The following is a 446,276-nucleotide window of genomic DNA, read 5'->3' as shown; positions in this document are numbered from 1 at the left end:
AAGAATGCAGCGCCACACATGTCATTATGACAGTTATGTCGGGAACGAGTCACACGTCGCGTGTCCCACACGCGCGTTCCGGTTTGGTGGGCGCGCGACAATAGGGAAACGTGTATTATGGATCCGACAGAAATAAGGACAAACATTTTTTTTTAAATATATTTTTTCTCAATCTCCAAGCGTCGCGACTTATATTTGAATAGTGCGCTGTGTTCATAAACATCGTAAGAATGCAGCGCCACACATGTCATTATGACAGTTATGTCGGGAACGAGTCACACGTCGCGTGTCCCACACGCGCGTTCCGGTTTGGTGGGCGCGCGACAATACTGCTTCGCGACTAAAAACGGGTGAACCAACGAGCGAACTTCGATGTTTTAACAACTTTGACGCGTTGCGAGTCACTTCGCTATAGTGCGCATCTATGCCCTCCCCTGTGTGCATTATGCGCACTATTGAGAATCGAGTTGCGACGCGGCGAAGTTTGACAAAATCAAACTTGGCACGTTGGTTAACCCATTTTTCAAAGCGAAGCAGTAAATATATTTGAACATGCTTATTTAATTTGGTCGGGCTAGTTGTTCTATGATCATTTCCAATGAGATAGTGAGGAATACATGTACGGAAAATCATGTACAGATACTATGCTACTAAATCGTGATGACCATTGTCATAAGAATTGATCATTAAAATAACCAAAAAAGCCGCTATGAAAAGCTTATTATGTTCAATATTACATCTAAGCCACTGCAACCAAATCATTCCATCAGTTGCGTGATATTACACAGCACGATGTACAGGCGAGCTTTTGATGTGATGATTGGTACCGATCTAATTTTGCCGATGTAATAAATTCAACGATGAATCTAAGCGATAAAGAAGAGATACGATGTAATCAAAACGATTTGAAATTTGTGGAAATTCTGCTCAATGGTTGACTGCGTCACTTTTTATCTTTTTTCGCTTGAAAATAATAATTACGCGCTGAGTAACTCCAGTTAAAACCGTTATTTAAAATTTAGTTCAAAAATAGATAAAAAGCAATTTATTTAACCATTAAACAGAATTTAACGTTGAGTAGATATGGGAATTAAAACGTAAATAATGCGGTTTGAATGTTTTTTTTTTTTCAAATTATTACATGTGTTCAATTAAATATCATTGTGAAGATGAATCGAAGCAAAACCTCAAATTTTTAAGAGCACAAATCCAGAGAACCGAACACCCGTTTGAGCTGAAAACTTAATCGATTGGTCACCACCAGCTAGTTATCAATCGATTAAGTTTTCAGCTTAAATGGATGTTTGGTTGTCTAGATTTGTGCTCTTTAAAATTTGAAGTTTGGCTTCGATTCATCTTCACCTTAAGGTGAAACATCTTTGAATGCAAATGTAACAGTCACAATGGTTACTTTTCTCATTTTTGAATGCACTAATCTGAACAAATAGTGAAAGAAACAGCTTGTTCTTTTTATTTCTAGCTGTACGAAGCTAAAATAACAATTGCTTTATGGTTTGGTTCATTATTGGCTTTGTACTCCAATGCAGAACATTCAAAACTGAGAGATATATTATGTATCCGGTAGAAATCAAGACCAACATTTACTCATAATTATTGTTTTCTCGGGCCCAGTGCGTCGCAGCTAATACGTGAATAGTGCTCTGTGTTCATAAAAATCGTAAGAATGCAGCGCCACACTAAAAAACTAATTTCAAAATGAGGCGAGTTGATGCGCGTCGCGAGTCTCACTGGCGCGATCCGGTTTAGTGGCGGTGCGACAATAATGACAATTCTAGCGAACTGTTGTATACTCATATACAGTTTAAGTACCGGCTCAGACCTTGACCGGACCTTGAGAATGCGATATTCAAATTCTTCGGCATGATCTGAAAAGTTACAAATAAATAATTTGTTTTCACTTTTAAATATTATTTCATTGATTGGTAGAGGAGTTCATAGATAAATTTTTAAGCAACAAATCTTATAGCATTCCTTAAATATTTTGAATCATGCAATGAAAAAACAATATTAGTGTTTTCTCAGATTGCTCAGCATAGCTTTTTTTAAGAATCCAATCCATTTATTTTATTTTTTTTAATGAAAACCGTTAAATTGTTTAAAAACTTATTCAAGTAAAAAAATCTTGACACGGTAAGCCAAGAAAATAAGAGATCAAACAGGAACCTACACTTTTTTAAAATAATTTCACAAAATCATTTTTCCAGAACACTTATGAGTTTTTTTTAATTGCTTGTATATTATATTATTTTATTATTATATTATTTTTCAAAAATGTCTCCAAAAATTGGATAGGGCATTTGGCCAAGGTTTCAGGTATTACCATCAGTATTACTCCGAAGATTCATCATGTAATGAGCTCAGTGATTATTTTACCGATTTCTCAAGAATTTCATTCACTATATTTGTTGAGCATATATTAAGTAATTAAACGAGGATTTTTTTCGGATGACAATCTTGTAGCGTGACATCATCATTGACAGTAAGCTTGCAACTCACCAGACAAACGATAGGTGTAATTAACAACTGGACTATAGTGTGTTTATTTGTTGGTTCGGCTCAAGTTTGGCCGATCAGTTATGTTTCGGTTACTACAATTCTTACACTCACAACACGAAGGGTTTTTCTCAATCTGTGGTGACTTTTAGATCTCTCTACCAGATTCACACTGACTAAGAGCCCATTCACAAATTTCATAACGCTAGAGAGGGTGGGTGGGTGTCCTAACGATGTTACGGTCCATACAAAAATTGAATAACATTCATACGAAAAGCGTTACAAGGGGGTAGGTACCCTAAAATGGTAGTTTTCACCGCACATTTTTTTTTGCGTGTATGCGCTTTGGCGGTCATTCCTATTTTTCGGTGTGTTTTGTTTGTTACAGTTGAGTTGCAATTTTATGACGCCTTCGTTTTTGGGCATGCTTTTTAACAGAGACTTCCCGCATAGAAAAATACAATTTACCTTAGTTTCCAAACAATAAGCTGCATGTAATTGATACGGTTAAAATATCACAAACTGTTGCATTTATGTCGAACATTTTGACACCTCAAACTCTAAATAATAAATAACGTTTTATCAAAGCCATTGCAAATTGTTACAATTTAGTATTTTGTTCTTATATTGTTGAATGATATGAAGTTGAAAGTCGTGAGAAACAGTAACAACATAAATCTACCTTCTGGGTAATGGTTTTTGTTTCTTTTTGTGCAACACAAACACATGAATATTTAACTATAAACTACTTTTAAGCAACAGTTTGGCAAACAGTTGAAGCGATACACGCTAGAAAATTTACACCGTGATAAAATTCACAGTATATTTTTATAGAAGTTCCATATTTTGAAGAAAAAAATTAGATTTCTCCTCACCCTTGATAGCAATACTAAAACAAGCGCTGCTATTTTGTTTTTTTAAAGATGTAAAATCCTTAAAAAAAACATAAAAATAACTACTGTGTAAAATTTTTATCATACACTCTGTTGAATTTTCCATGCGTGTTTGTTTTCACGCTGTCTGAAAAATAGAAAAATAAAAAACGTCGCGAGTTTGTTATTTCTGCTCCTGCTAGTTTATAGTCGTTTTTTCATTGAAATGAAAAACATACCATGTTATTAGAACCGGATACAGAAGTGCTGGTAAGTAATCTGATCCCAAGTTTGATCCCATGAATCATCATGTAATGTGCATCTGTTTGTTTCTCTCCAGAAAACAGCTGCCGTTTTTGCTTCGGTCGGAACGGTGATAAGCGGAAGAACCGGGACGGAATGATGATGATGCCGCGCAGCTTGGATTGCAACTTATCAAACCAGTGTCCCGAGCTCCTACATTTAAATGCTAGTGATTAAATTATGAATAATAATAATTTTAGTTCTATATTTCTAGTTGATCTTTTTGAATAGCGAATAATGAAACAAGTAGTGCGTGTGGGCTGAAATCATTTCAAACAAAAAATTTTATTATAAAGTGATAACAAGTTATTCGTGATCAATCGTGATTCCATAGGTTTTAATTAAAACTAAGTTTTTCCACACTTATTTACTTGTTTCATTGCCTCTTCTAAGAAATATCCCCGTTATTTTTTTAAATGGTATAAATGTAATAGAACAGTTCAGCATACGTTTAAAATACCATAAAGTACCATAAGCCAACAATTACACATACATTATTTGATTTCAATAAATAAATATGGTTTAACAATTTCTCAACTGTTTGCCTAACATTAGATTTGGCAAAAAATGAATGGTTTACTCACCCTTTGGCAAACCATCCATGACAAATTTTGTTCGAGAAAATCGTCGTTTTTGAATGGTTACATAACTTAACCGCCTATTCCCCACATTGTTATTTGCCCATTTACCATTTACCGAACTGTAAAAGTCATTTGCGGTAGTGTCGGTTTATTGTTATTTTGGATGTTACAGGAAACGGGTTAGATATTGTCTTTAGTGGTTATGGATAGTTTGGTGAATTGTACCAGTACGGTTCTGATTTATGTGTAAATTTACTTTTAGACATTTCCCCACAGATTCTTCGAGAAACTTCTCAAGGAAGTTTACAGTCCTTCAGAAATTTATCCAGTGATTCTTCAACGGAAAATGTTCATGGAAAACGCGAAACAGTAGTTCTTATTTCCCACGGAGTTATTGAAAATTTTTGTTATCAGTTGTTTTACCATAGACTTTCTTAAGATTTACTTCAAGATTTCTGTTAAGAATAAATTTTAGCAGTAATATCTCTAAATATATTTTGAGGTTTTATTCTAGAGAAATTGGGTTATTTAGTGGTATCCTGTTTTTTTTACATATTCTGATTCTACGTTAAAAACTGGGTCAGAATCCAAAGTTTCATAATTTTCCGTGCCCTGGAACTTTTTTTTAAAACACGTTTGACCTTAGTATGGAAGTCGCATTTGAATTACTCCTCGGCAAATTTTACTTCGGACAAGCTGTCATTATGTAAATTGAAATGTCTAAGTGTAACACGATTTTATTGCTCTCTAACATCTTAATTTTGGTATAGAAATTAAGATGTTAGAGAGCAATAAAATCGTGTTACACTTAGAAAAATGTGCTTTTTCGATCAAGCTACAAAAAAACCGTGAATTTTTCATCACTAAACAACCCAATTCATCCAGTAGTTGCTTAAGAAGTTTCTTGTGGAATCTTTTCATTAATTTACAAATAATATCTTCAACGAAATTCCTCCAAAGTTGTCTGACAAGATATATATATATGACTTCAACCCAGAATTTCTCTGAAAATGTAATCAACTTCTTTCAAATAAGTATATCTTTTAATTTTTTTAAAAATTTCTCGAAACAATCATCAATTATTTTTTAACGATTTATTCCAGGCATTTTACAAGGAATATTCCTAGTGAGTTTGCAATGTAAATTTGAGAAATTATTTGAGAAATTCTTGAGCAAAAACAAGGAAGTTATTTCTGTTGAAGTTTGATGATCATTCTATACAGCTCACAAACAGAGGACGGACACGGCTGTCATCCTACATATATTTCGGCTCTTCCTCACATCGTTTTTGGTATTTCGCGTTTTAATACCCAATTTCAGGTCGGTTTGCCCTAACTTGCTCCTGATTTTCGAGTATTCGGCTAATGTGCTGCTAGTACTAGTTTCTGACAATTAAATATATTGCGTTGAATCGTCGTATTTGATAACGCTCTTCCTCTTTTGAACATTTTGTTGCATTTTTACGCATCAGTGAGGTATCATTGATGTCTCCTATCAAAAAAAAATATATGTTTTGTCAGTCCCAAAAGAATCAAAACAAAGACACTGGATGCCATGTTGAATCAATGTTGGGTAGCTAATTATTGGCTCATTTCACCCCCCTGCTCACAAACGATTAAGATTGTTTGGTCAACATTGACACCGGCCCCAGGTTGGCGCTCATGTTGGTGCTATGTTCAACCGTATGTGGATTCTACCAGAATTTCCTCCGTAAATTTCATCAGGAATTCCTCCATTGATTTCACCATGAATTTCTCCAGGTTTCAGACGGAAATTCTTTCAGGAATTCTACCAGAAGTTCCTCTTGGGATTCCACCAGGGATTCATCCTAAATTTCCATCAGTATATTTTTTTAGAGTACTTTTCTACTAGAATTTTCAATTTCACTTGCAATTCTTTCAGAGAATCCAGATGTTAATCTCCAGAGATTTTACCAGGAATTCTCCTTCAGGGATTCCTCCATGGATTCTACCAAAAATTCTTTCGGGAATTTCACCAGCAATTTCTTTAGATATTCCACCAGGCTTCAGTACTTGTTTTTAATCATGAATTGTGGTTTACGTACGGCTAACCAGCCGAGTGGAAGTTTAGCAACTACCGAAAGCTAAACCACGCTAAACATTACATATATTTTGCAATTGGATTAAATGGACAAATTGATGTGAAGTTTTGCGAAAAAGTTACACGTCTTCTCAGTGAGAATCGAACTCACGACTCCCTGATCTCTAGTTAGGGCGCGTTACCTCTACGCCATGAGAGGACTCATGAACGCATATAAAATATATAATAAAATAAGCGAATGGCTAGAGATGCTAGTATTAGAAAGTCAGCAGAAATTAATAACGCCAAACAATTTTTCGACTGGGCTGTGTCGCAAAAGGTTAAAGACCAATTTAAAAAAGATTGGGAATTTATCTATGCAACTGAAAATGACTATTCAGAGGCTGAAAAATGTCTTCAGGAAAGATTTTCTAACCTTGTTCCAATTCCTGGAACAAAAAAAAAATATCATTCATTCAAAAGACGAACGAAGCATTTTTGCTAGTGAATTCTCAGATGCACATGAAAACGAAGAAAATACGGCATGCTTTGTTCTTAATGATACAAAAAAAACGAAAATCTTTTGGTGTTAGCAACCAAAGACAATCTTCTTGAAAAAATAGATAGTATTAAGTTGAAAATGTAAGTTATATACTGAATAATTGAATAAATAAAATTAAAATAATAATAATAATAATCTTATTTGTTCCATAGAAAAGAAAGAATCCCTTTTCAGTGTAATGAAAAATTGAGGCAGAAACAGTTTTTTTCAGTTTTTCTTAGCGGTGTAATTTTTTATGAAAAAATATCATCCTTTCTGACTTATACTTTATTAAAACCAATCCCATATCTTTTTTTCAAATGTTTTAGAAAATTTGTAATTGCTTTGATAAAAAATGTTTGTTTTTCCGATGCTTCGCTTGAAATATGGGTTTTCAAAGAAAAGGCTTATATGGTCATTTTCCACAAAATTGGCCATAACACAAAAACAAAAAAAAAGTACATTTCAAAAATTTTAGCGATTAAAGCTTATGAAATTATCTTCTCAAAAATATTTTTTTGAAAATTTTCCACGAGTTGGAGCAAATTTTTTCCGGCTTTTCTTTACGAATTTTCTCAACGGTGGAAAATTTTGTGGAAAACTTTTTCCAGTTAATATTTTTTTTTTTATTCCTGAGAAAATTTGCTTTCATTTTCATAAAAAAAAACTTTGTTTCTACGTTCTTGAGTTATGGTTTTTCAAAGTAAGTAGTGTCAGAGGAAAACAAAAAAAATTCAACTGTGTTTTCCGGGAAAATAAGCGACCCTGAATTTTTCTCAATTTTTTTTTATTCATATATTGATGAGCCCTGCATGTGGGAAAAGTTTCATGAAAATCTGAGCCCCTTCGGCCCACTTTGTACGGAAATAAAAAAAATCCCCTTCTGCGTGATTATTCTTGTTTGTCCAAAGCATGATCGCGCAGAAGACACCAAAACAAATTGAATTACCGTAAATTCGGGTGAAATTGATCAGTAGGGTGAAATTGATCACCGTGTTACACGATTTTATTTCTTCCTAATGGAGCACATATATCAATGCAACCTGCAGTGAATGAACGTTGTTTGTCGGAACTATTGTCGAATTGTGAGCTGTGATGTTTTTTGCGCTAAAGAATGTTTATTTCTATGAAAATACTGTAAAATTTCAAAACGATGTACGGTGCTCAATTGACAAACATCCGTAAACTTCTTGTTCTAAACAACATGGTATGAACCTGAAAGTTTGTAAGGATGCTTAAAATATATTCCCAAACCGGATTTCATCATCAAAACTCGTACCAATTTGCCCAATAACTGAATTTCTGTTCAATAACTGAAAATTCTTTAAGAAATTGCCTATATTCAGGCGTTTTCCGCGTAATTCTGCAAATTTGTTCATTCATTATTTCTATGAATATTGTATTGTTTAGAATTTAGCAAGCATATTCGGATTCAGAGAACTCAAGTTCAGTATGTAGAGTTGTTTTGCAAACTAACAATAATCGTACTGACAAGTGATCAATTTCACCCCGAAACGGAATCCGCCGATTTTATATTGTGGAGATGATTTTTAGCACTAAAATCACATTGTTAGGAAATTTCGGTCCATGAGCTAATGAACCTCGCCATCGTACTTGTTTCCATATACTCAGTTGTTTGGCATTATCAACATTTTGGAAAACAGACAAGGAAAACCGCGAAAAATGATCAAGTTCACCCGAAATTACGGTACCGTAATCCGGGGTATCATTGATCAGAAAAAGTAAATGACTTACAGAGTTTGGTTTTCATATTCGGCTTCAGGGGCGATGATTTAAGTAAGTAACGACATTTTCAATATTACCGAACATTGTTTACATGGGGTGATCAATGTTACCCCATATCAGCTAAATCAAAAAATTACCTAAATCATTTATTTAAACATACTTAAATCTTTTGAAACAAAAATACAGTATATAGACACGAGCGGTGGGTGCCAGTTTTTGTTTTAAAAATATAAAACTTGCGTGATTTGAATTTTCAAATGAAAAATTTAAGAAATATCTCAAAAACTGATCAATGTTACCCCGGATTACGGTACTTGCGGCGATCTACAAGCGTTTTTAAAGATAGTCGGCACGAGAATTTATGGCGCCACACATAATATAAAATCGTTGCAATTCAGTTTAAATTTTCACCTTCATGGTTTCGCATTATGTGTTCTACACAGTGTATATTGTGCTTTTCGCCTTTGGCGACTTTTAAGTGATACCGATCTGTTTTTTCGCTGCTGGTCTTTTACGTGCTGAGATTGTAAGAAGCTTAATCCTACCTATTTTGGGTAGTGGCTACGGTTAGGATAGCTCAGATATTTTTTTTAGCTTAAAAGAACAGCAGCGATCAATCTTTGCATACCCATGCAAAATGCTTTAGCCGAAGTGGTGTGTACTTATATTATTAAATAAAATAAAATTATTTTATTGGATAACTTATAATTTTATGACTTCTGAACCACAAATTAATCTTTATTTCTATAAGAACTTTTAAACTCTATGAAACATTGATTACATTACCACTGTCGTCATCAAATTCAACAATCTCTTTTACTCTATTTTTTATATTCCGAAATACACAAACAACAATCTTAATTAATTAAATGAAATACAAGTGAAGTTATATTTTAGAAATTACTTCAATCAAATTGCTTTATTCAATAAAATAAAAAATGCTATATACAATCTCCATGTTTTTTAATCCAAAATAATCTTGTACTAAATTACGGTACGGTAAGGAACTTTTGGCAGCATTAATTTATTACGTAACGCAAAAATTGTCAATATTCGACCCCCTCCCCCCGTCCATAACGCTTTTTGTTGGGAAAATTTCAAATTTGTGTATGATCCGTAACGTTTGAGCCTACTCCCCCCTTCCCCTTAGAGCGTTACGTAATTTGTGGACGGCGCCTTTTAAGAAATTGCATTTGCAATCCAAGAACAGATAGCACATACTTCATAGGCCAGCGAAGTTCATCCCCAAGCGAAGGGAGATCATAAACGTCTGTCTATGCAGTGGAGCAATAAACTCCAACAAAACGCGCCAAAGTTTTTCCTCCCGTTCAAACTTCAAACTGCGCGTCCAACTGGATAAAATTAATGAAACTCGTGTTTCCTATATCCATTGCACACTTTTGACTTCTACCTCTCTTTTTGTTTTCGTAGATGTACCGACAGAGCGGAAAGAAGCAGGAAAAATCTTCCCGAACAAATTGACTCCGGACGGAACAGATTCTGAAGTGCTCCAGTCCACTAAACGGCGTCCTACTAAATGCATGACCGCACAGTAAGGACTGTTCATTCTATAAAATGGACACCTTTCAATGTATTTCTCTTTTAATTATGCAATTTACTTTTAGTTACAGATATTAATGTGATCCTATGATATTTATATTTTACATTTTTTTTTCATAACACTTTGAATGCTTCGACAATATAAGTGTAAACTTGGAAAACGTTCACTTTATTCAACAAACTTTGAATGGTTTGCCACTGCAAGTGTCGGCATAAGAGTGTTCTGTGTTGGACCAGCCAATCGAATTTGTTTTTATTTTCAAATGAGTATAATATGGTAACACATTCTTTCGTCCTGACAGCTGTAGGAATGTTGCGTTTCGCTGTTTGTTCAACAAACTTTCAATGGGTCGTCACTTCAAGTGTAGACATTATTATCTTCTACTTGGAAATTTTTCATATCAATTGAAAATATTATTTTTTAGAGCATATTTATATCTCACAAATAAATGCTAATCGCTTATCAACGTGAATCCTGTAACCCAACGATCCTCCCCACTAACAAATATCCCTCCCAGTAACCTTCGTGGAGATGCAGAGGAAAACATGGTCTCCAAAAAGCAAAGGTAACACACTAACATTCCTTCCCCAATACCACATGACTGCAAGGACGTGGCCGGCGCCATTATTGACCCTGTATAAATAGAGGCACTTAATTATTCACATTGAAGAAGAGTTTGGCCGAATCCCAGCAGAAGTTCTAGTTGATTCTTTGTGCATCATCACTGACTTCGGTCAATCATGGAACAGCAACCATTGATATGTGTAGTCAGTCTAAGCTAAGAATACCCCTTTTAAACGTTTTTGTGTCGTTTCATCGTCATGTGTCATTCAGCCATAACGAACGATAATTAAGTCCACAGTAATTTACATTATTTCCAAGAGTGTGAATATATAAAATATTTTCAAGTTTTTCAGCCAATCTCTGTATGAGATTACAATAAATATTTATTATATCGTAGTTATATTTTTTTTAGTATTGATTTCGATAAGTGGAGGTTTGCATAAAAAACCGAAGGCAATTTAATTAATAAATTAAAAAAAAAATAGAGTACGCATAAAGTGTTCACTTTATAAAAGGAACAATCCTCAGACAGCCAAAACCAGCGCCAACTGAGTGAAATGGGTTCGACCGGGACCGGGATGCCTGACAACGATCGCGGGACAAAGTAGGCGAACTTTGCACACGCTTCTTTTACCTTTTCTCTCGGAAAATTAAGTTCTTTCATCCAACAAATGGAAGCTGGTGCGAAAATGCGACACAAACCTGTTCTTGATGGTCTCTCTGCTCAAGCTGCTTTTTCGCACTTTTATCCTTGCCCTGGTCCCGGTGGTCATTTCAAATCCCTCTTAGGCACCCGAGCATCAAGCATTTTTCCATTTTCAAAGCCCGGGGAGGAAGTGGCGGAATGCAACATGTTGCTCTCCGTTCTCAATCAGCAGTTGGCTAGCATACGGACAATGCCGTCTCAACCACAGTTAGAGGAAGTTGGTGCAAAACGACCCGTTTTGACTATATTAATATTTTGAACCTCGGAGCAAAGATAAACAGCAGGCCTGGTAGAAGGTCTGTTTTAGAGACACAACTATTTTAATGCAAGGTCCCTATCTCGAAGGGATTTTCATTCCCGATTTTCTCTCCGAATGCCGATATGCTTATTTTCAAAGGATACTAGATTAGATTTCAGGGATTCAAAAAAAATTGCGATAACGAAATGACGTCTGCTTGTTTTTAATTTTCCGGAATTTAACGGAGTGATTTTCAATTTAGTATTCATTAAAAATTTGTTCTATGTCTCGATCTCTCCCTATCTCGATAGTCCCTTCGATATCGAGAAGTGGAGAGTAGACTGTACTGACAAGTAGCTTTCAATATCGCTATATTAGAAGTAAATTAAAGCCGAATTCAATTCCAGCTAGAGTTCGTATTCTTTGACAGATAGGCACGCGCATTTCGACCTTAACTGTAAGGCCGTCCGGAAGATTTATTACCTCTATGACAGTTCTAGATTCCCAACCAAGCATAATAACTTTGTACTTAGGTCGTTTCAAGAGATATCTTTGGGAAATTCCTGGTATATCCTTAAGGCTAAGTAGCCCGTCATTCGTTTTGGCAACAATGATGACTTATCATCTTGCATTTTAACTCAGTCTTGATAGTTTATATTGACTTGAAAAAGTGTCACTGTACGTGCTAACATGCATAAAGTATGCTGATACTTTTTCAGCTATGTCAGTGCAAAACCAACTGATTTTCTGTGATTCGAAATTGTGAGATGAATTAGCAACAATTCTTAACGGCGTTTCATGACCCAGACAACCAGAAATCGCATGAAAGTTCACGTTACAACTCGTTTATTCATACTAATTACATCAAACCCGCAAAACACCGTGGATAAACTCGTCAGTTTGATGAGTTTCCTCGCATAAAACACTTCTTTTCTGAGTTTATTTATACATTTTGTTTCGTCTCGTACTCTCGTACAAAGTAAGTCGCATCAATCCGTAGCAGCTGTCAAATCAACATTTGTTATCATAAGTTAAGTCGCATAAGATCACAGGTTGTTTCGGTAGAATATTTATACACTCGCATTGTATGTTATTATTCATCACATAATATATGCACGCATATCGCTGTAGGATTCCTTAGAAATAAAACAAACAAATATCTCTTTGAACAAAAGCACTACTTTTTATTCCTTTTTTTCACACTCACTTTCACTTTCAATTCACATGTCTTCTCTCAACAACATTCTTCTCAAAACTGCTCCAATTGTGTAGCCTACCCGTTCACCAGCGCATCTTTTGTCTCCTCGTTCATTCACAACAATCGTTCCGTCCCTCTTTTTCTGACTTCTACCCACGCGTTTATGGAAGCTCATGTGCTGGATCGTCTTTTGCAGAATCCTTCTCATCAAACAAATAAATTTTCACCTAGATTCATTAAAACTGATTTCATTTATTTTTATATTTATTTATTCTTCCTACAATCGCCTCCACTTTTGTACGTAGAAGGCCTTTTCGCGACATCTTATAAGTGAAATATTGCACATATAAAGCCTCCAGGTGATTTCGTTCTATGTGACTGGATTAGGGGAACGTGGGGCAAGATGAGCACCCGGGGCAAGATGAGCACCCCTTGTTTGTGCCGTTCTAACCAAAGTTTTTCAACAAATTATTAGGGGCTCTTATCAATATCATCAAATTGATATGCTGACCATAAATTTCAACTAAAAAATCAACAACACAACGTAAATATTGTCAAAAATACATAGTAGTTCAAAAATTTACCTCTTCATATAAGATTTGATCATTTAATAGTTATATTTTTGCGTAAACAAATTCATTCAGACGTTTTTGGCCGTATAGTTAAAAAAACAATCTTCAGTAGATAATCTGGAGCAGATTTTTTTTATCAAATTTAAAAACATATTTCAATTGTTTTGATTATATTAATAAGTTTGCACCCTTAGGGGCAAGATGAGCACCATATTCAAAATAAAGTAAAAGTGTAAAATTATAGAACCACATGTAGCTGTGGGCTTGACTTATGGTATCCGCTTTGTCAAAACTATTTTTCTAAAAAAATATATTAACTAACAAAAAGTTTAATCGATTTTTAAGTAAAATCTTGGCAATTTATTAAAAATATATTTTTTTTGTTAAAAGCTTAAAAAAATAAGCTAGTTAAAGATAAATACCATCAGAAATTTAAGATAACATCCTCGGATATTGCAAGCATTGATAAATAATAGTTTTCTTTAGTAAATTTCATCTTTTTATGGGGGTGCTCATCTTGCCCCGGAGTTATTTTGACCGATGATAAAAAGGCTATTTTTTAACGTGTTATTTGGAAAACTATTTATCACTTTTTAAACCTTTTTATGGTTGGATGTCAAAGTAATAATGTAAAAGGTAAGGATGGTTGCCAATTTTACCAAAATAAGAACGTTTAAATGGACTTAAATCGCACTTATCCTTAGGGTGCTCATCTTGCCCCGCCTGACCCTACTATGGGAGTCGATGGGTGACATCTGAAATATGCATGCTTGCTTTGATCGACAATGAATACACTGCCCATAACTGCAAAACAGTCACATTCGACATTTTTGACAAAATGGAGTTAATACCGGGGAGAGTCATCAAATGGCAAATACTTTCGATCAACTTACTGAAATCTGTGAGATTGTTCTAGAAAATTCGAAAAAAATACCAAGTTGTTTTGTCACATTGGCAATTGTAACCGCATAACAGTCACATTGAGATTGTACATGAGCCTCATAATGCAGTAGCAACGAAATTTCTATCAGAATTTTTTTCTGACTATGCACCTTATATGCGATATGAGTTGTACAAAATTTCAGTCTCAAATAAGCACTTTTGAATTTTTAGTGATTTTTTGAAATATTAGTTTCCTCCCATACTGCGATAAAATGCAAACTTGGTATCCCATTTACTCAATGCCTACTTTTGTCGAATGTTACAAATATGCAGTTATGGGCAGTACAGACGAGTCACATTAATCTGCTCGATTTATAAAATAGGCCCCTAAACATTTTAGGACCCTATTGGTCATCTGAGAGGAAACTTTTTCGAAATTGTGCTGTTTACGGAGGACCTTTGTGCAATGTGAAAACTCAGAAGCAGTGGATGGACTTTTCGTTCGGAATGCATCAAGGAACACATAATGGATCAACATGGTAAGCATTTTTATGAGCTCGAAGATATGAAGTCAACTATAACAAGTCAGGTAAATCTAGCTGATGACAAAGAGAAGATTATTTTGAAAGCAGGTATACTACAAGTCGAGTTTCCTTTAGAAGAAGACGGGGAAGATGAAGATCGTTTGAAAATTGATTATGAAGACGATGACTACCCAGATTATGTTTTGTATGGACCACGAATCGAAAATGAAGTTGGCGTTCGGATTACAGATGAAAGCGATGTTGAAGACATGCTTTTTCCTGATTATTTTGATAGGACTGATGCTTCCTAAAGCGAACTAGGACTTGAAATTAAATCGAAGAATTCGCTTGATCTGTGCTCGGAGAGACGGGAAGATCAGCTGAGGTATTGCAAGGAGCAAAGCAGTTTGATTGGGAAGCTATTCAGTTATTTTTTCGGAGGAGGACCAAAATATGGAAATCATTTTTTTCGGGATGAGTCCGGAGAACCCACGTGAGATTTTTTTAGCCAAACAGGAATGATCGATTGAGATGGGGTGTTAACGTAGAAGCAATCGCCCCGCTATCCTAGCGTTACTAACGTAGCAGCCACACTTTGTTATTTTTCATAACAGATCATTCTTAACTAACACTCCATCCAGTACAAAGGTTTTCTAATAAAGCTAGTAGACAGTTCAGTTCAGTTTTCGTGTCCTCACTTGAAACCGAGTCCTTCAATAACATCTCTAGCGATTCTCCCAGGAATTAGGTATGTAAATGTTTAAATGATTTCTCAAGCTATGCTAAAAGAAATTTCTAGAAAGATTCTTTCTGAAATTCTTCTACCAATTTATTCAGTTATTACTATCTCAGAGTTAAGTGAAAATATACTCCTACGGGAATCCCAACGAATATTTTTGCTGAACATAGCACTCTTAAGGTTCAAAAATTCATCATTCAATCACCAGCAAACATCAAAAATGAAAAACCAGTTTTTTCGTTCAAATTAAAAGAAATCCTCAAAAACATCTATCTTCGCTATTCAGATAGCACGAGTAATGCAATGATAAATTTTCTTGAACGTTGCTTTAATTTTGAGCATAAAAAACGGGGTTTGAAAATTTTTAAAACGGTTATGATTAATTTCCTTTCAAGCTTATAAGTAGTCAATATCGTACTTTTTACTAGAATTAACCATTTCCTTTAGCAGATTCAAATACTGATACTTGGTAGATTCCTAGCATTGTTAATGAATAATTTCAGTCAAGGACTTCTTATGACATGATCTTATAGATCGCAAGATCTTTTCGGGACAATTTGATTGTTAAGTAATGATAAAGTTACAGAGTTTTGTAGCTTGCTAGACATTTCTCATTTTGTAAGCATTGAAGAATATTTTTACGCTGCAATATCTTTATATTGATATTATAAATGATTGAAAAAGATTTCAATTTCAAGGCACAATGACATTTTGATCCACATAAGACAGCTCATCTCAAAGCGATGGTTCAAGAATGATTTCCATATTAACTTCGAACGTGTTTCAAAACTAATTCTGGGACACCAAACATTTTCATAATTTGAATTCTAGTTCAACTTTTTACTTAGATACAGAATATATAAAATACAAGATACCCTTAAAAAATGCAATTCCAGGGAAAACTCATAGCGAATTCCTAGGAAAATTATAAATAAATTGCTGGCGGGATTTTCTCAAGAATTTCCTTGGAAAACTATTGGGAAAATATTTTACAAACCGCTTCTTGATTGACTTTTCCAGAAGCTTGAGCAACTTTCGTACATGAACTGTTGCGGGTTTCAGGCATAATCATGTGCCCACCAAGGATCAATTACTTTTTCTAAAAATCTTTGGAAGATTTGTCTTTAACTTCTAAACAGGTTTCATATCAGATCTGTTCTGGTCTAGATGTCTGATAAGATCATTGTTCGATTACAAGGGACCACTTTATCAAACGTCTGGAAAGACGGTTTAATTCAGCGCTTATTGTTATGTCCACTTTCAAGAACATTCAGTTTAAGGTATCCACGGGATTTTTGCAAGGGGCACATCTCGAAAAAAGGTTAAGAACCATTGCTACTAGAGCAACTTTTAATTGTTATTCCACATTTCCACAGGAATTTATCTTTAATTTAATTTAAAGTTTGAAAAAGGTAGCTTTTATAGTGAGCTATGCAGAAATTTCCATACAAAACGCCAAATTGGTATTACTCCTTTATTCAACTTTACTTACGCAACAGTGAAAGAACTACTCAACTCTAGTGGAATTCAATGGTATAGTACTAAATTCGGTTTTTCATTTAAAAAAAAAAGAAAAAAAGACAATTTACACCGTCTTCAGCCAAAGGTTGCACAGACTTAACAATCACGAACATGAGGCAACGGACAACACAGAACACTCAGTAGTCCAGTGATGAATTTTTCGTTTGACGAAAAGTTTCCACCGACTGGAGTGGGAATCAAACCCACACTTCGTGGCACAATACGCCTAAACGGCTGACGCCGCTAACCGCACGGCCACGAAGCCCACGTGTTTTTCATTTACTAAGCCCACGGTTTTTCATTTACTAACTCAAATCAGTTGACCAGTTCTCTAGCCATTTCGTGACATACAAACACTGTTCCATTTTTTTACATAGAAGATAGAATACTGCTTTGTAACATATATCGTTTAAGCGATTTGATGATTAAAACTTATTTATTATGGAAGTTCTTAAGATTCTTGACCCACTCGCAATAAGAATTTTAGAAAATTTCAATTTCACATCGAAAACCAACAAATAGACATAAACTTTTTTTTAATCGATTATCTATTGAAATGAATATCTATTGACTATAATCCCACTTAACTCTAAAGTCGTTCGCATGAGAATAGGATTCGCTATTTGGCATTTCAGTAGAGGTACATTTTGAACCAGCGTCCTGTGCCTTACAAGTTTTCTACGACATTCCCTTTGTTCGGTCGAGGAAAAACTTTTTTACCAGAGTTCTTTGATTGCACCTTCAAACTTGTCACGTCTGTCTGTACTCAGGTCGTTCGGCAAGTTAGTTACTTTTTGTGATTCGCAAAAGTTGCTTTCTGGAATTTTCTTGGTTTCATTTCTTTTTCTTCTGGACTTCAATTTAGAAACTTTAAAAATATTCAACTCTGTGAAAAACCAAATATTCAAACATTCTCCATGTTTAAAAATATAATCAACTCTAAATCTAATCCTCCAATCCAAATCCAACTGAATAGCATGAGTGTTATACAAACTTGGAAAACATTAAGAGAAATGAGATAAAAATTTGTAATTTATGTGCAAAAGCAATTGATTATTAATCAAGTACTTCCACACCCATTTTGAAAAATATCCCACAACTTTTACTCTGATTAAATCTTCATTCGTGTTGTTAATTAACCATCTAGCACCTTATTTCATTAATCTTAATTGTTGTCGGCACGGCAAACAAAGGAAAAGCAATTCAATTTTGCTCACCCTGATAGAAACCTGTTCTATGAGCGCCCGTTTTTTAAATTAAACGAGGCAAAAATATACGAAGTAATTGCAGTCAATTGTTGCCAGGATCCAAAACAAAAGCAGGTGCCGGAACCTTTTCCCTCTCGTTTCAAACGGTTTCAACGTTCCGCGCACCAACCGCACCACCGGAAGGCCAAAGAGTCATTCCGTTCGGAATTGTGTTTCGAACGAGAATAAGGATAACAACAGCGTATGGCTGGGATGGGACCAACATGGGAAAAATATCGAACCCCTGTTGAAGGAGACTGAGGTTTCACCCAAATTCCAATCACCTCCCATCACCCTTAGTGAGAAAGCACCGAAGCAGGCTTGGCTTTTCTTCACACCAAAATTCGCCGCTTGCTAGGATGCGAGTATGTTGTGTTTATTTTTCTCGATGCAGCATGCTTGGTCTGAACTACAGACAGAAGGATGCCTAACCTAGATCACACACAAAGCAGCACCCTCACGCTGGAATCATATCAGTAAGCTTAGCGGCGCATATGCCTATACGGAACGGATAGAACACTAGGAAAGCGGAAGCGATGAACCCTCGAACAGGAATCATCATCATTGCCAACTTGCCGAACGAAAACGATGACGATTCCGGCGCCATCAACGAGAGCCGGTGCCGTCGATGATGATTGTATACATTTTCGGGAAATATTGATGCCGATGGGATTTCGTACACCTTCGCGTTGTTTGTTGCGATGTTAGGTAGCTTGCTTTCATGCCTACCGTGTCGCTGCTCGAGGGGCAAACTGGATGTTATGTTGACGAAGGGGGTGTTAATTTGATGCACATGCGCAACGCCACTTCAACATGAACGCTTGGCGTACAAACAAAGCGTGCCATGGAAAGCATAATGTTTGGCAAACGGGACAACACGCGACTTTCATTAACTTTTGAAACTGGGGAAAGGATGAATGAGAAGGTATTTTTAGTTTGTTTTTTTTTTACCTTTTTTCGTTAAACTTATTGTAATAGAGAACTTTTTCGTTTCGATTCGAAAACAAATGGTTCGGGGGGATCAGTCAATACAGTCAACTCTCCATAGCTCGTTATTCCGTACCTCGATATCGACTTGTAGAACCAAAGAAAAATTTGGTTTTCATGGCTACCTCGATGATCCCTTCCCCTTGAACTGCAGTTGCATTAGTTTTGTGTACAATAACTCGCTGTTCTTTGCAATATCGAGTTATGGAAAGCTGACTTTATTGCGGTAAGGTGTCGGTACCTATGGTTGTAATGTTACAGTAGATTGCAATATGGTATGAAACGTATATATTTTAAATAGAAATGACATGCGCTTTTTTTGTGGATAGCTTGCACTAGCAACTATATAGCTATACAGGTCGGACTCGATTATCCGGAATTTTAGGCTCGATTATCGGGAATTTGTTTTTTGATGTTCTTGTTTTTCAGTTTTTATGCATAAATCTGAGATAATTTGGTATTGGCATATACAATATGAATGGTTTTGCAGTTTTGCACGTAGTTAAGAAAATGGGATTTTGAAAAGGTGTTTTTTTTTTGTGTATGCTGGTCAAAATTATTTTTTCTTGTAAAAACCCCTACGGTTCCTAGAAAAAAATTCTGGCAACGCCACCGCATCATATAAATAAAATAACAAAATAAGGTAATATTTAAGTTCTTTTATCAAAAATTTCAATTTTTTTCTTAGTGATTCGATTAACCGGAGTGAAACAAAATCGATACTCCGGATAATCGAGTCCGACCTGTAAGCTGTATTAAAATGAAGAAGAGCCCAAGAGATGATCCTTACAGACTTAAAAAAATACGGATTACGGTGAAGTTTCACCGAACAATTTGCAAAATCCTTGAATAAAATATAAAGAAAAACTCGAAAATGGTTCGACCGGAAATACCGATCAGGAAGCAGTTTCCATTGCTTGTTAGTTGCAAAAACTGAAACAAAAGGAGCTAGTACCTGCCAGAGCAGCTATCAAACGATTTCACAGAAGTTCGGTGAAAAAAATGCAGTTAACTAATTGTTCGTCAGTATTTCACAGGGTTACGGCTTTTTCCGGTAAAATAGTAGATTTCACGGATTTTGTCTGTAAAATAGTCGATTCCACAGGAAATTTAAAATTTTGTTGTTTGCAGTTCAGATTCGGTGATTTATTTCGCAGCATACTGTGATTTATTCTAAGTGTATATGCTTCATTCGAAAGATTTAAGTTGTTGCTTCGAAGGAAAAATTTTAAATCTACATTCTTAAAAATAATGGAAATTACTGTGGACGTAATTCATACTATGACTGAATGACACATGATGTAAACCATAATACGACACAAAAATATGTCCTTGAAGATGTATTGAACAAAAATGTAATTTTACACGTTAAAGGACACGAAAACGAAATCACTATGATCTTTTGAATTTTTTAATCGGCATATCGGTCTATTTTCCTCGAAGTAAGAGGGAGCATGGAGAAGAAAGCAATGAATACTAGATGGATAGGTACCGTAAGGGAATGGCGAGAGAAATTGGATTAGATGTTGAAGAGGGCATACCATATGAAACAGTATTACTTGAAACGTCCTTCCTTGTGGCTAACGTCCCCTATGGGAACGGCTTGGGTGTGTTTTGAGAGTGGCACTTCCAAGACACGACTAAGTATCATTCTCTAAACACACCCAAGCCGTTCCCATAGGGGACGTTAGCCACAAGGAAGAACGTTTCAAGTAATAGTGTTTCATATGGTATGCCCTCTTCAACATCTAATCCAATTTCTCTCGCCGTTCCTTTACGGTACCTATCCATCTAGTATTCATTGCTTTCTTCTCCATGCTCCCTTTTTCTTCGAGGAAAATAGACCGATATGCCGATAAACAAATTCAAAATATAATTATCACGGTCGATACCTTTTTATGTAAAGTCACTATGATCGGCATTTTCCGAATCTGACGCTGTGGCATTTGAAATGTGACATAAATTCACGTCATACGGCTCGCTTCTTTTATGTGCATCCAAAACATGATCCATCACATGATTTTTTCGGAGTGTATATGTCTACAACAAAATGGCTACTACTGGATCACTAGCTCATCTAGTGGAACACGTGTACCAATAGTGGCTCAAGTGATTTTATGCTCAAAATTTAATTTCATAACTCTTTTTTTTTTTTTTTTTCCTTTATAGGGTAGAAGCACCGGTTTTGGCCAGTCGTAGCCATAGTGGATTATACATCGTTTTACATAGCCAATCAGCAAGAAACATTGTGTGTTCAGTAGGCCACTTTCACATGAAAAAGCTACATACGTTTACTTGTCCGCATCGATTCAAAACATTAGAAAAATAATTAATTTATCTTGTAATTTAACTCCGATACAGCTTATACGGTCAGGGTGCTCCTTATTTGGCCATTCTCATACTACTTATACTAGCCCACTGTAGGCCGTAGAGTCCGACTGCACCTACGCCAGTTAATGCGGGAGTGTATGGATTGGGGGGTGGGGGGTGTGTTTGACATGCACAGTACCAAAAAATAATGTGATTTACGTCTTTTGAGATGCACATAAAAGAAGCGAGCCGAATGACATAAATTTGTGTCGAATTTCAAATACGTTAGTGTCTGATTCGTGAAATGTCGATCACAGTTCAATCGTTTTCATGTCCTTTAACATTTAAAATTACATTTTTGTTCAATACATCTTCAAGGACACATTTTTGTGTCGTTCCATCACTTACATCATGTGTCATTCAGTCATAACCAGAATCACGTCCAGAGTAATTTTCATTATTTTTAAGAGTGTGACAGAGTGGTTTGCTTTTGTGGTTAGCAGACTACCTATGTATCAGGCGTAAGGAAAGGCGTGCTATAATGATGAAAGTATTGCTGTTTTTTTCTGTTAAGGATATGGGAGGAAGAAGAATTGCCTGCTAGCTGGCTGGAGGGCCTCATCTGCCCTCTGTATAAGAAGGGCCACAGATTGGAGTGCGCCAATTACCGAGGAATAACGCTCCTCAATTCGGCGTACAAAATAATGTCGCGTGTTCTGTTCAACAGATTGAGACCGCTGGAGGAGTCCTTCGTCGGCGAATACCAAGCTGGTTTTCGTGAGGGCCGATCAACGACGGATCAAATGTTTACCTTGCGACAAATCCTTGATAAGTTCCGGGAATACAACTTGCAGACTCATCATCTGTTCATTGATTTCAAGGCGGCGTACGATTCAGTAAAGAGAAATGAGTTATGGCAGATAATGGTAGAACACGGTTTTCCGGCGAAACTGATTAGACTGATTCGTGCAACGTTGGATGGATCGAAATCAAGTGTGCGGGTTGCGGATGAGACTTCAACCTCCTTCGTAACCTTAGATGGATTGAAGCAAGGAGATGCGCTTTCGAACCTTTTGTTCAACATTGCTCTCGAAGGAGCTATAAGGAGAGCGGGCGTGCAAAGAAGCGGTACCATCGTCACCCGGTCGCATATGCTCCTGGGGTTTGCGGACGATATCGACATAATCGGAATTGATCGTCGAGCCGTAGAAGAGGCATTCGTGCCTTTTCAAAGGGAGACAGCGAGGATTGGACTTACCGTCAACACCAGCAAAACTAAGTACATGATCGCTGGTAGACAGCGTGGTTCCAATCGTGACGTTGGTAGTGAAGTGGTGCTAGGTGGGGAAAAATATGAAGTAGTGGAAGAGTTTTGTGTATCTTGGTACTGTAGTGACGTGCGATAATGATGTTACCCGCGATGTGAAAAGGCGTCTTACAGCTGCGAATAGGGCTTTTTACGGGCTCTGTAACCAGCTTAAGTCCCGTAGCCTGCAGACGAAAACAAAATTCGCGCTATATAAGACTCTTATCCTACCGGTTGCTTTATACGGCCATGAATCCTGGACGTTAAAAGAGGTCGACCGGAAAGCGTTTGGAGTTTTTGAGCGTAAAGTGCTGCGAACATAACTCGGCGGTAAACAAGAAAATGGCATCTGGCGGCGTCGCATGAATCATGAGTTGTACCAAGTATATAAAGAATTGGATATTATCAAGCTCATAAAACACGGCAGACTGCGTTGGGCTGGTCACGTTGTACGAATGCCGGAAGAACGACAAGCAAAAATAATATTCAGTAGAGAATCCGGACGAGGCCGTCGGCTTCGTGGTAGGCCGCGCACACGTTGGCTTTTTGCAGTTGAAGAGGACTTAAGGGCACTTAACGTTCAGGGCGACTGGAAGCGATTGGCTCAGGACCGAGCCCAGTGGGGAAGAATTATCCATTCGGCGTAGATTCAACGTAGCGGATTGTAGCCCATCAAGTATCAAGTAAGTATTGCTGTTTTAGGGAAACGGTTTCTTGTCCGTCTCTGGTTCAAGGCGTTTGCTATGATCGGATAGTTTGAGTGTGATAGATTAAAAGAATGGAATATTGAAGCAAGTGTGGGATACAACTACAAAGTACGTGGAAAGGGACGGGCCTGGGATTGAACCCATGACCTTCTGCTTATGAAGCAGAAGCGGTAGCCATTAGACAACCAACTTCGTCTCATTGTGAGTCTCTTAGGGACTTTACACAAATTATGTCACGCTAAATTTCAACTTTGTCACGCTTTTTGTATGTAATCTCTCAAAATTTTGTTAGGCTTGTCACGCTGTATCTGTAGATTAGCCTTTAAGAAAAGAAATGTGAAGAGCAACTGGAAATATCATAAGGAAAAGAAAAATCAATTCTGGATGGGAAGAATTTAAGAAAATGTTATCGAGGTAATTCTTTGAGAGTTAATGTACACCGAAAACAATTCCGGAGATTCCGGTTGTTATTAATTCAAGAATTCAAAACGGAATACTCGAAGCATTTCTAGAATAAATTATGGTGTAGTTAATACAACTATTACTCTTTGATAGATGCTTAAAAATATAATCAACATTTAAGATCTCATTGAATTAGTTTATTGAGAAATCTTTACAAGAATTCTTGGAACTGTTAATTAAGAAATGCATTGCTATTTTTTTTTTAAATTTTAAACTAGGAGTTTAGGGAGAAAATTCAAAGTTTAATAAGAAATCTGATAGATTTAAGATAGTATTTGAAAATTTTAGGAGCGGATTTTGCTTTGCAATCATGTTTTCGCACATTTGATATATTCTTATCGTACAGTTCAAATTCAACTTGGTAATAGGGCGATATTCAAAACTGAAAAGGCAATAGATGGCTCTTTTTCAGTGGTAGTAAAAACGAAATCCTGAAGCAAAGAAAGCTCTACGGAAGATGAACTAAACACAAAAAGTTATGTATTCACTTCACACTTGATTTCTAATCACTACTTTTTTGATCCAGTTTCCAAATTGCAAGTAATTTACGTTTTTCATTATTTTCCATACGTTTTGACAGTTCTCCGACTACCATTCTTCCATGCGCTTGTGTTGAAAGTTTGAGAAATTTGAGAATCCAGCGTAGCGCGATCAGTGGGAGGAATACAAACAACAGTGTCGTCGCTCGGCGGCCGGTGAAAGAAACTGAATGTTCGAAAGGTTGTTGCCTGTACTTTTTGCCGCTGGCGCCAACTGTTAGCGATAAAGAACGAAATAAACAGTCGTTACCCTATTGGCTAACGGTCCATCACACGCATCGCTTTTGTTCGAGTTTCATGCTTGCGCTCTACCGCCATCTGATTCCTGATTGTATATGTAAAGTATTTTTGGCAGTACATTTGACATAAATGTTCGCGTGACTACACATTAAGCTCATTTGACCGGAATCCGTGAATTTCACCATAACATCAACATATGAACAGTTCAGTGAATTTAAATATCGTAAATCCGAAAAAAATCGGATTCCAGTGTTATTTTTTTTATCGAAAAATGGAAAAAGCAACGTACTTTGTTAATTTACTGTACCGAACTGTTCAGCTGTTGAGATTTCATCGAAATCCGTCAAATAATTTAAGTTTGCCAGATTATGTAGCATTTGATTCCTTCCCACTAACACCACAGCTTCTCGTGACAACTATGGAGATGCACAACTGCACCAGGGATGGGAAATATACTGTAGCAAACATTTACCGCCTCTACATTCACATCTTTCTACACGACCATCAAAACCCAAAGCAAACCATGACCGTTCAAAACAAAAAAATGTCACGACTCCTCAAAACTGTAATCTTCTTCTTCCCAACGTTTTTTCAAACCCGAATGCAAAATAACTCGAGCACATTTTTTCACGATTTTTCCAGTTTTCGGGGTTTTGCATTTTTGCTCGGTAGAGGCGGCATAAAATTAAACTTGTTTGTATGTATCCCAACGAAGTGATTGTGCTCTTGCTGTTAGCGCTAATAGATTTCAATTATTTCAAAATACAAGCAAAATATTAGCGATTGAATTTTTCAACATTTTTTTTAAATCATTCACCTTGGGATGGCTGCCCGAAAACGGTCATAGAGGAGAGACAAAAACAGTCAAGCAGTGTGTGTCAAGCGTTGGTAGCGCAAAGCGCAACGGCTGATGGTACACGGGTAGAAATCAGAATCCAAAAACAAGATTATGACTCATGATATCATGATTCCAGCGTGTTTTCGTCTTATGAAAATACACCATGATTTGGACTCATGATATCATGAGTCAGACTGCCATAACGCAACACACGCGTTAGATTTTTGTAGCTGATTGCTCGGAATCATGATTCAAATGCCAAAAATGCTGAGTCGCGCATCCGTTTATGATCGACAAAATAAAAAAAAAAAGTTAAAAATAGCATGCATTGAGATTCGAGCCAAGAACCTTCCAATTGTAAGCCACGTACTCTACCACTCAACCGCTTCGTCATCTTGAATTGAGAGCAGTAGCGTAGCTAGGGTTTTCGGGGCCCGGTGCGGAATTGAATTCGGGGGCCCTTTGAAATAGGAGTGTGCGTCACTACAGGTGATAGGTCATTTGGCATAAAGTCGTTTGGCATAATGAGACTGAAACCAATAATTTCTCAAATTTCGTTTTTACGTTTCTATTGAATCTTTCTGATGACATCAGGCTTGTTTTGGAGTCAATTGATACAAAATGACACTTTGTTCAACAATCATTCGAATAAATTTAAGCATATTAGGACATTTATTGCCAATAGTATTTTATTAATTATCCAGAGCAAATTTTTATTATTATTGGAGCATATTTTTGCATTGAAGAGTTTTATATATTTAGCACAAATTTGCCCTTCTTTTAATTGTTCTATTTTTTTTCTACATATGTAACTATAACTAAAGGTATGAAAACTGTTGATTTAAAATTAAATAAATTTCTCTTTCTTTTACGCATAGACTGTTCTTTGGAGCTACATTTTTAAGTATTTTTTTGTTTCCAACTGACAAAAAGGCGGTAATCGATAACATTGATCTGCTCAAATTATCAGCGAAAAGAGAAATCGATTACTGCAGTTATTTCGATGGGTTGTGCTACTTTTCCCGAATGTCGTTTCTCCGAACGCCAGTTTCCCAAACATCCCGTTTCCCCGACTAGCCAACTTTCCCGAAAAGTTTATAACACTCATAATTGTCGTAACTTTATACATTTCAGGGTGGTGAACGAACTGACCATCCAATATGCATCCTTCTTTATTTAATTGGCAGTTTTTTCAAGTTTAACCTTCCTCAGCATTTTCGGCAACATGTTTATAGCCGAGAATGACAAAAAACTTCCTTCTTTTGACTGTTTATCGTTCTTTCTCGTCACCACTTTTCTGAGAAACCAGTCATTCGGGAAAAAGAAGCACAATCATTTCGATGGTTCTGAACGCACTTGTTTATGTCTTTTCGTTTTATTATGCCGCAATAGTTTTTGGCGTCCATTCTTCTATTGGTATTATTTCTTTTAAAAATAGGCTGTTCTTTATATTTATACTGTTTTAAAGTTTATTATTTAGTAAAGCAAAATGTTAACCATTTATATATGTTGCTGTTTTATCCATTCTTGCCAGATGTGAATGATAATTACTTTAAAACCTGCCAATATTCAACATTTACTTTTTTGGGGGCAACCGCGTGATCTCCTTCCGAGATATGCTGGAAAAAATATTATTTCAATAACAAATTTTCCCTTCTTTCGGTAATAGACGGTGTTTTTGATGTACACTCCCAAAATAAGAATTTAGGTTTTATCACAAATATTTTCTTTTAGAGATTTTTTTTGCGTTAGAGCCTTAAACATTTTAACCGAAAAATGATTTGCTCTCTTATATAGGCTTTTTTTTGCATTAAGTCGCATTGGTAGATCTTTGGATTAGAGCTTTCGATATTTTGCAAAAAAAAATCCATTCTTCTATCAAGTCGAGTGTTACGTCTAAACTGGAACAGAGCTTGGTCTGCAACAAAATATTCTATGAACGTTCCCTTGATGAATAACTTTCTTTGCCAATTTACTGTTTTCAAATATGTATATCACAACGAGCTCAAAGATACTCTATGTTCTGAGATGTAGAGACCCGTCACGAGTTTTATTTAGTAATGCTCTCTGATGTCACAACAATTTTGGAAATTCTTAGCTTGGAAAACCTCTGAACGAACACCACGCTTGTTTAGAACAAACCAAATTTTTTTGGTGGTGTTGATCTCGGTAAAAGCTTAAAATATGCCGATATTAATTTCAAGTCAATCATTATGCCAAACGGCTTTATGGCAAATGACCTTATGCCAAACGGGGTACAATCGTCGCAACAATACAGTAACATGTGACTAGTCAACAAGGCTGGTAGCGGCTAAGTATCTTGAAATATGAATCTTGAGACCTCATGCCTGAAAAAAGAGATCAAAAAGAGACTGATCAAGAATTACGTTTTGATAAGGATTCCTCAGAGAATCCAACTAATCATCTCTCAGAGGGTTTTTCTAAAAAATTCTGTTGGGGATTTCTAGTGACGTTACGTCAAATATTGAAAAAAAACTCCTAGATTTGTTTTGAATTACATTATGCCATTCCTTCATAAATTTCACAAGGAGTTCCCTCCAGATTTTCTTTCGGGAAGAAGTGTTTATCCAGGGGTTTTTTTTCCAAAGAAACCCTATGACATTATTCCTATGATTTTTTTTAGATATATTTCTCAAGGAAGTTATCTTTCTCGGAACTAATCAAGCGGTTCTCCCATTGAATTTAAAAATTACTTCTGAGTTTCTTTTGGATTTTTTTTTGATTTCCTTTTATTTTCGTTTATAGTTTCTTTAATATCGCAACTAGAAATTTATCTAAAACTGCCTTGAGAGATTTTTCTATATGAATTCTTCATCAGGCTTTTCCAAAATTTTCCAAAAAGAAGTTCTAAAAGAATTCATCCAGGATTTCTATAATAACGCCTCCGAAAATAGGCTAAGGAAAATTTACAGAAATAATTGAAGGGGATTGCTGAAAAAAAAAATCCGGTGCATATTTCTAAACTAAATTATAGGAATATCACTGATTGTGGTAAAATAGATGATGCATTTCTACAAGGGAGAAGCTTATTAAAGATCTCCGGATTTCTTCAAGACTCTTCGGAGAATCTTGAATAATCATCCCGAGAAACTGATGAAGTAGTTATTGAAAAATTAACCAAACGAAACCCTGCATAACTTTCTGTAAGATTTTCTTGTGGAAATCCCTGGAAATTCTCGAGTGGAATTCTTGAAGGAATTACAGTAATAGTTGCTGTAGTATTTTGTGGTCTTAAACCCAAAATGAACTATTAAATTAAAGAGTTTATTGAGAAATCTCTTCACAAATTTTTCAAGAAATGTTTGAAAGAACCCAAAATGTCTGGAGAAATGTATGAAGCATCCCCGGTTGAATCAAACTGATGTAAATTAAATGCAACAATTCATGTGATAACCTGTGGGGTAATGCCTGAAAGAGTGGTTCCAAATTGACATAAAGTGATACTGAAAAAAATGACATGAGAGCTTTTCTAGTTTTGATTTATCACGGATGTTTTCAAACCTGGAATAAACCTCTGTATACTTTCTCGAAAGTATTTTTGTAGGAATATTTCTGTAGTTATGACGCTAAGATAGTAATTAATGGAATATCGCTAAAACTAAAAGAAAATATCTTGGAAATCATGTGAGAATTTCTGTGATAATTACCACATTGTTCGACTGATAACATCATTAAAAGTTTTTCAAATCGTTCAATTAAAATTGAGAAATCATTTAAAGTTTTTCAAATCAAATGTCTGAGAGAAATATTAGAGGAATCTTTATAACAATCCCTGGAGAAATCTTTATAAGAAAAGGTTCTAGACAAATCACTAGAAAAATTCCTGGAGCTTTTCCATGATGAATATGTAAACCCTTGGCATAATCGCTCTTAAGAATACAAACATTAATTTTGAAAGGCTTGGAGACCGGCTTAGTTTAAGGTATGACTCACAATAGGAATATTTCAAGAATAGTTTCTGGCTTCCTCCAGATCAACTTATAGAAGGCCCTCGGATTTTTTTGATTAACAGCATGATGTATTTTTGAATAAAAAAAACACGTCGTTCTGTTAAAAACTACTGTTCCATATGGTTGAAATAAACGCTTTTTATCAATATAACTGGTTGCTACAGGGGCCCCTCCAAACATAATTTTTCCTATTTTTACACATTTTAGTTTGTTAAAAACTGAATTTCTACTGCTATAGGAAATATTCACCATGATTTTGGGGCCCCTAGGAACCCGGGGCCCGGTGCGGACCGCACCTACCGCACCCCCCTAGCTACGCTACAGATTGAGAGTGATCGATACGAATGTGCGCCGCTTAGTGTTTTCACACGGGATGTTACGCTTATGAGGAATCATGATTATGACTCCAGGAACCATGATTTGTGATCCTGATATTATGACCTAACCAATTTATGAATTTCATGATTTGTAAATCATGGTGTGGGGATCAGATTTTTATCCGTGTAATGATGCTGCTGCCACTTTGTGTTTTGGTTGACTGGCAGAATCGATGAACTGTGACAAATTGTGATCACAGTTCCCAAGCCTGAACTACACACCAAAATTTCCATCCTTCCTTGATGACCATCAGGACGCGGCCGGCGCCGGTGTTGACAACATAAAAGTTGGAGCACTTGAAAGATTGCATTCAAGATGGCAAGTTACTCCTAAGCTGTTGGTTCCTTGTGCAATTTCGATTAATCTGGTCAACCACGCAGTAGTAGTCCCCAAAGATCTTATCAGAAATCTTGAGCAAACCATGAATCTATATGCCAAGGTTTCGGGTAAATTTCGTGCAGAAAGACTGCTGATACTTTTTCAGCTTTGCTTCAGCAGCTTCAGCCAAATTTTAATAACAACCTACTTCGCCTTAAGAGGAAAATAACCATAATCGTTTTATGAATGTTCAAAACCAGTTTGTTTTGCTCAAAATTGGAGCAATGCTCAAGGAAATCTGTCATTGCATTGAACTTGCTTTCTGTAATGCAATTATAGATTTTCAGGAGATTTTTTTTTAATTTGAATGTTTTTTTTTTATGATTACTGATGATTATATGATGGATTCTTGAGCTTTAAGGATATTAGAAAAAAATCAAAAGGCTAATATGAATGTAGCAAAGACCCCAGAATTTATACAAGTTTTAATTCAATGCTGGAAAGTAGGCCATTCGACGGTGGATGATGGAAAACAGCCTACTACGACGAAAAATTGCAAAATATAGCTCACCGACGTAACAAATAACATACAAAAGATGCGACAGCGGCATGAAAAGAGAAGCGTCGGCGTCAGCATTGCATGGGTCGGTGCATATCTCTACCTTTATTGGTAGTTCCTGGTCATAAAATTGATACAGAGCCGCGCCTGCGAGAAGTGATTAATTCCATCCGTATTTACAGGACAGGATCCGTATGTACCGTCTCCCATTCATAAAAATGCTTCCTCCACCATGTAATTGCAATGTTCAAACGAACCTCCTCTCACCGTATCCTCTCTCGCTCTCCTAAAAACCATGTGCATCAATGATTGCACTGGAGGAACAATCATTGAAAATGGAGGGTCGCGCTTTTCCTCCCTCAACATATTTGTTTTCGCACCGAGGGGCTCTCCGATGACGGGCGATTCCTGTCGGGACATCTTCGTTTTCGTTGGCGTACCGTGCCGTTCAGTCCGATTTGGAAAGTGGCCCAATGCGAACGTGTTTTCCCTTTCGAGCGAGCGCCATTCAATCCGGCATTGTTCGCCGTTTCAAACTTAAGTGATTAGTGCACTGAGTGTGAGTGTGTAAACAGAGACAAAGACCGGCTCGTTCGGACACCTGTGGACCGAAATTCGTGCTCTCTGTGGCTCTGGTGGCATCGAAGCAGGCGGGAAAGTGAACCGAACGCGGAAACCGTGCCTCTAGATGTCAATTTACCCGCTCCGAATTAAATCACATTGCATTGCTTGTAGGGACGGTTAGTCCAACTCTCTATTCACGTTGGACCGACAGAGTGCGTAACGAAGCTTGAAAACAATTGGGAAATTCGATATCCATCTCGGCGGGTCGGATTGCGGTGGCTTAACCTGTGGTATTTCCACTTTTTATCGCAGTTTATGTGTTAACACATGTGACTGGGGAGCCTCAACGAGCAAATATAACCATTCATATGGGAAGTTTTTTTTTTGCTGTCCACCAATTCTATGAAGTGTTTTACGCAAGATGAAATGTGAGTATGACATGGAGTTCATATTTTTCTGTGAATAGCGTGAATAGCATACTCGACTTCAAAGGACAGTGAATTTGAATCTCAACCGTCGAACTAAAAGCACGTCGCCTGCTGCGTTTCTCTGGTGGTTTTTACTGGAATTAAAAAAAACACTGAATCGAAGTAGGTGAATGAAAGTGGCACCAGCGAATAATAAATCAAACAAAAACGAAAAGGAATCATAGCACAGCATAGCCTCCTGTGGTTCGGAAACTAATTGAAATTTACCGCGAGTGAGCCGTTAGTTGAGAACAAGTGGCAGCAATAGTCGAAGCAAATAACGGTGATGTCGTGCTGCGAAGAGAAAAGGATCCAGCACAGTGTTGAGTAGTGATTGAGTGATTTCAATTTTGCACGATCACGAACGTATAGAGCAGTTCCTGGCGAGGGGTGTCCAGGAATAGTATTAAGTGCGTTTGTGTGTATGATACAAAGTAAAGTGGTTGGCGAGAAGAACAACTGGTGACTAACAACGAAGGAAATCAAATTTGCATAGGATTTGTGCAAACTGTTTTAATGCTGCTGGAAGTGGATTAGTGGCAGACTCCGGGACCCGCTTTTTCGCTCGAGACAGATTTAACCGTGGGCCATCGTGCCGTGGAGATATTGTAACCTGAGTAAATTAATTTTTCTCCGTGTTTCACTTTCCACTCCGTACACCCTAATTGAAGGTAAGTTTTGTGCTGTACTGAAACAAACTTAATACTATTGGATTGGATTACCCTAATAATTATTTTTTCATATTAGAAATTGTCTTTAACTCGATAATCCGTAAAACCATAGCAAAGTTAGTTTTAATGGATTTTTTATGGTCCCTTGAACCACAGTTGCAGTCCGACCTGGATTTGAGGGTTTCCCAAGGGCACAAATGCCCTCAGAAGAGTGGAAAAAAAATGAAACACTATTCAATGTATTAATTTTCACATTATTTATTATAAAATAAAATTCATATCCGATATGATTTCCAACAAATTTGTGTTATACATAGTAGTAAATTTCATTGATTTTCATTTATGATTTAGTTTTAACGAAAATCCTTTTATTTGCCTATTAAAACCGTTAAAGTTATTTGAAAAACCTTCAAAACTTTTTTTGTGTTAAGTTATAGCAAATCTTTACAGCATTCTGGAAAGATACTGTCAAAATTAAAGAGTTTTCTGTCCTTAAAAGATCCTGAAAAGATGAAGATAATCGTGTTAATTATACATTTTCTTGATTCTATTGATTGATAAGGGTATTGAAGCTATGATTCTACTCTACACATCTGAAATTCTTCAGAAATTTGAATGTTTTGATATTTTACAGTACTCTTTTCCGTTAGCGAACCAGATATTCAAAATTTTGTATTAATATGTTCTAGGATGTTTATGGTTTTGTACTAATATTTTCTAGGTTATTCCAAATTTCAATAGAAGCTTTACCATAACATTGACCCAATTCCACAGAATTTTATTAAATATTTCAATTTTTACTAAGAGTTCTGAACTTGCCATAAATTTGGCCCAAAGCTACAGACTATATACAATAATATTTTCCTCGATTCCTAAAATACTGACACAAGTAGATAGATGAGCAAGGTAATTTTACTATTGTCTTTGCAAGATCTTCGCTCGTATGCTATTCGCAGAGAGCATCATTGATGAGTTGTCTAAGCGTGCAAGATTTAAATCAGATTGACAACATCTGGAACATAAATATTATAAAGAAAGGGACTAAGACATGAGCCTTGAAGTAAGCTTTCTATAGCTTATACTGGAAGTTTTCAGTTAACCGAGAGCGGAGCTCATGTATTTTTTTGAAAGTTCCTTGTCCGTAAAGGCTAGTTGATCATCTAATGAGAACAACACTAGATAATCGTTTGTTCCTTTACCTTTAAGAAAATCGAATTGAGTATGTGAAAGTATATTTTATATCCAGTCACGATAGGATCATTTTTTCGAACAATATAGGTGGAGAATCAAAAAAAATTCTGCACAATAAAATAATACAGTTGGTGAATTCGCTTATCTACAATATCGACTGTCATTCAAGTTCGTTAAATGGAAATATCTGAAGCAAAATTGATAAATATTTACATAACCTTTGTTGTTGTTTTCCAAACCTCGATGAAATTCAACTGGAACATTTTATAAATCACAATACTATTAAAAACGCCTATTTTCAACCAAAATTCATAAAACGAGGTTATTTTGGCTTGTCTGTCTTGGAGGAAAGCAGTCTTTGCATCAGTAATACAGTGGGATTCCGTTTTTGGCATGCTCCATTTTTGGCATCCCCCGATTTTGGCAACAAAATGGATCCGTTTTTGGCAACAATTTTGAATACCATAAAAATTTGTAAGTTTTTGTAAATCACCCCTATTCTTGTTTACGTACGAATGCGCTTTCGATCGAAAACCCTTTCGCATTCTCGTTTATGCCAGCAAAATCAAATGGGCAATGGATTCGAACGAATAGGATTCGATCGAAAGTTGGATCCGCCGTAAACAAGAATGAGGGTGAATATCATCGTGTCTGTAGTTTTAATCATTTGAAAAACAGGTCAGCACCACATCGTCTACATTCCAGAGGCTCATCTTCATTGGCATTTCCCTAAATACCATATTCTCCTAAATCCCTACCAAGAGCTATTGTACGCGCTTGTTTACTTCGGGATTGTCATTGGTCATGCATTTGCAACGTATCATTAGATCATTAATCTCTACCAGTATCTCAACTAGAGACCGACCTCTTTTCTTAGGAATTCATATTGTGTAACCAGCCCTTTTTGAGTCTGCCAATAAGTGATACACATATAAACTACTTTCCTACAGATTTGGATCAGCTCGTTTGCGTATGTGAAAACAGGTGAAAACATACAGCAGTAATAGAAACAAATAGGGTAGAAGCTCTGGTTTTGGCCTTACGCCAACTCCCATACACCTAGTCTGGCAAGGGTACTCAGAATTTGGCCACTCTCATAAGAAATCAATGTGATTGGCCAATTTAGGGACCTAAATTCTGGTGGCCTATATTGACCAATGAGATTTTCAAAGTGAAAAAAGGTTCCAGCTCAGTTCCGATATTTTTCATACATAATATGGATTGAAAGCTTGCGTTTGACATACTTGTGATATACATAGGGCATATCATATAATTCTTACAGACAATTTTTAAGGCTGGTCAAAACCGGTGTTTCTGCCCTAAGACAAAAAGACATGTGTGTTAGCTTTTTAGGTATTTCATTAAATAATATATTCTGATTGTACGACATTTCCCAGAATGACGTTCCCCAGAATGGCATTCCCCAGAACGCCATTCCCCAGAATGAGACATTCCCCAGAAATCCATTCTCCAGAATAGGACATACCCCAGAAAACCATACCCCAGAAAACCATTCCCCAGAATGGGACATTCCCCAGAAAAAAAACTTACAAGACATTTTTGGGCTGTTAAAATCTAGGGAAATGGTAAATAGTAAACACATTTAACTGAAAAATTCGAGGAAAACCAATATTATAGTTTTCATAGGTAAAACATTTTAGTTTTTTTTTTAACGTCAGCATTTCCGATTTGTTGCAGTCTTTCATTTATTGATTAGAAATTACGAAGACAATAAACCTATGAAGAACAGCATATTCAAAAGAAGGGATGGTATGGATGCTATGAAAGCAAAACAAAAAAAAATCCATTAATTTATTTTGTACACATGAAGAATATTACACTAATATAAATCACCCTTTGGAAATACAATTAGAAAGAACAGCCAATTTAAAAAGAAGGAAGAATAACTATGAAAACAAAAAAAATCAATAGCTTGGGTCAAGTTTGGTCATAAAACATAGTATGACATTTGTAAGAGCAGCTTATTTTGAACGGTTGTGCTACTTTTCTCCGAATGACGGTTCCCCGAATTTCGTTTCTACGAACGCCAGTGCCCCAAATATCCTATTTCCCCGAATAGCCTAGTTCTCCAAAAAGTATTTAGCTCTTATAATTGTCATAACTTCATGACTATTCTTTACTATTATTTACTTGATTTGCGGTTCTTCCTAGTTTCACCATCATCGGCATTTGTGGCAAAATGTACTTACATATTTAGTCGAGGATAACCTTACAATCTACATAAACTTCTTCTTTTAATTGCTTATCATTCTTTCTAGTTCGACACCTAGTCCCAAAGACGATTCATGCACCTGCTTGAACTGCATCACTTTTCAGGGAAACGAGTCATTCGGGGAAATGTCTTTTTGGGAAATGGGTCATTCGGTAAGCTGGCATTCGGGGAAATTATATTCAGGGAAATAACAGTAGCAAAATCATGTTAAGCAGATGTATGTAAAATTGTTAAACAACATTTTCCCCTTAAAATTTTGGTTGGTGAACCACGTACACAATTATTTTGAAATTTCAAACCCCCATCTTTCGTATTTTTCCCGTACAAACGTTTTGAAATTTGTATCGGCCGTGGTCTTTGGCCAAATTATGGACCCCCCATAGATGACCAAGTGGTTTATGGATGGCCCCATATGGTTTGCCTGAGAAAAGGGGAGCAACACTCGCCTTGAAAAAAATATTTTTTGACTCCATCCCGATTTAATTTGCTTGAGATCCATAATGATAATTTTGACCAAATAATATTTTGGGTGAATTGACGCCTGTGTCCGGAATTCGAAGTTTCTGGCAATTCGAATCAATTCAGCAGGTACATTTTTTAACGACAATAAAACTAAATAACCAAATTTATTTTTTCCACTCTTCTATAACGTATAAAAACGATTCTGGGGAATGTCCTATTCTGGGGAATGTCCCATTCTGGGAAATGGATTTCTGGGGAATGTCCCATTCCGGGGAATGGGATTCTGGGGAACGTCATTCTGGGGAATGTCGTTCTGGGGTTTGGCTTTCTGGGAAATGTCCAAACAACCTATATTCTAGGTACCGTCGTTGGGGGTGACAATGGGTCAAAAAGGCATATGTACGATTTGTTTATTGAATAACTATCGCAATTTAGCTCCAATAAACTTCAAATTTGGTGTGTATGTACTTTGATGGTACATTAACAACTGTTCAAAAAATTATTGAAAAATATTTATTCACAGCGGCACTACAAGTGAATGAAAAATGACCCAATCTCACCCCATAGAGGGGGTGACATTGGGTCACTATTATTGAAATAACTTATTTTTGAGAATATGATTGTAAAACCATTCACAGCTGAAAAATATTGATGAAATATGATGCAAATAAGACGAAAAGATATCTAAGATGTTTCACAAGTATGATAAACCCACTTAAAAACACGATTATACCAAAAATTTGAAAAGCTATGAGAAAATATATGAGACCCAACGTTTATCGTCAAGTTTACATGAATTTTCTTGTTTGTTTCCCTCAAATTATCTTCAAAGTCTAATCCCCATTTATGGCATAAAGACTATTCAGTTTTCCCAGAGGTGTTCTGAAACAGTGATTATTTTAAACCCTCGCACCCTTCGGTGCGACATTCGTCGATCAATATATTTCAGGCAGATTTTGACGTCATAGTATCGGTATTTCAGCGATACAACTCATTCGTACTTTCGTGAGATGTTTCTATAATATGAAAACACTAATAAATAATTAAATTTATAAAAAAAAAAACAATTAATAAAATTCACGAAACACAGTTGCTGGTTTAAGAAGTTGTCAAAATGCGTTGCATTGTTATGCCATGCACGGAATCCTCAAGTAGACTTGTTTGATGTTTCAGAGATGCTGTATTTAGAAAGAATAAAAACATCTTAATGAGTAATGAGAACACCCGGCACCGTAAAATGTAAAAAAAGTGGTCTTGCAATTTCATTTACTATTGTTCTTGCTTGACCCAATCTCACCCCCATTTCTAATGTTTTAGACACCGTACCGAAAAAAATGAAATTTTTGTGGAAAAATCAAATAGATTCCGGAAAATACGTGTGAAGTGCAATGAAAAGACTTCCAACCTTCTTCTAATATAACGATAGAGGTTAAAGTACATGCGTGGTACTTTGCACAGGAGAAATTTAATGTTGTAAATTTTATCTAGTTTCAACATACAAGTTTATTGATATTGTAAACAAAAACTACTATTTCTAAAAATGTATATTGTGATGAATTATGTGTAATAAGATGTTCCCTAACATGTGAATTATTAATTTGAGTAATATCAGCATTATTAGCTGAAATATTTCATAAACCATATTTTTCCGTTTTGACCCAATCTCACCCCCTAGACCCATTGTCACCCCCATCGACGGTAATTGCATAAATGGAAACATATAAACCATTAAAAGTGTGTATATTTCACTATATTTTATATCATTTTTTATGATTCCCACGCGTCATTGGTTTCTTGGGCTTCTCAGAGCCTTCAAAGGATTCTTAAGGATGTCTTTAGATTCCTAGCGGGTACTGGAAAGTTATTGTGGGATTCTGAGAATGTATAAATGGTTGTTGGGATGCTGAGCGAAATCTGATAATTCATAATAAACTTTAAAGATTTCTAGGACGTCCTGTGAATTCCTAGAAGGAAACTGTGGATTTTACTAATTATATGATAATAATTTAAAAATGATTTACATGCCCCAAATATGCGAATAGTGTGCTTACAACTTATGAAAATCATTGAAGACTCCTTCTTTCTGGCGTTACGTCCTAACTGGGACAATGCCTGCTTCTCAGATTAGTGTTCATATGAGCACTTCCACAGTTATTAACTGAGAGCTTTCTTTGCCGATTGACCATTTTTGCATGTGTATATCGTGTGGCAGGTACGAAGATACTCTTATGCCCTGAGAATCGAGAAAATATCCTTTTACGAAAAGATTCTCGACCAGCGGGATTCGAACCCACGACCCCCAGCATGGTCATGCTGAATAACTGCGCGTTTACCGCAGACATTTAAGCGATAAAAAGTATGTAGATCGTAGATCACAATTAACAAACATTACGAGGGTTATACAATCTATATAACATAGTCCAACCCTACGTAAAACGCCTTCCAAAGACCGTTCCGTAATCTAGATATCATACGATTCCATAAGGATGATGTAATAACATTCTTATAATGCTTTGTTGACCAATAATTGAAAATAAAATTTTAAAAATGGTTTCCGATTTTGGCACGGTTCCGTTTTTGGCAACTGAAAATTTTGACTTTGTTGCCAAAAACGGAATCCCACTGTAGTTTATATTTTAAATATTTTATGCGAGTAGATGCAGAAGCTTTGCCATTTTCTATGGAGTGTGGTCCGATTGACGAAAAGCTTCTTCTTACTGGAAAGAAAAGGATGGTTTACTGTGTTACACTTACAATGCGTGTAAATTACTGCCGCCGTTAGCGCACGGTTATGAGGCCCACAATAGAACACATTTTCCTATGAGAAGCGTGCGGGTGGTCATCGGTTTTTCAGTTCTGTCGCCTAAACGGTAAAAGATACCACTTTGGCGTCTATGGACGAAAGTTAGAGTATGGATTGATCAAACAAAAAATATTTTTTTGAAAATTTGTCATGATACAGACGATAGTTTTTTCGCTATTTTTCCGACAATTTTCTCCATGGTGAAAAATTTTCCGAGAAATGTTTTTCTTTTTATATTTTTAATAGATTGCTGAGAAAATGTCCTTTCGATTTCACTAAAAAACTTTTGTTCTACGATGCATAGTTTTGGAGATATGAATTTTCAAAGTTTGAGGTATATAGAGAAATCGTGAAAATTCATCTAGAGTTTTCCGGGAAAATAGGCCACTATATTTTTTTTGAATTTCACTTTTGATCATGTATCCACGAGCTCTACCTCTGGTGAAAATTTCATGCAAATCGGAGAACCTCCGGCCCAAATTGTCCGATAATGAAAAAAAATCCCCAACATTGTTTTGGAAAGTTGTTCATTATATACATATGTACATTTGAAAGTGATAATATGTATTGGTTATCACGAGAAATTTCAAGTTACAAACAAAAATGTGTATTTTCTTTGTATTATACGTATTTTTGGGAAAATTTTGTAGTTTCTTGATAGTCAAACTTACAAAATTGTTCTGGAAAGTTGCTTACTAAATACATATGTACATTTGAAGGTGATAATATGTATAGGTCATCGCGAGAAATTTCAAGTTACATACAAAAATGTGTATTTTCTTTGTTTTATACGTATTTTTGGGAAAATTTTGTAGTGCCTTGAAAGTTAAACTTACAACATTGTTCTGCAAAGTTGTTCATTATATTCATATGTACATTTGAAAGTGATAATATGTATTGGTTATCACAAGAAATTTCAAGTTACAAACAAAAATGTGTATTTTCTTTGTATTATACGTAGTTTTGGGAAAATTTTGTAGTTTTTTGAAAGTTATAATTACAAAACTGATCTGCAAAGTTGCTTACTAAATATACATGTACATTTGAAGGTGATAATATGTATTGATCATCGCGAGAAATTTCAAGTTACAAACAAAAATGTGAATTTTCTTTGTATTATACGTATTTTTGGGAAAATTTTGTAGTGTCTTGAAAGTTAAACTTACAACATTGTTCTGCAAAGTTGTTCATTATATACATATGTACATTTGAAAGTGATAATATGTATTGGTCATCCCGAGAAATTTCAAGTTACAAACAAAAATGAGCATTTTCTCTGTATTATACGTATTTTAGTGAAAATTTAGTAGTTTCTTGAAAGATAAACTTACAACATTGTTCAGCAAAGTTGTTCACTATATACATATGTACATTTAAAGGTGATAATATGTATTGGTCATCCCGAGAAATTTCAAGTTACAAACAAAATAAGCATTTTATCTGTATTATACGTTAATTTGTGAAGATTGTGTGGTTATTTTCAAGATAAATTACCAAAAAATTTTCGCATTCTAATGTCTTATAAGATTGTGCTCATTTTAAGCAAAAAATATGTGCAGATCTTCGCGATAAAAAGAAAGTTATTGTCAAAAAACATACGTTAATTTGTGAAGATTGTGTGGTTATTTTCAAGATAAATTACCAAAAAGTTTTCGCATTCTAATGTCTTATAAGATTGTGCTCATTTTAAGCAAAAAATATGTGCAGATCTTCGCGATAAAAAGAAAGTTATTGTCAAAAAACAGCATTTTTTTAAGACTTGCCTCGGGTTTTTCAGTTCTCAAGATTATAATACTGTACAAATTTGAGTTCTCAACATTTTGCAGTAATCTTGATACGTGGGAAAATTGATACGTGAAAAAAGATTAGAATTCGAATGAAAACTCACTAAGATATAGCGAGTTGAAAATACCGTTCCTACTGATTTTGGGTCACAGAACTTCGTGTAAGTAAAAGTAGTCATAGCTGCCGGAGTGTTAAATGGGTTTTTAAATTCCCTGTTATATGTAAGCTATCCGTCAAAGTTCTTCCAATCCTATACACTACTAAAAACTAATATTACAATGACTTAAATTCCATTTTAAGCAAATAGACTCGATGTAAAAAATAAAATAAAGTAAATTTGATATTGGGAGCCAGATAGCTATAACGGTAAACGCGCAGATACTCAGCAAGATCATGCTGAGGGTCGTAGGTTACAGTCCAGCTGGTCGAGCATCTTTTCGTAAAGGGAATTTTCTCGACTTCCCTGAGCGTAGAGTATGATCGTACCTGTCACACGATATACACATGCGAAATTGGTCGATTGACAAAGCGAGCTATTAGTTCATATCTGTGGAAGTGCTCATGAGAAGTTGAGAAGCAGGCTTCTTTAGCGTCAGAAAGAAGAAGAAGAAGTTTGATGGTAATTATTTGCATAATTATTTCTGAGGAAAAAACCCATATAATTTAGGAGAATATAAACATACATAGCAAAACCAAGACGTTTTGATTGAGACAATTAGTTTTCAAGTTATTCACACATGTCTGTTTACCCATTTTTTAAATTAAATTAAATTTAAATGGTATAGTACTAAATTCGGTTTTTTATCTACTTAAAGGTATTCTACTAAACAGCTCGAAGATTTATTATCATACAAATATTCATCTACAAACAAGGAATGCTTCAAAATCTGCAATGTGATTTCTTCAGCTAACTATTCCAACTGCAATTTAATGTGCTGATAGATTATTCTCATTGATTAAAAACTTGCAAAAATATTTAGGGACAAAATAGGCAAAGAGTGATTGAACGCAGTTCGTGTTTAGACTCAGAGCAAGTCGGTCGATAGTGTCTATAGCGGAGTGTATTAATCGTGCTGTGTAGCTGAGACTACAGTAAACCCTGCTTTCCTCTTGTTCGCTTGAACAATAGGCGACCTTCAACTAATCGGAAACAACGGAATATAGGAAAAATGGAAGAAGCGCGTGCAAATTCCATGCGAATTCACTTTGGCCCAGGAAAAAAGGAACCAACCGATCATGAAATTTTTCATTTCATGAAGGTCAAGATGAGTCTAAGTCCGGCTACTCTGCTTTCGATGTACAAGGACCCGAAGGAAAACTGCGTTTTCATCAAGTTCAAGACGGAAGAACAACTGAAGGCTGCTTTACTGCGGCTACCATCGGCGATGGATTTCGATTACAGCAAGTATGAGTCAACAAGGGTCACGTTTTCTGCAGCGTCAACCGTATTCAGGTATGTCCGGATTTTCAATCTCCCCCCGGAGATCGACGATAGAGAAATCTCTTCAGTGCTTTCCAAATATGGAGTAATTGAAAGAATGGTGCGAGAGAAATACGGAGCAGAGACGGGATTCCCGATATGGACATCCGTGCGAGGCGTACACATGGAGATCAAAAGCGATATCCCAGCGTCGATACACGTGCGGAACTTCCAAGCACGTGTATTCTACGAAGGACTGCAAAATAAGTGTTTTCTTTGCGGCAGTATGGAGCATCGGAAGGCGAATTGCCCGAAACGAGTGAGCATAAACCACAGGTTGGATGTGACCAGCGTGGCATCGGAAAATACAAGGACATCGGAACCTTCAACAAGTTCGGAGAGGCATTCTAGTGCGATAGGCGAAACCGCTGTACCGTTCAGTGAAATTGCAGCTGGACGTTGGCGGTCTCGGTCTATGAAGACAAAGGTTCCAGAAAACAATGAAGGTATGGTCGTTTTGAACAAGCTGTTAGCGGCTGGCGAAGAGAAATCTGTAACGGCGGTGAGTAGTACGGTGAGTGCAATTCTTACGAGTGACCAATTAAGTGTATGCGTGGAAGCTATGAACGATAGCTCTACCAAAGAACGAAACGTTGAAGCAGTAGCGGAACTCTCTGAAGTGGTCGATAGTGGTAGTATCACTCCAGATGCAGCCGCTGGTCACTCTGCAATAGAGGTGAGTGAGATGGAGGTAGGTGAATTCCAGATGGTAGGGAAAAATAAGCAGCGTGGCCGCACTTTGAGCAAGAAGGATAGTAGGTCGACATCCGAGACGTCACCAGATTCGGACAAAGGTGATGTGCAATCGATCAAATCACAATCATCTGGGATAGGAGTGAGTCAAGGAATCCTCACTAGAGGAAGATCAAAGAAAATCATAATTGATGGCAATGAAAAACGTGAATGTAGTGTATAAAAATGTATATTTCTCTTTGTTTAACCTCTCAGGCTTCTAAGGAAGTCTGTTAGTTTTTTGCGATAGATCAGTAATTTGACTATCAATACTAGTTTTAAGATCCAGGATGAATCATATTTTGAAAATTGCAACGGTCAATCTGAACAGTACGACAACAGTAGTGAATCAAAATTTATTAAGAGATTTTATCTGGAATCATGATATCGATTTAGTATTCCTGCAGGAGCTTTGTTATGAAAACTTTTCGTTTCTTCCATCTCATTTCGCTGTAGTTAATATTAGTGAACATGGTATGGGTACTGGAATACTTTTGAGGAAATTGTTTGATTTTGAAAATGTGATTCAAGATCCTAATGGACGAATATCTTCTATTGTAATTAACAAAATTAATTACATCAACATTTATGCTTTCGCTGGAACTAACAGAAAAAAAGAACGGGAAGATTTATTTGTAAATGGTTTAGCGGTCCACTTGAGTAAATCTGGAGTTTCGTATTCGGTTCTTGGTGGAGACTTTAATTGTATTCTTGAACGGTCAGATTCTACAGGAATTTTCAATGATTCAGCTGGTCTCAGGCGCTTGGTGGAATCCTTCCAATGGAAGGATATTTTCAAGGAATTGAAACAGAATCAATTTACATTTCACAGATCTGGATCAGCATCTCGATTAGACCGATTTTACGGTCCTGTGGGATTCGTAGAATCAGTTTTGAGTGCCGAAACTCTATCTATTCCATTATCTGATCATTGCGCGGTTATATTAAAGGTAAAGGTGGACCCAAACAGTCTTCCTATCAAAGGTAAAGGCTATTGGATGATTAATTCGGTATTTCTGAAGGACGAATCGGTTTGTAATGATTTTTCTGTGAAATATAACTCCTGGAAGGCATTCTCGTCATATTGCGCTAGCAGAAATAATTGGTGGAATTCAGTAGGGAAAAGTAAAACAAAACAATTTTTCAAATCTGAAAGCTGGTGTAGAAATCGAAGAACACATCAAGAAAAATCCTATTTTTATTCAGTTTTAAATAATTTGCATAACAGGCGATGTCTTGGTGAAGACGTTTTAAAGGACATGAAAATAGTGAAATCTAGGCTATTAGAGATTGAGCATGATAGGATGAAGTATTTCTGCAGTACAATTCAGGATCATTCTATAACTCAGAAGGAAACAATACGTATATTTCAAATTTCGGCCCAGATTCAAAGGAATTCTAAAACAGGTAACTTAAGACTTTTAGACGGGAATGTAATTACAGGTGATGTTGGTAAGTTAAAGCAAATAATCTATGGATATTTTTCAGAACAATTTGAAAAAGCTGGTTCGAACAATATATCTCTCAATTTGGAAGAGAATCCTTTAAACCAGTTGTTTTCATATCGTGCTCCGCGGAGCACTTGGTGCTCCGCGAAGCCTTTGCAGGTGCTCCGCGACAGTTTTTGAAATTTGTATTAACGCTTTGGAATATTTTAACTCTTTTTCTTAAAATACGTTTTTGATTATACCAAACCGAGCCATACCTCGAAGCACGACTGTAGTGAACAAAACAACCGATCACATTGAAAAATTAAACGAACAATTAATCGAATTTCCATTCAACACCTTCATTTTGCTCTCTTGATTTTGAAATTAGAGGTGGTTTCATTTCATCTTCAAATTATGATGTTTTTAAGGTTATGGTGGATGACAAAATACGGTTTCAACGAGTCTTATAAACATGGTGTTGAAATCTTGATTATAATCAAACTATTATGTACCCCGTATATTTTTACGAGAACGTTCAGGGCTCTAATTTTGTAATGAAATCCTATTTCTTTTTGTTAAAATCTTTTTTTTGTTAAACAACAGGATAAAGAGTGTTCTTGCTACTATTTGGTAAATTATCCCGCTCAAATAACGGCTTTATCGTATTGGAATTTTAATTGAAAAAATGGGTCCAAACTTGAACCTTGACATTTTTTATTTGACGTTCAGTTAGTTGGCAAAATCGACACAGAGGTCCAAAGTTTTGACACTGGGGTTATTCCTATTTGACAGTTTGAAAGGGATACTGAAAACAAAATACACATAAAACTTGAGTTTAAACCAAGTGGTGTGACAAACATTTCAAAAACCGGAAAAATGATTTTTGAACTTAAATTAACAAGAAACATTTGAAAATTAAGTAAAAATGTGTTTCTAATTCCTATTTAAATTGAGAGAGGGCTTTAGGACCCGACCCTATTGAAAGGTTGAAAATATTCTGCAAGCGATAATTTTTCCATACATTTTGTATAGGACAGTTTTAGATGCAAAATTGCGTTTTCTTAAATTTAGTATGGGAAACAACCCTTTAAGTTGAAGAAATACAATTTTTCCCAACAGAATATTCTGATACTCACTGGGTGTGAAAATTTTGGCGGTATGCTTATAGTCGTTGAGAAAAAAATTGAGGTAGAAGCAATTTTGATAATAAACGAGATTTCCGAAACTTGATACTAAATTCGGATTATTTCACAAGTAATGAATATTTACGTGAGTGTTGAACATGTACTTGACCATTTCAAACACATTAATGAAAGCTTAAAAGAGAGATATTTTGCCACAGAAACTAGTTCAGTTGTTCCACCTAAAACCGTAATTTGAAAAATTTCCTAACCAAAGCAATAGGGTCCTAAAGCCCTGTCCCAATTTTAGTGCCAAACGCTTAAGTTTAGGTCAAAAACATATGTTTACTCAATTTTCTATTGTTTTCCGATAGTTGAAGACCAAAAAACATTTTTTTAAGTTTATTTTTAAATTTTGTCACACCCCTTGGTTTAAACTCAAATTTTGGGTGTATTTTGTTTTCCGTGTCCCTTCCGAAATATCAGAAAGGAGCAACCCCGGTGTTAAAAAGTTGAAACCCTGTGGTATTTTTGTCGACTAAGCAAACGTCAAACATGATCTCAAGTGTCAAGGTTCATTTATGGATCCAATTTTTAAATTGAAGTTTTAATATGATATATCCGTTATTTGAGCGGGAAAAAATGCTATAGTAGTTGCAGTAACATGCTCTTTTGTGTTATTAAATGAAAACAAGATTTTATTAAACATTTTAGGACCCTATTCAGCAATTTTCAAGCCACAAAATTTGAATTATTTAACGAAAAATCAAATATTGTTCCAATGCACTATTTAGATGCCGAATTGAGACAGTCTGAAATAATAAGGCTTGCTAAATTAAATTCGTAACAATACAACGTTTGCCAAGACAACTAGTTAAAAGTCAGTTTGAAAAAAAAAAAAAAAAAATCAAAATTATTGAAAGATTGACCAACAAAAATCTTACTTCACGATTTTAAGGTCGATTTAGGCTTGAAAAAAATCTGGATTTCAAACCGAATGGTGATGAAGAGCAGGTGCTCCGCTCAATAATTTTATTCGAAAAAGTGCTCCGCGAGCCGGAAAGGCTGAAAACCCCTGCTTTAAACAATGTTACCAAACATCTGACAGTTCAACAGCAAAGAGAATTAGTTAAACCAATTACGATAGAGGAAATGTATAATACTTTAAAATTATGCAAGAAAAAGAAAAGCCCAGGTCCAGATGGATTAAATTACGAGTTTTATTTACAAAACTTTGATACGGTAAAGGAAGATCTATTAAAAGTTTTCAATGATTATTTGTCTGGAGTTGAACACCCTCCGAGAGAATTTTCAGCTGGTATAATTACATTGATACACAAAAGTGGTAGCAAATACATTTTAGATAATTACAGGCCTATTAGTCTTTTGAATTGTGATTATAAGTTGTTCACCAAGATAATAGCAAATCGTGTATTATTTTTCTTAGCAGATTTAGTGAGCGCTGGACAGTCAGCATGTTTACCGCAAAAATCATGTACTGATAATCTGAAAGACATTCGTAGAATTATACTTCGTGCTAATGATACTTTGAAATTCAAAGGTGCATTGGTGAGTGTTGATCTTCAAAAAGCGTTTGACAAAGTTGACCACGATTATCTTTGGAAAGTTTTGAAAAAAATTAATTTCCCAGACGTATTCATTGAGTGCGTAAAAAACTTATACAGAAGCGCGTCTTCTAAGGTTCAATTCAATGGTTTTCTGTCAAACGATATTAACATAAATTCCTCTGTCAGGCAAGGATGCCCACTCAGCATGATTTTATTTGTATTATATATAGAACCACTACTCTGTAAATTAAATGATAGCATATCAGGTGTCCTTATTTACGATAAGTTCATCAAAACGATTGCTTATGCTGACGACATTAATATTTTCATAAGAAACGACGAAGAGTTTGATTTGCTTGTTCAAATTTTGCGCTCCTTTGAATCGTTTGGGAAGATTAAAATGAATACTAGTAAATCTGCTTATATGAGAATCAATAAATGCGTTTTAGGCCACAACAGATTCCAGAAGTAAATCATCTCAAAATTTTGGGAATAGAGTTTTCATCTAAGATTAGTTTAATTATACATTCTAACTACGACAGAATAATACAAAGTGTAAAGCGAATGTTACAGGTACACAGTGTGAGGAACTTGAATTTATGGGAGAAAAGCTGGTTGATTAATTCCTTCGTACTTTCGAAATTTTGGTACTTGGCCCAGGTTTTTCCTCCTGCAAAAAAGCACATAGCTGAAATCAAATGCTGTGTGGGCCAATTTCTATGGAAAGGATGCATATTTAAAACCAATAGAGAACAGCTTTATTTAGATTATGATTAGGGTGGGCTGCGGTTAGTAGACCCAGAAACGAAAACAAAGTCTCTTTTTATTAAAAATGCAATAGACTGGGAAAATAATGATACATCAGAAGAATACAAAATACATAAATTGAAACCCCAAAATTTGCCTCTCGCTGTTAAGGAATTAATTGTTGAAATTCAAAAGATTAAGGATATGCCCAATATCACTACTACCGCCTTGATTTACAGACATTATATCTCACAGAAAAATATTGTTCCAGCTGTTAAAATTGAATATCCTATGATTAGATGGGAGATTGTACGGAGAAACCTGAATTTTAATTTTATCTGTTCTGACGACAAAGCTACGTGTTTCGCATTCTGGAATAATATTATATCTAATAAGGAAAAACTTGTTGCCTATAACATTGGAAGGATTGAAAGTAGCGCCTGCGACCAGTGTTCACGCTCCGATAATAATGTTCACAGATTGGAACAATGTCCCCCAGCCCAGATTATCTCAAATTGGACAAAAACGACAATTTTGAAACATTGTGAAATAAGGTTGCAGAACTTAGAAGATATTCTCCATAACGAAATAGATAATTCAAAGAAAAATGAAAATGCGGCTTTATGGTTAGCAGTCAAAGCAATCTCGTTCAATCTGAAACGGTACCCACAGCCTAGTTTGTATTTGTTTAAGAAAGAAATCCGTGAATTGAGATGGGAAAATAGAGAGTTTTTCAACCGTTGCTTTGGAAAGTACATAAATGAGAGATGAAAATCCTAAAAAAAAAAAAAAAAAAAAAAAAAAAAAAAAAAAAAAAAAAAAAAAAAAAAAAAAAAAAAAAAAAAAAAAAAAAAAAAAAAAAAAAAAAAAAAAAAACAAAACACCCTTATAGCCAAATCCTGGTTAGCACAACCGCATAAACATAATAACCTATCTTGAAACAAAATTTTATTATCATATTTCTTTTTTAAATCGACTTAATATTTTGAAAAACTATTTTTGTTGGTGTAGGCTCACAAATTAGCCTTTTTTTTAGTACCATTATTCAACAATTAGAAAAATAATCTACTAGACAACCATACAATACTTTTTTTTTGTATAAATTGCCGTTTTTCAATTTCATTAAGGACTGTTCATTTTATAAAGTGAAATCGAAATCGGTTTTCTGTACATCGTTCGACTAATATTGTACAATGCTGTGGTAATAAAAAAGTTACCGAAATAATATGATTTAACACTAATAAGGCACAACGTTTAGAACGGTCGATTTTTGGAGGTTATCAAAATCAAGGATTATTAAAAATCGGCAGGAAAATTCGACAATTTATATTTTTTATTTTCAAAAAATGGTTGTACTTAGAAAGCATCATCAATTAGAAGCTTGCTAAAAAATATCAAGTTATTTTTGGAGAAGCAATTTTTCAGATATCATAAAATCATTTTTTATCAATTTTTTTCATAGAAAAATACCTTAAATTTAAATGGAACTGATATGAGTAGAATTTTAAGGTTTAAAGTACGTCCAGACGGAAGCAATAATATAGTATTTATGATAAAAATAACTTACGCCTTCATAGTGTTGCTGATTTAGTCCCCACGTCATATTTTAAGTACAATAGAAAAACAAATAATTTATTTTCAGAAGACCACTCAATGCACAATGACAATCATCAAGATTGGGAACACTGCTTGAATTAAATCAAATTTATTTTGCATGTATTATTTTCAGAATGTGTTATTCTGAGACTACCTATCAAAATATTTTGGGAAAAACGCTTACAGTTTGCTCTAGATCGATAAACATGCGTATATAATTTTAAAAGTATGGGATTTTTCAATAAAACGACCATAAAGAGTAAATTTGGTACCCAAGAATGCGGTTAAAACTCAAGATTTTGCTTTTTTTTATACATATATAGTTTCTTTAGTAATCTAAACAAGTTTTGAACACGCTTATTACTTTACTTTTTTGCTGGTAGTAAAAAGATGGTGTATCAGCAAATTTGACCATAAGGAATAGATCACTAAAGTGACTCAGCGTCAGGAACTGCTGGAATATTATTGATGTTTTTAAAAGCTCTACCTTAAGTTGAATAGTAAAGGATACCAACATACAATTTGTTCATTAAATTTAGGATTTTTTTCATGCGAAAAATAATGCTTAAACTTGACGAACAGTTTTTCTTAGGAGTTTTTGCAAAAACTATTTAGTTCTTCAACCGAAAACATTTTGTAAGTTTCTGTATTTTCATAACATTGTAGAATAATAGTTGAACGATACACAGAAAACCGTTTACGATTTCATCAATAAATAAAAAAGATATAGCATAAACAAGGTGTCCACTTTATAAAATGAACAGTCCTTATTTTGAAAAAAAAAAATCGGGTATGAGAGTTGGACTTTTTTCAAATGACAGTCCTGATAAATTTCGGAAAAAAATACGTACACGGAGCCATAAATCCACCTAATTTTCACTTCTTTTTATTCAATTCGGCTGTTCTGTGGGATAACCCAAATTTGAATTAACTGGCATATAGCTCTTATTAGGTACACTCAGAAATAAAAATAGTCACAGAATTACTAAAATTTATGCATTATTGACTATTTTCTATTTGCTTATCTTTCATTCTGCTGTGAATATTTACACTAACTGTCATTTCGACTGGGTTGAAGCTTAGCGATGCTTCAACCCAGGTGAATTGACAAACAGGAATAAAATTCCCTACATAATGAAAGAGAGGCAGATAGAAAATAGTCATTATTTTCTAAAATTTAGTAATTCTGTGACTACCCGTGTTCCTGAGTGTAGATTTCGATTTACAACAGAAAAAAAATCAACTAATTGCCAAAAAAAACCTACCCACCGTTAGTTTTTGAAGTTTTCGTAGTGGGTTAAAACAACTTAAATTTAGGTAGCTCGAATGAACCCAAATTTGGCTTACTGCACGGAATTCGACGCTGGGTCGGTGCGTCTCTCTCTACTTTTGTTGCGAGAGCGCCAAAAAACTATATGCAGTTTAATCAAATTTGAGTTAAAAGGAACTTCTCTTAGAAATCCAGCTAAGAACCTGACTCTATCTCAATGGGGAACTAATGATATGAGGAAAACGATGTTTGGAAATGGAGTTCTCTCAGTTCAGAGGATAGCAGCTAATAAGAACAGTTTGCGTTTAGTTTAAATAGATAATTTTTATTTAGTCTAAATTGGCTGACATTGCAAAGCAATGAATGATTGCGAATGTTTATCTTAAACCTTAAATCTAACAATTGCAATAGGGAGAAATATATGTCTTTACCTGTTTAAATAATGACTGTTAGAATTTAACCCAGACAACCAAAATGTACGTATAACGAAATCACCTGGAGGCTTTGCATGTGCCAATTTTCACTTATAAGATGGCGTGAAAAGGCCTTCTACGTACAAAAGTAGAGGCGATATACGTGCATGTATTATGTGATGAATAATAGCATACAATGTGACTGTATATATATTCTACCGAACTAACCTGTGATCTTATGCGACTTAACTTATGATCACAAATGTTGGTTCGACTTACTTTGTACGAGCGTACGGAACGAAACAAAATGTATCAATTGAACTCAGCGTTTAATGCGAGAAATCTCATCAATTTGGCGATTTTATCCACCGTGTTTTGCGGGTTTGATGTATTGATGTTTGGTTGTCTGGGAACTTTAGTCCAGTTATTATTAGGCAGCAAAGCTGCGAGATTTTTATTCAAATTCTGGTGTGTTCTTATTTATTTTCTAAAATGATTTTTATCTTATAAACTAGTTCCTCAATGGGGAGATATTGTAGCACAGTTTGGGATCATGTACTAATTTTGTCACGTTTCGGGGGTCTACGGTTGGTTTCACGGATAGCTCGACTAGTCTTACGATATTTCCATACGACTAATACAAGAGAAAAAAGCCAATAAAAATAATTTGGTGTGACCTATTATGTACATGATCCCTTATCTTAAGTTTACTTGCGACACATTTACTTTTACTTTTATTCATATGGCAGCATCCATTTATTACGTAACGCTAAAACTTGAAATTTGTGACCCCTTTCCACCCCTCTGTAACGCTTTTTATATGAAAAAAAAATGTTTGTTTGAGTCGGAACTCTTGGGCCTCCCCCTCCCTCTTTCAAGCGTTACGTTTGTGGATGGCGCCTATAATCTTGCACTACATAATTTGATCGAGAACCGATTTCACCATTCAAAATTTAAGAATAGTTTGCCAAATGATGACAATAAAACTGTATTGGTTGTGTTCAATTTGAATACGAGATCTCCAATTTAGTATCATTTAGTAAGACCTGTCGTGTCGTGTATTGAGTAAAGAGCTCGCTTGCTATACACTACACGAGCGTGGTGTTGCTGACGGTACCGAATGACGTGATCGCTCTTGAATTAACCCTCTATTACTCAACCCCGCCTTTAGACGGGGTACACTTTGGAATTTTGTGTATTTTTTCGTAGCTCGGAAATCAAAATGATTTTATTTTTGGCTTATACCTTGACTCATAACACGCATATAAGAAATTTTTTTTTATGACTTTTTAAACTTTTTTGTATTTTTAGAAATTGTTTGCAAAATTGCATTCTTATATAACCTACAAATGCGTGGGCTTCATTCAACGTGTAATATAAAAAATCGTACCTTTCATATTTTTCTACGATTAACCTATCACAAAAGAAGAGCCTGGTGGTATTAAAATCATTTCAAACCTGTTTTTTCCGTTAGTTACACGGAAAATAAAATACGCTCCGAAAAAAAAAATTTAATATTTTTAGAAATACCGTAACAATTAAAATTTTTATTATTGCCAAAAATCAACAACTAGAAAAAGCTTCAAGAAAAAATGAAAAAAGCTAGGGATGTTCAAAAATAAAAATTATAAAAATCAAAAACCAAAATTTACAAATTTGCGAATAAAAATAAATAAATGCCCAAAACGTGTTTAGAACGATTTTAGATAACGAAAAATAATACTTAAATTGAAAATAAAAATTTGGGTATAAGAGGGTTAATTTTAGCATGGATTCACCACTAATTTCCGTGTACAAAATTCACTTCATGGAATTACTAGCTCACCATTACCTCCACCTGCACTAGTCGGAATAATCATTTTCACTTTCTACTAGGTTCGCCTAATGAAAAATTCTCACTCAATTGAAAGCACAGTTGTTTGATTTCCTCGACGGGAAGAATTTCGTTATCATTCACTCCGGCGATCCGGTTCTTGTCCGACGCATCCAAAAAATCATCCCGGCCTCTTATGATCATTGTTCTAACCGCTCCGAAGTGGCAGGCCAAGCCGCGATATCGCATGATTGTTTCTGCCAGTCTAATCGTATTATGAATGCGGTTTTGGTTGGGACCTATTCTTCCAGTAGCTTGTGACAGACGATTGAACCCAAACGCCAAATAACTTTCGATGTCTTCCACATGTGGCGTGAATTTCCCATACAATGAGGTTATGATTCCGAGCAGCTCTAGTAGAATTTGTATGGCGTTCCAGCAGCAATTGGTTCTCAGCAAACTAACACCATAAGTATACAACGTATCAGCGTAACGTCGATGATGATGTCCGAAGGTTTGTCGAGCACGGTAGATGGCTTGCCTGATGACCAAGTTTGCAGTATCATTGTGTCTTGTACGGAAGAGATAAAGCGCCTTCAGTTGCAAGAATTCGATGATTATTTCGGCTTTAGTCGTTTCGGAGATCAGCTCCAGAGCCTTCAAAGTCCAGCGATCGCTTTCTTCGTAGCGCTGGGCCTTATAATGGTGGTTCGCCACTTCCAAGAACACTTTCAGGCGAACTTCATCTTCTGCGTTGTCTGCGATCATTGCTAACAATTTGTTACAAGTCACATCAGCTTTCGCTCTTAAGAGGGCGCTTCCTTCAGCTCGAAGAATTTTTTGAACACATTCAATCTTTAAAGATGGATTATCCTTCGGAATCATTCGCAAAGCAATGCGGAGCACTTTAACACTTTGATGAGCCCAACCACCCTCGTGTAGATATGTACCGAGCTCCAGCACACCCTGGGTATATTGCAGAGAAACTGATCTGACCGATGTATCACTGCCCATTACTTTGCACCAATTCCTAACGACATCAGGAAGTACTGACTTTCCTATCAGACTTGCTTCGGCCAAACATCTCTCCAATCTCATACGAATTGTGCCGTTGGCCATGAACAGTCTAATGAACAAATCTGGATCGGACAGTTCCCGATGAAGAGTTCTACTCAACACCGAATAAGGTGACATCTCCTCGATAATTTCCATCAGTACGCTGGCCGGTAGATTGTGCAGCTTGTTGTTGGCCCGGGCAGCAGCTTTCTTCGAGCGATTCACCATACCTTTGACACATGTCTTCATTGCTAGACGATACAACGAAGGAATCATTTTTGGTTCGGTATTCATAGCACTTGCCGCAAGCATTGTTCTTGATTGATTATGATATTCAAAGTCGCGAGATAAACTGGCGGTATTCTATTCACTGTGCTTGATATAGCAGCAGTTGATGGGTACAAATGCGATGGGTAGAAACATTTCCGGTCAAGCATGAGTGACATTTGTTACATAGAATTGCAATAGCCTGCAGGCAGACATCACGATTATGTACACATTCAAAAGAGCTCTATCTACCTCATTGATCCAGCTGTACACACACTCTGAGATAATAGCTGAAGAAGTTTACTCCCTTGATTATTTGACCGTTTTCAAGTGTTGTCTCTAAGCTGTGAATTGTCCATAGGAAGGACTAAAAAGCGGTGTAATATCATAGTTTTCGCCATCCATCCTTGACAATTTACAACTTTCACAAAAGTATTTATAGGAAAAACACAATTCAGTTAGTAACGGTTAAGAGCACGGTTTTGAGTTATGTAAATTCTAATGTTCCCAAGCGATCTAAGGATATATTCAGGTGATTTTTCCGCTCAACAGAAAAAAAATAACATAATTCTTAGAAGACTGGCTTGTTTTTTTTTGACTCTCATACAATTTGAGTAGAATGAAAAATTGCTGTAAAGATAAAGTAGATTTACTTAAAACTAGATTTTTGTCACTGACACCCCTTTGGTTACCCTCTTATGATCATGCCAGTCGTTACCCCAAGATTAAGAAAGCTTTTTGTCTTTACTGGACTGGTGGCGACTGAGTGCTTATAAAATAGGAAATTAAAAACAGAAAAAAAAACTCAAACGAACTAATAGAAGGCCGAAAAGAGACCGAACAGCAACCAAGAAAACGAAACCTAATAGGAGCCAAGAGATAAGAGTATGATTCTTCATAGAATCAGAGCAGACATTTCTATAAGATCTAAAACTTTTTTTCGAATTCCTTGTGACTTTACAACAGTTATTACTTTATGTGTTTATTCATGATTTTCTCTAGGAATTTCATCAGCAATTGTTCAGGTTGCCCGATTGTTCAGATAATTACTCCGGAAACTTACAAAGGAGTCCATTTAGTGATTAGTTATCGAAAATTTTGTTTAGGGTACCACAGGAATATAACCTGGAATTTCCCAAGGAGAACCACAGAATAGAATTACTCCTACGCACTTTGGGCGCTTTCCACATAGAATGGCGGCCAACAATATTTTTGCCATCTCATGTCACATTTATGAGTTGTGTGATACAAATTTGATATTTTGTTTTCAATAAACAAGTTTTCGAGACCAACTTTTGAAAAGGGCTTATAGCAAAAAAAAATGCGTTTTTCAGTAACAACATATAGGCATATAGGCTTTTTGTGCAATTAACGTTGAGAAAACCATTATAAATAATATAACTTATATAGGGTTCCGTTCTACTTCGTCGTAAGAGCTATTCGTCGTATCAAACTTAAAATGATCCACTACGGCGGATATTCCAACTTACCTGCAAGTGTAATTTTGTGAAAGCTTTTATGATTCGTCCACCTGTACACCAAAAATGCAATGAAACTACTGTATTTCGATAAATAACTTCAGTTCAATTAACCACTTTACACTTTTTTCACCGAAATCGCATGGACGAACACGATTCGAGAGAAATGCTTAGCGATCGACATCAGTCACATCACTTTCCAAGACAAGTTTCTTCCCGCCCCCCTGTGTGACTTACATCGCCGAGCACTTATTTTCACTATGGAAACCTTCGTACTTCTTCACTGAAGGATTTCATTCCAATCACACGCCGTAAAAGTTCTATAAATCACCGCGAATAATTGAGAATGTAAACAAAGTTCAAACCGTCGTACTGAGAAAAAAAAAGTTTGTGCGCATCAATGTGTGCGCGACACTCGACGTAAAAATACGGTTCCTTTGATTGTGTTGTTTTCGCTGTACTGTGAGCAAATGCCAGAATTGTACGGTCAAAACAGGTCCGTCCCTCGGTAGTACAAAAGGTACCCAAGCTTGACAGACCGCAGTACACTTTTCACGGCATTCTAGATTACCTTATGAGCCGTAAAATTTTGGGCAACTGCAAGGGACATGGGGTCTTTAATTTGTCTTTGGTCAAAAGGAATTATGTTCATATGTTTGGGCTGAATTTTGATGAGGAACAATTAATTTTAAAGGGGATTTATATATTTCATCATGCTGAAGGAATGGAGGGAGATGCCCGTAGATCTATATTTTCTAGTAAAACATTTTATTATAGCGTTGATGTATTGTGTTTTAACCACTCAATACATCAAAGTGAGCCGTAAGTTATGAGACGAATCTGGAAACTGATTGCGACGGAGTTGAAAACGATACGACGCATTGAGAATACGGTAAGATTCATTTTCTTTGCATTATTTCCAAAAAGAGATCAAGATTTATCAAAATGTTATTGTACAATGTTAATGCCGTTTTGAGAAAGAATTGTTTGGCATCGGTTTGTATCAGCATCATTCACTGCAATACTGGGAAAATTGCAGTTCTCAATGATCAATGCTTAATACGATGGATACTAGCACACAGAGCCGTAGCGTTGCCTCATGGCGCCTTTGGCGAACCTCTATTTGTGCGCCCCTAGTCAAAGTAAAAATTCAACTTTTTTTTTCTTATGAAAATGAATTTACGTTGCACTTACCATACAAATTTCGAAAGTTTTATTTTTTAAATTTTTAGCAACTTCTGTATGAACTAATCTTTAAAAACACAGAAGAAATGTCATGTTAAAGCTTAAGTGTTCACTTATATTTAAAATACATGAAAAGTTGATTGATCTTAAATGAAACTCTAAAATTTGTTTCAAGGTAAACTGTCTGAGAATTGTATTTTAATACATTTGTTGATGAAATTCCTTGATATTGGCATATAAGCTTTTAATATTTAAGCATACCGTAAATTCGGGTGAAATTGATCAGTACGGTAAAGATATGTATGCTGTATAAACTGGTGTGAAAATTTAAATAAACTTTTGAGGATTGAATGGGATTTTTTTGAGAATCTTTTTAAAAAATATGTTATTCAACTGCATGAATAATATTTGGATGAAATGCTGGAAAAAAAATTTAAAATAGATTTGTTCGAAGAACTTCTCATGAAATTTTGGATTTAGGTGAGGAAACGTTTATGAATCATTAAAGGAATCCACATAAACAGGCGGAGGAATTTCAGCAGGGTTTCTCGAGGTTAACTTTAAGCTATTTTTTTCGAACAATCTGGAACAAACGCTTGTAGATTTCTTCGGAAGAAATTCTACAAAAATCTTTGGAAGATTTCCTAGAGTAACAACTGGAGAATTCGGTTGATGGATTTGTGAAATATATCTGAAGGAAATTCTAGGATAATTTTGGAAATCTAAGTTAAACCTGAGCAAATTACTGGAGGTAGCTTAGCAATTCTCAAAGATTTCCTGGAGCAAATTCTGGAGAAATTCTTCTAAGCATCCTTTGAATCCCTTTAGAAGACCCTGAAAGTATACTAAACAAAATCTCTATAATAATTCCTGAAGCTTTTCCTCGGGGAATCTGAGACGAAATTCTTAAAGAATTTGAACCGTTGTATTCGCTGAAGGTTTCTTTGGAGCCTGTATAATTTTGCATCACGATTCAATGCAAGCAGAATAGAGAAAAATTATAGATACTTCCCAAGTAACAATTTTAGTTTTACGAATTACTTCCAGGGTGCTATAAATAAACGCAAATAAAACCACGGTCAAGGAACTTTTGCCTTCATCGCATCCCCCAAAACCTCTTGGAGGCTAGAACGTGACTAGTTGGCCCATTCTAAAAGAGGCTATGAAGTGCTTATTTATGTCACCCAAATAAAGCAAAATAGCATTAGTGGTAGCTATTTTGAGGTCGCCTGTTCTAGATGAATGTCGCTTCATCTTGAAAATGATTTTATCATAACGTCGATCTTGCCGGATTTATTCCAACGTAAACAAAACAAAATAAGATTGAAATCAAGTCTGTGATAATTAATTTCGTGGTGCTTTTTATTTGAAGTGATTTTTTTTTTTTGATACAGTGCTTAAATCAATCTTAAGTGCCAAGTGAGATTTATTGTGAAATGTGATAAGAAAGGAGTGAATTTGCCTGTGCCCCCTCTGAAAGTGGCATATATCTAGTTATTTAGCAAATGCTAAAATAAATCCTCAGGTGAAGAATTCAACATTTCTTTGTTTGATTAGGCAGTAATTGTGCTTTTAATTATATTCAGTCAGTTTAATCATCTCACCATAGCATCTTATGAGCAAATTAATGGAGATAATATGATTTGAAAAAATAAAATTGTGGCAACCGGAGTGAAATTAATATGGCGGAACCATAATTGATAGATTGCCATCGACAAATGCTGTTTTGTAATCATAAATACACAAATAAGGGCACACGGTTATGCTTCGGCATTTGTGGATGTAAATTGCTTCATTAAATGCTGATTGGAGATGATTCAGCTTTTTTTCGCTTTTTATGGTAACTAAGCAGCATTCAACGAAGTTTGCAGTTTGGGTATGTTATTATCAAGAATATTCGCAAAAGCAATGAAAACAGACATCAGTTTGTCGTTTTTTCATCAGGGATAAGTGTCTGCAATGCATCGCAATGCATTCGCAATGCATCTGAACGGTCCAAATGCAGATTTGAGAGGTATAAGTGCAAGTCAATCAGTTTAAAAGCAGCTTTCATGAAAACAAGGTGTATTATATTGATCTTTTATCATAGCCGTCACAAATAAGTGCCATACAGCCACCACTAGCAGTTTAAATGAGGTATTACATGCTACAATAAAACTGGTTTTGTAGCCACAAAATTTTAACTTTATATGTTGTCTCTAAAAGGTTTTGAAAACAACTAATAGCTGACTTACAAAATATCAATTTATAGCAACGTTAAATGTCGCCTCTAGCTATCATAGCATTCACGTAACTCTCATAAAACATTAATAAATCCACACGAATGCCAAATTGCTGTGGAATTGTTACTTGGGTTTAGAGGCCTTCCATTAAAAAAGATACTTTTTAGAGACTTACATTAAAATAGAGACCAAGTCTCTAATAAGAAACCTGCAACCAATCCTGTGCTTAGGATCAATCATTGGATCAACTTCTGTTATCATACATATTGAAAAAATGTGAATATTATTTATTTTTATATGCTTTTTAAATTAATTTTATTTAAGAAAATGACAAAAATAGGCCAAACTTCATGTCTTCACAACCAGTGAGCTTGTTCTAATTTCCTCATTTATTTCTAGATAACAAAGGAATAAACGGCAAAAAATCTGTGAATTTGTTATTTTTTTTCTTTGCACCGAAATGATCCGGCTAATCGCAAAAGTTTTCAGGAGAGACTGAACATGCTTGAAAAATGTTTCATCGCGAACAAACTCCATATTTTGCTAGAATTTCTTCATCAATACTGCAAATATAAACCTATCAAAAAATCATAATCTGCTCCTAATATTTCTATGAATCATCAAAATATCAGTAGGAATTCAATCAGTCATAATGTCATAATGATATTGATGATAAAAAGTTAAATTTATTTTTCAAGGACTCTGCTTGTTTTCTTCTTGCTTTTTTGTTGAATCGTGGGTAGGGCAACCCTGTGACTGTCCTAACCAGGTATTTTTGTGCGTAGTACATGTCCTACCCACTTTCCGCGCCACTGTCACAAATTTATTTATAGGAAAACACAAATCAGTTAGTAACGGTGAGAGCACAAATAAGTTTAAAAAAATCTTCATATAGATGTGTGAAATTCACAATTATAGAAGTCTTTTAAACCAAAAAATAAAAGAACAATTTTATGCGAAAACTACATGACATATGGTCGATATTCAGACCAAGCTTTTTTTCAATGATCTCAGGAAAACGTAGCTCAAGCATTTGGAATAACAAAATATTTACATTCTTTGCTAATTTGGAACTAATGCATTTGATGAAACAATCTGTTTCGAAATAGCATAAAAAATAGGATTGATAGAGATCTTTGCCTGATCTTTAGAAGGCCAAAATATTAACTCTTAATTTCGGAATCGACATTGATGAACGGATTTGCCGATAATTCAACGACTGATATATCGGTTAACATGAATTTCGGTAAAACTTTTACCGAGTCTCGTTTACGTTACGGTAAATCATTTGGTTTGCCGAGATCTTGATAAAATGGACCGAGATTCAATATTTAAAATTACCGAATTCTCAGCTGTTAAGAGTGTAGTATGAAAAGGATATGTATGTGCTGGATCAATCAAAGTAATCTAGTTGAGAAAACATGGATTTAAGTTACTTTTGCATTCCCAAGTTGTGGGCACTATGCGTGAGAAATGATGACTTTTTTGCTAACCTTTTGAGAAATGATGACTTTTTTGCATTTGACCCATAGGAGGCCAATTCTCAAAATTTTGATGGTTTTGTGCAGGGGAACAGTTGCAACTCAAAGTTCGTCTACAAAGATTTGGAAACCGGTGTACAATCTGGATACATGGCTGGAAGTTCAGTGTACTTCTTTTATTACGGTAGTTATTTTTTCAGAGAAATAAAACTATTGTTGAGAATAACAGAATACTTCCTTCTTTTGACTGTTTAACGTTCTTTCTCGTCACCACTTTTCGAGGAAATGGCATTCGGGGAAAAGTAGCACAATCATTTTGATGATTCTGAACGCACTTTTTTATGTCTTTTCGTTTTATTATGCCGCAATAATTTTTGGCGTCCATTCTTCTATGGGTTGAATAATAAATTTTGCCTTGTTTTTAAAATAGGCTGTTCAAATTTAATACTGCTTCAAATTTTATTATGTATCGCCGTGCGGGGTGACATTGGGCCTAGGGGGTGACATTGACCGCCTCTTTCGATGCATCTCATGGCTAGTAGGAACGGCAAAAAACTAATCTATGACCATCTATTGGCTATTTATCACGTATTATTTAAGCTTGACACATTGTTTTCATTGTTCTGGCATTAGCTTGCTGTAAAAATATTGGCCCAAAGTCACCCTTATGGACCAATGTCATCCCGCCTTACGGTAGTAAATCTAAATGTTAACCATTTTTATATTTTGCTGTCTTATCAATTATTGCCAGATGTGTTGTTAGAATTATAATTACTTTAGAACCTTACTTTAGAAAATTTTAAACGAAAAATAATCTACTCTCGTATATAGGCTATTTTTGCATTAAGTCGCATTGATAGATATTTGGATTAGAGCTTTTGATAATTTGCAAAAAAAAAACATTCTTTTATCCAGTAATTTTCATCGAGTGTTACGTTCAAACTGGGACAGAGCTTGATCTGCAGCGAAACATTCTATGAGCGTTCCCTTGATGAATAACTGCGAACTTTCTTTGCCAATTTACGGTTTTTAAATATGTATATCGCAACAAGCTCAAAGATACTCTGTGTTCTGAGATTTAGAGACCCGTCACGAGTTTTATTTAGTAATGCTCTCTAATGTCACAACAATTGAAATTCTTAGTTTGGAAAATCTCTGAACGAGCACCACGCTTGTTTAGAACCTACCAACATTTTTGCTATGGCCATTATGCCAAACGACCATAATGCCAAACGGCTTTATGCCAAACGACCTTATGTCAAACTCAAACGACTTAATGCCAAACGGGGTACCGTAATCCGGGGTATCATTGATCAGCGGGGTAACATTGATCGGAATGACTCATCTCATAAAAAGTTCGTATTATAATTTATTGATGAAACATTTCCTAATCATGAATGGTACTTCTCTTTCTTATACTTATGAGCTAACAAAAGATAATATTTTTGCGAAAATTGCGTTTACCTTAAGCGTAAATTTGTTAACTTTTCGAAATAATGATATTTATTGTTTAGGATGACACTACCGAATATTCATGTCTCACATAAGTTCTGCAAACGATATAAGCAAGGAAAATGTGGCTCTTACTAAAAATGGCATCGCCGAAAACGATTCCGTTGTCAAAACTTTTATAAGTATGCTCAATTAGGCAACATTACCGAATTACTCTTAAGAATGTAGAATTCCCTTAGGAAATTGCCTACCTTTAGACGTATTGGGCGGTTCAAATTGATTTTATTTTTGAAATAACTTAAAAAGTAAATGACTTGTAAGCGTTTGGCCTTCATATTCGGGTTCAGAGGCCATGATATAAGTAAGAAACGACATTTTCAATATTACCGAACGTTGTTTACACTGGCGATCAATGTTACCCCATATCAGCTAAATCAAAAAATAGCTTACAACATTTTTTTAAACATGCTTAAATCTTGCAAGAAACAAAATACAGTATATAGTCTCGACCTATGGGTAGCAGTACTTGTTTTAAAATTATAAAATTTACAACATTTGCATTATCAAATGAAATATTAAAGAAATATTCAGAAAAATGATCAATGTTACCCTGGATTACGGTACAATCTTCTAGACACATAGGGATCGTTTTTGATCAGGAATCTTCAGTATTGTAATCATAATTCTAATTTAAATCATCCCAGGATTTTATTTAGATTCCTCTCAGTACTCTATTCCGAATTCTCTCAGAATTCTAATAAGATTATTCAACAAATTTCGTATACATTATTACAGGTTTCTAATCAAAGCTTTTCCCGGATTCCAATTATAATTCTTATAGTTCGCATGAATCCATTTTGCTTTGCGAGATTAAATGTTAGGTATTTTAGGATTGTACCCCGTTTGGCATAAAGTCGTTTGGCATAATGGTCGTTTGTCATTATGTTTGACTTAGAATGAATATCGGCAATTTTGAAGTTTTTACCGAGATCAACACCTACGAGCCCACAGCAAAAATTTTTGGTAGGTTGGTGTTCGTTCAGAGATTTTCCAAGCTATGAATGTCAAAAATTGTTGTGACATTAGAGAGCTTTACTAAATAAATCTCGTGACAGGTCTGGTGAAAGATCTTTTCGGAATAATAACTTTCTCTACATTCCTGAACATAGAGTATCTTTGAGCTTGTTGCGATATACATATTTGAAAAAAGTAAATTGGCGCAGTTATTAATTTAGTGAAAGTTCATAGAATATTCCACTGCATATCATGGTCTATTTCAGTTTGGACGTAACACTTTATGAAAATTACTTAATAAAAGAAGGAAAAAAATATTTGCAAAATGTTAAAAGCTCTAATTCAATAAACCAGACGTAATAAAGAAGCTTCTTTCAATAACTCCTACAGTATAAAAGAAGGTGAAATTTATTTAAATTTTAAATCAACAGTTTTTATACCTATAATTATGGTTACATTATGTTTAGAAAAACAATAACGTAGAAAGTTTGAAAGAAGGGTAAATTTGTGCTAAGTATATCAAAATCTTCAGTGCAAAAATTCCTACTATAGCGAAACTCAGAAGAATTAATATTTGAAAGAAGGTTATTTCTGAATAAATAATAAAATACTATTGACAATAACTTTCTTTATATGCTTGAGATTATTCTAGAGCATACAATTGTTGAATCAAGTTTCATTTTGTGTCAATCGATTCCAAATAAGCCTGAAGTCATCAGAAAGATTCAATAGAAAGGTAAAAAAAGATTATCATCTTAAGAAATTCTTGGTTTCAGACCCATTATGCCAAACGACTATTATGCCAAACGACCGTTATGCCAAACGATTTTATGCCAAATGACCATTCTGCCAAACGACTTTATGTCAAGCGGCTTTATGCCAAATGACATACCACCGTATTTTAGTCAAATCCTTCCAGGTTTCTCATAAAAAAATGGCCTTCATTACTAAAAAATCCTAACATTTAACCTCGCTAGCTTTTCAGCAAGACCAAGCTATAATTTTCATTAGCTGTCCGGAATTCGAATCAAAGTGTCCGGAATATGAGGCAGAAGTAAGGAAGCGTCCGAAATAATAATCATGAAAAGTCCACACATTTCTATCTATTTAAAATTATTCATGTTGCGGAATCAAAATCTTCATCCACCATTCGAAAGTTAATTGCTTTGAAGGCTGGATAACGCAGAGGAATCATACAGAAAGATTAATTTATTATGCTTTCTGATGAGTTTTACTTCATTGAGGTCTTAAGTGTCCGTAATATGAATCAAAACGGGAATTTTTTTCCCATTTTTTGCATCTTCGTTACAATGTTATAAACAAATTTATGTTAAATTTTAGTCCACTTTACTTAAAAATCTCCATTCTACGCAAAATGACGCAGCTAGTTTCATGGCAACTTGTAACCGTTTGGTTACAAAATTGTTGATTTTTGTTTTTATTAATGTTGAATGTCGGACCCTTCACGTTTCTTGTGTAAGGACAGTAGAATCACCACAGTAGTGATAGGGTCCAGTACCGCTGTAAACGTCTTTGTCCGCTACCAATTGTTTCTATTATTTCCCATAAAAATATGACAAAACGATAAGCCGTTTTATACATATTGACACACAGTGGCGCGGTAGAAGTTTCTGGAGCATCCATAGAGAACTATCAGAGGATTATTGAAGAATCTTTGGATGAAGAAATGGATAAATCTAACACCAGTCGCATCGTGTTATACGCAGCACGAGTGTAATGGTGCTAGCGATTTCTGAACGTGTGATCATTCTTATGATAATCTATCAAAGCATTGCTGAATCTCTTGACGATTCTGAAAGCAATTTATATAGTCTCTATTTTCATTTGAAGCTCTTTGAGATCTTTAACAAAAATGGTCTCTAAAAACTCTTTTTTCCTTATTCTGCTTGCATTGAATCCTGATGCAAAAATGAACAGACTCCAAAGAAACCCTCTAACGGGTTCAACATGATCTTCAAGAATTCCGTCTCAGATTCCCTGAGGAAAAGCTTCAGGAATCATCATAGTGATTCTATTTAAAATAATCCTATAGCGATCTCTCCATATTTCTCTACCAATTCTTCCAGCAATTTTTCAAAGAATGCTCATAAGAATTTCTCCTGTATTTACTCCTGGAAATCCTTGAGAAATCCAAAGCTACTACTTGCAGTTATTTCCTAAGGTATTATTTTGATATTTTTTTTTCAAAATCATCCTCTAATTTCCTCCAAATATTTTTTCAGTAATCCTTCAACCGAATTCTACATTTGTTAATTTAGGAGATCTTCCAAAGATTTGTATCGAATTTCTCCCGAGGAAATCCTCAAAGGTTTATTCCAGAGTATTTAAAAATAGCTTTGGGTTTTTTTTTCTAGAAACCCTGAGTTCCTCCGCCTGTTTGTGTGGATTGCTTCAAGAATTCATCCACGTTTGTTCCCAAAAAAAAAACCAAAAATCCTTGAGGGGTTCTTCGAATAAATCTTTTCTTTTCTAGGATTTTTTCCAGCATTTCATCCAAGCTATACTCCTACAGTTTTACCAAACATTTCTTTAGAAGTTTCTAAAAAAATCCCATGCAATCTTCAAAAAATTATTTAAGTTTTCACATCAGTTTATGCTACAGTAATTTTTCCAATAATTCCTCCGATCATACCTACACGAATTTCCATTGAGATTCTGTCCAATGTTTTTTTTTTGTGAAATTTCTTTAGAAAATCCTGCGGAATACTATCCTGAGACTCGCTTGATTTTTCGATTATCTCAGCAACTTATCTAGGAAATCCTCTAAAACTTCCTTGTAAGGGTGACTTTAAACATACGCAAGTTTTATCAGAGGTTACTCTAGCATTTTCTTTATAAATCCCTCAAGAATTTGTTTTTTTAAGAAAAATTTATTTCAAGACTTACTTGAGAAAATCTTAAAGAATTACTGAAGAAATTTCTGTAGAAATCTTAGAAGAAATCTCTGGAGCAATTGCTGATTTTAATATTAGAGAAAGGCGAATCTTGGAAGATCTCCCAGGGAAATCGATGAATGAAATCTTGGAAAAGTTGGAACTTTCTTTAAAAATTTCTTAAAGAATTATTGGAGGAACTAAGATGCTATCTAAGAAATTTTTGGAAAAATTTCATTTCTGTGTTTCTCCAGGTTATTTTTTTAAAGGTTTTCTATATAGTAATATCACAGACAAACAGACGTAACACTTAAAACAAATCGCAATCAAAATCGGTGTGTTTGGCCGATGGATCAACAGATGGCGGTAGTGTGTAAACGTCAAACGCGAACAAAAACGATACGAGCGCTGCGGGTGGTGGATTGGGCACCTACCATATATTTGAATCGGTCGTTAAAACGGTGATATCACGTGGTCGATGGACATTGGTGAGAGTGTGACGTCTGTTTGTCTGTGGTAATATAGTTACTTTCAATTTCCAGTCCAGGGTTAACATTTTTCATAGCTGTGCACAATGTTTGCCAACGTTTGTATATACACATATATTGAGATGTACGTTAATCAAATCCGCATGGTTATTGTAAAGATTGATAAATTGTGGGTGAAAATATGAAAAAAAATCCACGTGCTCGGTTGGGAATCGAAACTAGTTTCCTTGTATGCTAAACGAGCGCTTTACCAACGATTTTCTTTCATAACTTTACCCATAATTTATCCATCTTCATAACGCGTAATGAGTTAACTAAATTACAGCCAAACCTCTTTTTGCGCCCCTAACTGGGGGAGCGCAAAAAGAATCGGAGCGCAAAAGGAGGGAGCGTAAGTTGGAATTCGGAGCGTAAAAAGAGGGAGCGTAAGTTGGAATTTGGAGCGTAAAAAGAGGGAGCGTAAGTTCGAATTTTGAGCGTAAAAAGAATTAGAGGCGTCATAAAGCTTTTCTTTTTTTTCTCGAGAAGTTTTGCGAAGAGGTGGGGTTTATCCGTGGTACTTCTCGAGGGTATCAATAGGGATGACGTAAATCATAGTCCGACGCCATTTTGAATCCAAGATGGCAACTTCCGGTTTGTGAAAATCACTTGAAACCCACTATATATGGGTATTTTTGGAACGGGACCGACGAGTAGATGTCGGAAATCGATGTCCGACGCAATTTTGAATCCAAGATGGCGACTTCCGGTTTGGGAAAATCACTTGAAACCCACTATATATGAGTATTTTTGGAACGGGACCGACGAGTAGATGTCGGAAATCGATGTCCGACGCAATTTTGAATCCAAGATGGCGACTTCCGGTTTGGGAAAATCACTTGAAACCCACTATATATGGGTATTTTTGGAACGGGACCGACGAGTAGATGTCGGAAATCGATGTCCGACGCAATTTTGAATCCAAGATGGCGACTTCCGGTTTGGGAAAATCACTTGAAACCCACTATATATGGGTATTTTTGGAACGGGACCGACGAGTAGATGACGGAAATCGATGTCTGACGCCATTTTGAATCCAAGATGGCGACTTCCGGTTTGGGAAAATCACTTGAAACCCACTATATATGGGTATTTTTGGAACGAGACCGACGAGTAGATGACGGAAACCGCTGTCCGACGCCATTTTAAATCCAAGATGGCGACTTCCGGTTTGGGAAAATCACTTGAAACCCACTATATATGGGTATTTTTGGAACGGGACCGATGAGTAGATGACGGAAATCGATGTCCGACGCCATTTTGAATCCAAGATGGCGACTTCCGGTTTGTGAAAATCAATTGAAACCCACTATATATGGGTATTTTTGGAACGGGACCGACGAGTAGATGACGGAAGTCGATGTCCGACGCCATTTTGAATCCAAGATGGCGACTTCCGGTTTGTGAAAATCTCTTGAAACCCACTATATATGGGTATTTTAGGAGCGGGACCGATGAGAAGATGACGTAAATCGCTGTCCGACGCCATTTTGAATCCAAGATGGCGACTTCCGGTTTGGGAAAATCACTTGAAACCCACTATATATGGGTATTTTTGGAACGAGACCGACGAGTAGATGACGGAAATCGCTGTCCGACGCCATTTTGAATCCAAGATGGCGACTTCCGGTTTGTGAAAATCTCTTGAAACCCACTATATATGGGTATTTTTGGAACGAGACCGACGAGTAGATGACGGAAATCGCTGTCCGACGCCATTTTGAATCCAAGATGGCGACTTCCGGTTTGTGAAAATCAATTGAAACCCACTATATATGGGTATTTTTGGAACGGGACCGACGAGTAGATGACGGAAGTCGATGTCCGACGCCATTTTGAATCCAAGATGGCAACTTCCGGTTTGTGAAAATCTCTTGAAACCCACTATATATGGGTATTTTAGGAGCGGGACCGATGAGAAGATGACGTAAATCGCTGTCCGACGCCATTTTGAATCCAAGATGGCGACTTCCGGTTTGGGAAAATCACTTGAAACCCACTATATATGGGTATTTTTGGAACGAGACCGACGAGTAGATGACGGAAACCGCTGTCCGACGCCATTTTAAATCCAAGATGGCGACTTCCGGTTTGGGAAAATCACTTGAAACCCACTATATATGGGTATTTTTGGAACGGGACCGACGAGTAGATGACGGAAATCAATGTCCGACGCCATTTTTTATCCAAGGTGGCGACTTCCGGTTTGGGAAAATCACTTGAAACCCACTATACATGGGTATTTTTGGAACGGGACCGACGAGTAGATGACGGAAATCGATGTCTGACGCCATTTTGAATCCAAGATGGCGACTTCCGGTTTGGGAAAGTCACTTGAAACCAATGCAATATGGATATTTTTGGAACAGGGACAGCAGAGTAGATACCTGAAATCGATGTCTCACGACATTCTGGAATCCGAGATGGTGACTTCCGGTTTGGTTTTGGAACGGGGAAAATCGATTAAAACCCAGGATGTCGCCATCTTGGATTCAAAATGGCGTCGGACATCGATTTCCGTCATCTACTCGTCGGTCCCGTTCCAAAAATACCCATATATAGTGGGTTTCAAGTGATTTTCCCAAACCGGAAGTCGCCATCTTGGATTCAAAATGGCGTCAGACATCGATTTCCGTCATCTACTCGTCGGTCCCGCTCCAAAAATACCCATATATAGTGGGTTTCAAGTGATTTTCCCAAACCGGAAGTCGCCATCTTTGATAAAAAATGGCGTCGGACATCGATTTCCGCCATCTACTCGTCGGTACCGTTCCAAAAATACCCATATATAGTGGGTTTCAAGTGATTTTCCCAAACCGGAAGTCGCCATCTTGGATTCAAAATGGCGTCGGACATCGATTTCCGTCATCTACTCGTCGGTCCCGTTCCAAAAATACCCATATATAGTGGGTTTCAAGTGATTTTCCCAAACCGGAAGTCGCCATCTTGGATAAAAAATGGCGTCGGACATCGATTTCCGCCATCTACTCGTCGGTACCGTTCCAAAAATACCCATATATAGTGGGTTTCAAGTGATTTTCCCAAACCGGAAGTCGCCATCTTGGATTCAAAATGGCGTCGGACATCGATTTCCGTCATCTACTCGTCGGTCCCGTTCCAAAAATACCCATATATAGTGGGTTTCAAGTGATTTTCCCAAACCGGAAGTCGCCATCTTGGATTCAAAATGGCGTCAGACATCGATTTCCGTCATCTACTCGTCGGTCCCGCTCCAAAAATACCCATATATAGTGGGTTTCAAGTGATTTTCCCAAACCGGAAGTCGCCATCTTGGATAAAAAATGGCGTCGGACATCGATTTCCGCCATCTACTCGTCGGTACCGTTCCAAAAATACCCATATATAGTGGGTTTCAAGTGAGTTTCCCAAACCGGAAGTCGCCATCTTGGATTCAAAATGGCGTCGGACATCGATTTCCGTCATCTACTCGTCGGTCCCGTTCTAAAAATACCCATATATAGTGGGTTGCAAGTGATTTTCCCAAACCGGAAGTCGCCATCTTGGATTCAAAATGGCGTCAGACATCGATTTCCGTCATCTACTCGTCGGTCCCGCTCCAAAAATACTCATATATAGTGGGTTTCAAGTGATTTTCCCAAACCGGAAGTCGCCATCTTGGATAAAAAATGGCGTCGGACATCGATTTCCGCCATCTACTCGTCGGTACCGTTCCAAAAATACCCATATATAGTGGGTTTCAAGTGATTTTCCCAAACCGGAAGTCGCCATCTTGGATTCAAAATGGCATCGGACATCGATTTCCGGCATCTACCCATCGGTCCCGTTCCAAAAATACGCTACTAAATTGGTTCTCGTGGGTCGTTATCAGGCAGGAGCGTAAATGGAATTTTTGGAGCGTAAAAAGAGGGAGCGTTATTTGGAATTTCGAGCGCAAAAAGAGGGAGCGTAAGTTGGAATTTGGAGCGTAAATGGAGGGGGCGCAAAAAGAGGGAGCGTAAAAAAAGTGAGCGCAAAAAGAGGTTTGGCTGTAATTCGTTTCATTCAGTTACATACGACGTTTCTTAGCCGAGAGGTTAGAGTTCACGGCTACAAAGCAAAGATGTTTGGGTTCGATTCCCGGTCGGTCCAGGATCTTTTCGTGATGGAAATTACCTTGTCTTCTCTGGGCATAGAGTATCATCATACCTGCCACACGATATACGAATGCGAACTTTGGAAAAGAAAACTCTCAGTTAATAACTGTGGAAGTGCTCTGTTCAATGAGTAATGAGTAAGTATCATAGATAAAAATTAAACGAAACCAAATCTTACATTTTCACAAGAGCACAACTCTAAACAACCGTTCACGCTGAAAATTTGATTGATTTGAGCACCTGTTGGTGCTGAGCAATCCATCAAATTTTTAGTGTAAGCAACTTTTTATTGAATTTTCTCGCGTTCAGTATAATAAGAACAGAACAGAACCAAGCTCAATAATTAAAATTTAAACACGATAGAAGTAATGAGGAAACCCTGAAAAAGTTTAACCTATTGCCAAAAGTACAAAGCCAATAGGTTAACTTGCATACTTTTGCTGAAACATGAAGAAACAACAAAGTACACTCGCACAAGTAGGAATTTGCAACACATACCTAATCCAACTTTTCTCCTTCTAATCCTTTCATTCGACAACACAACCCCTCCTCAGCAGGTTATAAACAGCTAGCACAGAAACTTTTCGGGGCCCAGGTAGCCAAAGCGGTATACGCGTAGCTATTCAGCAAAACAAAACTGAGGATCGTGGGTTCGAATGCCACCAGTTGGAAGATCTTTTCTGGTTGGAATTTCTCGACTTCCCTGGGCATAGAGTATCTTCGTACCTGCCATACGATAAACATATGCAAAAATGGTCAATTGGCAATTGGCTCTCACTATGGAACTCATAGAAACACTAAGCTGAGAAACCGGTTGTGTCCCAATTGGAACGTAATGCCATAAAAACAAAGAAACTACTGTTGGAATCAATTTACCTGCCGTATTTTACCATTCTTCAACTTCAGTGGCAGTGAGAGCAGCACCGAAGTAATTTACGTATAAGGCTTCATCGTTGCAAATTGCTTCTTTGCACCCAGTTAAAACCCGTCCATCCGTCGTCCTTCCAAAAAGGGCGGTCATCCAGTCAAGTCCAATCCCTAATTGACATCCAACTGAGGGCGATAATCCCGATTCTGGACTATTGGGCCAATTATTGCTGCTTCATAACCGTTGATTGAGGGTTGGCCGTTAGCCAGCAAAAGTTTCGCAAATGACGACGACGACGACCACATGCATCGCCGGTCTTTTATCACGTTTCGCTTGCAAGCACCATGCGACGTATTGCCATGTGGGGTTTGTCACATTTTTATTTAGTTGACTGAATCGTTCTGGTCCTGGTGGGTTTACACTCGTAGAGAAGAATATGTGCGGTAATAATCATGCTTGCGATACACTCATGGAGCAAAATTGTGGGTCACATTTCAAGTTTAACCTATGTGTATATAACGTATGCATTTTTGAAAATTTTCTGCTGTTTCCCCGAAAAAAAAAACACGTCTAGCACACTACACTGAAAACTGCCACTTTTTACTTTTTACGAATCGTTGCAATTTTGTTTTTTTGAAATAAAGGTCAGAAGATATTTATCTAAGTACCATTGATTCACAGCTCAGTTGTGTTCAAAAAATGATCGAAATAAAAAGATTTGCCTTTAATTTAAACTCCTTTGCACCTATAGTAGACCTATTGTTCCTATAGTAGCACTATTAAGAGGAACTATTTTTGTTAAACAAAATAATTGAAGAATTAAGAACTTGTTTACATCAATCGAGAGCTTTTCATCCATTCTTTGAAGGAACAATACAAAAGTTTTGTAAAAATACGTTTTTGAGTTATTTTTTACCTACATCAAGAAGATAGTCTATATAGACTATATAGGAACAGAAATTAGAAATTGTGCTACTATACAGTATGACCCATAAAAAATGCGAAAACCGTCATATCATGTTTTATGGTAGTTTTTACATGGAAAATGTGAATAAAACATAAATATTATTCATTACGTGTATTGTTTAATCTATTTAGACTCAATTTTTTGCTTTAGACCTGATTTTTATCTGTTACTTTCACCTTACCAGAGAGGAATTGGAAACATCCCTTTAAATTTTATCATGTGGACGTCGAGTTCAATATCTGTGTGGTGAAAGCTTCTAAAACATCAACGATGGTGTGAGATACTTCACAGGCCTTGTCTCCAGCATACGCCCATATCAAATGATAGAATTGGTTCATACATGGGTCAATGGAGGCTTGAACATATTTTCGAAAAAACGGCTCATTTTGAAGAGCTTTTATTGAACTTTCATATAAGTGTGATAAGCGGCTCCGTTTTGCTCGAAAACTATGAGCTGGTATTGATATGAGTTGTCTCTAACCGAAGGAACAAATTTCATCCTCAAAAATCTGTTATCTGTTATGCCTCCGTATTTATTTTTTATTCAACTTTAACAAAAAATAAAGGCATATCAAACCTATAAGACGCAAATGCCCTCAAGACTATGACTCTAGCAAAATATTTTATTGTGATCATGAAAAACACGTTCTCTAGGAACTCCTCCATCCTCTGATATCAAATAAACTCAAATTTTCAACAATAAAGTGTGATTTTCGAAGGTATAAAGTTTATCACCAGAGTATACGACAATCAGACGCTGTTTCTAGCTTTGGGCGGACAAAACCTTTGAACTTCTTTGTTTTATTACATTATTTAAAACAGTAAGAAAAATATGACAACAATTGTCCTGGATAGCGAAGTTATGTCAGAATAAACTACAATAATTAGAAATTACATTCACTAGCAAAAACAATGAAAATAACGCTTGTGGATACTAAATTCACGTTCAAACAATTTTCGCATTTTTTATGGGCCATACTGTAGGTGTGTGGGTGCGAAAGGGTTCTTTACACAAAGTGCGGTCGGAGCTTAACTTACAGTGGATTACACTCAATATGAGTTCCATCGCAGTAGGCTCTTGTATGCACCAAATATCTTCCGTTCACTTTCTGCTAGTCACTCGTCCAGGTAATACATGCTATGCTGGGTGATTCCTTTCCGGCTGGTATTCGACCATTCACAATACACGGTGCTCCCCTGACCGTTATTATCAGAAAAAAATCTCCATAAAATCTGTTATCACCAGTCGTTTTCTATAGCTATGCTACATGTCTGGGCAATATTTCAAAAAAATCGTAGGGCCCGTTTTTAAGTTACGCCATTTTGATTGTATAAGTCCAAAATTCAATGGAATTCTGGGTTATTTATACGGATTTTCACTTGCCGTGACCATCAAATGAAATATACAATCAATATTTTATTTAAAATCTGTGTATTTGATTATTTGTAACTTATAAGTGGAGTTAAGAATGAGAATTTCGGCGAAATTTTGAGTTATGCCCTTTTGGAAGTGTAACCATTAAACACACTAATTTTAAATAGAATATTTATGCATTCTATAACAGTTAAGCAAGTTTTAATGTTCATAATTACACATTGCACTTACATGTCGTTAGCGTTTCTCACAAAAAAAAAACTGTTTTTTCATAGGCTCAAGCGCTATAAGGCATTGCGGAGCCAATTTCATCATGTAACCAAATTGGTTTTTGTAGCACAATATTCTGGATAGTATGGTGAGTCCATGTACTTACGAGCAAAATGGAACTCATTGGTACCAAAAAGGTAAGTATACGTTAAAGAATACTTTCAGGCTTAAGTATTCTGTTATAGGTAGCAATCCTTCAAACTTGGTAAGTTTTTCAGTGTAAGTGGCGTATGGAAGAAAATTAAATTATCGACGTGAAAAGCATAGATACAAAACAAAATAATGCAAAGTGTAGATAATCCAAAATAATTTTGTTTACTTGAATTTGAAATTGAACCAAATTGCAGCACTCATACAGCTTAATTTTAAAATGTTTGTCTTCGTCAGCATGAAAAAGTTTGTGTAGCTCTCAAAGTATGTTTTTTTCGCTTGCTTTCACTGTTTATAGTAACTGGTTAGTTTAAACTTTACAGGCAAAGTTTATGACCAAATAAAACAAAAGTTTAGAGAGAAATCTTCAGTTTGTATAGGATTCAAATCAAGTTGGGCAGACCACCAGGCAACAACAGGGCCACAAATAAATTAATAATAAATAAATAAATAAATAAATAAAATTACGATTTTCCAGAAATCAAAACTGGAAATTACACCAAATCTATGAACAACTCTGTGTTGACCATATATCATACAACCATATATACCATATGTATACAACAATTTTCTCAAATGGAGAAAACTATTGATTATTGGGAAAATGTCGACCCCTTTCTTACGCAACCAATCACGTTCAAGCAGTTTTCCACGCTTATTTTGCGTTCCGCTTCGCACTATAATATCAGACCAATTCCTGCTTCTTCGCTCATTCTTTCTTTTGCCGTCAGACTGTGATCATGGTCGGCGAGCACGGTAAAAAGAAGCAAGGTATTATACTCCGAAAAATGACATTTAACAGTGACGTCATTCCTATCGCAAACTCGAACGAGTGCAAAAGAAAGCAAGGCTTGCTCTCTTTTACTGTTCTGTAAGCCTCATGCTTGACGATAGGAATGACGACACATGTTTTGATTGAAAACCGTTGTTTACACGTGGGAATAGCCTACCTTGTTGTGTCTACCGTGGTCGGCGAGCAAGTCTCGAGTGCCTTTCGCATTCTCAGCCAGTGATGCCACATACACAGATTTATCTGTAATTACACAGATTTTTTCCTGATCTTGCCTACAGATATCTGTGATCACAGATCACAGATTTTTTTGATAAAAAAGATATTTAAGGTTTTAGGATATTTCATAAGTTGAGGACACAGTTTTGGAAGATATAAAGCAGAAATACCATTACTCAGTTAAGTTTTTCAGAGAAACTTAAGTTTTTTTGTAACTTTTAGAAACAATCATGCATTTCTAACTTATTTTTGGTAGAATTAATTCAAATTAATAACGGTTGAAATGCCAAATACATCTATAATACGCGAAGGCTCTTTTTGGCCCTAAAAAATCAATTTTGGATTTTTCAACAACACAGATTTTTACCAAGATTTTTGGAGGTTGACTTAAGATAAAGCTTAGCTTAGCTTAGCTTAGACTGACTACACATATCAATGTGTGGTGGATGCACCCCCTGTTTACGCCTATGTGCGGCATGAAGGAGGTCGTGGAATCGAACGATGAGTGTTATGCTTTGTAAGCATAAACATCCAGCGTTCGAGAACGATAACCTACCGTAATGCACACGCAGCGAAATGGGCTGTAGCATACCACCTCGGTAGAATGCTAGAGTTAAGTAAGAATGAAAAATAAATGAGAAGGAAAGTAACCATAGACCGGACCAGTTCATTGGCTATCACTCACCCAGTCATTGGGACATAACATGGCGATCCTTTGCCAGTGACTACACCAAACGAATCAATCAGTGCAAGTTAATTATGTGATTAACCCCGCAACTACACCAACGAATCAATAAGTGCAAGTTAATTAATTGATATAGTGATCGGAAAAGTGCAGCAAAATGGGTTGGTTTTCGGCGGACGAAATCGTCGCCCCAGCCGCAGTGACTACAACAGAAAGTCATCACACAGCACAGACCGTAGCGCTATGTCTTATGGCTGGAGTAGCCGTGGGATATCTACTCGTAAAAAGTCTGATGAAGTGTCACCGGCAGCAAACGGAGCGTGTTGCGGAGCGCACCGCACGGTTGGCAAATTTGCCTGCCTAATGATTCACATTCACATTCGGCGCGAAGAAAATTAATGCCAAAAAGTGAACGAAAAGACTATGAACTAAGTCGTTAAATTGGAAAAGTGCACAGAGAAGCAAATGCTAGTGACCACGGTATACAAATTAACAAGTGATCAACGAATTTTAAGAACAATCATACATGATGGGAGATCGAAGAACACTAAATGAAGAAAAGCTGAGACAGTGCTACCAATTTTTCGAGCGAGAATTGATGCATTGGGAACGCCTCGCTAGGAAAAGATTGTTAATCACCATAGAGGAATTTGAATCCAAGAAGGCCATCATTGAAGCAGTTCATCGCGTGGCAGCAGTAGCAGCCATCGAATGTGGACCAGTGGACGTACAAAACCTTCAGTGGAACTACGGTGAATTATCCATGGCGATGGAGGCATATCGACAAATGGATTTATAAGGGAAGTAGCTAATGAATGAACCACATATAGGATAAGATACTGATAGAAAATTACAATTTTAGGTAAAAAGTACGAATGGGTACATGTATTCATGGACGAACATGGACGAACAAATGGCACAGTGGTGAGTGAAAAGTAGATGTAAAGCAAAAAAAAAAAAAAAAAAATGGAATGGATAAATTTTTCAGCATCGAAGATGCTATTTTCAAACTGCATCAAAGCTTGAAAAAATATAATACATTTAAAGTAGAGACACGAGACAAAAAGGTGCATACATTGATAGCTCTTAAAGAAGATTTAAAAGCAATAGTAAAGAGCAGCTCAATTGACTATGTAACTAGGCAACATTTGTTTGCCAGGTATAAAAGGCTAAGAGCAGTTATTTACGATTGTCTAAATCTTTTAAAGTCACCTTTGGAAGAATCGATACTGGGAAATTTATTCACTCTAGAGTTAGAACAGGAATCATTAGATAACAATAATTGTAAAGATTCTACAGAAGGCTCAGAAACAGAGTTTGAAGAAGAGTTTGAAAACATGGCCACGAAACTTGATCTCAGTTTAGGCCTGAAGGTAATTCAGCCGTTCGATGGAACAGTAGCTAAGCTAACTAGTTACATCGAAGGAGTTGAGCTCTTCCAGGACTACTCTGAAGGGGTGCCAGAAGACAAAATAATAAAATTTCTAAAGACTACGCTAGTAGGTTCTGCGCACGGTGCGATCGATGGATCTGTAACCGTTGCGGATGCCCTACAGGCTTTGAAAAACAAATTCGCGATCAGAGTAACACCAAGAGCGGTTCAGAACGAAATGAGCGCTCTAAAACAAAGCCAAAAGTCAATATCTGACTTTGGTTCTGAAATGGAGAAATTGTCGGCCAAACTGGCAGCAGCTCATGTTTCTATGGGCACATTTGCGCATGAAGCCGCCGCTGTAAATATTGTAGAACCTATTGCGGTTCAATCATTTATTGATGGATTGAAAGATCCGTCAACTAAATTTTTTCTAAAGGCCCGAAACCCAACAACTTTGAACAAGGCAATCTCTGATGCCTTAGAGTGCCAGGCAACGCCCAGCACAGACAATATGAATGAAAACATGATGGCATTATGGTGTACATCAAACCAACGCCCGTACTACTATGCGAGAGGTCGCAGAGGTTATGGTGGAAACCGTGGGTATCAAAATACTCGTGGTAGAAGCTATGGCCGAGGTAGAGGCAATTACTCAAATTACAACAACCCTAGGAATGACAATATGAATTCACAACCCCAGTCACACAATTATGGCAGAGGCCATAGAGGAAATAGACCACCTCGAGCTAACCACAACGGGAACGATCACAGGGCGCATACAGCAAATATAGCTGAGCAAGCACCCGAACAACCACGTCAACGTCAACCTGTGAACCAGGAGCAAAACCAAGCAGAGGAAGCGAACTTAATAGATTTTTTTCGCTAATTTCAGTGTTAAAAAAGCACTAAGAGCCAAATTTGAATTATTTGGAAGGAGTATAGAATTGATAGTAGACAGCGGAGCATCCTGTTGTCTACTGGACAAAGAGTATATTCCGAAAAATTGTAAAATAAATAAGTCATCAACCATTGAAGTCAGAGGAGTAAATGGAATAACACATACATTGGGATATGTGGATACATCTTTAGGCCATGAGTTGGCAGAGTATCCTGTTAGATTTCATATACTGGAGCAATTACCAGCAAACGTTATTGGTTTGATTGGTACAAACTTTTTGAAAAAATTTGGAGCAAAAATTGACTTTGCAAAAATGAAGATGGAATTCACAATTCCGAGTGGTGAAATACATTTCACAATACCACCAAGATATGAATATATTACATACATAGAAACAGAATTCGCCGAAACATGTGTGGTACTGAACCAGAAAGTTCAGCCAAATGTGTTTGTGGCCAATTCTATAGCAAATCCCGTGAATGGTAAAATACCGGTGCGATTGGTGAATATTTCAAATAAACCAGTTGTTATTAAAGATTTGAAACCAAGGATAGCATTAGCTGAAAACTACAATGTTATAGAATTGAAAAAGGATGATCAAAAATACGACAAAATTCGAGCGAGCAAATTATTGGAAGAATTAAAATTAAATCACTTATCTGGTAGTGATGAAAAAGCTATTAAACAAATTTGCTTGAAATATTCCGATATATTTTGTTTAAAAGGCGATAAGCTTGGTACCACCAATGTTTATTGCCCGTCATTAACGGTCAAGCCAAACATCCAACCAGCATTTAGTAAACCTTACAGGCTTCCTTTCTCTCAGAAAGAAGAAGTCTGCAAACAGGTGGAAAATATGCTTAAAGATGGTATCATTGAAGAAACCAAATCTGAGTGGAACAGCCCCTTGTTGCTAGTTCCCAAAAAATCAGACAATGATTCAAAGAAATGGAGATTAGTTATTGACTATAGGAAAGTCAATACAAATCTTCAAGACGATAAATTTCCATTGCCCAATATAGAGGAAGTAATCGATTCCCTCGCAGGTTCTCAATATTTTACTCATTTGGATTTGTCACAAGGTTATTACCAGTGTGAATTAAAACCGGAGGACAGACCCATTACAGCGTTTGCGACGCCATCCGGTCAGTATCAAATGACCAGGTTACCGATGGGATTGAAAACAAGCCCATCATCTTTTTCTCGATTAATGACAGTAGCAATGTCAGGATTAAATTTGACTAAATGTTTGATTTACCTCGATGATATTATTGTGTTTGGGAAAACATTTGACGAACACAATAAGAATTTGATTTCTGTTTTTCAGCGACTACGAGAAGTCAATTTGAAACTCAACCCCGCTAAATGTAATTTCTTGAAGCAGGAGTTGATATATTTAGGACATTTTATTTCAAAGGAAGGTGTACTACCTGATCCACAGAAAATTGAAACTATTAAAAATTGGAAGAGTCCTTCATCCTCTGATGAAGTTAAGAGATTTGTAGCTTTTGCGAATTACTACAGGAAGCATATACGAAATTTTGCGAGTTTGTGTTTACCATTAAATTATTTAACTCGAAAAGGAATAGAATTCAATTGGAGTGAAGAATGTGAAACTGCATTTCAACAATTGAAAGAGCGGTTCATCAAACCCCCCGTGTTAGATTATCCAGATTTTAGCGAGAAAAACACATTTAAACTACACACTGACGCATCTGGTTACGGAATCGGTGCAGTACTAAGCAACAAAAATGATAAACCAATAGCTTATGCCAGCAAAGGTTTAAATAGCGCTGAGAAAAATTATTCAACAATCGAAAAAGAACTTTTGGCCATAGTCTGGGCAATTCAGCATTTTCGTGTATATTTATATGGACGAAAATTTGAGTTGTATACCGACCATAGACCTTTAGTTTACCTTTTCACATTAACGGATCCTTCGAGTAGGCTGACAAAATTCCGTCTTGCCCTCGAGGAATTCAACTTTGACGTCTTCTACAAAAAAGGTTGTGAAAACGCTGTGGCGGACGCGCTATCACGTATTTCAACAACCGAATTGAGAGACATGCAAGAAAAACTCAGCAATGAGGCATTCGTAACGACCCGAATGCAGTCGAAGAAGGAAAATACTAATTCTACTAAAGAGGTGATCAATGGCCATGACGCTTCAAGTGGAAAAATAGTTCAACTGAAAGTAAAAACAAATAATTTTTCTGATAACGTTACATGGATTCCTGAAAGAGAAGAAATTATAATTAAACCAACAGATACCTTGGTCTCGTTACGACGAACAATGGAGGAACTTGGTTCAATATGTAAAAAATATGGTGTCGGAGAACTATACATTCAAATAGACGATGATTGTGCGCACAAATTTTATGAAAATATTATGCAAAATGATTTAGCAAAAAGGGTACCCTCAATTTTAAAAATATCAAATAAAGTAAAAATCATCAATGACGACACTACGAAAAAGTTAATCCTGAACGATTATCACATATTGCCTACTGCAGGTCATGCAGGTATTAAACGAACAATTAACACCATTAGGCAAAAATATTATTGGAAAGGCATTAACCAAGATGTAGCAAAATTTATAAAATCTTGTGAGAAATGCCAAAAATATAAATCAATTAATGTTGCGAAACCACCGATGATAGTAACCACTACAGCTGAAAGTGCATTTCAAAAAATTTATTTAGATTTAGTGGGTCCACTTTTACCCTCTGATGGATATGAATATATATTGACAACGCAGTGCGAACTGACAAAGTTCATTACTGCAACACCAATTAAGAACAAGACAACGGAAGCTGTAGCTGAAGCTTTTATGAAAAGTATCATACTGAAGTATGGTGTGCCAGATAGAATTGCTTCAGACAGAGGAGCAGAATTCATGTCTGAATTGTTTACTAAAGTCGCACAACTTTTGAACATTGAAAAGCTGAACAGTACAGCATATTATCACCAATCAATTGGAGCATTAGAAAATACTCATAAAAGCCTTGGGAATTTTCTAAGGGTCCAATGTGACAACAAGCTCTTTTCATGGGCAAACTGGGTGCCGTATTATGAATTTGCATATAATAATACGGTACATTCTGCAACCAAATACACTCCGTTCTTCCTAGTTTTTGGGAGACCTTCAAAAATGCCTTCTAACTTGGTGGACAGCCGCCCTGAGCCTCTGTATAATTTTGAAGATTACTGTAAAAGAATAAAAGCAACATTACAGATCAGTCATAGCGAAGTTAGAGACAGACTTATTCAGGAAAAGACAAAAAGGATAGTAGGCATAAATACAAAATCAAAGGAAACAACTTACCGGAAAGGAGATTCTGTTCTCATTAAAAATGAGACAGGGAAAAAACTAGACCCGAGATATGATGGTCCGTACCACGTAGTGGAGGACATGGGTACAAATGTAAAAATCAGTAATAACAATAAAGAAGACATAGTACATAAGAGTAGGATTAAGCTTTTTATTGAATAGGAATACGCATTTTTAAACATTTTATTTGATAGGATTAAACATTTTAAACAAATTTTTGGATAGGATTGAACATTTATTCATTTTATATAAAAATATTAATTATTTTAAACATTTTTTTTTATGGAAGAGGATTGACAATTTTATAGGACGTGTGGTGGATGCGTAACCTTGAGAAGGTCAAGTCCAAGATACGAGGTATCGAGGATTAGTGTGTATCATCACGTTACTGTAGGATTGTACCTTTAGAGTGAAGGAAAACATATTGTATCAGATAGATTTAAATTTTTAACTGTAGATAAAAATTTAAATAAAATATGATAGGGCGTGTGGTGGATGCACCCCCTGTTTACGCCTATGTGCGGCATGAAGGAGGTCGTGGAATCGAACGATGAGTGTTATGCTTTGTAAGCATAAACATCCAGCGTTCGAGAACGATAACCTACCGTAATGCACACGCAGCGAAATGGGCTGTAGCATACCACCTCGGTAGAATGCTAGAGTTAAGTAAGAATGAAAAATAAATGAGAAGGAAAGTAACCATAGACCGGACCAGTTCATTGGCTATCACTCACCCAGTCATTGGGACATAACAAATGGTTGCTATTCCGTGATTGACCGAAGTCAGTGAAAATGCACAAAGAATCAACTAGAAGTTCGGCTGGGATTGGCCATAATCTTCTTCAGTGTGCATAATTCAATGCCTCTATTTATACAGGGTCAATAACGGCGCCGGCCACGTCCTTGCAGTCAGGTGGGATTGGGGGAAGGAATGTTAGTGTGTAACCTTTGCTTTTTGGAGACCGTGTTTGCCTCTGCATCTCCACAAAGGTTACTGGGAGGGATGTTTGTTAATGAGGAGGATCGTTGGGTCATAGGATTCACTTTGATAAGCGATTAGACCATGATAAACAATGATTTGTGAGATATATACATGCTTATACGTAAATATAATATTTTCATTTGATATGAACAATTTCTATGCAGAGGAAAATTATGCCGACACTTGAGGTGACGAACCATTCAAAGTTTGTTGAACAAATACCTAAATGTAACATGCCTACAGCTGTCAGGACGAAAGCATGTGTTATTATATTTTACTCATTTGAAAAGAAACAAAAAACTCGATTGGTTGGGACATCATAGAACACTCTTACTATTATGCCGACACTTACAGTGGCAAACCATCCAAAGTTTGTTGAATAAAGTGAACCTTTCGCAAGTCTACACTTGTAGTGTCGAACCATTCAAAGTTTTTTTTAATTACAAAAATAAAGGTATATAAGAGGTGTTCTGAAAAAAAAATGTTAAACATAAATAAATCATGAATCAGAGTTTGTGTTGACACTCACAGTGACGAACCATCCATAGTTTGTTGAAAAATCATATTTACATCCCACCATTGTAACGATTGAATGTGCAGTCATACATATTTTATAGATTAGAAATAGTAGCATGAAACGAGCTCACCAATTGATCCGTTATCCTTGACTGAGCAGCCACAATCCACTTTCGGCTTCACTCGTTTGCTCGGCTATAAAAAAGCACTCAGGAAAAAAAATAAGCGCGCGACCCAAAAAGAATAAAAAAAAACTGTTCGGGCTTTCTTGACGCACTGCCCAGGAGCAAGCGTCAAGGTCGAAGAATCAAACAGAACTAACCGATCGCGGCACTTTTTCAGTTACTCCAACCGAACTCACCGATCACGCCACTTTTTCACTTACGAGACCGACGCGCGACATGTTTGATCCTGCCCTCGTCGCTTGCCCCGGGAAAAGCAAGTGTCAAGGTCGAAAGATCAAACAGAACTCTTTTGGAGGTTGACTTAAGATAAAAAAGATTTTTTCGGCCGAAAACACAGATGAGATTCGGAAAAAATGTGGCAACACTGTTCTCAGCTCAGTTTTCAATGGGACGCGAATGGAACAACAACACGCATATCGGAGCCGCCGCGATTAAAGCCGCATGTTGAAGCGCCCATCGTTATCGTCACCGCAAACCTCGTCGGGCGAGGTGGATTTCAACCTGTGCGCCGTCAAAATGTGTCCGAACCTGCTCAGCTCCTCGCTACCAGAGGCACAAAGCTGTTGATCATCAAGCGGCTGCAAATCCAGCGTCTGGATTGTGAAATCGCTCAAGATTTCTGAATTGACTCGCCCTTCCAGAATCAGCCCTGCAGGAATCTGTGCTCAAAGGCAAGATTTGTACGAGATTGGTGAAGAAAATCGACCAAAGCCGCTGGTTGAAGCGCCCATCGTCATTGTCACCGTAAACCTCATCGGGCGAGGAGGATTTCAGCCTGTGCGCCGTCAAAATGTGTCTGTGTTACTCGAATCTAACAATTCAATCGGCCCTTTTCAGGGTCAACAAATGTGTACTAATGAGTTAATTGTGTAATACTTGCTATAATCACTTAGAGAAGAATTACTCGTAACATCATACAATATCTGATATGTCATGAATAATTGCCAATGGTGGTTAGAGTGCGTTAGCGTTAGCGTAGTTACGGTATACTTCGTAGATTGGATACTAGCAACATTCATGTTTCTTTTTAATAATCTCATCCTGACTACTTTCAAGAACAAGGCAGGGGAGTATACCTTGTTCAAATCATAAACAAGAAAACTAAAAGCATGAATATCGCTATTCCCGGCCACGCCCATCTTTACCGTAACTTGGGATAGGGGAAGTAAATGTTGATGTAGCACTTACTTAATGAGAGGCCACCGACTCAGCGACACCCTCATAAGTGCTACGGAGTTGGAGGTTGGGGAAGGTATATTGTCAGGATTCGCCTAGAAAGCTGGCGATAGACCATAAATATTTGTTGTTTAAGCGTTTCCAAATTAATCTTTTGAATGCCGGCAATCAAAAGTGAAAACAATAGCTTATTTATAGTATAAATAGTATTTCGCGAAATGCTTGTCGATTGTGCAGTAATATTTTTGCTCAATAACCAGTAAAAAGCAAAACCGATCCCTCCAGGGTCATCGGATTGTATAAAATAACGATACGCGTAAAAAAAAAATCTCTGGCGACAAAAACACGCGCGAAACCTTGAGCAAAATCTATCTGACGACGCAAAACCGAACTGTCCTGCTTGGGCTTCACGAAGCACTACCCAGCAAGACGCTCCAAAACAGGAAAAAAAAAAACAAAAAAAAATCTCCAGCGACGAAAACACGCGCGAAACCGTGAGCTAAATCTATCGGACGACACAAAACCGAACAGTCCTGCTTGGGCTTCACGAAGCACTACCCAGCAAGACGCTCCAATGGTGGTTAAAGTGCGCGGCTACAAAGTAAAGCCATGCTGAAGGTGTCTTGGTTCGACTCCCGGAATTACTATGAGAAACGCAACCAATTCATTCAATCGGTCAAAGTGTTTGCCCATGTGCTCTTGGAGACTATAACTACGTTGATACTGTGAGATACAATAATCAGCTACAACTTTGCCGAAGACCGTTTTTACATCGGACGGCCCAGTAATTAGTTATTGATTTTTGAATGAGTTGTAAAACTTTGGCTATAATTATTGGGCTGCTCTGCAGGCATCACTGGATATATGCAGTGAAACATAGTAGCCATGATTTTTGCGTACTATCTTTCGCGCCAGGTGCAGCAATGTTGCCTGCTCAGAAGTTAAATGAGCACTGCTGAAGAATTTGTGACTGGATATAAATCAATAACTAATTACTGAGGCGTCCGATTTGCAAACGGTCTTCGGCAAAGTTGTAGCTGATGAATGTATGTCACAGAATCAAAGTAGTTCTAATCTCCAAGAGCACATGGGCAAACACTACGACCAATTTAATGAATTGGTTGCCTTTCTCATAGTAATTCCCATATAAACTTTAAAGGGCTTGTGCAGTCTCAGTTTTCATCCAAATGAGCTCAAATTTTGGGAGGACACTCATAATTTGATCTAGAATCGAATGAGCGGTGTGGAGCAAAAACGATTTTTTGAACCACTCTAATCAATATATCAATCACGTGGTGTGGGAATGCCCCGAATACGACAGATCTGTTTTCTGTGCATCCCCAGGGTCCAAGAGAAACCAGGAAAAGACGACATTGAAGATGTGTTGGATAAAAATTGGACATTGTGTATATGGATATGGATATTTATTAAGTGGCCAGGATCCTGAGGTATCCGCAAAACAAAACTTTCATGCTCACAAGCGCCACCTGGTGGCAAAATCTCAAACTTCTTAGTTAGAATAATCATAGCCCTTGAGCTACCAAACCACTTTGCCGAAGACACGATTTTCTGAGGGGTCAGGATCCTGAGATATCTACAAAACAAAAGTTTCATGCACACTAGCACTGCCTGGTGGCGGAATTTCACTTGAGCAGTGTTGCTTTGTCGTAGCTGATTTTGAACCCTTCATGAAAAACTGGATTACAGTTGAAGAGCATTCCTATATTGCTAAGCATTCTATTTTTATATTCCACTTATGATTTTGACCTTTTCAGAATTAATCTTCAACCGTGTTGCCAGCCACATGAACATTCGTGCTTCGGACGACTGTATGACATGCAACACTTCCTTTAATTTTGGAGAACATTCGGTATCGTTCTTTAAATTTATTGGAGTTATATGAACTCCCTCATGATTGTACCCCGTTTGGCATAAAGTCGTTTGGCATAAGGTCGTTTGGCATAATGATTGACTTAGAATGAGTATTGACATTTTCGAAGCTTTTACTGAGCTCAACACCACTGAGCCCATAGCAAATTTTTTTCGTAGGTTCTCAATAAGCGTGGTGGTTGTTCAGAGATATTCAAAGCTATGGATTATAACCTGCTCGCTCAGGGATAAGGGTTTTGGGATCTTCAGGGTCGTTAAACGTGACTAGAACTTAATTTCCCTGTACTGGCTGCATTGCTTATGGTTGGAGGTACCGTAAAACGGGGTAACTTTGATAATGCGGGTAACTTTGATAGTGTGAGTCTCTCAACATACTAAACGAAATAATAAAGTTCCTGTTAATCTGTTAAGCAAAATAAATGCAAAAGTAAAAAGTATTAGTATGACACTCCATGTTAAAGCTATTCTCGTTGGAATCAAGTACAGTTGAGGATTTATATGCAAATATGGAAAATTTACAAGATTTTGGCAATTTTGAAATGCTCTCAAACAATCTGTTCTACGATCACTATTTGATGAAGTCATAATGAATTCATCGCTTATACTTGATAGCCTAGTTATAGTAGAACTCGAATTCGGTCCAAAACTCTTAGCGAATACTATTTTTAGAAACTGGGACCATTTTTGTAACCTAAGTCAGAAATTCCCATATAGCGTTAAACGCCTAAAGGTATGCAACGCCCTACAAATGTTCCGTAATTCATTCAATTTTGTTCGATTGATGCTCCATTATCAAAGTTACCCCAAAACAGAAAACCGACTTTCGATTATATGAAAAATTTTATATCCATTAAGAATAAATCTTTTGGAAATCTATCAACTGCAGTCGATAGTTAGGATACCAGTACTTGTTTTAAAAATATTAAATAAAATTCTATGAAACAGCACGCATAAATATTCAAGTTTTCTTCGAAAAAACTATCAAAGTTACCCCGTTTTACGGTACTGATATGTGTAGGAGAACGGTTATTTAATTTGATAGTGGGAACACACACACATATACAGCTAAATACGGAAATGAATCAAAAATGATACCAAATAAGTTTTAAAGACAATTTTCCACCTAATGTGGAGATACTGAGACGTCGAGGCTTGATGGTTCCTTTGTGAACCCGGTGGACGAACAAACAAAGAAGTAGTGGACAAACTATTAACCAGGGACTCACTCTTCTATAAAGTACACTAAATGCAATCTCATTATTACAATTATTTATTGTGATGTCACATTTTGGGTGGTTTTACTTGCGGTTTTGGATGTGCTCTGATGGGCTGTTGTAGAACTGCTGGTGTGTTGGTGGTTGAACGGCTTGACGGGTATTGACGAGCGGGTGATCAGTCCGCTCATCATCGGGCTTGTGCAGAATGTGGTTGGCTTATCGAAGTTGGACTCATTGGCCTTGATGAATCCTGAAGGTAGGGCAAGATGGCGGTTTTGGGACGCTAACCGTGTAAAGTAGTAACGGTTCACACCCTTCTACTTTCTGCTGGACTGGGCTTCAAGATGGACGCGCACTCCGCACTAACTGTCGTGGTTCTGCCAAAAAGGCCACAGATAAAAAGAAAAGGCCCAATGTGTGGACCTAACTACCAAGCATTAGCACTCCAATTTAACCTCTAATAATTCACATATATACAATTTACAATGAACATTACCTTTTCTTGTAGGTTTTTACGAATTATTTCTCACACGATTGTTTCGATGCATGATTTAGACTTAGCAACTATAAGATTTTAACACACATTAGATTTAGCATATTATTAACATTTTAAATACTAACCAAGTGTTTTTTGTACTACTAACACACTTTTTGTACTACTAACTGTTCTTTTTAACTTCAATGTTGCAACACACTTTTTGTACTACTAACTGTTCTTTTTAACTTCAATGTTGCATGTCTAAACTTACTAACCACTACTAAAAGAAGAGAGAAAACACTAATTAACAATAATTCCACTAAAATGAGGCATTATCAACGCTAACCTCAATTCTATTAAATGCTACACACGCGCGCACTACTATTACGTTCCAGTATTCACAGCAAAAAGAGGATCTTTGCTCCAAAACTTGGGGTTTTTATATGAATCGGTCCAAATGCTCAACATATCTTGCATGTTGACCATTTGTGCAATCTTTTGTATCACACCCTATTACGTCATAGTGGTGCGCTCCCTCTATCTACGAATACAAAAAAAGGCGAGGTAATGTTTTCCCCCCTCAATCTCAAACTACTCAATCAGAGAACCACTCACCATTGACAGCAACTGGAGAGCGAGACATGCTCACTCACTCACAAAGCCAGTAAATGAGTGCCCCAATGTCGACAAAAGGTTTTGTTCCAAAGGGCGTATTTATGGAAAATCCGGGAAAAGGAATTGGGAATGCAAACTTGTGGTGGAGCCACAAGTCTAAATTTGGAACCATCGGTTACAGGATGTCAATAATTGTAGTGATATGAGAGAGTATAACTAAATAAAACTCGTGACGGGTCTGGTGGATGATCTTTTCGGGATAATAATTTTCTCCACATTCCAGAACATAGAGTATTCTTTAGCTTGTTGCGGAATACATAGTTGAAAATAGTGAATTGGCAAAGAAAATTCGCAGTTATTAATAAAGGGAACGCTCATAGAATATTTCGCTGCAGGTTATATAACAAATTAGAGGTTCATGCAACTCACCTTTAACCTCAGGGGCTGCCTACTCTGCCACTCGTGAGCACATTTAGGTTGGGCCCTCGCCGCCGCTCCGCTCACAGCGATGTCGCTTCCGCCGGTGGGGAGGGAATGGGCGTCGGATGAAAGCTCTGGGGACGCTGCTTCGGCTTCACAGCACTTTTAAGGGGCACTCGCGTCGAAACGGTCTTGGCGGGAAACCGACGTCGGTTTCCGGATTTCTCACTCGCGACGCGGTAAAATGGGTGCACGCTTTTAGGGTATCGGCCCGTATTATCTTCTCCCACACCAAAGGTTCCGTAGTTGTTTTCGGACACACTTTCAATATTCGCCAGTTATCAAGGCTCACACCCGGTTTCTTCACTCCGGCACAAAACTTCGCGGGCACAATTAGGACTACTACGCTCGATCCGTACTCTTTGCGAGCTCAAACTTAACAGCCCGTGCTAAAACTCTATCGCTCTAACAAGCCCCAACTATCTGCCCTCTCTCTCTCGTTCTCTCCCGTGGTAGCCAACGGTTTCCTGGTACCACGCTTACCAACCGTATGGTGGTCATGGTAACTGGTAGCGGTATTGGAAGCGGACGGCGTGTTGATGGGCGGGTGAAAATGGAATATTCTAACATAAAGGCAAAATCCTATCTCCTAACCATGCAATGCAAATACAATATTTATTTTTAATAATTTAATTTATTTAATGGGACATTGACTCATGTTACAGTTAAGGTCTGTCCCAGTTTGGACGTAACACTTGATGAACATTACTTGGTAAAAGAAGGGAAAATTTATTTGCAAAATATGAAAAACTCTTATCCAAAGGTCTATTTTTACAGCATAATGCGAAAATAGCCTATATACGAGAGTAGATTATGTTTCGTTTGAAATGTTTAAGGCTCTAACGCAAAAAAATCTTCTCACATCATAACTGAAATGAACAACACATTTTTGAAAGAAAATATTTGTTGCAAAACTTGAATGATTCAATATAAATTTTGATTTTTGAAGTGTACATCAAAACACTGTCTACTATCGAAAAAAACAGAAAATTTGTGATTGAAATAATATTTTTTCCAGCATATCTCGATTTCCCTTTGTTGAATATTGGCAGGTTCTTAAGTAATTATCATTCTAACAGCACGTCTAGCCAGAATTGATTAAACAGCAAAATATAAAAATGGTTAACATTTAGCTAAACTAAATAAAAAAAATTAAAACAGTTTAAATATAAAGAACAGCCTATTTTTAAAAGACGGCAAACTCTATTATTAAACCAATAGATGTTGGACGCCAAAAAATATTAAATATTGTGGCATAATAATAAGAAAAGACATAAAAAATTGCGTTCAGAATCATCGAAATGATTGTGCTACTTTTCTCCCAATGTCGTTTCTCCGAAAGTCGGTTCCCCGAATGTCATTTCCCCGAATGACCCGTTTCCCCGAAAAGTGGTGATGGATGGTGAACTAGAAAGAACGATAAGCAATCAAAATTGTAATTGTAATGCTACAAAGGTGGTGTTCTGTCATTCTCGGCTATACACATATTGGCAAAAATGCAGAGGATGGTAAAACTCGAAAGAACCGCCAATTAAATCAAGAAGGATGCATATCAGATGGCCAGTTCGTTCACCACCCTGAAATGTATGAAGTTACGACAATTATGAGTGCCAAAAACGTTTCGGGTGGGATATTCGGGGAACTGGCATTCAAGGATCTGGCGTTCGGGGAAACGACATTCGGGAAACCGTCATTGAGGGAAAAGTAGCACAACCCATCGAAGTAACTGCAGTAATCGATTTCTCTTTTCGCTGATAACTTGAGAAGATCAATATTATCGATTGCCGCCCTTTTGTCATTTGTAAACAAAAATATATCTAAAATATATAGCTCCAAAGAACAGCCTATGTGTAAAAAAAAAATGTGTGAAATTTATTTAAATTTTAAATCAACAGTTCTTATACCTATAGTTATGGTTACATCATATTTAGAAAAAAAAGAACATTTAAAAGAAGGATAAATTTGTGCTAAATATATCAAAATCATCAGTGCAAAAAAATATTCCAAAAGCGGATCTCAAAAGAAGAATTAATATTTGAAAGAAGGGTAATTTCTGGATAAATAATACATTACTATTGGCAATAACATTCCTTATATGCTTAAGTTTATTCAAGAGCATATGATTGTTGAACAAAGTGACATTTTGTATCAATTGACTCCACAACAAGCCTGATGTCATTGAAAAGATTCAATAGAAACGTAAAAACGAATGTCTCTTTAAGAAATTCCTGGTTTCAGACTCATTATGTCAAACGACTATTATGCCAAACGACCATTATGCCAAACGACTTTATGCCAAACGACTTTATGCCAAACGACTTTATGCCAAACGACTTTATGCCAAACGACTTTATGCCAAATGACCTACCACCCTCCCTCATATAATTGGATCTTCTGATAACAATCGATCAGTGTTGCCATCTATTATCAGAATATGAAAACATGAATAGCCATTTTGGAAAGTTTTCAATCCATACTTTGCCCAATACCTCGGATAATTATTATTGAAAATGTCGTTACTTCTTAAGAGGAAAATAACCATCATCGTTTTCCAAATTTTTAAAACCAGTTTTTTTTGCTCAAAATTTAAGCAATGCTCAAGATAATCTATCATCGCACTACACTTTGTATTTGTAATGCAATGATAGATTTTTATGAGGATTTCATTGAATTTGAACGAAAAAACTGGGTTTTCAGTTTTGATGATTGCTGATAATTGAATGATGGATTCTTGAGCCTTGAATTATCCTCCTGAAGCCGAAAATATAAACTAAACTTTTCACTTTTTTAGTTATTTTTTCACATTTTTCATTATTTCATTTTTTTATTATTTCATTCATCTTTTTAGTTATTTCGCAAATAGAAGCACCTTGAACCGCGGAATACGCCTAAAGATAGGCAATTTCCTAAGGAAGTTTTGCATTCTAATAGTAGTTTGTTAAACTTACTTACTTAAATGACTTATTAAAGATTTGACCACGAAATCGTTTTCAGCGATGCCATTTTCAGTAAACAACCACATTTTCCTTACTCATAGCATTTGCAAAACTCATGTGAGACATGAACTTTCGGTGGTCTCATCTATAGTGATAAAAATAGTTCATACAAAATGCTCAACTTTGGCATGCTGTAATTTTGCTTCCATATGAGCAATGAGCATGAAATTTTGGCAATGAACTACAAATATACTCAATTTCATTATCACAAAATTTGAAAATTTTCACACAACCGGCTAAAAAGTTTTGTAAAAAATTGGCTTGTTTATACGTTAATAGCTTGGGTGGAAATGGTTGAAACGATGAGTAAAGAAAAATTCTAAAACTCAATATACAGCAGATATTCAAATTATTAAAACTACAATTATTTTGAGCGATTTCATCTGGTGTTTAATTTTTTAGCCGGTAATGTGAAAATTTTCAAATCTTGTGATAATGAAATTGAGTATGTAGATGAAAACACCGAATTTAGACGAGTCTAGTACACGACACTGAAGACGGCCTTACAGTTGAGGTCGAAATACGCGTATCTGTCAAAGGATACAAACTCTAGTGGAATCAAATGGTATAGTACTAAATTCGTTTTTTCATCTACTTATAGGTATTCTACTAAACAGCTCGAAGATTTATTATCAAAATTGAGTATATTTGTAGTTCACTGCCAACATGTCATGTCGATTGCTCATATGGAACAAAATTACAGCATGCCAAAGTTGAGCATTTTGTATGAAAATCGGCTTTACGAGAAGGGTCATACCGATCAATATTACCCCGCTGATCAATGTTACCTCGGATTACGGTACTTCAGAGCAAATCCATAGAGACGCATGGTTGCTTATTTTTGTTCTCCATAGGGCGATTCGAACAATACGGATCAAAACAGAGAAATTGCCAAAAACTCTGAATCATCTGGAACACTCTTCCCTACCTATTTCAAGTACCTATAGCATATCTGGTATCGCGTTCCAAAATACACTGGTTGCTATTTGAACGCCCTCGGGCTACTGACGACGGTGTATATTCGAGAAAAAGCCAGAAAAGCTTTCCAGACCTACACAGAGAAGCGTGAAAATTAACACTTTGGGTCGAAGTTGTTGTCGACACGGGGAAGAGCAAAACATTCTTGCTCGAAAACCGTCACCGTCGCAAATTCCGTCTCGTTCGCTCGTGTGAAGGTAAGCATGTTTCACACCGAATAGCGAGACTTGTTCTCTACAGGCAAATCTGAAGAAAATTCTAATCATTTTCAACTCATAAATTATAACCAAACACGGTTTATTGCGTTTTCATTGTCATTTTCGGGAGAGGTAAATCCCTCCCATCCCCTCTTTTACCAATCAGCAACCTGATGGCAAATGTTGAATCTCCTGTTCTGTATTACAAAAGTATCAGTTCATGGCTGCCTTTGTTCGATACTCTCTCCGAGGTGATGCGGTGGCAATAAACGGGTGAAATAATAAAAGTTTTCTCGTTTCGTGTGGAAGCGATGGAAACAATTTGCATAGAGATGGATACAAGTTTCCGTTTTCCCCCACTAATGTTGAGGCAAATTGTTAAACGGTTTATTTTTTCTCACTCAAAACTTTACCGATACAGAGAGTGGCGATAGAGTGTATCATAGTAGGCACAGGACGTTATCCCATCGAAATAGATTGTATGTTTTGGGGTCTCCTGGATCGAAATGAAAGTTTTTATCGTAGCGCGACAAATAAAGTGTAGTTCTGAAATTTAATTTCGTTTGGCAAATTAGAAATTTGATGAGCATTCGCATTTATCAAACACCAATCGGGGCGGGGGCAAGGAAGATGAGCCACGAGCTTTCAACTGTCGACGTTGACGTCGCGTTAGTCGCTGTCTAAAGCTGAAGATTCGTTTTAATGTAAATTTTGTTTGCTGGATAATTAATGATCATAAAACTTTAACGAGGTGTGCTTTGTCATATCGGATGGATCGGTTCCACAGGGGAGGTGCCAAAATTTTCAGCCTACTTGGATGGGGCGTAACAAACGCGGGAAGCCATCGACCGAAAGTTTGCCTTTGTTTTCTGATGAGCCGGAACGAATAATTTATTTAGAGTGGTTGCTCCCCGTTTTACGGGATTTGTGTCACATGGAACAATGCTTCCGTGCCTTTGTCCTAATCATCGCCATCGGCTAATGAACTGATACGATTTTAATTGGTTGGAGTTCGTTCTGAGCTGAGTCAAAATGATGCAAAATGGAACTAGTTGCTGAATTAATGAGGTTTTGGACATTTTGTAGGGTAACAAGGGATAACGATCGATTTGCAGCTGATTACTTTCTTGATTCAATGCTGTTATGTAAATGAAACCATGAATAATCGACCTAAGATGATCCTATTGCCTTGCTTGTAGTACACGACTGAAGAACATGCAATAGTGTGTCACTAAACTATTTTAATTTTCAAATAGATGCTCATCTTCCTGTCATATCCTAGCACAATTAGAGTGGAATTTTCTTTCTCAATATTGAGAAACCATAGATTTTCGGATGTTTTCAAGCTTGAGTGATTAGAAATTAGAGAGAAATAAACATTGGCGTAGGAACAGGGGGGACACGGGGGGCCTGGCCCCCTCCAAGATCATCCAGGCTCCCCTAAGAATTTTTGATAATAATAAAAATTGAAATTAAAAAAAATAACAACATAAGACGAACCAGAAACTTTTGAATCAATGTACATGGCTCTTGTTATTAACAAAATCTCTTCTGTAAGTAGTTACGTTATTTTAGAGAAGTGGTGGTTCTGACTTCGGTGAATCGCGCGCAACCGAAAGCTTAATCGTCCGGCTGTCGATCAATAAGTAACTGTTTTTTTTTTTTTTTTTTTTTTTTTTTTTTTTTTTTTTTTTTTTTTTTTTTTTTTTTTAAGGCACTTTGTGCTCGTGGCCACTACTGTGCCGGAATCAGTTGATCTGTAGCTTCTTCTTTACCGATACAGATCTATTTTCAACTTATCTATATTTACATCTTGTTTTCACTCTCTCCTACTTTTTTACTCTCACACCGAGCAGGTAGGAGAGCACTCTGTTGTTAGTGAGGCTAGCTGCCTGCGAAGAGGGTCAGTTTGTCTCAGTCACCATCTGATACTGACGGAGGATGGATGTGCTCCCCAAAGCACGCTCCTCCGTGAGGCGTCTTCTGGTGGCTGGACAGTTTTTTTTGGGGAGGGGCTGGGAATCTAACCCATGACCTTCCGCTTATGAAGCGAAAGCGTAACCTCAAGGCTACAGACCCCCCTGATAAGTTACTGTTGGAAGTAGCTTCTTATTGTATGCGATTAGCGCATTTTTTTACGACATCTCCGTTGCTAAAATACCGTGGTACAAAAAAGCGTCAATATCCTGGAAATTTGATTTCTAAAATTATTTTTTTCTGAATAATTCAAATAATGCTGTTTGAGCATTAAGCAGCATATTCACTGCATTGTGTTTTCTCATGTGCTCGGTGATGATGATTTTCCCTATGAGAATTCACTGAAGAATATATATTACTAAGATTACAAATACAAGAACATTAACTTCAACTCGTAAAATGTCCGAAAAAATAGACAGAACTACTAAAGAAATTTTTTAGACAATACATAGCGGGAATTTTTGTCGAAAAATGAGGCTTAACCTTCAAGGAATTTCGACATGGCCAAGTTTTCTTAAGGTAAATGGCAGTAATTTAACCTGATGCGAAAAAAATGTAACAAAATCGACCATAGTGTTTTATTCCAACGATAAATTCTTTTCGATTCAATGTTTGAAGTATTTTCGCAAGAATATTTTTATTGCTCAACTCAATTTAAAAATAAAAACTTATTATTTCATAGATTATTTGAATGATTTTCAGCAGATTTGTAGCAAAATTTTGTCATGAAACTTTTCGATATTCTCAATAGAATTTAAGTATAATCAAAATCCTCAAGGAATATTGAAGCCACCTGCTTCAGAAGTTTTGCAAATCTCTTGGAACTTAGTCAAATAATATTGTCTTTCAAATAATACTTTCAAAGCTTCAATTCCTCCTGGTGGACATCCATTCCAACTATGTCTACTTTTTTTTTGCTTTTTTCAGGGTTATCCAAAAATTTGAAAGAAAAATGATTTTGAAATGTCTCTTGCCTTCGAATCTTCAGAGGAAATTTGTTGAAAACCCCCAGGAAAACTTATGCTTCCGAAATTAGCATAGTGGTAAAGGAATCTGTAGAGAAACGTGTACCGAAATAACTGGGAAGAGGGAAACGATTTATTAAGATATTCATAAAGAAATTTGTATTAATCTTCCTTAAAACACTTCTCTAGAAATAATGTTACCAATTATTGTCAGAACCCATATTCTTGGTTTGCATTTTTGTGCGATGCGAGGGCAGAATTTCTAGAGGCTTTCTGGCAGGATTCTAAAAAACCAGCGATCAAGGAAGGATAGATTTCAAAGATAAATTCTCAAAAACATTCTGATGGAACTTCTTAAGGAAATTGTTTTATTTGTAAATTAATTACAGAGGTTTAACAGTCATGTAATTTACCTCTAGAGAAAAGATTATAAATTATTTTTTATTGTTACCTTTGTTCTCCCAGCTTCAACATTTCGTTGCTTCTCCTTCCTTCGCATGACGCTTTGAGGAACCTTGTACAAAAAGCTTTCCATACTTCAAAAGCATAATTTTAAAGAATTTAAAAATAAGCTAAATTATTGCAGTTTTGAAAAATTACCGAATTCTAATAGTATGGTTCCTGTTTTTTGAAAGTCCATCAGGAATTCCTCAACAATTTTGCACAGTACCTAATGCAAAAGTTCCTCCTAAGATTTAAATTCATTAACATCTTACACTACAAATATAATCTCAATACATCTTTGGTAATGTTCCTAAAAAAACCAGCAATATTTTCGCGTTGAACTTCTACAGTACAGTCAGGTCTCCTATTAGACACATGGTTGGGGGGCGTAATAGGAATCTGCGTTATAAGAGACCCAGGGCTTATGGGATTTCATCACTTTGGGGGTGTTGTTGAATATCTCGTATGCCAAAAGGGATAGCACAGTACTGTCTTCGGCGAAGTTTCAGTGCTAAGTACGATCTACCTTTAGGAGTTGAGGATCATCCTTTAAGTTGAGAACATGGCCGGTAGGGGCGCTTTTTCTGATTTGCACTATATGAACCATGAGGAATAAGAATGCAAAATTTTGTAACATATGATATCTCTAGATATTGATGTTTTGGAAGGTTGGTCTCTTCGGAAGAGTTGCTCAGTAGCTCAAGGGCTGGCATGCGATGGTCATTCTGATACGGAATTACGCCACCAGGCGGCGCTAGTGGGTATGAAATTTTTGTTTTGCGCATAGCTCAGTTGCCTGACCACTTAGAAAGATGGCGTCTTCGGCAAAGTTGCTCAGTATCACAAGGGCTAACATTATTTGAGCGAAATTTTGCCACTAGGCGGCGCTAGTGAGCAAAGAATTTTTGTTTTGCGCATAGCTCAGTAGTCTGACCACTTAGAGAGATGGCGTCTTCAGCAAAGTTGCTCACTATCACAAGAGCTAACATTATTTGAGCCGAAAGTTTCGAAATTTTGTCACTAGGCGGCGCTAGTGAGCAAAGCATTTTTATTTTGCGGATAGCTCAGAAGCCTGACCAAAGTTGTTCAGTATGACATTTTATTATATTATTTTTTACAATCGGATAAAAGTGTGTCCTAGTATTTTTGACGGATTGGGAGAATTTTTGATCAATTATTTGATATGAGAAAGATTGAGGATCCGTTTACTACTCAAATGTGTGATCGTTAGCTATTTATATGAATCAAAGAAAAAAAAATATTTCGTCATTGCATGAACTTCATTTCTTGAACATTTTCCAAGAAATGGATTGGATAGAAATGAAGTTAGGTTGGAATGTCAGTCATTACTAATAAATTGAGAAATCCATTCGCTAACAATATTAATGAGATAACAAGGGCTGGCCTTATCTCTTGAGTTGCACGACACGCTATTTTGAATATTTTTAATAAATAAACCTTCTTTTTCAAAACGATAATTCAATCATAAAAAACTTTATCTCAGGATTTCTACGTATACATAAAATCTCGAAGCTCTCGGTTCAAATAATGTTAGCCCTTGTGATACTGAGCAACTTTGCCGAAGACGCCATCTTTCTAAGTGGTCAGGCTACTGAGCTATGCGCAAAACAAAAATTCTATACCCACTAGCGCCGCCTGGTGGCGTAATTCCGTATCAGAATGACCACCGCTTGTCAGCCCTTGAGCTACTGAACAACTCTTCCGAAGACACTAACCTTCCAAAACATCAGGATCTAGAGATATCATATGTTACAAAATTTTGCATTCTTATCCCTCGTGGTTCATATAGTGTAAATCAGAAAAAGCGCCCCTACCGGCCACGTTCTCAACTTAAAGGATGATCCTCAACTCCTAAAGGTAGATTGTACTTAGCACTGAAACTTCGCCGAAGACAGTACTTTGCTATCCCTTTTGGCATACGAGATATTCAACAACACCCCCAAAGTGATGAAATCCCATAAGCCCTGGGTCTCCTATAACGGAGTGAGCGTAATAGGAGTACACGTTATAGGAATAGGAGACCCGACTGTACTACAAAATAATCGATAATAGACACTTTGAAAAAGTTTGTTTGAAATTTCTAAAGGTGTGGTTCTTTCTACATCAATATGTTCATGAAACTTCAACAAATTTACCAACAAAATTCTTTTAATTTTTTTTACATGTGTTTCTCTGTAAATCTGGTATGGAGTGATTCGTAGAGGAATTTGTAAAGCAAACCCTGAAAATAATGATAATTTCCTGGAGTAGTTTTTGAACCAAAAAATAAAGAGTGCATACATTTTTAAATAATATATATGGAAGAATCCTGAGATTACCATTGGGCTTATTTATTGAACCTGATAGAATTCCCGACAAAAGTTCTGGAGATTTTTTTTAAGAAGTTCAAGAATGAATTGCGAAATCTTAGTGAATTTGATGAAAAATTTCTTCGAAAATTCCCAAAAGAATCGTTAGAGTGATTTGAAATTCACTGGAAAATACTTAGATAAATCTCTGGTAAATTTTTCGGGAGAATCTTAGGAAACAATAGTGTAGTTTTCTAAGAAATCCCTGAACAAATTACTCCGGAAATCTTTGAGTATTTTCACAGAAGAGTTTTCGAAAGAACTGTTGAACGTTTTCAGCTAGAAATTTTATAGGAAAGTATGGATTCTATAAATATTTCTTAGTCAGGGTTTTCGAGACAACTTCTTTGAGAAACATGTTCCCAATCGAATTCCTTTTAATTACTCATAAAATACTTATGGAATTTTAAAGGAATCCTTGGATTAACACCTGGAAGAATCTTTTTTTTTTTTTGCAGGAAGTCAGGATAATTTTTTGTACGATTTTTTCAAACACTGCTGTAGAGGAATTTTAGCATGAAGTTCAAAACCAAAGCTGGAAAAACTTTTGGCAAACTCTTTGAAGAATTCGTGGAATGAATCCTTGCTTGGTGATATTGATGGCATTTTTGGCGAGACTTCAAGAATTTAGTATACTATTTTGTTTGGAGAAATCCTCAGTAATTCCTGAAAATCATTAACAAATTAATAATGAACAACTGGAGGATACTTTAAAGCAACAATTGATAAAAAGTAAATTGTAACAAGTACGTAGAGGACCTTCCAGTCGAAAATATTAAAAGAATTTCTAACGAATTTCTGGTGGAATTTTTCAACAGATTTTTAAGCAATTCGATAGAGATTCTTCGACAAATTTTATGGTGATCAGAAAGTCTGGGAATAATTTTCTGTGGGAATCCCAGGCGAACTCAGTGAAAACTGGTAAAGGAGTCATGGAGAAAGCACTGAAAAGTACGAAAATAATACGTGAAGAAATTCCCGTAGGAATTCACAGAGGAATCTTTTCAAAGCACATGGTTGAATACCTGAAAAAATCGTGATAGTATCACAAAGGACATTCCTTGAGAGTTTTTTTTTTGTTAGAATTCCTTAAGGATTTTAAACTGGATTACAGCGATAATGAATCTTTTCCGTGACGAAAATTGAAATTTACAAATATAAATGATGTACCACGAAATGAGACAAATAAATAAAACAATACAAATCTGTTAAAATTACGAAATTTGTGAAAATCTTGATTATTGCGACTGACATTACTTCTGTAAAACAAGTATTGCTAGCCCCCCCCCCCCCCCTAGGAACCCTCCAGAAAAAAAATCCTAGCTACGCCAATGGAAATAAATAGTGAAACCGACTCATCTGTAAAATTCTGAGCTACTACGGCAAGTACCCGAGCAACACACATGTTATAATTGAGTATTATCAACTTCTATATGACTAAATTTGGTTATATATGAGTTGATAATACTCAATTATAACATGTGTGTTGCTGGGGTAAAATGTAATATGTTGTTGACAAAATGTTAATGAAAGCTTAATTTAATTCTACCAAATAAGGATGATAGTGTTGTCTAACACAGAACACCTAGATAAAAGAAATGAAGGTAATGTTTGAAATGATACTAATAAAGAAATTACAAAAAAGTGAGAAATGAATCGGCAATGTGAAAAAGAATAACGAGTTTGAGATATCACTGTAAAATATGTAAAAGTTGACAACAGAACAGCGCATATTTTATAATGTATCAATCGATCAAAACCGCGTTTATTTGATGGCGTTAAAATTCATCAAAAGAATGAATATGATGTAAAAATATGATAAATGTTAAGGTGAAACATTCGTTCTTTTTATAGACTGCTTTCGCTTACATTTTTTTATCATAATTTTTCGAATTCAGTCAAGGAAAAGGTTCATGAGATGAATAATGACACATTTTACAAAAAAAAATGGTAATTCAAAACTGTCTTTCTCAAACATTCTATAGTGAAATCAATCATTACCTATAAAAAAATGTCCAGATTGACAACAAAGTTTCTTCAATATATAAATTTAAGCGTCTTACGATATTTTAGGAGTTTCCAGTATAGTACTCACTTGATGTATACATTTTCAAAAGAGGGAGAGTGTAACGAATTGATCACCTTAAGTATATTTTCATTTTGCCCCATTTGTACTAGGGTTTCGAAACCGGTACCGATAGTATCGGTAATACCGACGAATTTTTGAAACCTCAATACCGGTACTGGGGTATTGGAGCATTTAAAGGTGTTTCAATTATGGCACAAAGGTTGATAGAAATTGCCGGCATAGTTCTTGTGTTACGAGTCAGTCAAATTCAAAGCAAAATATTTGTTGACAATCCACGATGCATGGGAAGCGATTCGAGCAACATCCGGGTGGACCCAGAAAGAGCTTTCTTTGGGTCTGAAAGCTTTGTTATAAAAATATACAAAAGTGTGGCAGTTAAATTTTGAACTTTAAACATGCTTTTTAAATATATACTTGAAAGATCGAAAATCTACAACCGAGCAATTAAATTTTTCTTGCAAAATAAAAGTTCTAGGTAAGAATTCCTCACATTTATTCATGCATAAAGAAATATCAATCATTATTCTCATTGACTTCACAAGTCGTCGTTACGGCCCCTAGGGGTACACTGACCTCCGGTTGGGAAGCCCTGGTGTGGCCTTTAGTTTATAAACTGCCAAAATCTTTCGTTCACCCCGCACATAAAAGCTTTTGTTAAAGTTTGCATGCATGTACCACAAAACTGATCGCAGTGTTTCATCCCGAACAGAAACAGTAAGATATTATATTGATTTTCCAGATTTAAACTTTCACACAGATACTCGCAAGAATTCAGAGCAGTGAATCCTATTCCGTTATCGAGTTTCACTAGATTCTTCCAGAAATTACTCCAGATATTCCAATAGACAATTTCTATAGAGATTCTGCTAGGAATTCATTCAGGGATTTCTCTAAGAATTCCTTCAGTAATTCCCCTGGCAAACCCTTCAGGCATTTGTCAAGGAATTCCTTCAGGGATTTCTCTAGGAATTCCATCGGGGTCGCCTCGAGAACTTCCTCCAAAGATTCGTCTAGTAATTCTTGCTCTAGAAATTCCTCCTGGAATTCCTCTATGAATTTCTTCAGAGATTTTTTTAAAGAATGGATGGAAAGCATAGATAGCGCCACCGTAGCCTTGCGTGTTTGACAGAACAGCAATGCTGTCACAAAGTTAAATCACATATACAGTGGCGCCTTTGTTTTGATGTGGTGAGCACTGACAAAAACTACCTTCAATGATCCATTCCTCCAGGGATTCCTCCAGCAATTCGTTCTAGGTTTCGTCATGAACTTTCTTCATGGATTCTTCAAGGAATTCCCTCAGGTATTCCTCTAGTAATCTGGTCAGGGATTTATTTAGGATATCTAAGAATATCTTTAGATATTTCCTTCCGGAATTTCCAAGGAATTCCTTTAGGCATTCATTTAGGGATTATTTCAAGTTTCATCTAGTAATTCTTTCAATGATTTCTCTTAGAACTTCATTATCCTAGATGAATAGGAACGCCTTCTTGGGTTTTCTCTAGCAATTCCTTCAGAGAATCCTCTCACCAGGCATTCCTATAGAAATTTCTTCAGGCATTCATCTAGAAATTCCTTCAGGCATTCATCTAGGAATTCCTTCAACAATTCCTCTCGGAACTCCTTCTGCATTCATCTAGGAATTCATTCATGGTTTTCTAAGGGAATTCCTCAGAGATTCCACAAGACATTTGTATAGGATTTTCTTCAGGCATTTATCTAGGAATTCTTTCAGGCTTTCATCTGAAAATTCCTTCAGGTATTCCTCTGGGAATTCCTTCCAGGTATCCTCTAGGACCACGTTTCTCAACACCGTTCTATCGCCTTTGCCAAGGTTGAGAATCAGTTCTCTAGGACTTCCTTCGGGTATCCATAGAGCAATTCCTGCAAGGATTGCTGTTGGAATTCCTCCAGAGATTTCTCTAGGAATTCCTTCAGGGTTCCTCTAGAATTTCATTCAGGTATTTCTCAAGAAATTCATTCAAAGACTTTCTTCAGACATCCTTCAAGGTATACCCTCAAGTATTCCTCTAGTAGTCCGTTCAGGAATTTATTTAAATTTCCCCAGGGATTCTTTCAGAGATTCATTTGGGAATTTCTTCAGCGAGTTCTAGTAAGTATTTCTGTAAGAGTTTCTTAAGGTATTCATCTAAGAATTTCTTCAGTAATTTTTCAGAATTTCTCAAGAATTTTTTTTTGCATTCATTCAGGGATTACTTCAAGATTTGTATAGGAATTCCTATTCCTATAGGAATCTCCTTCATAAAGAAATCTTCTTCAGGACTCATCTAGGGATTCCTTCATGGTTTTCTCTAGGAATTCCTTCAGGCTTTCCTCTAGGGCTTCCTTCAGGGATTCCTTTAGGAATTCTTTTAGGGATCTTTTGAGGAATTGCTTCAGAGATTGCTCCTTCTAAGAATCCTCCAGATTTCTTTTTCTTCTTCTTCTTATTCTTATTCTTGGCATTACGTCTTTACTGGGACAGAGCCCACTTCTCAGTTTAGTGTTCAATAAACATTTCCACAGTTATTGACTGAGAGCTTTCTTAGCCAAAGTTGCCATTTTTGCATATGTATATCGTGTGGCAGGTGCGATGATACTCTATGCCCAAAAAATTCAAGAAAATTCCCATTATGATGAGATCCTGGACCGATCGGGAATCGAACCCAGACACCTTCAGCATAGCATTGCTTTGGTTTATGGACAAAAGGTGGAAAGACAAAACGTCTAAAAGACAAAAGGTCGAAAGATAAGAGGTCGAAAGGACAGAAAGTCGAAATCGATTTGCTTGGTGGGAAATTATTCCTTCTTTGAAAAAAGATTTTCGACCTTTTGTCCCTTCTTTTTTGTTCTTCGACTTTTTGTCCTTTCGACCTTTTGTCTTTCGACCTTCTGCCCTTTCGACCTTTTGACATAGATCCCATTGCTTTGTAGCCGCGGACTCTAACCACTCGTCTAAGAAAGGCCCCTCCAGAGTTTTCTGCAGTAATTTCTCAAGAAAGTTTTCGAGAAATACTTAATTTCTTACTATTCTCACTAAGTTTCTTCACGATTTTTTTCAGAAATCCCCTCCATTCATTATTCCGGATGTTCATGTATGAATTGCTACAAGACATTCAGCAAAGATTTGTCCATGCACTCTAATAGGACTCCTCTTTCGTTGAATACTTCCAAAAATTCTTTCTCTAAGAATACCTCCAGAAATTGATAAGGTTTTTTTTATTGACTTCGTGTATTATTGTAACCTGCAAATTAATGTAGATTTTTCCGCATAATGATTGCATACAAAATACCGGATGCAAGAATGTTTCAATCTTAACCTGAAACCTCAGCTCCACGGAGTCTCCAATTATCTAAAACAATATTTTTTTTTGATGAACATCGACACTTTACCATTCGTTTGGCATTCGTGTCGGGCATTGTTTACATGTTTCTTCAGGATCTGTTCATAATTTTCAGTTTATTAAAATAAGTTCTATTCAAACACTTCAGATATTCATCTGACTTACAAAATGTACAGCTTTTTGGAACACACCATTATTTGTTCAGGGTTGTCTGGAATAACTCTTGCTTCCCATAATAAACCCTGAAATTTCAGCATGCTTATGATATGGCCTACTTTATATATTACAGAAATCGCCAAACCTCAATATCTTTACGCTGAAATCATTCTAAAGAAACATCCAGAATTCTTCCAAAAAATCTTAAGCCATATTAGAAAAAAAAAGAAAGTGTGTTTGATTTCAGTCTGGAATTTTACTGAGAAAGGTAAAACGTAGGCTTTTTTTTCGTTTCAATGATATTGAACAGACTTGTTTTACAACGGTAGAAAGCCCAAGACATCTGTAAATCAAGTGATTTTCATTTCATCCAATAGTACACTCATTTCGTTTCGTTTTCTCGAAATAAAATTCAATTTTCCTCCGCTTCTCTTAATTAATCGTTTTTGGCCTGCTTCCGCACCTTACTCCTTCAACAGGCTTTTGCGTTTTTTATGCCACACTAACTGGTGGGAATACCTTTCGTATTATTACATTATACTTTGATACTTTTCCCGTTTTGAACCGGAAACATAGGGACCAGCGATAGAGAGGACAAAAAACTGCACCAACATTGGCGTAGGGTAGAAGCGCCTTCGGTAAGCGCGCGCAAGCTTACAAGCACAAGAGCAGCCGGAGAAATTTCAAACGAAGCGAAACATTGGCAAAGCTTGCTGTGTTTGCCTTAGGATTAAAGCAATCCATGGCTTGCTTGGAGAATAAAATGAAATTCAGCCCGGTGGTGGTCGAGAACGGTGATTCGCTCGGGAAGAGGTAGAACACGGCCACGACGGCTCTCGCTCTTCCCGGGAGTCATCTGATCGAGCGGAACCAATTATCCGTGGCCCGTGTTTTTTACTGCGTACCGTGTCACGGCCATGTTACATCACTAGCGAAGGTGATAGAGAGGAAGACACGGTTCCGGTTTTGTTTTCCTACCTATTATGGCACACTGGTGGAAAATATGCGAATAGATTAAGGATGCTTCCTGCTTTCTTGAGGGGATATTTGTACCTTCCTTCATACCATTCAGTGGTTTTTATTGAAGGACTGTGGCATCAATGGAAACCAAAACTTTGACCACGTTCCTTTTTTTTCTTATTTCTGGTGTTACTTGCCAACTACAACCTGCTTCTCACTGTTCGTATGAGCACTTCCACAGATATTAACTGAAAGTTTTTTTTGCCGATTGACCACTTTTGCATGTGTATATCGTGTGGCAGGTACGAAAATACTTTATGCACTAGGAAGTCGAGATTTCCTCTTACGAAAAAATCCTCAACCGGTAGGATTCGATCCTACGACCCTCATCTTGGTCTTGCTGAATAGCGGCGCTACGGCTATCTGGGCCCCACATTCCTTATATACTGTTTGACAAACTTCCAACAAATATGGATCTCGTTTTTTTTTCTTCTTATGTATGTATTGAATAGATAAAATTAAAACATTTGAAAAACGAAATATTTTGTCGGAATCAACCAAAACTTAAGCTTTGGATATTGACAAACGTTGATTTAACAAGCGACAATCAGAATTAGAATTACATTAGAAACGTTTGTGATTCTTTCTTGGTCATGCACTGTTAACAAATGAAGGACTAAAGGTGGATTATTCTGTTTTATCATATTCCTCTGCGATGGCTGATTCGGTTTTTATTTCGTTACATTGCCGATATATTTTTTTAATGGGAAGAAAAACACCATCCGGCAACGGAAGGCGTAAAGCGGAAGGGTAGATATTGCAGGGGATGAGTCATGCCGCGCTTGCTTGGATTGAAAAGCTTCAGGCAGTCAGTGTCTACTACTTTGATGCCGGTTGGGTTGAACTGATTCGATTTTGTTATCCCCCCCTCGGTTTGGCGTTGTAGGGTATGTGTGAAATGGAAGGGAATTTATGTGTCGAGCGGTGTGCTGTCTGATTGCGATTTGTACGACGGATGGCTTTGGGTCCTGAGGGAAAAGGATTTTCGTCATTGTCACAATCAGAGTTGCACAATATCAGTCAAATCAGCTGATGGCTGATCAACTATCAATATCAGTTGCGAATTATCAATATCACTTTGATTTGACAACCAACAGCGGTGATGTGACATCGCACACTAGATCACAATCACTGCAGAATGAGTGATCACGTGGTAATTACCCACGCTATTAATGTTTTTCGGTGACCAACACACAGTTTTAATCCATCTGCAGCACTATCAAGAATATCGTACCGATAAATTGCCATTTTAATTGCTTAATTTTAGGCGAAACTTGACCCATCAGTGAAATCCATAGTCTATCGCCATCAATGCACTGGTGATGGAGTAGACAGCATGATGTTGATGTGATACGGAATGATTCGAATTGTATCGCAGTCGGCCTGTACAAATCAGCAAATTTCAAGCGTTGATAGTGACAGCAAGCAACTCTGGTCACAATGCAACCCGATCGATAGAATGATGTTTATGGTTCGAGGTAGTATTATTCAACAATCATCACAGCTTTAAAATCAGCTTTTTGTCAATGAATGTGTATGGAAGCGCTTTCATTTTTGCTTTTGGAATTTATTGGAAAACGTTGAAGGCTTCATTCCTCTTACAACGAATCATGCTATATTACTTTGATTACACTAGTCGTCAAAGTTGATTTTTCCTTTATACAATTCTACCAATGCAACGGATGCAAGAGGATTTGGCATAATGATTTGAAATCATTTCTCAGAAATTTCACAACACGTACAGCTTTCAAGAAAAAAAACATATTTTACTTAAGATAATCCCAAGATTTTCAAATCCAAATGTTAAAAGAGGGGTACTGAGTGAGCCCTGAAGTTCATACTTAACTTTGATTAATATTCACCCTTATTCAGTTAAGCATCTTCCATTCAATAAATTCAATATACTCGTTGAAATTCTGTATAGTTAAAAATATAAATAGATATGTGAATAAAAAATAATCCAATTCTAAAAATGTTGAAAATTTACACATTTACTACTTAAAAAAGCATAACCGGAATCATCTGGAAAAACGGGAATAAAATATACGAATCAACACCTTTTTTCATCGCACATTTTTTTTAAAATGTGAATTAACAGTCAAAAATATTTACAAGTGAATTTACAAGATATAATATATGACTTTTAGGGAAGTCCTAATATCTTTGTTATTTTGTTATCAAGTTAGAAGCATTTAGCATCATTCCCTTCAAAATCGATTTTTTTTATTTACTGTTCGCATAAAATCAAATTTGTCTAAAATTAAAACTAGTCTTAGTTCAAAGTGGTTTTCTCCATATTTTTCTTCTTTAAAAAATCTTCTTTGTTGGACCGTAACTTCATGAATGTTAAACCGATTACAAATATTTTTACATGCTTTTGAAGCTAATTAGGTTATCCGTATTTGACGTTTAATTAAGCAAATTGTTTTGACTTATTTATTCAACAAAAATTACCGAATTGTTTTTTCTTATCGGGAATTACATTTTACTATTAAACTTAAGTTTATAAAGCATCTTATTATAACTCAGAGTTGAAGATTGCATTTATTTGTTAAAAATTGCAAACACATTTTTGTTATAGATTTATGGAACATTGTTTTAACATTTAACTGACAATAATTTGAAAAATTAGATATTTTTCGTAAAAAAACATGTTGTTGTTGTTATAAAACTAAATAAAACAATATTTTTAAGAAATGTTTTATACAGTCAATTCTTCATTACTCGATATTCCATATCTCTATATCGAGTTAAAGAACCATAGCAAAATTTGGTTTTCATGGTTATGTCGAAGGTCTCTTGAATCGCAGTTGCACTGATTTTGTGATCTCTCGATATTTCTCTAACTCGATGGTCCCTTCAATATAGATATCGTGAAAATATGGAGTTGTAGAGAAATGAGAAGTGTTTTTTTTCTCAAATACTTACTGATCGTCGAAAGGAAACACGGATTTCAATTGAATGGACTAATCTATTGTATGCATTAGTAAAGTAACAAAGAAGTTAAAATCCGTGAAATCTGTTGACCAGTGTCCTAGGATTTACACATCTCCACAAAACGGAAAATCATGGCCTACTAAACGAGATGCTATCACCACTGGTAATGGTGAGGGGCCATGTTTTGTCACTTCCTTTCAGCCTATAGCTACCAGACCAAGCTGGGAGGCAATGTTCAACAAAAGTCAACTCTCTGTCGCTTCCAAAGGACTTCTGCATGCGTTTTGTTGTTGATGTTGCTCACAGCTCGCACACACAGAGAGAGGCTATTTGCTAAAGAGACCACGCAAAAAAAAGCCATTCGCCCTATTGTTGTCAATCACAGTGAAGAATGTGCGGCGGTGGCAAAAGGCTAAGGCTCTGTTGTGTGTCCTTTCAGCTTCCCCCGATGGGGCCCAAATGAAGATGGTGAGAATGAACCGTGCGGCTTACGGGAGCGGAACCTTTGTTCAGGGCACGACGACCCCCTCCCATCCGGATGTGTTCCGAGTTTTCCGTTCTAGCGGAATGATTCGCAGACACGGGACCAGCCAGCACATGAAAGCATTGTTGGTTTCGGTTTATTTTTTTGCGCGCGCGTTCACATCTTTCATAAAGCGAAGTGGCTCGTAGATAAAAGGCCGACGGGAGGAACTGTAAAATTGACCCTACTACCCTACTCCATCCGCACATTGATCATGGGCGTAAATAGAAATCAGACATAGGAGGCCATGGACCTTGCCTCGAAATGCGCATAGCTGTCAAAGGATACATGTTCTAGTGGAGTTAAATGGTGTAGTACTAAATTCGGTTTTTGTTGATTCATAGGTATTCCACTAAACTGCTTGAAGATCTAAGGACACCTAGCAACGATCATTCATATCACAGCTAATCTAGCATCTAGTATTTCTTATAGAATCTCTTATCGCGTTTGGAATTCCCGCATTTGATATTTGCGTTTCAAACAAACACAGCAATACGTTTTAAAACTGTTGATATTGTTGGGTTACCTAAGGAACTTTCCCCTAGAGTCTGCGGCTACAAAGCAAAGACATACTGAAGGTGTCTGGGTTCGATTCCCGGTCTGTTCAGGATCTTTTCGTAATGGAAATTTCCTTGACTTCCTTGGGCATAGAGTATCATCGTACCTGCCACACAATATACAAATGGAAAACTGGCAACTTTGGCAAAGAAGGCTTTCTCTAATAACTGTGGAAGTACTTATTGAATACTAAGCTGAGAAGCAGTGAGTACGAAATACCAAGAAGAAGAAGAATTGGTTGATTACAATGTGTTCGAGTATTCACTCGAAAAAGTATACTACGGCGACATCTAGTTGTGACACGAATTCTAGTGACAGCATTTTATATCGCCTATCATCGATCATGGCGACTAACGACAGAGTGCGTTGTGTTGTTGTCTCATCTTCCGGACAACCTCGCCAAGATGGAGAAACTATCAACTATAAAAGGCCACCCGTCATCTTTCGAATTCTCTTTTTTGGCAACATCTACCAACGATCATCACCGTCCGTCATCGAGCGAAGCAACAAACCTAAACTATTACTGCAGTGAATTTTGAATTAGAGACTAAACTAGTGTTAATTTGTAATTAAAATAAGAAACTGAAGTTATTAAATGAAGTGAATTTGTGACAAAAATAAAGTGAATTAGTTTACTTACCTTAAGAACTGCATCCGCCATAGTGAATTGTATATAGTTATTGAACCTGAAAAGAACTATTACGTACCGGTGTACTAGATTGTGTCCCCGTTGTGAGAATAAAATTCAGCACAGAATCACGTTTACACTGCTCATTGCCATTGAGTTAACACAATGGTTGACGTAACTTGTAAACATAGATTGAATAAAGGTTTGATCAATAAATATGCCAACATTTTTAAAAACATCTGAAGTGGGCTAAACTCTAGGGTGTCAGGTGTAAAACCCTCAAGGGTGTCAGGCTCCTCCTGCCCCTCACCCTTATTTACGTCAATGACATTTATACTTCAAACTGCCCTGTATCTGTCATTTCTGCGCCCCTGTCCCCTTAGATGTTTTCATTCCGTTAAATGCAGCGTTCGCACACTTCTGGTTTCGGTCCGAGGTCACATTCAATGCTGACTAAAGCGATTTATGGGTCCGCGGCATAACAATAGACCATGGGACTCCATTAATGTGCCCACCACCACCACACCATAGACCGGCAGCAATGTAGACAACATTATCGTGCGCCGCTATGGTTACTTTGGTTGGCGTGGTGAGACGATAAAATACAAAAACCCACCACGGCCTACTCCTTTGAGAATCGAGCGAAAAGTAAAATAAACCAACAACGAAACAAAACGATTCGATTTTATGGATGGCTGAATGGTTGGTTGGAGATTTTGGTTTCCGTGGCCGTGAGGATTCTATTGTGTCCTGTCAGACTGCCGAACACAACCTATAAGCACACGACCAGGCAGTGAACTGCAGTTTGTGGAAATGTGTTTCTTGGCAGGCTCTTTTTTAATGACGAAATTAATTCGAAATCGTTCTGCCGTAGAATAATAATCATGGTTCTGGCTTTTAACCCGGACCGTTCTGGAGAGCATTAAAGTTATAAGCTTATAAAGACATCTTTTGTGAGGTGCATATTCGGAAGGGGTATAAGCTGATTAAAGAATAAAAAAATACTCAATAATGAAAAAAATCCTTTTTAGCTCTGATGGTTAATGTGCGACTACTAGCTTGGATATTGCTGTCAGTAGTGTGGAGATTATAGACTATAGATAAATTTGTACAGTTAACTCTCCCTTACTCGATATCTCGTATTTCGATATCGAGCTAGAGAACTATAGTAAAAATTCGTTTTTCTTGGCTAACTCGATAGTCTTTTGAATCGCTTTTGCACTAATTTTATGTTATTCAACTCGATGGCCCCTTCAATATTGAGTTATGGAAAGTTGACTGTACAATGTTCTACAAGATGGAACTACTCATGGAACCATACTAGTAGGATTCTATTTCATGGTTGTTATGATGATTCCCTCAAACAATTGTCCAAAGCAAACATGTTCCTCTATAATTCTACAGTCAAACCTCCATGAGTCGATATTGAAGGGACCATCGACTCATGGAAATATCGGGTGATGGAACAGCTATTCTTTGGAAAGCTGTTTGAAGGGACCATCATAGTAATCATGATTTCATGTCTTTAGTATGGTTCCATGAGTCGATATCGAGTAATGGAACATCGACTCATGGAGGGATGACTGTATGAGTTCAAGGTCGTTCGTTAAGACTCTCAGGTTAAGGCTAAGTGGCCTGTCATTCGTTTTGGCAACAATGATGACTTTACAGCTTGCAATTCCAAAGTGATAATACTTACTCAGTCTTGATAGTTTATATTGACTTGAAAAAGTATCACCGTACGCTCTAAGATTCATAAAGTATGCTGATACTTTTTCAGCTGTGTCTGTGCAAAACCAACTGCTGGTATTGGACAATAATCGTAGTAAGGAAAAGCAGAACTTTCAAAATGTAAGTACCAGAAGGAATGGATAATGATGAGGAGTAGTTCCAGTTATAAATTCGCACGAAGTATTTTGACAAAACTCTACAATTATGAGAGGTCTCTGTAGGTGATTATTCTGAACAGCCATCGATGGTTGTGGGGGTTCTCCGACATTACCCGGAAAACTATTACCCGGAATGCAATTCACCGGAAGACCATCAACCGGAAAACCATTTACCGGAATGAATCATTTACCGGAAAACCATTACCCGGAAGGACCATTTACCGGAAAATTATTTCTCTATTTTTCGCATTTTTTATTAACGTCCTTTTAACCGTTTTACGGTCATTCAGGTCAGTATTTTGACTTGAAATATTTAAAATGATCACCAACGGTAATGGACAGGGGATATTCTTCCTTCCAAATTCATAAGCATCGAAGTGGAGTCTAAGGTATCTTCATACTTGATCATGTCAATATGCACCATCTTCATATAATTGCATTTCATAGATGATTCACCCTTCTTTTAAAATTAAGCTGTTCTTTCAACTTATCTTTGCAGCTTGTCTTGGCTGAACTGGCTAAATTTGGCTACAACTTTGTAACTTTACTTTTGACATTCGACCGTCGGTTCTCCAAGTGTCCAAATGTTAATTAATAAGCAATGATTAGAATTTTTAACACGATTGGTTGTTGTACTTTTCGCTGAGTGTTAGTTTCTGTAAACGTCAATCAACCAAATGCAAATCCTTCGTATATCCCTTTTTCTAAAATGACCCGTTTCTGGTCATCTGATATTCACCCTTCTTTATATGGTTGGCGGTTCTTTCGAGTTCTACCAATTTCGGCATTTTTGGCAAAATATATCGATTTTTGTCGATGTCGCTTGAAAAATCGTGTTGATTTCGGGGAGCCTTAACCCCACATAGGCCAGACTGAAAGCAAAAATACGGAAACCCTCACCACATAGTGAATTCTAAACGAATTCAAATGATTTTTTGTCAGTATACTGGCACACATGTCTAGTTTCTATAAGTGGCCAGAGGAACTCGGGAATATTTATGTGGCCGGAGTTATTCCGGTGGGTTACTGGGTCAAGTCGGGTAAAAAACGACTAGTTTTTGGGATATGCCAAGTTTTCTTTAATTATTTTCAATGACATCTATTGAAATTTTCATAAATCATTATGATCTGATATTCAACATTATAAATAAAGAGACCTAAAACCCGGAAGAACCGGCTATAGATATTTTGGATACTAAACCGTTTCACTTCTCTCAATGTAGAGATCGAATACAATAGTTAACTAAAATGCGTTTCCATAAGCTTGACACAGATGTTAAGAAACAATTTGGCCCCTTTATCGCTAATTTGAGGCTTCCCAGAGACCCGAAAATGGTCATTTGTAGAATCAATCAAGTGCAGGACTAATGGTTATCCAATTCAATCGATTCCCGAAAGGTTTACACTGATGCAATATTTAAATTTCCTTGATATAGTGGGCACATTATAGCCGATTACGGAAATTATCTGTGACTTGCAATTTGCCTACCTTCAGGGGCACAAACGCACAGCACCCTTTTCACCCGACCTGACCCAGTGACCCACCGGAATAACTCCACCCACAGAAACATTCCCGAGATTCTCTTGCCACTCGTAACTTACTATGTGTACGGGTATACTGACAAAAAAATGATTGAAATCCGTTATGTATTCTCTGAGCGGTGAAAGTTTTGGTTGTTTTTCTTTCACTCAGGCATATACGGGTTGAAGCTAAAATGAGAATTGCACTGTTGTATGTCACTCCCCTCGCAAGATTAGTGTTTTTTTCGATACAATATTTAAATTGGATTATAATCTGTTATTTGAAGGGAAAAAGAAAACAATAATAAATCCAAACATTTTCAAATGCTGAGATGTTCCATTTACTCCAATGCACCCTATCTTAACCATTAGGTGATTTTTTCGATTTACATTGACCTCGTTAATATTTGACATCAAATATACATAACAAAAATAATTCTTTTCATTATTCTTATCCTTGCCTGTAATGCTTAGATTCATAGCCTAAATTTGAAGACATAGTTTTTCCATCTAAAGGGAGCCGGATCCTATTCTTGGAACTTTTGATTCAATTCGGCATTGGGGTTTTCCGAAAGCTACTTAGTTCATATTTGGCCGCAATGTGCGCCGTTCTGTAATGCCTCTTTTTGCAAAATTTCGGCCCAGAAAAACCTGTGGAAGTGCCCAAGTAGCTCTGCATCTTATCAGGCGATTCTTTCCAAATTCAACCGCAAATACATGACATGTGCAATTAAATTTCGACATCCTAATATTCGTTGCGGCAACGTGAAGCTATTCAGAAAGATCAAGCTGAGGTTGGTAGAATTGAATACCGCTGGTTCAAAATCATTTCTGGTTGGCAAATTTGACGTCGTTTCAGAGCTAGAACACTTTCATTCTTGTCAAACTATGAACGAATGCAAAAGTTGTCGTTTGACATAGACTCTTAGTTATTAACTGTAGAAATACTACTAAAATAGCTTTGTCGCAGTTGACTCGCAACGCTGGCAAGAAGAAAAAGATATTTGGTCCATAGCTGTTTGAAGCTGTCTTTTGAAAAAGTGGTTATGGAAACCGAGGGAGTCGAGGTTAGCGTGACATAATTTGTGCTGAGCATCATTGAAAGAGAATAAAAATTGTATACAAATGTACTGAAAAAGATCGTCGAAAATGAAAGATTTGGCTTTCCGGGTAATAGTGCATTCCGGTAAATGGTACATTCCGGTAAATCGTTTTTCCGGGTAATGGTACATTCCGGTAAGTGGTATTCCGGTAAATTGCATTCCGGGTAATGGTATTCCGGGTAATGGTATAGAATCGGTTGTGGGAATTTATTCAAACATTGTATCCAGAATATTTTAGTGGTTTCCTATAGTAATTTTACTTTGAAGTTTTTCCAGGAATCCATGAGTAATACTAGGGATCCAGAAATTCTTCCTGGATTTCTACTAGGAATTTTATCAATAGTTCTTCTAGAAGTTTATCCACAGATTTAACCAGATTTTTTCAGTGATTCCACTAATGCTTCCTTCAAAAATTCCACCAAAAAATTCTCCACAGATTTATTTAAGGAATTTCTCCAGAAATTTCTAAACATATTTTATCCGGATTTTTTTTTCTGCAATACCGTCAGGAATTCCTCTCGAAATTCTTAAAGAGGAATCCCTCCCAATAAATTAATACAGGAATTCCATCAAAAATTCGTATAAAAAAAAACTTTCAGTGATTCTTCTTGTGATTTGCCTAGTGGAATCCTAGGTATAATCTCTGCAGGAGTTCCTAATAGAAACTGTGATGTTTTTCAGTAGAAGCATTAGCCGTAGAGGGCCAATGTAGCGACTGTTCGTGTGACCAACATCAAGTTTGCCATGCTCTGACCTCTGACCTCTGAGTACCGGATTTACAAGTGTCAAATCAAATTTTTCAACCATAATAGAACATTCTCTACAACATGGCACCAAACAAACAAACATAAACTTCAATAGTAAGTATTAATAAAATAATTATATTTTGTGATAACAGCGTCACTATTTGTTTTTCCGTTGACAACTTTAGTAATAATGCTTACGATCAATATCACGGCCTATTATGTATATGATATACAAAACTACCACATCTCCTTTTCATCCACAGAAAATGTACGTACTTGCGTTTATAGTTTCATAAATTTTGATTGAATCCGAAAGAAACATTGATTATGTTTTTTATCTCATGTTGTAACCGTTTCCTTCTGCAAATTACTGATACATTTTTAATTGATCAGATCATATCCGTTACTATATATTTTTACTGCTGTCATATTTCTTTGTTCATTTTGCTGAAACTTGCAGATCAAACCTGTTGCAACTGCTCCGTACTTATATTATTTTATTCGTGCCAGATCCGAAAGTTCGAAACTGTCACTCTTGCTGCTCCCTTCTAAGGCGAACCTTTTAGTTTCCGCCGGACCCAACGGAACGTACCCGTTGCTACGGATGCTTGTACTTCTTTTCAGCCGGACCCGACAGGTCGAAACTGTCGCTGCGGCAGCTCTCTTCTAAGGCGAGCATTTGGCTGAACCCAACGGATCGTATCCGTGGTTACGGTCGCTCCCTTCTAAGGCGAGCAATTTCATTTCCATAAGTTCCTTTCCAAGGTGAACTTCTAAACTGCCTGACCCGACGGATCGAATCCGCCGCTAGGGCAGCTTCCCTTCTAAGTCGAAATATTTCATTGAGACCTCACTTACATTTATGACAATCCTTTTGCGGATTTAACGAGCGTCACATTCCAGGCTACGGGTATTGTAGCTATTCTGTCGACAAGCGATTGATTTCTGACAATCAAGTGAAATGCTTCAAGCTGCTGCTGCTCTCTTGGAATACTGTTTCAATTTGTAAATCAAGTTTGATGGCCATCGCAGACGTTGGGTTTACTCGTCGCCAATGTGATGTTTCTCCGTTGACAACTTTAGTAATAATGCTTACGGTCAATATCACGGTCTGCTATTTATATGATAAACAAAACTACCACAGAAACCCTGGAGGATCTCCTGGTAAAATCCCTAGAAAACTCCTGACCGAATCCCTAGAAGAACTTCCGATGCAATCTCTAGAGGAACTCCTAATGGAATCTCTGGAGGAACTCCTAACGGGATCCCCATAGGAACTTCTGGTGAAATCCTTGGTTGGATTCCTGGCGGAACTTCTTATAAAATCCCAAGTAGAAATCCTGGTGGAATTCCTTGATGAACCTCTTATATAATCTCAATAGGATTCCTGGTGCAATCTCCATAGGAACTCCTGATATGATTCCCAGATAAACTTCTGAAAGAACCCCTGTAGGAATTTCAAGAAGAATCTCTTGAGGAACTTCTGATGAAACTGTAGATGGAAAACCTACAAAAACTTTTGATGGACTCCCTGGAGGAAATCCAGGTGGAATATCTAAAGGAACTGCTAATGAAATATCTGGAGAAACTTCTGACGAAATCCCTGAAAGTACTCCTGATGCAATCCCCAAAAGATTTCCTGGTGTAATCTCTAGGCGAACTTCTGATGTAAACCCGGGAGAAGGTAGAATCTCTGAAGAAGCTTCTGTTGTAATCTTGAGAGAAACTCCTGATGGAATCTCTATAGAAACTCCCGTTGAAATACCTGATGAAATTACTGATAAGATTCCTGAATCAATTCCTAATGAAATCTCTGGAGAATCTACGTATGCAATCCCTAAAAAAATCCTGATGCATTGCGGAACTCCTGACAGAATATTTTGAGGAATTCCACGTAAAACTTCTGAAGGAGCTCTTGATGGAATCCTTACCAGAACTTCTGAAGAACACTTTTGAAGTTCTTCTGATAGAATCCCTGGAAGAACTTTCAAAGTAATTCTAAGAGGAACTCCCAATGGCATCCCGTGAGGAATTTCAGGTGAACTTTCGAAGGAATTTGTAAAGGAACCCTCACAGGAATGCCTAATAAAATCGCTGGACCAAATCTTGATTTAACTGGAAAATGTCATGTATTAGTTACAGTAGTTACAGTAGTAACTTTTTAAATAAACTGAAATGCTTTGTATGAGACACAACAGTTCCAGTTTGAAACTACATGTGTTTTGAACTATGTCATTTAAAAATGGGTGAGTTTGAAGTAACATCAAATTAATAGATTATGTGGAAAACCGTAATTTCAAGCGAGTTGATAATTTTGCACGGTTTTTTTTCGTCTGTTCTCTATCATGTTAACAATGCCTAACAACTGAATGCAGGGAAACAATTACGATGGTGAACCTTATTTTTGAACAGAAATGTTCTAACAAATGTGAATTCAGCGATAAAAATCATCTCTGAAATATAACAAAAATCGGCGGATCTCATTTCGAGGTGAAATGTATAACTTGTCAATGCAATTATTGTGAGTTTGCTTTCTAAATTCCTTACAATGTAATATTAATGGTAATAATAAAATATAACAAGAAAATCACGGAAAACGCCTAAATGTAGGCAATTGCGAAAGGAATTTACTAATGTCTAACAGGTATTCAACTATTTCAACAAAATGAGCTGATTGGTGCGAGTTTTGATGACGAAATCTGGTTTGTAGATATATTTTAGGAGTCCGCACACACTCTCAGACTGACACCAGTTTCAAATCTTTGTCAAGAACAGGTAGTTTATGGACGTTTGTCAGTATTATATCGAACATGATTCTGGCATTTTAAATTCATTTGCGCCATTGTTTGACAAAATGACAGCACTATACACATATAAAAGTCCTGTTCTTCGAGTTTTATGGTCTCTATTTCAAGAAATGACGGGTGCAGTGTTGCATTTGAACGCGGCCAGTTTGCGTTCCAGTTCAAACTTTTGAACGAGGGATCAAGTAGGCTTGAACATTGAGCAGTTCAAAAACCCATGCGAGCTGAAAATTGAACGAGAAACGAAAACTGTCTTCATGGCAGATACACGAGATGTTTCAATGACGAAGTTTTGCAAAGATGTTAAGATACATTTAGGGTTATATATTTTTGTAGTGATATGGATTCAATATGTTCTGTCGTAGTTTTTTTCGGGTTTTCAAGTTCATTGTGCATTTTGAAGTGAACGGTCCGTTCATGAGCAGGTGCAGAATCTTGCACGAGAGTTCAATGCTTACTAGGTTCGCTTTTGGCTCGCGTTCAGTTTGAAATCCATCACTGCCTAAAGGAGGCTCAATGAACATGAAAGTTGTGTGACAAAAAATTGGGCTGAATACGCTAAGGTCGGCCGACGTCCTGCATAAAAACCACTTTACTTTACCGCGTACAAAATATGCGCAAAAAAAACCGCCTAAACAGCTTCAGTGTATTGTCAAATTTAACACTTGTGCTGAAAAGATAAACTGTTTTTCAATGTTCATCTAATTAACATAAACCATTTTGTAACACCTAGAACTTTATTTTGGTAAATACGTTTCTAATGATATGTAGGGGAAGACCACCCATCACTAATTTTTGACACAGTCATACGATTTTGTATGAAAATCCTAAAATTGTCACGGAATACGTGTAAGTCGAAACTCTATATAAATCTGCTTCGAAGTGGATCGTTCCGAAGTTTGGCCATCATATACAGTCAACTCTCCCTTACTCGATATTTCGTATCTCGACATCGAGTTATAGAACCATAGTAAAAGTTGGTTTTCATGGCTACCTCGATGGTCCCTTTAATCGCATTTGCACTGGTGTTGTGTTGAGGCTCAAAGGCCGGTTCTTCAACTTCAGCATAATAAACGTGCACAGCCTTCACTCCGGAAGTACTGATGATGATAAAGATGCTTTTTTACGCGCAACTCGAACGCAGCTACCCAAGCCATGACATCAAAATCATCATAGGATATCTAAACGCTCAGGTTGGCCAGGAGGAGAAGTTCAGACCGACTATTGGAAAGTTCACCGCCCCCCGGCTGACGAACGAAAACGGCCTACGACTAATTGATACCGCCGCCTCCAAGAATATGGCCATTCGTAGCACCTACTTCCAGCACAGCCTTCCGTACCGATACACCTGGAGATCACCACAGCAGACAGAATCGCAAATCGACCACGTTCTGATTGATGGACGGCACTTCACCGACATTATCGACGTCAGGACCTATCGTGACGCTAACATCTACTCTGACCACTATCTGGTGATGGTTCAACTGCGCCCAAAACTATCCGTCGTGAACAGCGTACGGTACCGACGACCGTCCCGGTATGACCTAGAGCGGCTCAAGCAACCGGATGTCGCAGTTGCATACGCACAGCACCTCGAGGCTGCATTACCGGAAGAGGGTGAGCTGGATGAAGCCCCTCTTGAGGACTGCTGGAGAACAGTGAAGGCACCCATCAACAATGCAGCTGAGAGCAACGTCGGGTACGTGGGACGGAGTCGACGGAACGATTGGTTCGACGAGGAATGTAGGCAGATTCTGGAGGAGAAGAATGCAGCGCGGGCGGTCATGCTGCAACATGGGACCTGGCAGCGTGGAGCGTTATAGACGGAAACGGCAACAGCAGACCCGCCTCTTTCGTGAGGAAAAACGCCACCTGAAGGATACGGAGTGCTAAGAGATGGAACAGCTGTGTCGGTCTCAAGAAAGACGCAAGTTCTATCAGAAGCTCAACGCATCCCGCAACGACTTTGTGCCGCGAGCTGAGATGTGCAGGGATAAGGATGGGAGAATCTTCCATCGTCTATAGTAAGCGAGTTCGTGGGAAGTTATCAAGCCGGCTTCGTTGACGGCCGATCGACAACGGACCAGATCTTTAATGTACGGCAAATCCTCCAAAAATGTCGTGAATACCAGGTCCCAACACATCACCTTTTCATCGATTTTAAGGCGGCATACGATAGTATCGACCGCGTAGAGCTATGGAAAATCATGGACGAGAACAGCTTTCCCGGGAAGCTCACGAGACTGATAAGAGCGACGATGTAAGGTGTGCAAAATTGTGTGAAGGATTCAGGCGAACACTCCAGTTTGTTTGGATCCCGCCGGAGACTACGACAAGGTGATGGACTTTCGTGTCTGTTGTTCAATATGTTGGAGAGCAGGTACATCACACACCCTGCAGTGGAGATGTCTTGGGTAAGAATTGTAGAGGTAGTATTTTAAGTGAATGAATTGTGGATATATTTACCCAGACATGAAATAAAAGAGAGGAGCTGGCTGGTAGCGGTATCAGTCAGTAGCCTGCGGTATGGAGGAATAGCCTTGTTTGTAGTCGTTTATTTCAACAGGTTATGGGCCCAGGAACGCCTGGAGGACGCTGAGGCGGCTTTAATGAGGAACCACGAGGAAGCACCTGGACGAGAAGACATGGCCTAGACCAGGAGGCAGAATCTCGATGAGGAGGTAGAGCCTGGATGGAAGGTGGCTTGGACGAGGTTCCCAAGAGTTGGAGGCCAAGATGCTGAGGACGAGGCTGAAGGTGCGGATGCTGGCTGATCGGACGAGCTTGGAAGAGCTGGAGGAACTCGGAAGTCAGGTGAAGCTCGTAGGATGGCGCGGTTGACCAAAAGGACTATGGTGCAGCTGGCCAGGAGAAGCTCGACTAGGAGGAGTTCGGTAGCTGGAGCTCGGTGCCAGGAGGAGTTTTGTGGACAAGAGAGCTCGGGTGGCAGATGGCGGCTTGAAGGTTGCGTGATGAGGAGGAGTGTTGGAGAGCAGGTACATCACACACCCTGCAGTGGAGATGTCTTGGGTAAGAATTGTAGAGGTAGTATTTTAAGTGAATGAATTGTAGATATATTAACCCAGACATGAAATAAAAGAGAGGAGCTGGCTGGTAGCGGTATCAGTCAGTAGCCTGCGGTATGGAGGAATAGCCTTCTTTGTAGTCGTTTTTTTTTCAACACAATATTGCGCTAGAAGGTGTTATGCGGAAAGCCAGGCTAAACATCCGGGGTATGATTTTTACAAGATCCTGTCAATTTGTTTGCTTTGCGGATGATATGGACATTGTCGGCCGAACATTTGAAAAGGTGGCAGACCTGTAGTACACCCGGTTGGACTGGAGGTGAATGCGTCCAAGACAAAGTACATGCTAGCTGGTGGGGACGAGCGCGACAGGGCTCGCCTAGGTAGCAGTGTTACGATAGACGGGGATACGTTCGAGGTGGTCGACGAGTTCGTCTACCTTGGATCTTTGCCTATGGCTGACAATAATGTTAGCCGTGAAATACGAAGGCGCATCATCAGTGGAAGTCGGACCTATTATGGCCTCCAGAAGAAGCTGCGGTCAAAAAAGATTCCCGCCCGCACCAAATGTACCATGTACAAAACGCTCATAAGGCCTGTAGTCCTCTACGGGCATGAAACGTGGACGATGCTCGAGGAGGACCTGCAAGCACTTGGAGTCTTCGAACGTCGGGTGCTTAGGACGATCTTCGGTGGTGTGCAGGAAAACGATGTGTGGCGGCGAAGGATGAACCACGAGCTCGCCCAACTCTACGGCGTACCCAGTATCCAGAAGGTGGCCAAAGCTGGAAGGATCCGATGGGCAGGACATGTTGCAATAATACCGGACAGCAACCCTGCAAAGATGGTGTTCGCTTCGGATCCGGTTGGTACAAGAAGGCGTGGAGCGCAGCGAGTTAGGTGGGCGGATCAAGTGCGTATCGAACAATTAAGACCAACAGTGAATTTAAATGCATCTGATAGGCATAAATGAGCTGATATTTGTGACAATTTCAATTTCTTCGCAAAATCTAACTGTTAGCTGTTGGGTGGGTCGATAAAATTATTTATTTTAGCCTGCTTAGACACATTTTAACGTAAAAGTAGGGAACAACATTTTGATTCAAATTCCGAACAGCACGAATAAATCATAATTCAAATGAGTAATTTCGCAAATAAATTTATCTGAGCTAGTTTTACTGGCCTTGAACTAGTAAATTATCACTACTCCAGAGGTATAAAATAGTTTGGAAGACGTTAAAATTTAATTGCAATTGACTACCATTTTCTTGTAATTTGATGAACTATTTCAGCGAAACATTTCAACCAAATCGCCACACAAAAACCGAGTGTTTGGAATATGAGACTGTTCGGAATTTGAGGCAAAACGGTACCTCTCTAACTCGATGATTCCTTCAATATCGAGTTATGGAGACTTGACTGTATCTCCAAAAGGATGGTGTAACAAACATTTTAACGATATTTTTTCAACAAAAAATATGAGTTCCGATTTTGGCACAGTTCCGTTTTTAACAACTGGAATTTGCGACTTTATTACCGAAAATGACATATCCCTTAATATCAAATGGTATTGATTGTTTCTCCCGTCGACTAAATAGTTTGGATCGAAATGCTTATTTCTATTTGAAATTAAATGGTACTAAATTCGTTTTTTTTCTTGCAGGTTTTTCACTACAAGCTCAAGGATTATTGTCAACAACGCTGTTCTAAAACTACACATAGGGCATCCAGGTAAATGTTTATACCTCGAGTTTGTAATCTGCTACAGTTATACGTATTGTATGTAACTACCTGGGAGGGAGAAACCGATACAAAATTTATGTACGTCATAGTGAGCCGAGATTCTACTGTCACAAACTGTCACTGTGAGCCCAGATCTTAAAGAATGGACAAATATGAAAAAAGCGCGTAAATGATCAAAACATATTTTTGCATTTCAACAAAGTTGACAACAATCGATTCCTGCACACCCAAAAGCAATGCCACGATAGCACCTTCTAATTTGATCGAATATCAAGTTCTGAAATACGCATCTTTTTACTCTTTTCCAATCAAAATTAAAATTAAATGCACATAAACCTATGGCCCTTTTTCCAAGTTTGTCCAGAAAGATCACAGGTACACATTAAAAAAAACTAGCGATTTTTCCCAAGCCTGCCTTGATTGTCGTTGGTGGGCGGAAGTTATCTTGCAATTTGGAAAAGTGTTGTTCAATATTTCGTGTGTAGTATCTGTGCCTCCCTCCCAGGCAACTACTATTTTTACAAGTATGAACATGTTTGATCAGAAAAGAAATTAAAAAATCAACCTATTTAAGTTCCCCTACAACATTTCATGGCATTCGACACAGCAACAGAGATGGAATCCTACAAACTTAATCGTTCTGTATGAAAATTGTTATTTTTTTACTATTCTATTTTCAACGCTGTATAACGCGTTCGATAATTCTGTGCACCTGAAAGAAAACAACAGTAGGTAATGACGATATCGAAAAGTTTTAATCTAAAAACATGGTACGGATCCGGTTGTGGAAGTTCCTACCGGCACAATCACAGATTCAACATAGATGACTTTGATTTTGCTACGATTGTGTGTTACTGATTCACAATCCAAGCAAACCACTCTGCTTATATGTGATAAGAAACAAGTACAAGAAGGTACACGGAAAGCTGTTTTTTCCGTGGCGGAAAAGCTAATTCCCATGTTGCATGATTTCAGTGCGAACCGAGGCCATGCTTTGGGAGAACGTGCCTCTACCTTTCATACCTAACGAAAACGACAAAAAATATTTTCGTTCCGCGAATTCACGCGTCTTGTCGTTTGCGGGCGGATTTATCATCATTTTCGTTTATTTTTTCGATCGTCATAATTCGCTCGTTGTTGTGGTAGGATTTCTTTCACCATTATCGCAGCAAGCATTGCGGAAGCCTTTGGACGCCAGAACCACGCCAGTTTGAAGGAAATCACAAGTTTATGTTTGTTTTTCTTAGGATTAGGCCTATCAGGTTTTTTTGTTATTATGAGAAGGATATATACGTCATACTGTATTTCAAATGTATAAGCTTATTATTGGAAATTAAGTTTTGGAAGATTAGCTCATTATTTATTGTAGTTTTATGTAAATGGGAAAACTTTATCAATATTCAGCTCTGAGGAACAACAAACTTTTGCGTGAAAAGGGTGTAATCGCCCTCAAGGAGACATTCAATACAGAAAGAAGTTTATTACACTTCATGCTCTTAACAACCATAACCATCGCCATTAATCATCCCCTTGATGGTCAGTTTGTTTCAGTGGTATTGGAAATATTATGTCAAATCAAAAATTGACTTAACATTAGCGTTAGTGAACATTATAACGAACAAAAAATACCAGTAAAATTGCAAAGTTTGTCCCACAAGAGTAATTCCTTCGAACTTTTTGTCATCGAACCTTTATAAATATTTCCTCGAAGAGGGGACACTAGTCACCACAAGTTGCAGATTTGATTCCGAACCAATGCTGGATCCAAGAAGGCTATAAATAAGTAAGTTCCATTCCATCACACTCTTCCATCAGGCTTGCTACGATTGTTGAATCATCAACCACGCTTTTCCGGCTTACGGAACCGCTTTTCGAGTGGCGAAACCCTCGTTCGTTCGCCGGGGCACATTTCTAATATTCATCAATTATTTAGTGGCGGAGTTTCAATTTACGACCACGAAAAAGCAAACTAAGGAACCTTTCACTCGTATAAAAGAGAGGGATGCAGTCAAACATCGCCACGGGAGTCAGTAAAAACAATTTTCACTCATACAACATTTCTCCTCTACTGCTACGAGTGTCACATTATTTGGGGAATGAAGATAGCGACGAAATTACATGTGAATATCATGTCAGTGTTGGTACGTGGGGTAATTTATGTGCCAGTGAGTGTCTTCTTCCCGAAGGAGATCCAAAGGGGCCGCTTTCAATGTAAACAGGGCACTCCCCCCAAAAGAAGCGATTAAGCATGTTATAAGTTTTCCATAATGTATTATGCATGGCGAAGAAGTTTTCTTTTCCATCGAATGGCGGTTTGGACACTTTTCACAAATACTTTCGAACAGAAAACGCAGATGAGTAAAATGGGGAAAATTTTCCCTTCCCTTCGCAGCCTACTGAGACCATCACACGAACGGTAACACTCAGCACTTAGTAAATTAATTGCGCGATCCAAGTTGCCAAAGGAAAAAAAGGCGCGAACCAAAAACAGACAAACTTGCGTTTTCTTTTTTCAAAGTAGAGTTGAACAAGGAGCGTATGGTTGAAATTTTCTTTGATAAAGAAATTGGTTCAGTTCCGCTTTTTTTTTTGAAAGAGCAAACCTGTCTGCCTCTGACTCCCACCCTTGTTAACTGTCACAACAAGCGTTCATTAATATATTTTTTATTCCATCCTTGCGCTGTGTGCGGCACTTTCCAGCGCTTTTCTTTCGCCTGCTTTCCAGAATCTGGAGCAATGAAGCGGTTTTACGATGAAAATAATGAATGGGGTAAAAATTCAGCCGAGCCGAGCAGCCGACCAAGGGTGCACAGTACAATTAATGCGCATTAAAGAACAATTACGTTGCACACACACATACTTCTATGAGGCATAAAAAGGGGTGTCGCGGAAGTAATTCCATTGGAAAGCGCTTCTGAGAAAGATGTTTTTTCGGTGAAAGTGATTTAATGAGGAAAGTAGCGATGGTCCTAGGGAGAAGCACATATTTTTACAGCCCATATTCGCAGTTGACGTAAGCGCTAATACGTACGTATAGACGAAATTCTCATTTTTTATCGTTTGGCATTCTTTTCCGTATAATAGACTCATAGGGCACACGAACTTTATTTTTGTTTGAAAATTTTTGAGTTGTAATGGAAACTGGATGTTGATGATAATGCATACACCAACTAATTCAAACAAAAACGTATTATCTTACAAGCTTATGAGCCAGTGGTAACTATTTTCGGCAATGATCACTTGTTTACGTCAATTTATGTAGCCAATCGTTCAACAAAACACTAGTATGACCAAAAAAGATGATAAATGGTTTTAGATGAAAACGAGTAATGAATTGCAATTTCTTCCAATCTACTTTTGATTCACTCTTGACGTATAATCGAATTTTTCTTGAATTATTTTAAATCAGTATACATCAATAGTGAGCAGAAACTTTATTTATTCATTTTGGTCTGCTTCTTTGGCTACTCTGACTCAGAGATTCAAAATGTTATAGCATATTTGCTCCTTTTTGATTAATTCCAGTTAATTCATTTTCGAAAAATGATTTGATACTTTTTGGAAGTATTCTCGTCTTGAAGTAAACTCAACTCATTTTTGTTTTGTTTTTAATTCTGTCTCTACTGACTCTCATCTTATTTTTGTCCAGCCATTGATGAATAAGACAAATATTTTACCGAAATTTCTCAGATGGAAGCGTTTTGAACTGCTCGCAATTCAATAGTGTGATAAGGCGTTTTTTCGATCTTCTCTTTATTTAATTAATAATACAAAAGTAAAATGGATTTTGCACAGCATAGCGGAAAATTGTATTGCTGCCGAGCTTTCAGATGTACAAAAAGTCCAATCAAGCTTGCATCTTGTCACCTTATTTATGGATGGATGGATCGACGAAGATAAATTGATAATGTTACTTACGTTCTTATGCAATCACACACTTGATTTTTTAATTTCGCTATGATTTTCTTATTATCGTATTTATTATCAATTCAATTTCTCATCAAAACGTGAATGGCTCAAATATTGATGATAACCTATTTGATGCAGTCAATGCTCCATAACTTATCCGTGGCAGGTCACTTCGAATCCCATCTCTAATAATTACTGCAATAATCAGAGTTCTTCTATCTTTCTCCCACCAAATCCAAATATTCCTTTGAATTAGTCGGTTTCTGTTCAAGGAAGAGTACCGGTGAGTATTTCACATTTCGACTTTTTTGTGTCGCAAGCAAATTATGCTCCGGTTAATTCTTATGCTTCACAACATCCCTTTGAAGTGCCTTCGGGAAATGCTGGGAGACATCCCACTCAGCCAAATATAACTGGGGGAAGCAGAATACCGACATTGGACTGGCTAGGCGGTTGCTTTCAAGCACCACCGGCAGCAACAGCTCCAGATCCTAGCATAAATCTATTCGAAGATTTCGATTTCGATCCTCTCCAAAATCGGATGAAAACTTTACCAGTGGTAAAGTGGCCAATGAAATACGCCGGTGAGGATCGTGGTTTGGATCAGAATGACTTCTTATGGAAAGTTAGCGACTGGACCAAATCTGATCAGATTACCGAAAATGAACTTCTTAAAATTTATTTTTACTGGCCGAGATATCAATCAAACTTCAGTCTGGTCCGTTCTCACGGATAATTAAAGCCCTACTGGATAGTGGCAGTCAAAAAACCTTGCTTTCGAACTCAACTCTCCACATTTCCTATTTGGAGATTGAACAACACGAAAATCTTCCCATCAAATTTAAATCTTATCAGCGCATCCGGTAATCTGGTCGAGTATACCTTCCCTTCACAGTACAAGGAAAATCAAGGGTCAAGGAAGCATCGATAGTCGACGATCTACCAGTCGAATGTGTTGCTGGGACGAACTACTGGATGATTTTGGTGTACACATTTCTATCGATAATGCCTATCTATTCCAAATAAACACAGAAGAGTGTCCAACATCCTTTCCTGAACTCGTTGAGCTTAGCTTCGAGCAGGATCGAGAGATAAACCGAGTAAACAGACTCTTCAAGTCAGCTATGTCCGACCAGCTCGAGTTAACCTCGCTAGTCCAACACAACATAGAATTTAAAGACGAATTCAACAGCGTCGCTCCAATTCGTGTAACACCCTTCCCTTATTCACTCGCCATTCAAAAGGCGTTGAATGAATAGATCGATCGGCTTCTTGCTCTCGGAATTATTGAAGAGTCGAATTGCGATTGGGATCTGAATGCGGTACCGATCAAGAAACCAAACTGTTTGATTCGCTTATGCCTTGACGCGCGTAAGTTTGAACGCCCGAACGAAACGTGATGCGTATCCTCTCGCGTATGTAGGGAGAATACTTGGAGAAAATGCGTTACCTGAGTACCGTCGATGTCAAAGAATCATTCCTCCAAATTCCTCTTAGCGCGGAGTCAAAACCGTTGACCGCGTTTGCGTTCATCATCTGTCATTTTGCCAAAACAAATAGTCCTGCGACTCTTTCAAGGCTCATGGACAAGATCTTGGGAGCGGGTGCACAGGAGCCTCAAATTTTCGTCTATCTGGACGACATAATCGTCGCTAGGGCCTTCGAAGAGCACATCAGGCTCCTCGAAGAATTAGCTAGAAAATTACGGTAGGTGAATTTATCTATAAATATACAGAAGTCCCAGTTTAGTCGCTGAGTAGTACCTTTTTTTTTGGTGTTTGTTGTCAAACGAAGGCCTCAAGCCCGACCAATCCAAAGTTTAGGCCATTCTTCGAACCCCCTAAAACTATTCGGCAAAACCGTCGTTTTTTAGGAATGGTAAATTATTACTGTTGCTTCTTCGGTGGCTTCAGTACCATCACTGGTCCGATTTCAGACCTTCTGGCCGGGAAACCAAAGCCTCAATTCTCTCGAGCCCTGACTTCGTCAGGAAGTTCACTGTTCAAGCCGATGCTGGCGATCGCGCAGTGGCTTGAGTTTTGACTCAGCTCCAAGACGAGTAAGAGGGAATTATCAGCTTTTTCTCTGAGACGCTGAATTCCGTTCAGAAAAACTACACTACCCTGGTTAATCCTCCCCAGAGAATCGGATAAAGATAATCAAGAAGGACACCTGGATAGTTTCCATTTCTGATTTGAATAACGAGGCTAGTGTGCCAACTATACCGGTTATGGGAAAACAGAAGTTGGCGGACCATCTTTGGGAAACTTGCTACCGTTGAGGCATAAAATCCAATATCTTTATACCGAATAAAAATAAAAACTCGTTATGTGTTTAATTTGTCAGTTAGGTTAAAAATGTTAGTCGCTTAAAGCTATATTGAGCTTGAGCACAGATGACCGTACAATTCGTAGTTGCCACTCCGTGATTGACCAGAACAATCGAAATTGCACAGAGATTTAATGAATAAGGCTTGGGATTAGCTTACATACTTAATGTGCAGAAATCGAGAGCTTAAATTTTAAAAGTCAATAATGACGCCGGCCACGTCCTTACGGTTATCGGGGAAGGGAAGGAATGTTAGTTAGACAACCGTTGTTACTAAAGACCGAATATACTTCTGCATCTCCACAGTTATCATGGAAAGGATATAGGGTTATTGGGATAAGGAAGAGATCTGGGAGCCACCAATTTTTGGTGATGCGATCCATGATATTATCACGCCTAACCAGATTCGCGAAATAATTCAAGCGCAAGCGACAGATCAAACACTACTGACACTCGCGGCACTTTTTCATTTCACTACAACGCGCGACATGTTTAATCCTGCCCTCATCACCCCTGTTAGTTGCTTAATGCTATATTGAACATAAATTGTGTAAGTACTAATTAAAATTAAAACTATAAAAGGAGCATGCACAAATAAAACCAATTAAAAGAAATTATAGTTGTAAAACAGAATTATTACTGTCGCTTCTTCGGTGACTTCAATATCATCACTGGGCCGATTTCAGACCTTCTGGCCGGGAAACCAAAGCCTCAATTCTCTCGAGCCCTGACTTCGTCAGGAAGTTCACTGTTCAAGCCGATGCTGGCGATCGCGCAGTGGCTTGAGTTTTGACTCAGCTCCAAGACGAGTAAGAGCGAATTATCAGCTTTTTCTCTGAGACGCTGAATTCCATTCAGAAAAACTACACCGCTACGGAAAAATAAGCGCTGGCGACTCTTTTCGCGATCGACAAACTTCGTGGATATATTGAAGGATCACACTTTACGTAGATCACTAACGCGTCAGCGCTTCAATATATCCGAAACATAAAATGGCGCCCACCTTCGAGGTTGAGCCGATGGCTTAGACCTTCAACACCTAGACATGTTAAAAGTACTTCGGCGAGGATCAGGTAATATCGTGCCTGATGCACTATCACGTAGTATTTGTGCTGTAGGATCTTCCAAATCCTAAACTTCCTACGAGGAGCTCGTGCAGAACGTACAAGCAAATCCCGAACAATACTCATATTTCCGATTCGAGGATGACCCAGCTGTAGAAATGTGTTGCTGTCGATGATGAACCATTCGTTGCGAGATTTGAGTGGAAGCTGGTTAAGCCTCCCCAGATAATCGGATAAAGATAATCAAGAAGGACACCTGGATAGTTTCCATCTCTGATTTGAATAAAGAGGCTAGTGTGCCAACTATACCGGTTATGGGAAAACAGAAGTTGGCGGACCATCTTTGGTAAATTTGCTACCGTTTGGGCATAAAATCCAAAATCTTTATACCGAATAAAAATAAAAACTCGTTATGTGTTTAATTTGTCAGTTTGGTTAAAAATGTTAGTCGCTTAAAGCTATATTGAACTTGAGCACAGATGACCGTACAATTCGTAGTTGCCTCTACGTAATTGACCGGAACAATCGAAATTGCACAGAGATTTAATGAATGGGGCTTGGGATTAGCTTACATACTTAATGTGCAGAAATCGAGAGGTTAAATTTTAAAAGTCAATAATGACGCCGGCCACGTCCTTACGGTTATCGGGGAAGGGAAGGAATGTTAGTTAGACAACCGTTGTTACTAAAGACCGAATATACTTCTGCATCTCCACAGTTATCATGGAAAGGATATAGGGTTATTGGGATAAGGAAGAGATATGGGAGCCACCAATTTTTGGTGATGCGATCCATGATATTATCACGCCTAACCAGATTCGCGAAATAATTCAAGCGCAAGCGACAGATCAAACACTACTGACACTCGCGGCACTTTTTCATTTCACTACAACGCGCGACATGTTTAATCCTGCCCTCATCACCCCTGTTAGTTGCTTAATGCTATATTGAACATAAATTGTGTAAGTACTAATTAAAATTAAAACTATAAAAGGAGCATGCACAAATAAAACCAATTAAAAGAAATTATAGTTGTAAAACAGAACAAAATTTGTAAAACACATTTAGAACATTGCACACAACACACTTAAAACTGCTGCAGAGAAATGCCGGAGAGATATGTATCTATGTATCTGCCTTGCCGCGTAATCGTTAAGCACGGAAGTAGTTCGTACAAGTTAGAAGACGAGGAGGGCAAAAAATAGGCGTGTAGCCTGCCAAGCATCTCAATCAGTAAGCACGTGGCTCTCTTGCGTATTCTCATGTTTCTTTTTTTGCGTATTCATGTTTTTGCTCCTCTTTCGGATTGTTTTCTTTAAGTCTTCGGAGAAGGCTTTTCGGATCACGGAGAGGGTAAAATTGCATGATGCTGGGTTGTGTTGATTCTATCCTGTAGCGTCCAGTGTCCCTCGTACGTGAAGTAGGGTGAATAGGAACAGCGTTGGAAGATCGACATTCATTGAGTAGGATACATTACCATTCATATAAAATTCTTTTCAAATAAATACAAGGCCGGCCGAATATTTTTAAAAAGGAGTTAAGCTTAGGTGGATAGGAGCTAGATAAATCGTTCAAAAGGAAAGATATTTGACAAGAATAACCTATTGACCTTCAGTCATGATCAGTGGGATAATTAGCATTTCTCTCCGGAAGATAAGTCATGAGAACCAATCGCGTTAGATAGAAAATGTTGTTTTCCACCTGTACAGGCTCAGTGAGTATTGATAAAATGGAAGTAATGTGTTTTGCTGAAGTCGCACACTAGTGCAGATTTAAAAAAATCGTGGTAGAAAGCGCAAGCATTCAAAATATTTTACTATTTTTAGCCATCAAAAGTGTTTTGGAACATGATTTAGTTTAGTTCTAAAAGAGCAAAATTCTAACAAAAATGCTATTTTTTATACATTTTTTGAAACTCAACTTTTTTTAAAAAACTATCACATAGGCAAGAAAAATCTCCTTCAATCCATTCCTTAGTCTTAAAAGCGCGTTTGGGCTAAATATCTCCGCTGGGAGTAGCGGGGAGCGATTTTTACGGCATAATGAAACTCTTCTTTAGTTGTTTGAAGTACCTACAACAATAAGTATTACACTTGAACACAAATTTGCTTCATAAGCATGAGTTATCGATGAATGTGTGACATTGTTTTTGAACTAAAATCTTAGATTGGAAATTGAGTTTTTCCAGCTATTCGAAAATCTAGACCATTGTGAGTCGATTAAATGGGACGGAAAATAAACAGTTAACCAGCAAGTCTATTGGCAAAATGCAAAGATGCACGAGTGTTCGACGAGTTCGAGTTAGTGTCATTTGAACTCACCGTGATGGCGGTCCCCCAAATGCGTAGATCCGACTCTTTAACTAATCTTCACTAATTAACTCTAAACTCTTAGCTCTTAACTCTTAACTAATTGACCTTTAACTCTTTGAATAATCAATTAATTTTTCGTTATTCAACATACATTTTTTTTTATCTTCCATACTTGTAGTTGTTAGTACTTTTGGTATTGAAATTATTTGTCAACATTATCACTCTAACTAATTAGTTCTGTTTGATTAAATTATTATTCCACAAAAAACATATATTTCATACATATTTTTATTGGACCCCACGAGGAATGTAACATTGGCATGTCCCACTTAGTTAAATTAAATAATAAAGTAATGTAAATTGTTGGCAAATAGGAGTTAAGACAAAATCTGTATATTTTTCTCTATAAATCTGCTCTGAGAAACACCGTCACTTAATCATCGCTCATCAATGCGCACTCCTTATCTCGTCGATTTAGATGAATTAGACGAGAATGCGATAAGCGAGAAGATTAGCTGAGTCCCAGAAGCCTCATCTGGGATCAAGTCCCCGAGGTCGTTTTCTTTTGTACCAACCTTTTAGAGCTAGTAGATGGTGAAATAACCGTTTTGGGAAATAACCTTCGAACCGTGGATATTTCCTGGAGTGCCCCAAAGCCCAGGACAACCGAAACCAGTGACCAAAAGTGTGATAAATTGTTGGTTTACGCGTTATAAAAGACCCATAAGAAGTGAAACCCAAAAATATATCCCCACCGCGTGGACCGGGCCCGTGAAATCATTCAAGCCCATAGTGTGTGCGAGCAAGTGTGCCTATCAATGCCAAGAGCTCCTCAGCAACGCGACGGTCAAGGGCCACTCAAACGTTCCAATTCTCATTAGCTAGAAGCCCCTGGTATGAGACTAAGAGGTAAGTCGCATGTCCCCTTTTATTAGTCGACCAAACTCGAACCTTCAACTGCTCCCAAAACACCGTTAATAGTGTACGGTACCGACGGCCACCTCGCTATGACCTAGAGCGAGTTGAGCAACCTGATGTCGCAACTGCATACGCGCAGCACCTCGAGGCTGAATTACCGGAGGAGGGTGAGCTGAATGAAGCCCCTCTTGGGACTGCTGGAGTACAGTGAAAGCAGCCGATGCAGATGAGAGCAACGTCGGGTACGTGGGACAGAGTCGACGAGACGATTGTTTTGACGAAGAATGTAGGCAAATTTTGGAGGAGAAGAATGCAGCGCGGGCGGTCATGCTGCAGCAAGGAACTCGAGAGAACGAGAATAAGATGATCGAAAGGCGGAAACAGCACTTCGACGAACACCTGAATTGCACTGAGAGCACAGGCCATAAAGGTAGATACATCGGAGGAAATGACTGATGAAATCACTACCACTACTTTGAGGGAGTTTAAAATTTCCATTCACCAACTATTTTCCCAACATTTGTTTGTTTTTTTTTTCGAAAACAAAGCACAGTCACCCCACAGTTATGGATAGCACACAGATATGGATCAGAGTTGGATTCAAACGGGAATATCTTATCAAATAGAGTTGCAATTACGCAGAACATATTTTACCTTTTTGAACCATTAATCTTTACAGCATCACAATCAATTGTAATATGTTTAAGCATATTTTTTCCGTCCGTAGGAAATAAATTGTCAACCGTATTCCCAGAAGCGGTGATTCATAACTGTGGGGCATTGAAACCCATATCACAGTTATGAATCAACGATAAGACGATTCCAAAAGAAACGCCAAAACGTATGCTTTCACTAACACACCATTTGTTTACTTCGCAGATAAATTGCTGTTATAGTGTTTTGATCCATAATAGGAGTCGATTTGATCCATAATAAGGATCCACATCTGTGGGATGGACAACTTTTGAAAATTTTATAGAAAACGACACTTTTTTCATAAATTATCGCAAATTTTGAGGTGTTTTCATGAAAACAACTATATTCTGCTGTGCCTGGGAGGTAATTTTGTTTCGTAAAGCATCACCATGATTTTTAATCATATTTAATTGTGAAAATTTACCCTTAGTTGATCCATAACTGTGGGGGACTGTACACAGTGCTGTAGCGTGCGGTTGGCCAGGTTGGCACCCGCCAAGGGCGCCAGCCTAAAGGGGGCGCCAAAATGTGTGAATCACTCGGTAAAATTCTCAAAGGTGCATATTTATTTATTTATTTATTTATTGTCGTCAATCATGTTTGTAGACCGTTACATAGAATTTCTTATGTGCTAGTTTCACTAATACATTCAATTTTCCTACTTAAGATAATGCGCGGAAGTATTGTTTTAGCTTCGCTTTGGACCAAGTTAAGTCAATTAAATCATAATGTTTATTAAAAGTAGTCATCATTTGGTTCATTGGCCCAAATTTTGCATAACTAGTACGGTGATAGTTGATTGCAAATAGTTCTCGATGGCGTAAACGTCTTGATGGTACATAAAAGTTTAATTTAGATAATAATTCTGGTGAATCAACTTTATGAGAAACAATATCGTTTATAAATGAAATCATAGCATATTCGCGACGCTCTCTTAGTGTTTGAATATCAATCGACATACAGTGCTGTTCTGAATAATAGCAGCGCATGTCGATTTACATACAAAATGCTCAACTTTGACATGCTGTAGTTTTGTTCCCTTTCAAGCAATCGAGTTGAAATTTTCTCCACAGAACTACAAATATGATCAATTTTGTAAACACAAAATTTCAAAATTTTCTAAGCCCCTGCCGGAAAGTGAGATACTAGGTGAAATTGTTCGAAAAAATAGCAGTTTTAAAAATTGAATTTCGGCTTGACATTATAGTTTTAAATTGTATATCACTTACCATTGGAACAATCTCCTCCTACTTATCAAACCAACACCTAAACCGAAAATGTTTAAAATATTTGTAGAAGAAAAATTTTAAAATGAAAAACTGCTATTTTTTCGAAAAATTTCAACCTAGTGTCTCACTTTTCGGCAGGGACTCAGAAAAAACTGAAATTTTGTAGTTACAAAATTGATCATATTTGTAGTTCTGCAGAGAAAATTTCAGCTCGATTGCTTGAAAGGGAACAAAACTACAGCATGTCAAAGTTGAGCGTTTTGTATGAAAATCGACATGCGCTGCTATTATTCAGAACAGCACTGTACATCTAGCTTTGTAAGATGGTAATGGAAATTCAGTCCAACCTAATTTGCGAAGAGCATATAATAAAAATTGTTTTTGTACCGACTCTATCCTTTCTTCATGTACTGTTGAAAAAGGTGACCAAATTATGCTGCAATATTCAAGTACTGATCTAACATATGCAATGAACAATGTTTTTATTGTGTATGGATCATTGAAGTTATAAGCGAAGCGTTTAATGAAGCCTAACATATTATTGGCTTTATTTATCATAGTGTTATAGTGATCAATGAAAGTAAGTTTTGAATCTAAAATTATGCCTAAATCTCTGATTCTATTACATTTTTCAACATTCTGATTGCCTAAAGTTATTGTTAGGAATGTTTCTTTTTCTGTTAAAAGATATCAGGTTACATTTTTTTACATTCAGTTGTAGTAGACTTTTCTGACACCATGTGTGGAAAATTTGTACTTCATATTTAAAAGTATGTATGTCCTGTGCAGTTTTTATTTTCAGATAAAGTTTCATATCGTCAGCATATATTAATACTTTTAGTTTGTCAAGAATAAAAGACAGGTCGATCACGAACAGTATAAACAAGAGCGAACCTAAATGAGAGCCTTGTGGAACCCCTGAAGTGGCATGTATGGGAGTTGACCTATTTCCTTTGAATTTCACTATTAGCTCGCGAGTGCTTAAATATGATTCGATCCATTCCAGCAGTTTGGCTTCAATACCCATTTTCCGCAGTTTAAATATAAGCATGGGTATATCAACACGGTCAAATGCTTTACTAAAATCTGTGTACAAAGCTTCCACATGATTTCCATTTTCCATAGCACTTAGCTTAGCTTAGCTTAGCTTAGACTGACTACACATATCAATGGTTGCTATTCCGTGATTGACCGAAGTCAGTGAAAATGCACAAAGAATCAACTAGAAGTTCGGCTGGGATTGGCCATAATCTTCTTCAGTGTGCATAATTCAGTGCCTCTATTTATACATGGTCAATAACGGCGCCGGCCACGTCCTTGCAGTCAGGTGGGATTGGGGGAAGGAATGTTAGTGTGTAACCTTTGCTATTTGGAGACCGTGTTTGCCTCTGCATCTCCACAAAGGTTACTGGGAGGGATGTTTGTTAATGGGAAGGATCGTTGGGTCACAGGATTCACTTTGATTAGCGATTAGACCATGATACATAATTATTTGTGAGATATAAACATGCTTATATGTAAATATAATATTTTCATTTGATATGAACAATATCTATGTAGAGAAAAATTATGCCGACACTTGAGGTGACGAACCTTTCAAAGTTTGTTGAATAAAGTGAACCTTTCGGAAGTCTACACTTGAAGTGTCGAACCATTCAAAGTTTTATTTTTAATTACAAAAAATAAAGGTAAAAATAAGAAGGTGTATTGAATAAAAAAAATTAGACATAAATAATTTATGAATCAGAGTTTATGTCGACACTCACAGTGACGAACCATTCATATTTTTTGAAACATCTAAATATGATCTACATCTACGATTAACGGTACAGTCATACATATTTTATAGATTAGGAACAGTAGTATGAAACGAGCTCACCAATTGATCCGTCATCATTGAGCAGCAACAATCCTCTTTCAGCTTCAGTCGTTTGCTCGGCTATATAAAAGCACTCAGAGAAAATAGGCGCGCGACCCGTGAGGGAAAACAACTGACGACTACTCGGGCTTTCTTGAAGCACTGCCCAGGAGCAAGCGTCAATGTCGGAAGATCAAACACAACTGAGCGATCGCGGTTTTTTTTTTCACTTTCACTCGACCGACGCGCGACATGTTTGATCCTGCCCTCATCGCCGGCCCCGCAGGAGCAAGCGTCAAGGTCGAAGGATCAAACACAACTAACGGATCACGCCACTTTTTCACTCTCACTCGACCGACGCGCGACATGTTTGATCCTGCCCTCATCGCCGGCCCCGCAGGAGCAAGCGTCAAGGTCGGAAGATCAAACACAACTCATGATTTCCATTTTCCATAGCACTCAACGAATAGTGCTTATTATTAGTAACAATTCAAAAAAAAAAACAAATTGGACATTATAAAGAAACATATAAAACAGGTTTTGAAAGGCTTTAACAAAATATACAATAAGTATTTCAAAAGATATTGTTCATTCCTATATGTATTTTAAAAGTTTGAAGTTCAAATAAATAACACATAAATTTAAGTTTTGTTAATGATAAGAAAACAAAGATTTGTATCATTCAGATTTGTATGTATGCTAAAAGTTAGACTGTATGTTTCAATCACTCGTTTTTTTTAGTAAAATTACAAGAAATATTTTCACAGAATACTGAACATGAATCTAAGCATTATCCTGAGTGGGATCCACGGAATTTGGGCAGATTTTCAACAGAAAATTGGGCAAGATTCTCAACAGGAATCAATTACAAGATTCTAAGCAGCGGGCTCTTGCTTTATCTTGATCGATCTTTCACATAACTCTAGGCGTCATTCTGATATAATGTTGCGTAATTTTTTTCATAACTCTTAATCATTTTGTAAACTGCTCGTATACCTAGACGAAAATTCTCAACATCAGACATAATTCTAGAATTTGTAATATAATTTTTAACTAGTGTTCCAGCAAACTTCGTCTTGCCATCAAGTAGTCTGTTGAAAAACCGCTATGGATCGTCCCATACAAAATGACAGTTCCGTGCACTCTCGTTTTTTCAAACGTTCCCGGTGAATATCCTGGATTTTTATTACACACAAACTCGTTGGAACCCTTGACGAACAAAACGGAGAAAAAAATCATTCAATCCGTTGACCCGTTCGTAAAACCATTTCGTGACATTCAAACACCATTTCTTTTTATTTATATAGATAGATAACCGTAAACATGTTCTACACTAGCTGAAAACTCGTTTGGTTTAAAAAAATGCGGGTGGAAAAGTTGAATGTAAACTATTTAGACTTCTTAATTAACATTATTGTTAATATTTGATCACCTTTCAAAAAGTTTGCAATGATTGACAATTTCCATGTTTACCTTCTCTTCCACCGTAAAGGTTCTTGGAAAAAACTTTAGATTTTTTTGTTAATATTTCCACTTTTCGATATCTCACTGTGAAGAAGACTTTCAATTTGAAAGGTAATAGCAATTCTTGAAAGTAAATTGAAAACTCTTCGATATATTTCAAATATTTTTTATTGATTAACAAACAGCAGTTTTGCAATTAAGCTTTTAAATAATGTCTTGACTAAATCTTTCTATAAATATCCAAAGAATCTAAACCATCCTATCATATCTCAGAAAATATAAACAATTTTTCCTTTACGAATTACTATTATGAGGTGGGCTTTGTTTAAGAATCATAATTTTGTAAAGGATTGCTATGGCTTTCGAGTTGTATTTCTGGCATAAGCTCTAAAATTCTTTCCCAGTTATTCAGAGCGAAAAGTTTTAAAACTCTGCTTGAAAGCAAATGGTCCGACATTAAAGGAGAATTTCTTTAGAAATTTTCGTTTCACCAAAATTTACAAAATTTTGTTTGAAAATATTAGTAGAAACTGTACATTTGTTCTTAGCTATATAAACTCTATTTTTCTTCGGAATTTGTCAATGGCATCTTTCAGATAATTATTCAAAAGTACTCAGAAAATTTCATTAAAAAAATAAAAGAATATTCATTTTTTCTTGCAGGAGATTTAGTCAACAATTTAATATGTTCTGATCTCAAGGAAATAATATAACCTTTTATGACACTTTTGATGATTTTCATAAAAATTCTCGTAGAAATCGCTCAGAATTTATTTTTTTATTCTGCTGAGCTTTGATTAAGGGGCGCTGAAATGGAGGTTCGCCAAGGGCGCCATGAAGTCACGCTACGGCTCTGACTGTACATGCTGGTGGCGAAGCCGAACGAGACAGGGCTCGCCTAGGAAACAGCATTATGATTGACGGGTGATAGATGAATCCATTTACCTCGAATTCTTGGTGACGGCGGACAACAATCTTAGCTGTTCTGGGCTCCAGAAGAACTCGTGGTCAAAAAAGATGTACCAAGTACAAAACGCTGATTTGATTCGGTAGTCCTCTACGGGCATGAAACGTGGACGATGCTCGAGGAGGACCTTCAAGCACTTGGAGTCTTCCAACGTCGGATGCTTAGGACGGAGTGTAGGACAACGGCGTGTGGCGGTGAAGGATGGACCACAAGCTCTCTGTGCTCTACGAACCTAGCATCCTGAAGGTAGCCAAAGCTGGAAGAATGCGTTGGGTGGGGCATGTTGTAAGAATGCCGGAAAACAACCCTGGCAAAATGGCGTTCGCTTCCGATCCCGGCAGGTTCAAGAAGGCGAGGAGCACGGCGGACCACGGTGGGCTGACCAGGTGCTGCAAGATCTGGCGATTGTGGGCCACAACCGAGGATGGATGGAGGGAGCTGCGAACCGAGTAGTAGGATTGACGTGGAATTGTTGACGCGGTCTATTGTAGTATTAATGTCAGGCCCGGTTTGAATTTTATCGCCAAGATAAGAAGATGATCCCAAAACCAAAAAGCAATAACCACTCATCGAAAGGAATCCTCCTAGAGAGGTCACCGCAAATTTACAACGTACACAGATCAAAAACGAACCTTAGTGTCGTAGCCCATTGCTGATGTACCTACGGTGGTTGGTTGTTGGGAAAATCATTCGAATTAGAATTGGCACCAATGGGAATTTTCCAGCCCATAAAAGCCAATGAAATTCCGTTTGTTCTCGGAAGCCCAATACTGTTCATTGCCCAAGCAAAAAAGGTTCTTCCAGCGTAAACAACGAGCAAAACTAGCGTGATGAGCATGGTTCGTTTACTTCCTGGTCAAACAAGTCGTAAAGAACAACCCCTGTTCTTGGGTTCCATCAGGGCCTACTACGATGGATACGGTTAAAAGTCAGTGCGAATGAAAATATATGCCTACTGTTACGGCCTCTCGTTGACCCGATGCTTCCCGTCGCCGACAATACGCCTACTTTGTCCGATAAAGCAGTTGACCAGTAAGTTGGACCATCAGAAAGATTGCCATAGGGTGGTGTGGATAATGTGGTGCCGGGGCGGACGAGGAGACATTTAATTCGACTGAAAGCCAAGAGTAACAGCATTTACGACTATGTGTGTACGTTTGTACGCTTTCGTTATAAATATTATATTGACACGGGGCTGCTCGGTTGGACAAATTACCGAGCCCCATCGGCCCCCTTTTATTGAATCCACGTTTGCAATTGAGGGGTTGGGAATACGCATGCGAGCCACTCGGAAGAAGCGCCTGACGGGTACTTGATAAGAAGCCTTTCTCTGGCTGGTTCTTGGCTTCTGCCCTTGCACACGCACACCCAATCAGACGTGATATGAATGCTCTTTGGAGAAAGTGGAAAACCCTTACAGATTTCAACCTGGCGTTTTCCCACGATGGGGGTTGCCGATGACAGGAACAGCCGGTGTAACCCTTTCCTGTTTTCATTTGTGGATTACTCAGCCGAATGGCACACCTTAACGACTCTGCCCCACTACATGTTTCGTATAAGGTTTTGGCTTTCGAGGTTAGTTGGATGCACCGGAATGACACCGGCCGGAAGGTGAATTGGCAAGATTCAGAGAGTCAATTGGGTTGAATTTAGTTCAAATTTAGAACTGACGTGAATGCTGTTTACCGTAGCTTTGAAAATTGGCCATATTTCAAAAGCCAGGCATAACCAAAATAAAAAAAAAAAAAGCTGATAATAAATCTTCGAGCTGTTTAGCTTTCTATTAATGTTATCTGTTTCGACATCTCCCCATTAGCCAAAGTTTTGATTCTTTCAGTGTTCATACAATTTCCCACTCTTTCCAAAGTTATGCAGGCCGCGAAGATGGCTCAAGTTACATGAGCTTAATACGTGTTAGATCTTTTTGTCTATGCTCTCGGCATCTGCACACTGCTATAATAATCCACAACGTGCTCGAATAATTTGGGAGGCCATACCCATTTTCCACTTCACGCAATCGCTCCGTTAAAAAGTCGTTATCCATTTGCATTTAGACTGTGATTTTCACATTTTCCTGACACAATCGCAACCGCATCAGCAGCGACCCCATACTGAGGCAGTGTTTAAATAGTCTCCCCTTTTTCGGAATCCAAAAGAGCAATATGCTAATGATACATCGCTTTCAAGCATGCTTGGGCTCGTAGTTGTAGAGAAGGATAAGGCGACGTTCTCGGCCGGTTCCCATCCAGCCGAAACACGAATCGCCGTCATCGCCGCCATCATCATTTCTGCCTGATATGCCAAAAACCAAAACTCAATTCACCGGTCCGGAAGGGGACAAAATTTATTTAAATTCCCCCACCCACATGCATACATCGGTACCGGTTCCGGTATGTATCGTCGAATGTCTCGCCCTGTACTGCATCAAAGCAGGCTGGTTTATTCAAGCTTGGCTCGGGATCCTTCTTTGCGAGAATAGATCAAATCAAAGCATGCCTTTCCTTTCAGCAAGCCTTGAAATTTTACACTAATTTTTTGGCGACCGATGCTGGCGTGTATTCGTATGGCTGGTAGATGAAACAAAATGAGAAAGACTACAGAAGCATGGAATGTGTTTTGATTTATGGTGGCTGGAGAATTTCATCCGCTTTTACCACCCGTTGAATCTCATACTCATATCACACTATATGTTTATATTGAAACCGTTGCTAGGAGGATGGCCTATTGAATGAATGTGAAAGATCGTAAATCCTATTGCTTCCCGAGCAGAAGAAAATAACTACTGAATCCCAAACTAAGGTATTCCATACCAGATAATTTCCAACACTTACAACCTGAATGAGGTATGAATGAGCCCTGCATAAGAGGTAAATACCTCAAATAATACCTTCTGCATATTCTACAAATACCAAGCTGACAATTAGATCGGTGTATTGTAATACCAAAATAAAAGATGATGGGGTTTTCAAATACAAATGAAATTTATCAATAGTAGTTCAATACCTCCAGCAATCCTCAATAGCTATCGAATACCCAAAATGAAGTTTTTTTAATTATTTGAAACATTTTTTTTACAATACCATTGTAATACCAAAATGAGGTATTGACAACTGAACAAACCAAAATATGTATGAATAATTATTGCGAGTTATTTTTTTCCTCCTCGGGTTATGGTACGAGCATAAGTATTCGTTCAAACTGCTTCTGTCCGTAGTAAGATTGAATTTTCATTAACGGCCTTTTTCGGGAGATCCTGTTACTGCTCATACAAGCATACTGTCCTCTTTATAAATATTCGAACCAACACCTTTTCTCGTCGCAATATCATGTTTGGAGTATATAATTTACTATGCACAATGCACATGCCAAAGTTAGCGCATTTTGTATGAACAATCGGCTTTCACCTACTATTATTCTGAACACAACTGTATATAATAACATACTTTATTTAAAAATGTTGTGGAAAAATATAAAGTTGGTGCATTCAACAAAGCCATAATAAGTTTATATATATTTGCTGATCAATAGAAGCAAAATTAGTTATCTGAATGATTTTTTTTTAAGTGATTGGAATGTAGAAATTTACTAGAAAACTGTGAATATTTATGTAAGAAGACACACTTCAAACTTTGAGCGCTAAATTTGCAATCCCTACTTTTCCCATATGGGTCAGTTATGCCTTTCTGGGCAGTGTAGTAGTTGAACAATCCCAGATATTTATACATAAAGTAGTCAAGGAGTAATTTGGCATGACGAGAATAAAATCATTATTTTTTATTCATATATTGTTCAACAAATTACTCAAAGAGGAGTTCATTGTAAAGCTCTTCAAGGAATTCCAAGACTTTCTTCAAAATTTAAACTATTCTTTCTTCTCTTCTAAAAAGTATTGGTCTGAAATAACTTAGGAATTTTTCATGCAATCTTTAGAGACCTCGGCAAAAATGTTATATGTCGTTCAAGATATTCTCGAATGAAACTATTTCCTCGAAAAAATCGTAATGTAATTGACTTTCCGGTATAGCTGTTCATGATTCTGCTGCCAAAATATTCAACATTTGTAAGAATGGATGAAGATTGGTTAATTTGCTATAAATTTATGTGTTTGAAGAAACAGATATTCAAAATAATTTGCCACGTCCATTTGACCTCAAACAACTTAGATTTTTTTGTAATAGCTTTTCAAAAAGCTAGCACATGAAAGGCAGTTTCATTGAGAGCGATATCTTTGGTATATGGAAATTTGGCCAAATGAACTTTCGGCTGAGTTTGCCTTCTTAGTATAATGGACTGTTCTTTATATTTATACTGTTATATTTAGTGACACTTAAGCTGATAATACTATTATACTATACTTTTAAAAGACGCAACACCATTGCTTTTTTATTGATTTTCTGACAATCAATCTCCGTTTTTCAGATAAATTTCTTGTTTATGCCTTGGTCAGAAACAATTTCGCCGAACGTCAATTTTTCCGAAATGTTTCTAAATGGGCCAACAAGTCGGAAACGTCAAATACCCCGACTCTAGGTACATATCAAAATTATATCAGCTCATGTTGCATCATAGAAAATTTTATCGAACATCGGTTGATACAAACTTGATGCAGGATGTTGTTAAAAAAACTAAAAACCAGTTATATATGTTTGACTTAAAGTATCAAAATTTTAATTACTGTCTAACATACGGTGTAACTCATTCAGTTGCAGGCTTTTGATCAATCATATGAAAATTGAACATGAGCATGAGCATTGATGACCGTTCGATTCGTAGTGCTACTCTGTGATTGATCAGAATAATCGAAATTGTACACATGCCCGGATTTGGGGGGTGCCGAGGGGGCAAATGCCCCGGGCCCCCCGATTTAGGGCCCTCCGAGAAGTGAATACTGTTCAATGAATTATTTTTACATTAATGATTAAAGATTTTAAATTGCAAATACAAATCCGATACCATTTCTAACAGAGATATTATGACATGAGATTATGTTTTTTTTAAGTGAGTAGCTAATTCAATACGATGTTGTCTCATTTTTCCAGTTCCAATGAAAATCCTCTCTGATGAAAATCATCAAGGTTATATCAAAAACTTTAAAACTTTTCGCGGGTTAATAATTGCAAGCTGTCGGCAACTTTTGGAGAGAAACTGACAAAATTACAGTGCTCTTTGTCCTGGAATGATCTTGAAAAGACGAAAAGACGAAGATACTCGATAATTCGTGGATTTTCCTGATTTCGCTATCACGATACTGAAGCATGCTATTCTATCTGAAATCCTAACCGGAAATTTCGATATTTCCATATTCTACTGTAGTCTTTTCCATTTGTATTTGTATATATTTGTAATTAATAATTTTTTTGTTTTCTTTGTAATATATCAAATTTTACTAAAAGCTTAGAATTACCTACAGTTTTGACCCAAATCCACATATTTCGTTTGAATATAGCAATATTCACTAAGAGTTTAGAGAATATCATAATTTTGGCCATAACCTACAGAATTTTTATACAATTATATTTTCCCCGATTCTTAAATTATTAGCTTATAGATTATCAAGGTAATTTTGCTATGGTCTTTGCAGGATTTCGCTTGATAGGCTATTTACAGATACTAGAGCATCATCTGCAAGTTATCTATGTGTCCATAGTTCTTCCAAACTGTTATTAATATCGGGAACATTCAAATTATAAAGCAAGTAACTAAGACTTTAGCCTTGGGCACTAGGCCATCCCTTATTTTTCGAAAATGCGAAATGTTTTTAGTTCGTTATTGTAAAGTGCTCGTTTTGGTAAGAAAAAAATCAGGTAAAATTTTGAAGTCCCTAAGTGGACGCTAAGTAGTCCCCCCAAAGGCCTTAAAGCAGTGCTTCCCAAACTTTTTCAAGTTTCGCCCCCTTGAGGCCAATATTTATTTGGAATCGCCCCCCTGATAAGTGATTTCAATATTTTATTTAATTCAGCACTTTTATAAGGTTTAATCACCGCATGACTTTATTATTATGGAAATTTATTGGCTTTTCGGTGAATACAATACCTATACTCAGAGTGAAAGGGAGTAACGAAAGTAATGAAATGACAAGATGGATAGAATCGCAATCGAGCGACTAGAGAAATTAATAGAAGTTGAAAATTTGTTTTAACAGAGGGCCATATGTGTGAACAACACAATCGAAACGACAAATCGTTGCCTAACGTCCTAATTTAATCCAAAAACACTGAAAAAATATATTAAAATCCAGAATGTTTTGCAACTTATTTTTCAATGCAATATATAAAAAGGGTATTTTTTTCTAACACCAAACAAAAATCTGTCTCTAAAATGATTTGTACCATAAGAAATAATAAGAATTAGTGCAACCGAAACTTCAAAATGGGTACTGTAGATTTTTCTGTAAAAAAAAAGCTGAATGCCAATGAAAGAAATATTAGCTTCCTAACCTCAAAGTTCCCACACAAACACGATCGTCATATAAAATATTGGTCATTTGCAAAAAGTTCTAAAATTCTTTGTACATCCAAAATATGTTGTGTTTTAAATGTCATCTGTGACTTATCATTCGACTTCGTGAAAATCTCATAAATCGACCATTCTAAAAACTTACATGATATTAAAAACCTAAATGCATAACACAAAAATTTTGTGTTTGATAATTATCAAGTGTAATCTATCATAATTTTAAAATGATAATGATTTGAAAAATGTCGATCCATGGTAAAATACTCCTGGAATTAGTTAAGTTTGGAATAGATTAATCTTCAGATGTGTGTCCTTAAAAGGTTATGAGTAATTATTTTCACATGCTGCCGTTTTAGCCTTTTCGCCCCCTCTAGATTTTTCGCCCCCCAAATTCTGCTTTACAAATTTTCGACCCCTTGAGCCTGAAATCGCCCCCAGGGGGGCGAATTCGCCCACTTTGGGAATCACTGCCTTAAAGGTATCAGGTGTACATGAACCCCGTGCGCAAATCGAGCTCGCTGCTCTAGTGCACGCTTCGTGACTACGTTTGTTTTCTTTGTAGTTGTTGATTTTATGTCAGCGTGCAATGTAATAAAGATGTACAAAGTATAAAATATTATTTTAGTAAGTAAGTTCCTGTCAATTTCTCAAATCAGGTAAAAATAACCTTATTTATACTTTTACAAAGTAAGTCGGATGTCGGAGTCCGTAGCAGCTGTCAAATAAACTTTGTTATCATAAATTAAGTCGCATAAGAGTACATACTAATTCGCAAGAAAATCTGCACCCTCGCATTGAATGTTATGTTTCATCATATAAAATATGCACGTATATCGCCTTTTGTACGTATTAGGCCTTTTCGCGACATCTTATACGTGAAACTTTGCCAAACACAAACTACTAACGCGGAATTAATGATCGAATTATAGCCTCGACACGGTGTGTGCTGAACTGTCGGAAGCGTTCCAAACCAACTGAGTGACTCATTTATTATTTTTAGGTTTTTATGCCACGAAGATCATGGCTCATTTGGGTCACGTCTTTTGATCTCTTGAATATTCTTCTACACTTTATGCATTTTCAATTACGATTCTTAGCATAACAAAATTAGAATACAAAAATTTTTTTTATATATATTTTTAAAAAGCAGACCTGCCAATCAAAACTGTCTTCGATTTCCAATCCAAATATTTCGTCTTCAGTTTTTACATTTAAATCATTGAAGAATCATAATAAGAGAATCACGTTGCGATTATCAAACTTGCTGTATACACAATAATTTAAGAAAACAAAAGTCTGGAAAAAAAGGTTTTTAGGGGAACAGTTTATTCGGGGAAATGGTTTTCGGGAGAAAATCGTTCGGGAAAAATGTCAGACAATAAAAACATGTCATCGTTTCGAGTTTAGATTTACTGTTAAAAAAGGTTAAATAAAATTATTTTTCCTAGTTTTCTAAGCGAATAATTTTTTTTTGTGTTATCTTAAATATCTATTTATGCTCAAACATGTTCACTGGAAGCAACATGTTGATTGTTTTGATTTACAGGCTAACATCTTGAGTTTTTGCGTAGCTTTTTATATAAAAGATTTTTTTACTGTAAACAAACAGTTTTATTTTTTGCTCTGACGTGTTGACTATACTTCTACATTCAATTTTTTGTTGAAAAAAAAAAACATGTCATCACCATGAATGTTGATTTACAGTCTAAAACACAAATTATATTTTTAATAGTAGTTTAGGTAAACAAATCAGAATGTTTCTATTTTTGCTTAAATATATTCACTAGATTTCTATAATAAAATTAATGTCGAAATGTCATCGCTGCAAGTTTGGTTTTTACTAGCAAATAATTAAAAACGATTAGAGTTTTTTTTTCTGCACAATCAGTTTTGAGTGTAACCTTATTCATTGGAATTTTATAAGCAAATTATTGCCGAAAAAATATATGTCATCGCTTTGAATTTAGATTTGTAAGCTAATAAGTTGAAAAAAAAAAATGAGTTTCTTGTACTTTTTAAAGCAAAAAAAAAAATTGTGTGCAATCAAAAATGTATTTTTTTCTCAAGTATAATCACTGCTCTTGGGCAATCAAATGTATTACTAAAATTTATATCTTATCGCTTTGAAACTCAATTGATGGGCAAACAGTTATAAAAAATAAGTTTTTTCGTTGTTTTTTTAAGTAAAAGAAATTTGAGGTGTTTTCAAAATTTATTATTTCTTCCCAAGCATGCTCACTACATTTCTACAAGTGAGTTCATGCAAAAAAATATAAGTCATTACTTTATTTATTGATCTACAGGCAACTTAAATAAACTACAGGGTTAAACTTTAAGGATTTCGTTCAAATTTGTACAGTATCTTCTGTCCAAATGAACAAATTTGAAGATTTTGTCACTTTAATGATGGACCATCTTTGTGTACATATTAGAAGCTTATTTTTATATGTAGCAGTCTGTTAAAATAAAATTCCCAGAAATTTCTTCAATAAAAATGAATCTGTGAAATTAATTTAGGATGACACTTAATGAAATTATAAAAATTATTATGGGAACATTCGAGGAATCATGTTTTTACACTTGTACGCCCCCAATTTATTATGTGAACTTATCAAATTGGTGAAACATGTGTGCGCTGTGGGTGATTTTATCTAATCAAATTGATTATGATCCACAGCCAGGCCCGGATTTCGGGGGGAGTGCCAAGGGGGCAAATGCCCCGGGCCTCTCGACTTAGGGGGCTCCTCGAGTAATCAAAATTAAGAACATAAAACGTTTTGAAATACCTTACAATATTTTCTCTTTAGACATTTGGACATATAATTCTAACATTAAAGTCAACTTTGCAATATTTGGATTATTTTTTCTTCTTCACCTAATATCCGAAACTCAGAATATGGTTTGATGAAATATTATCCTTCAAAAATTACAAAAAAAATCATGAATATTAAGCCAAAATCTTCGAAATTCTTCTCTAGTTAGTTTTCAAATAATATTTGAATTGAAATGCGCTCAACGTTTTTGCAGGATCTTTAAAAAATACGGCCCAATTTGTAAAGCACTGCTCAATTCAAAGAGTTTATCTGGTTACTAAAAGTTTTCTAAAATTTAAACATATTTGCAATTCTATCAAAAACTTAAAGCGTAAGGGAAATTCTTATGTGGAGTGGTAGACATTATTTTTAAATACTTTTCAATTTTGTATTCCATATTTGATGAAGTTTTCTTCGAATTCGGTAAAGGCTTGCTTCAAAGTACACTTTGAATATAATTAATGTAATATACAGTACTGCCAATAATAAAGTACATGAAGGGCAATTTTCTTACAAAAATGGTCAAGTTTAGCAAAGAGAGCTTCTAACGAACCGATTGACCAGAAAATTTGAATGACATTGACATCTCATAAATAACTTGAAATTTTATTTATCATAAATTAATCAAATTATATTCAAGAGTTTGGATGCTATTAAAAATACTAATTTGAGAAAAATGGCAAAATTTTAAATATTTTGAAGTGTGAATACATTGAAAAAGGCATGTATCTGCGATTTTTTTTCTCATAGCCGAAATGCAAAACTTTGTGGAAGATTATTCTTATCTTAAATTATTTGTTTTCAAAATATCTTGGTATCGAAATTTGGACACTTTGGCGGATTTTAAGAACTTAGACTTTTGCATAGAATTTGAATCTTGAATTTACAAATCTAATTTGAAGTTATTTCCAACATGCAGTTCAAATTTCAGGTCTATCGGCCTTGTGTACTTTATTCTTACCAGTACTGTATATACTTTGTGTTTTTTTTTCAGAGAATGCGGCAATCAGAGAAAAGAGCTTTAGAAAAAATGGCTTTGAAGATTTCCAGCATTTTTCACGCCTAACAAATTATAAAGAAGCCAAAAACTGAACCAATCTCATACGAATTGTTATATTGCTATGTGCGTTTGAAATGCAAATATCAAATGCGGGAACACCAAATGCGGAAAGATATTTCAAAAGAAATGCGATGTCAAAGATAGATTTTTCTTGCTAGGGCGGCGGTGGTTTCTTCAATCGTTGCTAGGTATCCTTTGATTGTTTTGTGTTACCGCATTTAGAGGACTTTTGGTCAAGATTTGCATCTCAAATGCAAACAGCAATATTTTTCCCTTTGAACCAAAACAACACCTCAAGCTTGTTTATAGCTCACAACCGAAAATCTCACTTACACTACTTTGAATTTGGGCCCTCATATGTTTGGACTGACCATCTCCTTCAAAACTCAAATTCAATACGTGGAATTCCAAAACGTGCTGAATTTTCCAGGGGCCCCCTTTATGAGATCTGACCCGGGCCCCCCGAAGCCCAAATCCGACACTGTCCACAGCAAACTTATTTTTTTCTATATGGAAGACGCTGTCGTGTGGCAAAGTTATGCTTTCCATCTTTTCATTAATCCCCTTTTTTTCATATATCATTACTCCCTACAAGAATATGGTAACAATATTTGTTCAATCAATTTCAATACAAACTTCATTTCGGTCAGCCAATGGCTTGAGAAACGATGGAACTTAACTGCCCATAAACGCATAAGTGTCCCAAGTGTATAAAAGTAGGCATCGATAAAATAGCGTTAAAAGTTTAAAGTTTGTCTTCTCCTATAAATGTTCATAATTTATAGGATATAGATCAGGGTTTCTCAACCGATGGTCCGCGGACCCCTGGGGGCCGTGACAACGCTCTAGGGGGTCCGCGAAACCATTGAAAATTAGAGTTTTTTCTGGATAATGAATGAATATGAGGAATCTCCTATTCAGTTTGTTACAAGAGAGCATTATTCAACCTTCACAAATTTTGCTACGTATATGAAATATCTTTATCTCTATATTTTTGAAATTAGTTTTAGAGACATCCATAGGAAAGTTTGGAATATTTGCGGTTGAATTCTTGCACGCTTTCATAATAAGTATAAGTATTGATGACCGTACAATTTGTAGTTGCTACTCCGTAATTGACCAGAATAATCAAAGTTGCACAAGGAACTAAGAGATATAGCTTTCAATCTTCAATGTACACTTTCGAGAACTCCAAACATTAAAAAGTCAATAACGGCGTCGCACAGTACTTCATCCCTTGGACAAAAGTCAAAAAATCAACTTTCGTATTCGAAAGAATCAAGTAGGCCATGATGTTGACATATGTTTTGAGCGTGTAATACAGATACTAGAAAGTTCGTGCGCTTATCAAAACAAACCAAAACACCACGTGTTGACAAGTTGTTTCATCGTTATATATAATTCATTGTTTCTGTGTCAATCAAATCCCTTTTTAATTCGCTTTATTTCCATACTAATCACATTGTCAAAGTGAAAGTCGTTAAGGATCGTGTTGAAACTAGTAAGTAGGAGTCATTCCGTTTAATTTTCTGTGATATATTTTAAAAATAATAGAAAAAGATGCTTCTGAACAATAAGCTCTTTAATACAGAAAAAAATTAAAACTCCTATCTTCTTCTAGCGCATACAAAAAAGTACCTCAAAATACCTTTCTGAAATCCACTTTAAAATAAAATTTGAAGTATTTTTCAAATTCTGAAAGTGATTCCAGCTGCATATGTTTGCCGATTGTATGTCATTTTATGATTTTTAGGTTATGCTGCCACAATCATCAATAAAGATTGTTTCAAGCAATGGTATTCTGCCAATCCACGTATTTGAAAAAATCATGTTGTGGATTTCATGTACGGTGGTTAGGGCACTGATTCTTTCACCCAGATATTTGAAAACAAGCTTAATATGTTTAGCAAAATTTAGTGTTGCAAAATACACCAAAAATGGGCTTAATATAGAAGATCATACGATATTTTTGTGAAGCAAAAATCCGACTGATTAGCAAAGCCAGTTTTGCTTCCGCGCAAACAGAAAATTGACGATGCAGAGTTTTCCAATTCGGATGTAAAGGCTGGCATGAGAAGGCCTTTCATACCGTTCAATGAATGTTCATGAAAAACCTATCAACAATAATGAACCTGAAGAGCTCGCGTTCGTAGCCTATGTATCAAATTGTTTCTAATAATCATCAAACAGAAACCCACGACATTTCAACTTTTTTGTAGAAAAGAAGATAATGATTCGATTGATATGTTTTTGGATGATTAATAGCTGGTAAATGAATTGTATTGCTAATAAAAATAAATTTTATATAACCTTTTTATTGGGTGTGATTTTAGTCATGGTATAATCCGTGCTTTAATATGTTTATAGAAATTTGGTTATTGAGACACTTTTACATTTACGCATACCACATAGATCGTTTATGCAAACGACTCAAATACTTTTTCATGCGTTTTTATTTTAAACATTTATTCAAAATCGAGCACTGTTCTATGAGCTTGAGCTTGAGCTTAAGCTTGATTGGCCGCCCGTGGATGCACTCCAGTATCGCCAGATCAGCTGCACTTACACAAGGAACCAACCGAATGACTGCTTGGGACTAACAGGCATCCTCAGTGTATAAGTGCTGGTGATCTTCTATTTTTAGGCAACAATGGCACCTGCCACGTCAGAATGCAGACCAATGAGGGGAAGGGGGAGGAATTGATGATGCATTGAACTGACTCCCACGTAGACCGTATATTCCACTGCATCCACGTCAGTTCATGCGGGAGTGTATGGATTGGGGGAAAGGCATGGCAGAGAGGTTTGCTTTTGTGGTTAGCAGACTGCCTATGTATCAGGTGTAAGAAAGGCGTGCGCGTGGAAGTAGGAAGCGTTAGGGAAACGGTTTCTTGTCCGTCTCTGGTTCTAGCGTTTGCTATGAACGAATAGTTTTGAGTGTGGTATATTTAGAATGGAAGATAGAAGCAAGTGAGAGATATACAACTACAAAGTACGAGGAATGGGACGGGCCTGGGATTGAACCCATGACCTTCTGCATATGAAGCATAAGCGGTAGCCATCAGACCACCAACCCCGTCTCAAAATCGAGCACTGTTCTATGGTGTCAAATGTAAAACGTGGCGTATAAGCCACTTATGCCATAACTGATGTGTCATTCATGCCAATAATGAGATTTTTTGTGCATAACGACTTTCTCCTCAACTTCGTAGGGCAAAACCGCATAAAACATCCAGTTTTGACTTTTGTCCCCAAGTGCCATACGTTCGAAGCACTGTGCGTCGGCCACGTACTTACGGTCATCGGGGAAGGGAATGAATGGTCCGGGATCATATCTGCATCTCCATGGTTGTCATGGGAAGGAGTTTTGTTAGTAGGGGGATCATAGTAGGCGGTAAGTCGCACTTTAAGAGGTGAACCATTTAAATGTTTTTTTTTTTGTCAAATGATAAAAATCAGGTAAAGGGTAAGGTATGGCATTTTTAATGTTAATGTGCAAAAGTCTATGTCGAAGTGACGAAATGTTCATATTTTGTTTAATCAATTAATTTAAGTAACAATCCCACCGCTGTCATGATAAAATACTATGAAACGTATTTTATCATGACAACGGTGTTATATGTTGTTCATTTAAAATAAAAGCATAAAACGAGCTCACCAAATTGATCATCATCCATTCTTGATTGAGCAGCTGTAGCTATTCTAATCAGCATGCTCATTTCACAAAATCTAAATATAACTCCGGCGACGCGAAAACCTTAACTCGATTGCACTCAGAACACGTGCAAACTAAAACGAAAAAAAAAAACTCCGGAGACGCGACAACGCAAAAAACACGATTTTTCTAGTGAAGATGAAACGAAGCCAAAACATAAACCCTGAAGAGCACAAACGTCTGGTCGTCAGCGGTGTAAGCTGAAAATCTGATCGATTGGTAACCACCAATCCAGTGACCATTCGATCAAGCCCTCAGCCCGATCCGCTTTCCAGACCTGTGCTCCTGAAAACTTGAGGTCCGGCTTCTATGCATCTTCACTTTCTGCGTGGGTTTTAACGAAACACTGCTCAGCAGAATAAATAGTTTCATTCCCGAAATAGACATTTTTTTCACAAACTGCCATTTGCGGTTAAATTCTTGCCAGCTTTTTTACAGAATCTTCACAAAAATGCTTAGTGACCCTGTCAGTTATCAGCAGGATTAGAGAAATTTGAAATTCCCTTCAGTGTTCCCATCAAAACCACTCGCGGAATCTTCTGCAATCTATTTCTTAGATTTTGATTAGGTTTTCTATTAATTTGGATAAGTGTTATCTGAATTTCTGCACAAATTCTTGATATATAATAAAGTTTTCTAAGAGTTCCTGGAGCAATTTCAAAAGAATTTTTCCCATGACCGATAGCTGGTTCCTAAAAAGCGCAACTGATTCCTAAGAAGCGAATAAGGATTCTCTTGAAATATCCATACCAGCATCTAAAGGTGGTGCTTGGTAGATTCCTTACAATACAAATTGTTTGGCAAATTTTTCGTGGATTTCACATTCTTCGGGGATACTTCCAAATCTTGTGTAAATGTGTATGTAATATTCTCCAGGAAATCGTTGATTAATCCTTACGAATAATTTTGACCAATTACTGGTGCGATTTTTTGTTGGAGTGTTTGCAATCAGAGACATGTATTTTATTCCCAACACTTTGAACTCACTTCAGCGGGAGGTTTTCTGAAAGTTACTAGACTTATGTTTTGTAACACATTTTTCTGTGCATTTTAAGGAAGGCTTTTAGATATTTTTTCCGAGCAAAATCCCTCTGTCAGTGCTTTTTTTCAAGTCCATCTCTGCATCACTTTTTGTATGATCTGAACACGATCCTTTCAAAAAAGTTGTTTTTGGAATTATTGGAAGTATATTTCGAAAACTCTTGATTTAAAGCCAAAACAAAAACTTTTATAGAGAATTAAAGCAGATTGTTGCCTGTTAGGGTTGACTAAAAACGTTATTTTAAGTGTGCCTACCTAGTGGCAAGTATATCTGTTAAAATCATTTGCATAAACATTGATTTGAAGAACATCCATTTTTGGAGTCCGTGGGATGTTTGTAAAACTTCTAAGGGGGTCGTACCTATAAAAAGGTTGAGAACCACTGATAAAGATAGTTTGAAATAATTTTTTTTTAATAGCAAGTCTAGCAACTCACTTGGGGTAAATCCAGTTTTTTAGCATATACCTACGCTTGAATTGGATTTCCCCAGATACATTTAGTAAAAGATTGAGTATCAATCCGCTCAAGCTTTCAAATGTTTTAAAATAAAAACCAGAGTTGCTCGATGTCACCATCAATGCTTAAAATTTGCTGATTTGTACAGGCCGACTGCGATACAAATCGGATCATTCCATATCACATCAACATCATGCTGTCTACTCCATCACCAGTGCATTGATGGCGATAGACTATGGATATCGCTGATGGGTTAGCTTTAAATTGAGCAGATAAAATGGCAATTTATCAGCACGATATTTTCGACAGTGTTGCGGATAGATTGAAACTATGTGTTGGTCACTGAAAAACATCAATAGCATGGATAATGACCACGTGATCACTCATTCTGCAGTGATTTTGATCTAGAGTGCGATGTCGCATCACTGCTGTTGGTTGTCAAATCAAAGTGATATTGATAGCTCGCAAGTGATATTGATATTTTTAGACCATCAGCCATCAGCTGATATGATTGATATTAAGCAACTCTGATAAAAACCCTACCATAATGTGCAATTTTCAGAGCATGCTCTGATCGAACGCGTTAGCATCCACATCTTCAAGTATGCGATGATTCCTTGGATGATTCTCACTCGTACCTTGTGGGGGATGTCTTACAACTGTATTCAATCCACCCGCAATTCACGGCCTCCTGCGATTCGTCCCCATCTCAACCGGTCCGACACGGACGAAAACTTTGCCAATACTTACCTATAAATTCAGCTCCATTTCGTACACTACGTCTTCATTCACTCTCACTCATCCCAACCCATGTGCGGAAAACAAAGAACGGTGGGAAATAGGATCACTTGCCACTCCTCTCGAGGTTCGTCTAGGTGTGTGGGATGGACGGGGCATCAGGGAGACCGGGACGATAACTCTAATGTAATTTTCTTGTGGCAGGGATACCATTCGAAACCCGCAAGCACTGCTCCTGGTCTGGCGTAAGATACCTAAGGGAAGACGGGGTAATATGCGTCCCGTAAAGACAATTTAACTGTCAATTTCATCGAAACTTTGTTCTAGTTAGGTTTACAGGGAAGTCGCATTAGTAAGCTAGCAGTTACTAAAAACAGTTATTGGATTGAGGCATTCATATATAAGAAATTATATTTAAAAGAAATGAAACCATAGTCAAATATTTTCAAAAAAGCGGGGTAAATGCGCCCGACGGCGCATTTGGCACCTAGTTCCCCTACATACAAAATGATGCCGGAAGAAAACCGCACTCCGGCCGATGTTCGTTCATCGCTCATGTCATCGGACCAGCAAAGTCAAACCAGCGTGGCAGCAGCGTAGTCGTTTGTTACAAACATGATCCTTGGGTAAAAACCACTCTTTGTATAGGCATCCCAGGACATCATCTGGCGGCAGAGAGACCGACCCGTCTTCATATGCAATAAATTATTAATTTAGGATCAGAATTAACACAAATATTGCGTTACGGTAGATTGTTGTCGTCGACCGTAGTCACGTGCTCCGTGTTCTCGAGTTGTTGGTAGACATAGTCCACGACTGAGCAATAGAGGATTGCTTCCTTCCAATGCACTTTGGTCGATGGTTTTGCTTCCCCCTCTCGATAAACGCTTACGGCCCATCTAAGACAGGGGACAGTCTTTGGCCAAGGTTTCCATGTTGACTCATCCATCCCTTCTCTATTGTATGTTTTGTTCAGGGGCATAGCAGTGCACTCAGTGAATCCACCCTTCTCATAGTCGCTCGCAGCAAGCGACGAGGAAACGAGCATTTTTCATTCCTGGAACAATATGACACGACAAGTAGGCGACGGAAGAGGGTATGGTCTTCTTATATGTACAAATCGCGTAGGTGAGGTTTAGACGTTTTTTTAGTGTCGATAAATTATCTTGTTTGACAATACCTGTCTAAAGGTTGTGTTACCGAGAGTTATAATTTCGATACAAATCTTTTCTTCTGGAAGAGGAAAGGTTACAGTTGATACTTGATACAGTTTATGGCGTTATGTCCATACCAGGACAGAGCCTTCTTCTTAGTGAACAATTCTCGCTGAAATCGGGCCGCCATCCACACACATCGTTTGATTTCCCATTCAATGTCACTGATCGCTAGTATATGCTAAAACTAAAGGATGGTCCTTTCAGCTTTCTCACAGCATGGACCCCTCGTACGCCAGCTAGCTAAAAACTTTGCAAAAAGTTTATTTTTGATGAACCATAGGTATTTCTACGCGTGATATGTCTCATAAGACTGATGCAAATTTTAAAGTTTTTGCTCCCCTATGCTTAAACGATGTCAATTATGATGAAAATGATCCTCCCTAAATTTGAAGTGATTCGGAAGAAATTTGTTTGTGCACACGCTATTTGAAGTTTATATGGAAATTACTATGGAAAAGGCAAACCTTTTGTGTTCAGTACTCTAACTACTCGTCATAATATTCTATGGAAAAGTGAACACACTCATCTCATGTGAAATCTTCCCAGCTATAACTTTGTCGAAGACCACATTTCGATGAGACGTAAGGATAATTTTATATTTTTGATAACAAAGTCTGAGTCATGCTGAGATGATCATTCAATTACTTTCAAAGCAACACTGCTTTTTTGCTGTAGAACATAGTAGCCTGGATTATTTTGATCTATTCTTCCCGCCAGGAGCACCACTGTTCCCAAGTAGCACTGGTAACAAATGCAATATTTTAGAAAAATTAAACAAATTACAATGCCGTTGCATTTCAGATACTTTGTAGCATATCTTATTGATGATTTTCAATTTTGGTTACTAAACTATTACATTGTAACTTACGCTTTGTTTACATTACATAGGTGTTGCATTTTTATTTGCATGTAACTTAACCTAGAGCTGTCAAAATGAATAAGTTACATTGAAATTGAATCTGTGGTTGCAAAGAAACAAATAACACGCTAGGTTACATACAGATTGCTTAGTCACATGTGTGTAACAGCATGAAGTTTGTTTACCATTTGTCATAGGGGAAGGGGTGAAAAAATGAACAGGATGGTAAAATGAACACCAAACTTGTTACGCATGAACAACAATTTTTTATAATTTTTATTACGCACGGATGATTTAGAGCATAAATAAGTGTTTTTGTTGATACGGAGATAAATTGAAGTCAGAACCACGTTCAGAAATTAAAACTGATGTAATTTTAGGCACGGAGATGTTAAGGTTTTTCAATGAGGTGAATATCGTGATGATGTCGAAGCAGAAACCTTTAGAACTGTTTTCGAAGGGATTATAATCATTCATAGATGTTTTTTTAGGACCGTGATAAAAAAAATTCAAAAATGTTTATTTTGCTCGTGTGTTTTACCACCAACATAAAATGAACATTTCCATAATATTTTAATGACGATGAAAGTATGTGAAAATTTAGCTGTCTTAGTCTTAAATCGTGTCGCTGCGTTAATTGACATCTCTATTTTTGATGTTGTGCGATAGAACTAGTTATAATTAATAAACAAACTAATAAATGAAGGACAATTTCTGCGAGTAGACATATCACAGAACATCGAGTTACATTTGTAATGTTCTCTTTACTACTTTTGTGGGGAACGCCAATCTTTGAGCCGATGACACGGAATGACGAGGGGCAGGATCCGTCATCAACTAAATAATTTTCAAAAGCAGTTTTTTCGTTCAAAATCATGAATATATTCATGTGTTCACTGTATTTTATTCTCCAACCGAAACACAGTGAACACATTTTCGACGAATAAATTTCAGTTTTGAACACAAAAATGGCTGTTGAAATTTTGATGATTACGATGACGGATCCTTGAACGTTAAAGTGTTTGGGTCCTCTAGACAATTCGTAATCAAACGTCAACATTCCACCGCAAAATCGCTAGTGTTTGGAGGTGATGTTTACTTCAAAATTTTGAAATCAACATCTCCAACTTAGTTCTAATACCCTCCGTCCACGAATTATTGTGGCGCGTCGATCGTCGCAAGTTTCTCGTTAAACAGTCAATCCCGTAAATGATTGTTTTGTGAAGCTTAATTACTTTTAGACGACAGCAGTCAGTGGCTGTCTTCTTTGTTGAAATTTGTTCTGGGATTCCAACTCCCACAGGGTCCACTTATGCACTGTCATAATTTGTATTACGTGCAATAAATATGTTAAATTTGTCCTTTAAAAAACTAAATGACCTACACACTCAATCTGTTCGGTAAAAATAACTGGGTTTTGGAACTACCGAAAAAGTCAGTAAACTAAAAATAAATGTCAAAAATCTAAAAACAGAGATTTTTCGCTGAAATTTTGCAGAGAGCTTTCTTTCTTTATCATATATCAATAAAAAATAAAACATGGTGAAATTTGCTTTTCAATTACGCGTGGCGACAGTTTTCATTTTACTGACTTTTTCGGTAGTTCCAAAACCCAGTAAAACTTTACCGACCCCAGTAATTTAATCTAAGTGTGTAATTTTTAACCAAATCGTGGGGGCAAAACCCCCACGCCCCTATTTCATAACACCAAAACAGCTGTTGAATTCAAATTCTACCAAACGTAATGCTACCCTGAAGTAACGCGCAAATTAGAACCTTACAAATGTAAATTTTTCGCATCAGCATGTATCTATTATTGAACAATAACATCAGAACAAACGCCTGTAGGTATGCATTATATATGCAGAATCGATGAAGAGAAATCACTCATGTTAGGCCCTATTGAAGTGACAGCACAGAAAGGGGTCGTCCATAAATGACGTAGCTTTTTAGGGGGGAGGGGGGTATTTACGAATTTGTGACGAAGTGTGACGAGGGGGAGGGAGGGATCCTAGCTAATGGACGTAGTAGCATTTTGAATCAAGTCCGTAAAAAGAAAGGCGCTGAAAAAAAATGCATACAATTATTTTTTATCAAACTTCTATTTTTACTCACAAACTTGGATTATAAAATTATGATTGATAAATTTATAAACAAACAAAATAGAAGTTTAATAAGCACATTTTTTTCCATTTGTTAACATGACATAAAATCAGCCGTTTTAGTGTTATCCATATTTTCTGTTGGGGCTTTATTGCTTCAAGAAAATAAAACATGCTGTTCTTGGCAAATATTACAAAGATATTTATTCCGTGAATTATGCCTTCAATGTTGCAGGAGATCTCCACCAAATCAACTCATCATTTGTTTTGATATATCAATGCTCTTGCTGGAATACCCTGAATATTAATGAGGATAATAGATTCGAATGTTATCAAAATTGCTCTATCATTAAATTTTCTTAATAACTCGGTAATTTGAAGAATTTTTATTATTTAACTGTTTAAATATCGGTTGTGTAAGATTATTTCAGTATAGAAACGATAATGAAATTCAACTGAAATATAAATAGAGATTATTGTTTTTGTATAATAATCGCTAAAATTTTCTAAACATTCCAAGTATTACAAGTGTAATCTTTTATGTATCTGGCCACTGTTTGCTAAAATGATTTGAAATTGGATAATACTAACGATGATTCTTTTCAAATTAATATATTTTCTTGGTCATCTTTATTGGAATCTATTTCCTAACAACGAATAATTAAAAAACAATCCTCTAATGTAACGAAATTTTTGTTTAATATACTATACTATATTCTATACTTTTGAGCGCTACGGTATATCAAACTGTTAGATAAGATTATTCTTACAATTCAGTCAGTAATTAATATCAAACTTTGTATTGAACTTCTCAATTCCAAATTTTTGTTTTAACCCACTCACTAAAGAAAACAAATAAAAAATAATAGGGAGGGGGGGTGCTTGATATGCTACGTATTTTCCAGGGGGGAGTACCAGAATTTGTGACGAAATGCTACGAGGGGGGAGGGGGGTGTAAAAAATCAGTGAAAAAATGCTACGTCATTTATGGACGGCCCCAAATGCACAAGGGGCTACCATTAACAACGCGGTTATTCACGGTCGAGACCTCCTCCTATCAACGCGGTTATTTTTTCCCAATTTTAGACCCACCTTCCCCCTAGTAGTCATTTGTCAATACACAAAATATACAATTTGTATGGACCGTGGTCATGGGGCAGAATCTCAACCCCCCAATAAATGACTACTTCTTCCCATAAGAACGCATTTTTTTAATTGATTTATTAATCCTAGAAATACTCAAATGGATGGATGTTGTTTCTACTGCTTGATAAAGAACATATTTGTATATGCGATTATGATAAAAAAGCATTTTTTTTTCACATCTAAATCGCTATTTGCCTAATCATGGGCATATTACCCTTAGTCCCTAATATTAGCACAAATTAGTCCCTTATCACCCTTATCATAGCACACGCTTGAATTTGCCTTCTTTCGAGCTATTTGAGCCATTTGAGCACGTCACAAACCATGTACTTTCTTGGACGGAGCATTTAATGTTCATACTTTTGTAAGGTTCCAGTAAATTGGCTGGACATTATTTGATGATTTATCGCAAATTCATCGTTTTTCCCATTAAAAACAAGACGATATCGTTTAGGTGTTCATTTTAATACCCCTTCCCCTATTGACAGCAGTGCAATTTATTGGCAGTTTCAGTATAGTTACACATCAGTTTCAAAATAACATAAGATTTCTGGGTAACCAATGTGTAACAAACGAGTAACTTGCTGACAGTGGTCAACACTGCATGTCAAAAATTTTCATACGTTCTGTGAATTTTGATATAAAAACTTTACTATTTTATGACTTGTTATTGTTTTCATAGATATTTTTCCAGTGATTAATTAAAATTGATGAATTTACAATTTGCAGCCTCTCTAACAGCTTTTTAATAGTTTTCATCATTTAGATTGGCTGTCCTCAAACAGTTATTCGGAAGTGTTTCTGCAGCAAGATGAAATTAAATGGCGATTTATGATAGGCAACCCAGAAAATCCAACTGCGGGACACGAAACAACGTGATTTTGGCATCACAATCTTCACAAATAATTAAATTAAAATCAAAAACACTGCTGATTTGAGTAACAGCGTCAATTTCCATATTTTTTGAGTCAGTTCTAATGGAATAATATCTCAACAATCCAGGTATCATGTGTTATTCAATATAAAATTATTATCTATTTTATGAGCGCGTCAATTTTGAGCAAGTAAAATGATTGATTTCACCACAAATTCAAATCGGCATGTTAAATCTATTATGTACTTGTGAATAATTACGCGTTCGAAAATCATTCGTATTACTTTTATTGAGATTCAATTTCAAAATGGTTGTTCGGTTCCAAAACTGTCAGAAAGTAACAACAACTTCAACGCCGTGTCATTTACTTTGTCGCAGGAAAACCCATGCGTAATCAACAAATTACATAGCAGTCGCTTGTAAACTTCTTATGTAACGAACAAACATGTTACACAAGGCTCGACTTTTTGCGCTTTTTCGGTTACATAGCAGTATTTTTCCATGTTGCAAATGTATCATATTGTAACTATTGAATATGTTAAGTAGCCGTTGCTATACCCAAGCAGCACAAATTGTTACAAGTAGCTTATAGCAACGGCTACTTAACATATTCAATAGTTACAATATGATACATTTGCAACATGGAAAAATACTGCTATGTAACCGAAAAAGCGCAAAAAGTCGAGCCTTGTGTAACATGTTTGTTCGTTACATAAGAAGTTTACAAGCGACTGCTATGTAATTTGTTGATTACGCATGGGTTTTCCTGCGACAAAGTAAATGACACGGCGTTGAAGTTGTTGTTACTTTCTGACAGTTTTGGAACCGAACAACCATTTTGAAATTGAATCTCAATAAAAGTAATACGAATGATTTTCGAACGCGTAATTATTCACAAGTACATAATAGATTTAACATGCCGATTTGAATTTGTGGTGAAATCAATCATTTTACTTGCTCAAAATTGACGCGCTCATAAAATAGATAATAATTTTATATTGAATAACACATGATACCTGGATTGTTGAGATATTATTCCATTAGAACTGACTCAAAAAATATGGAAATTGACGCTGTTACTCAAATCAGCAGTGTTTTTGATTTTAATTTAATTATTTGTGAAGATTGTGATGCCAAAATCACGTTGTTTCGTGTCCCGCAGTTGGATTTTCTGGGTTGCCTATCATAAATCGCCATTTAATTTCATCTTGCTGCAGAAACACTTCCGAATAACTGTTTGAGGACAGCCAATCTAAATGATGAAAACTATTAAAAAGCTGTTAGAGAGGCTGCAAATTGTAAATTCATCAATTTTAATTAATCACTGGAAAAATATCTATGAAAACAATAACAAGTCATAAAATAGTAAAGTTTTTATATCAAAATTCACAGAACGTATGAAAATTTTTGACATGCAGTGTTGACCACTGTCAGCAAGTTACTCGTTTGTTACACATTGGTTACCCAGAAATCTTATGTTATTTTGAAACTGATGTGTAACTATACTGAAACTGCCAATAAATTGCACTGCTGTCAATAGGGGAAGGGGTATTAAAATGAACACCTAAACGATATCGTCTTGTTTTTAATGGGAAAAACGATGAATTTGCGATAAATCATCAAATAATGTCCAGCCAATTTACTGGAACCTTACAAAAGTATGAACATTAAATGCTCCGTCCAAGAAAGTACATGGTTTGTGACGTGCTCAAATGGCTCAAATAGCTCGAAAGAAGGCAAATTCAAGCGTGTGCTATGATAAGGGTGATAAGGGACTAATTTGTGCTAATATTAGGGACTAAGGGTAATATGCCCATGATTAGGCAAATAGCGATTTAGATGTGAAAAAAAAATGCTTTTTTATCATAATCGCATATACAAATATGTTCTTTATCAAGCAGTAGAAACAACATCCATCCATTTGAGTATTTCTAGGATTAATAAATCAATTAAAAAAATGCGTTCTTATGGGAAGAAGTAGTCATTTATTGGGGGGTTGAGATTCTGCCCCATGACCACGGTCCATACAAATTGTATATTTTGTGTATTGACAAATGACTACTAGGGGGAAGGTGGGTCTAAAATTGGGAAAAAATAACCGCGTTGATAGGAGGAGGTCTCGACCGTGAATAACCGCGTTGTTAATGGTAGCCCCTTGTGCATTTGGGGCCGTCCATAAATGACGTAGCATTTTTTCACTGATTTTTTACACCCCCCTCCCCCCTCGTAGCATTTCGTCACAAATTCTGGTACTCCCCCCTGGAAAATACGTAGCATATCAAGCACCCCCCCTCCCTATTATTTTTTATTTGTTTTCTTTAGTGAGTGGGTTAAAACAAAAATTTGGAATTGAGAAGTTCAATACAAAGTTTGATATTAATTACTGACTGAATTGTAAGAATAATCTTATCTAACAGTTTGATATACCGTAGCGCTCAAAAGTATAGAATATAGTATAGTATATTAAACAAAAATTTCGTTACATTAGAGGATTGTTTTTTAATTATTCGTTGTTAGGAAATAGATTCCAATAAAGATGACCAAGAAAATATATTAATTTGAAAAGAATCATCGTTAGTATTATCCAATTTCAAATCATTTTAGCAAACAGTGGCCAGATACATAAAAGATTACACTTGTAATACTTGGAATGTTTAGAAAATTTTAGCGATTATTATACAAAAACAATAATCTCTATTTATATTTCAGTTGAATTTCATTATCGTTTCTATACTGAAATAATCTTACACAACCGATATTTAAACAGTTAAATAATAAAAATTCTTCAAATTACCGAGTTATTAAGAAAATTTAATGATAGAGCAATTTTGATAACATTCGAATCTATTATCCTCATTAATATTCAGGGTATTCCAGCAAGAGCATTGATATATCAAAACAAATGATGAGTTGATTTGGTGGAGATCTCCTGCAACATTGAAGGCATAATTCACGGAATAAATATCTTTGTAATATTTGCCAAGAACAGCATGTTTTATTTTCTTGAAGCAATAAAGCCCCAACAGAAAATATGGATAACACTAAAACGGCTGATTTTATGTCATGTTAACAAATGGAAAAAAATGTGCTTATTAAACTTCTATTTTGTTTGTTTATAAATTTATCAATCATAATTTTATAATCCAAGTTTGTGAGTAAAAATAGAAGTTTGATAAAAAATAATTGTATGCATTTTTTTTCAGCGCCTTTCTTTTTACGGACTTGATTCAAAATGCTACTACGTCCATTAGCTAGGATCCCTCCCTCCCCCTCGTCACACTTCGTCACAAATTCGTAAATACCCCCCTCCCCCCTAAAAAGCTACGTCATTTATGGACGACCCCTTTCTGTGCTGTCACTTCAATAGGGCCTAACATGAGTGATTTCTCTTCATCGATTCTGCATATATAATGCATACCTACAGGCGTTTGTTCTGATGTTATTGTTCAATAATAGATACATGCTGATGCGAAAAATTTACATTTGTAAGGTTCTAATTTGCGCGTTACTTCAGGGTAGCATTACGTTTGGTAGAATTTGAATTCAACAGCTGTTTTGGTGTTATGAAATAGGGGCGTGGGGGTTTTGCCCCCACGATTTGGTTAAAAATTACACACTTAGATTAAATTACTGGGGTCGGTAAAGTTTTACTGGGTTTTGGAACTACCGAAAAAGTCAGTAAAATGAAAACTGTCGCCACGCGTAATTGAAAAGCAAATTTCACCATGTTTTATTTTTTATTGATATATGATAAAGAAAGAAAGCTCTCTGCAAAATTTCAGCGAAAAATCTCTGTTTTTAGATTTTTGACATTTATTTTTAGTTTACTGACTTTTTCGGTAGTTCCAAAACCCAGTTATTTTTACCGAACAGATTGAGTGTGTAGGTCATTTAGTTTTTTAAAGGACAAATTTAACATATTTATTGCACGTAATACAAATTATGACAGTGCATAAGTGGACCCTGTGGGAGTTGGAATCCCAGAACAAATTTCAACAAAGAAGACAGCCACTGACTGCTGTCGTCTAAAAGTAATTAAGCTTCACAAAACAATCATTTACGGGATTGACTGTTTAACGAGAAACTTGCGACGATCGACGCGCCACAATAATTCGTGGACGGAGGGTATTAGAACTAAGTTGGAGATGTTGATTTCAAAATTTTGAAGTAAACATCACCTCCAAACACTAGCGATTTTGCGGTGGAATGTTGACGTTTGATTACGAATTGTCTAGAGGACCCAAACACTTTAACGTTCAAGGATCCGTCATCGTAATCATCAAAATTTCAACAGCCATTTTTGTGTTCAAAACTGAAATTTATTCGTCGAAAATGTGTTCACTGTGTTTCGGTTGGAGAATAAAATACAGTGAACACATGAATATATTCATGATTTTGAACGAAAAAACTGCTTTTGAAAATTATTTAGTTGATGACGGATCCTGCCCCTCGTCATTCCGTGTCATCGGCTCAAAGATTGGCGTTCCCCACAAAAGTAGTAAAGAGAACATTACAAATGTAACTCGATGTTCTGTGATATGTCTACTCGCAGAAATTGTCCTTCATTTATTAGTTTGTTTATTAATTATAACTAGTTCTATCGCACAACATCAAAAATAGAGATGTCAATTAACGCAGCGACACGATTTAAGACTAAGACAGCTAAATTTTCACATACTTTCATCGTCATTAAAATATTATGGAAATGTTCATTTTATGTTGGTGGTAAAACACACGAGCAAAATAAACATTTTTGAATTTTTTTTATCACGGTCCTAAAAAAACATCTATGAATGATTATAATCCCTTCGAAAACAGTTCTAAAGGTTTCTGCTTCGACATCATCACGATATTCACCTCATTGAAAAACCTTAACATCTCCGTGCCTAAAATTACATCAGTTTTAATTTCTGAACGTGGTTCTGACTTCAATTTATCTCCGTATCAACAAAAACACTTATTTATGCTCTAAATCATCCGTGCGTAATAAAAATTATAAAAAATTGTTGTTCATGCGTAACAAGTTTGGTGTTCATTTTACCATCCTGTTCATTTTTTCACCCCTTCCCCTATGACAAATGGTAAACAAACTTCATGCTGTTACACACATGTGACTAAGCAATCTGTATGTAACCTAGCGTGTTATTTGTTTCTTTGCAACCACAGATTCAATTTCAATGTAACTTATTCATTTTGACAGCTCTAGGTTAAGTTACATGCAAATAAAAATGCAACACCTATGTAATGTAAACAAAGCGTAAGTTACAATGTAATAGTTTAGTAACCAAAATTGAAAATCATCAATAAGATATGCTACAAAGTATCTGAAATGCAACGGCATTGTAATTTGTTTAATTTTTCTAAAATATTGCATTTGTTACCAGTGCTACTTGGGTAAGCTACTTGTAACAATTTGTGCTGCTTGGGTTGCCTGCCGAACAGTTGGTGAAGCACGGTACATGCAAACCAACTTTATGATGATGAATAACAATTTATCCTGAGGTCCAATCAAAAAGTGGTCTTCGACAAATTTGTAGCTGGGAGGATTTCACATTAGAAGAAGCTGTTCACTTTTCCATAAAATATTATGACGAAGAGATAGAGGACTTAACACAAAAGATTGGCGTTTTCCATAGTAATCTCCATATAAACTTCAAATGGCGTGTGCACAGTCAAATTTCTTCCGAACCACTTCAAACTTTGGGAGGATGTCATTTACCATAATTAAAGTCGAGCAAACATTTAAAAATTTGCATCACTCTAATGTCTCATATTTTCCATGGAGCACATAGCAAACATAGTGGCATCGTAAAGAGGAAGAATATAACTTTCATTTGAAGCTAACAAATGGCAGCCATTTTAATTTTGACCGCCATCTTGAATTTTGTCAGAAAAACGTTTTTTGACCATTAGCACAACGCTCGTATTGATTTCTAATATCACCATCAGAAAGCTGAGAAAAAATGGAGTAAGATAGACTACAAAACCTAGGCAGGGTGTCTACTTGTTTACCGAAATGAAATTCCCTGATATTTCCAGGTTTTTTCAGGTTTTATAAAATAATTCCAGGTTCGAGAAATACTCTAATTTCATATGACAAAAACAAACGAATGACAATTTTTAAAGTGTTTTCACTCTTCTTGACAGTTTAAAGCAATTAACCAACAATATCAATGGTTACGTTCTTTTCAAATGAATTGTATTTAATCCATCATTATTTATTTCGTTTGCTCTGTCCATCATCGTGTTCAGAACACTGATTGTCAAGCTCCCGGTTAGTCGAATCCGACATATGTAACATTTAAATGTGGTAGGGTGCAGAGCTACTTGGGCCATGATTCACTTTGGCATGGGAGGTTTCTCTCGGCCGGCTCGGCTTCTAAGTTATATAAATGATGAATTGTTTGCATTTCATTCGAAAACGTTTAAGAGCTTCAAATGAATCATGATCCTTAAGAAATTAAATTTCAAATTGATGGATGTTTAAATTCCAGATTATTTTTCCGGAATCGGGTTTTCCTATATTCAAGGTTTCGAATTCTCACTCACTCTCACGATAATGGATTTCTCATCGTAATTCTAGGATAAATAAGTGTGAGCAAAAAAAATGTTCACGTGAAGAAGTGAAAAAGCATTCTCCTTACATGCGAAAAATCGTAGATTTGGCATAATTGAGACGAAAATTCAGAATCCAGCCTATAAAAAATATTTTCTAATAATTTTGAAAATTGTTCATGAAGCAGGACTGGTAGGGACTAAGTGTCTTGAAAATAGGAAATTCAGAAACCTCTTGCTTGAAAAGAGAGACTAAACAGCAATCAAAAAACGAAACGAAACCTAGAGGGAATCAGGAAAAAGAGTTTGATTCTTTATGGAATTAGACCTGATATTTCTCTGACAATATATCTAAAAAAAATTTCTAATTCCTTGATACATTACGACAAATAATACTGTTTGTATTTCTGTATGCATTTTCAACGATTTTCTCAATTTCATAGGAAATTATCTCAGGTGATTGCCCAAAGATAGATATTTTAATTTGAGAGATTTGCATTTTTCTTCAGGAGTTCAAAACAAATCATAGTTCTCATAAAATTACTTCAAGGATCCTTCTAAGAAATTCCTCCAAGAATTTTTGTTTTGGATATCTCGAAAAACAACTTGGATTTTTCCAAAAATAACCACAAAATTCTCTTAGAGATTCCATCAAGAATAACTTCATATATAATTTCAGATATTTCTTCATCCTCCAAGGCTCCAATTTTAAACATGTTGGAATATTCAACCAGAAACTTCTCGAGAGATGCCTTCAGGGATTTATTAGGATTTCCTACATAATTGTCCTTCAGAATTTCGATTTTGACTAGGAATTTTTATAAGGATACCTTCAGGAATTACTCCAAAGATTGCTCCTAAGATTTCTTTGGAAATTCCTCCAGTAGCAATAAGAAATTTCTCAGGAAGTCTTCAAAGATTTGCCCAAGCATTCTTCAAGGAGTTTTTCTTGACAATTTCTAAAGAAAATCTTAGAGTAGCCTGTGATAAAACTTGTGTAAGTTCTCAAATCATTCTTGAAGAATACTGATATCTAGAGGAACTCTTGACAAAACTTAACATGATTTTTTTTTAATTATTTGCTATGATAATTGAAAAAAAGTAAAAGAAATGAATATTGAATCCCTATGAAGGAACTCATCGAAAAAAGAAACCTGTATGAAATTGTGTAGGAATGATCGGAGGATTTCTTGGAAAAATAGCTGTAGTAATAATTGGTTCGGAACCATGAATTAACTTTTGGAAATTCCATGGATTTTTTTTACATATTCATTGAGAAATGATTGGAGGAACTGCAGTAATCCTTGGATGAAATGCCATCGTCGTATTTGAAATGTTCCTTATAGATTTACTCGAGGAATTTTTGTAACAATGTGAACATTGGAGTGAATATGGGAAAAATGACGTGGAAATTCTTGTCGGGTTTCTTGAAAAAAAAAGGTCTGGACTTAAAAAACCCATGCGGGTCATCTTAGAAGAAATTCTAAGAAAATCTTTGGAAGATCTATTAGAGTAACAGCTGAAGAATTCGGTTGAAGAGTTAGTGAAAAAATATCTCGAGGAAGTCCTAGAATAGTCTTTGTTTTTTTTCCATTACCGTAAAATGGGATGAAGTTGATCACTTTTGAGCGATTCTGTTCTATAATTCCTAGTAGGATGCATGTATTCTCATCCAAATATTTTTAAAACCTGTACTGGTTGGATGTTTATCGAATTATAGAAACGAAAGTTTTACGAATTGTTATCATAATAACAAAAATAATTTTTAGAAATCAAAAAGTGGAATTTTTGATTCCGGGGTGGAGTTGATCAATTACTGTGACATGTTTCCTAAAATAAAGAGACATGCTAATTACTAAATTTGGGATCACTGATCCCGAATCAAGTCTCGAAAATCTTACAAGTTGTTGATAAATCGGTCAATTTTAGAATTGAATGTTGTGAAATCCAGAATACTCCAAATAAAACGCCTAAAGGTATGCAATTTTCTTTGAAATTGGCAACTCGCTCACAAAAAGAACATTTTTATCTCTGAAAATGATTTTTTATTCTCAATGCAAATATAAAACTAGGTTCACAGAACATATATGGAATGTACGAAACAGTTTATTTAAATGATGTCTTTATATAGCCTTGGCAATAGACGAATGTTTGGGGTAGAACCCTTTAACAGTTCATCGAACATTTCCTTAAAAATCTGTTTTTCCATGACATAACTATATTGAACGACGAACCGAATTCAGAAACATCAAGAGCAGCTATCAGGTAATACGATATGACACAACTTGTGATAAGTGAAAACGGATAATAGCTCTCTTGGCAATTCATACATGTGGGTACGGGAATGATCAACTTCTCCCCACTGATCAACTACACCCCGAATTACGGTACTGGAGATAGTAAAGTTGAAATGCTCAAGGATTTTCTGAACCACATTCTGGAAACATTCCTTTAAGCAACCTTTGAAAACTTGCTGGAAGAATTTGTAGTTGAATCTATTGAATAATTTCTGGAGAGAAACCTGTATTATTCCCTGAAAGTATTCTTTTTTAAAAAGACACGGACATCGTCTTCAGCCATTTAGCTGCACAGACTGTAACTTAACACTAGACAATGGACAAGAATGCTCTAGTGGCACATAGCCGAGAAACATTCCTGACGAAAAGTTTAGATGGCTGCAACGGGAATCGAACCCACACCTCATGACACGATACGCTTAACTGCCTGACGACACTAACCACTCGGCCACGAGGCTCACATTCTAGATGAAATATCTGGAGAAACCACTGGAATAATTCTTGAAACTTTTTCGCTAGAATATGTGAAGAAATTCTTGAAGAATTAGTTGAATAGAATCGTAACAGTTTCTGAATGCTTCTCGAGACCCTGTAGAATTTTGCATCAGGTTAAAATTGAGACCTTAGAGACCTTTCATCAAATATAGAGACTTTTATAAGAATTGCATTAAAATAGAGACCAAGTCTCTAAAGAGAAACCTGCTATCAGCCTTAGATACGTGAATCATTTACTGATCAAATATACCTACGGATATTTAATGTTTTGATAAGCCGATGGATCTTATCCGAAAAGATCCTCATTGCTCATAGCTCAAGTAGCGTTTTGATAGCGGCGCAGCCGAATTTTTTCTTTTTTATGGAATAGAATTTTATGGCAAATAATGGTTCTGGAATTTGACGCAAAAATCTTTTGCAGTGAACATATTCTACCATGAACTACTGCCTTAAAATATTTTCCCTGATTGTAATCAAAATTCCCTGAGAATTCCAGGTCTCTTACAGGTTGAATAAAATTCCCTGATAATTCCAGGTTTTCAAGGTTTTCCAGGTTTTTCCAGGTAGTAGACCCTATGAAATAAACGATTTTCTAAATCGTGTTCTATGATTTTGACGTATATGACGAGTGCAATCCAAGAAAACATCATTTTTCTTAAACAAAGAAGGAAGTTTTCAATCGTTGATATTTTCCTCGAATCGAGTGAACATTTAGAGTATTACAGTAATGACCCGATTTTGTCAGCTCCAGATTTTATCTACCCCCGATTTTAGCATCCTTTGTTCCCGATTTTGACAGCCTAAAATTTATATTTATTTTAATTAGACTAAACACGTCTATACTGGCAATATTGGGTGCATAAAGTCAATTATGACCTTGGCCACGTCTATACAATCATATAAAGATCGAATTTTTCAAATTTTAAATTTTTAATAATTATCCGATAAACTTATCAATGCTACCTTAAATCACGGTACATACATAGAAAATGGAAGCAAAAAAAAAATGTTTATATTAACAAAATCATAAAACTAAGTCCTTAAGTTAAAATAAAGCTTGAAACCAGTCGAAAAGGTTTATCCCGATTTTAGCTCTTTCCCGATTTTGTCAACCCTAAATGGCGGCTATCTTGGATTTTGACGCAATCATCTTGATTTTTTTATCATCTTGATTATCTACTGGAATAGAGCCTGCTTCTCAGCTTAATTAATTTTAAAAACAGGTAACTAAATAGGATTTTTCTTTTATAATACATATGCCAGAATGAATCTACGGCATATATTCGAGAATAACATTCATTCTTTCATTTATTTGGTCTAAAACCGTTGATTGTTTTCTCAAACTGTTCAGATAGCTGACGTACGAGGGGTTCACCAATTTACGAAAACCGAAAGACCAAACTTTAGTTTTAGCATATACTAGTGATCAGCTACATAAAATTGGAATTCTAACAATGCGTGCCGATGGCGGCCTGCCTTCAGCGAGAATTGTTCACTTCGAAGGGTAGAGTATTGGACAAAAAATTTGCAACTTTTTCGATTTTCCATATAAAAAGGTCAACTTTAGAGGGTTAAGTCTGAGTTATTGATGGACCAAATTGAATGGAATTTTCAAAGTTTGAAGTTTTCAAGATTTTGCCCAAATTTGTTTCATCTTTTCACAAAAAAACTCTAATCAAAGTGTTGTTTTGGACAGTGGATAACCCAACATGAGAAAAAATCTGTAGCCTGAGTTATTTACGTAGGTTGTGGCTACGCGTAAGTCTCCAAGAAATTACGGAATATCTCTGGATTAAGATGACCTTTTGTAGATAAAGAGACATAGATTCTAAATAAGTAGAGTGAGAACTTGTAATGAAGTGGCGCAATAAATTAAAAAACATAAAAATATTGCTTTTTTATGGCTTTTTGCGCTAGCTATGAAACAACAAGAGGTTATTCGATTTTGACGTTTCTTGCCTACGTATTTTATGGTTTGGTCAAGGTAGGCGGTAATTTTCACGTCATTTGTTTTTCAGGTGTTATTTCTTTGAATTCAAATTCTTCAAATTGATCGTATATACCTTTCGGGACGAAGCAGCACAATGGATCATTGAAGGTAGTTTTTGTCAGTGCTCACCGCATCAAATCAAAGGCGCCACTGTATATGGGATTTAACATTGTGACAGCATTGCTGTTCTGTCAAACACACAAGGCTACGGTGGCGCTATCTGTGCTTTCCATAGCGGACGTTTTGGTTATTTTAATGATCCATTCATTCTAAAGCGTTGCCACTTGGTAAGAGAAGGTAATGGCACAGTTTATCTACCAAATACCTCGGATTTTCCTGGTACCACGAGCTGATCATGAAGCAAAACCTTAAAAGACTGATTTATACTTCGCCACAATGACTAATGAAACCCTCATCCAGTTCAAATAATTTTATTGTGGCCTGGCAGAATTATAAAAAATACTAACTAAAATAAAATTTTCAAAACGACTTTTTAGGTGTTTAAGGGGGCAGGATCCGTCATTGATTTCGGATTTTTCGAAAGCAGTTTTTTCTTTCAAAATCAAGATAATTTTCAGGAAAATGTTTTCTTTGTATTCTTTTCTCCAGCCGAACAGTGAACACATTGTCATCGAAAAAAATTTGGTTTTGAACAGGAAATCTGCTTTTGAAGTTTCGTTGATGACGAAATAATCAATTTTGAGTGCATAAAGGCCGGTGTCCGGGCAATTCTAAACAACACGGTATCTGTACATTTTGATGGAGAACTTTACACGTAGGTTTCATTTCTTCTTCAGTCAAACATCAATAAAAAAAAATAGGAATTACTTCATAAGCTTTCAAGAACCATACCGCGTGTCGGGCAATATTATGTTTAGTGGAAAACGACCATCACATCAGATTGTATGATTTTTCTATCCTTGGTAATTCAACTCTGTTGGCTTATTAATCGGATCAGTATCATGATGTTAAGTCTCGAATCACGTATTTGCTTCTGAACTATTCCTAACGAAGGCAGTACTCTACTCCACAGGTATTCGCATGTCATCTACCTAAAATATTAAATAATAATTATAATAAAGTAGAAAATAAGTTTTCAGTCCAATGCCAACATAACTTTTTTTTCTCTGCCGAGCTTACTTTGATCCAGATATAAAAAAAATATAGTGTAGGCAAGAAATGTCAGAAAGATGTGATTCAAAATATATAGCATGCTAGCGTTGAAAGCTGGGTTGCAATATGCTTTGTGGAAAAAAACGAAGCTGCTAGTGGATAGGTTAGAAATATGTCAATGAGCTATTCGACTTGAACAAGTCCTTCACTAATTTTAAATGATTTTTAAGCCCGCCGGTATCGAATCTAGTTTCGGGGTTGGGGCCTTCCTTAGCCGAGTGTTTAGAATTCACGGCTATAAATCAAATCCATGACTGGTTTCGATTCCCGGTCGGTCTATGATCTTTTCGTTTTGGAAATTTCCTTGACTTACCTGGACATAGAGTATCATCGTACCTGCCACACGATATACGAATGCAGAAATGGCAACTTTGGCAAAGAAAGCTCTCAGTTAATAACTGTGGAAGTGCTCATAAGAACACTAAGCTGAGAAGCAGGCTCTGTCCCAGTGAGGACGTAATGCCAAGAAGAAGAAGAAGAAGAAGAAGAAGAAGAACCCGAGTCTTGACCATTTGTAATAGGCCTTTTCATGTGACAGATCCGTCTATGCATTTGTTTACATCGGTGGAGGACCGGTGCTAACACGGGCCTGTCGTTTTCATAGAAGAACTGTCAAAGTGCTTCCCGATCAGCTGATTTGAGACGTCATGTGAATAGGCCTATATCTAGTATCTACAAACAGTAACGCCAATAGAAAAGGATCAATTTTACACCAGTCACTAGTTTTAGCCTGGGAGGGAGGCACAGATACTACACACGAAATATTAAACAAATTTTTTAAAACTGCAAGATAACTCCAGTTTTCCAACGACAATCAAGGCTGACTTGATAAAAATCGCTAGTTTTCTTTTATTGTGTACCTTCGATCTTTCCGGACTAACATGGAAAAAGGACCACCGTATTTTATGCATTCAATATTCATTTTCATTCGAAAATGTAAAAAAGATGCTTATTCAATACTTTGTATTCAATCATAATGGAAGGTGTTATCGTTATATTATTTTTGAATACTTTTGAATTGAATTTCGTTTGATCTTTGTCACCTTTGATGAAATGCAAAAATATGTTTTGATCAATTACGCGCTATTATTATGTTAGTCCAGTGTTTAAGATCTGAGCTCACAGTGACAATTCGCGACAACAGAATCTCGGCTCACTGTGACGTACATAAATTTCGTATCGGTTTTTCCCTCCCAGGTTTTAGCCCATTTATACAGGCCTACTTTGTATGAAAGCTTCCTCATAGGTCCAAAATTAATGGTTTTCCTCTACGTCAATTTCATGATTGTCATGATTTTTTGGTTTTCAAATAAATTTCAAATAAAATAAACTGGCAAATACGTTGACCATAAATACACGTGAGCAACGTGATTTCTAGCTAAAAGCCAACCAACCCAAGAACGAAGCGAATATCACTTCTCGTCATAATCTCGGCAAAACCGCTTAATTAATTTTGAACATTTATCACCAACCCAACCACTTCTTTCCACTCCACAACGGTGCACGCCTCACTGCGAACCGGTCCGTAATTATTTCCGCCCGAAATAATCCACTTGACAAACCCCTCGATCGATGACCAAGACTCGACTGCGGAATATTGCGACCATTACCTGCATGGAGGGTACTGACTGCGCTAGAAAAGTCCCCCTCAGGTATCCTTTCATCCGACATTCAACGGCGCCATCATCGCATCGGTTGCCCCATTTCCCCCCTCCTCTCAGAAACGCTTCCATCTTGATAAGAAACAAGAGATTCAAATTAAATGAAATCGCCTACTTGGGTAACTCGCTGCCTACTTGGACGCTGCGCATTTCCCTTCTTATTACCTGCCCACCCGCCAATCCCTACGTGTAGGAGTGAAAGCTGAGAGCAATCTGTCCGACAGTAAGTAGCACTCCAGAAAAAAGTGCTACTTGGATGGCGCCGCAGGAGGAACAGCCTACTATGGGGAGCTCTTCTAGGGATAAAAACAAATCTCTCCTGGCGAGATGACAGAACACGGCGCTGGCTGTTCGTTCGCCGATGAGGCTCGTTTGTAACTTATAAGTTTTTTTCCCCCCGCTTGCTAAGTGCTGGAATTTAGAGGTAGAGGAAAGCTAGCTGGGCATCATCATCCTTTGGGCGAGATAGCATTGCGGCAACGAGGGTGCAACAAACTCAGCCAAGCCACATCAGACGGTGTCAGGCGTAAACAAAATTATTAAGGGGTAGAATTCAGACGCCGCCGCGCCAATTGCACCCATCCACCCGCCGTCGGACGGTTGGCAGCGTTACCAGCTTGGGCGTAGCCAGGGGGCCACCCTGATTAGTTTATTAAAGATTTTTTGGAGTTCTCAAAAAAAAAAAATCATCTTCTGTCAAAGATTTTATCAAAATAATTTGAAAGTTGTTTTTACTAGTTTGTTTATTTCAGGCTCAATCTCGTTTAATGCTTTACGGAGCTGAAATTCAAATGTATACAAAAAACTACAAACATGTAATCGACTATCACCGATTTCAACTAAATTTTGAACCATGCCAAATGTGTATGCCTATCGGATCTAAGGGGCCATCCCCCGTGATTGTAAATTTTACGAAAATCCATTGTTTTGTTAATCTTATTTATATATTGCAATTTTAGAGATAACTTTCTGTTCTACGTAGCTGTCACTGTCACTGTGAAGCCTGCGGTAGAACTTTGACAGCTGCGGTAGAACTTTGACAGCTGCGGTAGAACTTGGCGGCTACCGTATAACGGAAAATTTTCAAATGAACCGCAATATTCCAAGCTATTAGACATAGAGAAAAATGATCTTCGGCAATTTTCAAGCAAATTGTTTGAGGCGTCCAGAAGAATTCTCGCGTAACAATTCTAAAAACGCGAAACGGCCAATGATTGGTTCTCGCTCCATCAAGAGGTCCTACAATCGGAAAATTTCGCGAACTGTCATTGGCCTTAGCATGGTGAGAGGCCAATGACTCTCTCTTGCTCATTCATTGAGAACCGAAAAGGCCTAGCATTGGGCCAAGCACGCTAATAAATTTCAATATGGCCAATGAAAAAGGCCCATGTCTTGTTGAAAATCGAAAATGGGCCAAGCATTTAAACTCATAATTTTTTCCACATTTTTATCAGTTTACAGCATAGTTTCCCAAACTGTGGGTCGCGACCCCCAGGGGGGTCGTGAGGTAGTCTGTGGTGGGTCGCGAAAAAAAAATCATATTTTCTATCTATTTTCTTCGTTTTGAATGTTGTCACTTCATAAAAATCTTTATATTCATAGATTTTATTTAGGTCAGTGGACACATCTTAACTTTTTCTGTCAAAGTTGTCAGGTCGCAACAAATTTCCAATTATTAAAAGTATATTTGGAAACTTCAACAAAAAAATAAATATCGTAAAATTGCTGTTATACTGAAATGTCCAGCTTGGAAATTGTATACTGATAGCAGGCTAAAAACATTATCACGTTCTTAAAATAATTGTGATTTAATGGTAAAAGTTGTTTAGGTTTTTTGGTTGTATATGATAATTAGTCCTTTAAAATTAAATATTCTTTAAATTTCTATTAACCTCTCGTTAAAAAGTAGTTTATTTCGACGGTAAAGTAAGAAAAGAATGAAAACTAACGACTTTCAAACATTTCATTTTTCTAAAACTCCAACTCAAACTAAAACTTTCAACTGATTTTGAGCATGTTTATCGCGCCTTGTCATTAATTATAGATAAAGTATCGAAAGACAATGAAAGTTACAATAAATAACTCATTTGTACAATAATTTCTCTCTGGTGGGTCGCGAAGAAGACGCATGATGGCTGGGTGGGTCACGCATCTAAAAAGTTTGGGAACCTATGGTTTACAGAATAAAATCGATTATAAGCGTGTAGTAATAGTGAATCGTCACTCAACTAGCAAGAAATTGCATTGATTGATTTGAATACTGAGAAATAGGAATTGAAAATGTGGTGAATAATATTCAAATTGAATTTTCTCAGAGTCAACGATCTGAGGATTGGCCCTTTTGAATTGTTACGCGAGAATTATTCGTTCTGGATTCAGTGTTGCCAAGCTTTGTTTTTTTTTATTTTAAAACTTTTGAATCGATATTGTATTTTGTATGTGTATATTCAAATTCAATCATTTTTATTTTTTTGTGTTTATAAGACAGTTGCCCGTCGAAAACATTTGAAGGGTTGTAGCATCGGTTGTGGCCATAGAGCTAATTAGAGCCATAGTGGATTTTACACAGATTTACAAAGCAAATCACCGTGAACTATTTTTGTCTAATGAACATAATTCGCATAATAGAGCAACATTCATTTTTTGTCCGAGTTCATTAAAAAAGTAATGTGAAAAATTCATTTTTTTTACATAATTGTCTTCTGTACACCTTATTTGGCCACTCTCATTAGAAATAAATGTGATTGTCCAATTAACAAACCGAAGTTGAAGATTAGGCCTAAACTGATTCTGGTGGTCTATATAGACATCACAACTTTCAATGTGGAGAAATAGTTTCTGCTCAGTTTGGATATTTTTCATACATAATACTTCATTTCATAATTCATTTTTCATACATGAAAGCCTTCATTTTCATTTGACGCATTTATGGTGCATATAGAGCATATATGTACCATATATATATATATGTATATATATATATATATATATATATATATATATATATATATATATATATATATATATATATATATATATATATATATATATATATATATATATATATATATATATATATATATATATATATATATATATATATATATATATATATATATGTATATATATAATGTGTAATGTGAAAAAATCATTTTTTTTACATAATTGTCTTCTGTACACCTTATTTGGCCACTCTCATTAGAAATAAATGTGATTGTCCAATTAACAAACCGAAGTTGAAGATTAGGCCTAAACTGATTCTGGTGGTCTATATAGACATCACAACTTTCAATGTGGAGAAATAGTTTCTGCTCAGTTTGGATATTTTTCATACATAATACTTCATTTCATAATTCATTTTTCATACATGAAAGCCTTCATTTTCATTTGACGCATTTATGGTGCATATAGAGCATATATGTACCATATATATATATATATATATATATATATATATATATATATATATATATATATATATATATATATAAAAGCCTTCATTTTCATTTGACGCATTTGTGGTGCATATAGAGCATATATGTACCATATATATACCATATATGTACCATATATATATATATATATATATATATGTATATATATGTATATATAATATATATATATATATATATATATATATATATATATATATATATATATATATATATATATATATATATATATATATATATATATATATATATATATATATATATATATATATATATATATATATATATATATATATATATATCAGGTATCAGAAGGCCGGCTCCAAAGGCACGTTCCCCACCAGTTGGGAGATTTGTGCCATATATATATATATATATATATATGTATATATAATGTGTAATGTGAAAAATTCATTTTTTTTACATAATTGTCTTCTGTACACCTAATTTGGCCACTCTCATTAGAAATAAATGTGATTGTCCAATTAACAAAGCGAAGTTAAAGATTAGGCCTAAACTGATTCTGGTGGTCTATATAGACATCACAACTTTCAATGTGGAGAAATAGTTTCTGCTCAGTTTGGATATTTTTCATACATAATACTTCATTTCATAATTCATTTTTCATACATGAAAGCCTTCATTTTCATTTGACGCATTTGTGGTGCATATAGAGCTTATATATGCCATATATTTAAAAAAATCTCTCGTGCTGGCCAAAACCGATGCTACTGCCCTAACTGCCCGATGTCATTTTTTGCAAAATCATCGATTTTTGACAACGTTCTAAGAAATATTCCAGCACGTCACAACTTCGAGCTACAGGTCACCAAAGTTGAATAAAACACTGGTTATATTAATGATTACATAAAATTTAAGGTATGATTTATCAAACCATTTAATGATTATGCAAATGAGCATGCAAAAAAAGACTTCAAGTTTCATTTAGGATATAATTTAGAGTAAGTTTCACGAGTAAATTTAAATTAGGTTCAGAAACCAAAAATCAAGTTGATAGCGGTATTTTGATGCTTTGGGCAAAAAAGTGTTCCACAGTGTTGTTTGCTTTTATATAGGGTTACATTAATACGTTTCTTCCTTTAAAAAAATTCAAAAATTTTCGTCTCTCATGTTATTCGCTCGTGAATGACCTGATCGACGTTAATTTTTGAATTATCTTTAAACCCCAAGTCTGCACAGTGGGCCTGTCCATTTGAATGTTTGTATCGAATCATTGATGTGCTGCAAACATTACTGCTGACAAGAAAATACTAGAATAAATTTCGGTATTTCCAGGATGCTTCTCAATATTGGCTGTGCAAGCACTTAGATTAGATTAAATTAGATTAGATATAGGGTTACATTAATAGACAAAAGATATACTCAATATGCAAACATGATATGGTGCTATATCAAAATTATGATGTTATTTCGTGTATTTGGCAACACTGCAACCTAATACTCAACTTAATACATTCAAATATATTTTCAAATTACATGTGCTTTTAACTTAGTTCACTTTTTTTTTATTTCACAGAAACAAAATAATATCAAACTAATACATTATTTTTCAACCATTCAACTGAAAAAACGTAATGTATCAACACTGTTTTGAATTTTTCATTGTCTATTGTTTGTCTAGTTCTCAACAAGCCCATAATACCTTAGCGTTAAATTAGCACCTGTACTCCCAACCCTCCTCAGAGAGTCGGAACTGTGTGCATATCAATGTCATTTTCGAAGCGATTTTCAAAAGTTTTTCGGTGATGGAACCGTACACTAATTAAGATTGATGATCAACAATAAAACAAAATTTAAAATGATGACATGTAGTTTTTTCGACATTAATTTGCTTGTTCGAGTGTAGTAAACGTTTGAGCAGAAATTGAAATGTTTGATTACACTCAAAATTTCTTTCACTCAAAATATTACGAAAAACTCCATGTTTTGGACCCCTTCACATGTTACTCAAAATTCAAAGCGATGACATATATATACAGCCATTCCATGAAAAACCGATCTAGTGGGTCTCCGAATTCCGTGCAAATTTTCTATTTTGTTCCTTATCCGAAATAAGGATACACGTATTTTTGGATTTTTTGATTAGGGTGACCATTTCCAAAATAGGATGACCAGAAAAATCGCGATTTTGCAAAATTTTTATTTTTAAAAAAATTATAACTTTTGAACCGTTCGACCGATTTTCAATCTTTTTGGACGAAATGAAGGCTAAAGATTTTGACTTTTCAGGAAAAATATAAAATTTCACAAAAATTGTGTTTTTTACATGAAAAAACTCAATAGTTTCCGTTTTTTTTCGTGTTTTGAAGGCCTCGGAGCCAAAGGGGCTATCGCTGTTCTCATTTTTTCTTGAAAGTTCAGAAAATTTTACGTATACTGTCAAATTTTCAGCGATGTATGTTTTTTAGGTTTTGAGATATATTTTTTTGAAAATAAATAATCAGTCATTTTTTATCGGCACACACTGTAGGTTTCAGCGCAATAGATTTGTAATGTTTAAAAAAAATTATAACTTTTGAACAGCTCAACCGATTTCCAATCTTTATGTATGGAATGAAAGCTTAAAATTTCAACTATTCACACAAAATTGTAACATGTTCACTTCACTTCTACAAATAAATTCATGCCGAAAACACTACATGTCGTAGCCTTGAGTTTTTATTTACAGACGAACAAACTTAGGAAATAAGTTGTTTATGTTGTTTCTTAGTTAACAATAATTTTGAGTGTAGTCAAAACATATTTTTTGACTGTACAATATTTACTCGACTTCTGCAAGTAAATTCATACAGAGAATCATCAAGCCATAGCCTTCAATTTTGATATACAAGCAGAAAAGCTTCAGAAATACGTTTTCTGTGTAAAATAAATTTTAAGTGAGCATGATTGACCGCCCGCAGATGCTACTCCGTTATTGCAAGAACAGCTGTACCTACACAGGGAACCAACAGATACTACTCGGGATCAGTAGCATCCTCAATGTGTAAGTACTGGTGCTCTCATTATTATAACAAACAATAACGGCGCCGGCTGCGTCCGAATGCAGGTCAATTTGGGGATAGGAGGGAAATGTTGACGTGTTACTTGCTTTATGGAAGCCGAGGAGTCCTCTGCACTTCCACAAGTAAACACTGGGAGTTTGGATATGGGGGAGGGATTCGTTTTGGTAAACGATAAATATATAATTTGAAATGAATGCGCCAAACCGGATTCGCGATAGTACTCGATAAACAAATTGAACGCCGAACAAGTGTTCGTCACTCGCCCTCATAGGAGCAAGCGACAAGATCAAAGGATCAAACACTACTATTGCGTTCCGCGACCCGCGATACTATTCCACCGTTCCACGCGAGCGACGCGCAACACGCTTAATCCTGCCCTCAAACATGTTCACTTGACTTTCACAATCAATTTCCCGTCGAAAAAAATGTATGTCATCGCTTTGAATTTTGAATTACACAGCGTTACAAAAATGACATTTTTGCGTGTCTCAAGGATCAAATTATGTGTCTCGAGTAGATTTGGGGTTGCTGAATCTGATGCCATTTTCAGAAATGTTCCAGCACGTCACAATTTTTAGCTATACGTCGCCAAAGTTGTATAAAACACTTATTTTATTGATGTTTACACAAAATTTAAAGTATAATTTATCAAACTTTTTTGTGATCTAAGCCACTAAGCATGCTATTTTGCACTTAAACTTTCATTTTGGATTAAATTTGGATGAAATTTCGCAATAAAATTGAGATTAAACCGATTTTTTCGACATGCTTGCTTTCTCCATACAAAATCCTTCGTTTCTCTGATATGGCAAAAAACAAAACTTTTTTAAACCATCAAAAAACAAATTTTCCGCACCGAAAGTATTATAAACTTTACCTATAAGTATTGTTATACACATAAAGTTTGAATTCTGTGGCAAATTATGAAAATAAATTGCCTTACAAGCTGGCAAACTTGCATGCAAGTTGGCTGAAATAGTCAATTTTTGCATTTTCAACAGCCGATATCTCAAAACCTAGACGTGCTATGATATTTTTGAAAACGGCAATGGATTCAGCAACCCTTAATTGAGTGAATAGCGGTATTTTGGTGCTTGAGACAAAAATGTGTTCCGCAGTGTTACAGACAAAGATGTATGTATATATATGTATGTAGGTAGCCACCATCCTAGCTTGAGTCTTGCTCTGCATGCGGTTCCACTTTACAGTAAAGACAACCTTCATTATCAAACTGAATTCAACATACTATTATTGGAAGGGCCAAAATGGGGTGTGGCGGACCCGTAAGCAGAGACACTTACACGAAACCCGCGGGAAATAGAGATTCTCTTTCCAATAATATGATCCAACGGAAAGTATAATGAAATTTGCAATACCTGTCAAGTTATCCACGGGACGGTTTGTTATAAGAAGGGCGCGTCAAATCCATAGAAGAACCCATCTACAAGGATGTTACGGTTACTTCAACCCTTGACTCCGGCTGGCACTCCACTCCATTGTCCAGCTGTAACTTCAATGATGCCCTGATGCACTCTCCCAATATCACCCATGTTATATGATTTAATTAAATGATTGTTATGTAATAAAATTAAATGCAATAATTTAAGATATAAAAATGTAAGATATCATGCAATAATCTGGAATCTTTGAATGAAAGATGATTAAAATATTAAACACAGTTTGTGCCAACTAGCCTGAAAAAAAAATACAATGACAATTTTTAGAAGATCTACAAGGATGTTACGGCGCATTCTTCCAGACTCCGGCTGGCACTCCACTCCATCGTCCAGCTGCACTTCAATGATGCCCTGATGTTCTCCTCCCTCCCCATAATTTATTATATGTAGTAATAGTGGAATGTTTTATAACGAAATATAATATACTGCCATGTGGGGTGAAATTGGACCTAGGGCGTGACATGGTTAATATGGGCGCCAACCAAAAACTAAACTAGCATTTGGCTATTTCTAACGTATTTTTGAAACTTCCTACATTGTTTCCATTATTATTGTATTTGTTTGCTGTAAAAGTAATGGCCCATAGTTACCCCCATGGCCTAATATCCCCTCGAATGACAGTATTAAATAATAATATTGGAGCAAGCAATAGAATAATAATTATAAATAAATTAAAAAGGAATAAAACAACTATAATAAAACGAGTTTGTCCTACTGGAACCGCCTTTGTTTCGTTGTTAGAATACCTACAAGAAAGATTTAGGTGGTGAGAATAAAATAAATTAAAATAAATTTAGTAAATCCTTTTTTTTTTCATACATGTTGACGAACCCGGGAAATTTTAGAATCTACTTCAAGGCTTGTAAAATATTAATGAACTTTTTATTTTAAAATATATGTAAAACTTGCCATGCGAACGTTTGTTGAGTTGTTCATTTTTGCTACAGCTGTTAAAGTAGATTAACCTGCTTACTATAAAGAATGTATTATATAATATTTTGTAGGAGATAACTGTCATGTTGGTCAACTCCATTCTCGTGTATTGCACGGGTCACGGTGTCTTTGTGGAGCAACTTTATTACAAAAAAATAGGTAAGTCTGAAATTTCAAACTTAAAACAATTAGATTTTTCTCTTTCATTTGCGACCAAAATCAAAATAATCGGTCGGGGGGTCCAGAACATTTTTTTTAATTTTGTGTAAAGTGTTTATGGATATGCGTTGTTGTACCAACGCACATTGTGTGGAACGTATGGAGGTACGGGACAAACTGCAAGATCAAACCATTTGAATACCTTGGCATGGAAATTAAAGTTGTTCTTGGTCAAAAGAGCTGTAATAAGCATAAATAACATATGATATACGCATAATCGCAAAACTGTCTCAAGCATCATTTTAATTATTTTCCACGAAAACCTTTAAAAATCGTACCTAATTTGATGTAAGAAGTTATTAGGAAATATTTCTCGCATAACTTATGATCTCGTCCTAAGGTGAAGATGCATCGAAGTCAAACCTCGAATTTTCAAGAGCACAAACCTAGAGAACCAGACAACCTTTTACGTCGAACATTTTATTGATTGGTCGCCACCAGCGAGTGACCAGTGAGTTACCGGTTGTTTGCTTCTCTAGACTTGTGCTTTTGGAAATTCGAGGTTTGGCTTCTACGTATCTTCACCCTAAAACCATTGGTAACTGAGTGTGTAGCTCGTTGTTATTCAGCAGATAAACGGGCCAAAATAAAAACTGTCACTGCTGGGAGACAGAGGAGGATCTTCTCTTCATCGTAGCATTGTGAAATAAAGTGTAAATCCATTCGTTTGCTCAGTAATAACAAGCTATACACTTGGTCACCTATGGCTTTTAAGACGAGATCATACATTATGCGTATTTTCTCTTTTTACTCGTAGATACAAAAGTGAAATACCGGAATCTTTTCAAATGTATTACATACTTGCACATAAATTACAAATCTTGATGATTTATTTTTTTATTGGGAATAGTTGCTTTATTTGTTATTCTAATAGGTGAACACTTATAATGCCCATGAAAGCATAACTATCCCATATTGATTTTCGAACTAACACCTTTTTTCATCGCAACATTTATGCTTTAGTATGCACTTCACTAGGCATATGAAAGTTTATACACTCTGTTTGAAAATGTTGTGGAAAAATATTAAGTTGGTGCAGTCTCATATTGAAAAATAGAGGCATAACAGTCTCTATATGAACTTTGAATCTCAATAACAATTGCAAAACTGGAATTATGTTCAACTTTATATGTTTTACTGATCAATATTAGCAAAATGAGTATTGTGTGGGGTGGTGCTAAATGAATATTGTATTCAAAAATTTACTAGAATATTATAAACATTTGTATGAAAATGCAAACTTCAAATTTTGAGCGCTGTTTTCTCAAAGCCTACTAATTCCATATGGGACAGTTATGCCTTATGGATAACAGTTTTATAAAATGACCGGTCGCATTTGAAAAAGAGCGCTGAAATCTTGACCAATATCCATTCTCCAGTATTCCTAGTATACTTAAATATTTACTTACAGATATACATACGTACATTCATTTATATATACATCCAAACATATGTACATTAGGGCGTTTCAATTTTGAAAATTGTTTGAAAATCCAATCTCCCATATGCTTCTTAGCATCTTTACCATAAAAATAGTGTTTTGTGAAATTTTCAGCTCTCTAGGTGCTGATTTAAAGGTGGTCCAAAGACAATGTAGGTCTGTATGGAAATTACTATGGAGAATTTTTGAGAAATGTTCCAAACACGCTATTACTGTAAAGTAAGAAAAAACGTATCATCCCATATTGAAAACTCATTCTTCAAATCTTAATGAAGGATGTTGCTAAAGAAACAAATCCCTTTGATTTAATTTTGTTTGGGATGTTTGCACATGTTTGCAGGGCTCTAATCCCATATTAAGCTAAATAATAGCAAACAAACTCATGAATATCTCTTCTGCTACCGTTGGATTGAATTTCTCTCTTGAGCAAATTTCTTTGTTATGGTAGATGAATGAGTTTTTATAATGGGATAATAAGTTTGTACTTATATTACATTACAAGCGTGTTTGGAACATATCTCAAAATTTCTATATAGTAATTTCCATATAAAGCTACATTGTGTTTGGGCCACCTTTGAATCTCCACCTAGAAAGCTGAAAATTTCACAGAACACTATTTATATAGTAAGGATGACAAGGAACATATGGAAGATTGGATTCTCAAACATTTTTATTTTTGAACCACCCCAATGTACATAAACACACGGATACGCAAATACAAACATATGTGCAAGTCTCTCGAAATCGAAAAAAAAAAATTACTCTAGACCCCCCGACCAATTATTTTGGTTTTTGCAGCAAATGAACACGAGAGACCTAGATTTTATTGTGGCGAAGTTTCAGACTTACCTATTTTTTTGTTATAAAGTTGTTCTACGAAACACACCGTGGGGTATTACCCGCTGCCCTGATGCACTCACTCGAATGCATATGTGTAACATAATATTAACGAATCATTGAATTACATAAATTTCACATAAAAAAGATATTTTCACTCATAACCAGTAATATAATAGAACACCAAAGCACAACAATTTGCGATTGTGAAAACGTGTGCGCCCTATGTTGAAAGCACGGTGCTTGATCGAATAATGGAATCCTGTGGGAATAGTGATTGAGCACGAAAACGATGCAAGTTGCAGATTGACTTACTGCTAGATATTTTAATTATTCGACTATAGATGATGATGAACTGTGATGTCAAATTGTGTGTGAACTGCTTCGCCATCTAGAGAACCCGTCAAATTAAACTGGAATTAAGAATTCTAACACAAACACCCAATATTTTTGTGATTTCATCGTATTATTGTAGTTTAACGAGAAATGTTTTGTTATATATATATATGATTATATTGGAATGAAAATATAATAAATCCTCCATGAGTCGAATTTGTTACTTGGTATTGACTCATGGAACCATACTACATTGAATAGAAAAATAATCATGGTTTCGATGATGGTCTACTCAAACAGCCTTCCAAAGAATATTTGAATATGACTTCAATACCGACTCTTGGAGGTTTGACTGTAGTATGGTTGTTAACTTTATAAAGGCCCAAGTGAAAATGGAATAAATGTCAAAAGGTAAAAAGCAGCTCTAATCGTTAAAATAATACAATAAACCGTTGTCAATATAAAAAAAATGTTTTAAACAAATTAAACAGGAGAAACTGGGCAGGTTAAGCTCTACAAAAATTTGAATCAACTAAACCATTTTCATTAAAAATACAATATTACGGCAATTGTTCGTCTCCAAGATTGTTCGCATGTTAAAAAACTTGTTTGATTTCTACAATTAATCATCGACACATAGAAACATTTAATTCATTTAATTCATTCGATATCTAAATCTGCCAACCCTGGCCGTAGTCTGTCACATCAGTTCAGCGACAAATCAAATGCAAATGAAAAAAAAACATCGTGGGCCATGCCGCATCATACACTCATAACACAAATACATGTGGACTTGATACGGAAAATCGGTGCTTTTTTGCATGCTCTCCACACGAGCAACAGCATTTCGGTATTCGTGATCAAACGTCAACATCCCACCGCAAAATCGCTAGTGTTTGGAGGTGATTTTAACCTCCAAATTGCGAAATCATCACCTCCAAGTTAGTTGTAATACCCACCGTTATATGAATTATGGTGGCGCGTCGATCGTCGCAAGTTTCTCGTTAAACAGTCAATAGACCGACCTACCGCAGCGTAAAAGCAACATCATGATAAATCCGAGCAACTGGACAGCATGCTTCGAGTCACCCACACAGATACAATTTTGAAAATACGCACGTTGACCCATTCACCAGTGAACCGAACTCGCTCGGTCCGGGAACTTTGACACTTAAGCGGGGTCTGAGCACATTCAACATTCAGAAGTATGCCCCGCTCAAGTGTCAGATCCCCCGAATCGAGCAAGTTCGTTTGATCGGTGGATATGTCAATAGTACGCTTTCACATCCACAATTACAATTTCTCCCTCATGACTACGCACTTTGGTTTTGCTGTTCACTCCATAATTTCGAAATCCGCTAGGAATATTGCCTTAAGGGGACACGGGAGACCGTGTTATTTTCCCCATCTTTCGTCTCACTCTAACAATAATCATCAAAACTTTGTGGAAGCAAATCTCGAGTTTTAGTGAACCGATGAAGCTGAAAATTTATCGGGTTGTGCACTACATATATAGAATCATAGTGATACTTTTTCGCATCGATATATGGAGTGGTTCTTGGGATTTGCTTCTTGAAATGGATAGGGTGATTATGGTGACGTCCCGTGCGGCCTTAACCGGAAACGCGTCGAAAGCTGGAAGGAAATATTTGCGCATATAGTAGCGCAATGCGATCGGAATAAACTCACCAGATTTTTCAGCATAACCATCGTTGTTTTCCCATAACGAATCACATTTTTTCTTCAACTTTAATTCACACATACACTCACAAGTGAATTCGTTTTCTCTGCCGTTCGGCCCTCCATGCTCATACAATAGCTTCTAAGAAGAGAATCGCTAATTTTCTTCAACTTATGTGCCATTCATTAGAAAATTCACTGCTTCAAGTAGATCACACATTATTTCTTCGACAGCAATTGCTATCCCGATTTTCAAAACACCGGCTTCACTATCACCATTTGAAATAAAAAAAAAATCACAATCGTCTGAATTCGCGGAACTGAATAGGACACATCTGCTCGCGACGGCCTTCTTAACCGAACTGATTTTGAATTACAGACAAAGATGTCCAAAAAATAGGGTTTTCCGTAATATGTTGAGTGAAAGAAATTTTGAGCGTAATCAAACATTTCAATTTCTACTCAAACGTGTTCACTACACTCAAACAAGCAAATTAATGTCGAAAAAACTACATGTCATCACTTTAAATTTTGTTTTATCGTTGAGTTTGTGGAAAAAATGCGTTTTTCCTTTTGCTTAATAACTTTTGGTAGACGCATCTATTTTAAATACCCAAAAATGAACATCAATTCCAACGCCTAAAAAAATTTGGATATCGCTTCCAAAATGACAGAGATAAGGACTGTTCATTTAAGAAAGTGGACACGTATTTTTTAAAGCATACTGTTTATTTTCGAACAAATTCATGAGTTGTTTTGAAATATATGGAAATCAAAGTAATCTCGACCAAATTCACAAAAGTTTGAACATTTATTGAGCATTCCTGGATAATGATCTGACTTTTCTCTTGATGCCTCCCATCGAATTCTGCACAACTTTCTTCGTAACTTTTCTTTGTGTTGCTTACCACATTTTCTTGAAAAATCCATGGAACTTGCTTATCTTCCATCTTTCTTAAGATATTGTTTGATTATTGCCCAATATTTCCAAATGGGACATAGTTATGGGCAATTCGGTAGAATCTGCCATGTTTTAACAAATTCGACTTTCTCCTTCTTGAACATCTCCAAAGTAGCTGAAGCATAGTGAGCCGATGCCAGCCCTGGCCAAAACAATGGAGGCTTGTTATACTTTCGGTAGATGGGCAGAAGACGTTTTTAAATGCATTCAGTTCTGTAATTTTCGCCGTTGATTGAACCCGTTGTGAAAAATGTAGTACTTTTCATACCGCAGGAGCAAATTGCTTGCCATAAAAAAACTTTTTTCCCATTTTTTTCTGTTCGGATGTATTGCACGTCGTCATAAGCATCTGTTTTCGATACAGTGTTGAACAATTGGAATTTGGACACATCGCGATTTAAGCCAAACCTCGGAACGACAGCTTTTCTGAACACCATTTGTGCAGAATAAATCTGCGTGTCGCCATGTTAAACCGACCTATCGCTTGGAATTTACAACTGTTCGATGTCAACTTTCTTCTGCTGTCAAAATAAACACTTGAGTACACACTGAAACAAAATTTGAATTTTTTCCTTGGAATTTTCACACCAAAATGTTAACAATCAGGTGTCCACTTTCTTTAATGAACAGTCCTTATGCATGGTCAAAGTTGCATTTCCAACATTTTTTTAGATCCTTGTTAGTTGGCGTAAGTTTTCACGCCATTTGTAGAAGAAGAGTTAAGCAATAATAAGATTTCATATGAAAAATTCGAACTTTCAAACTTAAAAATGTAATTTATTTAAATTGGTGCTAAAATTGAAAATAAAGTATATTTAGCAATATTGTACCCAAAATAAATATGGAGAAAAAAAAAACAAAAAAACTGAAGAACACATTTCGAAGGTTTTATGATATTCAAAAGATCTGCCAAGTTACCGAAAACCGATTTCATCATTCATTTTTGGAAATGCATGGTTGCAATCCTGCCAGAAGCACAAGGAATTACTTCATGACTTGTTCCAAGAGTTCAACCTTGAGCTTCTTCAAAGAAGTTTGCAGAATTCATCCGATAATTTGAATTTGAATAGGAGTTGTTCATGTATATATTTTCTAGCATTCCTTCCCACCCGCATAAATAAGAACCATAATTGTACTGTTTCCAATATTATCCACCTAAAAAAACAATAAGTTCACGCTACCATAAACTGTTTTTACAGATTGGGAAATGGTAACTCGAAAAATAACAGTATGCACACTAAAACGGATTCGCCGAGAACCCAACAACTGATATCTCGGTAATAGTTTGACGATTCTCGGTAAAACTTTTACCGAGATCTCAAATTTTTCTGTTTACTGTTCATCAAATGGTAGATATACTATCCATTTTTTAACCAATTTACTGTAACGCAAACAGTTCTAAAACAGTTGAACTAGGTGGTAGGTCATTTGGCATAGAGTCGTTTGGCATAAAGCCGTTTGGCATAAAGTCGTTTGGCATAATGTCGTTTGGCATAATAGTCGTTTGGTATAATAGTCGTTTGGCATAATGAGTCCGAAACCAAGAATTTCTAAATTTTTCGTTTTTACGTTTCTATTGAATCTTGCTGATGACATCAGGGCCTGATGATCAGGCTTGTTTGGGAGTCAATTGATTCAAAATCATTCGCTTTTGAATAAATTTATGCATATTAGGAAAATTATTGCCAATAGTACTTTATTATTTATCCAGAAATTACCCTTCTTTCAAATATTATTTCTTCTTTCGAGTTTCGCTTTTGGAACAAATCTTTGCACTGAACATTTTTATATATTTAGTACAAATTTACCCTTCTTTTAATTGTTTTTTTTTTTGTAAATATGATGTTACCATAAAACTGTTGATTTAAAATTTCAATAAATTTCTCTTTCTTTTATGCATAGGCTGTTCTTTGATTCCAACTGACAAGAGGGAGCAATCGATAATATTTATCTGCTCAAATTATCAGCGAAAAGAGAAATTGATTACTGCAGTTACTTCGATGGGTTGTGCTTCTTTTCCCCGAATGTCGGTTCCCCGAACGCCAGTTCCCCGAATGCCATTCACCCGAATATCTCGCTTTCCCGACTATCCCACTTCCCCGAAAAGTTTTTAGCACTCATAATTGTCGTAGCTTTATACATTTCAGGGTGGTGAACAAACTTTTCATCTAATATGCACCCTTCTTTATTTAGGGTGAAGATGAATCGAAGCCAAAGCTCAAATTTTCAAGAGCACGGATCTGGAGAACCAAACATTCGTTTGAGCTGAAAACCTAATCGATTGATCACTAGCTGGTGGTGACCAATACAAGTAAATACGTGTATGCTGTATAGTAATTGAGTAAAAAATTGCATGTAATTTTAACTATATTTTTTTGTTACTTGTTTCATTGTCTTATTCAACATCAAATAAAAACGTAATGTATTATTCAAAAACTATTATTTTTATTAACTTAACCGTTGCATTTTGATCGTAAAATTTAAAAAAAAAATTAAATTGAAGCACTTTTATACAAACATTTTTCGACACTCAATTGTATTACACAATAACTCAGTATAATAACATTATCGCACTGTAATGTTTTTTTCTCTCAAACTATGATGAATTACTTTTCCGGATGGGTGGAGAAATTGAAACTGTCGTCATTTGGAACGCTGTTGTCCATACAGTTCTAATCAACTCTCCCCAGATTCCGCTCAAATTCGACTGCCGTATCTTGCTCACTATATTTTGAGCTCTCGGCTGTGGCTCATTGTCAGCATTCTGCGGAAGCGACACTTTTTTTATACAATTGACCTCATTACTGAATAAATCCTTATGGTAATTCCGAGTATAATTCCTGAAGAAGTTCAAGAGGAAGTGTTCAAAATCATCTGTTGGCTGCATTCTTAGAAAAATTGCTAAAGAAAGCCAGCTTACATTGAAAATTTTTCGAGTAGGAATCACTGCAGCAAATAATATTATTAAATTATTCGAGGAGGAGTCACTGCAGCAAATATTAGTGTGATATTCAATAACTTATGCCTTTAAACTTTAAAGCAATCAATTTGATAGAATACAAATATGAGTTTTTGGAAGAACTCCTTGTAAAATGCAGTTTACCCGGAATCCCTAGACAAATAACCGACGAAAATTCCGTTAGATTTTGTGGAGGAAGACTTGCCAGATGCCTAGAGAAATTCGAAACTTATTCCTGGAAGAAATGCTGTTGGAATCTGAATTATTTAATTCCTGGAGGAACTTGGATGATTCCGCCCGATAGAAATCCTCGCTACGCCCATGGTTACCTACCCCCATCATACGCGCTGTCTGCGCCTACTAGGACGAGCGCGCGATATATTTATGGGGTGACTAGATTGGGAGGGTAAAACGAGAAGCAAGAGCCGGAGGTTGTGCGATTAGGGTATTTTGTGTCTCGACACGCGACCATGGCGGAGGGTGTTTCTCTATCGAGAAAAAAAAATGCAGACACGCAAGATACTGTACTCAGCAGCGTTGAAAAAGCGCACAATAAATGAAACACTATGGCCCAAAGTATACAACAAATACTTCAGGCAATAGAAAAGATACACGTGCCAGCTGTATGTGAATGAGTGAGTTAGTTCTGATTCGATAAATTTTCATTCCATGAATGGCATGGAATGCAATTGGATTCAAACGAATATCCGGGAGCAGTGCTGCAAGATTGGTATGAAAATTGAAGAATAATTTAATAAAGATTCGTTGGATGTTGGCAATACGTGAGTCTTTAAGTCTTTAAAATACAAAATCAGATTACTAGTAATGCCGTTTTATTTTAATTATACTGGCAGGCTTCTTATTGGCATCACGTATCAACTGGGACGAAATCTGTTTTGTAAGGTCGATGAAAAACAAATCGAAGCCAACTGCTTTATTACGGAAGTGTATCTTATGTGTGAACTTTGCAAAGATTGCATTCATACTAAATAGCTAAAATAATTGCATAATTTTAGGCTCTATAAAATAATTTAGACTGCTGACGAGGAATTTACTTGAGTTCATACAGAGCATGCAATGGATCTTGCATGGAATATATATACCCAAAATCTGATACAAATCTCAAATAATTTCTTCAAAGGATCTCATACGTATGACTACAAGTTATCTAAAAATATATCCATCGAGGACATTCCTCCAGTAATTCTTCTTGATATATTTTTGAGATTTATCCATGTATTATTCCATTAATGCTTCCGCAAATTATTTCTTCAAAAACTACGAATATGTATAAACAGTATTCAACATTACCTTAGAGTAATTTGGAACTTCTTTTTGTAGCTCAATATAAATTAGACATTTTTTGTATTAGTATTTGAAAGAGAATAAACGACAATTCACTCCTGGAATATCGATTTTGATAATCTTAATCATCTATAATTTTTTCAGGACAGACAGGATAGGGATTGGGTACCAGCATTCTATGCAGCATTTTATGTGATTTTTTAATTTCTATAACCATTATAAATCGTCAAGCTGTTTAGTGGAATATCTGCTAGTAATCAATCATCGAATAATCGAAATGATGAGGTTAATGTGCCTATTTCTCAAAGGATAAACGTCATACTAAATTTGATTTTTATTTACTTACAATTCTTTGTATATAGTTGAACATTTTCTTTTCGATTATAATTGATCACATTATGAACTCTTCAAAGGAAACTGGCTTTCTTTTTTTGCTGGCAACACTGCAAATGCCAGACGCATAGAAATATAAAATCATCCAAGTCAAATCCGATCGCGTGCAGTACTCAATTCAGGGGGCAGCGTTATTCCGTCCGAGCATGTAAAATCGATTTCGAACGAACCCACTCCCCTCGGCATTCCTCAAACGACTCTGGTCTGCGATAAATAAAATACGGGATTCCCTACAATAAACCATTCCAAGCAGGCGGTCATTCGCTGTCTGCCGTGCGTAAGAAATGTAGGGGAAACCCGTAGAAATTCGACAGTTTCGCTCGTCACATCAAAGCTTCAGTAGACATAGAAATTCTAATAGCAGTATCATTAGTCAGTAAATTATAGCGAACCCAATGGCTCACGTAATTTTCCTATCCTTCCGCTGCTGTCCTGTTCTATGTCTATCCATGGCTGAACGATGCTGATGAACTTCAGGAATAAGTTAATGACGAAGGTACTGCACCCCAATTGCATACAATCATGCAACCACTCACCGCGCGAATCGGAATGAAGCGCCCACTCTCTTCAAGCGAACCATTCCTCAGGAAGGTGCGTGTCTATGTACAATGTGCAGCATGGGTTGCTGCGCTGCACATCAAAGTAGTCTCTGGCTGCCGTCGGGACGCTCGCCGCACCCCACCGTTTAGTCGTCGTCATCGCATCCACAGTCTACTCCGATGATGACTGTTGTGGCGATGACAATGACGGTGCCTGCGATGCACTCGCTGCATGCGAATCAGGATTATAATGTGCAAGCACGGTGTGTCTAAAACCGTTATTAACACAATCACTTTTGTACCTACCCTTTGACAAATATGGCATCCTAGCATAATTCACGTGAATTTTAAAATCGAATAAAAGGAATGTGTTGTTATATCTAAGTATCTTCCCTGTGTATTTGAAGGCATTTGCAAAAACTCAAGTTACAATCGTCTGTGTATTTCACACCATATCCATATGGTTTAGTTTAGGGCTCATTTATACACAGCGTTAAACGAGGTAAATTTAATAGTTTTTTCTGGAAAAAATGCAACCAAATACTAAGTTCAACCTTAAACTTTTAAGGTTTAAATCAAGACACCTATTTTGAAAGCATTGAATCAAATATTGAAATAAACTCATAATTCGTTGAAACTTCATATAAATAATATTGATCAATCCAAAAAAATCAACTAGCAAGTCCATCAGAAAAGTTTTTCAACGGTTTCGAAAAGATATCATCCCGAATAGGTTTCGCAAGCAAATAGGTTGACAATTATTTTGTTTTTGATAGGTTGTTTTGTTTTTAATAGTAAAACAAAAAAGTGTACTGAAAGCTTTAGATTCAATGATTAGATTCTAGATCTAAAACTATCAAAGTCGGGAAATGTAAAAAAAAAACAAAATTTGTTTTTTAGCATTATTTGTTGGAGATTTAACTTTGGAAAGCATTGACAACTACAGTTATCGAACATCAGAATGATAAAGTCAGGATCGAGTCCAAAAATCCATCTCGCCGATTTTGATTTTTTTATAAAATAAAACTTATGAAAACTTTATAGAACATCAAGTTTGTCTCAAATTAAAACTAAAGCTAAGAATAGTTTACTCCAAATGTTCGCTCATTTTACTGAAAAATTCATCTGTGCTCAATCATTACATCATTAGTATTTAAAATTATTGCAAAAACTTTTTCAAACGTTTAACAAATGAGAAAAATCAATTTCAACTTTAGATCTAAATGATAAAAAAAGTAAAATGTGGTATTTTCTGTTATAAAATCATGTTTGTGTACATTTTTTGCTAAATAACTAAGTCAACACATTTTTATAGTTAGATTCGTTGCATACTCAGTTTGAAAACAACAAAATTATCTTCAAAAGCATGATGATAAATCATCGAGCTATTTAGTGGGGCCCAGATAGCCGTAGCGGTAAACGCGCAGCTATTCAGCATGACCATGCTGAGGGTCGTGGGTTCGAATCCCGCTGGTCGAGGATCTTTTCGTAAAGGAAATTTTCTCGATTCCCAGGGCATAGAGTATCTTCGTACCTGCCACACGATATACACATGCAAAAATGGTCAATCGGCAAAGAAAGCTCTCAGTTAATAACTGTGGAAGTGCACATAAGAACACTAATCTGAGAAGCAGGCTTTGTCCCAGTTGGGACGTAACGCCAGAAAGAAGAAGAAGAAGAAGAAGTGGAATACCCACTTAGGTGAGTCAGTACACGATACAGAAGACGGCCTTACAGTTGAGGTCGAAATACGCGTATCTATCAAAAGCATGTTAAAAAAATCGAAATCGGCTTAGTATTCATGAAGTTGGGAAAGGTGAGGTCAAACAAAGGTGATTTTTTTAGTAAAATGAGTAGCAATTTAGAGTAAGCTACTTTTTCCTAAGTATAGTTTTGATTTTAGACAAATCATATTTAAATTTATGAAGAGTTTGTAGAACACCAAGATTTTGTAAAAGAAGCAGAGGATGATGCTCAAAGTTTCAAAATTGTTTAAAAAATAACAAAGTTATGTATATTTCACTAAAGGTCGTTTTTTATAACTTAAAATTCCCATTGAAGTGGATTACGCCGCCCTCTAAATGTTAAGGTTTCTTTGCTTGTCGTTCTTCCGGCATACGGACAACGTAGCCAGCCCAACGCAGTCTGCCGTATTTCATGCTTGACAATATCTACCTTTCTGTACAATTGGAACAACTCATGATTCATGCGCCAGATGCCTTTTCCAAATTTACCGCCGAGTATTGCAACTTCCTTCGATGTCCACATAGGACAACAATATAGTTTTGTTCTCGTTTGAAGGTTAAGGGATTTGAGATGGTTACCGTAACAAAGCTTGTAAAAACCCCGATATGCAACTGAAATACGTATTTTCATCTCGCTGGTACCTAACACTATTATCACACGTCACTAGTGTTCCAAGATACACACATTCTTCTACCTCTTCAAACTATTCACTAACATTTCCACATAATTTTCCACTACTCGTTTCTCTTCACTGAATCATACGCAGCTTTGAAATCTACAATACCAGACGAATAGAGACATAGTAGTCGGATTCAGAATGGGTACCGCTTCTAGTACTGCATTTGATTCTTTGGTACTGCAAACACTTTTCACGGCATTCTAGATTTTGCTATGTTACCTTATGTGCCATAAATTTTGGGTAACTGCAAGGAACATGGAGGTCTTTATTTCGTTTTTGAATGTACTTTCGAAATTTATCTAAGACTTGACGCAGGTTAAACATTTGATCCGTCATAGATCGGCCCTTTCGAAAACCAACTTGATATACACCGTTGAACTCAAGCGGTCTCAACCTGCCGAGCAGAATTTTAGATAAGTTTTGGACCGCCGTATGAAGGAGTGTTACACCTCGCCTCGGTAATTGGTGAACTCCAGTCGATGTTTTTTATTGTACAAAGAGCAAATGAGACCACCTAATCAACTAGTAAGCCATAGGCATATATTAGAGATAGTCGGGTCTCGGGTTTTCAAACCCGAAACCCGAACCCGACGGGTTTGGGTCGGGTTTGAGTTTGAAAATTTTTATTATTTCAGGTTCGGGTTCGGGTCGGGTTAGATGGCTAAAAAATTATCGGGTACGGGTCGGGTTCGGGCTTGAAAAAAATCGGGTTCATTCGGGTTTGGTGAGAATTGTTCACAAGGTAACAACCTAAAAGCTTCTCTATGCATCAGAAATAATACATTTATCATCTTTTCAAACTCGGGTTCTATTCGGGTTTTTCCTAGAAAACTTTTTCGGGTTTCGGGTCGGGCTCGGGTTTGAACAGCGAAAATTTTTCGGGTTCGGGTCCGGGTTTGCTATTCAATTTTTGTCTCGGGTTCTGGTGGGGTCCGGGTTCGAAGGAATAAAATAAGTCGGGTACGGGTCGGGTTCGGGTTTGAAAAATATGAAACCCGACCATCTCTAGCATATATATATGATAGTTTTTTTTTATTATCATTTTGCTTAACCTATTGAAAGCTGTTATTGGGCAACACCAGAGCGAATTAAAATTGACAGCTGCTAATTTTAGTACAGAGTACGTGTGTCTATTATTCTTTATCGATCGAATATATTTGTGGATCTGATCAAAAATTGTGCCTTGTTTGAATTTAGTCCAGTCTACTCACACACAGCCAGTACTTGAATGAATCCTATTTCTATATTTTTTCTAAAACAGAATCGGGTGTATTAGTGATGTGACACAAATAATAAAACGCCCAGGATTTCTGCGAAGTGTTGGCGTTTTGAAATGGAAGACAATCGTACCAACCGTTTCAGATACAGAAGTTATGCGCAATAGTTGGGGAGGACGTGGCTAAGAAAGGTAATGTCACTCGATTTAAGCTGATCCTCTGGGATCATCATTTGTCCCGGCTCGGAAGCCTCGGTTTGAGCGCCATTACTCGCTATTTGAAGCGAAACCTCGAAATCTACTTCTCTTGCTTTTGTAAATTTAGCATACAATCAATAGGGATTATTAAAAAAAAAGTTCAGTGTGAAAAATATGAGAGAAATCACAAAAGGAACATTCTTACCAAGTGTCTTTTCAAGCCAAAATAATATCTGATACGAACTCAACATTAGATGGCTTTGGTTGTAGTTAATGTAGAGCTTCGTTTTTCAGTCGTTGTTACTATTTGTTGCTTGTTTAATACTTTCAGGAACCTTGCTGCAGTCACATCACAAACTGCAACTGCACAAACTGCGTTTTAAATGCAGACACCACCAATTAACTTCAGTGGATTTCATCAACAAAGTTAAGCACTCAATTTTTCACATCAAATTCAAATTCATATTCAAATGGTATCAATAATTTCACTAAAACACCGTTACACTAGATAAAAAACTGTCCGTGTTGCGTAGTGCCAGCCGAACCACCAGTGGAATCGCAAAAATAAATAGAACGTAGAACGCAAAAACAAACGCGACAATTAGTTCAAAACACGTCCACTCGCGGCAAGGTCTACTGCGCTACACTTCCTTAATATAAACCGTAGAAATTTGATTTAACACTTCAGTCGTCGCGCTGTTGTATTTTGTAAAACACTGTTGAAAAAACCTCGCCTTTCGTTCACAACAGCAGCGCGGTGGTTCTGACGGTGGCAAACAGCGCGACGACTGGAAGGTTAATATTTATTTTATTTATTTATTTATTCAGTATTATTCATGTAACATAAGGCTACGGCCTTTTTTATCGTACACCTAGTGATTCAATTGCTTCAATTATGCTTTCATATTTATTGAGCTATCCCACAATTTTACCAATTTATAATGTCAAATACTGCATAAGGTCTCTTTTAAAGCTAGATATGGACACACTAGATTTAATACTAAGGGGTAATTGGTTCCAATACGCAACGCCTCGTGCAAACAGCGATTGGCTATAATAGGCAGACTGATGTTGAGGTATAAGAAAATTTCTATTTCTGTCACTTCGCATTGGTTGTAACTTAACAAACAAATAATCTGGTTTTTTCAACTTCATTAATTTGAACAGTGTCACGCATGATCTATACCTATAAAAATTAGAAAAATTACAACCAATTAATTCTTTTTGTAAATGAGATACTCTGGAAAATCTTGTTAGGTTAAAAATATACCGAACGCATGCGTTCAAAGCAAGTCACAACTTATCGACTGAAGACCATGAAGCATTTGAATAAATAAAATCACCATAGATAAAATGAGGGAAGATTAAAGCCTTAAATAGTTTCAGTTTGGTCGAGTTATCGAAGTGTTTGGTTGTCAAAGACAATGTTTTCAAACTACCATAAATTTTTCTACATTGAGCACATATTTGATCATCCCAATTTAAATTCGAATTGAATATTATGCCCAGATTATTCACACTATTAACATAATTTAATTTTTCACCATTAAGATATAAATCAGGCATAGTATTCAAGCTTCTTCCCCTGCTTATCAAAATGGCTTTAGTTTTCGACGAATTTATAGGCAGCAGATTCCGTGTGGACCAATGATAAAGATTGTGAAGATCATGATTTATTTTATTGGCTAAATTGCAGAAATTTGAACTGTCGCGTTCGCATAAATAGATTTGGACATCATCTGCGAACAGATGTATGGAGCAATATTTCAATGTCGACGGCAAGTCATTAATAAATAATGAGAACAAAAGGGGCCCTAGAATTGACCCTTGAGGCACACCAGTTTCTATATTTCTGAAGCTTGACAATTTTCCGTTATGAAATACTGCCTGTGTACGACCAGCCAAATAAGAATGCATCAATTTGTTTGCTTCTACAGAAAATCGGAAATATTCGCTTAGCTTCAGCAAAAGCCTTCGATGAGATACGCGGTCAAATGCTTTCGCGAAATCTATAAGCAATAGAATTGCTATGCCCCTTTTGTCTATCATTGAAGAAATGTCGTCATGAACTTTAAGAAGTGCAGTATTTGTACCATGATTCTGACGAAATCCTGATTGCAAGGGATGAAGGAAATTCATGGTACTAATAAAAGAAGATATTTGAACTTTTAATAATTTTTCTAATACTTTGGAAAGCGCACACAGAATACTGATAGGTCTGAGATTATTAATTTCATCATTATTAGCTTTTTTCCGGATAGGAATTATTTTAACCGTTTTCCATCCACGAGGAAATTTTGATGAAGAAATTATAATATTAAATAAATGCTTAATATATGGTAAAATAAGGGGCAACATAATCTTAATGAATATAATAGGAATATCATCTAAACCGGTAGCATTCACTTCATCTCATCATCAGCATTAATAATTTCAAATTCTTCAACCGGTCGGAAAGAAAACCCATGTGATCTAGTCTGATAGTGAATAAAAGGTCTAGGAGCATCATCGACTGTGAAATTTTCAGAAAAATATTGGTTGATATCATTCTCATTGTAGCTCAAACTACAATCGAATGAACGAGGCTTGGAAATTCCTAGTTTTTTATATTGGCCCAGAGATGCTTACTAGGTAAGTTTGATTGAAATTTTCTGCGGTCATAACGGCGCTTGGCATCCCTTATCAACAAATTAACTCTATTTCTAAGATTTTTGAAATGCTCAAACTCTTGTTCACTACGACTTTGTTTCCAGTTAGAATAGGCAATATCTCTGGCTATAATTGCAATTTCAATTTCACGATTGAACCACGGGTTGACTTTTTCAATTCTTTTTCTAATGGGTATAAAGTTGTCATGCAAAAATTTCAAATTATTGTTGAGAGCCTCGATGAGAATATCGGAATCTGTTATACTTAACAATTGATTCCACTCCATTCTTTGAAATGCAACACTTAAGAGATTGGCGTTAAAATTTTTATAGTCTCGGTAAACTATGGGCTCTTGTCTAGGTTTGTTTAAATTTAGGGAAGCAAAAATCAGATCATGCTTAGAAACAAATGGCATTGAAACTTGATTGACATTAGAAACTACGTCAGGAGAATCCGTTATGAGAAGATCGAGTAGAGAACATCCACTAGAATAGAAGAAGGTTGGTTCTTTGTTCACACACGTGTAAGACATTGTAGAGATAGTGTCATTTAATCTTCGCGATCTAGGAGAACTCTTTAGTAGATCAGTATTGAAGTCTCCTATGAAGAAAGTCCGATTATATTTTACCGTAAGCTCTTCAAAATGCTCTTTCAGAGTATCTGAGCAATCAACTTCTGGTGGATTATAGTACACACCTAACAAAAATGGATCACCAGCACCACTTACTTCAACTAACAAAAACTCTGTTACGTTTGATAAATTCGATGTAGATTTCTTAATAACTTTACAAGATAAATTTGACCTAAAATATATACAAATACCACCTCCGTTTCGATTGCGATCGTTCCGTAGCAAGTTGAAACCTTCCATGGATATCATTGTATTAGTTATAACATCACTAAGCCAGGTCTCCGTCATACAGACTACGTCTATTTTGCTACCAAAGAAGTTACTTTTCAACTCATCGAATTTACTGAATCGTCGAGCACAAAGACTTTGGACGTTGACGTGACATATATTTATCTTGTCATTGCTCAGAACAGCATGGAACAGTGCCTTAGGAATCAACGTGGATGCAGAGGCGTTGTTTACAATGTTATCAACCATGATCAAATATCAAACATATCGTTAAACCTAAAAGAGACCTATGCAGTGAATTCAACAATAATAAATTGGTTTTAATGATGAGAAAGCTTAACCTACAACTAATAATAATATCTAACATTAAATTTCTGAACATGAAAGTCATGAACTAGTTATTGCAATCGAATTGACTTAGTACTAAAAATAATGAACAGCAAAGATAAGTTAAATTCAAATTAGGTAGCTGAATCATTTTCAAATGAGCAAAAAGTAAACAAAAGCAAAAAAAAATCAAATGAACAACAGTAGCAGTATCAACAGTAGCAGTAACCATCACAGCAAACAACAACAACAACAGCAGCAGCAACACAATCCTTGATTCATCCGATATCCACACGCCATCCAAAAATGATCATCATCAGCCATCAACTTTTGTCGTGGTCGTCATAGTCATCATCGTCATCATCATTATACGCAGTCCATGTTATCGTCGTCACAGTCGTTTTCGTCGTGGTCGTTGTAGTTTATAGCGTCATAGTCAGCGTCATCATCATCGTGGTCATCAATAGACTCGTGATCGATATCAGCATTGCACATTGTATTGACTTTTAGGAAGGAAGAATTCACGGATATCTAAGGAACGGAAACATAGGAAAGCACGGTAGGAAATTATGATTTATCAAGGAAAGGTAAATTATATGAAAAAAAATGTGTAGCTTTCAGGAGGGAATGGATGCAAACGGAAAAACAAGGAAAGGATTCATGGAAATAATGTAAGGAGAAGAGAAACTTATTGGATAGGTTAATTGACTGATGCGAAGAGCTGCTCCAGCGTGTAGTACGGTACAGCATCATCACCGTTCTTCACTCGGATGAAAACGATTCCATTTCTGGTGAAAGCTTGCTGAATACGTCCCTGCTTTTTAAGCTTGATCGCTTGAGTTCTAATTTCACGATCTTCTCGCGCAAGATTTTCATTGATGTATACCCGATTCTGATTGTTGAAGCCAACATGACATAAATTCAGTGTTCTCAGCCGAAGATATCTTGCGTAGAACTCATCACGCACACCACGCAATGAGAATAGGCATAGAATAGGAGGGGCAGAACCAGCTTTGATGGGTAACTTGGAGAGACGTTTCAGGTATACCATCGGTACTTCAGATGAGTTATACGATAGAGCCTTAGAGATGTTGAGAAATATTTCCAGGAGATTCTCATCGGAGGTGTAGGGGATACCAGACACAATCAACTCGTTGATTGTACCAGAGCGATGAACGTTCCTTCTTGTGAGCTCCAAGTCGTCACGCACAACGGTAACCGAATCGGAAACGTTCTTAATTTCAGCTTTACATTCCGTCCTCAGAACAGACAGCTGTTGCTCGATGTTACCGATTTTCTGCTCCAAATCCTCCTTGCAGGAATCAATTTTCGCCTCAATGTCTGATTTAGAATCCGCAAACATTTTACGAATCTTGTTCCAGAGATCGTTGAGCGATTCCACATCCTGATCACTTTTGGATTGTTTGTTTACGTCGCCTTTCGTAAACAACGAAGAAGATGAGGTAGATGTGGATCGTGTCAGTGGCTTGTTGGATTCGTGGTTTGACATTTCGTTTTGTTTGACGTCCACCAATGTTGACGGCTGATAAACGTTCCTGAAGGGCAATCCAAATACTATATGGGGTATAGCACTTGTAGTTTTCTTTTTTCCGAAGATTTTATGATTCAGAACTGCAGAATGTCAACTTCAATGTATAACACTGACACTAATAGCTCATTAGCAGCACTCAACATGAAATTAGTTGAACTTAGCACAGCGATTAAGGTCAATTTGACTGCAACCACTAAGCGCTTTACTATACAGCACACATCCCTTCAGAAACTTAGCACAAGTAACTTGTGATTCCGGAAATAAAATGGCTTCCAATTTCCAAAATTCATTAGATATCATATCTTTTCAATTGTTGAATAGGAATCTCTCTAGACACGAATGCAATGACAAAATGGTAAAGTGTAGTAACATATAAGACGAATTCCATCCAGTGAGTTCTGTTTGATCTTTCGACCTTGGCGCTTGCTCCTGCGGGTTCAAACATGTCGAGCGTAGGTCGAGTAGTGAAATGAAAAACCGCCGCGGATCGTTAGAAGTGTTTGTTTCGAGTCGCTTGCTCTGGCGTGGGCGAGTGATGAACACTTGTTCGGGGTACAATGCGTTTATCGAATTATATCGCGAATCCGATTAGGCGTGATTATATCATGGATCGCATCACCAACCATTGGTGACTCCCTGATCTTCACCTTATCCCACTATTACTAACCCAATATCCTTTCCATGACACCTGTGGAGATGCAGAGGTATACTCGGTCTCTAGTAACAACGGTTGTCTAACATGCCTTCCCTTCCCTGTAAGCACGTGACCGCCGCCGTTATTGACTTTTATAATTTGAGCTCTCGATTTGTGCACTTTGAAGAATGGTAAGCTAATCCCAAGCCCCATTCATAAATTCCCTGTGCAACTTCGATTGTTCTGGTCAATCACGGAGTAGCAACTACGAATTGTACGGTCATCTATGCTCATGCGCATGCTATAAGACGAATTCCATCCAGAATAAGTTGAAAAAAATAAAAATCGTGCTCGATAGTCTTCGTTTTGGATTAAATTTTGCACATGTTTTTGGTACGATAGAATAAGTCTTTTCATAGAAAAATTGATCATTTTAATTCAAGAATAACTTTTGAAAATAACCTATAAATTTTTGCATGCATTTTAACTTAGAAATCGCGAATAACTAATGACAATTACCTTTTTTATTATTTAAATAATATTTTTTTGCATTGAACTCGATATAAGTCAAAAATGGCTACTTCTAGAGTATAAGTCATATAATCATTATGGTTCAGAATCATTTAAAGATTCTTATTGTACCATCAGAACGTATTAATTTTAACAAAAAATCAAAATTTTGAAAATCGGCCAAAAGTTGTTCTTAGAAAAACTTTTTTATTAAAAATTTCTCCATCATGAAACATTGTGCCAAACATCTTACTATCAAGATTCTATGGTGAAAATTGAAAAATATTAAAAAATGGGGTTTTTGTGTAATTTAAGTTTCATTTTTGAATTTTTCCTGAAAAAACATGAATAGCATAGAACATGTTTCTCTAAATTCAACAGTTTTTCAAATAAGTTGCATACAAAAATGTATAGGCCATTTTCATAAGTTATTCTCAAGCCAAAATAATCGATTTTCCTATAGAAAACATTTAATGTATCATATCAAAAACATGTGCAAAATTTACTGCAAATCTAAGATAGTCGAGTTCTATGATGGACCGATTTGACATTGAATTCGTCATAATAATAATGATAATAAAAAAGTATGAATCTGATGGTTTGTTCATTTGTTTTGAAACTGTAAATGGTGCAACACACAGGTTTTTTAGTTTAGGAATATCCTTTAGAAATAATCCTAAATATTCAAATCATTACAACTTTCATTTCCCTCGATGAAAAATTTTCTATTTCATGAAGAGGATGCTACAATATAATATCTTTCGAATGGTGAGTGCAGAACTGATGGTCATTTTTTTTCATTAATAGCGGTTTCAGACACACCGTAGCAACTGCATTCGCCGCGGAGGGTGGTATAGAACCCATAAGCCACAGCAGAGTTGAATGCATCCTGTAATCACAGCACGGACCGTTGGTGATGATGGTAGTGGTGGGGTAGTGGAATGCGCGTGGTTGCTTTTGTTTTTTCGTCGCTCGCTTCTCAAATCTGTATGAATAGCCGGGAAAATCCTCTTCGTTTTTCGCGCTCGCTTACTGCGATTCCTTCGTTTTCCGTTCGCTCGCTTTTATGAGTAGCAAAGCTGCCTGTGCCACTCTCTACTGCGAGCATCCCGCTGGTTGAGGGTGAGCTTTGTCTGATGTTGACGGATTATGTGGTGCGCGTCGTGGGTGGCGAATAAATAGCTGGGGAGCGCGGAATGCCGGTCTACGATACAGAACAGAATGAAATTGGTTTCTCGAGAGCTTGTTGATAAGTAAGGTACAATTAATTCCACAAGTAGCGTGAAATTTGAAGCGAAGCAAGCTATGGAAACAATATTTTTTTCGATTGTTCACTTCTGTTTCCATTTCCATCCGGTTGGGGGTAGATTGCTACGATCGTTCTCATCAACAGATTTACACCAACGGAACGAGCGCTAGGAAACTCATGCGGAGCTTTTCGTTCGTTTTCTGTTGGCAAAGTTGGATTCGAAATGAGTGGAATCAAATGCCAATGTCACAGACCTCCATCCAATTCTAACAAACCACCCTCCCTAACTATGCACGTACGATGCGAGATTGTGTACGAGATTGTGAATTTGCCGGATTTTGCTCTCAGTGCAGCCAAGTGAACTGCACCGAGCCACAGTGGTTTGAAATGCTATTTTCACGGTCTTCAGTTTCAAGCTAGCGGGGTCTTCTTGGACACCGTCTTGGGAAAAAACCTCTTAGAAGGTCCCTTCTTTTTTCGTTTATTCACTAAACATGGTTGCAACTACGAACAATAGTAAGGGTGAATCTCTGAATTCACAACTTCCTTTCAAAAAAGTGGGATTTGAAACTGTCACTAAAGGTGGCAAAAAAGGAAGAAAGGTCGTTTCTCCGGAATGCGCGCTTTCTTCCAAGGGTGAAATGGATCGAAGCAACCTCTAGCCCAGGCTCTTTGATTCAAGGGAGGAAGCAAAGAGTGCCGTCTGTCGTGGTCAGTTGTTCCAAATTTGGGGGATTTAGACAGGAGATTTTGAACTCCGTTAGGGGAATCAAGGTTTTCTTTCAAATCGCAAAGAAAGGAGACTGTCGCGTTTTGCCGGAAACTCTTAAAGATCGCGAACTTCTTCTCAAACATCTTGAAGAGAAGAAGCACAAGTTTTTTACTTATGACGACAAAACTGAACGTTTGTTCAAAGTTGTCTTGAAAAGTCTCTCAAGTGACTTTAAGTCACCTGAAGAGATCAAAAATGGTATAAATGATTTACTTGGATTTTCCCCAGTCCAAGTAATCATTATGAAAAAGAGAACCCAATCTGGCATTGTTCGGAAAGGGCTTTCTCAAGAATATTATTTAGTTCACTTTAACAAAAAAGAACTAAACAATATTAAAGCTTTAGAAAAAGCAAAACTTATGTTCGATGTCCGTGTGACATGGGAACATTTCCAGAAAACTGGAGGAAATTTCCAGAACCCCACTCAGTGCCGTCGGTGCCAAAATTGGGGTCATGGAACAAAAAATGCCGCATGGATGCTAAATGCATGATTTGCGGAGGTTCTTCTAACGCCTAGGACGTCTGTCCAGTGAAGGAAGATACCGATAAGTTCATATGCGCCAATTGTGGGGACAATCATAAGTCAAATTTTTGGGCTTGCCCTTCGCGTAGGCGAGTCGTTGAGGCTCGTGCCAGGCAGATGAACAGTAATATCCGTTACGATAACGGTCGTTTCCGGAATTTGCGTGATAGAGTATCGAACAATGCTTATTTTTCAGTTAACGATCGTTTGGTTAGGAATCGTACCCATCAGGTAGATTATAGTCATGCTCATTCACAATTTTAATCCGTCGGGTAGCCGTTCGAATCTTTTAATTTCGAATGGATCTACCAAAGGAAAATCCTTTGCCGATATCGTAGCATGTAATTTGAACTGCTTCCCTTTACATACTATGAGTACCCGTTCTAATTGTTTCAAATCAAATGAAAAAAAAACCCTGCCGCCACAGGAAACTTCTACTCCGCCTCTTCGTCTACCGAAAATTCTAACGGGAAATCATCAGATAATGTACCCACTTTAAGTGACATGTCTGCCTCTGATTTTATTTTTCTAACTGAACAATTGAATCAAATGATTGATATTTACATAATTCTAGAGTGAAGAAAAATCTTCTGATACAATTGACAAATATTCAGTAGTTACGTTCTTTTATTCTGTTAAACAATAGTGGGAAAACCTCGCTTGTCATACACAGCATCAGTGTTCCGGTTCTGTCTTCGACGAAACGTGCGACCATCGAAAGATCAATTGTCCGGCTGTCACTCGTCAACTTCGTTGAAAAAAAAAATACTGTGATACTAAAGACCGTCAGTATGCAGGAAATGCAGTTCCTTTAATTCGTATTTTTTGAATAGTAAAAAAAATAGGGGAACTGTGGGTAAAATGAACAGGTTTGTGTATTACGGTAATTATGCTATAAATCTATGCAAAACATAGCACCATCCTTAATACTCAGATTAAGAAACTATTTCAACAACTCAAGCACGATCTAGAACTGTCAAAAGCTGGATAAGTAAACAAAAACAAAGTATGCCTCTTGGTTTTCTCATGTGATGTAATTTTTCACTTCACAATTTAAGGTTTTTATGACTGAAATCATCAAAAATCTATTGAACTGCGTAGCACATTATATCTTTAAGGTTTTTATGATAAGAAGACGGAAATTGAAAGTATTTTTATCTTTTAAATTCTTAGAACAAATGACTTGAATATGTTGATTCTTTGGGGGTAAAATGAACCACTCGAGATGGGGGTAATATGAACACCATGGCAGGGCGAATATTACTGGATTTTATTTCAGATGCCGAGAGTTTTCCGGAGAAAATACAAAGACAGACATCGGCAGCCATCGAAATGGTCGCAGCTAAACGTTCCATCGATTCCAGAATGTCTGTGAGATATGCATTGTTCATGTACCAGATGCCGAGAATCATACCGCAAGTTAAATGGTGTTCATTTTACCCCCAGCATGTGTCCATTTTACCCCCAGTATATGTTCATATTACCCCCATTGTATGTTCATTTTACCCCCAAAAATATGTTCATATTACCCCCGTTACATGTTCATTTTACCCACATGTTTGGAACATTGACTCTATGGAAAGAAATTTTCTAAACTATAATAATGTTGATAAAATTCTATTTCCATCACAATATTTCAACTAGTTACATGGCATAAACATACTTCTTCAATTCTGAGCTATTGAAAAAGAATCTGACAGCTTCATAAGCAAGAAAACATGAGAATTGCTTAGGGTGTTCATTTTACCCCCAGTTCCCCTACTATTTCAAATGTATAAGCATAGAGCAGCATTCGACCTGCAATATGATTTCTTATGTTCTTGAAGGTGCCCTGAATAATTACAACTTGGAGGGTCCATAGGGTATCCGTCCTATTATGGAGGACTTAAGCACGGTGTTGAAATTAAAATCGTATTGCAGTGTCCAAAATCTAAATATTATAGTATTTTGCAATGTTAAGTGTTAAAACTATCCTTTATCTGGAGTATAGTGAAGTAAAAAAGTAATTTTTGGAATCATACATACATTTTTTTGACATAAATCTGAAGCTCTTCCTCTGTCCTATTATTGCGGTATTTTGTCCTATTATTGCGGTAGTGCCGTCCTATTATTGCGGTATACCAAAAATCATAGATTTTATTACATTCAATATACATTCAATACCACACAACGTTCGAGCATTGAAATTATGCTCCCTCTATGTTAATGACACTGCACGGTACTGTCAGTTTGTGTGGCTTTGGACATATCTATGAGGAAAACTAATTCATTACATAACGTCACGATCCAAAAATAAATCAACAGAATCGAATGAATATCTGCCGGTTTCGACTCCTCTTTCGTCGTAGGTGGACATTGTTAAAGTGAATAGATATGGTTCTTCCATCTGAGACCACTAGTCGCTATATAAGAAATGAATTTGTTGACTTAAGTATAAACTACAATTTTGATGCTTTTAAAAATATTTTCCACTATCAACACATTTTAAAAGGATTGCTTCTTTGCGATCATCTTATATCTTAGTTTTTCAACGTATTTTTGGCATGTGTTCCGATTTTTAGTCAGTTTTTGTGATTTTTTGGTAAAACATTGTGTTTATTTGCAAAATATTTGTAAATAAGTGGAACTACAGGGTAAAAATAAACATAAACCTTTTATTTGACTAAATAAATGTATGAATAAGTCAAAATTATGTCCCTAATTAGTATCCTTATAATACAATTAATGTTTCCAGCAATTACATTTAAAATGACTGTTGAAATATCGAATTTTTGAATGAGATTTACAGATACCGCAATAATAGGTAAAAAGCTATTTTTATTGTCCTATTATTGCGGTATATGCTTTTTCTCAAAAATATAGAACTTTTATTCAAAATTCAATATCTATCATGTAACTACATCCATACTGAACTGATATACCCGCCACATATAATTGTTTTGGTTCTAAACTTAAAAATTTAAGCTTATGAAAACCCGCCCATAGATAGAGAGACTGATTAAAAATATAGACTTTTCTTGATGCATCATTTCAAACTGTTCTTCCAACGATCAAAATCGTTTAATTTTTAAAGCATTCATCTGGTACAGCTTGGGAATACTATAAGCTTTCATCATCATCAATAATATCCATAGAAAATAGAGTTTTCGATTAATAATGAGGATTTGATTCTTATACCGCAATAATAGGGAATACCGCAATAATTGGCAAATTACCCTACATAATTACAACTCGTATAAAATAATGCAACTCAACAAAATAAATAGATATTAAAGCAGACGGCAAATAAATAAATAGGCAAAATTACTAAAGGAACTTCTTAGACATAAGATAGCTGGAATTATTGACATAAAAACAAGACCTTATCCATAACATATATCTTCAAGGAATTTCCACCTGGTTAAGGCTTGTACCAAAAGTTTGAAAAAAAAATCGGCCATAGTGTTTTAATCCAACAAAATGTACTTGCTTTGTTTTCGCTTTGATTTTTTTTTTTTTTTGATAACTTCTTGAATTTAATTCAATTGCTATAGTAGTATAGAACGTTTTACCTAGAAAAAATGTACAGTCTCAAGAATTTTGGTTTAATCAAATTCGTTAAGGTATATCAAAGAGTGGCTTTAGACCTTTTGCTACAAATCTCTTAGAAATTAGTCAAATAGTATTGTGAAATTTTTTAATGGTCAAGTTGATCCCGAAATGTGTTCCTGGATTCAACTAAAATATTTATACTTAACCTTTGCCTTAGCCAATTTTCAAAAAAAAAAATCATTGATTCTGTCAAAATTCTTCATATAATTTTCCCAAAAATGTTATTAAAAATTTTATCGCAAAGTTCATCAAAAGTTCTTCAGAAATATTTTTAAAATACGTAGTAAATTGCGTCACAAATTCTCCTTTTTTTCTGTAAATTCTTCTTCAAATCCTCGGATTATATAGGAATTCCCGCATAATCATGAACCGTATTTCTACTGTTTCACAAACTGTCCAAACTATTCAAAACAATATCGGGATAACTCCGTATAAGATCAAAAATAACAATAAATCAACCCTACCATGAACGGTTTTCACTGTTTCGCAAATTGTAATCGGGAAAATAACAATATGGGTAATAGGCGGTTAAGTTATGTAACCATTCAAAAACGTCGATTTCTTCGAACAAAATTTTTCGTTTACAGTTTGCCAAATGACGGATATATTGTCCATTTTTTAGTGCAATCCACCATTATGCAAACTGTTATAATATTGCTCAACTATTAAATGAAAATGAAAACAAATAATGTTTGCGTAATGATTTATTTATGGTACGTTATGGTAATTTAACAATATGCGATACTGTACTGATACATTTAAATAATAAGATGAATACCTTTCAAATTTGACAATAAATTTTTATTTCAACTATAAATCATTAAAGCAAATTGTTTTATTTTTTTTTTTATAAATGAAGAATTATTCAGCTATGCCTTTAATAATAAATCAGGAATTATTCAGGTAACAGGAGCGATCCATAGTCACAGCATTTTTCCGAAATACGCTGCGCACAAGCTTTAGTTGTTTGGTCCAAAACCCAGCCATCCAGATTATCTAACGCATCCGAGTTGATTTTATGCATGGGAAGCACTCGTAGCATCCACTTCCGCTTCCACCAGATAACTTCTAGAAGGGTTGACATCTTCCTTGATATTTTTCTGTGAATAGGAGATCAGCGGAAGACAAATAGCTGTTTTGATGATCCTCCGATTCGAAATTGGTCTGATTTTCCAGAAACTGCAGAGAAAGAAACGTTTCAAAACTTGAGTTGACAATATTTATATCAAATTTTACCTGAGAGCAGTGGGACGATGATTTGACGACGCTTTCCATTCAGCTTCCGCTCATGGTCTCTGACTTGGTTTCGCTGCAATTGACGAAAATCTTGGGTAATATTGTTTTTGGGTCAAACACGGTTAACTACTTACGTTCCGTATGGCCTTCAAGCAGTGCGGCATTGGAAGTAGGCAACAATCCCGCTTGGCAATTCCTCTAGGCCGTGGAAACAGCACAAACTCGCGAACGCTAAGTAGATTTCTGTTTATTTTTTTTTTTTTCGAACTTTATCGGTTTCCAATTTGTGCAAAAAAATGCACGCTAAAAAACCATCAACTCAGAGTTTGTATCTTTTTCGTACAACAATTAAAAAAATATTTTTTTCATTTATATTTTTATAAATGTTTGCTAAAAAGAAAACAATTTGAGTTTTTTTTTTTTTGGAATATGTAACAATAATTCTGTAAAAGCATATACATTATTCTTTCAATATAAATATTAAAAGTTCTTTCATTCGCTTGCAGCTACTGATAATTTTTTAGGCGTGCCTAATAAAAATCACTCACTAATACCAAGGTGGGTTACTGTTTACCAAACTGTTGGAAATAAGTTATATATGGTAAAAGCACATGTGTTAAAACCATTTGACAAAAGGATGCAAAACATTTCAACAATATCCAAAAAAAAATCGTGCCGGTACAGTTGAACAACATCAGCACAGTAAGTTATATTTTTACCGTTCGGTATGGATTACCTAAACAATACGTTATAGTTATTAGCTTTGCGTTTCATATTGTTCAATACAATAGCAACTGTTTGTGAAACATTGACCTTAACAGGTATAGGATACTTACTGTTAGCAATATGTGGCAAATTGTATTTTTCTATGCGGGTTATCTACAAAAAGTATTTTTGGAGTGCCTTTCTGCTTCGAAACTTGAGAGAAAATTTATTTAAAACTCCCAGGAATACTTTTGCTCCCAAAATAAGCATTGCAGTAAAGTAAATCTGTGGAGAAACATGTTGAATAATAACTAGGCAGGGAATAATTAGGAAATTTATAAAGATATTCCTTGAAACATTACTTTAGGAATACCTTTATAATTCTGCAAAAAATCCATATTCTGGAATTGAATTCTTGTGTAATTCCAGAAGTCAAAGAAGAAATTTTTCTCGATTTCAAGAATAATTTCTAAAGAAGAATCTGATGGTGCTCCTAGAGAAATTTATTTTTCAATTCATTAGAGAGGTTTCAATTATCCTGCAGTTATTCATCTCCAGAAAAAGGAATATAGATAATCATTTATCTATGGTTGTTTTGTTATCCATCTGTTGTTTCTATCTGCTTTAACATTTTGTTGTTTCTCCTTCTTTGGCATGACGCTTTCTCGAGAAACTTTGTTAAAAATCTTTCTCCAAAAGCAACATTTTAAAGAATCCAAAGGAAAAAAAAAATAATAATAAGGATATGTATGGTTCCTGATTTCTTAAACTCCATCAGGAATTCCTCAACGAATTTCCAAAGTAATGCACAAATTTCCTCTTAATTTAAAAATATTCCCTCAAAAAAGATTGTTTGGAATTTCTGCAAGTAGAAAAAATAATTTTCAGATTTATCAGTTAGCCATACTACCAATTTGAACTTCAATTAAAAAAAATAAAAGTCAATGAAAAGATTTGTAGAGCAATTTGTAAGGATTTTGAGGCATTTCTGGAGAAGTTTTTGAGCTAAATATGGAAAGTGGATGGATTACAGATATTCTTCATAGAAGAATCCTTGAATAAACATTCGGAGAAAAATATGAAGTAATTTTTGAAAAATGAAAATATATTTTCATATATATACCTTATGGAATATCTGGAGAATATTTTTTGAGATGTTTAAGAATGAATTTTAAAATCCTTTTGTAAATCTATTAAAAAAAATATTTTTAAAATTTCCAGAAGAATCGATAATGCTGTTTAAAATAGATAATCTTTGGAAAATTCTTGGGTGAATCTCTGGTGAATTTTTCGAAATAATCGACGAAATCCCAGGGTAAGCAATACTATAACTCTCTAAAGAAATCTCTGAACAAATTTCCCGGGAATTTTTGGAGTATTTTTACGGAAGAGTTTATGAAAGAATAGCTGAACGTATTATGGGGCCCAGATAGCCGTAGCGGTAAACGCGCAGCTATTCAGCAAGACCAAGCTGAGGGTCGTGGGTTCGAATCCCACCGGTCGAGGATCTTTTCGGGTTGGAAATTTGCTCGACTTCCCAGGGCATAGAGTATCTTCGTACCTGCCACACGATATACGCATGCAAAAATGGTCATTGGCACAGTAAGCTCTCAGTTAATAACTGTAGAAGCTGAGAAGCAGGCTCTGTCCCAGTGGGGACGTAATGCCAGAAAGAAGAAGCAGAACGTATTCCGCTAAAAATTTTGAAAAGATTGAATCAAAAAAATAGGTAGGCGTGATTGAACAAATTTTAAAATATTAGAGAGGAGTCTGCGAGAGAGAATTTTGAAGGAATTCGGGATCAATTTCAAATTGATTTTCAGCCAAATCTTAAATTTTCTATGAAAATAAAGCAGATAGATTTGTGGAAAACTTCTCTGACAAATCACTAAGGCCATTTTCCCAATTGAATCTTATGAAAATCTGGTAGAATATTATAATCTTGAATTAATCATCCAACTTTTTTTTTTGCAGGATGTTCTGGATAATATTTGCTGCGATTTTTTTGAGCAAACCTTTAAGAATTTCTGAGGGATTTTTTGGAAGATTTTCTGGAAGATTCTGTGAATGAATCTGAAGAGAAACTTTAGGAAGAATCACGAAGGCAAAGTTTGAGAAACCTTTAAGTGCACTCTCTGATGAGTTTGTGGGAAGAGTCCAGTATTGATGATCCTGAAGACAGTTTTGGTAGTATTTATTGTACTATTTTCTGGAGAAATCCTCATTATATCCAGAAAATCCTCAACAAATTATTAGTGAACAACTGGATTATATTTTAAAGGGGGGTCTGTAGCCTTGAGGTTACGCTTTCGCTTCATAAGCGGAAGGTCATGGGTTCGATTCTCAGCCCCTCCACAAAAAAAACCGTCCAGCCACCAGAAGACGCCTCACGGAGGACCGAGCGGAATGTCATGGGTTCGATTCTCAGCCCCTCCACAAAAAAACCGTCCAGCCACCAGAAGACGCCTCACGGAGGACCGTGCTTTGGGGAGCACCATCCATCCTCCGTCAGTATCAGATGGTGACTGAGACAAACTGACCCTCTTCGCAGGCAGCTAGCATCACTAACAGCAGAGCTCTCTCCTACCTGCTCAGTGTGAGAGTAAAAGAGTAGGAGAGAGTGAAACTAGATGTAAATATAGATAAGTTGAAAATAGATCTGTATCGGTAAAGAAGCTACAAGATCAACTGAGTCCGGCACAGTAGTGGCCACGAGCACGGAGTGCCTTAAAAAAAAACTGGATTATATTTTCAACCAAAAAATTAAATTTTATGTGTAATAAGTACGTAGTTTACCTTCATGGAGAAATGTTCAAAATTTGGAATTCTCCAAGAGCAAATTGATACAGATTCTTCGAAAAAAAAATTATGGTAAGATTATAAAGCGTACCGTACCGTACGTTACCGTAGCGGTAAACGCGCAGCTATTCAGCATGACCAAGCTGAGGGTCGCGGGTTCGAATCCCACCGGTCGACTTCCCAGGGCATAGAGTATCTTCGTACCTGCCACACGATATACACATGCAAAAATGGTCATTGGCATAGTAAGCTCTCAGTTAATAACTGTGGAAGTGCTCATAAGAACACTAAGCTGAGAAGCAGGCTCTGTCCCAGTGGGGACGTAACGCCAGAAAGAAGAAGAAGAAGATTAGAAAGCCTAAAGAAACTCAAAAAAAAATCTGGTAAATAATAACTTCTAATCCCGGAAATGATTTTCCGTGGGAGTTTCAGCAGGAACTTAGTTAAAACTGGCAGGGGTTAGTCCAGAATGCTCGGACACTTTTCGTTGAAAATTCATAATTTTAAAAGTACATTACTTTTGGCGTGTATTTTGTTACTAATTGAAAGATCTACGATTGAACAAGAGGAATAAAATATGTGTGGCTCGTTAAACCGTCACAATATGTTTTTGAAAGCTGTCACACTTTTTGTAAAAATTTGCAAACATTTTTAGATGTGCTCTATGCCCCGATACTAAATTCAGTGAACTCGTACAAGTGAACCAGTTGATGAAAATTCAAACCAATATCATAGACTGAAGATATAACATTTGTTATTTTCTGCTTCATATAAATTGATTATTGTTTTATGTACCGTAAAACGGGGTAACTTTTCGAAGAAAACTTCAATATTTATGCATGCTGTTTCAAAGAACTACAATTTATATTTTTAAAACAAGTACTGACATCCTAGCTATCGATTGCACTTGATAGATTGCCAAAAGAATTATTCTGAATGTATATATAATTTTTCATATAATCGAAAGTCGGTTTCCTGTTTTGGGGTAACTTTGATAATGGAGTATAAATCGAACAAGATTTAATGAATTACGGAACATTTATAGGGCGTTGCATACCTCTAGGCGTTTAACGCTATATGGAACTTTCTGACTTAGATTACAAAAATGGTCCCTGTTAGTAAAAATGGTTTTCGCTAAGAGATTTGAGACTGAATTCATGTTCTACTATAACTAGGCTATCATGGGTAAGTGACGAACTCATTATGACTTTATCAAATAGTGGTCGAACAGTGTGGAACAGATTGGTAGTAGGCGTTGCAAAAATGCTAAAAACTTGAAAATTTTTAATATTTGCATAAAAATCCTCAAATGCACTTGATTTCAACGAAAATAACTTTGACATGAAGTGTCATATTAGGACCTGGGATCGAATCCCATCCCCGACATAGTCACTTATGACGTAAAAAGTTATAGTGACGACTTCCTTCGGAAGGGAAGTAAAGCCGTTGGTCCCGAGATGAACTAGCCCAGGGCTAAAAATCTCGTTAATAAAGTTAAACCAATCAACCAAGTTTCATATTAATACTCTTTACTTTTTCATTCGTTTTTCTTAACTGATTGATAGAAACTTCGTTATTTCGTTTAATATGTTGGGGGTCTCGTACTATCAAAGTTACCCGCATTATCAAAGTTACCCCGTTTTACGGTACTTTATATAAATAAAAATGGAGTGGTGTTTGTATGTCACGAAATGGCTTACGAACGGGTCAACGGATTTGTATCATTATTTCTCCATTTTGTTCGTCAAGGGTTCCGACGTGTTGGTGTGTATTAAAGTTCTAGGATATTCACCGGGAAAGTCGGAAAAACTAAAGTGAACGGAACTGTCATTTTGTATGGGACGATTCATAGCGGTTTTCAACAGCCTACTTGACGGCAAGACGAAGTTTGCCGGGACCACTAGTTATTAATAAAATTAAATATATGACAGCCCCTGGCGATGATGGAATTTTTTACATCCTCATCCAGTAACTTTAAGAAAGTGGCTTATCATCCTTGGTTGATATATTTAACAAATGTTTTCATTTGTTAATTTTTTCTGACAAATGGGAAAATGCCAAGGTTGTATTAATTTAAAAACCTGACAAAAATTCTGCAGAAGCTTCCAGCTATCGTCGAATCATTTTGCTTTTTCTCCATCAGTAATCTTTTCAAAAAGGTCATTTTGAGTAAAATGATGGTCCACACCAACGAAAACTTAACGAATGTTCGTATTCCGACATGGTCATTTGAGCACTTTACTGAAAACTTTATGAGTGTGAAAATGGCGTTTTGAACCACTGTGGCGTACTATTGTTCGGCTGCGTAAATCTGTCACAGCACGTGATATTTTAAAATTAATTAAATCCTTGCAAAGTTGGCCCTTTCACAAGTATCAAGGCGACAACGCACTGCGGACGCTATCAGGAACCGTTGATCATATGAACGAAGAGCAGCAGCAGCTATCAGGGCCAAAGTTCAGCCCAACTTTTGCTCCGAAGCTGAGGAGGAAATGCTGCAAGAAAAGCGCTAGGAAGAAAGTTTTCTTCCTCGGAGAAGCTTAATCTGAATGCAATGGGACGAAGGGCCGGGCAAAGCGAGAAAATTTAATAGTCTTCCTACTGGGAGCTGAAATTGAAGAACGTGGTGTAAAGATAAAGTTTAATGCCGTCATTTTTAGCAGCTCCCCAGACACGGACTTTTGCTCTTTTGGCATCGAAAGATGAAAGCTGTATCTCACAAGCCACACAACTAGCACACAGCATGGCGGCCGGAGTATGTTCCCGAGCTAAGTGCGGACCGACTTTTTATCAACTTTTCGGAGCGATCAACATCCCATTTAACTAACAGGACTACAATCTTCGTCATAATTTACTGTGGCTTGTAGCTGGTTTTGAAACGAGATGTAATGAGATCCATGACATTTGAAATCGCAGTATGCGGGTTAGATTACTTATCTGTGGCCTGGCAACTAAATATGAAGCGTTCATAATGTTATCCAACAAGATCCAAGCAACATACGCGTATGCGTATCGTATGTCATAACGAAGGTGGAATAGTAAAAAGTTGTTATAAATAAAGTGATTATGAGTAACAGATTGGGTTACAATTACTATTAGACGATTATGAAATATAACCTTTGCCGCTAAGCTATATGATCCGATTATTTGTTTCCTGGGAACAACTTCACCGGCGGTCTATACATGTATACTCCCGTGCAAAAGTTGGAATTCACCCTTTATAAAACATACAAAAGTGTTTTGTCCATATCTCTGTGGTTACACGTCCAATTTGAAACTCTCTATGGCGCATTCGAAAGGCCATGAGTTATACGTACTTCGTAGGTATTCATCCAAAAACAGTTTTTTGAATTTTGTATACTAAATTTTTACTTGAAGTTGTGAAATTTTCCAAAAAAAAACACACAGATAAAACATGACTAATTTCTTTAGCATTGGATCGACCAAAATGTTAAATCAATGTGTCATTAGAATCGTAATCTTATACTCTTTAAAGAGCACTCACGAAATTATGGCAGAAAAAAAAACTAAAACTATTGAAAATCAATAAAACAGTTATTCAAGTCATCGTGCAAATGCTTGGGTTCACCTGAGCCGTACGCAATAGCTTCAACTAGATGAGATGCTAAAGCTACGATTAAATTACGTCGAAAATAAATTATCCTACAACAATGTCATCGGCTTGTTATCCAAATCTACCGTAACCAACGGTAACCCGAGAAGCTTACCGCACTCGACCCAACAAGCCAACAATCTAAGATTTAGTTAAATTATGCGAAAACAATATTCATCTAACATTTTTCCTCTTGTTCTCCTTTTGTACTATTCCAGGTCGCCACTCTTGAACCTTTTCACCGATTCCAACCGCATCCGCTCGTTTCGTTGGATATTATCCTTTTCGCCTCGTTTGGAAGTGAGATCCCTTCTAGCCATATTGTTCAGCGACCAACCATCGCATCGTCGCCTACTACCAAACCATGTGAGCAACACTCGTTTACCCGATGCGTAGCAGCAGAAGCACCATCTCATATCGCACCGCCTACTGCGGCTCAGATGCTGCAAGCAGAAAGCCAAAAAGAATGTAGAATGAAAATTCCAAGCACCAACAATTACACTGTCCATTGCTGCTGCTGCTGCTGCTCGTCCCTTGGTTGTTGTCCGGTCGAGGCCCCCGTTAGCAAGTTGGACAACGCAATATGCACATTACTTCACATGATGGACGAAGTAGAGGACGATCCGGAGGCGCCTCCATCATTGGACCGGGAAAAATACTACTCTGCTGCGTGCACATTCTTCTCGTGCTGATCAACGATGGTAAGCGCCGTTTTGATTTATCTCCCATCCGAAGCTTTTTGTTTTCCCGCCGCCAACAACCCTTTTATCACCCCCACCCCACCATCGCCTACTGTGATGCCTGATGGCGAGAGTGAAAGTGGACACGAGAAAATTTGATAGCTTCTCCAATGCCATGAAATGGGCTATCCAACGATTTGGTCAGGGCTGGTAGCGACTGAGTGTCTTAAAAATAGGAACTTCAGAGACCTAAAGAAGGGATCAAAAAGACGCCAGGCAGGATCCAAAATGAGGCCAAACAGAAACCAAACAGTCGCAAGGATAACAGTTTCCAGTCAAAAAATCCTCCGAGAATCCATTCAGATATTTGTCTAACAATTTCTTTCATACGATTTTGATCGAATATTTCTTCACGAGAAAAGCGTTTCTATAAAAAAAAAAACTTGAACAAAATATGTTGCTTACGGGCTATTTTACTCGAATTCAGTTTAAAACTTTTTGGTTGAAATTCCATGTAAATATCTTGGGTTCTAGAATTTTTCCTCGTGTTTGATTATTTGCTGTTCGAACTAATACTTCAATGAGAGTCTGTTCTGAAAATATGAAGCAAATTGATGCAACCGTTCTGATCATTTTTGTTTTTTATACCATTCTGGTCGTAAAGGTATTAAAAACGTAAAAAAACATAATTTTGCTATTTTCAGATTTTTGGAGACAACTCAACCGATTTGTATGATTTTTTCAGCAGCTCCTTATAACCTGACATTAAACCTGTCCGGGCCCATCTTGATGAGTTCGGCTCCGATACCATCCTTGCCAGCGGCCTTGTTGTTCTTGTGCTGTTGAATGGCATCCTTAACTTCCCCCATCGAGGGAGCTGGTTGGTTTCCGTTGTCCGCTGTGGTGACGTAGCCATCGCCTTCGCTGCCCAAGTAATAATTCCTAGCCCTTATGGCCTTAGATGTTATTTATAGAGGTTTTATCGTGAAAGCGTCAAAACTTGTTAGATTTAGTGCAGCTTTATGTAATGCTTAACAGTTTTTACAATTCAAACATCTTTAAAACGTTTTGGAGAGTTCTACAAATCCTTCTTTTAAAACTTATTTGCTTCTCAAGTTTGTTGAACACAATCAATGCTGGGAATGAGTTGTTTAGTATGCAATAAAACTAGCGTTTAAAACCATCAATACAGTTCTTTGGTTGTCTTATGATATCGTCAATAAAACTTTAACCCTGTTAAAGGCAGGTTAAATCTATTTTGCATGATCAGATACAACAATAAAACTATAACAAGTTTGTTGTTATATTGTGATATTTTCTGACAAAAAATTTCGTCAATATGTCTGATACGTGGAAAAAAATAAAACTGAGTGGACATTTTAAGCGAAAAATAAGAATTAACTACCAAAAAATCGTGAACACCCCTCCAATCGAAGTATTAGAAGCAGACGAAAACAACAGTCCTTCATTTCAACATGTTCCCGAGACCGTGCCGTCATCCGTGTCTTCTTTGCCGGAAACCTATACGAGCGGTATCGTAGCTGTGGACAAGCTTTCGAAGAAAGATCAAACTGAAATTCCGAGCGCACCGATTCCTCCAAATGATGGATTGCAAAATGAAATACTGTATGCTGAACTACAACAATGGGCTGTGTCATTCAACATTAAGCAAAACGCGCTTAAAGAGTTGTTCAACATTTTTGACAAACGGCTACCTAACGTTTTCCCGAAAGACCCAAGGACATTCTTAAAAAATGACCGAGTAGTTCAAATTCGAACGATGGGTGACGGTCAATATTGGCACAATAGTTTTAGAGAATGCCTTGAACAAGCATATCCAGCGATTCATCACTTGCATGCCATATCAATAAAGATAAATATTGATGGTCTGCCAGTTTATAAAAGTTCCAAGGACGAGTTTTGGCCAGTTCTTTTCAACATTGAAGAAGCACCGGAGCTACAACCAATGATCATAGGGATTTATTCTGGCAAAAGCAAGCCCTGTGATATCAACCAGTTCCTAGACCCTTTCGTGGATGAAATGGAAGATATTCTTAAAAATGGAATCCAGATCAACGGGCACATAATTACAGTGTCTATTCGATGTTTTATATGTGATTCTCCTGCCAGAGCGTTCGTTAAAGGTATTGTTTATTTAGGTCCAACAATTTGTTAGAGTTATATTATATGTTATTAATATTATATTTTATAGGAGTAGCCAATTTCAATTCTCAAAATGGCTGTCAAAAGTGTACTACAGTTGGGGAATACTCGTATCTTTCGCATTGTAACTATTATCCCCGAACGTGTAGCGAACGAAGAACTGATGCTGGATTCCGCGCCAAAATTTATGGATCTCATCATAAGTACGACTCACCGTTACTACGACTTCCAATCAATATGATAGACGACTTTCCTGTTGGTGATTCATTGCATTTAATCGACTTAGGACTAATGAAAAAATGTATGGTTGGATGGCGTGATGGTAATTTTGGGAACTACAGGACGAAATGGAGCGCAAAGGATATCGCTGAAATATCGACATTGCTACAGCAAACTAAAATGCCATCAGAAATTCACCGATCAGTACGAGGATTAGAATGTCTCGCACACTGGAAGGGCTTAGAATTCAGAACTTTTTTGCATTACATTTCAATAGTCATCTTGAAACCATTTCTACCTTCTGATGTGTACGAACATTTTTTGTCATTATTCTGTGCTGTTACCATATGCTCATCAAAAGAATACTCGTGCTTGCTTGAACTGGCGCATACATTACTGTTGCATTACGTTGAATATTTTGGAGATATTTACGGAGAAGACTTTATCACGAGCAACGTCCATAACTTGAGTCACTTGGTAGAAGACGTAAAGCGTTTTGGAATTTTACCCAATTTCAGCGCATATCCTTTCGAAAGCAAATTATATCAGATTAAAAACTTAATTCGATCTGGAAATCAACCGTTAGCCCAAATAGCCAAAAGAATCAACGAAATCAATGAGTTTGTACAACACAACGTGCCTACTAAATCCTCCAATCCTCAGCTGAAGAAGCTGTTAAAAGAAGAAACCAATTGCCATGAAACTAGATATGAATGCATAGAAATCGACGAGTACTCTCTTAAAAACGATGGTGTAAATAAATGGTTTCTAACTAATAATAACGAAATAGTTGAGATGAAATACGTTTTCGACAAAAATGGAACCATTTTGTTGAGTGGTAAGCCAATAGATTTGAGTTTATTTTTTGAAACGCCTATAAAGTCATCATTTTTGAACATTTATGTGTCATCTTAAAAAAAGCATCAAGAGAGGTTGTACGAGGTTACAGACATAAAATGGTAGCAATCCCAATTCCGAGGAAAAACGATGTAGTTTTCATTCCGTTACTTCATTCATTATAATTATTTATTCAGAACGATTTGTTCAAAACGTACATTCAGTAACAAGACAACTTAAAACAGTATCAGTTTATTCTATCAAATCAATTGATATGTAAAAGTGATGCGGCGTGCATCAACAGTTAAACTATTGTTAATCGAAGAATAAAATCATTTCCCAAACTACAACTTATACCTTACTCAACAGATGGTGGAAGATTGTTCGCTGCAGCACCACAGGTATCGGCTTTCTTTGACTTGTATTTAAGGTTTTTGGGACGGTTACGATGCTTCGACGTTGCTGTTTTGGCCACGACTCTTTGCTTGCTATTCTTCATAATCCTTTTGAAGAAATTGTCGCAATCAATTTCCGAAAAGTCTTTGTCTGCAAGCATGATTAGGTTGAGGAACAAAGCACGAAATTTTTTTATAAAATTTCAGGCCAACCTTTCCATTGTCTTCAGTAGATGGCTCTCCATCCGGAGCAACCTTTCCTTCAATTGTCCTAATATTTCCTGTCCAAGAACATTGAAGTAGAAACTGACGGCTAATGAAGTAGTCCACCAATTTATAGCAGCAGTCCACCCCATTAGATTTGCCATTTACACCACAAATAAAGCTCATGCTTCGAATGTACTTTTGCATAGTGTTGTTATCCTTGAGTGAGGCTTCCAGTTCGTCCAATTGTTCCAATGTGCTCACTGGGTCGAAACTTTCATTCATGTGAGTTGTATTCGGTGAAGGCTTGTCGAATGCTCCGTCATTGATTGCCTGCGAGGAGTACTCAGCATGTGTTAGGATTTTTGCCAGGGTCTGCATGATTTTATGTTGATTCTCAAGAATCTTTTCTTGATTTGAAATGATGGTAGCCGTTGAAACACTCGTTTCCAAATTGTCAACAGAAACACCTGGATCGACATAAATAATCTGTGGTGCTGAACATTGATCGGCAGACGTCTCCAGCTGCTGTGTTTGTTCAAAGTTGGGTTCAATAAAGAACCTAAAAGAATAATAACAGAGTTTGAACTACAGCTCAACTAACATTTAGTGCAAGAGGCCATCCATTAATTACGTAAGGGTTTGTGCAGAGAGGGGGGGGGTGATATTTCTTATGCATCATACATTTTTTTTTATTTTCATATGGAAAATCGTACTATGAGAGAGGAAGGGCTGGAGAGTCTCAAAAATTATCTTACGTAATTAATAAATACCCCCCATTTCTATGCATACCTCCTCCTCGGTGTTGATATACATCATTCCTTCAGCAGTGTCAGACGCTGTCTGCGTCGGACTATTCTGTGGACGATTTAGCATGTCTGCAAGCTGGTTGAAATCTGGTTTGGCGAAATAAACGCTTCCTTTGTCCGCACACTGACGACGAGATTTTTTTGATGGTAGCCGCTTCGATCCATGTTCATCCATTTCCGTATCCGATTTGTCTTCCATTCTGTCCAACTCATCGTATGCTTCGGCGCGAGTAGAAAATTCTCTTTTCTTGATGCAATTGAGTTTCTCCCATTTGTCCGAAGGAACAGATTCTTCTTCTAGTGATAACTTCGCTACAAGGTGTTTTTTTTTTGCCAATGAAGCGTTCCATTCACCTCCCACTTGCTGGGAACTACGCTTAAACAAGCCTCCCAGCCCTCAATTCTTTGGACGATTTTGAACGGCATTCTAAGAACAGAACAGCTTTTCAAATGTTCTGTTTTATTAAAAAATATGGCATACGCTACCTGATGTTCTGTTAAATTCACCTTTTTATCAATTTAATTAGCGACACTCCGAAAACAGAACTGATGTTTTCATTATTGACAGCTACTACGGCAGCCACCACCATGGACCTATGCACGGGTTCATTATTTGACGTTTGAGCGGTGCCGTGTTATTTATGTGACCATGGAAACCAATGAATTCGGCACCGCTCAAACGTCAAATTAGTGAACTCGTGCATCGGTCCATTGACATTCTGCTGAGAGCTCTTAGGCTGAGCCAGTGCTGCCATAAACGCTGAAAGTTTTAAGGTTGCTTAAATTGTGAGATTTAAGAACATTTAAGTTTATTATGGTATTTGTGATGCAATGACAAAGATCAATAGCTCTAGAACGTAACGCAATTACAAGTTTAATATACCTGCTTATCTAGAAAAAGCATAAGAATCCATTGAATCGCTACAATTTTTGATTATTTTTTTCCATTGTTTGTACGCCATTATGAAGCATCGATCAGAATTTCAATTGATTTTCTTCTAATTACAGTAAAAAAAACTAGATTTTCATGGAAAATTTGCGTTGTGGCGTAAGAAGTATGAGCTGATTACAATATTTGAGGCAAATTGAAGGCTTTTTAATGAATTAATTATGAGCATAGAAACATGTACACAATCGATTATTGCAAAAATAGTGCGGCGCTTTGTTGTTATTCTCAAAATTACGTATAATTTCATCAGTAATTTTGATTGGCATTCAATTTTTACTAATAAGCTGAATGTTTTTATGCTGCGTAAACTAATTTTATTTCAATATAACATTAGCCATTGTTAGTCGCTTCACAATTGGAGATTTCAAATCAATTTATCTTTAATGACTGTTGCTTTCAATTGTTTTGGTTTTATTGCGTGTTCAACGATGATTCACGAAATGTTGTAAACTCACCGAGAGCTTAACAACAAGTTTTATTTGTGTTGTATAGTACACTACAAGAACGAGTTAATTCCGCAAGCTTTAAAACTGAAAGGCTTTTACATAGTTTTAAGAAAAGTTTTAACAACTTCTTGTAGTGTGGGCCTTTTCAGGTTTTAAAGAGCTTTATGAAGGTTGTCAAGATAAAAAGGTTTCTTAATGAGTTTTATAAATTCGGTTATAACAACAGCTTGTAGACTATAAGAAAACTAAAAATGTTACTTGGGTGTTCTGACCTTCTGTGCCTGTGTTCTCTGCGCCATTCAGGTGTTCATCGTAGTGCTGTTTCCACCTTTCGATCACCTCGCGTCCGTCCGTCAAGATGCTCCCATCCTTATCCCGGCACATCTCAGCTCGCGGCACGAAGCCTTTGCGAAATGTGTTGAGCTTCTGATAGAACCTCCGCGTTTCTTGAGAACGGTACAGCAACTTCATCTCTTGGCATTCCACCTCTTCCAGGCGGCGCTTTTTGTCCCAAAATAGGCGGGTTTGCAGTTTCCGCTTCAGTCTGTATCGTTCCACGTTTTGCCGCGTACCAGCAGCAGCATTGCAGCCCGCGCTGCATTCTTCTCCTCTAAAACCTCCTGGCACTCCTCGTCGAACCAATCGTTTCTTGAGCTCCGTTCCACATATCCGACAACGCTTTCGGCAGCGTCGTTAATAACTGCTTTGACTGTCCTCCAGCAGTCCTCAAGAGGGGCCCTATCGAGCTCGCCCTCATCCGGGAACGCTGCCTCAAGATGCTGCGCGTACGCATTGGCGACATCCGGTTGTTTCAGCCGCTCGAGATTGTACCAGGACGGGCGTCGGTACCGTACATCATTGATGACGGATAGTTTTGGGCGCAGTTTCACCATCACCAGGTAGCGGTCGGAGTCAATGTTAGCGCCACGATAGGTTCTGACGTCGGTTATGTCGGAGCAGTGCCGTCCATCGATCAAAACGTGGTCGATTTGCGACTCTGTCTGCTGAGGTGATCTCCAGGTGTACCGATACGGGAGACTGTGCTGGAAATAGGTGCTACAAATGGCCATGTACTTGGAGGCGGCAAAATCTATCAGTCGTAGGCCGTTCTAGTTCGTCAGCCAGTGGGCGCTGAACTTTCCAATCGTCGGTCTGAACTCCTCCTCCTGGCCAACCTGAGCGTTCAAATCTCCTATGATGACCTTGACGTCTTGGCTTGGGCAGCGGTCGTACTCGCGTTCGAGCTGCGCGTAAAATGCGTCCTTGTCATCATCAGTGCTTCCGGAGTGTGGGCTATGCACGTTGATTATGCTGAAGTTAAAGAATCGGCCTTTGATTCTTAACTTGCACATTCGTTCATTGATCGGCCACCACCCGATCACGCGCCTTTGCATATCACCCATCACTATGAAAGCTGTTCCCAGCTCGCGTGTGTTACCGCAGCTCTGGTAGATGGTATGATTACCTCTAAACGTTCGCACCAATGCTCCTGTCCAGCACACCTCCTGCAGCGTTACGATGTCGAAACCGCGGGTCTTCAGTACATCGGAGTGTATGCGAGTACTTACAATGAAGTTGAGAGATTTGCAGTTACACGTACCGAGTTTCGAATCGCTAGTCCATTTTCGTCGCTGTGGTCTTTGCCGATTGTTCCGGTCCGTGTTCTCTCGTTGACGTTCCTGTGCTGATGCCTTTTTACGGTTGGCTTGCAGGGCCTAAAACCAACACCCTAGATTTCCGGAGGACCATTTCCCCTAAATGTTCGGAGGGCCATAGTGCGCAGTTTAGCTTAGAGTCCTTCTCTGGCACTCGGACGATGATCAGCCACCCCTGACATGGGGAACAGACGCTGTTGTGAGCCGCTCCTAACATGGAGTACAGACGCTCCAGGTTTGCGGAAGCAAACCCCCCCCCCTTCCCTGTCAGCATACGACCAAAGTTCCCACCGGGGGTTGGTTACCCGATCTTCCCCAAGGACCGCACAAAGGGGTCTATTTTATTCCTGCAGGTACGCGAGGTACCAATGGTACGCCATGCCCAGCCATTTACCGCGCCATATGAAAAGAAATAACCATTAAAAAAAATAATTGAGATTCTACTAAAAGGGGTTCGATTACATTAAAGAGAATATAAAGAACTAAAAATCAGCAAAAATTACCTCAGCTGAATTACTAGTTATATCGGTAGCCAGAGTAATTTTTCGGGTTACTGAGTTTGAAATAATGAAAATTATTAGCAAAATGGCTGTAAGCTCAAAAACCCAGTAAAATCAAAATTAGCTGCATGAATTATAATATTATTAGTTAGTTTCTAGTAAAATCAGCATACGGAAACACGGTGTCTCTGGTAGAAAACATTAATATAAAAAAATCAGTATCGCTGAAACACCCACCAAATGAAAGCTTAGGCTTTCCCCTTTCATTTGAGACCGGTTTGAAAATGTTCTATCGGGGGGTCCTGAACATTTTTTTTTATATTAGTAAGAGATAGGTACCATAGGTGTTCTTCCACCAATAGTGGAATAGGGGATACAATGACAACTCAATCGAACCGTAGAAGGCCATGACAAAGATTTTTGGACAAACATTTGAAAAGGGCTCGAGAGGTCTTGAGCCTTTTTTTCAGAAACATTGATGTTGAACCCTTTTTAGCTCGCCCACGCAAACTGCAACCACTACCAGAAAGATAAGTGTTAAGGTGAAACAGTTTTGAATCAACTTCTCAGATTGCACTAAAACTTTAAAGGCACAAATCTCGCGAATAAAGCATCCAACAACTGTGCACTTTTTATTTTGGCCTTGTGCACTAGCAGAAAGCTTAAAATAAGAAGATCAGAAACGTTCTTCAACTATTTCTCTAGTTTAGTGCCTTTGAAAACGTGAGTAGGGGCACAAGTCGGCCATTGTGCCAGCCATCTTTGGATTCTGAGATGTTTCACCTTAACTCTTCCTGATAGTGGTATTGGTGAGCGTGATCGAGTTGAATTGGGCTCAACAGCGTCTTACAAAGCCATTGTTTAACAATGTTGATGTGCCCTTTTCAAATGTTTGTCCATATTTCCATAAAACAAGCTTGTTTTTGTTTTGGAAGTGTTGCCGTTCAGTTGATTATAAGTTTAGCAAATAGTGAAATTGTATATTTTCAATCAAAATTTACTTACTTATACAAAACTAAATTGTTTCTGAATAGTATTTAAATTTTGAATTAAAAACAATGCTTAGAAATTTAAAAGATGTTCAATTAATAACCCTTATTTAGATTCAGTTGTATGTTATCGTCTTAAAGTTCAAATATATTTTCATAAGATATTGCTTTTTACGATTAGTAATAAACAAAGCGTTTGAGAAAATATTTAGACATGTATCATTACATTACAAATGGTTTCACAGATTGAATAAACAATTAAATTGGCATCAATGGTAGAGAAATCGGCTGAAAAGTAATAACGCTGCATTGCTTAAGTTGTCGCGTTCTAAGGTGGTATAGCGAAAAATAGGTGCTTGTGTCGCGTGATAAATTTATACACGTATTGTTTTGGTTTGCTGATTTGAGGTATGCTGTTAATAATGTTAACAAATATAGCCATATTTCACACCTATCAATAAATATACTACACTCTGTCAGGAGACCTGAAGCATGAAACCGAAAAGCCACCAAGACAACCGTTCGAAGATTTGCGTATTGTTTTTAAAGAATCTTTGTCTGCAACCGTTATCAGCTGGTTGATATTATTGAACAGCACATTCTTCACGACATCAGGATTAAATCCTGGTAAAATATATCGAGCTTGCACGTTGCAGGTTTATTCGTTCAGTAACCAATTTAAACTTTTGAATATAGCACTGTATAAATATAAATACAATTTAAAACCAATCACACGAAGCATGTAATGATGTGATAACAAAAATCTCACCAAAATTAAAGGGAAAACATGATAGACACAGTACTACCGATAATGCAAAGAGGAAAAATTCAAAATCAACAGACTTAACCAACCAATTCAGGGGTTTTTAGAGGTAACACATCTAGACTTTGATTTGAACGAAAATGCAGAAACTGTAATCAAACCTGTATACCTCCGAGATGAGCCAGCCTCGGGCTGCAAATCTCGTTAATAAAGATAATAACAATTATAATTAAAACCTGTATTATACTGTAGTAACGTTCAGGGGTTAGTTGATTATGTGACGTCCAAAACGGGGGTTGGCCTGGGCAATTCGATCTGCAAGCGATGGAGGAGGGACGATAATCGAGCATAATTCCGACATCATCGGGTCTCAAGGCCGATGTAAAGATACTGGCGTAAAATTGCTGCTTACTGTTGCTTCTGGCGTTCCAAAAAAATATGGCAATATTGAGAAAATCTGGAAGACACTGTTGCTTTTGAATAATTTTAGGTGTTTCATTGCTGGAGATTTGAAAATTGTCAATCTGTTCAGCGTTATAATGGGAGATAGGTCAATATTTCCTTGCCCATACTGTACCACACAATGTAGCAATGACCACGAATACCTACTTGGTCACATACGCAAGATGTCCGCAAAATGGAAAAGTCTCGGCTCGGACCAGCAGTGGAGCAGTTCTTTAATTGTACTGACGATCTACTACTCAATTGATCACTCGACGACAAAAACTTTCCTTGCATATAACACTAGGTATTGTAAATGCAATTTACAAAAAAAGTTTAATTCATTGATCCAAATAATGTCAAGAAATGGGTAAGCATCAGCAGTTTGATTGTGTGATTCATAGAGATGACCTTAGAATTTATTCGTTTATCACAGGTGAGGATCATCAGTTGCCAACGCCACAGCAAATATGGATTCACCAGCTGAAATTGTCAGAAGCTATTTAAAAAATCGGCATGTTTTGGAAGTGAAATGGGATCTCAGTTTGCTAGCAACTGTAATTTATTGTACTGTTCTGTAAATTATCTTTTTTCAATGAAAAAATGTATTTCAGGCGCTTGATCATTTTGATCAGGTACATAAAAGTTGTTTTCAAACAAGTATGGCTGATAATTTTGCAGAAAAGCTTGAGAACTTTTCCAAAAACGTGGATTGAAGCAGGCTTACGCAATAGCTCGAAGTTCCATATTTGTGCTATCATATCTCGGAGTTTTATAAAATCACAAACACGGGAAACAACCCAGTGAAACCGTGCATTTCGATTTTCAAGTTGCTTAAAATCACATTAAGGTTCCGGAGAACTCCGAAGCATATGATCTTCGAGCTGTAGTAATGTACAATAGTGAGCATTTGTAAACCGTATTAACCGTATTTAATTTATCGATATATCATGTTTGTAATTGGTTTAAATAAAATGGTATAATGCTAAATCCTTTTTATTAATTGGTTAACTATTCGTAGTAAAAGTTCTCATGGCTACCTGGATAAGCATGGAAGAAAATGACTGTGTGAGCCATAATTTAGAAATCAGTAATGAAAAAACGGCATTGTACTGTTTTGAAAAAAATGTTCAGGACCCCCCGATAGAACATTTCCAAACCGGTCTCAAATGAAAGGGGAAAGCCTAAGCTTCCATTTGGTGGGCGTTTTAGCGATACTGATTTTTTTTATATTAATGTTGTTCTACCAGAGACACCGTGGGAAATAGTAACCATTCTTCTAAAAAAATGTCTTTCGTGACTTTTTGTTTCAAAAAAGTGTTTAATTGATTAGCTCGAAAATATCGACCAAGTCACTGCTACCAGCCCTGCGACATCCAACGATTAGAGTGACCCAATTTTCTCGTGTTCCCATTGCGAGGGTTTGGCGTACACAAAAAAAAGACCATTTGTAAATTGTCCGTTTCTCATTTCCCATGCAGCGTTCGTTGATGGATTGCGCAAGGGGAGGCTCATGGTGCCGGCCAGCTACACAGCCCAAATGGACGATTTGGACATCCAATTGCAAACGGAGGACAAAGCGGCAGCCGAGTTGATGGCCAACGATGCAACCGATCTGAAGCTACAAATTTCGCATGTCAAACCCACCGGTGGAACGACAATCTCCCTGCTGGACATAAAGCCGGATGCGAATCACAACGTGACGCAAATAAAGATTCCCTGCGGTTATTTCATGCACGGGGGGCTTTACGAGTTGAGTATTGAGCAGCCTGCAGCAATCGACGCGGCAAATGCAGGAATGGAGTTCGATGAGCGATTGCGACAGCAGTTGAATGTGAGTTGGCCTACGCCAACCGTGAGTTTAGTGCCTAGTACGATCAGTACATACCCGGAGGAACTTGTCCGAGGGAGTCTTCAGTTCGCGGACGTTAGATGTCCGAATGCGATGGCGATTGATGACGATTCGGTTGATGTGCCGGAATTCTGGCTTGAGCTGGTCTACTGCGGACATAACGAGGCGTGTCCACTGGAAACAGTTTCTAAGCCGCAGATTTTGTTCTCGGAGCAGGTCCGAGGTTTTCCTAGTTCTAGAGTGATTAATTTTCGCTGTGATCTTTTCGGATTAGCCGGATATTATCTGTTACATTTACGCTCGGCCAACCAGGACCCAACGTTAGAAGGGGCTTTGCGTGGGGCCAGAGCTCTGTTGAAAGCGGATTGGAGCAAACAGTACGTTTTTACTGTTCACGCCCGAAGTATATTTCCATGTGATGCTCACAGCTCCGGAATCCACGTCCTGTTCCAGTACCCTTCCTGCATCCTGAACCAATCGGATCGGGTGAGGGTTTACGCTAAACTCAGAGCGGACGTATCATCACTAGTGCCTCCAACTTCGCTGCATTACATCGCCGAGCAACGGGTTATGAAAGGGCAGCATGCGCTGTATTTCGAGTGCGACCTTTTCTACGAAAAGTACATCGAGTACTGCTTCGTTTACGTGAGCCAGGCAATTTCCGGTGCCGTCGCCGATATACGGATGGACTGTGTGCCGACGCTTCCGGTCTCGCGTGAGTTGCGATTCGCATGATTGAAAAACGCTGTTTGAAAAATTCTTTTTTTTTTACTCTTTACTTATGCTTCCAACAGCCTCCGATTCCGGTGGATGGGGACCGTGGAGCAACTGGACGCATTGTTCGACTACCTGCCGAGGTGGAGTGAGGAATCGGTATCGGTTTTGCGATTCGCCTCCCCCGCGATATGGAGCGAAGTTTTGTGAGGTAGGTATAACGAGTAAATAATATTTGCTGAATGGATATCCGTTACTTGTTATACAACTGAGTGGATGATGCATTTTGAAGGAACATATGATTGCCGAAAATCAGAGCAAATGTTAAACCGACCAGAAAAAATGGCAGAAAGCAAATGAAGGCAAATTAAATCATTGAAATGATTTCAACATCAAATCTACTATTTTTGTAGGAGTCATAATGCTTCGGTCTACGAAAGACGTCAAACATCAGTAGGTGGCCAGTCTGTACTGCCCATGTTCGCATAGTCGACGTAAACGCCAATATGACAAAAATACGCTCTTTAATAACTTATTCCTATTTAATAACTTGAGTAGCAAGCTCGGTTCCAGTAAGGACGTAACCTGATTTCAATGGTAGCCTCAAAGTTCAACATGTTGAGTGCTAACAAGGTGAAAAACTCATTCTACTACTTAAAATCAAGATGGAGTAAAATCCAAGATGGCCGCCAGATTTTTTCACTTAAATGAATACTCTTATTCTTCACTCGGCCCAAAAAGGACACTAAAGATTGAACACTTGTTTCTTTGTTGTAAAAAAAAATGTTTGCATTGATTGCATAGAACATGATTTAGAAAATCGTTCATTTCATAAGATCTTAAACCATTGCTCACCTAGTTTTTGTATTCTATCTTACTCAATTTGTTCTCAGCTTTCTGATGATGAACTCAGAATTCAAAACGAAAGCACTAAATTTGCAATATGTTTCAAGGGAAATATGAGACTTATCACGTGAAGAAATACCTAACATTGATAAAAAGGGCTTTTTCGCAAACTGTTTACCTAGCTGGCGTACGAGGGGTCCACCAATTTGGGAAAATCGAAAGGACCACCTTTTAGTTTTAGCATATACAAGCGATCAGTGACATTAAATTGGAATTCTAACGATGTATGCCGAAGGCGGCCTGGTTTCAGCGAGATTTGCCCATACACTCCAACCTCTTTTTACGACCGTTTTTTTTACCGACGGTTCTTTTTCCGACCACTTTTTTACAACCGAAATTCAGATTAACGACCGTTTTTATAAATGATCATTATCTTAAAAAGTATTCAAAATAGAGGATCATGATGTTCAGCAAAATTGTTCAGTAGTTCAAGGGCTAACATATGGTGGTCATTGAATTGCGAAATTCTGCCACTAGGTGGCGTTAGTGAGCATCGAAATTTTGTTTTGCGGATATCTCAGGATCCTGACCACTTAGGGAGATGGCGTCTTCGACAAAGTTGTTGAGTAGCTCAAGGACCATCATTATAAACACTATGAGGTTCAAAATTTTGCCACCAGGCGACGCTAGTGAGCATGAAACTTTTGTTTTGCGGTTATTTTAGAATCCTGGCAACTTAGAAAGATGGCGCCTTCGGCAGATTTGTTCAGTTGCTCAAGCGCTATCATTATAAAAGCTATGAGATTCAAAATTCCGCCACCAGGTGGCGCTAGTGAGCATAGACCTTTTGTTTTGCGGATCATGACCACTTAGAGAGATGGCGTCTTCGACAAATTTGTTCAATAGCTAGCCAAGAGATTCGAGACTTTGCCACCAGGCGGCGCTAATGAGCATGATTTTTTTTTTGCGAATATCTCAGGATCCTGACCACTTAGAAAGATGGCGTCTTCGGCAAATTGTCCAGTAGTTTAAGCGCTATCATTATAAAGCCATGAGATTCAAAATGTTGCCACCAGATGGCGCTAGTGAGCATGAAACTTTTGTTTTGCGGTTATCTCAGGATCCTGACCACAAAGAAAGATGAAGTCTTCGGTAAACTTGTTGAGTAGCTCAACTTTGCCAAAGACGCCATGACTATGTAGTCAGGATCCTGAGATATCCGCAAAACATAAATTTCATACTCACTAGCGCCTGGCGGTAAAATTTTTAATTTCATAGCTTTGCTGATAAACAACTTTGCCGAAGACGCTATCTTTCTAAGTAGTCAGGATCCTGAGCTATCCGCAAAACAAAAGTTCCATGCACACTAGCGCCGCCTGGTGACAAAATCTCGAATCTCTTGGCTAGAATAATGATAGCCCTTGAGCTACTCAACAACTTTGCCGAAGACGCCATCTTTTTAAGTGGTCAGGATCCTGAGCTATCCGCAAAACAAAAGTTCTTTGCTCACTAGCGCCGCCTGGTGGCAGAATTTTGAATCTCATAGCTTTTATAATAATAGCGCTTGAGCTACTGAACAACTTTGCCGAAGACGCCATCTTTCTAAGTGGCTAGAATCCTAAGATAACCACAAAACAAAAGTTTCACGCTCACTAGCGCCGCCTGGTGGCAACATTTTGAATCTCGTAGCTATTACAATGATAGTCCTTGAGCTACTGAACAACTTTGCCGAAGACGCCATATTTCTCAGTGGTCAGGATCCTGAGATATCCGCAAAACAATAGTAGCATGCACACTTGTTCTGCCTGGCGGCGCAATTTCACTTAAGCTGGCAACATAGCTACGAAAAAAAAATTGAACCCCTCATGAAAAACTGGATTACAGTTTAAAAGTATTGCTATGTTGCTAAGCATTTTATTTTTCTGTTCCGCTCAAGTTTGATGGTTTTAATCTTTACTTTATTCTTCTTAAACAGTGTTACCAGCCACATGAACATTTGTGATTCGGCCGACTGTATGGCACGCAACACTTCCTTCAACTTTGGTGAACATGGTATCGTTATCTTTAAATTTTTTTGGTATTTGGATATCACACCCCCATAAAATTGGCTCTTTTGATAACAATCGAGCAGTGTTGCGATCTATTACCAAAATATGAAAACTTGAACGGCCATTTTGGAAAGTTCTCAACCCATGCTTCAACTTTGCCGAATATCTCGAATCAGTATTTCCGCATCTAGACGTTGCATTTTTCAAAAACATAATTATAACCCAAGTTTTTTTTACGACCGATTTTTTTACGACCCCGCGATAACGGTCGTAAAAAAGGTTGGGGTGTATCTGAAAAATTCCCTAGAAATTATTCAGGCATTATTTTACGAATTCTTACTGGACATCGTATATAATGCGTCAAGGGATTTCTCCAAGAAGTTCTTCTGGAAATTATGCATTATGTTCTCCAGGAGTTGTATTATTTTTTTTTTCACAGATTTAGTTCAAGTATTTGTCTAGTAATTTCTGCAATAGGAGTTCATCTTTTTTATTGATTCCTCCAGTGAATTCTTTATGAATAAATATCTCTTCTAGTAATTTGAAGATTTTGAAAGAATTTGAAGAAATGAAAGATTTTTTTGCGGGATTCTTGCGTTTTGTTTATATAGTTTTAAATATTTCTTTAAGAATGATTTCGAAAACATTCCGAAAATTATTCCTGGAATTCGTAGATTCCACAATAAAATGTATCTGTAAGACTTCTTTCAAAAATTATCCGAATATTTGTTCAGAAATATTTTTAGAAATTTAGAAAGAGTTCCTCCAAAAAATACTTCATACGTGTCTCTAGTGATTCATCTAGAAATCACATTAAGAAAATCCAAGGAGTCTCTTCAGTGATGCTGCCAAGAGTTTTCCATTGTGTTTTTTTCTTTCAAGAGATTCTTCCAAGCATTACTTGAATATAGGACGCTTGAATTTCTTCAAAGAATTTATGCGTAATAAAATCCTTCAATTTCCCAGAAAAGTCGTCCAGGAGTCTCTACATGAATTCGAAACAAAATTGTTCAAGTATTTGTTCGAAGATTTCTCCTGGAATTCTCTCTAGGATTTCTTTTCTCGACTTACCATGTATTCACCCTTTTACCTGGTTAATCGTTCAAATATTGTTCTAGAATTTTGGATCAGATTGCTCTAGTGATTTCTTAAGATGGTTCTTAGAATTCCTCTGGTAATTTCTTGAGGTATTCTTTCAATAAACTACCCGAAAACTTAAAAAAATGAATTCCCGCAGAAGTTTCTTCAAAGATCCGATTGACCTATAAAATGCGTGAGAAAAATGTCATTTGTGAGCTCATTAGGTTTGAATATACCTCCAGCCGAAGTGATTCAAAAGTAAAAAGAATAGGACACCCTCCATACAAAATCAGTTCCCGCATTTTTCCCGGATGTCCAAGCAACAAACAGATTGCAAAATAATCCTAATTAAATTTATAAAATACTGTGAGCTCAAAACGGTTTGAATTTCAAAAGAGCTTTGGGCGAAAAGATAATATTTAATGACCTATAACCTCCTATAATTGAGAGGAAGTTCAGGAAGATTTTGGAATTATATAAGCCAATTTCTGCTCTGTGTATCTAAACTTCCACAAAAGGTCAAAGTTCAATAGCCAACCCATTACCTTTTAAGAATACATTAGCAATTCTGCTGGTTCATGAAGAAAATCTTGATCTGGTGAAATTTATGTTGGATCCAAGGAAAGATCTCTTTAACAGAAACTAAGTCTCCAAATGCACTTCATCCTATGAAGCTGGCTAAAACTTTTGACATAAAAAAAATCTTAAGATTTGTTCAAAAATTTCGTCAAAACTTAACAAGAATATCTCAAGGTTTTTGCTATTATTCATCAAAGATCTAACCTTGATTTTTGGTGGGGATGTTTGAAAAAATTCGCTGTGAATCTGCAGAAATCCATGCAAAATCTTGTCAGAAGTTTCAAAAGAATATTGTCATAGATTAAGGACTAATCCAACTAGTAATCCAGACAGGGCTCCAACAAGAGTAAGTACCATGAACAACCATGAAATCCACCAAACGGAATTCTCAATGAATCTGTCCAGAATTCCAGTAGATCTCCCAAAAAAATATGCCAAATATTTTTGGCATAGCTTTTCGCCAAACTCTACGAGTCTACTAAAATATCAGCCGAGGATCTTTTGTAGAATCCTCTAAAAACCTTATGTTCGAGCGTGGAGCTCTAATTGCCGGCCACCGGAGGTTTTACTACCCGCTATGTGCAATAGCGGCGCACCAAATCATGGGAACGTGAAATTCACCACTACAGCACTTCACAGAGTCGGTTATTCACCGAAAACAGTAGCCACAACTTGCACAAACTTTTACATCAGGTGCACGAAACCTGGTTGCCGCAGAATAATGTTCGCGCGCGATCTCTTCTCGTTGATTAATTGCCACCGTTGGCCACAGCCGAAGATATATTTTCGGAATCGAGAGAGAAATTATGGTTTAATTGCACTGCACTGTACTTCAATTTATTGCGTGGAAGAACGGACGAGGGAAATAATACACGCTACCGGTCGCTTTGGGTGTCTATTTTGTACTGCTTTTGTGATGCTGGATATTGGGTGTGTTACGTAATACAGTTCGATTTCTTCTACATGTGATTGAATGGTGAGGAGTGTATGGTGTGTGGACAATTTGATCGTACAGTGTGTCATACAATTGTAGTTACTGTTGCTGGTCAAATTCAGTGTTGATTCAAATTCACATTACTTAATTCTAGGACTATTTACAATTTAAACTATTTACAAATATTTACACCAGATCAGCGTACTGATCACCTTATAAGCAATCAACTAATAACCATTTCACTAATCTTCAAAGAAACTGGTCAATTATCGGTTTGATTCCCGATATTCGATATTTTCCCGGGGTGTTCTCCAAATTCCCGGGTATTTTCCGTATTTTTTCCGGTCATTTGTAATTCCCGGGTTTTTCCCGCTTTTCCCGGATTTTCCGGATGGATTGACACCCTGAACAGGGTCATTCTCCCTACCATATATAAAATTGCCCAAAGATGACCTCAATGAACTAGAAAGACAAATTACTACATGTAGATCCTCAAAAAATGGAAAGAAAAATCTCTCAAATTTCTCTCAGTTATTAGTTATTTCTTGAGCAATCCTTTCAAGTATTCTTTCAGGAATTTTTGATCACATTCGTTCAAGAGTTACGTCGGAAATTCCTCCTTTAATTACCCTATGCATTTTTTTAATGATTTTTCAAAGCATTTCTTTAATTTTCATGGATTTCTTCTGATCCGTCAGATGACTTCTCCACAAGTTTTTTCTAGGAAGTCTTTGGGTGATTTCTCCATACATTCCTGCTAGAGTTTCAGGGATTTTCTTGAACTACTTCAAGGGTTCCTTCGAGATGTTTTTTTTTTTTTTTTGAACATTCCTACTAAAATTCCTTTAGGGATTCCTTCAAAAATTTCTCCAGAGATTTTATCAGCTGTTTCCTAAGGGATCTCTCCAGTAAATAATTCACGGGTTCCTGAAACAGGGTGTCTACTCGTTTACCTATATGAAATTCCCTGATATTTCCAGGTTTTACGAATAATTCCAGGTTGAAGAAATACTCCAATTTTATATGGCTAGAACAAACTAATGACTAATTTTAAAGTATTTATGATTTAATAGCTATGTCTATACTTCTAGACATTTTTCAAACCATGCTGAAGCTATTCCAATATGAAGGTGCTAACAATACCAAAGCTTAATTTTAATTCAAATGAATTGTATTTGCTAATGATGATGTCTTTTATTTCGATTGTTAGAGCTCTGCTCATCCGCGTGACCTGAACGGAACTTTTAAGTGCATCATTATGCTTCTTCTTGAAAATATTTTTAGTACTGCGTTCTTGTGCAAAAAAGAAAAGATAATGCACCATTTATTTCCATGGGTCATTTGGATACCTAAGACAACTTCATGGGTTAAGCTTTATTTGGATTTGTGAGAATATTTTAAAATCAAAACTAATTTTACCGATGTATTCGCAAGTAATCATACACCTCTGACCTGCAAAAATCCAAATTCTTCAGAATATCTCAAATTGCTTGAAGCTTGTTACATATTTGATTAGGTATAGTCCCATATCATTTAATTCAAATAATTCGTAAAACTTTTGGATCTCGGTCCCATTTTTTTTTCGGGTAAAAGAAACACGGATTAGCAAGCACCCGGTTAATTGCTTCCGACCTGTATAACATTCAATTACCACATATTTCCATAAATGATGAATGGTTGCATTTCATTAGAAAACTTTCAAGATATCTAAATTAATCATAATTGTTACAAAATTTTAATTTTAAAGTTATTTAAATTCCAGATTATATTTCGAGAACCTTTTTTTTTAATCACAGATTATCCAATTATTTCAAAAATTGTGCATGGATCAGGGCTTGTAGGACTGACTGTCTAGATAATAGGAAATTTTGAAACCTTTTTCCTAAAAAAAAGAGATTAAATAGGAACCAAAAATAATCCGAAACTATATCAAACTGTAATATAAAAAACAAAACAAAACGAAACCTAACAGGTAGCAAGAGAAAAGAGAGTGATCAAACCAGATATATCTCTAAGAATATTTCAAAATCTTCTTTTGAAAATTTCTCGTGACTTTACGACAAATAATTTCTTTATGTTAGATGGATGAATAGATGTCCTTACTTGAGAAATTTTCATTCACATACAAGATTGTTCTTCAGAATTTCTTTAAGATTTCAACTAGAAATTTCTCTAAGGATACCTACAGGAATCACTCCAGAGATCGCTCCTACGATTTCTTTGGGAATTCTTCCTATAGTTCTAACAGATTTCGAAAGGAAGTTTTTGAGTTTAGTTTAGTTAGTTTTTAGCATTCTTCCAGAAGTTTGACATGCATTTCTTCAAGGAAATGTGAATGAAATTTTCCAGAAAGCTAAGAAATTGTTGACAAAAAAAATCGTGCCGTTTTCTTAAAGCAAATCTTTGGGTTCTTCTATGTGTATGTTCTTAAGTCACCCTTGATGAATAAGAATTTCTAGACTCACTCTTGAAGAACATTTAGAAGATATTCATAATTATTGTTAAGATTATTGAAAAAATCAGTTGGATCTCTGAATAACATCTTGCAGGATTATGTGAAGGAACTACTGGAAAAATATAGGACGAAATCCCTAAAAACATGTGTAGGAATGATCGGATGATTTCTTTAAAAAGTAGCTGTAGTGTTAACTGGTGTGAAACCTTAAATGAACTTTCAATGTTCCATGTTTTCTTTTAAGAAATTCATTGAAAAATGCTTGAAAGAACTCCACTTATCCTTGAATGGAATGCTGAAAAAAAAAATCAAGAGGAACTCAAAAATGAAACACAGGTCAAATTTAAGGAATTATATGAAATGTTATTAATAGATTCACTCGAACAACCCCTCGAAGATTTTTTGGATTTGTTTGAAATAACCATAGATGACATAGAGTAGAAATTTTTACCGAGTTTCTTGTAAAAATGCTGGAACGAACTTTACCAATAACTCTGGACTTAACCTTTGCGGGTTTTCTTGAAAGAAATCCTGTGGAAATCTTCGGAAGATCTCGTAGAGGCACAAACAACCAGGCCAACCAGGCAGAATTCTTTTGAAAACTAAGTAAAAAAATATCTGTAGGAAGTCCTAAGAATAGTTTTTTGAAAAATGTTTGAAGTTATCTCTAAGAAAATTACTGGAGGTAGTAACGTTGAAGTGCTCAAGGATTCCCTGAAGCAAATTCGGGAGAAACTCCTGTAAGCATCCTTTGAAAAATTGTTGAAAGAATTGGTAGGTAAATGTCTTGAAGAATTTCTGGAGAAGCCTGTATTAGTTGCTGATACACACTTAAATTATTTCACCGACCTCAGTAAAACTTTTCGCCGAAAACCCAACAGCTGAGAATTCGGTAATTTTCAACGCCGAATCTCGGTACTTATTTTGACGAGATTTCGGCAATCCGAACTTTTTACCGAGATCTCGGTGAACGCTACCGAGATTCGGTAAACGTATACCGAAATCTCGGTAAAAGTTTTACCGAAAATCGTCAAATTATTACCGAGATATCAGCTGTTGGGTTCTCGGCGAAACCGTTTAAGTGTGTATTGTTCCAGATGAAACCTCTAGAGAAACCACCAGGATAATTCCTAAAGCTGTTCTCGAGAAATGTGGGAAGATATTTTGCATCATAATTATCTGCAAGTAAGAGTAGGAAACAAAAACTTTAGAGACCATTTCGGTTAAAAATAGAGAATTCATAGACCTTTTACCAAAAATAGAGACTTTTTAAAGACCTGCTTAAAAATGGTCTCCAAAAAGAAACCTGCTTCCTGCCCTAGATATGTTAATCCTTCACTGGTGAATATAGATATATTAAAATTAAACACATCAATCATGTTTTGGTAAGTCAATAAAAGTTCATATTCGAAAGGATTCTCACTGCTCAAATAGCGGCCCTGCCGAATTTTTTGCGATTGAAGAGAATTTACATGCAAATACTGGTTGCTATGGATTTTGACGTGAACATATTGTACCATGAATTACTGTCTCAGAATAATTTCCCTGATTGTGATTGAAATTCCCTGAGAATTCCAGGTTTTTTCCAGGTTGAATATAATTCCCTGATAATTCCAGGTTTTCCAGGTTTTTCCAGGTAGTAGACACCCTGTGAGAAGATACCTCCTAGATAGATTTCAGTGAAGATTTCTTCAGCTTGTTTCGAGATTACTCCTAACAAGGTGTGTAACATACATATGTAAAGTGAACAGAGGTCTCAGTAGCGCATGTAGATCCAGAAGACTTTAGCATGAAATCTATGCCACAAATTCGCCTTGCAATATTGTTTTTTTTTTTGTGAACAATTTAGTGATTGAGGTACAAATTTTCAAATATATTGGAGGCACTAATATATTTATGAGATCAAAACATGAATAGATTATTGAGGGTAGTGTTATACTGCTTATCCGTGATCAGTAAAAACCTTTAATTATAAACAAAAATGTGAGAAACAAACATATGATTGAATTATTTTGAAAATAACGAAAATAGGGTTCCGGGTCATTTGGCCGAATGCCATTTGGCCGAATGCCGTTTGGCCGAACGCCATTTGGCCGAACGCCATTTCAGAGTGTCTACTACCTGGAAAAACCTGGAAAACCTGGAATTATCAGGGAATTTTATTCAACCTGGAAAAAACCTGGAATTCTCAGGGAATTTTGATCACAATTAGGGAAATTATTTTGAGCCAGTAATTCATGATATAATATGTTCACACCAAAGGATTTGTACGTCATAACCCAGAGCTATCATTAATTGCCAGAAAACTCTTTCATTCGAAAAAAATTCGGCTGTGCCGCTGTCAAAATACTATATAGTTGTTCAGTGAGGATCCATTCGAGTATGATATTTCATGAGCTTATCAAAATATGATCTAAATTTATTCGGTCAATGATTAACATATCTAGGGCTGATAGCAGGATTCTTTTTAGATACCATTTTTATACAAGTCTCGAAAAAGTCTCTATTTTTGATAGAAGGTGTCTGAAGTCTCTATTTTAACCAAAATTGTCTTTAAAGTCTCTTTTTTTCCTTATCTTGCATGCAGATAACTAAGATGCAAATTTCTTCTCGTATTTCTCGAGAACAGGAAATATCCTTGTGGTTTTTCCAGAGATTTTATCAGGAATTCTTCAAGAAATTCTTTCAGCATTTTTTTTTTTTTTTTTCATATGATGCTTACAGGAGTCCTTTCATAATTTGCTTCCGGAAATCCTTGAACATTTCAACGTTTCAAATTGTGACATATTACGGGTCAGTGCGCAAAATCAAGGGATTTTCAACTAAATGCATTTGTATTGCATGATTTGGCGAAAGTTAACAATGCGTCACATGTTACTGCCAAAAAATAACAGTGTTGGAGCTGGAAATAAGGGTAAAATGCCCTTTTATGGAGAGTAGGAAAAGGAATTAGGAATGGATCAATAAATAAAACCTAAACGTTTCAGATAGTTTACACTTTCGAGACACCCTGATAATTGTGCTGATTTTGAAGCATATTTCATCTATGAATAAGTTGCTGCTCATGTTTTATGTTTTTTTTGTAGTTTTTTTTTTTTGTGATACTACATTGTAGTAACTAAGACATGGAATGTTTTCGCTCCACTCCAAGTTTTTCACCCATTTGTGTTGGCTAAAAAAATGAAATTTACGAACCATGATGTTTTATGAATTTTTATCCTTAGTGCTTTTGCCTGAAAATGTCTAATCTAATGCTTAACCCTTACTTACTTACTTATTTGGCTTTACATCAATTATCTTGATAAAGCCTCGCCAACAATATTTCGCCAATTCCCTCGGTTCATGGCCGCTTCTCTCCATCCTCGACTGTGACCCACGCTCTCCAGGTCCTGGTGTACCTGGTCAATCCACCTAGCTCGCTGCGCCCCACGCCTTCTTGTTCCGACCGGATTCGTGGCGAACACCATCTTTACAGGGTTGTTGTCCGGCATTCTTGCAACATGCCCTGCCCAGCGTATCCTTCCAGCTTTAGCTACCTTCACGATACTGGGTTCGCCGTAGAGTTGAGCGAGCTCGTGGTTCATCCTTCGCCGCCACACGCCATTGTCCTGCACGCCGCCGAAGATCGTCCTTAGCACTCGACGTTCGAAAACCCCAAGAGCTTGCAAGTCCTCCTCGAGCATAGTCCACGCCTCATGCCCATAGAGGACTACCGGTCTTATGAGCGTTTTGTACATCGTGCATTTGGTGCGGGGGTGAATCTTTCTTGACCGCAGTTTCTTCTGGAGCCCATAGTAGGCACGACTTCCGCTGATGATGCGCCTCCGTATTTCCCGACTAACATTGTTGTCAGCCGTCAACAAGGATCCGAGGTAGACGAACTCGTCCACCACCTCGAAGGTATCCCCGTCTATCGTAACACTGCTTCCTAGGCGGGTCCTGTCGCGCTCAGTTCCGCCAACCAGCATGTACTTTGTTTTCGACGCATTCACCATTAGCCCGACTCTTGTTGCTTCGCGTTTCAGTCGGGTGAACAAATCTGCCACCGTTTCAAATTTTCTCCCAATAATATCCATGTCGTCCGCGAAGCAAACAAATTGTCCGGATCTCGTGAAAATCGTGCCTCGACTGTTAAGTCCGGCTCTCCGCATGACACCTTCAAGCGCAATATTGAACAACAGGCACGAAAGTCCGTCGCCCTGTCGTAGTCCCCGCCGAGACTCGAACGAACTGGAGTGTTCGCCCGAGATCTTCACGCAGTTTTGCACACCGTCCATCGTTGCTCTGATCAATCTTGTGAGCTTCCCGGGAAAGCTGTTCTCGTCCATTTACCGCGCCAATGCTTAACCCTCCAATACCCAAATTTTTATTTTCAATCTAAATATCATTTTCAGTTATCTAAAATCGTTCTAAACACATTTTGGGCAATGATTTATTTTTATTCGCGAACTTATGAATTTTGGTTTATGATTTTTATAATTTTTATTTTTGAACATCCCTATCCTTTTTTATTTTTTCTTGAAGCCTCTTTTAGTTACTGATTTTTAGCAATAATAACAATTCAAGTTTTTACGGTACTTTTAAAAATATTAAATTTTTATTTTTTTTTCTGTTTTTTTATTTTTTGTGTAATTAACGGAAAAACAGGTTTGAAATTATTTTAATGCTACCAAGCTCTTCTTCTGTGATAGGTTGATCGTAGGAAAATATAAAAGGTACGATTTTTTGTATTCCACGTTAAATGAACCCCAGGCATTTGTAGTTTATATAAGAATACAATTTTTCAAACAATTTTCAAAAATACAAAAAAGTTTCAAAAGTCATAAAAAACTTTTCTTATATGGGTGTTATGAGTTAAGGTTTAAGCCAAAAATAAAATCATTTTGATTTCCGAGCTACGAAAAATTACACAAAATTTCAAAGTGTACCCCGTCTAAAGGCGGGGTTGGGTATTAGAGGTTTAAAATGGCAGAAATCTACATTCTTTGGATGTGATCCATAACCGTGGTAAACTATCATTTCCTGGCTCATATTATGGATCACTAGTCAGAACTGCTAATATTCAGTATTTAGAATCAACAATCAAGAAAAATGTTTTCCAATTCATACTAAATCTAAGCAAACGAGCATTTTCTATGCTATAACATTTGAATTTTACCACCTGTGGGAGCTTATGAATGCTGACGGCATTTCTTACAGAAAACGACAATATAATGTTCAAGTTTTAAAAATATTTTTAGAGAAATGTCTGGTCTGATCAAACGATTCTGTCCTGGATCCTGTTAGGTTTTGTTTTTTGATTACTGTTTTGTCTCTTTTCGGTCTCTTTTTGGTTATTTTTGAATCTCTTTTTTCCTGGAAAGAGGTTTCTAAATTTCATATTTTTAAGAAACTCATTTACCATGCAGAATTTTTAATATAATTAATGAAAAATATTCAATTTCAGAAAAAAAAACGATTTTCGAAAAGTAAACAGGATTTTAAACAACTTTAAATTCAAAATTTCGTAACTATCATGATAAATTTAGAATTTTTTCGAATGAAATGCAAAAATTTATCATATGTTTATATTACAACAGTTAAATGTTATACGGTCGAACGCGAGTACCCAGGGGCTTGATAATCCGTGATTCTACTATTAAAAAAAAGATCCGGGATCATTTGTGTTAATTTAGATGGGTATATACCTACTTTAGATGTGTTTATATCTACTTAAATATGTGAAATAACACGATCTATTCAATTTGAGATATTTTAAAGAATTTGATTTTTTCGCAGGTCAGAACCTTAAGATAACTTGTTAATACATCGGTAAACTTAGTATTTATTGTAAAATATACCCACATATCCAAATAAAGCATAATTTTGCGCTCATGAAGCTGTCTTAGTTATCTAAACGAACGATGGAAATGAATGTTACATAATCTGTACAAAAAATACTTTCAAGAAAACACATACTAATGCACTTGAAAGTTCCGTTCAGTTCACAGAGCTTTTACAAACGAAATAAAAGATATCATCATTGACAAATACGATTCATTTGAATAGCTTTGTTATTGTTGCCATCTTCATATTGTAATATTGGATATTGGAATAGTTTCAGCATGCTTTACATAATGTTTAGAAGTGTATAAATAGCTATTAAATCAGGGTTCCTCAACCGGTGTTTCGCGGACCCCTAGAGGGCTGTGATGGATTCTCAGGGGCCCGCTAAGGCATTTCAAATATATGAGTTTTTTCAGTATTGTTGTGTATATTTCTATTTTTTGCAAGGGGGAAATCTACAACCAGACCCTTGAAAAGGCTACTCTGGGAGTGTGGAGATATCGCATCAAGGAAGACCCACTAAAACCAACCAGAATTACATTACCCTAGGCCTCATACCCTTTTCTCACCGGAATCACCTTACGGTATTATATTTCAATCTTCGAATATTTTTGTAAAATATAATTTTTTAGAGTCAAACTTTACAGAAACTGATAAAATATTTTCAATGTTTCTCTGTGAGTTGGATATTTACGTTGTTTTTACTCAAAACATCAATTACAAGTTACATGACAAATGTGTATCTATAGATATACATAAATGTTTCTAGACATTTCAATGACATTTTCCGAAGAAGATTCACATTAGTTCAACATAACACGTAGAATTGATGAAGTAAACTTCATTATACAATTCATTGGAAACCAATCAAATCCATGCAAAATGTTATAATATTTATTGACAATTTGAACTAAAATAGTTTCTCGAGGTATGAACAGAAAATTCTTGGCATATTTTCGATTTTCTTGATGGATAACTGACAAGGTTCTCGACAATTCCTTATGAAATGCTTCCTACGGTTTCAGTTGGGCTATGAAGTCAATTATCATGTAGCCATTGAAAGCATGCATCTTCGAAAAATTGTTTGGTAGTAAGATCTTTGTAGATATCTGCTGAAATACTCAGGAAACACCTGATGAAATTTTGCAAATATGATTTTTGAGAAAATCTTGAACACGGATTCCTGTGAAAATTTTGGAAGAATTGTTGGCAGAATAATATGAGTCTTCCCAAGAATTTCACCTATAGACTTGTGTAGAATTTGATCAAGATCCTCCTGAAATGTTCATTAGCAAAATACTTAGTAGACTCCTGTTTTCATTGTCATTTGATTTCTACAGAGGCAATGATCCTCTGTAGTGATTTCTATTCTGTCAAAGACTGGCTTTCGTAAGTATATTTTTAAAATTCTAGAGAGCACTTAAAACAAAATCTCTATTAATGATGTTTAATATCAATGAAACCCTTCGTTTCCATAAATTTTTAATTTCAAGAATCTTCATGTTCAGGGGTCCGCGGATGTTTGACAGTGGCCGTAGTCCCAAAAAGGTTAGGAACCACTGTATTAAATCGAAAACACAAATTTGTCATTAATTCGTTTAGACATATAGAATTAGAGTATATCTCAAACCTGGAATAATTTTCATAAAACCTGGAATTATCAGGGAATTTCATTTCGGTAAACGAGTAGACACCCTGCATTTGGCCGAATGCCGTTTGGCCGAAATTGAAAACAAAAGTGAACTACAGTTAGCATGGATTTATTATGAATTTCAAAGAACTTATTCAGCTTATTCATAAAAATAAGAAATATCATCATTGATATACATAAGCTTTTTAGTGTTGAAGAAACAGTCAGAGCTGAAAGAAGAACATCCTAAATGTAAGCAGTTGGTCAATGCTATGCTAGTGGTAATAGCCACCATAAGATGTTTTGGCATCGCGTTTGTAGTTAACTTTTGACAGTAACTGAAACAGTTTAAAACTTATTCGTCCTTCTGCTAGATCGGCTTGCTTCGATCCCTCGAATCGTACTAAACTAATATATGTCATAGTTCTGACATCAAAAAGTCTTGGCTTCTTCTGTTCACTACGGAGAAACAGTGTACTTCTTTGACGTAAGTGTTCACCGAGTCGTTTATTGCTATATTCAAGAAACGGTGCAGTGTTCAGTTCCCAAGTTGTAATTTTAATCTTGGAGGAGAATGACATCTCATCTACACTCTTAAAAATAATGAAAATCACTCCGGACGTAATTCACATTATGACTGAAAGGCACATTATGTAAGTGATGAAATGACGTAAAAATGAAAGATGTATTTGTTCACGCACAACGCGAACAGTGTGCAACATTTCAACCCTGATCAGTTCAGTCATCGTTTTCACCATCTTGTTGTTGATCTTGTCTATGTAACCCATTTCCCCCTATTCCCATTCATGTAAAACAACCACATAAGTAATCTCGAGTCGCCGCGAGTATTTCGGCTACCACCACTAACAAACACCCTTTCCTACCTGAACCACACACACACTACTTCACGCAACCCGACCGACCAGCTTGAGCTCTCCATCATCACACCACCCGGACCACCGATTGCAGCATCCAGTATGTAGTACATAAGACAGTGGAAATTTCCCACCGAAGCCATTTCACTGTGCATGCAATGATTCCTTCTACCTGCAGCCTATTTAAGGAGCTTGCGTGCACAGATATTCATTCAGTATTCAGTATTTAGCCGTTGTATGGCACGCGCAATAAACCGTCGTAGTTCGAAAACCGATAACAAAAGTGTTTCCCTCACCGAAAGCAGCCCAACCTAGTAGTCCTTTTCAGGACTGTTGCTAGAAATCATATTCACAGTCTGAGCTATCGACACCCCAGGCATTCCTTCAGGGGAAGGAATTGGCCGATCATCCCTGGCATTCCGAAGAGGAATTGGCCGCCGAAGCAGGGATCCTTCAACCGAAAGGATTGCCCTCGTCAACTACTGTCCGTGATCGGACAGTATTGAAAGAAAAATGTAATTTTTCATGATGAAGGACATGGAAATGATGCCGCTATGATTGACATTTCCCGAATCAGACACCATCGTATTTAAAATGAGACACAAATTCACGTCATTTGGCTCGCTTCTTTTATGTGTATCCAAAAGACGTAAAATCGCATGATTTTTTCGGAGTGCGTAAGTTAACCCTTGAGCTAAAAAAATATGTTTTGAAAAGAACGTATTTTGAGCTTTAATTAAATTAATTATGAAAATATTTCCCTCTTGACAGAACAGCCTATGAACAAAAAAAGGATAAATCTCTTATGAAAATTAAAACAAGTGCAATGCATATAATAATTTATTTCGCCAGTACAACAACAAAGAATTGCCGATGATTTAAAGAAGGAAAAATTCCCAATTTAAATATAAGGTCAATCATTTCCGATAGTAATGGAACCAGTATAACTAGAAAGAATAGCCTATGTTTAAAAGAAGGAAAACATTCTGATGAAATCATTAAAAACACTTGAAACCTTATTACACCATTGGTAATCCAGTGGCGAATCAATCATCACCTCAGAGTCTTAACGTGAAGTGTGGAGTTCACAACTTCGTCCTGAATAAAAGGGTCGATGTTATCATTCTCTTGGATCTCTTATATAGTGACAAACATGACGTCCCGTCACATCATAAAAATCAACAAATTAATTAGCTTATCAGTTATTGGGTCACATATGTGAATCCTACACATCAGCGTTGTAGCAATTTGATTTTTTTGTTCATGATTCGGCCAAACGGCATTCGGCCAAATGACCCTTTCGGCCAAATGGCATTCGGCCAAATGGCGTTCGGCCAAACGGAATTCGGCCAAACGGCGTTCGGCCAAATGGCCGGACACCCGGAGGTCTCATACAAAAAGCGTGACAAGGGGGGAAGGTGGTTTTTACAATCAATTGTTTGATATAACTAAATGGAAACCAAATTTATTTCCACTATAGTTTGTGTCCTTTGACATATACGCGTAGTAGGGAAAGTGTACCAGTTATGGCCATAGTGGTTCCCTATTTGGCCATATGCAAAATTTGGATAACTTTTACATTTTTAATCTTTTTAAATGTTTTAACATCAAGATTTATCCTTAATTTTACTTCTAAAGCACAAAAGATTTTTTAAAATGTAAAAGCATACAAGATATCACGTATGGCGAAATAGGGAACCACTATGGCCATAACTGGTACACCTACCCTATAGGTATTCCACTGAACAGTTCGATGATTTATTACCAGTATTTATTTTCATCAAATCAAGTAACAGTCTCCCTCATATTCAGTCGAACTTCCATGAGTCGATATCTGAAGGGACCATCGATCCATGGAACAGAAATGCTTTGGAAAGCTGTTTGAGGGGAGCATCATAGTGATCATGGAATGTTGTGTTTAGTGTGGTTCCATGATATATGGATGAATTCATAGAAGTTGTATATTGAATGAGTTCCTGCAAATATTATTAATATTTTGGAGAAAATTGTATGTAAACTTTAAACGAATGCTTCCAAGAAATGGTGAAAGAACTCTGATGATATTATAAGTAAGATAAGTTCTAGGTGCTGGGCAGACAAGCATCTGGAATTATTAGACATGTGATACTAGAGTGATGCAAATTTTGAAATGTTTGCTCCCCTATGCTTAAACGATTTTAATTATGGTAAATAGCATCCTCCTAAAGTTTGAAGTGATTCGGAAGAAATTTGACTGTGCACACGCCATTTGAAGTTTATATGGAGATTACTATGGAAAACGCCAATCTTTTGTGTTAAGTCCTCTATCTCTTCGTCATAATATTTTATGGAAAAGTGAACAAATTCTTCTAATGTGAAATCCTCCCAGCTACAACTTTGCCGAAGTCTACTTTTTGATTGGACCTCAGGATAAATTGTTATTCATCATCATAAAGTTGGTTTGCATGTAGCATGCTTCTCCAACTGTTCGGCTGGCAACAGTGGTGCTCCTGGCGGGAAGAATAGATCAAAGTAATCCAGGCTACCGTAATATCGGGTGTAATTGATCAGAAGGGTGAAATTGATCATCGTATTCCACGATTTTATTTATTCGTAATGGAGCACAAATATCAATGTAAGTTGCAGTAAACGAACGTTGTTTGTCGTAACTATTGTCGAATGGTGTGTTGTGAAGTTTTTTGCGTTAAAGAATGTTTATTACTATGAAAATAATGTAAAATTTCAAAATCATGCACGGTGCAGTATTGACAAACACCTATGAACTTCTATTTATAAGCAAGGATTTGAACATGGCATAAACCTGAAAGTTTGTGAGGATGCTTGAGATATATCCCCAAACCAGATTTCATCATCAAAACTCGTACCAATTTGCTCATATGGTTGAAATAATTGAATTTCTGTTAGATATTATTTAATTCCTTAGGAAATTGCATACATTTAGGCGTTTTCCGCGTAATTCTTTAAATTTAACTATTCGTTATTTGTATAAATATTGCATTGTTAAGAATTTTACAAGCATATTCGGATTCAGGGAGCTCAAATTTATCATATAGAGTTATTTTGGAAACTAACAATAATGGCATTGACAAGTGATCAATTTCACCCCGAAATGAGATCCTCTGATTTTTTATTTTTGAGGTATTTGTTAACACTAAAATTACATTTGTTAGAAAATGTCGGTACATAAGTCGATGAGGCTCACCTTCGTACTTGTTTTCCTGCATTTAGTTGTTTGGCATTGTTAACATGATAGAAAACAGACTAGAAAAACCGTGAAAAATGATCAATTTCACCCGAAATTACGGTACTATGTTCTGCAGCAAAAAAACAGTGTTGCTCTGAAAGTAATTGAATAATCATCTCAGCATGATTAAGACTTTGTTATCAATAATAACAAATTATCCTTACGTCCCATCGAAATTTGGTCTTCGGCAAAGTTGTAGCTGGTAAGTTTTCACATGAGATGAGTTTGTTCACTTTTCCATAAATTATTTTGACGAGCAGTTAGGGGACTGAACACAAAAGGTTTGCCTTTTCCATAGTAAATTCCATATAAACTTTAAATAGCGTGTGCACAACCAAATTTCTTCCGAATCACTTCAAATTTTGGGAGGATCATTTTCATCATAATTGACATCGTTTAAGCATAGGGGAGCAAAAACTTCAAAATTTGCATCAGTCTAATGTGATACCTGGGGCCACATCCTTAGGAAATTTCTCTGGTATGATTAAGCAATTTTAGGTAGCGAACTCGCCAAGGGCGAAAAGCTACTCAAATAAAGGTAAAAAATAACAATAATTATTGAACATTTATCCCTTGGGAAATATGTGGTAGAATTTGAGAAGAACATCAATCAAGGATTTCATGTATAATTTCTCTAGGATTTATTTAGAATCCTTATCCGTTGCAACAAAATTGTATCTCTATTATATAAAAAAAATGTTACAAATAACATATTTTGTATCATTTTTGTTACAAACACTCATGGAGTTCGTGGAGTATGTACTACTTAACTGAAGCGGAGACTTCGAAACAGACGCAATCAATATCGACAAATCAATTAAAACACGCCTCCTGCTTGAAACGTTCAAAATTTTCTTCAAAACTGCAACACCTGCCTTCCCTCACATTAAACCATAAAAGCTAGCCAAGCACCGATGTGATGAAGAGCCTTTGGATTCCCCAGAAGCCTCCATTCAAAAGTCAACCCATCAAAGCAGGCGCTTTCATTACCGTCCCGCCGCCACGCCACCCGCCTACTACTTTAGACTTTTTTCCGGCCTAGAAGAGCGAGCGGATCGACACGGACTCGAGACTAAGCGTTCGGCAAGACTCAGTGGTAACCGTGACGGTGAAATATTGAAAATTTATTACCAGCATAAAAAATGCCGACAAAACCATGTTCATATTCTAATTTACCACCCACCGGACTTCCCAAGCCGGAGCCACACACCACGAAGACGATGATGCCGGCTCGGCTATGCTTTCGCCGCCATGGCTTGCCATGTGTGCGCTTATTTCACTCCATCTAGTGTTTCCCAACCGATGATCCACGGACCCAATCTTTTCCACGAGTGCTAACCTTGTTTGTTTGCTTGTCTCGCAGGAAAGCACATTCAAAGTGCACCCTTAAAATGCTTCACACAAAGCATCATCAATTCAATGCAGGTGATTTACCCAAAAAACAGACTTAATTACAGGGTGTCCATTCAAAATCAGTTTTCCAATTCCCGGATTTTTCCCGGACGTTCAATAAATTAAAAATACGGATGACAATCCTGCGGATAATCGTCCTGCGACTTGCATAAAATGTGAACAAATTTGGAAGACTAACTTAATTATGAATTATTTTTAAATAAATATATAGAACACTGTGAGCTTAAAATGATTTCTATTTTGAAAGGGGTTTGGACAAATAGATTCAAAATATTTGTTGAAGTATCTAAAAGACCGTCTCCCTCCTACAATTTATAGGAAGTTCAGACAAATTTTGGAATTATATTCTATAAATATTTATTGTAGATTTTCAGAAAGATTTTGGAATTAAATTAACAAATTTCTACTCTATGTATCTACACTTCCACAAAAGAACAAAATTCAATAGCCAAGCCATTTACCTTTGAAAAATGCCTTCGGAAATGCGTTTAACATGAACCAGGACTAGTTTCTGCAGAAATTTTTGATCTAGTAAAACTCATGTTGAATTTGAGGAAATACTTTTTAACAGAAACGATATTTTCAAACACATTTTATTGTTATCATATGAAACTGGCGAAACGGTTCACACGAATCTAAGATTGCATCTTCCAAATAATCTTTAAAATATTTGGTCAACAATCTCGCAAAAAACGTAACAAAAAACTGGCCAAGAGTATATAAAAGACCTTGTTTTTTTATTTATTCATCGAAGATCTTGCCATGGAACTTGTTGATAATGTGTAGGTACAAACATTAGTTTGAACAATTGAAGTTCAGACACGAAACATAATCTTCATAATCAAGAGAATTAACATACACATTATATAAAATTAAAAATGAAATTACCTTTAATAATTCGAAATGTATCTAAACAGTTAGTTGCTTTAAACGAATATAAATAACTTCACCGAATTATAGTAGATTTTAAACATCATCAAAAGGCAGAATGTGAGTATAAAAAATCTGGTAAGTCTTGTATGGTGCACATAAAAGCTAGGTCGCAGAGCTAGGCACACGCAACAACTTTAAATTTCCAATCAGTAGAGAAAATCTCATGTAAATTCAAAATTCATCAACTCTGAAGAAATAAATTCTGGCAAATCTCTTTCATTAAAACTGTTTTACATGCCTGAGCTGTGGAACAAATTCCCAGAAAAAAAATTTTTATTGGGGGTTTCAGGAACAGTTTGGGGGTAAGTTTACGATGAGAAAGAAAGATTATTTAGCAGAAAAATTGCGTTCTTGTGGAATTTCCGGCAGAATCGAGAATTTAAAATAGAAGAGGAAAAATACAAGTAAAAATATATTAAAACTTAACCCTCGCTCACTCACAATGTAGCCTTATCCAAGCCTTTTTTGTTTTCGATGAACTCGAGGAAAAATTGAATGAGGTGATAACTGAGCTTTAATCTTGGCTATAATAATTAGAGATTGACTTATTATAATAATCTAGACTAGATATTTTTCAACACTTGTAGTATATGAAACAACCGTATCATTAACGCTTTATAAAGCGTATCTATCAATGACTATCGTTGATTTATCATTAAATCACGAAAATAGTAACTTTAGTGATAATTTTTCTGAAAAAAAATGAATTTAGTGAATTTGTGTTGCAAACAATGGCATTGTGACCAGAAGAAAAAAGTGACTCGCTACCGCCTCATAAGAACTGTGTCATAATCAAACTAGTACCTAATCTAAAAAAGGCTTAATCGAAAATCAATTTCATAAATAATCCCAGAAATCTTCCAAACGGAACTTTTCTTGAATCTATCCAGGATTTCAAAAGATCTCTCAATAAATAAGCCATGTGTTTTTTTTTCACTTAGCTTTTCATTAACAACTACGAATGTACTAGAAATTTCAAGCAGCATCATTCAAGGATCTTTTCTAGAATCCATTAAAAACCTTATTATCAATTTCAGTGATCTTCCAAGAAACTTGTCAATTATCGTTTCAATTCCCGTTAGGATTCCAGCAAAGATTTCATTAAAAATTTTCCATGAATTTGAATAGAAATCAAACAAAAATTTCACCAAGAGCCTTGCCATGAATCACTAAGTTCCCTACTAAAAATGTTTCATAGATCTTAATTGTCAACTCAAGACCAACAATTGAAAAGGCCTCAAGTCCAAAATGTAAACAAATCGGTTTTCTGATGATTTCAGTGTATAAGAGCCTATTCTTACTAAAACATACAATAGTAATTTAAAAATATGCATAAAAGTGGAAAAAATAACATTTTTCTAAAAGGCCCCATCTCATTTTCCGCTAACCAGGATATTCATCGCAAATGCGGCCTTTTCTTAAAAAGGCCTCATTTCAATATCTAACGGAAACCGAGTTGAGGCCTGTTAGACAAACATCAAAATTGCAATGTAGATTGCGAAAAACGTTCCAAATTCACTAAGTAGATGCAGGTTATACTACGGAGCGACTGCTCCTTGTATTATTTTATACAGTGGTTGTCTAAACGGCGAACATTATCGGGTTCCTGTAGACTGATGTATTTTGTATCATACTACCTAATAATACCTGTGTCAGCCTGTCTGTACTTCACAAATTATCAACAAAAACACGGTTTGGTTTCAATTGCATGAAAAATAACGTTCAATTGCAATATTATTTCAATTGAACCAATATTTCCATATATTTTCTCGACGACAAACTCGCGTAGCACATACATGATGTTCATGGATGACGAAGGGTTCAATCAATCACATATTTAATCGACCGCACGAATCTTCTCTTGCTGTAGGGATCTCCATGTACTTATCTTCACCACTTAACACTCTTCTACACTTCAAATTTCTTATTTCATCATCAATTTTGAATGATTTGCAAAGGCCACATCAGAAGATGATGAAAAAACAAGCCACAACTAGAAGGCCTCAACACATTTTAGAGTAAACAAAGGCGTCAACTCACAGGCCTCATCAGCGTCGGCCGGCGTCTATGGGCACAAATGAAAAGGGCTGCACAGCTTTTGGTGAATTAAAAGCCTCATTTCCTTTGACTCGTTTTTTTAGCAGGATTTTTTGCTAAAATGATAGTAATGAATATTCATAGCTATAAATCAGTTTATCCATCGACTTTCTGGACGATAAAATAACATACAATGCTTAAATTCATAATTTAAATTTGATTTATTGTTTGACAAAACAAGATTGCATTCTTCTCATTGTTTACTTTTTGGAGATGAGGCCTTTTGAATTGTTAGTCTTGAACTATCTTTCTACCAAACCAACAAAAGATAGTGATAGTGGGAGGTGCAAGTGCACCTTATGGGAAAAATTTCGCCCATGGTGCTTGAAATTTAAAGAAACTGGTAGTCTTACGATTGAAATACATATTTTCCCGGGGTGTTCTTTAAATTCCCGGGTATTTCCCGTATTTTTCCCGGTAATTTGTAATTCCCGGGTTTTTCCCGGATGGATGGACACCCTGTAATTAGAAAGCTTTTAGCCATATGTTAATAAGAAACATATTTGAGAAAAGTTGTTAAAGAATTCTGCTTAATTTAGACCAAGTACAACTTTTCTTTAATACAGTCAACTCCCCCTTACTCGATACTGAAGGGACCATCGAGTTAGGGAGCTATCGAGTTAAGCCTTGATTACACAGTGCGCGCTATGCACGAACATTTGTGCAAGTTGCACGAATGTTTGCGCGAACTGTGTAATATGTGCACGAACTACAAGCAAACATTTTATTGGAACATATTCATGCAATCAAATATGTTGGTTCGTCGAACTTGCGTTGCATAGCAACCGTAGAATGTTGTGTAGAACAACAGGAAAACAAATTACTCATTTGGTCAGATTGATAATGAAAACATTGGTGACGGAAAAAAATCTCCAGAGTCTTCAGGATGGTTCTGAAGTGCTCCCCAAGGATGTTACAGAAATTTCTACAGTGATCCTAACAGCGATTTTCCAGGGATTCCATAAAGATTTTTGCCAGAGATTCCTCTATGAAGAACTTTTAATCATACCCAGATTTTTTCCAGACCGCTCAGATAGGGCTCCAGGAGTACCTTGCAATTCCGATCAGAAATTTCTTCACGGATTTCACCAAGGATTATTCCAAAGATTCCTCCAGAAATATTTTTAGAGTATTACACAAGGAGTAATTTAAGAAGTTCCTGCAGGAATGCCTCCAGTGATTCCTTCATTCTTCCAGGGATTTTTCAAGCAATTTCTTAAGATGTCTCCTCAGAAATTTCTCCAGGAATTCTTCCGTAGACTACTCCAAAGATTCTTTTAGAGATTCCTCTAGGAAGAATATGTAATAACCTTCATTTTTTTTCAGACCGGCTCAGATAGAACTCCAGGAGTACCTTTAGCAATTCCTCTAGGAATTATACTAGAAGCTTCTTCACGGATTTCACCAAGGATTATTCCAAAGATCCCTCCAGAAATATATTTACAGGGATTCCGATAGAGATTACACAAGGAGTTTCTTAAGGAGTTCCTGCAGAAATGCCTCCATAGATTTAATATTTTTAATGAGATTCCTCTATAAGTTTTTTAAAGAATTTCTCCAGTAGCTTGTACAAGAATTCCTCTATGGATTCTTTCGGGGATTTTTCAAGCGCTTTCTCATGATGTTCCTTCAGAGATTTCTCCAGGCATCTTGCGGAGATTGCTCCAAAGATTCCTCCAGAAAAATCTTTCTGGGTTTCTTCGAAAATCCTACAAGGATTACACCAGAGCAACTTCTTCTAGTATTACTATAGACATTACTCCAGAAATCTCTCCAAATAATTGTTCTGAGCCGAACCTCAAACAAACAGAAATTCCTCCAGAGATTCAACCATGAATTCCACTCGAATTTAATCAGAGGATTATCAAAGGACGTTTTTGAAGAAATTCTTAGATATATTCCAGGAGCAATCCCTAGAGCAATCCCTACAGCATCCTCGACCCGTCAGCGCTTCGCTTTGTATGCACAATAAAAAGCGAGGTGACGAGGCGTTGGGGGTTCCCAGGTCTGGGAAACTATGTCCTAGAAAAACCTCTGAAAAAAAAAATATTATTATTATTCATCTTTATTTGAGTGGCTTTTCGCTCTTGGCGAGTGAATCCCTGTAGGATTTTACGGAGGAATGCCTTGCGAGAATTCATAGAAGAATCTCTGGTTAAATCTTTGGAAAAAAAAAATTCTGGAGAAATTCTGGAATACCTGGGAAAATCTCTGGAGGAATTGCTGACAAAATTCCTCGAACAACTTTCGAAGGAATAATAAATAGAGTTTTCTGATGTAATGTCTGGGGAAATTCCTTAAGAAATTGCTGGAGAAATCTAAGGAGGATTACTCGAGTAAATTGTAAATTAGTAAATCCCTGGAGTATGCTCAGACGATTCTACCCCATTACCCCGAATCCCATTACCCCGAATGTCATTGACCCGAACGCCATTACCCCGAACTCGAAAACCCCGAGAATGACATTACTCCGAATTCCAATATATGGGTAAATGCCATCAATATAAGGGTTCATTCAAATATTACGTAACGCAATAGGGGGAAGGAGGGGGTCGTCCATGATGTTACGGTCCATACAAAAATTTTAAATTCTCCATACAAAAGCAGTTACGTGGGGGGGGGGGGGGGGGTCAGTTGGTCTCAAATTGGCAAATTTTGTGTTACGTAATATTTGAATGATCCCTAATCATGTCAAGCTAAATGTTAATTCGGGGAAATCACATTCGATGGAATTCGGGGTAATGGAATTCGGAGTGATGGCATTCAGGGTAATGGGGTAGAATTTCCCTGGAATAATCCTTGGACGAGTTATGTATTTTATGGAGAAATGCCAGGAAACATCTCTGGAAATATCACTGGAGGAATCAAGGGACGAATGACCCTCAGGTTAAAGTCCCCCTCATCAAACAACAACTGGAGGAATCACCGGAGGAGTCTCTGGAAGAATTATTTAGAGAAATTTTTGGGAGTATTGGAATGGAGCTCTATTAGAACTGGTTTAGAATATACGATTGTAATTGAAAGTTCTTCTTAAAGGAATTCCTAGATTATTGTTTGGAGAAATTCATTGAAAAAATATTTAGAGGAATCCCAGGAGAAGTAGATATTGTAGAGATTTGAAGAAAATTTTGAATAATGAAACGACCTACTGGGTGACAGTATAACGTTAGCTGTTAGCCGGGTAACTACTCGGAAATGAAATCTCGGGAGTTTTTTTTTACGAAAGTCCCTATTAAATTTTTCGAATAACTTCAAAAAGGGATCTTAGAGAGTTTTAGAAAAAACGATGTAAAATTTGATGAGCATCTGAAAAATCCATAAAACAGTAAAGTTTTTGAAAGTATCTTTGTAAATATATCGTATAAGTGCATTGATTTTGAAGAAGTTTTCAAAGGAATATATTAAGTTAGGTAAAGAACGTTTCCAAGTAAAATCCATGAATAGATAATAAAATCCAAAAGAAAGCTATAGAATGTGAGGAATCTTTATCAAACATTTTAAATTGAAAATCTTTCCTACAATTTCCCAATTTAAAATTATTCAGTAGATTAGTAGATTATAAAAAGCTGCATAATGACTTTATTATTATTTCCACGTGAAAATAAAAACATGAATTTTTCCAAGAACTTATCGCAGGATGTTTTTAAAAATACTTTCCTTCTTAAATCAGTCCAAAGATTTTAAAGGTTTTTTTTCCAATTTCCTTTCAAGAATTCCTCTAGGATTATTTCAGGCATTCCTTCAGGAAACCATTTCGAAATTCTCTTTTGGATTCTACCAGTAATTAACTCAAAAAAAACAAAATGTGGCAAATAACTCGAAGGTGCTCAATGCTTCAGGAATTCAATTCAATTATTTTAGTTATTCATCCAAGAGTGGTTTCAGGAGTTCTACCAGAATTTTTCCCTGTGTTTTTTCAACAAATAGCTACTAGTATAACTCTAGAAATTCATTATGGGTCCTTTCTACAATTCTTGCAGAGAATAACCCCTCCAACCTCGATTTCCTTTGGAAGCTACATACGAGGTGAGCTTAAATTAGTAAAATTTATCAGTAAACCTTTATTCTAGAGCTGATCCTGGTGTAAGAACACCTGGCCTGTAAAATTCTCTGAAATACATGTGTTAACATTTTTGAAAAAAAAAACGCGGTGGAAATTTTCTAGAGCAATTAATTACAAATTCATTGAAACTATAAATTAAAATAATGCATGAAGAAATTCTTGATGGAATCTCAAGAAAATTCATCGCTTATGTGTCCAAGGAAATCTTTGAGGAATCTCGAGAAGATATTAAAAATCTTTAGCGAATGAAAAGAAACAATGATTAAGGAATTGCAGTAAATATTTATGAAATGAAGAATTTATATTGGCTTTCAGGAAACACTAAGGACTGTTCATTAAAGAAAGTGGACACCTGATTGTTAACATTTTGGTGTGAAAATTCCAAGGAAAAAATTCAAATTTTGTTTCAGTGTGTACTCAAGTGTTTATTTTGACAGCAGAAGAAAGTTGACATCAAACAGTTGTAAATTCCAAGTGATAGATCGGTTTAACATGGCGACACGCAGATTTTTTCTGCACAAATGGTGTTAAAAAAAAGCTGTCGTTCCGAGATTTGGCTTAAATCGTGAAGTGTCCAAATTCCAATTTTTCAACACTGTATCGAAAACAGATGCTTATGACGACGTGCAATACATCCGAACAGAAAAATTTGGGAAAAAAGTTTTTTTATGGCAAGTAATTTGCTCCTGCGGTATGAAAAGTACTACATTTTTCACAACGGGTTCAATCAACGACGAAAATTACAGAACTGAATGCATTTAAAAACGTCTTCTGCCCATCTACCGAAAGTATAACAAGCCTCCATTGTCTTGGCCAGGCCTTGCATCGACTCACTATGCTTCAGCTACTTTGGAGATGATCAAGAAGGAAAAAGTCGAATTTGTTTAAACATGGCAGATTCTACCGAATTGCCCATAACTACGCCCCATTTGGAAATATTGGGCAATAATCAAACAACATCTTAAGAAGGATGGAAGATAAGCAAGTGCCATGGATTTTTTCAAGAAAATGTGGTAAGCAACACAAAGAAAAGTTACGAAGATAGTTGTGCAGAATCCGATGGTAGGCATCAAGAGAAAAGTCAGAGCATTATCCAGGAATGCTCAATAAATTTTCAAACTTATGTGAATTTGGTCGAGATTACTCTGATTTCCATGTATTTCATGAGAACTCATGAATTTGTTCGAAAATAAACAGTTTGCTTTAAAAAATACGTGTCCACTTTCTTAAATGAACAGTCCTTAGTAGATTTTTCCGTAAAAATATTTGTTGCCAAATTTTCGCGAAAAAGTTCTCTAAGGAAGTTTTCTTAATTAATTTCGTAATATTTTAACGTTGAAAAATCCGTCATCGTAATGATCGAAACTTCAGATTGTTGAGAAGTAGTGAACACTTTTTAATGAAAATGTTGTCGATTTCAAATGAGAAAAAAAAATCTGCTTTTATAAATCCTAAAATTAATGCCGGATCCTGTCCGATAAATGATTTATTTTTTTAAGGATTCCTCAAAAATCTGGATCTGCAATGCTCCATTAGTTTTTCAAATACATTAAAAAAGAAATTTAATCATATTGAATTCAATTTTGAAAATTCTATTCCATTCCAAAACGAGTCCTCAAAAAAGTGACATTCTAAAAAAGTGGATATTTTTGATTAAAAGCTAGGTAGTCTACTCTAGGATAATTATGAGAAATATTAGAGCAATGGAGGAAACTCTTGAAATATTTGTAGATCTACCAAGATAATTTTGAAGGAATGCGATGTAGCAGTACCTAGTATATATAGTAGGTATATATATATATATATATATACATATATATATACATATATATATATATATATATATATATATATATATATATATATATATATATATATATATATATATATATATATATATATATATATATATATATATATATGTATATATATATATATATATATATATATATATATATATATATATATATATATATATATATATATATATATATATATATATATATATATATATATATATATATATATATATATATATATATATATATATATATATATATATATATATATATATATATATATATATATATATATATATATATATATATATATATATATATATATATATATATATATATATATATATATATATATATATATACATATATATATACATATATATATATATATATATATATATATATATATATATATATATATATATATATATATATATATTTGTGTAACTTTTCTTCAGATTACAAACAGGATACTTCCGAAATTTACATAAATATTCCCGTATACATCTCTACATACGTTCAATGAAGTTCTTCACAGTTTTTTAGACGATGGGCTTGAAATATAAGGACGGATTCGTGAGGTATCTTCTAGAAGTAACTGACAAAGAATGTTGAAAAACCGGAAAATAGTTTTGATTTATGTCTTGAAGATTTACAGAGCGAATTTCTGGAGGATTTGTTGGATTGATTCAAATAAAATATGTAAAATCACAGCAAAACTTTTTGGAAACAATCTTGACGAAAACGCAGGAGAAATTTAGCACGAGGTCTGTAACTGGGTTTTGGAAGGAATCGCTGCAAGTTCAATAGACGATATCCTGGAGGAATTTCTAAAAACCATGCAATTTCCGAGTTCCGAACGAAATTTCCAAAGGACTTCCTTGACATTAATATTGCGTCATTCATTAAGGCAATTCTGAAAATTCTTGCATTCCTTTTTGGAAGGGCCTATGAAGGCATTCATCGGAGAATTTGAATTCATACCTAAAAATAAAGAAGGATTAGTTGAGGGAAAACATTTGTTAACAATATACTCCAATAACAGCAACAGCAGTAGCGACATTTTGACAATCAATTAACACATTGGTTGCTACAGGTTGCTACGACCATCAGTCATGGAACTTGAACTTACGTGTTTGTTCGAACTGTGTAATATATAGACGAACAGTTCGTCTGTACAAAACCTCGAACAGTTCGCGCGAACTTTGAACGAATATGTTCGAGCGAACGTTCGTGCATTGCGCGCACTGTGTAATCAAGGCTTTACAGAACAAAAAACCAATGCAACTACGATCCAAGGGACCATCGAGTTAGCCATGAGAACCAACTTTTACTATGGTTCTCTAACTCGATATCGAGATACGGAATATCGAGTAAGGGAGAGTTAACTGTAGTTCTCAGTCTTTGTGTTATATAAATTATATAACATTTTTGCGTGACGAAATCGTGACCGAACATACCTAGACATACTCGGGTCACTTCCATGATTTTTTTTTTTTTTGTTTCACAGCAGCCTGGGTGCTTGTTGATTTTCAGTTCGCATAATTAATATCGTCAAATGCTGTTCGCACGTGTCGTCTGGAGCTACTGAATGTGAAAAACTTGTTACAATTTTTCGCCAGGAGACTGTACTACCCCTAAAGTTATCATGAATAGCAAACTGATCCATTCGGATAAGAATCAAAGTTCAAAGTTGTCCTACGCCTAGATAAGTATGCATATTTTTGAGGGTCCGCAGTATCGCACGCAACTTCAAAAAGGTTGCGAACCACTGCTCTACACCATCATTCTGGAAAGTGTGGTGCATGTTGCTTTTACCCACCACGTTGCAAAATATGGATTTACCTTCCGGCAACGAACTCAGCGGTTGCTGGGTTAAACAATTTTAAATTTTAATATCTACAAGAAATTTGTGCTTCAGTTTTCCGTACGTTTCAGAGTGCGAATAATGCTCAATTTAAAAACTCTGGTGTGGATTTTTGCAACAGAAACGGAACGTCATTGAATGGAAAGGTAATCGAAATTTATCGAAATGCCACCGTACGGCCGAAGCACATTCCACGTATCGTATGTTGGAAATTGATGGAAGGGGATCACCGCCAACTAGGTACTGCGAGGAAATTTAATCGATAGCAACTTGCCGACGGGCTTTTACCAGTATTCGTTGCGTCGAAAGCGAAGCAATCTGGGATTTCCTGCAGTTCAGTGCGACATTCCTGGGGGTAAAGAAGCAAATTTACAGTTTCGGATTACGTAAAAATGCCTCCCAAAGAGAAGAAGCCAAAGAAAGCTAAAAAGGCTGTGCCGGATATTCAACCGGTGGATGGACTGAGTGCCGTGGACCGCCAGTTTTTCGAAATTACCATTAACGATCTGAACCAAAAGTTGGCGCGATTGAGGACACACAATGTTAAGATTGAGGAGCGAAACGAGGAACTGGAGAGTAAGCTGAAGCAGATCGAGGAAGATCGGGCAGATGTGACAGCGTTTTTGGATCGAACGTTACAGGAAAAATTAGCAGTAATCATAGAACTGGAAGACAAGCTGAGTGAGCTGTCGAAGGTGCGAGACCAGGAGAATGAAGAATGTCAGAAGAAAATTGTCAGCCTAGACGCGAAGTACAAAGCCATGCATGAACAACTGACCTCAGAGATAAAGCTACTCACAGGAAAGTTGAATTCAATGGAAGAATTCCGCATGCAGCGTGATGAGCTGATGGCGAAATTCGACGCGCAAGATACAGAACTCAAAGAACAGAGTAAACGACACAAAACGACACTGTACGAAATGGAACGCAAGGTCATACTGGACAAGGACCGCTTGCGAAAGGATGTGGAGAATAAACTGCTTCAGCTTTCCACGGAGTTTACCAAATCTTCAGAGATTCGAGTTGCAGCGCATACCCAGAGGTTAGTTCGCGAAAACATCGCATTGAACAACGAAATGGATCGGATGATCTTCACCCAAGAACGATTAGAGAAACAGTACGCTGACTTGAAGGCCCAAAACGGGGAACTGCGCAACCAAGCGGAAATCGACCTGGTAGAGAAGCAACGTCTAATGCAGACGTGTCAGGAACGATTAGACCTGATCAAGCAACTAGCCGATCAATATGAACAGCAACTGCACAGAAATGCCCAGCTGCACGCATACAAAGAAAAGGCGGACGAATTCGAAACTGAAACTCAGTCTACGAAGAAGGAATACAACCACCTAAGGCAGAAGGTACGAATCCTTGAGCAGTACATCCACTTCATCAATACCGATCGCCAATCACTACGCAACGAGTCGGACCACAACCGGAAAGAGTTTGACCGTATCTCGGAGATTCTAAAGACCGTTCGCTTCACGGTTCGCTCGGCCTTCAAAGAGGACGAACTGGAAGACGATCTGCCGTATCAGGAAATCAAGCGTAAGCGTCTGATTGCGGATCTTCTGAACACCTTGACCGATTTGGAGTTGAAGCCATTGGTGACGGTTTCCGTGGCGACGATCCCGGAAGGTGCTGAAGGTTACGAGCAGGGTGATCTCGGCGTTATACCGCGCGAAACGATGGATTCGATTATCGCGAAGACGCAAGTTTCCTATCTGCCTGACTCGCCTCTGATCAGCTCGGACGCCACTTCGTTGGCATCGGGTTTGGATCAGGAAAGCGCCAGCTTGCACTACGCTTCCGGCAGCGATGTGATCCTCGATGTGGTCAGTGGTTCGCAGTTGGTGTTCAAAGGATCGGAAGATACGTACGAAGATCGAGAGTCGAAGCAAGCGGAAGAGGAAGGCGATGAGGAGGGAGATCAAAAGGCGGATGAGGAGAAACTGAAACGGGAGGCTGGAGCTGACGCGGATGAACAGCGATCGGTTGGGGGTGATGGAAGTGTGCAGGGTTCGGATGTTCATTCGACGGGATCCGACAAGGAGCGCCCGGAGGATATCATTATCGACGCACCGGACGTCATCGAGGACGAACCGATTGAGTTTGGAACCACGAAAAGCGATTCAGATTAAAATTTACGGTGTGATAATAAATTGATGGTGTGTTTCAATCGGGTGCTTTATTTTATGCCGATTTGCTAAAATAAAATAAGCTAGAATCACTGTTTCCACATTTGACGAAATTATTTTAAGGTAATACAGTCAAACCTCCATAATTCGATATTAAAGAGACCATCAAGTTAGGGAGGTATCGAGTTATAGAACACAAAACCAGAGAAAATGCGATTCAAGGGATCATCGAGGTAGCCATGACAATTAACTTTTACTATGGTTCTATAACTCGATATCCAGATACCGTATATCGAGTATATGGAGAGTTGACTGTAGTATTGCATTGTAACTCATAACATAACTGCATTCAGTGGCGTTATGGACCCCTATTCTTCTTGGCATTACGTTCCCTCTGGGATAAATATTGCTGAGCATGGTGTACTACGAACACTTCTACAGTAGACCTATTCATATTTTCAAAAATGTCTGGAAACTCTCCAGTAAACCAATACTTTGATTTTTCATTGCGAAATGAACTTCTGGCCAAAATTTCACTCAATTTAGAGTAAATTTAGTTGTGCTTCAAATCAATTATGTGTTTTTGGGCTAGTTTCAAGCTTTAAAAATTATAACTATAGAACGAAACATCAAAATTTTTCGGAAATACTTCTACATAGTAGTTTTTCCAATTCTATGAACTTTTGCCGAACACAATTTTATGATTGGAGCAAGTTTTAACATAGTTTGGTTGAGGTTTGTATCTCGAGGTTCTTGAAAATCTCTTTTTTCGGGAATTGTTTTCACTGAATAGCATGCCTGCATGAAAATTTCGGATTTTTAATTTCCAGACATGATGACAATGCATATCTAAAAGCCAATCCCATTCAAAGTAACCATTTATCTTACGAAAATAAATTGTAAAAAATAGGTAATTATGAAGCACATTAATAAATCCACTGTGGGTGAGCCAAGAGCACCACCGTGAGCTTCAATGAATTCAAAAAATGAACACATTAGCACTGCCTTTGATTGTTTTCAAATCGTTCTAAATGATCAGTGAAATGCGATCAAAACAATCATCAATCGGAACGAAAAAGCAATGCTAACTTGTTCAATTCATTCGTTTCCGGTACATGTGTCATGCATGATTTAACTATCATCAGGTTGCGATGCAGTGCTCGATCTTTGGGCATTTATTGTAATTTATTGCCTTTAGCAACATGTAATCTGTTGATGGTCAATGAATTCATAAATCTCGCGTAACATTACTAAAGGACCTATCTAACATTGAGAGGCTCTCTTTGTTTACTTTCTCTTTCATTAATAATTGAGTCACATTAATCTCTTCTGTTGCTTTTTTTGTATGAAACGCTAGTCAAGGAGATTGACTTTCGATCTATAGTGAAAAACTTCCCAAAATCTTTAGTATTCCACTGTTACAAACAAAAGAGAACGAGAGAGGAGAGAATCTCTCATTTGTACATAGGTCCTTTAGTAATGTTCCGCGAGAAATGTATTATGTTTGATTCCCGTTGACTAGGGCCTGAAAAAATAATACCAATGCATGTTTTATTTACCATATATATTGAGAAAACTGTAATTTCTGGGTACAGCGGAGTACAAATTTGGATCAAACAATGTTAAAACTCAATTTAATCTTGTTAGCGTGTTCGACAAACTTTAACATAATAGAATTAGCTTTCAAATAGTGGTAATAGCAAGTGGTTTTGATTTTCCACATGCTAGTTATAATTTTTCAAACCTTGAAATAAGCCCAAAAACACATTTTCAACTTGAAGCATACTGAAATCTTTATCAAATGAGCTGAAAATTTGACCAGACATTGTTCTTGGCATGAGAATTCCGAATACTGCTTGACCGGTAGATTTCCAGACATTTTTTAAAATATGAACAGGTCTATTCTACAGTTGTTAACTGAAATTTTTTGCCTGGTTCTCATTTTTGCATTCGTATATCATGTGGCAGGCATAGGCGTAATCAGAGGGTGCAGATAGGGGATAAGGGGTGCAATGGCATGCAAAAAAAAATTATAATTTTATCATCATGATAATTGCGTCATACGAAAATATTCCAATAATTCTTGGTGTCCTTAAAAACTCAAGGCTTCTGCCAAAAATTTAATCGTAAATATACGCTAAAAATTCGCTATGGATAACCCTAGGGTTTAATTGACGATTAAACCCGTAGGAAAACAACTATTTATTACGGTTATTAAGAAAATTTTCCGGTTTGCGGTAGCCGCAGAGTTCTACCGCAGGCTTCGAAATCATTCTATCATTGAACCAAACAATTCAATCATAGTATGCTTGAAAGATAAAATGCTATGGAAAAAAGCAATCAACAACAATCATCAAGACGGTATCCAAGGTATCATTGAAGCCTACTGATGATTTACAACCCATTTACACACATGTTATAATTGATGCATATTATCTCTTATATGACAAAATCTAGTCACATTAGAGTTAATATGCATCAATTATAACATGTGTGTTCCTTGGGAAGTGCAAATCAGTGATGTGATTGCTGCGGTAGTTTTTCGTTGAACCGTAAAACGGAAATTTTTCCCTAAAATTGCAATATCTCGAAACAAACCCTTTAGAGATAACTCCATCGATAAAAATTGAGTAGAAAAACTATCGTCATCAAACGATGTGGATCGCAGTAGGCAGCGCGCGCGAACGGATGTGTTGAAAATTGATCTGCCACAATTTTTTCGTCTCCGCAAATTATTAGATTCGGTTGGTGAAAGGGTGGTATAGTTTTTGAAAAAAAAGTGTCTATAGCGGAAATGAAACGGTTTATTTTGCACGCGTTCTGCTGGGAAGTGCTTCGTTACAGCACAAGCAGAAGACAGAGATGCATCTGAAGAGCCGAACAGCGGATCGGGCGGAGGACTTGATCGAATGGTACACGCTGGTGGTAACCAATCGATCAGGTTTTCAGCTTGAACCGCTGTCTTATTCTTTAGATTTGTGCTTTTGAGGGTTTGAGTTTTGTCTTCGTTTCATCTTAACATTAGCAATAAGCAATTCGTACAAATTCGTAGGAGGTACAGACCTGAAAGAGACTCGCAAAGAGGAAAAATATCAACGTCATATGCAGCCCAGATTCCGCTGTCACGAAACGTCAAATGCAGCCCGTCGTTTTTATGACTGAAAAAGTGAAAAGTATTGTCTTCAAAATAAACTATTATTAAAAACTTCTGTCAACGTCCGTTACCAAAGTCAAAGATTTAAGACCAACCCTTGACTCTTAGACAAGATTGACGCGTCCTACAACAGTCGCCTGGCCACGTCCTTGTGAATGCTGAGGAATGGGAAGGAATGATTAATTGAACACCTACTTAAGAAATATGCAGAGAACTCTACGACCTTTCATAGGTGCTACGGGAAATTGTGGAATGTAAATGGGATAGGACCAAACGCCGTTTGGTAGACGTTCTGGCACATATAAATCTCGCGTTCAGTATCATAAGGGCGTAACTGCAGTGATCGATTTCTCTTCATCGATTTTTTTTAGCTTATTACTTGACCGGACGATTGTATTCGAACACTGTTTTTAATTTAGTAGATATTACTCATCGTCCTTCGTCGTACTACACCGTAAAATGTTACGAAAATCGATTGAATTTCGTGTAATAATGCAAAGAGAAAATCGACGAAGAGAAATCGATCGCTTACGCCTGTATGATACTCAACGCGAGAAATAATATTTGGGCTTTGGTTCATATTGGATCAAACTCATCGAATTCTGCAACCTATCTCCAGTCAACATTCAATCAATCGTCTAAATAAAACATGTCTATACACGGGTTTGTGCAAACGATTCTGATGCCAAGGATCGCATTCGCAATACACTGGACGTATTTTCCACGAAAACCGAGAAAAAAAATCATTTGGGCGACGTTAGAACCGAACTCGCTTGCTTGGGCTTTCGGGCGCACTCTCGAGTTTTGGTGAAGATGAAACCAGAAAAAAGTTTTATTTAGCATGACATAATTTGTGTACCATCCCTTACAACGATTTAAAAAAGCCTCTTGAGGGTATCAGAAATCAAAATTATTTTTTAATTGTTGATATGTTATGTGTAATTGGTTAATTATGCAACAAGTTGCAAAATGATGATTTTTTCAGCACGAGTCGTACGTTCATTCCAACGAGGCTCGCCGAGTTGGATAAATACTACGAGTGCTGAAAATTCGAATTTTGCAACGAGTTGCTTACAACATTTTTTGCAATAACGAAAATGACGCTAAAATTGAATTATTTTTGGAGATATTTCAAGAAAATCCACAATTCAGTGTTTCCCAATCAGGTAGGCTATGGAACTATTTTATTTTATGTTCCGAAACCAGACCGGATTATAACCCACGCACTACAACGGACACGGCAAACCGAACTGGGAGGATTATCACTCAACTAAATCAGGGGAAGAACTTTCAACACTTGGGGTTTTCTTACTTGGGAAGCATAACTTGTTTGATTGAGGTGTAAAACTGAAGAGAGCCTCTTTGGGCTTGTTTATTGTAAATATAAGTTTGAGCTTCTGATTCTCCGATCCGAATCCAACTCGATTCGGTTCGTCAAATAGATTTATAATCAGAATTTTGTTAACTAAGCCATTGAGAAAACCAGAGCAATTCAATAAGACGTATGGAGATAATCGATTTGTTATTTTCCAAAACAAAACTGAAAAGTGCTACTTTTCGATACTTTTATTAGTGCTGAAAAAACACTTTTCAGCTTTGTTTGTAGGAAAAGTAGGCCGTTATGTTGGTCATTTCCTTAATAAAAAGCAGGCCGATATGCAACCGAATTGAAAAAATAGTAGTTTACGCAACAAGGTGCAGAATGAAGATTTTTACAGCACGAGTCGTACGTTTATAATTACGACGAGTGCTGTAAAAATCGAGTTCTGCACCGAGTTGCGTACAACATTTTTTGCAATTTCATGAAAGGTTACTTGAGGAGTAATTTCAAAACTATTTTTCATCAATTTGCGCACGGCCGTCCGTAGCTATGTTCGAAAAATTATGATCATAGCAGGCTGTACTGAGCAACTGTCACAATTTTTCAAACCATCGTCCGGATAGCATCATTATTTGAAACAATGATCGATTCCGATTCTGACGTTCCGATTGATATTGAATCGGCAGCGGAAGTGGCCCTGGCTGGTCTCCTACCGGAGAAATCTAAGACAAGATACGAAGAAGCTTACAAGCATTTCAACGAGTGGTGTATCAAAAACAAGATTGGTAAGATTGTCGAAAAGTGTATGCTGGCCAAGGGGTGGATCACTCTTGATGCATCTGATATATCGAGAAAATTTGATGCATTTAAATGCATTCAAATGTTCAATTCCAACAAATTTGCAAATCATGGCTTGCTCAAACGTTTGGCTGCTGTCTTTGCCAAAGTGTCAAATTTGTCATTCCAGGAACTCAAGAAGAGCTGCTGCCTCATCAACAAATGCTTACCCCAGGTTTTGTACCACCTCCTGATTGTCGGAATTTGATTCCAGATCCATGTTGTCCCGGTTTACCATCCTTAGGTTCGAAATTGGGCAAGGTGCATTAATTTCCATTGAGAGGAAGCGTGAAATATTTACCGTGAATGCAGATTGGTCAAAGACAAATTAAAGACCCCCATGTCCCTTGTAGTTGCCGAAAATTTTATGGCTCATATGGTAATCTAGAATGCCGTTCAAAGTGTACTGCGATCTGTCAAACTTGGGTACCTTTTGCACTACCGGGGGACCAAATGCAGTACTAGAAGTGGTACCCAATCTGCGCCCGAGAGGGGCGGACCTGGATTGGTTACGTGCTCAAAAAGAGAGAAAATATATCCAGAATAGTGGAATTGCTGCATTGACCTATCTAGGGGCGAATTGAGCTCACTCGGTCTAGGAATTTTTGGCATCGCTTATCCAGACAGTAACAGCGGCAGTGATCCTCATCGATCTAAATCTCTGGTTGCCATGAAGACCCAGTTTCTTTTGTCAATCTGATGGTTGACCATACACGTATTCCAGACAAGGATCTTTTTCGCTGACCGTACGTCCAATATCTCCGTGAACTTAAGATGATTAAAAAAATATATGAGAGATTTTCCAGACAATAATGTACGGAACGGTGAAAATGCAGAGAACTGTAGCACGAGCTAAAGAAAAAATATATTAAAATTCCATCCTTTCACTCCCAACTCCCATTGAAGCAAATAAAACAAGTTATTTGTTCAAAATTTTATAATTTTATGTCTTGTTTTTTACATCCAACTAAATGTGTGCTCTACAACTCGATGTAGATCCGCCCAATCAAATAAATGTGGTAGCTCAGTGATATAGAAACGGTTCTCCTTCAGTAGGAAAAAAAAAACGTTACAGACTACGGGTTTCTCGAGGAGTTCCTCCTACTAGCGAGTAGTTCCGTTTCAATATAAGCGCAGGCTTTGAAAATACTTCTTAACATAATACCTGTTAAGGAATGGAATTCCTTTTTGGATAATCTGAAATTTATAACGATTATCAAAAGGATTGGATAAAAAAACAAACCGTTGAACCAGGTCCGTCACACTCGAGCTCAGATTGTGTACCACTTCTAGTACTGCATTTGGTCCCTCGGTAGTACAAAAGGTACCCAAGTCTGACAGATCGCAGTACACCTTTCACGGCATTCTAGATTAGCTTATGAGCCATAAAATTTTGGGCAACTGCAAGGGACATCGAGGTCTTTAATTTGTCTTTGGTTGAACCATTCATAACAAACAATTACGCGTTGCTATGGAATAATTTGTTGTTAAGGTGGAGTCGTTAATTCAAAAGCTAAGTTGATGCGAACGCCGAAAAATGCATTTGATGCAAATGGATGTACATTTGATGTGTACTGAACAAGTGATCCACCCCTTGATGCTGGCATACTTCTCGCATGAAATGGTGCACCAGAAGCCATCAACGAAATGGACGCGATTTTCAATGCTTAAAAGTACAATAAGTCTAAATATCGGCGTTGATGTTGGTGAATACAAAAATTACATTACAAAATCAAAAATCTTCACCAAAAAAAAAATTTTTTGATTTTTTGAAGAACGTCGGTGATGATATTTATTTAGCTGTGAAGGTGAATGTAATTTAATCAAAACCAAACAACTTTATTTAAACCTATTTTTTAGGCGAGAAGAAATAACCAAGTTAACGCTGAATGACATTGAAGATATGAGAGACAGTGTGAAAATCACTATTCCCAATACTAAAACCAAGATCCTCCGACAGTTCGTCATCACGGCAGGTAATGCACCTGGCGTCGATATGTTGAAGATGTTCCGTTCTTACAGACAACTGCGTCCGGCTGATACAAACCACTTGCGTTTTTTTGTGTGCTATCGATCTGGAAAGTGCACTAAACAGCCCATCGGGATCAACACGATAGCTAAAATGCCAAAAATAATCGCCGAATTTCTGAAGCTACCGTCACCAGCAGATTACACAGGACACTGCTTTCGTCGATCGTCCGCGTCTCTATTCGCAGATTCTGGGGTAGATATTTCTGTTCTCAAGAGGCATGGAGGGTGGAAATCTTCAACTGTTGCTGAATACGTCGAAAATTCCTTGCAACAAAAAAGATGATAGCTGAAAAAAATATGGGAATCCCAGATGAAAATACCGCAACAGAAAGAGTTCTTCCATCCACATCGACAGTTCCGCACTACAGTTTTGCTGTTCCAGCTGATGATTCCAGAGCCACAGTAGGAGCGGAAAATATTCCTTTTTCAACAACGGCAGCTACCCACAGTTTCGAAGTTCCAACATTTGCGCCCACTACCCCGAATGTTCCAAACCCAGTTCAAATTAATAATTTGACTAACTGTGTTATTAATTTTTACCAAAATAAATAGGTATTAAATAGGTTATCAATAAAATATACTCATTTGAACTGATTACAGAAATGATTTGTTAATTTATTAAAAGAAGAACTGATTATCGAACATTTCATTCAACAACAAAACAATATAGACCTAGTCGAGTCTAGTACACGACACTGAAGACGGCCTTACAGTTGAGGTCGAAATACGCGTATCTGTCAAAGGATACAAACTCTAGTGGAATTAAATGGTATAGTACTAAATTCGGTTTTTTCATCTACTTATAGGTATTCTACTAAACAGCTCGAAGATTTATTAATATAGACCTCTCCGTGTCTCCAAAACTGCAATCACATGTGCTTTATTACGTTACTGAAAAGCGTTGCGTAATGAACCATTACGCAACTGAAATGCGTTGCGTAATGAGTCATTACCGCACGCTTTTCAGTTAGGTAATGAACTCATACGACAATGCTGGAAAGTAGGCCGTTTCATGACGAATTAGCGTGAGAAAAAATGGCCTATTACGATGAGAAATTGCAAAATAGTAGTTTACGCAACTCAAATCAGTTGCGTAATGAAAAAGCGTTGCGTAATGACTATTACGACACTGCATTATTCAGTGCAGGAAAATAAGCAAATTCATGACAGATTGGCGTGATGAAAACCGCATATTACGATGGGAAATTGCAAAAAAATAATGTTTTTGCAATTTCTCATCATAATAGGCTGTTTTTCATCACGTCAATCTGTCATGAAACGGCCTACTTTCCTGCACTGAAGTATGCAGTGCGGGAATAGTCATTACGCAACTGTTTTGAGTTGCGTAATGGATCATTACACAACAATTTTTCAGATATTGTTAAATGATGGTGAATGCATTCCTATATAATTTCTGATACCCTCAAGCGGCCTTCTACACAATTACAAAAAATATTGTACGTAGGGTGCCGGTACCAATGGTTGTAATGTACCAGTAGATTGGACTATGGAATAAAACGAACATTTGTCTATAAAAACGACACGTGCTATTTTTGGTGGATAGATCGTCTCTAGTTTAGGCGCTTTGCCAAATTTCAGCTTTTTATTTTATCAAAAAGTCATATAAATAATTAAGTTTATGCAAAAAAAATTGCTTCCTTGCACCAGTAGTAGCCGTCGTGTTCCAGTAGTGGATCAACGGATGGAAGCAGTTCTTAAAATGGATGTATAAAAATGAAGAAAAGCCCTAGAGATGATCTTTATGCTTCATTCAAAAGATATTAATTGCTGTTCCGAGGGAAAAATATAATTCCTATGTAAAAATTTACCATTTTGTTTAAAATTCCTTATATCATTCCCGAACGTCTACTACTGGAGCACTAGCGCAACTACTGGAACACGTGTACCAATAGTGGCTCAAGCGATTTTATGTTAAAAAATTAGTTTTATCACTCTTTTTATATTTTTCCCATATAGTAGAGGTTGAAATCCTTCTGATGACACCAAAAGATCTCTGTTAAGGCTTTTCGCTATTTTGTTATGATTTTTTATAGCTTAGGTAGTCCACTAATGGCACCGGCACCCTAACTCATTGCAGAACTCGATTTTTACAGCACTCGTCGTAATTATCCTACTCGGAAAGCCTCGTGGGATAAACTTACGACTCGTGCTGTAAAAATCATCATTCTGCAACTTGTTCCGTAAACTACAATTGTGCATCTCCATATGTTTTTCGATATCTCTGAGAGGCCTCTGCTTATTAAGCACCATCACTAATATCGCTCATCCAAAATTCTCATTCGCAGGGTGCCTCCGTACAGACCGAACGCTGCGGCACGCAAACATCGTTCGACTCATGGGAGTGCATGTTCAGTCCGGGGGCCGGCAGCAACCTTCCGTCGGAAATCGCCGATGTAAGTACGGAGGTTGGACCAGCCTGTCGGTGCGGCTGCATCATTCACTTGGGAGCGGTCAAACCCAAACGACTGATAGCGTCCTCGTCGGAGAGTTGTCCGGAGCGGAGTCTGTGGTTGGTTCAGGGAGATGAAGGACACCGGATACGCTTCACCGTAGACTTCAGCAAGTTCCCGTGCGACCAACAGTGGTTGAAAGTTCGCGATGGCGACAAGCTTTCGCACGAGTTGATCCTGGAGTACGCATCGGGTCATATAGAATCCGGTAAGAGTGCCGACTCGACGGGTCCCCGTCTGCTGGTGGATTTCCACTCGAAAAAGATGGAACACTATGACGAGAACTGTATTGCTGGATTCGTGGGACAGGCGGAGCAGATAAGTATGTTAAATGTAACAACATTTCTGTGAAGAAATGCGTATTCATTGAGTTTACCTTTTCCAGAAATCTTACCCAACAACGTGTCCATTTCGATGGCCAGTAAAGTCATCATGCCATTCGTGCAATCATTTAGCTATGCCAATCTCACCTTAGCTCACATATGTGCAATAGTATTTATAAGTTTCATTATCTTTATAAGTTTTCTGCTTTTGGTGCAGTACGTTTTTCGATATAGGAAATACGAACTGGCAACGAGTCGGATGGAACCGGACTCGCCAGCGCATACCCTGTTCGGTTCCGCTGTATCGTTGAGCAATGCGCAGCAACCGCGGTCACGTGCCATGTCGACGACCACGTTGATATCGGAAATCGTTTCCTATGTGAAACTGCGACCCAAGAAGGGTTCCGTCAAACATGACCGGCTCCGCGAAAGCGTAGAATACAGCATAGAAAATTTCGACGTACCTTCGGACGGCAGTACTGAGCTTAGTGGGAAGGCCTTATCGACGGAAAAGGTTGATGAAATTCCACTGCAAACACTCAACAATCTGGATCATCCCAATGGAAGTTCAGCTGATTCATCGAGGGAAATCGTTGAACCCTACTCAGACGATCAGTCGACGAATGTGAGTTCAGCTTACTCGACGTTGAATAGGGAAGAGACGCCGCTGGTGGAACGAAGAGTACAAAAAACGACTCCCGAGCGAAGGAATCAGAGCAAAAGTGAAGGTAGATATTGTTTCTGATAAGATTGATAAACACAGACTGTATTTTTGTGATTTACAGGGGAAGGATCACCAAACGAGAAGACACCTCCCGTAAGCAGTGCCAGTACAATTACCTTGACAAACATCAGTCCATCGGATATTGTAAGTATGAAATTTCGTAATTTTCAGTACTTTGTTTAGCATGAGAAAATCTTTCTACGATAAAAGGAAAGCAAATTAATTCATCATTCATCAACGATATGGGCAATTCACGGCATCGTTAGTACCTGCCTCTATCTCAACTCGTGACCATTTCTTGTATTCGTCCAGCTTGACATTTATTTTGGAGAATTCTTACTGCCTTTCACACATTTTTTTCTTGTTTTCATAGATCCTCTTGGAAAACCTTAACATTCATCTAAAAGATCTAAGAACTTTACAGAAAAACTTAAATCCAAGAATTTCATTATCCCGTATAGGCTTGAGTGAAAGCAAAAATACTAAAACCCTCAACGCTCAGCGAATACTTAACGGATTCAATTTTTATTTTTAGTATACTGGTACACACATCTTTTTTCAAGAAGTGGCCAAAGGAACTCAGGAATATTCCTGTGGTCGGAGTTATTCCGGTGGGTCACTGGGTCAAGTCGGGTAAAAACAGGCTGTTTATCTTTATTTATTTCCAATAGCAATCATTTTAATTTGCATAACTCATCAAAATCGGATATTCAACACTATCAATGAACAAACATCGGATATTCAACACTATCAATTTACACCGTTTATAATGTACCGGATGTGGCTACTCGGACTTGATACCCTGAAAGAACTGGCTTAAGATTTGTTGGATACTAGACCGTTTCAATTCTCTAAAAGTAAAGATCAAACATAATAGTTCATTAAATGCGCTCACAAAAGCTTGACACAGATGTTAAGACACAAATTTGCCACTTCATCATCATTTTGAGGCATCTCAGAGACCCGAAAACGGTCATTTGTAGGATCAAAAAAATGCAGTACGCATGGTTGTCCAATTCAATCGCTTCTTATAAGGTGTACGCTGATGCTTTTTTCTTATAACTCTTTGATATACTGACCACATTATAGCCGATTCCGGAAATTATCTGTGAATACAAATTTGCCTTCCTCCAGGGGCACAGAAGTATAGAAGCCTTGTCATCCGACCTGACCCAGTGACCCACCGGAATAACTCCGGCCACAGAAACATTCCCGAGTTGTTTTGACCACTTCTAGAAACTAGATTACACGCAGGTTAAATTTGTAGAAAGTTTTCTCTTATATTTTTCAAAGCTTTCGCTTTAGGATATTTCTACTGAAAAATTAGATTAGAGACTCTTATAAGAATACCTAAGAATTATTCTGGGATTCCTTCATGAAATTGCTTCAAGTATCCCACCAAGTATTCTATATTGATTGTTTTTTAATAGCACCAGATATTACACCGGAAATTGCTTTGATTTTTTGTCATATTTGGTCAACTAGATTTATTTTAACTAGGAATTACTTTGACTAACTGTTTTTTTTTGTAAACACATTTATTTAGTTCATATTACATTTAAAGACGATTACAACATAACACAAAACTTTTAACAGACTACTAAGAATTTTTTTTTTTATTAAAATTTTGTTTATTTAGTCGTACAGCATAAATAACAAATTCGAACGTAAAAACTAATCTTCTAGATTCAAAGTGAATTCTAGCTCACCAACATCGATTCTATTATTAACATTATTATTAACATAGTTGATGTATTTAATGAAAATTTTAAGGATTTCACTTCTTCTCGTTGATGTAATGTAGGCCAAAATCGGTCGGATGAGGTCGTCGAATGAAAGTGTTTGCCAACCACTGAGCATCACTGTTGTTCTTCGCTGAAGCAGCAACCAAGCCGGAGCTACTCGGGGACACTCGCAAAATTTATGATGCAGGGTCTCGATGTCCAACACGCAGTGCTGACAATTCGGATCATTTGCTCGGCCAATGATATTCATCAGCCTCCGATGTTCTGTTTTTTCGTTGATCAAAAGGTAGAGATCACTGCGTTGCTTCGAAGACAGCCTTCTCGATGAAATATTGAGCCAAATATTTTTCCAATTCAGCCCCGGCGCATGCCGTTCTACTCGTGGTACATCGGTCTGATTCAAGTAGAAACGATGGATTTGTCCGCTTGTTGGATTTAGTTTTATGTGGTTGGGGAGTGTCGCAAATTGCTGGGAAAGTAGCTTGAGGCATGGGAATTCTGAGGTGGCTGGAATGTTTTGCGTTAGGAAAGAATGATAGAAGGGAATTGAATCCATTTCCTGAAGGTGTCGGTTGATTAACAGAGCTTTGCTTTTGATTGCTGGGAGATGCAAATTTAGACCTCATTCCTCTTTGCTACGAGCTAGCTGATACATCGGAATTCGTGCTGGCAGCCCCCGAAACAGAAAAGTTCCCATTGAAGCAGCCAGTTTCGCGGTATGCACACATTGTGGTGGAAGTATTGATGACAGATACCACACTTTCGCTGTAATGAAAGTGTTCAGCAACACAACCTTCTGCTGCAGGTTCAGAGTGCGCATGCTGTGCATCCAAATTATTTGGGCTATTTTAGATACCATGCTATCCCAGTTGAGCTTTGACATAAGCTTGACTGAGTTGGTGAAAAACATTCCCAAAACTTTCACCTTCTCCGCAGTTTGCAACCCCGGAAAGGCCAGTGGATCTCCATTGATGAAACCAACATCGATCGCAACTGTTTTTTGTCGATTCAATTTTGCCCCACCACGATCTCGAAGCAGTCAAACAGTTGAAAAACTTGGCCGATAGTCTCGTTCGAAGTTGCAATGATCGTGATGTCATCAGCGTACGCAACACACAGATCACCACCACATGTCTGCTCCAGTCGTGTGAGGAGAGGATGGAGATATACCACGAACAAAATCATCGACATTGGATCTCCTTGCCGAACGGACTGTTCTATACGGAACGGTTGAGATAGTCTTCCATTGATAAGCAGGCGTGAAGAGGATACATTAGCCACGCGGGAGAGCCAGCCGACAAAATCTTGGTTTATCCCCAGACCCAGCAGCGTCCGATGTAGGAACTCGTGAGAGACACGATCGAACGCGTGGTCCATGTCGAAAGAGATCAGTTTTGCTCTCTGTTTTCTCGAAATCAGCTGAGCCACCCGATCCTTGAGCGAGAGTGTTGCTTGAAAGATTGAGCGGTCACTGTTTGCACATTTCTGTGCGTCACTCAAAACCCGATGAGCCTGGAGAATTCGTTCCAGCCGATTCTTCATCACTCGGCTGAGAATTTTATAGTCCACGTTGAGGAGACTAATCGGACGAAAACTTCTCGCTGTTCCATCGCCGTCTCTCTTTTTGATGAGCACAATAGTACCATCTGCGAATTCAGGGGGAAGCTCATCCGTCATTGCTTCATTCATGACGCAATAAAGTTCTCGGTATATGACGTCGAACGTTCGTTGGTAAAACTCTACCGGCAGACCATCGGACCCGGGTGATTTTCGTTTTTAAGAGGTACGAATGGCATTTTTCAACTCGTCGAGAGTTATCTCGCTCATCATGTTTTCGTTTTGTTCGTCGTTTTCGGGAACTGATCTCGCAACTTGAAACACTTCTCCCGCATCCTGTCTCGTTTCCACCCTTGCATAAAGATTCTGGAAGTACCGAAACATGTGTTGTTCGATCTCCAGAGTGCCATGAATTTGTTCTCCCTGCTCGTTCTGTAGTTCTGTGATAGTCGTTCTCTTCCTGCGTCTATCTTCCAGCTGGAAAGTGGATAAGCTTTCTCCAGCCACAAATGTTTCATTAATTCTAATGAAGTTTTGCGTAAACTGCCGCTGCAACGTGAGCATTTGCGCTTTAATGCGGTTGATAGATACCAGCATGGCTGGATTCTGGTAATAAGCATCATATGCATTTCTCAACTGTGCGTAAAGTCTTTGGTACTCCGCGTGGAAGATGTTCATCGCTTCTCTGGACTTCCAGCGGTAAAACGATTTGATCTTCGGTTTCGCAAAAGATATCCACCATGCCAACCAGCTGGAGAAATTTCTTCGCTGTCGTGTCCAAAATTGCCACCGTATTTGGAACTGATCAATATTTTCGGCGGTCAAAAGATGAGGCCGAAGGGACCAGAAGCCACGTCCTTGTTCGCGGCCGAGGTGGGGAAGGCAGATTCGCGCTGTTAGTGCCTTATGATCAGTGAACGAACATACATGTGTGGTGGCATTCCGCAGATGCTCACACAGCCCTGTGCTTACGTATATTCGGTCGAGCCTTGACGTCGCATTGTGCGTGACGTACGTAGGTGCTGGTGTTGTAGGGTATAGTTTTATCCACACATCGTGGAGTTGCAGCTGACGAATAGTTGTTTGCAACGCTGGGCTCGTGTTGGCACTTGTTGCGTCACTCTGACGTAGCACGCAGTTGAAATCGCCTGCGAGGACGATGTGCGGTGTGTTGAAGCGAAGATAATACGAGATAGTTCCATTAAAGAATCTTTCTCGCTCGGCTCGGGCAGCTGTGCCCGATGGTGCATAAACGTTGCAAAGAGTCGTATTGTGGACTCGTACAGCAACGAGCCGGCCATCTAGGCTTTTTTCTACATGCGAGAAACGAATGTGGTCTTTTAGAGCGATCGCAGTTCCCCGTCTGGCGTGGTCTACATTGCAGATTACGGTGAATCCGAGAAGAGAGAGCTGCTCATTCTCCACCTCTTGGAGAAAAACGATATCCAAATCGAGCATTCGGATGAAGGATCGAAGGGCGTCAATTTTCGTTGCGTTTGTGATATTGTTGATGTTTATAGTTGCGAGATTATAACTGGAGAACTCAGCCATTAGTTCGCTTCGTGCCCCATTTCCCGCTTGTTTTCGTTATCCTCTTCCACTCGTGGCTTCTTGCCGGGTGGTCGGACACGAAGTTGTCGTTTGGAGTTGGTTGAGTCGACGGACGAATCTGTTTCGTTGCCATCTGATATTCCACTAGCAGATCTGCGCACCATTCCGTTGCTAACAGAAGGCTGTTGACCTGTAGTGGCGGTCACTGACCCACCTAATGGGGGAAAGAGTTGTTCGGAGGAGATTGATGGTGGATTCTGCTGTTGTTGCTTGTGTTGCGGGATTGGTTTCGGTGGTGGCATCGCTTCGGTCAGCGCCGAGATTGGGTTGGTTTTGTTCACTTTGGCTGTGGTTTGAGTTTCTGTTTTGTTCTGGTTTGCACCAGCAGCGATCGTGATATCGATCGCTTTGGAGCCGGAGTGGCTCATCTGCTTTGCGGCATCAGCATACGATTTTTCACGAGCAGTTTTTTATTTTGCACGCAGGTTAGTCCTACATGGACATAATCGCGGCAGTGCTTACATGTATGACTCTGCCCGAAATAGCCAACGGCTGTCAGCTCTCCGTCAATCGTAACCCATGATTCAATGTTGTGTTTCACAATCATTTTGACGATGCGAACGCCGGTCAGAATGCCTGGAAAATCAACGTCACTTCCGCTCCGCTGCTCACGTATCTCGATTACGTCACCGTACTTTCCGAGAAATTCGAAGATTTTTTCATCTGATACATCTTCGGATAAGTCGTAGAGTCTTACTTCCACTGCTCCATCTTCCATTGTGATGCGAAGCGGATACTTTTTTCCATCAACCGATATTTCATGTTGGTTGTCGTGTTCTTCACAAATACGCTGTGCGAGCGTTAGATCGACAACTTTCACGAACGTAACACCGAGAGCTCTGCTGTTTTGGATACGCAACACTTCACCAGGTTTGATACCCAGAACAGTCGCACAAAATTTATGGACTTTGGCCACATCTGGCTTCTTCGGCACATTCGAAAAGTCTATACGAAAAGTATTCTCCCGCCGGCCCATGACGGAGTTGCACGATGCGCATCGACACTAGATGACACGGCGTTGAGAAAAGGAAAAACCGAAAAAATGGACTAATAAATTAGCTTGTGTTCGACTTCCAGAGAACGATAGCAAAAACGCGTCTATTCAGCTCGGAAGTTGAGCGCTCACTGAAGAATGGCAAATTTTTATCTAATGCAAATATTCATTCAGAAATCAGACATTTTCTAAGGATTGTTTTAACTGTTCTAGGAATTATCGTACAGCTTGGGATAGCTCCCTAGAAGCCAATTGAAACTACGTGTGTAGCTCTTTTTTCGTAGCATATGATTAAAATCTTTATCTACCAAGGATTATGGCTTGGATGTTCATTCATTCGACGTGCCACACACGAGGTTACTAATGGCTGTTGGGCATCATTAGTTAAGCGAGAATTGTTTATAAAATTTCAGCAGGGTCACGCCAGATGTTTTCATACTACTTGATCCTCTAAACATACCTTTCAATTTTTCGTTAGAAATTTTTCGAAACATTAAAAAAAACTAAAATTATAAAAGTAATTTCAAGCACAGCATACATCCATGGATTTCCTACAGATTCATCTAAAGATTTCAAAAATAATTATGCGAAAATCTATTTAGGAGCTTCAAAGATTTTTTAGGAATACTTAAATTCTAGTAATATTTCCCGACATTCATGCAAGATCTTCTGTAATAAAGTTGTTTTTCAGAATATACGCTATATGCAGACAACGCAAACATGAACCGCGTGGAAAAACCCTGACTCAAATTTTTTTTTCCATACAAAACAATGTTCTACGTTACGATTCGAACGGTCTTGAAACGTCGAAAAATGTTAGGAACTTGGAACCATGCTGGAGATATTCCTGGATGTACTGGGGTCACGGTGGTGCCAAATTGTGATTGAAATGTGATTATTTTTTATGCATTTCAATTACAACACCGTAGTTTTAATGTGAAAGGTATAAAAATGGTTGATTATGATCATTTGAACATAATTTGAAACAGTTGTCCGTTTCGGAACATCTTTGCCAGTTCCGCCAGGGCCCCTTTAGGGATATTTTTATTTTATTACCAAAACATGTCCTGCGACGTCTTAACCTTCATGAATTCGAGAGAACTTGTCAATAAATGAAGAATAAACTCGGTATCAGCAAATGTGACCACTCACGTTGAATTTATCCCTCAAACAACGATCACACCTAGCTAACCACAAGGTTGGCTTCAAAGTGTACCCAAGACCCAACTGGACTAATCAAATTATGAAAATATGTAATAAAGCTAAATGAGACAAATAATTTACACTGCACTCCACCGAAATCAAATACTTTGATGGCATAACTGCACTGCACCGAAGGCTTCAAATTAACTTCAAAGAAAACAAAACTAACTTTTTTTGTTGTTGAAATACATACCGTCCGACGTCTCAATCTTCATAAATTCGAATTAACATGTCAATAAACGAAGAATAAACTAGGTACCAACTGAGGTAGCCACTCCAGGGAATTTGACCGAGTTTCCATGAGGGCCTTTTATGGGACATTTCCGTTTTATGACCAATGCATACCATGCGACGTAATCTTCGTGAATTCGAAAGAACATGTCAGCAAATGTATAATAAACGAGGTATCAACTGATGTGGCAACTCCAGAACACCTGACAGAGGTTCCACGAAGGTCTCTTCGGGGACATTTTCGTTCAGTGGTCAACACACACCGTGCAACGTCTAGATCTTGATGAATTCGAATGAACATTCGGTATGGGATTAAGACGGAAACATTTTGAGCACTTTAACTAGAGAGTAGTTCATTGAAACACGCAAATAAGATTTTTTGGAAATACGTGGCTTTTTCTGAAATGCATCTATGTAATTATTCAAATTAATAATGAAATGAAATAAAAATGAAATAAACATGTCAATAAGCGAAGAATGAACATTGTAATAATGAATATGGCCTCTACATAGCACATGACAGAGGTTCCCTTAGTGCTTCCTTGGACACATAGCCATTTTATGATCAAAACATACCGAGCGACGCACACTGGGGCAGAATCGAAAAAACGCGGAAACAACCTGTAATGCTTCGGAATGAAGAGTTGAAGTTTTCAGCAAAAATGATCCTTCCAAATCAGAGCCGTAGCGTGTCCTCGTGTCGCCCTTGGCGAACCTCCATTTCAGCGCCCCTTGGTAGAAACATATCTAAACATATAATTAATTTTTTTTTCTGGAATACTAGAGTGACTTCAACAAGATTTTTTATGAAAGTTATCAAAAGTATCATATAAATCTAACATATTTGCTTAAGTTCAGAAATTCTTGAGGAAATTTTCAGTTCATGTGGCTAAAGACATACTGTGGTTTCAAGATCTACTGGATGTTTAAAACTAAATTTAAGAAAAATTCTTCTGAACATCGGTGAACCATTTGTTTTAGGTAGTTTTTAAAACTTTTGCTCGAGTGAACAAAAAGAATTAAAGTGCTTATGCTTGAAAACGAATTTGAAAGCCATGACTTCTCAAAAATTTAAGAATGTTTCAGCAAAACATACCTAATAATTGTAATTGCAAAGGAACAATTATGAAATTCTTCGAGTAGGGTGGTTTAGGTTATTCGAAAATTGAAATATGTTTTATTTTTCAGGAAATGCTAAGTGAAATAAAAAAAATCGAAGATTTCAAGGGAATTCGCGTAGATTCAGTCACGATTTTCTCTAGAAGTTTCATTGCGAAATGAATGCATGCTTGGAACTAAATCATACATTTTGTCATTAATCAATGAAATAGTTTACTTAAATATATCAAAGAATTTTCAATTAATTGTCTAGGATATTGGTGTTACAAAAGAAATCATAATCTTTTTGTACAGACAGTAACCTAAAGATGGAATATTTACGAATATTTCAAGACCTATTTTAAAGAACGTCAAATTAAATTTTACGTGGTGAGAGAGAAATTTTGTCAAGGATCATCAAATGTAATTACCCCATATATATTTTCGACAATATACAGTGCCTTCCCGATTTTGGCAACACCCGCTTTTGTCTACCCCCGATTTTAGCAACACCCGTTTTTGGCAACATATTCTTCCCGATTTTGGCAACACAATGAAAAACATTTCAAATTGATTTTCAAGTACGGAAAACTAACATTTTGAATTAAAAGAAAGTTAAAATAAGTTCAAATGAAAGTGGTGGTGGCCATTACAAGCTGAAAAACTTAATGTGGAACGTACTTATGAGAATAACTTAGATATTTCGAAGTTGTTGTTAGACGTATAGGAGAAGTTAGTAATATAAAACATGCATGCTGTTTAAATTATTGTTACATAGTTAAATAGGCATCAAAAATTGCTGGAATACGTTGGTAACCGACAAGAAAAAAAATATAATTAGAGCACAAAATGTTAAGATGGTCAGCTAAACTACATTGATCGCAAATGTTTTGTTGTATTGTGTTTGTTTTTTTTTTTTTAACATATCAATCGGATTATGTGTGGCGTGTGGAAAGGGGCCCAGATAGCCGTAGCAGTAAACGCGCAGCTATTCAGCATGACCATGCTGAGGGTCGTGGGTTCGAATTCCGCTGGTCGAGGATCTTTTCGTAAAGTATATGATGTCTATGATTGTTAGTCAAAATCTGATCTGAAAAAGGCTCCCAGAAATTGTTCACATCATTCATGATAGTTGCCATACATTTTCTGATACTTTTAGAGAATAAAATGATAAAAAAAAAAACATTTCAAAATTCCCGATTTTGGCAACATCCCCAATTTGGCAACATAAAAATCACGCCTTGTTGCCAAAATCGGTAAGGCACTGTATACCTAAAACCACCAGATGAATAAGAATCTTTTTGAAAGGTGGTCGAATTTTGAAAACAATGTTGTCTAAATAGTTACAACCGTACTGTTTACATAGAAAATCTTCGTAACACCATCGTTTTTTGTTATAAAAAATGTATTACAGATTCTTAAACAAAGTCTGCTGTGAGAATTTTTTTAACAGGTTTACTTACTTACTTATTTGGCTTTACATCAATTATCTTGATAAAGCCTCGCCAACAATATTTCGCCAATTCCCTCGGTTCATGGCCGCTTCTCTCCATCCTCGACTGTGACCCACGCTCTCCAGGTCCTGGTGTACCTGGTCAATCCACCTAGCTCGCTGCGCCCCACGCCTTCTTGTTCCGACCGGATTCGTGGCGAACACCATCTTAACAGGGTTGTTGTCCGGCATTCTTGCAACATGCCCTGCCCAGCGTATCCTTCCAGCTCTAGCTACCTTCACGATACTGGGTTCGCCGTAGAGTTGAGCGAGCTCGTGGTTCATCCTTCGCCGCCACACGCCGTTCTCCTGCACGCCGCCGAAGATCGTCCTTAGCACTCGGCGTTCGAAAACCCCAAGAGCTTGCAAGTCCTCCTCGAGCATAGTCCACGCCTCATGCCCATAGAGGACTACCGGTCTTATGAGCGTTTTGTACATCGTGCATTTGGTGCGGGGGTGAATCTTTCTTGACCGCAGTTTCTTCTGGAGCCCATAGTAGGCACGACTTCCGTTGATGATGCGCCATCGTATTTCCCGACTAACATTGTAGTCAGCCGTCAACAAGGATCCGAGGTAGACGACCTCTTCCACCACCTCGAAGGTATCCCCGTCTATCGTAACACTGCTTCCTAGGCGGGCCCTGTCGCGCTCAGTTCCGCCAACCAGCATGTACTTTGTTTTCGACGCATTCACCATTAGCCCGACTCTTGTTGCTTCGCGTTTCAGGCGGGTGAACAAATCTGCCACCGTTTCAAATTTTCTCCCAATAATATCCATGTCGTCCGCGAAGCAAACAAATTGTCCGGATCTCGTGAAAATCGTGCCTCGACTGTTAAGTCCGGCTCTCCGCATGACACCTTCAAGGCACGAAAGTCCGTCGCCCTGTCGAAGTCCCCGCCGAGACTCGAACGAACTGGAGTGTTCGCCCGAGATCTTCACGCAGTTTTGCACACCGTCCATCGTTGCTCTGATCAATCTTGTGAGCTTCCCGGGAAAGCTGTTCTCGTCCATGATTTTCCATAGCTCTATGCGGTCGATACTATCGTATGCCGCCTTGAAATCGATGAACAAATGGTGCGTAAGGACCTGGTACTCACGGCATTTCTGGAGGATTTGCCGCTCGGAAAAGATCTGGTCCGTTGTCGAGCGGCCGTCGATGAAACCTGCTTGATAACTTCCCACGAACTCGATTGCTATAGGTGATAGACGACGGAAGAGAAACTGGGATAGCACTTTATAGGCGGCGTTTAGGATGGTGATTGCACGATAATTTTCACACTCCAGTTTGTCGCCCTTTTTGTAGATAGGGCATATAACGCCTTGCTTCCACTCCTCCGGTAGCTGTTCCGTTTCCCAGATTCTGACTATCAGCCGATGCAGACAAGCGGCCAACCTGTCCGGGCCCATCTTGATGAGTTCGGCTCCGATACCATCCTTGCCAGCGCGCTGGCTCTGTTGTTTTTGAGCTGTTGAATGGCATCCTTAACTTCCCCCATCGTGGGAGCTGGTTGATTTCCGCTGTCCGCTGTGCTGACCTAGCCATCGCCTTCGCTGTCCTGACCTTCTGTGCCTGTGTTCTCTGCGCCATTCAGGTGTTCATCGTAGTGCTGCTTCCACCTTTCGATCATCTCGCGTCCGTCCGTCAAGATGCTCCCATCCTTATCCCGGCACATCTCAGCTCGCGGCACGAAGCCTTTGCGGGATGTGTTGAGCTTCTGATAGAACTTCCGCGTTTCTTGAGAACGGTACAGCAACTCCATCTCTTGGCATTCCACCTCTTCCAGGCGGCGCTTTTTGTCCCGGAATAGGCGGGTTTGCTCTTTCCGCTTCAGTCTGTATCGTTCCACGTTTTGCAGCGTACCATGCTGCAGCATTGCAGCCCGCGCTGCATTCTTCTCCTCTAAAACCTCCTGGCACTTCTCGTCGAACCAATTTAACAGGTTTAACTTTTTTGAAAACTCTGTGAAAAAGCAGTCGAGTTGTATAGGCCTGAGTGAAAGCAAAAATGCTAAAACCCTCACCACTCAGCGAATACTAAACGGATTCAAATAATATTTTGTCAGTATACTGGCTCACATATCTAGTTTCTAAAAGTTGCCAGAGGATTTCGGAAATGTTCATGTGGCCGGAGTAATTTCGGTGGGTCACGGTCAGGTCGGGTGAAAAGGGTGTCGTGGTTTTGTGCCCCTTTTGGTAGGCAAATTTCAAGTCACAGATAACTGCATTTGTTTAATCCTTCAAATAATCATTTTCGTGTCCCCGGGCGCCTAAAATTCACGATAAAGTGGTCAATTTGCATCTAATCATCTGTGTCAAGATTATGGGAATGCTTTTCAGTAAACTGCTATGTTTGATCTCTACTTCAAGAGAGTTGAAACGGTTTAATATCGAACAAATCTATTGCCGGTTCTTACGGGAATTAAGTCAGAGTAGCCACATCTGGTACTCTCTAAACGGTGAAAAACTCTTTATTTGGGATGTTGATTATCAGATCTTAATGATTTATGCAAATTAAAATTATTGCCATTACAAATAAATAAAGTTAACTTACAGGGGATAGGCAAAATGATTGAGATAGGCAAAATTTTGCCCAAATTCAAATGCTTATAACTTTATGAAAAATGGATGAAATTGGATGCATCTGGAAGCAGTCGACGGCAATTTTGGTCCAGTTTTAGGAACTTTCTGGGCCATGCATATTTGCCACTGGACACCGGAGATGTTCCGGATTTTCTGAGGTCATGTCCAAATGTCATTTTTTCTGTCGCTTCTATTTTTGTGCGGTGTAAAGTTCGATAGATGTTTGCAATTTTCCTAGAAACTAGAACTAATAGAAAGTTGAATGCCACCGGACGCATTAAGATTGGTTGGAAATCTTCAGAAATATGACCATTTCCGTAAAACTGGTTCTTGAAAGCATGGTCAGTCATGTTTGTATTTCCAATCATGTTAATATTATACGGAGCTATATCCAAGCGGACACTAACCTTAAAAATGATGATTCCTGCAGCATATTCAGAACCATTAGATGCACAGACTACACTATAGAAGGTTCCAAGTACCCTGGGGGAAGTGGTCAATTAGGGACATATCCGGAACCATATCAATATGGGCATCAAACTTCATGATTTTTAAAGGTTATGCTTTCCGAAGCATTTCCAGCATCACCGGCTGCCATGACCACTTTATAGTAGGTTCCAGGTGCCCCGGGGAATGTGGCCGATTCGGAACATGTCCGTTCATCTGATTAGAATCACATTCTACCATAAACAGTAAGATCCATGGGACTTGGAAAATGGCGATCATTTTCAGAACCACATGATGTAATAACCACTCTATAGTAGATTCCAGGGGCTCCTAGAGATGTGGCCAATTCGAAACATGACCTCATCCCCCAGGGCCCATGGAACCTTCTATACAGTGGTCGTATAAATAAGTTGCGCTGTAAATACTTCTATTAGCATCACCTTCAAAAATCTTGATGTTTATACCTATATTGATGTGTTTTCGGGCATGTTTTGAATTGGCCACATCCCCCGGGGTACCTGGAACCTACTATAGAGTGGTCTGTGCATCTAATGGTTCTGAATACGCTGCAGGAAACATCATTTTTAAGGTTGCTGTCCGCTTGGATATAGCTCCGGATAATATTTACATGATTTGAAATACAAACATGACTGACCATGCTTTCCGGAACCAGTTTTACGGAAATGGTCATATTTCTGAAGATTTCCAACCAATCTTAATGCGTCCAGTGGCATTCAACTTCCTATTAGTTCTAGTTTCTAGGAAAATTGCAAACATCTATCTAACTTTACACCGCACAAAAATACAAGCGACAGAAATAATGACATTTGGACATGACCTCAGAAAATCCGGAACATCTCCGGTGTCCAGTGGCAAATATGCATGGCCCAGAAAGTTCCTAAAACTGGACCAAATTTGCCGTCGACTGCTTCCAGATGCATCCAATTTCATCCATTTTTCATAAAGTTATAAGCATTTGAATTTGGGCAAAATTTTGCCTATCTCAATCATTTTGCCTATCCCCTGTATCATGTCCCAAAAAATCGCCCTTTTTACCCGACTTGACCCAGTGACCCACTGGAATAACTCCGGCCACAGGAATATTCCCGAGTTCTTCTGGCCACTTTTAGAAAACTAGATATGTGAGCCAGTATACTGACAAAACATTATTTGAATCCGTTACGTAGTCGCTGAGCGGTGATGGTTTTAGTTTTTTTGCTTTCACTCAGGCCTGTACGGGTTAAATAATGATCAAAGTTATCGGTATCCTCTCCTTGATTTTATGAGAATCTTGCCCTATTTTCTATTGAAACCCTGCCCAGAGTTTCGTGAATCCCGCCCAGGAAAAAGTTATAAAGTTTGATTCATGTACAGTTGTCAATGAAAATTTTATAATTCAGCTTGAGATTCAGTGAGATCGTGTTCGTCGAATTTACTCTTTGTGCAGCAATCCTAATTTAAGCTCAATATAATTTCACTTTTACCAGTCAACTTCTCGTAGGTGGGGAAGTGTTTCTTGTATTTTAATAAAAAAAAATCGAGTGATCGGAACATACACTCCAGACTTACATACAAATCTGAATAATAAAAACCTTTGTTTCTGCTTATTTACAAACTTAATTTATGTGTAATTGTTTAAATTAAAAAAAAAAAAACTTTGAAAGTGCTTATTGCATGTTTTGTATAATCCTTTCAAAAATTGTTTAAATCCTTTTGAAATGGTAACTCATAAGAAGCCTTAATTTTATATGCATCTTTCAAAATTTTACCAAGTGATTCACGGTTTTTGGCGCCCCCTTTAGGCTAGCGCCCTTGGCGGGAGCCAACCTGGCCAACCGCACGCTACGGCACTGGACCCATCTTGCTCGCTGCGCACCACGTCGTCTTTTGCCGGTCGGATTGTTTTCGAGAACCATTTTCACCGGGTTGGTATCCGACATTCTGGTGACATGCCCGGCCCACCGCAGCCTCCCAATTTTTGCGAGGTGGACAATGGTTGGTTCTCCCAGCAGCTGGTGCAATTCATGGTTCATCCGCCTTCTCCACGTTCCGTCTTCCATCTGCACTCCGCCGTAGATGGTCCGCAACACCTTCCGTTCGAAAACACCAAGGGCGCGTTGATCCTCTGCACGTAGGGTCCATGTTTCGTGCCCATAGAGGAGTACCGGTCTAATCAGCGTCTTGTAGATGGTCAACTTCGTGCGATGGCGAACTTTGCTCGATCGGAGCGTTCTGCGGAGTCCAAAGTAGGCACGATTTCCAGCAACGATGCGTCTCTGGATTTCTCTGCTGGTGTCGTTGTCGGCGGTCATCAGTGAGCCCAAGTACACGAATTCTTCGACAACCTCGATTTCTTCTCTTGAGCCCCTCGCTATCATGTACTTCGTCTTTGACACATTGATGTTCAGCCCGATTCGCCTAGTCGGATGTACGTGTCCGCCATCGTCTCAAAGTTGCGTGCAACAATATCAATGTCGTCGGCGAAACCAAGTAACTGAACGGACTTTCTGAAAATCGTGCCACTCGTGTCTATCCCCGCTCTTCTTATCACACCCTCTAAAGCAATGTTGAACAGTAAACACGAAAGGCCATCACCTTACCGTAACCCTCTGCGAGATTCGAAGGAACTCGAGAGTGTCCCTGATACTCGGACTACGCACATCACTCGCTCCATCGTCGCCTTGATCAATCTTATCAGTTTGTCCGGGAAACCGTATTCGTGCATAATCTGCCATAGCTGTTCTCAATCGATTGTATCATAGGCCGATTTAAAATCGATGAATAAATGATGTGTGGGTACATTGTATTCGCGGCATTTCTGCAACACCTGGCGGATGGCGAATATCTGGTCCGTTGTTGCTCGTTCGCCCATAAATCCTACCTGATATTGTCCAACGAATTCTCTAGCAATTGGTGATAGACGGCGGCATAGAATTTGGGAGAGTACCTTGTAGGCGGCGCTCAAAATTGTGATCGCACGATAATTGGCGCAATCCAACTTGTCGCCCTTTTTATAGATGGGACACACGACACCTTCCATTCACTCCTCCGGCAATACATCCTCCTCCCAAATCTTGGAAATAACCCAGTGCAGCGCTCTTGCCAGTGCTTCACCACCGTATTTTAGCAACTCGCTCGGAAGTTGGTCCACTCCAGCGGCTTTGTTGTTTTTCAACCGTCTAATATCCGTTTCTACCTCTTGGAGATCTGGAGGCGGAAGTCTTTCGTCGTCCGCGCGTGCTCCCAAAGTTATTTCCGTGCCACCTCCGCTACTGGCCACATCACCATTAAGGTGCTCGTCGTAGTGCTGCCGCCACCTTTCGATCACCTCACGTTCGTTCGTGAGAAGATTTCCGTCACAGTCTCTGCATATGTCGGCTTGTGGCACAAAGCCTTTGCGCGAACGGTTAAGCTTCTCGTAGAACTTCCGTGTGTCTTTAGCGCGGAACAGCTCTTCCATCGCTTCGCGATCTCGTTCTTCTTGATGGCGCTTTTTTCTTCGGAAGATCGAGTTTTGTCTGTTCCGCGCCTGTTTATACCGTGCCTCGTTCGCTCTCGTGCGGTGTTGCAGCATTCTCGCCCATGCTGCATTCTTCTCATTCTTCAACTGCTCGCATTCGCCGTCGTACCAGTCGTTTCTCTGATTCGGGGCCGCTGAACCTAGTGCTGCTGTTGCGGTGCTACCTATGGCGGATCTTATGTGCCTCCAGCCATCTTCAAGAGTGGCGGCGCCAAGCTGCTCTTCCGTTGGTAGGGCCACTTCCAACTGCTGCGCGTATTCTTGGGCTACTTCTGAGTCCCGTAACCGCTCGATGTTAAGCCGCGGCGTTTGGCTTCGACGCGAGTTGTTCACCGTCGAAAGTTTTGAGCGCATACATACAGCAACTAGATAGTGATCCGAATCTATATTCGCACTGCGGTATGTGCGAACATTGGTAATGTCAGAGAAGAATTTTCCGTCGATTAGAACGTGGTCGATTTGGTTCTCGGTTAGGTTATCGGGTGATCTCCAGGTGGTCTTATGAATATCTTTGCGGGGGAAGAAGGTGCTTCGGACTACCATACCACGAGAGGCTGCAAAGTTGACGCATCGTCGGCCGTTGTCGTTAGATACGGCATGCAGACTGTTCCGCCCGATCACCGGCCTGTACATCTCCTGTGCGTTCATGTCGCCAACAACGAGTTTCACGTCACGCGGAGAGCATCCGTCATAAATTTGCTCCAGCTGCGCGTAAAACGTCTCCTTCTCGTCGTCGGGTCTCCCTTCGTGTGGGCAGTGTACGTTGATGATGCTGTAGTTGAAGAAACGGCCTTTTATCCTCATCTTGCACATCCTTGCGTTGATCGGCTGCCACCCGATAACACGTTGTCGCATCTTACCCAACACTATGAAGCCAGTTCCTAGCTCATTTGTGATGCCACAGCTTTGGTAGAAGGTAGCCGCTCGATGCCCGCTTTTCCACACCTTCTGTTCAGTCCAACAAAGTTCCTGCAGCGCTACGATATCGAAGTTACGGGGATGTAGTTCGTCATAGATTATCCTGTCGCAACCTGCGAAAGCAAGTGACTTGCAGTTCCATGTTCCAAGTTTCCAATCGTAATCCTTATTTCGTCGCGTGGGTCTTTGCCGATTGTTCCGGGTCATATTATCTCCTATGTTATTCGCAATAAGGTTTTTTACGGGTGGCTTATTGGGCCTACGCCAACACTCCTGTCTCGCCGGAGCGCCATCGTGCCAGCTCTGTTTAACGTCCCAACTAACACTAGGACGATCGCGCTGATGGAGCTACCACCTTGGATTTAGCTGTGCGCGATTCAGCATTTCTTACTCAGCCGCTGGATACCAGAACAGACGCTGTTTGAGTCGCACCTCCTGGTGAACAGACGCTCGAGACGTACCTCCTCAATCTAGCTGATGTCAGAAGGACAACAGTGCCCAGGCTGCACTACCAGCTAAGTACGCAATCCTTAGCTGGCGGTCTTTGTCACCGTTTGACCCGTGGAAGCGTGAGGTAGGAACTTGTGAGGACCAGAGCTGTGGTGAACGCTCCTTCCTAGTTGTCGACTCACCGTTTTGTAGCCCAGATTGAGACGTCGCTCGGCATGATTCGCCATAAAAAGGAAATGCCTATAAAAAAGGCCTCGTGGAACCTGTGTCAGGTACTCTGGGGTGGCCACATTTGTTGATAACGAATTTATTCTTCATGTATTGACAAGTTCTCTCGAATTCATAAAAAAAATGAGACGTCGCACGACATGTTTTCGTAATAAAATGGGAATGTCCCTAAAGGGGCCCTGGCGGAACCGGCCACGGTGTTTCGGTACGGACAACTATTCCATATTATGTTCAAATTATCACAATAAGCATAAGCATAAGCATAAGCATAGATGACCGTACAATTCGTAGTTGCTACTCCGTGATTGACTAGAACAATCGAAGTTGCACAGAGATTTATTGAATGGGGCTTGGGATTAGCTTACCATTCTCAATGTGCACAAATCGAGAGCTCAAATTTTATAAGTCAATAACGGCGCCGGCCACGTCCTTACGGTCATCGGGGAAGGGAAGGAATGTTAGTTCGACAACCGTTGTTACTAGAGACCGAGATCACCTCTGCATCTCCACAGTTGTCATGGAAAGGATATTGGGTTAGTGGGATAAGGTAGAGATCTGGGAGTCACCAATGTTTGGTGATGCGATCCATGATGTAATCACGCCTAACCGGATTCGCGAAATAATTCAATAATCGCATTGTACGCCGAACAAGTGTTCGTCACTCGCCACGCAGGAGCAAGCGACACGATCAATAGATCAAACACTACTAACGGACCGCGCACTTTTTCACTACTGTACTACCTACGCGCGACATGTTCGATCCTGCCCCCATCGCTCGCCCCCGCAGAAGCAAGCTTCAAGTCGAAGGATCAAACACTACTCAATTTACGTCCCATCGTTTTGACGATAAAATGTGTAATCATTTGCCGCTCACACACTAAGTGTGCAGAGAGCAACAAATTTACGCGTTTCTCTAGTGAATAATCTGTCAAAACGTTCACATAGAAGCATCTCATCGCGCACCGAAGATACGTAGAAAACTAAACAAAACGCGCCTACTAAAAACAAACTCATCTACTACACTCTCACGATATCGCTCTACATTCAAGCGAGTGAAATTTTACGCCCACATTGTCAACCCCGGCCACGCATCAAATACGCAAGCCTGCCACGACGCCCGAAAATTCCTCCGCCCCCCCCCCCACGGAACTACGCAATGGTACATCTACACATTGATGATGTATCGATCCACCACTACACAGAACCACGCAAAAAGACAAAGAAACCCCCGGGCGCCGCAAAAGACCCACACATCCAACGCGTAACCGAAGTTAACGTGTGTAATAAATACAGTTACATCACGGCCTTAAATCGAAATCCACAAAATAATCTAGCTACCTACAACCTCGCAAAATGAAGAAAACGGTACTTAGCTTCGGTTTCGGCGACACCTTCGCACTGTGTTGACATGTCTGTCCTGTCTCACGGGACACACCATCACTTGAACAAACGCTTAGCTTAGCTTAGCTTAGCTTAGACTGACTACACATATCAATGGTTGCTATTCCGTGATTGACCGAAGTCAGTGAAAATGCACAAAGAATCAACTAGAAGTTTGACTGGGATTGGCCATAATCTTCTTCAGTGTGCATAATTCAGTGCCTCTATTTATACAGGGTCAATAACGGCGCCGGCCACGTCCTTGCAGTCAGGTGGGATTGAGGGAAGGAATGTTAGTGTGTAACCTTTGCTATTTGGAGACCGTGTTTGCCTCTGCATCTCCACAAAGGTTACTGGGAGGGATGTTTGTTAATGGGGAGGATCGTTGGGTCACAGGATTCACTTTGATAAGCAATTAGACCATGATAAATAATTATTTGTGAGATATAAACATGATTATGCCGACACTTGGGGTGACGAACCATTCAAAGTTTGTTGAACAAATACCTAAATGAAACATTCCTAACACTCCTATTCTTATGCCGACACTTACAGTGACGAACCATCCAAAGTTTGTTGAATAAAGTGAACCTTTCGGAAGTCTACACTTGTAGTGTCCAACCATTCAAAGTTTTTTTTATTACAAAAATAAAGGTAAAAAGAAAGGGGTGTTTTGCATAGCATAGCATAGCATAGCATAAACTGACTGTACATGTCAATGGTTGCTACTCCGTGATTGATCGGAACTGGTAAGAATTGCACTACGATCCAAATGAATAAGGGATGGGAGTCTCCGCTTACTCTCGAAGTGCAATTTTAGCAGATCTAATATTATTGATCAATAACGGCGCCGGCCAAGTCCTTACAGTCAGTTGGGATGGGGAAGGAATGTTAGGGTGTAATGATTGTTGCTTCTAGAGACCGAGAACACCCCTGCATCTCCACAATCACCACGGGAAGGGTGTTTATTAGTGAGGAAGGAAAAGATCTGGGAGTCACCTCTGGTCGGTGATGCGATCCATGGACAAGGGGGAAATATACGACTTGTATTTAAAGCTAGTTTTGTATTTTTGTCTCGAGAAGTTTTTGGAAAAATTACGTCAACATCTATAATGTCGAACAATTCAAAAGACGTTTTTATTAATGACGAAAACTGAAAATTACATGTATATATTTTAACTTATATGAAACAGGAATAATGCCGACACTTGTAGTGACGAACCATACATAGTTTGTTTGAAAATTACATATGAGTATTACTGTGCATTTTGTCTCGATATGGTAGAAGTTTTAGAAAATACGTCAACATTCACAATGTCGAACAATTCAAAGGATAATTTTTAATAATGTCAAAAAGAGAAAAATATATGTATATTCAAATTGTATAAGAAAAAAGCATAATGCCGACACCTATAGTGACAAACCATACAAAGTTTGTTTTAATATTACATAAAAGTTACGCTTTCAAGAAAATATGTGTTATCATAAGCATGAAACGAACTCACCAGTTGGCCATCCATTCTCGACTGAACACAAAACTGACACTGACAGCAAAACTTCTTGGCGTCCCGAAAATAAACCGTCTTGCTTGGGCCTTCCCAAATACGTACCCAGCAAGACGCTCCAAAACAAAGGGAAAAAAAAAAAAAAAAATCTCCGGCGACGAAAACACGCGCGAAACCGTCAACAAACTCTATCGGACGACGCAAAACCGAACCGTCCTGCTTGGGCTTCTCGAAGCACTACCCAGCAAGACGCTCCAAAACAGGGGGAAAAAATTCTCCGGCAACGAAAACGCGCGAATCCGTCAGCTAAATCAATCGGACGACGCAAAACCGAACTGTCCTGCTTGGGCTTCACAAAGCACTCCACACCATCACTTGAACAAACGCTTGGAAAAATTCAGCTTTGCATCATGTGTTCGTAATGGATGCGTTCACTGTCAACCAGTACAGCTGCACCACCACAATGATGCATGCAACACTCTTCACCACCCGACGCACGCAACATGAAAAGAAAAAAACATCCACGGTGGAATGAGAAACAAATCACTTTTGAAATCACTTCATTTTCAACATATTCCCGTAAATAAACACTCATGGAAAACACAAACACTGAAAATCGTGCTTAAACTATGGCAAAAACACGTTAAATTTAATAAATAATCGGACACGATACAAGCCCACGAATGCTGCTCAACATTGATGCCAAACCGATCTATTATGTTCAAATTATCACAATAAACCATGAACTATGAACTTTTACATTAAAACTATGGTGTTGTGTAATTTGAACAAATAAAAAAGAATCACGGCACCATCGTGACAACCTGGATTATCTTCGGCATAATTCAGAATTCTGCATTGTCCATTTATGGCAAACAACTTGCACCTTTTTAAAGTACTGTAACCGGCCAAAACTTTACTTTCTCGGACTTCTTTTGAAACACGGATATTGAAACACTAAGGGTAGTTTCAAAAAGATCAAATGAAAATTGATGAAATAGCCGTTATTTGAAAACGCCTTGTCGGGGTCGAGGGCGTAAAGGTGAATGTCTAAAATAATCTTGGAAATACAAGACGTAGTTCTTCAAGATATTCAAGTCGTATGGATGTTTTTTTTTGAGAATTACTTCAATCAGTTTATAAAGAAATCTTTGCAGGAATATCTAGATTTGCGAAACCATTACTTCAGGAAAGTCTAGAGGAACTCCTATTAAGGCCGGGAAGAATGCCTGAAAGAATCTATGTTACATTGCTACGAAGAGTGGCATTTGAGGTCTTTTGGGCTAGTAACGTGTGGCAGGCACGATGATACATTATTCCCAGGGAAGTGAATTAATGTTGCATTACGGACCATTCGGAAACCGACCTTAGACACATTCAGCGTCGCTTTGTTTTAAACCCTCCATTTAAAATAAAAATAATCAAGGATGGAAATCTAGTGATCATGACAAAACAAATGATGCATCGTGGTTGTTCTTTATCATGCGATCATATCAACAACGATAAACCCTTAGTCGTCAAGCCATCATAACAAACTTCGCTCCGCGAAAAATTAATCGCTCGGCATGTGTGCAAACGATCAATTGTTCGCAAACCGAATTCAAAAATTTTGGAAGATTTTCACGCTTTCACTCTACGATATGACTTCTAGCATACCATTTTTGATCTTAAAGTCAATCGTGCATGGAATGTGAGAAAGTTTATCCGTGAATTTTAAATTGATTCGCATTAATCGCAGCTTGTTACAATATCCGACAAACCCTTTGTCCTACGACAAACAGTTTATCGGATGCTCGATATATCTATGATTAGCGCGCGTGGTGAGGTGTTGAAATCATGTTGCTGCAAGAGCGATGGCCCTCTTGGACCGTTCAAATACCGTGTTGTTTGTCGTTAGAGCTGATTTTTTTTCATCCTTGAAAATAATAGTAAAAATTTAACGTTTCTTTACAGGAATGTTCCTCGCCGGCATCCAGCGTGGCCAACACCATCCGCAACCGGACGCGCAACCTCAAGGAGAGCAAAGAGAAGAAAAACCTCCAAAAACTTCTGGCCGGGTCGGACTTCTCCCTGGGCCACCCGGAAGACATGGAGATGGACTACTACGATTACAACGTGACCAACGCTGGAGCGGCCCCCGGTTCGTATCTCGGAATGGATCCCGCTTTTTTAGTGTGGATCCCTCCGCTCAACGATGAGGACATCACCGAAGAGGTCGAACTGGAGTCGGCCATCAACGATCGTGAAGGCTCTGAACCGCGTAGCTCCAACGTGACCCCAAACGAAGAAATCGTGAAAATCCTCCAGCAACGCCGGAACGACTACCTGATAGTGAACAGTATTTCCAAGAGCGACATCTATGCGGAAGTGCAAGACGTACCGCAATCGATGGTGGTTGATAATCGTTCCGTCAGAGATTCTCCGGCCGTGACTATTAGCAGGAAGAACCACCTCCAGGAACTGGCATTCCACAACGCCCGCAGAAAAACCAGTCCCCCAATGGGGGAGGAATTCATCGAAGACGAACGGGAAAAGGAAACGTCCTTTACCAAGTCGCCCGTGGACAATAAGCAGATTTCCGATCTGTACGATTCGGCGGACATTCAGTTTGCTGACGACGAAGAGGAGGACGAAGATGAACCCGTTGTGGCCGTTCCGAATCCATCGAAACCGGTAAAATCGACCAAAGTGTGAAACGCGTGTACAATTCTTAACCGTTAAACGGGGCATATCGGTAGTAGTTGGATAGAAAGTCTTTTTTAGCTTTTCGGTTTTTTAGAAACTCCAACAAAAGAATGGGACCTCTTTTTTATTCAGTCATACAATCAGAAGGCTGCCTGATGAATTGACAAACATATATTTACACCGATTGAACCGACGAGTGATGATTGGACGATGTAGCTCAAAAGTAGGAATTGTGTAAACGAAGTGTGGATAGATGCCTTGCTTAATTTAAATCCCCTTTCCGTTAAAAAATGATTCGCAACTATTGTTTGTTTCGAGTAAATACGTAGTTAATAGCCCTAGGAATTGAGTCGATCACTGATTGCGACTTCAAAGTAAACAGATATTATTTTACCGAGTTCTACGTCTTTGTTTGAAGAGAAAGATAAAAGAAACAATATCAAATTATGAAACAATCACATCAATGTACCTAGCTGGATTTACTAGCTACTTATCTGAATTGCAAATGAAAGTGTTAGTATTCCTGTGTTATTTTCCGCGTTGTATGTTCAATAACTATTGAAATGCACGATTGCCATAAAACAAGAAAGGGTGTCATGATCGCCATGTTCTGAGAACACATAAAACATGGCGATCGTGACATACTTTCTTGTTATATGGCAACCGTGCATTCCCTTAGTAGACTTTACATACAAGTTTCAAAAGGAACCTTCAGTGATTGAATGTAGCAATTTTGATTTGAAAACAAATCCCTACAAAGTTTGATTTGACTAAAATATGCACTTCATTATTTAAAGTAAAATCCGATTGAAACTTATCTGAAAACAATACAATCTTGTTTATGGCTTCGAAAGAAATATATGTACATTTATTAAATAACTCTTGATGAGGCTGGAATTAATAGGTTAAAAATGTCATGATTGAAACAAATGATCATTATTTATTGAGCATAATTAGTAATTCATTCATAAATCTTGTTCATTTTTTTTTGTCAAATTCATCAAAATTATGCATGAGATGATTCATTTCATGGGTTACTGTTCAAGCCGTTATATCTTACACCACTTTTTTGCCAAGTTACAAGCAATATACTATAGATATTTGAGTTTATTCAGATGAAAACAGGTTAAACTGGTTGGTTCAAAACTCTTTGCTCTTTCATACAAAGCACATACCTACTCCTTTCGGGACAAACTTCACAACAATTTCACGCCAGGGTCTATAATCTCTTCATGTCATGTTTGATAAACTCAAATCTGGAGCAGAACAGGATAAATCCCATCTGCTCCTGGAGATTTCAAAGGAGCAACGCTATTGAGTGCCCATTGAATCGATTCATTAGTTACGATACTACGAGCCGAAGCAAAGGACTCCGAACTACATGAAAAGACATTTGACTCATCCACTTTCATCATGATTTCAGTTTCATCAAAAAACTTCAACGTTCAGGAAACAAATTATCAATCGTAAATCCTAGGTAATCAGTAAGAAAGAAGAATTACTAATTCTGCTCAACTAACGAATCTGTACAAATTCACATGCAAAAATGTTTCGAGTCTGTACATAAAATGTAAACCACATTCTTCAACTAGCTATAAAGTGTGTGTAAATGCGTGCTACGTGTAAGGAAAACTGACAACTAAGCATAAGCTTCTTAAATTTAGGTAATGAATTTAGTGCGATCGAATGTTTCGCTTTCCATACGATATACTTAGGAACAACGCCAATACGCTTCAGGAAAACTATATGCAAAACGCTAAAACAGGACTTGGTAAATGCAAAATCAAACTTTTCTTCGTCTGCTGTCTAATTTTACTGTGAACTAGTAAACAGGAACGCTGTAGGAATTAAGTTTAGCAACCGTTCTTTTTTGTACTTGTTAGTTGACTCCATGTGTACTTTAGATTTAGGTCAAATGAAAACAAAAATCGCGTTCGCTTTTGGCAAAGCTTATGATATAGTTCAGGAAATGTATGGGATTGTCGTAAAATGGAACAATAAATGGTATATTTTTTGGCAGATTAACTATAGAAAAATTAAACCGATTGATAAGTAGCGTAATGGCTTGGAGGACGTTCTGAAATGCGATACGTTAATGTTATTCCTTTGCTAATTATAATTTGTATTTTTATAAATTCGCGAAAATATAGACGAAATGAGACAAAAAACGGATTGTCATCAAATGAATCACTTCGAACAATTCCCTGCAGTTTAGTATTGAATCAATATTTTGTATTTATCTTATAAATATGTATAATTCGTTTCGATACAATGCGTCACACACAAGGAACACGATCAAAATCGGTCGATTTCCCCTCCGTTCGATTACACTTATAAAAGCCATCCGAAAAATAGTTGAAACAGAAAAAAATACGATATCCAAATGCCTCTGAGAGTGTTTCGTGGGTTAGTACAAAAGTCACAATTTCCGAAAAAAGCAAGATTGTGAGTAACAAATTGGCGCCACAACGGCAACCAACGTGTAATGGGAGGAGGTATGAAACGAACAGAAATCACTCATCTTCAACCAAATGCGCAGAGTGCCACATCAAAACGAAAACCTGATTAAATATGTCGACCTAAAAATGCATTACTGGGGAAGGCCTCGCTCAACGATTTCTTCGGCTATTTCGTACTACAAAGTTGTTGTAATTGGTACCGCTTGCAGCGCTTTCGAAGCGGTATCGACGCTGGGATAAATTACTGCATGCAAATAAATAATAGCGTTCTTATTGGGTCATCCTTGGCAACATCAACAGCATCATTCGTTTCCTGGTTGGCCATTCTTACCATTGCGCATTGCTACTGCACCTAATCACACCCATAAGTTCTAATGAAACGAACGTAAAACTACACCGAAACAAACGCTAGCGCCTTCAAACGTAAAACACGGTAATATTCCTGCAGGAAGTGTGTGTGTTTGTCCTTCCGCAGTACGATTCGCACGCCCTTTTAGGCGCCAGTCTCAGTAATGTTCCATACCTTGGTGTTGCAGTCTTGTCCCGTGGAGATCAGTGTCTCGTTGTCGAGCCAAACCAGACCGGTGATTTGCGACTGGGGGTGGGCGTCTGTAAACAAAAAATGGTTCAAATGATCACCCTATAAGCTCAAAAGATAATCTCGCAACAACTTACTCTTGATGATGGTATGCTTGGCAGGAGCGTTGACGTACCAGATGATGATGGTGGTGTCGAGTGAACCGCTGGCCACCAGCAGCGAGTTGGGCGAGAAGGCCACACAGTTGACGCGAGCGTTGTGGAAGCCCCATTCTTGCTTGTGAGAAGGCTGGAAAAAAAAATTGACATTCTATAAGATAATCTGATTATTATGACTAACATTTTGGAAACATTGTGAACCAAAATGTAATAACTTTCGACCGCAATCTTATTCTTGGAATTCATTCAGGCATCCCGAGATTTTTCAAGATCATTCGATAGATTTTATGAGAAATTTATCCATGAGTTTCTCGATTTGTATTTGCATGAATTTGTCCAGGTAATCTCCCACAGATTATTTCAAAAATTGCTCCAGGAACTACTACGATGATTCCACCAGAAAGTTCTCTAGAAATATCCACATATGAGGAATCCCGGTAAATGACACTATGGATTTCTTGAGAAGAGATGAGATTCCATTAAGTTTTCTACCTGGAATTCCTCCAGAATTTTCTTCAAGAATCCTTCCGAGAATAGTTTCAGTGGTTATTTTAGGAATTTCTACAAGGGGTCTCTAGGAATTGGCAACAGGAAAGTTTCTAGAGTTTACTGTAAGACTTATTCCAAGCAATCAACTGCAATTTTTTCGAGTGATTGTTGAGAAGAAAAGTAAATGGAGGGGAAAACAAATATCTACAGAATGCTGTACCGTACAACTCTGGAGAGATGAAGTGGAAGCGACACTGATTTACACATTCAGAAACAAACTTGCATTCCTTTCTTTCATGCATTCTTCGTGAAAGAAATCTACCAATGTTTTCCTTAAATACCTTCAATGATTCTTCATTTCTTCTGCATTCCTTCAGGGATTGCTCCAAATATTCCTCGGAAACATCTCCAGGAATTCTTCGAGCAGTCAAGCATCTAAAAAATCTACAAGAATACCTGCATGCGCTCTCACACAGTTTCCTTCAAAAGCACCTCCAGAATTTCAACAAGAAACCATCCAAACATTCCATTAGGAATTCTCCAGCAATGTTTCTTAGCATTTATCAAGGGATTCCTCTAGAATTGTTCTAGGGATTGCTCAAAACAAAATCCGAGATCCCGCAAGAATTTCCTCGGGATTTTCTCCAGGGATTTCTTCTCTAGGATTCCCTCCCAAAAAAAAAACTAGAATTTATTTTTATTTATCCCAGGGCTTTTTTATGAATCTTTGGAGGAATTGACGGACGCATGAGTTGAGGATTTTCTGAAAAAAAAAAGCCAGTAAAATAACTGGAGGAATTTCTAGACAAATCCCTGGAAACTCCTGCTGGAATATCTGGAAGAATTATCGAAGAAATGGATAATCTCAGGTGGAATTTCTGGACGAATTATTGGCATAGTTTCTGGAAGAAGTTTTAGAGGAATCTATTCTCGAATCTTGTGAAAAATTTTCTGGGATAAGCTTCAAAATAACACCTATAGGCATCCTTAGGGGCTTTTCTTGGCTTAGTGGTAACGTCCGCAGCTACAAAGCAAAGCCATGCTGAAGTTGTTTAGTTTCGAATCCTGGTCTGTCCAGGATCTTTTCGTAATGGTAACTTCTAGAAGATTCAAGAAGTATAAATGAAAGAATTTCTGGTAGAATCCCTCCAAGAATTTCTTGAATAAATCGAGTAATCTTTGGAGGAAATTTGAAGGGATCTCCAGAGAAATTCTTGGAGAAATTCTATTTTTTTTTTTTTTTTTTTTGTCGGCAGCGTTAGGGGTAGTACTGGCACTTTTAATCTGCCCTAAGCTCCTTCCCAGCATTTGCTTTTATAAGCCTCTATTGCGTTCATCACACAGACGTTCCTAAGCAATGTTGCTCAAATGGTCACTGTGTACTAGGGTGCGGCTTATTTTTCAAAAGTTCTCAAAATCAAAAATTCGTGTGCTCTACTGAATTTAAATCACATTAAAAGAGAAACCTCAAAATCTGAGCCAAAAATATTAACATTTAGAGGTGGCGCAGGCGTCTTGAAGGTGAATTTTCAAGTTATAAAAATGACCTTCAGTGAAGGTTTTGGCTCAGATTTTGAGGTTTCTCTTTTAATGTGATTTAAATTCAGTAGAGCACACGAATTTTTGGTTTTAAGCACTTTTAAAAAATAAGCCGCACCCCACTGTGTACCCTAGCAGCAATCAGCCCTTACCGTAGTTTTGCAGTCTAGTAGTTCAGACTGCTAACCCAGTAAATCACAATATGTTTTGATTTATGGAAATTACTGACTTAGTCAGTAAAATTATAGAGCGTTTTAACTGGCTTTCCAGTTTCCCATGCTCCATGCTTTGCTTTTCCGGATACTGTTTTTTTCAGAAATCAATACAAATTAAAACCCAATCGACATGAACATGGACATCGACATGAATTTTTCGTACGAATAAACATCTACGATATGTTCATATCTTAGTGGAAGTAATCGAAAAATGCGTGACAAAATCATTATTTGGAAGGTTTGCATACAAGAGGCAAACTCAGTGATGCAGATGAATTTACCTCTTGTATGTAAACCAACCGAATTTACCAACGTAAGCAGTCCTGAGCCTTTTTGGTTGCTTAAAATGGTTGAGTTTCTCACTAAATTTCGACTACTTACCACAAGAAAGCGCAAAATAAGTGCAGGAAAAGATTGGTTGCCATAGCCGTGTCTCCCGGCGCCGGACGATTTTACAGCAGGAGATTCTCATTTGACACTTCCCCGCATTGTTTGTTTTGATTTGATTTTGATGACAAGTCAGTAAAAAACATCAACAACTGAATAGTCGGTAATTGTTTTTACTGACTTTTCGGCCTGTTCGGTAATGCTGGAAAATTGGGTCTGACAGCAACCGTAGTTCAGTAAAAAGTAAAAATTATTACTGAACCTCAGAAGTTTTCAATCAAAAAGCTGAAAGTTCGGTATTTTTATGATTTACAATTCGTACCCAGTATAAAAAATTACCGAACAAGCAAATCGTGATTGAGTGTGTAGAGTGGTTAAAGTGAAGAACGAAATAGTTTTATTAAAAGGTCCTCATTCCCCATTTTATTTTATCATTCACTGTCACATAATTGCCACACATTTGCTATCGACACTTTTGTTTTTGAGACTATAACTTCTATAACCGAGTATCATTCATGAACTTTCGTAATCACTTTCCACTATCACAGCTAAAAGTTTCACCAATATTACATAACGCCACCTTCATACCAATTTATTTTATTACTAATAATTGAAGGATGTTTAATTTTAAATTAACGACCGTAACAAAAAAAAAATACTTCGATCACTTCTATTGTACTTGCTGTTATTATGAACACTGTCATTGTAAACGTGTAAAGAACTAGGCAATAGTGTTTTTGTTTAAAGAAATATGTGCAAAATGCATACTGTTATTATTATGTCTGTGGTATTAACGTAACCCTCACAATCACTTCAAATACAATTTCAACAGTTTATCACCACTATGCAATTCTTCAAGTATCATTATCACCCTCACAACGATGAATGTTCACAGAAACTCACCGAATACTCACTTTTAAGTCACATAACAAAAAGTTGGATCATGCGGAACAACAAGTAGTGGTGCATAAGTAACTACTGAGCCCTGGCGGTCCCTCCATTCGAAGAGTACCTGATAATATGCAGAAACATATTAACAGATCCCCAGCCTGCAAGCAGCCGTTTCATGATAAATGGAAAAAATCATAAATAGTTTTTAACAGTGGGGCTTGAAGATGGAATTGATATCTTTGACAACACTTTGTCACGGGGAACATTTACTTGCAAAAACTGTTTCGATTAATATAGACGTGAGAAAAACATAGTCCATTGAAGTTTTGATTTGAACGCGGAGTCCGAGAAAAAAATAGATTGAAAAATTTCTCGCAGATTCTCTAGAGGGACCTCTGAAAAAAAATCTTAGAGGAATCCCAGGAGAAGTTTCTGGAACATTTTTGCAAGATTCATAAAAAAATACTTGAGGAATGCTTGGCTCTTACATTTTTGAAAGGATCTCAAAAGGAAGATTTGAAGGAATTCTTGCAATCATCCCTAAGGGAATCTCTGATGGATGTTTCAGAGAAATATTTGATGAAATTCCATTAGGAATCCATGGTTGAATTCTTGGAGGAGTCTCTGGTGAAATATATCATACAACTCATGACGAAATTTGTGTAGCAATTTTTGGAATTCCTGTTAGAAATTTCATTCTAGTGAAATGTCTAAAAAATCTCTTGTGGAATTTCTGTATGAAACCATGGATGGTGTTCGTTGATGTTTCTGAAACGCGTGTACTCTGGTTGACAGTTGCGTAAAAAGGGAAAGAGTGAAACATCTTCGCCTACTAGATCGTGTTGCCTAGTTGCGGTAGAGAGTAGACACATTAGAGATAGAGTGCTAATGTCACGAGTATTCACGTTGCAGTTAATCATTATTCTGCTCAGGTATTATGCGTTGGTACGCATAGATGTTACTTATAAATAATCTCAGACTTGGAAGCGATCAATCCTGAACATGCTCCCCCTCACCATTGTTTACTAGTAGATAAAATTCAGAATTAAACACTTTATGTTAATAACATCGTTGAACTAGAAAAAGCCCATCATATCCTAGTATAGGATTACTATTTTACTTTTTAATAAATAAACAAACATGTGGTTCAGTACTGCACTTTCTTTTCCATTCACGATTGTATGTTGTTAAGATATTCTCGAATGCTGAAAAAACATTTTGAGAACACATTTGAAACTGTTCTCGACAATCTAAGCCGATAGCTCGCTTCTCTAAAAACTTTCTTCTGCACACGTAAATGAATTAATCTGCTTTCGTTTATGCGTTGCCTGCTTTCTCGGGAAGCTCATAAGACTTTTCAGAGCGACGATGGAAGTCCCGCCGGGGACTGCGACAAGTTGATGGACTTTCATGCCTGTTGTTCAATATTACTCTTCATGGTGTTTACGGTGAGGCGGGCTGAATATCCAAGGTACAATTTTCAAAAGATCCAGTGTTTGCTTCGCTGATGATATGAAGATTGTCAGCCGAACATTTGAAAAGGTGGCAGACCTCTACACCATCTTGAAACGTGAGGCATCAAAAGTCGCACTGGTGGTGGCTGCGTTACATATTTTGTTCATTCTACATAGTTGCGCGACATGGTTCGCTTAGGAAGCAGTGTGATGATAGACGGGGATACGTTCAAGATGATCGACGAGTTTGTCTACTTTGGATCTTTGCAATGTTAGCCGAGAAATACGGAGGCGCATCATCTGTGAAAGTCGTGCCTTCTATGGACTCCATAAAAAGCTACGGTAAACCAAGATTTCCGCACACCAAATGTACCATGCTCGAGGAGGACCTACAAGCTCTTGGGGTTTTTAAACGCCGAGTGCGTAGGATGATCTTCGGCGGCGTGTGGTAGCGAAGGATGAACCTTGAGTTCACCCGATTCTACGTTGCATGCAGTATCTTGGAGGTGGCCATATCTGACAGGATACGATAGGCCAGGCATTTGGAGCACAGCGAGCTAAGTGGGCTTATCAAGTACACAACTATATGGCGAGCGTGGTGCAGACCCAGTATGGAAAGATGCGACCATGAACCGATGAGCATTGCGGGGTGAAATTATTGATTCAGAGTTATGTATCTAACACTTCTTGGGAAAGTTTTTGCAATGCTTCAATCTCTCCAAATCACTATAACTATTGTCGGCATTTTTCCCATAAGTGTCCCATTAAGAACTGCGGGGGTAATCTTATGTACTATTATCGGTAACTCGAACTCAGTCGCATCAATTAATGATAAATGAAATTGTTTGTTAAGTTTTGGCCACAGTTGACAGCAAAATCCTGTGAATGCAACTGTTACGCGCGTTACGACGACAACCCGTGCAACAATATCAGCATCCCTCCACACGCCACTGTAAATTATTGACTGACGTTTGCGAACAAAGCGATAAACGAAAATAAATTTGTTTGCATAAGCCAAGTACGGACCTGAAACGTAAATCACTCAAGTAAAATTTCTCCTTTTTACCAAAGTAATTTTGACAGCTGATTCAGTATGAGCGAAATGTCACTTTTACTTGCGGAATAATTGAGCGGCACATTTTTCGGTTCGGAAAAGTGACAGCTCCCTTTGATTTGTACGGCAGGCGTTACCGACGTTATGAAATCAGCTCTACTTCTCAGCTGCGTACAGCTAAAGTAATTTCGGTAGCGGAATCATTCCTTGACCGTTTCTTGCCCTATCCTTTTGCACAGTACTTATGATCAGCGTACCGGCCAATAGTCAGAAGTGAAATAGTTGCGTAGGAAATTGGAGTTCAATCACTAGAAGTAAGCACTGAATTATAAAATCAATCAATTATTAATGTTATATGTATTTTAAGGAATTTAATAATTATATTCAACCTGGAATAAATTATAAAATTGGGATTGATTTTTCTGCCGTCTGCCCCCGCAACAGCAACTTTTTCATTTTTGATTACCGAATATAGTCGAGTGGTGCCGAAGCAGTGGATAACCCTACATGTTGCTTGACAGTGTTCCTAAAGGTAATCAAATCTTTGTGTCGCTAAATAGTATTCCACCATTTTTCGTTAACCAATAAATTGAGGACAGCCACACAATATCGTTACTAGTTATCTTTTACTAAATAGTTCGCTCAAGCTCTAAGAAAAACAATTAGTGTAAAGCAAACCATGTGTTCTTCATAGTCCTAATGAATATTTTTTTGGTAATAAATGCACTCTTAAGTATATTTCAAATATCTGGTTCTGCTTATCTAAGTTCGCCCCGGTAATCTGTGTCCTCTCTCCATCTTAACGATCCTGTCGATCACTCCGGAATGACTTTGATGTTTTGAGAGAGCTGCAACTACTCCTAGCTTTATATCAGTGCACGTGTTTTGTTGGGTGTGATATAGAATCATAATAAATACGCTTGTTTCATTTTGTAATGCCAGCAAACCTTTCGATCTCTCAGTGGAATAACTCTTTCTATTAGTTTCAAGGATATTTAAGCCAAATATCAAGATGAAAATAGCACCGCTTATTTCGAATGACGAATGTTTGAGGTAGTAGTTCACAAATATTTTTGGGTTGGACCCTTGTTATGAGTTTTACAAACAGAATTGCTGCTGTATCTTTTTCTTTATTTTTTTTTTTCACGGTATGTTGTCATCCTGATGTAAGGAAAAAGTTAGGTAACATAGAGTCCTTTGTCATAAACAACCATTTTGCAAATAAACGCACCACTTGATATGTCATGAGGTTGCCCTAAATGACGTGTAATTGACTGTGAAATTATGTATTTTTAATTGCTTCTTTCATTTTTAATTTGCTTGTTTTCATAATCATAACCCTTGTTGTTATGTTGACCATACGACGTAATTAACTTTTTTGGTATCAATACAATAGGAATGTTGACTCGCAAACGATCCAATAATGTTGTACTTTTTCACTGGGACAGAGCCTGCTTCTGAGCTTAATGTTCTTATGAGCCCTGCTACAGTTATTAACTGAAAACTTTTGTTTGTCAAAGTTTTCATTTTCGCATTCGTGTATCGTGTGGTAAGTACGATGATACTCTATGCTCAGGAAAGTGAGGCAAATTTCCTTTACGAGAAAATCCTGGACCGACCGGGAATCGAATCCACCCACCTTCAACATGGCTTTCATTTGTGATGATACTTTTATGATCATAAAAACTTATGATAACTCAGCAACATTACTCAATCACATCACAAGCGGATATGCCGAATACAACTCCCATTCTGGTATCATCGATCGCTGCCAGGCGCGAGCACTGGGTTACGTGTAATATGAAAAAGCATATCAGATTTTTTTCCGCTCCTTCCACATTTCCTAAGACCAAACAGTTTCCAATGTCTAAGCTTCCAATTCTAGTGTTAACAGTTGACTAATTTTCATGAATCAAATTGTAATATAATCAAAGCAACCTGTCCAGCCTTGTATCTTGTATCAGTAATAATTGTTCACAGCTCTTCTTTTTTTTAACATCCAAAATGTCAAACTCTGCGGAAACTCCCAAGAGCAAGTTTTCAGAGTACAGGAAAAGATCCGAAATATTCAAGACTGTTAATTTCATCAACATTCTTCGACTTTTCAATTTTATTTGTTTAATTAACTCAATTTTAAGGTGTGTTCAAAACCTCAAGCTAGATAATGAGCGTTTTCTGGTCCGCATGTCAATAGTAACCTAAAAATTCAACCAAGTTCAATCAAGGCACTCCGATTCTCATCTTGATTCCGTTTTAAAACAAATGGTTAGACACAGCGAATGACCCATGCATCAAGTCACTTCTATTTCAACCCATGTGTTGAAAAATTTTGTCATATGAAAAGGCTCTCCTCATCTCAATCATTTCGACAATTTGAATTTCATTAGTTACTCCCTCGTGTTGGAATATGTGTTTCTCTCATGACGTTCTGTTCATTTCAACCCGTGTTGAAATCCGGTATACGAACCAAGTGCCATTTTGAAGCCAATTCCGCAACTGAGAAAATATCACACTCGTTATCGACCCTAGCGTCGATTTCCAACCCAGGCGTTGGATTCTTAAACTTGATCAATCAAATCGACCCAAGCGTCGATTCCCAACCCAGGCGTTGGATTCCAAAATTGATCAATCAAATCGACCCGAGCGTCGACTTCCAATCCAGGCGTTGGATTCAAGACTTGATCAACCAAATCGACCCGAGCATCGATTTCCAACCCAGGCGTTGGATTCCCAAACTTGATCACTCAAATCGACCCGAGCGTCGATTTCCAACCCAGGCGTTGGATTCTTAAACTTGATTTATTAAATCGACCCGAGCGTCGACTTCCAACCCAGACGTTGGACTCAATCTCTCCTAAATGTGGGACAAGCTTAAAAAATGTGATAAGTTAACAAATTTACCTATATCTACGGAGCGAAGAAAAACCAATCCGGTTCGAAGGACCAAAATGTTCGTTGATGTTTCTGAAACGCGTGTACTCTGGTTGACAGTTGCGTAAAAAGTGAAAGAGTGAAACATCTTCGCCTACTAGATCGTGTTGCCTAGTTGCGATAGAGAGTAGACACATTAGAGATAGAGTGCTAATGTCACGAGTATTCACGTTGCAGTTAATCATTATTCTGCTCAGGTATTATGCGTTGGTACGCATAGATGTTACTTATAAATAATCTCAGACTTGGAAGCGATCAATCCTGAATAGATGGAGAAATCTCTAGAAAAATTATTTGAAGAATACTGTAGCCCTATCAGAACCGATTCTGAGAATCATTCTAAAGGTTCTATATATTCCAGCTACTGGATAACAAAAATTTAAAAAAAATGTTTTGGTAAATGATAAATAATATTAAGATAGATTCTCGCTCCAGTCCACTTTTTGGATTGCATTTAGGTCCCATAGCAACTGTGCAAAATTTCAGCTCGATCGAAGAACCTATATTTTAGCGCCAGTCATTCAAAGTTTGTATGGGATTTACTATGGGAAAACTTACCTTTGCAAAGAAAAATCGCCAGAGGTCGCCTATTGCACTCTATAAAAATTCTAAACTCAGATCTCGATAGGTATTTCTACGACGAACAACATTGCCGAAGACCGCAAAGCAATCCGATGCTTGTGAAAAAAGTTATTGAACACACGTGTTAATCAACGTCGCCTTGTCATTAGGTTTTCATTCAATAACTTTTTTCAAAAGTGTCGGATTTTTTCGCTATCTTCAGCAAAATTTTTAACCCCTCTACCGGCAGCTTCATTTTTTACCGCAAAATTCAAATTCAAATCGTTATAACTTTTTTGTTTTTCAATATTTTTGCACCATTTTTTCACAAGTTCTCAAAAAACTCTTCTTGTTTCGAAATCCGTGTCGATATTAACTATTGGTCATCTGGTTTTGAAGATATTCCGATGTTCCTTGGGGGACCGACATTTTCCATACAAAATGTCTCTGGCGGTCATTTTGTTTTTGATCAATTTATCAAAAAAAAAATAAAATGTGGGCTATATAATGCCAGGTAATAAGGAGCTTCTCTGAAAAAATCATATAAATCGGTTCAGTATTCTTGGAGATATCTGAAAATTACGATATGATGTTTTTTGTAGTTTTTAAGATCTTTATTTGGCCAGCGTGGTTCCAGAAACCTAAATGGCCATTACTTAAAGACGGCTGCACCAAATTGCTTCATTTTTTCACAACATACTCTCATTAATGTATTGTTCCGAAGAGTGAATATCCGAATAAGATTAAAATTCTGTAGCCTGAGAAATCAACGGGGGGTTCTAGTTACGGGTCGGTCCCCCAAGGAATTTTGGAATATCTACAAAACCAGATGACCAATAATCAATATCGACACAGATCCTAAAACTAGAAGAGTTTTTTGAGAGCTTGTGAAAAAATGGTGCAAAAATATTGAAAAAAAAAAGTTATAACGATTTGAATTTAAATTTTGCGGTAAAAAATGAAGCTGCCGGTAGAGGGGTTAATCGTAGAAATACCTATCGAAGTCTGTGTTCAGTATTTTCATAGAGGTCAATAGGCGACATCTGGCGATTTTTCTTTGCAACAGTACACTCAAAATAATCCAAACGTCATAGCTACGTGAAAAAACACGTAGATCCCTAAAACTTCATTTTGCTTGACTTTACCTGATTAAGGTAACATTCACCGAACCACAGATAAACATGAAATGAAGCTCATTATTTTTCACCTATGATTCCCGTAAGCGCTGCGTGAAAAGTGCGATGGAAAAAACCACGTATGTTTTCACGTAACAATGACGTTTGGATTATTTTGAGTGTAAGTTTTCCCATAGTAAATCCCATACAAACTTTGAACGGCTAGTTTCTCCGATCGAGCTGAAATTTTGTACATTTGTTATGGGACCAAAATGCAATTCAAAAAGTGGACTGGAGCGAGAATCTAAATTTTTTCCCACACTAATGCCCATACGCCACGCCTTACTGGAACTGGCTTTGAAAAATTCCGGAAGTGCCATGTTCATTAAATCCTCTGGAAGGTCATTATGGGATAGTTGGAAAATATTTTGGGTATTCCTGATAGTTCTGGATTTTTCTTATATGGTTACATAATTTACAATTTACATTATTAAAGGGTAGAAGCACCGATTTTGGTCATAGCGTCAATTGCAGCCATAGTGGATTATACACCATTTTACACTGCAAATTAGTATGAAACATACATACATAGTAGAACACATTTAACAGGACATTATGCCCGGATATCGTTTTAAGTTTTTTTTTCTATGATTTTTGCCACGAATCCTTCGAACGATAAACAGAAATTCATTACCACACTAAGCTCATTTTACGGTTCCGGTGAAATTTTGTTACCAAAAATTTTGAAGTAATGCCGACAAAATGTAGCAATCATTTCCCGCAGTGCGTTTCCTATCAATAAATGCTATAAATCTTACGAAACAACAGCCGTAGCTCCTCTCTCGCACACTTCGGATACAACTCCGACAACTCCAAATCCATCCTGCTTACGCGAACAGCAGCCCGAAAGCAATCAAGACAATGGAACTATAGCACAGTCATAGTGGCTGAACAGAAGTTGGTGGTCGGTCGACGAGTCAAAGTCTCATGCAAGAAAGTTTATAAAAAGTGCATGCTAGTTTGCAAATATATTCGTTATGCATATTGGCGAATCTCCAGAAGGTAAAAGGGAAAAGACACTAAAGTATGTTCAGTTCAGAACTAATTCCTTCTCATACATTAAAGTGACGAATGCGCCACGTGCAAGACAACTCTCGGTGCCAGTTGTACCCCACGGATTCTACACTGCACGATACTTTGCATGATTGAGCAGGTAACATTAGGCGTATTCAGACCTTAAAACCCAAATGTACCAACAGCTTCTTTACCCGACTCCCCAGACTGACCAGACCAGACCGAAAATACCGACCGGGACATTACCAGGCATCGCAACCACCCGCCACATGTTCGATTGCCTCAGAACAATAGGTAACCATGTTCAATTAATGGTCCCACTTTGGCTAGGGTTCATAAAATGTGCTTTCAGTTCCACTCGCCATTGAACGATCAGGATTTACGGAAGCTCAATAATCTGAAGCTGGGAAAAGGCCCTTCACCAGGTAAATGTTTTATAATCTGACCTGAAGAACGACGATGGAACTAATTTCCCCTCATCCCTCCTAAAGAGAGGGCCTTTTGTCCATTGCCTAAAGACTGTGCCGCCGATCACAACCGGCTAGCACACAGCGACACCGTCTCGGATAGTCCAATCCAGCCCATCACCTCTTCGAGCCTTCGTCGATTATTCCAACATAAGCACTCGTGATCTGTGTGGCAAGCAGAAGTGCAATATCGTCTCGCCGAAAAGAGACGTCGCGCTGGGACTCTGTCGCGCTGGGACTTGTCGCGCAACATCTTCGGTGCGAGAGAGTGAGGGCGTGTCGCAGTGCAGCTCGCGACGCAACCGGTCGATCGCTTGTGACATCGAAGATGCAGTCAGCGCAACATCACGGGGCCCCCAACGAGTATTAACAGCGATGGATTATGTAGGGCAACTTCGAGTGTAGGAGATAACTGTATGTATACGGTAGATTAAGCATGATTAAAATATGATGATTTAAAGCAGCAAAACATTCTCGTTAGATGTTGTAAATCCTTATGGGATCATTATTGTGCCTGATAGTTTAGACAATACTTTATTGATGGTGCGTACTATATAGTTCGTCATCACGTATTGGTTCAATCGTAGATTAGAACATAGCCATTGTTAGCGTTCAGAATTTCCATTTAGACAGTTTCCTTAGCCCAATAGGAAAACTGTTACAATTTAGCGTAATCTAGCTTTACATTTCGTCAATGTAACAAAACCGTAATACCGCAATATTCCAGTATTTTACAGAAAAAACTGTAAAAAATTACCGTAAATTGTTAGTTTAGATTACCCAACTGATTAGCTATCAGGATTTCACCGTAATCCGTAAAACAATATAAGCTTGTAGTGATTTTTTCACGGATTTATAATTTCTTCAATAATCCAACCATAGAATTTCCTAATGACACAAGAATTCTTCAAAGATTTTCGTTCAAAATTTCCTTGGGAATATTTAGAACGAATTAGTAATTACTCTAGAACACCTCCAGAGATTTCTCCGGAGGATCTTTCAAGAATTATACGTTCCTAATTACGCCAAAGATTCCTCGAGTGTATCTTTCTCTGAATTCACCCGAAATTTTTCAGCAAACTGTATGGATAAACTTTTCAGAAATAATTAAAGAAATTCTTGAAAAAAACACAAGAGCTATGGGGACTATGCATCTGAAAAGAAAAGCAGAGTGGCCACCAAATTTCCATTTTGAAATTCCCGCTTTTTCCCGGTATAATTTTCAAAATTTCACCGGTTTTTAATTATGCTAACAGTGTTGGAGAGCAAGTACATCACACACCCTGCAGCGGAGGTGTCTGGAAGTAAACATATTGTAAGTTAGAGGTAAAAGAAGGAAATTGTAATATATACCCAGACAGAGAATGAAAGAGAGGTGTTGACGTGGTAGCAATATCAGTCAGTAGCCTGCGGTGTAGCCAGAAACCTTGTTTAGTAGTCGTTTATTTCAACAAACAAGAACGGAACGGAAATTTTCTCGACTTACTAGGACAAAGAGTATCTTAGTACTTGACAAACGATATACGCATGCAAAAGAGGTTAATTGGTAAAACAGCTCTCAGAGTGAGATGCAGGCTCTGTCCTAGTTAGGATGTAGCCCCAGAAATAAGAAGAAGTACGGTTCCTATTCATTGAACTTTCGATCCTTTTTGACAGAGGTTTGTTTTGAATGAAACCAAGCCCATATTTATCAACAATATGCCCCTTTTGTGCATCTTGCTGCCGAGTTTCAGACAATTGGATTAGCAAAACCCCCATTTTTACCCTAATTGAAAGTATTTTTGTTATTGAAAGTATTTCAATTCCTAATACTTTGATTTTTTTTGTTTTCTTCATAAAAATTCTCTAAAGCAAATAAGTACAAGATAAGGTAGTAGAATATCTTCTAAATAAAGAAATGTTTTCAAGAATATCCCCTGATTCATTATTTTATTATTTAGTAACTAAAGAAAATTTTGAATTCAATAAGTTTGAGTGCTTAAACATTCTACAAGAAGTTTCGAAACTGATACAAAACTTCATGTCAGATAAGCTAGAGAAAAGTTCAAGCCTTTTTTACTTATTCATTTATTTACAGGCACAAAGATTCAATCCTTGACAGTAAAAGAAATATACCTCATATACTTATTGGTTAGCAATGTTACGAATTATTTACAGGGTGTCCATTAAAAATCAGTTCAGGATTTTTCCCGGATGCCTAAAAGCTTAAAACCGGATGTCGTTGGACATTTTCAACAAAAAGTTTTGATATTTTGTCTGACTTTCAACATATTAGTTTTCATACTATGGATTTTGAAGCAATGTCTTCAAATACCTAAGCTTTTTTTCATCGATGAATTTTATAAGATTATTTTATGCAGTAAATGACCCAGTAAACACAAACTCGTATACGATAGCGCAAAAGAGTGCAAATGTGGAGGCGATATACCTACATGCGCCATAAGGCTGCATGCAAGATGTACGTATATCGCCTCCACATTTGTACTCTTATATCACATCATATATGACGGTGTGTTTACTGGGGAAAACAGAATTAAGTTCTTCATTTATTTATAGGTATTTCACTAAACCGTTCAAAGATTTATTATCCTTCTATGCAGCTTGATAACGTCAAAACAGCATTTAATGTTTATGCTTTGGAAAACATTAGCTATGCAAAATATACATATTGAATTAACAGAATAGAGGGTTATTTGAATCTAATCACTAATTCTTAGAAGATTTCAATAAATTCTTCTCCAGTTGCCTGCTTTTGTATGTCAAATTATAAGTCAAATGATAATCAAAACATTTGCCACTTTTTCGTTTTGTCAAACTAAGTTCCGTACTCAAATTCCAATCATGATTCATGTTCCGAAAATTCGACTTTTGAGTGCGATTTTTGAAGAAAACCGCTGAAATTTCTATACAGGATGATCAATTCTTCCATGATTCAAGTCATCTACATCTGAAAACTTTGAAAATAACAATTCTTACCTTTGAAATCGCCATTGTTCGGAATATAAGTCATGTTCGAAATTTGAGGCAAAACGGTCAGCTTAGACCAACTCCATTAAAGTTGACCACTTTGTACGATAAAACGAAAAAGTTGCAAATGTTTTAGTTGTCATTTGACTTAATATTTGATATATATTTTATGACAAAAAAATGGAAGAAATTTTAAAAATACTTTAGACAAACAGGTATAAAGTCTGTTCCACTAGGTATTTGTCCGCTTCTTTTCAATTACTGTGTTGCTTCTAGTTGCGAGAAGCTTATTAAAACCTTTTGACCCGGAAGAGTTGTTTAATCAGTGGTAAAAAATAGATGGAACGCGATAGACGTGAGAGAATTACGCCGAAACACAAACGTGGTCGGGAGAAATGATCGCAAAAAATCTTGAATTTTCAAATTTCAAAAGAACAAATTTGCCATGCAAAACGGTTGGATGCATCGGTAACTTTAAATAGGATTTTGGAGATAAATTCACTTGCAAGTAGATGATTTGGCTATGGAAAAACATTGTTGGTGTTTATCACTGGAGCAACAAAATGAACTAATTTACAATGGAAATTGCCTTCAGAATAGATTTTTTTTGCATTCATTCCATCGTCCAAAGGTTCTGTAAATTTCTGAAGCGACTCAGCCAGCACCCTTACAGTCGAGATAACATTGAATGATATTAAATTGTATGGTTGAACAATAACGTCGTTTTCAGTGCGAAAAGTTTAGAAGTATCAGTTCACCAAAATGTACATATAAAAAAGGTCAAAATAAAGGTCTGATTTAGAAATACTCTTGAAAAAAAAATGACAGGTTAGACAATTGTCCGCACTTGAAGTTTGCTGAAGTTATCCTCAGACCAGGTTTTTATTTTTTTAGTTATATCAATTCAAATATATTGTTTTAAAAAATAACTTTCGTAGAACTTTGCTTTAAATCGAGAGGGGCAAAGTATGGAAAATGCACTATTAGAATTCCTAGGAAAATGGGAGATAAAAATCTGCTCTGTATAACTAAATTCAGATCATTGTTCCACAAACCAACTATGTTTTCAATCACCACAAATCATCTACTAAGAACGCCTTTAAAATTATGCGTTGGACATGGTTCATAGCTGGTTCCTGAAGAAATTTTTGATCTACTGCAACTCTCGCAGAAACTATAATTCGCTCAATACATTTGATTGCTTGGTTGCAAAAAATAATTACATAACATAAACAATCATCTTCATAGCAATCCATCAAATTTTTGTCAAGATATTCTTTTAGAAATAAACAAAAATCTGCCCACGTATACCTAGAGGGCCATTTCATTTATTCATCCATTGAAAAGTTCTTCATGAACCCATTAAAAATCTCATAAGCAATACGTTCAAAGTTTCAGTAAGATTTCGCTGTAAATCTGCAGAAATCCATACAAAATCTGATCCCTAAAAGGTCCCTAAAAGGGCTTTATCATAGATCACGGATTTGTTAAGTTAGTAATCCAAACAAGATTTCTTCAAGAATCTGAATCAGTTGCTCCAAGTATCTGTCAAAAAGCAATTACAGGGTGTCCGCAAATTATCCGTACAGCAAAATATTGGAAACACGATCTCGCATTGAAAACAATGAAAAATCAATGTCCATGTACCTTTTATAATACATCTATATGTTGGCACAAAATACAACTTTAAATAATTTCGAAATGATTTTTTGTTACTGAGATAGGCAAATTTAAATTTTTCGGAGACGTTTTTCCTGAGGGCCGCTAGTTACACTGCAGATGTGTTATTCCTTAAATCTAAAAGAGATAATGCAAATGTCCTATTATTATTAGAAGTTACCTGCAGTTCAGTGGCTTCAAGTTAGACCGGAAATAGAAAATTTTCCGGTTAAAATTCAGTTAGTCCTATGGACGTCATAAAGCTCGAAAAACAGCTCATTTTAAGACACCTCAATACATTTGGTTTGGTTTTGCAAATATTTGAGATCGGAAATGTGTCAAACTTACATCTTATGAATATAATAGGCCAATGTTTAAAACCATGCGAGAAAATTGAATTTATTATGCTTGATTGTGTAGAGCCATGTCTTCAAAGTTTGTACGGATAATTTGCGGACACCCTGTATAAATGAATGTGTTCAGAATATCAGAAACCATTTAGATCTCCCAAGAAATTTCTTTAAGCTCTGCTTTTACCATCCCAAAGGAATTTGCTCAAAATTTCAAGAAAAATCCACCAAAACTCTTTTATAGAATCCTAAATTTCATTTAGCACTCCTAAAATTATTTCATCAAAAATGTGCCATGAATCTTAATACAAATACATTGGGCATCTTATCTAAAACCTTGCCAGGAATCTCCAAAGTACTAAACACTTTTCAATGATCTCAATGATTTTTTCTAAGAAATTATTTGAATGTGCTTGATATCTTCAGCCAGAAATTTGAAAAGCATTTCATATGAAAACGATAGCAAATGTGAAAAAATAGGCCAAAGATCTCTCCTTGGAATTAACGATTTTTGTTTGGGCTAAAGTTATACTAAAATCCGTTAACTGTCTCTCGAGCAACTCAGTCGTGCATCTCTTGACAAAATATTCTAGTGATTTTCCCGGTGTGTTGTACAATTTCCCGTATTTTTCCCGGCTGTTTGTTATTCCCGGGTTTTCCCCCTTTTCCCGAATATCCCGGATGGATGGACACCCTGTATTCAATGATATTTTTTTCTTTTACTGTCAAGGATTGAATCTTTGTGCCTGTAAATAGCTTAGCTTAGCTTAGCTTAGACTGACTACACATATCAATGGTTGCTATTCCGTGATTGACCGAAGTCAGTGAAAATGCACAAAGAATCAACTAGAAGTTCGGTTGGGATTGGCCATAATCTTCTTCAATGTGCATAATTCAGTGCCTCTATTTGAACAAGGTCAATAACGGCGCCGGCCACGTCCTTGCAGTCAGGTGGGATTGCGGGAAGGAATGTTAGTGTGTAACCTTTGCTATTTGGAGACCGTGTTTGCCTCTGCATCTCCACAAAGGTTATTGGGAGGGATGTTTGTTAATGGGAAGGATCGTTGGGTCACAGGATTCACTTTGATAAGTGATTAGACCATGATAAATAGTTATTTGTCAAATATAAACATGCTTCTATGAAAATAAAATATGTTTATTTGATATGAACAATTTCTATGTAGAGGAAAATTATGCCGACACTTGAGGTGACGAACCATTCAAAGTTTGTTGAACAAATACCTAAATGTAACATTCCTACAGCTGTCAGAACAAAAGCATGTGTTATTATATTTTACTCATTTGAAAAGGAACAAAAACCTCGATTGGTTGGGACATCATAGAACACTCTTATTTTTATGCCGACACTTACAGTGGCGAACCATCCAAAGTTTGTTGAATAAAGTGAACCTTTCGCAAGTCTTCACTTGTAGTGTCGAACCATTCAAAGTTTTTTTTAATTACAAAAATAAAGGTATATAAGAGGTGTTATGAAAAAAAAATGTTAAACATAAATAAATCATAAATCAGAGTTTGTGTCGACACTTACAGTGACGAACCATCCATAGTTTGTTGAAAAATCATATTTACATCCCACCATTGTAACGATTAAATGTGCAGCCATACATATTTGATAGATTAGAAATAATAGCATGAAACGAGCTCACCAATTGATCCGTTATCCTTGACTGAGCAGCCACAATCCACTTTCAGCTTCACTCGTTTGCTCGGCTATAAAAAAGCACTCAGAAAAAAAAAAAATAGGCGCGCACTCAGAAAAAAAAAACGGGCGACTGCTCGGGCTTTCTTGACGCACTGCCCAGGAGCAAGCGTCAAGGTCGAAGGATCAAAAAGAACGAACCGATCGCGGCACTTTTTAACTTACTCCAACCGAACTCACCGATCACGCCACTGTTTCACTTACGAGACCGACGCGCGACATGTTTGATCCTGCCCTCGTCGCTCGCCCCGGCAAAAGCAAGTGACAAGGTCGAAAGATCAAACAGAACTCGATTGAATCTTTGTGCCTGTAAATAAACGAATAAGTAAAAAAGGCTTGAACTTTTCTCTAGCTTATCTGACATGAAGTTTTGCATCACTCATGTGTGAAATGGAAATTTCTACTAGAAAGTCATCTGTAAAAAATTACGGATGGTTTATGATAATATCATCAAACATAACAACTTTACAATTTATTGTCGGTGGTTTGTAGATTTAGAGCTGGAAATGTTTGTTTAAAATGATTTTCCCGGTGGCCATCTCAAATTCCCGGTTTTTCCGTCTTTTGTCTGCTTTTCCCGTTTTTCCCGATTCGATGGCCACCCTGGAAAAGTAATCCCCTATCTCGACGAGTGGGATTTTTTTTGTCATAAATGATTTTTCTTTGTTCGCAGTACGCAGTTGATCTTCGACCTGTTTAGTGAAATACCTTTAAATACCATTTGATTTCACTAGAGTTTTTATCCTTTGACAGATCGTGTTTTTCGACCTCAACTGTAAGGCCATCTTCAGTGTCGTGTACTAGACTCGACTTCGCTGTATAACTGCATACTTAGCTGTAATCTCTAAAACAACGTCCAGACCTATGAAGAATTCTCGGAAGTGATAAATTTATGGAATATATAGGGCATCTGTGCCAGTACTAAAGGCAGTAGTAACGGATTGGAGAGTAAAAAATCGCAAGAAAGTAGCTCATTTTTATGTCTGTTCACGTCATTCGAATGCTTTTCTACTTGCTCCATTACTTGGACACACACTATCACTGGATCAGACAAATTACCAAACGATTCCCTGGATGCAGAATTTTAGGAGGAATCCCTGAAAAACTTCGGGTGAAATTGCAAGTGTTTCCATTTGTACAAGAATATTCGGATTAATTGATGCTGAAGCATTTCCTGATGGAAGCCCCCAATGGACATTTTAAAGAATCCATGGATATTTTACTTTGGAAATCATTCAAAAAAAAAACGGCTGCAGTAATCTTAGTATAGATTTTTCCATGGTTTTTCAGAACGAATGCATTTAGGTGTTCTGGAAGGGGTCTACCCCGTTTGGCATGATGCCATATGGCATAATGCCGTTTGGCATACAGTCGTTTGTCATAATAGCTGTTTGGCGTAACGCCATTTGGCATAACGCCATTTGGCATAACTGTCGTTTGGCATAATTACCATTTGGCATAACAGTCGTTTGGCATAGTGGTGAAAAACATTGAATTTATTCAAATTCTTTCCATTAAGCAAAGGGGTTTGGATGAATTGCTCGCAATCGTACATTCCGTTGTCAGTTATTGATAGGCCATACTTGTAATCTTCATTTTTCAAGGAAACCAATATCCAATAAAGCTCTTTTAGAATTACATCATACATGACTTCCGAGAGTCATATGTCCGGGATATTATAAGGCAGTTTAAGCAAAAAAAAAATGTGTCCAACGCCTAACCCAGTAAACACACGATCGTATAGAATAGGGTATAAGAGTACAAATATGGAGGCGATTTACGTACATATTGCATGCAGCCTAATGGCGCATGTACGTATATCGCCTCCACCTGTGTACTCTTATGCAATATCGTATACGAGTTTGTGTTTACTGGGAAGTTATGCCTTGTTATTTAAAATAAAAGGAACATAATATTTTATGTCGCATCCTCCCGGATACTACTGTATCACTGCAGTACCTTTCATTTTAAATTATGCCAAACGATAATTATGCCAAACGACTATTATGCCAAACAACTGTTATGCCAAACGACTATTATGCCAAACGACTGTATGCCAAACGGCATTATGTCAAACGGGGTAGGCCCCTCTGGAAGCATTTCTGTTCATATTCCTAAATGATATTCAGTATGAATTCCTAAAATATCTACTGGAGGAATCTTATGACAATCTTTGGACGAACTTTTGACCTTTGTGTTTGTATTGATACCCGGAACATTTGTAAGAAACTTTGGAAGATTTCCTGGAGAATCAATTGGGAAAATGGAAATTGGGACGAACAAAATCCTAGATAATTTTTGGGGAAATTGTCTGTACTTACTGAAGAAATTGCATTGGACTGCTGGTAGATTTCTTGAAAAAAATGTTATATAGTAACTTTGAACATCCCTCGGGAAAACTCGGGAAGAAATTCTGGATGTACTTAGGTAGCTATAGAAGCAATAAATATAATTGTAGACCTTAGATCCTAAACTTGTGAATACTTTAGATAATTTTGCAAAAGCCGAATAGCCGCAAATATATCGATATCTTTTTTCAATCAAAATCTTCGGGATACCTCAAACATGTTGAACGATCACACAAAATTAAATACTTTTGTCAGGGTTGTTCCAACAAAATAAACATACCTTATACTCCGGTACGCTGTACAAGATCACCTTCCGATTGGCATCGCACGCCACCAGCAGCTTATTGTCCGGAGAATATTTGCAATCCGTAACCGGCCCCAGATGGTCCACTTCCAACTTAGGACTCAGCTCCGTTCCATTCAGGCTGAACACGTGCACTTTGTTGTCGTTGCCTCCGACAGCAACGTCCAAAGTTTCCGCGTTGATACTGACGCTGCTCGATTCAAAGTTGATCGGAATCGACGACACTTTCCGACCGTCCTGCAGCACAGTCACGTCCTTCACGCATCCAACCACGGTGATGTTACCCTCCTTCAGGATATCCATTCCCCTTGGTTGGCAGCTCAGCTTTGCATCCACGCCGGTATAAGTGTTACCCTCGATGCTAATCTGCTTGATCGAGTCATCGATTCCGGCCGTGTAAACGAAATCTCCGGAGGCGCGGATATCGTTGATCTGGTTACCATGACCGACACCTCCAACTCGGTCATTCGTACCGGAACCAGAGTTCCAGTTGGTAACGGCACCGTCATGGCTGGCCGTGTAGATCGTGCTACGATCGTCACTTAATGTTAGAGCGGTGATCGGCTTGTTATGGCCCTTGACCACACGCAGAGGTTTGGTGGGATTATTTACATCGAGGTAGTTGATAAAGCCTGAGAGCGAAACGGAGAGCAAGTGCTCTCCCTGCCACAGACAGGACACCTGCTGATCGTCGATTGTGGTTCCCATGGGGAATTCACTAATCAGCGTACGGCTTTCCACATCCCAGAGCTTACAGGTTTTGTCACCCGAGCACGTGAGCAGCTGAGTTCCATCGGGTTTCCATGCAACTCCGTAGACTCCGCCTCCGTGAGCTGGGGATCCAAACTCACCCTTCAGCTCAGAAGTAGTGCCATCATACAGGAAGACTTTGCCATCGAATCCGGCCGAAGCAAACAAGTGGCCGCTCGGAGAATATCGGACAGCTTGGACGAATCTGGTGTGGTCCTGCTTGGTCATCTTGAACTTGAATGGAGGACCCTCGAAGACGCCGATCGTGTTGTCTTCGCTACCGGTAATGATCCGGAACGGTCTAGCCGGCCTGAAGTCACACGAGTTGATCGGTTTCGACTGACCGGAGATCTCCCCCACCGAGGTGCCTGTATCAGCCATGAACACATGTCCGAACCGTTCCCTGCCTTCGCCCACAATCACAATTCTCTGACTGTCCGGTGACCAGCTAATGTCCTTGATTGGACCACCGATGGGTTGGAACTCATTCTTTAGAATGTGCTCCTTGTTGACCGTATCCCAGATGCGGATCTTACCGGACTGATCGCCGGACGCTATGTAGAAGCCACTCGGCGAGTATTTGGCCACGTTCACCTGGCACGAGTGTTCCGTGTAGATGTCGGCGATTTCCGGATTGTCGATGTTCCGGATGATCACCGAGTGGCCGTTGGTGTAGAGAAAGTTCTTGCCCTTGGGGTCACTGCCAAGGACGATCGGTTGACCTCGTTGCGTTCGGGGCAGCGTGGCATAGATGAATTCTGTTGGCGATAGAAAGAATTGTTGATATTGCATTAGATTGTTGTTGAATGATGTGGGGCAATATTTATAACTAAGAAATAAAGTTTACGTAAGTAAGTATTCAAACTCTTAAAGATCGTAAATTGTTGTATAAACTGAATAATCAGGACTGATAGTGATTGAATGTCTTGGAGACCTCATGCCTAAGAAAAGATACTAATCATGAGCAGCTTCGTAGTTGCTACTCCGTGATTGAACAGAGCAATCGAAGTTGCACAGAGATTTATTGAATGGGTCTTGGGATTACTTAACCATTCTCAATGTGTACAAATCAAGGGCTCAAATTTTACAAGTTATTAACGGCGCCGGCAACGTCCTTACGGTCATCGGGGAAGGGAAGGAATGTTAGTTGGACAACCATTGTTACTACGCGCAGAGAATTACCAGCTGTTTAAAATAATAATTGTTTTTGTTATTTTTGATGAACACTTTCAATTTGTTGCAACTAAATGAATTGCGTTGAAGCAGCAATGATTTTCATTGAAACAAAACAGAAATATTATTGAATTTTCTGAGAGAATTTAAAAACAGATTTATTTTTGAAACAACAACAAAAATCTTTTGTAAAAGTGAAAAAGACCAACGCGGAGAAATTACAATGCAGTAGTGTAATAAATCGATTATTTCAATAGTTTCGAAACATCGGAATTCATGATAGAAGTGTTTTTTTTTTGGTAAGTTATGACTAATATTTTCTATAGTGTTGAATTAAATTAGTCATTTTTTATTATTGCAGTTAACTCCTACATGAAACACTGGAACTATCTCAGCCGATTATATTTCGCTTTAAATAGTCTAGTATGATCATATTTTCAAGTGATAAATGAGTTTTAATCACAAAATAGATCATATTTGTTTTAATGGCAGTAGTTAAAAGAAATAAAACGGACTTATACAGTTTTTTTTAATTAAATTCAATTGATCTCGCACCAAACCGCTTATGAGAAAATCAACTCCGTCTAACAATCCGATGGGTTTTTTTATGGTTGGAAAGATATCACAATAATATTTAATTTCTTATTTGGTCATAATAGGTGTCTGGAAAGGGTCAATATTATGCTTATGAAAAAAGTCTTGATTTGTTTTTATTTTTATTATTGCTATATATCCTAAAACGTAGTATCTGCACATGAATATTTACATTATGTTTGGGCTTCACTGAATAAATTGAACATTTTTGGTTCATCCTTTGAATTGGTATACCGTTTGGCTGCAATTTGTGTATCACTAATAGGCATAAAACAATGATATTTTTGGGTACCAGGGACAGTTTTAACCTTATCAAAAAAATCCACCAATTCCTCTGACATTTTAACATATTATTCATTAGATATATAAAAGAAATTTAATTTGGTGATACATGTATCAGTTTGTTTCACTGCCCAGTCGAATAGTTCTCGCGGAGTTGCGATTGTGTTTCCACAGTATTTTGCAAGACTCTTGAAATTACATAAGCTGACAATTTTTTTTTTTTATTTTTATAATGAGCTGCAGCTCCATCTGACTTAGAAATAACTTTTGATTTGTTTAACAAAATTTATCAATTTTGAAATAAATAGCTGAACTGCTACTGGTCTGATATTATAATAAAACTAACATTTTCCAATCTATTATCTTATTTATGGTAAATCTAGACTTGGTGTATCGTTGCTTGGGAATTATTCCAGTGATATCCTTGAACAGCGTTATAATTTTCAGAAAAGTGGCTAATTACCAGTATTTAACTTTGTTTTAAGGAGTCTTTTTTGTTTCGTAGAAAAGCAGACTGTTATTTGCAAATAAAATCGTGAGTTATAAGCTTATCAACTTTTTTTTAGGTAGATAACAATACAAACATATTCATTATTTCTTATTCATCTGGCGTTTAACGCAGGTACATTTAGTAAGTTTTTTTCACAAGAGAATTTAATCATCCATACCCCGATAAGGTTGTTACATTTCAATGTTTGCAATACTGTTGTGATGCCTTTCAAACCATAAAAATCCGTCGGATTGTTAGACGGAGTTGATTTTCTCATAGGCAGAGGCGAAGTCCATTGATTGCCTGCATGTAAAAAACATAATCACTGTATAATTCCGTTTTTTAACTATTCTCAATAGAAAATACAATCTATTTTCTGATTCAAACTCATTTATCACTTGAAAACACAATCCAAATATGATTTAAAACGGTTTAAAACAAAATCTTTGAAAAAATAAATTTCAGTTTGGGACTTAAAAAAATTGAAGTTAGAAAAACTTTTTTCCCTAAAATATGTCCAATTTGCAATGTTGTATGGACGACTTTTAGTAAATTTAATTACGAAACTTTTTGCTTAAGGATGATCAAAATTTGAAATGGCCGTTTTTTTTTTAAATCGACTTTAAAGTTTTGAATATTTTTTTTTAGTGTAGAAAATGTGTTTTTATTTTTTCAATATTTTTTTCTAAAACTTCAGGAAATTTCACAACAGTCCCCCATACAACACTTTTTGTAGGTCTTACCGTTTTTGAGTTATACGGGTTTATAAAAATAAGTGAAAAAAAAAGACTTTGGGACCTAAAAAATTCGATGTTAGAAAAACTTTTTTCCCTAAATTATGCCCAATTTGCAATGTATGGACGACTTTTAGTAAATATAATTACGAAACTTTTTGCTTGAGAATGATCGAAATCTGAAATAACCGTTTTTTTAAATCGACTTTAAAGTTTTGAATATTTTTTTTTCAGCGTAGAATATGTGTTTTTATTTTTTCAATATTTTTCTCTAAAACGTCAGGAAATTTCACGACAGTCCCCCATACAACACTTTTTTGTAGGTCTTATCGTTTTCGAGTTATACGGGTTTAAAAAAAAATTAAAAAAAACCTTTGACCCTTTCCAAATGTTAGTCTAGATCGATTTTGAAAAAAAAACAATGTATGTAAAGTATCTTAGTTTCACATAGTCTTCACACCCAGAAAGTTTCATTGAATTCTGAAGGGGTACTGCCAATCCCTTTGTCGAGTTGGCGTAAAATCCGTCAATAGTAGGATGGTAGGGGAAGGGGGCTGGCATCAATAAACAGGTTTTATTATTTCAAATAAATGTATTACAGAATAAAATAAGAACAATACTTTGTTTCAAAAAATAAAATTTTTATGTTAATACAATAATATTGTTGTTTCAAAAGTATGAATTTTTAAATCAAAAATTAATTTTGTTGAACCGTTTTGAATCCAGCTGTCAAAATCAAAAATAAAAATTGTTGAACCAAAATGATGGTAGTTATTAAAATAATGAAAAGCAATTATAAGCCGGCAGATAATACAGAAATATTGTTGTAATGACTCAGAATATATTTGATATTAAAATTGTTTTCTCTGCGTGTAGAGACCGAGAATACCTCTACTCTGCATCTCCACAGTTGTCAAGGAAAGAATATTGGGATAGTGATATAACAGGGTGTCTACTCATTATCCAAATTTCAAGGAGACATTTCTGGAGAAAAATAATGAGGAATCCTAGAAACAAATTTACCAAGGAGTTCTTTGAAAAGTTTATAATATCATCGAATAATGCCTGAAGAATTTTTGGAGCAATTCCTGAAAGTAATCGAGGATGAATATTTGAAAAAATCCTTATGAAAACGCCTGAAATAAATGAAAGAAATCGGCTTAGGAATTATTGTAGGTTTTCGTGGAAAAGTGTCGAAACGAATAAACTTTTGTGGAAGCGCTCTAGGATTTTTGGACCAAATCCTGAAGAAATTCCTCTAAGCATCCAGTCTAAAGATCTGAGAAAAATATCATCAAGAACTTGTTGAATAGTTGCCTAATAGGTTTTGTAGGTTTCTCTGGAGCCTCTAGACTTTTGCACCAGGTGTTTATTTATTTTGTATAATAGGCGAAAAAACAATTTAGTAATTTAGTTTTCAAATTATCAACTGCTCATGAACGACACCCAACTGGAGCTGTACTTGCCTTTACCAATTTGGCAACCTTAAGTTCTGAATACTTCTAAACATGTTTTATACTGATTAATTAAAAATCGTTAAAAGGACTGAACATGTCAACTTGCGTTCTGATAGCGTCGCAGCCTATAAAATTTATGGTTGAGGAGAGTTTTGTCATAAAAACTACATATTCTACCATCAATTACCGTTTCAAAATAATTTCCCTGAGTGTAACCGAAAAACCCTGAGAATTCCATGTTTTTCCAGGTTAAATAAAATTCCTTTATCATTCCAGGTTTAAGGTAAGGATCTCCTATGGAGGAGAGGAGTCACCTATGGTTGGTATTTCGATCCATGATATAGGTATTCAGGCCTTCGAGTGTTTGTCGCCCGCCCCGCATGAGCAAGTGACGCGATCAAAGGATCAAACACTACTCCCTGAGAAAATACACTAAGGAGATTTCTTCAGGACTTTTTCAGGATATTTTTAAGAATTCAACCTGGAACTTTTTTAAGGACAATCCCAGATATTATTCCACCAGTTTCCACCAGCAATGTCTTCAGGAATTCTTCCAGAGATGCTTTCTCAAATATTGCAAGAAAGTTCTAAGTTTCCCTAGAAATTCAACCAGTGGTTTTTCTGTCAAACAGTATTGTCTCTAGAGACTTCTTTTTCTGATTTCTTAGGCTTGCCTCCAAAATTTCAGAAATTACTTCAGATTCCTCCTAAAATTCTTTCAGGAAGTATTCCGGAAATAATTTGAAAAATTTCAAGAGAAAGATCTAATAAAACAAAAAAATGGCTCTAGGGAATAGCCGAGGACATTTTTTTTTTGAAATTATTGGAAGAACTTCTGAAAAATTCAGAAGGTGTTTCTATAAGTACCTATACAGCAATGTCTGGTGAAACTCCTGTAGAAATTCTTGATGAATTCTCGCAAAGATCATTGGATTAAAAAGTTTTGGTAGATTTTCTAGATAAATTGCTCTGATAATTATTTAAATATAATCAATATAATACCTGGATAACAACCAGCGTAATTTTCTGAAGGAATTAATTGAAAATATCGAACGGAATTTCTGAAAAAATATGTAGGAATCATCGGAGGAATTACTGGAATAATTGCTGTAGTATTTACAGTTGTAAAACCTTAAATAAAATTTTGAAGAATTCATGGTATTTTGCTGAAGAAAATACTCTAGAAACTGCAAAAGTAATCCCTGGATGGAATTCCAATATAAATTTTTGGAGGAACTATATTAGGAATCCTTGCCTGAATTCTTTCAGGGATATCTTAAAAGCTCCAAACAGAGTTTCTTATATGATCCAAGAAGGAATTTTTCGACCCTTTCCGGGGCGAATAAAAATAAAAAGGGCGTGGCAACTCCTGAAGAAACTTTTGTAGGGTTTCTTTGGCAAAATGCCTAAACAAATTTCTTCACTAACTGTGAAATGAACCATTGAGGAATATTTTGGAAGATCTTATATTTTAAAGAACTACCGTTAAACTAAACATTACATATAACTTCTTCGCAATTGGATCAAATGGACAAATTGATGTTAAATTTGCAAAACAAAAGTTACACGTCTTCTACGTGAGAATCTAAATCACGACTCCCTGTTCCCTGGTGGGCCTAGTGGCCGTGCGGTTAGTGTCGTCAGGCATTTAATCGCATCGTGTCATAAGGTGTAGGTTCGATTCCCGCTTCAGCCATTGAAACTTTTCGTCAGGAATTTTTCTCGACTGTGCCACTGGAGCATGCTTGTCCGTTGTCTAGTGTTAAGTAACAGTCTGTGCAGCTGAATGGCTGAAGACGTTGTCCGTGTCTTTTAATAGATAGGGAGCATTACCCCTACATCACGACTCAGGACTCATCGATGCAAAAGTTATTTCGATTTCAATTCAATAATCACGTGGTCCTCCTTCGCAAAGCGCATTTCTTTCGGAAGAATTAGATGAAGCTAAGAGTGTTAGATGAAAATTTGCGGACCCCATTTTTCTGTTAATAGTGCATGATGTCTGAAATAAAAGGATTAATTTTCTAGAAAAACAATGTATCACTTTCATTATTGAATATAATGTATGGTTTAGGAGAAAAATCGCATTCCATTGACAGATTTTTCTAGTTTCCAGCTTCGAATAAAATGGAATATGCTATTCCCGGGCTTCCCAAACCATGGATTTACGGCGCCTCGCTTGTAGCTGACTCACTTATTTATTGTAAGAAAAAAATCGAGTTAGCTTGCGACAAGCAAATGGGGTTTATTCAAAAATTTCATAACGCCAAAAATGGCCATTTTCAACACCCACCCACCCCCTCATAACGCATTTTGTAAGAATATTTTCCGAATTTTGTATTATCAAATGCAAATTCATGAAACAATCAATATTAAAGCCTGTCCACGTTAAATTTCGGACACCCAAATAATGGCAGCAAAAAAAAGTTACTCATAATTCAACAAAAACCAATTGTTTATTTCAGAATAAAAGAGTTATATCTACAAAATAAACAGTTGACAAGGATGTTAATCCTTCTTTCTGTAAAATTCTCGAACTTTCTGTGGTACACCCGCCATCCGTGTCCGAAATTTATCGTGGACAGGCTTTAAATTGTTTCTTGATTTGTGTTTTGTGAATTTATAGAGATATATGCCTCGCTCATTAATTCTGTTGCATTCCATTCGGAAAATGCCTCGATTTAAAATACACAGTGCAATTAATACACCCGCCGCAAACCGTATCGAAGCTACATCGCCAGTAGCAGCTCATCATCGCCTGCTACGCCCTATCGATGTAATTTTCGTATTCTTTTATCAGTGATAAGCTTCGCTGAGCATCATCGATCTAAAGCCGCGCGAATGACTCTTCCCATCATGTCCCTCCTGCGCCGCCAATCGTCATCGTCATTCGCTCCGCTTCGATGGATTCTCTTCACGCCGTTGAATCCAATTCTATCACTGCGTGCGCGCTTACAACAGTGTTCGACTGCATTAGCCTAGATCGAAAAATCGTTCCGAGGGAAGAAGGTGGTTGTTTTTTTCTCTCTCATTTCACCGGCTTGCAGCAACAAAAGCAAACGCCGGTGGGATGTCGAAATCGTCGAAATAGTTTAGTTCGGGAGCGACTACGAAAGGCAAAATCAGAATCGCAGCATGCTTCGGACTCCGCGGATTGCGGAGTAGGCGGTTTATTTTTAACCTTCTCAGCGTGTTGTTCTGTGGGGTGACACTTCCGCCTACTATGGTCACTCTACCAATACAGTGTTGCGTGAAACGATCGGCGCACGCTATGTCCAAAGGGGGGTATTATGCAACTGTAGGATTTATTGGGTAGCTTCGTAACAACTACTTGAAAATCCATGTAGCTGTTACGTGAAACTCCGATGGAACGGATGAAGTTTTTTAGTTCATGGGTTCATTCGGTGCTACCTTACATCCACGTAAGTGCTACGTGAAAAGTGCGATTAAAAAAAAACACGTATGTTTTCACGTAACAATGACGTTTGGATTATGTTTAGTGTACAAGTAATTGGTGCACCTTCTACTATGGCACCGTCAAACCCTGTGATCTTGGCCAGGAATAAATGAGGATTTAATTCTTGTACTGAAACAGAGGCACGTCCACGTCCATGGGTAGGACAAACGTCGGTAAATATTTATGTTGAACACAGTGAAGCTAAGAAAATTGTTGAATCCTTTTGAATCCAGGCTGGAAATGGAAATTGGCCCAAATGCAAGAAGGTGTAGCTTGGTAAAGATAATTGAAAATTGCAGAAAAAATTGAAAAATTGAAATTGCAATTATGAGTATAACGAGAGCATCACTTGTAAAGATAATTTGTTATACTGTGTTCATCACGATTGTGTTTGTAGTTGTTGCGCTAGTAAAGGTTTTTTAAACTTATCATTCGGAATGTATGATCAAAAAAGTTTGACGGTTTGATTTTTTCCAATCGTCTCGTGAACTATAATAAGCTAATCCATAAATTATTTCATGGAACTATTAATGAGGGTTTTATGGAGACATTTCAGTAAGAGTTAGAGAAACTTTGTACATAACTTTAGATGTCAGTTTCATCAGAAGTTAAGAATACTTTCAGCGTTGTCATTGATGGAAATTTTAAAGAAATTAAAAGAGCGATTCATGGAAGAATCCATGATCACAGTACTATGTACATTGTTGAATCCGCAAAAACTCTGTTTTTTATCAGGAATTAGACTTAATTCTTACAGATGTTACATAAAATCCCGCAGAAATACAATCACAAATTTTATCCATACTTGAGCCGTTGCTACTTTTTTTTAGAATCAGCGATTGATTGAATTCCAGGGAAACATCAGAAAAAATCAATTCATAATTCGAGAACAGCTCGAGATACCCAGTTTAATCTTTCAGGTAAATATGCCTTATCAATTTCTCATTTTTTTTTCCTAGAAGTCGTAAAAAATCGAACAGTTAGTAGAAATTCAATGGATAACTTTAGACTCTCAGCCGTTTTTTTTTTTGCAGTATTTCCATTATTAATTCATTCGAATTCCTCAACAAATATATACCCTATCTTCTTCAGAAACTATGCAGAACATTGCAACAGATTTTTATCATAACTTTTTCCAATGTTACCCAAAATATTGATTTTGCGAAAAAAAATCTATCTTTTACCTTAATTCTTATACCAAAAAACCGTTAAAAACAAATCAGTATTTTGTTAATGATCATTGTTTAAAATTCAAACAGTACAATTACAATAAATATACTCATGGAATCTTTTGGACATTTTATCTGGAGCTCCCAATAACTATTTTTTCTTTTAAGTTGTCATGGGATACATCAAGCACCCAATGGCTTTATGATTATGATGACTCGAAGGTCAAATCCACACGCATGAGCTCAAAAATTGATGGCAACGCCGTGTGCTCGTTAATAGTTCAAAATGATTCTCGACAAAAAAAGACGCTTGTAAACTACCCTCAGCAAAATATTTCCCAAATCGCAGCAAACTAACATAATTGTCGTCATAAAATATACAGTGAAGCCAATACTGCCCTTCTACGCCTACTTGTCACATGTTCTATGGAAACCTTATGGACCGCAGGACAAATATACGTAGAACGGCAGTATAGGTGAATAAAGCACCTATACATTTTCCACATCATTCTCAGCAGCTATTATGAATTTTCTTAAACTTTTAGTGATTACAACTATAAAAACATGTGCCTTTTAAAATTCCCGAATTTTGCAACACCCAAATTTAGCAACATAAAATATACGTCTTGTTGCCAAAATCGGTAAAAGTGTCTTACGGAATATTGTGTTTTCATTTATTTTATTTAAGGTACCGCGGGGCAAGTGGGTGAATGGGGTAAGTGAATACAATTGATATACTTTACTGAATATGTGAATTAACGTTTTAAACTCATGCGTAAACCTTTGAAGTCATTGAGAACATTACGATAGGTAAGAGATTTCTGAGATTTTTCAGCCATTATTACATAATAGAGTGAACAATTGTTAACCTGTCAACTGTTACTCCGTTACAAGTTGGCGGCGTACAATCTTATTTTAATATTTTCAGTGGAAAAAAGTTGCGGAAAACATTTTTTTGTACCACTTCTTAGTTGTCCTTTGTGACAGTTTCAAACTGCAATAAAAAAAGTTTAGAATAAAATTCGACGTAGACCTAAAAATAACTAAATTTAAACACCGTCAATTTTCTTATCAGGTGGGGCAAGTGAAAAGTTTATCATTAGAGATGAATTTGTGTTTTCTCTTTAAGTAGCCATAAGTAAACATGATTCGCAATTATCAATCATAGAAAAACATAACGTGCTGATAATTCAAGAAACACTATACTCAAGCGTTAAAAGCTATTAGAAATCATGGAAATTCTCTAAAAGATGTTGGCAAACATTACAACATCAATATGTCTACTTCAGGCAGCCAATTAAAAGGAAGACGTTGACTGAAAAGCTGAAGGAAGACGTTGACTGAAAAGGTGAAGATGAATCGAAGCCAAAGTTCAAATTTTCAAGAGCACGGATCTGGAGAACCAAACACCCGTTTAAGCAGAAAACCTAATCGATTGGTCAGCACCAGCAAGTGACCAATCGATTAAGTTTTCAGCTTAAACGGATGTTCGGTTCTCCAGATCCGTGCTCTGGAAAATTTCAAGTTCGGCTTCTTCACCTTAAAGCTAATAGAAATCGTGAATATAACTGTTTGTTTTTGAATTTATTGTTCAAAACGGTAAACTTTTCACTTGCCCCACTTTTGGAGCAAGTGAAAAGTAAGGAGACATTTTTCAAAAACTTTTTCTGTATTTTATTCTTTAATTTTTCATAAAAAAAAATTTCAGCATGCTGCTTATATATGGTGGGAGTCAAGCTAAAAATATACACAACCTCATTTGTTTCAATTTAAAGTCTCTAGAATTGGAACTATGCAAATTCCATTACCCACTTGCCCCACGGTACCTTATTTATTTTTTAATTCGGACGAATGAATGAATGTGTTCTACTAATCACGAAATGTTCCATGCTAATTTACTGTGTAAAACCCATTATGGCTGTAATAGTACTGTAGCCACAACCAGTGCTTCTGCCGATATTTTTAGGCCTTAAAAAACATAGATTTTGAAAAAAAAAAAAAAAGTGTTTTGTTTACGTATACATTTTAAACTTTTCAATACACTGATTTGAATGATTTTGATTAGCCGAAAACGATTCCGTTGTTAAAATTTGTATAAGTAACATGTACGTTCAATCTATGCAAAAGAATACAAAATTTCCTTATGAGATTGCCTACCTTTAGGCGTATTTAGGCGTTTTAACACTTCAGTCGTCGCGCTGTTGTATTTTGCACAACAGTGGTGAAAAAACCTCGCTTATCGTACACAGCATTAGCGTGGTGGTTCTGACGGTAGCAAACCGCGCGACGACTGAACGGTTAAATTTTAAAATAACTCAGAATGAAAATAACTTGTAAGAGTTTATATTCGTCTTCTGAGGCTATGAATTTTTATTAGGGATGGTACTTCAAACACTAACCAATATGCATCACATGGGTGGTCAATGTTATCCCATTTCAGCAAAATCGAAAAACCAATTACAGTCAACTCTTCATAACTCGATATTGTGTTAACCCTCTAATACCCAACCCCGCCTTTAGACGGGGTACACTTTGCAATTTTGTGTATTTTTTTGTAGCTCGGAAATCAAAATGATTTTGTTTTTGGCTTAAACCTCGGCTCATAACACGCATATAAGAGAAGTTTTTTTATGACTTTTGAAACTTTTTTGTATTTTTGAAAAATGTTTGAAAGATTGTATTCTTATATAACCTACAAATGCTTAGGGTTAATTTAACGTGTAATATAAAAAATCGTATCTCTAATAGTTTTCTACAATCAACCTATCGTGGAAGAAGAGCCTGATGGTATTGAAAAAATTTTAAACCTATTTTTCCGTTAGTTACACGGAAAATAAAATATGCTCCACCAAAAAAATGAAAAATAATATATTTTCAAAAGTACCGTAAAAATGTGATTTTTTATTATTGACAAAAATCAGTAATCAGGAGAGGTTTCAAGAAAAAATGAAAAAGAATAGGGATGTTCAAAAATAAAAATTATAAAAATCAAAAAAAGAAATTCATAAATTTGCAAATAAAAATAAATCATTACCCAAAACGTGTTTAGAACGATTTTAGATAACAAAAAATGATATTTAGATTGAAAATAAAAATTTGGGTACTAGAGGGTTAAGGAGGTATCGAGCTATGGAACACAAAATCAATGCAACTGCGTTTCAAGGGACCATCGAGGTAGCCTATGATTCTCTAACTCGATATCGAGATATGAAGTAACGAGTTTTAGAAAGTTGATTGTAGAACTTCGTTTAAACGAGTTATAAGTGCCAGTAGGGTGCAGAGCTACTTGGTCCATGATTTACTTTGACATGAGGGGTTTTCGTCGGCCGAATTGTCTGCAATACCTTACAATAAGTTCTTACATAACTTGAGATCTCGCCCTAAAAGCCATTGGTAACCGAGTGTGTAGCTCCTTGATTCTAAGCAAATTAATGGACCTGGATGAAAACTATCACCACTAGAAGATAGAGGAGGATCTTCTCTTCTTCGTAACATTGTTGAATTTCGTGAAAAACCATTCGTTTGCTCGAATACAAGCTACACACTCGGTTACCAATGGCTTTTAAGGCGAGATATCAAGTTATGCGAGAGTTGTGCTTGAGCACATTGTGGCAATTGAGAGACTCAATTGGCCAAATACATATAGGGGGGCTGGGGGCAAGAAGGACACCTTAAGATATATAGGTTCAAATCATGGTTGATAAGCACAATTTTTGAAGATTATTCCAGTATAGGGGCAAGCTCAGCTCTTGTTCTTAATGATGTTATCGATAGATTTCAAAAATATAAGAAACACATGATGATTTGAGATTTTTGAAAATGTCCCTTCTTATGAGGTTTTTAAACGAGGCACGGGGCAAGAGTTCGTATGGGGCAAGAAGACCACCAGAGCAAAATGCCACAAATTTTGTATATTATTATTTCCCCGCCTAAAGGATAAATTGTAGAGTAAGTAAAGATAAAAACTGAGGGATAAAAGTTGACTTATAGTTCAAAAGAAATTTTACGAAATTAATTTAGTTTTCATCTTATTTGACTGTATCAATATTAGTAAACATTTTCAGAAACCATTTTTAATGTCCAAGATGGTTTATTTTGATTTTATTTAGTAGGAAACATTGATTGAATGCAATATTAAACAAGAAAAATAAAAGTTCATTTGATTTTATATGAGAAAATTTCGGTGTCCCTCTTGCCCCATAAGACATAGAGTAAAGTGGGGCAAAAGTTCGAGTGGGGTAAGAGTTTCTTTTTAAGATTTCTAGCTTAATTCAAAACAAAACTTATAAATGTCATGGTGGTTCGAATGCTATTCATGTAAGAGACTTTCACTACAAATATCATAAAAATCGATTGAGATTTGGAAAAGTTATTGCCATTTGTTGTTTTTCAACGAGAATATTGTAATTCTTGGTCAAACTTTCGTTGCATGGAACCAATTGTAATTGTAATTTTGTAATTGCTCGATCCACACCCTGGCAGACATCCGTCCGCCTATCTAGACACGGGCTAGGTGAGGACCTACCAAGCCTCCCCCGTTAACATGTCCTATACCGTTTAGCACACCGGGATCTTCCACAAGCAGGCGCCGGTATTTAAAGCGGTCCCATAAGTTTCAGATACATTAAATAGATATAGTCCCTCTGGCACTAAACCGAATAGCGCCCTCCACATCATCACCAGCACTGCCCATCCCGCGCGCCAACAAAATGCCGGAAGTAGCGTGCCGTGTAGCACATCAGATGTTTTACACAGCACACCACCTCCGACACCATGCTCAACGTACAGCAAAGAGAGCGCTGATAAAAAGCGGAATGCGTCATTCGATTCAGTACCAGAGGGACTATAAATGTAACGAAGAGGAAATGAAAAAGATAGTAGAGATGGTTTGGCTGTTGGATTGCTGAAACGAGAAGAAATAAATAAAGTTATTACGTTAAAACGTGGTTTTTATAGTTAAATAAATGTATCGATAGTTTCTCATCTGTTTCTTTTCCGTATCGTAGTTGCGTCGATTATATCCAACTCGAGTTTTATCGTCTCCGCTCGGGCAATGAGGACCGCGATGAAATGAAAATATAAAAATATGAGCATTAGTGTTTATCTATTATTTAATGTGGTTCTCATTTGCTTTCCAATACCTAAGTAACATGTGAACTCTGCCTCTATCAGAAAATTCTAATAAATTATAATTTATCCTCCTACACTTCCCTAACACAAAGTATCTCTATTAAATAAAACATTTACAAGTGCAAAAGCGCAAATAATAACCAAACAAATACCCCTAAATTCTTTCTTATTGTACGACAAACATTTCAATACAATTACGAAATGCTAAAATTCAACAATAACTACCCTCAACAAAACTTTCATTCAATCACCCTTAAAATACCTACACAGTCATCAGTAGACCCTGCACTATAATAACCTCCTAATATAACGCAGAGCTAAAAATGCTCTCTTGCGTTACACAATCTAAACAAGAAGCCATTTTCAAATACTTCCCATAATTTGTGCGCGGCAAAACAGATTCCACTTTCTACATAATGTAACCCAGCATGAACAGCTGCCCAACTCTCCAGATCTGCGCCCTCCAAGTTCCAAGGTGCTGCTGCCTTACGTTGAAAACTTCTTTCCTCAAAGTCTGTCTATCAATTCCGAACTCTATTGCATTCTACCATACCAATCAGACCCTATTCCTGACTAGACACAAAGTCATAACCCCAATGTGATGGATTTACCCAGTAAATCCACAACCTTGTCATAACCCCTTTTACGTTAAGCAATCCTCGAGAGTCATCCATATTGATGCTTGGCAAAAAAAAACTATAGGTGTCAGTATTCAATCCACAAATTCCAAATTACACCACATTACGTTGGTCCGTTTGGCGTCGCCGGTGGATACCTGTTCTGGCATTCGTTTCTTTCAAATTTTACTTCTGTCCTCCCACTTTATCAATACGAATGTTGACGAATCACGATAATCTGAAGATCGTGACCAGAACGGAGCTAGGATTTATCACTAGGGACCAACCACCACCTTGGTCAAACTTTCGTTGCATGGAACCAATTGAAGATAAAATCTTTTTCAATATTTTATGTAAGGGCGTTTCTAGGCCTATCATAGGGTTGCTTTGAGGAGTATTAGTTTTTGCATAAATGCTTGGAAACAATTTTTGTCCCATAGTGGGGCAAAAGTTCGAATCAGCGGGGCAAAAATTCGACCCATGTATAAACTCACGGATAAATTTGCAAATTGCCTAAAATCTACATAGTATCTTCAAATTTAGCTAAATTTGTCTGATTATGTGAAAAATGTCTCCAAAATTCTACATTTCCACTTAGTTTTGCGAAAAACTGCAATTTTTAATGTTTATTACATTTAACCCGGTTTTGGGCAATTTTTTGATAAAAATTTAGTGTGTATTTTTCGGCAAACTTAAGTTTACGGCTGGTTTAAAGTATGCCTGTCATAAACGGATCGATATTTTGTGTTTTAGCCAGCGAACTTTTGCCCCACACTAGATACGAACTCTTGCCCCACCGGTGGGGCAAAAGTTCGTTTAAGACAATCAATTTTGAAACTGTAATAACTAAAAATGGGTAAATATTTTGACACAAGTTTGTTCAGAAAACTTATAGCCAATATGTTGAAGGTTCACTGTATGGTATTTGTTTTGTTTCAACTGCTATTGTTTTCCTGATAACTTTGATTATACCACTAAGGTCGAACTTTTGCCCCACCTTACTCTACTGTTATTATATATGTAAAATTTAATGTCAAAAAAATCCTCACAGTCATATTAAACAATTGAAAATCATTAATACTGTGCGGAAAAATCAATATGTTTGAATTTATTGGGAGTCAAACCTTGTTTTCCAGTCTTACATTCTTATAATATTTCGCATATTTTGCGTTGGTGAGTTAAAGACATTTTTCTAATTTTTTGTACTAAACTTTTTTAACTGTAATATTTACACAACCCTCAATTAGTACTCAATTTATACTTATCCTGCGTTAAACATCAAAAAATTGATTTGAACTACGTGAAATTAGGGGTGGCACTCTTACCCCGTGTCCCCCTAAGCTTTGTAGCTTTCAAAAAGGGGGGTACAAGGGGCTTTTCTTAGCCGAGCGGTTAGAGTCCGCGGCTGCAAAGCAAACCCATGCTGAAGGTGTCTGGGTTCGATTCCCGTTCGGTCCAGGATTTTTTCGTAAAAGAAAATTTCCTTGACTTCCCTGGGCGTAAAGTATCATTGCAATGGCAACTTTGGTAAAGAAAGCGGTAGACCGTGTTATTTTTCCTATCTTTTGTCTCACTCTAACAATTATCATCAAAAATTTGCAGAAGCAGATCTCGAGTTTTAGTGAACCGGTAAAACTGAAAATTAAATGGGTTGTACACTAATATACAGAATACAGTGTTTAATTTTTATTATCGATATATGTAGTAGTACTTGAGATTTGCTTCTTTAAATGGATAGGGTGATTATAATTACGTCCCGTGCGGCCTTAATTATTGTGGAAGTGCTCATAAGAACATTAAGCTGAGAAGCAGGCTCTGTTCCAGTGAGGACGTTAATGCCAAGAAGTAGAAGAACCTTTCAAAATAGGATCCGGCTCCCTACTTGTTTTAAAGATATTAAACTTGCAACAAATGCCATTGAATATTTCGTAAAAATATTTAAAACAAAAATGATCAATGTTGCATAATAACCCCTTTTGGACATAGCGTGCCGCGGTGTGCATTATTTTGCCGTTTTTCATAGCCACCTTATGTGCAGTCAGCGGTTGTTCTGATTTTCCACCGCTTCATCATCAGGCGACGTTGAGGGAGGCAGGCGGAAGAGGAAGAACAGAATGAATAAGAGTGCGATACATGCACTTTTCTAATGTGAATCATGATCAATCTAATGAACGGGAGGAGAAAAGCAACCAGAGGGGTTCAATGCCACGGTTTTGATCGCCGCATACCGCGATGGCTGACTGAGCATTTGGGGCGTTGGACACGGGTGGCCTTTTATTTTTTTAGCTTTTTAAGGTAAAGACATTGTTGTAACGACCTTATGATTCATTGCCAAAGCAGCCGGTTTGCTTTTTTATCAATATAATTTCGACACGGCGACGATGACGACCACTACCACCACTAAAAATGTTGGGTGTTGGTTGATTCACTTTTTCCATCTAGTCATCATCGACATCGCTTTGCAGCTTTTTTGTCGGTGGAGAAATTCCCTAATTTGGGAATCTGATTACGTTTACTTACTGTTCGAGTACGCCATGACTTTTTCCTGCTTCTATCCAACAGAATCAGAACCTACTGTGATCGAGCGGCACTGAATTTCACCGTTTCTTTTTCTCACTTCACTTCCGATCAAAAACCGTAATGCCGATTAAAATAAAAGCCGGAACAACTGGACACCGCTACGTTCCGGATTGTCTAGCGCCGTAAACACCTTTCGCTAATGAATGTAAGCAAGCAAGAGACAAACACTCGGCTTCTGCTTGTAACAACAACCGACCCGAGACGACGTTTCCTTTTTTGGCATAAAATAAACGTACGATCTTGTTCCAGACACTGGCGGAGTGCGGATGAAAACGTCCGTAAAAATTCGTGGTGGTCGTTCGACTGACGGAAAGAAGAAACGCCGGTGTCGATGTGTGGGTTGCGGTTCAAATCGCGGACCGAGAGCCGTGGCCAAAATGTGATTCTGTCTGTCGTTTTAGGGGTGTGCATTACGTCGATTAATTTTATTAATAATCTGGTTTAAAATGTTCTTTTGATCTTTGAGTGAATTCCACCATCATTTGCACAAAGCTCGGCTTCGTGGCCGTGCGGTTAGTGTTACCAAGCATTCAGTCGCATCGAGTCAAGAAATGTGGGTTCAATCCCCGCTTCAGTCCGCAAAACTTTTCATCAGATATGTATATCGACTGTACCACTGGATTGGTCCTAAATTTAATGAATCTTTTATTTAATAACACGAAAAAGCATGTTACTGTAACTACTTTAGCAATTTTTCCCGCTCAAATAATGGCTATATCATGTTCAAACTTTAATTTAAAAATTTGGTCCATAAATGAACCTTGACACTTTTGATCATGTTTGACGTTCGCTTAGTCGACAAAAACACCACAGGGGTTTTAGTTCGACCACTGGGGTTGTTCCTATCTGACATTTCGTAAGGGACACGGAAAACAAAATACATCCAAAATTTGAGTTTATGCCTAAGGATGTGACAAAATCTAAAAACATGTTTTTTGGGCTTAAACCAACGGAAAACATAAGAAAATTGAGTAAACATGTGTTTTTGGACTAAACTTAAGCGTTTGGCACTAAAATTGGGACAGGGCTTTAGGACCCTATTGTATCCAGTTTAAACCTCATTCTGCGAATATGGTTGTACCAAGGGTTGTACAAATATTTGCCTAAATTTGTAATAGCCAATACTTTCACATACAGCAAACATAGAGGAAGGGGTGGTAAAATGAACACCGTGCCTTTCATTGAGAAAAAACAAATTTCGATGAATTTTTAAAACGCATGGACGATTTAGAGCATAAATCAGAGTGTTCGGATTGATACGAAGGTCACTTGAAGTGAAAATATTAACGAAAATTAAGATTTTAGAAAACCACATTTAAAAATTAGGACCGACGTAACTTTTAGCTCGAAAGTCTTGAGATTTTTCAGTGAGGTGAATATCGTTATGATATGATGTTAAATCTGATACCTTTAGAATTCTTTTTGAATGGGTTACAATCATCAGAAATCAGAAACAAGATAACATCTTTAAGGTGTTCATTTTAACACCCCTTCCCCTATATATATTTCGAAAGTATGCCGAAACAAGTTTTTTTGCAATTTCTCATCGTAAGGCCCCTATTCACAAATTTCATAGAGGGGGTTGGTGGGTGTCGTAAAGCTGTTACGGTTCATACAAAATTAAAATATTCATACAAAATGCAATACAAGGGGGTGGGTGGGTATCGAAAATTACCATTTTTCAGCGTTATTAAATTTGTGAACAAACACTAGGCTGATTTCCATCACGCCAATCTACCATGAAACGGCCTACTTCCCTGTACTGAAGTATGCAGTGCGAGAATAGTAATTACGCAACAGAAACCAGTGCTGTAATGATTCATTACGCAACGCTTTTTCATTACGCAACTGTTTTGAGTTGCGTAATGAATTATTACACAACCATTTTTCAGAAATTGTAAAATGGTGGCGAATGGATTCCGATATTATTTCTGATACCCTCAAGTGGTCCTCTATCAAATTGCAAAAAATGTTGTACGTAACTCGTTGCAGAACTCGATTTTTTACAGCACTCGTCGTAATTATCCTACTCGCAAGCCTCGTAAGATAAATTTACGACTCGTGCTGTATTAATCATCATTCTACATTCTGCAGTTGCAATAGACCATTTCCGTCAATTTTTTTTATTGGCTTACATGCTTCCTGTCATTTTACTAAACAAACTTTCTTAAGAAACCGATGCGTTTTGAAGCCTCTAACTATTGGAAAACAATGAAAAACTGGCGGCACGTTAGTTCTCCTCTCGGTCCCCTACAATTTATTACACCACGAGAAAACCCAGACCCCTTTTTACCCTATGTTTTTGCCAGCACGTTGTGGTGAGTTTTTGATCAGCTGGCATGACAGATGATTTTTGTTTATGTTTTCATTCAGCATAATAAGCTCCGCGGGTTTCGCTGCTGGGTCACTGAAATCTCCGCGGAAACTGCCTCCAGAGCCTTCAGAACTTCGGTTATGATAGTCTATGGTTCTACCGACTTCTATATTGTGGTTGCTGTTGAGCAACAGAACAGTTACCTGATTTCTCCCTTTCGTGTCAACAAGGTTTAACCCCTCTACCGGCAGCTTCATTTTTTACCGCAAAATAAATATTCAAATCGTTATAACTTTTTTGTTTTTCAATATTTTTGCACCATTTTTTCACAAGTTCTCAAAAAACTCTTCTAGTGTAGAAATCCGTGTCGATATTAATTATTGGTCATCTGGTTTTAAAGACATTCCGATGTTCCTTGGGGGACCGACATTTTCCATACAAAATGTATTTGGCGGCCATTTTGTTTTTGATCAATTTATCAAAAAAATAAAATATGGGCTATATAATGCCAGGTAATAAGGAGCTTCTCTGAAAAAATCATACAAATCGGTTCAGTATTCTTGGAGATATCTGAAAATTACGATATGATGTTTTTTGAAGTTTTTAAGATCTTTATTTGGCCAGCGTGGTTCAAGGAACCTAAATGGCCATTACTTAAAGACGGCTGCACCAAATTGCTTCATTTTTTCACAACATACTCTCATTAATGTATTGTTCCGAAGAGTGAATATCCGAATACGATTAAAATTCTGCAGCCTGAGAAATTAACGGGGGGTTCTATAGTTACGGGTCGGTCCCCCAAGGAATTTTGGAATATCTTCTAAACCAGATGACTAATGATCAATATCGACACAGATCCTGAAACAAGAAGAGTTTTTTAAGAGATTGTGAAAAAATGGTGCAAACATATTGAAAAACAAAAAAGTTATAACGATTTGAATTTGAATTTTGCGGTAAAAAATGAAGCTGCCGGTAGAGGGGTTAAGGATCCGGAAGTTTTTCGATTCGAAGCAGCAGCGCAAAGTGAAAATTTCCTTGCACGGCTGCTGCTGCCTCAAGGCGCGAATCTTCCGGATCATCAGCCAACAATTTGTCAGCATGCGTAGCAATACTGATAATACCGTAAGTCATTCTTAATGAAAACTAGTGGTACCGTAACTATTGAGAGGATGAATTTTGTTTTTTGGAGGTATTTCGAATCTGTGGAGGGAAATATTATACTTTCCCGCTGAAAGAAGATTTACAACTTAGTGGAATGGGTGGCCAAATTCATTCTCAATGTTTTACAGCTGCTTGTTTTCCATGTTGTTCCCTTTATTTCAGGAAAATTGAGATCCGGCCGGTGAAAATGCTAAGTTGAGATCAGCAAACCAAGTTATTTGAAGTTAGTTTCGTTAGCGCTCCTGTACGGGGCGCCCTGACCGGGATCTCAGTCAGTCTGAGCGTGGACCTGATTTGATGTTTTCAAATGTAAATAAGGATCCCAATGCAGGGGTGGGATCCAAAATTACCACAATGTATTGTGTCTGCAGAAAAAAATCAGAAGCGATGTGTCGCTAGACTTCGTTCGTTTGTCTAACGATGTTCATGATATACTAATACAATGTAGCCTGGACTAGCTGAAATGAAATAGACTCGTTTTATATAAAAATTTTTTTTTTCTACAGTGCCTTTTTATTACCAAATCATAAGAACATTCAAAGAGCAATATTTAAAACTGCGAAAGCAAACAATATAATTTTGAAACTTATTCATTACTTTCAAAAATTTGATGATAATCGAACATCATGAGTACTGCCACCAAGACAACTTTATGCGTATGACACACCATGGTTTTATTCACATTGACGGTGTTTTGTTGTCTTGTTTTATCCGATTTTCATTTCAAACTGTAAATAAACAACCCAAACTTGTGTAAAATTCAGCTGCCGGAGTATTAACTGATTCGTAAAAATACTAAATGGAGTTCAATAAGGATGAGTAAGTAATGTGGAACTTGAGATTTATCATCGAGATGAAAATTTCCATCGTCCCATACGCAGGTACGAGGAGGAGGAGTATTTGGAAGAGCCGGGAGACATGGATTCTGATCATCACGATAATGAATGGTTTCCTCAACAACAAACACTCTCTCCGCAGCCTTTGTGTTCTCAGGACCCGTTACCGATTCCAGATGATTTGAGTGAAGTGAACCATTTTCTCCCCGTCGATGGTTCCGACGATGACGACCATTCATGTTTTAATTGCTCGATAGTATCCGATGGCGCTGCGGAGAACTATTTGTACTTTTTCAAAGCAAGAATGTTCCGTCGGCTTTATCGAGGTCAGATGCGCCCAAGAGAAGTGGGAACTAAGAATGTTTTTGGAGATTCTGTTGAGGACGTAATTAAATGCATTTGGAAGTTGTCTGTAGCGCACCCAAGGAACAATTGGTAGCTTTTAAGATACTTACGTGTTCAAAACAAGCTGCATAGCAGCAACCATTGTTGAACAACTTTTTAGTTGAATTATTAATTGAATAAATTAATTTCCGCTTATAAAAAAGCTGTTATTCCATTTGAAGTTTGTGTTTTGAATAAGAGCTGAATAAACCTCCGAAAATGCAAATATAGTAGCTTTTATTCTACAACACATAAGAAGTTTAACAATTGACTGATTAAAGGCTTCTATAGGTTGTAGCCATCATTTAAGTAAAATATTGAACATTTGATTAACAACAAATCGTACAAAAGCTTCAGTGTCTTATACTTAAAATGTTGACCTGCATGATTAGTAAAACTTAAAAACAATGCGAATAACAGTATATTAGTATGCTTTTATTCAAGCAAAACATATCATGTCTTTTTATGTTATTTTCAAATGTTTCTCAAATCAATAAGACATGTAGGGACAATGTTGGAATCCTATTGGATTAAAAAGATCATAATTTAAATTTTCCAAATGTAGTGATCATCATCTGCGACGAAACTGATATCCGAAAAAGTTACTAATTATAATATTTTTAATGATAATTGAGGTATACATAATAATTTAACAATACTTTTAATAAGTTGTTACCCGACTTACAGTCCAGAGTCACAAATAAAGATACATATTTAATTATTGTTGAATAATGGTAACAGCTGAAAAAATGCCCTATAAAGAGCTGAGAAGATGCTATTTAGATTCAAATTTAAGACAATGTTCAACATTTGTCATTGGAATGAATAATAGTAGAATCAACACTTATTAAACTTCTCCAAAGAATCTCTGCCGACTTGTCAAGATTGTTTTACTAATGAGTTGAACAAGTCATTTTTCCTTCTATTAAAAAGCCAATATTCCACCAAACAAATATAATTGTGTGAACAGATGTACAGGAGACGAACTAACGTTTTGGTTGCTTCGCACTTCAGCTGTTTCCATGCTTAACATGAACATGATTAAAAGCTGAATAGGTATTTTATAAAATCTTAATACAACATTAATATATCATCCAAGCAGTTAATCCAAAGAAGGCCAAAATAATGATTAATAGAAATTTTGTTCAGCAACAAATAAGCCTTACAAAAGAGGTCACACCATAGCCAAATTTTCGAAAAATGGACAAAATATTTAAAAATTGCATTGTATTCCTAATGTATTACAATGTTCAACTTACTAATATTATTATTATTTATCTTTATTTGAGTGGCTTTTTGCCCTTGGCGAATTCGTCACTAACTTACTAATATATAAAAATATTTTTGGATACAATCATAACTGATGCTTTCTCAATACAATTATTCAATAGACCATTTCCGTGAAATTTTTTTATTGGCTTATAAGATTTTTGTCATTATACTGAACAAACTTTCCTAAGGAACCCACATGTTTTGAAGCCTCTAACTATTGGAAAACAATGAAAAACTGGCGGCACGTTAGTTCACCCCTCGGTCCCCTACAAATTATTTCACCTCGAAAAAAACGCAGACCCCTTTGTCCCTTATAGTTTTACCTGTTGGGTGTGGTGGGTTTTTGATCAGCTGGCATGACAGATGATTTTTGTTTATGTTTTCATTCATCATATGGGCACTACATTACACACGATCGTCATCATCGTTTTTGCCGTTTTTTGTTGCTAGTGCTCCGTAAAAATAACCGACAAAATCATGGATTAGTTTTGGCTCACGTCATCAAGGTCCTCAGCCGCACCGGTTCCCAGGGCCAGTGGGCCAGGTGAAGATGGAATTCTCGGAGAGCAGAACCGTAAAATCATCAGCAACGTCAACGGGTCCGGTACGCGAAGATGGCATCCTGACGCTGCTGGAATCCGAACGCAGAACCAGAAAATTTAGAGAAGTGCGCTGAGCTGAGCGGTTTCCGTTTGGAATTAAGACGGGAGAGTGGCTGACTTACGATGTCCGATCCGACATAGTTCCCGGTTATGATATTTAGATTGCTGTGTAACAGCAAATCCGTAAATCCTATACTAAAGGATGAATAAAGGAAAGAGTATAAAAGCAAGTTTTTTTTTTTATTTTGTCGAAATTTTCTTCCAAGGTTCTTCCTGTACTGCGGAATGTTGACCACCGGATTCAGCCCGCAACCGTCGAAGGTTCTGCTGAGTCCAAACAGAATAGACGCCTTGTCTGATCTTTTTCTGCCGACGAAGTTTGAATGATCCGGAAGATTGCTCACTCAAGGCGGGAAGCTTCCGGATCATAAGTTAACAGTTCAATAAGGCATTTATCGGCATGAGTAGCAAACATAGTGATATTTAAAGTCGTTTGTAATGACAAATAGCGATTACCGTAAAGGCCCAAACGCAATGATAGCGGAACGGCAACGGAAAGCGGAACCGGTTCGCCAGCATGAACTACAAAAAGCTTGTCGACTCAGTGTTGGTTCACTTTCATTCGTTGTCAGCTCAGTCGAGATGGTGTGATTCATGCTGGCGAATCGGTTCCGCATTCCGTTGCCGTTCCGCTATCATTGCGTTTGGGCCTTAAGTGTTGGGTGGATTAATGTTTTTTTCGGGATTTTGAGTTTGTGGATTGGAATGCTACATATTTCTGCCGGAAGACTACTTAACGCTAAAGTTTAGAGAAGGGGGACAGGAATTTTTTTTTTTTGTTTAGGAAGGGTGGACAAAGTAATTTTTAATGTTCTACATTTGCATGTTTTCCATATTTTTGCACTGATTTCAGGAAAATTGAGATCCAATTAATGAAACTGCTAAGTTAAGGTTAGGAAAGAAAGTTATTTCGTTGGTGCTCCTGTTTGGGGCGCCCTGACCGGGATCTCAGTCAGTCTGAGCGCAGACCGGATTTGACGTTTCTAAATGTAAATAAACATCCCAATGCAGGGGTGGGATCCAAAATCACCACGATGTATACCCATAGGGTTGAACAAACTGTGCCGCATCTCGTTTTATTTTGAAAAATGTGGTGAATATACAGGTTTTCAAAAATTTATAAGGAAATCAGGAGTGCATATAAACAAAATCTAAAAGCGTTTATATTCATTAAAAATGATTGTCTTTCTAAGAAAAATACAAAAACTGGGGGTCAGATCTGACGGAAATGGTCTATTATGTTTATAAAATATTTTGAATCAGTCTTCTGATATAGGATTATTTAGAAAAACAAAATGAGCATATTTAACATACAAATGATTGAAATATATTTTATATTTCTATAATGCTTAATATATGGAAAAAGTACGACACAAAGTTAAAATATTAATCTAATAATAATATTATCTATAAAATAAATGAATGTTAGTATAGTTAGATGAACAATTAAATTAAAGTTTTACCAACTTACTATGAAATTCGATTAATCATTTCAGACTGCTTTTACTTTGTGAATAAACTTTATTTTTGACCAGCATTGACATAAATTTTCTCACTGTGGGCTATAAATAGCCGACTGAACAGCAGCAGAAGTAATGCGCTTGATCAGTTGTTGATCAGCATAGCACGTGTTGATTAGACATTGTTGAATAGAAGCTCTAGTATGATAAATGTTCAGCTACAAGAGGTTTATATTGGGTACTGGAAGGCTGATATATGAATTCAAAGATGGCGCAGATGGCAAGGTTCTCGCTGACGATGAGAAGGTCTCGAGTATGAATCCAGTATCCAGGTAATTATTATAAGTGATTATTAATTCATGGTAAATGTACCCGCATAAACAAGAACTATACCAGTACAGTTTCCCGAAAGGTCCACAACAATTTGCAACAATATCTGAAACATTTTGGTTACAATGAAAAATAACAATATGTCCACCATACCCGAAACGTTTTTAACAATTCGACAAACGGTAAATAGGAAAATCACAATGTGGGGAATAGGCGGTTAAGTTATGTAACCATTTGAAAACGTCGATTTTCTCGAACAAAATTTCTCATCAACAGTTTCCCAAAAAGTAGATATACTGTCCATTTTCTGGCAAAATTAATGTAAGCCAAATAGTTTTGATAAATTTAAACCATATGTTTCTAAGGGAAATAAATAACGTATGCATAATTATTGGATTACGGTGCTTTATTGTATTTTTACCCTATCCCATACTGGTATGTAAGTGTTATACCATAAGAACCAAATATTTGAATTGAATTCATTAAATAAGAAATGATGAAACAAATCAATACGTGAAGAGAAAAATAATGTTTCAACTTGATCAACTATTTACTCAAATCATCATAGTTCCTTAAATAACTGGATGTTGTCCTTCCCGTTGGCACCATTTCCGTTCCACACCAGCAAACCGTTGTCCATGTAGAGCCGGGCCATCTGATGCCGCTTCTTGGCTTCTTTTTCGTTGTACAGTTTGGTGAATTCCTCCTCCATCCGGCAAGCGGCATCGATTTTGGTGCGCAGTTCCTACGGGGATTGGGTTTGAACCAAACGTCCACCAGATTAGCGAAATAAATGTACTTACTGGGTCGATCGCAGTTGTCATTTTTTGATGTGAATTGCTGTTTTGTAAATATAATTTCAGCTTAACTCGACTGTTTTCCTTCGACGGCAATCGGCGATTTTTTCTACACTCAACGCTAGATTGTCGTTCACAAATACCAACAAAATGTAACTATTTGTCGAACTGTTAAAATGTAGTTCAATATTGTCAAATGCAAATGTGTGAGTGTGTTGCACAAATTAAAACAAAAACAATTTGCCGAATGGTGGCGTAATGTTTCCACCATATCTTGCTTGAATCGAACTCATATAATTTAACAATATCAGAGCAGTATCATATATTGTTACTGATAGGTATGGGTTAATCATACTGTTTGAAATGGTGAACAGCTTTGAAGTCCATATGGTTATACATAAAAGCAACTATTTTTGATACATTAACCGTACCCGTTACAAGATGTTTATTGTTCTTAAAGTAAGACAAACTGTATTTTGCTATGCGGGTATACACTGCATTTGATGTATACAGTGTTAGCGATTTTTAGTCATTTATTTGTTTTCAATTAATTTTGTGGCAGTTGAATAAAAGCTGAGATAAATGCTTATAATGCGATTTTGAAGTTGTAGAATAAAGTCAATATACAACGACATGCTTTATAACTTCTCCAAATTTGTGTGAACAACGCCTGAACAAAGGCTTCACATGGAAATAATTAAAATGTTGTTAAACATGATGCTTAAATAAACTGCAATAATGTTAACAACTACCGAAAAGCTAAACATTACATATAATTTGCAATTGGATTAGATGGACAAATTGATGTGAAGATTTGCGAAAAAGTTACACGTCTTCTCAGTGAGAATCGAACTCACGACTCCCCGATCTCTAGTTGGGGCGCGTTAACCACTACGCCATGAGAGGACTCATGAACGCAGAAGTTAACCTGAATTCGATTTCAGCTCAATAATCACGTGGTCCTCTTTCGCAAAGTGCACCTCTTTCGGAAGAATTAGATGCCCATCCAAACACAACGCTTTCTATATATATCCAATGCCTAGCCCGAGAGCGCATTGTTTTTTTAGATATAGGAATAGCACACTACACTAGCCAGCAACTGCGCTGGCTGAGGTTTCTATTGTGTGGGCTTCCAATGGGTCGCGACGTTCTCAAACGACCGGTTACGGAACATGAGTCCGTTGCTCGATAAATACTTGTTTTAATTGGGTCCTAAAATGTTTAATGAATTCTCGTTTTTATTCAATAATACGAAAGAGCATGTTCTTGCAACTACTTTAGCAAGTTTTCCCGCTCAAATAACGGCTATATCATTTTTTAACTTCAATTTTAAAAATGGTTCCAAATATCAACCTTGACACTTGCGATCTTGTTTGACATTCACTTTTTCGACAAAAATGCCACAGGGCATATAGTTTTAACACTGGGGTTGTTCCTATCTGACATTTCGGAAGAGACACGGAAAACAAAATATACCCAAAATTCGAGTTTAAACCAAGGGGTGTGACAAAATCTCAAAAATCATTAAAAAAATGTTTTTTTGTACTTAAACCAATGAAAATCATTTAAAAATTGAGTAAACATGTGTTTCTGCCCTAAACTTAAACGTTTGGTAATAAAATTGAGACAGGGCTTTAGGACCCTATTATGAATCGTGGTTTACGGCCAACCAGCCGAGTGGAAGTTTAACAACTACCGAAAAGCTAAACATTACATATAATTTGCAATTGGATTAGATGGACAAATTGATGTGAAGATTTGCGAAAAAGTTACACGTCTTCTCAGTGAGAATCGAACTCACGACTCCCCGATCTCTAGTTGGGGCGCGTTAACCACTACGCCATGAGAGGACTCATGAACGCAGAAGTTAACCTGAATTCGATTTCAGCTCAATAATCACGTGGTCCTCTTTCGCAAAGTGCACCTCTTTCGGAAGAATTAGATGCCCATCCAAACACAACGCTTTCTATATATATCCAATGCCTAGCCCGAGAGCGCATTGTTTTTTTAGATATAGGAATAGCACACTACACTAGCCAGCAACTGCGCTGGCTGAGGTTTCTATTGTGTGGGCTTCCAATGGGTCGCGACGTTCTCAAACGACCGGTTACGGAACATGAGTCCGTTGCTCGATAAATACTTGTTTTAATTATGAATCGTGGTTTACGGCCAACCAGCCGAGTGGAAGTTTAACAACTACCGAAAAGCTAAACATTACATATAATTTGCAATTGGATTAGATGGACAAATTGATGTGAAGATTTGCGAAAAAGTTACACGTCTTCTCAGTGAGAATCGAACTCACGACTCCCCGATCTCTAGTTGGGGCGCGTTAACCACTACGCCATGAGAGGACTCATGAACGCAGAAGTTAACCTGAATTCGATTTCAGCTCAATAATCAATTCTTCCGAAAGAGGTGCACTTTGCGAAAGAGGACCACGTGATTATTGAGCTGAAATCGAATTCAGGTTAACTTCTGCGTTCATGAGTCCTCTCATGGCGTAGTGGTTAACGCGCCCCAACTAGAGATCGGGGAGTCGTGAGTTCGATTCTCACTGAGAAGACGTGTAACTTTTTCGCAAATCTTCACATCAATTTGTCCATCTAATCCAATTGCAAATTATATGTAATGTTTAGCTTTTCGGTAGTTGTTAAACTTCCACTCGGCTGGTTGGCCGTAAACCACGATTCATAATTAAAACAAGTAAATGCAATAATGTTGTTTGTTAAATTAGCGTTGTTAAATCATCAATCTTTATTAGGCTAAGTGATACCTGAATAAACATCATTACAATATATGGTTACAGTCACTAGATGATAGGTAGCCTAATAATTTCGCCAGATTTGCTTGAACAATGTGTGCGTAGCAGCTGCAAAGTAATATAATAAAGCAACTATTCAGTATGAAGTTGTGAAAAATTGCTTAATAAGTGATTATAATTTAGGCAAATGTTTCTTGGGCATGTATCGAGACAAATCAATTTTGATGATGATGGACCAAAGTGGGCTGAAAAGCAAGTCCCGGACCAAGAAGATATTGAGAAGTTCGTCACGATGCAAGATCAAATGGAAAGGAAGGCCTACACTATTTCTGGAGTGACTCCTCGATTGCTCACTTCATGGAGAGGCAAGCAAATCAAAATGTTCATTCATGCATATTCGGTAAATGTTGAAACCAACCCTCAACACCAAATGGTCCTCAAACAGTTAATTGCACCCAACAATCCAGATCGTTCGGGAGCTCATTCGACCCGGGATGATGCAGCTCTAGCAAAAGAGTTGAAGAACAACCATCCTGAACTGGAAGGCCATCACAGTTCCTGGTTGTTATGGGCCAACACAATTCATTCGTCAGCGGCGCATAAACAAGAGGAAATGAAAAATGCTCCGTCGCCTCCTTTGGAACTTGCGAAGTATTTCAGGTGGACTGGCAAATGGATGAAACGCTGATATTGATTTTAAATTGCTTCTGGAATCTCTCTTTAGCTTCATCCAAAAATAATAATGGATGCTTTTGGTATAACTGAACCAACCATATCCTCATTTCCACTCGAAACTTTTTGTAAACTTGAGCACGTTTCTTCCGCTGGTATACACCCTCTTTCTCAAACTTACGAAACCAAGAATATATGGTAGATTGGCTTTTACCGTAGATTTTCGCAAGATCCTTTTTGGATATACCCAAATAATAGTGTCCATACAACGCATGATACACGGTATTTGTATTCGCTTGGAGCTTCTGGACTGCATGGAGTACAACGTTTGTCATCTGGAAGGATACGGTATTTGGATTATCTTTCAATTCAAAGTACAGAATTAATTATTAATTACCTTGACTTTAATTCCACACGATGTTGTAAATCAATCGATGTTTTGTTAATGTTTTTGTTGTTCAGTTATATTTTTTTCTTTTTCAATTCAATGACGTCCATCAATTCTGAAATGTCAAAACTAAGAATGACAGTTCTTTTGACGTCGCCAGAAATTGTCGCGTCTCCAGCGAATTGCAGAGTAGTGCTGCAGCGACAATATTCCCATAGGGTTGAACAAACTGTGCCGCATCTCGAATTATTTTTCAAAATGTGGTGAGTATCCATGTTTTCAAAAATTTGTAAGAAAATCAGGAGTGCATATAAACAAAATCTGAAAACGGTAAAATTAATTAAAAATGATTGTCTTTCGAAGAAAAATACAAAAACTGGGGGTTAGATCTGACGGAAATGGTCTATTGACCAAATAATAGTAGTTTACGGAACAAACTACTATTATTTGGTCAATTGCAACTCCGTCCAGTTTTCGAGTGGCAAACATGGACAAATTAGAGTTTGTCAAAAGTTTGTCCACCGTGTACTGACCTTTGGTAAATAATAGGCAAACGACTTACATTGGGCAAACGTCTGAAATGTCAAAAAGCCAAATCTCGCATAACTTCTGATCTCGCCCTAAAAGCCATTGGTAACCATGCGTGTAGCTCGTTGTTTCTGAGCATTTGAATGGATTTTATTGCTATTTAACAACGCTATGGGGAAGAAAGGATCATTATCTACCTGTCCGTGATGTTGGTTTGGATGCTTATTCCTTCTTTTGCTCAGAAACAACGAGCTACACAGGTGGCTACCAATGGCTTTTAGGGCGTTATCTCAGAGTATGCGAGAAATATTTGCACACTTGGCAAAATGGTGGTAACTCGTAACGATCTGAGGATTTGCCCTTTTGAATTGTAACGCGGTAAGTGTTTTTTTCGATTGTGCATACATGGACATCCCTATTTTACCAATGTCATCTTCCTTCTTTGATTGAAATATTTCAAGCCCTGTTTGCAAACAAATTATCCGTCGTCGTAAGATCGTGCTTTTTCAAATTAATTTAAAGAAATCCATTAATTTTAGTGTATTACGCGTTTAAAAATGCAAAATAAAGTGGTAACCCTCAAAACGCAAACGCCCCTCTACGGGCAGTTGGTGATCGGGCCTCCCGGATCCGGCAAAACCACATACTGCGCCAAGATGAAACAGTTCCTCGAGAAGCTGGAACGAAAAGTTACGGTGGTCAATCTGGATCCGGCCAACGACAACATGGAGTACGAAACCACCATTGACATCATGCAGCTCATAACGGTCCAGGACGTGATGGAGCAGTTCAATCTAGGCCCGAATGGAGCGCTCATCTACTGTATGGAGTTCCTGGAAGCGAACTTCGGGTGGCTTCTGGAACAGTTGAAGGCCTCGCCGGACAAGTACTTCATATTCGACTGTCCCGGTCAGGTGGAACTCTACACCCATCACAACTCGATGAAGAACATCTTCGAACAGCTGGAAAAGCTCGGATATCATCTTTGCACAGTTCACCTCGTGGAGTCTCATCATTGTTCCGAAGCACACAAATTCATCTCCACTTTGCTGCTTTCGTTACACACCATGCTGCAGATGGGATTGCCTCATGTAAATGTCCTCACCAAGGCCGATTTGCTCAAGGAATACGAATCCAAACTGGCCTTCAATCTGGAGTACTACACCGACGTGTTGGATTTGAACTACCTCTTGGAAAGCGTGGACAGTTCAATGGGACCGAAGAACAAATACAAGAAGCTTAACGCGGCCATCGTTTCAATGGTCGAGGACTACAGTTTGGTTTCTTTTTGTCTGTTGGATTGCAACAAAGACGAAAGTTTACTCCGGCTGAAGAATGCTATCGATAAAGCAAACGGGTATGTGTACGGAGCCGGGGAAGAGAAAAACGTTAACACCCTGTTGGCTTGTGCAGTTGGGGCAGAAACGCAGACTGACCGAATGGAACGGGACATCAATCCGTATGTGAGCTAATGGGTATGGAATAAATGAGTACTAAAGCAAGCTTAGATGGTGAGAAAACTGGAAAGAAATGTCCTTTTGATCTGGCGTAAGGAAGAACCAACACTTGAAGGTAAGTGTCAATTTGCATTATTTTTTGCACAACCTTTGGTAATCATAGTTAGCAAATGCTCATCACCTCCAGAGGTTCGTTCCTCGTCAATTGGGAGAATTGTACCATCGCCATATTTCATCTTCTACCCCAGGCCTGGCCTATCTTTCTGAATCGCGGGCCAAATCAAAGTTTTTTGGGAGAATTTAATAAGAGGTTTGCTTGCTGAGCATTTTGCTCAATTCTACTAGAAGCCCTCAAAGGAGGATACGTTTTTTTTTTGGATTTTATGATATTTTTGTTCTGGATTATTTTCCTTTGAATCTGGTCCGAAGGAATATCCGTATTAACATAGGAGAAGGTATCGATCGTGATTGTTTTATATTCTATTTTGTTATGGCTATACTGCCGTGAATCGCAAGTCAGTCCCATCTGCATTCTCGTCAAAATTGAGTTGAGTTCAGTTTTCAACATATCTTTCAATGCTCTCTCAGCTGCACTAATGAGATAATAGGATTTGTTCGGAAAAATAAGGAAAAAAAACACCAACTCAAATTGTCCCATAATGAAAAGCAACCGCATATCAGTCACACTACAGATTTCCGCACCGTGTTACACAAAAATAAACGGTGTTTTGGTCATCTTTATATTTTTCTCGGAAAGACATCTTAGTGAAGAGCAAATTGTGAAACTTTTATTAAGATTTGAACATGTTTAAATTCTCTGGAATTTTTTGAATATTTGCATGGAAAACGGGTTTGGAAATTTCACAGCCCATTTTCTCAATGCCTACTTTTTACAGATGGGACTGACTTGCGATTCACGGCAGTATATCGGTCATGCAACTCAAAGGTAAAGGGAGTCTATAGAAGATTTTTGCAAATAATAGCAATGAATAGGTGGATAGGCGTCGCAAGGGAGCGACAAGATTTAAATTTTTATTAGGTGGTGAAAATCGAGCAAGCTATTTTAAAATCTTAGAGAATTAGAGAATCTTTAGAGAAATTTCTAGAGAAAATCCCTGGATGAATTACTTAATGAAATCTCCAAAGAAAATCCTGGACGAAATCCCCGGAAGAATTTCTGTACGAAATCCCCAAAGGAATTCTTGAACGAAATCCCCGGAGGAATTGCTATGGGGCGATCCATTAATTACGTAAGACAATTTTCAGGGTTTTTCAAACCCCCCTCCCCCATGGTAAGATATTTTGTATGAACATTAAAAATAAATTGTATGGCGCGTAAGAAATCTCAACCCCCCCCCTTAACCCTTACATAATTAATGAACAGCCCCTATTGGAATTCTTCTAAGGAATTTCTGGCTAAAATCCCCAAAGAAGTGCTCGAGGAGCTCCCCGGAGGGATCGTTGAAATCTCCGGAGGAATTCGTGGAGGAAAACTACGGAGAAATTCCTGGTGTAGATCTCCAAAGAAATTCCTGGAGGAAAACTCCGGATGAATTCTCTGAAAACATCCCCGAAGTAATTTCTGAAAAAAATCCCCGGGGAAATTTCTGGAATTCTTGGAAAAAATCTCGGGAGGAATTCCCCGAAGGAATTCCTGGAGGAGTTCTTGGAGGAATTCCTTGGAGAAAATGTAATTGAAAATCCACTGAAGAGTTCTAGGGGGATATACCCGAAGGAACTCCTGGAGGAGTCCTGAGGAAGTCTCTTGAGAAAATTCCCGGAGGAATTCGTGTAGGAAATGCCCAGAGGTATTGCTGGAGAAGCCCGTTTCCAACTCTTAATTTCCTTTTTGAGAGCTGACATTGCCTCTCTGAATGCTGCACCGCATTCTTCTCTTTGTGCACAGAATTTTTGGTCGTGCAATCTTTACTCCTACGGGGGCAAATGACGGAGTCAATGATCAATAGGGTAGCCAGCGGCAAAAAGTACAGACCTTACGAACATTCAGTTTCTCTCACTGGCCGCCAAGCGGCGACACTGTTGTTTCCACTCACTAATCGCGCTACGCTGGAGTCTTAAATTTCCCAAACTTTCAATGGGAAGAATGGTAATCGAGGGCTGTCAAAACGTATGGAAAATAATGAAAAACGTAAATTACTAGCAATGAGGAAACTGGATCGAAAAAGTAGTGATTAGAAATCAAGCGTAATGTGAATAGATAACTTTTTGTTTTTAGTTCATCTTCCATTGTGGTTTCTTTGCTTCAGGATTTTGTTTTTACTACCACTGAAAAAAAAGCCATCTATTGCCTTTTCAGTTTTGAATATCGCCCTATTGGGCTCTCGTCAAGTTATTCTGAAGAAATACTAACTAGACGCAATCCCAAGAAACCGTAAATGATACACTGGCAGCTATTTGTGCGCCTCCTAGCCAAAGTCGAAGTGCCAATTATTTAAATTTGTACAGGAAAGTTTCGCAAAGATCAATCTTATTATTACAAGTAAATTCATAAAATGAGCTGAAAGGATTTATAATAAAATTATTTATTGTTTAAAGAAAATTTTCAAAGAAAGAGGACGGTGAGATTGAATAGATCGTATAATTGTCAGTCAGTGTCAAGCACTCTTTCGAATTAAAGAAAATTAATGCCATTCTCTCAAAATCTTGCTCAGAATTCTAAAAGAAGCCTAATAGAATTCAATCCAGATTTCCACCAGAATCCCGGTGAAGATTTTTTGAAAATTCTGCAAGGTACTATATGAGTGTGGCAACCAGGGTTTTCGAAGATTTCTATCAGAAAATTGTCTAGTTTTGTATCATTATCACTAAGGATGTAAAAATCCTGTCTTAGATTTGATGTGCTACGGATTTTATGAGTATCCTGTCTTTCTGATGAGAATCCTGTAACAGCCCTGTCTGACATTTTGTAAGAATCCTACTGCGGGTTATGTCAGAATCTGTGCCCAACTGTATTCAATTCACTAAACAGAGGTCCAGAAACAATTTTCCAGGATAATATTAGATTTTTCGGCACTGACTTCAACAAGAGTTTCAAAAAAAATGGAAGCATTTCTGGAGAAATTTTAGAATTATTTATTTGAAGTATTGTGAAAGGAGTTCGAGATTGAATTGTAAAAGAAATCTTTTGCAAAAATCGTAAAGGAACTCCTTGGAGAATAGTACATATTGATCAAAATTTTTAAGAAGTCCTGAAAATTTTGCAGAAGATCCATGGGCAAATCCATTCAAAACATCCATCATAAGGGGGAGGGGGGTCTACAAAAGTGTGACAGTGCGTGTGTTAGGTATTGGAAAAAGCGGGGAGAGGGGGGTTTAGAAATCCGAGAAATCCCGAACAACGATGGACGTCATATTTGGATCATCCCCTGGATGAATTATTGAAGGAAATCCGCGAAAGAAACGTTGGATATATTTCTGACGAAATCCGTATTATTCACACATGCTCAAAGTATCCATCCTGAGATAGCATAACCAAATCATTGTTCGACCAACAGTCAGAAATCGTTGCACCAACACATTTTTTTCACATAATTTATATGATCTTTGACCATCTGATAGCAGCTTGTTGAAATTTTATGTAACATCAAATTTTGCTTTCATTTTGCTATTACTCTGAATTGTTATAAATATTACACTTTTTGCAATTATTCGGAGTTGTATGTTTGTTTATGCTACAAAAGAATGCAATAACTCTTTTCAACTTTAGAAAACATATATTTCTAAAATGGTTATATGCAAAAGCTTTCGAACTTTTCATTTATAATCATCAATCAACTTGAGTGTTATATTTACATAATGAAATGAAGTTCATAGTATACCTCCTGTTTTTATAGCCACGTTAACACATTGTCGAAATTTAAGATTGGTTCTTTTTAGTACTACAATATCACTTATTTCGTAGCTAAACATATTTTTGAACAGTTTTGTGATGATTAACTTTGTTGCAACAATGAAAGACGCATTACTTTTATCTGTTAAAATCTGCTCAATACGAAAAAACTCATCATCTACACAAACATAAGAATCGTCATAGCCAAGTTTTTTACAGGATTGATGAGTTCGAAATTGAATATTACCAATATGTATTCGGTCATGGTAACTAAACTCTAATTCATGTATGTCAGCATCAATACAAACATTTTCTGGCAAGATATCAGGTATCAGAAGGCCGGCTCCAAAGGCACGTTCCCCACCAGTTGGGAGATTTGTGCCATCGCCATATTTGAGCCTATTTCATCATCTACCCGATGGGAGAGGAAAGGGAAGGGAAAGATGGGAGGAAATAGGAGTAAGGTCCCTTGAAGAGGGAAGATCGCATAAGCGAAATGAGAGCATGTAGCTCCATACCACAATGGGTTCGAACAGCGCCCTAAAAAGGGCACTGCAAAACGCATGAGCGTAAAGAGAGCCTATAGCTCATTACCACAGCAGGTTAAGAATAACAGAATGTCCTGAAGATTCAGGCTTCTGAATTCAGTTTCACTTAATAAGTGTTTACCAAGTAATTGGAATCGCATTTGCGCAAAAACTGGACATTTACATATCAGGTGATACGAAGTTCCATAATCGGAGTCACAACTATCACACACAAATGAGTCAGCACGCTGAATATTTGCCATGTGATAGTTGAGTCGGCAGTGGCCTGTCAACGCTCTGACCAAGAGACTGCAATTCTGCTTTGACAGATTTGTTAAATACTTTGCCACCCTTGGAGATGGCTCAGTAATGTACAATTTTGTTTGACGACACGACTCCAAACTATTCCAATATTGCTTGTGCTGAGTTGCCGCCCAAGAGTTTATCTGAAGCTTCACCCAGCACTTCGAAATTGGAATAGCCGGCTCAGGGCCAATGAAGTCATGCGATGCTCCATCGCGAGCTAGCTCATCAGCCAATTCATTTCCAACGATGGAAGAATGGCCAGGTACCCATACAAGGTTTACAGAGTTCACTGAATTCAGTTCCTCAATTTGAGTTCGACATGCGATAACAAGCTTCGACCTTGAGTTGGCCGAAGCGAGAGCTTTTATAGCAGCTTGACTATCTGAACAGAAGTATAGGACTTTACCCATTACGCGCTGTTGAAGTGCTGATTGCACTCCACACATAAGGGCAAATATTTCCGCCTGAAAAACGGTGCAGTTTCTACCAAGTGAGTAAAACTGATTCAGCCTTAGCACACGAGAATATACTCCTGCACCAGCTCTACCTTCAAGAAGGGAGCCATCAGTGTAACATACTATATTGTTTGATATACTTCTTTCCAAATAGCCAGACGTCCACTCTTCCCGTGAAGGGAATTGTGTGATAAATGTCCTGTAAGGAAAGTGACAAGCAATTGTGAGATCACTTGGAGCAAGGACAATTTTGTCCCAATTCACCAAAAGTGGAAACAACGAAGTGTGTGTAGATCTACGATTCACTGGATTTTTCTCCAGTGGATCCAGTACCCATAAACGGTAAGAGCAAGAAAGTGCTTCTTGTTTAAGATATATGTGTAGTGGCGCAACGTCGAAAAGGGCCTCGAGCGCTGCTGTGGGAGTTGTAGAGAACGCACCAGACATCGCCATCAAGCACATCCTTTGGAGATGGCCCAATTTTGATTGGATTGTTCTCACTTCGCCCTTTTGCCACCACACAAGACATCCATATGCTAATATTGGTCGAACAACTGTTGTGTAAATCCATTTGATATATTTGGGTTTGAGGCCCCAAGTTTTACCAAAGGTTCGCCGGCATTGACCGAAGGCCATGCAAGCTTTTTTGACTCTGAAATCAATCAGTGTACGTCGGCAAACCTTTTTATGCTCCAAATTTTGGAATACCATTGCTTGATTTCTGGATTCAAAATTGTTTCATAATGACATATTCCGTTCATTTATTTTGTGCAGATTAGTACAACCGGGTGATTATTACCAGTACGATATTTAAGAATTACTCCATTAGCGTTTTCGTAAGGAAATAAGGAAGAATTCCATAATGCCCCAAAGTTTCTGGTACTCTCCGGTAAATGTGTTAACAAATGTATGTTGAGAACACCATGCTCTCTTCGCCATACAATTCACCAATTTTTTTTACAAATTTTGTGAGCGATAGTTCACAAGCATTGATTTGTTCTTCAGTGAGATGTGTGTCCAATAACTCAAAGATAGAAGAAGATAGTAGCATGAAATGATTAAGAAATTTTGTTGGGAGTATTTCAAAAAAACAAGGGAAAAAATAGTGGAACATCATATTTCCCCCGCGGCTTTGTTTTTTTTCATGTCCAGCCAGGGTAATGTGAAAATCCACTTGGAGGGCGAATATTGGTCAACCGTTCCTCAATTTCTTTGAGTTGTAATCCTACGTAAAACGGCTTGTCGTGATTTGAGGAAGCAGTAAAAAGTTCCCACATCATTTTTACCACTCCCAAAAGGACGTTGTGCATGTAATCTGGAGGGAAGCCTGAAATTATTTTTTTCATTTTAATAATTTGTAATACAACCAATCTACTATAATTACCTAATACTATGTCGAAATCAGGAACAGCAAGAAATACCGACAAATTCTTTATTCCCAGTTTTGGATTTTTTTTGTTTCGTGAACCTCCAACATTATACGTTTAGTCTTATGATGGTCCTTTCGTTGTACAGTTATGGCAGGATAACGAATTTGATTTCCATTCACAACCTTTCCACTGTCTCAAAGCTTTCAGGACAATTCTTAACACCAACTATCAGATTAACCATTTTAAGTAATTGTACTACAGCCTCCTGAGTTAACTGATATTTTAAGTAGAAATTTAGTATCATATTCAGTACATCGCTTACTAGAATGTCAGTATTGAATTTCAGCGGTTTGTTGTAGTAGTCAAATGTATCCTGAAAGGTATAGAAAGCATTGTTTGCATAATTGTTGTACGAGCATGAGATTACGTATAAAAACTCATTCTCAATTATAGGGCATACCTCACAACAACTTTCTTCCGATAAATCAGATTCCACGTTTGAGCTTGATTCTCTATTATCATCTGATAATGTTTCATCAAGGGTTTCTTGACTGTTCTCAAAAACGGCATGCATAGTTTGATCTGTATAACTGACCACGTCTTGGTTAGTTGGTAAAATACATGCGTTCTCCATTGAAATTGATTGGCTTTGACTCGCAGTAGAAAAGAATCGATTAGAAAATTCTATTTTTTCATCGTAAGTTAACTCAATTTCATCGAATCCGTTGAAATCCGATTCGCTAGATGAAGACTCAGCTGTCTTCTCCAAAATTGGGTCGGGTTCCTCGACTATTTCACCGCAAAATAGTGCAGGATCAGGCCCTCGAATAACAGGCTAAAATTAAAGATAACATTGGTTCGATCCAGAGGTTCCATACTGACTTTAGTTTGTTTTGTTAATCGCAAATTAAATTTTTGAATGTTAAATATGAGTTTGCTGGCCCGGAAAATTGCTTCTAAATGCAATAGGTTGATGCAGAAAGTCATCAGTAACTGCAACCGTTACAATTAACCGTGAATTCATTTTCGTAATTCCAGGACATTTTTATAATCTTTTTTTTTTTGGTTTAAATTGAATTTGTTTTAAACAATGTTCTTAGCTAATGCTGCAAGGTACGAAACCAACTTTATTTTATCAGCGTTCTTGAACAGAACATTTGAAAATGTTGCATACTACAGTCATCTCTCCCTTACTCGATATTCTGTATCTCGATATTTCCCCTAACTCGATGGAATGCGCGGTCCCTTCAATTTAGCTTGCTTTGATACCTCTGTAAGTCAATACCTCTCTAACTCGATGTTCCCTAACTCGATGCTATCTGTTCCAGTTTCCCAAGTGAATTTACCTCTCTAACTCGATATTTTCATGAAAAGTTCCAAATGACCTCCAAATGTTGAATAAATTCAAGAATTTGAATATTATGCCTAAATTGATAGTAAAATTGAGGTTTACTGCCTATTCCTGGGTGATAAAATTTTCAATTTTTGCCGACCGTTAAAAAAGTTTCACATAGGTAAATGTAGTAAAATTGTATTATATTTCACATTTATATTACTATTTCAAACGTGTTTTGTCAAAATAATTAAATGTTTAAAATTTGAAAAATATCTGTTCTGTATCTCGATACCTCCCTAACTCGATGGTCCCTTCAATATCGAGTAAGCGAGAGTTAACTGTAGTTAACCTTTTAGCACAGTTTCTCTGATAGAAACAATCCATTGGATTTTAGTTGTGAAACGTGTTCAACTGAATAAAATAAAATTTTAAGTTCAATCAACGATCTAGTATAGTGTATTCATTAGAAAAAACAATGAAATCCGATCTGCTATCACCAGAACCATTTTAAAACAAATCAATTACTGCATATGTTATCTAAGTTTAGTTATCGGTCTTTTAGATGGAGAACAAACCTACTGCAGAATTTAATGGTAATAATCTCGTTTTCATTCGTGTATTTTAAGAGCAAACCATCATCAGACTGTGTTATCAAATTTTTGTTTCATTGTTTCAACATAGCAACATATTGATTACTCGTTTTGATATCAGCAGAAAAAAACGTCATCAAAACGAGTTTTCAATTAGCTATCACAAAATCAAATTCAGTTTTCAATTTGATCTCAAACTTTGCTCGGGTATTGAATTATGCGGGCGAGGTGTAGCCAATCTACGAGATAATGTCTAACCTGATATGTGGTTATAACTTTCTTTGTACCTATTTGTGGCCGTGGGGGAAATGTTATACAATTCTTTACGTTTATCATAGCCCCGAGAAGCAAAGATTCAGACATATAAAAAACTTATGGACTTCAAGAATTTTCTAATTTCAAGTGCAAGAAGATTTGTTATTCGATCATGAATTCCAGTTATCCCGAATTGATTCCTGCAGAGTCTCTCTCAGAGGGAATAAATTCACGAATTTCTCCAGTGATTCATTCAAGAATTTACACAGAGATAACTAGTTTACATGGAACAAGTGGGAGATGGGCAAATTTTGTGGACGGTTCTCAGCCATGGTTGCATACTATTTCAATCGGTCTTCTTAAATCAGTTATCAGCTGAGATATCGTTTTGCATAGTTTACCGTATACACCGTTTTCGACACTTCTGTAGCTCTAAAGTAGCTCTACAAACACTTCATTGTTTCAATTGTTGCATATTTGGGACACACTTGTTTTATCCTATGTCAAAAATAAAAAGAACGTACGATTTAATTTGTCATTTGATGAAAAATGCTAAGATCGTGGCAACTTTATTATACAATCAATATCAACTCCCTCAAAGCGTCCTCGGATCCTTCACCTGACCCATGAAAAGGATCAGATCGTTGCGCTTGTCGACGATCAGGAACGCAAACGGCCGATTCGCGATGAACCTCGGCGGGGTGGCTTTGTTCACGAAAACGGCACCGGACACCGAAGACGCGGTCGTTCCCTCCTCGTTGACGACGATCTTGTTCTTCTGGAAAATATCATTCACGACGATATCGCTGGCGATCTTGTTGAACTGCGCAAGGCCAGTGTGGAATGCTTCCCGCATTCCCATCTGCGAATAAAATGGAAGTGATGTCAAATCAAGCTTATTAGGGATGGTAAGACAAGGATCTCACATTGAACAGCACCGACTTCAGGACGTAATCAGAGGAAATTTGGAACCGAGGTAGAAACACTTCCACCTCGTCGTCCTCGTACTCCTCTGCCACCTGTCTGAGTTCTTTGTAGATCATTTCCATGTTAAAGTTGGCCAATCTCTGGACAACCTCATGAAGGGGCACACCTTTCCGCGGAAGAATCACCAACATACTCATAAAACGATCGCTTCCATAGGGAAGTTCTACGATTTGGGCTTCCAACTCACGGAAGGCAGCAAACGGCAAAATGGCCTTCTGGAACATCATCGGGACGGAAGCCACGATTCGTTCGTTTTCGTCGTAGAAAGGAGTGCTTTCGTTGGTGTGCGATCGATTGAACGGGAACTGAAAGGTAGATAGTTCACTGAAATGTAGATAGTTGAGGTGATCAGGGTTGATCAAGGATGCCTTACCGTCCATTCTCCCTGGAAGAACAATACCGAAAGCAACAGCAGTCGAGCCTGGTCAAGATTTGTTGGATGGATTGCCCGCTTGATCTGTCCTTTGGTTGCATCGGAAACGACTTTGTTGATGTAGTTGTAGCTATCGCGTAGCGATTCGTTCGAGGAACTGAAATCCAAAGCTTCGAACAGATTCTCCCCATAGTAGGTATCAACGATGTGCTCGAAGTCGTGCCTCACTGGATGGTTCTTGTCCGTGAACATGAACTGTGCGGAAGATATCTCCACTCCGTTGGCCTTGACACTGGAACGATAATAGAAAAGATAAGTCTGTATGACCCTATTTACTTAACTAGATGTTTTACTTCCAGAGACTTGGTGTATATTTTAATACTAATATCTGAAAAGTTTCTATTTTTTATAGTAGGTCTCTTTTTTAACCAAAACGGTCTTTAAAGTCACTATTTCCCTTCTCCTTGCAGTGAATTCTGATTTGAAAAGAATCATCAGGAATTTTCACAGGTAATACTCTGAACATTTTTCAAAATGTCAAAGATTCCTGTAAGAATTTTACTAATTACAACTACAGGTTTCTCTAAAAAAATTTGAAGATTTTTTTCAGTCTTCAATCATTTCAATAAAAGCATTTTAAATTCCTAGGAATATTTTAGTAATACTTCAATAGATTTTTTTTTCAGTAATCACATAGAATGTTTTTTTTTCAAATGTATTCTCTTTTTTCTTAGAATACTTCATTTAATTCTTCACGACGATACGCTACAGGTAATTTATTTTAGTTAATATTTTAGTATTGCGATATTTTGCCTAGGTTTTCTTATCGAGGTATTCATCGAAATATTCTTAATGCATTCAGGAATTGAATGCTAATAATAAGTTATATTATCATAATGAGCTTTTTATTGGCTTTTATCGGTGAATGCAATACTTCTCAAAGTGGAAGGAAGCAAGGAAAGTAATGAAAGAATATGATGGATAGAATCGCAAGCGAGCGACGAGAGAAATGAATAGAAGTTGAAAACTAACAGAGGGCCATATAAACAACGCAATCGAAGCGACAAATCGTTACCTAACGTCCTGGGCTAGATGTTGTAGCGTTGGTCACTACTAACACTAGACAAGCAAAAATTTGTCGCCTCGACCTCTTAACTATATTGTTCGGCGGATGTTTCAGTTCCATCGATCGGTGGCATGTTTTCGAGGATTCGTATGAAAGTCGCGTTACTTATTGGATTTTTTGCGCCTCGTCTCATATGCCCCTAATTCGCCCAATTGATCTTTATTCGAACCGAAGTTTTGTAATTTCTTCGCCTATTGGATTTGATTTCCAAAGTTTAACCACTGCATGACTTTATCATATCATATCATATCAAATTCCGTTCAAACATAATTACTAAAATGTTTGCTTTTCAAAGATTTTCTGGATTCCAGAAGTTCTTTTTCGAAGAATTTAATAAAGCGTCTTCAGAATTTTTGGAGAATTTCCTGAGTATATTCTTAGAAAAAAAAAACAAACTGAGCATATTTATAAGAAATCTTTTGAAAAAAAAATCTGAAATAACGCTTGGACCCAAATTCAGCACATTTTCAAAAATTTCTGGAAAATTGAAAGTTTTAATTAGGGGTCGTCCATAAATGACGTAGCATTTTAGGGGGGAGGGGGGACTTCACGAATGTGTGACGATGTGTGACGAGGGGGAGGGAGGGGTCCCAACTAGTAGACGTAGCATTTTGAATCGTGTCGGTAAAAAATTGACTAAAAGTTTTTTTTTTTATTTTTTTTTGTTTGGGTTTGTTTGGGGTGTAAAAAATCAGTGAAAAAATGCTAAGTCATTTATGGACGGCTTCTTATTGGTATATTTTTTGAAAACAGAACTACTTATGTAGTATAATGCTTCCGAAAACAACCTGAAGAAAAATTCAGGAAATACCTGGTCCATACCCTCATATCTCAGCTCATATCTGATACAAACGCTCATTTTCGTCAAAATTTAAATTTTTCAATTATTTTCTCATGCTGCAGTTGTAATATACCATAATTTGACGGAACCAGGCAATGAGTTGATCTAGGAAACTAAGAACTAAAGATTTTGAAAGCTATCTTAGCCAACTTCGAACAAGTTGTTCGAAGAGCTCTGTTGATGATTTTTATTCCAGAATATTTGAAATTCTGATTATAAGTATAGGTAGTAAAGTACAGATTACTCTACAATACATAATAGTGATTTCTCAATTGTGAACTACTGTTTTGAGTAGAGCTGCTTAATATAGATTATATCAGCTGATGGCTGATGCTCTAAAACTATCAATATGACTTGTGAGCTATCAATATCACTTTGATTTGACAACCAACAGCGGTGATGCGACATCGCACTCTAGATCATAATCACTGCAGAATAAGTGATCACGTGGCAATTATGGTGATGGAGTAGACAGCATGAGGTTGATGTGATATAGATCGATTCGAATTGTATCGCAGTCGGCCTGTACGAATCAGCACATTTTAAGCTTTCACGAGCAACTTTGGTTTTGAAAGATTAATGACCCATTTTTTCATAAATCGTTTTCAATGTAAACAGCATGACTAACTATTGTTTTGTTGACACATCAGACCTTAGCCTGTCACATCAGTGACACACGCAAATGAAAAAAAAAATGAATGTACATATAGCTTTCTGGGGAATGGTTCATTCTGGAGAACGGAATTCTGGGGAACGGTTTTCGGGGGAATGATTTTCTGGGGAATGTTATAGAATACCTCAATGAATTCAACAAGTGATTCATTATTAGGCTCCTCTAGAAATGTATTGGACTCCAAATTTCTCCAACATTTCGTCTACGAATAACCCCTCCAGTTCTTCCAAACAATCTCGATTAATTTTTGAGTAAAGGCCGGTTTGCTACTGACAAGAAAAGGAATCGCCTATCTCGATGCGTGGAAAATTTCTCCCAAGAAATGGTCAAGAAAATCACTTTTGTCTGATCGCAGTACGCAGTTGAGAAGAAATGTCATTTCAAAGGGGGCTCTCTGTAGGAAATTTCTTGACCCTTTCAGTCAAGGAATTTCTTTACTTTTCTTGAGCGAAACAGCATACTTAGCTTAAAGCGAAATATGCACTTCAACAGAAAAGTAATCGCCTATCTCGATGCGTGGCAAATTTCTTGCAAGGAATGCTCAAGAAAAGCATTTTTCTTTGATCGCAGTACGCAGTTGAGCGGTTCCATTTGAATTCGAATGTCGGTTTACTTTTGTATTTTTTGATTTGGCTGAAATTTGGCATATGCTTTCTTTATGCCCAAAAATGCCTATTTGCATCATCGGTTCGCCATTTTTACCCTAGCGTTACTTTTGAGAAGGGCCTAAGAAAAAATGCCTTAACAATTTTCAAAAAATTAAAACTCAGAAACTATTTGTCTGATCGGTTTGGTGTCTTCCGCAAAGTTTTAGGTTATTGTTGGAACTATCTGGAAAAAATATACACTGTAAAAAAAAATTGTATTTTTTTTATTTCGAAAATAAAGCTTAAAAATCCATTTTCACAAAAATCGTTTTCTTGATTTTTTTATTTTTTTATATTTTAAAGTAGACAAAAAATTGAGTCTTTTGCACAGTGGGTCAAAATGGAGAAATCATGGACAAAAAAGTTATGATTTTTTGAAAAAAAGGTGAATTTTTGAAAATGGTCATAATAAACTTTTTTAATATTTTTCAACTCGATTTTATGAAAGTACGCAAAATTTACAACAAAAAAGCTATACGGAAAAATCAGGCTAACTTTTACCGTTTTAAAGATACAGTGATTTTAATACAGTGAAACCTCCATGAGTCGATATTGAAGGAACCATCGACTCATGGAAATATCGAGCCATGGAACAGCAATCCTTTGGAAAGCTGCTTCTAGGGACCATCATAGTAACCATGAAATTTTGTTTTTAGTATGGTTCCATGAGTCGATATCGAGTCATGGAACATCGACTCATGGAGGTATCACTGTACAGTTAACTCTCCCTTACTCGATATTGAAGGGACCATCGAGTTAGGGAGGTATCGAGATACAGAACACTATTTTTCATAATTTCATTTTTTTATTATTTTGACAAAATACATTCTGAATAGTTATTTTTACTTGAATAACAAAACAATTTTACCTCATTTACCTATGTACCACTTTTTTACCAATCTGCAAAAATTAAAAATTTTAGCACCCAGAAATTGGCTGTAAACCTTAATTTTACTATCAATTTAATCATAATAATAAAATTCATGAAATTTATTACCGTTTGGAGGACATTTGGAACTTTTCATGAAAATATCGAGTTAGAGAGGTAAACTCACTTGGGAATTTGAAACAGATATCATCGAGTTAGGGAACATCGAGTTAGAGAGGTATCGAGTTACAGAGGTATCAAAGCATGCTAGATTGAAGGGACCGCGCATTCCATCGAGTTAGGGGAAATATCGAGATACAGAATATCGAGTAAGGGGGAGATGATTGTACAAAATTATGATATAATTTTCAATTTTCGGTCATTATAATATAATTTAGAAACGGTTTGTCCGATCAGTTTGGTGTCTTCCGCAAAGTTTTAGGTTATTGTTGGGACTATCTGGAAAAAAATATACACTGTAAAAAAAATGTTGTAATGTTTTATATATCGAAAATAAAGCTTAAAAATCAATTTTCTCAAAAATCGTATTTTTGATTTTTTTAATTTTTTTATATGTTGAAGTAGACAAAAAACGAAGTCTTTTGCACAGTGGGTCAAGATGGAGAAATCATGGACAAAAAAGTTATAATTTTTAATTTCTTAATAAAAATCTTAGCAATCCATCAAGAAAAACATCCACAACTAATTTTTCAGAGATCTTCTTCTTCTAGGCATTAACGTCCTCACTGGAACAGAGCCGGCTTCTCAGCTTAGTGTTCTTATGAGCACTTCCACAGTTATTAACTGAGAGCTTTCATTGCCAAAGTTGCCATTTTCGCATTCGTATATCGTGTGGCAGATACGATTATACTATATGCCCAGGGAAGTCAAGGAAATTTCCTTTACGAAAAGATCCTGGACCGTCCGGGAATCGAACCCAGACACCTTCAGCATGGCTTTGCTTTGTAGCCGCGGACTCTAACCACTCAGCTAAGGAAGGCCCCAGAGATCTTCTCAAGAGTTTATCAGAAGTTTCCTCAGAAATTACTAAGAGACTTGTTTTAGCGATACTTTCCGATTGTTTTTTTCTCCAATAATGTCTTAAAAATATTCTTGACGACTCCTAGGAGACATCCATGAAAAATAATATCAATTTCAAATATCTAAAATAATGTATGATTGTCATTATGAAGAAATCATATTAGGATTCTTTGAAATAATTTCTTAAGATGTACTTAGAGAAATTCTTGGTTGAAATTTAGTACAAATTGATTAACAATTCTGAAGGAAATTATTACTCGAGATCTCCAAAGTATCTCAAATGAAAATCATGGACGAAATCCAGGAATTCCTGAAAAAAACATAGTGTTTAGATTCCCCATAAAAATCGTAAATTCATAATTTTATGAAAACTTCAATCTTCTGATTTCTGTTGGGATTGTTTTTGCTTTCATAGTTCCTATATGGACTCTTTTTGGTTCCCGTTTGGTCGCTTTTTATTCCTGTTGCAAAAGTACTCAGCCGCTCTAGCTTAATCTAGGATAAAACTCTAAAAGTCATCGATAACCACGTGTGTAGCTCGTTGTTTCCGAACAAATGAATGAATAAGCATCCAAATCAACACCATGGGCAGATACAGGATGATCCTTTCTTCACCATAGTTTTGTAAAATAACGTGTAAATCCATGCGAACAATCAAAATGGCCACCAATGGCTTTTAGGGCGAGATCATAAATTATGCGAGAATTTATGTAAAACCTTTTCATAAATAAATATGACGAACAGTTGAAAAATTTTAGGCGGAATGGGTCCAGACCTGACTCACCTGCCCAAATCAAACTATAATACCTACTATTTCATCTACAAAGCCTTGATCTATATTTCGAGCAGTAACTAATAATTGAGAGTGGAAAATTTTCAGTGACGTTTATGCAGATTGGATTATTTGTTTCTGGAAGATTTCACAAATTATGATTGTATTGAAATTTTGGCAAGAATCAATTTTTTGACCAAAAAATATCTGCGCGAGAAAAATTTTGAGAGAATTTCAAGGGAAATTGCTACCAAAATTTTGTAGTCCAATTTTCGGTAGCATTCATGGTCCAGCTCCGAAGAAATTTAAATTTTCGGAATTTACAAAACTTTTTCATAATTTTTAGAGGTGTTGCTAGTTGACCCAGTAACGCCCAGTTGTTACTTTTATGAATACAGTTATTTTTTTGGAAAAAAAATGGAAGGATGATATCACAGCATATCTCAGCAAAGTTATGAAAGAGCTCAAGGGCAGTCTACCCGGGTAGAGGTGAATAATAAAATAATGGTAAAATAAGAACAAATTTTGCAATCATATCTAAAACAGACATCGCCATCACAGTAAAATGTGTCATTATTTTGATATTTGAAAACTTTATTTAAATAATTCATGAGAACAAACCAACATCAAATTTTGTCATAATATCTCATTTTACAATTCGTATGATATTCATTGAAGATTTAAAAAGCAAATGTTTTTTTGCACGAAAGCAAAAAGTTTATTTTTCAATCATGCTAAATTTAGATATTAAAGTCAAAGAACTAAAATTACCATTATTTTGATCTTCTCGTGAATAGCTTATTTAGTTATTATTTTGTAATCAATATCTAAATAATAACATATTTTGTTATTCACGGTTGCTTATATGTTTGCTATTACTTTGTTCTTACAATGGTAAAATACGATATTATTTAGTTTTTATGCCATATAAACTTAGTTATTATTTTTGTTATTTTATCTCTTATTTCAAACAAACAAAGAACAAATTTTGCTATTCAAACATTCTATTTTAATGGTAAGTTTTTTTATTCTTTTGCAATTCTCCTCTACCCGGGTAATAAAGCATAAATAAGCATAAATTATTTTAACATTTTGGGCTGTTTTGTGAGTAGCTCTTGTCGGCATCACCATGCTCGTCTTATGTCACAATAAGCGTGGTTTCCAAATAAGAGATTCTCGAACGATTCTGGGCAAACATTAGAAACGGGAACATCGATACAGTCGAATTTTGTTCGTTGCACTACGTTTAATTGCACTTCGTTTTAATTGGGCTCCCGTTAAGTGGGCTATGGCCCACCTAAAACGAAGGCAAGCGTCACTTTCTGACATAAACCGCAATTTGTGATTGTTGGTAGCCCTGAATTTCTATTGTAATCGGTTCTTGACAGCTCAAAAATTAGCCCGATTAGTGAAAGTCTTTCACTAGGTGGGCCACGGGTTTAGTGCAACCAGCCTCCTGACACCGCCCATACAACCCCATTGAAAAATAACGAGCAAACATCTCTGGTTCCTAATGGGAAATGTTTCCCACTGACAGCTCAATGTTTGTAAACAAATAACCGTTTGAGGAATAATAATCGATGATGGCGAAATCTTTTTCTTCGAAAAATTTCTTTTCCCGCATAACAACAGTTATTCGAACAAACAAACGGTTGCAAACTATTGGATTGCAGTACAGCAAGTCAATTTGGGTTAAAGTGATTAGCTAGAAACACATTTTAATATTGGAGGAAAAATTCCCTAATATGATTAGGCCATTGTACGTTGTTGCTCTTGAGTTTGATGCTGACCACGGAAACATGGCTGCCTAGCACCGGGTTGAGTGCAACGAACAAAAGTTGACTGTATCGGTAAACAATGACTTTGCCAGTCGCTGTCGCTTTAGCCTTTTTCAAATGTTGGTCCAGGATTGTAGAATGGAACCAGGCAGATTTCAGAATGGATCCTGGGATTCCAGAGCAGATCGTAGGATTTCATTATGTACCCTGGGATTGTGTGGGTCGCTGGGTCTCCAGTGTTGATCCTGGTATTTCAGTGTAGATCCTTTGATTGCAGTGTGGATTCTAGGATTGTAGCATTTCAGTGTGGATCCTTTGATTTCCATGTGAATATTGAGATTGTAGGATTTAAGTGCGGATCTTGGGGTTTTAATGAATTATGTGGATCGCAGAATTTCAGTGCGGAACTTGGTATTTCAATGTGGTGGATCCTAGCATTTTAAATTTCTAGGGATATTTTAAGAATACTTCAATAGATTTTAGCTACATGTAATTTATTTTAGTTAAAATTTTAGTATTGCGATATAAATTTTGCCTAGGTTTTCTCATCGAGGAATTTATCGAAATATTCATAATGCATTCAAAAATTGAATAATGCTGTAATAACAAGTTATCTAATGTTTCTCTTGATTTTTTCGTGCCTCCAGCAATCCTCAGAAGAACTCCTGTAAGAATTTTTCTGTAAATATCTCCAAGTAATCTAACAAAATGTTTTCGATCAGATTCCTTCGAACCCAATTCCTAAAATTTCTGTTTTCCAAAGATTTTCTGGATTCCCGAAGCTTTTATTTTTCAAGGAATTTAATGACGCGTCTTTAGAATTTTTGGAGAATAGGGTCCTAAAATGTTTAATGAAATCTTGTTTTCATTTAATAACACGAAAAAACATGTTACTGCAGTAACATTTTTTCCCGCTCAAATAACGGCTACATCATATTTAAACTTCAATTTGAAAATTGGGTCCATAAATGAACCTTGACACTTAAGATCATGTTTGACGTTCGCTTAGTCGACAAAAACACCACAGGGGTTGTTCCTATCTGACATTTCGGAAGGGACACGGAAAACAAAATATACCCAAAACATTGAGTTTAAGCCAAGGGGTGACAGAATTTGAAAAAAAAAATTGATAGTGTCAGTGTAATTTTGAAGCGCAGTTTAGATTTTTTGGCTCGATGAATGATGACAAACATATTTGTTTTATTAGTTTTTCCTTATGTTTCTCTCTTAACAAAATTTAATGTAAAATCGCTTAGTTCCAGAACTGAAAAAGTTACGTCACCTTATTACGACACTGAAGACGACCTTACAGTTGAGGTCGAAATACGCGTATCGTATCTGTCAAAAGATACAAACTCTGATGGAATTAAATGGTATACAGTCAACTCTCCCTTAATCGATATTGAAGGGACCATTGAGTTAGGGAGGTATCGAGATACAGAACACATATTTTTTTTCAAATTTTAAACTTTTCATTGTTTTTATAAAATACATTCAAAATAGTAATTTTAACGAAAATTCAATATAATTCTACCACATTTACCTACGTCCCTGGCCAAGAGCATAGGGTTTGACGGTGTCAAAGTAGAAGGTACACCATAATAATACCCGTCTGTGAAACATATCACGTTACCAATACTTTGGCACACCTCTAACGGTTCATGATTTATCATGAAACGGCTGCATTCAGGCGGAGGATCTGTCAATATGTTTCGGCATATTATCAGGTCCTCTTCGAACGGAGGGACCGCCAGGGCTCATTAGTTACTTATAAACCAGTGCTGGTTGTTGATGGTTCAGTTCGTTTACACGAGCTGTACAATCCTTTGTACAAATCAGTAATGGTGGTTAAGTTTCGAAGCCAACATGTGCTCAATCGTTTTATAATGCAACATAAGAATGTGTGTTTGGTGAAACTCTGCGTTACACTCGTCGTTATAAAATTGATAATTGTGAGGGTGCTAATAATGATGTTTGAAAATAAAGAGAAACACGTGGTAACACTAACAAACTGGTGGTTTATTTGAAACTGATTTCTGGTACTGGCGACAGGGTGATATTTATACTACTATGGTTGCTATGCAGTTGTTATATATAATGATCATAGCAACAGGGTAACTAACTGTATATAATATGGAATTCAAATATTACTGAGTTGCTTTGAATTCAACAGAAAAAATGCATCGTGATGAAAATATGAAAATGGCATTGGAAGTGATTGTGATAGTTTTGTTAAATATACAAATAATAATTATATGAACCCTACTAGTTTAACAATGGCCATAATACAATTTGCAATTATTTCTCTGAAGATAAACACTATGGCCTAGTTCTTCACACATGCATGATAAAAGTGTTTATTATGACAGCGTGTGCAGAAGGATGGATCGAAGTGATTTTTTTTTACTGTAACTTTCTTGATCGTAGTTTGAATAGTAATGTAGTAATTCTACAGCAACACTAATAATAAAAAAAAAACTAAACTGAATATCTTTTAATTACTTAGTAACGATAACAGATGGTAAATGATAATTACAATGAATTTATATGAAAATGGTGTGATGTAATTTTAATGAAAATTTGTAGTTGTGATAGTGAAAAGTGATATACCTAATGGATACTATATCTGAAGTGTTTCACGAAAGTTGATGAGTTATATTCGGTGGCATACGTGATAGTGTCGATAGTGAGTGATGAAATGAAATGGAGATTGAAGACTTTTTAATAAAACTATTTCGTTCTTCTTTTTAACCACTCTAGTAGCATTTCAGGCCTTATCATAGTTTGATAGTAGTCTGAACTACTAGACTGCAAAACTACGGTAAGGGCTGATTGCTGCTAGGGTACACAGTGACGTCTGTGTGATGAACGTAATAGAGGTTTATAAAAGCAAATGCTGGGAAGGAGCCAGTACTACCCCTATCGCTACCGACAAAAAAAAAAGAAAATTGCCACATTTACCTATGTGACACATTTTTACCGATCTGCAAAAAATGAAAATTTTATCACCTAGAAATGGACAGTAAACCATGATTTAACTATCAATTCAATCATAATATTCAAATTCATGAAATTGATTATCATTTGTTGGACATTTGAAACTTCTCTTGAAAATATCGAGTTAGAGAGGTAAACTCACTTGGGAAACTGAAACAGCTTGCATCGAGTTAGAGAGGTATCGACTTACAGAGGTACCAAAGCATGCTAGATTGAAGGGATCGCGCATTCCATCGAGTTGGGGGAAATATTGAGATACAGAATATCGAGTAAGGGAGAGTTAACTGTAGTACTAAAAAATGTGGAAGAATCTAGGCAAGTTATGGGGATCCTTTCCCATCTGGCCCTTCCTTACACTGCTTGAAGTTCCTTCTGAACCGTATCTTCCCTACGACTCTAATAAACTGTTTCTTTACGAAAAAAGCGTTTTCATAAAAAAAATCTTGTGCAAATAAATTAGTATAATTGTTAGCAACAGGTATAAAAAAAAAATCGATATTCAATAGTAAATTGATTGTTTATCAGTTTAATTTTACTATTGAAAAAGTTAAATTAATCTGAGTGTAGAATTCTCATTTAACTTTACCGAAGGACCTATGTAACAATGAGATATTATCTCCTCTCTCGCTCTCTTTCAGTTATGACAGTGCAATACTAAAGCTTTTGAGAAGATTTTCACTATTGATCGAAAAACAATGTCTTTATTTCATTGATTAAAGAGAAAGTAATCAAAGGGAGATGCCTAGATTGTGTAGGGGTTCATGGGAATCTTTGTGAACCATGCGTGTAATCTTTTTATGGTCTTAGAGTATTCTATACCTGGTGAAAAGGGTAAAATGTTGATTAAGAAGCAATGTGCTCAACTGGTCCCGAACCTGTCAACTCTATCAGTTATTCCTCATTTCATCCACAAACGTTTCCAGCATTATTCTTCTTAGTTTGAAACTGAGCCAAAACATAATATAATTATGTTTCAACTTACTTGATAGTTTCCTGGAAACTTTTGAAGTGATGTTTGATCAGATTCTGATCCTGCACACTCATCACTTCGAGAATCTCTCTGAGCGTTTCTCCTTCGGCGCCTTCGCTCAGCAAAGCCAGAAGAGTCCACACGGACAGCGGCGAAACGAAGATGTTGGTTGTCGTCACATTGCGATCATTGTCCACGGTTAGACTCACTTGCTGAAATGGAATACGATCGATCATTAGAACGATCTTCCCTGTTTGCCTGTTTGTTATTGTACCTTGAAAAAGTTCAGAGAGAAATTTTGCGAGCCTTTGTAGAAGTTTTCATTTATGGCATTAGGCATTTGCTGCTGCACTGGGTTGTTCACCGTTGACTGATCTATGCTTGGACCTTGACCCGCAACAATAGCATTCAATGCAAAAATCACCGCGCTCCAAACAAACATTCCATTGCCTGCAAATAAACCAGTTTGAACGGTATTATCCCCAGATGGTCTGAATCAACACTCGACGCCTTGGATAACATTGGTAACCGGTTCTCCTCCTGTAGTCTTCTTAAAACCTCTTCACTTCGCTTACGTCATAACTTTTTCATATGCGAAGCATCTTGCGACGATCACACCGAAGAATGGGAGGAACACAAGAAGTCAAGGTCGTGAACCAGTTCCAGAATGATCACAAACGACGACGCACCCTTACCGCTAGTAGACGCCGCCATCGCCGTCTTCTTGATCATACGTTGCAGGAACGCGAAGATGCGCATGAAGAGAACGATGATCGCTGATTTCGGTTGTAAACTATGATCTTCCGGAATCGTACGCGAAATGACGGCGACGACGATCTTCTACACCCTACCCGCACAGCCGTTACAATTAATTTGATGGCACCAATACTATACGGCTAAACCACTGGGTAGACAAGCAGTATTACCAATCAATGACTCAAACGGGGATTTACGTCTGGATCGCTGTTATCCTGTGTGAGCGCGTCGCAATGAGAGATGATCGTTTGTTTGTACTTATACCGGTTATCAACGCGAGTCAGCGGTAGTAGGTACACGATCGACACGGTATCGCGTATAGACAAACGGCACTGGAACGGAAACTGGAAACGTACGAACTAGAAGAGAGCACGATCGTTACTAAACGGGTGATTTTTGACGATCAGCCGGGTCTCTCCAACAGCAGTCGAAGTCGCTGTTTAGGTAGTGAGTAAAACTGTAGGTAATCGCGAGAGATTTTCCCAGGTTTGTTAAGCCGATCGTTTATAATACAGCAATTCCTCGATGTATGCGCTAACGTGCATTTTTGATATTTTTGCCAGACGCAATGAAGAACCCAATATTTTTAAATCAAGAGCATGATGACTTAGAAGGATAGAGCAGAATAGAACTCTTACTGAACATAGTTGTGTTAGATTGCCACTTCATTTTCAAATGTTTAATGGTTTTTCACGAACATCTGGGTCTCTCCAACAGTCGTAGTCGCTACTTGGGTAGTAAAAAGCTACCAAGATTTTCCCAGATTTGTTTAACCCAATGAGTTTGATAATAGGGTAGAAGTACCAATTATGGCTATAGCACCAATTATGGCAATAGTGGGAACAAAAAGAGATTTTTCTTATTGTTGCACTAGAATATAACGGCTTATATTCACAGGAATGATAAACCTATTTATTTTTGATGGTAACTAAAGCTTTATAAGAACATTCGTGCAATAAGCTTCGAAAAATGAACATCTGAAAATTTTGCCTCACACATATGTCACCTTCTTAGCAGTTTGCTAAAGGACACCACTTACGAAATGTATGTTTTTATCCGGAAAAACTGCTTCAACCTATGTTGTCTAATGAGAACAAATGAATAAATGTAACTGGAACAAGGAGTGTATGAGAACCCAATTATGGCGATACTCTGGAGGCAGATTGTTTACAATTTTTGATCAGTGAAATAGAAGAAGTGAAGCTATTTTACGGGTGACTTCCACGACGGGAAGGTTCGGTAAGGCATGATCTTCATGTTTTGTACTCAATAGGGTGATATTCAAAACTGAAAAGGCAATAGATGGCTCTTTTTCAATGGTAGTAAAAACGAAATCCTGAAGCAAAGAAAGCACCGCGGAAGATGACCTAAACACAAAATGTTATGTATTCACTTTACACTTGATTTCTAATCACTACTTTTTTTATTCTCTTTCCTAATTGCAAGCAATTTACAATTTTTATTATATTCCATACGTTTTGACAGTTCTCCGAGTACCATTCTTCCATGCGCTTGTGTTGAAAGTTTGAGAAATTTGAGAATCCAGCGTAGCGCGATCAGTGAGCGGAATACAAACATCAGTGTCGCCGCTCGGCGGTCGGTTAAAGAAACTAAATGTTCGGAAGGTTGTTGCCTGTACTTTTTGCCGCTGGCGCCAACTGTTAGCGTTTAAGAACAAAATAAACAGTCGTTACCCTATTGCTAAGATTTATCAATCACACGTTCGAAAACGTTCGCAAGCGGAATATGTTAATTTCAAGGAAGAGGGGGGTTTTCAGTGGCACTCGATTTTTGAATTTTCCCTCTTTTTTCGTTAAAATTAGGCGCTGAAAAGGTAATGTGAGTTCATTAATGCTGTTTTGTATCATAATTTGCGTTTTCACTACATTTAGACTCCTTTTCGAAAGGTAATTTGCTCCCATGAACCCATTGCCATAAATTGATTTTACATGTATTTAACACAAAACTTTTGGAAAACTTTATGAGCAATCACTTCATTACATCTTAGCGTTGCATTATCATTCGCTCTGGATGACGTTTGAGTTCATTTCGTGCAAATATTCGATAGTCCATAATAGGGCGATATTCAAAACTGAAAAGGCAATAGATGGCTCTTTTTCAGTGGTAGTAAAAACGAAATCCTGAAGCAAAGAAAGCACCACGGAAGATGAACTAAACACAAAAAGTTATGTACCATGCCCACACAGTTACGGATCACCCACAGTGACGGATCACTTTGGCGTTCAACAGCGGATGACTCGATCAAAACATAAATGTTGACGTAAAACATATTTTTCCTATGTTATACTATTCTACCATTTGTAATGTTAAGCACAACATTCAACCGCTAAATAACGGTGTATTTGACAAATGTTCAGTTGGTACCACACAAGTATCATTATATGGTCGTTTTCTGTAAGAAGTGCCGTCAGCATTCATAAGCTCCCACAGGTGCTAAAATTCAAATATTATGGCAGAAAAAATGCTCGTTCGCTTCGATTTAGTATGAATTCATCTTTGGAAAACATTTTCCTTAATAGGCAAATTTAATGCGCCACCAGCATAGAGGTCGCTAGGTAAGAAGGAAAGAAATGTCATTGAAAATGTTTGTTTACGTCCAAAATTCAATTTTTTCGACCCAAAAATTAGCTCATAATCAATTAATTATTAAACTATTTTCCATTGGCATAATCATGTTGACCCTTTATTCTTGCGAAACGCATGATTTCACAACAAATTTAGTCACAAACAAAGAATCCGGATGTTTATAACCTATGTAGCCAAATACCAATTTTCCAATTTTATCCCACAAATCGTACATGAGCACTAACCGGATCTATACATTTTGGAAGGAAAAAAAATTTATCATGTTTTTCAATGCTCTCTGATCGTCTACAACATAACTATTTCGAGAAAAAGTGTAATACGCTCCCAATCGCGAAACGCAACATACTGTTAGCCATCTATACTTTGGTAGCGCAACTAGTCAGATGATGAGAGATTTGATTTTTCACGCATCCATCACATGCCGCTGTGGGGAAAAATGTTTTATTTTCCTGATATAAGACGGTTCACAGTGAAACAGTTAGGCGGAAAAGGTAGGAATATCCATTCTTTATGTTCTACATATGTTTGTTTTTTGTATTATTGCACTACTTTCATAAAAATTGAGATCCGGCTGGTAGGAGCACTAGTTTGAGGTTGGAAAACCAGGATATGTGAGGTTAGTTTCATTGGAACTTTCGCCTGCGCGATTTTTGCGCTTGAATAAAACACGCTTCGGGACATTCTCCGCTGCCCCTAAAAATACCATTGGGTAGATAAATGAATTCTCTACCATTGGATCTCATTCAATTTCATACATAAGTGAAGTAAGCGGTGAAAATAAATATTTTGTTCCGAATGTTTTGAAACCATGAATGAGTTTGACATTGATCTCGTCAACCATCATCATGACGACAGCAGCACACCCCACCGGACGAATTGTCTTCTTGGGAGCGAATATGTGTGCTCCTTCCTATGCTGCACACGGTGCGTTCTCAACCCAACCTCTTTTATGACGGTTCTCCTACTAGCCACCAGATGTCGAAGTGATCGTTCAGCTTTGAAAATATTAGCCTATTGTTGATTGTAAATACTGAATATTAGCAGTTTTAACTAGTAATCCATAATATGGACGAGGACATGATTGTTTACTACGGTTATGGATCACTTCCAAAGAATGTAGATTTCTGCCATTTTAAGCATTGGATTCGACATTTTCAGACAATAGCACTAAGCATAAAACTAATAAAACATCAAGGTTTGTAAATTTCATATTTAGCAGACAAAAATGAGTGGAAAACTTGGTGTGGAGCGAAAACAGTACATGTCTCAATTACTACAATACAGTATCACAATAAAAAGGGCATTTTACCCTTGTTTCTAGCTCTAACACTGCTATTGTTTGCAGTAATATATGACACATTGTCAAATTTCGCCATACCATGCAATACAGATGCATTGAGTTGAAAATCTCTTGATTTTGCGCACTGATCCGTAATATGTCACAATTTGATCCATAATATGAACATTGATCCATAATATGGTTTTCAGGAACCGACGCAATTTTTAATTTTTATGCAATCCTATGTAAATATTACACTCAAAACAGTTTACTAACCGAAGTTCCAATTTGAAACGATTTGATTCGTGCTTTTAGATTACAATTTTACGTTTTCCATGTCGTTATATTGAATTTTATAGGTTGGACTCCACACTATTTGATCCATAACTGTGGGGTCATGGTATTCACTTTACACTTGATTTCTAATCACTACTTTTTTGATTAAGTTTCCTAATTGCAAGCAATTTACAATTTTCATTATTTTCCATTCGCTCCCAATACGACAATTCGTCCGGTGGGGTGTGCTGCTGTCGTCATGATGATGGTTGACGAGAGCAATGTCAAATTCATTCATGGTTTCAAAACATTCGGAACAAAATATTTATTTTCACCGCTTACTTCACTTATGTATGAAATTGAATGAGATCCAATGGTAGAGAATTCATTTATCTACCCAATGGTATTTTTAGGGGCAGCGGAGAATGTCCCGAAGCGTGTTTTATTCAAGCGCAAAAATCGCTCAGGCGAAAGGTCCAATGAAACTAACCTCACATATCCTGGTTTTCCAACCTCAAACTAGTGCTCCTACCAGCCGGATCTCCATTTTTATGAAAGTAGTGCAATAATACAAAAAAGAAACGTATGTAGAACATAGAAAATGGATATTCCTACCTTTTCCGCCTAACTGTTTCACTGTGAACCGTTTTATATCAGGAAAATAAAACATTTTTCCCCACAGCGGCATGTGATGGATGCGTGAAAAATCAAATCTCTTATCATCTGACTAGTTGCGCTACCAAAGTATAGATGGCTAACAGTATGTTGCGTTTTGCGATTGGAAGCGTATAGGCTAATATTTTCAAAGCTGAACGATCACTTCGACATCTGGTGGCTAGTAGGAGAACCGTCATAAAAGAGGTTGGGTTGAGAACGCACCGTGTGCAGCATAGGAAGGAGCACACATATTACACTTTTTCTCGAAATAGTTATGTTGTAGACGATCAGAGAGCATTGAAAAACATGATAAATTTTTTTTCCTTCCAAAATGTACAGATCCGGTTAGTGCTCATGTACGATTTGTGGGATAAAATTGGAAAATTGGTATTTGGCTACATAGGTTATAAACATCCGGATTCTTTGTTTGTGACTAAATTTGTTGTGAAATCATGCGTTTCGCAAGAATAAAGGGTCAACATGATTATGCCAATGGAAAATAGTTTAATAATTAATTGATTATGAGCTAATTTTTGGGTCGAAAAAATTGAATTTTGGACGTAAACAAACATTTTCAATGACATTTCTTTCCTTCTTACCTAGCGACCTCTATGCTGGTGGCGCATTAAATTTGCCTATAGACCAATCCAGTTGCCTGCGTAGTAGTGCAATGTTGACAAAATTTTCTTTGTTTGCTGTGAGAACTGTCACAACATTGCTTTTGTTTGCTGTGAGAATCCAAATATAAACAGAATTGCTGCAAAACAACCACTTCTTTGTTGGCCTGCTGTTGACCGAAAGCTCAATAACGTCAAACAAACATCGATACATTTTCATTCTGAGGAAATCGACTTGTGTAAGATTGATTGTGCGTTGGTGTTCGTGGCAGTTTGCATGGGGACCTCTATAGTGGTTTCTGCGCTCATGTACATACATGTTACATGTCACCAACACTACTTAAAGAGTGCTGGTGGAAAATATAAACAAAAATCAGCTGTTCCCTGCAAAATCAAACGGCAGTATTTTCAACCAGCAAATTTGCGCACGTGTTCGTGACACCGCTCGGCGAGAGCTCAATTGGAACACTTTTATGTCGAATGCTAGGAACGCTATTGCCATAATTGGTACAAAAACAACGCGTTTTAAAACCAATTTTTTGAAGCTTAAAGTCAATTTAGTACCAAAACTGTTTAAATCAACTGCTCCGCAAGCCTTCAAACTAGTAATTAACACCAACAAGTCATGCTTACGTTTTAGGAACGTGGTTAAAACTTGATTTTTATCCATACTGTTGACATATTGCATCCATAATTGGTACACCTACCCTAGTTTTACTCCACTATAATTAGTTTAGACCAGCGGTTTTCAGATCGTGCTCCTCGGAGCACTTGGTGCTCGACGAAGTCTTGCCAGGTGGTATTTGTACGAATTTCTATGAATGTGCTTAAATATTTCAACTTTTTGCTTGAAAGTACACTACGAAGAATTATGTCAAAAATGAGTATTAAACCAAGCCACATCTTGAACTTTCAAGAACAAAAATTTAGATAACAAATTAATAAAACAAAATTGAAAAATCGACATATATTTGAGGATAGCTTTTAATTCAACCAATTAATCGATGTACCTTACTTACTTTACTTTTGCTGGCTCTACGTCCTTCAAGACATGACCTGCGCCACAATGTTACGCCAATTAACGATCAACGCTCCGTCATCGTAATCATCGTCATCATCGAAACTTCAAAAGCAGTTTTTCTGTTCAAAACAAAAAATTATTTGATGAAAATGTTGTTGCGGCGTGCAACTGGGACTTTTGCTCAGATGAGCGGGAACGGAACGATCGGATGATCTTCCGTCCACCTGTTGCCGGTAGCAACAGGGCACAGGACCGATAGCTCGACTGCAGGGGGATCTTGCAACTCTAGCCTTGGAAAAGGCTGTTTGGTTTCCACTGGTGGAGGGAAAGGCGGTTTGGTCACTTAACTAAACAGTATTTCGTAACTTCTTAACAGTATGGTGGTTGAAACGAAACTGAATGACTATCTGTGCACGCAAGCTCCTTAAGTAGGCTGCAGGTAGAAGGATTCATTGCATGCACAGTGAAATGGCTTCGGTGGGAAATTTCCACTGTCTTATGTACTACATACTGGATGCTGCAATCGGTGGTCCGGGTGGTGTGATGATGGAGAGCTCAAGCTAGTCGGTTGTGTTGCGTGAAGTAGTGTGTGTGTGGTTCAGGTAGGAAAGGGTGTTTGTTAGTGGTGGTAGCCGAAATACTCGCGGCGACTCGAGGTTATTTACATGAATGGGAATAGGGGGGAATGGATTACATAGGCAGGATCAACAACATAGTGAAAACGATGACTGAACTGATCAGGGTTGAAATGTTGCACACCGTTCGCGTTGTGCGTGAACAAATGTGTTCACTGTGTTTCGGTTGGAGAATAGAATACAGTGAACATATTTTCCTGTAAATTTTCTTGATTTTGAACGAAAAAACTGTTTTTGAAAATTCCGAAATCAATGACGGATCCTGCCCCCTTAACTCGGTCCATGGCTGCTAACCTCCAGTTTCTCGATCGCCCCACACTTCCAAGATCCTGCTCCACTTGGTCAAACCACCTAGCTCGTTGCGCTCCCCTTCGTCTTGTACCGGCCAGATTTGAGTTGAACACCATTTTTGCGGGATTGTTGTCTGGCATTCTCACAACGTGTCCCGCCCATCGTACCCATCCAGCTTTGGCGACCTTATGGATACTGGGTTCACCGTAGAGTTGCGCAAGCTTGTGGTTCATTCTTCTCCTCCATACGCCGTTCTCACATACTCCGCCGAAGATCGTCATAAGCACACGTCGTTCAAAAACTCCTAGCGCTTGCAGGTCCTCTTCGAGCATTGTTTACGTCTCATGCCCGTAGAGGACTACCGGTCTTATCAGCATCTTGTACATGGTACACTTAGTACGGAAGTGAAGTTTACCAGACCGCAAGGTCTTGTGGAGTCCGTAGTAAGCACGACTTCCGGCAATGATACGTCTTCGAATTTCTCTGCTGCAGTTGTTATCCGACGTTATCATTGATCCGAGGTAGACAAATTCGTCCACCACCTCGAACTCATCCCCGTCGATCATCACGCATCTGCCAATGCGAGCTCTATCGCGCTCGGTTCCTCCAGCCAGCAGATATTTCGTCTTCGACGTTTTTACCTTCAACCCAACCCGATCTGCTTCACGTTTCAGCCTGGTATACTGTTCAGAAACCACCTGGAAAGTTCTTCCGACAATGTCGACGTTGTCAGCAAAGCAGATGAACTGGCTGGATTTATTGAAGATCGTGCCCCGCATGTTGAAGCCCGCCCGTTTCATATCACCTTCTAGCGCAATATTGAACAGGAGGCAAGAAAGACCATCGCCTTGTCGAAGTCCTTTGCGTGTTTCAAATGGGTCCGATAATGCACCCGATATCTTCACACAGCACTGTACACTATCCATCGTTGCTTTGATCAGTCTAGTCAGTTTCCCGGGAAAACCATTCTCGTCCATAATCTTCCATAGCTCTTCGCGGTCGATGGTGGTGCGTAGGGACTTGATATTCGCGACACTTTTGGAGGGTCTGCCGCAACATAAAGATTTGGTCTGTCGTCGATCGCCCGTCCACAAAACCGGCTTGATAACTTCAATAGAAGTATTAGAAATAGAACGCTAGAGGCGCTGTTCCTCCATACATTGGCTGTGATATAGATGAATCAACCACAGTAGCCTTGAATTTCTACCGACGCGATCAACCAGTACTCAAACTGTCAAATCGTTTGTTTTGATTTTTCTCATATTTGAAAAAGGAAATGAAACGAGTGAAAAGAGCCTAGTATCTGGGACAATTAAGAAAGAAAAACCAACGTAATGAGAGTCGCTGTTCGATAAATTCAATTGGACGGGATCTAACTTATACAGGATTTGTTAAGTAACCCACTAATGCAAGCAATACGTTTTCAACCAGCAGTATGCGGCGCCGCCATCTTTTCGAATCCAACATATTCTAAACAACCGCTGGATACTCAAATGGATTTCAATGCGGATACTCAAATGATCTTGACTGCTGTCAAATCCATTAGGTGGGATTGGGGTTGCCATATACGTGTTTTCAACTTACAGGACTCTATGGTGCTTCTGTAAGTAAACAAGAACGGCAGTTGAATGCATCTTCTTAAAACAACACGATGGTTTCCTTCATTGGAGCGAGAAAACTGCTCTAAATGTGTCGAATAAAATTTGTATCGTAGCTGAATCTTAGACGATTCACAAGTTTCCGCAGTCATCTACATGGCAACTACAACTTCAACTCAGTGCCGATACTGCACCTTTAATTTTCCTCCCGTCATATATCACTGGATTTTTTGCTCCAATACTCATGATGCTGCAGGTTGATGTGTGCCGGGGGAGCATACCTTTACTTAGTTTCAAAACGCAATTTGCATACTTCAAATCTACCCTTCAGCCTTCACTAAATTTATGATTAACCAAGGATAACTGGCAGCAGCTCAACAACGTATTTTTATAGTATTCCATTCAAAATTAATCACACGCCAAGACGATAATGTATTAAGAGTCAAAATTCTCTAAGGCACTCAAACCACACGAAAGATCCATTCAACACGCTCAACCGAGGCTAGAAAAAAATGACAGAATCAATATTTTGATATCGAAAGCAGGTTGCTATGGATAGTGGTTATCACGCCCAATGGTATGGGTGCCCTAGTGTAGATGTAGTTGTGAACCTTAGACGAAAACAATATGCACTCTGTCTCGAAAAACACCCAGAATCCGGGTGTAAATTTTTCAAATTGGGTAATATTTCCATATGCATTTTGATGAGTCTGGAAAGCGTGTGTCATGTCTACCTATCTCAAGTGATATTAATTATTCTACCTTTTGACTTGGTACCTTTTATCTGTTCGTACCTACGGTATTTCTAAGATATAAGTACTGGCTGCAGTTGGCGCAGAAGAGAGGCTTCCCGGACTGTGGACTGATGAACATATTATTTTATTCTTTATTTACAGGATATAAAAGTGGCGACAAGGATCATGGAAACGTGTGTTGAAGATTGTCGATTTTCTTTGGTGTGGCGAATTGCCAATTGTATCTGTTTTTGAAAGTGCGGTGAAACTGCCGATTTGAGTTGAACCAAATTGTTCTTCAGGGCTGACGAAATTGTCGTTTATTGTGAACATACACACTTAGATTAAATTACTGGGGTCGGTAAAATTTTACTGGGTTTTGGAACTACCGAAAAAGTCAGTAAAATGAAAACTGTCGCCACGCGTAATTGAAAAGCAAATTTCACTATGTTTTATTTTTTATCGATATATGATATAAAAAGAAAGCTCTCTGCTAAATTTCAGTGAAAAATCTCTGTTTTTCGATTTCGGACATTTTTTTTAGTTTACTGACTTTTTCGGTAGTTCCAAAACCCAGTTATTTTTACCGAACAGATTGAGTGTGTAGTTGTTCTTTTATGAAGCGATTGCTGTATTGAGATGAACGAAATTGTTCTTTGGTGTTGACGAATTTGTCAAATGTAATGTTGAGCAGTAAAATCCAATGATTTGAATGTTTTGTTGTAGTCATGGAATCAGCAAATTTGCGTATTTAAGATAAGATCGTGGAATTCTTAGGATATATTTTCGATTGTTCGTTGTATGAGTTGTTGCAACTTGTAGGTGGCTTTTAAAGAATTATTAGAAGTTCCTAAAGGGGAAAGGACTGTCATGTCTACCTATCTCAAGTGATATTAATTATTCTACCTTTTGACTTGGTACCTTTTATCTGTTCGTACCTACGGTATTTCTAAGATATAAGTACTGGCTGCAGTTGGCGCAGAAGAGAGGCTTCCCGGACTGTGGACTGATGAACATATTATTTTATTCTTTATTTACAGGATATAAAAGCGTGTACAAGTTTCTTTGAGGGAAACAAAAACAAACTGTGTATGACGAGCGTATGCTAGTCTACGTGAGTTCAAATGTCACTAAGCTCTATAGGATGAGGACGTTTGACACTTTGAGTACCACCTCCAAATTGCGCATACTAGATGTTGGTCACAAGATTAGCAGCGACAATAGCGGTCTAATATTTATATGTCTATTATAACTTCCCGCAAATCTGCTTGCCAGTGGCGATAGACGGCGGAAGATGATCTGGGAAAGCGCTTTATAGGCTGCGTTAAGTAGTGCTGCATCCACCTTTCAATCACCTCACGTTCGTCCGTCAAGATACCTCCATCCTTATCCCGGCACATTTCGGCTCGCGGCACAAAGCCTTTGCGGCGCTTTTTATCCCGGAATAGATGGGTTTGCTGTCTTCGCTTCTGTTTGTATCGTTCCACGTTTTGACGGGTGCCTTGCTGCAGCATCATCGCCCGCGCTGCATTCTTCTCGTCCAAAACCGTCTGACATTCCTCGTCGAACCGTTCCGTCGATTTCCTTCGTCGAACCCAACGGCACCTTCCGCTGCGTTGTTTATGGCTGCTTTGAGACTACTCCAGCACTGCCCATAACTGCATATTTGTAACATTCGACAAAAGTAGGCATTGAGTAAATGGGATACCAAGTTTGCATTTTTTTGCAGTATGGGAGGGAACTGATATTTCAAAAAATCACTAAGAATTCAAAAGTGCTTATTTGAGGCTGAAATTTTGTACAACTCATACCGCTTATTGGGTGAATAGCCAGAAAAAAATTCTGATAGAAATTTCGTTGCCACTGCATTATGAGGCTCACGTATAATCTCAATGTGACTGTTATGCGGTTACAGTTGCCAATGTGACAAAACAACTTGGTATTTTTTTCGAATTTTCTAGAACAATCTCACAAATTTTAGTAATTGGATCGAAAGTATTTGTTATTTGATGACTCTCCCCGGTATTAACTCGAAATTGTCAAAAATGTCGAATGTGACTGTTATGCAGTTATGGGCAGAGCAGTCCTCAAGAGGGGCTTCGGTGAGCTCTCCCTCTTCCGGCAACGCTGCTTCAAGGCTTTGCGCGTAATCAGTTGCGACTTCGGGTAGCTAGAGTCGTTCCAGATTGTACCGTGGCGGGCGTCGGTACCGAATGTTGTTCACAACGGAGAGTCGTTGGCGCATTTTAACCGTCACTAAGGTAGTGGTCCGAATCGATGTTTGCGCCGCGATAGGTTCTAATGTCCGAGAAGTGTCTTCCATCAATCAAAACGTGGTCGATTTGCGATTCAGTTTGTTGAGGTGATCTCCAGGTGTACCGATACGGGAGGCTGTGCTGGAAGTAGGCGTATGGCCATGTTTTTGGAGGCAGCCAAATCAATCAGTCTAAGACCGTTTTCGTTCGTAAGCTGGTGAGCGCTGAACTTCCCTATAATCGGTCTAAATTCCTCCTCCTGGCCAACCTGAGCGTTGAGATCTCCGATAATGATTTTGACATCATGGCTTGGGCAGCCGTCGTATTCACGTTCCAGCTGCGCGTAGAAAGCGTCCTTATCGTCATCGTCACTTGCTAGGTGAGGGCTGTGCACGTTGATTATGCTTAGAGTGTCCATTTCCCGGCCATTTTGCTCGTCCCGGGATTCGGGACAAAAATCTTTGCTTATCCCGGGAAATCCCGGGATCCCGGGAAATCCCGGGATCCCGGGATTAATCAAATTTTCAATAAAACTAGCATTTCGGTTGAAATGGAAGTACAAATTTTAAAATACAATTTTTTTTGTCAAATAAATCAACAGATAATGTAACTTTTTAAAATAATTTGTTAATTATAGCAAATCACATTTCAGATAAGACTTTCTTATTCTGATTAAGTAACAAAACAAAAATCGAAACTTAGCTTGGCTAATTACGGGTTTGCTAAGATTTTTTTTTTCAAATTTTCTATCACACTTATCAATGGAATATAATAAAAACTACAGTCTTAATTTTAATGCAATTTGGAAAGTCATAAAAACTTTTGAGCAAAAGAAACGATTAAAGATCATTGAAGGTATTGTAGATCATGCTAAACGTTAATTACAGAAAATTATTGACTAAAGTTTACTGCCGTGAATCGCAAGTCAGTCCCTTTTGCATTTTGGTCAAAATTGAGTTGATATCAGTTTACATTATATCTTCTAATGATCTTTCAGCTGCACTAACGAGATATCACTTTTGGTTCAGTAAAATTAGGAAAAAACACCAAATTGCCCCATAATGAAAAATAAACGCATTTCGCATCGTGTAGCACAAAAATGAATCGTTACTTAGTCATATTTATATTTTTCTTGAAAAGGTAACGGAGTGAAAAGCAAACTATGAAAGTTTCATTGAGATCGAAACATGTTCCAATCTCCTGGAAGTTTTTGAATATTTGGTGGTATTTGATGGTACTTACTTGCGATTTGCAGCAGTTTAGGTGTACTTTCAAATTTATTATCTCAGAATAGGCTTATACAATCGGCTAATGTTGAAAAAACTAGACAAATAAACATATGTGTTTCTTACTTGGTAAATTGATCTTTTCATAAAAATAGTTACTCGTTTATTCTCTTTTTCATTATACTTTTCAACTTTATCAAATAAGGTTGAAAGTGAGGAAAAAATTCATTGTTTTTCATTGAAATTTAGTGGTTTTCTTCAAATTCTACGTACATTTCGGGAATCCCGGGATGGACACTCTAATTATGCTGATATTGAAGAAACGGCCTTTGATCCTCAACTTGCACATTCTGTTGTCGATTGGCCACCACCCAATCACGCGCCTCTGTATTTCGCCCATCACGATAAAAGCTGTGCCCAGCTCATGTCTGTTGCCGCAGCTCTGGTAGATGGTATAACCATCCCTATACGTATGTACCGTCGACCCTTTCCAGCAATCCTCCTGCAGCGCTACGATGTCGAATTTGCGGACCCTCAATAATTCGGAAAGAATGCGGGTACTTCCCAAGAAATTGAGAGACTTACAGTTCCATGATCCGAGTTTCCAATCGTTAGTCCGTTATCGATGCCTGGGTCTATGCCGATTGTTCCGGTCCGAATTTACATTGTATGCTTCCTGTACTGATGATTTTTACGGCTGGCTTGTAAGGCCTGCACCAACCCCCTGCCTCGCCGGAGGATCATCGTGCACAGCACTGTTTAGAGTCCCACGCTGGCACTAGGACCATGATCAGCCGCCCCTAACATGGAGAACAGACGCTCTGATAAGCTACACCCTCAGAAGAGAGGCACGTAGGGAAAGGGAACGTAGCTCTAAATAGTTGGAGCAGAATGATCAATATACACACTAATACCACAGTAAAAAAAATCGCACACTTCAATGATATTATTGTACTTTGAACTATGTTCGCATTTATCAGGGTGCAGGTGGAATTCTTAAAAAAATAATACAGTGACTCAATTTCATTTTCGTACGGGGCACTGTTTTCATATCAAGTTGGTATAAAACTATCAAATGGTGCATGGACTTCGATATATTTTATCAATAATGAAGGTTATAGGTGTCATCTATTGTTTGGCAATGACGAACTGTATTCATTTGCTTAAATCTTTGGAAAAATGGAAAAGTATTGAGATTGTGTCTATAATTGACCCAATTCCATATTGGTACACCTAACAAAAAAGAAATATACAGCATTTAAAACTAATTTTTAATGAACTAGATGATTACTTAAGCTCTTCGTTGTGTTGTTCAGATGCAGTAGAATACATTTGGAAAATTCATAAGCGGACATATTTGAAACTTAAGTAAATTTAATAACAATACCAGTTTTCCCATGTTTTTTGCTAAAATATTCGGTAAGTCGAACAAAAAATTGCATTTTTTTTTTCAACATCACTTCCTTAAGAATGATAACTGCGAATATTGCACAAGTTTCAAAAAATTATAATCAGTTTTAGAGTAGCTAGGAGTGGATATCGACAACTTATACTTTTGCATCTTAGGTAGTATAACATTTATAACAAATCAAAAACCAAAAATTTTAGTCAATTTCTTTATGCTTGGCTCCTAAATGTATATACATAATCCATAGTATGTTCCTATCAAAACATTGCGTAATTATCATTTTTAATTTACATTTTACTACCAAACATGACTATAGAGATTTAAAGAATAAATATTATTGCCATAACCGCAACACAAACGTTTTTTAAAATGATGAAAACAACAGGATATATTCTATTAAAAAGTATATCAATGCTCTCTGCTCATTCAAGTTATTTTGTATTTTTCTTATAAATTTCTATAAATTGTAAAATAGGGTACCATTTTGAATATAATTTTAATATAATTTCAAAGATAATTGAATATTACGATGACATCAATTATGTGGAGGTATGTACAGCGTAGTTTAGGGTACTTTATTGTAAAATGAAGTTCGTAGTTCAAATTATTTTTACAGATAAATACAAAATTAACATTTACCTGTTTATTTTCTGAACTCAAAAGGGATAAAAACTGTTTATGATTTCTGTAAAGTGTATATATTTCAACTAAATTTCTATCAGAGCTTACGAGTATAATCTATAGATTGGATCCAATGACAAAAATAAACGTTATTGTTCGAATTATTGGATTTTATAGCAAAAATCGTTGGAAAACTGGCATTTCTCATAATTTTACCTAAATTTCATATATGTCTACTAATAAATTGTCCAAAAGTATTTCACTACATCTGAACATCATAATAAAGTACTTCAGTAATAAAATAGAGCTTCTAAATTTTGTTTTGAACGTTGTGCGTATGAATTTTGGTTGGTGTACGAATATGGAACTGGGTGAATTTTAGACATCAATTCAATACATTTCTATTAATCAAAAGATAAATGTAAATGGAAACATTTTGTGATTGGCAAAAAATAGATGACACCTATTACCTTCAATGTGGATAAAGTATTTGCAGCTCAATACTTCATTTAATAGTTTTTTACTAACTTGATGTGGAAACAGTATCCTGTACGAATATGGAATTGGGCCACTGTATGTATTTGGGTTCGAAAAATCCAAAGGTTTATAAAAATCCATTGATGAAATTTTGATTTTCTTTTTCACTTTTTAGCTATTTTTTATACTAAAAACCACGTTGTTCGACGCATATCAGTCTATACAAAATGCATGTAAAAAATAAAAATAAAATCTCCGTTTATGAAAGTATAGACGAATGTACCGTAAAGTGCCTTATTTCAGCGTACCTAAGACTCTCATTCCGCGCATTTTGGAATATTTCTTTTATATCCTGTAAATAAAGAATAAAATAATATATTAACACAGACATATCACATTAACCAGTCCACAGTTCGGGAAGAAAAAAAAAAGCGTTTCAATAGGACCTAGATGGTTTTGCATTAAATTTAACTGGAATAAAGACCAACCTTATCTCTAATAGGCTTTGGAAGAAAACTAATTTCCAATTGGAAAATGTAAACAGACATAAAAGATTGTGATATTTTTATATTCAATCTGAGCATTGTAAATCCTGTTTTCCAAATGTTGTGAGTTGGTTCTGTCTTGTTGTAGCCTTCGCCTTCGCGTGCTATAATTGATAGAGATCAGTGCGCATCGTACCTTCGTGCTGTGCGTACACGAATTCTCTCTGCTCTTGGAAGTTTTCTTAAAAACTACCTAAAGCAGTAAAACAGTACTTTTCAGTGCTACAAAAACAGTACTTTTCAGTACTATTTTTCTACTATTGATCCCTTTACGATCCTTGTTTGGACCCGTGCCTTCGATTTTTCGTTGGACCCGTTGGCGAAAGCTAGCGGTGGTAATCCTTCTTGGACACCGTCTTGGGAAAAAAACCTCTCGAAGGTCACGTCTTCTTTCGTTTATTAACTAAACATGGTATCAACAACCAACAAAAGGAAGGGTGAATCTCTGAATTCACTACTTCCTTCCAAAAAATTGGGTTTTAAAACTGTCACTACACGTGGCAAGAATGGAAGAAAGGACGTTTCCCCGGAATGCGAACTTTCTTCCAAGGGTGAAATGAATAATTGTATCGAAATGAACAATCAGTTCGATGCTCTAGACAAATTTTCCGAACACCAAATCGAAGCAGCCTCTAGCCCAGGCTCTTTGATTCAAGTGAGGAAGCAAAGAGCGCCGCCTACAGTGATCAGTTGTTCCGAATTTTTGGGGATTTAGGCAGGAGATCTTGAACTCCATTAGGGGAATCAAGGTTTCCTTCCAAATCGCAAAGAAAGGAGACTGTCGCGTTTTGCCGGAAACTCTTAAAGATCGTGAACTTCTTCTCAAACATCTTGAATAGAAGAAGCACAAATTTTTTACTTATGACGACAAAACTGAACGTTTGTTCAAAGTTGTCTTGAAAGGTCTCTCAATTGACTATAAATCACCTGAAGAGATCAAAAATGGAATAAATGATTTACTTGGATTTTCCCCTGTTCAAGTAATCATTATGAAAAAGAGAACCCAATCTGGAATTGTTCGGAAAGGGCTTTCTCAAGAATTTTATTTAGTTCACTTTAACAAAAAAGAACTAAATAATATTAAAGCTTTAGAAAAAGCAAAACTTTTGTTTGATGTCCGTGTGACATGGGAACATTTCCAGAAACCTGGAGGAAATTACCAGAACCCCACTCAGTGCCGTCGGTGCCAAAAGTGGGGTCATGGTACAAAAAATTGTCGCATGGATGCTAAATGCATGATTTGCGGAGGTTCTTCTCACGCCAAAGATGTCTGTCCAGTGAAGGAAGATACCACCAAATTCATATGCTGTAATTGCGGGGCTAACCATAAGTCCAATTTTTGGAATTGTCCTTCACGCAAAAGGATCATTGAGGCTCGTGCCAGGCTGCCAGATAATATCCGTTACGATAACGGTCGTTTCCGGAATTTGCCTGGTAGAGTATCGAACAATGCTCATTTTTCAGTTAACGATCGCTTGATCATGAATCATACCCATCAGGAAGATCATAATCATGCTCATTCACAAACTAATTTTAATCCGTCGGGTAGCCGTTCGAATCTTTCAATTTCGAATGTATCTACCCACGGAAAATCCTTTGCCGATATCGTAGCAGGAAATTCGAACTCCTCCCCTGTTCGATCCATGGGTACCCATCAGGGAATGTCTGAAAACTCAGTGCAGTGCCAAAATCATGCGTGCCACTCAGAAATTGATTGTGCGTCTCCCATTCTTTGCGAGTTAACTCAAAGCAAGGCGCAGGAGACTATTTGTTTTTGTGCGAGACAAAGCAAAGCACAATCTCTACTCTTTCAGTCTCTTTCATAAAAGCACAAAATCCACTCTAGAATATTTTCAACAAAGTATGCTTTGAAAGCGGACAAGCTTAATAAGTAATTCGCAAAAACTTATTGTTGTGGATTGTTGACATATTTGGTAAAGTTAGAAACATAAGGTGGTGACGAATTATGTTCAACGTGTTTAAGAATTTTGACAGTCACATATTAATGAAATGAATTCAAGTGAATTTATTTACGCGTGTACGAAACGCAAAGAGTGAAAATGAGACAATACCGATACCATGCATCCCAAAGCACATTGCGAGTCAGCACTGCCAGGGTGCAGTCCAAAGAAAAATACTCCTGCACGTCTCTTTCGAATTTTGGGTGCTATCTCGCAGCAGCGCGTGTAGCACCGAAAGAGATTTGAGTCGCACCCCATCCCTGGTACCCATTCTACTTGTTTCAAATCAAATGGAAAAAACCCTACCGCCACAGGTAATTCCGCTTCTTCGTCTACCGGAAATTCTAATGGGAAATCACATGACATGTCTGCCTCTGATTTTAATTTTCTAACTGAACAATTGAATCTAATGATTGATGCAATGTTCAAAGCCACCACTATGACTGAAGCAGTCCAAGTAGGTGTAAAATTTACAAATCAAATTGTTATTGGATTACGTTTTTCTAATGGATCCAAATAATAATTTAAATATTTTAAATTGGAATGCTCGTTCTCTGAATGGTAAAGAGGACGAGCTGCTTAATTTTCTTACGGTTAATAACGTGCATATAGCAGTTGTTACCGAAACGTATTTTAAACCTGGATCTAAACTCAAAAGAGATCCTAACTTTTTTGTTTATCGTAATGATCGACTTGATGGGGCATGTGGGGGAGTTGCAATCATCATTCATAGGCGTATAAAACATCAACTGTTTTCATCATTTGAAACTAGAGTTTTTGAAACTTTAGGTGTTTCTGTTGAAACACAGTTTGGTAAATATACTTTCATAGCTGCCTATTTGCCTTTTCAATGCTCTGGACAGCAAGTTAATTTGCTCCAAACTGACTTGCGAAAATTGACTCGCAATAAGTCAAAATTTTTTGTCATTGGTGACTTTAATGCCAAACATCGGTCATGGAATAATTCTCAAAGTAATGCCAACGGCAGAATTTTATTTGATGAGTGCTCTTCAGGATATTTCTCAATTCAATACCCTGATAGCCCCACATGTTTTTCCTCTTCTAGAAATCCATCTACGATTGATTTGGTCTTAACCGACTCTAGTCATCTTTGTAGCCAACTGATTACTCATGCTGATTTTGATTCTGATCATGTCCCTGTTACATTTCAAATATCCCAAGAAGCGATTCTCAATCCTATCAGCTCCACTTTCAATTATTTACGAGCCGACTGGAATATATATAAAACGTATGTTGACCCTAATCTTGATGTTAACATTTCTTTAGAAACTAAACTTGATATTGACAATGCTCTTGAAACTTTAACAAATTCCATTGTTGAAGCCCGGACCATTGCAATTCCAAAATGTGAAGTAAAATTTGAATCCGTGATTATAGACGATGATCTTAAACTCTTTTTTTTTTTTTTTTTTTTTTTTTTTTTTTTTTTTTTTTTTTTTTTTTTTTTTTTTTTCTAAGGCACTCCGTGCTCATGGCCACTACTGTGCCGGAATCAGTTTTTATCTGTATCTTCCTTACCGATACAGTTCTATTTTTAACTAATCTATATTTACATCTGCTTTCACTCTCTTCCGCTCTTTTTTGCTCTCACACCGAACAGGTAGGAGAGTGAGAGCTGTTGGTCCAATCGATTTCCATAAGCCATAGTCCATTGCTCTCGCGGTGGTTCGTTTTGCCGTGTTCCTGAGTCGTTTGAGGCTAGCTGCCTGCGAAGTGGGTCAAGTTTGTCTCAGTCACCATCTGAAACTGACGGAGAATGGATGTGCTCCCCTTCTAAGCACAGTCCTCCGTGCGGCGTCTTCTGGTGGCTGGACGGGTTATTTTTTGGAGGGGCTGGGAATTGAATCCATGACCTTCCGCTTATGAAGCGGAAGCGTAACCTCAAGGCTACGGACCCCCCTATCTTAAACTCTTGATTCGTCTTAAAAACGTGAGGAGAAGGCAATTTCAACGCTTTCGCGATCCTGCTATGAAAATCATATGGCAGGATTTGCAGAAAGAAATCAAGAAACGTTTTGCTCAATTAAGAAACAAAAATTTTGAAAATAAAATTTCTCAATTGGACCCTGGCTCTAAGCCCTTTTGGAAATTATCTAAAATCTTGAAAAAACCTCAGAAGCCAATACCGGCATTGAAAGAGGAAAACAAATTATTACTAACTAATTGCGAAAAAGCTCAAAAACTTGCTATGCCGTTTAAAAGTGCGCACAATTTTAATTTAGGACTTACTAGTCCAATTGAAAATGAAGTTACTCAGGAGTTCGAAAATATTCTCAATCAAGAGAACGTTTTCGAAAATGCCTGGGAGACTGATTTGGAAGAAGTGAGAACTATTATTAACCTTCCAGTCGTCGCGTGGTTGGCCACCGTCAGAACCACCCCGCTGTTGTTGTGATCGAAAAGCGAGGTTTTTTAACCAGTGTTGTACAAAATACAACAGCGCGACGACTGAAGTGTTAAAAAATTCAAAAACATGAAAGCTCCTGGCGATGATGGAATTTTCTACATCCTCATCAAGAAACTTCCAGAAAGCAGCTTATCATTTTTAGTTAACATATTTAACAAATGTTTTCAATTAGCATATTTTCCTGACAAATGGAAAAATGCTAAGGTTGTTCCAATTTTAAAACCAGACAAAAATCCTGCAGAAGCTTCTAGCTATCGTCCAATCAGTTTGCTTTCCTCCATCAGTAAACTTTTTGAAAAGGTTATTTTGAACAGAATGATGGCCCACATCAACGAAAATTCAATTTTTGCCAATGAACAGTTCGGATTCCGCCATGGACATTCGACCACTCATCAACTTTTACGTGTAACAAATTTGATCCGTTCCAACAAATCTTAAGGCTATTCTATACTGGTCTTGCTCTTCTAGACATAGAAAAAGCATTCGACAGTGTTTGGCATGAAGGTTTGATTGTAAAATTGAAAAACTTTAATTTTCCAACATACATTGTTAGAATAATTCAAAGTTATCTGTCAAATCGTACACTTCAGGTTAATTATCAGAACTCCAGGTCTGAAAGACTTCCTGTAAGAGCTGGTGTTCCCCAAGGCAGCATTTTGGGACCAATATTATACAATATTTTCACATCTGACTTACCTGAGTTACCTCAGGGATGTCAAAAATCTTTGTTTGCGGATGACACAGGCCTCTCCGCCAAAGGTCGAAGCCTGCGTGTCATCTGTAGTCGATTGCAAAAAAGTTTGGATATTTTTTCTTCATACTTGCAAAAATGGAAGATTTCTCCTAATGCTTCCAAAACTCAACTAATAATATTCCCACATAAACCAAAAGCTCTTTATTTGAAACCTTCAAGTAGACATGTTGTCACGATGAGAGGGGTTCCAATAAATTGGTCAGATGAAGTTAAGTATCTAGGGCTCATGCTAGATAAGAATTTAACTTTCAAAAATCACATTGAGGGCATTCAAGCCAACTGTAATAAATATGTAAAATCTCTCTATCCCCTTATTAATAGAAAATCAAAACTTTGTCTTAAGAACAAGCTTTTGATATTCAAACAAATTTTCAGGCCAGCCATGTTGTATGCTGTACCAATATGGACTAGCTGTTGTAATACCAGGAAGAAAGCTCTGCAGAGAATTCAAAATAAAATTTTGAAAATGATTCTGAGGCTTCCTCCCTGGTATAGTACCAATGAGTTACATAGAATATCCAATGTTGAAACATTGGAACAAATGTCAAATACAATCATTAATAATTTCAGGCAAAAATCGTTACAATCTTCTATTGCCACGATTAATGAGTTATATGTTTAGATTAAGTTAGGTTAAGTATAGTAAAAACGTTTTTTTTCTCTTATAAGCAGGTGAAATCAACTCACCTGTAAAAAAAACTGAACTGCTACGGCAAATGAAATGTAATATGTTGTTAACAAAATGTTAATTAAATCTTAAATTTATTTTACCAAATTAGGATGATAGTGTTGTCTAATGACACAGAACACCTAGATATAATAAATGAATGTAATGTTTGAAATGATACTAATAAAGAAATTAAAAAAAAAAAATGATAGAGATTATAAATCAGGTATAAAATATGAAGTAATGCAGGGATTCTTCGGTATTCAAAGCATATTTACCTTGAAATCAATCTAACACAGGGTTTAAAGTTCAGCAGCTTCTGAAGTTCCTCAAAAATCAAGCGGGCGCCATCTTGGGATTTGCGCTCAACATCGAATGTACGTACAACATGCAGATGTCAAAATGAACTTAGTCACCTACGTGAATTTCACGGAAGTGCGATAGGTAACCTCAGTAACAATTACCGATTCACTATTTGATGGTTATGAATGGCTTAGTGATCTTTATCTTAGTCAGGTAAAGTGGAGGCAAAATGAATTTGGAATGATCTACGTGATTTTTCACGTAGCAATGACGTTTGGATTTTTTTGAGTGTAAGACAAGTGTAATTTTTTCATAACAATCAATTGCCAATGTCATAAGAACGCTTATGAACCCCATTGCTCATCATTGTGAAGAACCACGTGAGGCAAATTTTCTCGGCACAGCCATTTCACTATCAGAAATTCAATATGGCTTCCGAAATGGACGTGTATGCTGATTTGTCGCTGGCTGACCCCGTTTCTAATGCATCAAAGGGTAAATATTTTCTATTTATCATCAATTCAGCTGTAACTAACATTTTCTTTCGATCAGATTAAGGAATTGGATCCAAAGAATAAGATTTTTGAATGAAAATTCAAAACCATTTTTATGACGCGTAAGAAATCACAAACCCCCCTCATCCATTGATCCGCCCCTAACGTAAACCTGCACCAATTCAGGCGTTCTTCGCAACTTTTCTCAGTAATGTTTCGCTGCTATAATATACTTCTTCGCGTTCAAAATAGGTTAGCCAAATAGAGAAAATCGAATTTTCATCCATTTTGTCGTATCGCAAATCGATTCTAATGCTTACAGTAAAGTGCTTTAATCGAATTGCGACATGACAAAATGAATGAAAATTTGATTTTCCCAAGTTGGTTAACCTATTTTTCAACGCGGATTAGTATTATTCATTCATTGAAATTTATAATCTACACTGAGCCAGAAATTGCGTACGAATTTCATAAGAGAACGCTTGTGAATTGATTTCTTGACTGGTTTTCTCTCTTTCATAAGATTTTTATGAAACACAAAACGTCCGATATTCACAAGAAATTCTTGTCGTTATCATTAGAGATCTTATGAATATCTTTATTTTCCTAAATTCAAAAAGCGATTCTCTAAATACATAATGGTCCTAAAGAATTCCATAATTGATATCTATGATCCTTCGTAAGAGTATCTTATGATATTATACCTATTTGTATTATGAACGCAATGATCGATGGAAGTTCACAAGTTTTTCTTATGAATCTCATTAGATGCTTCTTATGTCTTTATTCCAAAAGAATTTCGTATGAAATTCTTACGTGGTTTTTGATAGCAAGTCGACTCTTTTTCACAAGTGTTACTAATCATTGTCATACGCGCGCTTATGAATTTCAATCGTGAATATTTTGTTATTAGCATCTCTCCACGTAATTCATAAGATTTTCGTATGAAATTGTTAAGAAAATCGTACTCCATTAGATTGTCTTATGAATGTCAATGATCAATGCGTTTGATATCCAAAAAGAGTTTCTTATGGAATTATATCTGTTTTTGTAATGAGTGTTATTTCATAAGTCTGTTGTGGAATGTTATAAGATTCTCGAATGAAGAACAAAATACTTCTTATGTCGTTATTTCATAAGAAATTCGTATGTACCTCATACGTTCCGTTTCCTCAGTGTAAAGCTCAAATTACACAAGACAGGCTTATGGAACCAAGAATGGATCAGAACCTAATTCATAAGACTATCTATGGATTTTGTTATCAAGTCAATGCTGGTTCATAAGACCATCTTACGAAATTCCTTCGAGGTGTATTATGGAAACAACATCTGCCGAAAACCATCCGATGGTCTTATGAATTTCAAAGATTTTTCTTGTGTCGTAATTCCATAAGCAAATCTTATGACAGTCTTACGTTTGCTTTCCTCAGTGTAGGATAGAAAAGCAGATGGTTAAGCTTGAGTACTGCACACAAAATCGATCAATTTTGATCCAAGAGAGCCACAATTCAAGTTTCGGTGAAATGAAATGAGTGAGTGCGAATCATTTCACCGAAACATGAATTGCGGCCCACCGAGATCGTAATTGTCGGATCCGATGTGCAACACTAAAGCCCAACCACCTCCCCCTCCATCTCAGGAATACAACGCACAGTTATAACAGTTCATGGCTTCACAATTCGAATTTCGGGGAAATGAGTCTGGTCAACACTGGAACGAAGAGACATAAATTGGCTCCAAAAAGGTGAGCATCAGTTTGCCGATGCGAGTCGAGAATAACTCACTCCATTCCTCCTACCCTATAAGTCCAACGAACTGTTCCAAAATTTTGGAAGTAGTGTTGTAGTGTCGTAAACGTTATCAAATTCCTGTGAATTTGATCTAGGTATGTGAAACATTTATCGCAAGGTTTTTTTTTTGGATTTTCGATAAGACCGGAGACACCAAGAGAATGATAACACGATGCGTGGGTGAGATAAAGAAACTTGTCTAAAGAGTGCCCACAAGAATAAGACCATAAAACTTTGTTCGAAAGAAAATAGTTTATTGTTAGAGTTTTGAACTATATATTAATACAGTGTTCTACCTTTCTCAATTGTCGTACCCAGCCCTTCGCTTTTCAGTTTTCCATCCTGCGCCTGCAAAACAAGCTTAAACCACACTTAAACATAAAAGTCTTTCCACCTAAACCTGAATTACTACAAATCGTAGAATATAGCCTTAGATCCCTACTGCTCGAATGTATTCCATCAATCTTACACTTAATAGAAATGCAACACAAGAACCCTCCTTACTCTACTGGCAAAAGGTTTCATACACATTAACCCCTAGGGTTTTCAGCTTCTCCGACTGCATAAATCGGGACACCAGCGACGACATCATATCGCTGTTTCTTAGCTCGAGTCCATTCAGTCCGTTGGAACCGTTTGACGCGCTTCCGATTAAGCCTCCGAGCGTTTTGGACGTCAGCCCATTGACGATTGGGATCAGCTTGGCCAGGGATATCTTAATCGTGTTGATGTTCGACAGCGCGTCCACATTCAGGGAGGACTTCGAAGTGGACGGAGGAGTTGGTTCCGCCTCGGCATAGTACTCTGCCAGCTTGTCCACAATGAGCGAGAAGCCATTCGTCACGTTGGACAGGCAGACGTCGGCCACTTCCGCATTCTCAAGGACATCCAACGTTTCGTCGTACATCTGACTGAGAATGTCGCTTCGGTTCACTTCCTGGGGAAGTGTGTATTTGGCGATGTTCTTTGTGAGACTTTGCTCGTCGTTATTCAGCGCCATCTGAATGGACCAGAACAAGGTCTCGGCATCGGCCAGCGTCAGTTGCTGCTTCAGATTGTATCGCTGCATGACCACCGTCACGTTCTTCCGGACCACTGCCATCAGCCTGTCCAGTCCTTCTCCCATAAAGTACTGAATCATCGAAAGGTACGTAGTTTGAATGTCGACAGTAATTTGCTTGTCATCCTGCCCCATTGTGTCCTTGTACAGATATCCTCCTAGCAGGTTAATCTGGGTTTTCAACGTTACGGCCAACATCGACGAAGCATACACAAGGGTCACGATCCGACTGAACGCCAGAATCTTCAACTCGTCCCACAGGTCCAGCTTGTTGTCCGGATTGGAACGTAGCTTCTCCAACACCTCCGAAGTGCTCAAGTCCTTAAGGGCCTTCTCCGACACCGTTGGGGACAATCCGACTATCGTTTGATTGCATGTCCGTTCTGTCGATTCGAAGTGCTGCATCCGCTTGAACTTCTCTGCGATTTCCTTCGCCTGGCGCTCCTGGAACTCTCGCAGCTTGTACTGGATTATTTTGATCAGGAACAGGCCACTTCCCAAAACGACCCCCGTCGTAATGAACTTCCTCCGGTGGCGGTAGAAGAAATCCTTGATTGCGGCCAACATTTTATGCACTGCTGCTGCTGTTGAGCGCACAAAGGTCAAGAGGTTCTTGCGGTCACGAACGCGGTGCGAGGAAGATAACACGAATTGAAATTCACTTTTTTTTATCGCGATTACGACGAAGTTAATGATTTTTTGGCCGTCTGCCGTCTGATGGTGGTTCTCGTTCTTCACACGATTGATGTTTTCTCGGATGTTTTTCTTATTAGAAGCGAACTATCGCTGTCATTCGTCGGGAAATATTTCGATGCACGAAGCGAACGCCAGTGCTGCCATATGGTTTTCGGTTTGATTCATACTGTGCATTAGTGTGGTACAAAATTTAGATTCTCGATCCAGTCCACATCTTGGATTGCATTTCTCGCATACCTTCTGATCTCGCCTTAAAAGCGATTGGTAACCATGAGCGTTAATGATTAATCATAAATTTAATCATGATTAATGATTAATGATTATGATTAATCAAAAATGTTAATCATTAATCACAAAAAATCGAGTTATTCATTAATCACTAATCAGAATCATTGCAATATTATGTTTTAATCATTAATCATTAATCATAATCATAAAGATCGCCAATTTTAATCAGTAATCATAATCTTAATCATAAATCAAACATTTGATCAATCATCAATCAATCATTGAACAAAATTCGACAAATTTTGCAACATTGCCTTCTAATGTATGAATAAATTTTGCATTTTTTGTATCGTTTGATAAGAACAATGATAGCTTATGCCCAACGAAGTTCCAAATTCAACCAAGTACAGCAAGACTTTGCTTAATATCTGCGGACGTTACCATAAGACTAAAAAAGACCCTTAAATATTTCCTTCGGCGCATTTTCTTAGTTGTATTTGATCCGAATCCAAAGACCCTGTTAGACGCTTGTTGGTGGTACCATTCTACATGAAGGATTGCTACTTATAGGCGCAGATCATCAAATTTCGACCAAGCACTAGTTTTCTAGCCGTTTATAAGATGTTTGTATACTTTGTATGAAAATTCGAAAATTTGTACAAAATTTTCGAGATCGAAAATTAGTCCTTTTCTCCTAGTAGGTGGTATTTCTGTCAATAGCTGCTTGTTGTTTTTGTTCACGTTTGATGTCTGCAATCCTATATCGCCTGAAGATATCCACTGAATGAAGCAGAGCGTTAAGTTAATCTTGATTATACATTTGATGATTATAAACGATAAACCAAGTAAAATCATTCATTTTCATGTTTATGGTCATTCGTTGCATAAATAGCGCTAATTTTTTGACCCCGGGGAAAGCCCTCCCCTCTCCGTAATGCTTTTTGTATGAGAGTTTTCAAAATTTTGTGTGAGTCGTACCAAATGAGCCTGCTTTTTACCCTCCCCCTTCAAGCATGACGTGATTTGTAGACGGTGCCTTAGTGACATGCCATTTAATCATTATTTTTATTAGTAATCATTGTTAATTGTTAATCATTCAAAGGATAACGATTAAATGCCCGAAAGTATGAACTAAACGCCTTGAAGTATGCAACAAATGGATTATTTCAATTTTTCCCTTGGCTAGCAATAAATCTGAAATAGAAATCTTTTGATCTTCTTTACAGCAAATTTTTAATCTCAAACCGTTTTTACTGAAATCTTGAGTCAGATCAAGGAAGGGCGAAAATTCCTTTCAAACCAGGTTTCAAACATTGTTTGAAAAAATATTTTTCCAGTTTCTCATAAAGATCTCGTTAGGAAATTCCAACCAAATTTTCAAACTGATTTCACTCAACATTTCTCCAAGAATGGGATTGTTAAGTGGTGAAATATTGGCAGTGTTTTGTAGCTTGTTCGAAAGATCACATTTTTCTAAGTATATAAAATTTGTATTGCGCTTAAATATTTTATAGATTATTCATAAAAACATTAATTAAATGACATGAGATGCCCTAAATACCTTTGAGTATATAACGAATGCATCACACTCTTAAAAATTTATTGGTACACTTATGATTAAGAAAAATCTAAATCAAATACCGTCAAGCTACCATTCACCGTGCATTTAAAAAAAATTTGCACTTCAAAAAATCATATAATTTTTCCAAATAATTTGGAGCGTACTAGAATACCACTACGTAGCGTGCTATTATATAATAATTCAGGGAAAAATCTAAAACTAGTGATGCGTAACAAAAAGTTACTTAAAAATTATGTTTGAAAATGTCATGTTAAGGTCGCCTCGTACCGTTCTATGTCACCATTTACCGTGCACCTAGTGCACCATTCATCGTGCGTATAGTTTTCGTCATGATTTAATTTTGTATCTTGAAAAAACGTTGTTGGTGGGGCAACTATGTTGCTAGTAGTGTGCGTACTCATTTTTAAGAGTATTCAAATCTACATTTACAATAAAAACCAAAAAAAAAAAAATGCCTTAATAATTATTTTTTCATTAAAATCGTTATAAGAGGTTTAACTGTATTGTCCAAACCATTCCATATTCACTCGAAAACTAAATATGAAGTCAGGATATGAAGTAGTTTAAATCCAACATAATAATAAATTTAATATAATCGAATAATTTCATGCCTTTTACAATTATGCATGGTTATAGGAACCATATACAGGTATGTTCCGTTTTTATCAACACGATCGGCAATTTTCAGTTGACAAAAACGGAACCGTGACAAAAACGGAATAATTTTCTTAGACAAAATATTTTACAAATTTTAAAATAAAATTGCAGTTTTGCCAGGATAATACACAATTCATCATATAAATGCACAGTATTGATATTCAAGAGCTGTAATTAGCATTAAAATTGTTCATTCGTATTAGATCTTAAATAAGGTGGTGGATTGCAGACCTTAATTAATCAATTTGATTAATTAATGCAATAAATCATTAGTAGTTCAAGTTTTCTTGGTTAGAATTTCAATGTATGAAATTTGGAATATTAAAACGATAATCACATAAATGTGCTTTGTTATAAGTTCTGTATTAAACTTTTGGTCTCCACGTGAAGAAGATCCCAACAAATTTGAGAAAGGAACGTGGGACCATCCAATAACATAACATAACAATTTCTCAAATTATCACCCATTTCAGTCCTTTTCCCTCTTCCTTGATGCAAACTTATTATATGGAGATTTCAAATATTTTAATAGATTGTTAAGTTTAGCTATACTTTTGCAACAGGATCTAATCAATGGCTGTTGCTATAATCTGTGCAATGTTATTTAGTTTGAGAGATAAAATATAATGTACGAAATTTGACGGGGTCGAAAGTCTTATCAAAAAATTTTCATAAAACTAGTTAAACGATTTACACATGTCTGGTCAGGACTGGGTATTGTTTCGACTGCAACAGCTAAGGTTTTCAGAGATCCGACCATATGAGCAACGGGTTGTTAAGAATGTTTACCATTCCAAAATGCTATTTTCCTCATACAATTTTGAAACAACAACCACAGCACAAACATATCTAGTAAGGTAAACAACTCTAGCGAAACATTACTAAAGGACCTATGTACAAATGAGAGATTCTCTCCTCTCTCGTTCTCTTTCGATTATAACAGTGGAACACTAAAGATTTTGAGAAGTTTTTCACTATAGATCGAAAGTCAATTTCCTTGACTAGCGTTTCATACAAAAAACGCAACAGAAGAGATTAATGTGAATCAGTTATTAATGAAAGAGAAAGTAAACAAAGAGAGCCTCTCAATGTTAGATAGGTCCTTTAGTAATGTTCCGCGAGAACTATTCAACCTAAGAATAGGAACTATAGTTGGCGTACTGTCCTCAATAAAAATAAACAGTTGGTGATATAGTTTTTTCCTTCGTATGTGTATTTGAAACAAAATCAAAACACAATGTAATTTACAACATTCAAAATTTATTCATTACGTAAGCTCACACTTATCAAAATTGCACATCCATCGGCTTTCATGACCAAGGCTCCCACCCCCTTCAGCGTTATGAAATAGGGTCCTAAAGCCCTGTCCCAATTTTAGTGCCAAACGCTTAAGTTTAGTCCAAAAACACATGTTTACTCAATTTTCTTATGTTTTCCGTTGGTTTAAGCCCAAAAAACATGTTTTTAGATTTTGTCACATCCTTAGGCATAAACTCAAATTTTGGATGTATTTTGTTTTCCGTGTCCCTTACGAAATGTCAGATAGGAACAACCCCAGTGGTCGAACTAAAACCCCTGTGGTGTTTTTGTCGACTAAGCGAACGTCAAACATGATCAAAAGTGTCAAGGTTCATTTATGGACCAAATTTTTAAATTAAAGTTTGAACATGATATAGCCATTATTTGAGCGGGAAAAATTGCTAAAGTAGTTACAGTAACATGCTTTTTCGTGTTATTAAATAAAAACAAGATTTCATTAAAAATTTTAGGACCCAATTAGTGAATGGGCCCTTTAGATGTTACAGCTCATACAAGATTTTTATAATGTTCATACAAAAAGCGTTACGACGGGGTGGGTGGGTGTCAAAAATGACCATTTTTGGCGTTATGAAATATGTGAACGAACCCTAATACCTATCAGAGGACCTAATGTTTAAAAATTATATTTATTTATTAATTTCGCAATCCAACAAAAACTCCCAGATGCAATTTTGCCTCAGTGTCAGCGATCAATGATTGAAACATTTCAATCCGTATCCGATGATTCCACCAGCTGGCGCTTCCGTCAGTGATTATCAGTGACAGCGACAGCACAAAAGAAAACTGCGTGAGAGAAAAATCAATAATAAAAGATTTTCACCATCAGCAGAACGAAGCAGTTTGCAGCAAAAGTGTAGTTTTATTTTATTGTGGAAAAACCAGGCAAAAAGTTTGTAATTTGCTGCGGAAAATTGTAATCGACGCCCTGTGCAACGATGGCCGATAATGAGCAGAAAGCTCTGCAGCTGATTGCCGAAGCGGAGAAGAAACTGAATTCTTCGAAGGGATTTTTCGGATCACTTTTCGGGTGAGTTTCCTTCTTCTTCCAGGGGGGCGCAAGAAAAGTGAAAATTTGTGTCCCCTCCCCAGACAGGTAGAGTAGGGACTTAATTTCCGTGGGAAATGGATTGAGATTTCGCGGAAGGGCAATATGTAAAATACACAACGCAATCATTTGTGGTGATCTATTACAAATGAGTCATTGTTCCTTAACTGCGAAGCTAGATTTCTCCTTGGGATGGCAAAAGAAACAGAATGGGGCAGATGACGATGTGTTTCTGTCTGTAATCAGTCTGATGGTGCTCCAGGTATATGTAGGTATACATATAGTTCACTTGCAGCGAGTAAATGGAATATTATTGGTATCATGACCCTGGACAAATTTGTCGAGTCAATTTGTCCAAAAACAGGGGTTCCCAATCTCTCGATCATCAGGTTTATAGATAAGGATATGTCTTCATGTAATAGAATCACAATGAACAAAACACATTTGAAATGTTCGTGAGACAGTACCCATATAAAATCGATAATTTAAAGCACCTCTTCGTAAGCTCCATTGGCTTTTCAGTAACGATCAACAGTATTACAGTATTGGACAATACATTTGCAACTTATTTGATTTTACTTACAGAATGATCAACTTTAGAAGGTTAGATCTAAAAAATGAGTTATGTATGGACCGATTTGAATGAAGTTTTTCAGTAAATTTTATGTCATACAAATTGTATGGGATCCATTGAAACAACAGGGTGTCTCATACCTGAAAACACCTGGAAAAGAGCTGTAATTCTTAAAGTATTTCGGCTACACTCAGGAAAATTATTTTGAAACAGTAATACATAGTAATAAAAAACGACAAATTCTATGTTTTTGCGACACTAAAATTCCTCACTTATTTTTTTTTACGGCTGTCATTCATTCATTTATTTTGTTAACATCTAAACCGATAACACTAAATCAACAATTGCACGCCACAATACTCGGTTCGTGGCCGCATGTCTCTATCCTCGGTTCTGCCCCACGCTCGCCAAATCGATACGCACTTGATCCGCCCACCTAGCTCGCTGCGCTCCACGCCTTCTTGTACCAACCGGATCCGAAGCGAACACCATATTTGCAGGGTTGCTGTCCGGCATTTTGCAACATGCCCTGCCCATCGTAGCCTTCCAGCTTTAGCTACCTTCACGATACTGGGTTCGCCGTAGAGTTTGGCGAGCTCATCTTTCATCGTTCGCCGTCACACACCGTTTTCCTGCACACCGCCAAAGATCGTCCAGAGCACCCGACGTTTTAAGACTCCAAGTGCTCGCAAGTCCTCCTCGAGCATCGTCCACGTTTCATGCCCGTAGAGGACTACCGGCCTTACGAGCGTTTTGTACATGGTACAATTGGTCGGTGTTAAGTCAGAGTGGACCAAGTGACTTTTTTCATATTTTGAGAAAACTGAGTTTGAAGTTTAATACTAACAAAAAGGCCAGCCCTTCCTCACCTACCCTTCCTGGTTTTCTCCAAAAAATGAGCATAATGTATCTCCTTAGGAGGAGCTGGAACCGCCTTGGAAAAGACTGACGCGGTTGAGACTCTAGCATTTGAATTGAAAAATGTGTGCTAGCCACCGACGAAGCATAGGCAAAGACCAAAGCCGTATGTTTCCGTAGGGTACATGCGTAACATGACAGGTAAGGCAAACATAATTGCACAATAGCACTCCTAGTAAGCGCATGTGACGAGCCTCATGAGATGTCTTTTGTACGCATCTGTATCTCGTGTCTCACATGGGGGGAAATCGCAGCAAGCCATGCGTGCGGGCGGCTGCGTTTTGAATTTTGTGTCACGTTTACCTCGTCCGTGTTCTTTTTTTAGTAATTCCGCTGGTGAAAATAAGATTCCGCGGTGCTACGCCACGTGCAAATTTTCTGTTTTTCAAAGTGATAGATGAGTTTTTTCATCGGAGATTATATATGAAGATGTCTTGTGAAGTCTTATTTTTTTTAAATTTTATTCGATTTGCTTGCGTTTTGCTCGAGAGTGCTTTGTAATGGCACCATCAATTGAATTTGTTTCGTGTGACTTGTTTTTTTAATCTCCCGTGCGTGTTGATTCAAAAATTAAATGTGGTTCGTGGATGCTCGATTCGGGATGGGTTAAGAACTGCAGTGCGTGCATTTTGATGGGCAGTGCTAAGTTACGGCTCACGCTATTGTTCATTTTTAGAGGAGCGAATTTTCGAAAAAGGAATTTGGTGAGTTTGTTCTGATCAGCAGCGCATAATAACAATGCGCAAAAACTGACCATTTGTCGGCCAGAGCGTCTACCGAACGTATCCTATGGCACTACCCTTTCCATCAACTTTCCACAACATCCCGTAACACCTATGAGAGGTCGTAGAGTTCTCTGCATCTTTCTAGTAGGTGTTCAATCAATCATCCTTTCCCATTCCCCAGCTTTCGCAAGGACGTGGCCAGGACAGCTCTCGATATTTTTGATCAATATTTTCACACATTTTTTTATTACTTTTGAACAAAGCAATGTGATGTAATTAGTATGGAAAAAGCATAATTCAAACCTAATAGAGAACGATTTCTGATTTTGAGTATATGCACTTGATCCACTCTGACTGAACCAATGAATACCGTTCAGAGATTTGTTTCGCTCAGACTGAACAATTTTTAGGAAAAAAAAAATCATTCAATGCTCGTACAGTCAAACTTGATTTAATATAATATCATGTATTCCAAGGTTGAACAACGCATAATTGGCGTTTATACCGTGATGCGCCCTAATTTCGCGCACTTAATTTTCATCAAGATATTTTTCCTTCTCAAAATAATTTGCGAAGTCAATGATTGAAATTTACTATTGGATTACACAGTCTAAGTAAAGTAATTAATTAAAAAAATATAACTTGCGAAATTTGCAAGCCAATTGTATAACTCCTAGCAAACAAATAAATGAAACTAGAAGTGCCTAATTTCGCTCACAAAAATCAAGTAGTTCCTAATTTCGCTCAAAATGGTTCCAAATTTCGCTCACGAGAAAAACGTTTTAATTGAATGTATATGATTGTAAGTATAAATAGGTTGTCATTTTTATTAAATGAAGAATGAAATATAGCATTCAAGAAACAGTTTTATTTAATTCTGAACACAAGTATACTGAACACTGACTCATTTTTCTATCAATTAATCAGTTCGATGCTGAAGAAGTTGGTCAAACTTTTTCTTGAGGACATTTTTTTCTTTTCAGCTTTCTTCAGTTGCTTTTCGATCTTCTTTTTTTTTTAGTTAACTCCTCTTCTTGTTTTTGCTTCTCAACTTTTTCAATGAACTCCTTATAAGCCTTTCCGGTGGCTACGGCAGGAGGACGAATTTTGTTCTTCTTAGGTTTGGAAATCTGGTGGGGCCCATATAGCCTTAGCGGTAAACGCGCAGCTATTCAGCAAGACCAAGCTGAGGGTCGTGGGTTCGAATCCCACTGGTCGAGGATCTTTTCGGGTTGGAAATTTTCTCGACTTCCCAGGGCATAGAGTATCTTCGTACCTGCCACACGATATACACATGCAAAAATGGTCATTGGCATAGTAAGCTCTCAGTTAATAACTGTGGAAGTGCTCATAAGAACACTAAGCTGAGATTCAGGCTCTGTCCCAGTGGGGACGTAATGCCGAAAAAGAAGAAGGTTTGGAAATCTGTGCTGCACGTGGTTTTGGAAATGCTTCGGTTAAAACATCCGTAGTAGTTTGGGTGTTCTTCAGCTTATTGCGACAATTTTGATCTAAATAAGAAAGAGCAAAATGATTTTATGATTGTAATAAATTATGTATTTGTAATTTCACCTTTAACATCAGCGTCAGTCGCTTGAGAATCCGGAAAACCCAAAAACTGAGGTTCCTCGTCTTCTGACAGCTGCGCTGTTGTTACTGTCTCAACAATAGATTCTGGATTTTCCAATGCATTCGTATTGTTTCTCATTCGCTTCCACACTGCAAACAAACTCGTATCTTCTATCGGTCCAGTCCAATTTCGTGTTGTTAGATTTTGCTTGAAACATTTCAATTGCTGCGGTGACAAGTAGGATTCTAACTGATCAATAGCAGATTCTTGAAGGCTATCAGTCTTGGCTGATGAAGGCAATTCCGGCAACGGAGGAGACGGATCTGTGGCAACAATGTTTCCAGATGTCAATGAACTATAGTCTACTGAATTAAGGTCAAACGGATAAAGTCCACAACGCTACATTGCCAACAATTGGTTGACGTACAGGAAATAATGAGGTATACCCTGTGTTTATTTGCTCAAGAATAGCTTGAATTTTGTCTAACATCCCAAGGTTCCTCAAACCTTACAGTTATTTCGTGTCCAAAAAATTGCTCCCCATTTCCAAAAATTTTATTAGTCTCCTAAAGAAGACCGTACAATTAGGAAATTTCTCATAAAGGCAATAAATAGGTTTTGAATTTTGACTTGGCTGAAAATATTTAAAGATTTACAAAGTTGAAGGAATCATTGAAATTTATGTGAATTAAGATATTTCATGTCATCAACGTTTCAAGAAATTCCGTAAATCTCATCTTTCTATTTATGAAAAACAGCGCATTTGCCCGAAATTCTACACGTCGAATGGTCCAGGAATTGAACAACCACGTTCAATGAAACACCGCAATGTTATCTCCCATGAGATTGAAGTAAAAAGGGAGAAGAACCGCGGTTGTTTCTCTCCTCTGGCGGGAACGCCGCGTGTTCTGTTGAGCAAATGCGCTAATCACGAAGTTAGTTCTTTCTGATCCCTTTTCTTTAGAAAGGAGGCGTTTGTTGTATATTCGCTTGCTACGACCAAACAACGATTTCCATCACAGAATTGCCAATGAACCCGTTTTCCTCATTGTTCTACATTAGCCCTGTTGTTACGCGCGTGGACTTGACGATAGAGAGATCGCTCGTTCGATTCCGTATGCTGGTTTTGTTTGTGCTTTATTTTTTTTTTAAAGCTTATAATCTGTCGACAATAAAAATGATATTTTTGTTGAACGAAAATTCTACCATAGCGAAGGAAGCTTATTTGTTCGTCAAGCCTATGTAACGGATCACTGCAGCAAATAGTCATCCAACGCTTGAATGACTAAGACGATTCTTTCTTCAGCTTCGTCGCCGACTTTTTTCATTTGACGGCGAAGACTGTCCCTGATCCTCACATAACTTGCGGCCCGTGTCATGTTTTGAAACCATTGAAGTGGCCCGTCCAAGCAGTTTGACTGAGGACCACTGTCGTAGATAGCAGAAAAATGTGTCGCGGTTCATCCATCCTGATTCGGTCTTACCAGCAGCCCATCTCTCCGGTAATTGCTTGAATATGTCACCAGGAATTCGTTGTTTGTACGGAAATATAATCAGAGTCGGTACCAACAGCCCTGAAGCATTTGCTCCAAATAAGGCTGTGTATGCTTCTTTTTCTGAAATTCCAACTCTTGCATGTACATACCGGCTTCCGACTCCCGCCAAGACAACTTCCTTAGTTGGAACAGTGCAAATCGCGGTTTCGTCCATATTAAAAATTCTGGTTGGATCTTGCAATATCTGTTGATGTCCCTCTGACTCAACAAAATCTAATATTTCCGAAAACCATGATCTGATTTGCCCTTCCGTAACAACAATAGAAATAATAAACCATAGAAGAATAATGTCGCTGGTGTTCCCTTTGTTCTCGCTCAGAAACATGTTGGGTACATAAGTGTCAAACTGCATACAATTTCGCGTTGACATTTATAGCCCCGCCTATCTCCTCCAGCAAAAGATGTTCCTACTGCGACGCCAGCGACATTCTTCTTCTATGGTTTATTACTTCTATTGTAACAACGGCTCGATATTTTGGGAGAACGCTAGGGATACGGAGGACAATGTTTGGATGACGTTTTAGAAAAAGTTGAATCCATTTTCTGCCGGGAACGCCATTCTTGAAATTATTGCTTACTTTACACTTTTTAACATAATATGCCACGCAAGCTCTCAATGACCGTGTACATAAGGTAAAAAGGTGTAATACGCCCCCCTTAAGGAAATACTGCTCTATCGCAGAAGCAAATGCATCACTTCTAAACTTTTTTATGTCAAGGTGTTCCTTATTTAGTTGGTCATGCTCTGCACGCAACTTTCTCTTTCCAGGTTGCTTCAAAAAAGCGTTTAAGATGTTTTTTTTGTAAACGGCCCCAATGTTTACGTTTCAAAACAACCCGGGCAATATGCCCCTCCCATAGAAAAAAGGTTCACGGCGTTGTAGAAATGTTTGTAAAGAGAATTCTACCACTTGCACACCTTAAAGGGGTCATTTAGCGGTCTTCTTCCGGTAAAAGTTTTTGTAATAAGTACAATAGTAAAGGATGGGCTTCATTTACGGTGAGGCTTGCTTATCGGACGCATAATTTTACGCCAAAAACCTGATTTTCGATATATATAGAATTTCTATTGATTGTTCATACTTCTCAAAGAACATATATGCAGAACATCATTTTTTCGCGAATATTCAAGATATGTGATCATATTTACGTGTAAAAGAAGCCTCAATCCCGTGAAAATGAAGAGGGGCGTATTGCCCCGTTGGGGCGCATTACACCGAGTTACCCTACAGGAAAACCAGCTCTCGCCATATCCAGCACCCAATTGACAGCATAGTTCTCGATACTTGCGGTCAGCACTGTGGGGGCTCCAAGTCTTGATTGAGGATGATTGCACTTAAGCTTGTCCCTCAATGTAATAGAAGTAATAAACCATAGAAGAAGAATGTCGCTGGCGTCGCAGTAGGAACATCTTTTGCTGGAGGAGATAGGCGGGGCTATAAATGTCAACGCGAAATTGTATGCAGTTTGACACTTATGTACCCAACATGTTTCTGAGCGAGAACAAAGGGAACACCAGCGACATTATTCTTCTATGGTTTATTATTTCTATTCTCAATGTACTAACCGGTAATCCATAATGGATCATTTGCAGCGCCGCAGAAACTTTATGCTGCATATGCTTTTTAGGAGGCATTCTAAAACGCAAACAAAAACAACGATCGAAATTAGGCTTTGTCAAATATTCAAGCTCCAAATTTCGTGCACAATATTAAGATCAAAATTATCAGCAAATACCTCGTTTTTCATTCAATATTTAAGTAATAGAGCTTTGACCTACCTGCTAGATGTAGCTTAAGTGTTTTCCAGGATTGAAACAAATCTCTTTACGACACAAAACTTAATATTCCGCGCGCGACGGCGTTCGTGCTGTTGCTAACGTAGACACAAATATGGCGTTCAAACAAAGTGTGTTGTTTTCATATTTGTTTTTTTTTTCATACCGATTTCTTTGTGCAACTGTAGTTTTTATGAAATAGTGTTAAGAACTGTTGAGTGTTCCTATTAGTACCTAAATTACGATAATATTGCTGCTTATTCCATATAAATAAAAATTTCATCACGATGGTGAGCGAAGTTTGGAGCTGCGCGAAATTAGGGCGCATCACGGTAGTACGCTTCGCCAGTAGTGACCTTCGGCAGCGGAAGTGTTTTTTTTGCAAATCAAACGAAATAACGACTGTATCACAATCGTTTGCTTGATCAGCATCATTGGATCGACTTTTAATCAACAAATCGACTTGCGACAAATGTTCTTCCTTAATCTTTTTTCGATCATCAACTTCTTCCGAATCGCCGTTTGTAGTCGAAAGTGCTTCGATTTGAACTTTGATGCTGTCACATACCTTACAAGTGTCCTTTTTCGGTTTCTTGAATTTAAGGACATAGTGCTTGTGAAAAACTCTTTTGTAAGTTGCGAAACTTATACTGTTCACTTCGGGTGCGGTTTGCTGCTCGTTTCTAATCCAATCTTCATACAACGTGAACATTTTGGTAATGTTCAAGTCTTCTGTGGTGTGGGCGTGAATCTTTTTTGATCGCAGCTTCTTCTGGAGGTCATAGTAGGCCCGACTTCCACTGATGATGCGCCTCCGTATTTCACGGCTAACATTACAGTATGGCCCATAAAAAATGCGAAAATTGTTCGAACGTGAATTTAGCATCCACAGGGGTTATTTTCATTGCTTTTGATAGTGAAAGTGATTTCTGATTATTGTAGTATATTCTGACACAACTATCGCTATCCAGGACAATTTTTCTTACTATCCTAAATGATGCAATAAAGCAAATAAGTTCAAAGGTTTTGTCCGCCCATAGCTAGAAACAGCGTCTAATTGTCGTATACCGTGAAGGCACTTAACTCTGCGCACTTTCACCAAAATCCACCAAAATCTGGTAAAATACTTACATTTTTGTTCAAAATTTATTTTTATTTTTTATCTAGTTCGTTTATTTGAGGCTCAAATGCGTTTAACGCTTTACGGAGCCGAAATTCATTTTTTGTATTTTTATTACATACAATTAATTGGCTTTTTCAACATTAATATGGGATGGAGCCAGGGTACTCGTGGCAGCTCGAGGTTAGTGGTCACAATTTTTGAAGGAAGGACATGGTAGGGATTGGAATCAGAGTTCTCTGCAGCTCATCCGGGAGGTATAACGTGGCATCTTGATTTTCGTTTCATGGCGTTGGTAGCGATTTCTTGCCGGTATTCGACTGCCGGATGGCCAGGATCCTCAATCCAACACAAAGTGGACAAAACACAAAAAAAAAACTGGGAAAGAGAACACAAGAGAATTAAACTTTTATACAAGACGAGCGAAGAAAATCGTAAAAAAAATATTTTTCATATATTGCTACAATAGTAATGAAAAAGCACACGAAGAATTTTCTTGACAAATTTATGTTTGTTACTTAGCATAGCATAGACTGACTGTACATGTCAATGGTTGCTACTCCGTGATTGATCGGAACTGGTAAGAATTGCACTACGATCCAAATGAATAAGGGATGGGAGTTTCCGCTTACTCTCGAAGTGCAATTTTAGCAGATCTAATATTATTGATCAATAACGGCGCCGGCCAAGTCCTTACAGTCAGTTGGGATGGGGAAGGAATGTTAGGGTGTAATGATTGTTGCTTCAAGAGACCGAGAATACCTCTGCATCTCCACAATCACCACGGGAAGGGTGTTTATTAGCAAGGGAGGAGAAGATCTGGGAGTCACCTCTGGTCGCATCACCGACCATGGACAAGGGGGAAATATAGGACTTGTATTTAAAGCTAGTTTTGTATTTTTGTCTCGAGAAGTTTTTGGAAAAAATACGTCAACATCTATAATGTCGAACAATTCAAAAGACGTTTTTATTAATGACGAAAACTGAAAATTGCATGTATATATTTTAACTTATATGAAACAGGAATAATGCCGACACTTGTAGTGACGAACCATACATAGTTTGTTTGAAAATTACATATGAGTATTAAAGTGCATTTTGTCTCGATATGGTAGAAGTTTTAGAAAATACGTCAACATTCACTATGTCGAACAATTCAAAAGATAATTTTTAATAATGTCAAAAAGAGAAAAATATATGTTTGTTTGTTTGTTTGTTTTGTTTTATTTACGACATTTTACACCGCTTGGTGCATTCATGTCGAAAGCTAAATTTACATTATTTTTTCTTAGACCTGGTATTATAAACTTTCCATTCAGATTCGATAAATTCTTCTTCCACTGTTCTCTCACATTCCTGGTCACCCTGGTTGCACGTTCGCTTTGGTTGGTTATCTTCTTTCGTGCTGCTAGACGTTTCCGTTGACAACCGCCTTTTAGTTTTGCCTGCAGATTCTTGCTCGAAATCGGTTTCATTTGCGCTACTACCGTCGTCATCGTTGTTGTCGTTCTGTTCATCGGATTCGCTTGCAGCCGGGGGTCCATCTGCTATAACGTGCTGGTGTTCGTCGATCGTCGTACGGTCTGTAGGAGCGTTTGCTGGTTGTTGTTGTTGTTGCGTTTTATGAGTCGGATTTGTGTTTGGGTAAGAGACGAATGTGCGCTCATTGTTGATCACGATGTACGGCGGCACTTTTTTCTCCATCCTCATTCGTACTACTCTGACTCCGTTCGGCACCCCCTTGAAGTAATTTTTCCATACCTCATTGTGGATGGAGATAATTTTGCCGTACTGCTCCATATGATCCCAAATGACGGTATTCGACATCTGCGGCGGGAGGTCATGGATCCTTACTGTAGTAGTAGGCCCATCTACGTAGATAGGAATATAGTACTTCAATCCCTCGCGAATGAAGCAGTGTTGGAGATGGTGTTGTTTTTGTAGCCGCGGGGCTACACCGGCATCGTTCATCTCGATGAAAACGCAACTTTTGAGGGTATGCAATTGTATATTCCTCACGTCCGCCATGTCGAGCTTGACGAATTTTTGGAGGAATTCTTCCACCTGCTCGATTGCGGGCCTTTTCGGCAGGACACTGAAGTCCACGACGAGCGTATTTTTTCTGTGTGAATGCATTTTGCATTGAATGCAAAAGATTCACAGCAGAAAAACGTAAGAGAGAATAATAACTTCACTAGGTGTGCACGAGCTTGCGAAAAGACGTGTATCGCGCGCGAAGAACGGTTGTCAACTGGAAAAATATATGTATATTGAAATTGTATAAGAAAAAAGCATAATGCCGACACTTATAGTGACAAACCATACAGATTTTGTTTTAATATTACATAAAAGTTACGCTTTCAAGAAAAAATGTGTTAGGGAAGGTGTTCCAGTATTCGCCATGTACCAGTTATTCGCCATCCCAGATTTTATACCGTTTTACTACATATATGGTTGCCAATTATTTAGTGTTCGCTAAATTGCTTTAAGATGATACGGAAACATTTTTAGAAACCGCAAAATTTTCTCAGAAAATAATAGAAAAAAATCATTTTCCTTAAAATTTTTGCTCTTCTTCTTCTTCTTTCTGGCGTTACGTCCCTACTGGGACAGAGCCTGCTTCTCAGCTTAGTGTTCAATGAGCACTTCCACAGTCATTAACTGAGAGCTTACTATGCCAATGACCATTTTTGCATGTGTACATCGTGTGGCAGGTACGAAGATACTCTATGCCCTGGGAAGTCGAGAAAATTTCCAACCCGAAAAGATCCTCGACCGGTGGGATTCGAACCCACGACCCTCAGCTTGGTGTTGCTGAATAGCTGCGCGTTTACCGCTACGGCTATTTTTGCTCCTTTGCACCTATTTTTCGCCACCTGTTCCTGATTCGCCACCCTCCATAAGAAATCAACGTAAGTGGCGAATTCAGGAACCGAAATTAAAATCGTGGCGAATACTGGTGCAAATGGTCCAGTATTCGCCACCACCATTTTTAATACAGAAACAAAGTTTCTGATTAGTTTTTATATTTTCCCTACTGAACATGGATTGAAAGCTTTCGTTTGATGTATTGACAGTAACCAAAGGTCTTTTGATTCATAAATAAACAATATTTTTCCTTAGGGTGGCCAAAACTGGTACATTTACCCTATCATAAGCATGAAACGAACTCACCAGTTGGTAATCCATTCTCGACTGAACACAAAACTGACACTGACAGCAAAACTTCTTGGCGTCCCGAAAACAAACCGTCTTTCTTGGGCCTTCCCAAATACGTACCCAGCAAGACGCTCCAAAACAGGAAAAAAAAAAATCTCCGGCGACGAAAACACGCGCGAAACCGTCAGCAAAATCAATCGGACGACGCAAAACCGAACTGTTCTGCTTGGGCTTCACGAAGCACTACCTTGACAAATTTACGTTTGTTACTTTAATAAAAAATAAAATAGCTTTAAAAATATTGAAAAACTTCCAAATTGACTGCCCGTTAGCAAAAATGCTAAGGGAGTACCTCATCACTTAAGGGGGCAGGATCCGTCATTGATCTCTGAATTTTCAAAAGCAGTTTTTTCGTTCAAAATCAAGAAAATTTACAGGAAAATGTGTTCACTGTATTCCATTCTCCAAACGAAACACAGTGACCACATTTTCATCGAATAATTTTTAGTTATGAACAGAAAAACTGCTTTTGAAGTTTCATTGATGACGACGATTACGATGACGGAGCGTTGATCGTTAAGTCATTTCCTCGTGCGTTAAAATACACTCAAATAAAGATTTAAAAAAAAAAAAAAAAAAACTTAAGTCATTTGAAGCAAATTAAAGAGAATATATTTTCGATTTTTAGTACGTAGGCTCTAGTTTATTTATCGAGCAATCATCACTGATAAAGTGCAACTTATTTTCTCTCCATTTTCTTATTCTTCTTAAGTGCGCATAGTAAGGAACCATTTTTCAACTATGTTCCTTACTTTGCGCAGCAGTTATAAAACGTTATTTTCAACAAACAATCAACCCTCCAGAGGTCGGTATTGAAGGGAACCATCGACTTGTCGACACCATCGAGATATGGAATAGAAATGCTTTGGAAAATTGTTTGAGGGGACCATCATGGTAAGGGAAGATTAAAAAATGACCTCCATCTTATTTAAAGGATTTCTACACTCCGTCCCCTCAATCCCCTGTCGCGATTTTTACAGTACCTAATGCATGCATTGTAACATTTTCATAGACTCCACCTTCCCGTGAACGATGGATGTAATTTTTAAATGCTCCCTAACCATGCAATAAAATAATTTTGATTTTTTGTATAGTTTCATGAGTCAATATCGAGTAATGGGACATCGAGGTTTAATCGCATTTGCAACATAGAAACGCCTATAAAGTGCTGTTATTGATCTGCAATAGGAATCGTTCATTAATTACGTCACGCTTATACAGAGCGGCGATACTTTTCGATTGAGTGATGAACACTACATTAAGAATGGATATACCCTTACGCTTAAACTATTCTTCGTATTTAGTAGAAATGTTCGGGTTTCACATATAACAAACCAGCACCAGGTTCTTATTTATTTTCTTCAAACCCGGATCCGACACGAATCGAGACAATAATTTGATACCAAACCCGGACCCGAACCGAACCAAAGAATCTTTTGTTTTATATTTGCTAGTGAAAATACATAAACAGTCAAAGCTTATTTTCCCTTACACGCCAAGGGTGAATGCAAAAAAAGACATAGTTTGTACCTTTTTGTATGTTGGTTTAGGTTTTAGAAAACTAAGTTAATTACATGTTTTGGAAATCATATGATGATTTCGATTGTTTTGAGAGTTGCACTTAATGGCATTCAATTGAGTTATAGATAAAATTCACTTCACTTAGTAAACTTGTGTTAGAGACATTCCACGCTCCACTGGGAACGTAAGAAAATGAAGAGAAATTCGGAGTTTAAATGCTAGTAATGCTATTAGTAAAACACTTCAACTGTTATAAAGAATTTATCGAGTGCGCAGAGTTAGGAACCTAAATGCGCAGAATAAAGAGCATTGCAAAAATCAGTGCGCAGAGTTAGGAACACGGACACCCTTGAGAAAAATTAAAAATTTGCAATAAAAATCATTACTTAGTGAAGCTTTTATATTTTTTCCTTATACATAAGATCAATGAGTATTTGCTTCCAAAATTTCAGAATATTGTTTTTTGTTTTCAATTAATTACAGCTGTTTGAAATTTAAAAAGCCTTAATTGCGCAGAGTATGGGGCCTTCACGGTATTTCATATCTTTTTCTATTTTCTCTCTACCATCCACCTTCTAGGAGTGGCTCCAACAAGGTTGAGGAAGCCGTAGAATGCTACCAACGGGCGGCCAACATGTTCAAGATGGCCAAGAAGTGGGCCCAAGCCGGATCAGCGTTCTGCGAGGCGGCCAATCTTCATGCCAAGGCCGGCAGCCGTCATGATGCGGCCACCAACTTCGTCGATGCGTCCAACTGCTACAAGAAGGTGAGTTGGCATTTTGAAGTAAACAGGATGCCTATACATTCGGGGGAAACGGGAAAAAATTCGGATATTCTGAAGGTTTGAAGTTTGAATATAAAAACTGAAATACACCTCGTAGTTTTGCGTAACGTTTCTAAAGGACTTATCTATCATTGAGAGGCTCTCTTTGTTTACTTTGTCTTTCATTAATAACTGCGTTTTTTTGTATGAAACGCTAGTCAAGGAAATTGCCTTTCGATCTATAGTGAAAAACTTAGTATTCCACTGTTATAATCGAAAGAGAACGAGAGAGGAGAGAATGTTTCATTTGTGCATAGGTCCTTTAGTAATGTTCAGCGAGATATATTCAATAGAACCAATTTTGACCAACTGTATGAACTGTTTTACTGTAGAGTTGTTGAATTACTCTAATTGTTATCATTTTTTTTCGTAGACCGATCCAAACGAAGCCGTTAGCTGTCTGTTGAAGGCTATCGACATTTACACCGATATGGGTCGATTCACCATGGCTGCCAAGCACCATCAGAGCATTGCAGAGATGTACGAAAACGAGGCAAATGATTTGGTAGGTTTTCCAAAGAAGAATACCCTTTTTAGAATACCAATTAACATCATTTTGTGTCTCGCCCTCTAGCAACGTGCCGTGCAGCACTACGAGCAAGCGGCGGATTACTTCAAGGGCGAAGAATCGACCAGCTCTGCCAACAAATGCATGCTGAAGGTAGCCCAGTACGCGGCTCAGCTTGAGGACTACGAGAAGGCCATCCAGATCTACGAGCAGGTCGCTGGCTCCTGTCTGGACAGCTCCCTGCTGAAGTACAGCGCCAAGGAGTACTTCTTCCGGGCTGCTTTGTGCCATCTCAGCGTGGATCTGCTGAATGCCCAGCACGCTCTCGAAAAGTACGCACAACAGTACCCGGCGTTCCAGGATTCGCGAGAGTACAAGCTGGTTAAGGTGAGTTTTGGTTCTACAGCATTTGTTAGAAATATTTTTCCCAGAATCTCATATCCCATAATGGCATCACTCCCCAAAAGGCTTACCTATCCAAATTTTTAAAATTTATTGAAAAACTAGCTTCATTAATTTCGACCGTTTCACCATTTGGCCGTTCGGTTCGTTTGATAAACCGCTGCACACCAAGCTCTTATGGTGAATTTCACCGTAATCTCAACAGCTGAACAGTTCGGTGAAAGAAAACACCATAACTTCGTCGGAATTTGACGGACTCCGGTGATTTTTTACGGAATACTGTAAAAATTTACCTTACTTCGTTAATTTATTTTACCGAACTGTTCAGCTGTTGAGATTTCACAGGAATCCGTAAAACAATTTAAGTGTGTAGGGTAGAAAATAGTGATGAACCGAATATTGATATCCGACTAGGTATTCAGTGCTTATAAAGTAAAATTATGGTTAGTAAATGCTGGGCATGGCGTACCATTGGTACCTCGCGTATCTGAAGGAATAAAATAGACCCCTCTGTGATTCTTAGCCTCCTGCTTAGCAACTCCTATCCCTACCTCCTCACGGTACTGGCCGGGGTACGAGCAACCTTAGGGAAGATCAAATAGCTAACCCCGGTGGGAACCTTGATCGTATGTTAACAGGAAAGGGGGAGGGGTTTGCTTTTGCAAACCTGGAGCATGTGTTCCCCATGTCAGGGACGGCTGATCATCGTCCGAGTGCCAGAGAAGGACTCTAAGCTAAACTGCGCACTATGGCCCTCCGAACATTTAGGAGGAATGGTCCTCCGGAAATCTTGGGGGTTGGTGTCAGGCCCTGCAAGGTAATCGTAAAAATACACCAGCTCAGGAACGTCAACGAGAGAATACGGACCAAAACAATCGGCATAGACCACAGCGACGAAAATGGACTAGCGATTGGAAACTCGGTACGTGGAACTGAAAATCTCTCAACTTTATCGGAAGCACACGCATACTCTACAATGTACTGAAGATCCGCGGTTTCGGCATCGTAGCGCTGCAGGAGGTGTGCTGGACAGGTTCGATGGTGTCAACGTTTTGAGGTTATCATACCATCTACCAGCATCATAAACGTGCATAGCCCTCACTCAGGAAGCACTGATGATGACAAGGACGCATTTTACGCGCAATATGACCGCTGCCCAAGCCACGACGTCAAGATCATCATAGGTGATTTAAACGCTCAGATTGGCCAGGAGGAGGAGTTCAGACCGACGATTGGAAAGTTCAGCGCCCACCGGCTGACGAACGAGAACGGCCTACGACTGATAGATGTTGCCGCCGCCTCCAAGAACATGGCCATTCGTAGCACCTATTTTCAGCACCTATCTAGTGATGGTGAAGCTGCGCCCAAAACTATCCGTCATGAACAATGTACGGTATTGACGCCTGCCTCGGTATAACCTAGCGCGACTGGCCCAACCGAACGTCGCCGCCGCATACGCGCATCATCTCGAGGTAGAGTTGCCGGGGGAGGGTAAGCTTGACGAAGTCCCTCTTGAGGACTGCTGGACTAACATAGAAGCAGCCATCAACAACGCAGCCGAGAGCATCATCGGATACGTGGAAAGGAGGACATGTAAGAACGGAATCATCTTGACGGACGGACGTGAGGTGATTGAAAGGTGGAAGCAGCACTACGATGAACACCTGAATGGCACACGGAGAACACAGGCGCAAAGGGTCACGACAGCGGAAGAAGTGACTACGTCAGCACGGCGGATGAAGGAGGGAACTTAAGGACGCCATCAACCAGCTCAAGAACAACAAGGCCGCTGGTAAGGATGGTATTGGAGCTGAACTCATCAAAATGGGCCCGGAGAGGTTGGCCACCTGTCTGCACTGGCTCTGACACATGTGATGGTCTGGGGGTGTTTTCCATGGAATGGAGTAGGAAGCCTCGAAAAAATCGACGAAATAATGACGGCAGATTCCTACATTAACATTTTGTGGGAAAATCTGGAGGTTTCGCTGATCCAGACGGGCCTTGAAGAGAAATTCATATTTCTCTAGAACAACGACCCGAAGCATACTACCAAGAAGACCAAGTCTTTCTTCCGGTCTTGTCGGATTAAACCGCTGGAATGGCCTCCACAAAGCCCAGACCTCAACCCCATCGAGAATCACCTTGGTAAGGAAAAGTGGAAATTCCCAAGGGTATTGATTGGCCAATTTCAAATGTAAACTATAGCACTTCAATGTTTGTGAGTTCAGTTTTGAGTGCAACTTCTTGATACTGGATCGTAAATATTCTGATTCCATTTTCTTAATAATGTCCTGGGGGACCTGACCTCTAACCTTAATTTTATGACTCTTTGGGGTGAGATTAAGCTTACGACACTCACTTAAAAATGCTATGTCCTTTTTTTAACCCTGCGATCGACTTCTTCAGCTTGATAAAAGTATTTGATTCGGAAAGCGTGGAAGCCATTACAACTCTTTAATGAAAGTTCGAATCCTCTGAGCAGAATCTCAAATAGAGAAACTTTAAAGTAGATGGAGTACCGTGTACCTTTTAATTCCGCTCCTAAATGCTTATCTTTGACAGATACGCGTATTTCGACTACCACTTGCAGTCTTCTTCAGTGTCAGTTACTCGTATCCACTTTCATTAAAGAGTACTAAACTTGCATCAGCAATTATTTTATTTGCTGAAAAACAGCAGGACAGCAAAACAGCAACAGGAATGGCAGACGGTACTTTGCCTCTACCTATAAGTCCTAACCCTTTCCCCAACGGCGCAGAAACATGGTGTTGATGTTTGGTTTTGTTAAATAAATTCTAATGGCATGTTACGCAATTGAATGTTATGTAATTTCTATAAAAATGATGTTGAAATGAACAATACCTATATTTTAGACCAACCAAGTGCTGGCGGCTCGGAATTTCTGGAAAGCAGCAAGAAATACCACTAAAATAACAAATAATCAAATACAAGTTAATCCCTCTACCGGCAATGAATGTTTTTTTAGCGCTAAAAAATAAAACTGCCGGTAGAAGGGTTAATCAGCAAATTCAAACATATATTGCTGGATGGTCAGCAAACCAACCTTGATGAAAATTTGAATTGCTGAAAGATCCAGAAAATTTTGTATTGCTGGATCGATTGCTAAATTTACAGCACAAAAAAAAATCAGCAAAAATTTGCTGGTTTACAGTATTGAAAATTTGATGAGTTGCAGGCTTAATACTTCTCAACATCATCAGAGTTCGGTGACAAACTCTAAAATAGCGTGCTGCTCTTGCCTCTTTGTGAGGGAGCGAAACAATTATAAACAGAGAGGCAAAGAAAATTGAGCGACAAAGATGCAGAACAGAGAAAAAATTCAAAAAAAAAGGGTGCCATCACAATTCTGCGAGGGCTATTTTGTTCGGGCGGGACACTCAAGAGTTCTTTCAAAATGTGAGCTAATGTGAGCATAGCAACAAGAGAGAAAGAGTAGCAAAAAAAATCCTCATATTTTTTTGCACTCTCTATCTCTCGAATCGTTTGAGGATCTGTGTTGTATCATCAAGATCTGTGTTAAAACATCAAAATCGCTTCATTTTTGTATCGCAGATGAGAGCCGGATTGCTAGGACGTGACCAGAGCAACTCTCGACTGTTGAATGATGCGTCAATCTTGTCCAACAGCCCATGCTAAGTTTGAAAACTCTAATTGATTAGCGGATAGGAAGGAGTCAAACCTTATTGAATCGTATATGACTTGACATCTATTATGTATCGTAGGTGACACACTAACACTAACATAATGCCGAAAATTCAACCCTGAGGCTATTGAAAAACATGTAATAGCTTCAAAATAAGTTTTTAATTTATATTTCAAGCATTTAAAAACAAATAATTTCTTTTTTTTTGGGGTCGATAAAAACGGAATAATTTGTTGACGAAATCGGAACGTGACAAAATCGCGTGATAAACGGAACATACCTGTACGGCCGTTATACGCATAATTGTCCCATGTTACTTTTTGTGCATTTTGACTTTGTCATCAAACAGTTTATTTTTACGTATAGTTTTAGAAAACATCCACCAAAAATTAATTTTGTTCGGAAACTCAATGAAAAGCAAGCCAAGTCATTTTGTCCCATTGTTAAATTTCCACGCATAACTGTCCCACTACTGTATTTCTACGCATAACTGTCACACTATACAATTCGCTGCGCTGAACTCGAGCAAAATATTCAGTAGGCAGTTTTGAATTAGCTGGTGTTTGGGAAAATCGTTTTGAACATCTTCTTATGTTGGCTTTACATCCCATGTGGAACACAACCCGTTTATGTGAATTATCGGGATGCATTCATAATTCATGCGAGCCTAACGTCAAATTTGATTGAAATTTTCAAAATCAAAACATTATTGCGCATCCGTTTTTTAATTAATTTCGGTTGAATTTTCAGGGTCAATCACAAAATTCTTCTAGTTTTTGGAATCGCGGTCATTGATTAGAATTTTATCGTTATTTTGGATTCATCACGGGAAGTACTGAAATAATCCCACTTGAGGAATCAGTAACCACTTTAATTTCGAGTGGCTGGCTTGCGAAAAACCAACTTCATGATTTAGCAAACGAAGTCTAAATAAAAATAGTTTGACCGACATTGGATGACTTGGCCACATGCTGGGTTGTTCCGAATACCGGTTCACTGGTGGAAGTGGCCATTATATTGGCGAATATGAAACCTGGCTTGCGACATATCAATGTCAAAGGTGGATAAAATCAAGTCTTAAGGTGGTTCAAATGTATTTGAATGACTTGAACACATGTCGGATTGTTCCGAATTCCCGGTTCCTTGGGGGAAATGGCCACTAAACTGTCGGTTCTGAAACCTAACTGGCAACATTAAACTTCATAAATTTCCAAATCAAGGCTAAAGAAGTGTAACTCAATGGTTCTTAGATGACTTGATAACATGCCAGGTTGTTTTGGATACCCTGTTTCCCAGAGAAAGTGGCTATTATATTGGCGGTTCTGAGACTTGTGAGATATCAAACATGATGAATTTGCAAATCAAGTCAAAAGAAGAATAGTTCAAGAGGTTTTAGATGACCTGGCCACATACTGGGTTATTACGGATTACTGGTTCTTCGTTGCAAGTGGCAAATATGTTGGCGGTTCTTAAACTTAATTTGCGATGTATCAAATATCATGATTTTGCAAACCAAGTCCAAAGAAATGTCAAATCGTGTGATGATTTGTATCGTGAATTTTGAGTTGAATATTATTTCCGCAGAATAACCTTGAATTCGTAGATGAGTTTCTGTCAAGTCTTTAGCTGGAAGAGTCGATATAACTCTCTAACACATAGCCGTAGCGGTAAACGCGCAGCTATTCAGTAAGATCAAGCTGAGGGTCGTGGGTTCGAATCCCACCGGTCGAGGATCTTTTCGGGTTGGAAATTTTCTCGACTTCCCAGGGCATAGAGTATCATCGTACCTGCCACACGATATACACATTCAAAAATGGTCATGGGCATAGTAAGCTATCAGTTAATAACTGTGTAAGTGCTCATAAGAACACTAAACTGAGAAGCAGGCTCTGTCCCAGTGGGGACGTAACGCCAGAGAGAAGAAGAAGAAACTCTCTAACTTACACATCCACTCTTTGTATCACTAACTCATACATTTTCTTATTATCACACATACAAAAAACTTTGCTTTCCATCCCATACTATAAAATCGTATTTCTTCACTTCCCCCACGTGGCTCCGTTTGGCACATGTCACTTGAGCCTTCATTAGATGCCTTAACATAGTCCTGAGGTTATACGTCCTCTCCATTCGGTACAATATATACGTAAGAACGGTCATCTACAGCAGTATGCTTAGCACATAATTGGTCACTACTTTCAGTGGGACTGTTATGCGTAGAAATTGACCAAAATCTCGTATTTCTAGGCATAACAGTCCCACTTTGAATTTCGTAGCTAAATTTACTTTATTCCCATAATAAAAACTCTTGACTCTAATGAACACACTATTCTTTATACTATTGTAATGATTTTAATTTAATTTACCCCACATCTGGTCAATACGAGGCCTAAATGTGTTAAAATCTTTAAACGCGTTTTTCTCGATTGCATATTTTGGAACATGGGACAGTTATGCGTATAACGGCAGTGTATTGGGTTAAAAATGTAAACTTGTTCGGGAAACTGAAGTCTCAGGACTTCAAACTGGAGATGTATCGACATACATTTTTGGGTCAAAGTACGCTATATTAAAGTGATTATAAATAAGCCCAACTTTAAATTTTTAAGTTCAATACACATTATATCGGGTAAGGGAAACATGATTGTATTGTTCTCAGTACTTGTAAACGTTTTTTTGCATCGTGTTGTCAAACAAATATGGAAATATGTATCCAAAACAGGCTGTGGTATGAATGGGGATGCTTTTCAAGTACCGTAAAATGGGGGGTAGTTGATCACTTTTGAGAGATTCTGCTCTGTAACTTTTAATAGGATGCGTGTATTGTTATCCAAATATTTTTAAAACCTGTACTGGTTGGATGTGTATCGAATTACACAAACGAAATTGTGACGAAAGGTTCTCGTAGTAACTAAAAAAATATTTAGAAATCAAAAATTGGAGTTTTTGATTCCGGGGTGAAGTTGATCAATTTTTGTGATAGGTTTCCTAAAATAATGAAGTATGATATTCACTAAATTTGAGGCCACTGAACATGAATCGAGTATCAAAAATCTAACAACTTGTTGATTTACCGGTCAGTTTTAGGTTTGAATGCTAAGAATTGCAGAATACACCACATTAAACGCCTAAAGGTATGCAATTTTCTTTGAAATTAACAACTCGCTCACAAAATATACATTTTTTTTTCTCGTAAAATGATTTTTTATCCACAATGCAAATTCAAAACTGGATTCACAGAACATATCTGGAATGTATGAAATGGTTTATTTAAATGGTGTCTTCATATAGCCTTGACAATAATCGATTGTTTGAAGAAGAACCCTTCAACAGTTCATCAAACATTTCCTTAAAAATCTGTTTTTCCGTGGTATAATTATCTTGAATATCAAATAGAATTTAGGAACATCAAGAGCAGTTGTCAGGCTATGCGACATCACATAAATTGTGCTGATTGAAATCAAATTATAGCTCTATTGACAGTTTATACATGTGGGTATGTGAATGATCAACTTCTCCCCACTGATCAACTACACCCCGAATTACGGTAGCTGTTTTTGTTGTTCCCTTTTTTATGTGGTCTACCGTATTTCTTAGCTTTTTTCGATGACTTTTTCTTGAGCACAACAGAAACAAAGGCACCATCCATCAATAATACTACTTCTGTGATTTTCAAACAAGTCGAAAAGAGTTTCACGGGGTGTAGCTTATGAAATAGACTGACTGCTCGTTGAAAATCCGGAGGTCCGTATTGAACCACATCAAAAGGTCCGGATTGGACCAACACGTATTTTGAGTAATTTTCAAGTTAGTTGAGCACAAACAGTGCATAGACATATCAAGACCATATGGTCAGATAAAAGCTTAGGCTTGAGGGGTTCTATTATAAAATAACACTGAAAGATTGTAGATTTCTTGTCAATTACAGAAGCTTAGAAGTAATGCTAACCGATAGCACATTAGAGCACTTCAAAGCAACAAACTAATATAAAAAACAAACGAATTAAATGAAAGGCGTCAAATGTATTGTGCTAGATCCTGGCTAGACGGTGGGTAGAAAAAAGATACAAACGATCTTTACAATAGCGCCAGTATTGAGAAATGCTTGATGGTCCAAAATAGAACAGGGTCCGAATTGGACCAGCTTCCCCTAATAAAATTGTTATTACGCAGCTGAAAGGTGATCCAAATCTCTGCAATTGTTATCGTTATAATTAATCAATACTGATACTGCGAAAATCAAATAAATAAAATAAATTGAATTGATGAAAATAACTTTCATCAAATTTCTCAGTACAAAACATGACTGGAATCTACGGGTCTACTTTTTGTTAATATACTTTTGATACAATTTTTTGCTCAAACTGAGTTTGAACAACGAAGTTGTTGGTCTAATGGCTACCGTTTCTGCTTCATAAGCAGAAGGTCATGTGTTCAATCCCAGGCCCGTCCCTTTCCTCGTACTTTGTAGTTGTATCTTTCACTCTCTTCTATCTACCGCTCTTAATATATAACAGTTGATCTATCACAGTTCATAGCATTTGCTAGAACCCGAGACGGACAGAAATAAACCGTTTCCCTACGCTTCCATTCTCTCATCATTTTAGTATGCCTATCCTTACGCCTGATACATAGGCAGTCTGCTAACCAAACTGCAAGCTTCTCTGCCATAAAAAATACCCCACCCCTTCACCCTTCCCGCATAAACTGGCGTAGACGCAGTGGAATATACGGTCTACCGTGGGAGCCAGTAGATTGCATCATCAATTCCTTCCCCGTCCCCTCATTGGTCTGCATTCTGACGTGGCAGGCATCATTGTTGCTTAAAAATAGAAGATCACTAGCACTTATACACTGAGGGTGTCTGTTAGTCCCAAGCTGTCATCTGGCTGGTTCCTTGTGTAAGTGCAGCTGATCTGGCGATACTGGAGTAGCAACCAAGGGCAGCCAATCAAGCTTAATTTTTTTTTTTTTTTTTCCTTAGATTTATTTGGCTTTACTTATAATAACACATAGCCTGCCAAGTGGTAATTCAAGTATAGTACTATATATCAACCTCACATGCGATAATAAAATTGGCTATTGTCTTTAAAACTTCTAAATCTTGTTCCCTAAGTATTACTTGCAAATCTGGAATTATTTGTTTTCTAATTAACATCGTCCACAATGTACGCCTTTGATTGAGGAATCTAGTGCATCCGAATATTATGTGATCCGGATCGCAAGGTGCTTCACCACAGGAACATGAATCATCCTCAATTATCCTATTCCGTTTGAGATGGGCTGGCAAACGTGAATGATTACTGATGAGTTTAGACAGTATAACCACCTGTCTTCGATTTAAATTACTATCTACGAACCACGGTAGTTGTGAAGTAGTAGGAAGTATGCTGTGACAGAAACGACCCATCATTCCATCCCTCCAGTTATTCTGCCAGATATGCATTCCCTGTTGCTTCGCCGGATACTTTACATCAAAATAAGTCAGTCGATGAGGTTGTTCGACTCCACTAATACACGCTGCTTTTGCTAATTCATCAGCCTCTTCGTTCATTATAACTCCGCTATGAGCTGGGACCCACAAAAATGATAATTCAGATCCTTCAAATTCAGCTAGACGTACTGCCTGCTTTACTTCGAACCACGCCATTGGAGTCGATGAATCTACCGATTGGGTTTGAAGACTTTTTAGGGCACTCATGCTATCGGTCATGACAACATATTTACCCATGGGAGCTTCTTTGATGAGGCGAACTGCGTCGAGTATCGCAAATAACTCAGCCATATACACTGATATATTGTGCGGTAATTTCACACTAACACAAGGTGCACCAAAATTGTTAACAACGGCATATCCTGTTCCATCTACACTTTTGGATCCATCAGTAGCACATACACTGAATCCATTGTACGATTTTACCATTTCTCTTTGAACTAGGTCATTTGCAGGAAGATCCGTAGATTGTTTCATAGCCGCCTGAATGCTGAAGTTAATAGAAAGACGTTTGCTCCTTACGGTAGAGCCAACGAGGAAACATGGTAGATTTGGAAGGGTATGATTCCATGGAAAGAATTCTCGTAAACGAATAACTGCATCTCTCAGAGGAGATCTCGATGACTCTATGGCATGTCGTGTTGCAAATTGTCTCTCCCAAGGAGCGAGACCAATCCTCTTGTTGACGAACCGCAAGATAGCTACGTCTCGACGAATTTCAAGAGGGGTTAAGCCCGCCATGACTTCCAGAGAACCTGTATGTGTAGTTTTAGTTGATCCGAGGCAAATCCGTATGCAGGCATACTGAATGCGGTCCAATGCTAAAGCATCCCTTTTTGGAATGTTTCTTAAGAACACTGCACCATATTCGAGAATTGGCCGCACGCACGATTTGTAGATTTGGAGCATGGTTTGAGGGTGCGCACCCCAGTATTGACCAGCGATACTTCTAAGGAAATTGACATAGGGCAGTGAACGTTGCTTCAGATGTGCTATATGGCGAGACCATGACAGTTTCGATGTTAGGAAGATGCCTAGTAGTTTCATCGACTCTACACAAGGTATTGTTTCTTCTCCAATATGGATTTGCGGCTCTTCCTCCAAGGGTTGTTTTGAGATTACCATAACGCTGCACTTCGGAGACGATATTTCAAGCCCTAGTTTCGATAGGTCATTCACCACACCATTCAATCCAGCTTGTAGATTCGCACTTGTTTCTTCTAGCTGTTTTCCGCGAACTGCAATGGTAACGTCGTCAGCATAACCCACTTTGATGACACCGCGAGGGATATTGTTCATCATCCTGGTGATGAAAATGTTGAAGCAAACAGGACTCAATGGCGAACCTTGTGGAAGCCCTTTCCAGGTTGTTCGATAAATTTGTTGATGATCGTTTGTCGTAGCTACAATCACTCTCTCTCGAAATAGCCAGTAAACTGCCTTGATTACGCATTCTTCGATGTCAATCGCTCTCATTTCTGCGACCAAGCAATCGATGTCTACGTTGTCGTATGCACTTTTAATGTCAACACTACATATCAGCATATGCTCACGATTTTGTAATGCCCGGTAGGATTCCTCAACTATGATGTTGGCTGCATCAATGGTGCCTTTCCCCTTACGAAATCCGCACATTTCGAATGGGAAAAGTTGCATGTTCTCAATCCGCCATTCTACCCTTCCTTTGAGTAGCATTTCATATGTTTTACGGAAGCAGGACGCTAAAGCTATTGGACGAATCGATGAAGAAGAATTCACCTGTTGCCCCGATTTTGGGATAGCTACGATTTGAAACAGGTTCCACTCACTAACTGTTCCCTCCTTCTCGAATGTTTCATTGTAGATTTTCAGCAAGGCTCGTAATCCAACAAACGGTAGGTGTGCAATAGCAGAATACGGTACACCATCTATGCCTGGAGCCGAATCCTTCCCGGTTTTCATGACAGACTGTAGATCACACATTGAGAAAAAGTTGCCCTCAATATGATCCTCACAAGTGCAATCTGAAAACTGCATGGGACTATTCGGCATACTCGTAGGGGCTAATTTTTCCAGCAACTCTTCCAAAACAGGTTGGGGTATACACTCTCGTCCTCCTGATGAAGCGCGCCCTTTGTATCGACGTGCCATCTTCCACAGCGTGTTGACTGAAGTAGTTCCATCAAGTCCGTCACAGAATTTTCGCCAGCTGGCAGTTTTCTTTTCCTTAATCATCTTCCTAAACCTTAGCTCTGCCGCATTATAATCGTCATAAGCGTCTTGTGTCAGCATCCGTTTCCAAGCTTTGAAAGCTGTTCTAGTCTCCTGTTTGGCAGCAGCAAGTTCATCGTCCCAATATGGTTGCGGAATCTTCATCTTGTCAGTTCTTGGAGAGGGGATTGGTGCGGAATGTGTCAGAGCATTCCATACCAGACGAAAGAATCGGATAGGATCCAACGACCCTGTGTATGCGGCAAGGTCGTCTTCAATCTTCTTAGCGTAAGTCTCCCAATTGATTTTTCTCCAGTTCAATTTGCTACGCCTTTGGTCCACTGTGGTTCCCAGTAATCCAAATACGATAGGGAAATGATCGCTTCCCGTTGGGTTCTCCTGGACTTCCCAGTCAAACATCAAGCTCAGTTCGGGTGAGACTATGGTGATATCAATTGCACTCCACGAATTATTTGCGTCGTAGCGAGTTGCATCACCGTTGTTAAGTACAATGAGATTTTCGCTTTCTAAAGCATCATATAAACATCGACCTCGTTGATTTTCTGTATTATTGCCCCATAGCGGGTGTTTCGCATTAAAATCCCCACCAATGACGCAAGGTTTTGGTACGGACCGAAGAAAATGAGCTAATCCGTTTTCCGAAACATTAGCTTGTGGGTGGATGTACACAGACACCACCGTGATTACTCCTAGACTAGTTCTGAGTTGGCAGGATATATGTTGAATATCAACGGGAACGTTTAGTTGGAATGCGGTGGGGTGTAGTTCTTTCCGAATCGCCAGCGCAACTCCCATTGAGTTGCTCCGATGATCCTTGCGAAATATAGAATGATTGGGCAAGTTGAAGTACATAGTATTATCAAGATGTGTTTCATTCAGGAAAATTATGTTGCATTCTAATTCATTGATAAGGTTGATCAGTACCGAGCGTTTACGAAGTAAACCTCGGCAATTCCATTGAAGGCAGCGTAGTGATTCGGTATTCATTGAGTCAGCTGGTGTGGAGCATTATCATAACCTTAAAGTATCAAGGTATTTTTTGACACGGTCGTTGACCAGCTCAGTGATCCTTCCCAGAACATGCTCTCGAATTTTAGCTCTTGATTCCTGGTCTTCGGGTGCAACCTCCAAAACTTCCGCCATTACCTCCATTACCTCGTTCGATTCGATACCAGACTGAATTGATTTACAGACCCCTTCCGAAATATGTACCTCGAGTTGGGGCAGCTCATCGTCACAGTCAGTATCCCTCAAACGGCGCTTTGGGGGTGGAGCACTAGTGGTTGCAAGGTTATTGGTAGCCGATGCTCGAGGATCTGAGTGAACCTCCGCATGTCGAGTGTTTTGAACATTATTCTGCATAACGTTAGAATCCGCTTCCTCGGGAGCCAATGTGCAAAACCAGTCCGTACGCCCTTGGGAGTAGGTAGACTGACGTTCAGCATCCTCCTGCTTTTTAGCGATTATTTTCTGGCACCGTCGATGGTCGTTTGCCTTGTGATCACCATGACAATTGACGCATTGAGGCGTTTCTTGGCCACAATTGTGATCAGAATCAATGTTTCCTTCCAGACAGCTGGGACAGCGAATAGCACTTTTGCAGTTTTTTCTGTCGTGACCTAACCGCCAACAATTAGTGCATTGACGAGTAGGGTACACATAGGGATTAACTCCATACAGTACCTGATTTATCTCGACGTGGGACGGAAGGGTTAAACCGTCGAATGTTATTATGACGGTGTACAACAGTTTTGTTGATCCATCATTCGCTTTTTTGGTTATGCGTCTCGTTTCGACTACCGCTGGGTTTCCATCCTGAATCAATTTTGCTTTGTCGAAGGCCACCGCTGTATTTAGCTCATCTGAATCAATTTCGGGCTCGATGTAAGCTACACCTAGGCACTCGATGAGGCGTTGGGGGATTGAGAATTTAATATTTTCCTGCTCCATGATCACCAGTTGGTTGGCTGCCTGACGTGATCGCATCAAAATTTTCATCTTCTTTTTTGTCATTGGTATGGAACGCACATAATCCCGGTCGAATTTTTGGATAAGCATCTTAGCGATTTTGGACGCCACGATGTTGCCATTAGAAGATTCCGCAATTACCAGGTACGGTCCAGTGTAAGCTTCGTTGTAGTTTCTAATCCGCCGCTTTGGCCGGTTGGTATCATCACCGGTGTCCGGCATTGTACCGCTCAACAGAAGAGTTGAGACAATGCAAGGGGTTGATATAAGGGATAGAAACAAATACGATTGTTATTGACTTGCTATACAGAGCGAACGATATCGATGTGATACGTACCGATGCACAAACAAGACTGAAGCTTAATTTTTTGTTCAAACTGAGTTTGATTCTAGAAATGTGTTGTTGATGTGATTTTGATATCATTACTACAAGACAAAAAATGTGAGCAGGGATTAAGGAGGAATGCTTTTAGAAGGACGAGCGCAAAAATCTCATGAAAAATGTGACAGAAGGATGCCTTGTAATTCCGTTTAAACTTATTCATCATATAAAAAAGTTGTAAAATAAAGATGTTTTTTTTTTGGGAAGACGCATTCTGGGGAGTGGAATTCTGGAGAACGGTTATCTGGGGAATGTTGTACAATCGTATGTTTCGGTTTATTGATATTTTGAATTACATTTTGATTGATTGAATCTATTCCCAACAGACGCTATGTGAGCACCTGGAAGAGCAGAACGTAGACGGTTTCACCGAAGCGGTTAAGGATTACGATAGCATTTCTCGGCTGGATCAATGGTACACCACCATCCTGCTGAGAATCAAAAAGCAAGCCAACGATAATCCCGATCTGCGATAAATTGCCAGACGACACGCGATTGCACTGGAACTGCAGAAAAGACGCGTTCAACCCCATCTTACTCTATCAAGCAAAATATAATTACTAAACTACAACTACTATCAGCAGAATTTGTTCGACTCGAAATGGATATTTCTTATAGGATATTGAAGAACGTGGAACAAGCAGCAAAGAGAAGGTAAATTTACCAACCAATCGATGGATGTGCGCGAGGTCTAATGCAAAATGACGGCGAAACGGTGTTGTAGAATTGCAATCGTTTTTAACTCCTAGTTTCCAATATTATATACTATCGATTATATTCAGAGCTCTAGCATTAAGGCAAAAGACTTTACATGAATGAGAAATATTATTCACAGAAAGAAGGATAACAAACATAACACTTTATCAGATTGTGGCACGAGCGAGTTTTCGTTTTTTATGTTTGTTTAACGCGGAGCTATCATTCCGTTTATGTTGTTAAAGCGAAGGAAATGTTACAGTTATTCAATTGCAGATTTTGTTTAACGCCTTTGTTGTGTAAAGTAACAAGAATACAAAGTTAGTGAAACTGACATACAAATTTGACTTAAATATATGAACAGAACATATTTAGTGTGTAAACGCGTTCCAACCATTAAAAGCAAGAAGCAGTGAAATAAATGAAAAACAGCGCAGAACAATAAATCAATACTTTTAGTTCTATCTCACACACTAGTCAGAAATCATAGCGAAAGATAAATTCCAAGCAGAGAAACAATTATCACTACTAATCGAAATTCCGAAGAATGCACTCTAAAAAGTAAAGCAGAAAATTGTCTTTAAAAATATATATCATAAAAAAGCTTCGAAATAAAGCGTCGTTATTCACACAAAAAAACATTAATCTACCACAGAAACCAGAGAGAAGAACCGAAAGAAACCTACCCACTTTACTGTTAAGTATAGGCAAACATTTTATCTCCTAGCTATCCTAGTAAATTTGAGAAAAAAAGGTAAAAGAAACCTTCAATCGGGGGTTTTAGTAAAACAATTGAAAATAATCTGAATCGTATCGAAATTACAACAGTTCTCGTAACCAACACTTAATTCAGCGAAAATAGGAACTACTAAACCGGCAGGTGCAATGCTGAAGGAAGTTGTATTTTTTTTCCAATGGTGGGAAGCTAGTGAATTTGTGCGAGCAAGTACATTACTAATAATGGTAAACCAACAACTAAAACCCAATTACGTGTTTTCGAATTGCAATAAAATAAAGACAACCGACACAAACGGTACTACGAAATAGAACCACTGTTTCACGAGAATTTTGGAACGAAAAAGAACCCCATTTTTGCCGATTTTTCCCATATCTTAAGAGAAAATGGCTCGTGAATTGCGAAAAGTTGGCGTATGCGTGGCTGCTATTCAGGAAGTGCGTCTGCGTATTGAGGATTCGAGGCACGTTCTTCAACTACAGCCTGATGCACCGAAAAACGACAAACCCGATGACGTGAAGGACGCGTTTTACGAATGTCTCGACAAGACCTATGGAGAATGCCCAAAACTTTACGTGAAAATTGTCATCGGCGACGCTAATGCGCAGGTCGGAAGCGAGGACTTCTTCCGCCCTATCATTGGTACAGAGAGCCTTCACTCTGTTACCAACGACAACGGCCTACGTTTAGTGAACTTTGCTGCCACCAGGGGGATGGCTATCAGTAGCATCTACTTTGCACGCATGGATATCCCCAAGCATACCTAATCTTCAAGTGAAGATTTGTCGAGATTTCTCCTGGGATTTTTTTCAAATCGGCTGAGAAATGACCTCAGGAATCGATCCCTGTACTTAAATTAGATGGACATATCATCTTACGACCATTAGCGGGGCACCGTGGGAGGCTTTCTAAAAGAACAGCAATGCTGAAAGTGTCTCTTTCATTCGAATCGAACATTTCCTTGACTTTTCTGGACATGCCATCGTCTTACCTACCAACGGTTTCGGTAGAAAAGTGATTGATATCATTATAAATATCAAAATTCTAACATTTATAATGGTTTATTCTAACATTTATAATGGTACGAACCGTACAAATGGCGTATACGCATTATTACTCAAAATTTCGCTACAGTCCGTCAACTCTCCCTTAATCGATATTGCGTATCTCGATATCGAGTTAGAGAACCATAGTAAAAGTTGGTTTGCATGGCTACCCGGATGGTCCCTTGGATCACAATTGCACTGCTTTTATGTTCTGTAACTAGATACCTCCCTAACTCGATGGTACCTTTAATATGAAAATTTGAAT

The 446,276-nt window shown here is 37.4% G+C and overlaps 8 protein-coding genes and 4 long non-coding RNA genes across 13 annotated transcripts; 6 read left to right on the top strand and 6 right to left on the bottom strand.

Moving 5' to 3' along the window:
- The first annotated feature begins 31,420 nt into the window (after window positions 1–31,420).
- On the top strand, window positions 31,421–304,321 carry LOC5575378. Its single transcript, XM_021852462.1, has 9 exons — window positions 31,421–32,666; window positions 123,402–123,469; window positions 221,487–221,969; window positions 233,800–234,885; window positions 234,965–235,095; window positions 278,358–278,844; window positions 278,908–279,573; window positions 279,631–279,713; window positions 302,482–304,321. The coding sequence occupies exons 3-9, from the start codon at window positions 221,852–221,854 to the stop codon at window positions 303,220–303,222; spliced, it is 3,312 nt and encodes a 1,103-aa protein (XP_021708154.1). The 5' UTR covers window positions 31,421–32,666; window positions 123,402–123,469; window positions 221,487–221,851; the 3' UTR covers window positions 303,223–304,321.
- Window positions 53,359–54,642, bottom strand: LOC110679685 (amyloid protein-binding protein 2-like). Its single transcript, XM_021855230.1, has one exon. It carries the CDS (start codon window positions 54,640–54,642, stop codon window positions 53,359–53,361), a length of 1,284 nt encoding a protein of 427 aa, XP_021710922.1.
- Window positions 213,695–214,468, bottom strand: LOC110678882. The gene is made up of 3 exons (XR_002502015.1): window positions 214,286–214,468; window positions 214,152–214,224; window positions 213,695–214,094 (listed from the first exon to the last, which is right to left on the bottom strand). It is a non-coding gene; the product is annotated as an uncharacterized LOC110678882 (long non-coding RNA).
- On the top strand, window positions 266,547–268,749 carry LOC5575379 (cilia- and flagella-associated protein 157). Its single transcript, XM_021852463.1, has one exon. It carries the CDS (start codon window positions 266,966–266,968, stop codon window positions 268,709–268,711), a length of 1,746 nt encoding a protein of 581 aa, XP_021708155.1. The 5' UTR covers window positions 266,547–266,965; the 3' UTR covers window positions 268,712–268,749.
- Window positions 304,322–305,418: 1,097 nt separating the features above from the next.
- Window positions 305,419–346,642, bottom strand: LOC5575377 (actin-interacting protein 1). The gene is made up of 4 exons (XM_001661857.2): window positions 346,267–346,642; window positions 327,870–329,401; window positions 306,348–306,498; window positions 305,419–306,281 (listed from the first exon to the last, which is right to left on the bottom strand). Exons 1-4 carry the CDS (start codon window positions 346,280–346,282, stop codon window positions 306,166–306,168), a joined length of 1,815 nt encoding a protein of 604 aa, XP_001661907.1. The 5' UTR covers window positions 346,283–346,642; the 3' UTR covers window positions 305,419–306,165.
- LOC110678881 lies at window positions 317,713–318,660 on the top strand. The gene is made up of 3 exons (XR_002502014.1): window positions 317,713–318,217; window positions 318,285–318,503; window positions 318,570–318,660. It is a non-coding gene; the product is annotated as an uncharacterized LOC110678881 (long non-coding RNA).
- Window positions 346,643–350,453: 3,811 nt separating the features above from the next.
- On the top strand, window positions 350,454–351,094 carry LOC110678474. Its single transcript, XR_002501648.1, has 2 exons — window positions 350,454–350,620; window positions 350,683–351,094. It is a non-coding gene; the product is annotated as an uncharacterized LOC110678474 (long non-coding RNA).
- Window positions 351,095–360,344: 9,250 nt separating this feature from the next.
- LOC5575376 (GPN-loop GTPase 2) lies at window positions 360,345–361,397 on the top strand. The gene has a single exon (XM_001661856.2). The coding sequence runs from the start codon at window positions 360,452–360,454 to the stop codon at window positions 361,364–361,366; it is 915 nt and encodes a 304-aa protein (XP_001661906.1). The 5' UTR covers window positions 360,345–360,451; the 3' UTR covers window positions 361,367–361,397.
- A 9,169-nt stretch (window positions 361,398–370,566) lies between these two features.
- LOC5575375 (serine protease inhibitor 77Ba) lies at window positions 370,567–384,263 on the bottom strand. 2 transcript variants are annotated; one of them, XM_021850492.1, is made up of 6 exons: window positions 383,803–384,263; window positions 383,388–383,563; window positions 383,126–383,325; window positions 371,401–371,692; window positions 370,967–371,332; window positions 370,567–370,902 (listed from the first exon to the last, which is right to left on the bottom strand). In XM_021850492.1, exons 1-6 carry the CDS (start codon window positions 383,870–383,872, stop codon window positions 370,636–370,638), a joined length of 1,371 nt encoding a protein of 456 aa, XP_021706184.1. In that variant the 5' UTR covers window positions 383,873–384,263; the 3' UTR covers window positions 370,567–370,635. The 2 variants fall into 2 exon arrangements, with proteins under 2 accessions (XP_021706184.1, XP_001661905.3); XM_001661855.3 differs by having other exon boundaries at window positions 370,576–370,902; window positions 383,809–384,262.
- Window positions 384,264–408,746: 24,483 nt separating this feature from the next.
- Window positions 408,747–410,333, bottom strand: LOC5575373 (peroxisomal biogenesis factor 3). The gene has a single exon (XM_001661854.2). It carries the CDS (start codon window positions 410,138–410,140, stop codon window positions 409,019–409,021), a length of 1,122 nt encoding a protein of 373 aa, XP_001661904.1. The 5' UTR covers window positions 410,141–410,333; the 3' UTR covers window positions 408,747–409,018.
- A 4,498-nt stretch (window positions 410,334–414,831) lies between these two features.
- Window positions 414,832–444,936, top strand: LOC5575372 (alpha-soluble NSF attachment protein). Its single transcript, XM_001661853.2, has 5 exons — window positions 414,832–415,083; window positions 428,661–428,847; window positions 429,278–429,409; window positions 429,479–429,799; window positions 443,860–444,936. Exons 1-5 carry the CDS (start codon window positions 414,992–414,994, stop codon window positions 444,007–444,009), a joined length of 882 nt encoding a protein of 293 aa, XP_001661903.1. The 5' UTR covers window positions 414,832–414,991; the 3' UTR covers window positions 444,010–444,936.
- On the bottom strand, window positions 418,732–418,983 carry LOC110679697. Its single transcript, XR_002502712.1, has 2 exons — window positions 418,891–418,983; window positions 418,732–418,829 (listed from the first exon to the last, which is right to left on the bottom strand). It is a non-coding gene; the product is annotated as an uncharacterized LOC110679697 (long non-coding RNA).
- Window positions 444,937–446,276: the final 1,340 nt, after the last annotated feature.

This window comes from Aedes aegypti, chromosome 3 (assembly GCF_002204515.2).
Source record: "Aedes aegypti strain LVP_AGWG chromosome 3, AaegL5.0 Primary Assembly, whole genome shotgun sequence".
In the NCBI taxonomy this organism is placed as follows: Eukaryota; Metazoa; Arthropoda; class Insecta; order Diptera; family Culicidae; genus Aedes; species Aedes aegypti.
The sequence above is the reverse complement of the archived record's forward strand: the minus strand, read 5'-3'. Positions and strand labels throughout refer to the sequence as shown.

Coding starts and splice junctions, on each gene's coding strand:
- LOC5575377 (XM_001661857.2), bottom strand. Junction 306,499..327,869: donor ACAGCGTACCGGAGTATAAG/GTATGTTTATTT, acceptor TTTTTTTTCCAG/CCTTCTCACAAGCAAGAATG. Junction 306,282..306,347: donor CAAGCATACCATCATCAAGA/GTAAGTTGTTGC, acceptor TTTTGTTTACAG/ACGCCCACCCCCAGTCGCAA.
- LOC5575379 (XM_021852463.1), top strand. CDS start 266,966: ATGCCTCCCAAAGAGAAGAAGCCAAAGAAAGCTAAAAAGGCTGTGCCG.
- LOC5575373 (XM_001661854.2), bottom strand. CDS start 410,140: ATGTTGGCCGCAATCAAGGATTTCTTCTACCGCCACCGGAGGAAGTTC.
- LOC5575378 (XM_021852462.1), top strand. CDS start 221,852: ATGCACATTACTTCACATGATGGACGAAGTAGAGGACGATCCGGAGGC. Junction 278,845..278,907: donor GGGACAGGCGGAGCAGATAA/GTATGTTAAATG, acceptor TACCTTTTCCAG/AAATCTTACCCAACAACGTG. Junction 279,574..279,630: donor GAATCAGAGCAAAAGTGAAG/GTAGATATTGTT, acceptor TGTGATTTACAG/GGGAAGGATCACCAAACGAG.
- LOC110679685 (XM_021855230.1), bottom strand. CDS start 54,642: ATGATTCCTTCGTTGTATCGTCTAGCAATGAAGACATGTGTCAAAGGT.
- LOC5575372 (XM_001661853.2), top strand. CDS start 414,992: ATGGCCGATAATGAGCAGAAAGCTCTGCAGCTGATTGCCGAAGCGGAG. Junction 415,084..428,660: donor TTTTTCGGATCACTTTTCGG/GTGAGTTTCCTT, acceptor TCCACCTTCTAG/GAGTGGCTCCAACAAGGTTG. Junction 429,410..429,478: donor AAAACGAGGCAAATGATTTG/GTAGGTTTTCCA, acceptor CTCGCCCTCTAG/CAACGTGCCGTGCAGCACTA.
- LOC5575376 (XM_001661856.2), top strand. CDS start 360,452: ATGCAAAATAAAGTGGTAACCCTCAAAACGCAAACGCCCCTCTACGGG.
- LOC5575375 (XM_021850492.1), bottom strand. CDS start 383,872: ATGCGCATCTTCGCGTTCCTGCAACGTATGATCAAGAAGACGGCGATG. Junction 383,564..383,802: donor GGCGTCTACTAGCGGTAAGG/GTGCGTCGTCGT, acceptor GTTTATTTGCAG/GCAATGGAATGTTTGTTTGG. Junction 370,903..370,966: donor TGAAGTCGGTGCTGTTCAAT/GTGAGATCCTTG, acceptor TTTTATTCGCAG/ATGGGAATGCGGGAAGCATT.